Genomic DNA, 571203 nt, shown 5'->3' with positions numbered 1-571203 from the left:
TTTCTATCTTTATTAACGAGATTTTCAGCCCTGGGCTAGTTCATCTCGGGACCAAAGGCTTTACTTCCCTTCCGAAGGAAGTCGTCACTGATTATTTTAGTGACTATCTCGGGGATGGGAGGCGTGAGTTCTAACCATTACCCCAGGTCCGTCCCCTTAGAAAGAAGAATAGAAATCCGTTAGTTGTGCACATAAATGACGACTATCAGAAGATAGTAGTTTGGATATGAGATATAAGTAATTGAACAGGCAACAAAATAACCAAATAAATCTATATTAACACATATATGAGATGTTCGGTAATCCAATCCGCATGGTTTTAAAATTAATTAACTCATTACGCGTCGTAAAGTTGGATAAATTATGAGTGAAATTATGAAAAAAAAAAATCCACATGCTCGGCTGGGATTTGAACCCAGGGCTCTTGTATGCTAGACGAGCGCTTTACCAATCCCCACAGATCACGCAGACCCTTTCGTAACCCACATCCATCCATCTCATGTGTACTATACACGCGCGCAGGGCGAGTGCGATTTATTTTGTGTTGAAACTGTTAGCATATCATACCTACATCACTTCCACAACAACTGTATTGGGAAAGTCTTTGTCCATATTCCATAGTTTAGTACGGCAGAAAAAAAATGTCCCTAGAGTTTTTTTTTCGCACACTGAATCGTGTCAAATGTTATTGAAAGTTTTATAATTTTGGGTTTTTCTAGACAACTAGACAAATTATACATGTATATATGTCTTGCCCTGCATGGATAACAAAGTCAATTTTTATTATCAATTTGAATTCATAATACCATTATATGAAGGGTCAAAAAGGGATGTGGCGGATCCGTAAGCAGAGATACTTACGCGAAACCCGCGGGAAATAGAGAATCTCCTTCCAACAGTATAATCCAACAAAATCGCAGTAGTTGTCCAGCTTTCCACGAGATGGTTTGTTATAAGAAGGGCGCGTCAAATCCACTGCAACTGTTGGAGATTTGCACCCATTAGACAAATGCTGCATGTAATGCAAAACAAATATTTCGAGAATCCCTTACAAGGCAGATTTGTATAGAGCACGGATTTAGCATGCCAAAACTTTTAGTGATCTGGATATACATTCGGTCCTCCCAAATCGCTATTAATTAAAGGTGGCGGTCCTCACAACGCGCACTCACCCTCTTTTCCGATCCCAGCGGTCCTCTCAACTCACTATTAATCAATTTTCAAGCGGTCCTCCCAACTCGCTATTAGTAAAAGGTGGCGGTCCTCACAACGCGCACTTACCCTTTTGTCCGATCTCAGCGGTCCTCTCAACTCGCTATTAAGCAACTTTCAAGCGGTCCTCCCAACTCGCTATTAGTTGAAGGTGGCGGTCCTCACAACGCGCACTTACTATTTTACAATCTATGCGGTCCTCTCAACTCGCTATTATTCCAAGGTAGCGGTCCCCACAACGCGCTTTTACCCTGTTTACTGATTTTTGCGGTCCTCTTATTGGGGATTTTGCCCTCCAATAGACACAGACCTAAGAAAATATTGTCCCACCAAAATATTCTCACACCATGTTTGCCACACTGTTGGATTGTGAATTGCATGCAAGATGCGTGCTTCTGCTAAATTGCTATAGAAGTCCACAAGCAAAATGCCACGAACACAAATGAACGATCAATCTTACACAAATTCCTTAGAATGAAAACGTATCGATGATAGTTCGACGTCATTTGAGCTTTCGGTCAAGGTCAATTCAACAGAGAAATGAGTGCTCAGCAACCATTCTGTTTATATTTACTTTCTCACAGCAAACAAAACAATGTTGTGACAGTTCTCACAGCAAACAAAGAAAATTTTGTCAACATTGACGAAGGTAATTGGATTGGTCTATCTAAACAGACGTGTGAATATATATTTCCCCACGTTAAAAATTTGCACGACAATCTATTCGTCAACAAAACGAACAATAACTTGCTATACATCTCTTCGCAAGCGGCCCTTTCAACTCGCTACAATCGCTGAAATTTTTGAAATGGTATTTTTCTTTTTTTGTTTTTGAGTTATGGCCAATTTTGTAAAAAATTTGCAAATGTGCCATTTTGAGCATTTTCTTTGAAAAATCATAACTCAAGAAAGAAGCATCGTAGAAACAATTTTTTTTTATGAAAATGAAAGCAAATTTTCTCAGGAATAAAAAAAATATTAACTGGAAACAGTTTTCCACAAAATTTTCCACCGTTGAGAAAATTCGTAAGGAAAAGCCAGAAAAACTATGTTCCAATTAGTGGAAAACTTTCAAAAGTATATTTTTGAGAAGGTAATTTCATAAGCTTTAATCGCTGAAATTTTTGAAATGTACTTTTTTTCGTTTTTGAGTTATGGCCAATTTTGTGGAAAATGACCATATAAGCCTTTTCTTTGAAAACACATATTTCAATCGAAGCATCGGAAAAACAAAGATTTCACAGCGTAACAAAAATGACATTTTTGCGTGTCTCGAGGATCAAATTATGTGTATCTAGTAGATTTTTGGTCGCTGAGTTTGAAGCCGTTCTCAGAAATGTTCTAGCTCGTTACAATTTTTAGCTACAGGTCGACAAAGTTGTATAAAATACAGGTATAATTCATGTTTACATGAAATTGAGGGTATGATTTATTAAACTTTTTTGTGGTTTAATCCACCAAGCATGCAAAATAGGACTTGAACTTTCTGTTTAGATACAGTTTGATTGTAAATTTCACGATTACATTTAGTTTAAGTCGATTTTTCAACATGCTTGCAGTCTCCATATAAAATTCTTCGTTTCTTTTATATGGCATAATATTTCAGAACCATCAAAAAATAACATTTTACCAGCGGAAGTATTATAAACTTTGTTGAAAAGTATTGTTTAATACATGAAGTCTGAATTTTGTGGGAAATTAAGCAAAAAAAAATTGCCATACAAGTTGAAAAACTTGCATACAAGTTGGCTGAAATCGCCAACTTCAGCATTTTCAACAGATTATGATTGAAGAAATCTTTGTTTATATGCTGTTTCGTTCTTAACTAGTTTTGTTCATAAACTTAAAAATTTGAAAATAATTTTTATAAACTTACATATGTATAAATTTGTAAACAGCTCATCTTGGCAATATTTGATCATGTTTTAGGAGCGAAACATGAGCGTATTTAAAAAATGTTAAAGATTGGATCTTATTGATCGCTCTTTTCAAATATACTTTGTTTGTAAGCTGGAATAGCTAATCGGGTTATCATTATTTATTTTCCTTAACGGTGAGAAATGTCCTGGGAAACTTATTCCATTTCAAAAAAATCTCAAAGTTATGAGAAAATTTGATTCCGATTTGTCAAAAAAAATTCCTGTGACGCTTTTATCTGTGATCGCTTATGATTTTCGAACGAAAATACTTGTACGAGAAATCTGGGCATTTTTCACAAAACTATGACCACACGCAGGAATTAAAAAGTACATCTTAAAAATTTCAGTGATTGAAATTTATAAAATTCTGTTCTCAAAAATATTTCTTTGAAAATATTACACGAGTTGGAACATAGTTTTTTCGGATTTTCTTTACGAATTTTCTCAACGGTGGAAAATTTTGCGGAAAACTGTTTCCAGTTAACATTTTTTTTCTATTCCTTAGAAAATTTGCTTTCATTTTCATATAAAAAAACTTTGTTTCTACGATGCTTCTTTCTTGAGCTATGATTTTTCAAAGAAAAGGTTCAAAATGGCACATTTGCACATTGTTAACAAAATTGGCCATAACTCAAAAACGAAAAAATACCATTTCAAAAATTTCAGCGATTGAAGCTTATGAAATTACCTTCTCAAAAATATTTTTTTGAATATTTTTCACGAGTTGGAGCATAGTTTTTCCGGCTTTTCTTTACGAATTTTCTCAACAGTGGAAAATTTTGTGGAAAACTTTTTCCAGTTATTTTTTTTTATTCCTGAGAAAATTTGCTTTCATTTTCATAAAAAAACTTTGTTTCTATGATGCTTCGTTCTTGAGTTTAGATTTTTCAAAGTAAGTAGTGTCAGGGGAAAACAAAAAAAAAATCCAACTGAGTTTTCTGGGAAAATAGGCGACCCTGAATATTTCTCATTTTTTTTTTATTCATATATTGATGAGCCCTGTCTGTGGAAAAAGTTTCATGAAAATCTGAGACCTTTCGACCCAAACTCGTACGGAAAAAAATCCCAACTAAGACATGCATTTAAAGAGATAAAACTGATCAAGATCGCTAGCAAGTTGTCTAGATCAAAAGCAATGCGAACAAAATGTTTAACATTGAGACCTCCATGAGTCGATGTTCCATGATATAGTCTATCGATATCGACTCATGGAACTATATAATAAACACAATTGACTCGATATTTCTATGAGTCGATGGTCCCTTCAGATATCGAATCATGGAGGTTTGACTGTACAATGCATTCTAAAATACTTTGTTGAAGATATCAAACCTTTAGCATGCATAAACAGATCACTAGAAGGTTTTAGCTTTCAGACTTTTCAAACCGTAGGTTTTTTTCAGCAATTTATTCAAGGGGTAACTCTACTTTTTTATATTTTCCATCCAAAGAATGAAAGGATTTTGATGCAATGATTACTTTCGATGTTTTCCATCCAACTATCCAACGATTTTTCTTAAATTCTTAAAAGATTTCTGCAGGTATTTTTTCCAAAAATTCTTTCCTCAAAAATCTCCAAACAATCCTCTAATCGTCTCCTCACATGATTTCTCAAGAAATTATACATTTGAACATCCATGGATTCTTGCATGGGCACTTCCATGTACAACCTCCTCCTGCCTCAAGAATTCCTACATATAACACTCCTGGAATTTTATTTATATATAGGAAGAGTTTTTAAAAGAATTCCTTAAAAAATTTCCTCTCTTTAGATTTTTACTGAAAACACATTGAAGAATTCCTCCTAGGATTCGATGTTGAAGTTTTTCAGGGATTTCCGAAATTCCTCCATAAATTTCTACTCAGTTTCTTTGAAGGAACACCAGGCGGGATTTTTAAAGAAATCTCTGGAAAAGTAACTGATGGAATTCCAGAAAGAATAACAATAGATATCCCATCAGGAATAACAGGACGAGTTTCTGGAAAAACTCTTGTTCGAAATCCTAAAGGAATTGATGAAGGAGTCTAAGGAAATTTTGTTTTAAAAAGTTTGGACGATTTTAAGAAATATCTTTGAACAGATATTAGAAAAACTTCTGGGAAAATCTATGAGAAAACATTTAAAATTAATCTGAAAACATATCAGGAATAATGTGTTGAAGAACTCCTTTTATTATAAACTTAAAATATTTCATTATGAATTCCTTGAGGAATTATAGGAAACACCCCTGAGTGAATCCAAGTATGAAGTTCCTGGGTATTTCTCCATTTTTAGAGAAAATTCTAAAGGATTCAAAAAGTATAACTAGAATAATCCTCTCTTGGAAAAATCCTAAAGAAATTACTGTAGGAACTTATGGAGGCTATATGAAAAAATCCCAGGAGGAAGTCTTAAAGAAATATCTGAATGAACTATTTCAGGACTTTGCGAAGAAATTCCTGATGGAATCTTAGGAAAATTAATTAGGTAAAACTGTAGAAATACCAGACGCAAAACTGGAGATATCCGCAAAACGAAAGTTGCATACACAGTTGTACTGCCTGGTGGCGCAATTTCACTTAAGCAGTGTTGCCAGCTACGACAAAATTTTGAACCCTTCTTGAAGAACTGGATTACAGTTGAAGAGTATTGCTATGTTGCCAAGCATTGTATTTTGCTATTCCGCTCAAGTTTTATGGTTTTGATGGCAACACTTTCTTCAACTTTGGTGAACATTCGGTATCGCTTTCTTTGAAATTTTTTGATATTTGCATATCACACCCCCATAAAATTGGCTCTTTTGATAACAATCGAGCAGTGTTGCCATCTGTTACCAAAATATGAAAATTTTAACGGCCATTTTGGAAAGTTCTCAACCCATGCTTCAACTTTTCCGAACATCTCGAATCAGTATTTCCTCATCTAGACGTTTTTCAAAAACATAATTATAACCCTGATTTTTTACGACCCCTTGATAACGGTCGTAAAAAGAGGTTGGGGCGACAAAACTACGATGAAAACTTTATTTTCTGATGTTCCTAGTTTCCGAAACCGGGTATGAATGCGAATATGATTTGGTATTTTTTATCTACCATTCTATACCTGAATACCTATTCAACCACATATAGATGGTTCGGATTACTTAAACTACCCTTTCTGCTAACTGTTTAACTAGCTGTCGTACGAGGGGTCTTTAAAAAAAAACTTCCTTTTGTTTTAGCATATATTAGTAAACAGTAACATAAAATTGATATTCTTACGGTATGTGCCGATGGCGATCTGATTTCAGCGAGAATTACTCATAACGAAAAAGTCCTCGATCTCAGAGTACTTTCAATATGGTCATGCTTCAGAGTCGCGTGTTTTCTGCTACGGCTATATGGGCCCCAATATATCTTATTAAGGAATCTAAAAACAAAATTCCTTCAGAAGAAGTAGCATACATATTATTTAATGTTGACCTCAAATAAATAAAGGTTATCCCTAGCAACTCTGCCTACACTTGTTCCATAAATGTCAATAGGAAACACTCCAAAGTGTTCAGCACTCCTTCAGGATTTTTTCCATAATCTTACAACACCGGAAGCCTCATCATTTGAAAATTGAAAATGCCGGTCAGTTTGACTTTTAAGTAGTATTCCGCTTATGCATTTTCACGACCAGCTGAAACGTTTATTTTTTCATATTGGGAACTCTTCCCACTGCGACCAGTTGTTAGATCTAACAGCTAATCTGGCTTTAACGTTATTTTTTTAATCTGATTCGGCGTGTCTGGCCTTTAATTTATTCCTTTTCTGAGGATTCATTTACTCTAATCCTTTAAGAAGACGAACCAGCCAACGGCTGAAAGTCTCGATAATGAAGATAATAATAATAGTCACTCTCACCCTCAGAAAAGGAGCCAAAAAAAAAGTGTAAACCGTCGAATCAGCTTAGCAAATTACGTTTTAGTTAATTGTACCTGCATAAGCCAAAACCAAATTGAAAATGTTTCAAAATCGATTCACTTATATTTTGGAGGGGCTGCAGCATTCTTAAATGAGCCTAACCTCCTAATCAGATTACAAGCTTCAGACTAACGCATCATTATGTAATTTTTTTGCCACGGGTCAGATAAAAAATTGACTAATCCTATTTTACGAAATCCAATCGAGCTGGAAATAAACCCCGTATCGTATAATAACGATCAATTAAACAACTAACCGACCGATGCCCGCTCTCGCCGTTCGTTAATTCGAAACAATACCGCTTTGTTCAACACTTCAAAAAGCGTCTTACATTCAACCACGCACCATCGAAAACGATACGGTCAACACAGAAATAAAAGATGCCGAGCCCGAACTCGTCATACCCGATTTTTTGCTTGAACGCTTACCCATAGATGAATAGACTACGACGACCGGTCGTTTTTCGCTTCGGAACAGCCCCACCACAATAAACACAATGGTCGAAACATCCATCATCGGAGCGCGAATTTCGCCAAGTGATGAAAGGTTATCACGAATCTTTTTATTGTTATTATCGGAAAACGGAAACATTCGAACGAAAACCGTGTCTAGGGGTAATTTTTCGGCGCTGTAATGATCGAACAGTGGTGATAGGTATGTACAAAGGAGCCCAACTGCGGGTTAGAAAGGGTGATAAGAATTCCAATTAGTGTTTAGGTTTTAAGGTGCCATGAAATTCATTTACTTCTAAGGTAATGTGTATGATACGTAGAATCCAGACGTTGAAGAAATCTAAATTAAAATACTACCACAACATGGTCAACGAATTGCAATTAATGGTAAAATCTATTTGTATAGTCGGTAAGTAATGGATGAATCCCACGAATACAGGGAAACGATATAAGTGAATATAAAGACACATGATGTTTAGGTGAATAAGCGTCTTATTATGATTAAAATATTGAGAAATCCTTGAAAACATTTTCTGGAAGTTCTGTCTACGTACTATTTATTATCTTGTGTAATTTTCGGACACATCAAGCATCATAATAATTTCTATTTATCATGGGTGATCTTCTCTCCTGGCTGTTAAAAAAAAGAAAACTATCGCCGACTAAAATTTGTTGAATGTATTCGAAGATTGAATCCGTAGTTCATCCAAATGGATTAGTTACGTTATGGGACACATCTTTGTTTATTTCTGAAAAACATCAAATTCACAAAAAAAAGGAAAACCCGTATCGAATACTGTATTATTTACTTCCACTGGCATCCGGCCACAGACACGCATATTTCGACCTTCACTCGTATCCGACCGGGTGACGATTTTTTTTTTCAAATTGTTATTGCGAACATTCAATTTAACTGATTTAGATGCGGTTTTCACTGAATGCAATCCAAAGGCTTCTAGTTTCATATGCTGATACAAGTGGACCAATTTATTTCCAATGGTCAGAGATCCTGTATCTTCCTAGGTCAGATCGGGTGAAAAATCAATCTACTCTCTTTTCTGAACCGATTAACCATAGAAAATGGTGTTTTAGTCCCTCTAATTTAACAGGAAATGGAAATTATGTATCCTCGGCTAATATTGTAATATCTTGGAGCAACCGATTGCGGTCAAGTCCACCTTATGGTCTTGCGGTTGATCCGAAACATCCGTAAAAGTGGGCGTATCTTGAAAGTTGACTGAGAGAGCTGGGATTGTTTTTTTTTTTCAAACGATTTGCAGTGATGAGCTTCAAGAAAATATACCATCGTTGACTCTGTATGACCTCAAATGACCATTTATTGGACCTCCGGAAGATCCGTAACAACCGCAACAAAGGACATATCCGGAAAAGTGGCCCACAGAGCTGAGGTACATAGTTTCCGTTTTTTGTTAAGTTAGAGGGATTTGAACTCCATTTACTATAATAAATCTGTTCACCGGAATAACTCCGGCCATACCCACAAATTGGTCCACTTGTGCCAGCGTATGAAATAAGAAGCCTTTGAATTCCATTCAGTGAAAACCGCATCTAAATCATTCAACATATTGGCTACAATTTGGCTGAATATGCCAAATTATTTATTAAAAAAATGGAATTGATTGTCTTAAACGAACTTCTGCTCAAGCGGTAAGGAATGAGTTCAAAACTAGTGTGGGGAAAAAGTTGATTCAAACACATAATATTGATATTTTACGAAATAAATATCGCCATTGTTCCCAAACGGCAACAAGACAGTAATCAGATTTCCGCAAGCTTAAACAAGTCGCCAGCAAGCAGATTGATTAACAATTCCTTCATTGACTTAACGTTAAATTTTCCCTATTGAATTCGAGAACAAGTTAGAAACAGAATTAGAATTCATGTTTTAGTCTAATCAAACTGAACGATCACTTCATCTAAGTTTACTTACGTTTAGTGTTCTACCCGGATCCGTCAATTCCGGAAAACAGTCTCGTACGGTAGTTTTTTAGATCCTCCAATAGTGGCAGGATCCATTCGACTCCTATTTACCTGGCGATTAGTGTATCCAACTGTGGTAAATACATATAAGTTTCGATTCGTACTACCAAATATGATGATCTTTTTAAATTCATTTTACCTCTAGGACACTAGCTCACACAGTTGCACACTACTGGATAGACCACTTCAATAAATAGTTTTAGAGAAGGATTAATTTTGATGATCAACTTGGCAGTAGATTGACTTGCTTAGGTTTTATGAACAACAGATTATAAACACTCCCTCTTCTACCTATTAATACAAAGTTTTTTTTTTCATATCAATTTAACACCTTGATGTGTTTGTCCCGTTTCTGCAATTCCTTGCTACTTTTACATTATCGCTTGGCAGTGTCATGATATCTTGTTGAAACGGAGGCGCGTTTGCAGAATGCGTAACAGCCATGAAGTGATCTTTTCTTAAAAATACACAATAAACTGTATTCAGATATTTGTTCAATATAGGGTGAATTGTAATATGTATTCCCAAAATAATTAGTTTTTCGCAAAATCATCATAAAACTTGAAATTTCGATTTACCTGTCATTGTAATTACCGTAATCCGGAGTAACATTGATCAGTTTTTAGGATATTTCTTAAAAATTTTATTCAAAAATTCAAATGTTCTGAGTTTTATATTTTTAAAACAAGTACTGCCACCTATGGCTTGTGACGATATAATGTATTTTGTTTTTTGAAAGATTTAAGCATGTTTACAAAAATGTTTTATGTGATTTGTTCATTTAGCTGATATGGAATGTTACCCCATCATCCATGTAAACAACGTTCGGTAATATTGAAAATGTCGTTACTTACCTAAATCATGGCCTCTGAAGGCGAATATGATGTCCAAACGCTTACATCTCATTTACTTTTTGTGTTATTTTAAAATTGAAAACACCTCGAACAGCGGATTACGCCTAAAGGTAGGCAATTTCCTAAGGGAATTCTACATTCTTAACAGTATTTTGGTGAAGGATGCCTAATTGAACATACTTACAAAAGTTTTGACAGCGGAATCGTTTTTTGCGATACCATTTTTAATGAGAACCGCATTTTCCTTGCTCATATCGCTTGCAGAACTTATGTGAGACATGAATCTTCGGTAGTGTCATCCTTAAGCATTTGTTTCGAAAAATTGACTAATTTATGCATAAGGTAAACTCATTTTTTGCAAAAATCAATGTTACCCCGGATTACGGTGAGCATATTTCGATGAAATAATTAAACCAATTTGCAAGCCTTTCAATAAGTTTTCACATGACTCGATATTTTGCACCACTATGGATCAAATATGGATCCCAAACATTTATGCAAAAACTAATACACATTAGAACAATTTATCGATAGTTCTAACTACGCTTTTACATAAAAATGTAAATCTTTCGTTTTAATTTTTCCGTGGAATGGATCCTTGATAAATATCGTAAGTAAAACACGTCTGATAGGGTTTAACGTTGGAAAGCGAATGAAAAGTTTTATTGATTATTACAACTAACAAACTTCGATTACTAAGGTCGCAAGGATTACTTGATGCTAACACTCCTCCCTAATCCCTGATTCCGATGATCCTTTTCATGGTAGAGACTCCGGATTGTACAAGAGGCTTAGTAAATCCGTCTGCGGCTTGGTCCTTAGTATTCACGTAATTGATTACCACTGAACCATTTTCAATAGCATCGTGAACAAAATGAAAATGTATATCGACATGCTTTGTGGAACATTTTTCAAAATTTCAAAACAGTAATTTCCATATTAACTTAAATTGTATATGTGCAACCTTCAAATCACCACCGAAAAGCTGAACTCACAGAACTCTATTCTCGAAAAAGGCCATTTTGGACTCCCACCCACCCCCTCGTTACGCTTTTTGTATGAATATTCTACTATTTTTGTATGAACTGTAACATTACGAGAACACCCACCCACCCCCTTTAGCGTTATGAAATTTGTGAATGGGCCCATAGGAGATTCGATTTTCAGTTAGTTTTTAGTTAGTGTTACTTTTCATATGTCAGAATATCAAGAATCTGGCTCTGTTATGGTTCTATCCGAGTGAGCCTTTAGTTTATAAGATATTTATTATAACGTTTCAAAAAAGATGAAGAGGTTTTGTGCCTTTTTGAGAAGATATAATTAAGTGATCACTCAAAGGGGTTTTTCCCTCTTTCAAAATTTTAGTTAAAATAAATAAATAAATAAATAAATATTTTTCATATATGAGATAGTTCTTCAACCTATCATTATGGTAATACACGCCAAATTTGTATTGCCGTAGACAAGCTAAGTTTTGCTGTTTTTTTGTGCTGATAATCCAGCAATCCTTCCAGCAAAATATTTTTTGCTGATCGATCAGCAAAGTGGATTCTCATCAAAGTGACAGTTGTTATGCTGAATTTCTAGCAAATGGTGTTTCAATTTGCCGATAAATCAGAAAATATTATTAGTTAATTTATGCTGCTTTCCAGCAATTTCCACCTGTAACGACCAATTTTGTTACGTTTCATGAAAAATTAACCCGCAATGTGCCGGGACGAACCTAAAATTTTCAAAATGCTCGTTCTCAGTAATGCTCCAACTGATTTTCCAGATTTTTGGCTTTTAGTGAAGGGGAATAGTTGTACTAACTTTCTGCGTTGGTGCCGCCCCGCCAAAACCCTCCCCGTTTTTTGGAGATGCAAATATGTCTGTGTTTTTTCCCGTTTTTCACGCTGAGCTGACCAAATAGCTCTGGTTCTTAATTGGATTCGTCGCCCAGTTACCTAAATCTTATCAGAGAGGTGCCGTTCAGTAAGGGGATGGTTACACACATCTCGGGAATAACTTGGCTCCGATGGTAAGTAACCTGGTTCTCCGGAAAATCCGGAATATTCGTGAAGATGGTCAATTCGTGAGAGTCGTCCTAAACAGCTGCGGTTTTTTGCCAAATCATCAGATTTCATTATCAAAGAACGTAATAGATGATCAGAATTGCTTATCGACATAAGTGGCCACTATAACGGCCTCCGGAAGATCCGGAACATCCGTAAAAATGGTCATTTCATGAAAACCATCCTAGACCACCGGGATTTTTTCCAATGATATCAGAATTGATAATTATGGAATATAATTGGCGATTTGGACTGTTCATGGATATTGGTTGCCACTATAATGGCCTCCGGAAGATCTGGAACATCCGTGAAAATGGCCATTTCGTGAAAACCATCCTAGACCACCGGGATTTTTTCCAATGTTATCAGAATTGATAATTATGGAATAAAATGGCTGATTTGGACTGTTCATGGACATAGGTGGCCACTATAATGGCCTGTGGAAGATCCGGAACATCCGTAAAAATGTTTTTTTCGTGGGAACTATCCTAGACCACAGGGATTTTTTCCAATGTTACCAGAATTGATAATTATGGAATATAATGGATGATTTGGACCGTTCATGGACATCGGTGGCAACTATAATGACCTCCGGAAGATCCGGAACATCCGTAAACATGGTCATTTCGTGAAAACCATCCTAGACCACCGAGATTTTTTCCAATGATATCAGAATTGATAATTATGGAATATAATTGGCGATTTGGACTATTCATGGACATATGTGACCACTATAATGGCCTCCAGATGATCCGGAACATTCGTAAAAATGGTCATTTCGTGGGAACTATCCTAGACCACAGGGATTTTTTCCAATGTTATCAGAATTGATAATTATGGAATACAATGGATGATTTGGACTGTTCATGGACATAGGTGGCAACTACAATGACCTCCGGAAGTTTCGGAACATCCGTAAAAATGGTCATTTCTTGAAAAACATCCTAGACCACCGGATTTTTTTCCAATGATATCAGAATAGATAATTATAGATTATAATGGATGATTTGGACTGTTAATAGACATAAGTGGCCACTATAATGGCCTCCAGAAGATCCGGAACATCCGTAAAAATGGTTGTTTCGTGAAAATCATCCTAGAACATCACGATTTTTTCCAATGATATTACACAGTACGAACATAACCTGCAAAATTATAGCGAGTCGTATGTAAAAACAGGACTCCATTATATATGATAGATATTTATGTGCGATCTTAAAATTACATTGCTGCTGGTTTAAAAATGAGCTATAATTAGCTACCAAACTTGATGGATATACAGTGCTGTTCTGAATAATAGCAGCGCATGTCGATTTTCATACAAAATGCTCAACTTTGACATGCTGTAGTTTTGTTCCCTTTCAAGCAATCGAGTTGGAATTTTCTCCACAGAACTACAAATATGCCCAATTTTGTAAACACAAAATTTCAAAATTTTCTAAGCCCCTGCCGGAAAGTGAGATACTAGGTGAAATTGTTCGAAAAAATAGCAGTTTTAAAAATTTGAATTTCTGCTTGACATTATAGTTTTAAATTGTATACCACTTACCATTGGAACAATCTCCTCCTACTTATTAAACCTATACCTATACCGAAAATGTTTAAAATATTTGTAGAAGAAAAATTTTAAAATGAAAAACTGCTATTTTTTGAAAATTTCACCTAGTGTCTCACTTTTCGGCAGGGACTCAAAAAAAAACTGAAATTTTGTAGTTACAAAATTGATCATATTTGTAGTTCTGTGGAGAAAATTTCAGCTCGATTGCTTGAAAGGGAACAAAACTACAGCATGTCAAAGTTGAGCATTTTGTATGAAAATCGACATGCGCTGCTATTATTCAGAACAGCACTGTATATAAAAAAAAGTTCTAAACGGGATTCGAATTAGGGACCTCTGGAGCGATAGCTACACGCCCGAGCTCTCTCGGCTGTCTTACCACTTAGTAAGTGACTGACAAAAGTTGAACACGTTCTGCGTAAAATGAGTGTATCAAAGAATCACTTCGACGGTTGGCGGTTTCATCGAGAAGTGATTGAAAGAGCAGTCAACAATGCCGAGCGTTCTCTCAGTCGCGTGATTGTTGAGCGTGGCTGGGTTTGTTTTGTGGCAGATTCATGTAAATTTCTAGTGGATTCAACTGAAATACATTTGGAAGGGCCAGGATTGGTTGACAGATGGTCATATTTGCTTCAGCTGTTGGCTAACGCGTGCAATTTTCAAATGCCTGCCACAATTTTCCGTCGATGTCCGAATTGCGTGCTGCTTAAAATTCACAAAATTATTATTTTTTAATTATGATTTGGATTATTCATGGACATTAGTGGCTACAATAAAGGTATCCGGAAGATCCGGAACATCCGTGAAAAACGGTCAGCTAGAAGATCCGGAACATTCGTGAAAATGATAATCTCGTGAAAATCATCCTAGACCAACGCGTTTTTTTTTCCAATTATAAGACATAACGAATGATATATATTTGTCATGGACATAAGTAGTCACCAAAATGGCCTCCGGAAGATCCGGAACATCCGTGAAAATGGTCATTTCGTGAAAATCATTCTAAGCCACCATGATTCTATCCAATGATATCAGAATTCATAATTAAAAGACAAAATGGATTACCGTCAAGCTACCATTCACCGTACATTTAAGAAAAATTTGCACTTCAAAAAATTATATAACTTTTCCAAATCATTTGAAGCGTACTAGAATACCACTACGTAGCGTACAATTATATAATAATGCAGGGAAAAATCTAAAACTAATGATGTATAACAAAAATTACTCAAAAATTATGTTTCAAATTGTCATGTTAAGGTCGCCTCATACTGTTCTATGTCACCATTTACCGTGCACACTAGTGCACCATTCACCGTGCGTATAGTTTTCGTTATGATTTAATTTTGTATCTTGAAGAAACGTTGTTGATGGAGCGAGTATGTTGCTAGTAGTGTGCGGACTCATTTTTAGAGTATTAAAATCTTCATATACAATAAAAACCATAAAAAGTTTAAAAATTGGCTAAATATTTATATTTTCATTAAAATCGTTATAGGAGGTTTGACTGTATTTTCCAAACCATTCCATTTTCACTCAAAAAATAATTATGAAGTAGTTTGATGACGACATAACAATAAATCTAATATTACCGAATAATTTAATGCCTTTTACACTAATGCACGATAATAGGAACCATGTATATTGAACAGTATCCATTCACCGTGCATTTGGGTTTCGACTGAAATACAATAAAAAAAAATCTAATTTGCATAAAATCTCATGGCTCATACGATGAAATACATCTTACTAATAGTATCCACAGTGAAAACTTGTTGAAATTTTCAAAAATTTCATACTCTATCGTTAAAATGAATAATGTGAATTTTTGGCATTTCTACTAAGAGTGTTGAAATATCTCATTATCAAGCAGAATTCTCATGATTTTGACTACATAAACTAGGTTTTTCAAAATGCTTTGTGACAAAGATTACTTCATTCCATCAGTTTATCTTGTTTTGCCGCCAAAAGAATAATTTGTGAAAAATGTATGAATATTCTGTAGGAATTTGTATATGTGCACGGTGAATGGAGGCCGCACGGTGACTGGTGACTTAACGGTATTTGGAATTCTGATATTATTGGAAATACGCTTTGGTCTAGAATGATTTTCACGAGATAACCATTATTTCGAATGTTCCGGATCTTCTGGAGGCCATTATAATGTCCACTAATGTCCAGGAACAATCGAAACCATCCGTTATGTTCTAGAATTATAAATGTTGATATCATTGGAAAAAATCGCAGTAGTTTAGGATGATTTTCAAGAATTGACTATTTTTACGAATGTTCCGAATCTTCCGGAGCCCATTTTAGTGGCCACTTATTTCCATCAACAACCGAAATCATCCGTTACGTTCTATAATTATAAATTCTGATATCATTGGAAAAAAATCGAGGTGATCTAATATTATTATCAAGAAATTACCATTTTTGCGGATGTTTTGGATCTTCCGGAGGCCGTTATAGTGGTCACATATGTCCATGAACAATCTATATCATCCATTATATTCTGATATCATTGGAAAAAATCTTGATGGTCTAGGATGATTTTCACGCAATGACCCTTTTTACGGATTTTCCGGATCTTTCGGATGCCCCTACAGTGGTCACTAATATCCATGAATAATATAAATCATCCGTTAGGTTATACAATAATAAATGATTATATCATTGAAAAAAACCGTGATGGTCTAGGATGGTTTCCACGACATGATCTTTTTTAACGGATGTTCCGCATCTTCCGGATATCATTATAATGGCCTCTTTTTTCCATAAATAATCTAAATCATCCATCCGTGGCGCTGGTCAAGGATGATTTTCACGAAATGAACATATCAACGGATGTTTCGGATCTTCCGGAGGCCTCTCTGGTGACCACTATATAGGGAGACTTACGGCTTCGGCACCATTCGACTATTATCGGCAACCAAATTTCAAACGCCAAATTCACAGTATTATTCTATCAAACCACGTCAATGAAAACATTCAGATGATTCTTTGTTCTGTCCACTTCCAACTGACGAGATTTCCGAGACTGAACAAACAATAACGCCAGAGATGTCATCAATTCAAATGAACACACCTCAAAATGCAACTGATTTGGAGCTGCCGAAGAGATTCACCAGCAGATCTTATGGGAAAGTTGCCGAACAGGATGGTCTAGGATAGTTTACACGAAATGACCATTTTTACGGATGTTCCGGATCTTCCGGAGGCCGTTATAGTGGCCACTCATGTCGATAAGCAATTCTGATCATCTATTACGTTCTTTGATAATGAAATCTGATGATTTGGCAAAAAACCGCAGCTGTTTAGGACGACTTTCACGAATTGACCATCCTCACGAATATTCCGGATTTTCCGGAGAACCAGGTCACTTACCATCGGAGCCAAGTTATTCCCGAGATGTGTGTAACCATCCCCTCACTGAACGGCACCTCTCTGATAAGGTTTAGGTAACTGGGCGACGAATCCATTTAAGAACCAGAGCTATTTGGTCATCTCAGCGTGAAAAACGTAAAAAAACACAGACATATTTGCATCTCCCAAAAACGGGGAGGATTTTGGCGGGGCGGCACCAACGCAGAAAGTTAGTACAACTATTCCCCTTCACTAAAAGCCAAAAATCTCGAAAATCGGTTGGAGCATTACTGAGAACGAGCATTTTGAAAATTTTAGGTTCGTCCAGGCACTTTACGGGTTAAAGAAATGTCGCGCAAGACATTGAGCAATTCTCGCTGAAACCAGGCCGCCATCGGCACCCATCGTTAGAATTCCAATTTTATGTCACTGATCGCAAGCTTCCGATAAAACTTAAGGGTGGTCCTTTTTGTTTTCTCAAATTGGTGGACCCCTCGTACGCCAGCTAGCTAAACAGTTTGCAAAAAAGCCCATTTTTTGATAAATCTTGGGTATTTCTTCACGTGATATGTCTCATATTTCCCTTGGAACACATACCAAACTTAATGGCATCGTATAGAGAAAGGATATAGCTTTCATTTGAAGTTAAAAAAAATCCGGCGGCCATTTTGAATTTGGCCGCCATCTTGAATTTTATTAGAAAAATCGTTTTTTCACCATTAGCGCACCGCTCGTTTTGAATTCTGAGATCACCATCAGAAAGCTGAGGAAAAATTGCGAAAGATAGGCTACAGAAACTAGGTGTGCAATGGTATTTACCCTATGAAATGAACGATTTTCTAAAACATGTTCCACGTTTTTGACGTATATGGCGAGTGCAATCAATGCAAACATCATTTTTTGTACAACAAAGATACAAGTTTTCAATAGTTGGTGTATTTTTCGAGTCAGATGAAGAATAGGAGTATTATTTAGAGTGATAAAATCTGGCGGCCATCTTGGATTTTGACGCCATCTTGATTTTGACTAGTAGAATGAATTTTTCACCTTGATAGCACTCAATATGTCGAATTTAGAGGTTACCAATAAAAACAAGGTTACGTATACTCTTCTTCTTCTTATTCTTCATTTTCCTGACGTTACGTCCCTAATGGAACCGAGCCTGATACTCAGCTTTATTAGTTATAAATACAGGTTATGAAATAGGAATTTTCTTTTATAATACGATTTTTAATAACAGAATATTTCTTCGACATATCTTTGAATTCAGTTATTATGAATAAATAAATTTAATGAATAAAAACCGTCCAAAAACATTGATTGAAATAAATAATTTTTTTTTTTTACCATATGCTTTTTTTGTCATCGAATGAAGTTTATAAATTGTGTGTTGGGACATTAGTAAGTTTTGTGGTAATATCTGTAGTTTTAACGTAAAACATTTCCAAAAGTGCATTAATTTAGAATGGAAATCTTTTAAGCAAAAAAAATCCTTGATTTTCTGAATCATAAAGTATTGTTTTTACTAACACCCAACATGCATGTGAAAAATAGCGAAATTGAAAGGTGAGAAGCAGGCTTTGTTCTAATGTGGACGTTATGTCGAAACTCAGGTGAATCATTTTGAGTTTGGAAAATCTGGTGGCCATCTTGGATTTCGACGCCATCTTAGTTTTTAGCAGTAGAATGATTTTTTACCATCTCAGCGCTCTTCATGTTTAATTAATTAAAGATCTCCGTTAAAAAACAAACAGATTCTTTATTTCTTATCTTATTTTAGCTGTTCAACAGATTGTTCATTTCTATCAATGGTTTTAGACCAAATAAATGAAAGAATTAATGCTATTTTTCAACTCGCAGATATGCAGAACAATCATTCAGGTGGCAAATAAGCGTTAAAAAATTCTACTTGTTAATTTATTTTTGAAGCTTATGGGCTGGCTCTATTTTAGTAGGGACGTAACGTCAGGAAAAAGAAGAACAAGAAGAATAGTAAGTGTAACGGTGGCATTAAAATTCAACATGTTGAGTGTTATCAAGGTGAAAACTCATTCTACTACTTAAAACCAAGATGGCGTCAAAATCCAAGATGGCCGCCAGATTTTTTCACTCAAAATAATACTCCTATTCTTCATCTGACTCGAAAAATACACCAACTATTGAAAACTTGTATCTTTGTTGTACCAAAAATGATGTTTGCATTGATTGCACTCGCCATATACGTCAAAATCGTGGAACATGTTTTAGAAAATCGTTCATTTCATAGGGTAAATACCATTGCACACCTAGTTTCTGTAGCCTATCTTACGCAATTTTTCCTCAGCTTTCTGATGGTGATCTCAGAATTCAAAACGAGCGGTGCGCTAATGGTGAAAAAACGATTTTTCTAACAAAATTCAAGATGGCGGCCAAATTCAAAATGGCCGCCGGATTTTTTTTTAACTTCAAATGAAAGCTATATCCTTTCTCTATACGATGCCATTAAGTTTGGTATGTGTTCCAAGGGAAATATGAGACATATCACGTGAAGAAATACCCAAGATTTATCAAAAAATGGGCTTTTTTGCAAACTGTTTAGCTAGCTGGCGTACGAGGGGTCCACCAATTTGAGAAAACAAAAAGGACCACCCTTAAGTTTTATCGAAAGCTAGCGATCAGAGACATAAAATTGGAATTCTAACGATGGGTGCCGATGGCGGCCTGGTTTCAGCGAGAATTGCTCATTGCTTAACATGAAATCAGGTACCATCAGTGTCTTAGAAATTGACAGAACTTTATTATTAAGTAATTGTTAAGCATTGATACTTACTAAACTACTCGTATAGATGTCCAACGGATGCACAGGAAAATTCAAATGACTACTGAAAACATATTCAAACTTTTCATTAATCACTAGAAACAAGCAAATTGAACGGTACGGTAGATGACATTGTTTGTTTTCAGATCCTCGGCTGACACTTTCACAAGTAGACACTAGGAGTTTGAATATGGGAAAGGGTTAGGTAAAGGATTCGTTTTGGTAAACGAGAAATATATAATTTGAAAGAATATGCTCAACCGGATTTGCGATATTACTCGGTAAACGCCGAACAAGTGTTCGTCACTCGCCCCACAGGAGCAAGCGACAAGATCAAGGGATCATACACTATCAAAGAACCGCGGCACTTTTTGACCTCAACGCGAACGACGCGCAACATGTTTGATCATGCCCTCATCGCCTGCCCCCGCAGGAGTAGCGTTGAGCTAGAGTTACTTAAAGTGATTATAAAACGAAGCCAAACTTTGAATTTTCAAGCGCACAAGACTGGTGAATCTGACAACAGTACGTGTTGAAAATCAATCAAATTACTTGCTTGCTGGTGGTGATCAATGGGGTAAATTTTCAACGCGAAGCTCTGTTTGGTTCTCAAGTTTTGTGCTCTTGAGAATTTGAGGTGTGGCTTTGTTCTCTTTGTTCTATAATCACCTTCACTAATCTTTTAAAAAATTTATTGAAAACTACGGAAAAATACTTTGATGAATCCTCAGAGAAACTTTAACAAGGATACCTGAAATTTTTCAGGAAAAGGAAAAAAGTTATTGTTGAGCGGTCCATGAATATTTCTAGGGCTTTGTGATGAATTTCGACCGAATGTATCGATATTAGTCCAGATAACCATTAACTGCTGCGGAAGTCCTGGGGACAATTATGAAGGCAACTATTGTAATTCAAAAGAACTTGAAGCAAATCCATTTGAAATGTTTTAGAAGAATTTTAGAATAAATTTCAAAAGAATTCTTAAAAATTTTTTTAAGAAAATTCATGGGTCAACTCACAGAATAAAACAAATCTTCCAATGATTTTCCTTGGAAAAGTTCCTGAACCAATACCTGGTAGGAATATTTGCGGTTTGCAGGGAGAATTGTGGAAATTCGTGAAGCTGATCAGGTTTTGTTGGAATGATTTTTTGTTTGTAATAGAAAATTCCGTGGAATATATCTGGTGGAACCTTAAGAATGTTTTTGAGAAATCACTGGAAGAATCCACTGAGAACTTTCTTAAGAAATTTCTGGAGAAATCAGTAAAAGGTTTCAATTCACATAAGAGTGATTCCAAGCAACAGCACCAACATTTGGTAAATTTTTTAATTCATTTTTTTCTATTGAGCTGAAACTTTGCACAGTTTTCCAGTTCCATCTAAATCGTCATTTTCCGATATCAAATCTTCAAGTTGAGTCACGACTAACTTTGCAAAAGGGTGTATGTGAAAATGGTTCAAAAATATTCAAAAAGCTGCACAGCAAAAACGGTTCATTCGATTGTTAGACAACTTAAGAAACAAAGTTAGACAACTAAATAAAGATTCCAAAAAAAATACACACAGTAAAAAAAAATTTTTTTGCATTAAAAAACATTAATTTTTGACACAAAAACTCAAATATCTCAAAACCCTATCGGAATACCAACGTAATTTTTATAGGGAAAACGCTCCATCATATTAACTATCTACCATAAAAATTTGGTGATGGTAAACCAATAAACCAATAAAAAGTTATGACATTTCAAACATGTCACAATTTTCACATTTAGTAGAAAAAAAATTTTTTTTTTCGGTGTAAATTATTACGGGAACCGCAAGTTTGTTGCTGATTTTATTGTTAAGGGCCTTGCGTGAATTAAACAAGTCGTTTTCATGTATTCATTAGTATTATGTATTTTATATATATAAATATTATGTATATGTATAAATATTATCTGTATATGTATATATGTATAAATTAAAATGAATTAACAGATTACACGAAAATAAAATTTGTTTTTACCAGGATATTTTTTTTAGAGTATGATCGATGAGTTTCTAAATGTTATATATAAACTTTAAAAGTTTTGGATTTGGGTATGCGTTATGAGATCATGAAAACATTTTATTAATACTTATTTATTTATTGTTATTCAATTTTTTTACAATATCGAACACTTTTGCATCATTATCAGTACAGTTCGAGTATAGTTTTGCTTTAATTTTATTTTCTGACAATGGAATGAAACAGTGAAATTTTTGGGTTCCTTGGATCGTTTTCGCGTTATTATATTGCTCGCTGAGCTCTGATGCCGTTAATTCGTACTCTTCAGTAGTAGTAAAACAAAATGATAATTTTGTTAAATCTTCTTCTTTTCTGCGATTCGCCCAATCAAATAGTTCTTTTGCAGTTTTAATTGGATGCTCACGTTCTTTGGCTAAACTTGCTCTTGTGGCCATGCGCTTTATGGTTCCTCCAATAGCATCACAAGGACCTTTGCCATGTGACGTAGCAAAGAAATGCCATTCTGCATCAATTCCGTACTTTGATTTAAATTGACATAGGCTCGAAAAATTCTTACGGTTTTTGTACTGCGATGCTGCTCCATCAGACATGAAATATATCTTTCTGATTTCTTTATCCTTATCAACGCGTAAAAAGTTAATCATTTTGGCAATGAACAAAATTTACAGATACTGAGTCGTGTCTTAAATCTTTGGAAATTACAATAAAACTAAAATGTTCAATTTGCGTACTTCCATTGAAATAAATAACAAATGGATGAATTGTAGCTTGTTGTACGTTCCAGTGATGGGACTGCACTTCATCTTGCAATACAAAGCTATAGTTTTCAGAAAAATCACAAATGACTAAAAGTTCACCATCTTGTAATGTATTTTTCGTATTTTTTAAATAGCGGGATTGCTCTGTTTTAATAAAGTCGTGAGGAATCAAACTTTCTAATTTCAAGCAAAAAAATGACACAAACTCATCTACAGGTTTTACAATAGTTTCTAGGTCACACCTATCCGCGGTCACCCATTGCTCAAATGATAACTGATCAATATTATTTTCTTCAAACTCAGCGAATGAAGTATTTTCCAATGATGAAGAATCTGGACAATCCGAACAAGATCGTAGATAGCAATTTGATGTTGTATTTTCACACAAAATACTACCAGTTAACATTTTAATATCCTTTGATAAATTGATTCTTTTCAAACTATGTAAGATTAGGTTAATATTTTCGTGTGTTGTGCACACACAAACATTATGTGTTCCTGAATTGGATAGAAGCTTGCATTGCCTTGGACGAAGGCTTGCAAATGAGGAAAAACCTACCTTAATATTTTCGTTAATTTCCTTGAAGCGTGTATACGCTTCTTTCAAAGTAGTCATCATTAATCGTTTTTGGATTGCTTGACGCTTTCCATCTTTTTTTACAGATACATAATCTATTTGGCCAGGCATAGCTCTACTTACTTCATCGTCTTCAAAATATTGAATTATTTTTTCTTTTGTCTCATCTGTTAATGAAGTACTCGACCTAGCATTTTTGGTTGCAAGACAGTTATTTTTGAATTGTTTTGCCTCTTTTGCTGTATTTCTATTGGTTTTGAACTCATCAATGGCGTCTTGAATAGACCACGAGCTTGGCAGCATCGGCAAAATCAATAATTTTTCTTTCCTTGTCGTGGCTAGATTCGAGAACCTTTCCTTCATATTCATAATTACCTCATCGTAGTCTGTATTTTCCACATCCTCAGGTCCTAATTTGAAGAGGTTTCTTCGTACAGCTTCGTTGATTTAACGGTATTTTTTCTCGGGATAATTGACGTAACCCATCTTCGTCCATTTAATCGGAGTCACTTTTATTCCAGCTATCCCTTCGTTGAAGCGTTCGATGTTGACCTTCTGGATGCACTCATCTTCTGATTGATTTGTTGGAACAGATGTCGCTGATGGTACCGTGGCAAGACTATCTGCACTTGGTACTTCTGGTAACTCCTCAGTTGTTGTCGGTGCATCTAGTAATTCCTCAGTTGTTGTTGTTTTCGAACTTCCTGCAACCTGATCCACCGATGATGTACAGATTGCCCGTTTGTCAACGTTTAAACGGCAGGACGTACAAATGCGTAAATTTGTATTCAATGTAGACATTGGAGCATAACCAGCCGCTTTCAGTTTATCTATGGTGCTTTCGGTGAGATTTCGTAGCTCTTTCGAACACTTTTTTTTCTGCAAACGGCCTGCAACAGTTGAGAAAGCGACTACTCATGTTGCTCGTTAGATTTTAATAAACAAAATCACTTTTAAGTTTTTACTGACTAGTTTGGTGTCGTTTGCTTGACTGAAGAAAAAATTTACAATTAAATCTTTTATAACCATAGTGGTAGTATATTGTATGTTCATGGTATGTACCTATCATGTTTTTGATGTTGTTGAAGTTACTCGCTTTCTCCCAAATATGATTAACAAAGTCTATTCTCTACCAAGGCGGGTATATACCCAGGTGTAATCAGATTTTAACTTTGTGGAGAAAACCAGCGCCGAGAAAACCGACCTGCTTTATGTATACTAGATCACCTGGGTATAGACCCGCCTTGTTCTCTACGAGGTAAACTTTTTGCAGGTAAACTAGTCGTATACCTGTATAGAAAACTTTTTTTGTAGCTTTTGTCTTCAATATTAGATTTCTTATAGGTTTCTTTTATCAAAAGGTTTCAACACTATTGAGAGAATTTTTCTTCGGTTACGTACAATAAAAAATATGACACTATCAAGACTTTAGATCACAACACTGGATCGCGTCTAACTTTCTAATAGATGCTATAATAGTTATGAATAATTAAATAAAATATCATGAAAACAACTTGTTAACCTCATGGGGTACCACATTAACATTAACAAAAAATTCAGCAACAAACTGCGGTCCTAAAAAAAATTAACAATAAAAAAAAAAAATTTCACTAATTTCATTTGTATTTTTGGAATCTTTATTTAGTTGTCTAACTTTGTTTCTTTAGTTGTCTAACAATCGAACGAACCGTTTTTGCTGTGCAGCTTTTTGAATATTTTTGAACCATTTTCACATACACCCTTTTGAAAAGTTAGTCGTGACTCAACTTGAAGATTTGATATCGGAAAATGACGATTTAGATGGAACTGAAAAACTGTGCAAAGTTTCAGATATTTTTGAAATGGTCGATCAGAATCGACTTGCATGCTTCCGTGGAATCCCTCATAAAATGCTTGAAAAAAAAATCAAGTCGTACGTGATTCTTGGATAAATAAATGGATAAACTCTTGCAGAAATTCATAATAAAATTGCAGGAGATATTCTGAGAGGATTGTTTTTTCTTTAACGAAAACCAGCATAATTTTTTGGAATAATTCTTACGAATAATTACCTGATTACTTTTAAAATATCCCGCTGAAAAAGTTCATGAAAAATTGCTGGAATAATTTACGAAGCAATCAAGACAAATTCCTGCTGGAACTCCGAAAATATGGAAGTATCGTAGGCAGAATTGCTTGATGATTTCATAGTAGAATCCACTTAAAATTCTTGAGATTCGTAATCAAATGCTCAGTAGAAGTCAAAGACATATTTTTAAGAAAGTATGAGACAATTCCAAAACCCTTGAATTCGAAATTTTTCGAATCCAGAATTACCGGAAAACATTTCCTAGACATAATGAAGACGAAGTGTTACATAATCCCTGGTGGAGCTACTGGGAAAATATCTGAAAGAATGTATGAACCGTTTCTTGGTGAATTTCGAGGGGAATTTTCTGATGGAATTGTTAAACGAAATCTTAAGACTGGAATCCGTTGACTCCATACAGATCTAATGTATGCATAATTTCTAAAATCACTTTGGAAAAAATATGAAGGAATTCGTGGAACTATTCCTCAAGGAATTCTCAAAAGTTTTTAGAGATGTTATTTTTGAGAATGGTCAAAAAAGGATATGTACGATTTATTTATTGAATAACTTTCTCAATTAAACTCCAATAAACTTCAAATTTGGTGAGTGTGTACTTTAATGGTACTCTAACAACTGACCAAAAAATATATAGAAAAATATTTATTCACTGCGGCGCTATAAATGAAAGAAAAATGGCCCAATCCCACCCCATAGAGGGGGCGATATTAGGTCACTGTAATTGAAATAACTTGTTTTATAGAATATGATTACAAAATCATTCACAACTGAAAAATATTGATGAAATACGGTGCAAACAAAAAGAAAAGACATCTAAGTGTTTCACAAGTATGATAAACTCACTTTGAAGAACAATTATAGCAAAACATTGAACAGCTATGAGAACAAATATGCAAACCCAGCATTTATCGTCAAATTTACACAAATTTTCTTGTTTTTTTTTCGCTCAAATTGTCTTCAAAGTCTCATTCCCATTGCCATGAAGCCACGTTTCCCCAAAAGTTTACAGAAACAGTGATTATTTTAAACTTTCGCAAGTAGTTAAATTTCGGTACGACCTTCCACGATCAATACATTTTAGGCAGATGTTGACGTCATAATCCCGGTATTTCAGCGATCCAACTCATTTGTAGTTCCGTGAGATGTTTCTGTAATATGAAAAAACTGATAAACCATTGAATTAAAAAAAAACAATCCATTTGATAAAATTTTACGATGCTGGTTTGAAAAGTGTCAAAATGCGTTGCATTGTTATTCAATGCACGGAATCCTCAACTAGACTTGTTAGCGATGCTGTATTTAGAAAGAATAAACACATCTTAATGAAGAAAGTGTACACATGGCACCGTGAAACGACAAAAAAGTAGACTTATGGTTTCGTTCACCATCGTTCTTCCTTGACCCAATCTCACCCCCAGTTTTAATGTTTTAGACACCGTACCTAAAAATATGAAATTTTTGAGGAAAAATCAAATATATTCCGGAAAATACGTGTGAAGTGTATTGAAAAAACTTTCAACCTTTTACTAATATAACAAAAGAGAAAAAAGTACATGCGTTATACTTTGCACAGGAGAAATTTAATGTTGAAAATTTTGTCTAGTTTCAACATACAAGTTTGTTGATTTATTAAACAAAAACTGCTATTTCTTAAAATGTATGTTGTGATTAATTATGTGTAATAATATGTTCCCTAACATATGAATTATAAATTTTGGTTATATCAGCGTTATTAGCTAAAATATTTCATAAATCATATTTTTCCGTTTTTACCCAATCTCACCCCCCAGATCCATTGTCACCCCCATCGACGGTACATAGAATATTCAATGTTGAAATATTGGAACAAATGTCGTATAAAATCATTGAAAATTAAAGACAAAAAACATTGCAATCTTCCATGGCCACTATAAATGCGTTTTTTAGCTAGATTAAGTTAGGTTCAGTTAATTGAAATCGTTTTTTTATTATCAGGTGAAAGAAGCTCACATGATAATATATCATTCTAAACTGCTACGGCAAATGAAATGAAATACGTTGGAAACAAAATGTCAAAAAAAGCTCAAATTATTTTTACCAAATAAGGATGATAGTGTTACCTAACACACTACACCTAAATATAAGAAATGAATGTAATGTTTGAAATGATACTTATAAAACAATGAAAACATCAAGTTGAAAAGGCACGTCAAGTTTCAGTGGAAACATTCTGCTTTGAATTGGAGAAAATTACGCGCGGCACTTTGCAGTATGATACCGTTTTCAGCATTCCATGCTCCCAAATGGAACTGCGTGAGGTGAAAAGCTTCCCTGCATTTCCGCTCGAAAAGCACATTGGACTTGTGTTCAATGTTGAATGCAAGGTCGGTGCTTGTTAGAGATTTTCCTTCACAGAACGACGCCACATGTGTTGAACTTATCGATATCAATTCCGTTTCATTACACTCTATGTCAGTTATAATTTATTAATATGTTTTGTTTTTAAGCTTAAGTGGTAATCTCATATTAAAGCACTTAGACAATACAGAAGATTTCGGATTCCATTTCCAATGTGGTCGAGTATTTGTTCAGGTTACATATTTTTTTGAATTCTCGGATTTATTTTCATAACATTGCCTAATTTTATAGAGGCGCGGAAAAACAAAATTGCAAACGAATATCCTTATTTAAACTGTGAAAGAAATGATAGATAGAACATTCAACTGAGAAACACTCTTTTATTCAGTTGGGATATTATGCTGGAAAGAGAAAATAAAAAGAAAATATTTACATCAGACGTCTGAAAGGGAATTGAGTATTTTCAGTTCAATAATTGGAAGGATTTGTGCCTGTGGCATCCTATGATGTGTGAGTGAGCGTATGGGTAAGAGAATTGTAAGATGGAAGAACGAGTGATAGAAGCTGAGATTTGTCCGGTGCTTGAGTGTGTTTCTTGACGCGTATTTTGTTAGTCAAATAGTCGTTTGAGTATGTAGAATTGTAGGATATCACATTGGCGATCCTGCCATGTAAATAGCGATGTTGTTTTAATGGAGTTTCGAGCGAAAAATGAAATGTTTCGGTTCGGAAGACAATCGAGAAGCAGTGATTTTTTTCTTCTAACTCTGGTGAAGTGAATGTGTGGGTGAATGTTCATTTGCAATGGTTGCCAGAAATGGAATAATATTGCAAGATGACTTGAGCAGAGTTCAGCTCATTGACAAGCGTCTTAGTGAACGTTGAAGCGGTTTGAGCCCAAGGATAATGTGCGTATTGAGTCGAGTATAGCTCATGGCCAATACAAGAAAACAAACATGTATCATGCGCAGAGTTTAAGCTCATTGCCAAGAATGTTTAAAGTTGAGTCGGGTAAAGCCCATGGCCAACGTTTTTATTGCGCCGAGTACAGCTCATGGCCAATATGGTTAAGCATGCCAAGTGATGAAATCCGTAGAGTATGGATTGTAATAATAGAAAGGTTTGAGTCGGGTAAAGCCCATGGCCAGCAAAACTGATGGAAAATATGCATTGGGAAACATTTGACTATTTTGAATTGTTACAATATTAAGTATTATCGAACAATAAATTGAAATGTTTAGCGAAATTTGTATTATTCAGTGCAGTGGTGGCGAGGTTTTGAACAAGAAATAAAATGAAATGATTTGCATATCAACCACTATGGTATCATCGAATGGATGATAGATTTTTGTTGATTTGGTGTATGTAAATCAAATTGGTTTGGTTTTTTAATTGTTTTGTTGATTGAACGAAAATAAAGTGATCTGCATGCACTGCTCAAGCTCAGTAACTCAATACCGCCAAAGCCGACAAAGATATGAATTCATCGTTCCAGTGGTGTTCATGGCACAAACGGTTCGATGTGTTAGAGAGTATCGGACAGCGCAACATATTTTTTCGGTTTGAAGTACCGCATACATACAATATATATAGGTCTGAAGTTGTGGCTGTTTGCTGCGCTGCGGGCTGATATCGAATGGCTCTCAGTGAGAGCATCTCACTCTCTGATTATTCCAATATTTAGAATATTGATGGTCGTCGGACGTCGGATGCGTGTAGATTACATAAAGATGTTGATATTGCGTTCAGGCATCGATGTATTGAGAGCACAACTATAACGATCAGTGAAACTGAGAGCAATGCGAATGAAGTTCGATAGAGATTCGCGTTTTGGGCGATACTGACAAATGTACACAATTTAAGAAAATATAGCGATTAAATTGTAGCTTGATTGTATATTAATTGCACTGTCTGTCAAGAGCTGTCAGATGATTACTTGCAATTAAGAAACTGTATCAAAAAAGAATGAATAGAAATTATAAGTAAACTGAATAGATAACATTGTGGGTTTAATTCATCTTCAGTGGTGATTTCTTTGCTTCATAATTGGAAATAAGGCAACTATGAGACATGATTTTTTTTCAGCTTCTAAAGCTCTCCATGGATTAATGAAGTTCCTGAATTCCTGACTTACTGGATTGAATGATTGCAACTAGATTTTTAGATGGATGCGATGGATTTGTTTTGACACAAGAAGGGGATTTAAGATGTTAGGATTTTGGAATGGTAATATAAGTTCGATGTCGAACTGCCAAACCTTATCGAAGGGGTGGTATAGGTAGCAGTGTTTTACGAAAAGGTGGCTTTTCTCCGAATGTACAATACTAATTCATTATTCTTTTATTGTGCGTGGTGTGACATGCTGTTAACATGAGTCATGGTGGAACCACAAAGACAAAGAGTTAATTTTGTAAAAGGAGAACTAATATAATATAATTCGTTCACTTATGCGTTATAAATGTGTTCTCTTGCATTATTAGCATGATGAAATAACTGATGAACAATAGTTATTCTGGAGTCGCCTTATCTCAAAATACACATGTTCGAGAGTTTCAGTGATGATTCAAACATTTTCTGAAATGGGAGGATGTGGCATCCTATGATGTGTGAGTGAGCGTATGGGGAAGAGAATTGTAAGATGGAAGAACGAGTGATAGAAGCTGAGATTTGTCCGGTGCTTGAGTGTGTTTCTTGACGTGTATTTTGTTAGTCAAATAGTCGTTTGAGTATGTAGAATTGTAGGATATCACAGTGCCTATATGAATAAACAATGAATTATGTGTACTCAAATCTTATTCAAATTGAATGTAAACTAAGCGGAAGAAAATGTCAAGCAAAACTTGATAGAACATTCAAATCCCAGACTGCTTTTTCTACAGTGGGATGAAAGGACAAATACTGCATATTTAAACGAGTAAAATCTGCAGAATTACATACCAATTGTTATTTTTCTCTGATAGGAAATATGTTCCTTGGGTTAATTTTTTCTTTTCCTTCATTCCGATCTTCGAGGTGAACCAGCCACGGGCTGAAAGCCTCGTTAATAAAGACAATAATAATAATAATAATAATTCATTCCGGTCTCAAATGTTCCATATTGAAATGGCTACTTAAATTAATTCATCAACGAAGTAGTAACACCACGGAGCAAACAAACCTTTGCGTGAGAACTACAAATTGCAACGTCATTTGCATCAATTAGCCTTAGTAGCGGTACCTGTCAGCGGTTCATTTGCTATTTGCCATGGTGAACGGCTCAATGAAGATGATTGTTGATTTGATATGCATTAGGATCCGAGCCTAAGCTTTCCATCGTTGGGTGGACTTCAATATTATTATTAAAATCAACGGGACTACCGTGGTGAATCAAAATCCGGACGGTACCAATATCCGGACATTTTGATTATATAAATAAATTGGAGTAAAAATTAAGTGATAATACGTTAAATTTTCATTTACTCCCTTTATTAGTAACAATGCTCATCAGTTAACATTCATTTCAATCTAGTTATCATCGTCAAATAATTAATAAAAATAAAAACAAATAATCGTTCGTGTCGGACGTCATTTCGTCGTGGTTCAACTTTAACTCAGGTTAAACGATCGGTAAACGCGCAAACATCGTTTGATTGAATAAAAAGCTTGTGAACTATATTTTTATAGAAAGTTTCAACCATAAGTATCAAAGAAGAGATGTTTTAAAAGTTTGGTAACTCTCCTGTTGTTAAATTAGTTGGAAATACATAATTATCGGTGCATAAAAAACTGTCCGGGAATATGAGCCAATGTTTAAAGCCCCGGACATTATCTGAAAGACCCACGTTTAACTAGTGTAAGTGAGTTTCAGGAAAGAAAAAAAACTAGAAAACTTGAATAATAACAATAGAAAACGTAGTGAGTTATCGGAATTCTATTGATTGTGAAAAAATTGTATATTGCTTTCATAATAACAGTTCGAGCCAAATCGAATTTAGTTCAAGCCACAAGCACTTAGACTCAGGTAATGGAACCACTAATATCACGAGCGTGCTATATTTTTAACATTGTAGGGCTAACGCAGACATTAAGTTTATTAAATGTTAATATTTTATTGTGTGTTGATACGATTTTCATTAAAATTTAACAAATATTGCATGCTATTACACAGATGTCCGGATTTTGATTCAAAAGTGTCCGGATTTAGAGACATCGTTTGTATCAGGTGTCCGAATTTATAAACAAGTTATGTTAAAATCCTGGTTTTTACCAAAAATTTCATCACTTTCGTGAAGATTTTGCTTGAAATAATAATAAAAACAATAGTGCATTAAGGATTTTCTAAAACAACTCACTCATATCAGAGTTCGAAGATTTGTGTCGACTTAAGCGTCCGGGTATTGATGCACCACGGTAGTCTAACAGCGATTGAAGTGCACCGGGAAACAGTTGAGCATGAGGGACTACGATCCCAGAGAACTAGATGCGGAAAAGACCCATGGGTAAAGCGGAAGTAGAAAATGATCATAAATTTATCCCAACTAGAGATATATTTGTGCTATAGAATATAAGCAATTCTGGATAAACTTTTCCTCTGATTTCCAATTTCTCTAATCAAAACCTAGCTAGATATCCTTTCATGTTCCAAAATTACAAGGGCAAAAGCTTGGATTTATCATTTGTTCTATCGATCTATAAAAAATAAAGTGTCTTATAATCAGGGCTGCATTCACGGGGGCACCGAGGGGGCATTATCCCCACATTTTAGGGTCCCAAAAATCAAAATTGGCATTTTGTTATCGTCCTCCGAAGAAATACGTTTTCTTAAACTCATGAAATGATATCAACTTTAAAATATTCTAATATTTATGGATGGGATTTAGAAAGATTCAAATATAATAGACCCAAGAAGCTCAATGTATATATGTATGAATCTACAACCACACTAGAAATACACTGTTAAAATAACGAAAATTTACGGGAAAATTTAAAAATAATATTCAAGCGTCATCGGATATATTGCACAAAAAAATCATTAATCAAATGTATTGAAAAAAAATCCTCGAAAGTTGTTTCAAGGATCAAAGTTTTCAATATGACCTCTATAATATAAGAAACTTTCAAAAAAAAATCTCCAAATTTGTTTATGCAATAATAAAAATAATGTAGGCTTCTTGAATTACGGCGATCAAATATTATACTTTCTATGCCCCATTCATTTCCCTCCTTCTAATTGAATCAGCTTTTGCAATGACGACTGTTTCCAGCCAAATCATTCACCAGCGAGACTAACGTACCCGATAAGACTGTTAAAGCCGATCGCCACTGTTCAAACAGCAATCCATCCTGAATCCTACTAGTTCAATGCTCTTAGCATCGCCTGTCATCGGTCATAAATAACATTCCTCCCACCACCCACCATTTCCGTTTTGCACTGGAACCGGAAAGCGATAAGGCTCAAAATGAATTTCCAGTGAAATCAATTTGCATTTGCATGCTGCTGAGGTAGATAGACAATATGTCTCCAGCGTTTCAACGACGACGGCTTCGGAACCAAACGGAACTTCTCCCTAAATGGTGCTCAGTAAAGATTTCAGTTTTTGCTTGTTGTAAATTACAGCCGAAATGGGTCTAATTAGAAGGAAGCTCAGATGAACCGAACACTATCGTCTGGAAAATGCTTCTTGCTTAATTACCGAAACTGAAAAGATGCAGGCCTGGTGACTGTAGTTGTCGTTGCCAAATTTTTCAGAAAGAATATCGATTTTGACTGTCGAGAAGAAGGCTGGAAAAGTAGATTTTGCTGAAAATAGGTTGCAAGTTTACTTTGAGACATTCGATGTCGATAATGGAAAGACAATTACTGGAAAAGCAACTTCGGAAGCATTTTCAATTACGTAGGACAAATCGAATGTCGTTTTTGACAAACTATAAACATGTTTGTATGATTCATTATAACCTTTGTATTGTAGATATGACCAAGTTTGATGCAATGGTAATATGAATCTCGAAATAGATACGCTTAAACAACAACAGTCATGAGCGTAGCCATTGTCTATTGATGCCGTAATCAGGGGGCAAATTGATCACTGGGGTGAATTTGGTCACGTCGGTATCAAGGAGAGTTTCTTTCCAAGGATGCTAAATGATTTGTTTGCATCACATATATTCCATTCTTTCCAGTTAATAATTGTTTAAGATTCTACCGCATTGCCTCGAATGCCATTTCCCCGATTGAACTTATTTTATATACTACTGAACTTATTTTTAAAATCATACAGCATTACAAGCATAGTTTATTTCATATTCTCTTTCTTCTTGGCATTAACGTCTCCACTGGGACAGAGCCGGTTACTCAGCTTAGTGTTATTTATGTGCTCTTCCACAGTTATTAACTGAGAGCTTTCTTTGCCTAAGTTGCCATTTTCGCATTCGTATATCGTGTGGCAGGTACGATTATACTCTATGCCCATGGAAGTCAAGGAAATTTCCATTACGAAAAGATTCTGGACCGACCTGGATTCGAACCCAGACACCTTCAGCATGGCTTTGCTTTGTAGCCGCGGACTCTAACCACACGGCTAAGGAAGGCCCCTTATATCATATTAAACCTTTTGAATAACTTGATGATATCAAGGAATATTGTCCACATTTAGGCGTATTCTGCAGATTGACAAGTTTCAATTTTGTAATGAAATGATAAAATACACGAGAATATTTGCATCATGTTAAGATTCATGAGACTCAAATTAAGTAGATAGGCAATATTTTTTATTCTCCAACCTGCTTTGTTATATGACGATCAATTTCAACAAAGTGGGCCATTTTCAATTTTTATATTCAGCCATTCCATGAAAAACCGATCTAGTGGGTCTCCGAATTCCGTGAAAATTTGCTATTTTGTTCCTTATCCGAAATAAGGATACACATATTTTTGGATTTTTTGATTAGGGTGACCATTTCCGAAATAGAGTGACCAGAAAAATCGCGATTTTGCAAAATTTTTATTTAAAAAAAAATTATAACTTTTGAACCGTTCGACCGATTTTCAATCTTTTTGGACGAAATGAAGGCTAAATATTCTGACTTTTCAGGGAAAATATAAAATTTCACATAAATTGTGTTTTTTACATGAAAAAACTCAATAGTTTTCGTTTTTTCGTGTTTTGAAGGCCTCGGGACCAAAGGGGCTATCGCTGTTCTTATTTTTTCTTGAAAGTTCAGAAAATTTTACGTAAACTGTCAAATTTTCAGCGATGTATGTTTGTTAGGTTATGAGATATATATTTTTTTTTAAATAAAATATCAGTCATTTTTTATCGGCACACACTGTAGGTCTCAGCGCATTAGATTTGTAATGTTTAAAAAAAATATAACATTTGAACAGCTTAACCGATTTCCAATCTTTTTGTATGGAATGAAAGCTTAAAATTTCAACTATTCAGACAAAATTGAAAAATTTAGCAAAATCGCGATTTTTCTGGTCACCCTATTTCGGAAATGGTCACCCTAATCAACAAATCCAAAAATACGTGTATCCTTATTTCGGATAAGGAACAAAATAGCAAATTTGCACGGAATTCGGAGACCCACTTAGATCGGTTTTTCATGGAATGGCTGTATTACAACTAATTTTATAAAATGTTTAATATTTTATAAAATTAGTTTTAATATGAAAAATTGAAAATGGCACACTTTGCTGAAATTGATGATCATATAACAAATCAATTACACAAACCGATATAGTTCAATGAAGTATTAGTTTTGTCAAAATTAATTGGATTATATTTCTATTTATTTTTGTGAAAAAGTGTTCAATTTGCCCTTGGATTAAAGTATCTTTTACAATAACTTCAAGATATCTCTCTGGCAATCCGTATTGAGTTTTTTTCTAGGAATACTGTCGAAGTTTTTACAAAAAACAAATGTACGATTTTTTCCAAGTATTTCTTCTTAAATTTAATCAATTCTTTGTTTCTTTGAGTATAAGACCACATTTTTCTTATATAGAATCAACGCGGTGCTTCTGTCGATTGCAAACCGTGCGATAATCGGAAGGTTAATGAATTGTACACGATTTTTTTTTCTAAGAAATCAAATGTATGTAATGTAAATAATTTGTTGTAAAATTCATAAACGTTAAAATTGTTAATAATCATTGCTATATATAAAAAAACAGAATATAGGGATTTCTTATGGACAACACGAAAAATCAAGTATTTTATAAATTATTGGTTTAGTGGGGAAAAAAATCATTATCGGTATATTACTGGTACTATTGATACTAATGATTGGTGTAGTACCGTAGATTCGGTATTCAGCAAAAGTAGTAGGAACAAGAATCCCTAATTGACCACCTACTTCATATATGCAAGAACGACGAAAAGTGTTTAGGATATTTAGTCTGTTTGTCTGTGATAAACCCATCTGAACAGATTATTCCGATCTGTTGTTGATCGATAACATAGCTGTTTCGATTGCATAAGATTCGATACAGGGCTGCCAGATATTCAATTTTAGCCAATATAGGGTATAGTGAATAAGTGTAAACTATGTATGCATGTAAGTAAACATTTTTTCAGGCTTTGTTTTGACAGTCAGGCTAAAGCAGGCTAAATGTGGCTTTCTCTGCATTTCATAGTATTAGTTTCAAACCATCAGACTGGGAAAATGTGCGCAACATAATGATTTTCATTGTCAAAAAACTGCAATATTTTATATACATACTTCAATAACTCGAAAAGTATGAAATATAAAATATGCTCTTTCGGAGAAAGTTATGCGTTTTTAAAAGTAACAAATAACACTAGAAAAATTGAAAATTGTTCAAAATCGTCTAACCAAGTATGACAAAAAAGTGATTTTGATGAAAAAAGAAACAATCTGAGGTTCCTGTGGAGGAGTTTAAAATAAATATTTTTTTTCCTAAAGTAATCCTTTCGAACATTACTTGGAGATGTTCTTAGTGAAATTCTGGATCTAGGGTAGGTGTACCAGTTATGGACATAGTTGTTACCTATTTCGCCACACGTAATAACTTTAATGTCTTCTTTGGAAAATGTGAAAGACCCACATGTCAAGTTTCAGAAACCTTCCCAGAGATCCGGAATTGGTCACTGTGGCCACCGGAAACCTGCTACATCTGAAAAACGTCCCCATAGAGACCCTAACTTTGAAAACCTGTAGTTTCGTTACTAAACAGGTAACCCCAGCAAAAATGAATAGCAAAATTATAATAAATCTTGTTACCTGGTAATAATCATTTGATAACTGATTTTGTTATCATCTTGGCTGAATTAACAGCCAATATAATAAAAATGAGAACTCAAATTTGTTTGTCGAATAACAAAGTAATAGTAAATTTAGTTATCACTATGTTCAAGTTGATAACTAAAGGAGATTGGGCAAAAATGTATGGAGTTTGGTCCCGGAATGTACACGGATGACTTATATATCATTTGAAAGATCTAAATGAGACAAAAAAAAGTTGATATGGGGCCAAAAATATCCGTCGTGGGAGAAAAAAGTTATGTGTGCTGGAATGGTGTAAGAAGAGGTATGTTTTGGACAGTTCCTATTGAATAATATTTACTTGCACAAATGTTTAGAATTCGTGCCTATGTATGTGCTTAGGTATGTTTTTATCTTAATTGTAAATATTATAAAAATGTTGTGATTTGACACAGATTTCAGAACGTTTTGAGTTGCTGAAATGTGAATACTTAAAACATACGGTGATAAATAATATATAAAGATATATGTATGAGCGTTTCACAAACACGTCAATTTAGGTAACAGTTGAACACAAATATCAAATCGTATTATCCTATTTCAGTGTTCTAGCAATATGTTTGTATAAAACGGCGGTTTACTCAGGAAGGATTTTCCAGACTATATCCGTTTTATCATTACAGTGGTTGTGTTGTTGTATTCTGTACTACACTGGAAGAAATACCTCGCTTCTCGTACACAGCTTCAGCGAGCTGGAAATCCGCGCGTCAGTTACCTCACTAATATCTTTGATATCAATAACATTATACTAGCATGCTATTGTTTATCAGAGAAGGAGATCATTTGAACTAGTAGTAACTGTAGTGTTTGACTGTTTGCTGTGAACAAACTGCCAATAATTCGAGCAGGACCATTTCGGTTTGCTATCAATGTCAGCTCCATTGGCGACGCCTGAGCACATGTGGCTCCACAAATGCTTCGTTAAGAACGCTAAATACTCATGAGGATGTCAATAATGTGAATGTTTAGAAGTAATCATACCATCTTCCAGAGCTGCGCAACACACTTGAGCTGGGAACAGCTTTCATCGTGATTAACGGCATGCAAAAATATGACATCGGATGGTGGTCAATCAACAAAAGAGTGTGCATGTTGAGGATCAACGGTCGATCAACGGATGACAAAGACGCAGCTGGAACGCAAGTAGGACCGCCACCCATGTTTCCACGTTAAGATCATTGTAGGAGATTAAAACGCCAAGATAAGGAATTGAGATGGACGATTGGGAAGACCAGTGCTGTCGGACTGGCAAACATGAATGTCCAATACTTGACTGTTTTGCCGCCTCTAAGAATATGGTTATTATGGTGTAGCACCTACTTCCAAGATAACCTTCCGTACTAATGGTGATCGCTAGTTATCCACAGCAAATGAAATCTCGAATCGGTCAGGTATTGCTTGATAGATTGCACATCTCCGACATAATCAACGTCAAAATCTATTGTGGTGCTAATATTCTACCCACTACCTGATAATTATAAAAATGTGCTTCAAACTTCCTGTCGTTAACAATGAACGGTACCGACGCCCGCCTCAGCATGACCTTCAGCGTCTGAATTACACGGATGTCGCCACAGCATCGTTCTACATCTCTAGCAAGTGTAACCGGAATAGGTTTTGCTTGCTGAAACCCTTCTTGGCTATTGTACTACAGTAAAAATAGCCATCAACTCACAGGTGGAGTCATTGTGCGTTGAACTTAGTCTATGGTACGGTTGGTTTGCTGAAGAGTTTAGAATTATTCTAGAGGAAAAAAAACGTGAAGCACCATACACAGAAGCGGAAGCAGCAGACTGGTGTTGATGACACAGGACCGGAGGTTCAAGGCAAAGGAGAGCATTTCAACGTTCGAATGTTGGACAAAAGCAGCCAACCAGATCCCACTTTGAGTGAAGTTAAGGATGACGTTCAACAGCTCAAGAATAACACAGCAATTGTTGAGGATGGTATATGATTGGAACTCATCAAGATGATCCCGAAAAAGTTGATCGCTTGTCTGCATCGGCTGATATTAATTACTATTCTTAAGAACCTGGCAGTTATAACATCTGCAAGAAGAGTAGAGCCAAGGGGTTAAATACTCTGCCTACAGAAAACGGTAGTGCTTATCTATCTGTCTTTTCTTCTATCTGTAAAACTTGCATAAAAATTGTCAAGGGCTTGTACACAAGTTACTGGAGGGTAACAGACGGAGAGAGATAGGAGATAATATAAGATATGCACTCATTAGAAAAAAAAATAAGTTCATTGGACTCCGCGGCATTCATATACCAATTCGTAAAACGATAATGATTGACACTTTAACTTAAGACTGGTTGAATCATGTAGGAGCTCAGGTGATACTAAACATCCACGTATGCGGTATACAGCGCGAGATGGTTTATACTAGTGAGCTAGATTGCCATTGATTTAAACACATGAAATCCTAAAACTACGCATATGTTACTGCGTAGCATTTAGCAATAAGCATTTCAACTCACATTAAACGTTTTTTGATGCTGATGATGTTGGTAATTGAGGTGGAGTGGGTTGGTTTTATTGATCGCTTCGTAAAATTCGTCCTGGAGAAATATTTACTTCAGCAAAAACAAAAACAGTCAGTTCTTTTATAAGACACCACGCACTTTTCTTTCACCACTGTTTCCCAATTGCTTTTCATCGAACGAGGCTGATTTTTTTAGAATACAAGTTGTAATATTTTCTTATTACGAACAAAAAATATCGTATAGGTCGGTTAAAAAACAGTTAGGAATTGTGATTAGTATAATGTGGATAGCAGGGTCTGGCAGAAAACTTTACTGAATAAACATATGTATTTTAAAATGATTTTTAATGTTATTACGGTCTAACATGTAATGTTTTTCATCTTTGAATCAAAGTCCTAATTCACTTCTTTAAAACATAGAACATCTAATCATCATATAGGTGCAGAAAAATATATGTTTTCATTTTTAATCGATAAAAAATACAGCAAAAATATAATAAAGACATAGAAAATCCATCTCAAACCATGCGGAATAACTTTTTTCTCCCACGACGGATATTTTTGACCCCATACCAACTTTTTCTTGTATCATTCAGATCTTTCAAATGACATATGAGTCATCTGTGTACATTCCGGGCCCAGATTTGCCCAATCTCCTTTGCATCATCATATTTTTTTTGCATTTAACGATCATAAGTCACGGAAAATTTTTGAGAGATAAGTGTTTTGGATTAAACTAACATTTCAAATGATTTTCCAAATTTTTGTATAACGAAAATTCAACTTTGTTTATCAACACACGTTTCTTCTTCTTTCTGGCGTTACGTCCCCACTGGGACAGAGCCTGCTTCTCAGCTTAGTGTTCTTGTGAGCACTTCCACAGTTATTAACTGAGAGCTTACTATGCCAATGACCATTTTTGCATGCGTATATCGTGTGGCAGATACGATGATACTTTATGCCCTGGGAAGTCGAGAAAATTTCCAACCCGAAAAGATCCTCGACCGGTGGGATTCGAACCCACGACCCTCAGCTTGGTCTAGCTGAATAGCTGCGCGTTTACCGCTACGGCTATCTGGCCCCCTCAACACACGTTTTATAAAAATGTTATGGGAAAAATGTGTGATAACATATATTGTTATCAACCTGTTATCACAAATGCCTGTCACGGATACAATGATAGCAAATTTAGTTATCGTTCGGTTATCATTGATAACAGAATATCATAATGATAACAGCGATAATGAAAGTTGTTATCATTTTGATATCATCCAGTTATTCGACTTTGCTCGGGAATCTGAACCGTCCTCATATTGTATAATATAAATACTGTGCACGTGCTGTAGCCTAATGTGCAGGAGCCTCATTGCTTGCAAGCGCAAGGGCGCTCTGTACGAATCTATGACAAAAGGTCGAAGGACAAAAGGTCGAATGACAAAAGGTCGAATGACAGAAGGTCGAATGGACAAAAGGTCGAAGGGACAAAAGGTCGAATGGACAAAAGGTCGAATGACAGAAGGTCGAATGGACAAAAGGTCGAATGGACAAAAGGTCGAATGGACAAAAGGTCGAAGGGACAAAAGGTCGAATGGACAAAAGGTCGAATGGACAAAAGGTCGAATGGACAAAAGGTCGAATGACAAAAAAGGTCGAATGGAAAAAGGTCAAATGGACAAAAAGTCGAATGACAAAAAAGGTCAAATGGACAACAATTTAGGAAGAACAAAAGGCTATACTCTTTAGATAAAAAAGCAAGTTATCACAAGCGCTACAGCTCAAATAGACGTGACGAATACGCGCATATTTTCAGAGAGACCATACTGAGGGAGGTTCAATTTCAGCTGGTCAAAGATCTTTTCGGGGTGAAATTTTGTTAGACTTTTCAGGTCGTTGTGCATCCAGAGTTACTGTGTACGTGCTGTAGCCTTATGTGCAAGAGCCACATTCCTTCCATGCTCACCCGTGCACTGTACATTTTGAGACCAATGTTGGTGTTCCTCGCTTTTTTTAGGGTAATTTCTCAATGCGTCTCATGCGCTTCGTCACATGCGTTGTTCAAAAATAGCACAATAATTGATGTGAAGACAAAATTTTGAAACGAGAATCGAAATTGTAGCTTCCGGATCGCGCGTTTTCGACCGTATCATGTAGACCATCTAGACACCTGCATCATAAGGTAAAAATAGCTATGAAGACTCTTCGTTACTGAGCAGTTGTTTTACTACTTCGATACCGATAGCAAGCGTAGCACTGAGCAGCGCATGTGTTAAATCTCCCCTAGCGCGCGCTTTCAGAATTTTCGTTAACCTCCGTCTAGCGCAGCACACTACGATTCTGATGCGTTGAAAGGCGGTTTGGTTGGAGACTCGTTAGTTCATTTATGTTCTCCTGGTAATTATGTAACTCTAAGTGCATCGAGGTGCATGCCACACGATGTGCAATGTGTTGGGATGCCGAGTGCTGGAATGCAGTAACTGCGGCTGTCATTCAGATTATACTGGAATTATAGCACCATGTGTGCCGCCATGAGTCGACTGCAGAGCAGAGGGTTTGCTTTGCCGAGGCTGGTTCCCTGTAACAATGTTCAAGGCGGCTAGGAGAAGCAGTTTGCCTAGGCTTTTTCTGCTGCATATGTTAAAGTGCTATATGAAATAGCCTCTCCTCGTAGTAAACCCATCAGGTGGTTCGGAAGAGAAATGAGTCTGAGTCCAAGAGTAATGTATGTGTTTTCTGTAAAACTCTATTCAGAGCATGGGTAGATTTCAGATCGTCGGTGGTGCGACATCACACCTGCATTCCTTGAATTATCTCCTAACGGTTCGGGTTGCAGATCGTCTTCTTATAAACAGCACGATGCACAAATGCAAAAATGATCGAATTATCAGAAAAGCTCTCAGTAAATGCTAGAGTAGCTGAGAAGCAGACTCTACCCTAGTTGGGACCTAATTACAGAAAAATGATGATTATTTTTCCCTGATGCTAATTTAAATCAGTCGAAACCAACAGTCAGATAAAACTGTAATGCATAGCCCTAAAACAGCAAAACTTCAAAAGAAGGAAAATCCTTTGTTAGAAATGCAATTGAAATGCCCATAAACACTGTAAAGCATAAAGAACAGCCGATATTTATAAGAAGGCAACATTTCAATTCAAAAATAAATACAGGCAAGATGTGAAAGTGACTTCCATAAAGAACAGCCGATGTATAATAGAAGGAATAATCGTCGATACAAGTGTCTACAACAATATAATATCACTATAATGTATAACTCCAAAAGAACAGCCAATGTTTAAAAGAAGGACAAATCTCTATTGAAAATGTATGAAATAAAACGCTAATAATAATTATTTTATGCTTTGAAGTATCAAAATAATAACAACCGACATTCAGAAAATGAATCTTTTGTTTGGAAAATAATAGCATTAATACAAATTATTGCTTCAAACGATAGTTCTGAAGAACAGCTATCATTTAAAAGAAGGAAAAACTTCAGATGAGAAGGGAGGAACTTGTGATTAAAATGTTAGCAACTGAGTGTACGATAATCCTTTCAACGGTACAATTTAGACCTTACGTCCATTCGACCTTTTGTCCATTCGACCTTTTGTCCATTCGACCTTTTGTCCATTCGACCTTTTGTCCATTCGACCTTTTTTTCATTCGACCTTTTGTCCATTCGACCTTTTGTCCATTCGACCTTTTGTCCATTCGACCTTTTGTCCATTCGACCTTTTGTCCTTCGACCTTCTGTCATTCGACCTTCTGTCCTTCGACCTTTTGTCCTACAACCCTCTGTACATTTTGAGACCTTTTTTGTTGCACCTCATTTTTCTTGAGATGTGTCTCAATGCGGTCTCATGCGCTCCATCACATGTGCTGTTTAAAAGTGAGCGCAAGAATTGTAGTGATTACAAAAGTTTTCAACCTGGATCGAAATTGTAACTCTTGGATTGCGAGTCTTAGACCATATCATATAGACCATCTAGACACCAGCATAATGAGGCGAAAATAGTTTTAGAGGCTTTTCGTTACTAAGCAGTTGTTTCACAACTTGGAGACCGATGGCGACCCGTAGCGCCGAGCAGCGCATGAGACGAGTCTTCCCGAATGCACATCACCTAGCGCTTGCTTTTTAGAATTTTCGTGAGCCTCCGTCCAGCGCAGCACACTAGGATTCCGATGAGCTGAGAGACAGTTTGGTGGGAGGCTCGTCAGTACATTTATGTGCCCCTGAGAAATATGTAACTCTAATCATAGGTATTCACGTGGACTGCGAATAGAGATTCTCAAATCATTTACTTATTCATACCCGGTTCCGGAAATCCGGAACGTCCCAAAAGTTAGTTTCCATCGCAGTTTTGTGTATGTAATTCAAATCGGTAGGATTCGGTTGATGGATATTTTGGCATAACATTTCTCTATAATAAAGAACCAATTACCGGCGCACATCTCCTGATAAATTCGGTACAGTAATGGTCCATGCAGAAGCGGTTCCTAGAGACCCGGAAGGTGGCCAATCTGGACAATTCGATGAAATTACTCGGATTTATGCCCCAAGACCATATCAATTGGGCGTAATTCTTCACGACTTTTTTTATGTTTGGATGTATTTTGCTAACAGGATAAATGGATAGTCATTTTGGTCCTTTCAAAGTACCGGAATGGCCACCGGCAAACCCGCAATATTCGAGCACTAAATTTTAATACCACAACTAGGCATGCGACGGCTCAATCTTCATGATTTTGAATCCTTGTGGCTCTTCTAGTTCAATTATAGATGAATGACCACTCTGGCTCATTGTGACCACCGAAAAAAAAAACAGAAATGGCCACCGAAGAAACCAGTATTGTGGGACATTTCAGTTTTTGAGCACTTGACCCATCTCACACAATAATTAATGGATGGACAGTCTGGTCCTTCTTTGCTTTCACTGAAATAACCTAAGAATAACCTTCGAAGAAACTCGTATCGTGAGGTACATTAGATTTTTTTTTCCATCAAGACGGAGGAGAGGAACAACCGCGGAAATTTTACAACGCCCAGCGGTGTATTATATCCAGCGGACCACTTAATACAAAACCTGAAATGTCCCAAATCGCAAGTATCTCTGGTGGCTATTGCTGGGATATTTCGTTTATACAGAAGTTACATAGTGGTCTTTCAACTATAAGAGTTACAGGTGTTCAAAATCATGAAGACTGAGCCGTCGCATGCCTAGTTTTGGGGCTAAATCTTAGTGGTACCATGTTACGGGTTTCCCGGTGGCCATTTCGGTGCTTTAGAAGAACCAGAATAGCCATCCGTTCATCCTTTTGGACAAATACACAATTCATTTGGTTTAGGGGCTTAGTAATTTCATCGAATCGTCCAGATTGGCCACCTTCCGGGACTCCAGGAACCTGTTCTGCATGGACCATACTATACCGAATTTTTTCAGGGGATGTGCGCCGATAATTGGTTCCTTATTGCAGAGAAATGTTATGCCAAAATATTCATCAACCGAATAGTGCGTTGGAAACTTACTTCTCAGATATTCCGGGTTTCCGGAACAGGGTATAAATAAGTAAATGATTTAAGATTATGATTTTTCTCACGTGAATACCTATTCAACAATATGAGGACGATTCATATTACTTATTTTATACGAAATTACAGGTTGTCAAAATAAGGGTCTCTAAAGGGACTTTTTTTCCAGATATAGCAGGTTCCCGGTGGCCACTATGACCAATTCCGGATCTCTGGGAGGGTTTCTGAAACAAGACATGTGGGTTTTTCATTTAAGCCCAACATAATTGAATTCGGTAAACACACTGACTTTTGCGAGCTGTTTGAATTCAAATCCATAAATTGGAAATTGAGTTGCCTTAGTGTATCTGCTACGAGATTCCACAAAAGTGGTGACAAGACTCCCCCTTGTGGGCATACGCAAATACTCATTTTTTGAATCGCTGCTTGACGCAATGTCGAGAAGAGATGTCAGTTTTTGAGCATTTGATGAATCCAATTGGTAATCATTGTAGGTAGCCCATGGTTTCATGCGGTTTACAATATGGCATCGAAAGACACGTTATCGAAGGCACCCTCAATGTCCAAGAAAACACCCAAGCAGGATTGCTTCTGAGCGAATGCTTTCTCGATATCGTATATAACTTTGTGTAAAAGACTCACAGTGGATTTTCCAGTTTGGTAAGCATGGTTGATTTACATGAAGAGGCATGTTTGCCAAATAAACATTACGTATGTCATGATCGACAATGCGTTCCAGACATTTCAGAAGAAAAGAAGGTCAGACTGATTGGTCCAAAATTCTTCGCTTCTTCATACGACGCATGTCCTCCTTTCGGGATAACTTTACAGTAATATCACACCAGGATCTGGGAATATAACCCGGTAGCAAAACTGTTTACAAGTAGATTTTTCAAAACATGTTTGGTAAACTCAAATCCCTTTTGGAGCAGAACAGGATAAATCCCATCTGCTCCTGGAGATTTGAAAGGAGCAAAACTAATTAAGTGCCATTGAATCGATCCAGTAGTTACGATAACGCGAGTCGAGGCCAGAGACTCGTAACTGCATGAAAAGACATTTTGGTTTATCCATAGATGCTATGTCCACACATCCGGGGAAGTGTGTTTTGAATAAACATTCTAAAACTTCTTCATCAGAAGAAGTAAAGTCACCATTAGGTAAGCGAATTCGTTCACTTGGAAATCCTTAGATTTTTGCAAGGATTTTGTTCAGCCGACTGACTTCACTCAAACTGGAAACATTTGTACAAAGGTTTTTCCAGCCGGATCGTTCAGCAGAAACGAAGAGCCTTCTTGTAAGCCTTGCGGGCCGACTTGAACGACTCTGATCCAGCTGAACGGCGCCTGTTCCAACTCCTTCTAACATTGTTTCCTGAGTCTAGTCAGATCGGAATTCCACCATGGGGTCCCTCTTGTTAGTCTTTACAGACCGCAGAGGACATGCTTCTTCAAAAGCTTCCATAATGTAGGATGTTGTTGTATCAACGGCATCATCCAGATCACTTGGATATTCAATGGACGGAGAATATCCATGAAATTTGGTCGCAACCAATTCAATGTAGAGTTCCCAGTTTGTTGACCGGGGCGTTCCTAAAACGCAAAATCTGCGCAGTTACATTTGAATGTTCAAAGAAGATGTAGCGATGATCAGATAATGATTCCTCATCTGATACATGCCAATTCGTCAACTCATGACTGATTCTATTTGAGCAGATCGTTATGTCTCTAACACTTCTTCTATATTAGAAACCATGAAGGTTGGGCGATTGCCTATGTTAAGTAATCCAAGGTCTGTACTACTTAAGTATTCCATCAGACTGGAGCCTCTCAAATTGATATCTGAGCTGCCCCAGATGATGTGATGAGGCATTGGCATCACTGCCCCACAATCAGCGGAAGGCCTTTTGTTACGGCAGTGCACGACAACTCGTTTGAAGTCATCCGTTGGGATGGTTCATCATGTGGTAAATATACCGAACAATAGACGTATTTCCTGTTGAGGTCGCCAACAGAAACATCGATTGTGACAGCAAATACATCTCTGGTAGTTAACTCAGAAATGAGTGTAGCAACGATTGTTTTTATTAACGAGCATGCATGCGCAGGAACATGGAGCGCGAGTTTGCCATTTCAAGTTTGCTAAAAAGTAGCAAAAACTGGGTCCACAAGGTCACCTAGATAGACGTTCCTTTTACGAAAGTAGGGTTCTTGAACTAGTGCCACTTGGGCTGTACCATTTTGCATTGAGTCTGCATCGGTGTATTCTGTGCTTTTTCGCTTTGGTGTCTTTCAATAGATACCGATCTGGTTTTTTCGCCGCTGAGATTGAAAAAAGTTTAATCCTGCCTAGTTTGGGTAGTGGCTACGGTTAGGTTAGCTCAGATCAATCTTCAGCCATAAAAGAACAGCAGCAGATCTGTTCCGTCTGGGGGAACGAGCAAAGTGGACTGTAACACTTTTTCGGGAGGACGGCCGAAGCTAGAGAGTAAGGATCCCTCGCTGGACGCTTCGTCTTGTAGTCGATATACTTTACGGCTCTTTCGGGGGACACTTCTTCTGAACAAGGACTGAGGGAAATGATATAACACACTGGTTTTTGCACTAAACTACTCTTTAATTAACTAAATTAACACGTGAGTTGGAACTTGGAACACGTTGGTTGTTGTCGACACTTTCTCGAAGACTGTACCTTTTCACACTTCCTTCCTCTGCACAGAGCCTTGCGTGGCTTGATCGTGCATAAAGGTGGGGCGTGGAAGAAAAATCTTCACACGCGCGGGATAGAAACGGTAGGAAAAGGAAACACAAAAGATGTTCACGCATCGCATGACTTCTTCCGTACACGGAACAAGATCGGTATCTATTGAAAGACGCCAAAGGCGAAAAAGCACAGAAAAACTGTGTAAAACGCATAATGCGAAACCATATAGGTGATAACTTAAATTAAATAGCATCATATTCATAATCCCACCCTTATTTAGCCTGAGGCTAGAGACTGAAGAAGAGCAGCCGAATATCTAGGAGAAACACAAGGTCACCTGTGCCATTGCTCCGGGTAGCACACTGATTTTTGCGAGCTGTTTGAACCTTAAGTTACAATTTGTAACTTTTTGTTAGGGACTTGGGAAGGGTGAAAATTGATTTAATTTTATTCATAAAATTCAAAAATATTCAAAATCACAGCTTAATTTTAAGTGATCACATGGCACCCCCTTCCCTCCGGTACCTGAAGCCCTACCAACGTATTTCTGGTTACCTCTTTGGCCTTTGGCCGATGTTCCATTTCGTTTAACCCCGAGCTAAATGATGTTTGAACTATTTTTAATTTGAACCATGTGCAAATTAACGGGGAAAATCAAAAAAGTGTTCAGATAAAAATTGTTTGTTTTGTTGATACAATAATTCATTACAATAACAGCATAACAATAATCATAAACAAAGTATGAACCCTAAACTTTGAACATTCATTGTTAGTACTTGTACTAATCAATGTTTAATAGAGCCTTCCATGTAGTTTTGATGAAGAGCGGCAAGGAATATCGAGCAATTTAGATTGAAAATACTGTTTCAAGTTATCCCACAAGGCCCATGGTAGTCAAAAACATTTTTGTTTTTTTTTTTGTGTTTAAGCTTGAAACTGTTAAAACTTCTATCCAATTATTTGTACACTTTTAAATACTGTTGCACATTTCAACCGTTCGTGTGGTACTCGGAACGATTATCAGTCTCGTTTTAATGCAATTAAATGAAATATAATTTTCATCTCCAACCAAAATATAAATATGTTATACTCAAATCCTCGCCCAAATTTTCTGTTTCATATCTGAAGTCAATGACTGGTGTAAAAGAATAAAATAGTTCAATCCTGATACAGATAACGTTAAATCAGTAATTTGATGCATGTTAACCGCTGTTGCAAGTTACAACCGTTTGATGGTATTACAGTTGCTCATCAATCTTTTTTAAATAAATGCTTCAAAAAGCTACAGCTAGAAAGCCATTACCCAAATTTATGTTGATCTACAGCTAGGGGCTACAATTTACTCAACAAACAGTGAGGACAGACGTTAAGTAGATTTTACTTACAACGATATAAAGAACACTATGAGTGTAATTTCTGGAACACTATTGGAACGAAAATTAGACATTTTTTTTAGTTTATCAACGACTCTTTAACTTGATTTGAAAATAAAATAGAAAATTATTCTGCAGTAATCTTTAACAGAGCCCTTGAAGAAGGTTTCTCACGATGGATTTTTCGTTGAGTGTCAGATTACATTTCATTTTAAGTTTTAACACAGAAAAGTGTTGGAGGGATCTTTGGAGAATTTAACGACGAAAGCCTAAAAGAATTATCAGAATCGAAAAAGTAAGAAAATTTCCATAGAGAATGATTTTTTTGGGATCAGTAATACATAAATGTGTAACTGAAAACGAACCTTTGAAGAATTCCTCTAGATGCATAGGGAGCTATTGATGGAAATTTTGAATTATATTCCATACCAGAATCTATGGTAGAGTCATCTATTTTACGAGACACATCTTTATTTTTGAGCAATAATGCTGTTGACAAGTTTTGATAAAATCAAACATTAGATTAGTTTTTATATTAAAACAAGTATATTTCGGTTTTTCCATCGGGCAGGGGGTGGTGCTCTTTCATCTCCCCTTTCCTGACTACACCAATGATAACAGTCAATAACTTCCTAAGAACTCCCATGTTTACGAAAGTGCTACACTCCGACTATGGTTGTCCCACATCTGCACCAAACGAAGACAAACGCATCTTAGCGTCCACCTGCCACCCACACCATCGCCTCCGCCAAGTGCACCCGGATGCAGAAAGCTACAATCCGGAAAAGATAACTTCTTCTACGTGAAACGGAACGAAAATTGAAGCTCAACTCAGTGGAAAGGCATGTTTTCCTCGATGCCAACCTCCTCGCAATCCATCAAGTTTGCATCCATTTGGGGAAAACACAAGGAATCACAAACACAACCAGCATCACATCCAGTGCCGAGCTGTTTCACTAGGGTACCGGTACCAATGGTTGCGAATGTACCACAGGTACCATATTCCGGAACTTATGATTCTATATAAATAATTAGTGAATTAAAGTGATAATACGTTAAATTTCTTACTCCCTTATGTAACATGATCATCAGTAAATTCATTTCCATCTATTATTCGTCATAATTATAAATAAAACAAATATCGTTCGTGGCGGACTCATTCGTCAGTGGTTCAACTTAAATTATCAGCGTTAACGATCGTGTAAACGCGCAAACATCATTTGATTGAAGTAACAAAAGTTGATGAACTAATTTTTATAGAAGTTTCAACATACATATCAAAGAAGAGATGTTTTAAAGTTTGTAATTCTGTTGTTATTGTGAATACTCATTTCCGGTGCATAAACTGTCGGAATATGAGCCAATGTTAAAGCCCGGATTTTGAAAGACAGTTTAACTGTGTAATTGGTTTCAGTTAAAAGAAAAATAGAAATTGAATAATAACAATAACGTAGTGGTTATCGGAGATTTATTGATTGTGAATGTTATTTGCTTTTCTATACCAGTTGAGCCGAAATCGATTTATTCAAGCCAAGCACTTAGATCAGTATGGACACCTTAATATCAGGGTGCTTATTTTAACTGAGGGAGAATAGTTTTATTAAATGTTATTTTTTGTGTGTGATACGGATTTTCCATTAAATTTTAACAATATTGCATGCTATACACGATGTCCGGATTTTGATTCAAAGTGTCCGGATTAGGAATCGTTCTAGTATCAGGTGTTCGAATTTAAAAACAGTATGTTATCCTCGTTCTTTACAAAATTCATCACTTCGTGAAGATTTGCTTGAAATAATTAAACATAGTGCATTAAGGTTTTCTAAACACTCATCATATTCAGAGTTCGAAGTTTTGTGTATTTAGCGCGGTATTGATGCACACGGTAGGCTAACGCGATTGAAGTTGCACCGGACAGTTGGCATGAGGATCGTCCAGAGAACTGTGCGGAACGCACCCATGGTAAAGGGAATAGAATGTCATAAATTTATCCAACTAGAGATATTATTTTGCGTATGATAGCAATTCTGGACAATTTTTCTCTGATTTCATTTCTCTATCAAACTAGCTAGATTCCTTTCATGTTTTCCCAAATTACAAGGCAAAAGCTTGGATTTTTTTTATCATTTATTCTTGATTATAAAATAGGTCTATTTATCATGGGCTGATTACGGGGGACCCGAGGGGATTATCCCACCTTTTAGGTCCCAAAATCAATTTGGCTTTTTTATCTCTCGAGATCTTTTTTTATATCATGAAAATGATTATTGAATATCCTAATTTATGGATGGGATTTAGAAGATTCATTAATACCAAGAGTCAATGTATTATGTATGATCTACAACACACTAGAAATACACTGTTAATAACGAACTTCGGGAAATTTCAATAATATTCGGCGGTCATCGGATATACTTGCACAAAAAGTTCATTAATCAATGTATGTGTATAAAAATCTCGAGTTGTTTCAGGATCAAAGTTTCAATATGACCTCTTTAGATCACATTTCAAAAAATCTCCAATTGTGTTGTAATTAAATAATGTAGGCTTCTGAATTACGGCATAAAATATTATCTTTCTAGCCCGATTCATTTCCATCCTTCTAATTATCGCTTTTGGCATTTGACGATGGTTTCAGCCAAATTCACCGCCCCCGAGACTAGTACCCGATTAAAGACTGTTAAGGCCCGGATCGCCTGTTCAAAGCATCCATCCGATCTATAGTTCCATGTTTGCATCGCCTGTCATCGGTCATAAATAATTACTCCACACCACCATTTCCGTTTTGCTGGAAGGAAAGCGTAGGTCAAAATGGATTTCAGTGAATCATTTGCTTTGCATGCTGTGACGGGTGATAGACTTGTCCTTCAAGCGTTTCAACGACGCGGTTCGAAACCAAACCCGGAATTATCCCTAAATGGTGTTCAGTTAAGATTTCAGTTTTGCTGGTAGTAAATTAGCGAAATGGGCTCTATTTAGAAGGACTAGATGACCAGACTATGTTGGGAATGTTCTGCTTAATTACCGAAACTGAAAAGATGCAGGGCCGAGACTGTAGTTGTTCGTTGCCAAATTTTTCCCAGAAAGAAGTATCGTTTTGCATGGAGAAGGTGGAATAGATTTGGCTGAAAATTAGTGCAGTTTACTTTAGAATTCGATGTCGATATTGGAAAGCTTCGGGAAAAGCACTTCGGGGAATTTCCAATTACGTAGGACAATCGATGCGTTTTTGACAAACTATTAACTGTTTGTATTGTTTCTCTTAAACCTTGTGTTATTGTAGATTGGACAAGTTTGATGCCCCAATGGTAATATGAATCTCGAATAGTCGCCTTAACACACAGTTAATGAGCTAAGCCATTGTCTATGATGCCCGTTCATCCGGGAACTTGTATGAGTGATGTTGGTCAGTCCGGTATCAAGGAGAGTTCTTTCCAAGGAGCTAACAAAGGTTTGTGTTGGTGTTTGCATTCCTATATTCTTCTTTCAGTTTAATAATTGTTAGATTTTACGCTTGCTGAATGCAATTTTCCCGATTGAACTTATTTTTATTCTACTGATATTTTTAAATATCGATTCAAGCATAGTTTATGCTCTATTCTCTTTTCTTCTTGGATTAAGTCTCACTGGGGCGAGCCGTATCAGCTAGTGTTATTTATATGTGCTTTCCACGTTATTAACTGAGATTGCTTTGCCTAATGCACATTTTCGATTGTTATGATGTGGGTCGTCTTACTTATGCCATGGAAGTCAAGGAATTTCCTTCGAAAAGATATCTGGACCGGACCTGTTGACCAGACCTTGCATGGGCTTTGTTGTAGCCCTGATCTACAGGTAGGAAGGCCCTTTTTATTAACTTTTGATAATTGATGTATCAAGGAATTTGTCCTTTAGGCGTTATTTGCAGATTGCAGTTTCACTTTTGTAATGATGTATCACGAGATTTTGTCATGTTAAGATTCATGAGAGTCAATTTAGTAGGATAGGCCCCAATATTTTGTTATTCTCAACACTTGCTTGTTATAGCGATCAATTTTACCCAGTGGGCATTTTCAATTTTTATATTCAGCCATTTCCATGCAACGATCTAATGGGTTCCCGTTCCCGTGAAATTTGCTTATTTTGTCCTTATCCGAATAAGATACACATATTTTTGGATTTTTTTGATTAGCGTGACCATTTCCGATAAGAGTGCCAGAAATGCGCGTTTGCAAAATTTTCTTAAAAATTATAACTTTTACCTTTCGCCGATTTTCCATTTTTGGCGAAATGAGGCCTAAATTTCTGACTTTTCAGGAAAAATTATAAATTTCACCATTATTGTGTTTGTAGACATGAAAATAATGTCTTTCGTTTTTGTGTTTGGGCCTCGGACCAAAGGGTATGCTTGTTCTTAATTTTTTCTGAAGCTCAGATTTTCGTAAACTGTAATTCGCGATGTATGTATGTTAAGGTTATGAGATATATTTTTTTTTTAATATTATAGTTTTTTATCGGAACCACTGCTTAGGTCTCAGGATTGATTTGTAATGTTTAAAAATATCTATTGACAGTTAAACGTTTCAATCTTTTTGTATTGGAATGGAAGCTTAAATTTTCACTAATTGGGACAAAATTGAATTAGCAAATCGCATTTTCTGGTCCCTATTTCAGAATGGTACCCTAAGTCAACATCAAATTACGTGTATCCTTTTTCGATAGGAACAAATAGCACCATTTTGCACGGATTCGGACCACTTAGATCGGTTTGTATGGCAATGTGTTTAAATAATTTTATAAAGTTTATTTTTAAAAATTAGTTTATGAAATTGGACAGGCACCTTTGCTGAAATTGTTGATATATAACAAATCATTACACAAACGTATAGTTCATGAGTATTTAGTTTGTCATTATTGGATTTATTTCTATTTTTTTTGTGAGTGTTCATTTGCCTGGATTAAAAGCGTTCTTTTCATACTTCAGATATCCTCTCTGGAATTCCGTAATGGTTTTTTAGATACTGCGAAGTTTTTACAAAAAAACAAATGTCGATTTTTTTCAATATTTATTCTTAATTTAATCATTCTTTGTTTCTTTGAGTAGATAAGACCAACATCTTTTCCTTTATAGATACGCCGGGCTTTGTACCCGAGAAACCGTGCGATAATCGAAGGTTATGTTGTACCGATTTTTTTTCTCTAAGAATTCAATGGTATGTAATGTAATATTTGTTTGTAAAATTATAAGACGTTAATTGTTTATCATTGCTATATATACAAAACGAATATGGGATTTCTTATGGACACACGAATCCAAAAGTATTTTATATAATTGAGCTTTGTGGGGAAAAAATCATTATTCGGTATTTACTGGGTATCTTGTACTAATGATTGGTGTGTTACTAGATTCGGTATTCCGCCCACAAGTAGTAGGACAAGATCCCTAATTGCACTATGGCCAATATGCAAGACGAACGAAAAGTGTTAGGATATTTAGTCTGGTTTGTCATGTATAACCATCTGAACAGATTATTCCGATTTGTTGTTGCTCGCTAATAGCTGGTTCGATTGAGCTAAGATTTCGATACAAGGGCTGACAGATTTCAATTTTGCCAATATAGGTTAGGATAAGTGTAAACTTGTATGCATGTAAAGTAACATTTTTTCCGCTTTGTTGTTGGAGCCCCGTCGCTAAAGCAGGCTAATGTGGCTTTCTTTCTTATAGTATTGTTCACCTCAGACTGGAATGTGTCGCAACTATGATTTTCTTGTCAAAAAATGCCCCTATTTTAAATATAATCTCAATAACTGAAAAGTATGAAATATAATATGTCTTAGGAGAAGTTATGCGTTTTTAAAAGTAAACAATGACACTAGAAATTGAAATTGTTAATCGTCTAACCAGATAGCAAAAATGATTTGATGAAACGAAACATTGAGGTTCCTTGAGAGTTTTTAAAATAATATTTTTTTTCCTAGTATCTTTCGAAACTTACTTGTGACGGATGTTTTCTTAGTGAAATCTGGATTCTAGTTAGGTGTCCAGTTGATGGACTCAGTTGTTACCTATTTCGCCACTAATACTTTATGTCTTCTTGAAATGTGAAAGACCAATAGTCAAGTTTCGAAACCTTCAAGAGATCGGGATTGTCCGTGCCCCGAACCTGCATCATCTGAAAAAAACGTCCCCCTTAGATACAATTGAAACCTGTAGTTTGTTACTAAACAGTAACCCAGCAAAGATGAATAGCAATTAAATTACATTCTGTTTACCTCGGTATAATCATTTGATAATATATTTGTTTTCATCATTGGCTGAATTAACAGCAATATATAAAAAATGAGAACTCACTGTTTGGTCGAATCACGATAGTAATTTAGTTACACTATTTTCAGTTGGAACTAAAGAGATTGGGCAAATGTATTGAGAGTTTGGTCCCGGGAGTACCCGCATGACATATTACTATCTTTGACAGATCTAAATGAGACAAAAAATTGATATTGGGGACAAGAATATCGTAATCGTGGGAGAAAAGTTATGTGTGCTGGAATGGTGTAAGAAAGAGTATGTTTTGGACAGTTCTCCTATTGACTAATATTTACTTGCCCAATGTTAGAATTCGTGCCTATGTAATGTGCTAGGTATGTTTTTATCTAATTGCTTAAATATTATAAAATGTTGTGATTTGACACAGATTTCAGACGTTTTGAGTTGCTGAAATGTGATTCATAAACATTACAGATGTAATATATAAAATATAATGTTTGGCGTTTCACAAAACGTCAATTTAGCGTAACAGTTGAACCAAATAGCACATCGTTATTTCCTATTTCGTGTTTTGCAAGTATGTTTTGTATAAAACGGCGTTTATCAGAAGATTTTACAGACTAGTATCGTTTTATCATTTACAGTGGTTGTGTTGTGTATCATGTCTACACTGGAAGAAATAACTCCGCTTTCTCGTAAACGCTTACAGCGGCTGAATCCGCGCGTTCAGTAACCTCACTATATCTTGATTCAATAACAATATCTAGCAGTTCTATTGTTATAGAGAAGGAGATCATTTGAACTAAGTAGTACTTGTGTGTTTGGGATGTTTGCTGATGAACAACTGCCAATAATTGAGCAGAGGACATTTCGAGTATTGCTATCAAATTCAGCTCCATTGGCGACGCTGAGCACATGATTTGGTCCACATGCTTCGTAAGAACGCTAAATACCATGAGGATGTCAAATAATTGTGTATGTTTGGAACAGTAATCATACCATCTTCCAAGAAGATGACGCAACACACTTGAGCTTGGTAACAGCTTTCTCGTGAATTAACGGCATGCAAAAACATGGACATCGAGTGAGTGGTCCCCATCAAAAGGATGGGATGTTGAGGATCACGGTCGAATAACGTATGACAGCGCAAGCTGAACAGCAAAGTAGGACGCCACCATTGTTTCACGTTAAGATTTGTGGAGATTAAAACGCAAGATAAAGAATTGAGATGGACGATTGGAAACCGTGCTGATCGGACTGAGCAAACAATTGAATGTCCAAATTTACTTGAACTGTTTTGCCGCCTCTAAGGAATTGGTTATTATGGATGTAGCACCTACTGTCAAGATAACTTCCGTATAATGGTTATCGCTAAGTTATCCACAGCAAATGAAATCTCGGAATCGGTACCAGGTATTGTTGATAGATTGCACATCTCGTAATCACGTCAAATTATTTGATGTCTAATTTCTACCCATACCTGATAATTATAAAAATGTGCTTCAAATATCCTAGTGTTAACAATGAACGTACGAGCCGCACTAGCAGACTTCAGGCGTCTGAAGATTACACGGAGTCGCCACAGATCTTCTATCTTCAGCAGTGTACCGGAAGGTTTTGCTTGCTGACCCTTCTTGGCTATGTACTACAGTAAAAATTAGCCATCACTCGACAGGTGGATCATTGTGATCGTTGAACTTAGTCTATCGGTACCCGTTGGTTTGCTGAAAGTTTAGAATTATTCTAGAGGAAAAAAAACTGAGCACCTACACAGAGCGGAGAGCGCTGGTGTTCGATGAACAGGACGGCAAAGGAGAGGCTTTCAACGTTCGAATTTGAGACAAAAGAGCAACCAATCCTTTGAGTGAGTTAAGGATCGTTCAACAGTCAGAATAAAAGGCAATTGTGAGGATGTATTGATTGACTCATCAAGATGATTCCGAAAAGTTGATCGTTGTCTGCTCGGCTTGATCTTAATCTATTTTAGCCTGGCCGTTATTAAACATCTGACAAGAGCGTAGAGCCAGGTTTTAAACTCTGACCTACAGAACGTATAGTTGTTTCTATCCGTCTTTTTTCTATCCCTGTAAACTTGCTAAAATTGTCAGGCTCGTACACAGTACTGGCGTAAAGAGGGAGGAGATAGGGATTATAGATATGCACTCATTAGAAAAATAGAGTCATTGGACTCGCGGAATTATTTACCAATTCGGTAACACGATAATTAACAGATGAACTTTAATTAAGACTGGTTGACATCATGTAGGAGCTCAGGGTGATTACTAAACATCCCCGTCTGCGTATTTACAGCGCGAGTGGTTTTATGTGAACTAGATTGCGATTTGATTTAACACATGAATCACAAAAACTACGATATGTTTATGGCGTAGCATTTAGCAATTAATATTTCAAACTACATTAAAGTCTTTTTGACTGCTTGATGATGTATGGTATTGAGGTGGAGTGAGCTTGGTTTTATTGATCCTTCGTAAAATTCGTCTGGAGAAATATTTACTTCAGCAAAACAAACAGTCATTCTTTTATAAGCCACCACGCACTTTTCTTTCACCGTTCCATTTCTTTTTTCATCGAACGGCTATTTTCTTTAGAATACAGTTGGTAATATTTTTCCTTATTACGAAACAAAACATATCGTATTAGGTCGCTTAAAACGTTAGGAATCATGTTGATGAGTTTAACTGTGGAATAGCAGGGCATCTGGCAGACAACTTTACTGAATAAATAGTATTTTAAAATGATTTTTAATGTTATTACGGCTCTAACATGTATGTTTTTCATCTTTGAATCAAAGTCTTTAATTCACTTCTTTAAAACCTAGAACATCTAATATTATGGTGCAAAAACGTATTTTTTTCATTTTTAATTAGATAAAATTTCAGCAAAGGATTTAATTAAAGAATAGAAATCCATGCTCACCCATGCGGATACTTTTTTCTCCCCCGACGGTTTTTGACCCCCACACTTTTGTTGTATTCATTAGGATCTTTCAAAATGACATAGAGTCATCTGTGTCACATTCGGGCCCAGATTTGCAATGCTCCTTTGCATATATATTTTTTATTTGCATTTAACGATTCATAAGTCACGGAAATTTTTGAGGATAGCGTGTTTTGGATTGTAACTAAATTTCAAAGTGATTTTCCAATTTTTGCTATTAACGAATTCAACTATTGTTTATCAACACGTTTCTTCTTCGTTTCCTGGCGTTAGTCCCACTGGGGGACAGAGCTGTTACTCAGCTTAGTGCTTCTTCGTTGAGCACTTCCCATTATTAAACTGGAGCTTTACTATGCCAATGACCATTTTGCATGCGTATACTCGTGGTGGCGTACGATGATCTTTATGCCTGGGAAGGTCGGCGAAGAAAAATTTCCAACCCGACAGGCATCGCGTCGACCGGTGGGAATCGAACCCAACGACCCCTCAGTTGGTCTAGCTGGATATGGTGGTCGTGCGCGGGTTTTACCGCTAGGCTGATCTGGCCCTCAACACAGGTTTTATATAAATTGTATGGGGAAAAATGGATGGGTGTTATGAGCTACAATATATTGGTCTCATCGTTAACTGTGTCAGTAGCATGGGTAAAATGCGTGTACGGATACAATGATAGCAAATTTAGTTATCGTTCGGTTATCTTAGATAACAGAATTTAGATTGTAAACTTCAGCGATATGAATTGTGTCATGTTTTGTATGCATCCGTATGTAATTTTGCTCGAGGAAATTGAGCCGTCCTTCATTATGCTATAATATAAATATGTGGCACTGCTGGGGTAGCCATATTGCAGAGCCCTTATTGCTTGCAAGCGCAAGGCGCGTCGTACGATCTATACCAAAGGATCGGACAAGGTCGAGTGACACAAGTCGATATACAAAGGTCGCATGGAAAAGGTCGAGGGCAAGGTCCGACATGAACAATGTGATGAAGAAGGTCGATGGCAAGGGTGATTGGACAAGGTCGAATGGACAAGGTCGAGGAAAAAGGTCGAATGGAAGATCGTACAAAAGGTCGATGGAAAAAGGATATGTGAATGACAAAGGCGAAATGGAAAGTCAAATTGGACGAAGTCTGATGACAAAAGGTCAGATGGACAACATTTCGGAGAACAAAGGGCGTAGATCTTGAATAAGAAAGAATTATCACAAGCGTCAGCTCAATAGTACGTGCGATCGGGCTATTTTCAGAGAGACCTACTGAGGAGGTCATTTCGTGGTCAGAGTCTTTGGGTGAAATTTTGTTAGACTTTTCAGGTCGTTGGATCGAAGTTCTGTGTACGTTGCTGTGCCTTATGTGCAAGGAGCCGCACATTCTTTCCATGCTACCGTGCACTGTCACGTTTTGAGACCATGTTGGTGTTCCTCGCTTTTTTTGGGTGAATTTCTCAATGCGTTCTCATGCGCTTGTCAATGTTGTTCATAGGCACTATATGAATGTGCGACAAAATTTTGAACGAGATCGAATTGTAGCTGCCGGATCGGCGTTTTCGGACTTCATGTGACATGTAGACCTGCATCTAAGGTAAAAAATAGCTTGAAGACTCTTCGTTACTGACAGTTTGTTTTACTACTTCTATTACGATGCATCGTGCCTTGAGCGGCATGTGTTAATCTCCTTAGCGCAGCGCTTCGAATTTTCGTTAACCTAGCCGTTCTAGCGCAGCACATACGATTCTATGCGGTGAAGGCGGTTTTGGGTTGGAGATCGTTGTTCATTTGTTCGTCGTGTAATTTGTAACTCTAGTGCATCGAGGTGATGCACACGATGTGCTGTGTGGTGGATGACCGAGTGCTGGATGCAGTAACTGCTGGTGTCATTCGATTTCTGATGTTAGCACATGTTGTTGCCCCAGGATGTCGACTGCAGGCAGAGGGTTTGCTTTGCGAGGATGGTTCACTGTAAGCAATGTTCAAGGCGGCTAGGAGAAGCGAGTTTGCCTAGGCTTTTTCTGCTGCATATGTTAAAGTGCTTATATGAATAGCCTCTTCCTCGTAGTTAAACCATAGGTGGTTCGGGAAGAAGGAGAATGATGGTTGGTCCAGAGTAAGTGTATGTGTTTTCTGTAAAACTCTATTCAGAGCATGGGTAGATGTTCAGATCGTCGGGTGGTGCGACATCACACCTGCTTCCTGAAATTATCTCTACGGTTCGAGTTGCAGATCGTCTCTTATAAACAAGCACGAATGCACAAATGAAAGTGATCGAAATTATCGAAAAGCTACAGTAAATGCTAGGTAGCTGAGAGGCAGATCTTACCCTAGTTGGGGACTTAATTAAGAAATGATGAATTATTTTTCCCTGATTGCTTAATTTACATCAGTCGAAACCAACGTAGTCAGATAAAATGTAATATGCATAGCTAAGAAACAGCAAACTTCAAAAGAAGAAAATCCCTTTGTTAGAAATGTTTAAATTGAAATGCCATACAGCTTGTGAAAGCATAAGAACAGCGATATTTTATAAGAAGGAAACATTTCAATTTCAAAATAATACAGCCAAGGATGTGAAAGTTGACTTCCATAAAGCAGCCGATTATAATTAGAAGGAATATGTCGTATCGTGTCCTACACAATTATTACTATAATGTATAAGCTCGCAAAGAACAGCCATGTTTAAAGAAGGACAATCTCTATTGGAAATGTATTGAGAATACGTAAATAATAATTTTTTATGCTGTTGAAGTATTCTCAATAACAACCGAGCATCAGAAATGAATTTTTGTTTGGAATAATAGGCATTAATACGAAATTATGCTTCAACGATATTCTGAGAAACAGGCTATCATTTAAAAGAAGGAAAACTTCAGATGGGAGGGAGAACTTTGTGATTGTAAAAATGTTAGCACTGAGGTGTACGATTAATCCTTTTCCAACGGTACAATTTAGACCTTTACGTCCAATCTCGACCTTTTAGATCCATTCGACCTTTTTGTCCATGTCGACACTTTTGTCCATTCGACCTTTTGTCATTCGACCTTTTTGGTTTCATTCGACTTTGTTGCCATTCGACTTTTTCCTTTCGACTTTTGGTCCATTCGCCTTTTTCCATCGACCTTTTGTCCTTACGACTTTTGTCATTCGACCTATCTGTCTTCAGGCCTTTTATGTTCTACAACCCTCATGACATGTTTGGGGACTTTTTTGTTGGCCCTTCAGTTTTTCTTGAGATGTGGTCTCATTGCGGTTCATGCGCTCCATCAATGTGCTGTTTTTAAAAGGTGAGCGCAAAGACATTGTAGTGATTACAAAAGTTTTCACCTGGACGAAATTGTAACTCTTGGATTGCGAGGTCTTGACCATATCATATATCCATCTTAGGACACCAGCATTATGAGGCGAATAGAGTTTTAGAGGCTTTTCGTTACTAAGCAGTTGTTTCACAACTTGGAGACCAGATGGCGACACCGTAGGCGCCGAGCAGCAGCATGAACGGTCTTCCGATGCACATCACCTAGGCGCTTGCTTTTAGATTTTCGTGAGCCTCGATCGCAGCGCAGCCACCCTAGGATGTCCGATGAGCTGAAAGACGTTTGGTGTGTGTGGTCTGGGGGAAGTACATTTATGTTGCCCTGAGAATATGTAACTCTAATCATAGGTTATTTCACGTGGCTGCGATAGGATTCTCAATCATTTATTATTCATACGGGTTCCGGAATCCGGAACGTCCCAAAAAGTTATTTCCATCGCAGTTTTGTGTATGTAATTCATTCGGCTAGGTTCGGTTTTGTGGATATGTTTGGATAACATTTCTCTATAATAAGAAACCATTACGCGACTCTCCTGTAAATTCGGCTACAGTAATGGTCATGAAGAAGCCGTGTTCCTAGAGACCCGGAAGGTTGGCAATCTGGAACTTCGCTGAAATTACTCGGATTATGCCCCCCGTGGTGGGAGGTCAGAGTGTGGTGAATTCTTCACGGGACTTTTTTTATGTTTGGATGTTTTTGCTAACAGGATACATGGGATAGTCCTTGTGGTACCTTTCAAAGTCCGGAATGGCCCGAGAAACCGGCATATATTCGAACAACTAAATTTCAATACCACAACTAGGCATGCACGGATCAATCTTCCTGATTTTGATCCTTGTTGGCTCTTCGAGTTCCATTATAGATTGAATGACACTTCTGGCTCATTGTGACCACGAAAAAAAACAGAAATGGCCACCGAAGAACCAGTATTATGGGCTTTTAAGTTTTTGATGTTGTGATAATAGAGAGGTGGAGTAGTGCTAAGTTGGAATGAGAAGACAGATAATAGATAATATACATATATAATTGCGATGGGCAATCATAACCTAAAGAGTTATGCTTCTTCGAAGAACTCGTACGTGAGGTACATTAGATTTTTTTTTTCCATCAGAGGAGTGGTGAGGAAACCGCGAATTTTACAACGCCAGCGTCCCAGGGGCTGGCATTTGGTAATTATATCATGGCGGGACCACTATAATACAAACCTGAAATGTACCAATCGCAAGTCTCTGGTAGGCTATTGGCTGGGATGATTTCGTTTATATACAGATCAGTTCATAGTGTCATTCAAACTATAGTAGTTTTACAGGTGTTCAATATCATGAGACTGGGCCGTCGCCATGGCCTAGTTTTGGGGCTAAATCTTGTGGTACCTGTTACGGGTTTCCCGGTGGCCATTTTCGGTGCTTTAGAAGAACCAGTAGCCCATCTCGTTATCCTTTTGGAAAATACACCAGTTCATTTGGTTTAGGGCTTGAGTAATTCATCGAATCGTTCCAGGATTTTGGCCATCTTCCTGGATTCCAGGAACCTGTTCCTGCATGGACCCATTACGTATACCGATTTTTCAGGGGATGTTGCCGCAGATAATTGGTTCCTTATAGTTTAGCGTAGAAATGTTATGCCCAAGAATAATTTCATTCAACGAATAGTGCGTTGGAACTTACTTCTCAGATTTATTTCCGGGAGTTTTCCGGAACGTGGGATATTAAATAAGTAAATGATTTTAAGATTTAGACTTTTTCTGCACGTGGAAACCTATTCAACAATATGAGGCGTCATCATTACTTATTTTATTACGCAATACTTACAGGCTTGTTCCAATATAAGCGGTGGAACTCTAGACTTTTATCCCGGATTCAGGCACAGATGTTCTCCGGTGCACTCCATGACCAATTCGGATTGCTGGGTGGGTTTCTGAACAAGACATGATGGGTTTTTGCATTTAAGCCTGCAGCTAATTGCAATTCCGGTTAATACCACTGGACTTTTAGCGAGCTGTTTTGATATTTCAAATCCTCAGAATTGGTAAATTGAGTTGGCGCTTAGTGTATCTTGCTACGTTAGATTTCCACAAAGTTGGGTGACAAGACTCCCCTTAGTGGGCAGACCGCAATACTCATTTTTGAATGTGCTTGCGCAGGAGTCGAGTAAGAGATGTCAGTTTTTGAGCCTTTGTGAGGGGTGCCAATTTTGGTATTCATGTAGGCCGTGCCCTGGTTTATGCGGTTATACAGTATGGCATCCGAAGACACGTTTCTCGAGGCACCTCAATGTCCATAGAAAACACCCAGCGGATGCTTTGAGCGAATGCATTTTCTCGATATCGTACTCTAACTTTGTGTTAAAAGCTCACTGGATTTTCCAGTTGGTAAGCATGTTTGATTTAAATGAGAGGCATCGTTTGTCATAATACTATTAGCCTATGTCATGATCGACATGCGTTCTCCAGACATGTTCAGAGAAAGAGGTCAGATGATTTGGTCCAAATTCTTGCTTCTTCATACGCGCATGTCCTCATTTCGGAACACACTTTACAGTATTGACACCGGATCTAGGAATTCTACGCCGATAGCAATGTTTACAAGTAAGATTTTTTAAAAGGTTTGGTAATTCAAATCCCTTTTGGAGGCGACAGGATAAATCCCATCTGGCTCCGGAATTTGACAGGTGCAGCAAACTATTTAGTGCAGTTGAATCGATCCAGTACTTACGATACGCGAGTCGAGGCCAGGACTCGAAACTGCATGAAAAGGACTTTGGTTTTATCCATAGATGCTATGTCACAAATCCAGGGAAGTGTGTTTTGATAACATTCTTAAAACTTCTTCATCAGAGAAAGTAAGTACATTAAGGTAAGCGAATTTTTCGTTCCTTGGAAATCCTTGATTTGCAAATGGTTTTTGCTTAACGACTGACTTCACTCAAACTGAACATTTGTACAAGTTTTTTCCAGCCGGATTGTTCAGCAGAACGAAGAGCCTTTTGTTAAGCCTTGCGGGGCCGACTTGAACGGACTACTGATCCAGCTGAAGGGCCTGTTCCAACTGCTTTCTGACAGTGTTTCCTTGAAGTCGTAGTCAGTCGGAATTCCACCATGGGGTCCCTCTTGTAGTCTTTCAGACCTTCGAGGACTGCTTCTTCAAAAAGGCTTCATATGGAGGATGTTGTTGTATTCCACAGATCTCGATCACTTGGATATTCATGGACGGGGAATATCCATGAAATTTAGTCGCAACCCAATTCATTTAAGGTTCCCGTTGTAATGACGTGGGTTGTCCTAGAACGCAAGTCGTGCGCAAGTGTACATTTGAATGTTTCAAGAGGGTTAGCAGATGATCAGATAATGATTCATATCTGGATTAAATGCCAAGTTTCCGTCATCATGATGATTCTATTTGAGCAGATCGTTATTGTCTCTAACACTTCTTCTTATTAGTAGATACCCAGGTTGGGCGTTTGCCTATGTAAGTAATCAAAGATTGTACTATTAGTATTGCAATTCAGACTGGAGCCTCTCAAATTGATATCTAAGCTGCTCGTTAAGCATTATGTGATGGCACTGCCCACAATCGTGGGGAGGCCATTTCTGTTACGCAGGTGTACGAACAACTCGTTTGAAGTCATCCGTTGGGCGAATGGTTTCATCATGTGGTAATATACGAACAATAGACGTATTCCTGTTGAGGTCGCCAAAGAAACATCGATTTGAACAGCAAATACCAAAACTCTGGCCTAGCTTTAACTCAGAATGTGTGTTTAATAGCAACGATTTGTGTTTTATTAACGAGCCGCGCGATGCGCGACATGGAGCGCGACGTTTTGCACATTTAAATTGCTAAAGAGTAGCAACAAACTGGGTCCACAAAGGCACCTAGATAGACGGTCCATTTTACGAAAGGTAGGGTTTCTTGAATAGTGACTTGGCTGTACCATTTTGCCTGAGTCTGCATTCGTGTATTCTGGTTGCTTCTTCGCTTTTGCGTGTTTATCAATAGATACCGATCTGGTTTTTTCGCCGCTGAGAATTTGAAAAAAAAGTTTAATCCATGGCCTATTATTGCGGTAGTGGTCCGAGTTAGGTTAGCTTCAGGATCAATCTTCAGCATAAAAGAACAGCAGCAGATCTGTTCCGTCTGGAGGGAACGAGCAAGAGTGACTGTAACAACTTTTTGACCGAGGACGGCCGAAGTAGAGAGTAAGGATCCTCGCTGGACGCTTTCGTCTTGTAGCGATTACTTTACGTGCTCCTGTTCGGGAGGGACACTTCTTTCTAAACAAGGACTGAGGAAATTGAAGTCGAGTATAGCTCATGGCCAATACAAGAAAACAAACATGTATCATGCGCAGAGTTTAAGCTCATTGCCAAGAATGTTTAAAGTTGAGTCGGGTAAAGCCCATGGCCAACGTTTTTATTGCGCCGAGTACAGCTCATGGCCAATATGGTTAAGCATGCCAAGTGATGAAATCCGTAGAGTATGGATTGTAATAATAGAAAGGTTTGAGTCGGGTAAAGCCCATGGCCAGCAAAACTGATGGAAAATATGCATTGGGAAACATTTGACTATTTTGAATTGTTACAATATTAAGTATTATCGAACAATAAATTGAAATGTTTAGCGAAATTTGTATTATTCAGTGCAGTGGTGGCGAGGTTTTGAACAAGAAATAAAATGAAATGATTTGCATATCAACCACTATGGTATCATCGAATGGATGATAGATTTTTGTTGATTTGGTGTATGTAAATCAAATTGGTTTGGTTTTTTAATTGTTTTGTTGATTGAACGAAAATAAAGTGATCTGCATGCACTGCTCAAGCTCAGTAACTCAATACCGCCAAAGCCGACAAAGATATGAATTCATCGTTCCAGTGGTGTTCATGGCACAAACGGTTCGATGTGTTAGAGAGTATCGGACAGCGCAACATATTTTTTCGGTTTGAAGTACCGCATACATACAATATATATAGGTCTGAAGTTGTGGCTGTTTGCTGCGCTGCGGGCTGATATCGAATGGCTCTCAGTGAGAGCATCTCACTCTCTGATTATTCCAATATTTAGAATTTGATGGTCGTCGGACGTCGGATGCGTGTAGATTACATAAAGATGTTGATATTGCGTTCAGGCATCGATGTATTGAGAGCACAACTATAACGATCAGTGAAACTGAGAGCAATGCGAATGAAGTTCGATAGAGATTCGCGTTTTGGGCGATACTGACAAATGTACACAATTTAAGAAAATATAGCGATTAAATTGTAGCTTGATTGTATATTAATTGCACTGTCTGTCAAGAGCTGTCAGATGATTACTTGCAATTAAGAAACTGTATCAAAAAAGAATGAATAGAAATTATAAGTAAACTGAATAGATAACATTGTGGGTTTAATTCATCTTCAGTGGTGATTTCTTTGCTTCATAATTGGAAATAAGGCAACTATGAGACATGATTTTTTTTCAGCTTCTAAAGCTCTCCATGGATTAATGAAGTTCCTGAATTCCTGACTTACTGGATTGAATGATTGCAACTAGATTTTTAGATGGATGCGATGGATTTGTTTTGACACAAGAAGGGGATTTAAGATGTTAGGATTTTGGAATGGTAATATAAGTTCGATGTCGAACTGCCAAACCTTATCGAAGGGGTGGTATAGGTAGCAGTGTTTTACGAAAAGGTGGCTTTTCTCCGAATGTACAATACTAATTCATTATTCTTTTATTGTGCGTGGTGTGACATGCTGTTAACATGAGTCATGGTGGAACCACAAAGACAAAGAGTTAATTTTGTAAAAGGAGAACTAATATAATATAATTCGTTCACTTATGCGTTATAAATGTGTTCTCTTGCATTATTAGCATGATGAAATAACTGATGAACAATAGTTATTCTGGAGTCGCCTTATCTCAAAATACACATGTTCGAGAGTTTCAGTGATGATTCAAACATTTTCTGAAATGGGAGGATGTGGCATCCTATGATGTGTGAGTGAGCGTATGGGGAAGAGAATTGTAAGATGGAAGAACGAGTGATAGAAGCTGAGATTTGTCCGGTGCTTGAGTGTGTTTCTTGACGTGTATTTTGTTAGTCAAATAGTCGTTTGAGTATGTAGAATTGTAGGATATCACAGTGCCTATATGAATAAACAATGAATTATGTGTACTCAAATCTTATTCAAATTGAATGTAAACTAAGCGGAAGAAAATGTCAAGCAAAACTTGATAGAACATTCAAATCCCAGACTGCTTTTTCTACAGTGGGATGAAAGGACAAATACTGCATATTTAAACGAGTAAAATCTGCAGAATTACATACCAATTGTTATTTTTCTCTGATAGGAAATATGTTCCTTGGGTTAATTTTTTCTTTTCCTTCATTCCGATCTTCGAGGTGAACCAGCCACGGGCTGAAAGCCTCGTTAATAAAGACAATAATAATAATAATAATAATTCATTCCGGTCTCAAATGTTCCATATTGAAATGGCTACTTAAATTAATTCATCAACGAAGTAGTAACACCACGGAGCAAACAAACCTTTGCGTGAGAACTACAAATTGCAACGTCATTTGCATCAATTAGCCTTAGTAGCGGTACCTGTCAGCGGTTCATTTGCTATTTGCCATGGTGAACGGCTCAATGAAGATGATTGTTGATTTGATATGCATTAGGATCCGAGCCTAAGCTTTCCATCGTTGGGTGGACTTCAATATTATTATTAAAATCAACGGGACTACCGTGGTGAATCAAAATCCGGACGGTACCAATATCCGGACATTTTGATTATATAAATAAATTGGAGTAAAAATTAAGTGATAATACGTTAAATTTTCATTTACTCCCTTTATTAGTAACAATGCTCATCAGTTAACATTCATTTCAATCTAGTTATCATCGTCAAATAATTAATAAAAATAAAAACAAATAATCGTTCGTGTCGGACGTCATTTCGTCGTGGTTCAACTTTAACTCAGGTTAAACGATCGGTAAACGCGCAAACATCGTTTGATTGAATAAAAAGCTTGTGAACTATATTTTTATAGAAAGTTTCAACCATAAGTATCAAAGAAGAGATGTTTTAAAAGTTTGGTAACTCTCCTGTTGTTAAATTAGTTGGAAATACATAATTATCGGTGCATAAAAAACTGTCCGGGAATATGAGCCAATGTTTAAAGCCCCGGACATTATCTGAAAGACCCACGTTTAACTAGTGTAAGTGAGTTTCAGGAAAGAAAAAAAACTAGAAAACTTGAATAATAACAATAGAAAACGTAGTGAGTTATCGGAATTCTATTGATTGTGAAAAAATTGTATATTGCTTTCATAATAACAGTTCGAGCCAAATCGAATTTAGTTCAAGCCACAAGCACTTAGACTCAGGTAATGGAACCACTAATATCACGAGCGTGCTATATTTTTAACATTGTAGGGCTAACGCAGACATTAAGTTTATTAAATGTTAATATTTTATTGTGTGTTGATACGATTTTCATTAAAATTTAACAAATATTGCATGCTATTACACAGATGTCCGGATTTTGATTCAAAAGTGTCCGGATTTAGAGACATCGTTTGTATCAGGTGTCCGAATTTATAAACAAGTTATGTTAAAATCCTGGTTTTTACCAAAAATTTCATCACTTTCGTGAAGATTTTGCTTGAAATAATAATAAAAACAATAGTGCATTAAGGATTTTCTAAAACAACTCACTCATATCAGAGTTCGAAGATTTGTGTCGACTTAAGCGTCCGGGTATTGATGCACCACGGTAGTCTAACAGCGATTGAAGTGCACCGGGAAACAGTTGAGCATGAGGGACTACGATCCCAGAGAACTAGATGCGGAAAAGACCCATGGGTAAAGCGGAAGTAGAAAATGATCATAAATTTATCCCAACTAGAGATATATTTGTGCTATAGAATATAAGCAATTCTGGATAAACTTTTCCTCTGATTTCCAATTTCTCTAATCAAAACCTAGCTAGATATCCTTTCATGTTCCAAAATTACAAGGGCAAAAGCTTGGATTTATCATTTGTTCTATCGATCTATAAAAAATAAAGTGTCTTATAATCAGGGCTGCATTCACGGGGGCACCGAGGGGGCATTATCCCCACATTTTAGGGTCCCAAAAATCAAAATTGGCATTTTGTTATCGTCCTCCGAAGAAATACGTTTTCTTAAACTCATGAAATGATATCAACTTTAAAATATTCTAATATTTATGGATGGGATTTAGAAAGATTCAAATATAATAGACCCAAGAAGCTCAATGTATATATGTATGAATCTACAACCACACTAGAAATACACTGTTAAAATAACGAAAATTTACGGGAAAATTTAAAAATAATATTCAAGCGTCATCGGATATATTGCACAAAAAAATCATTAATCAAATGTATTGAAAAAAAATCCTCGAAAGTTGTTTCAAGGATCAAAGTTTTCAATATGACCTCTATAATATAAGAAACTTTCAAAAAAAAATCTCCAAATTTGTTTATGCAATAATAAAAATAATGTAGGCTTCTTGAATTACGGCGATCAAATATTATACTTTCTATGCCCCATTCATTTCCCTCCTTCTAATTGAATCAGCTTTTGCAATGACGACTGTTTCCAGCCAAATCATTCACCAGCGAGACTAACGTACCCGATAAGACTGTTAAAGCCGATCGCCACTGTTCAAACAGCAATCCATCCTGAATCCTACTAGTTCAATGCTCTTAGCATCGCCTGTCATCGGTCATAAATAACATTCCTCCCACCACCCACCATTTCCGTTTTGCACTGGAACCGGAAAGCGATAAGGCTCAAAATGAATTTCCAGTGAAATCAATTTGCATTTGCATGCTGCTGAGGTAGATAGACAATATGTCTCCAGCGTTTCAACGACGACGGCTTCGGAACCAAACGGAACTTCTCCCTAAATGGTGCTCAGTAAAGATTTCAGTTTTTGCTTGTTGTAAATTACAGCCGAAATGGGTCTAATTAGAAGGAAGCTCAGATGAACCGAACACTATCGTCTGGAAAATGCTTCTTGCTTAATTACCGAAACTGAAAAGATGCAGGCCTGGTGACTGTAGTTGTCGTTGCCAAATTTTTCAGAAAGAATATCGATTTTGACTGTCGAGAAGAAGGCTGGAAAAGTAGATTTTGCTGAAAATAGGTTGCAAGTTTACTTTGAGACATTCGATGTCGATAATGGAAAGACAATTACTGGAAAAGCAACTTCGGAAGCATTTTCAATTACGTAGGACAAATCGAATGTCGTTTTTGACAAACTATAAACATGTTTGTATGATTCATTATAACCTTTGTATTGTAGATATGACCAAGTTTGATGCAATGGTAATATGAATCTCGAAATAGATACGCTTAAACAACAACAGTCATGAGCGTAGCCATTGTCTATTGATGCCGTAATCAGGGGGCAAATTGATCACTGGGGTGAATTTGGTCACGTCGGTATCAAGGAGAGTTTCTTTCCAAGGATGCTAAATGATTTGTTTGCATCACATATATTCCATTCTTTCCAGTTAATAATTGTTTAAGATTCTACCGCATTGCCTCGAATGCCATTTCCCCGATTGAACTTATTTTATATACTACTGAACTTATTTTTAAAATCATACAGCATTACAAGCATAGTTTATTTCATATTCTCTTTCTTCTTGGCATTAACGTCTCCACTGGGACAGAGCCGGTTACTCAGCTTAGTGTTATTTATGTGCTCTTCCACAGTTATTAACTGAGAGCTTTCTTTGCCTAAGTTGCCATTTTCGCATTCGTATATCGTGTGGCAGGTACGATTATACTCTATGCCCATGGAAGTCAAGGAAATTTCCATTACGAAAAGATTCTGGACCGACCTGGATTCGAACCCAGACACCTTCAGCATGGCTTTGCTTTGTAGCCGCGGACTCTAACCACACGGCTAAGGAAGGCCCCTTATATCATATTAAACCTTTTGAATAACTTGATGATATCAAGGAATATTGTCCACATTTAGGCGTATTCTGCAGATTGACAAGTTTCAATTTTGTAATGAAATGATAAAATACACGAGAATATTTGCATCATGTTAAGATTCATGAGACTCAAATTAAGTAGATAGGCAATATTTTTTATTCTCCAACCTGCTTTGTTATATGACGATCAATTTCAACAAAGTGGGCCATTTTCAATTTTTATATTCAGCCATTCCATGAAAAACCGATCTAGTGGGTCTCCGAATTCCGTGAAAATTTGCTATTTTGTTCCTTATCCGAAATAAGGATACACATATTTTTGGATTTTTTGATTAGGGTGACCATTTCCGAAATAGAGTGACCAGAAAAATCGCGATTTTGCAAAATTTTTATTTAAAAAAAAATTATAACTTTTGAACCGTTCGACCGATTTTCAATCTTTTTGGACGAAATGAAGGCTAAATATTCTGACTTTTCAGGGAAAATATAAAATTTCACATAAATTGTGTTTTTTACATGAAAAAACTCAATAGTTTTCGTTTTTTCGTGTTTTGAAGGCCTCGGGACCAAAGGGGCTATCGCTGTTCTTATTTTTTCTTGAAAGTTCAGAAAATTTTACGTAAACTGTCAAATTTTCAGCGATGTATGTTTGTTAGGTTATGAGATATATATTTTTTTTTAAATAAAATATCAGTCATTTTTTATCGGCACACACTGTAGGTCTCAGCGCATTAGATTTGTAATGTTTAAAAAAAATATAACATTTGAACAGCTTAACCGATTTCCAATCTTTTTGTATGGAATGAAAGCTTAAAATTTCAACTATTCAGACAAAATTGAAAAATTTAGCAAAATCGCGATTTTTCTGGTCACCCTATTTCGGAAATGGTCACCCTAATCAACAAATCCAAAAATACGTGTATCCTTATTTCGGATAAGGAACAAAATAGCAAATTTGCACGGAATTCGGAGACCCACTTAGATCGGTTTTTCATGGAATGGCTGTATTACAACTAATTTTATAAAATGTTTAATATTTTATAAAATTAGTTTTAATATGAAAAATTGAAAATGGCACACTTTGCTGAAATTGATGATCATATAACAAATCAATTACACAAACCGATATAGTTCAATGAAGTATTAGTTTTGTCAAAATTAATTGGATTATATTTCTATTTATTTTTGTGAAAAAGTGTTCAATTTGCCCTTGGATTAAAGTATCTTTTACAATAACTTCAAGATATCTCTCTGGCAATCCGTATTGAGTTTTTTTCTAGGAATACTGTCGAAGTTTTTACAAAAAACAAATGTACGATTTTTTCCAAGTATTTCTTCTTAAATTTAAATCAATTCTTTGTTTCTTTGAGTATAAGACCACATTTTTCTTTATAGAATCAACGCGGGCTTTGTCGATTGCAAACCGTGCGATAATCGAAGGTTAATGTTGTACACGATTTTTTTTTCTAAGAAATCAAATGTATGTAATGTAAATAATTTGTTGTAAAATTCATAAACGTTAAAATTGTTAATAATCATTGCTATATATAAAAAAACAGAATATGGGATTTCTTATGGACAACACGAAAAATCAAAGTATTTTATATAATTGGTTTAGTGGGGAAAAAATCATTATCGGTATATTACTGGTACTATTATACTAATGATTGTGTAGTACGTAGATTCGGTATTCCAGCAAAGTAGTAGGAACAAGAATCCCTAATTGACCACCCTACTTCAATATGCAAGACGACGAAAAGTGTTAGGATATTTAGTCTGTTTGTCTGTATAACCCATCTGAACAGATTATTCCGATTTGTTGTTGTCGATAACATAGCTGTTTCGATTGCATAAGATTCGATACAGGGCTGCCAGATATTCAATTTTAGCCAAATAGGTTAGTGATAAGTGTAAACTATGTATGCATGTAAGTAAACATTTTTTCCGCTTTGTTTTGACAGTCAGGCTAAAGCAGGCTAAATGTGGCTTTCTCTGCATTTATAGTATTGTTCAAACCATCAGACTGGGAAAATGTGCGCAACTATGATTTTCATTGTCAAAAAATGCCAATATTTTATATAATCTCAATAACTCGAAAAGTATGAAATATAATATGCTCTTTCGGAGAAGTTATGCGTTTTTAAAAGTAACAAATAACACTAGAAAAATTGAAAATTGTTCAAAAATCGTCTAACCAAGTATGACAAAAAAGTGATTTTGATGAAAAAAGAAACATCTGAGGTTCCTGTGGAGAGTTTAAAATAATATTTTTTTTCCTAAAGTATCCTTTCGAACATTACTTGGAGATGTTCTTAGTGAAATCTGGATCTAGGGTAGGTGTACCAGTTATGGACATAGTTGTTACCTATTTCGCCCACGTAATAACTTTAATGTCTTCTTGAAAATGTGAAAGACCCAATGTCAAGTTTCGAAACCTTCCCAGAGATCGGGAATTGGTCACTGTGGCCACCGGAAACCTGCTACATCTGAAAAACGTCCCCTAGAACCCTAACTTGAAAACCTGTAGTTTCGTTACTAAACAGGTAACCCCAGCAAAAATGAATAGCAAATTAAATACATCTTGTTACCTGGTAATAATCATTTGATAACTGATTTTGTTATCATCTTGGCTGAATTAACAGCCAATATATAAAAAATGAGAACTCAAATTTGTTTGTCGAATAACAAAGTAATAGTAAATTTAGTTATCACTATTTTCAAGTTGATAACTAAAGGAGATTGGGCAAAAATGTATGGAGTTTGGTCCCGGAATGTACACGGATGACTTATATATCATTTGAAAGATCTAAATGAGACAAAAAAAAGTTGAATGGGGCCAAAAATATCCGTCGTGAGAAAAAAAGTTTGTGTGCTGGAATGGTGTAAGAAGAGGTATGTTTTGGACAGTTCCTATTGAATAATATTTCCTTGCACAAATGTTTAGAATTCGTGCCTATGTATGTGCTTAGAGTATTTTTTATCTTAATTGTAAATATTATAAAAATGTTGTGATTTGACACAGATTTCAGAACGTTGTTGAGTTGCTGAAATTGAATACTTAAAACATACGGTGATAAATAATATTAAGATTATGTATGAGCGTTTCACAAACACGTCAATTTAGGTAACAGTTGAACACAAATATCAAATCGTATATCCTATTCCAGTGTTCTAGCAATGTTTGTATAAAACGCGGTTTACTCAGGAAGGATTTTCCAGACTATATCCGTTTTATCATTACAGTGGTTGTGTGTTGTATTCTGTACTACACTGGAAGAAATACCTCGCTTCTCGTACACAGCTTCAGCGAGCTGGAAATCCCGCGCGTCAGTTACCTCACTAATATCTTTGATATCAATAACATTATACTAGATGCTATTTGTTTATTCAGAGAAGGAGATCATTTGAACATAGTATAACTGTAGTGTTTGACTGTTTGCTGTGACAACTGCCAATAATTCGAGCAGGACCATTTCGTTTGCTATCAATGTCCAGCTCCATTGGCGACGCCTGAGCACATGTGGCTCCACAATGCTTCGTTAAGAACGCTAAATACTCATGAGGATGTCAATAATGTGAATGTTTAGAAGTAATCATACCATCTCCAGAGCTGCGCAACACACTGAGCTGGGAACAGCTTTCATCGTGATTAACGGCATGCAAAAATGACATCGGATGGTGGTCAATCAACAAAAGAGTGTGCATGTTGAGGATCAACGGTTCGATCAACGCGATGACAAAGACGCAGCTGAACCGCAAGTAGGACGCCACCCATGTCCACGTTAAGATCATTGTAGGAGATTAAAACGCCAAGATAAGGAATTGAGATGGACGATTGGGAAGACCAGTGCTGTCGGACTGGCAAACATGAATGTCCAATACTTGACTGTTTTGCCCTCTAAGATATGGTTATTATGGTGTAGCACCTACTTCAAGATAACCTTCCGTACTAATGGTGATCGCTAGTTATCCACAGCAAATGAAATCTCGAATCGGTCAGGTATTGCTTGATAGATTGCACATCTCCGACATAATCAACGTCAAAATCTATTGTGGTGCTAATATTCTACCCAACTACCTGATAATTATAAAAATGTGCTTCAAACTTCCTGTCGTTAACAATGAACGGTACCGACGGCCCGCCTCAGCATGACCTTCAGCGTCTGAATTACACGGATGTCGCCACAGCATCGTTCTACATCTCTAGCAAGTGTAACCGGAATAGGTTTGCTTGCTGAAACCCTTCTTGGCTATTGTACTACAGTAAAAATAGCCATCAACTCACAGGTGGAGTCATTGTGCGTTGAACTTAGTCTATGGTACGGTTGGTTTGCTGAAGAGTTTAGAATTATTCTAGAGGAAAAAAACGTGAAGCACCATACACAGAAGCGGAAGCAGCAGACTGGTGTTGATGACACAGGACCGGCAAAGGAGAGCATTTCAACGTTCGAATGTTGGACAAAAGCAGCCAACCAGATCCCACTTTGAGTGAAGTTAAGGATGACGTTCAACAGCTCAAGAATAACACAGCAATTGTTGAGGATGGGTATATGATTGGAAACTCATCAAGATGATCCCGAAAAAGTTGATCGCTTGTCTGCATCGGCTGATATTAATTACTATTCTTAAGAACCTGGCAGTTATAACATCTGCAAGAAGAGTAGAGCCAAGGGGTTAAATACTCTGCCTACAGAAAACGGTAGTGCTTATCTATCTGTCTTTTCTTCTATCTGTAAAACTTGCATAAAAATTGTCAAGGGCTTGTACACAAGTTACTGGAGGGTAACAGACGGAGAGAGATAGGAGATAATATAAGATATGCACTCATTAGAAAAAAAAATAAGTTCATTGGACTCCGCGGCATTCATATACCAATTCGTAAAACGATAATGATTGACACTTTAACTTAAGAACTGGTTGAATCATGTAGGAGCTCAGGTGATACTAAACATCCACGTATGCGGTATACAGCGCGAGATGGTTTATACTAGTGAGCTAGATTGCCATTGATTTAAACACATGAAATCCTAAAACTACGCATATGTTACTGCGTAGCATTTAGCAATAAGCATTTCAACTCACATTAAACGTTTTTTTGATGCTGATGATGTTGGTAATTGAGGTGGAGTGGGTTGGTTTTATTGATCGCTTCGTAAAATTCGTCCTGGAGAAATATTTACTTCAGCAAAAACAAAACAGTCAGTTCTTTTATAAGACACCACGCACTTTTCTTTCACCACTGTTTCCCAATTGCTTTTCATCGAACGAGGCTGATTTTTTTAGAATACAAGTTGTAATATTTTCTTATTACGAACAAAAAATATCGTATAGGTCGGTTAAAAAACAGTTAGGAATTGTGATTAGTATAATGTGGATAGCAGGGTCTGGCAGAAAACTTTACTGAATAAACATATGTATTTTAAAAATGATTTTTAATGTTATTACGGTCTAACATGTAATGTTTTTCATCTTTGAATCAAAGTCCTAATTCACTTCTTTAAAACATAGAACATCTAATCATCATATAGGTGCAGAAAAATATATGTTTTCATTTTTAATCGATAAAAAATACAGCAAAAATATAATAAAGACATAGAAAATCCATCTCAAACCATGCGGAATAACTTTTTCTCCCACGACGGATATTTTTGACCCCATACCAACTTTTTCTTGTATCATTCAGATCTTTCAAATGACATATGAGTCATCTGTGTACATTCCGGGCCCAGATTTGCCCAATCTCCTTTGCATCATCATATTTTTTTTGCATTTAACGATCATAAGTCACGGAAAATTTTGAGAGATAAGTGTTTTGGATTAAACTAACATTTCAAATGATTTTCCAAATTTTTGTATAACGAAAATTCAACTTTGTTTATCAACACACGTTTCTTCTTCTTTCTGGCGTTACGTCCCCACTGGGACAGAGCCTGCTTCTCAGCTTAGTGTTCTTGTGAGCACTTCCACAGTTATTAACTGAGAGCTTACTATGCCAATGACCATTTTTGCATGCGTATATCGTGTGGCAGATACGATGATACTTTATGCCCTGGGAAGTCGAGAAAATTTCCAACCCGAAAAGATCCTCGACCGGTGGGATTCGAACCCACGACCCTCAGCTTGGTCTAGCTGAATAGCTGCGCGTTTACCGCTACGGCTATCTGGCCCCCTCAACACACGTTTTTATAAAATGTTATGGGAAAAATGTGTGATAACATATATTGTTATCAACCTGTTATCACAAATGCCTGTCACGGATACAATGATAGCAAATTTAGTTATCGTTCGGTTATCATTGATAACAGAATATCATAATGATAACAGCGATAATGAAAGTTGTTATCATTTTGATATCATCCAGTTATTCGACTTTGCTCGGGAATCTGAACCGTCCTCATATTGTATAATATAAATACTGTGCACGTGCTGTAGCCTAATGTGCAGGAGCCTCATTGCTTGCAAGCGCAAGGGCGCTCTGTACGAATCTATGACAAAAGTCGAAGGACAAAAGGTCGAATGACAAAAGGTCGAATGACAGAAGGTCGAATGGACAAAAGGTCGAAGGGACAAAAGGTCGAATGGACAAAAGGTCGAATTGACAGAAGGTCGAATGGACAAAAGGTCGAATGGACAAAAGGTCGAATGGACAAAAGGTCGAAGGGACAAAGGTCGAATGGACAAAAGGTCGAATGGACAAAAGGTCGAATGGACAAAGGTCGAATGACAAAAAAGGTCGAATGGAAAAAGGTCAAATGGACAAAAAGTCGAATGACAAAAAGGTCAAAATGGACAACAATTTAGGAAGAACAAAAGGCTATACTCTTTAGATAAAAAAGCAAGTTATCACAAGCGCTACAGCTCAAATAGACGTGACGAATACGCGCATATTTTCAGAGAGACCATACTGAGGGAGGTTCAATTTCAGCTGGTCAAAGATCTTTTCGGGGTGAAATTTTGTTAGACTTTTCAGGTCGTTGTGCATCCAGAGTTACTGTGTACGTGCTGTAGCCTTATGTGCAAGAGCCACATTCCTTCCATGCTCACCCGTGCACTGTACATTTTGAGACCAATGTTGGTGTTCCTCGCTTTTTTTAGGGTAATTTCTCAATGGCGTCTCATGCGCTTCGTCACATGCGTTGTTCAAAAAATAGCACCAATAATTGATGTGAAGACAAAATTTGAAACGAGAATCGAAATTGTAGCTTCCGGATCGCGCGTTTTCGACCGTATCATGTAGACCATCTAGACACCTGCATCATAAGGTAAAAATAGCTATGAAGACTCTTCGTTACTGAGCAGTTGTTTTACTACTTCGATACCGATAGCAAGCGTAGCACTGAGCAGCGCATGTGTTAAATCTCCCCTAGCGCGCGCTTTTCAGAATTTTCGTTAACCTCCGTCTAGCGCAGCACACTACGATTCTGATGCGTTGAAAGGCGGTTTGGTTGGAGACTCGTTAGTTCATTTATGTTCTCCTGGTAATTATGTAACTCTAAGTGCATCGAGGTGCATGCCACACGATGTGCAATGTGTTGGGATGCCGAGTGCTGGAATGCAGTAACTGCGGCTGTCATTCAGATTATACTGGAATTATAGCACCATGTGTGCCGCCATGAGTCGACTGCAGAGCAGAGGGTTTGCTTTGCCGAGGCTGGTTCCCTGTAACAATGTTCAAGGCGGCTAGGAGAAGCAGTTTGCCTAGGCTTTTTCTGCTGCATATGTTAAAGTGCTATATGAAATAGCCTCTCCTCGTAGTAAACCCATCAGGTGGTTCGGAAGAGAAATGAGTCTGAGTCCAAGAGTAATGTATGTGTTTTCTGTAAAACTCTATTCAGAGCATGGGTAGATTTCAGATCGTCGGTGGTGCGACATCACACCTGCATTCCTTGAATTATCTCCTAACGGTTCGGGTTGCAGATCGTCTTCTTATAAACAGCACGATGCACAAATGCAAAAATGATCGAATTATCAGAAAAGCTCTCAGTAAATGCTAGAGTAGCTGAGAAGCAGACTCTACCCTAGTTGGGACCTAATTACAGAAAAATGATGATTATTTTCCCTGATGCTAATTTAAATCAGTCGAAACCAACAGTCAGATAAAACTGTAATGCATAGCCCTAAAACAGCAAAACTTCAAAGAAGGAAATCCTTTGTTAGAAATGCAATTGAAATGCCCATAAACACTGTAAAGCATAAAGAACAGCCGATATTTATAAGAAGGCAACATTTCAATTCAAAAATAAATACAGGCAAGATGTGAAAGTGACTTCCATAAAGAACAGCCGATGTATAATAGAAGGAATAATCGTCGATACAAGTGTCTACAACAATATAATATCACTATAATGTATAACTCCAAAAGAAACAGCCAATGTTTAAAAGAAGGACAAATCTCTATTGAAAATGTATGAAATAAAACGCTAATAATAATTATTTTATGCTTTGAAGTATCAAAATAATAACAACCGACATTCAGAAAATGAATCTTTTGTTTGGAAAATAATAGCATTAATACAAATTATTGCTTCAAACGATAGTTCTGAAGAACAGCTATCATTTAAAAGAAGGAAAAACTTCAGATGAGAAGGGAGGAACTTGTGATTAAAATGTTAGCAACTGAGTGTACGATAATCCTTTCAACGGTACAATTTAGACCTTACGTCCATTCGACCTTTTGTCCATTCGACCTTTTGTCCATTCGACCTTTTGTCCATTCGACCTTTTGTCCATTCGACCTTTTTTTTCATTCGACCTTTTGTCCATTCGACCTTTTGTCCATTCGACCTTTTGTCCATTCGACCTTTTGTCCATTCGACCTTTTGTCCTTCGACCTTTTGTCATTCGACCTTCTGTCCTTCGACCTTTTGTCCTACAACCCTCTGTACATTTTGAGACCTTTTTTGTTGCACCTCATTTTTCTTGAGATGTGTCTCAATGCGGTCTCATGCGCTCCATCACATGTGCTGTTTAAAAGTGAGCGCAAGAATTGTAGTGATTACAAAAGTTTTCAACCTGGATCGAAATTGTAACTCTTGGATTGCGAGTCTTAGACCATATCATATAGACCATCTAGACACCAGCATAATGAGGCGAAAATAGTTTTAGAGGCTTTTCGTTACTAAGCAGTTGTTTCACAACTTGGAGACCGATGGCGACCCGTAGCGCCGAGCAGCGCATGAGACGAGTCTTCCCGAATGCACATCACCTAGCGCTTGCTTTTAGAATTTTCGTGAGCCTCCGTCCAGCGCAGCACACTAGGATTCCGATGAGCTGAGAGACAGTTTGGTGGGAGGCTCGTCAGTACATTTATGTGCCCCTGAGAAATATGTAACTCTAATCATAGGTATTCACGTGGACTGCGAATAGAGATTCTCAAATCATTTACTTATTCATACCCGGTTCCGGAAATCCGGAACGTCCCAAAAGTTAGTTTCCATCGCAGTTTTGTGTATGTAATTCAAATCGGTAGGATTCGGTTGATGGATATTTTGGCATAACATTTCTCTATAATAAAGAACCAATTACCGGCGCACATCTCCTGATAAATTCGGTACAGTAATGGTCCATGCAGAAGCGGTTCCTAGAGACCCGGAAGGTGGCCAATCTGGACAATTCGATGAAATTACTCGGATTTATGCCCCAAGACCATATCAATTGGGCGTAATTCTTCACGACTTTTTTTTATGTTTGGATGTATTTTGCTAACAGGATAAATGGATAGTCATTTTGGTCCTTTCAAAGTACCGGAATGGCCACCGGCAAACCCGCAATATTCGAGCACTAAAATTTTAATACCACAACTAGGCATGCGACGGCTCAATCTTCATGATTTTGAATCCTTGTGGCTCTTCTAGTTCAATTATAGATGAATGACCACTCTGGCTCATTGTGACCACCGAAAAAAAAACAGAAATGGCCACCGAAGAAACCAGTATTGTGGGACATTTTAGTTTTTGAGCACTTGACCCATCTCACACAATAATTAATGGATGGACAGTCTGGTCCTTCTTTGCTTTCACTGAAATAACCTAAGAATAACCTTCGAAGAAACTCGTATCGTGAGGTACATTAGATTTTTTTTTCCATCAAGACGGAGGAGAGGAACAACCGCGGAAATTTTACAACGCCCAGCGGTGTATTATATCCAGCGGACCACTTAATACAAAACCTGAAATGTCCCAAATCGCAAGTATCTCTGGTGGCTATTGCTGGGATATTTCGTTTATACAGAAGTTACATAGTGGTCATTCAACTATAAGAGTTACAGGTGTTCAAAATCATGAAGACTGAGCCGTCGCATGCCTAGTTTTGGGGCTAAATCTTAGTGGTACCATGTTACGGGTTTCCCGGTGGCCATTTCGGTGCTTTAGAAGAACCAGAATAGCCATCCGTTCATCCTTTTGGACAAATACACAATTCATTTGGTTTAGGGGCTTAGTAATTTCATCGAATCGTCCAGATTGGCCACCTTCCGGGACTCCAGGAACCTGTTCTGCATGGACCATACTATACCGAATTTTTCAGGGGATGTGCGCCGATAATTGGTTCCTTATTGCAGAGAAATGTTATGCCAAAATATTCATCAACCGAATAGTGCGTTGGAAACTTACTTCTCAGATATTCCGGGTTTCCGGAACCGGGTATAAATAAGTAAATGATTTAAGATTATGATTTTTCTCACGTGAATACCTATTCAACAATATGAGGACGATTCATATTACTTATTTTATTACGAAATTACAGGTTGTCAAAATAAGGGTCTCTAAAGGGACTTTTTTCCAGATATAGCAGGTTCCCGGTGGCCACTATGACCAATTCCGGATCTCTGGGAGGGTTTCTGAAACAAGACATGTGGGTTTTTCATTTAAGCCCAACATAATTGAATTCGGTAAACACACTGACTTTTGCGAGCTGTTTGAATTCAAATCCATAAATTGGAAATTGAGTTGCCTTAGTGTATCTGCTACGAGATTCCACAAAAGTGGTGACAAGACTCCCCCTTGTGGGCATACGCAAATACTCATTTTTTGAATCGCTGCTTGACGCAATGTCGAGAAGAGATGTCAGTTTTTGAGCATTTGATGAATCCAATTGGTAATCATTGTAGGTAGCCCATGGTTTCATGCGGTTTACAATATGGCATCGAAAGACACGTTATCGAAGGCACCCTCAATGTCCAAGAAAACACCCAAGCAGGATTGCTTCTGAGCGAATGCTTTCTCGATATCGTATATAACTTTGTGTAAAAGACTCACTGGATTTTCCAGTTTGGTAAGCATGTTGATTTACATGAAGAGGCATGTTTGCCAAATAAACATTACGTATGTCATGATCGACAATGCGTTCCAGACATTTCAGAAGAAAAGAGGTCAGACTGATTGGTCCAAAATTCTTCGCTTCTTCATACGACGCATGTCCTCCTTTCGGGATAAACTTTACAGTAATATCACACCAGGATCTGGGAATATACCCGGTAGCAAAACTGTTTACAAGTAGATTTTTCAAAACATGTTTGGTAAACTCAAATCCCTTTTGGAGCAGAACAGGATAAATCCCATCTGCTCCTGGAGATTTGAAAGGAGCAAAACTATTAAGTGCCCATTGAATCGATCCAGTAGTTACGATAACGCGAGTCGAGGCCAGAGACTCGTAACTGCATGAAAAGACATTTGGTTTATCCATAGATGCTATGTCCACACATCCGGGGAAGTGTGTTTGAATAAACATTCTAAAACTTCTTCATCAGAAGAAGTAAAGTCACCATTAGGTAAGCGAATTTCGTTCACTTGGAAATCCTTAGATTTTGCAATGATTTTGTTCAACCGACTGACTTCACTCAAACTGGAAACATTTGTACAAAGGTTTTTCCAGCCGGATCGTTCAGCAGAACGAAGAGCCTTCTTGTAAGCCTTGCGGGCCGACTTGAACGACTCTGATCCAGCTGAACGGCGCCTGTTCCAACTCCTTCTACATTGTTTCCTGAGTCTAGTCAGATCGGAATTCCACCATGGGGTCCCTCTTGTAGTCTTTACAGACCGCAGAGGACATGCTTCTTCAAAAGCTTCCATAATGTAGGATGTTGTTGTATCAACGGCATCATCCAGATCACTTGGATATTCAATGGACGGAGAATATCCATGAAATTTGGTCGCAACCAATTCAATATAGAGTTCCCAGTTTGTTGACCGGGGTTCCTAAAACGCAAAGTCTGCGCAGTTACATTTGAATGTTCAAAGAAGATGTAGCGATGATCAGATAATGATTCCTCATCTGATACATGCCAATTCGTCAACTCATGACTGATTCTATTTGAGCAGATCGTTATGTCTCTAACACTTCTTCTATATTAGATACCATAAAGGTTGGGCGATTGCCTATGTTAAGTAATCAAAGATCTGTACTACTTAAGTATTCCATCAGACTGGAGCCTCTCAAATTGATATCTAAGCTGCTCTAGATTATGTGATGAGCACTGCCCACAATCAGTGGGAGGCCTTTTGTTACGCAGTGTACGACAACTCGTTTGAAGTCATCCGTTGGGGATGGTTCATCATGTGGTAAATATACCGAACAATAGACGTATTTCCTGTTGAGGTCGCCAACAGAAACATCGATTGTGACAGCAAATACAACTCTGGTAGTTAACTCAGAAATGAGTGTAGCAACGATTGTTTTATTAACGAGCACGCATGCGCAGGACATGGAGCGCGAGTTTGCCATTTCAAGTTTGCTAAAAGTAGCAAAAACTGGGTCCACAAGGTCACCTAGATAGACGTTCCTTTTACGAAAGTAGGGTTCTTGAACTAGTGCCACTTGGGCTGTACCATTTTGCATGAGTCTGCATCGGTGTATTCTGTGCTTTTTCGCTTTTGGTGTCTTTCAATAGATACCGATCTGGTTTTTTCGCCGCTGAGATTGAAAAAAGTTTAATCCTGCCTAGTTTGGGTAGTGGCTACGGTTAGGTTAGCTCAGATCAATCTTCAGCATAAAAGAACAGCAGCAGATCTGTTCCGTCTGGGGGAACGAGCAAAGTGGACTGTAACACTTTTTCGGGAGGACGGCCGAAGCTAGAGAGTAAGGATCCCTCGCTGGACGCTTCGTCTTGTAGTCGATATACTTTACGGCTCTTTCGGGAGGACACTTCTTCTGAACAAGGACTGAGGGAAATGATATAACACACTGGTTTTTGCACTAAACTACTCTTTAATTAACTAAATTAACACGTGAGTTGGAACTTGGAACACGTTGGTTGTTGTCGACACTTTCTCGAAGACTGTACCTTTTCACACTTCCTTCCTCTGCACAGAGCCTTGCGTGGCTTGATCGTGCATAAAGGTGGGGCGTGGAAGAAAAATCTTCACACGCGCGGAATAGAAACGGTAGGAAAAGGAAACACAAAAGATGTTCACGCATCGCATGACTTCTTCCGTACACGGAACAAGATCGGTATCTATTGAAAGACGCCAAAGGCGAAAAAGCACAGAAAACACTGTGTAAAACGCATAATGCGAAACCATATAGGTGATAACTTAAATTAAATAGCATCATATTCATAATCCCACCCTTATTTAGCCTGAGGCTAGAGACTGAAGAAGAGCAGCCGAATATCTAGGAGAAACACAAGGTCACCTGTGCCATTGCTCCGGGTAGCACACTGATTTTTGCGAGCTGTTTGAACCCTAAGTTACAATTTGTAACTTTTTGTTAGGGACTTGGGAAGGGTGAAAATTGATTTAATTTTATTCATAAAATTCAAAAATATTCAAAATCACAGCTTAATTTTAAGTGATCACATGGCACCCCCCTTCCCTCCGGTACCTGAAGCCCTACCAACGTATTTCTGGTTACCTCTTTGGCCTTTGGCCGATGTTCCATTTCGTTTAACCCCGAGCTAAATGATGTTTGAACTATTTTTAATTTGAACCATGTGCAAATTAACGGGGAAAATCAAAAAAGTGTTCAGATAAAAATTGTTTGTTTTGTTGATACAATAATTCATTACAATAACAGCATAACAATAATCATAAACAAAGTATGAACCCTAAACTTTGAACATTCATTGTTAGTACTTGTACTAATCAATGTTTAATAGAGCCTTCCATGTAGTTTTGATGAAGAGCGGCAAGGAATATCGAGCAATTTAGATTGAAAATACTGTTTCAAGTTATCCCACAAGGCCCATGGTAGTCAAAAACATTTTTGTTTTTTTTTTTTGTGTTTAAGCTTGAAACTGTTAAAACTTCTATCCAATTATTTGTACACTTTTAAATACTGTTGCACATTTCAACCGTTCGTGTGGTACTCGGAACGATTATCAGTCTCGTTTTAATGCAATTAAATGAAATATAATTTTCATCTCCAACCAAAATATAAATATGTTATACTCAAATCCTCGCCCAAATTTTCTGTTTCATATCTGAAGTCAATGACTGGTGTAAAAGAATAAAATAGTTCAATCCCTGATACAGATAACGTTAAATCAGTAATTTGATGCATGTTAACCGCTGTTGCAAGTTACACCGTTTGATGGTATTACAGTTGCTCATCAATCTTTTTTAAATAAATGCCTCAAAAAGCTACAGCTAGAAAGCCATTACCCAAATTTATGTTGATCTACAGCTAGGGGCTACAATTTACTCAACAAACAGTGAGGACAGACGTTAAGTAGATTTTACTTACAACGATATAAAGAACACTATGAGTGTAATTTCTGGAACACTATTGGAACGAAAATTAGACATTTTTTTTAGTTTATCAACGACTCTTTAACTTGATTTGAAAAATAAAATAGAAAATTATTCTGCAGTAATCTTTAACAGAGCCCTTGAAGAAGGTTTCTCACGATGGATTTTTCGTTGAGTGTCAGATTACATTTCATTTTAAGTTTTAACACAGAAAAGTGTTGGAGGGATCTTTGGAGAATTTAACGACGAAAGCCTAAAAGAATTATCAGAATCGAAAAAGTAAGAAAATTTCCATAGAGAATGATTTTTTTGGGATCAGTAATACATAAATGTGTAACTGAAAACGAACCTTTGAAGAATTCCTCTAGATGCATAGGGAGCTATTGATGGAAATTTTGAATTATATTCCATACCAGAATCTATGGTAGAGTCATCTATTTTACGAGACACATCTTTATTTTGAGCAATAATGCTGTTGACAAGTTTTGATAAAAACAAACATTAGATTAGTTTTTATATTAAAACAAGTATATTTCGGTTTTTCCATCGGGCAGGGGGGTGGTGCTCTTTCATCTCCCCTTTCCTGACTACACCAATGATAACAGTCAATAACTTCCTAAGAACTCCCCATGTTTACGAAAGTGCTACACTCCGACTATGGTTGTCCCACATCTGCACCAAACGAAGACAAACGCATCTTAGCGTCCACCTGCCACCCACCCATCGCCTCCGCCAAGTGCACCCGGATGCAGAAAGCTACAATCCGGAAAAGATAACTTCTTCTACGTGAAACGGAACGAAAATTGAAGCTCAACTCAGTGGAAAGGCATGTTTTTCCTCGATGCCAACCTCCTCGCAATCCATCAAGTTTGCATCCATTTGGGGAAAACACAAGGAATCACAAACACAACCAGCATCACATCCAGTGCCGAGCTGTTTCACTAGGGTACCGGTACCAATGGTTGCGAATGTACCAGCGGGTTGGACAGTGGAATAAAAAGTTTGTTTTTCATTGAGACTTCATGCGGTCTTTTTATGCAAGTTCAGATGATCTTACTATAATGGAGTAGTAATGTTACTCATGATATTGTATGATAAAGTGCAGAAAGAATGGCCAATTGGCGCGATTAACAATGCCAAATTTGCTAAACAAACTTTTCCTTAGCGCAAAAAATCATCTATATTCGTTATTCTCGTTGGTTTATTGTTTGAAGATAACCTACTATTGGTGCCAGTACCCTACTGCCTTGCATTTGAATAATGTGCTTTCTTGGTTCGTTTTACTCCAGCGTTCTCGGTTGTCTCCCGGTGCAAACAGCACTAGCGGAATTTGGGGCAAGTGTACCACCTTAAGCAAATTGTTCTCTAACTTTGCCTAAAGCTTAAAAAATCTACCAAATTTGGTTCATGATGTTAGTTTTACATCTTTTCATAACCACTGTGCCATTTAAAAATAAAATAACTTCAAAAACTATAAGTTTTTGAGCTTCTCAAATATCATGCAAAATAACCTATTTTTCGACACTATGGGGCAAGTGTGCCACCCATAAGGGGGAAGACGGCTACCGATTGAACATCGCATGTAATTCTAATTGTAATGAAATTTTCTTCCTTTCCTATTAATATTACTTACAAAGCAGACGTTAATCAATAATTAAAAAAAAATAAAGTTTACCGTTATAAGGGGATGCTTTATAACAAGGTTCAAAACATGCGTAACCCTCTATTACTCAATTCGAGTAACTAAAATGGTTATTTTTGTCTCCATTCAACACAATATATGTATTACCCTCATATTATGGCGAATATGTATAATATTACACTAAATCAGCACTAAATAACGGTAAAATATTGATGTAGATATGTAAAGCGGTACTTAATAAGCCGAAAACATGTTATTATTGAATATTTTGAGAAAAAAATCATTTTGGGGGCAAAAATGTCAGTTATTCTCCTACTATACTTCAGAAACCACTACTGGTGCCTCATTTTGGTTTATTATTATGATTTTGTTGATGATGTTTACATTTCTATAATTTTCACTTAAACAATTTTAGTTTACCAAATAGGTGACACACTTGCCCCAATAATTATAGATTTCAACCAAACTGGATTTCGTATGTAAAACCAAATACTTTTTTCGTTCAAATGCTACAATAACTTACACATTTAAATAGCTTCACAATGTACAGTACGTTAGAAAAATCTGTTAATAATTTACCTTTTGCCGTGCTATTTAGAAACAAATATTATAAAAATCCACTCTAATTTGGTTGTCTTTGCAAATGTCGATGTAAATACGTGAAAAATTGAGCAATTTTTATCATATTTTGATCATTGTATTGTAAACTATAAGGCGGCATCCACAAATTACGTAACGCTCTAGGGGGAGGGGGGAGTAGGCTCAAGCGTTACGACTCATACAAAAATTTGAAAATTTTCATACAAAAAGCATTACGGAGGGGGGAGAGGGGGTCGAAAATTTCCAATTTTAGCGTTACGTAATAAATGGACGCCGCCTAAGGGAACATATTGTTAAGCTCAAAGAGAAAATATATATTGTAGTTTTTATAAAAAGCAGGGGTGGCACACTTGCCCCAAAGTCCGCTACTAGGGTACCCGTCCTATTATGGAGGACTTAAGCACGGTGTTGAAATTTAAATCGTATTTCAGTGTCTAAAACCTAAATATTGTAGTATTTTGCATTTTGAACTGTTAAAACTATCCTTTATCTGGAGTATAGTAAAGTAAAAAAGCAAATTTTGGAATCAAGCATACATTTTTTTAACATAAATCTGAAGCTCTTCCTCTGTCCTATTATTGCGGTATTTCGTCCTATTATTGCGGTAGTGCCGTCCTATTATTGCGGTATACCAAAAATCATAGATTTTATTACATTCAGTATACATTCAATGCCACACAATGTGCTAGCATTGAAATTATGAACCCTCCATGTTAATGACACTGCACGGTACTGTCAGCTTGTGTGACTTTGGACGTATCTATAAAGAAAACTAATTAATTACTTTATGTCACGATTTGAAAACAAATCAACAGAATCGAATGATTTTCTGCCGGTTTCGTCTCCTCTTCCGTCACTGCTGGACAATGTTAACGCAAATAGACAAGGTTCTTCCATCTAAGACCACTAGTCGCAATATAAGAAATGATTTTTTGACTCAAATATAACCACAATTTTGGTGCTTTTAAAAATATTTTCACTAGTTTTCACCAATCCAATGCAATTTCAAAAAATTGCTTCCTTGCAATCATCTTGTATTTTAGTTTTTCAACGCATTTTTGCCATGTTTTCCGATTTTCAATCAGTTTACGTGATTTTTCGGTAAAACATTGTGTTTATTTGCAATATATTTGTAAAAAAGAGCAACTACAGGGTAAAGATAAACAGATATCTTTTGTTTGACCAAATAAATGTATGAATGACACAAAATTATGTTACAAAATAGTACCCTAATAATAAAATTAATGTTTCCAGCAATTACATTTAAAATGAGTATTGAAATATCGGGTGTTTGAATGTGATTTACAGATACCGCAATAATAGGCAAACAGCTATTTTCATTGTCCTATTATTGCGGTATATGCTTTTTCTCAAAAATATAGAACTTTTATTCAAAATTCAATATCTATCATGTTACTACATCCATACTGAACTGATATACCCACTGCATATAATTGTTTTGGTTCTTAACTTAAAAATTCACGCTTATGAAAACCCGTCCGTAAATAGAGGGACTGGTTAAAAATATAGGCTTTTATTGATGCATCATTTAAAACTGTGCTTCCATCGATCAAAATCGTTTAATTTTCAAAGCATTTATCTGGCACAGCTTGGGAACACTATAAGCTTTCATCATCATCAATAATATCCATAGAAAATAGAGTTTTCGATTAATAATGAGTGTTTAATTCTAATACCGCAATAATAGGGAATACCGCAACAATGGGCAAATTACCCTAGCACTTTACGGGTGCAGAATTTGACTCTCGCTGAATTGTGTTACCGAAACTAGGATGTCAGATTTTCTTTTCGCTTCCTTTGTTCCGCTGCTGTCCAAAACCCGTCTGATTTGCATGTTAAGCGAAAAGTCGTCAGAAGACGGAGTCAAGTACACTGGCTGGGTTTATGTTTTGGCTTGGCGGAAAATCCGTTATCGATTGCCAACCGTAAACCCATCAGCCAGCGTTTCGGATCAGCTGATTGGAACAATGTTTATGCTCGAAAGGATCAGACTCGTGTTGGATCTTTTTCATGATTGGGGATTGAGGATTTGTTTGCTTTATATGAAACATTGTTGTTGGGCCCATTTCTTGAATGAAATCTTCCCGTGCTACGAAAGTTAATAATTTATTAACGAATTCTTGAAAATATCGTTGTTCTAGGATCGAGCAAATAGATGGTTATGAAAAAAAAAAAAATGAATCAAGTTATACATTTTAGACGATAAAAAAAAAACCCAGAAAGTGGAACTTTAGGGTGAAGATGGATCGAAGCTACGCTTCAACTGACCAAAAGCACATATATTAAGAACCAAACAGCAGTTTAGGCTCAGTATCTCGAAGCTGCATTACTAGAAGTGCTTGATACAATCTCTCTTGCGGATTTCTGGAGTACACTGAAAGTAGATGTAAAGGAAAGCAATGCCGACTATGTGGAACGGAATCGACGTAACAATTGGTTCAACCAAGAAACCTATTAATTTTGGAGGAAAATAGTACAGCTAGAGTAGTTAGAAATAACGTCAAATGTTAAAGACAAAGAAAACGGAACACAATTAATTACTTGAGAAAAGCGCAATAAATGTGTCCGAAACGTCGGATGAAAACGTAAAATCCGTTTTTGAGCATAATAGACTGAAAACCATAACCTAGTACGTTATAGACGAAGCTGAAACAATAGACCCACCTCTTTCGGGAGAAAAAAGCTGCCTAGAGGAAGCAGAGTAAAAGCAGAAGGAACAGCTGTGCTATCGTTAGGAATCGCAGAAGTCGTATGGGAAGCTTAACGCATCTCGCACAGACTTGGCGATGTGGGCTGAAATGTGCAAGGATACTGGAAAGAGCATCTCGTCGGACGAACGTGAGGTGATCGAAAAGTGAAAGCAGTACTCCAATGATGACTTGAATTGTGCAGAGAGTAGAGAATGAGGGTCTTATCAACGATGCCAATATCTACGTAAGTGTAGCAATCAATCGGGATCAATCAGCTTTTACCAAGAACAAAGCAGTTGGTAAGAATTGCATTCGAGCTGCCTGTGAGGCATAGATTGCACTGTGTTGGGTAGTGGCAATATAATATTTTTTTTTTTTCATTTCTTTATTAGTATCATTCCAAACATTACATTCATTTCTTATATCTAGGTGTTCTGTGTTATTTGACAACACTATCATCCTAATTTGGTAAAACAAATTTAAGATTTAATTAACATTTTGTTAACAACATATTACATTTCATTTGCCGTAGCAGTTCAGTTTTTTTTTTACAGGTGAGTTGATTTCACCTGCTTATAAGAGAAAAAAAAAAGTTTTTAATATACTTAACCTTACTTAACCTAAACAGAGTAGTGTTTGATCCTTTGGTCGCGTTGCTTGCTCTTGCGGGGGCGAGTGATGCGGACAGGATCAATCGTGTTGCGCTTCGCTCGCGCGGCACGATAGTATATAAGAGTCGCGGATCGCGTGATTAGTGTTAGTAGTGTTTGATCCTTTGGTCGCGTTGCTTGCTCTTGCGGGGGCGAGTGATGCGGACAGGATCAATCGTGTTGCGCTTCGCTCGCGCGGCACGATAGTATATAAGAGTCGCGGATCGCGTGATTAGTGTTAGTAGTGTTTGATCCTTTGGTCGCATTGCTTGCTCCTGCGGGGGCGAGTGATGCGGACAGGATCAATCGTGTTGCGCGTCGCTCGCGCGGCGCGATAGTATATAAGAGTCGCGGATCGCGTGATTAGTGTTAGTAGTGTTTGATCCTTTGGTCGCATTGCTTGCTCCTGCGGGGGCGGGTGATGCGGACAGGATCAATCGTGTTGCGCGTCGCTCGCGCGGCACGATAGTATATAAGAGTCGCGGATCGCGTGATTAGTGTTAGTAGTGTTTGATCTTTTGGTCGCGTTGCTTGCTCTTGCGGGGGCGAGTGATGCGGACAGGATCAATCGTGTTGCGCTTCGCTCGCGCGGCACGATAGTATATAAGAGTCGCGGATCGCGTGATTAGTGTTAGTAGTGTTTGATCCTTTGGTCGCGTTGCTTGCTCTTGCGGGGGCGGGTGATGCGGACAGGATCAATCGTGTTGCGCGTCGCTCGCGCGGCACGATAGTATATAAGAGTCGCGGATCGCGTGATTAGTGTTAGTAGTGTTTGATCCTTTGGTCGCATTGCTTGCTCCTGCGGGGGCGAGTGATGCGGACAGGATCAATCGTGTTGCGCGTCGCTCGCGCGGCGCGATAGTATATAAGAGTCGCGGATCGCGTGATTAGTGTTAGTAGTGTTTGATCCTTTGGTCGCATTGCTTGCTCCTGCGGGGGCGAGTGATGCGGACAGGATCAATCGTGTTGCGCGTCGCTCGCGCGGCGCGATAGTATATAAGAGTCGCGGATCGCGTGATTAGTGTTAGTAGTGTTTGATCCTTTGGTCGCGTTGCTTGCTCTTGCGGGGGCGAGTGATGCGGACAGGATCAATCGTGTTGCGCTTCGCTCGCGCGGCACGATAGTATATAAGAGTCGCGGATCGCGTGATTAGTGTTAGTAGTGTTTGATCCTTTGGTCGCGTTGCTTGCTCTTGCGGGGGCGAGTGATGCGGACAGGATCAATCGTGTTGCGCTTCGCTCGCGCGGCACGATAGTATATAAGAGTCGCGGATCGCGTGATTAGTGTTAGTAGTGTTTGATCCTTTGGTCGCGTTGCTTGCTCTTGCGGGGGCGAGTGATGCGGACAGGATCAATCGTGTTGCGCGTCGCTCGCGCGGCACGATAGTATATAAGAGTCGCGGATCGCGTGATTAGTGTTAGTAGTGTTTGATCCTTTGGTCGCATTGCTTGCTCCTGCGGGGGCGAGTGATGCGGACAGGATCAATCGTGTTGCGCGTCGCTCGCGCGGCGCGATAGTATATAAGAGTCGCGGATCGCGTGATTAGTGTTAGTAGTGTTTGATCCTTTGGTCGCATTGCTTGCTCCTGCGGGGGCGAGTGATGCGGACAGGATCAATCGTGTTGCGCTTCGCTCGCGCGGCACGATAGTATATAAGAGTCGCGGATCGCGTGACCAGTGTTAGTAGTGTTTGATCCTTTGGTCGCATTGCTCCTGCGGGGGCGGGTGATGCGGACAGGATCAATCGTGTTGCGCGTCGTTCGCGCGGCACGATAGTATATAAGAGTCGCGGATCGCGTGATTAGTGTTAGTAGTGTTTGATCCTTTGGTCGCATTGCTTGCTCCTGCGGGGGCGAGTGATGCGGACAGGATCAATCGTGTTGCGCGTCGCTCGCGCGGCGCGATAGTATATAAGAGTCGCGGATCGCGTGATTAGTGTTAGTAGTGTTTGATCCTTTGGTCGCATTGCTTGCTCCTGCGGGGGCGAGTGATGCGGACAGGATCAATCGTGTTGCGCGTCGCTCGCGCGGCGCGATAGTATATAAGAGTCGCGGATCGCGTGATTAGTGTTAGTAGTGTTTGATCCTTTGGTCGCATTGCTTGCTCCTGCGGGGGCGAGTGATGCGGACAGGATCAATCGTGTTGCGCGTCGCTCGCGCGGCACGATAGTATATAAGAGTCGCGGATCGCGTGATTAGTGTTAGTAGTGTTTGATCCTTTGGTCGCATTGCTTGCTCCTGCGGGGGCGAGTGATGCGGACAGGATCAATCGTGTTGCGCGTCGCTCGCGCGGCGCGATAGTATATAAGAGTCGCGGATCGCGTGATTAGTGTTAGTAGTGTTTGATCCTTTGGTCGCATTGCTTGCTCCTGCGGGGGCGAGTGATGCGGACAGGATCAATCGTGTTGCGCGTCGCTCGCGCGGCGCGATAGTATATAAGAGTCGCGGATCGCGTGATTAGTGTTAGTAGTGTTTGATCCTTTGGTCGCGTTGCTTGCTCTTGCGGGGGCGAGTGATGCGGACAGGATCAATCGTGTTGCGCTTCGCTCGCGCGGCACGATAGTATATAAGAGTCGCGGATCGCGTGATTAGTGTTAGTAGTGTTTGATCCTTTGGTCGCGTTGCTTGCTCTTGCGGGGGCGAGTGATGCGGACAGGATCAATCGTGTTGCGCGTCGCTCGCGCGGCGCGATAGTATATAAGAGTCGCGGATCGCGTGATTAGTGTTAGTAGTGTTTGATCCTTTGGTCGCATTGCTTGCTCCTGCGGGGGCGGGTGATGCGGACAGGATCAATCGTGTTGCGCGTCGCTCGCGCGGCACGATAGTATATAAGAGTCGCGGATCGCGTGATTAGTGTTAGTAGTGTTTGATCCTTTGGTCGCGTTGCTTGCTCTTGCGGGGGCGAGTGATGCGGACAGGATCAATCGTGTTGCGCGTCGCTCGCGCGGCACGATAGTATATAAGAGTCGCGGATCGCGTGACCAGTGTTAGTAGTGTTTGATCCTTTGGTCGCATTGCTTGCTCCTGCGTGGGCGGGTGATGCGGACAGGATCAATCGTGTTGCGCGTCGCTCGCGCGGCACGATAGTATATAAGAGTCGCGGATCGCGTGATTAGTGTTAGTAATGTTTGATCCTTTGGTCGCGTTGCTTGCTCTTGCGAGGGCGAACGATGAACACTTGTTCGGCATATAATTCATTTATCGAAAAATATCGCGAATCCGGTCAGGCGTGAATATATCAAGGATCGCATCATCATCTAAAGATGACTCCCAGATCCTTACCTTATCCCACTAACCCAATATCCTTTCCATGACAACTATGGAGATGCAGAAGATTCTTCGGTCTCTAAAACCAATGGCTGTCTAACTAACATTCCTTCCCTTCCCCGATGACCGTAAGGACGTGGCCGGCGCCGTTATTGACTTCTAAAGTTTGAGCTCTCGATTTGTGCACATTGAAGAATGGTAAGCTAATCCCAAGCCCCATTCACTAAATCCCTGTGCAACTTCGATTGCTCTGGTCAATCATGGAGTAGCAACTACGAATTGTACGGTCATTTATGCTCTGCTCATGCTCATGCTCATTAACCTTACTTAACCTAAACATATAACGCATTAATCGTGGCAATAGAAGATTGTAACGATTTTTGCCTGAAATTATTAATGATTGAATTTGACATTTGTTCCAATGTTTCAACATTGGATATTCTATGTAACTCATTGGTACTATACCAGGGAGGAAGCCTCAGAATCATTTTCAAAATTTTATTTTGAATTCTCTGCAGAGCTTTCTTCCTGGTATTACAACAGCTAGTCCATATTGGTACAGCATACAACATGGCTGGCCTGAAAATTTGTTTGAATATCAACAGCTTGTTCTTAAGACAAAGTTTTGATTTTCTATTAATAAGCGGATAGAGACATTTTACATATTTATTACATTTGGCTTGAATGTCCTCAATGTGATTTTTGAAAGTTAAATTCTTATCTAGCATGAGCCCTAGATACTTAACTTCATCTGACCAATTTATTGGAACCCCTCTCATCGTGACAACATGTCTACTTGAAGGTTTCAAATAAAGAGCTTTTGGTTTATGTGGGAATATTATTAGTTGAGTTTTGGAAGCATTAGGAGAAATCTTCCATTTTTGCAAGTATGAAGAAAAAAATATCCAAACTTTTTTGCAATCGACTACAGATGACACGCAGGCTTCGTCCTTTGGCGGAGAGGCCAGTGTCATCCGCAAACAAAGATTTTTGACATCCCTGAGGTAGCTCAGGTAAGTCAGATGTGAAAATATTGTATAATATTGGTCCCAAAATGCTGCCTTGGGGAACACCAGCTCTTACAGGAAGTCTTTCAGATCTGGAGTTCTGATAATTAACCTGAAGTGTACGATTTGACAGATAACTTTGAATTATTCTAACAATGTATGTTGGAAAATTAAAGTTTTTTAATTTTACAATCAAACCTTCATGCCAAACACTGTCGAATGCTTTTTCTATGTCTAGAAGAGCAAGACCAGTAGAATAGCCTTCAGATTTGTTGGAACGGATCAAATTTGTTACACGTAAAAGTTGATGAGTGGTCGAATGTCCATGGCGGAATCCGAACTGTTCATTGGCAAAAATTGAATTTTCGTTGATGTGGGCCATCATTCTGTTCAAAATAACCTTTTCAAAAAGTTTACTGATGGAGGAAAGCAAACTGATTGGACGATAGCTAGAAGCTTCTGCAGGATTTTTGTCTGGTTTTAAAATTGGAACAACCTTAGCATTTTTCCATTTGTCAGGAAAATATGCTAATTGAAAACATTTGTTAAATATATCAACTAAAAATGATAAGCTACTTTCTGGAAGTTTCTTGATGAGGATGTAGAAAATTCCATCATCGCCAGGAGCTTTCATGTTTTTGAATTTTTTAATAATAGTTCTCACTTCTTTCAAATCAGTCTCCCAGGCATTTTCGAAAACGTTCTCTTGATTGAGAATATTTTCGAACTCCTGAGTAACTTCATTTTCAATTGGACTAGTAAGTCCTAAATTAAAATTGTGCGCACTTTCAAACTGCATAGCAAGTTTTTGAGCTTTTTCGCAATTAGTTAGTAATAATTTGTTTTCCTCTTTCAATGCCGGTATTGGCTTCTGAGGTTTTTTCAAGATTTTCGATAATTTCCAAAAGGGCTTAGAGCCAGGGTCCAATTGAGAAATTTTATTTTCAAAATTTTTGTTTCTTAATTGAGCAAAACATTTCTTGATTTCTTTCTGCAAATCCTGCCATATAATTTTCATAGCAGGATCGCGAGTGCGTTGAAATTGCCTTCTCCTCACGTTTTTAAGACGGATCAAGAGTTTAAGATCATCGTCTATAATCACGGATTCAAATTTTACTTCACATTTTGGAATTGCAATGCTCCGGGCTTCAACAATGGAATTTGTTAAAGTATCAAGAGCATTGTCAATATCAAGTTTAGTTTCTAAAGAAATGTTAACATCAAGATTGGAGTCAACATACGTTTTATATATATTCCAGTCGGCTCGTAAATAATTGAAAGTGGAGCTGATAGGTTTGAGAATCGCTTCTTGGGATATTTGAAATGTAACAGGGACATGATCAGAATCAAAATCAGCATGAGTAATCAGTTGGCTACAAAGATGACTAGAGTCGGTTAAGACCAAATCAATCGTAGATGGATTTGTGGCAATATAATTGATCACAGCAAGCGGTCTGGTACATTGAGCATATTCTTTCTGGCACTTGCGAACTGTCATTTGTCTTGGTAAGTTGCGTGAGTATCACGTGAAGGGTGATTCCTTCTCTAGTTAAATACTGAATCTCCACATTAGCGATCCAACCAGATTTTCGACACGTTGATAGGGTAAGGGATCTAATTTTCGACCCTGTGCTAATTTTCGACCCATTGATAGAACAAACATTATATACTGCTTCGCGACTAAAAATGGATGAACCAACGTGCGAAGTTCGATTTTTGACCAACTTTGCCGCGTCGCGAGTCACTTCGCTATAGTGCGCATCTATGCCCTCCGCCGTGTGCATCATGCGCACTATTGAGAATCGAGTTGCGACGCGGCGAGGTTGGTCAAAAATCAAACTTCGCACCTTGGTTAACCCATATTCTAACGCGAAGCAGTATATAAACTACTATTTAAAATTTTGAAACATTTTTATATCACAAGAATATGCCATTACTGTTATACCTGTCATGATCCAACAAAAATTGTATTTATATAACTAAGTTTTGATTCAAAATTGATTGATCTGATTTTTCGGTGTCTGAATCAGTCCTTTTTTCTTCCATTGATGAAAAATCGACACATTTAAAAAAGGCTCAAATCAGTATAAAAGCTGATCAAAGTGATGCCCAATAGATAAAGTTTGATGAAAAGAGATCAAATTAAGGCATATTGTATTGAATTTAGTGCATCTATAAGCGAAAATAAATTTTATTACGCGTTTGAAATTGTTCGAAAATTGAAACACCAGGTTTCAATTTTCGACCGGTTGAAAAAGCATGCAATCATATCAGCAGGTGATGTGTTTTAGTTTTCGACCCTTCATCAAAAGTAAACATCGTTCATACCGGTGGTGCCTCATTTTTAGAGATAAAATGCTTGCTTCAACTGTTCTTAATCAAAAAGGTGAGAAATATACTGATCCCGCTTCAATTTCATCAAAAATATATGGATTAACATATTACAGCGCCCAGAACAGTACAAGCAAGTCTACGCAGATACCGACATCCAGCAAGCAGCATCAAAGGTAGTCAACAAGAACTCGGTTATGGAATTCCGAAATTTCAAATATTCAATTTAAGATTTGCAGTCCGTTTTTCGTCCTGGACAGGCCACAAAGGCACAAAGACAGAATTTGAATTGAGAACTGCGGAATGAGTCAGCGACGAAGATGGTCATTGAAACGTGACTCAATATCGTAATATGTTAAATAGTTTCTCGATACTGCTGAAAGGCCCAACAATTTTTTAAAAAAACATCCTCCAGGTGAATTGGTAGATCAAGATGGATGTAGCGAAGGAGAGAATCCTAAATTAAGAGACAAGAATACGGTGAAGCAAAACGAATCAAGCAAAATTGAAAAAAAAAACAATGCGCCGAAATGGCTCATTGTATCTAAGAATAAGTCTAAATCAAGCGCTAAAAAAAGAAATTTCAGTTTTTTGTTCGAACTACTAAATAATAAAATGAAATAAATGTTTTAAACAAAATGGTGTTACATGATTAAATACAAATATTCCATTGCTGTACTATATCCTATCGCAATAAAAGAATGTCATGTAGTTTTTTCCACGTAAAATCGTTTCAGTAGTAGAAAATTCGATTAGTGTCCATGAATGTTGGTTTCCAGTTGTCATACAGGTTGTGCATAAATCATGATATCGTAGTGCACAACTTAATCACACAGTACCACAAAACAAAATATTCGATTTATTCATAATTATTTAAAAAAGAAGAAAAATAATCAAAGAATATTCAATAATAAATTGATAATTTTTGCACATATATTAATGTTTAAAACTTCCCACACTGCCTTTACAAGTGCTCTCAAAAAAAGGAAAAGTAAATTCACTCCCTTCAGATAAGCACAAACTTGATAAAAATTTCGTAAAATAGTGTTTCCTCAAACAATATACCGATTATATTGTTTCAATTTAGTATAGGTCGAAAATTAGCACATGCATGGGTCGAAAAATAAAACAATGGGTCGAAAAATAGCACAAAAAGATAAAGTCATTTATCCCTAAAAATCACAAAAACACAATGAAATATCATCTGATAGAAGCTATACATGAATAAATGTTAGGTTTTTCATTCGATTGCCAAATTTGAACACTAATTAATGATTTTTTGCAGGGTTTTTAGAAGTTTTTCCCTCCTATGCTGGTTTCATGGGTCGAAATATAGTGTTTTTACCCTTGCCTTCCCACATCTTTACACTTCCACAATACAGTTGTTGTGGAAGCGATGTAGGTACGATAGGCAAACAGTTTCAACACTAAACAAATCGCACTCGCTCGCTCCGCGTGTGTAGGAACATTAGATGGATGGATATTGGTTATGAAAGGGGTCCGCGTGGTCTGTAGGGATTTGAATTCTAAAACTTGTAACCAACTCAGTTATTGGGTCACCAAGTGGCTCGGTAGCTTAGTTGATAAAGCGCTCGTCTAGCATACAACTGTCCTGGGTTCAAATCCCAGCCGAGCACGTGGATTTTTTTTTTCATAATTTCACCCATTTTTTGTCCATCTTTACCACGCGTAATGAGTTAATTAATTAAATAACCATGCGGATTGGATTACCGAACAGCTCAATATAAGCGTCAGTTTAGATTTTCGCTATTTTGCGGAAAAGATACCTGGTATTATTTTTTTTTTTACAGGAGGCATCACCCTGCAGCGTGCATGCAGGAAATAAAGAATTTTCAAAAGAAGCCCATACTGGTGAATCTGGAAGGTACGGCTTGGTGCTCGATGAAAGTGATAGCTGATAGTATCTGCAGCTGACTGATGTTCGTGGAAAGAAGAATATTGGCGTTCTTGTGTGGAAGCCGAGCGGATAATCTACAGTGAAGGAGTTAGTGTAAAGAACGTATCGGATAAAACAGTAGCATGAAAAAAAAAAACAAATTCCAGTCGATTCTGTTGTTTTGCTCTAGCAAATGTCAGAACGATAGCTTACAGTGTGTTGTTTGTCAGAGCACTGGCCATGTCCACTGCCGAGAAGCTAAGATTGTCGATTCTGTTGATTTGCTCAATGTAATAACAGAATAATAGCTTACGGCGTGTTGTTTGCCAGGAGGGACGAGGAGCCCTGGCAATGTCCGCTGACGAGAAGCTATAATTGTTGATTCTGCTGTTTTGCAAATGTCAGAAAGGAAGCTTACAGTGTGTTGTTTGTCAAGATGGAAGAGAAACCCTGACGATGTCCACTGACGAGAAGCTAAAATTGTAGACTCTGTTGATTTGCTCAATGCAAATATCAGAAAAATAGCTTGCAGCGTGTTGTTTGCCAGTAGGAATGAGGAGTTCTAGCAATGTCCGCTAACGATAAGCAAAAATTGTCAATTCTGTTGTTTTGCTTAACGCAAATGTCAGAAAGAAAGTTGTCAGCATGTTGTTTGCCACGGGAGAAGAGGAACCCTGGCAATTTCCACTGACAAAAAAAAAGCGAGAAAGGACAAAACTGTTGTTTATCCTATATGCAAATGACAGAACGGAAGCGTGCAGCATGTTGTTCACTGTGGGGAATCAACTTCCCATTTTGGTCTTACGTTACTGGATGAGTGAGTCGTTGACGCTTTACCATGCCTACTTAGATGTTTAATATGCAATCGGATGGCACTTTCATACATTCTGTCGGTTGATGACTATCATAAAAGTACAAGAAGCTAAATGCCATAACGATGTTATTTCAGTGTCACACAAAACCGTGTCCCGGAAATATCCGTTAACAAAAAACATAAATTTCAGATTGTTTGAATGTAAGGATGAAAAAGTACAGCTTGGTATTGCTCTGGAATATTCAAGGAAATGGAAATGTCGCACAGAATAAATGTCAGAATTTTCCATTTTTGTATCTTTGAGCTTGTTGCGATATACATATTTGAAAATAGTAAATTGGCACAGAAAGTTCGCAGTTATTTGTAAAGGGAACGCTCGTAGAATATTTCGCTGCAGATCAAGCTCTGTCCCAGTTTGGATGTAAAACTTGACATTAAAAGGGAAAATTTATTTGCAAAATATTGAAAGCTCTAATCCAAAGATCTATTACTTCAGCATAATGCAGAAATAGCCTATATACGAAAGCAGATTATTTTTTGTTCAAAATGTTTAAGGTTCTAACGTAATAATATCTTCTCATAGCATTAATCAAATGAATAACATATTTTTTAAAGAAAATAATTGTGGCAAAACTTTTCAACGATTCAATATAAATTTTAATTTTGGAAGTGTACATCAAAAACACCGTCTATTATCGAAAGAAGGGAAAATTTGTTATTGAGATAATATTCAGCATATCTCGAGAGGAGATTTTGAATATTCGTATATTCGTAGTTTTGAAAGTAATTATCATTATACCAGCACGTCTTGCAAGAATTGGTAAAACAGCAAAAAATAAATATGGTTAACATTTAGCTCTACTAACTAATAAACGGCCTATTTTTGAAAGAAGGCAACATTTATGTAGGAATATTATCTTGAGCATCCCTGCAAAGTCTTCCAAGTGCACACGATCTCTCAGCCATCAGCATATCGAGAGGAACGAACAGCTTGGGCAGATGGTTTTTGATAGTGAGCGCAATTGATCGGACGTATTAAGACTTTAGTGGAATATAATTATTGAATTTATTCGCCGTGGTTTAAATAACGATATTCGATATCCGAAGTTGTCATCTAGACGCGTATCCCTTTATTTTTAGTAAAAGTGCAAATAGATCGTTAAATTTGCTACAAATTTGGGGGCTCGTCCAATTACGCAGGAAGAAGCTATCGGAATAGTCGCTATGATACGCGTTTGCTGGTGTTTTCATGAAAGAATATAGTGAAATAAATTCTAGTAGAATGGGAAGAAAAGCTCGCTAATAATAAATTTAAAGTTTTAAACTGCTGTGTTGAACTAGAATTGAATTGAATATCGTTAGGATTAAGGTTTTTCTGAAATAATTAGTATGAGAAAAGTGAATTCGTTTAACTATAAGGACAGCAATAAAGAACGTGATTTCTTGTCACTATCGATACGGGATGATAATCATGTACTCAATTTGAGTGAACGACCATAATAATCATACTCTTGACCTAGGGTTAAAGGTCATCGTTCCTCGTAACGAAAAACAATAACTCATGTGTGCAACTGTAATGAAGAACACATAAACGAATACCAGCGAGTGTAACGATTGTTTGCTTGAAGATTTTGTGTGTGCTACTTCTAGTGATGATGCTGAATGAGAACATTCCTTCGCTTAGGGGTAGCGGTACTGCTTCTCCCTTTTTTAATCCTCATTTTACAAATGTTCATCCGTCAAGCGATGAAGAAAATATATTTACACATTTGATAAATAAGTTAAACCTTTCGAACTCAAATGTAACACAACTATCTAACGAAATAAGCGTGCTACGGAGTGAAATAATCTCCATGAGAGATGAAACGTGTAGACTGCATGATGTTGTGGAAGAGATGCGCGGTAGTTCGAGTGTACCACAGCGTTTACGTACTCCAAATGGAGAGAGTGTTTCTAGCTGTAACGCAGATACACGAACAATAAGTGGTATGGGAAACATAAACGTAAGGCCAAATGTAGAGAACGATAGATTGAATGACGACGATGGTCGTGGTCATGGTGATGCGTGGAGAAGAAGTTTTGAGCAAAACAATTCAAGTACAGAAATGATCCATAACCTGTTGGGCGATGCACAGTGCACTGGTTTGCAGTGGTTTAAAACCCAAAAAACACGATCATCAGCTTTTTCAGTATCAAAGAGTTAAAATATTGCCATACTATTTTCGGCAAAGTTACTGCATATGTTAAGCAGCAACTTTTGACATTTACAAATTTTTGACTTATTTACTCATAAGTTATATAAAATTTTTATTTCCTCTGTTTGTCGTTAAAAACATTTGGTGTCGTCGACAAAGTTGTTGGAATTGTTAAATGAAGAAAAGTTGTCGAAGACATTTTAACTCTATCTATTAAAATAAACGATGTATAGCAATTTTCATATAAAAACCACTTCAAAAGTACAAATACTCACTTAACTTTTTTCGTAGCGATTTTCATGGCTCACAATGTTCTAGGACTATGTTTATATTTTCAAAATAGAAAACTTTGCTGAACATACCAAGACAATATCTTTATTTTTTCTTTGAGTTATGAGCATTTTATTGGGGAAAATTCACCTTTTTTATACTAATATATCTCGAAAAGTTGCAAAAAGTTGCAAACAAAATTACATGCATTAGAAAGGCCAACATCTGTACTTTGTTTTCCAGGTGGACTCACCCGTGTCTTCGCGTGTCTTTGTCACCTATGAGTCAACTAAAGTGGGTTATATTGCTTTATATTTGCTGCAATCTGAACCGCTGTTTATCATTGTAATTAATGAACCTACAGCCTGCTTTGATTGCTCAGGAGCAAGGTGATTTCTGCAATCATTGAAAGCAATAAAATGCTATCTAAAAGGACATATTTCTGCTAGCACATGATGTCATTACTACCATAAATTTCCAAAAAAGTTATCTATTGTCTATTAGTATTTCGTTACGATTTGAAATTATCTCCACCATTTAGTTTATTTGGAGTTGTTCCACTAACATTCTTTTTCAATTAACAAGTCCGCTTATTTGCCATCCTACTTTTTAAAAATGTTACAATTAATACCGCAGCAAGCTTTAAACGGACACAATTAATATCCTTTGATCAGGTTTCAGATATTAAATAATGACGTATTTCAGTGCCACTGAACTGTCTTTTAATGCTCATATAAGGCATCGATCAGAACCCAACCACATAAACTTCAGTAAAACCAACCACAAAAACTTCTGTGACGTGTGCTACAACAATGCTTACTAATTCTGCAAAACACATACCCCGTTGACTCCATAGTTCCTTCAATTTAGAAGTTTGGAAGAATTGGCATAGCGTACATGGTCGTTGGAAGTTCTAAAACCCTATTTTATATTAAAAAAAAAAACAGACAAATAGTAGGAAATGCAAGAGTTTATCTTCTCAATCGCATGCTAGAGTCGTCGGATCTGGTGATGGTGACGAGCTTAAGAAAAGTGACATTGAAGTTCTCTTAGCTTTTAGTATCGAATAAAGTGTACATGAAGAAACTTGATTATTCAGGTGAGGAGGGAGCTGAGTGAACCAAATTTGGATGTTTATATTTAGTACACTTGAGTAAGAATAATTAATTGAATAATATGAATTTGTTTCGGCGAAGGCATAGTACACATCGACACGTAAAGAAATTGTGCGGTAAGAACTACCATTAGAGGGGGATCACTTGAGCTCTCGCACCAGCAATTTTCCAGACTAGAAAAGCGCTTGATTTTACCATGTCTGTAGTCGAAATCAGATTGATGAAATTTATTCCTGTCAAATATACCAGTTTACTATTTACGTAGTATATTGTTCTGAAATACCATGGTAGTTTAAGGAATGGGCATAGTCAGCTATAATAGTAATATTTACCAAACATTTTTTTCCCGTGTACATATGTAACAAATAAACTACCAAGATGAACAAAATAATAACTTTTTGTTCGAAACCCTCGAACTGTATGACGAGTTAAAGCTTTGAATGATGGTTATCTCAATTATGCGTAATTAAGCGCTACTTATAAATAGTGCTCAGATACACATAATCAATACTTATAAATACAAATATTCAAATTTTCAACTGATAGAAAAGTAGAAAAGACACGCGAAGACACGGATGAGTCCACTTGGAAAACATAGTACAGATGTTGGCCTTTCTAATGCATGTAATTTTGTTTGCAACTTTTTGCAACTTTTCGAGATATATTAGTGTAAAAAAGGTGAATTTCCCACAATAAAATGCTTATAACTCAAAGAAAAAATAAAGATATTGTCTTGGCATGTTCAGCAAAGTTTTGTATTTTGAAAATATAAACATAGTCCTAGAATATTGTGAGCCATGAAAATCGCTACGAAAAAAGTTAAGTGAGTATTTGTACTTTTGAAGTGGTTTTTATATGAAAATCGCTATACATCGTTTATTTTAATAGATAGAGTTAAAGTGTCTTCGACAACTTTTCTTCATTTAACAATTCCAACAACTTTGTCGACGACACCAAATGTTTTTAACGACAAACAGAGAAAATAAAAATTTTATATAACTTATGAGTAAATTAGTCAAAAATTTGTAAATGTCAAAAGTTGCTGCTTAACATATGCATTAACTTTGCCGAATATAGTATGGCAATATTTTCACTCTTTGATACTGAAAAAGCTGATGATCGTGTTTTTTGAGTTTTAAACCACTGTGCGATGGTCCAAACGTAAGCATTACTATGATCAGTGTGAACGTTCCATATGTGCCATCCAATATCAATAGTTTGAATAATAATGTCGTAGTCGGCGATGGTCGGCTCGGTGCAACTAGAGTAAGTGATAACTTCCACTGCTATGGAGCGAAAGGTGGATTGCGTGGTGACTGCCACATGAAGACCTTTGCACATAATATAAGTAATGAAAGAGAACATCGATTAACGAAGTGTAGAACTAGCCCTCGTGTGTTAAAATACACTCAAATAAAGATTTAAAAAAAAAAAAAAAAAAAAAAAAACATCGATTAACGGTAAGTGAAGCTGAATCACTTTTTTTCTGAATTTTCGGGATCGGAGCTTTATCCCATAAAAAAGTGGATATCTGACTTTGAGGAAATAGCAAACTGCATTGGGCTGACAGGATTGCGTAAATTTGTAGTTGCAAAACGTAAACTCACTGGGATGGCGAAAATGTCATTGAACATTACGAATAATGTAACTAATTGGACAGCATTAAAAAACTTTTTAATAACAGAATTTGATTACGCTGAGAATTGTGCTTTGGTGCACGAAAAGTTGCGAAGTCGCAAAAGATATGTGGATGAAAACATCTTAGAATACTTTTTACAAATGAGATCTATTGGGGCAAAGGCCAACATAGAAAATTGTCAGAGAAAGATGAAACAACAATTTGACCGTAATAGGAAAGAGGCCGAAGATTATGAAGTAGGTGACTTGGTGGTGATAAGCCGTACGCAGTTTGGTACTCATTTGAAGATCGCTCGAAAATTTCTCGGGCCATATCGCGTCATCAAGAAGAAAAGGAATGATAGATACGACGTCAAAAAAATCGGAAATGAAGAAGGACCAAAGAGGACATCAACTTGTGCGGAATTTATGGAGCGGTTCACACCTGGTGAAGATGAAGAAGAGGAGACTTTCAACAACATGGAGCAGCCCGACATCGGAGACCAGGAAGGCACTAATGATCAGATCACACCATCCGGGCCGGATGGTGGTCAGGATGGCCGATTTGTAGGAATTTTATCTTGAGCATCCCTGCAAACTCTTCCAAGTGCAGCCATCAGCATATCGAGAGGAACGAACAGCTTGGGCAGATAGTTTTTGATAGTGAGCGCAATTGATCGGACGTATTAAGACTTTAGTGGAATATAATTATTGAATTTATTCGCCGTGGTTTGAATGACGATATTCGATATCCGAAGTTGTTATCTAGACGCGTATCCCTTTATTTTTAGTTAAAAGTGCAAATAGATCGTTAAATTTGCTCATTTATGATTAAACCAATAGATGATTGGACGCCAAAAAATATTGCGTCATAATAAAACGAAAAGACATCAACGATTGCGTTCAGAATCATCGAAGTGATTATGTTACTTTTCCCGGTTTCCCGAATGCCATTTCCTCGAATGACCAGATTCCCCGGAAAGTGGTGCAGTTTAAATAGGTGCTATAATAATCTTCAGTGAACGAGAAAGAACAATAAGCAATCAAAAGAAGCAGGTACCGTAAAACGGGGTAACTTTGATAGTTTTTTTCGAAGAAAACTTGAATATTTATGCATGCTGTTTCAAAGATTTACAATTTATATTTTTAAAACAAGTACTGGCATCCTAGCTATCGATTGCAGTCGATAGATTTCCAAAAGATATATTATGAATGGATGTATAATTTTCCATATAATCGAAAGCTGGTTTTCTGTTTTGGGGTAACTTTGATAATGGAGTAGGAATCGAACAAAATTGAATGAATAACGAACATTTGTAGGGCATTGCATACCTCTAGGCGTTTAACGTTACATGGAAATTTCTGACTTAGATTACAAAAATGGTCCCAGTTTGTGAAAATGCTATTCGCTAAGAGATTTGAGACCATATTCAAGTTCTATGATAACTAGGCTGTCAAAGATAAGCGGCCAACTATTCAAAACTACATCAAATAGTGATCGTAGAACAGATTGTTTGCAAGCGTTTCGAAAATGCTAAAATTGTGTCAATTTTTAATATTCGTATAAAAAGCCTCAAATGCACTTGATTCCAATGAAAATAGCTTTGCATTCGTTTTGCTTAACTGATTAACAGAAATTATGTTATTTCGTTTAATATGTTGTTGGTCTCGCTCTATCAAAGTTACCCGCATTATCAAAGTTACCCCGTTTTACGGTACTCTGTAATTCTCGGCTATAAACATATTGGCAAAATGCTGAGGACAGTAAAACTCGAAAGAACCGCCAATTAAATAGAGCAGGGTGCATATCAGATGGCCAGTTCGTTCACCGCCGTGGAATGTATAAAGATATGACAATTATGAATGCCTAAAACATTTCGAAGAAATGGGCTAATCGGGAAAACGGGATACTCGGGGAAACGGCTTTCGGGGAAACGACATTCGGGGAAACCACATTCGATGAACCGACATTCGGGGAAAAGTAGCGTAACCCATCGAAGTATGCATTTGAACGCGTTCAGTTTGCGTTCCAGTTCAAACTTTTGAACGATCAAGTAACGCATCAAATAAGCTTGAACATTGATCAGTTCAAAAATTTGAACGCGAAAAGAAAATTGTTTTCGTGACAGATTTAAAACACATTTCAATGCAGAAAGATTCACGAACAAATTTCAAGGAACATTTAGGGTTCCATACATTGTGCGTGATATGAATTCAATCTAGTTTGAAGTAGTTTATTTGAGTTTTGTGCTTCATTGTGGTTTCTACCCCATTACCCAGAATCCCATTACTCCGAAGGCTATTAACCTGAACGCCATTACTCCGAATTCCAAATCTTCGAACGACCTATTACCCCGAATGACATTACCTCGGATTCCAATATCAAGAGGAAATGTCATCAATATCATCATGCCAATATAATTGTAAATTCGGGGAAATCGCATTCGGAGTGATGGAATTCTGGGTGATGGCAATTCGGAGTAATGGGGTAGAATCTCATTGTGCATTTTGATGTGAACGGGCCGTTCTTGAGCAGCGTCCGGATCTTTTTTTTTTTTTTTTTTTTTTTTTAATTTCTTTATTGCTAAATCTGGCCCCTGTTTTTCACCTTTACAGCCAAGCTTTGTACTTTAAATTAATCTAAATAGAATGTCTACAAATCGATTTCGTTAGCAATTATAAATTCGCATAAACACTTCATTATACTAATGTTTCTTCTTTTAAGAATAGTTTCTATATCTGGAGGAACGTTTCTTCGCCGTACCGTTCTCCATAATTGCTGTCTCAGTTCAGAATTTTCGTATTGTGTACACTCAAAAAAAATATGATTTGGAGAGGCATTTGCTGCCCCACAGTTGCACTCAGGAGAGTCTATTATTCCGTTTCTGTAGAGATGGGAAGGCAATCGGGAATGGTTCGCAATTAGTTTGCATAAAATCACCACTTCACGACGTGAGAAATTCAGCTCCGAGAACCATGGTACTGTGGAGACAACTGATAGTATGTTATGGCAGAATCTTCCCTTGTCACTGCAGTTCCATTTCTCCTGCCATTTACTCATACCACTTGCGCTCGAGCTCAACCGAATATTCCTGCTGTAGATGTTTGCTGGGTCAGTGTGACCACGTATAGCCGCTTCTTTTGCCGCCTTGTCTGCTTCTTCGTTGAGCGTCACTCCTTTGTGAGCAGGCACCCACAGCAAGGTGACTTCATATCCTGCATCCCACAACTGTTTTAGTTTGTTCCGGATCTTGAACCACAACATCGGAGTAGAACTAGCTATGCTGTTACTTTGAAGGCTGATTAGACTGCTCATACTGTCCGTTAGGATAACGAACTTCCTGGTATCTTGTTCCACTAAACATTGCACGGCACAGAGTAGCCCGAACATTTCTGCACTGTAAACGGAGGCGTACTTTGGGAGTTTCTTTATAATAGATTCTTCGAGACAGTCTGATGTAACGGCAGCTCCTACATCATCTTCACATTTGGATCCATCCGAGGCAACACACACATATCCATCGTACTTAGCAGATAAAATATCCTGAACATGCTCATTCCATGTTTGGTCCACATTTGTTGGCTTCTCTCGAACGGACAGATCGACTCTTGGCATATAGTGTTTAACTTCTCTTTCTTATAAATAACAAGGCAGCCGATCAAGTAACTGAGTGTTGTCTGCTAATGTGTCTCTCATCAACAGAATACTTCTATTGATAGCAGATGACGAATCATTCCGATCCATTACTGGTATTGCGTACTTCTCGTGCCATCTACGAAAAGAGAATCTCTTTCTCACGAAGTTTTGTGCTGCTAACTCCCGCCTGATCTTCAGTGGAACAATTCCACTCAGTACTTCTAAGGACTGCGTATGAGTCGTTTTTGTGGACCCATTACAGATTCTAATACATTGCCACTGTATTCGATCTAATTGGATGGAGATCCACTCTGGACAATCCGCAAAAAAATATTGATCCATATTCTAGTATTGGTCTAATACATGATTTATAGATCTTCAATAGTATTGAGGGGTGAGAGCCCCATGTTTGACCCGCCACACTCCGAAGAAAATTGATGTATGGAGACACTCGTCGCTTTACGTAATGTACGTGGGCGTTCCAGGAGAGAGTTGAAGTCAAATACAGCCCCAACAACTTGACGTTGTATTCGTGTGGAATTTCTTGATTGCCGATGATCAGCTTCGGGTCGTATACGGGTTTACGTGAAGCAAATAACAAAGTACAACACTTTGACGGCGATAGCTCCAAACCGATGTTCATGAGATCACACACTACTCCATCCAACCCTTGTTGCATTACATGCTCACTGGTGGTAATATCCCTTCCAGATGTCACCAACGAAAAATCATCCGCAAAGCTGACTAGAACAATCCCCTCTCTGGCTGTCGCATTTTGCACTACATGGTTTATATATATATATATATATATATATATATATATATATATATATATATATATATATATATATATATATATATATATATATATAATATATATATATATATATATATATATATATATATATATATATATATATATATATATATATATATATATATATATATATATATATATATATATATATATATATTATATATATATATATATATATATATATATATATATATATATATATATATATATATATATATATATATATATATATATATATAAATATATTTATATTTATATATATATATATATATATATATATATATATATATATATATATATATATATATTAAAGCACAATGGACTCAACGGAGAACCTTGAGGGAGCCCTAACCAAGTAGTCCGCATTTGGGCATCACTGTTATTGATTTGCACAATTTATCTTCGTTCCCGAAATAACCAATAGATAATTCGTACCAGTTCGACTGGTACTCGCCAGCGTAAAAGTTCATCAGCCAATTTGTTGATGTTGACACAGTCGTAAGCACTTTTTATGTCTAGCATACACAACAGCGCATGACCACGGTTTGTTATGGCTTCACGAGCAATGTTAATTACTGAATATAGGGCATCCTGCGTACCCTTGCCTTTGCGGAATCCGCAGATGTTCTCCGAGAAGATATCTTCCGATTCCATAATCCACTCGATCCTATCTTTAATCAGTAACTCCATAACTTTTCTAAAACAAGACGCTAGCGCAATCGGTCTGTACGATTTGGCCAAATCGGGTCTTTGGCCAGGTTTTAAAATCGGCACAATGTTATTTTCCAACTCTCAGAAATGACTCCTGTGACGAAAATTTCATTATAAATTCTTAGCAACAACGTTCTGGCAGCAGCAGGAAGCTTCCGCAAAGCGGCGTATGGTATTTCATCAATACCAGGCGATGAATCACTTGTTTTTTCTAGCACTCTGTTCAGGTCTTGAATGGAAAAATAACCTTGATCCACGCCATCCAACACTAGAGGCAGACTAGGGTGCACTGGTTCTAGAGTAGACGAAGGGGCCAGTCTTTGTAGCAGTTCATCCATCATTTCAGGATCTCTTGGAGGATTACCACAACTGTGTCTTCCTTTGAATTTGCGGGCCATCCGCCACAGCGTAGGTAATGATGTATCACTGTCTAAAGAATCACAAAAATTTTTCCACGCTTCACGTTTTTTAATTTTGACCATTTGCTTGTACTCTTTGTCACATGCTTGATAACACTCGTACAAAATTCTTGAATAACCACTACGTTTCCACCTCTGAAAAGTATCGCGTACTTGCACCACTTTCGTCTGAAGTTCAGAATCCCACCACGGTTGCGGAATTTTCCTCCCGGGGTTTACATTTTTCACCGATGTAATAGATGCTATGCTTTCTCGGATAATATTGCAAAAATCGTCAAAACTCTCACACCTCAAAGAATCAATTCTTCTCAAAACTTCTACTGAGTAAGACTCCCAATCTATGCGGTGATAAGCTCTAGCATTCCCAGTATTGCACGAAGAAAACTCCATCTCGAACACAATCGGCACATGATCACTACTGAAGGGATTATTCAACGTGTCCCAAGTGAAGCATAAGCTGATATCCGCTGATGAAACTGTTATATCGATGGCACTAGACCCAAGTAGCACTAGTAACAAATGCAATATTTTAGAAAAATAAAACAAATTACATTGCCGTTGCATTTCAGATAATTTGTAGCATATCTTATTGATGATTGGTTACTAAACTATTGCATTGTAACTTACGCTTTGTTTACATTACATAGGTGTTGCATTTTTACTTGCATGTAACTTAACCTAGAGCTGTCAAAATGAATAAGTTACATTGAAATTGAATCTGTGGTTGCAAAGAAACAAATAACACGCTAGGTTACATACAGATCGCTAAGTCACATGTGTGTAATAGCATGAAGTTTGTTTACCATTTGTCATAGGGGAAGGGGTGAAAAAATGAACAGGATGGTAAAATGAACACCGAACTTGTTACGCATGAACAACAAATTTTAATATTTTTTATTACGGCACGGATGATTTAGAGCATAAATAAGAGTGTTTTTGTTAATACGGAGATAAATTGAAGTCAGAACCACGTTCAGAAATAAAAACTGATGTAATTTTAGGCACGGAGATGTTGAGGTTTTTCAATGAGGTGAATATCGTAATGACATAATGTCAAAGCAGAAACCTTTAGAACTGTTTTCGAAGGGATTATTCATAGATGTTTTTATAGGACTGTGATAAAAAAATTTAAAAATGTTTGTTTTGGTAGTGTATTTTACCACCAACATAAAATGAACATTTCCACAATATTTTAATGACGATGAAAGTATGTGAAAATTTAGCTGTCTTAGTCTTAATTCGTGTCGCTGCGTTAATTAACATCTCTGATGTTGTGCGATAGAACTAGTTACAATTAATAAACAAATTAATAAATAAAGGCCAATTTCTGCGAGTAGACATATCACAGAACATCGAGTTACATTTGTAATGTTCTCTTTTCTACTTTTGTGGGGAACGCCAAACTTTGAGCCGATGACACAGCCAGGGCTGCCACATGTACAGATTTATCTGTATTACACAGATTTTTTTTATTCTGACACAGGTTCAATTTGTATGGAACACAGATTTTCTTTCAACAATTTTTGTATGGACACAGATTTTTTTGTATGGGACACAGATTTTCTAACCTCGTGGATACAGATTTTCTATCAAATCATCTGACAGCTCTGGACACAGCATGACGAGAATTCGTTTAAGGGGGCAGGATCCGTCTCGATAATTTTCAAAAGCAGTTTTTTCGTTCAAAATCATGAATATATTCATGTGTTCACTGTATTTTATTCTCCAACCGAAACACAGTGAACACATATTCGACGAGTAAATTTCAGTTTTGAACAGAAATATGGCTGTTGAAGTTTCGATGTCGTTATCATCCAAATCTTGTTTGGGTCCTCTAGACAATTCGTAATCAAACGTCATCATTCCACCGCAAAATCGCTAGTGTTTGGAGGTGATGTTTACTTCAAAATTCCGAAATCATCATCTCCAACTTAATTCTAATACCCTCCGGCCACGAATTATTGTGGCGCGTCGATCGTCGCAAGTTTCTTGTTAAACAGTCAATCCTGTAAATGATTGTGTTTTGTTATACTTAATTACTTTTAGACGACAGCAGTCAGTGGCTGTCTTCTTTGTTGAAATTTGTTCTGGGATTCCAACTCCCACAGGGTCCACTTATTCACTGTCATAAAACTTATCGAAGGACCTAAACTCTAATCAACTCGTTGGGGCAAAAACCTCACCCCCCTATTTCATAACACCAAAACAGCTGTTGAATTCAAATTCTACCAAACGTACACACTTAGATTAAATTACTGGGGTCGGTAAAATATTACTGGGTTTTGGAACTACCGAAAAAGTCAGTCAAATGAAAACTGTCGCCACGCTTAATTGAAAAACAAATTTCACCATGTTTTATTTTTTATCGATATATGATATAAAAAGAAAGCTCTCTGCAAAATTTCAGTGAAAAATTTCTGTTTTTCGATTTCTGGCATTTATTTTTTAGTTAACTGACTTTTTCTGTAGTTCCAAAACCCAGTTATTTTTACCGAACAGATTGAGTGTGTAATGCCGCTGAAGTAACGCGCAAATTAGAACCTTACAAATGTATTAAGGGTATGCGATATGGATTTTTTCCATGTCGATACGAAACGAAACGATACGCGGAATATCTTGCGCTGATAATGACGAAACGAAACGAAATTTAAAAATGTTTCGTGTAACTCGATACGAAATCAAATATCTCACGGAATTTTTCGAAACGAAACGAAATTTTTGAATTTGTTTCGCGGAATACACGTTTAAGTTATTTTTCTTGTCAAAAGCTGGAAATTTGACAATAGGCATAAAAAACGTATTTTTAAATCCTCTATCATATGGAAACCTTAGCGTTGCTCAGCGGAATCCTTACATGTTTTGGTAAGACTTTTTTCTGTTTCTTTGAAATCTTCTTAATAACTTTATAAGGTTTCATTTCAATATATCTAACACTCACACAAGGCAATGAATGGGTTTAATTTAAATGCCACAACTAAGAAGTAGGTTGAAAAGCACTTACAAACATTTAAAACAAAAAATGAGAGGAGCCCAAAATTAATTTGATTTTTAGAAATGCCTTACAATTTTTTTAATCATGTGGATTTGATGTTATGCTAACATATACCATAAAACATTCATTTTTTGCTGTACTTTATGCTTTGTGGCTTGAATGAATGTGATTGGGGACGACACAAGTCGATAAGTGATCATGAAAACACTAAACTGAGAAGCAGACTCTGTCCCAGTTGGAACATAACGCCAGAAAGATGAAGAAAAATAAGTAGAACAGAGGAATCACTGGAATATTTGCTTTAGAATTTGCTGGGGTATTGAATTAAATTAAATTTTAAAAATCCATCAACACATACCTAAGAAATCAATCAAGATAAATTTAAAAGAACTGCAAAAGTAATAAACTCCAAGAAATATTGCGACAGCAACTTAACCAGGATTGCCTGTTGGGGTTAATTTAGAAAGAAATTCCTAATAAATTTTCTGGAAAAGCCTTGCATAAACTGAGAATTAATTCTTGGAGGGATCAAATCTGGATGAATGCAAACTGTGAAGGAATTTTTGGACGATTTCTGGAAGATATAAGGATTGTTGATATTATCTCATTTTCAGAATCTTTGTGTAAAACTGACTACAAAATCACATTTTCCCTAAATTTTGAGCCTCGAGAGTATTTTAAAAAATATTTGAAAATTTCGAAAAAAAAAGTTTTGAACCTGGGCTACATAGCATAGAGGAACCGCAAATAAGATTGACAAGTTCACCAATGTTCGTTCAGACAATCCGTCTTCCAATCAGCTAAATTTAATGATTGGCTTATTTTTTTTCTCGAGATTTAGATGTGCGAAAATCGAAAAAAAAAAAAACAATTTTGACGGTACATGCAAATTTATAACTGATTTGTGATTTTTACTAAAACAAATCATCAAAATCGATCGAAAGATGGCGAAACTAGAGAATTTTGTAATGATATATTATCAATATTCGCTTTTTTAATTGGGGGTCGTGAGGAAATTATGTCACGTTATAAGAGGAGAGAGGGAGTTGGTGGTGTGGTACAGCGTGAATGAACCTAGATTCATTTTTCGATATAAAATAATGTATGCATCTTCCTTGTTTAAGGTGAATGTAAATCGAAAGCATACCTCAGAATTTCAAGAGCACAAATCTAACGTACCTGACAGCGGTTCAAACTGAACACCTGATCGATTGACCATCGAGTAACCAAACGATAGAGTTTTCAGCTTGAATGAACCTCTGGTTCTTTAGATTTGTACTCTTGAAGGTTTAAGGTGTGGCTTTGGATCACCCAAATCAACGCGATTTTTTACGGTGACAGCGACAAACAATCGCTGCGGTTTCGCTGCTACATGTAGACTTTTATGACACAACAACGAAATCGCGGAGAGCCTTTACTCATTGATGCGTACTATTAGTTTTCTCTTCTATTCTCCCGCTGTTCTTATGCAGAGTTCAAAGTGACGTCATAGCGGGAAAGCAAGAGAGAGAACTAATGCGCGGATCAATAATCTGCACCACATGAGCAAATCCAGAACATCAGGGACTCACGCTCCGCAGCTTTTTTTTTGACATTTGTGCACAAACAATTTTTGCGATATATTAACGGATTTGCTCAAAAGGACACGCGATATTCCCCGGAGGAAACCGTGGTTTTGCTCTCTTCATTCTTATGGAAGATAACATTGCGGTAGTTCATCAAACGCAGTTGTTCCTTTCCTGGGCTATTCGCCGCGAGGAATTTAGGGCATATGGGCGTTTTTGGAAACTTTTTAAGGTGAAACAGTTTGGAATCAACTTCTAAGATTGCACTAAAACTTCAAAGGCACAAATCTCGTGACAAAAGCATCCCACAACAGTGCACTTTTTATTTTGGCTTTGTGCACTAGCAGAAAGCTTAAAATAAGAAGATCAGGAACATTTGCCAACTATTTCCCCAGTTTTGTGCCCTTAAAAACGTGAGTAGGTGGAGAAGTCGGCCATTGTGCCGGCCATCTTTGCATTCCGAGATGTTTCACCTTAACGGCAGTGCAGTTTATCATATCCTGCGGACCAGTCAATACTACAGTCATCCCACAGTTATGAATAGCACACAGATATGGATCAAAGTTGGATTAAACGGAGAATATCTCAATAAATAGAGTAGCAAATACGCAGAACCCATTTTACCTACGCGAACCATAAATCTATACAGCATCGCAATCAACAATAACATGCTTAAGGTGATTATAAAACGAAGCTACACCTCAAATTTTCAAGAACACAAGACTTGAAAACCAAACAGTGCTCCGCAGTTGAAAATCTATCCCATTGGTCACCACCGGCAAGCAAGCATTTTGATTCATTTTCAAAGCGAACTGTTGTCAGATTTTCTCGTCTTGTACACTTGAAAATTCGAAGTTTGGCTTCGTTTTATAATCACCTTAAACACATTTGCTCCATTCGTAGGAAATAAATTGTCATACATATGCCTAGATTCATATTTGTGGGGCATTGAAACCCATACCACAGTTATGAATCCAAGATAAGACGATTCATAAAGAAACGCCAAAACGTATGCTTTCACTAGCACACCATTCGTTTGCCTCGCAGATAATTTGCTGTTATAGTGTTCTGATCCATGATATGAGTCGATTTGATCCATAATACGGACCCATTTTTGACTGTAACTAGGAGTAGAAGCAAACGCTTTGCTTTTTTTTTGTTCGAAATAAAACTCGAATTTCGCGAAATTCCGTTTTATTTCGTTTGTTTTCAATTTTCCGTGGAAATATTTTAACAATTTGTCGAAACGAAACGAAATAGCAAAATAAAAATTTCGCCTGTGCGAGTTCCGTGGAATTCCGCGGAATTTCGTTTCGAAGCGTATTTGACGGAATCATTCGGTATTTCGCATACCCTTAAAATGTATGTTTTTTCGCATCAGCATGTATCTATTATTGAACAATAACATCAGAACAAACGCCTGTAGGTATGAGAAGAGAAATCACTCATGTTACTTAGGCCCTATTGAAGTGACAGCACAGAGATGCACAAGGGGCTACCATTAACGACGCGGTTATTTCTTCCCAATTTTAGACCCATCTTCCCCCTAGTAGTCATCTGTCCATACACAAAATTTACAATTTGTATGGACCGTGGTCATTGGGCAGAATCTCTCCCCTCCCCCAATAAATGACTACGTGGTTTATGGATGACCCATAAGCACGCATTTTTTTTATTGATTTATTAACCCTAGAAATACTCAAATGGGTGGATGTTGTTTCTACTATTTGATAGAGAACATATTTGTATATCCGATAATAATAAAAATAGCATATTTTTCTCATCTAAATCGCTATTTTCCTTATCATGGGCATATTACCCTCAGTCCCTAATATTGGCACAAATTGATTAATTTCTAAATTCAATTCGTTGTTTCACCTCAGGACGCAAGATTGCATTACTTCCTAGCTTCTTGTAGTGAAAAATTGTTAACAAACCCGCATCTTGTCACCTTTATTCACAGAAGAGAGGATCGATGAAGAGAAATCGATCATACGTCTTGCGCCCTTTTTATAGCACACGCTTGAATTTGCCTTCTTTCGAGCTATTTGAGCCATTTTAGCACGTCACAAACCATGTGCTTTCTTGGACGGAGCATTTAATTTTCATACTTTTGTAAGGTTCCAGACGATTAGCTTAGGAGATTTTTGCACATTATTTGATGATTTATCGCAAATTCATCGTTTTTCCCATTAAAAGCAAGACGATATCGTTTAGGTGTTTATTTTAATACCCCTTCCCCTATTGACAGCTGTGTAATTTATTGGCAGTTTCAGTATAGTTACACATCAGTTTCAAAATAACATAAGCTTTCTGGGTAACTAATGTGTAACAAACGAGTAACTTGCTGACAGTGGTCAACACTACATGTCAAAAAATTTCATACATATTGTGAATTTTGATATAAGAACTTTACTATTTTATGACTAGTTATTGTTTTCATAGATATTTTTCCAGTGAATAATTAAAATTGTTGAATTTACAATTTGCAGCCTCTCTAACAGCTCTTCAATAGTTTCCATCATTTTAGATTGGCTGTCCTCAAACAGTTATTCGGAAGTGTTTCTGCAGCAAGATGAAATTAAATGGCGATTTATGATAGGCAACCCAAAAAATTCAACTGCGGGACACGAAACAACGTGATTTTAGAATCACAATCTTCACAAACAATTAAATTAAAATCAAAAACACTGCTGATTTGAGTAGTAGTGCCAATTTTATTTTTTTTTTGTGTCAGTTCTAATGGAATAAAATCTCAACAATCCAGGTATCATGTGTTATGCAATATAAAATTATTATCTATTTTATGAGCGCGTCAATTTTGAGCAAGTTAAATGATTGATTTCACCACAAATTTAAATCGGCATGTTAAATTTAATATGTACTTGCGAATAATTACGCGTTCGAAAATCATAAGTATTGCTTTTATTGACATTCATTTCTAAAATGGTTGTTCGGTTCCAAAACTGTGAGAAAGTAACAACAACTTTAACGTCGTTTCATTTATTTTGTCGCAGGAAAACCCATGCGTAATCAATAAATTACATAGCAGTCGCTCGTAAACTTCTTATGTAACGAACAAACAAGTTACATAAGGCTCGACTTTTTGCGCTTTTTCGGTTACATAGCAGTATTTTTCCACGTTGCAAATGTATCATATTGTAACTTTTGAATATGTTAAGTAGCCGTTGCTGTAAGCTACTTGTAACAATATGTGCTGCTTGGGGAGGCTCTTGATCGGTCGAATCTAGTGTGATTTCCATTGTTAAGGACGACCAACCCTAGCGATTCCAGAACGTCGTAAACAACGCAAAGCGAGTGCTTTGCATTCCAATCTCCACCCACTATGAATGGTTTGGGGATAGAGTTAAGGAATAGTTCTAGCTCCCTTGCGTTTATTGTGGAATTTGGATGAATGTAAATTGAAATTATTGTTATAACTCCACTAGAACTGTTGATTGAACAACCAACAACGTCGATCCCAGCAGGTCCATTGAGATGACAGGGAACGGGGTTCATGTGTTCGTTGACGGCTATCAAAACACCTCTAGAGTTGCTCTGATTATCTTTCCTCATAATCTTGAACCCTTTCAGTTGAAATTGCATAGACGGATCTAAATGTGTTTCCGAAAGTAGTATTACAGCTATGTCGTGAGTGTTTGTGAGGTTTACTAGTGAGGCATATTTTTTCTTGATACCTCTACAGTTCCACTGGAGAAACTTTAGAGGTATAAGGGACGTAGTGTTGTTCTTGTCGAATCTCATAAACGGTTGGGAGAATCAGTCTCCCCTCCACTACTTTGATCAGTCATCAGAAAACGGTGTATGTTTCCGATCGCACTCGGAGAGCCCAAATCGGAGAACTCTTCGCCAATGCTTCGCTCTCCCGCATCAAAACTTGTTTGAAGAGAGCCTGAGGACTCCCCTTCTTCGATTTGATCATCGTCGCTGCTGACGATGGTATCCACTACTACAGTGGATCGTACTTTCAACGGTGGGTACGCCTCATCATCACTGATATAGTGCTTCTCCGAGCTCTTACGCTTCATGCTTGCTGCCTCTTCGTCGTTAGCTCCTAAGGCTCTTGCATATTCTGTTGTGCACGATGTTGGCGCTTCTTCAGTTGTGGCTGAGATAGATTCTACAGTACGCTGAGTACTGCTTGTATTGAGGCTTTGTTGAGTAGATGTGTTCTCCACATCTACAACCTCAGTAGTCGGAGATAGAGCAGCAAACCAGTCAGTCTTCCCTTGCGAAAAATTTGATTGCCTTTTCTTCTCCTCTTCCCGTTTTTTGTTGATAGTGGGACATTTCTTGCTGTCGTTGGCTCTGTGATCTCCGGAGCAGTTAACGCAGACTGGCCCACCAACACATTCGTGATCCTCGTCCACACTTTCGGATTGGCATGAATTACATCTACGATTGCTTTTGCATTGTTTCATCACGTGGCCGAATCTCCAACACTGTCGGCATTGTCTTACCGGATAATTGTATTGCCGAACGGGATACAAAACGTTATCCAATTCGACGTGTGAAGGAATAGTATTCCCAGCGAACGTGATAACCGCCAATGCTAGTGGTATTGGATCTCTATCACCTCTCTTCTGCATGCGTCTAACCTCGATCACTTCGGGATTGCCGGTTTGGTAACATTTGGATTTCTCAAAAGATGTTAGAAAATCCAAGTCCTCATCATCGACGTCTTCGAGATAAGCCACCCCCAAGCATTCGACTAGCCTTTGGGGAACGTACCATTTAACCGCACCGTATTGCTTGGTAGATAACTCATTCGATGCTTCAACTGAAGCCATGAGGAATTTTGTCTTCCTACGTGACAACGGTAACGCTTTCACATAGGCTCTGCCAAAGTCGTGAGCCACCAGCTTTGCCAATTTGGATATTTGGAGATTGTCTCCTTCCGATTCCGCAATAACAATGTATGGTGCAGGAGACGATTTACCGTATTTCCGCGCGCGAGGCTTACCAACAGCGCCGTCCTCCTTGGAAGCCATAGTATTGAAATCGAGCTTTTAGCGACTCGCAGACAAAAAACTTTGTAAACGCTAACCGAGAGTCAACACTACGTGTGTTCGCTTTGAAAGCTGAATACTAACTGAGCGTCCGGATCTTGCATGAGAGTTTAATGTTTACTGCGATCACGTGCAAAATTAGAACGCGTTCGGTTTCAAATACATCACTGCCCAGGGGTATGGCTTGATTTTAGTTTTCCTAAGTATGACCTTTTTGTTTCTGAACGAAATGATTTCCGGCCTGTTGCAGTCTTTTTTCCATTGATAGGAGAGTCAAGTAACTCACTAAGGAATTCCATCGAATGCAGTTTAAAACGTAGTTTGAACAGTTTTTTGCCATATAGCTTCTGGGATCCAAATGAACATTTTTTATAATTTTAACTGATCTTTGGTCTTTTAATTTTTTTTCCTTCAAATAAATAACATTGACTTTACATTTGCTACATCTTAACGTGGATAATCAATTTAACAACATTGGCGAATGTCTAAATACTACTGACGCTATCTGTGAGCAGGATAATTTTTAATTTTTGTTTTATCTTTATTGATGAGATTTTCAGCCAGAGGCTGGTTCATCTCTGTTGAGCAGGATAAACATTTTTAATCAGCTTTCAGTAGGATCGGCTTACCAATAGCCACGCAGCTAAGAAGAAGTATTCATATGGAATAAAATAAATAAAGCCAAAAGCATTAGTTTAACGTTATGCGAAAGCTTTTTATCTTGGTTTTGTGGTAATAAAAAATAATAATGAAAAATGAATTGTTTGTATATAATATAATTTGTGCCATTATAAGAACACATGTGCCTATAGTTTCTAATTTCTATTCCTATAGTAGCACTATCTTTACGGCGTTTGCAAAATTTTATATTTTTTCCATCAGAGAACGGATCAAAAGCTTCCAATTAATGATGAAAAGTTATTGATTCCTCCTTAATTTTGTTTAAAAAAATTTTCTCTTAGTAGTGCTACAATAGGTACACTTAGTCCACAATTGATGCAAGGAAGCTTTAATTTTAATCGAAACTATTGATATCGCCATTTCTGGATGAAACTAAAGTGTGAATGAATTTTGCTTGAAAAAATACATTCTAATATTCATATCCAAAAACATTTTGCAATAATAGCTGAATAATAATCTATTCAATTAAATTATTTCCAAGAGTGGGGGCCTTTCTTAGCCGAGTGGTAAGAGTCCCCGGCTACAGAGCACATCCATGCTGAAGGTGTTTGAGTTCGATTCCCGGTCGTTCCAGGATCTTTTCATAATGGAAATTTCTTTGACTTCCCTGGGCATAGAGTATCATCGTACCTGCCACACGATATCTTAATGCGAAAATGGCAACTTTGGCAAAGGAAGCTCTTAGTTAATAACTGTGGAAGTGCTCATAAGAGCACTAAGCTGAGAAGCAGGCTCTGTCCCAGTGATGACATAATGCCAAGAAGAAGAAGAAGATGTTCATGAGTGATTTGTTCAGCTCTTATTCAGCAAAAATGTTTGTTGGGCACCCATCGTTAGAATTCTTATGTTATGTCACTGTTCGCTAGGATATGCTAAAACTAAAGGGTGGTCCTTTCGATTTTTTTTTCAAATAAAATAATTCTGGAAACGATATGTCTCATATTTACCGTGGAACGCAGAGAAAACTTAGGAGCATCATATAGAGGAAAGATGTAGTTTTCATTCAAAACTTTTGGCAGCCATTTTGAATTTGGCCGCCAATTTGAATTGTGTTAGAAAAACCGTTTTTCAGCATTAGCGCTCCGATGGTTTTGAATTTTGAGATCACGTATAGAAAGCTGAGGAAAATTGAGTAAGATAGGCTACAAAAGCTAATAGTTTTCTAACAAAATTCCCTTTAGTTTTAGCGTATATCAACGATCAGTGACATAAAATTGAGATTCAAACAATGGGTGCCTATGGTGGCCTGGTTTCAGCATGAATTGCTCATAACAAGTTTTTCTGGAATATTGTGCTTTCGGGGAATCAGTTTTATGGGAAGTCTTCTTCTTCTTCTTTCTGGCATTACGTCCTCACTGGGATAGAGCCTGCTTCTCAGCTTAGTGTTCTTATGAGCACTTGCACAGTTATTAACTGAGAGCTTACTATGCCAATGACCATTTTTGCATGCGTATATCGTGTGGCAGGTACGAAGATACTCTACGCCCTGGGAAGTCGAGAAAACTTCCAACCCGAAAAAGATCCTCGACCGGTGGGATTCGAACCCACGACCCTCAGCTTGGTCTTGCTGAATAGACTACTTGGTGGTGTGTACATCAACTCGTGATGGTTCAATGTTTTGGTGTATATTTTGAAATGCTAAGCAATTAGGAAATTTATTTATAATGACTGTCATTTCCTTAATGGCAACGAAAGACATCACTAAAAACACGAAAGCTTCCTTTCCCAACAACAAATTGTAGTCCAAGTTATGCTTTTTCATTAACCAAGTAAGAATGACGAACTTAAAACAAACGATAAAAAAGTTAAGTAGATGAAAATAACGAATTTTCATCTATTTATAGGTATTCTACTAAACAGCTCGAAGATTTATTATGATAAATAAGTTATTGGGGACGGATCTGGTGTAGTGGTTAGAACACACGCCTCTCACGCCTCTCACGCCTCTCACGCCGAGGACCTGGGCTCGAATCCCATCCCCAAGATTGTCAATAAATTATAGTGACGACTTCCTTCGGAAGGAAAAGCCGTTGGTCCCGAGATGAACTAGCCCAGGGCTAAAAATCTCGTTAATAAAGATAGAAAAAAAAAAAGTTATTCAAATTCAAAGAGCAGCATTGTTACATGAACGTCCTATCATAGACATGAAGAAACCGAACTTGCATCTTCAGGAAATGGTGTTACTGGCTGGGTTAACTACTTTTCTAATTAGTTTACCAGCGCCGCCTTTCAACTTAGTCCGGATCTTCGCAAATGAAGTTATACCAGTTGGTTTAAGTTTTAAACATCCGGATGCACTTTGCAGCATCATTCGAGGTCGTAATGGGAAACGCTGTTTCAGCTGTTTATGCGGTGCAAGCGTTACGCAAAAGGATGGATGCTACATTGTTGAGAAGTTTCGTTTCATTAAGTTGATGAAGAAAAAGGAATCGGTGCGAAATTGGTGGAAATAATGAGTTGCTCGTAAAATTATTCAAGTGTTGTCTGCATTTCTGGTGGCGAGACGCAACTGCTGAATTTAGAGACCAGACGCAATTCACATATCTGAAGTTGCCACCAACGAGTCATTCCAGTCGCCTTCACCTTTTTAGGGTGGTTCAGATTTCAAAAAAAGTTAGGAGATCCCATCTGCCATACATAACTTACTTGCACATTTAAACTGCGCAAAATTGTTAGTCTCAAACACCAAAAAATTACTTTTTAAATAATCTACGGTTGCTGAATCTATTGCCGTTTTCAAAAATATCGTAGCTCGTCTAATATAACCAAAGACGTTTATGAATAATTTTTGAAACTTAGGAAAACGTAAATTTTTATGCAAAAATTTTGTTGATACAGTGGGATTCCGTTTTTGGCAACAAAGTTGAAATTTTCAGTTGCCAAAAACGGAACCGTGCCAAAATCGGAACCTATATTTCAAATTTTCTTTCTCATATATTGGTTTTGAAAGCATCATTACAATGTTAATACACCATTTTTATGGAATCATAAGGCGTTGAGACTTCGAAAAGGTTCACTTCGAAGCATTTTCCCGGGAGGTTATACTATGCTATGAATCTATAGCTCCGTAGTATTAAATCTGACAAACGATTTTCTGGTCGCGTTTTTACGCCTCAACGTCTTCAATTTTTTTAGAAGCTTTATGCATAATTTTTGTATAAGAGGGCCTTGTAAAACCAATAACCGCATAAGAGACTTGTATTGAAGAACTGGACATTTTCTAAAAACTATGAGAGAAAACGAAAAAAAAATGTTTTCTGTTAAAGACGTATTTGCGAATCAAAAGCGCTGGGTATTGCAAAACGGCATGACCTTTTTTTCTAATTAAATAACTTTTAAAATCAGTTTAACTTTTGGATTTTAGCGTAAAATTTGAAAAATTCGGTGAGTTTAGAATTGCCCCTTCAATTTATGTTTCTAATAAAGTGAAGCATTTTATAATGAATGGTTGACAGTATCAAAAGGGCAAACATAAACATGAGAAGATGCATAAATGTCTTGTAATTGTGTAGAATATAAGGTGAAGATGAATCGAAGCCAAAGTTCAAATTTTCAAGAGCACGGATCTGGAGAAGCAAACATCCATTTATGCATACCACCAGCTAGTGATCAATCGATTAAGTTTTCAGCTTAAACAGATGTTTGGTTCTTCAGATCCGTGCTCTTGAAAATTTGAACTTTGGCTTCGATTCATCTTCACCTTAATTTCTACTTGAAATAATTTTTAATTCAGCTAGATATATGTTTTACACCTGCCTTATGAAATCAACTGAAATTTACAGGATCCTGTTATGAAACCTCAAGAACCTTATAGGAATCTTCAGGTTCTCATAAGAAATCTACAGAAAAAACGCTTGAGCTCTGAAGCATCTTGCCAAGCATCCGTAGGATCTCGCAGAGCGTTTTCAGGATCTTGCTAAGGATTTTGCTATGAGTTAACATCTTGGAATTCCGCTGCGATGTTGCCGAAAATTCTCAAGTATCCGATGAAAAAAATAAAAGTTTATTATTATTGACTACCACTAGCACACCTCAAATTCCTCTGGGAACCTTTTCAAAATCCTCAAGCTTTCGCCGAAAATATTAAAAATACTACTAGAAATTCACATTATCCCGCTTAAAATTTACAGGACGCCCTAGAGTTTATTAGGATGTCAATTATGGACATAATCCTCCATAACCAGTTATACACTCTAAAGATCCCTCATCTCAGTGTCCACTCGGAATCTGCAGATATTCTCATGAATTCGTTAAAATTTCTGAAAAGTCCCACAAGAACGAAGAATCCCTTAAGGATTCTCCAGGGTACAGTTAGGAAACTCATAGACTCAGCTCGTAAGGAACATTTTGATGATGTTGAGACTTGTATCCTTGATTAATAATCTTATACAGAATTCTGAAAAGTCTCTTAACAAATCTAACGCCTTATAGAGTATATAGAAAAGAGAGAACGTAGCTTTAAATAGTTGACGCAGAAAGATCAATATACACACCAAATACCACAGACAAAAAGTAAAAACACTCTCAGTCGTATTTATCGCACGCTTCAATGGTATTATTGAAAATAAATTGTAGTTTGGACTGTATTCGCATTTGTCGTGTTATTTAATGAAATTTAAAAAAAAAAGTTATGATACACGACATTTTGCTGTACATATTTGTATCTATTATTGCGGTGTGTTTTTACTTACGCAATGTATGTAAATCCATAATAATAAAGACAGCGAGACAAAATTTATGATTGTAACTCTGTGTTAGTCATAGATTTTTCGTTGCTCTTATGTCGATGCTGGTGCTTTGCTCGAACAAGCTGTTCCAAATCTGAAGAACAGTGTTTTTTTTTATTGTATCACCTACTGGCAGACTCAAGTGGGCTGGTCACTTAATATGAATGCCTATGAAAAGAGGTTGGTCTTAAGTTGAGATACTGGTGGAGATTATTGGTGTCATGAAACGTTGCCTATGTATGACCAATGACCATTCTGAAGTAAATAAGCGCGTACGCGAGTAGTCGGTGAGATTTGGGGAAACATCGACGAAAATAGAGATCTGGAATGTAATTGGTGTAGAGTTGACATGCTTTTCAAGTGACTAAAGCAACAGACACGATAATATTTACAAAAAAATACAAATTTTAATAGTATTGAAAAATGTTGCCAAAAACGGATCCATTTTGTTGCCAAAATCGGGGGGTGCCAAAATCGGAGCATGCCAAAAACGGAGCATGCCAAAAACGGAATCCCACTGTATCTATTTCAGCTCAAAAATTATAAAGGTTTTTCTAATAAAAATTCTTTGTTTTCCAAGGCGTTTTATTAGAGTTACAAAAATCATCTTTATTTTTTTATATAGTATACAACAAGATTTTGTCTGTTGAATGCCGCCAAATGATGTGTGTTATATTTGCTCCAATCAGAAATATTCGCAATCGAAGAAGATGTGGTTTTGCTAGAAAAACAACAACAACTCACAAACGGAAATTATGAGCGAGTTCATTCGCTTACTGTTAATTGACTGCTTGGATTTTATATGAGAATTGAAAACGCTTGAGTCTGAAAAAAAGCTTCCAATTGGTCAAGCTACAAAAAGATGCATGAAAATTAATGATCCACAATTTCGCCGAAGCATGCATACTTTATATTTTTTTTTACAAATAAGGAAGTTAGTCATACCATTTCTTTTAAAATGTGGACCATCCTAATTTTCAATAACACCAAACAGAGGTCCTCACCCATACAAACTGCATTCTGGACAACTGTGTTGTGCATTCAGATAAACTTTTTTTTTATCGAACCGTGATATCATTCTAAATTTTCATACAAACCTTTAACGTCTTTTGACCAATTCTAAATCCTTACCAAAATGGCTGAAAGTTTGATAAATAAAAGTATATTTTTATCATTAAGATTGCAAGGAAGGTATGGAAGATAAGAGTTTCAAACATTTTTGCTATTTAAAGCACCTTAACAACATGAACATACCTCTCACTCGAGAAAGTCCTTCCCACAACCACCCAATCTCACGTACACACAATCTTGATTAAATTAGGACGACGAAAGTCACATCGCCCTATCTTGCGGTTGTTCTTGTCGGTCAATGCCAAATCTCTTCGCCCAAAGAGGCGGTGGGGAGTTTTCTAGTGTTGGGCCTTCCCACAATCGTCTGCCTCGCCTTGCCATGACTTGCATCCTAATCGAGTCGGTACCTATCCAACCCAGACTGGTAATGAGGTGATACCAAAAATAGGCGATAATGAAGTGGAGCTGGCATCTGTAATCTTGACTAAACCGTGTGATCTTTCTGTGGTTTCAAAGGCGGCAGAAATCTTGAGACAAGCACATGGGAAATACTTAATTTTTTTCTCAAGAGCATCCTCGAAGACGGTCGTAATATATCCTTATTAGAGTGTTTTTTTAACACAGCTATCTTTGCAACGTTTTCAACGGGGACTGTATAATTGTAGGACTGCTTGTTTGCGCTGAATTTTGGGAAGGAAAGGATCCATTGCATCACACCCAATTAGGCTGAAAGCAATTTCAAACGCGGGAAAAAAACAAAAGTAACGCTCTAATGAGTTTGAGCATCGATTTCGAAGCAATCATCAATTAGAAAGTGTTTGGTTTGATTCAAACGAGATTCATCATATTTAAAGTTATGCTGACCAAAAGTATACACAGCATTAAAAATGTTAATTATTAGTAGTAAAAGGCATAAACAAATGTTTTCTTGCATTTTTACAATGTTTTGTATTCATTGCGATCAAGGAGGAAATCTGCAACTAGACCCCTGAAAAAATATCCCGGGTATACGAGGATACCGCATTACCAACAGGGTAGCCCATCTAAACTAGCTGATGTCAGCATTGAGATGTACAAAAGACACAGACATTACCCATGATATAAGACCAGGAGATTCTGCGTGCCCGAACCTATGCAGGTACTGCCTATAGCAACCATGTCCTGACAGAAACTGCGTCAGGTGAAGGTTCACTTACCCATGGTTTCTTCTATACCACTCTGAGACATTTGGTATTAGCCGATGGGTCCATCTATCTTTAGTGGAGTTATCCCATTCCTGCTGCCAACCTCTGAGCGTTGTCTCTTTACACGCGTTGCGGATTCCTTTGATATCTCTTTGGTTGAAGCATTGAACATCTTCTTTGATTATGAGCCCGATGGGCGCCATCCCGGCTATGATGCACACAGCATCTTTAGATACCGTTCGGTATGCGCTTTCTACTTTTAGGCACGTGATCCTATATGTACTTTGCAACCATTTTAGGTTTCTGCTCGTTCTAAGCGCTTCTGACCAGATTGGTCTTCCATTTCTCAGTATGAATAGCGCCACGCTTGCCAGGAGCCTGCGTTTGCTGGCAATTACAGCAGAGCTGTTAGACATCATCCTCGATAGCGCCGATATAGCCGTAGATGCCTTTTCCCAGGCATATTCAACGTAGCTGGTGAAGCTGAGCTTGTCACCGATCATTACCCCAGGGTGCCTAAGGGATCGCTTGGACTCTAAGATGCAATCATCTACCGAGATAAGCGCCCGTTGCTCGAAATTACGGTTGTTGCCCACCTCTACTTCCTCCATCGATTTGCCATAGACCACTAGGGTGATGTCTTCGACGAAGCCAACAATATTAACACTGACACAGCAGAATACTAACATCAAAGTAGCTTTCTAGAAGCTTACAGAACTACACTGGACCTTGAGGCGGTAAAGTGCATGGGCTATCGCCTCCAAGCTTGTTCTGTTGAACGCATTCTTGGTGCGAATGCAGAAAGAGGCCGAACCAAAACCTGATTGTGTTGTGAAGCTTCGCTTAGAGCACGGTATACACAACAAGGTAGGCTATTCCCACGTGTAAACAACGATTTTCAATAAAATGATTCTGAGGCTTCCTCCCTGGTATAGTACCAATGAGTTACATAGAATATCCAATGTTGAAACATTGGAACAAATGTCAAATAAAATAATAAATAATTTCAGGCAAAAATCGTTACAATCTTCTATTGCCACGATTAATGCGTTATATGTTTAGGTTAAGTTAGGTTAAGTATATTTAAAGCGTTTTTTTTTCTCTTATAAGCAGGTGAAATCAACTCACCTGTAAAAAATCGGAACTGCTACGGCAAATGAAATGTAATATGTTGTTAACAAAATGTTAATAAAATCTTAAATTTGTTTAACCAAATTAGGATGATAGTGTTGTCTAATAACACAGAACACCTAGATATAAGAAATGAATGTAATGTTTGGAATGATACTAATAAAGATATTAAAAAAAAAACAATTTTCAATAAAAACATGTGTCGTCATTCCTATCGCCAACCATGGGGCTAGAAGGATAGTAAAAGAGAGCAGGCTTTGCTCTCCCTTGTACTCGTTCGAGATTGCGAACGGAATGACGTCACTACCAAATGTCATTTTTCGGAATATAATACCTTGTTTCTTTTTATCGTGGCTTAGAGTAAGCGCAGACTCACACTAAGATAACATTAGCGGTGCACCCGTACAAGCGTTTTATGTGTATATGTGATACATCAGTCATCATTATCTTTACCAATGTGGTTGCGTAATAGGGTACGCCAAACAAAAAATATCCTTTTTTCAATGTTTTATGCAGTGGCGTAGCCAGAAATGAATTCAGGGAATATTAGGGGTCTAGAGAAGAACGAACATTTTTTGACCACCATACACAAAAAAAACCTTATTTTCTTAACTACGTCCTAAACTGCAAAACTTTTTATATTGTTTATTGCAATACCAAATTATCTCAAATTTATGCATAAAAACTGAAAACAAGAATATCAAAAAACAAATTCCGGATAATCGAGTCTTAAATTCCAGATAATCTATGGGCGGTTTCCATACAGACTGGCGGCCAAAAATGTTTTTTCCATCTCATGTCGTATTTATGAGTTTTGTGATACAAATTTGATGTTCTAATTTTAAAAATAAGTTTTCGAGACTAACTTTCGAATAGAGCCTATAGCGAAATAATAAGTTTTGTAATGAATAATGCATATAAGCCATTTATGCGATTAACGTTGTGCAAACCATTATAAATGTTAGAACTCACATACACACTTAGATTTTTTCTCGTTGTTCGGTAAATGTTCTTACCGGAAACGTACTGTAAATAAATATTCAACTGAGATTTCGGTATGACCAACGAGATTTACCGAACAATCTTGAAGAAATAAAAAAAATCAAAACAATACTACTCCGCTTTTACCGATACCGTCGTTTTTTTACCGGAAAAAAAACTATAAATCATTTTGATTCGCCGAAGACTAATTTTTTACCGTACTTCAGTTCATAGTGCTCAATGCTTTACCGAACGAATGATAATCTGAAATTTCTGAGGCCGCCATATTTGTTTCTAAGTTTCTAAGTGCTAATCATCAAGATATTGCATCTGTTTTTCCAAAAACTACAGCAGCGGGATGAGTGACTAGTAAGTATTTTCTGTAAGTATGCATTGGCGTAGCTAGGATTTTTTTCTGGAGAGGCCTAGGGGGGGGGCCTAGAAAATTCTTGTTTTTTTTTTAAAAGTAATGTCGGTCTCAATAATCATAATTTTCACAAATTTCGTAGTTCTAACAATTTATATTTTCGCTACCGACATGATTCATTCTTTTTGTATTCCAATCAAAAGTTATTCAACAAGGCTAGCAAAAAATCACAAGGAATGTCGTTTGTGATTCATCCAGAAAATTTTCAGGTTTTCAACCATGTGTCTCCTGCATTTCTCTGACAATTCTTATGGGAATTTCTTCATGAATTATTTTCGTACTTTTCAGTGCTTTTCCCAAGAACTCCTCTACCAGTTTTAACTGAGATCGTCTTGGGCTTTCCACGAAAAATCATTCCTAGACATTCTGATATCATCAGAAAATTTCTCGAAGAATCTCTGTCGAATTGCTTAAAAAGTCTCTAAAAGAATTCCGCCATCGAGTACATTAGAAATTCTTTTAATAATTTCTTCTGTAAGGTCCGCTACGTACTTATTACGTATAAATTTCAATGGTTTATTTAAAGTATCTTTCAGTTATTTATTAAAAATTTATTTAGAAGTTTTGGGAATAACTGAGGATTTAAAAAAAAAAAACTAGTACAAAAAATTCTAGGGGTCTCACAAAAAATGTCTTCAAGATCACCAAGTGAGGATACATTCCACAAATTATTCAGAAAGATTGCGAACAGTTTTTACAACTTTGCTTTCGAAATTCTTCCTCAAGTTGCTCTACAGGATTGTTTGGAAAAATCTCAGCAAAAACTATACAGACTTCTTGCAAAATAAAATAAATGATTCTTACAGGAGTTCTCATAATATTCCACAAAGCTTTCATGAGCAATGAAAAAGAATTCAATTGGAAAAATGTTATTCACAATTTCTCATAGAAATTTCCCGTAGATCTATCTGATTTTTTACGGATATTTTCTTTTTATTTCTCTAAAATCAATGAACAACATCCCGAATTCCTTCAAAACTCTGTCGAAAACATATTTTTCTTATTTTCAAAATGTCTAGCTAAGAAATGTTTGAAGAATTCTTACATTCCTATTAAGTTCCTAACGGAATACGTTCAACTGTTTTTACAAAAACTCCGCGAAAAATATTCAAGGATTCCCGAGTAATTTGTTCAGGGATGTCTCAGAGAATTATTATTATTGTTTCCCTAATATTCTCCCGAAAAAAATATAAGTATTTTCCAGAGATTTTTCTCTTTAAATCGCACTTACAATTCTTTTGGGATTTAATAGTGATAATATTCCGGAAATAAATAGTTAGTGATAGCTACCAATTAATCACTAAAATCCGTACAATGAAGTGCTGCTAAAACACAGATCAGTGTTTCCCAATTATTGATTTGGTTGACATGGAAAAAGGATAGTATGCAGTGGGAAAAAAAATAATTTTAAAATAATTTGTTTTCTTCGACCGTTTATTATACTTTTTTTTAATTTAATTTATTATTTATTTGTATATTTGTATATTTTTTTTTGTATTAATTTCTTTTTATTCGTTTATTTATTGTGCTTTTTTTTTAAATAATTTCTTTTATTTATTCATTTTTTTGGTAATTGTTATTATTATTTTTATTTATAATATATTTATATATATATATATATATATATATATATATATATATATATATATATATATATATATATTTAATTTTTTTTTTACTGGTGTGGTACATATTGCTTTCCTTATATTAGCTTCTTATCTTGTTATTTTATCCTAAATAAAAGCTTTTCATAATAATAACAATTATAATAAAAAATAAATGGATAAATAAAGAGAATTAAAATTCATTGCACATATCCTTACAAAATAACGACAAACAAATTCAACATAAATTTAGCAACATTAAAGTACATACACTATTCCTCACTGTTACAGAGCTCAAGCACGGCATACAATGGATTTTAATAGAGAAAATGACATCATCGAGAAAGAATCGTTAGAGGGAGTAAACTCTTTTTCCTCACCAATTCTTAACACTCCTGAGCGTGAAGACATGTATGTAGATGATGATGATTATGATGATGGAATTAATGTCACGCTACTGTCGTCATCGGTTATTATGGATCGAACAAGGATTCCTTACAAAATACTGTAGAGGAAAAGCAGTTAGAAGCTTCTTTCACAACACTTAAACTCTACTAACAATGGAGATGAAAATGATTGCAATAAGCGACCATCACCCGCTGTAGCTACAAATGATAAAAAGCAGAAACGTCTCAATGGAGCTGGCAAGAAAAGGTTTAAATACCTCGTAACTCAAGGACATAGTCCAAATGATGCTCGTATATTAGCGGAAAAACCATTCCGCGTTGTGCAACCTGATCCATCTAAGCGTCGCAGAAATGCAGACCTTAGTGAATCTACTTCTAGCGATACAAATTCGCCCAAAAAGCTTGCTCGTCAAGTTGATGGAGGACAATCTTCTAAAGTGAAGTCCTCAGTTCAACAGAGACTTGTACAAGCTACAAAGGGCGACGTCTCGTTAGATCCTAAAAAGGCTGATGGAAATAACAGACTTCATAAACCGTTGTTTACAGAAGTAGTGACCTGTGCTAGAATTGGCATCCTTCCCGAAGGATTTCCTAATAGAGAATTTACTACCCAACAATTGGTCGCTATTCAAAATGCTGTTCTTAAAAAAGTTGCTGAACAAAGGAAGGAACCAATCAAACCTAAATTCGGCAATTGTTTGTTCAGACCAGGGCATATGATCATCATCTGCAAAAACCAGGACGCTGTCAACTGGCTGAAGGCTTAAATCTCCAATATTAAACCATGGGAGAATGCAAGCCTTATTGCAGTTGAAGAAAAACACATACCCCGGCCTGAAATATTGGTAGGGTTCTTTCCACGCAGTGTACAGGACTCTAACGAAGAAATTTTAGCTTTTATAGAAAGTCAGAATGAAGGCTTAATAGTCGATGCTTGGAGGATTCTTAAGAGATATACGGTTAAACAGCATCACGTGGAATTCATTTTCACTGTTGATGCCGTTTCCATGAAGTCTCTGGAAAACTGCAAGTTTATAATAGACTACAAGTTCGGAGTGGCCTATATAAGGAAAAGAAACTCGAAGGCAGAAGGTATTGAAGATACGGATGAAAAGGCTAGTAAGGATGAAGCAGAACATTCCAAACAAAATTTCGAAGGTGCTACGGATGTTGAGATGAGCGAGCCTCGCCCAATAGAGGTGGACAACGCACCAAAAAGTGTTGAAGACAATGCACACTGTACTCCAACTACGAGTACTAGGATGGCTACTGTCAACCAATGTTCTCCACATTCCAAAGAGAAAAAGAGCTATAAAAGAAATGCGTTACCCTCTACTTCTCAACAAGATTCTACTGAGAAAAGGACCAACAATTTGGAATACCGCCAACTAGAGTCCCACAAACAAAAACCTAAAAAAGAGGCGGATAAACTGCCTGCAAACTAATAATTCAAGCAAAATGACCAAAAGAAGCATAAAATTCATACAAGAAAACCTTCATCATGCAAAAGCTGCTTCTGCAATTTTAAGTAAAACTTTTATCAAAGGCAAACTGGACGTGGCGCTTCTACAAGAGCCATGGACAAAAAACCATAAAATTTTAGGAATACAAACTACTGGATGTAAGTTAGTTTATGATGATACAAACTCGTTCCTAGAGGTGCAGTTCTACTTAACTGTAACGTTAAATTCACACCAATTTCAGAATTCATCGGAAGAGATATTGCTGCGATTTCTCTAGAGGTGCCAACCGCAAAAGGAAAAACGATTGTGTATGTCGCATCCGCTTATTTTCCTGGCGATGTTGATGAAGTACCTCCTCCGGAAGTTGCAGCTTTTGTGTTTCACTGCAGAAAACAAAACAAAGCATTCATCATCGGATGTGACGCGAATGCACATCACACTATATGGAGCAGTACAGGAATCAACAGTAGAGGTGAGTTACTATTTGACTACGTATCTCAGAATGACATAGATATATGTAATAAGGGTAATTCTCCAACATTTGTTAATGCTATACGAGAGGAAGTATTGGACTTAACTCTCTGCAGTTTAAAACTCTCAAATAATATAAATAATTGGCAGGTATCTGACGAAATATCTTTATCAGACCATAAGCAAATCTTATTTGAATTTTTCGCAAAAGATATATTAAGGGAAACTTTCAGAGACCCTCGGAAAACAAACTGGGATTTATTTTGTTCTCGGATAAAAGATCAAAAGGAATCCATTTCTGTCACGATAAATTCATCTTTGGAACAAGAAAAGGCAGCTGACTGCTTAACTACTTCCATCATTAATGCTTACAACGAAAGCTGTCCAGCAAAGAAGCGATCTACTTGCAGAGATGTCCCTTGGTGGAATCACAGGTTAGAGAAGCTTAGAAAAAATGCTCGAAAACAATTCAATCGGGCGAAATTAACATGTAACTGGGCTCTGTACAAAGATGCTTTAACCAATTATAATAGAAAAATAAGAAGATCAAAGCGCAAAAATTGGAGATACATGTGCGAAGGCATAGAAAGTTCTCATGAAGCTGCTAGACTTCGGAAAGTTCTCTCTAAGGATCATAATAATGGTCTAGGAACGTTAAAAAAGGACGATGGGTCCTACACTGCAGATACACAAGAAAGTTTGGAATTAATGGTGAAAACTCATTTTTTGCAATTCGATTGCATATCGGCTTACTTTTTATCAAGAAAATGATCTATATAATAGCCTACTTTTCCTACCGATACAACCAATGCTGAAAAGTGTTACTTTTCAGCACTCATAACAGTATCGAAAAGTAGCACTTTTCAGTATTGTTTTGGAAGTTACCGAATCGGCGTCGGATCACCTCCATACGTCATTTATTGAAATGTTGTGATTTTCTGAAAACAGTTTCTGATTCTAGGATCCTAATCCGATTCAATTCGGTTCGTCAAATGGATGTAGAATCAGAACTTGAGTTGATTCTTCATCCATTTGACGAATCGAATTGAATCGGATTCGGATCCTAAAAATCAGAAGCTGGTTGACCGTGGGGATTCTGAGTTTTACGGAAGTAGAGGATTTATGAATTCACTAGATAAAAGGACGGGAGCGTTATGGGGCGGTTCTTGTAATTTGCCAAGATTCAGCATATACAATGGTTGAAAATTCTAAGCGGGGCGTCCTTACCTGGTATGTCTTTGATAGTAGAATCAGTAATGAAAGTGTGAAAATTTGTGACAGTCATTCCACAGCCTACCTGATTGAGAAATAATGAGTTGCTACTACGCATGGATGACTATGTGGATTTTCTTGAAATATCCCCAAAATTCCAACTTTATCGGCAATTTTCATTATTGCAAAAAATGTTGTATGCAACTCGTTGCAAAACTCGATTTTTTCAGCACTCGTCGTATTTATCCAACTCGGCGAGCCTCGTTGGATAAATGTACGACTCGTGCTGAAAAAATCATCATTTTGCAACTTGTTGCATAAATAACTATTCCAAGATCCCTCTCCATAACTAATCGATCAAGAAATCAAGATATCAGTAAATCTTTAAATGGATTTGATAGATCCAATATAGAAGTTGCAGATATTTTTACATATTTTAAGATTGAATGGGCTTTGGATTCTTTCAAATCTTTCAAAACACCGGGTTTAGATGGGATTTTTCCTGTGCATCTTCAAAAGTGCAAGGAAACTGTCATCCCTATTCTAATGACTGTATTCAAATCAAGCTTTCTTATGGGATATCTTCCAACTAAATGGAGGCAAGTACGGGTAGTGTTTATACCGAAGTCTAATAAAAAAGATGAAGCTGCGCCAAAATCCTTTAGGCCAATAAGTCTTACATCAATCTTTTTAAAAATAATGGAAAAGCTTATAGATGAGTATATTAAATCAAATATACTTAAACATAAGCCTTTAAGTAGAGCTCAATTCGCTTATCAGACTGGTAAGTCGACACTTTCGGCTCTTCATTCGCTGGTTTCAAAAATTGAAAAAAAATTTGACACTAAGGAGATACTACTGGCTGCTTTTCTCGATGTTGAAGGCGCGTCTGACAATGCTAGTTTTACATCGATGAAAAACGCCATGAGAAATCGAGGCTTCCCTGAAAAATTATTGTGTGAATAGAAGAGATGCTATCTAGAAGGGAAATATCAGCATATCTAGGAGATTCAGTTTTAAAGGTAACAGCTGTTCAAGGCTGTCCACAAGGGGGAGTTCTCTCCCCTCTTCTCTGGTCTCTGATTGTTGATGACCTACTTATAAAGCTAAAGCATCAAGGATTCGAAGTAATTGGGTATGCAGATGATACTGTTATTATAGTCCGCGGTAAATTCGATAAAACTGTTTCCGAGCGAATGCAAACAGCACTCAACTTAACTCTAGCATGGTGCAATAATGAAGGATTAAGTATAAATCCTAAAAAAAACTACAATAGTACCGTTTACAAGAAGACGTAAAATCTGCATTTCAGCTCTAAAAATAGGAGATGCTTAACTATCCTTATCTTTGAGTGCCAAATTTTTAGGTGTTATATTAGATTGTAAGCTTGTTTGGAATAAGCATATAGAACAACAGATAGAAAAAGCAAGAAATGCTTTCTGGGGCTGCAAAAGAACCTTTGGTAAAAAATGGGGTTTGAAACCGAAGATGATATGTTGGATCTATTCGGCCATTGTTTAACCCATTATTTCATACGCATCTATTTTTTGGTGGGAAAAAACCAAACAAGTCGCTACTCAAGCTAAGCTAAACAAACTACAAAGGCTTGCTACTATTTCAATTACTGGGGCAATACGAAACGCCCCTTCAAATGCGTTGGACGCAATGTTAAATCTTCTTCCACTTCATGACTATATACAAATGGATGCAGTTAAGAGTGCTATCAAAGTCAGAAGGTCCTTAGATAGCGCTGATAATGAACTGAAAGGACATATGACTATATTGAAGCACTTCAAAATAAGTCCAGTGTACTTAGTGAATGAAGATTATATGTTGAAGCGTAACTTTTTTGATCATCGTTTTTGGGTTGCTGATGTAACTCGTCAGGATTGGGATACAGGAGGACCAACTTTCCGATCTGGATCATTATTTTTTTTTCACTGATGGTTCAAAATAAGAAAACATGGTAGGGTCAGGAGTGTTTGGCCCAGGAGTTAATGTATCTTATGCACTGGGAAGTTGGCCAACAGTTTTTCAGGCCGAAATTTATGCCATTCTTGAATGCGCTGACATTTGTCTTAAAAGGCGCTATAGGAATGCTAATATATGTATGTGTTCGGATAGCAAAGCAGCCTTGAACGCTTTGAAGTCTAGAACTTACACATCAAGACTTGTTTGGGAGTGTGCCAAGCTACTGCAGCAGTTGTCCTATCGTAATAAGGTTAATCTATATTGGGTTCCTGGCCATTGCGGAATAGAAGGAAACGAAACAGCTGATCAGTTAGCAAAACAAGGTTCTTCCATGCAATTTATCGGGCCTCAGCCATTCTTCGGAATGGCCTCTTGTGCTCTGAAAATGCAATTAAACAGCTGGATGAAAGCAAAAATTAAACTAAACTGGAAGAACGCAATGGACTCTCGCCAGTCCAAACGATTCATTGAACCAGATGCCTATCAAACACAGAGGTTATTAAACCTCAATAAACACGATCTAAGTACTTATACTGGCTTATTAACAGGCCATTGCCCCAGCAAACGTTACCTCAAAATTATAGGTAAATTGCAAGAAGATATGAGTCGTTTCTGTAAATTAGAAAGCGAGAGCACTGAACATTTGTTGTGCAAGTGTATTGCACTATACCACAAGCGTTGCAAATATTTAGATAAAGGCCTGCTAGAGCCTAATGAAATTCGAACCTACCATCCAAAACAGGTACTAAATTTTATCCGAAATGTAGTACCTGATTGGGATGCACGCCAATAGCTGTGGAGATAGTTACTTCATATAGTAATATATTTCTACAGTACGGCAAAAACAAAGAGGATAACACCACAATAGATCAAATTAATGGTCGCAGTGGTTGCAGAAGCTTCTAGCTACCGTCCAATCAGTTTGCTTTCCTCCATCAGTAAACTTTTTGAAAAGGTTATTTTGAACAGAATGATGGCCCACATCAACGAAAATTCAATTTTTGCCAATGAACAGTTCGGATTCCGCCATGGACATTCGACCACTCATCAACTTTTACGTGTAACAAATTTGATCCGTTCCAACAAATCTGAAGGCTATTCTACTGGTCTTGCTCTTCTAGACATAGAAAAAGCATTCGACAGTGTTTGGCATGAAGGTTTGATTGTAAAATTAAAAAACTTTAATTTTCCAACATACATTGTTAGAATAATTCAAAGTTATCTGTCAAATCGTACACTTCAGGTTAATTATCAGAACTCCAGATCTGAAAGACTTCCTGTAAGAGCTGGTGTTCCTCAAGGCAGCATTTTGGGACCAATATTATACAATATTTTCACATCTGACTTACCTGAGCTACCTCAGGGATGTCAAAAATCTTTGTTTGCGGATGACACTGGCCTCTCCGCCAAAGGACGAAGCCTGCGTGTCATCTGTAGTCGATTGCAAAAAAGTTTGGATATTTTTTCTTCATACTTGCAAAAATGGAAGATTTCTCCTAATGCTTCCAAAACTCAACTAATAATATTCCCACATAAACCAAAAGCTCTTTATTTGAAACCTTCAAGTAGACATGTTGTCACGATGAGAGGGGTTCCAATAAATTGGTCAGATGAAGTTAAGTATCTAGGGCTCATGCTAGATAAGAATTTAACTTTCAAAAATCACATTGAGGGCATTCAAGCCAAATGTAATAAATATGTAAAATGTCTCTATCCCCTTATTAATAGAAAATCAAAACTTTGTCTTAAGAACAAGCTTTTGATTTTCAAACAAATTTTCAGGCCAGCCATGTTGTATGCTGTACCAATATGGACTAGCTGTTGTAATACCAGGAAGAAAGCTCTGCAGAGAATTCAAAATAAAATTTTGAAAATGATTCTGAGGCTTCCTCCCTGGTATAGTACCAATGAGTTACATAGAATATCCAATGTTGAAACATTGGAACAAATGTCAAATACAATCATTAATAATTTCAGGCAAAAATCGTTACAATCTTCTATTGCCACGATTAATGCGTTATATGTTTAGGTTAAGTTAGGTTAAGTATATTAAAAACTTTTTTTTTTCTCTTATAAGCAGGTGAAATCAACTCACCTGTAAAAAAACTGAACTGCTACGGCAAATGAAATGTAATATGTTGTTAACAAAATGTTAATTAAATCTTAAATTTGTTTTACCAAATTAGGATGATAGTGTTGTCAAATAACACAGAACACCTAAATATAAGAAATGAATGTAATGTTTGGAATGATGCTAATAAAAAAAAAAAAAAAAAAAAAAAAATGGTCGCAGTGGTATCATGTCCCCACAAAGGAAAAAAAATGCTTAAATGCTTGAATGGTAACTTAAATGAAATTTGAAAAAAAAAATGTGAAATTTCTGTCGTCCAGAATTTAACCGTAGAAACTACAAAAATATATTTAGAAAATGATTGGTTTTAAAACGCATGGAATTTTTACAGAAAGTATTTGTAACTAAAATTTAAGATAATATTTCGTATGAACTCGCAAGTTTCATAATACTGCGGTGAATATATTGATGTTGAATATATTGATGTTGAATATATCGATGTAGAACCCCACCTTTAGAAATTCCGAACAAACTTTTTTTTAAGGGTTGTTTATTTAATGTTTTAGTGCGCGAAAATTGCGACAATCCCTAATTATTGGAGAGCTGTTACAGTACCGAAGATTTATTGTGATAAAATTCGTAATGTAAAGTTTTAATGAACTTTATTTTTAAGGGAACCCGACTAGAGGCTTTTAACAAAAATATAATAAAATTTTATAAAAATATGATATGTATATCATATTATGATATAATTTTGTTAGGCTCCGTTATCCATAGAACAAAATAAAACAGAAATATAACATGATGTGTTTCATTTCCCTTTAAGATATTTTTTTGTTAATTTTTAACAAATTTATAACAAAATAAATAGATAGTTATGCATTTCAATAATATAAAATATTATCGTATATCGAACAGTATCATAATTTTGATACTTTGTATCAAAGATTATAACATGGTTTGATATGTTTTTGATAGAATTAAAACACATTCTGTTATGTTTATGTTACTTTTCATACACTTTTTGTTATAATTTTAGTTATTTTAACAACATCCTGCATCAAGTTTGTAACAACCTATGTTCGAAAAAAACTTATAACATAATAACATATGCTGTTATAATTTTGTTATGTACCCTTAGTCGGGAACTTATGCGTTACTTTGAAAATTTGTTAAGGAATCCGGGAATTTTGAGCAAAATTTCTAGAAAACTTTTGATGAAATTTGCTAAACAATTTATAATATTTTTTTGGGAAAACTATGTAAACAAATTCACAGAAGAATTTCTAGTAGAGCTTTCAGCGAAATATACCAGTATTCGATAGTTTTAAGGAGGAATTGCGAGAGAAAACTGAAGTTTTGATAGATTAATTAGCCTTTTTCATGTCGAGTCTAGTACACGACACTGCAGACGGCCTTACAGTTGAGGTCGCAATACGCTTATCTGCCAAAGGATACAAACTTTAGTAGAATTATATGGTAGAGTACTAAATTCGGTTTTTCATTTACTAAGCATTTTAGGTAAATCCGGGAAATCAATTTGCTAATTAAAAGAAGACACAGAATGAATGGATGTCCACTAGGGTGCGACTAATTTTTCGAAATGTCTCAAAACCAAATCTTCGTGTGCTCTTTTGAATTCAAATCGCATAAAAATGGAAACCTAAAATTTTTAACCAAAATTTTAAGGTTTAGAGGTAGCGCAAGCGATTTGATGATGAATTTTCAAGTAATGAAATATGACTGTAAGTAAAGTCTTCATTACTTTGTTATTTTCCAACCAATTTTGAAGCTCTTAGCATCATTCTTTTCAAAACTAATTTTGTGAAAAGTTTTAAAAACGAAAAAATTTGTTTAAAATCAAAATAAGTCTTAGTTAAAAGAAGTTTTCTCCAAATTTTCCTCTTTTTTTGTTTGTCCATAACTTTATGAGGACTCATTCGATTCCAGATCTTTTAACAAGCCTTTGAAGTTAACTTAGTTGTTTTCATATTGTGTATACAACAGATTTAATTTAATAAATATTTGACTAAGTTATTTAACAAAAACTACCCAAAAACATAATTTTTAATATATTTTTAAAAATTTCAAAAAATTCTTGTCATAAAATTTTTGAAAAATTGCTTCCGAGATCTTTTTGAAGGATTTAACAAATGAGAAAACCAGTTTCAGCTTACGTATTAACGTTTAACTGACAAAAATATGAAAAATATTATAATTTACGTTGAAAATTCATGTTTTCGGGCAATTATGGCTAAATCAGTTAGCCAAAACAATTTTTAATTCAATTAGTTTTACCCACCATTAAATTCCTTCTAAATTTGCTTCAAGAGCATGAAAAAATATTAAGAATCGGTAAGGTTTTCAAAAGGTTATAGCCAAACAAAAATGATTTTTTAGACAAAAGAGGAAAAACTTGGAGAAAATTACTCCTTACTAAGACTTGTTTTAATTTTAGACAAATTCCTCAAACTTTTCGTAAATTAAATTTTGAAAAGAATGATGCTAAAAGCTTCAAAATTGGTTGAAAAATAATAAAGTTATAAAGACTTCACTGAAGGTTATATATCATAACTTGAAAATTCACCTTGAAGTCGCTGGAGCCACCACAAAATCTTAATATTTTTGGCTCAAAATAAGAGGCTTCCATTTTTATGTGATTTGAATTCAAATGAGCGTACGAGTTTTTGGTTTTGAGACATTTTGAAAAATAAGGATTAAGGAATTTGCTTTGAAAGTATGAACAAATCTCAAAATATTATTTGACTAGTTTTCAAGAGAATAGCAAAAGTTCTGAAGCCACTCTTCGATATTTCTTGAGGAATTTTATTATACTAATATACTATGAAAGATATCGAAAAGTTTTGGGGAATTATTTGCTAGAAAACTGTTGGAAATCTATCAAATAGTTTATGAAACCATAAGTTTTCTTGGAAAAGTAATATAGTTTAAGCATATATAGTTATTTATGCAAAAATACTTAAAAAATTAAATCAAAATCAAAGAGATAATTTATTGCTGGAACAAAACGCTTTGTTCAATTTGATTACAATTTTTCACACCAGGTCAAATTTCTGCCATTCATCTGAAGAAAACTAGACCATGTCGATATGTATTCCTTGAAAGTTAAGCCTTAGTTTTCGACAAAATTTTTAGCTATGTATTGTCTGGCTTTATTATTTTTTTGTATTTTTTAGTTATTTTTTTTTCGGACATTATACGAGTTCATAGTTAATTCTCATAAGGGAAATCATAATCACCAGATACCTCGAGCTGGGTATTCTCAAAAACCATGAGTAATCAGAATACAGAATCTAACCAATCGATCGACACCCGGACGATTAAACCTTTCGGTTTTCGCGCGATTCACCGAAGTCAGAACCGCCACGCTGATGCTGTGTAATACAAGCAAGGTTTTCTCAGGATTGTACAACATAAAATATCATAACTACTGAAAAGATTTTTGTGAAAAACAAGAGTCATGTACATTGATTCATAAAGTTTTGCTATAAGTAAAATTTATTTATTTTTTTAATTTTTATATTCACTATCGTCAATATATGCGCGCAATCCAAACGCAACGTCAAAATTCAAGTAGGCTTGGATTTTTTCGTTCTTCAAGGACGCAATTGTTTCAACTTTGCTAAATCTGAAAAATTTGGTGATTTTCATTATCATTGCAAAGGTATATCAACATTTTCAGATAATCGTATTACGTGGATTTATCTTGCTGAGTACAATATACAACTGAAAATGTACGTTCCGGATTGCAGCATTGCATTAACGTGCATGACCACCCATGACGGAAACGGTGGGTGTTTTCTTCATAAGGGGTGAACAGCCAGGATTGGCGTTCAATGTCCCACCTAAGCCTGCTGATGATGTTTAATTTCCTGCCTCCATTTACACAAAGCAGCAGAATTAGTAAAATAAATCGATTGTTACATTTGATTTCAATATGGGCTTCATTGTTTTTATTTTTTCGGTGATCCGATTCTGCCTGCTGTTACGAACATTGCGTTCGGTAATTCATTTAACATTTGTTCGGTAATAGTTAACGAACATATTGTAATTTTTTGACAGATTAGTGTCGATTGAAATTACAGATTGTTCAGTAATTCTTAACTTTACCGAAAGCATTACCGAGCGCTCAGCGGTTTATATTTCGGTAAAAAAATTACCGGAGTCGGTGATATTTTCTAAGTGTGTAGCAATGATGATATGAATGATTGAGCGATATTCAGTTATTCTCTGAATCATTTTTTTGCCGTTTTTCATAGAAAATGGTTGAAATTACTGGAACAATTCAATAAGCCCTAAATTGAAAAGTGCAAATTTGTACAGCTAAATTCTAAACGATCCTTTTGTTTACATCTGAAAGTACTCTTGGAAATTTCAGCCTGGGACAACTTGGGGCAAAAAGTTTGGGACGTGTAATGTTTCGATGTAAAACAAAATATATTTTTTTCAGTGCATTCCCCGCATTTTGCCGACCTGAAGTACGAATTTTTATTTCATTTTATTTTCATAGATTGAATAAAGATCTGTATAAAATATTACGATTATGCAGTATATTGTATTCAATGTGCACCATCATTTAAAATATAAAAGATCTTGCCCTGATATTCCAGTAACATCTAAATAGAAGTGTTTACTATGAAATGATGTACAAGAAAAACCTATCAGAACAAGTCATTGTTTTATTATTGGCCACCTGATCGCCCATAGTGTAATCGAATCCCGGATAATCGAGTCTCCGGATAATCGAGCCGACCTGTAGTACCAATTGGTGTCGCTTCCATACATCCGGGTTGCATCGTGGCTCTGAATATGTCCGGATCTGCATTCACTGCCGCTGTTAAAGTGAAGCTGCATCGAAGCCAAACCTCAGATTTTCAAGAGCACAAATCTGGAGAACCGAACATCCGTTTCAAATAAAAACAAATGATTTCAGCGCAAAATGCTTACATTCTAAATAAACAATACAGTTGAAATTACCACATTCTAAGCATGCTTTGGTGGAAATTGAAATTTTGTTCGCCCACGAGTTGTAAAAAAGTAAAATTGTAAGGTATACCGGGGAAAGTTGACGCGGCTGGAGTAAGATGAATTGGTAAGGTATCAAAGTGAAATGTAAAAAACATGAGATTTTAACCAATGGAACAAACTTTCAGGGAAGAAACGCCAGCTCACATTTATTTAAGTCGTGTTCAAAATTTTGCCTTTCATCTTGCAGCACCCGTTTCAACTAGTGATCCTTTATAAGAGAGATTCGCGGAAGCTGACATTTCTGTCAAAGTGTGAGCCAACAGAGCAGAAAGAGCTGTGAAAGCGTAAGCCAAACGAATATGCGTTATGTTTGTTTTGAACTTCCCTTGAGGAGTAATGTAATCCGCTTGAAATAATTTCGGTAAAAGTTGTTTTGCAAACAGCAAAAATAAATTGGATATTTTCCTTTTTTGAATTTGTGTTAATGCGATATTATTTGTTGATATTTTCCGCTGTTTATTAGTTTGTTAATGTAACTCAGCAATCTATGATAAAACACACTTTTTAGCCATGAGGAAGTCATGTCCGTGTTACAATATAATTCTCGACGCCGAACAAACTTGGCACAACTGCTCTGTTGCCAAATCATTCAATTTGACTTCCACATATCTCTCATATAAAAGATCACTAGTTTTAACTTACCTCAGCGTACATTACACTACTATTGAGATTCTCTTCATTTGTCGTTAAGAGACTCCAAAAGTGCGGCGAATTTGTTTTTCGGAGTGCTTTACTGTTTCTTCTCTGGTTAGAAATGGATGTGATATTGAAATTTTTCTGAATTTTTTTTCATGCTTACTTTGACGAAAATATTTTCCTTAGCAACGTTAGTTCCAAAAACATTCGCTAGAAAAATGGTTGTTTTCGCCATTTCGTCCTTAAACCTACACTGACGGCTTGTCCTCTCTAGCCTTTCTCGACACGGAAGCATCATATGTTCGTGATATCACAGTAACTAGCTCTTCACCGTTAAGGCCCAGTGAAAACAGTGAGAAGAAACGAGATGTGGAAAATAATGATGGAACATGGTTTTCCGGCGAAGCTGATTAGACTGATTAGTGAAACGTTGGAAAGATCTACATCAAGTATACGGGTTGCGGATGAGATTTCAACATTCTTCGTTACCATAGACAGATTGAAGTAGGGCGATGCACTTTCAAACCTATTGTTCAACATATCTTTAAAAGGAGCAATAAGGAGAGCCTGCATGCATAGGAATGGGACTATTATCACACGTTCGTATATGCTCCTTGGTTTTGCGGACGATATCGATTGATAGCCAAGCCGTGGAAGAGGCATACGTGTCTTTTAAAAGGGAGACAACGCGAATTGGGCTTATTATTAATAACACAAAGACAAAGTTCATGGTCTTTGGTAGACGTCGTGGGCCCATAGGTGATGTTGGTAGTGAGATGGTGATAGGTGGTGATATTTTTGAAGTAGTTGAATTATTTGTGTACCTTGGAACTCTAGTGACTTGCGGTCTTTGAACGTGAAGTGCTGTGAACAATTCTTGGCCTTAAATTGGACAATGGTATCTGGCGGCATCGGATGAATTACGAGTTGTACCAAGTCTATAGAGAAATGGATATTGTTAAGCGTATAAATACGGCAGACTGCGGTGGGCTGGGCATGTATGTCGGAGGAACGTTAAGCTAAACAAATATTCAGCAGACCGTGCACCAAATGGCTTTTTGCAGTTGAGGAGGATTTAAGGTCACTTAACGGCGACTAGAAGCGATTGACCCAGGACCGGGTCCAATGGAAAAGGCTGCTTCATTCGGCGTAGATTCAACGCAATAGCAAAGGATTGTTGTTCATCAAGTTTCAAGTAAGTAAGTATATGGGAGCTTGATTTTTATACTCCAAGGCATAATTGGAAGCGCGCTAAATAAACTTGTTCATATTTTGACTTGGCTAAGATCCTCAAAAATGAGCAATATATTTAACATTCTTATTTGTTCTAGAAAAGCATAGTTTCCTGACATATTGAAGATTAATTTCTTACAAACAGACTCCAAATGGCAAAATCTTGTTTAAAGAACTAAAGTCCTCTTTCCAGACTTTATCCAGAAGAGTGTAATTTCTTTTAAACATAGATTGAACGTGATGAAACTTTGGTTCACTAACACTGCCTTCAATCTCAATAATATGAATTATGAGAATATATCGCTCTTAGGGGGGTCTGTAGCCTTGAGGTTACGCTTTCGCTTCATAAGCGGAAGGTCATGGGTTCGATTCCCAGCCCCTCCACAAAAAAAAACCCGTCCACAAAAAAAATAAAAAAATAATATATCGCTCATAAAACCCGATACCAAAAACACAATAACATGGCATCAACTTATCAAGCATTTCAGAACCGTACCATACTGCCACAGCAAGAACATCAACCAAAAGGTGCGATAATCAAATTGTCGGGAAACTTTTCCCCCGGTCAGTTCCGAAAACAGACAACAATGGAAAAGTTCAGAAAGTAAGTCAACACAGACCAAGTGTCGACATCAGGAGCAGCTACCAGCTGTCCAAATAGAAGTTCAAACAATTAGATTTCGTTCAGTGTTATGACAATTACATACCTCGTCCCTGGAATGGAATTCCTGTTTGTGATTTCAGTTCTGTCTTCTTGTTTTTCCCTTGTGAATCTCCTAACAAAACTGAAACTCACTTGCATTAGGTAACAAGAAATCCTTGCTTTCCAGGTTGATGCTAAGTGACCGAGACCGAGCCGTAAATACCTACCGTTCATGATATGCCCTCTTTGCCAAAGAACTCGACAAACTCAACAGGTAATTGAATCTCATAGCTTGTAATTCGATTTGTTCCTCTATGAAAGCTGTATTGTTTTCCTTCCCAAAGGCGCTTTTCCCCTTCATCGTCGTCGCAAAAGGTTGGAGTCGTTGTCGTCATTGGTACCGTTGTCCTCGGTGGCAGTTAAATTTCCCACAAAAAGCCCAAAGGTGAACGCTGCTCATCACACTGCTGAGACTCTGACGGACCCGGTTGACTGGCTGGCTAACTGACTGGCAGCTATTGTCGAGGGAATGGGATTTGTCCGTGTAGAAAGTCCCCTCCAGTCGCTGCGGGGATATTTCTTGCGGAATGAAACCATTCTGCAAAACCCTGCAAAGCTGCCACCGAAGTTGACGTCACTTCAGTATGCATTAGCTATGCTGGCATATCTACTCTAAGTAGATAGTTGTCCTCATGGTCGTCTTTGTCAGAAGAAGAGTGAAACCGAAACCAGCAAGATTCAACAGGTGCCGGGTGCTTTGTATGCACGCTTTAGTGATGGCTTGACGAATGGGGGTTGTGAAAGCTTCGGAAAACTGATGATTGATATCATTAGGTGCAGTGTGGCTTCCAGTAGCACGAACAAGATAAAGAGATTGCATGGCGTCATCCATTTAGCATTTCACATTCTAACGTAAAGTTTGTTATACTTTCTTAGAAATTATCAATTGATTACAGGAACCAGAACTTTAGTTGTTAGACAACACAAATGTAGATCGACAATAAATACCTAAATTTTCATTTATCTTAAGAATGTTATATATTATAATAAAATTGTATTTCTGATAATTAAGGTTATTTAATTTATTTGGTGTTGCATCAATTAATTTGATAAAACCTCGTTAATGATGTTATGCCAATTTGCTCTGTCCATGGCTGTGTCCCCCCAACTTAGATTTTGGCCTACGCTCTCCAGTTCTTGTTGCACCTAATCAAGCCACTTCGCTCGCTGTTCTCCCCGCCTTCTTGTGCCAACCGGATTTGACGCGAACACCATCTTTGCAGACTTGTTGTCCTGTAGTCTTGCAACATGCCCTGATCTATGAACTCTTTCGGCTTTCGCTACAATCTGGAAACAGGGTTTGACATTGAGTCTTGCGAACTCGTGGTTCATTCTCCGCCGCCACACCGTCTTCCACTGGTGATGCGCGACTCTGTATTTCATCATCGTCAACCATCTCGAAGGTACCCCATCTATCCTAACACTTCTTCCTAGGCGGACTCTGTCTCACTCGGTTCCGCCTATCAGCATGTAGTTTGTTATTGCCGCATTTACCACCACTTCTATCAGCCCACGTTTCAGGCGGGTGTACAGATCTACCACCGTACCAAATGTTCTGCCTGGTGAGAGTGCTAACTACAATGAAAATACGTCTTTTCAAGAATTTCTCCAGCAGCAGGTACAAGGATTCCTCCAGTGATTCTTCCAGGGATTTCCCAAGCGATTTCTCATGACGTTTCCTCAGAGATTTCCCCAGGAATTCTTCCAGAGACTGCTCCAAAGATTATTCCAGAAAAATGTCTAAAGGGATTATTGCAGAGTTGTCCCCAAAGATTTCTTCAGGAATTCCTACAAGGGTTACACTGGACAACTTCTTCTAGGATTACTGAAGACATTACTCCAGAAATCTGTCCACGAATTCCTCCAATTTTGAAGGGTTAATTTATATTTGAAGGGTTTTCTCAATATTGTTTTGGAGAGATATCTGATGAATTCCTGGAGGAATACCTGAATGAACTCCTAGGATATTCGCCAGGCCTAGAGTAACCTTTGAAAAAAAAAAAAAAATGAAGAAATCCCTGTAGGATTTAATGGAGCAATCTAAAAATCCCTAGAGGAACCTCTAGGAGAATCGCAGGAGAAATCTCTGGTTAAATATCTGAAAGGAGCACTTACCGAAGTCTTTAGAAGAATATCCGATGAAATCCCTAGAGGAATTTCTGAAAAAAAAAATCTTGGAATTATTTTTGGAGGAACCCGAGGCTTTTCTGTAATTCATGAAGAATTTTCTGAAACAATTGCTGAATAAATCTCAAGAGGAAAGCTTGAAGCGGTTTTCTCAGAGGAGTGTCTGAAAAAAATCTGTAGGAATTTCTGAAGGATTACCTAGATAACATTTTGAAAGAATCCATTTTTGAAGGAATCCCTGGAAAATTTCTTCACTATAGTGACTTTACTGGAGGATTCTCTAGAGAAATTGCTGGAATAATCTTTGAAGAAAAATACCAAATTTTTAGAGAAACACCTGTAAAAATCTCTTAAAGAAGCCTTGTGGACAGTATTCCAGAGAAATCTCCGGAGTAGTCTTTGGATGAATTTGGAGAGGAATCGTTGAAGAAATTCCTGGAGGTGTCTCAAGTTAAATTTCTGTAGTAGTGGAATGGAGTTCTATAGGATCGGAACTGATTTACAAAAAATACGGTTATGATCGAAAGTTCTAGGGGTCCATTTTGTTGATCTAGTTGATTCCAGTCGAATCATTTTTATCGACTCGACTTATTAATTAATTTATTTATATGTGTTGTATATATTCATATATTGCCGCTGTTGATATGTTGAGGACTTTAGGAAAAAAAAATCCTACAGATATAACTTGAGAAATTCAAGAATAAATCCTTAGAAAAATTCTTGAGAGAATCCCTGGAGTAATTTATGAAACAATCCTTAGAAATATACCTGAAGGAATCTCCGGACTTCTTTGCATAGAGGTAAAAGAAATTTATAAAGTGTATTGTGGAATTGGAATACTTGAGAAAAACCCTGATGGTATTCTAAACGAATTCTTGTAGGGTTTTCAGAAAGAGTATCCACAATAATCTGAACTGAAATCTGTGGCGAAATTCCGATACTTTTCATAACTCGTACTTGTCAAGTATTATTATTCATGTATTTAAAACTTACGAACCAATACAAGAAAATTTTGATAACTTATTTGTAAGAAACTATAATATTTTTAAACGAGAAAATGAAACGTTTATCATCAGGGTCCTATATCTATAGTGAACAATACTTATAGCGAGTTTTTGTAGTTGTTTTATGAATTACCATCGTCTATGAAGTAGACCTACAACAAAAGGTTTCCATTTTTTAAGAGTTCTAAGTTTCTTTGGAGTTTAGTATTGCAAGTCATTCTGCATAGGAGCATGCTCAAACAAGCACTTTAATCAAAAAGTTTTCCTACTATTTTGTAAAATAAAATGCGGGGTATTATTAGTTTTTATGACATGCTCAAGAGTTATTTTTGATCTGTAAAAACAACTACAATAACAGCTTACATTGTATCCACTACTTGAATTGTGGGTCACAGGCATCACTTTTTTTTTTTGATATTTGCGTTTTATAGTAAAATATGATGATAAATTACAATGTATTGCAAGCCACTGCGCTGTTGTAGGTCATCCCGTTTGACGGTACTTTCAAATGTTTCTTCTTTAATTAGCCCAATAATTTTAAAACAATGTTTTAAAATTTTCCTTCAAGAAATCCTCCAAGTTTTTTGACGACTTACTTTCAGGAATCCTTTCATTCAGGATTTTCACTATAAATCACACCAGGGATTCTTTTTTTTTAATTCTTTAAGTAATTCATCCAAATGCTGTTCAGAATTTCTGCCAGAATTTCTTCTCGGTTTTTCTTAACTCCAGAAAGTCATCATGGGTCCTTCAGATTTTTTTTTTCTTCCCGGTTAGGTGTGAAAATTGTTTAAGGAATTTACAAAACTATGTTTTTTTTATTGATTCATCCTAGTTTCAATCAGCATACTCCCAGCTAGAGCAGAGCCCGTTTTTGAGCTCAAGTTCGTGTAATATATCATCAAACATTTCTCCTAGAATAATTCTAGATGTAAGAACGCCTCACCTGTAAAATTCTTTAAAAATATATGTTACACACTTAAATCAGAATGGTGATCTCAACTGTGCAAATGTCGGTTAAAGTTCGTTTGCTGACATCTCAGCAAAAGTGACGTTTGATGTCAGCGGCATGCCAGAAAAGTGAGATTGAAAATTAAATCTAATACAAGGCCATCAAAAAGGTATCGTGGCAAAATGAACACTTGCATGAAATGTAATGATTCCAAAATATTTAGTATCTGTAAGTCGTTCCGTTGTGTGAAAGGGCTCTCCCTCTATCATAAGAGCTAAAAAGAACCTTTCTGGGTTCGTTATTTCGCTCAAAAATTAGATTCTCCCACCGCCTTGCTTACACGCCAATTTATTTTTTTTTAACTAGTTCGTTTATTTGGGGCTCAAATGCGTGTAACGCTTTACGGAGCCGAAGTTCATTTTTTGTACTATTTACAATTTATTTACTTTTTCATTACCAAAGTTAGTATGGGATGGAGCCAGGGTACTCGTGGCAACTCGAGGTTAATGGTCACAATTTTGAAAGGGAAGGACATGGTAAGGATTGGGATTAGGGTTCTCTGCAGCTCATCCGGGAGGTATAGCGTGGTAGCTCTATTATCGTGACATGGTGTTGGTACCAATTTCTTGCCGGTATTCGTCTGCCGGATGGCCAGGATCCTCAATCCAACACAAAAGGGACAACACAGAGAAAAAAAAACTGGAGAAGAGAACACAAGAGAATTAAACTTTTATACCAGACAAGCGAAGGAAATCGTAAATTGCGACCATATAAATGAAATCGCGGGTGCCCAACACATCTCTAATTGGAACATAGGGTTGTCTACCTCGGGCCGCAAGGGTATCCAAAAGTTGCACTCTGGAGGCGTCCATATCCGGGCACTGCCAAACTACGTGATCGATGTCATCATAACCGGAACCACACCTATTACAAATATTGCTCAGCGCGAGGTTAATCCTGTATAGATGTGCATCTAGCGAGTATTGGTTGGACATAAGTCTTGACATCACGCGAATGAAATTTCGACTTACGTCCAAACCTTTCCACCAGGCTCGCAAGGAAACTCTAGGAATTATGGAATGTAATCACCGTCCCAGTTGGCCATTTAGCCAATCGCTTTGCCAACCGTGAAGAGAACTTTGACGTACTAAATTAAAAAATTCATCGTGTGAAATTCGTCTATCATAAATCTCACCTTCCTCAGCGCCCACCTTTGCGAGAGAGTCCGCCTTCTCATTGCCATAAATTAAGCAATGTGAGGGGACCCATACAAAGGTAATCTTATATGATCTTTCGACCAGTGCACACATCTGCTCTCTTATTTTTGTAAGAAAGTAAGATGCATGCTTAACAGGTTTCATCGATCGGAGTGCCTCAATAGAACTGAGGCTATCCGAGAAGATGAAGAAGTGGTCTGCGGGCATGTTTGAGATCATCTCCAAAGAGAAGTTGATTGCTGCCAGCTCAGCAACATAAACCGTGCAAGGTTCCTGAAGTTTTCGGAAGGCGGAAGAGTTTTCATTGAAGACACCGAAGCCAGTGGATCCATTTATACGGGACCCGTCAGTAAAATATCTCCTGTAGGAATCGACATTCTGGTACTTTGCGTTAAAAATACGTGGGATAGTAATACATCGAAGTTGATCTGGAATTCCATGAATAGCTTGTTTCATGGACAGATCATATTCAACAGAGGAACTGTCATTGGTGAAGCGTACACGTGGGGGGTTATAACATGGAAGGCTAATGTCAGATGACATGTAGTAGAGATAAACTCTCATGAATTTTGACTGAGCATTCAATTTGAGCAATTCTTCGAAATTTTCGATAACGAGTGTGTTGCTCACTCCACACTTAATAAGTATTCTTAGCGAGAGCTCCCAGAATCGGTTCTGTGGCGGTAAAACCCCTGCCAGAACCTCTAGGCTCGCATTATGTGTTGAGTGCATACACCCTAAGGCGATACGCAAACAACGATATTGAATTCGTTCCAATTTAATCAGGTGGCAGTTTGCTGCTGAGAGAAAACAGAAAGAGCCATACTCTGGAACAGATAAAACAGTTGTTTTATAGAGTTTTATGAGGTCTTCCGGGTGAGCACCCCACCATGTTCCGGTAATTGTTCGTAGAAAATTGATCCTTTGTTGACATTTTTCCGTTAAATGAGTTCGCCAAGTGCATTTTGAATCAAACCAGACCCCAAAGTATTTTGAAGTCAAAGATTGGTCGATGTCTGTTCCCAACAGCTTAAGCTTTAGTTGGGCAGGATTCCGCTTCCTAGAAAATACAACTAGTTGAGTTTTTTGCGGAGCAAACTCGATCCCTAAGTTTCTAGCCCAAGTGGATAGATTATCAAGGGAATTTTGCAATGGTCTTTGCAGAATTTCTGCTCGTGGGCCCTTCATAGAGACCACAGCATCATCTGCAAGTTGTCTAAGCGTGCATGGTTCTTCCAAACAGTTGTCAATATCTTTAACATAAAAATTATAAAGCAAGGGACTTAGACATGAGCCTTGGGGAAGACCCATATAGCTAATTCTGGAAGTTGTCAGATGACCGAGAGTGAAGCTCATGTGTTTTTCTGACAACAAATTGTACAAGAAATTATTCAACATTCCAGGTAGTGCAGTACATTCATCATCCCAACCAGGTGAGGCTGGTCGTTTTTTGAAGGATGCACTTGGAACTCGTTGCTTTTGGGATTCTAATACACTTTTATAAATCAATTCTGTTAGGAATCGATACTCATCCAACGGTGGGAGAGTGTTGAATGATTCGATACCAAAAGATACCGCTGATGCAAATTTTTGCCAATCGATATTCCTAGTGAGGTCAAATGGAACCTGAATTGACTGTTCTGACCTTTCACAATTATTTCTGATAGAGGTTATTATGGGCAATGCGACTTTCTTTGCCGTCGGATGAAATACGTGTCACTTCACCTGTGTTCAAAATGTTCAAGTTGAAATCGTCGCATAAGTCATAGAAAATAGCCGCTCTATAATCGTCATAAGATTCGCCCCATCCAGTACCATGTGAGTTCATATCACCCAGTATTAAAACTGGAGATGAAAGCATGGAGACTGCATTCCAAAGATGACGGTGGTTTATTGAAACTCTTGGAGGAATATAAACAGAAGCTACGCAAAGGTCTTTACCCTTTACGTTTATTTGGCAAGCAACGATTTCTATGCCTGAATGAGTCGGGATGGGGATTCTGTAGAATGAATGGCATTTTTTGATCCCTAAAAGCACACCCCCGTAATTATCATCTCGATCCTGGCGTATAATGTTAAAATCGTAGAAGTTAAGATCATCTTCAGAAGAAACACGCTCAAAAAAGAATTCTGAAAAACGTGAACTGTCAAAAATACACCATGAACTACCACAAATGGTCACATAAACATGATCTAGTTCACGGTGTATTTTTGTTGTTGACAAGTTCACGTCTGCTGTTCACGGATACGAGAACGGATTTTTTCTGTGAAGCCATGTTTCACAGAGTGCAAATATATCACAATCGGAATTGTGAAGCAAAAATTTAAATGTGTCTAATTTAGGTTTTAGACTATGACAGTTCCACTGTAGCACAGTGATCATATCTTGTACCTCACTTGATGAATTAGCCATCGAAAGATATGATCGAAGCAAGGAGGGGCCACGAGATAGTCAATTCCCTGAGATATTCTTCTATTGCGGGGAGAAAAAGGTCGAGTATGCCTCTGAATGAGTCTGAAACTCCGAGAGCATTACATATGCGATCCACAAGGGCCGTAAAAGTTATCAGTCCTCGCTTGGCCCTGGGGGTTTTCGAGGAAGAGCGAGGAACTTCAGCAGCATTTCTTTTGCTTTCTAGTCTAGAGCTTCTTTTCGAAGTGTATTTAGCCGGTGGAGGCGGGGGCGGCAGATCTTTGCTGCAACACGAAACGGAAGCATCAAAGACCTGTTTCTTCGGGATTTTCAAATTTACCCCACCTCCTTTGGAATGAGGCAAACTTCTGAGGGAAGATTTTAATACCTTACGGCGCAGTCCCGGAGAAGATGGAGACTTTCTTTTACCGGGTGCGTGTACCTCCGAAGAATCTCCCCCATCGGTTTCGTCGTCGTTTGCTTCATCGGAAGACAACTCTTGAAAAGAGTTACTAACTGGGATGGCTGATGAAGACTCTTTTGCAGGCGGATTTAAAGCTTTCACCATTTCCGCATACGTCTTCTTGGAGCGCTTCACAATTGAGCGACTCTCATTTCGAATGCGCCTTTTGTATGCCGGGCATTTCTGCAAGTCATGCAGATCCTTGCTACAGTAGCAGCATTTTTCAGCTTCCTTTGTGCAAGCATCTTCTGAATGAGCTTGGTTGCATTTGCCACAACGGGGCTTGTTGTCGCAAAAGCTAGCACTATGACCAAGCTGTTTGCAGTTGGTACAATTGAATACCTTCGGCACGTAAAGGCGCACTGGGTAAAAAACACTATCAATGCAAACAAATTTCGGGAGAACGGAACCAGGAAAAGTTACACGAAACGAGGCTGACGGCGAAAACACTTTTTTATTTCCTTCCATGGAAACTGATTGTAATTGTTTACAATCCAGTATAGCCACATCAGGAATGGACCGGTTCTCAAAAACGCCTTTGCCAGTCTTAATGTCTTCGCATGTCAGACTCGCGTCGATGATTTTCCCTTCCACCTCGACCTCTCTGGCAGGTATGTAGATAAAATACTCCACAGTAAAAGCCTCATGCTGAGCAATCTCATTCGCTGCTTTGTAACTAGGTGCAGTTACACGCAGCTTGGATTGCTTCACTTGGTGAATAACGGTCCCAGGATATTTACGCGTCAGCTCTCTAGAGATCGAGAGCACATTCAAAATCTTATTTTTGCGCCGAAAATAGACAACCCAAGGCCCAGCCGAAGACGGTTGATAAAACCGCGTTCGAGCAACGAGATCTTTAGGAGGCGTATCGCCTCCATCCGATTCGTCCATGCGGGAAAAAAAATCCAACCGCAACCGAACCAACAAAAATAGAAAAAAAATGTGGAGAAAAAAAAAACGAAAAAAATATGTGAAAAAAAAAAAACTTAACCGATCAGTGGACTATTTTGTACACTACTCCCCTATTTGGTCGAAAGAATTACAACACCGGGAGAGAGACAGAAGCGAAGCGAAAAACAAACTTGAACTCAACAATGTTTGTTCGGAGATGCAAAAGCAATTCAATAGATGTGGAGATACTTATCCGTTCGTTGTATAGCAGCAGAGCGTCCACGCACCGTAGGTAGCAGAAGGCGGTTCTGCTTCGATGTTGCTCTCCGTGCGGGGGGAAAAAATCAATCACCGTTATAGCTTTTGGTGATGACTTTTTTGCGGTGGAACGATACTAGTTAAACTAGTTCGCTTCCTTCGCAAAGCGCGATCGCCTAAGCACTCAAATTGCACTAACTGAAGGTACTATTTACACGGGAAAAAATCCGTTGCCGGAATCATGAACAAAAAGTCATGAAATCATAAAATTTTATGTTTCATGATATCATGACTACAAGTCATGAAACCATGGCTATCAATCAAGAATTTGTGTGCTCAGGGCGTTACATAAATCCAACTGTCACTTTTTTCATTTAAGTCAACACGTATTTTGCGATCGGTAGTATTTTTTAAGTGAAATTATCAATAAGTTTTGTTTACGGAAGAAGTTGATTTGAATACCATGCTAGTCGGAACTTTGCCATCTTATTGATGACATTACCGATAACCCAATTAAACTGCCGGTGCTATTAGATGTGCGAAAATGTACTTACCAGCTTTCACACGGATTATTCCATACCGGGCAATGATTGACGAAGGTTTTGCTTGACAAATTCGTCGGCGATTTTCAATGTTCGGATGTGATGCATTCTCCACATCTTACAATAGAGCAGCTCACACAAAACTTCGGCAGCTGGCTGATCTTTACCACTCTACACGCCTGCAGAGTCGTTTAGGATTTTTCCATCGCCAATACAATCCAGCAGCATTTTGCAGCCCAGGGACGATGTGCCAATTCTTTGATGTTCGAACTGATATTTTTCGTGCAAACCTAACCACCGGATGCTCGCGTTCCTGCCCAAGATGTGGCACTTGTTGACTCTTCTCACAGTTTATTCCGAAACTACTGGCACAAAATACATCTTGATGTTATTTGTTTACTTATGACAAATAAACTGGGATCATAATTGACATTTGTATGTTTTCATGAAATTAGTTCATGATTTCATGATCCTGCTTCATGATTTCATGACTCAAATTTCCACTTTTCATCGCTAAAACTGGAATCATAAATGACAGGTATCTAAATCCATGAATAGTGTTCATGTTTTCATGAATTTTATTCATGATTCCAGCATATATAGTTTATGATTTGATGATTTGAATTTACACTTTGGAAACGTAACGTACAGCTGGCGTTACGGTAAAAAGATTCATGATTTCATGACTTTTGGTCATGGTGTATTTTCATAACATGAAAATACACCTTACTCCCAAAATCATGATCTTTTCTGCTTGTTTTGAGTGCCGCATTTTTACCCGTGTAGAAGCACTAACTGAGCAAAAACCCACGCGGGCGGTGGGAGAAAAAGCCGAAAAATACGTTGCAAAAGTGCCGTGCGATGAGACCGGGAACCTGTCAACCGACTCAAACAAGCGCTAAGCAAGGAATGACATGCCAATTTAGAGCAGAGAAAAACTTAAAGTCATATTTAAAACGACAATTGAAGCAAAACATAAACTTTTCCACCGTCAAATATTTCAAATGCAATACCGATTTCTTGCAGTGTATGAACTTTTGATGAAGTATGTATATTCTCAGCGATTGATGGGGTGTCCATTTCGCCCCGGGTATTCATTATGCCCCTAATCCCCCTACTTCCGCTACTTTGGCTTTCTAGCGACTTATCTGCTTCGGAAATACTCTCTCTGCTTCTTCCGCTTTTTGTTGCTCTATCCATTGACCATCCATTAATTTGCAGATCCTTGTCAAGCTCTTGACCGGCGATAGCAAATTTCTCAAAATAATCCTCCAGCTATTTCTAGGTCGCTAGGGATCTGCTTGGCCAGACCCTTGATACAGATTTAACAAACTTTGAATATTATCACTCTTTACTTTATTAGACTGGCAAGTTGGCCCTAGGCCAATTCAACATATTGTCTAAGAACCCTTCGGAAGCGAACACCATGTCTCACGATTCTCAACTGTACCGACAAACCGATACGTCAACCCAACATATGGCGGTATCGACGGTATTCTTTGTCATATTCTTCGCATAGTTGAAGCTTGAACAGCGGAGAACAGACGCTATAGCAACAGTTTTATGGCTATTTTAAAAAAGGCATCAGAAGGCGGAAACGGTTGACTTTCCGAGGGAGGTGAATTGAGTTTCACTGTGTGGTGATTGACGGGGGCTGATACTGGGGGGCAAAATGCTCCAGAGAGCACTTTCCGAGAAGCATTGTGACTTCACTCGCTCTCTCTCTCTGTGACGGCGATAGGTTGATTTTGCATGGCGACTCTTAAAGGAAGTTTCCGCAGACACAAGAGCCTGGTGTGGGCGTTTAAAGATATTTTATCGTCTAATACTGATGGGACAATTAGAGGGAATCAAGCGCGTGTACTTTGTTGCTGATTGTTTCTTCATCACACGGTGAGCATCTGCGAACTTGTAATTGGATTTATCCGGTATCATTTTATAACGGGTATCGAAGGGAACAATACGAATGAATCCGATTAAATTCAAGAAAATTCTTGTGGATGCAATTCAATGGACTATATTCTATTCCTAAACGTGGTGCTCCTCCAAATTAATAGTTTTGTCCTAATCATTGGCTTAGTATTATCGACGATGTCGAAGGTGAAATTTGCATTTAATCAATCAACTTGTCACGTGGTGACGAGGCGTTCCCCTGTCTTGGGTGCACAAGAAATGTCCTTTTCCTGCACGATCCGATAATCAAACTACCGGCAGCATCACAAATTCCATTAATCCAATCAATTTCTCCTAATGATAAAGACAAGCGCACACATATACAGACACGTGTGTGCGTACAGAGCTATAGACATTCGACATATTTGCACTGGTAACATCGCCACAGTAGACGTGGCGCGCTTACTCTGGCGGGTTGGTGCTGTCATCGTCAGAATTCTAATGGTATGCGATATTTCCGAATGATTCATAGCATTCGAAATATTACCAAACTATCAACGTATCCACTAAAATTCGTGACGAAAAATTCTATTCAAAACATTTTTGTTAACTTAGATTTTCTAGTATTTCTTAAGGATAGGAGACAAATGTTCTATTAGAGGGTCTTGCCCGGGATCTTGAAAATCCTGTAGTCAGGGATATTTATTGAAAATCCCTAGAATTCTCGATGTTTAAATGGAAACACCATTAAGCAAAGCCATGCTTGGTTTCGATTCCCGGTCGATCCAGTATTTTTTCATAATAAACATTTCTTTGACTTCCCTTGGCATAAAGTATCATCGTACCTGCCACAAAATAGACGAATGCAATTTTTTTTTTAATTTCTTTATTAGGATCATTCTAAACATTACATTACTCTCATTTCTTATATCTACGTGTTCTGTGTTATTAGGCAACACTATCATCCTAATTTGGTAAAACAAATTTAAGATTTTATTAACATTTTGTTAACAACATATTACATTTCATTTGCCGTAGTAGTTCAGATTTTTACAGGTGAGTTGACTTCATCTGCTTATAAGAGAAAAAAACGCTTTGAATTTACTTAACTTAACTTAACCTAAACATATAACGCATTAATGGTGGCAATAGAAGATTGTAACGTTTTGTGCCTGAAATTACTAATTATTTTATTTGGCATTTGTTCCAATGCACTATGGTCCAGGAATCAGTTTTACGCGGAAAGATGCATTTTGAGCTTTAGAATGAAACATTAGACAAAAACGGTTGTTTGTATTAGTTGAGCCCTTTGTTTGGTTTTATTGAAAATTAGGGTGGACCACATTTTCATAGAAATTGTGTAACTAACTTTCTTATTTGTAGAAATTATATTGTACATGCTTCAGCAAAGTTGTAGACCATTCAATTTCAAGCAACTCTGCCAAAAAAGTTTTTTGTATCTCTTAATTTGACCTATTTAGAGCCTTTTTCCTACGGTGACATAGGGTGTTCCGAACAAAACTGGTTTTCTGGCTCTAGAGTTTTCAATTCAAATTTCTCATCAAAGTAGTCTATGAAACACTTTTAGAACTTTGACAAATGCGTAATTTGGTGAGTGAAGTAACTCGCTATCTCCTTCCGTTTAGGAGTTATTGTTGTTTTTCTCTCAAAAACATGCCTACTTTGTTGTGAATATCTCTGATTGGGGCAAACATAAAAAATATCTTTTGACGGCGTTCAAAAAACAAAATAAAATTGAATATTGTATCAAAAAATTACAGATGTGTTATTTTTGTAACTCTAGTAAAACGTCTTGAAAGTCAAATATTTTTTATCACGAAAACTTTAATAACTTATGAACTAAAATAGGTATCAACAAACTTTTTGCATGAAAATTTGCGTTTTGTTAAGTTCTAAAAGTCTTTCATAGACGACTTTGAAGAGAAAATAATATTAAAAAAACTAGAGTTGAAAAACTTATTTTTGTTGAACCACCCGGCGATGATTAGGAAAAAATGTTCTGGATTGGTCAAATTTTGAGCTACAAAAAATTTGTTTTGGCAAAGTTGATCAAAGTTTCAAGTTCTACCGCTTTGTCTAAGAGCATATACCAGTATTTTTGCAAATAAAAAAGTTGATTATATGATATGTGTGATATTGTGGACCACCCTAGCTTCAAATGACACAGTATGTAAGCTTACATTTTTAGAAACAATTTTGTAGAAGATCATTTTTGTCTAAAATTTCTTTTTCATGCTCAAAATGCAAAATAATAAAGAAATACATACTATGGAAATCTTCAAAATAGTTTTAGAGCCCTATCTTTCTTATTTCAGATTTCTCGTCAAAGCGGTCTATGAACGACTTTAAGAACTTAACAAAACGCAAATTTCCATGCAAAAATATTGATGATATCTATTTTAGTTCAAAAGTTATTAAAGTTTTTCTGCAATTACAAAAATAACACATCTGTAGTTTTTTGATATAATACACAATTTTATTTTCTCTTTTGAATGCCGTCAAAAGATATTTTTTATGTTTGCCCCAATCAGAGATATTCACAATCAAGGTAGGCATGTTTTTGAGAGAAAAACAACAATAACTCCTAAACGAAAGGAGATAGCGAGTTTCTTCACTCACCAAATTACGCATTTTTCAAAGTTCTAAAAGTGTTTCATAGACTACTTTGATGAGAAATTTGAATTGAAAACTCTAGAGCCAGAAAACCAGTTTTGTTCGGACCACCCTATGTCACCGTAGGAAAAAGGCTCTAAATAGGTCAATTTAAGAGATACAAAATAACTTTTTTTGGCAAAGTTGCTTGAAATTGAATGGTCTACAACGAGCTGAAGCATGTATAATATAATTTATACAAATGAGAAAGTTAGTTACACAATTTTTATGAAAGTGTGGTCCACCCTAATTTTCAATAAAACCAAACAAAGGGCTCAACTAATACAAACAACTTTGTCGAAGACCGTTTTTGTCTAATGTTTCATTCTAAAGCTCAAAATGCATCTTTCCGCGTAAAACTGATTCCTGGACCACTGTGCAATGTTTCAACATTGGATATTCTATGTAACTCATTGGTACTATACCAGGGAGGAAGCTTCAGAATCATTTTCAAAATTTTATTTTGAATTCTCTGCAGAGCTTTCTTCCTGATATTACAATAGCTAGTCCATATTGGTACAGCATACAACATGGCAGGCCTGAAAATTTGTTTGAATATTAAAAGCTTGTTCTTAAGACAAAGTTTTGATTTTCTATTAATAAGGGGATAGAGACATTTTAAATATTTATTACATTTGGCTTGAAAGCCCTCAATTTGATTTTTGAAAATTAAATTCTTATCTATCATGAGCCCTAGATACTTAACTTCATCTGACCAATTTATTGGAACCCCTCTCATCGTGACAACATGTCTACTTGAAGGTTTCAAATAAAGAGCTTTGGGTTTATATGGGAATATTATTAGTTGAGTTTTGGAAGCATTATGGGAGAAATCTTCCATTTTTGCAGGTATGAAGAAAAAATATCCAAACTTTTTTGCAATCGACTACATATGACACACAGACTTCGTCCTTTGGCGGAGAGGCCTGTGTCATCCGCAAACAAAGATTTCTGACATCCCTGAGGTAACTCAGGTAAGTCAGATGTGAAAATATTGTATAATATTGGTCCCAAAATGCTGCCTTGAGGAGCACCAGCTCTAACAGGTAGTCTTTCAGATCTGGAGTTCTGATAATTAACCTGAAGTGTACGATTTGAACATTGAATTATTCTAACTATATGTGTTGGAAAATTAATTTTTTTTAATTTTACTATCAAACCTTCATGCCAAACACTGTCGAATGCTTTTTCTAAGTCTAGAAGAGCAAGACCAGTAGAGTAGCCTTCAAATTTGTTGGAACGGATCAAATTTGTTACACGTGGATGTTGATGAGTGGTCGAATGTCCATGGCGGAATCCAAACTGTTCATTGGCAAAAATTGATTTTTTTTTATCTGGACCATCATTCTGTTCAAAATGATCTTTTCAAAAAGTTTACTGATGGAGGAAAGCAAACTGATTGGACGGTAGCTAGAAGCTTCAGCAGGATTTTTGTCTGGTTTTAAAATTGGAACAACCTTAGCATTTTTCCATTTGTCAGGGAAATATTCTAATTGGAAACATTTGTCGAATATATCAACTAAAAATGATAAGCTATTTTCTGGAAGTTTCTTGATGAGGATGTAGAAAATTCCATCATCGCCAGGAGCTTTCATATTTTTGAATTTTTTAATAATAGTTCTCACTTCTTCCAAATCAGTCTCCCAGGAATTTTCGAAAACGTTCTCTTGATTTAGAATATTTTCTAAGTCCTGAGTAACTTGATTTTCTATTGGACTGGTAAGTCCTAAATTAAAATTGAACGTGCTTTCAAACTGCATTTTTTTGAGCTTTTTCTTAGGTTTTCTCAACATTTTAGATAATTTCTAATAGGGCTTAGAGCCAGGGTCTAATTGTGAAATCCTATTTTCAAAATTTTTGTTTCTTAATTGTGCAAAGCGTTTCTTGATTACTTTCTGCAAATCCTGCCATATAATTTTCATAGCAGTATCGTGAGTGCGTTGAAATTGCCTTCTCCTCACGTTTAAACTTCTGATCCGTCTTAAATCAGAATCATCACAGAAAAGGTTAAGACGGATCAAAAATTTAAGATCATCGTCTATAATGACGGATTCAGATTTTACTTCACATTTTGGTACTGCAATGCCACTGGCTTCAGCAATGGAATTTATTAAAGTTTCAAGAGCATTGTGAATATCAAGTTTTGTTTGTGAAGAAATGTTAACATCAAGATTACTATCGATATGTGTTCCATATATATTCCAGTCGGCTCGAAAATAATTGAAAGTGGAGCTGATTGGATTGAGCATCGCTTCTTGGGATATTTGAAATGTAACAGGGACATGATCAGCATCAAAATCAGCATGTGTGACCAGTTGGCTACAAAGGTGACCAGAGTCGGTTAAGACCAAGTCAATCGTAGAAGGGTTTGTAGAATAGGATGAGAAATGATTTTGATTTTCCCGCCTGTTCGGGTATCGCGCATACCCTTACCGAATCCAATTCCAGAGTTTGTTAATTCGTCAAAGTTTGCGCCCTTCCATAACCGTCGTGGCAGCCCCCGTGGCGGCAAGAAATTTGCTTTGTTCGCGTGAAACATTGCCATAGGCAAAGTTCCGCTAGCTACAAGCAAGTTAGGAATCTGTGTGCTTCGGTGTGCCATGGGAACATTGTTCACAGGAATTGCCATTTGTCCCTCACCCGCCGCAGTAGTTGTCCCCAGCTATCGGCAGCTTGTATCGGTCTTTTCTTTTGTTGTAAACCGTTCGATAGACTCTACAGTCAGTATTTAGATGTTGCCGAACAACGGCAACGGGTTGGCGAAGAGAAGCCAGAAACTGCCGGGCACCGAGCAAACTCGGCGATGAAAGTAATTTAAGATTATTACCTTAATCGGATAATTTAATTTGAATCATTGCTCAATTGACAATGTGCGACATCTTACTGGAGCTAGAGGTGGGGTAGGAAGGGTGCGCCCGTGAGCGATTTCCGCCGTTCTTTGAATACGGAGTCTTTGGCTGAGCTCAGCCGGCTTCAGTCAACATCCGTAATATACGCACGCTAATGAAGTTTGAACTAAAGCGCTGCCGGCTCAAAGCGATTTCAATTGATGTTGGCTAGAGCAGATTTTTACTCAAAAATCACACCGCAGTTACATATTATGAGCTTGAAAGATGGTACCTCAAGCGTTTGATTCCAAGTAACCAAAAGCCCGAATGGAACTTACTAGCTTCTCAAGAGCCTAAAGTATACTCATGCAGAGCTTCAGGCTGTATTAAATGCCGAACGAAACTTTAATAAGTTTGAAATTTTCTATAAACTTCTTCGGAAATTCTGGAAGAAGTATCTAACAAGTTCACCACGAGCCTCCTAAGCAGTTTGTATGTTCTGCGTGAGCAAATTCATATTTGACATGATAAATCATCATATTGATTGCAACAGCGTGCTCCAGAAAATCAATATTCATGCCCCTCTCCGACAACTGCGCAACACTAACTTCTTATGGACTCCTGCACACCGAACCGCTTATGGATATAATAACCCATTGGACAGATCTTGTAGATTATTCAACGGCGTTTACGATTTGTTCGACTTCAATATTAGTAGATTAGTTTTTAAAAATAGAACTAAGAATACTTAATGATGAGCTTATAAATAAATATGCGTGAGCATCTTAAGTTGAAACATCTCGTAATCCAAAAATGGCCGACCTGTGCCCCTACTCACGATTTAAAGGTACTTAACTGGAGAAACTTTTGTTGGATGCTTTCTTCACGAGATGTGTGCCTTTGAAATTTTAGTGCTATCTTAGAAGCTGATTCCAAACTGTTTCACCTTAAGTGACTTTTCAGTTTGGAAAAGTTCTGATGAGGCGAAGGTGAACTCACAAAATTTATCATTCAGATACAGTACATACAGTTATACGTCGAAGAGACGTGCAGAGAAACTCCTGTGGAGTCTTCTATGAAGATTTAGTAGAGACTTATGCAAAACTTGAATGAACATATTTTTTAAGATGTCGAAAAAAAAGTACTGAAGACTTCTGTGGAGACTTCTCCTGTTAAAACTTCTTTGAGACAGTTGGTGAGACTTGTGTGTAGACTTTTATGAAAACCTCTGTTAAGGTGTAAGAAAAAAAAATTGTTAAAACTTTTATGCAACCTTCTATAGAGTTGTGTAGACTTATGTGGAGACTTATGTGAAGACTTCTGTAGAGACAACAGAAGAGACGCGCATATAAACTTTACGGAAGTACATGTGAAGATGCCTATAGAAACTCAATGTAAGGACTAAAATCTTCTGTGAATAGTTCTGTGCAACCTTCTTTGGGACGACTGTCGAATGTTATGTAAAGACTTATAAAAACCTCTGTTAAGATATCTGTGAAAATTCTGTGTAGCCTTCTTTCCAGACTTCTCTGAAGACTTCTATGAAGATTTTTGTTGGCAGTGCTTTCGAGACCTCGGAAAATATTCGTGTATAGCCTTTTATAAAAACTCCTGTGAAGATCCATGGAGACTTTAATGAATTCTGCAATGTTCTGTGAAGACTTTTTTTGACAGTTCAGTGGAGACCATTGTCGAAACTTTTGCGATGCTTTTTTTGAAAACCTCTGTGAAAGTTTCTGTGAAGATGAGTTCTGTGAAACCTTCTATGAAGACTTCTGTAAATACTTTCGTGCAAACTTCTGTGAAGAGCGCGGTAGTGAAGACATTTATGAAGATCTCTGTGATGATGTCTGATGATACTTTTTTTAAGTCTGCACCCTGCTTTGAAGACTTCTGTAAACAATTGTGTAGATTCTTCTGTGGACATCACTGTCGACAATTGTGTAAAGACTTTTATGAAAACTCTCTCTAAAGATGTCTATGGATCATTTTGAGAATACTTCTTCGAAAATTTCTATCCAGTCCTCTGTGAAGACTTCTGTGCATACTTTTGCAGAGACTACTGTCGAGATTTCTGTACAGATATCAGTGAAGATTTTCTTCAAGATGTCTGAGAAGGTTTCTGTGCATTTTTATAAGAACTCTGCGCAGAGTTCTGTAGAGACTACGGTGGAGAACTTTATAAACCTCAGTGGAGACTTCTGTGAAGTCTGGAGAGACCTCTGCAGACCTGTGTAAAGATGGTCTATGGCAGGGGTTTTCAGCCTTTTTGGTTCGCGGAGCACTTTTTGATATGAAATTGCTGCGCGGAGCACCTGTTCTTCATCACCACTTCGTTTGAAATCTGGACTTTTCGCTTAAATCAACCGTAGGAATTACGAAAACTATGCAGTATAGTTTTGGTCAATTTTTCATTAAGGGGAAGTTGAATCGAAGCCCAATTTGAAAATTTCAAGTACACAAATCTGGAGAACCAAAAAATATTTAAGCTGCAATCTAAGCTAGATCGATTAGTCACTTGCTTTTGGTGACTAATTGATCAAGTTGTCAAATCTAAAACGAGTTATTCTATTTAATTGAACATGATTTTTATTTTAGGCTCAAACTGTGACAATTAGATATCTTAACGAAACTATATTTAATATTTCGTCAAATAGCAGTGACTTGAAAACGACAGAATCGATTTGGCAAGGAAATGTTCGAACAACTGAGCGAGTTTCTGTAGCGAAATATTCCTTTTTAAAAGCTAATTCAAAGTTTTTGAATGGATTCATTACAAGTTCAGCTTACACGGAAATATTCATAATTTTGAAAAATCTGGGTTTGTTTTATCACGGTATCAAAATATCGATTATTATTGAAGTTTTATGTAACTCAGAGTTTGTTTTGACGAGGATAAATATCCCGACAAAACATCTACACCCTGAAAGTTTTAAAATATCTTGTTAGGTGAATTCTTCCATTTTTCTGAGTTGTTTTTCATCCATCCAATTCCAGAAAACACAACTTTGCAGTTAAAATTTAAAATTTTCCCGGAAAGATTTTTTTTAAGTTGAAATTCACAAAATATCAGCCCTCATTTTGAACGTTTTCATAAAAAAAATGATCGAGAAATATCGTAACATCGAAAGCATCATAAGGTATTGATGAATTAAAACCACCTCTGAATTCAATAACACAGAGAACAAAACAGCGGTATTAAATGAAAATCAATCGATCGAACCCACGAGTTACTAATCAATCAAATTTTCATCGCGGTCGGTTGTTTTGTTCTCTAATTTTGTAGGGTGCAAAACTGCTTGAGCACTTCCATGTTTTACTTTGACATGGGGGTTTTTTGCTCGGCCGAATCGGATGGAATTTTTCAAATGATGCATAATATGGGATTAGTAGCTTTTGAACAAAAATCCTGCCGAAGCGAATCAAAAGTGCCAAGAATAGGTTCTAGCTCTTTAGTCTTGAAAATTTTAGGTATGGCTTGGGTTGGTATAATTAAAAGCGTATTTTAAAGCAAAAAGTGGAGATATTTCTGAGCATTAATACAAATTTTCAAAACTGTCGCGGAGCACCTGTTAAGGCGTAGCGGAGCACCAAGTGCTCCGCGGAGCACGATATGAAAACCGCTGGTCTATGGAGACTTTTGTGAAAACTTATGAGAAGACTTTTGTCAAATATTCTATGGAGTCTTGTTGTTCTTGCTCTGATCAAATTTCTGTGGCATCCTCTGACATGAATTTGGTTAAGGCTTCTGTGAATCATCTATATAAATAAAAATGGAATGGTGTTTGTATGTCACGAAATGGCTTACGAACGGGTCAGCGGATTTGAATGATTCTTTCTCCATTTTGTTCGTCAAGGGTTCCGACGTGTTTGTGTGTATAAAAGTTGCAGGATATTCACCGGGAAAGTCGGAATAACGAGAGTGAACGGAACTGTCATTTTGTATGGGACGATTCGTACTGGTTTTCAACAGCCTACTTGATGGCAAGACGAAGTTTGCCGGGACCACTAGTTTTAAATATTTCTGTGTAGATCTAAGTGGCAATCTTTGCTAAAACCTACGAGAACAACTGTGGAGACTTTGGGAGAAGTGAATACGTCTTCAGAAATCACTGGGCAAACTTTGCGCAGACTTCTGTGGAAATTTAAAACTTCTATGAAGACTTTAGTATGATCCTCAGTGGAGAAACCTTTATTGAGCCTTCTGTGATTAACTCTGAAGATACTTCTGTGAAAACCTCTATGGAGAACTCTGAGGATACTAGAGGTGAAACCTATTGAGTGGAGACTTTGTAAATCCTAAAGACTACAGAAACTTCTGAACAAATATCTTCTAACAATTTTCTTTACGAAAACTCCTGTAAAGAACGCTGTTAAGATATCTTACGAAACATTTGTAAAGTTTGCAGACTTATGTGAAGATTTTAGTCAAGGCCGTTGTTGAAACTTGTGTAAAGACTTTTATGAAAACCTCTATGAAGGTTTCTGTGAATTAGTCTTCATATTCTCTGGAGACTTGTGTGAATACTTTCGAAGAATACGGTAGAGACTTGTGTGAAAACTTTTATGAAAACATGTGTGCAACCTGCTTTGAAGACTCCTGTGCAACCTTCTTTGAAGAATGATGGGGAGACTTATGTAAATACTGTTGCAGATTCATCTGTTAATAGTGGATTGAGAGTTGTATAAGAACCTCTGTAGATACTTTTAAGAATGCTTCTTTAGAAACTTCTGTCCAGTTCTTCATGAAGACTTCTGTGGATACTTTTGAAGAGATTACTGTGGAGCCCTCTGAGAAGATTTCTGTGAAGATTTTCTTCGAGATGTCTGAGGAGGCTTATGTGTATTCTTGTGAAACCTATACGTAGACTCTGTAGAAACTATAGTGGAGAATTTTGTAAACCACAGTGGAGACTTTTGTGAAGTCGTTTTAGACGATCACTGTGGAGACCTCTGCAGACATGTGTGAAGACCTTTTTGGAGACATCTGTGGAAACATATCAGAGACACAAATGTGAAAATTGTGTTTGGGATAAGTTTTGTTGAAACCTTCTAGAAGAACAGTGGAGACCTACAGTGGAGAATGGAGAAGTGTGAATACGTCTTCAGAAATCACCGGACAAGCTCTGTGCTTCTATGAAAATATTAAACTTCTATGGAAATATTAAATCACTATGAAGATACCAGTGAAGTACTCTGTAGAGATCTCTATGCAGACTTCTGTGGAGAACTCTATAGACAACTCTGCATTGTGATTTTATGTTTTGTCTCACTGTCTTCCTTCTATTTGTGTAGCTTTTTTGGACACCATTACGGAAACTTTTTGTGAATATCTGTGGAGACATTTGAGATGCTTTTATGGTGATCCTGTTGGATGTTTGTAAAACCCTCTGGAGAAACATCTAAGGAGACTCCTGTGAATGACACTTTGAATTTCTTTGCGTTAATTCTAGTGAAGATTGCTATGAAAAAGCTTGTGAAGCTGGCATAACTATACAAATTCCTACACAAGATGATACTTAAGCATTAATATTCAATAGATTACTTGTTTAGCTTATCGATTTGAAGACCCCTACTCCATGTCTTTCTTGTCGAAGTTCTTGTTCACTCGTTTGAGCCAAAGTTAAGGAGATATGGAGAAATGAAGATATGGAGAGATGGAGTTGGAGATGAAGATAGGATGGAACTGGAATGGAACTGGAATGGAACTGGAATGGAACTGGAATGGAACTGGAATGGAACTGGAATGGAACTGGAATGGAATGGAACTGGAATGGAACTGGAATGGAACTGGAATGGAACTGGAATGGAACTGGAATGGAACTGGAATGGAACTGGAATGGAACTGGAATGGAACTGGAATGGAACTGGAATGGAACTGGAATGGAACTGGAATGGAACTGGAATGGAACTGGAATGGAACTGGAATGGAACTGGAATGGAACTGGAATGGAACTGGAATGGAACGGGAATGGAACTGGAATGGAACTGGAATGGAACTGGAATGGAACTGGAATGGAACTGGAATGGAACTGGAATGGAACTGGAATGGAACTGGAATGGAACTGGAATGGAACTGGAATGGAACTGGAATGGAACTGGAATGGAACTGGAATGGAAACTGGAATGGAACTGGAATGGAACTGGAATGGAACTGGAATGGAACTGGAATGGAACTGGAATGGAACTGGAATGGAACTGGAATGGAACTGGAATGGAACTGGAATGGAACTGGAATGGAACTGGAATGGAACTGGAATGGAACTGGAATGGAACTGGAATGGAACTGGAACTGGAATGGAACTGGAATGGAACTGGAATGGAACTGGAATGGAACTGGAATGGAACTGGAATGGAACTGGAATGGAACTGGAATGGAACTGGAATGGAACTGGAATGGAACTGGAATGGAACTGGAATGGAACTGGAATGGAACTGGAATGGAACTGGAATGGAACTGGAATGGAACTGGAATGGAACTGGAATGGAACTGGAATGGAACTGGAATGGAACTGGAATGGAACTGGAATGGAACTGGAATGGAACTGGAATGGAACTGGAATGGAACTGGAATGGAACTGGAATGGAACTGGAATGGAACTGGAATGGAACTGGAATGGAACTGGAATGGAACTGGAATGGAACTGGAATGGAACTGGAATGGAACTGGAATGGAACTGGAATGGAACTGGAATGGAACTGGAATGGAACTGGAATGGAACTGGAATGGAACTGGAATGGAACTGGAATGGAACTGGAATGGAACTGGAATGGAACTGGAATGGAACTGGAATGGAACTGGAATGGAACTGGAATGGAACTGGAATGGAACTGGAATGGAACTGGAATGGAACTGGAATGGAACTGGAATGGAACTGGAATGGAACTGGAATGGAACTGGAACTGGAATGGAACTGGAATGGAACTGGAATGGAACTGGAATGGAACTGGAATGGAACTGGAATGGAACTGGAATGGAACTGGAATGGAACTGGAATGGAACTGGAATGGAACTGGAATGGAACTGGAATGGAACTGGAATGGAACTGGAATGGAACTGGAATGGAACGGGAATGGAACTGGAATGGAACTGGAATGGAACTGGAATGGAACTGGAATGGAACTGGAATGGAACTGGAATGGAACTGGAATGGAACTGGAATGGAACTGGAATGGAACTGGAATGGAACTGGAATGGAACTGGAATGGAACTGGAATGGAACTGGAATGGAACTGGAAAGGAAATGGAATGGAAATTGAAATGAAAAGCGAATTGGACCTTAAAATGAAATTGAACTCGAACTTGATCTCAAAAGTAATATTAATATCGAATTTGAACTTTAAGTCACAATCGTCATCACTATCATAATCGATTTTAAATGATAATTAAATGACAATTGAATGCCAATCGAATGACAATCAAATGACAATCGAATCACAATCTAATGAAAATCTAATGACAATCGAATGACAATCCAATGACAATTTAATTTCTGTTTTGCCGATATTGTAAAACCATTCTCTACCACCCTACCGCAAGATTTTCCCGGATACATCTCCGTTTTCCCAACTATTACTTCATAGCCAACCAATGCTAGAAGAAATGGCGCATTCCTCGCGTAATATTCCCTTATACCTAGAGTTCAGCAGCAGGTGTGATCCATCATGACGAGAGCTTACCTCCGGAGTTTACACCGAACAACAGCGCAATCAGCAGTTTAAACAACAACCACGCTGCCGGTCCATCCGACCGTTCTTCCCGTGATCTCACACGGTTTCGCGAATGTAAACAGTTTGAATTTGAAGAGGCTGCAATGCAACAGGGAGACGAAGCTTGGCTTGTTTCGTTCCGGCGGCCTGCAGCGGCATGTGCTTAAATCGAATCCAGGTTTACTCATCACGATTGTTCCCAAGCGAGAAGTCATTCACAGCTAAGGAAGGAAGATGCACGGTAGGTCGCGAGTGCAGTTCGTTCATTCAGTGCATCATCGGTTTGTAGACACACTTGTTAAGCTGTTGTCAATCGGTGATCCGATGAGTGATTCAAGGGAATTCATACGAGAATTGAGGCAGCGTGTGACAATCGTATACAAATGTAATTTTGTGCACTGGAACCTCCATTTACGTTATGAGTGTGTACAGTTATTTGAATAATGCGTAAACGGAATCTCTACATCAATGCAATTTGTGTTATGTATATGGAGATTTATTTCCTTAAAATTAAATTTATAATAATTTAATTAATTTATAATTTTAGACAAGAATAAAACTTGTGTGACAAAGCTTGTGAAAACTATGTGTCAGCTATATGATCCCAAATGGTGTACTAAGCATAGATGACTGTACAATTCATAGTTGGGGATTTTTTTTTATTTCCGTACGGGTTTGGGCCGAAAGGTCTCAGATTTTCATGAAACTTATTCCACAGGCAGGGCTCATCAATATATGAATAAAAAAAATTGAGAAAAATTCAGGGTCGCCTATTTTCCCGGAAAACTCGGTTGGAAATTTTTTGTTTTCCCCTGACACTACTTACTTTGAATCATAACTCAAGAACAAAGCATCATAGAAACAAAGTTTTTTTTATGAAAATGAAAGCAAATTTTCTCAGGAATAAAAAAAATTAACTGGAAAAAGATTTCCACAAAATTTTCCACCGTTGAGAAAATTCGTAAAGAAAAGCCGGAAAAACTATGTTCCAACAAAGTATGAAAATGAAAGCATATTTTCTAAGGATTAGAAAAACATGTTAACTGGAAAATGTTTTCCACAAATTCGTAAAAAAAAAAGGCGGGAAAACTATGTTCCAACTCGTGTAATATTTTCAAAGAAATTTTTTTGAGAACAAAATTTTATAAATTTCAATCACTGAAATTTTAAAGATGTACTACTTTTTAATTCCTGCGTTTGGTCATAGTTTTGTGAAAAATTCCAAGATTTCTCGTACAAGTCTTTTCGTTCGAAAATCATAACTGAAGATAAAAGCGTCACAGAAAAATTCGGATTCAAATTTTCTCAAAACTTTGAGATTTTTTGAAATGGAATAAGTTTCACAGGACATTTTTCACCGTTAAGGAAAATAAATAATGATAACCCGATTAGCTATTCCAGCTTACAAATAAAGTATATTTGAAAAGAGCGATCAATAGGATCCAATCCTAAACATTTTTTTAAATACGCTCATTTTTCGTTCCTAAAACGTGATCAATTATTGCCAAGATGAGCTGTTTACAAATTTATACATTTATAAGTTTGTAAAGCTTATTTTCAAATTTATAAGTTTATAAACAAAACTTAAGAATGAAACAGCATAGAAACAAAGATTTCTTCAATCATAATGTAGGCATTTTTTCCAGCTACCTGTTAGGTAACTACAAAATTGACAGTTAAATCAATGGGTAGACAATATGGCAATTAGGTATTTACCAGTTCTGGTTTGAAGCGTTGAAATGGCTTGAGAATCATAAACTTACCAGAAAACTAACAAAGAGCAGTGAGAAAGTGCAAGTGTTGTCAGCTGTATATTACTCGTTATTACCGAAGCTGTTGAAATGGACAAAGTTCAATACTACGAATACTATTCGCTATGCTGTAACCCTTTGGACTGGACGGCCACAATTCAGTAAGGACAAATTTACGCTCGATTAGCCTCATGACCAAGTTTCATTCGAATGGAGTTCGGTGGATTAAGGAAAAGATGAAAATCTGCATGAAGTGCATGATTATGATTAACCAGAAGGCTCCCCTAACGGATCTTGCAGAAGGAATGGTGTTTGAGGAACAAGTTTCACCACTATCTTCGTTAGCGTCGTCAATGGAAACTCCTTCCTCGGGTGAGTCAGTAGGTTCTACATATAATAAACAAAAAATACAAGAGCTTGCTGAATTCTTGGAAATTTCTTTTCAAGTAAAATCTTCACGTTTAGATGCTTCTAGTAGTAACTATCGCAATGCTACCATGGACGAAATGTTTAATCAAATTTTGAGTAAAATAAAGGCTTGGTTTCCGCCTAATATTTTCGATGTTACATAGGATTTTAATTCCGTTTTATTAAATGTAAACTCAGCTGTTTCAAAAGCCGAACATAAAAAGCAAATTGAACTTCTATAGAATTTTTTATATTTTTTAAATTTACTTCCTAGGAATTGGTCATATGCCAAAGTTAAAGCTCATTTTGACGTGTCTCAACACGTTATAACTGAATCAAAAAAATACAATTTAAGGATTCAACCACTTTCAAAAGTAGGACGACCCTCGCATGGATCGGATGTCCAAGATAAAGTTTCAAATTTTTACCAAAGGGATGATATCAGTCGGCCATATCCTGGCTTGAAAGATACCATATCCGTTAAGTTACCCAACGGAGTGCGCCAAAATTTCCAAAAACGCCTTTTGTTTGACCCTTTGGATACTTTATATAAACAATATTTGGAATCTTGTAAAAGTGAACAGGAATCTGTCTCATTCACATCTTTCTGGAAACTTAAACCAAAACAATGTGTTTATACAAAGGATTCATCGGCCATGAATGTATGTGTTTGCATGATACATGAGAATATGAAATTCATGGTTGATGCATTGAAAAAAACTAATTGCTTTGAAGTTCAATTTGACTAGTCAAATTATTTGTCCAAACAGTACAGATGATTGTTACTTGAGGTCCAGTGAGGATTGTAAATTAAAGAAATTAGATTTTGTTGCCAATCATTTAGATGAAAATGGCGTTGATGAAGTTATGTGGTGTTTTTGGATTATTTCTCCTCGTTGTGAAATTATCAACAAAGAGGAAAATGTAAATGATTTTATTGAAAACTTACAAAATCTGAAAAAAATCATTTATCTTTCTGATGGTTGCGGAGAGCAATACAAAAATAAATCAAATTTCAAAAATGTATGCAACCATGAAAATGATTTTAAAATTAAAGCAGAATGGCACTTTTTCCCAACCTCACAGGGAAAAGGTCCTTGTGATGGTATCGGTCGCAACATTAAGCGAATGGCTAGAGATGCTAGTATTAGAAAGTCAGCAGAAATTAATAACGTAAAACAATGTTTCGACTGGGCTGTGTCGCAAAAGGTGAAAGACCAATTTAAAAAAGATTGGAAATTTATCTATGCAACTGAAAATGACTATTCAGAGGCTGAAAAATTTCTTCAGGAAAAATTTTCTAATTCCTGGAACAAAAAAATATCATTCATTTATACCAAAAGACGAACGAAGCATTTTTGCTAGTGAATTCTCAGATGCACAACCAAGAAAATACAGCATGCTTTGTTCTTAATAATACAAAGAAACGAAAATCTTCTGGTGTTTGCAATCGAAGACAATCTTCTCGGTTGAAAAAATAGATTGTATTAAGATGAAAATGTAAGTTATATACTGAATTATTGAATAAATAAAATTAAAAATAATAATAATAATCTTATTTGTTCCATAGAAAAAAAAGAATCCTTCTTCAGTGTAATGAAAAATTGAGGCAGGAACAGTTTTTTTTTTCAGTTTTTCTTAGCGGTGTAATTTTTCATGAAAAATATCATCCATTCCGACTTATACTTCATTAAAACCAATCTCAGATATTTTTTTCAGATGTTTTAGAAAATTTGCAATTGCTTTGATAAAAAATCTTTGTTTTTCCGATGCTTCGATTGCAATATGGGGTTTCAAAGAAAAGGCTTATATGGTCATTTTTCACAAAATTGGCCATAACTCAAAAACGAAAAAAAGTACATTTCAAAAATTTCAGCGAATAAAGCTTATGAAATTACCTTCTAAAAAATATATTTTTGAAAGTTTTCCTCTAATTGGAATATAGTTTTTCCGGCTTTTCTTTATAAATTTTCTCAACGGTGGAAAATTTCGTGGAAAACTTTTTCCAGTTAATATTTTTTTTATTCCTGAGAAAATTTGCTTTCATTTTCATAAAAAACTTTGTTTCTAAGATGCTTCTTTCTTGAGTTATGATTTTTCAAAGAAAAGGCTCAAAATGGCACATTTGCACATTTTTTTCAAAACTGTCCAAAACTCAAAAACGAAAAAAATACCATTTCAAAAATTTCAGCGATTAAAGCTTATAAAATTATCTTCTCAAAAATATTTTTATGAAAATTTTCCACGAGTTGGAGCATAGTTTTTCCGGCTTTTCTTTACGAATTTTCTCAACAGTGAAAAATTTTGTGGAAAACTTCTTCCAGTTAATATTTTTTTTTTCTCTGAGAAAATTCGCCTTCATTTTCATAGAAAACTTTGTTTCTATGATGCTTCATAACTCAAGAATGATTTTTCAAAGTAAGTAGTGTCAGAGGAAAACAAAAAAATTCCAACTGAGTTTTCCGAGAAATTATCTACCCTTAATTTTCTCAATTTTTTTTTTATTCATATATTGATGAGCCCTGCCTGTGGAAAAAGATTCATGAAAATTTGAGACCCTTTGGCCCACTTTGTACGGAAATAAAATAAAATCCCCAGTTGCTACTTCGTGATTGACCAGAACAATCAAAAATGCACAGAGATACAACGAATGGGTCTTGGGATTACATCGCACTCCACAGCGTTGTCCCAGTATGGAACCTTTTTCAAAATAAAATTTTGAAAATGATTCTGAAGCTTCCTCCCTGGTATAGTACCAATGAGTTACATAGAATTTCCTATGTAGAAAAATTGGAACAAATGTCAAATAAAATAATTAATAATTTTAGGCAAAAATCGTTACAATCTTCTTTTGCCACGATTAATGCGTTATATGTTTAGGTTAAGTTAGGTTAAGTATATTAAAAACTTTTTTTTTCTTATAAGCAGGTGAAATCAACTCACCTGTAAAAAAATCTGAACTGCTACAGCAAATGAAATGTAATATGTTGTTAACAAAATGTTAATTAAATCTTAAATTTGTTTTACCAAATTAGGATGATAGTGTTGTCTAATAACACAGAACACCTAGATATAAGAAATGAATGTAATGTTTGGAATGATACTAATAAAAAAAAAACAAAAAAAAAGTATGGAACCTTGTGGGACCAGCCGTAATTCTTAACTCTTTCGGGCCGGCGTCAACTTTACATACAGTAATTACGCTTGTTCCAGCAAACATCTCTTTTTTTCGCTTTCTTTACCATAGAAAATTCGGTTTATGGTGAATATATCTTAAAGCGATGATTTTTAATTAATACTTTGTATGAAGCACTTTCAGAACTTTCAATTTTGCTCATTTTTGCTGAAGGCACCAAATAGCTATCTCGAATATTTTTCATGTTATGGACAATTTTCGGTTAAAAAACATATTATTTTCAAAATTTTGTCAATCTTTTCAAATAAAAAACGTCCTCAAAGTTTTTTCACCATAAACAGAGAGAAAAAATAATCTTTCTAATGCCGACAAAAGATTGAAAATCCGTATGCGCCTTTCGGAGATATCGGCATTTGAAAATAACAATTTATTAGAAGAAAATTTCTGATTACTCTGTAATCATCAGAGATAGAACAGTAGTTTCTTCGGCAAGTTGCGCAATCAAAAGTTCTAAAAGTGCTCGGAACAAAGTTTTTGCGAGAAATTATCGTATGAAAAGTTATTAAGAAAAAACTGATTTTTCAGTACCACCCTAACTTTTTTGTTAAAAAAAATCGTAACTCGTGAACCATAAGAGATATAAATTTGGATTCTTCGGCAAAGTTGCTCCAAATCGGTTGTTCTAAATCATTGTAGAACATTGTGTAGTCCTAAATGCGTCAGCAAAAAAGTTTATGTGCTGATCTCGTAAACCATGTGGGCCACCCTAATTTCACATCTCAGAAACAAATCTCTGAAAAATATGGAGAAACTTTGCCCAAGACACCATATATCTAAAATTGACGGTTTAGGCGCAATCATTTTTGTCTTCCTAGATATGGCTTTGGGACCAATGTGCATTGGGCTTCGTAGCCGTGCGGTTAGTGTCACCGAGGCATTTAACCGCATCTTGCTAAAGAGTGTTGGTTCGATTCCCGCCTCAGGCCGAAAAACTTTTCGAGATGAATGTTTTCCAATTGTACCACTGCACAGTGGTCCAGGAATCAGTTTTATGCGGAAAGATGCATTTTGAGCTTTAGAATGAAACATTAGACAAAAACGGTCTTCTACAAAGTTGTTTGTTTTAGTTAAGCCCTTTGTTTGGTGTTATTGAAAATTAGGGTGGATCACATTTTCATAGAAATTGTGTAACTAACTTTCTTATTTCTAGAAATAGTATTATACATGCTTCAGCAAAGTTATAGACCATTCAATTTCAAGCAACTTTGTCAAATAAGTTTTTTTATATCTCTTAAATTGATCGATTTAGAGCTTTTTTCCTGCAGTGACATAGGGTGGTCCGAACAAAACTGGTTTTTTGGCTCTAGAGTTTTCAATTCAAATTTCTCATCAAAGTAGTATTTGAAACACTTTTAGAACTTTAAAAAATGCGTAATTTGGTGAGTGAAGAAACTCGCTATCTCCTTCCGTTTAGGAGTTATTGTTGTTTTTCTCTCAAAAACATGCCTACTTTGATTGTGAATATCTCTGATTGGGGCAAAGATAAAAAATATCTTTCGACGACATACAATAGACAAAATAAAATTGTATATTATATCAAAAAATTACAGATATGTTATTTTTGTTACTCTTTGTAACTTTGTAGACATATTTTATTGTATCTGTAGAAATGAAGACATTTGTTGAAATCTGTACTTGGATAACCTAAGATATGCGTTAAACTCTAAATCCTGAAATCTGAATACATATACCCTAAAGATTTCTTAATATATACCGCGTAGCCTCAAATGTTCACATATTCTTTTAACGTAATAATACGTTAGTGGAATAACGTAAATAGAATTTACGTAAATGTTAGTCACATTATTGGAGCTTTCAGTGTACTATATTTACCGACACATTCTGTGGTCACCCAAATTGTACGCGATCAAACGACATGACCTTGACATCATCTGTGACTGAGAGAGCGCTCAAAACAAAATCCAAACTTCGGAAGTGGGGAATAATTCACATTCACAAATTTCGTTCCTACGCTAACTGAACGAAAGAACTTTGATTTGGTTGGCTTCATTTTTCTCATCTCGCAAAGTCATTTGTCTGCACTGACTGGACGTTTGCCATAGCCCGTCTCTAGCTCCTCAGCGTTTTGCTTGTTGCGTTTGAAGCCAAGCGCGGCATCACAATAATTTAATAATTTATTCGAGCTGGAAGTTGCGGTCAAGGTGAATATGGGCGCTTGATTGCAAAAGTATGCGGGGTTGATTCGAAGCGATTTACTTCAACAAATACTCCTCGTAAAACCACTCACGAGGTGGGTAAATGAATCATTTTGTTTGATAATAAATGTTCTCGTTTGAGAAAAATAAGTTTCTATCTTGTGGAAATTTTTCGTATTACTTGAGGGTAAAATTTTATCCCCAGAGAAAGAAGCTCATTCCATCTCTCGATTTTCGAAGCCACAATTAAGCAGCGTTGGTGTTCTTATGGTGTACTTGCGGCTCCCTCACTAATTAAATCCAATTTATCCCAAAACATTCTTGCACACATCATTTCAAGCAGCTGGATAGAATTTTTTTTCTCACAACGCACACGTGTTGGTATCTACCCGATCCACCTTCTTACTCCTTGCAAGATCAAAAATTCTTTCACCAGCACTTTACAAAAAACGCCATACACTATGGGACAGGAATCAAAATTCCGAGGGATCAACGTAATACACTTTCACTGAACCATCAGATGCAGATTCATGGTGTCTTCGGGAAAATTTCTCCACATTCTTCAGACATGTTTTCAGTGATGTAAAATTTCACATGAAAAGGTTTTTGGACTTTTGTCGCGAAATTTTGATTCAGCCCATAGTGCCCCGGAACGAAACAATGACACGCTGCAAGTGTGACTGGAGAGAAGACGACACAAGTGCAGTTTTCTACACACAAGGAGTGGTTGGATTACCACCACCGAGCTGGTTTCATTTGATGTCGTCTCGCAGCAGGATATTAGTGAACAAACAGCATCCTTTCCCCGTTTCCAGGGCGATTTTCTTCGTGGTGGAAAAAATTGACGAAGTACGATGCGGTGCTTAATTCGAGAAGCTTAAACGGCTTTCCGTGGCATCCAGTTGAGGACGTTTACTTGGAACGTGTAAAAATGCTCTTGGATTAACGCTTGGTTGAGTGTTCGTTTAAGTTTATATAGCCTACGCAACCCTGCAGGATATTTGGGAGTCGAAATTGTAGCTCATTTGCTGCGAGAAGTTCATACCCTTTTTTTGGAAAGGGTATCAAAGTAATTTGATGTTTTTGCACAGTGCTATGCATATAAAAATCAGGATTCAAAATTAAAAATTTAAACCATATAATAAGTTTATTGAATTCATTTCATTGAATTCAGTCGCATGCCGCCTAGATCAGCTTGACTAGGTTGTTGTAAAGAAAACTTTGTCGTCCTGTATTGAAGGGCCTTGATTCGAATATTTTTATGTAAGGAAGCCACGAGCTGTTCAATAGAATGTCCCAAAATTGTACTTTGTTAGAAAACTTGGGAGCTCAAGGTAAGGATATTGCAATCAAACTTTTGTATGGAGAGGAACTCCGAGAATTGACGCTTGAAGTTTGCTGCATAAGGATTTTAGAAAAAAATCCGATTTTCGTAAGTAATGTCAAACAAATATTTCTGTGTATTACATTTGTGATTATACTTTTTACAGTTCCACGCATTAAAAAAAAATCAATTATTTGTATGTTGCACGAAAATTTTGCACAATAATTTTTTGAATGTTCGAAAAACTTTTTTTATTTTTTATCGTCAAAAGTGGGTATCAAACTTGACTCTTATATTATAATATCATTTTTATTTACGGAAAGATGGGAAATTTTGTCAGGAAAAAAATAGCCGAAGACATCATATCCCTAATTTAACACATTTTACAGTTATTCAACATTTTCTGAGGATAGAAATGTGACTTTCTAGGTGTCTTGAATAATTTCATACAAATGTGATCCGATTTCCTACATATGTCCCCATAAACATTAAAATATCTGATGGCGTATTCTATTTCACATATAATTGTCGTTCAGTAGGGCTGGGTTTATAATTTGGTGGATAGGTTTTAGCTAATTAGTTTCATACAAGAACTGACTTATATCATCAACAGTCATCTATTTCATTTCACTAAATTCAAATAGGGTCATCTTTGCACTGTTCCGATTGTTCCAAATACTTTGAAAATAATTTCACTGCTACTGTGCAGCAAAGAAAATAGAGGCTTGAGCAACAACTTTTCTAAAATTCAGATGAAAAAATTATATCAAAATTGAATGTAATAAATGCTGTTTTCTTGTGATCCAAAAATTAAAATTGTTCAGGATGGCCTATAATAATGTTATGAAGTTTTGTGCTAACAGTATTACAAAATTGTTTAAAAAATATGGAGCATGTAGTGAGTGCAATGAAAATAAATATCTATTAAGCTACAAACTGTTTATCAAATAATGAATGCAGCTTTAACAACATAAATGTGTAAAATATGGTGCATCACACAGATTCCTTCGGTTTATGGGAATAATTATTAGATCACATGTTTAAGATATTCTGCAAAATAAAAAGGAACAAAAAAAGACTGTTTTGATGAAGAGTGCCAGAGAGTGACAAACGTTAAAAAGCTAGTAGCCAGCAGAGACCTGAGACAGGGGTTCGACAATACGTACTTATAAGCTGAATGTGATTGTTATGCCTTTATATTTAGCACTGTGACAAAACAACTTGACATTTTTCTCGAACTAGAACCATTTCACAGATTTTATTAAGCTGCTCGAAGGCAGGTATTTATGATTTGATGACGTTCCACGATATTGACTGGAAATCATCATTAATGTCGAATGTGACAAACATTCAGTTATGGGCAGTAAATCACTGTCCCAAAGCCAGTACCAAACGCTTAAGTTTAGGCCAGAAACATATGTTTACTCAATTTTCAAATGCATTTCGTTAAATTAAGTCTAAATAAACATTTTTTTGTGGATTTTGAAACTTTATCTTACCTCTTGGTTTAAACTCAATATTCTGGTGTATTTTGTTTTCCGTGTCCCTACCGAAATGCCAGATTTAAATATTTTTATTGCGATAAAAAATGAAGCTGCCGGTAGAGGGGTTGATAAGCAACCGGGCTTGTGTATTGCTGAATGTTCAGCAAACAAGCTGCCATTTTTCTGATCATCCAGTTCGCTGAATGTTCATTGAATTTTATATTGCTGGAATCACAGCGCAAAAAAAAAATCAGCAAAATTTTGCTGGTAGCCAGCAATAAAAATTTGGTGTGTACATGTAATTATCACCCATACACATAAGTGTGGATTCGATCCTTCCTGATTCAGCAATGACGTTATTCCAGTACACGGTCAAATCGAAAAGCGCGGCTTTCAACTGATAAATAGACACGCCAATAATATTCCACACAGATATAGCATAAGGCGCAATCCACAAATTACGTAACGCTCTAGGGGGAGGGGGGAGGGGGGAGTAGGCTCGAGCGTTACGACTCATACAAAAATTTGAAAATTTTCATACAAAAAGCATTACGGAGGGGGGGAGGGGGTCGAAAATTTCCAATGTTAGCGTTACGTAATAAATGGACGCCGCCTAATCAGTTTTGAATTAAATCGTTTCTTCACCATCTAGCACATTTTTATGATGTACCGTAAAACGGGGTAACTTTGATAATGTGGGACCCACAACATACTAAACGAAATAACAAAGTTTCTGTTGATCAGTTAAGCAAAAGTTAAGAATGCAAAAGTAGACTTTATATGCAAATATTAAAAATTTATAAGATTTTATCATTTTTGAAACGCTCACAAACAATCAGTTCTACGATCACTATTTCATGAAGTCACAATGAGTTCGTCACTTCCCGCATAAACCAAAACAATACAGCCACTGTTTCCGAAACCATCCGCAACTATTTGCGACAATTTATGAACAGTTCCATAGAACATCCAAAGTAACAATAAACCAACAATACCATGAATGATTTTTACAGTTTGGGGAATGGTATTTGGGAAAATAACAATGTAGGGAATAGGCGGTTAAGTTATGCAACCATAAAAAAATGCCGATTTTCTCGAACATTTTTTTCCATTCACAATTTGAGGAACAGTCTATATACTGTAACAATCCACTGTAAAGCAAACTGTATCTAAATAGTGGAACAATAAAGTTGGTACAAAATTGAATAACGTATGTGTAATATCTGTTTTATGGTGCTTTATTGTAATTTTTACCCTATGCCATACTGTTGGTTTCTCTCATTTGAAATAAATTGACGAACACAAGTTTAAAATATAAAAATTGTATTTATATTGCCATCGATTCTAATGACACACTAGCGTTCATGGTGTTATTGCTGACACTATTTTTCCTGTTGGAAGTTTCACACTCGTTTCCATATGTATCCGGATTGCAAATGGTCTGGTCATGTCGTGCCATTGCTTTCCTTTCACTTGTCCAATGGGGTACAGGTTCTATAAAAGAAAGGAGACAAACAAATTTTATTGTCATATTCCTTGAATAGTATACGCCGCGCGGCGGTTGGTTTGTTTCCCTTAGGGTACTTGCAAAATTTCACGCGATCTACCTTTGAGAGAACGACGCGCCGCACTTAAGCAAATACCGTATTGTTATTCTCCCATAAAGGTTCATTCAAATATTACGTAACGCAAAATTTGTCAATTCTAGACCCCCTTCCACCCCACGTAACATCTTTTGAATGGAAAATTTTAAATTTTTGTATGGACCGTGACACTATGTGAGACCCCCTCCCTCTCCATGTTGCGTTACGTAATATTTGAACAGCCCTTAAGAACCATAACGGGGTGAGCAAAGTGCCGCGCGTCGTTTCCGAAAGCCGCGTGAAGTTATGGGAAAATACCCCAGTAAGGACAATCACTATTATATGCCACTAACACTTACCTTGCAAAATCTTTGAGTGAAGTTTTCGATTGGTCCAAATGGAAAGGCAAATCCGAAGGTATATTTCATTGCCATTTTCCGCGGTGGGGATCTGATCTGGCTTTGCGTTGATTACCCGAAGATAGCATCTTCCATTCGATCCAAATCCGGCCGTCGATTACAGGGGAAAATTCTGCGGTTTCTGCAATGACGATGAAGCGTTGTGATGGGCAAATAACACCGACAGCACACAAGGATCAGCAGGCGTGTCACGGAAACCATCAAGAGCTCTTTTGGTATGAAAATAGACTTTTTTTTCACTAATTTGCACTCTTTTACAAAATTTTCACTTCTTTGCTTTTTTTACTTCAAGAACAAAATAAACAGGACACGCTAAAAACAATTTACAGTAGATGTAATTTTTTTTTGAAAAATATTGGTTTTCAAATCGACTAAAATCGGAATTCTTGATACATCCGCAAATCTAATAAATTTGGACAATAATGATTTTCGGATCAGTTGTGATGGAGGGTAAGATAAATTCTATTGATTGATGAAAATGTAAACATAGGTCTGTTAGTTGTTTTAAGCATTTGCAGCTAAATGAATTCAAAATGTATACGCTCACCAATGCGTGCAACGGTTCGCCAAACTGTTAAGCATTTGTAATATATTAATTAAATTAACATGTGTGAGTGTGTTACGGACTCGTTTGCGGATATACAAAAGTGAACCATTTCGCGAACTTTGATGCTATGTTTCAACCATTTCCCACGGTTTGACAGTTTTATATAATTGTACAATGACACTACAGTTTAAGTAATTGTTACTATTCAGTATTTAATACTGAAATGATTCTTAATTGTCTTCAACTTTGAATTGCGTACTGTTTAACATAAAAGCAACTGTTTGTTATACGTTAACTGTAACGAAAATTGGTGTGTTACTGTTTTGAATGTACGACAAATCGTATTTTTCTATGCGGGTTATCCTTGACAGCCTAGTTGTAGCAGAACATGAATTCGGTCGCAAATCTCTTAGCGAAAACCATTTATATAAACTGGGACCACTTTTGTAATCTCATTCAGAAATTTCCAAACAGCGTTAAACGCCAAGAGGTATACAACGTTTTATAAATGTTCCGTAATGCATTCAATATTGTTCGATTTATACTCCATTATCAAAGTTACCCCAAAATAGAAAACCGACTTTCGATTATTCGAAAAATGATATATCCATCCAGAATAAATCTTTTGTCAATCTATCAACTGCAATAGATAGTTCGGATACCAGTATTTGTTTTAAAAATATATATTATAATTCTTTGAAACAGCATGCATAAATATTCAAGTTTTCTTCAAAAAACTATTAAAGTTACCCCGTTTTACGGTACCAAGCGTTTTGATATCTGAAATGAACTTCAGGAGAAATTTTCAGAAGAGTCATAGGAGAAGAATTTAGAATGGCTGGAAGAGTCCTCCGGAAAACTTCTTGGGAGATACCTGGAGAAAGATTCTCCTATAAATTCTTTGGGTGTTCCTCGAAATTTCCTTGAAGATTTCTTGGCGAAATTGTATAATGCTTATGTATAACCCGACAATCGTGTACCGTATGGAACTCGTCTATCTGAAACACTCCGGACTTTTTATAAGTCACGCGTTTTATTTTTTAAGAAAGAGTAGGGTGCATGTATAAAATTTATTGCAAAACGTGTCATACAAAACTTAAGAGTAACTGCTCATAATGTGGTGTTAAGGATTTCAAAAGCATTCGATTTTGTGTGAAACATGTGAAATCAATTTTATGCTCGTTCATTAATACAGTGCTGTTCTGAATAATAGCAGCGCAAGTCGATTTTCATACAAAATGCTCAACTTAGACATGCTGTAGTTTTGTTCCCTATCAAGCAATCGAGCTGAAATTTTCTCCACAGAACTACAAATATGATCAATTTTGTTACTACAAAATTTCAGATTTTTCTGAGTCCCTGTCGAAAAGTGAGACACTAGGTGAAATTTTTCGAAAAAATAGCAGTTTTTCATTTTAAAATTTTTCTTCTACAAATATTTTAAACATTTTCGGTTTAGGTGTAGGTTTGATAAGTAGGAGGAGATTGTTCCAATGGTAAGTGATATACAATTTAAAACTATAATGTCAAGCCGAAATTCAAATTTTAAAACTGCTATTTTTTCGAACAATTTCACCTAGTATCTCACTTTCCGGCAGGGGCTTAGAAAATTTTGAAATTTTGTGTTTACAAAATTGGGCATATTTGTAGTTCTGTGGAGAAAATTGCAACTCGATTGCTTGAAAGGGAACAAAACTACAGCATGTCAAAGTTGAGCATTTTGTATGAAAATCGACATGCGCTGATATTATTCAGAACAGCACTGTAGTTGCCTGGAGGGACAGAAAGGGGTAGTGACCTTCCGAAAAAAAAATTCAAAATCAACTGATTTGCAAAAAAGATAAATATTTGGATCAGCATTCATATATATGTTTAATTGTTCTATGATTTTGTTTTGTTTTGAATACTTCTCGAAGCCTAACTACAATCAGACTTTGATCGAAAATCTTATTCGCTATGGATCTTGCCAGGAATCTGCCAACCATCTGATCTGAAATTCAAATGAATTCTCATCAGAATGGATCATTGAAGGTAACTCTTTCGGCACACACCGCATCAAAGCAGCGGCGCCACGGTATATGGGATTTCAAATTGTGACAGCATCGCTGTTATGTCAAACACACAAGACTATGGTGGCGCTATCTGTGCTTTTCCTAGTGCCCGTTGTGGTTATTTTAATGATCCATACTTCGAAGAATTCAAGAAACCGATAAGAGATAACAACACATAATCAGTCGGAATTTCTTCGGCCATCTTGAAATGCATAATTCAGGAATTCATCGTAGAATTATCCAAGAAACCGATAATAGGTGATTCCATATATCCACTGCGAATACCAACAAGGGGACCTTATATTCTCGGGGCCCAGATAGCCGTAGCGGTAAACACGCAGCTATTCAGCAAGACCAAGCTGAGGGTCGTGGGTTCGAATCCCACCAGTCGAGGATCTTTTCGAGTTGGAAATTTTCTCGACTTCCCAGGGCATAGAGTATCTTCGTACCTGCCACACGATATACGCAAGCAAAAATGGTCATTGGCATAGTAAGCTCTCAGTTAATAACTGTGGAAGTGCTCATAAGAACACTAAGCTGAGAAGCAGGCTCTGTCCCAATAGGGACGTAACGCCAGAAAGAAGAATAAGACCTTATATTCTCAAAAATATATTTTTCTTCACCTTGTTTAAGAATTTAATCAATAACCATCAAATAATTTATGACAAAAACCGTCCTTGAGAATAGCCTTTTCTCTCATCGGAGAACTTCTATGAAACCTCTACCCAATATTTCCAAACTTTCTAGTTTGTAGGGATTCCTTCAAGTATAAATCTGAAATCACCTCTATGAATCTTCATACATTCTTCAGGCAATTTCTTCATGCATTTTCTCATGAATTCGATCGATCATCGTACCCATAATCACGCTTTAGGAATTATATATTTTGTTAAATCACTTTAAGATTTATTTTTATTTGTTCATTAAAAAATCAGATATTTTCATGGAGGAGGATGGATTTAGGATGGATTATTAAGGTATTCTGGGGAAATTTATGTGAAAATCTCTGAATATGTATTTTAAATTATGCTCAAACCAAAGCTTCTGAAAAATAGTTGTTTCTAGTAAAAGAAGTTCTTATATGAGCCTGTGTAGGATCTAAGGTAATTCTTGATTCTTGGAGTAGTTGTTGATATTAAATCACAAAGAATCCTTGAAAGTATGCTAGAAATAATTTCTCAAAAATATTTTAGGATTTTCTTCAGTTTTCCTCACAGATATCCACGAATCAAAATTTATACAGTCGCCTCTCCACATCTCGATATCAAAGGGACCATCGAGATAGAGAGAGATGGACACAAAGAACAAGTTTTTAATGAATACTTGATGGAAAACTACTCCGGTACCAATAAAATAAGAAACAATCAGACGTCATTTTGCGTTCTAAACTTGTTTTGCATCCCAAAATTTTGGTCTAGTTACCTTCGATAATGCTCATATCGACATATGAAGAGAAAATTGGGAACAAATAATTAAGAGATATGAAGACATTGAGAAAAGAAGGATATCCAGATATGGAGAGAGTAAATACATGCAGAATGAAAAGGCCAAAAAAATCATCAACGTAGGGAGAGATAACGAGATATAGAACATCGAGATGTGGAGAGTTGACTGTAATCTCTAAAGAAATTCCTCCAAGGAAGTCGATAGAAATCTGGAACATGTATGACAGAAGCTCAAATAATACTAAAAATGCAGTTTACACCGTCTTCAGCAAGAGCTACACAAACTGAACGATCACTTAGATTAGGCAAAGAACAATACGAAGCACCAGTGATTAATTTTCGTTTAACAAAAAGTTTCCACCAACTGTAGCGGGGATTGAACTCACACTCCGAGGCACTCACAACACGCCTAAACGACTGACACCGTTAACCGGATGGCTACGAAGACAACATGGGATTATGTCTAAATAACGATCTTGAAGAAATTGTTTCTAATATTTTTTAAATAATTCCTGGAATTAGAATTGCAGTGTCCGTGAAACAATCCCTAAAGGAGTTTTGAATATAATTCCTGAAAAAAATCAAGAGCAAATATTCGAATGCATTTGTTAAAACTTGAATGTATCAATAGTGAAATTTGTAAATTTTGGATGGATTGTTTGAATGAACAGTTCGAAAATCTGTTTTTGGGATGCCTGCAGAGATTTGGGGGTTAATTTGGAAAAAAAATCTGAAGAAATTACGAAGAGGTTGGGGGTCTAATGTTTGTTTTAATGTTTCTGTTTAATCCTTTTGTTCTGTTTCATAAACAAAAGATCCTGGGTTCAATCCCATTTCTCCGTATTTTGTAGTTGTATCACTCACTTGTTTCTATCTTCCACTCTTAACATATCATCTTTAAACTATTCATTCATAGCCTTCGCTAGAACCAAAGACGGAAACCGTTCCCCTACGCTTTCATTCTTCCATCATTCCATCATTTCCTTACGCCTGATACATAGACAATCTGCTAACTAATAGCAACTTTCTGGGTGTGAAGACTATGTGAAACTAAGATACTTTACATACTTTGTTTTTTCAAAATCGATCTAGACTAACATTTGGAAAGGGTCTAACTTTTTAAGGAACCCGTCTTTTTTTATAGACCCGTATAACTCGAGAACGGTCAGACCTACAAAAAAGTGATGTAATTGGCTGAAGTTTTAGAAAAAAAATTGAAAAAACAAAAATTCTACACTGAAAACAAAAATTATTTTGTAATTTTTGTAATTTAATTTAATAAAAGTCGACCATACATTGCAAATTGGGCATATTTTAGGGAAAAAAGTTTTTCTAACATCGAGTGTTAATTGGACTTAAATTTTTTTTTTTTTTTTATTTCGCTTTAAAAAGTCTAGTATGATCATATTTTCAAATGATAAATGAGTTTTAATCACAAAATAGATTATATTTGTTTTATTGGGAGTGGCTAAAAGAAAAAAAAAAAACGGAAATATACAAAGTTTTTTTTAATTAGATACAATTGATCTCGCACCAAACCGCTTATGAAAAATGAACTCCGTCTAACAATCCGATGGGTTGGAGAGATATCACGATAATATTTCATTTCTTATTTGGTCAAAGCCAATCTAAATAGGTGTCTAAAAAGGGTCAATATTATGCTAATGAAAAAAAGTCGTGGTTTGTTTTATTATCATGCATAATAATTTTTATCATTGCTATGTATCCTAAAACGTAGTATCTGCACATAAATATTTACATTATTTTTTGGGCTTCACTAAATAAATTGAATATGTTTGGTTCATCATCTGAATTGGTATACCGTTTGGCTGCAATTTGTGTATCACTAATAGGCATAAAACAATGATATTTTTAGGTACCAAGGACAGTTTTAACCTTATCAAGCAATTCCACCAATTCCTCTGACATTTTAACATATTGTTCATTAGATACATAACAGAAATTTAATTTGGTGATACATTTATTAGTTTGTTTCACTGTCCAGTAGAAAAGTTCTCGCGGAGTTGCGATTGTGTTTCCATAGTCTTTTGCAAGAATTGCTCTTTTTATCATTCGCTTGAGAGTGCCATCAATAGCGTCACATAGGCCTTTGCCGTGGGATGTGGCAAAAAAGTGTCACTCTGCTTCCAATCCATGTATTTTCGTGAAATTACATAAGCTGGAAGGACATAAAAATAACTTTTGAGAAATTTATTTTTTGTTTAACAAAATTTATCAATTTTGAAATAAATAGCTGAACTGCTACTGTGTCATGGGTCAAGTATCGTTGCTTGGGAATTATTCGTTGTTACAAAAACTTTTTTCCATTAAATATGCCCAATTTGCAATGTATGGACGACTTTTAGTAAATTTAATTACGAAAATGTTTGCTTAAGGATGATCAAAATCTGAAATGGCCGTTTTTTTTAAATCGACTTTAAAGTTTTGAATCATTTTTTTTTTTCAGTGTTAGAAATGTTTTTTTTTTCAATATTTTTTTCTAAAACTTCAGGAAATTTCACGACAGTCCCCCATACAACACTTTTTTGTTGGTCTTACCGTTTTTGAGTTATACGGGTTTATAAAAAAGTAAAAAAAACTTTGACCCTTTCCTAGATCCATTTTGAAAAAAAAAAATTACGAAAGTTTCATTGAATGCTGCCAATCCCTTTGTCGAGTTGGCGTGAAATCCGTCAAATGCATCATCAACTCCTATTCCTTCCTCTCATTGATCTGCATTCTGACATTGCAGGCGCCAGAACTTATACACTGAGGCTGTCTGTTAGTCCTAAGCAGTTATCTGGTTGGTTTCTTGTGTAAGTGCAGCTGATCTGGCGATACTGGAGTAGAAACCGCAGGCGGCCAATCAAACTCAAGGTGAAGCTCACGGTGTCTTTGTGCAGGAACTTTATTATAAAAAATAGGTAAGTCTGAAATTTCGAACTAAAAACAATTAGACTTTGCTCTTTCATTTGAGACCAAAATCAAAAAAATCGGTCGGGGGGTCTAGAACATTTTTTTTTATTTTGTGTGAAGTATTTATGGATAGGGTGCAGAGCTACCTGTGCTCTTCCAAGATTCACTTTGGCATGAGGGTTTTTCTCGGCTGAATTGTCTGAAACTTTGCAATGAGAAGCACTCGAACGCGATGCATATTGTGGCCAAATATGAGCTCAGTAGATTTCAAAAAACCCCACTGCCGAAGTGAATCAAAAGTACCAAGAATAGGATCCGGCTCCCTATGTGTTTTTGTACCGACGAACATTGCGTTGAACGTATGGAGATACGGGACAAACTGCAAGATCAAACCATTTGAACACCTTGGCATGGAAGGTAAAATTGTTCTTGGTCAGAAGAGCTGTAATAAGCATAATTAAATTGGTCATAATGATGTGAGAAGTTATTAGGGAATATTTCTCGCAAAACTTATGGTCTCGTCCTAAGGTGAAGATGCATCGAAGTCAAACCTCGAATTTTCAAGAGCACAAATCTAGAGAACCTGACAACCTTTTGCGTTTAACATTTTATTGATTGGTCGCCACCAGCGAGTGAACAGTGAGTTACCGGTTGTCTGCTTCTCTAGACTTGTGCTCTTGAAAATTCGAGGTTTGACTCATTATTGAAAAGAATTCACATGGTTTTGGCTACCTATACTAAGTTTTTTAAAATTCATTGCGACTAGAGCTACATAATTTCATCAGTTTTATCTTATTTTGCCAACAAAACAATAATTTGTGAAATCTGTATGAATATTCTGTAGGAATCTGTATATGTGCACGCTGAATGGAGGCCGCACGGCGATCAATGACTTGACGGTAAATCCTTTCGTTTGCTCAGTAATAACAAGCTACACACCTATGGCTTTTAGGACGAGGTCATTAATTATGCGAGATTTCTCTTTTTACTCGTAGCTACAAAAGTGACTCATCCGCCTTTCAAATAAAACAATTTCAGTTATTCGAATTCACTGGTAGAGAGCTCCGCATGTGGTAAACCTTGTAACATACTTGCCTCTTGGTGCTGAAAAATATGCTATTTTGGATGGTACCGTTTTGATTCATATTACGGACACTTAAGGCCCCAGTGAAGCGTTACTCATTAAAAAGCATGTAAAATATATCAGTTTGTATGATTCCTCAGCGTCATCGAGCCATAAAAGCCCTTAGCTTTCGAATGGTGGGTCAAGATTTTGATTCCGCAACATGAATAATTTTAAATAAATGAAAATGTGTAGACTTCCCATGATTCTTATTCCGGACGCTTCCTTACTTTTGCCTTGATTTCCGGACACTTTGATTCCAATTCCGGACAGCTCATGAAAATCATAAATAGATAAGTCAAATGATCGATCGAAATCGTCAAACCACTAAACAGACGTCTACTCAGTTGAGCATTGTAAATTTTCATGGATATTCATGTAAAATGTTTATTAAAACAAGCTTCGAAAATGCGAACTTTTGAACGGCAAAAATTGAAACATTTCGTGTGAAATGTTTCTCATACAAAGAAGAGTGTCCGGAATTAAAAGCTGTCCGTAATATGAATCAAAACGGTATTTAAAAAGCTTCAAATCTTATAGTTTTTAAGTTATTTTCTTAATGGCACAGTGTTTATGAAAAGATAAGAAACTAACATCATGAGGCTAAAATGGGTTTGGGATTTGTGTACATGTTTGCAGGGCTATAATCCCACATTAAGCTAAATACAGTCATCTCTCCCTTACTCGATATTGAAGGGACCATCGAGTTAGAGGGGTATCGAGTTACAGAACACAAAACCAGTGCAACTGCCATCCAAGGGACCATCGAGTTAGCCATGAAAACCAACTTTTAATATGGTTCTCTAACTCGATATCGAGATACAGAATATCGAGTAAGGGAGAGTTAACCGTAATAGCAATCAAACTCATGAATATTTCTTCTGCTATCCGTCGGATTGAATTTCTCTCTTCAGCAAATTTTTTATTATGGTTTGAAGATTGAGTTTTTACAATGGGATAATAAGTTTGTACTTACATTACAGTACAAACGTGTTTGGAACAAATCTCAAAATTTCTTCATAGTAATTTCCATATAAACCTACATTATCTTTGGGCCACCTTTAAATCACCACCTAGAAAGCTGAAAATTTCACAGAACACTATTTTTATAGTAAGGATGGTAAGAAACATATGGGATATTGGATTCTCAAACATTTTCAAATTTTAAATGGCCCTAATGTACATAAACACATAGATACGCAAATACAAACATATTTGCAAGTCACTCAAAATCAAAAAAAAAAAATACTCTAGACCCCCCGACCGATTATTTTGGTTTTGGCAGCAAATGAACGCGAGAGACCTAGACTTTATTGTGGCGAAGTTTCAGACTTACCTATTTTTTTGTAATAAAGTTGTTCTACGAAACACACCGTGAAGCTCAACAAATTAACGCAAGACATGTTTTGGTTCTACTTTGCTCTACTCTGGAGGTTGGGTGTGTTCATAGTTTCACGTTTCATGCAAAAAAGGTGCAGATGTTGTGTATGATTCATGACTGAATCTTCAAGGTCACTAGGGGGAGCTGGCGGAAATCCTGGATACACCCATGTTTATTGACGATGATCCATTCAAAAACCACAATCTAACTTTCTCTGAATGTAGAAAAAAAAACCGTAAAATGACGTGAGTGAAGTCAGAAATTCGAAAATTTAGTGTAACGTAACTAATGAATCCTCCATATGCGATTGGAACTATGTACTGCAGAAGCTGTAATAATAAGAACCAGTCCATATGACGAACTGACGCCCAACCTCTGGCCAAATCTTCGGCACCTGATTCCATTCGTACGATTCCGTCGGCTAAAGCCGACTAGCAGCATGGTCTTTCCAGTCAACGAACCACCCACTACGCATGTGCATAAAAATCCCGCCAAAACTCGCTATCTTCATCTACATCTGCCAGCATAATAACATCTCATTACACTAATAGAAGCAGGAGGCTGTCACATTTGATGAAGCGCACTGATAAAGGGCTCTCGCACAGACCGTTCCCGGAGCTGGAGCGAGAAGCAGCTGGAAACCGAGATTCAACCGCGCGGTAGACTGGTGGGTACTATTGTTGAGTTGCCACCGCACAGTACCCTAAGGTAAACACTACAAAGTGGATGTTCGCCACCGCTTGGTTAGCTGCAGCGGAGTACAGTTCGATTCGAACCTTCATCCGGATTGGTCGCCTGTCGTCCGAAGGACCTCTCGGAAGTGAAACCGCGGCGCGCCGCGTTCTCCATAGGACTATTCTTAGTGATTTTGGGTGTTTAGGTCAGTGTCTGCTGGAGGCCTTCACCTAGAGCGCAGTGCTGTAAATCACTGTTATTTTTTGCTCGCGGAATGTGAAATGGTTTGGAGTGACCCGGTTCCTGTTGTCCCGTTGGAAGCAGTTGGATTAATGCGTTTTTGGTGACCTTTTGGGAGTGAATTTATTACTGAAGCAGTGACGTTTGGTGCTTGTAAGTGAAATCGCGCGTTTAGATTGCACGGTGTGACTGAAACCGTTATTAACGGAATAACATGATCATCAGTTCGGTAACGATCACTCGAAAGATATGGTATCCTGGCATCCTATTAGTGAGTTTGAAAAAGTTTCATCGAGGAAATTGGAAGTTATCGTGATTTGAAGATTTTGTGACATATTCAACGAATATTGCAATGTTTGAAAAAAATCTCGTACGACGCATCATTCACTCGCACTCATGAACGAATCAAGTATCTACCAGGTTCATATTCAACATTCAAAAGATGTTAATAAGATGATATGTGATTCCATGTGAATTTGAAGGAATTTCGTTACGTAGGGTAGGTGTACCTATTATGGATGCAATATGCCAACAGTCTGAATACGTATAAGTTTTAAGACGCGCTACTAAAACATGAACATGACTTGTTGATGTTTATAACTAGTATGAAACCTTGTGACACAGACGAAATAAATAGTGTTAGGAATCATTTGGCGTAAGGTTTCTAAAAATTTGTTTTGAAAATCATTGTTTTTGTACCAATTATGGTAATGGTGTTCCTAGCATTCGCCACAAAAGTGTACCAATTATGGACCATCAACTATTCTCACATAATGAACTCAAGTGTCATCTGGTGCAATCGATAATGCAAAACTAATATGTTATGAAGTGATTGATTCTAACATTTTCCAGAAATATTGTGTTAACTTGACAATAACTTTATTTAAATCATAGAGTCTCCGTAGCGCTTCTACATTACTACAGGTGCGATGGTTTCACCTGTTTATATGAGAAACTAAAACGCTTACGATTAACTTAACCTAACTCAACCTAGATACATAACGTAATTATCGTGACAATAACAGATTGACACGAAACCAGGGAGACAGCTTCAGAATCATTTTCTAAATTTTATTGAGAATTCTCTGCAGAGATTTCTTCCTGTTATTACAATAGCTAGTCCATATTGGTTTAGTATACAACATTGCCGACCGGAAAAATTGTTTGAAAATCAAAAGCTTGTTCTTAAGACAAAGTTTTGATTTTCTATTAAGGTGAAGGTGAATCGAAGCCAAAGTTCAAATTTTCAAGAGCACGGATCTGGAGAACCTAACATCCATATGAGCTGAAAGCCTAACCGATTGGTCACCACCAGCTAGTGACCAATCGATTAAGTTTTCAGCTTAAATGGATGTTTAGTTCTCCAGATCCGTGCTCTTGAAAATTACAAGTTTGGCTTCGATTTATCTTCACCTTAATAAGTGGATAGAGACATTTTACATATTTGTTACGTTTGACTTGAAAGTTCAATTTTTATCTAGCATGAGCCCTACATACTTAACTTCATATGACCAATTTATTGGAACCCCTCTCACCGTGAAAATATGCTTTATGTAGGAATATTTTAAGTTGAGTTTTGGAAGCATTAGGATATATCTTCTTCTTCCAACAATGTATGTTGGAAAATTAAAGTTTTTTTTATTAATTTTGTAACCATGTTTTCATGCCAAACACGGTCGAATGCTTTTCCTATGTCTAGAAGAGCAAGACCAGTAGAATAGCCTTCAGGCTTGTTGGAACGAATCAAAATTTGTTTAACGTAAAGGTTGATGAGTGGTCAAATGAACATGTCAAATGCGAACGGTTCATTGGCAAAAATTGAATTTTCGTTGATGTGGACCATCATTCTGCTCAAAATGACCTTATCAAAAAGTTAACTGATGGAGGAAAGCAAGCTGATACTCATCAGCTAATTGAGTTCATTTACTCTCACTAAGTAACATATATCCATCGGTGGAAGTAGCTTCACCGGACAAAAATATACATTTCGGTACGGGTGTCCTTTATCAAACTGCTAAGAAGGTGACATATGCGTGCGATAATATTTCAAAAGGTATATGTTTTGAAACGTATTGCACGAATATTCTCATCAAGGCATAAATAGATATCAGCAAAATAAAGTAGTTTGGATCATCATTGGAATATCAGCCGTTACATTTTAGTGAAACAACACAATTAATCTCTGTTTTTTTCCCAATATTGCCATAATTGATACATAACCCACCAAAAGTATGAGATCGTTGCAATATCAATAAAGTGATTTATCAACAAAAATAGATAATTGCAGAGGATTAAAGACGTATTTTTAAAAATTATGTCAAAAATACATTGATCTAGCATCTCAGAATCACGAGATTATATTTATTTTGTGTTGCAATACGCGATTCCATCCTTATGATGGGTAGTGTAAATTGACCCATGTATCGTAATTCCCATGTGCTAAATTTAAGGGTAAATCAAATAATTATACTAATGAAAATTCGAATATCTTTAAGATGTGACCTCGGCGTTCAAAATATATGAATATGATGACGATATTTCATCGGAAGAAAGCAAATCTGTATTGATCAGAATGTTTTGACCTACCTTCTACAGTATTTCAATTAAGTTTCGAATTAAATATCTTAAATTTTAACCCTTAATTTTTGACAAGGATGCTGGTATCAATGGTCGTAATGTATCAGTAGATTGGATTTTGGAATAAAACGTATATTTTTTTTTGGTGGATAGATCGTCTCTAAATTTAGTTGATTATCTACTGTTTAGCTTTTTATACTATCAAAATTCCATATAAATAATTCAGTGCTTTGGAAAGTCCGAGCACGACAATTTTTTTGCGGGACGCCAGGATCTCGTCCGGTTCGCGTTGTGCAAGTGTGGATGGATTACCAACTGGTGAGATCTTTCCATGTTTATATTATCACATTTCTATCGTAGTTGCGTTGTATGTTATTCAAAAAGAAACTATGGATGGTTTGTCACTACAAGTGTCGGCATAAACTCTTGTTCCTGTTTTATATAATTTTAATATACACAAACCTTTCTCTTCTCGTCATTACTAAAAAGATGTTGAAAAGTTCGACATTATGAATGTTGACGTAATTTTCTACCCACCTTCTACCCATAACTTTTCATCGCGAAACAAAAATGCAAAAATAGTTTTAAGCAGGAGTCGTATTTCTTCTTCTTACCCTTGGATCCTAGATATTTTCCTTCATCACTAATCAATACGCTTTCCGTGATAATTGTGGAGATGCAGAGGTATTCTCGGTCTCCAGAAGCAACAATCATTTCACACTAGCATTCTTTTTCCCATCTCAACTGGCTGTAAGGACTTGGCCGGCGCTCTTATTGTTCAATACGCCATCTGCTACATTGTGCACTTCAAGAATAAGCAGAAAGTCCCATCCCTTATTCATTTGGATCGAAGTGCAATTCTTACCAGTTCCGATCAACCACGGAGCGGAAAACACTGACATGTAAAGCCAGTCTTTGCTATGCCATGCTATCAGAAAGTCATGAAAATAATTATGTTTTCACAAAAAATTGCTCCCTTGCACTAAATGATGCCGTCGTGTTCCAGTAGTTGATCAACTGATAAAGGCAGTATGTTAAATAGATGTATAAAAATGGAATTTATGGAGGAACTCTCGGAAGAATTCCTGGACAACTCCCGAGGGGATCCTGGATGAATCCTAGGAGCATTCCAGGAGGAACACTTGCCAGAGATTCCTGGATGAACTCCGGTAGAATTCCTGGTGGAACTGCCAGCGGGATTCTTGGAGCAATTCGCAGCGAAATTCCTGAAAACAGTACGGCAACATTATTGGAGGAACTCTGTAAAAATTACGGTAGAAACTCCGGTTGAATTTTGGAGGGAACTTCGGAGGAATTATCGGTGGAGCTCCTAAGGTATTCCCGAAGGAACCTGAATGAAGAACAAAGAAATTCTTGGAGGTATTTTGAGGCATTTGCGGCGGAGCTCCAAAGGAGGCAGAGTCCTAAACGAAATCCCAGGAGATATTGCTACTGAAATTCCTCTGAAAAACTCCTGGAGAAAATGTTCGGGGGAGTTCTTGGAGAAATCCTTGTAATCCCCAGAGGAAATCCCCGAAAGAATTCCTGTAGGAAATGCCGAAGAATTTTCCTAATAAAATTTCAGGAGAAATTCCTGGACGAAATCTTCTAAAGCATTGCTGTTGGAAACCTCTTGAGGAGTTCTTGCGGATATCTCCGGAAAAATCCTTGAAATCCCAGGAGAAAGTCCTGCATGAAATCCCCGGAGTAAATGGAAATTGGAATGGGATTGGGATTTGGGATATCCCCGGATAAACCCTTGATATCTCCAGAGGAATCACTTGAGAAAATCCTGGAGATAATTCTCGGAAGAATTCCTGGAAGGTATCTCAGCAGGAAAATCTGGAGGAAATATCCGGGGGAATCCCTGAAGGAAATCCTCAAAATAATTCCTTGACGAAATCCCCGAAAGAAAATCCTCCTTCTGGAGAAAACCCGGGGGGAATTCATTGGGGAAATCCCCGGAGGAAGCAGAATAGCAAATCGCTGGAGGAAAAAACTTGTCCTGAGAATAATCCCCGGTGGCATTCCTGGAGGAAACCTCCAGATCAATTTCTGTAAAAATTCCCGGTGTAATTCCTGGAGGAAATCCCCAGAGCAATTCCTAAAGGAACTCATCGAAAAAATCCTGGAAAATATCCACGGGAAATGCCTGGAGGAAATCTTCGGAGAAATTCCTGGTGCAAATTCTTAGAGAATCCTTCGATAAATTTCTGGAGAAAATCCCCGGAGGAATTTCTTAACAAAATCTCCATAGATAATCCTAGATGAAATCCCCAGAGAAATTCTTGGACTAAATCTGCTTAGAAATTCCTATTGGAATTTTCCTGACAAATTCGTGGAGAATATCCCCAGAGGAGTGCTTGGGGAATATTCCCGGAGGGATCCCTGGAGGAAGCCCCCGAAGAAATTCCTGGAAGAAATCTTCCGATACATTCTCAAAAAACAAAAACCTGGAAGGAATTTCTGGAGAAAATCACTGGGGGATTTTCTTAATTAAATCCCCGAAGGAATTCCTGGAGTAAATCTACGTAGAATTTGTATAGGAAATTCTCGGAGGAAATCCTTGGAGGAGATCTCCAGAGAAATTCTCTAAAAAATCCTCTCAGGAATTTCTGGGGAAATTCTCAGAGGAATTTCATAATGAAATACCCGGCGCATTTCCTGGAATAAATCCCCGGATTTATTCTTGACGAAATCCCCAGAGTAAATTCTGAACAAAATTCCAGGAGGTATTGCTATTGGAATTCCCCTGCTAAATTCCTGGTAACAATTCTTGGAGGAGATATCTTCGGGGATATTTTCGGAGAAATCCTTAAAATTAGCGAAGGAAATCCCCGGAAGAATTCCTGGAGGAAATCCTCGGAGGAATTCCCGGAGGAAATGCCAAAGGAATCCTGGGATGAAATGAAATTCCCGGAAGAATTCTTGAAGAAAATCGCCGGAGGAGTTCTTGAGGATATCTCCGGAGAAATCCCTGAAATCGCCGGAAGAATTCCTGGTGAAAATCCCCCACGAAATTCCTGGAGGAAAACTTCGGATGAATTCTCTGAATACATTCCCGAAGGAATTTGTGGAGAAAATTCTCGGAGAATTTCCTGGAGAAAATCCCCGAAAGAATTTTCTGGTCGAAATCTCCAGGGGAATTTCTGGACGAATGAAATTCTCGAAGAAACCCCGAAAGGTTTTCTGGGGGTAAACCTCTGGAGGAGTTCTTCGAACAAAATTTCTTGAGGAAATCCTCGAATGAATTCTGGGAAGAGTTCTAGGGCGAAAACCACGGAGAAAATCATTGAAAAAATCATCAGAGGAAATCTTGGACGAAGGATTCCCTGGGGGAGATCTTCTGAGGAAGTCTCTGGAGGAAATTCTTGGATGAAATTCCTGTAGAAAATGCCCAGAGGAATTGCTGGAGAAAATCGCCGGAGGAATTCCTGGAGGAAATCTCCGGAGAAGTTCCAGGTGTAAATCCCCAGAGAAAAACATGAAGGAAATCTTCTGAAAAAATCGCCGAATGTTTTTTTTTTTGCAGATAATCCTCGGAGATAATCCTCGACGAAATCTCCATCGGAATTGCTATTAGAAACCCCTTGAAGAATCCTGAGAAATTCCTGGAAGACGTCCAAGGAGGAATTCCTGGTGGAAATCCTGCTTCACACTCCGAAAAAATCGTGTGAATTTACGTCTTTTGGATGCACATAAAAGAAGCGAACCGAATGACGTGAATTTATGTCACATTTCAAATACCATAGCGTCTGATTCGGGAAATGCCGATCATAGTGATATCGTTTTCGCGTCCTTGAACGTGCAAAATTACATATTTTGTTCAATACATCTTCAAGGACACATTTTTGTGTCGTTTTATCATTTTCATCATGTGCCATTCAGTTATACTATGAATTACGTCCACAGTAATTTCCATTATTTTTTTGAGTGTAGGCACATCGAATGAACATTGATAGAATTTTTGGAAACACTTCTGGAGATTTCTGTAGGAGGTCTTTGTTGAGGGAGCAAACTTCAGATGTATTCCCGTAGAAATTCGTGGTAGAATCCATGTACGAATTCTTGCAAGAATTCCTAAAGGATTCCCCGGAAAATAAGCTGATGATTCCTGGAGGTGTCCCTGTATGAATTCCTGGAGGATTCCTCGAAGGAATTGCTAGTGAAATTGCTGGAAGAGGAATAAATATTGTTTAAAAACCAGCAGCGACGGAATATCGTTCCTGGGTTTACTTACCTCAAATGAATAGGAACTAAAGACGGCGGTTGTTTCAGCGAGAAAAACCCGCACTGGTAAACAAACAAACATGTGTCAAAAAAATAAAATTTCCAACGAAATAGAAACAAATAACTGGAACTCGGTGCAAGCTCCAATTTTCCAACATGGTCCAAAAATTTGAAACCAACTGATGACTTGGACCACAGGTGAAGTTGCCCTAATGTCTTGTTAGCTAGTTTTAATTATATTTTTAATCATTCAAATATTACAAGCTTACAAAACATTCAAAATAGGGACGCGAAAGTGTTGTTGCAATTTCGTCTTGGATCAAGTTGAGTGAAATAAATCGTATTGTTAATTACAAATAGTCAACATTTGGTTGAATTGCTCGAAATTCGCATAACACAGCGTGACAGAAACAACATTTTTGTGTGGCTCAAGAATCAAATTAGTTGTTTCTGGTAAATTTTGATCTTCTGAATCTGATGCCATCCTCAGAAATGTTCCTGTACGTCACGATTTTGTGTTACAGGTCGTCAAAGTTGTGTAGAACGCTGAGTTCATATTTTTTCATGAGATTTAAAATACAGTTTTTCATACTTTTTAGTGATATAATCTACCAAACCTGCGAAATTGGACTTCACCTTTCATGAAGGCTTAAATTTGGTTCAAATTGGGTACTACAATTTTTAATGAAATCTTGTTTTTATTTAATAACACGAAAAAGCATGTTACTGTTACTACTTTAGCAATTTTTCCCGCTCAAATAATGGCTATATCATGTTTAAACTTTAATTTAAAAATTTGGTCCATAAATGAACCTTGACACTTTTGATCATGTTTGACGTTCGCTTAGTCGGCAAAAACATCACAGGGGTTTTAGTTCGACCACTGGGGTTGTTCGTATCTGACATTTCGTAAGCGACACGGAAAACAAAATACACACAAAATTTGAGTTTAAGCCAAAGGATGTGACAAAATCTAAACAAATGTTTTTTGGGCTTAAACCAACGGAAAACATTAGAAAATTGAGTAAACATGTGTTTTTGGTCTAAACTTAAGCGTTTGGCACTAAAATCAGGACAGGGCTTTAGGACCCTATTGCAAGACCTAATAATGATTAAATCTACTTTTTCTATACATTTGCAGTTTTCACACAAAATTTTTCATTTCTGACAGAATACAATACTTTTCTAAATTATCAAAAAATAGAGGTATTATGAGCATTGAAAGCATTACGATTTTCTTTTGCTTTGTGCACAGTAGAAAAAAAAAGTTAGTTCATGTTATTTTCGATGCACATTGGTCCGGTCGGAATATTGTGTAAGATTACATTAAAGTTGTTGAAATAACACGAATGAAATGATGTGATTGGTCAATTGACGTTGTTTTATATATTTATGACACGCAATAATCATGACGCGAATGATGTGAAACTAAAATGACGTAATGACCTCTTTTTTCGACGGTTCTTTTTCCAACCGAAATTCAGATTAACGACCGTTTTTATAAATGATCAATATCTGAAAAAGTATTCAATATAGAGCAAAATTGTTTAGCAAAATTGTTCAGTAGATTAAGGGCTAACATGAGGTGGTCATTGAAATGCGGAATTTTGCCACCAGGCAGCGCTAGTGAGCATCGAAATTTTGTGCTCAAGGATTATTATTATAAAAGCTATAAGATTCAAAATTTTGCCACTAGTGATCATGAAACTTTTGTTTTGCAGTCATCTTAGGATCCTGGCCACTTAGTTAGATAGCGCTTCCGGCAATGTTGTTCAGTAGGTCAAGCGCTGTGCTACATCATTATAAAAGTTATGAGGTTCAAAATTAAGCCAGTAGGCAGCGCTAGTGAGCATGAAACTTTTGTTTTGCGGTTATTTCAGGATCATGACCACTTAGAAATATGGCGTCTTCGGCAAAGTTGTCCAGTAGTTGAAACGCAATCTTTCTAAAAGCTATGTGATTCAAAATATTGTCAACATGCAGCGCTAGTGAGCAAGGAACTTTTGTTTTGCGGATATCTCAGGATACTGACCACTTAGATATATAGCGTCTTCGGCAAACTTGTTGAGTAGCTCACTTTTGCCCAAGACGCCATGTTTCTAAGTGGTCAAAATCCTGAGATATCCGCAATACAAAAGTTTCATGCTCACTAGCGGCACCTGGTGGCAAAAACTCAAATCTCTTGACTAAAATAATGGTAGCCCATGAGCTACTGGATAACTTTGCCGAAGACGTCATCTTTCTAAGTAGTAAAAATCCTAAAATATATGCAAAACAAAAGTTTCATATTCACTAGCGTCACTTCATGTAAAACCCTCCATTCTTTTGACTAGAATAATAATCGCCCTTGACCTACTGATCAACTTTGCCGAAGGTGCTTAATTTCTAAGTGGTCAGTAACTAAACTATCCGCAAAACAAAAGTTTCATGCTCACTAGCGCCGCCTGGTGGCAAAATATCGAATCTCTTGGCTAGAATAATGATAGTCTTCGAGCTACTGAAGAACTTTGCCGAAGACGCCATCCTTCTAAGTGGCCAGGATTCTGATTTATCCGCAAAGCAAATGTCTCATGCACACTAGTGGCGCAATTTCACTTGAGTAGTGTTGCCAGCTACGACCAAATTTTGAACCCTTCATGAAAAACTGGATTACAGTTGAAGAGTATTTCGCTCAAGTTTTGTGGTTTTGATCTTTTCTTTATTCTTCTTAAACAGTGTTGCCAGCCACATGAACATTTGTGCTCCGGCCGACTGTATGGCATGCAACACTTTCTTCAGCTTTGGTGAACATTCGGTGTTGTTATATTTTAAATTTATTGGTATTTGCATATCATACTCCCAAATAATTGGCTCTTTTGATAAATCGAGCAATGCTGCCTTCTATTACCAACATATGGAAACTTGAACGGCCATTTTGGAAAGTTCGCAACCCATGCGTCAACTTTGCTGAATTTCTCGGATCAGTACTTCCACATCTAAACGATGCTTTTTTCAAAAAAAAAAAAAACAACAATTATAATTCTGATTTTTTTATCGACCGATTCTTTTTACGACCTAAACCTAACTTTGTCAATGAAAAAACGAACAAATCTCAACCTTTTTTCATACATGAATATTGGAATAAACTTAAAACCTGTTAGAAAAACATGTGTCAATTAAACCAAATTGTTACTAACAGCATATTTTCCACGAGTTTGAAATATGTTTTGATAAGTTATCATACCAAATACCAAAGTTTTTCGAGCAAGATTGATAAGATTTTTTGCATAACAACAAGTAAAAATTTACCTGAACGTTATGTTCAAAACGATCGTACCCCGTTTGGCATAAGGTCGTTTGGCATAAAGCCTTTTGGCATAAAGTCGTTTGGCATAATGGCCGTTTGACATAATGGTCGTTTGGCATAATGATTGAGTTTGAATGAATATCGGCATTTTCGTATCTTTCACCGAGATCAACACCACTGAGCCCATAGCAAATTTTTTTCGTAGTTTCTCAATAAGCGTGGTGGTCGTTCAGAGATAATCCAAGCTATGAATGTCAAAAATTGTAGTGACATTAGAGAGCATAACCAAATAAAACTCGTGACGGGTCTGGTGGAAGATCTTTTTGGAATAATAATTTTCTTCACATCCCAGAACATAAAGTATCGTTGAGTTGTTGCGATATAGATAATTGAAAATAGTAAATTGGCAAAGAAAGTTCGCAGTTATTAACCCCTCTACCGGCAGCTTCATTTTTAACCGTCAAAAAAATATTCATATCGCGATAACTTTTTTGTTTCTAGATATTTTTGCACCATTTTTTCACAAGTTCTCAAAAAACTCTTCTAGTTTTAGAATCTGTGTCAAAATTGATCATTGGTCATCTGATCCGGATATATTCCAACATTCCTTGGGGGACCGACGCGTTGACCATAACCCACGTCAATATCTCAGGCTACATATTTTTTATCGTATTCGGATATTCACTTCTCGGAATGATACATTAATGCGAGTATGTTGTGAAAAAATGAAGCAATTTGGTGCAGCCGTCTTTGAGTAATGAGCATTTATGTTTCTGGTACCACACTGGACAAATAAAGATCTTGAAAACTCTTAAAAACCTCATATCGTAATTTTCAGATTTCTCCAAGAATACTGAACCGATTTGTATGATTTTTTCAGAGTAGCTCCTTATTACCTGGCATTGTATAGTACATGTTTTATTTTTTTGATAAATTGACCAAATACAAAATGGCCGCCAATATCATTTTGTATGGAGAATGTCGGTCCCCCAAGGAACATCGGAATATCTTAAAAACTAGATCAACAATGGTTAATATCGACACGGATTCCTAAACTAGAAGAGTTTTTTGAAATCTTGTGAAAAAATGGTTCAAAAATATCGAGAAACAAAAAAGTTATCGCGATTTGAAAATTTGTTTAGCAGTAAAAATTGAAGCTGCCGGTAGAGGGGTTAATAAAGGGACGCACATATTTTGCTGCAGATCAAGCTCTGTCCCAGTTTGTACGTAATACTTGATGAAAAATACTTGGTAGAAGTAGGAAAAAATTATTTGGAAAATATTAAAAGCTCTTATCCAGAGATCTATTATTGCAGCATAGTGCAAAAATAGCCTATATAAAAGAGCAGATTATTTTTTGATTAAAATGTTTAAGGCTCTAACACTAAATATCTTCTCACAACATAACTCAAATGAACAACACATTTTTGAAAAAAAAAATATAAGTGGCAAAACTTTTGAACGATTCAATATAAATTTTAATTTTGAAAGTGTACATCAAAAACATTGTCTATTATCAAAAGGAGGGAAAATTTGTGATTGAATTAATATTTTTCCAGCATATCTTGAAAGGAGATCTTGTGTTTGCAAAAAAATATGTTGAATGTTTACAGGTTCTAAAGTAATTATTATTCTAACAGCACATCTTGCAAGAAGTGCGAAATATATAAATGGTGAACATATAGCTTGACTAAATAATAAAATTTAAAACAGTATAAATATAAAGAACAGTTAATTTTTAGAAGAAGGCAAAATTTATGATAGAAGATTGAACGCCAAAAACTATTGCGGCATAATAAAACGAAAAGACATCAAAAATTGCGTAAAGAATCATAGCTATTGTCCTACTCTTCCCCGAATGTCGTTTCTCTGAATGTCGGTTCCCCGAATGCTAGTTCCTAGAATGACTCGTTTCCCCGAAAAGTGATGCAGTTTAAAAAGGTGCTATAATAGTCTTTAGTGGCTGGAAGGTGAACGAGCAAGAACGATAAGCAATCAAAAGAAGCAGGTATTCTGTCATTCTTGGCTATACACATGTTGGCAAAAATATTGAGGACGGTAAAACTCGAAAGAACCGCCAATTATATAAAGAAGGGTGCATATCAGATGGCCAGTTCGTTCACCACCCTGAAATGTTTAAAGTTACGACAAGTATGAGTGCCACAAACTTTTCGGGGAAGTAGACTTTTTGTTGAAGCGGGATATTCTGGGAACTGGTATTCGGGATACTGGCGTTCGAGGTAACGACATTCGGGGAACCGACATTACGGGAAAAGTAGCACAACCCATCAAAGTAACTCCAGTAATCGATTTCTCTTTTCGCTGATAACTTGAGCAGATCAATGTTATCAATTGCTGCCATTTTGTCAGTTGGGAACATAGGCTATGACTATGTATAAAAGAAGGTGAAATTTGTTTAAATTTCAAATCAACAGTTTTTATGCCTATAAAAAAATCAAATGTTTGATTAGGGTAAATTAGTGCTAAATCTATCAAAATCTTCAGTGCAAAAAAATATTCCAATAGCAGAACTTAAAATAAGAATTAATATTTGAAAGAAAGGTAATTTCTGCATAAATTATAAAATATTATTGACAATAACTTTCCTTATATGCTTTAGTTTATTCAAGAGCATATGATTGTAGAATAAAGTGACATTTTGTATCAATTTTTGTCAATTATTGACTCCACAACAAGCCTGATGTCATCAGAAAGATTCAAAAGAAACGTAAAAACGAATCTCATCTTAAGAAATTCTTGGTTTCAGAACTACGACAAACGACTATTATGCCAAACGACCATTATGCCAAACGACCATTATGACAAACGACCGTTATGCCAAACGACTTTATGCCAAATGACTTACCGCCGTTTAAAACTATGGAATCAGATCAAAAACTAAAATCTAATAAAGCTTTCACTTACACAAAAAGTTTCCATATTTACTGAGAAAATGTCTTGAATTTAGTTTTTCTTAGATCCAGACCCCAAATTTTGTAGGACAAAAATTGCATTCACCACGCAGATGGGTTTGTTAACGATAGAACAAACAAAAGTTTTATCAATTTATTTTAAAAAATTCTTTACTGCCGTAATATTTAACTGACATAATATTTAACTATGGTGTTTTATATTTCCGTTGATTAAATTATGTCACATTTTCAGAGAAGATGCTCCCATAAATACTATATATTTAAAAGCTGCTATTAACTGACAAACCTTTGAAAATGATACAAAATCTTAAGATCACAATTACTTTCCTTTCCTTCGATACATACCAGGATGGGCCATTATTGACCAAGTGCTTAGAGTCCGTGGCCATGAAGCAAAGCCATACTGAAGGTGGCTGGGTTCGATTTCCGGTCGGTCCATCCAGGATCTTTTCTAAATGGCAATTTCCTTGACTTCCCTGGGCATATAGTATGGTACGATGATACCACACGATATACAAATGCGAAAATGGCAACTTTGTCAAAGAAAGCTCTCAGTTAATATCTGTGGAAGTGCTCATAAGAACACTAAGCTGAGAAGCAGGCTCCGTTCAAGTGAGGACGTAATGCCAAGAGGAAGAAGAAGAAGAGGATGCTAGGATAAGTATCTCGAGTGTTGATTCAAACTTGATGGTCTTATTCCCGTTAATAACGGTTCCAGCCACACCGTGGTTAGCTTTCTGGTTACAATACAAAGGTGTGAACCGTCGTCATCTAATGATGCTCATCGACTTCGATTTAGTCGGCGAGACGAAGCTGACTTTGTGAGGAATCGCGCAGTTTGATAAATAAACAACCAACGGAAAGCGAAGAATTTGTGCGAGTGAGCTCAGAGCTTTAGAGGGGGGCCCGCAATTTGGTGATCTGTGGTGAATGAGCAATTCTAGTATCAACAACAATAACGAAACGAGTGAATAAACAAATAAATATAGCAAGTGAAATATAATACGAGACGCTGTGTCCAGTGTGGTATCTGCCGCCCAGAACGATTGGTTCTAGCTACGAGAGTGCGAAGCGAAACCAATGGGATGGAATAAATGTTGAACGGCGATTGAGACGTACGCGGCCACAGTGGAATGTGACACCTGTTTAAAAGTGATCTACCAAGCGAGGGACTACTATTGAGTTTTTGCGGTACTGTTTGCTCTGATGTGAAACTGGAATAACCTTCAGAAATTGGCGCTGTTTTTCCTAACGATTATTGCGATAATATTCAATGGATTGGTGATCTGCTGTAACGGGAGGTAGGTGACATGATTTTTGGTTTATGATTATATCTTGTTAACTTGACTTTTAAAGAAAAATGTATGATATCATAACATAAAAATCATAATTCAAACGGTTGTGCTACTTTTCCCTGAATGTCGCTTCTCTAAACGTCAGTTCCCCGAACATCCCATTTCCCCGAAAATATTTTGACACTCATAATTCATGTAATTAAGGGTGGTGAACGAACCGGACATCTTATATGCTTCTTCTTGGCATTACGTCCCAACTGGGACAGAGCCTGCTTCTCAGCTTAGTGTTCTTATGAGCACTTCCACTGAGAGCTTTCTTTGCCAAACTTACCATTCTCGCATTCGTATTTCGTGTGGCAGGTTCGATAATACTCTATGCCCAGGGAAGTCAAGGAAATTTTCATTACGAAAACATCCTGGACCGACCGGAAATCGAACCCAGACACCTTCAGCATGGCTTTGCTTTATAGCCGCGGACTCTAACCGCTCGGCTAAGAAAGGCATTATGTCGCTAATAATTAATAGTGTTTAAATAACAACATCTTTCACACCGTTTTAGTCATCCAATTTTGAAAATGCATGAATATGTCAAGCACCTCACTGTCCCAAAAACTTTCCTCATCATTACCAATTTCCGATTCTGTATTTTGTCACCAACTTGATCAGAATGGCAATGAAAACCGACAGTATTTCCATCCCGCATCATCCACCATCTCACTCAATAATCTTCCCAAGGTAAAGAACCAATTTCCGTTCGAAAACACCAGCCCCGGACAAATGATTCAACTCATCAGGGGGCCGCGGCGGTCGGAAAAAGTGGTGCCGGTGCCACCTGCAGTCGCGAAATGTGGAAAATCTATTGATTTATCGAGAGCGTCATTATTTTAGGCGGGTGCTTGTTTATGCGTACCCTGCCAAATAGATCCCACTGTGATTGTTTATTATAACCGCTCCTGCTTCCCCTCTGGAAAAGTACACACACATGGCACAGTACACGCTCCCTTATACCTACTAACAAGATGATCTGAATTTCCAATAGAGATTAAATTATCCGCTATTCACTGTTTTGAATATCACTAAATTAATTATGTTGTTGCAAGCGATATCCAGAACGTGGGACAGTTGAAATCTGGACGTATGGAATTTTGTTCTCCGCATTAATTTTGCTTTCAATTGAAGTTAGCGAAGATTCCTTTCTCTTCATGGTATTACAACAGCTAATCCATATTGGTACATCATACAACGTGACTGGTCTGAAAATTTGTTTGAATATCAAAAGTATGTTCTTAAGACAAAGTTTTGATTTTCTATTAATAAGGGGATAGAGACATTTTACATATTTGTTACATTTGGCTTGAATGCCCTCAATGTGATTTTTGAAAGTTAAATTCTTATCTAGCATGAGCTAGATATACTCAACTTCATTTGACCAATTTATTGAAGCCCCTCTCATCGTGACAACATGTCTACTTGAAGGTTTCAAGTAAAGAGCTTTTGGTTTATGTGGGAATATTATTAGATGAGTTTTGGAAGCATTAGGAGAAATCTTCCATTTTTGCAAGTATGAAGAAAAAATATCCAAACTTTTTTGCAATCGACTACAGATGACACGCAAGCTTCGTCATTTGGCGGAGAGGCCTGTGTCATCCGCAAACAAAGATTTTTGACATCCCTGAGGTAACTCAGGTAAGTCAGATGTGAAAATATTGGGCCCAAAATGCTGCCTTGAGGAACACCAGCTCTTACAGGAAGTCTTTCAGATCTGGAGTTCTGATGATTAACCTGAAGTGTACGATTTGACAGATAACTCGAATGCTTTTTCATGTCTAGAAGAACAAGACTAGTAAATTTGTTACACGTAAAAGTTGATGAGTGGTTGAATGTCCATGGCGGAATCCAAACTTTTCATTGGCAGACCTTCTCAAAAAGTTTACTGATGAATGAATGCAAGCTGATAGGACGATAACTGGAAGCTTCTGCAGGATTTTTTGTCTGGTTTTAAAACTGGCACAACCTTAGCCTTTTTTCCATTTGTCAGAAAAATATGCCAACTGAAAACATTTGTTAAATTCACAGAAAAAAATATCTCAAATTCTATATAGTGTAGACTGAAGCCCAAAGGGCGAACACATCTTACATTTTTTATAATTGGCGCATTGGCAGCTTCCCAAGTTCTAAAAATTTCGAATAAAGTTTCGATTCTAAGTTTACAGCTGCTTAATAGACTAAAGCAAGCTCAAGAGAATTTTAGGAACATTGAAATTCCAATTAAATTCCTAGGTGCAACCGAACAATATTTAGAACGTTCCATGCCCGCATCATCCCTATGGAATGCTGTTGAGCCTTAACCCGGCAGAGCACACTAGTAATCAGCGCTAGGTAGCTATCGTTTACCTTGCGTTTTGTTGGATACTCATTAGAATAACCCCAACCAGCATCCAGCAGCACCGCCGTCGATATCGTGATATGCAAAGCATTCGGTAAGCAATTGATGAATGGCACGCGTGCTAACACAGTAAAAATATAGATAAAATTCAATCATATAGCTGATGCTTCTTGGAAAAAATAATGCAAAATTGATTTGTTTTTGGGTTTACCCGAATTCGATTGATATTTTTACCTTAAACTTCGCTAACTTTTCACTGTGTCTGCACCACATGGTGATACTGAGCGCTGCTGCTGCCACCATAACAGAGACGGTGAAACAATAGAAAGCCTTTGTTGTGGCATTCCTGGTAGGATCGGATCGAAAATTTGCATGACAAGTAAGCGTACGTGAGAGTCCGTACGTGTACGCGTGTTTTCACGCTTGTGGTTTGAAGGGAATTAGATCGCACAATCGACACAGGATTGAAACTTAGAACACTAAACTTTGTAGTTGTGAAAATTTTGATTAAAGTTTAGCCTGAGCTGATTGAACATTTGTTATTATTTGAAGATTATTCAATAATAATTTTATTACCAATCGACTAACATACAATTATTCAAATCGCGATTGAGTTGCTCGGATTGTAAGTCTGATAGTTTTCCAAACGTATGTTTATGCTTGAATGCAAATGAAAGAATAACTGATTTCTTGTCATAACGGAAATCTTCTCGCTTTAACAAGGTAAAGTCAACATCCTTGCGAGTCGCTTCAAATTAACGAAACGTAGCAGATATTGCAAGTACTGAGTAGTGGTCAAGCGGACAGGTAATAATTGCACACGTCGACGCTTATTACGGCATGCTCCATTTATCGCATAGCGACCCACAGCGGGTAATAAAGGAAACTAACCGATCCTAGGTTGAACTGTGATGGTGATGATAACGCTGGCGATTTCTACAAGAGTCTAGTCTAGTCAGCAATTTTCGCTGACCGAAGAGAGAGTGTCGACACATTTGGTGTTAGTCGGTATGGTTTGGCATTTCCAATGAGGCACCGGGCTATCCAAATGCTGTTCCAAATACTTGTTAATTAAGAGGGATGAAGGGTGGTAATTGGGAAAATGAGTGCAATTTCGGCAGAAGTATAGCAGGAAAGTTGGTCCAATTAGTATCGTTTATCGAGAGATAGAGTCTCGTAACCCAGTTGTGTTCCACTAACTTTACCCCTAGTTGTGGAAAATTGTATACAAAGAGAATGCAACAGAAAGTGCATTTTGGGGAATGAGGTGTGAACCGTATGAATTATCATTTGACCGAATGCCATTTGGCCGAATACCGTTCGACCAAGAATAAAACAAGAACACTTCCTAGATATGAGCCTAAGGGTAAGAAAAAAAAAAACTCGCAGAATTTCAATTCAATTGATTGTTCCACCAGCTGGTGCATTCAGTTTATAGTTTGTTTGGGATATTCGTTTCAAATGTATTGAAAATTAACCCTATGTCACTGTTTTGTTCCGTCTACTAGTTGATCACGTTCAACTAAGCCCAGAATGGCAAATACACTAGCTGATACCCTAATGAACATAATTGCAGAAGGTTGTACCTGAATTTAAGTTAACTTTCATTACTCTTTCAATTGCTGAAAGTTTGGCACTCCCGTATAATCACTTACATGCATGCGCCTTGTGCAGCACCTCGCCCAGCGTCGTAGGTGGCTATGATGCGCTTAGTGGCAACCACCAATCTATTGCTGTTAAAGAATTACAAGCTCATTGCATGAGCTTAATTACAGATAGTTATGATATCAAGTACCATACAATATCAACCATTTTCCTGAACCAAAGAGTAGATGATGTGCGGTTCCCCATATGTTTGAGCTGAAAATCCTAATTTAATTTCAAACCAAAATCGCCAGCTCATGGAACGACCAAATGAGCTGATTTTTTCAGGAAATCTTCCTCTAACCCTAAGGAATAATCCGGAGGGGGGGTCCCATAGAACCACAACGGTATTTTTTCCCATACTAAGCTGGACCAGTCTACTGCCGAGCAGTTTATGAAGCATTTCAAATGCTAACGCACTTGATAATTGTGAATGACAATTATACTGATGTCCATTCAAAATGTGGTCTTCGGCAAAGATGTAGCTGGAAGGATTTCACATGAGAAGAGTTTGTTCACTATCCCATAAAATATTAAGGCGAAGAGGGCTGGACACAAAAAGGGTGGCGTTTTCCATAGTTATCTCTATATAAACTTTAAATTGCGTGTACATATTCCAATTTCTTACGAGTCATTTCAAACTTTGGGAGGATGCTATTTACCATAAAGTAAATCGATTAAGCATAGGGGAAACAAAGTTGAAAAAATTGCATCACTTTAGTATGTACATATGTTACCAATGATTTCTAAAGCTATAATGGATATTACAGCTTATTGTTTAAGAAGGACAATTGATCATTTATATTTAAATAGCTAGCTTTGTATTATAAGTTGGAAAATAAACAGTGCTGAAAGTGTATAAGTTGAAAGAAAAACCTTTTTGTGAAAAATCTCGGATGAAAATTGTTATCATATATATCATATAAAACAAGCCATTCTGAGAGTTTTCGATAAAAACCTAAAATCTAATGAAATTTTCTTTGCCTTCCCTGTACAATGTATTATATTCGTTCCTGCTGATAGAATAATCGTAATCAGATGGTAGTGCTCAGAAAATACCCTTTTGAAGTGTACATTAGTGTGGGACAAAATATAGATTCCCGCTCCAGTCCACTTTTTGGATTGCATTTAGGTCCCATAAGAACTGTGCAAAATTTCAGCTCGATCGGTGAAACTATATTTACACGCAAGCCGTTCAAAGTTTGTATGGGATTTACTATGGGAAAACTTACTTTTCCAAACAAAAATCGCCAGAGGTCGCCCATTGACCTCTATAAAAATTCTGAACACAGACTTCGATAGGTGTTTCTACGATGAAAAATATTGCCGAAGACCGCGAAACAATCCGACACTTGTAAAAAAAAGTTATTCAATGAAAACCTATTGGCAAGGTGACGTTGATTAACACGCAAATGAATAACAATAATAACAAAATTTGGCTAAATTTTCGAATAGAGTATGCTTAATAACTTTTTTCACAAGCATCGGATTGCTTTGCGGTCTTCGGCAATGTTGTTCATCGTAGAAATACCTATCGAAGTCTATGTTCAGCATTTTTATAGAGCATTACGGGCGACCTCTGGCGATTTTTCTTTGCAAAAGTGAGTTTTCCCATAGTAAATCCCATACAAACTTTGAACGGCTGGCGCGTAAATATAGTTTCACCGATCGAGCTGAAATTTTGCACAGTTGTTATATGACCTAAATGCGATCCAAAAAGTGGACTGGAGCGAGAGTCTAAATTTTTCATATAATCATGTCCCAGGCTAGTGTACATATCCTTGTGAGAGATTTACCAAGGAAAAGAAGAACACAATTAGTGTAATTTCGGTATACAAGTAACACTGCTTTCTCTTAGTTACTTATCACAAAAATAAAACAATGCATGCATGTAAATTTGACACTCTCTTGTTTGGGAGAACAATTTCTCCCGTAATGCATCAACTAATTTCGATTTACTTAGTGCAAAACAAATTCAGTACGCAAATTAACAGAAACAAGGCTTTCTCGTCTTTGAAAACTAGTTTATTATTGATTGAATTGTGAATATTTAACATATAGGTCGGACTCGATTATCCGGCAGTCTTGAGAAATAATTGAGCGGCACAATTTTCGGTACGGGAAAGCTCCATTTGGTTCGTACGACAGGCGCTACCTACGTTATGAAATTAAATCTACTTCTCAGCAGTGTACAGCTCAAGTAATTTTGGTAGCGGAATCATTCCTTGACTGTTTTTATAGGGTATATGGGGTACATGGGGAATTTATAGCAAATCGAATGTCTTGACAGTTAGGCGAAACCCGAACAAAGTTCAACATCAAGAGGAAAGCCATTCGTAATCATATTCTGTTTGCAGCATCAAGTTGATGTCATAATTTAATATCTATTTATCATTATTAAACTCGTTATCATATTTTTTTCTCGTTTTGCTATCTTTTTTTATTTTTTTAATGTAATAGTTTTATATAACAATAAATGTTTTAGTGTTTTATCTCTGGAAGCAATGATAATATAAAAATAATGCTTTTATCTTGTCGCAGGCTCGTTTTGGTATCACTCAAAAATATGAATTACTCAGTGAGTTCTCAATGATAGCAGAAACTGTTTGCAATTTGCTTTCCTTGACAGCAAAACTTGTTTTCAATTTGATTCCATGGGAACATTTTTCTGTTCTTATATCAAAACTAACCGTTAAAACGACCAATATGACAATAAACTGAATTATCAAATTCCGCAACATTACAGCAAAAAAATTAGACTTCAAAGTGATCTCAAGCTTTGCTCGGGAAGTCATTAAAAAATAATGCAAATACAAATCTCGCTCTTAGTATCATACAGGCGTATCTACTGTGATCGATTTCTCTTTATCGTCTTTTTCTTTGGATTAGTACTGAAAATTCGATCGATTTTCGGAACATTTTACGATGCAGTATGACGAAGGACGATGAGCACTTTCAATTGAACCAACAATATTGGCCGAAAACATTCTCCCGGTCACGTAATTATCCAAAGAGAAAATCAATGAAGAGAAATCGATCACTGCAGTTACGCCCTTACGATATTGAACGCGAGAAATTTTCAAAATCATTCACTGTTTTTATGAAGAAAAAAAATCTTTTCTATCAAACATTTACTTAATTGATTGTGAGACAAAAAAAAACATAATGCTACAGTACAAATGTATGTTCAATTTAGCTTTTTGATGTCTGCTGAGAATGGGCAATTAATATCGAGCATTTGTGATTAAAATTTGTGTTGCAAATTATCCCAGAACGGTAGTCAAAAATGATATCAAATATTTTAAGTGATTAATTATAAAATTAACCAAACTTTTATCTTACCCCTTCGTACAGTACTGTAACTGATAGTAAATACTTGAAATTATATATTTTTACAATTCGTGTGATGAGAGGAACGACTTCATGTCTTGCATACATACCATCAAATATGCAATATGATTTTCATCTCCAGTAAACAAACCAATACAGAAACAAAACTCAAATCCTCTTCCAGGCTTCTGTTTTATACATAAGATCCATTTACTGTATAATAAATTAAAATAATTTAACTCAATGTCATTTAAAACTTCAATACGGTTACTTGTTGATGTGTTGCAAGTTCCCCCTTTTGACGGTACAGCAAAAAAATAAATGACATGCAGTTTAGACAAGCTCATATTTGATATGCACAACACAACTGGATAATGTTAATATGAGAAAAGACTGCTTCAAGGGCATTCTTGTGCGAACAGTCGATCGAAACGGACGTATATCTGATAGTGTGAAAAAAATCGATCAGTGACAATAGTCACACCAGCACCTATTGTGCTGTACAACAATTGTCGGAAGCGTGCTCTTGAACAAAAGAGCAAAATGGAAACTCGGGTTCGAAAGAACACGGTGAAGCTAGTGTGCTCCTCTGGAAGCAAGACCCCAGCCCACTTGGAAGTACTGAAGTTTACTCTGCAACACCTGAAAGTCCCCCCAGCTGACCTTCATTCCGTTTATCGGGATGAAAACGAAAACAGGTTTAACCTCAAGTTCATCGACGAAGCAAAGTTCTCGAACTTCATGAGTGGCCTTGAAGAGGCCTACACGTTCTACTACGAGGATGGCAGCACGACACGTTTGACTCATATTCCGAACACTTAAGGCCAACAGCGACTTCAAAAGCATCTGATAGGAATAAATTAGCTGATATTTGTGAAAATTGTTATTACTTCGCAAATTCTAACCGTTAGCTGTTGGGTGTACTGTTAAAAATGTTTATTTAAACTTGTTTAGTATTGTTTTTACGTAAAAGATTGGAACAACATTTTGACTCAAATGCCGAACACTGCGTTCATTCTGTCTCATATTCCGAACACCTTGATTCAAATTCCGAACAGCACAAATAAATCGTATTCGAATGAATAATTCCGCAAATAAATTTATCTGAGCTAGTTTATGTGGTCTTGAGCTAGAGAATCATCACTACTCCCGAGGTATAAATTAATTGGAAGACTTTAAAAATGAATTGCAATTGACTGCCATTTTCTGGTAATTTGATGACATATTTCAGTGAAACATTTCAACCTAATCGCCATACAAAAACCGAGTGTTCGGAATATGAGTCTGTTCGGAATTTGAGACAAAACGGTACATCGGTCATTCTCGGGCCAGAGTCTTCTACGATGGCCTGAAAAACAAGTGTTTCCTTTGTAAGGGCGAAGGCCACGTGAAAGCAGTTTGTCCTCGAGCGGTATCCAAAGATGGCGGCAACGGCAGTAGTAGCGGTGGATCATCATACGCCAATGTGACCGCGCTGGGTAAAGCGGCAAAGAGTGAACTACCAAGCGTCAGCGTCAAGCAGCCCGGAAGTGATGGAGCGGATGCACAAAAACCGTCATGCTCCAAACTTGCAACAGATCCAGCAATCAACGAAACAATCTCACAAGACACAAGCGCGGCAGAGGCTTCGAATGCGGCCGACGATCTCGAAGCATCCAATGGTGAGGATGTGCCTGTTCCACCCCAGGATCAGGAAGCAGATCAGGAGGCCAACGAGGAGATGGAAATGGACGAAAAGAAAGCGGCTCTCAAACGTACAATGATCTCTTCGTCGGAAGATGACACGCAATCAACGAATGAAACCCCATTCGTCACGGTGCAGCAACGGAAAGGTAAAATCGAAGCGAAAAAAGGTAAACTAACAGAACCGCTGCTAACCGCAGCTCTTGAGAAAAGATCCTTATTCAAAAGTCAACTAACTCCCGTACCAAAGGTAGCACCCAACTTACAAAAGCGAACAAAATGATCTTTATTAGAAAAATTTCAACTTTAAACATCAACGCAATTGGAACAGACACGAAAAAGTCATTGCTAAAAGATTTTATATGGAATAACCACCTGGATGTTATTTTTCTCCAGGAAGTGTCCTTCGAAAGTTTCGCGTTCATACCATCTCATTATGCATATGTCAATATTAGTTCGACCAACAAAACCACTGCTATTCTTCTGCGTAAAAATATTGAACCAAAAAGCGTTCTACTAAATCCAAACGGTAGAATCTCGTCTATTGTCTTCGACAATCAAATTTTGTTAACATCTACGCACACTCTGGAGCTCAATTCAAAAAGCAAAGAGACATTTTGTTCACCGAGGATGTCATCCCGCATCTCTCTGGTGACTATCCCAACATTCTACTTGGCGATTTCAATTGTATTCTTAATGCCAACGATTCAAACTCGAACGTAAAAAAATTGTGCAAGGGTTTACAAACTCTTGTCACATCGTTACAGCTTTTCGATGTAGAAAAAGTATTAAATAAGAAAACTTTATTCACGTTTTTTCGTGGTGATTCTAGATCACGATTAAATAGGATTTACAGCCCAGATGCGTTCACTAAACAAGTAAGATTGATTGAAATTCTCCCAACGGCATTCTCTGATCACCACTCTGTGATCATGAAATACACATTAACTGATCCTGCTAGCATGGTTCGCCAAGGTAAGGGGTTTTGGAAAGTAAACCCTTCCTTAATCGATAAGCCGGAAGTTATAGACAAATTCGTTCGAATGTACAATCAGTTGAAATTGCAAAATTGTTTCAATGAAAACTTCAATGTGTGGTGGAATCTTAACTATAAGAAAAAGACAAAGTATTTTTTTAAAACAGAATCATTTGCAATCAACGCAGAAATTCGAATGCAAAAATCTTTTTTATACGCCTGCTTGAAACATATATCTGATTCTATGATGCTCGGCAGATCATGTCCAGATGAGATGTCCTTCGTAAAATCAAAGCTAATGGAAATTGAAAACAGACGGCTTCAAAACTACAGTTTGAAGTATCAACCGAGTACCTTACATGAAGAAGAAACACTAGGATTTTATCAAATTTCGACTCGACTGAACAACAGTAGCCAATCAAATTTGCTTAAACTGAAGATCAACGGTTGTGTAACTGCGGATAGCGCTTCCTTGAAGATTTTCTTAGAGAATCATTTCAAAGATCTCTTTGAAAAGAAAGATTTCAATAGAGTTGGTGTCGAATCCATCTTAGACCATGTCAATAGATCTTTAAATGCATTAGACAGACAAAATTTAGTACAGCCAATCTCCAATGAGGAATTTGAAATCGTATTAAGACAATGTGCAAAAAATAAAAGTCCCGGACCTGACGGCTTAACATACGAATTTTATATTTCGCTTAAAGATCAAATCAAGAATGAATTGATTAAATTGTTTAATATGTACCTGTTAGAAGGAGTGCCCCCACCGGCAGCTTTTTCAGAGGGAATAATAACGCTGATTCCGAAAAAAGGTGATTCCACTGAAATTTCCAACCGTCGTCCCATTTCAATGTTAAATTGTGACTACAAAATTTTTTCAAAGATACTTATGAATCGGCTGCAACCATTAATGGAAAAACTTCTCGGACCCGGACAAGCAGCTTGTGATCCGGATAAGTCTTGTATCACTAACCTCAAGTTACTCAGAAACGTTATACTCCGGTCACAACAAACGAAACGGTTCAAGGGACTTTTGTTATCCTTAGATCTGGAGAAAGCCTTTGACCAAGTGAACCACGATTTTTTGTGGATCCTACTGGAAAAGTATGATTTTCCGAGACAATTTATAAAATGCATAGAAAACTTGTACTATACTGCCTCGTCAAGAATTCTTTTTAACGGATTTCTCACGAACCCCATTAAAATTACGTCATCCGTAAGGCAAGGTTGCCCTTGAGCATGGCGCTCTTCGTACTCTATATAGAGCCCCTCGTTAGAATGATATACAATAGTATTAATGGAGTGCTGATTGATAACATTTTTATCAAAATTGTGGCCTTTGCGGACGATATCAATATAATTGTTCTAAATGATAGTGAATTCGACACGGTTCTAGCGTTAATCAACTATTTCAGCATTTATTCAAAAATCAAACTCAACGTTCAAAAATCTCAATTTTTGAGGCTCAACAACTGTAGATCAGGACCGCATATGTTAAAAGAAGTTGAAAAATTGAAAATATTGGGGATAACCTTCACATCAGCATTCAAAAATACTGTCAGTGAAAACTATGACGATCTAATAAGGAAACTAAATATTTCTGTCAGGAATCACTCTAAGCGAAAACTCATTTTTTTCCAAAAAGTTCCTGCTGAAAACAAGCATATTGCTCAAATAAAAACCATTTGCCAACAATTCATTTTTAATTCACACATATTCAAAGTTCGGATGCAACAATTATATCTACCAGTTGAAAATGGGGAATTAGCTCTTATAGATGTAGAATCAAAAACAAAAGCATTGTTCATTAAAAATTTAATTTTTGTACCAGGAGAACAACCGGTAGACAATTTTATGCTCTCTCAAAAAACAAACACGAAAGTTACACGTAATACTCGCGAGTGGATAATAATAGCAGTGGAAAAAAGACAATACGATCAGTCCAATACATGCAATCGTATATATAAAAGCTTGATAAACGATCAGAACATAACTCCTAAAATAGAATCAGAATTACCCAATCTCGATTGGGAAAACATATGGCAAAATATGAATCATGGATTTTTATCCACTGATGGTAAGCATGCTATGTTTATCACAGTCAACGACATTGTACCATATAAAGATAAGTTGCTCCGTAATAATGTTCGTGGAACGGTTTCAAATTTATGTGAATCGTGCGGAGAAATAGATTCGTCCAAGCATCGTATCAAAGAATGCGTTACTTCGAAGAAAGTATGGACATGGGTAACGCAAGTAATGAACAACAGAATGCGATTAAAAATCAATAATCCGGAAGAAATGATATGTACAAAAATAAATAAAAAGGCACCAAATCAAAAAGCAGGGCTGTATCTGTGTACAGAAGCAATGGCTTACAATTTGTTACATTTTGGTTCAGGCTCACTTTACCATTTCCAAAGTATAATACGTGATAAAAGATGGAATAACAGAAAACTGTTCAAAACACATTTTGATAACTTTATGAGCATTTGTTAAAATTAGTTGTTAGTATTGTAACGTTTTTAAATAGGTCTCAATAAATAAACAGATAAAAAAAAAAGTTATACATTTTTACCAACCAATGTACACAGCACCTACGGTCTGGTAGGTACGTCAGGTTTTCTTCTTTTCGGCATTACGTCCCTCACTGGGACAGAGCCTGCTTCTGAGCTAAGTGTTATTAGCATTTCCACAGTTATTAACTGAAAGCTTTCTTTGCCAATTATGCCAAAATTGTATCGCAATCGTATGTCGTGTGGCAAATCAAGGAAATTTCCATTACGAAAAGATCCTGGACCGACAGGGAATCGAACCCACACACCTTCAACATGGCTTTGCTTTGTAGCCCCGAACTCTAACCATTCGGTTAAGGAAGGCCCCAGGACTCGGAAAACTCTAGCTTCATGTCCCGACAGAGGAAATATCCTAAATATATATTAAAACTTTTGACGAATTCCATCCAGAATGAGTCGAAAAAAATGAAAATCGTGATTTGGATTAAATTATGCACGTTCTTCTGGTATGGTGGTAACACTTATTGTTTTCCATAGAAAAATCGATCCTTTTGACTCAGGAATAACTTTTGAAAATGGTGTTAATTTTTAGCATGCAATTTATTTGGAAAAGTCTTACTTCGAAACTGTTGATTTTAAAGAAAATTGTTCTATGAAGAAGTTGTAGTGAACTACAAGAAAAAAAAAACATTTAATTTTTTTTCATGAAAAATTCGAAAATAAAACTTGAATTTTAAATTACCCAAAACCCCCCTTTTTATATTATTTTTAGTTTTCACCAAAGAACGTGTAGTTTTTCTGCTACATCACTGTGTGGCTTGGTGCATTTTTTATGTCAAAATTCAACCTATCTGTAACTTTTGAATCAATAGTTTTCACACAACTCTTACAATAGTTTCTGAAAATTGAGAAAATTTGTACTTCGTCACAGAAAAAATGAAAAGAATCGGTTGAGAAACGGCGGAGATATAGCTTTCTGAAGTTGACCATTTTGTATGGGAAAACGGCTTTGGTGCATTTTATATGTCCGATACTGTAACACAGTTCCTTAACTTTTTAAACATGTTAACAGATTTTTATAGTAAGTTGTATAATGCATGGAATTTTTAAAGAAACTGAGGCACCCATAGTACCTCAATAATTCCTGGCCAATACATTTTCGAGATAATAGGCCATATTTATCTCTACTTACTCATTTTTCTTGAAGGAGAATCGTGAATAACTAATAAGAATGACCTAATTTAATGTTCAATTAATATGTTTTTGCATCAAACTTGCATCAAACATTTTGTATGGGAAAACGGCTTTGATGCATTTTATATGTCCGATACTGTATGTTTAAAACAAAATAATAAAAACTTATTAAGCTTGTAGATCCTAATGCGTGTCCATTGTGCCCTTTTAAGACATAAAATAACAATTCTATACCAAATTTCATATAATTGTGTGTGGAGTTATTTCTTGGGGAATCCCTGGATATATTATTAGGCATATTTTAAGATTAATTATTTATTTTAAAGAGTAGATTTTCCGATTTATTTCTTACAGAAAGAAACTTTCTTCTCTTAAGAAGCTTTTCTCTATTTGTGGGGTAATTTGTTGAGAAAAAGAAGCATAATCATAGAGAAACCACAAGAGAAAATTATTCCAGATAAATCACTTGAGGGAGGAATCTGCAGAAGATATTTTTTTAACATCCTTGAAGCAAAGTGTTGAGATTTCTCTTAAGAAATTTCTTAAGTTTTGAAAGGAGACCGCCCATGAGGGTATTTTCATAGGAATCAAAGTATGAATCCATCACGGTACACAAAAAAAAACAGAATATAGAAAAAAAGAGGACGCTAATTTAGCTTCCTTAGAAGAAGCTTTTACTTCTTCATGAGAGCTCTTCTGTATTCCTGAAAAAAAGCTTTTTTCGGTTCCTGAAAAAAAGTTTTTCAAGCTTCCTGAGAAAAAGCATTTTCAGCTACCTATGTGGAAGCCTTTTCAGTTTTCTGAGAAAATGGCTTACTATATGAGGTTATCCAGCTTACAAGGGAGGGTCACGATCACACCCCCCGGGGATTTCAACCGGACTATTTTTGTTGGATTCTATATGTCAAAATATGGAAAAATCCAATGCCTTTCGGGTGATGGGCTAGTGGTATAGCCAAAAGGGGCTCCTAAAGCAAATTTTGGCATAGTGAATATAATTGTAAAAGTTTCTTTTTCAACTAAAACTACAATTTTAATGCAGATTGCAGTAGTTACAGACAGAATGTATAATTATCCATATTCAAATGCTTATTTATTAGACCAGAGGCGTAATCAGGGTAAGTATAGTTTTATAATAATCTAGATTTTTGTATGCTGATTTCCGACCGCTAGACACGATTCCCACCTTTACCACGAAAATGGAGAAAGAAGGCCACATATTTCATCCAGTCGTGTAGATAGGAAGGGCAATGTTAACAATGTAGAATATAAGGAAATACTGTTTCTACTAATAAGGGAAGAAAACGATAAGGCTTATGAGTGATTTTATTGGCTATTTTTAGAACTACACAAACTACGAAAGAGCATAAGTATGTATTCATATGAATCTAAAGTGTTGCCAGATAAAAATAATAGATATAAACATATTGTAAGTTGATTCAAAATTAAACCAAGCTATATGAGTTGCATATAATGAAACTTTTTTTCTTCTGGTAAACATCCTATCGAAGCAGGCATCAACTGTATCACTAATAAAAAAATATGTTAAATATTAAACAAAAAAAAAAGGAAAATCAAGATTTTATGTGAAGTTTATGGATGGTTTTAAAATTGACACCAAGCATATCTTTCCATTCGAATGGATTTAAAAGTAAAAATCGGTACATTAAGTACCAGTGAAAATTTATTGAAAACGATTTCTAATGGCTCGCGGATGTATGTATAATGTCTAGTTATATTACACCGAGGGTACATTATAACGATTTGACTGAATATATATCTTACTTATCGCTGTCTTCCAATTTGAACAACAAATAAATAAATAAAAATAAAATAAATAAATAGATTTTAGCTATCAGTAGTGTATCTATCAGAATCCAGAAACAGTATTTAAATGATCGGGAGAAATACACATCGGGTGGTTGCGCGACACCCGATAGTCAGAATCTATCTCTTGCTAAATTTAACGTTATTAAGGATTGTCGATTTATGAAGGACATTATTTTTATTAGAGGTCCAAGAACCGATAAGTAGAAGATTTTTTTAACCTTCATCCAAATGCGATCACAGAACCTTATCCAGAAATATCATCAAATCTTGCTTCGACACGTTTGATGTTTTTCTGATGTGAGGAAACGTGCGTACCAACTGCTGCCCCTATTCTGGAAACGGTAGTTATTTGTCAGCCACTGAAGTATAGTAATCCAATCATCATCCACTCTACTGTAATATATTCTTCCAGCAATTGCCTTGATTTGATGAAACCGATTAATTAATCTTCTTTATAATATTTTCATATAAAAATCCATATTGATCGAAATATACACAATCTTAGGGGCTGTTTATAAATCACGTGGTCATTTTTTCCAATCTTCAGACCCCTTTGTCCTCTTGTGGTCTATTGTCCTTAAACAAAATTAAATTATTTATGAACTTTGGTAGTCTTTTGGTAGAACCCCTCCTCCTCCTGCCAATATGCCACAACGTGATTTATGAATGGCCCCTCATGAATTTTCCATATTTTGAGAAGTGTAGTATTGTAAAACATTCGTAGGTCATCATTGTTTTTTCTCCTTTTGCCAGAACGAATCGTATTTCCTCATCTCCTACATTGTTAATAATACCCTTATGTTTACCCTTCCTGTCCACACAACTGGAGAAATCATGTGGCCTTTCACTATTTTCGCGGTAAAGGTGGGAACAGCGTCAAATGATCGAAAATTGACACCAAAAATATGTAAGTTTTTATAAAATTGTACCCACGAGTTATAAGCCTGATTACACCTCTGGTATAATATATATACATTTTTAATTTAGATAATTATAAATTCTATCTGTAACTACAGAAGCATTAACATTGTAGTTTTGGTTTGATAAGAAAATTATACAATTATATTCGATATGCAAAAATTTGCACCTTTAAGAGCCCCTCCTGGCTACACCACTGGCCTATCACACGAAAGGCTTTGGATTTTTCTATATTTTGACATATAGAATCCAACAAAAATAGTCGAGTTGAAATCCCCGGGCGGCATGATCGTGACCCTCCCATGCTAGATTAGCTTGGCTGGGTTAGAAGCTTCCAGGATATATGCTGTTGTAGGAAGTTCATCCATTTATCTGAGAGGAAACTATTCCTGAATGGAAATTTAAGCATTTCCGTGGAAGGAAGCTATTCTAGCAAGAAGAGCTTTTCTTGCTTCTCGGAAAATTTCCAGTTAACCGAAAGTAAGCTTTTCTAATAAACTAAGAGAAAGTTTTGTTCAGCTACCTGTGAGAAACTTTTCCAGTTAACAAAAAAAAAACAGTTTTCCTACCTTCCTGTTTCAACTCCAGTAGAAGAAGATTTGAGCCAATCTGAGAAGAACTTTTCTTACCTCCCAAGCTTTTCTTGCTCTCTGAGAGGAAAATCAGAAAAGAAGTTTTTCTTTCTAACTAAGAGTAACTTTCTTAGCTTTCAGGATTGAACCTATTATAGGAAGACCTTTCAGCTGTCAGAGAGGAAGCTTTTTTTCATGATATGATGAGGCTGTCCGGTCGGCATGACAATTGAGGGTGGTTAGAATTCTAAGAATTCTAAGAAGTCTGCTATTGTTTTTGTTGGACGAAGAAATCATTTTAAAATACCGTTGGAAAGCTTGGAAACAGTGTTTTTTTTGTGCACTCAACTCAAAAGCGACCAAAATGTCACTTACACTCCTTTGCGTTTAGGCCCCTCAATTGTATTTTTAACTAAGAGCAAATGAATGAATAATTCACAGAAATTTGATCTAAATCCAAAATAATTATAAGTAAACTACCCATTTGCATTTTTTTTAACTTGGTATGAAATGAATTGTTCATGACAATTTATTGCTTCTAGAAACAAATATCGGTCAAATGTTTATGGCCAGTAATAATTCGAAGGAATGGCTAAAGTTCTAAGAATTTTTCTTCTTACATCGTCAGCAAAACTCCCATTTCCACAACCTGTACGCAAACGATGTTTCATTCATATCATGATATTCAACTCAAATGAATTTCATAGAATTACTTCTGATATCAAATTTACAGAAGGCCTCTGAATAGATTTTCAAGTTATAAGTCAATGAGAGTAGTTTCTGAAAATTGTTTTGCTTGAAGTATATTTTTAAGGTGAAATGAAACTTCAAAAGCTTCTATGTACACTCTGTCATTGACATCATTTTCGATTTTCCATACATTCAGGCCGATTTCAAGTTTATCCATCAATTGCAATTGTACTAGTACAAATCTTAGTTCTTTGCGTTTTCACAAGCATACATTTTCTTCCATTAACCACTTGTTGTCTGTATCCCCTCCCACGCTTTATGTGTCCAAGCTCTACACCAGTATTACTTCAAACTACTATCCACCAACGAAAACTGATCAAAAGAAAGACAGGTGTGTGATTAAAGTACAGCTTAGGGTGTCTGAACCAGGGGTAATAGTAATAATAATGGATTGAGGAATGAAAAATTGCCAATTTATAACGGATGCTAGATTTTCATATCTGAATTCGTTGTTCAACAGCTTATCTAATTTATTTAAAGGTAATATAATCTAAGAATGACAAAATAGTGGTATCTTTGAGAAAAGTATTACCTTCATTATATAAACATGTTCTGCTAATAGCAGTATTTGATATCTTCAGCTCCTTTAATACCTAACATCACTATTATTGACGTAAGGTAGTTAATAAAATATGTGTTTTATTCTTATCATTTCTCTAGTAAATACCAAAATATGTTTCTTAATTAACATTAATTTCATTTTAACAAAGATCAAAGATATGTATTTTATCATACAAAATTAAAAATTACCTAATAACGCTAGAAATTGCATTACCACGACTACTGGCTATGACTGGCTTAGCCACCCTACTCGGAAAATCCGTAAAATTCCGCTACTTAGGATCCAGCGACTGCTCATCTTTTTTGTTTGTTCACAGAAAGTAACATTTGCTGCCAGTCAACACTCCGCCGACGCGTCTCCTTCTCCTCTTTTTCTATTTACAATCCATCCGATTAAAATGCTCTCAGGTACCAAGTCTTGAACTAAAGAGGACTTCTGCGAAGGAAATGTCGTCCCGAAATCCTGCACACCGATTGAAAAATCAATGTGGAATTGTTTTTCTGCGAGGAGTTTGGCAGTGCGGAAGGATTTCTGTGCTAACGCTAAATTGTTGTTTTCCAACAAGTCATGCGAAATTTGGATGATTTTTCTGCATGATTGGTCACTGGTAGAAATACTTAGTTATTATATTAGTTCCTTATAAGAATTCCTTGAAAAAAAAATAGAATTCAAAAGTTTTTATGATGCACATATTTTATCTAGTAAATGAGAATAGCGTTTTTCTATACGTCTTCTTCTTCTTCTTCTTCTTCTTTTTCTTCTTCTTTTTCTTCTTCTTTTTGGCGTTAACGTCCTCACTGGGACAGAGCCTGCATCTCAGCTTAGTGTTCTTATGATCAATTAAAAGGTTATTATTTGAGAGCTTTTTTGCCAAAGTTGCCATTTTCGCATTGGTATATCGTGTGGCAAGTACGATGATACTCTATACCCAGGGAAGTCAGGGAAATTTCCATTACGAAAAGATCCTGGACCGACCGGGAATTATATGGTGCTTCGTAGCCGTGCGGTTAGCGGCGTCAGTCGTTTAGGCGTATTGCAGTGTTGATAGACTCATACTCAAATATCAATCAATACGCTCTCCCGTGAGAACAAACTCATCAGCGATCTGCTTCGTAAATCTCACGCTTGAGATTTTGGTACAAAATCACTCAATCAACTCAAACCGTAAAAAATGATTCAGTCGCAAAACCCGCCATAAACTTGTGAAACCCGAATGTTGTTGTTTACGTTAGAAAGGATTACTTTAATTTTACCATACTTAAAAGAAATACGAGATAATGAGTCAAAAAGGTGAGTCAACTCATCCATGATTTTTTTACTGCTGAGTTGCGTGATTGACAACTCACGCATGAAAAATATCAAGCGTGAGTTATGAGAAATTGAGTTTTTCACAACACTGGCGTATTGTTCTACGGAATTTGGGTTCGATTCCCGCCCCAGTCTGAGAAAATTTTTCGTCAAACGAAAAATTCTTCACTGGTCCTCTTGTCGTTCCGTGTATCCGTTGTCTAATGTTAATTATGTTCAGTCTGTACAGCCTTTGGCTAAAGATGGTGTAAATTGTCTTATAACCCAGACACCTTCAGCATGGCTTTTCTTTGAAGCCGCGGATTCTAGCCAATCAGCTAAGGGAAGCCCCTGGACAACATATCACTACAATAAGTTTTACAGTCGAATGCTTAAAATTCCTCTCTAAGTAATTCGGTGCCTGGTGGATTTGATTAAATATAAACTGAAATATCTTATCAGCCGTTCATTTAACGTGAGCCGGCAAAAAAAATGATGCGCCTTTCTTCTTGGCTATGTACGGCTTGATGCTTTTCTGACGAGTTGACGGTTTTACGATTTCACATCCTTGTTGTTACCGAGATGTCTTTTCTTTCTTTATTATTGAGACTTTCAGCCCTAGGCTGGTTCATCTCATAGCGAGATGTGAATTAAAGCTTTCTTCCACTGGATGTGCTATGGCAGCAGAATTGTAAGAGTTTATAGCGTTCATTCCGTTGAAGAGAATGGTATTTTTTCACTTAACGAATTCCAGTGATATGGAATCAAACGATTCCGAAGATTCGTTTTTTTATTGTCGCAATATGATTCGGTCGTCATGAAAGCTGTCACCACCTCACAGCGAGCTGCATTGTACACTGTACATTGCACAAAGTTCCAGAAAAATGTTGAGAGTGCTTTACAATTGTGATGTTGATAAATTTTGTTACGGCAGCGACATAACATTCCCTCTCTAAATTTTTACAGCATGGTTTCCCTATCATACTAGTCATGTAAAAATATTATTTTATCGTTCGATTTTCAATAAGATTTCAACCTTATCGTCTAATGGTTAATTGTGCCTCTAGAGATAACTTCGAAATGTCGATTACATTATTTCAGGAATTCACAATGATAATCTTCCAAATGTTCGACCAAGATTTTTTGCAACGATTCGACAAACAAAACTTTATGCAAATTCCTCTTAAGTTTTTATACAGATTCTTTCACTCTATTTCAAGAAAAACACTCTTTCTCAAATGATTGCTTCCAGAGCACCTTTGGAAAGAATTGAAGATTTAAAACAAATTCACGAATTTCTCAAAAAAATGCATCTAATATTTTTTTGGATGCCTCTTAGAAATTCTCCAAAAATGAAAATTCATCAATGATGCATTTAGCATATACGAGAAAATTTTATGTAGATTTTCCTTAGAATATCTTTAAGAAAATTTTCATACTTTTTCAAGAAATATATCCAGTAAGTTCAAAATATTTCTTCTTTCATTATATCAGAATATTCTTCGATATATTCCTCCACCTCCAGGAAAACTTTGTAACATTATTCCTAAAAAAAAGTTGTAAATTCTTCTGAATTGATAACGTCGAACAACTGCAGCAGAGAATTCGAAGTCGTGGTTACTACGGACTCCACAAGACCTTGCGGTCTGGTAAACTTCACTTCCGTAGTCAGTGTACCATGTACAAGACGCAGATAAGACCGATAGTCCTCTATGGGCATGAGACGTGGACAATGCTTGAAGAGGACCTGCAAGCGCTAGAAGTTTTTGAACGACGTGTGCTTAGGACGATCTTCGGCGGAGTATGTAAAACGGCGTATGGAAGAAAAGAATGAACCACGAGCTTGCGCAACTCTACGGTGAACCCAGTATCCAGAAAGTCGCCAAAGCTGGAAGGGTACGATGGGCGGGACACGTTGTGAGAATGCCGGACAACAATCTTGCAAAAATGGTATTCTCCTCAAATCCGGCCGGTACAAGACGAAGGGGAGCGCAACGAGCTAGGTGATTTAACCAAGTGGAGCAGGATCTTGGAAGTGTGGGGCGATCGAGAAATTGGAGGTTAGCAGCCATGGACCGAGTTAGTTGGCGTAACATTGTGTCACATGTCTTGAAGGACGTAGAGCCAGCAAAAGTAAAAGTAAACCATATAATATCCAGATTTACAAAGATAAATGAATTCAACCTCCACTGTAAGGCCGTCTTCAGTCTGTTACGACCTTAGAGTTGAAACTTGACGTTAAAAGAGTAAAGACGGCCTTAAGGTAGAGGTCGGAATTCGCGTATCTGTCAAATGATACAGAATCTAGTGCAATTATAGGAAATAGTACTTAATTCTGTGTTGATTTACTTCTAGGTATACCATTATACAGTTTGAAGTTTTATTCTAAACCCAAATTGTGTCTAAAATGTCTTCACTTAATCTGTAACGTTTTCCAAAATCCTGTTCTAATCATCTAAATGGCTTGTAATTTTGGATTTCTACCTGTACCGTACATGTACCTTTTCACACACAAAAATTATCACCAAAAATTCATTTTAAATAGGATACTTTCAGGGATTGAATAACTTTATATTAGCTATGTTTTAGCTTTATTTATTTATTGAATTTGTTCCCTCAAGCTGATTGCTCGCACATATCTCTTAACACTGTTCATGAGACCTTGGACAACGCTTTGTTCATCTTTCTTATACAGTTTCTCCCAGTTTCTCTTCAAAGCTTCATCGGATTTTAATGTTTTTCCGCTTTTCTTCAATTTCTTCTTTATTACCGTCCAAAACTTTTCGATCGGACGAAGTTTTGGTGTATTTGGCGGATTCGTCTCGTTCGGGACCACATTAACGCCCTTCGTTTCGTACCAATACATTACAGGATTGGCGTAATGGCACGAAGCAAGATCCGGCCAGAATGGCGTGGGACCACGATAAGAACGGAGGAAGGGTAGCAAGCGCTTGTGCAACCATTCCTCTCGATAAATATGCCCGTTTATGGTACCGGTTGTAACGAACGGCTTGCAGTACCGTCCACACTCGCAGATTGCCTACCACAATAGGTACTTCTTCGCCCTCGTCAATGGTTTGGCGATTTCCTAACCTTAAAACACGTAGCCCATTCCGCTTCATGGTCTGCTGGACGAGCCACTTCGGCGAATTGACCTTTTTGGCCACGTCTCGGGTGGAATGATTCGATTCGATATTCTAAAAGTACTGCCTTATCTTCCGCGCCTTCTTTGGGCACTCCGTTTTCGGTTTTCGGCCGCTTCCAGCGCGCCGCTCGATGGTATTCCTCTCCTGGCACATCTTAACAACGCGGGACATGGTGGAATGGTGGATTCCAAGCCTTCCGCCGATCCATCTTTGCGACTGACCAGGATTATCGATCACCGCGCCCAAGATTTGCTGGAGTAGCTCTTCTTGTTTCGAATGCATCGTGAAAACTACTTGACAGATCGCAATAAAACACATACGCATAACACTCTAAACTAGTATTATACGAGATTTCATTAATTCTTACCCACGCGATAAAAAGTTACACCCAAAACAAAGTATCGCATTTTTTCCGAGTCCAATCTTCATGCTCAATATACTCAGGGGCCTTCCTTAGCTGAGTGGTTAGAGTCCGCGGTTACAAAGCAAAGCCATGCTAAAGGTGTCTGGGTTCGATTCCCAGTCGGTCCAGGATATTTTCGTAATGGAAATTTCCTTGACTTTCCTGGGCATAGTGCCTACCACACGTATATCGTATATAATGCGAAAAAGGCAAGTTTGGCAAAGAAAGCTCTCAGTTAATAACTATGGAAGTGCTCATAAGAACACTAAGCTGAGAAGCAGGCCCTGTCCCAGTGAGGACGTTAATGCCAAGAAGAAGAAGAAGAAGAAGAAGAAGAAGAATATACTCACGGTTCGATGGACATCCGTATTCATCAACGGAAACAGATAGTCGCATCCGTCATAAATGCCCGAAAACTGTTTTCCATCAACAGGGCGCTATCGTCAATTAGGAATAAAAGTTGTAATGAGCGTGAAATTACTCTTTTCCTGTTTTGTAATCTTTCACATCCAATCGATCGAACTGTTTTCGCGCAAGATGGCCAGCAGATAATAGCAACACTTCGGACAAAGTGGATGAACATTCTCGACCATAATCTCGGTGTGAGCTACGGTAGGTGTACCGATTATGTTTGTAGTCGAAAAAAAAGTTCAAATTTGACCGCGTTTGTAAAATACAATCATGGTATGTTTTTATATCAGTTATTAGTCGCAGAGCTTTAGACAGATGAAATAAACAGTTCAAATATTAGAATCTTCTAAACATTAGTTTTAAACATCTTAGGTTTTGTACAAATTATGGCAAAAGTGTTCCTGCCATTCGATATCAAAGTAAATCTATTATGAATTATCGATTATTTGCACGAAACGAACTTAAATGCCATCCAGAGCGATTTGTAAAATAATTATAGTAAGCTTAAGTCATTGTTTTTTTTTAATATTTTATATTCCACAAATTCTTTATAAAAACTATATATTGTAAACCACCAAAAAGGATTAAAAATCCTTTGGAAAGCTGTCAAAATATGGTAAAAATTCTAATTATGGTACAATATAGCATCATTGAACACAAATTGTCATCCCGGTTCGTTATTTTGGGAGAAAAAGAACGAAAATTCAGAAAATTTAATTCCGTTTTCCGGAGTTATTGTTGGAGAAAATTTCATCAGATCGGTACCAAATTTATATTCCGGTCAAGGTTGTAGAATGTTTAATTGGCATCACAAACATTCAATGTTTTCTATTTTATAAATGTCTAAAGATAATTTCAAACAATATCATGCATATAAATATTCATATTTTTTGAAGGTCAGCTTGTGCTAAGCCTATATGCAAACTTTAAGTGTTTGGAATGTTGTGTGAACTTATTTTTGTAATCATACAGCATTATAAGCACACTTAGTATTCAGTAATCATAAAGCAAGGCTTATTTATCATCAAAAATAAATGATTTTATCATTTTTGTGAATTTTACCGGTATTATTCTTCAATAACATAAATCTTTTTTTGTTCCTACTAATGCCATAATTGATACTTTAAGAATAAAAGTTTGAAAGGCAAAAGGTCGAAAACTGGTGGAAAACTTTTTATTTGGTGGGAAACTTTCCTTTCCTTCAAAACAGATGTTCAACCATTTGTCCCTTGTTCTTTCTCTTCGATCTCTTCGAAACGAAGTTCGAATCTTTCGACTTTTTGTCATAAATTCTTATACCATAATTGGGAGCTCTACCTTAGTTGTTTAGTTCAAATCCCAATCGATTATAACTTCGAATGAGGAAAACATCCTTCCCCACCTTCAGTATTTCTACCTTTTCTTCTCGGAAGATGCTCGCAGTCAACTGGTGCCAACGCACGGGGGAAAGGTCCAACCCGGAACGAATCCGAAGCGGAATCCGGTGTTTGTTTACAGTACGACGAAAGGCATCTTGGGCGTAATTAGCGTTTATGTTTGTTCAATCCCGTAATGATCGTCGTTAGTCCGCCCGGGATTGGTCGCTTTGGTGCATAGTTAATGGATCGAGAGTAATACCCTTGAGATGGCCAGTCAGTGGTGGTGAGGAGTGAGAGAAGATTTATTGATTCATCGATTATTGAATAGTGGGCACAAACACAAACAAAATTCTCGCCTTTGTGAAACCTGGTGCCAACTGTTGTATCTATATGGAATGAATGCATGTTTTCGTCAATGATGCGTGGAAAACATTCAAACGGATTAGTTCGTATGGTTGAGTGAGTCGTTGATCACTTGTTTGCTCAACACTGATGATATTGTGGCTTCAGATAGCGTGTAGCTTTAAATATGCTAGAATAATTACCGTTTTTGCCTATCAGATGGAAATGGCTTTCGAACGCCTCGAGCTACGTTAAACATTGATAAATTCAATCAACCATTACTCGTAGGCACCCCTTTTGAACCGTGTACACATGGGTGCACCAAGACTTAAAATATCTGCCAGGTCGGTTAATGAAAAGTCATTTTTGATGAAAATTGTTTTTTTTTACGTTTTGTGCGGAGGTTTTCGAAGCCTAAGTATTTTTAGACATTCGTGTCTAGGGATTTTTTTAAAAACCTATAAAAATCAATTCGCAGGTTAATTTTTGGTAAGCATTTAACCTTAAAGATTTATATGATTTTTATTTGAAAGCCTCAAAAAGCTTACCGATAATAAAAAGTGTGTTTTTGTGTTAAGGTGAAGATGAATCGAAGCCAAACCTCAAATTTTCAAGAGCACAAATCTGGAGAACCGAACATCCGTTTGAGCTGAAAACTTAATCGATTGGTCACTTGCTGGTGATGACCAATCGATTAAGTTTTCAGCTCAAATGGATGTTCGGTTCTCCAGATTTGTGCTCTTGAAAATTTGAGGTTTGGCTTCGATTCATCTTCACCTTAATATATCCGAAATATATTATCTTGGCATTTGAGTAAATGATTTTTTTTTATTTTTTCTATCAAGACTTAAGCCGTGATTACACTATTACAGGCGCTTCTTCTTCTTCTTGACATCACGTCCTCGATGGGACACAGCCTGCTTCTCAGCTTAGTGTTCATTGAGCACTTCCACAGTTATTAACTGAGAGCTTTCTTTGCCATAGTTGCCATTTTCGCAACTATCGTAAATCGTATGGCAGGTACGACGAAGTCAAGGAAATTTCCAGTATAAAAAGCTCCTGGACCGACCGGGAATCGAACCAAGACACCTTGAGCATAGCTTTGCTTAGTAGCTGCGAACTATAACCACTCAGCTAAGGACAGACCCATTACAGGCGCATCATTAGTATCAAATTTGCAACACCATACTCTATTGATGATATCTTTCATTCTTGGTTTGAGCACCATGTATTTTTGAAAAAAAATCTTTTGAAAAGCCCTAGTGCACACTGCACTCCCACCCACAGCTTCACCGGATGTCTGTGGAACACAACACAAACCAGAAAAAAGAAGGAGACATAACCTCCAAATTATTACATTTATATAGAACCAGTCCACTCACTCCTCCCTGCTGGTTATAGCAACCACTCCCTTCCAACAATTAAGATCGCCGCGGGTAGACTGGCTTTCTGGTTTGCTGGTCGTCATTGTCCAGTTAATTAGATGAGTGTGCGGGGGCAGCCGGAAATAATAAATTAATTACTGTCATCACTTTGCCCGGGCAACATTTTAACAGCAGTGCCGTCAGTGTGGCTGGCCGGGCTGACCGTTATGGGTGAGAGAGGTCCGAAACCGTCAGGATGACCAACCACTTCGGTGAGGGGCGATAAGAGCATTGCAAAGTGCTTTACCAATAGTTTATCTATGGTGGATTGTACCTGTATTGAACTGTTTTACAGCAAAATATAAATTAAAATTGGCTAACCACACTAAAGCTATTGTTTATTTTTTTAATTAGTTAATATTTAAACAGAAAACACTGAATCAACCATTTCACGGTACGATGCTGGATTCGTAGTCGCTTGTTTCCATCCAGGAGTAGTACCCTCACTCATCAAGTCGTTGTTCATTTGATCAACTTACCTTTTTTTACAGCGCTCCTCGCCTTCTTGTACCAACCGGATCCGAAGTAAACATAATCTTTTCATGGTTTCTAACCGCAACATGCTCTGCCCATTGTATATTTTCAACTTTGGCCACTTTCTGGATGCTGGGTTTTCGGTAGAGTTGGGCAGGCTCATCGATCATCCTTCGCCGTCAAACACCGCTCTCCTGCGCACCGCCGAATATGGCCCTAAGCACCTGGCGTTCGAAAACCTCAATTTTATGCAGGTTCTCCTCGAACATAGTCTAATTTTGTTGGCCTCAGGAGACTACTTGTCGTATGAGCGTTTAGTACCTTTGGTGCAATGACAAATATTTTATTGATCTCAGATTTTTTTGGATCCCGTAGAAAACCTGGTTTCAGTAAACGATGCAGTTCCATATTCCAAGACTAACGTTATTATAAGCCCTTCGATCCCAGGTAAACAGACGAACTCATACACATATATCGTAACACTGCTTCCTAGGTGAACTTTAGAATGAACATTATGTTTGTCGCGGTCACCACCAGTCTTTCGCTAACTTTTGCTGACTTACGGAGTAGCAGGAGAAGGGGTGGTAAAATGAACACCTTAAAAAATCATCTTGTTTCTGCTTAGCTTAGCTTAGCTTAGACTGACTACACATATCAATGGTTGCTATTCCGTGATTGACCGAAGTCAGTGAAAATGCACAAAGAATCAACTAGAAGTTCGGCTGGGATTGGCCATAATCTTCTTCAGTGTGCATAATTCAGTGCCTCTATTTATACAGGGTCAATAACGGCGCCGGCCACGTCCTTGCAGTCAGGTGGGATTGGGGGAAGGAATGTTAGTGTGTAACCTTTTCTATTTGGAGACCGTGTTTGCCTCTGCATCTCCACAAAGGTTACTGGGAAGGATGTTTGTTAATGGGGAGGATCGTTGGGTCAAAGGATTCACTTTGATAAGTGATTAGACCATGATAGATAGCTTTTTGTCAAATAGAAATATGCTTTTATGAAAATATAATATTTTCATTTGATATGAACAATTTCTATGTAAAGGAAAATTATGCCGACACTTGAGGTGACGAACCATTCAAAGTTTGTTGAACAAATATCTAAATGTAATATTCCTACAGCTGTCAGGACGAAAGCATGTGTTATTATATTTTACTTATTTGAAAAGAAACAAAAACTCGATTGGCTGGAACATCATAGAACACTCTTATTCTTATGCCGACACTTACAGTCACTAGCGGAGCTAGGCGCCTGTGTTTGGGGGGGCACTTCAGAAAAATGGCGCATGTGATTCGACGATGGCGTACATAGTGAGAGTTCATATAACACATTATTTGGCACGTAGGAAAAAGTGAATTGAACATATCTTAACCATGAATAATTTTTTTGGCGGCAGAAGATTGTCTAGATTTGAAAATTTGAGCTACAGTTTTCTAAACTTTGTTTTCTCGTTGATGGACTCCTATTATTTATTTCTCAAACACTAAACAATCGACTAACAAAAGCACGATAAAATTCTACAGTATTCTTATGAATAATATTCTACCCAAATACGTTGAATCTGATTAGCAAACATTAAAGTGCTCGTTATCTCTCAAATGAACTTAGTTTTAATCGAAACAGTTATTCTTTTAGTGGAACAGTGCATTGTATTTTTTTTTTTCGGAAAAGGTATGTAAGCTTTCCAACAGTTTTTCAAGTAACATTGGTCATTTAAAAACTTTTTTAGCTGAAATATATTCCAAAGTGGCCAAATTTTGTTCACTACATTTTTTTGATTCATAAATTAAACATTTTGTTTAAGTTTTGTCTCGATGTAAATAAGATAAGTTTTATTGATTCATCCAGGCCTGTTGAGATTTCTATACATTTTGATAAATGATTTCTCTGTGAATTTCCACAGGATTCAAAAAAGTGATTCTTCTGATAAATTCCACAGGAAATCATCAAAAACTTCTACTTGAAGTTTAAACATCCAGAATCTCAATATGATTGCTACAATTGACAATTCCTGACTTCTGTAGAGCTACAAAACTGGTCATCTAATATTATCTACAAAAAAGGGAATAGCACTGCTGTTTTTTTTAGTTTTGTGCGTTAAACATCTTAGTATATCTTACGGTCGTCTTGATGACAAAACGATTAACTTTAAAATTTCTTCTGGATTTTTCCAAGCCATCCTTGAGTGTTCCTAATAGAAAGTTTTCCAGATTTTTCAATTAATTTCATCCATAAGGAGTTTGTTCGTAATTTCGTTTGTAATATTATCTGGGATTTGTATCGTTTTTATTTCTAACGATATTCCAGGAATTTTGACCACCACATAAAAGGCCATCGCTCGAATAATCTCCAAAATGCATGCCTTCAAAATTTTCTCAGTAGGTTTTTTTTCAATAATTCTTTCAAGAATAACTCAATGCTTGATCCAGGAACTTATAATGTTTTTTAAATGATTAACAAATTTCTCCTAAAATTCCTTAAAAGTTCTCTTCTAGAAATCGCAGAACGGTTTAATTGACGACTAATCATTTATTTCTTCATGAATCATTGTCGAACATTAATTAATGAATTTCTCGAGATTCCCTCCAACTTTTTCAGGATTTTTTCAAACAAATAGGTGAATTATCAATTTCTCTAAGAGTTCATCTTTTTTATAAACACATAAATGTGTACAGGATTTTTAAAACATATTTTTTCTCAATTTCTTTCAAGAATATTTCGTAAAACTTCCCAAGTAATTGTCGCAACTGTTTTTACATTCTTTTCTATTCATTAATTTATATTCGTCAAGAGGAACACATAGTTTTCAGCAGAGACGAATTTGAAAATGGCCTGTTCAAGTTCATATTCTTGGCCATGCTTTGCAGAAATCACAAAAATATGGAAACACGTGATCAGTTTTATGGTATAAATCCAGCATGCTTGATTGTGTGATTTTGAACTTAGGTACCATTTATATAGAAATGTTTCAGTTCCCTGCTCATATTCTATTCTGAACACGCTGCAAATTGTGTCCTGTTCAAAACCATGCTCATGTGCTGTTCAAAATGCATCCCTGGTTTTCAGTGTTCTTCCGAGGGTTTATTTAAAAGTTGAATTCCTTAAGGAACAATATACATAATAAGGGGTTTTGAAAACATAATTTCAAGCTATTTAGTGGGACATTTATAAATAAATGAAAATCGTATTAAGTATTATACCATGTAATTCCACTACATTTTATATCATTTGAAAGATTCGCGTACTTGTAAGGCCACAGTTTGGGTCAAAATGCGCGTATTTGTCAAAGGATTCAATTTCTAATGGAATTAAATGGTATAATATAAAATTCAGGTGTTATTTATGTTTCAACACAATCTCTGTTATATTAATTCAGGTGTTTGTATGTTTCAACACAATCTCTGTTTAATTGGAAGCAGAAAACAGAATGATAATTTAGACAAAGCAAGAATTTGAATTATTTTTGATTCCCTAAACAATGTTATTTAAAAAGATAAATCAATAACTTTGATAAAATTTTAGGATTTTTTTTCATTTTAAACAATTATTTATGTTTATGCAACGTTTTCAAAAATATTTATATGGTAGTTAAAACTAGCAGTAGGAAAAAGATCCATTGAAACTATAACTTCTATATATACTATCATTGGCAAAAACGTCTAGTTCCAGAGTAAATACTTGCGGTTTTCAATATTCCATGGATGTTTTTTTTATTGTTCTCATTTGCTAGTTTTTCAATTCAATTAAACAATACAATATTTTTTTAATGGTCAAATTATGAACGTAGTGGTCAATTCAATAATTCAATTAGTTTTAATGCATTTATTTTGGCGAATGAAGATTTACATCGTGATGGCTCAGTCTGTGATTATTTTTAACTTGCAGTATACATCCAGCTCAATAATCTCAATCCATGTTGCAATCTTGCTAAAACTCTCGAATAAATTTCCTCTACAATTTAATTAATTCTAACATCAATCCTGCTGATAAAACTATTATTCATCAAAAAAATTTCATCAGATTCTTCGAATACTACTCCTTGCTATTTCTTCAAAGAAATCGTTTGAGAATTTCCTTACATTTCACTGGTTCTGTAGCAACATTTTCAAAAATTTGTCAGAGAATGTTCTAGAGAAATCCTTTAGAGATTTTCCCTGGTTTCCTTTTTATGACGATTTATGTTTAGTTTTCATGGATCGTAGATAGGAACTAATTTAACACTTATTTCAGATACTCCTTCAGCAATTCGTCCAAGGACAAAAATTAGTTCTGTGTTTACTAACAAAGTTCTTTGAATTCATTAGGTCACAAACTTTACTGTAAATTATTCATCAGTTTTACTATCATTTCCTCCAGAGAATGTTTCAGAATCTCATTCTGGGACTCTTTATGAAGTTTTTTTTTAGAATATGAACTTTTTTTCGAAAAAAAACCTTCTGGGACTCTTTATGAAGTTTTTTTTTAGAATATGTACTTTTTTCGAAAAAAACCTTCTGGATTTTACTGTTGTATTATAAAGATTGATTTATAACATACTGTTCGGTTTACTTTTTAATATTCATCCTATGAATTTGGAAAATCTATCATCTATTCCAATATGTTGATTTATATAATTTAAAGCTATTAGAAATTTCAACCTTCTTTGATTTTGAATACCATGCCGTCCTCTCGGTAAGGCGTTACACATAAAAGACATACATTAGATAATTCTGTAGAATTTTTTTCTGCGGTTTCCCTAAGAATTTGTTTTAAGTTTTACAAATTACACCAAGGATCCGCCTCAAAATGTATCCAGGATTTGTTCTTGGGAACTCTGCAGGAGTTTCTGGAGGTACACCGCATGAATTTATGAAAGAACTCCACCGAAATTCCTGTAGGAACTCTTCAAGAATTCCTGGAGAAACTTCGCAAGAATTATTGAAGGAACTCTACAGGTTCTTGATTCATTTTACGCACCACGATATTTTCATACTATGAATAAAACAAGTATTGCCCTTGATTGCCGACATACAAAAGATTAAATTAAACACACTTGAACAATAAATGCTCTGGATTCGTCGTTAAATTTTCAGGCAAATGCTGACCTAATATTTCTACCAATACCCAACACCGTAACACTGTCCAACTATACCAAGTTACAGTAAAGATGGGCGTGGCCGAGAATAGCGAAGTTCATCGTTTTGGTATTCTTGTTTAAGATTGGATCAAATTTCACTCCCCAGTCTTGTTTCATATATTAATTGTATATCTAGGATCTTTAATCTACCATCTACATTCTCTTTGAAAAAGGAATGCCAATGAAGATTTTCAAATAAGTCGGGGATAAAAGTTCGCTGATTGAAGTATAAGATATTGATATTTCTAAAGAAAAAACACTTCACCTGATATGTGCCAAAAATAGCACCAAACAAAATACCCAACATAATTCTTCACAAAATCTGTGTAAAACATATTTTTGCGTGTTTCTACTACGTGATCAATTACATTTTTATTGGCTTTGTTTATGTAATGACATTATAGCTAAAACTACAAATTTTTACATCGTATCTCATCATATAGACTATTTGAAAATGAATTTGGGTTGACAGTTGGCAAATCCAAACCACCATATAGTTGAAAACAATAAATTTGAGTCAAGCTGAACAACCTAAAACCATATTCTATTTTGAGTTACTACTTTATTTTTAGTTTGGGGTCATACCTAAAACAAACATAAATATTTTTTTTTTTTTTTAAATTCGATGCCATTTTGAAGACATGACAAGTTTCTTAATATACAGGGGATAGGCAAAATGATTGAGATAGGCAAAATTTTGCCCAAATTCAAATGCTTATAACTTTATGAAAAATGGATGAAATTGGATGCATCTGGAAGCATTTGACGGCAAATTTGGTCCAGTTTTAGGAACTTCCTTGGCCATGCATATTGGCCACTGGACACCGGAGATGTTCCGGATTTTCTGAGGTCATGTCCAAATGTCATTTTTTCTGTCGCTTGTATTTTTGTGTGGTGTAAAGTTAGATAGATGTTTGCAATTTTCCTAGAAACTAGAACTAATAGGAAGTTGAATGCCACCGGACGCATTAAGATTGGTTGGAAATCTTCAGAAATATGACCATTTCCGTAAAACTGGTTCCGGAAAGCATGGTCAGTCATGTTTGTATTTCCAATCATGTAAATATTATCCGGAGCTATATCCAAGTGGACATCAACCTTAAAAATGATGTTTCCTGCAGCGTATTCAGAACCATTAGATGCACAGACCACTCTATAGAACGTTACAGGTGCCCTGGGGGAAGTGGTCAATTAGGAACATATCCGGAACCATATCAATGTGGGCATCAAACTTCATTATTTTCAAAGGTTATGCTTTCCGAAGCATTTCCAGCATCACCGGCTGCCATTACCACTTTATAGTAGGTTCCAGGTGCCCCGGGGGATGTGGCCAATTCGGAACATGTCCGTTCATCTGTTTAGAATCACATTCTACCATAAACAGTAAGATCCATGTGACTTGGAAAATGGCGAACATTTTCAGAACCACAAGATATAATAATCACTCTATAGTATATTCCAGGGGCTCCTAGAGATGTGGCCAACTCGAAACATGACCTCATCCCCCAGGGCCCATGGAACCTACTATACAGTAGTCATATAAATAAGTTGCGCTGTTAGCATCACCTTCAAAAATCTTGATGTTTTTACCCATATTGATGTGTTTTCGGGCATGTTTTGAATTGGCCACATCCCCGGGGCACCTGGAATCTTCTATAAAGTGGTCATGGCAGCCGGTGGTGCTGGAAATGCTTCGGAAAGCATAACCTTTGAAAATTATGAAGTTTGATGCCCATATTGATATGGTTCCGGATATGTTCCTAATTGACCACTTCCCCCAGGGCACCTGGAACCTTCTATAGAGTGGTCTGTGCATCTAATGGTTCTGAATACGCTGCAGGAAACATCATTTTTAAGGTTGATGTCCACTTGGATATAGCTCCGGATAATATTTACATGATTGGAAATACAAACATGACTGACCATGCTTTCCGGAACCAGTTATACGGAAATGGTCATATTTCTGAAGATTTCCAACCAATCTTAATGCGTCCGGTGGCATTCAACTTCCTATTAGTTCTAGTTTCTAGGAAAATTGCAAACATCTATCTAACTTTACACCGCACAAAAATACAAGCGACAGAAAAAATGACATTTGGACATGACCTCAGAAAATCCGGAACATCTCCGGTGTCCAGTGGCCAATATGCATGGCCAAGGAAGTTCCTAAAACTGGACCAAATTTGCCGTCGACTGCATCCAGATGCATCCAATTTCATCCATTTTTTATAAAGTTATAAGCATTTGAATTTGGGCAAAATTTTGCCTATCTCAATCATTTTGCCTATCCCCTGTATCTGTGTTGACTCAAATTTCAAATTGTTCTAATATTTTAAGTACTATATTTTTTATACTGAAATAGTTTTCACTTCCATTAAATAGTAAAAAATAGTTAAGTAGATGAAAAACCGAATTAAGTACTATACCATTTAATTCCACTAGAGTTTGTATCTTTTGATAGATACGCGTATTTGTCGAAGGATACAAACTCTAGTGGAATTAATTGGTATAGTACTAAATTCGGGTTTTCATCTACTTCTAGATATTCCTCTAAACAGTTCAAAGATTTATTTTCAAAAAATAGTTGTTTTTCACAGTATTCATTCAATATAGAAGTGACTAAAGAGGAAAATAATCATCATCGTTTTTCAAATTTTCAAAACCAGTTTTTTTGCTTAAAATTTAAGCAATGTTCAAGAAAATCTATCATTGCATTACACTTGCTATCTGGATTGCAATGATAGATTTTTATGAGGATTTCTTACAATTTGTACGAAAAAACTGGTTTTTCATTTTCGATGATTACTGATGATTGAATGATGGATTCTTGAGCCTTAAATTTCCGAAAATATTTGTTGATTGCGTTTACGATAATTTTTTTTAGATGTGGTTCATAGTACTGTTAAATGACGTAACATCTTTAAGTGAGGTAACACTGAATGGTAGAATGATATAATAATCTGATCGAACTTTCATACCTCACATAAATTTCATGAACGATATGAACCAGGGAGTTGATTTTTTTTACTTAAGATGGAATCACCGGAGTCGGTTTAGTCATGCACATGTTTCTGTTTTTTTTCATCAAAAAACACTTAGACAATTTCTTACCATTCAAGCATCTTCGGTGTTTTTTTTGTGATCTTAAGGAGGCAGGATGAGTCATTCATTTGTGAATTTAAAAACCTGTTTTTTCGTTTAAAATCATGAGAATTTATATGAAAATGTGTTCACTGGATTCTATTCTCCAATCGAAACACAGTGAACACATGTTCATCCAATTAGTTTTAGTTTTGAACGTTAAGGAAGCAGGATCTGTCATTGATTTCGGAATTTTCAAAAGCAGTTTTGTCGTACAAAATCAAGAAAATTTACACAAGAATGTGCTCATTGTATTTTATTCTCCAACAAAAACACAGACGATGACGGATTCTTGAACGTTGCTAGAAAATTGTAAGAGTTGCAAGAATTTCATCTAATTATTCTCACTAAATACCATAAATTTAATTTTAAATATTTTTCTCAACATGTCCGCATATCCTGTATATGAGTGATAGATAAAATCAAGAACTAAATCTATCTTAAAATTTTTAATCTATTTTTGACCATCAAAATGAAGAATACTTTATGTAGTACCAATTTTTGTAAAACAACACTTGCTTGAAACATATTAGGCTTGCATTATTGGCTTTAGGTGATAAAATGTTTTTAAGTTTCAAAATCCGATCAATTTTTCCTCGGATAAGGAGCAATTATAATCTATAGAAAATTAGAAAAACATTTAAACTTTATTTTTTTAACAATCTATGATAAATGTACGAATTCCTATGATTTAAACTTGTGCATCGAACCCATCCAATTGTATAAAAACGGCACATAATTTTACTCAATGTTACCAACTTGTGATGGTTGCGTAAAAATGAAACTAACGTTCTGTTATGATCTTAAGCATATAGTCAGTTCAAAAATAGTTACTGCAAATATTTTGAGTCTAAAATACAATTGAAATTCTTCTTTTCCTTGATATACAAATCTCTACTATTTTTGAATATTTAATTAAACATATAGGTTCAAAACATAGAAGATCGTTCATTTTGAACGATAACTAATCATAATCATCAAGTAATTAGGACCTCTCTTAATAGCATTTAAGATCAACGTCAACCTTTCTTAATTTAGAATTCAAGAATAACATCACACAATTTTGTCAGCTAGAAAAGTTATTCAAATTCTGTTTTTTTTAATTTGCTTTAAAAGATAAAATACTTAAAATACAAGCAATCATGAAAATGAGATTTTTTTTGTTCGAAATCTGAAGTATAGTTGAATGGTAACACACTGTTCTTCGTGAGAGATCCATTCATTCAATATTAATCCGCATTAAAATACACTTTGAATGTTTTTCATTAAATATAATTCAGAAAAAGTTTTCATTTTTTAATTTATTTTTAGACTTAAAACAATGGGTTGATCAAATATTTGATGATTTCTAGTTAACATTACGTCAATATTCTTAAATAATATCTCAGCTAGAACATGTATCGTACTTGAGAAGCAGTCTATTGCTTATAGGTCAAATTCATAGTTGATCGAGAAATTTATCGTTATAATCTAAAGATGTCCGTCAAGCAAGTAGCTACGTTTTCAACTTCAAATAATCCAATCCACAGATTATATCCTCCAGAAGATCTACACTCCCGTGCATAAGTTTGGGTTCACCCCCTAAAAAACATACAAAAGTGTTCAGTCCATATCTCTGGGATTACACGTCCAATTCAAACTTTCTAAGCCGCATTCGAAAGGCAAAGAGTTATTCTTACATCGTATGTATTTTTCCAAAAACATTTTTTGAATTTTGTATACTAATTTTTTACTCAAAGTTGTGACATTTTTCAAAAAACACACTGAAAAAACATAGCTAATTTCCTCAGCATTGGATCGACTAAAATTTTTAAATAATGTGTCATTAGAATCGTAATCTTATATTCTCTGAAGGGCGCTTACGATTTTTTTGCGGAAAAATCTGAAAACTATTTAAAATCAATGAAAGAGTCATTCAAGTCATCGTGCAAAAGTTTGGGTTCACCCCTCAAAATGATGCAAATCGTGCAAAAGTTTGGGTTCACCTGAGCCGCACACACATATTTTTTGTCAATATTTCACATAGATTCACAGATTTTCCGTGTTTTAAGTAATTTCAGGTGAACCCATACTTTTGCACGATGACTTGATTGACTGTTTCATTGATTTTCAATAGTTTTCAGATTTATCCGCAAAAAAATCGTAAGCGCCCTTCAAAGAATATAAGATTACGATTCTAATGACACATTGTTTTAAAATTTTAGTCGATCCAATGCTGAGGAAATTGGCTATGTTTTTTCAGTGTGTTTTTTGAAAAATGTCACAACTTTGAGTAAAAAATTAGTATACAAAATTCAAAAAATGTTTTTGGAAAAATACATACGATGTAAGAATAACTCTTTGCCTTTCGAATGCAGCTTAGAAAGTTTGAATTGGACGTGTAATCCCAGAGATATGGACTGAACACTTTTGTATGTTTTTTAGGGGGTGAACCCAAACTTATGCACGGGAGTGTAGATCTTCTGGAGGATATAATCTGTGGATTGGATTATTTGAAGTTGAAAACGTAGCTACTTGCTTGACGGACATCTTTAGATTATAACGATAAATTTCTCGATCAACTATGAATTTGACCTATAAGCAATAGACTGCACAACTTTAAGTAAAAGTTTTGTACACAAAATTCAAAAAATGTTTTTGCAAAACTACATACGAAGTAAGAATAACTCTTTGCTTTTCGAAGAGAGTTTCAATTGGACGTGTAATCCCAGAGATATGGACTGAACACTTTTGTAGGTTTTTTATGCACGGGAGTGTATATAAATGAGACGCAATTTATTGTTTGCACACCTGCTGCAAACATTGCTCAATACAATAGTAGATTCAACAAAATCAAGGAATTATTTTTACAAATTATAGACGCAACTTAAATTTTCAAACGAATGTTTTGGTTATTCCTGGAATCCACATTTTTCTCGCAATGCGTTTTATAAAAATTAAATTTAATCAGTTTGTTAGAAATACTAGTTTTACATCAATTTGAAAAAGTTAACTTAAATTTATGTTTAAGCGGTATTAAAATGTCAATCAATGAACCTTTCAGCAATAGTAAAATCAATCGGAATCTCATTTATCGTACACTCATAGACAATTAAGATTTTCAGAAGAAAACAAGCCGAAACACAAAAATCTCATGGGGATTAATTTGGTGATAAAGGCGGCGCAGCTGAAAAATTTTCAAATTTCATGTCGTTCCATACCAAAAACTCGTTCCTAAATTTTCGACACTGGGGGGTTAATCCTAAACCAACACCACCAACCTCCACCTCTGGGTATGCCAATGCACTTGGTCAAAGTTATGGTTCACTAACTTAAATCTTGAAATTATGAATAATTTACAAAAAAATCCGCGTTGTAGAATATATCTTCATGACAAATAGAAACACTTTCGATGTAGAAATAAAATATATGAATTTTGTTACATTTCAATGAAAATTATCTTTTCAAGATGCCTCTGATTTTAGCATTTGTAACAAATGTATGGCCTAGACTGAAGATGAGCAATTCAAACATGCTTTAAATAAAATTGTCTTTGACGTCAACACAATATTTATAATCTCCAAAATCATGGTTGTTTAAAATACATGATCTGCCTTTAGATGCATGAATTCCAGTGCTTAGTTGCAAACAATGATTGATATTGAAGGTAAACTTTCCCCAAACATTTGCAAAAATAAAAATACAGAGTAACCTTTTAAAGTGAGGTTTTCGGGTTTGAATCGCTTGCCATAAACCTAATTATCTAATAAGAATCAGGATTGCATAGCAGTACAATAATCAAAAACGCCTAAAGGTCGACTACTGTTAATGTTTGCAAGTATTATCAATAAAATGTATGTTGTAATGTTCCAACCATCAACAAATAAAAAATGCTTTTAGAAGAATACGTACCAACTGAAAATATCGAAATTCACCAATTAATCGCTATTTCAATAAGGCCAACAAAAGCCTAAACAATCATTATCAATATTTATATAATTAAACATAAGTTCAGTTCAGTTCAGTGCAGTGAAGTGATCAAAACTGAATATAAACGAATTTTTGATTTGGAGTTTGGGGGGGCACGTGCCCCCCCGTGCCCCCCTTTGTCTACGCCAATGCAGCCTGGTTGGTTTTTTTGAAAATGTGTATTTGAGTAAGAGCACTTTGGCGTACATAGTGTAACTTCTGGCACCAAAACGGACTCATTTATGATTTTTATAATTTTTCTGGCGCCAATAGTGTAACTTCTGGCACCAAAACGGACTCATTTATGATTTTTATAATTTTTCTGGCGCCAATAGTGTAACTTCTGGCACCAAAACGGACTCATTTATGATTTTTATAATTTTTCTGGCGCCAATAGTGTAACTTCTGGCACCAAAACGGACTCATTTATGATTTTTATAATTTTTCTGGCGCCAATAGTGTAACTTCTGGCACCAAAACGAACTCATTAATGATTTTTATAATTTTTCTGGCGCCAATAATGTATTTTCTGTGCAGTGAAGTGATCAAAACTGAATATAAACGAATTTTTGATTTGGAGTTTGGGGGGGCACGTGCCCCCCCGTGCCCCCCTTTGTCTACGCCAATGCAGCCTGGTTGGTTTTTTTTGAAAATGTGTATTTGAGTAAGAGCACTTTGGCGTACATAGTGTAACTTCTGGCACCAAAACGGACTCATTTATGATTTTTATAATTTTTCTGGCGCCAATAGTGTAACTTCTGGCACCAAAACGGACTCATTTATGATTTTTATAATTTTTCTGGCGCCAATAGTGTAACTTCTGGCACCAAAACGGACTCATTTATGATTTTTATAATTTTTCTGGCGCCAATAGTGTAACTTCTGGCACCAAAACGAACTCATTAATGATTTTTATAATTTTTCTGGCGCCAATAATGTATTTTCTGTGCAGTGAAGTGATCAAAACTGAATATAAACGAATTTTTGATTTGGAGTTTGGGGGGGCACGTGCCCCCCCGTGCCCCCCTTTGTCTACGCCAATGCAGCCTGGTTGGTTTTTTTGAAAATGTGTATTTGAGTAAGAGCACTTTGGCGTACATAGTGTAACTTCTGGCACCAAAACGGACTCATTTATGATTTTTATAATTTTTCTGGCGCCAATAGTGTAACTTCTGGCACCAAAACGGACTCATTTATGATTTTTATAATTTTTCTGGCGCCAATAGTGTAACTTCTGGCACCAAAACGGACTCATTTATGATTTTTATAATTTTTCTGGCGCCAATAGTGTAACTTCTGGCACCAAAACGAACTCATTAATGATTTTTATAATTTTTCTGGCGCCAATAATGTATTTTCTGTGCAGTGAAGTGATCAAAACTGAATATAAACGAATTTTTGATTTGGAGTTTGGGGGGGCACGTGCCCCCCCGTGCCCCCCTTTGTCTACGCCAATGCAGCCTGGTTGGTTTTTTTGAAAATGTGTATTTGAGTAAGAGCACTTTGGCGTACATAGTGTAACTTCTGGCACCAAAACGGACTCATTTATGATTTTTATAATTTTTCTGGCGCCAATAGTGTAACTTCTGGCACCAAAACGGACTCATTTATGATTTTTATAATTTTTCTGGCGCCAATAGTGTAACTTCTGGCACCAAAACGGACTCATTTATGATTTTTATAATTTTTCTGGCGCCAATAGTGTAACTTCTGGCACCAAAACGAACTCATTAATGATTTTTATAATTTTTCTGGCGCCAATAATGTATTTTCTGTGCAGTGAAGTGATCAAAACTGAATATAAACGAATTTTTGATTTGGAGTTTGGGGGGGCACGTGCCCCCCCGTGCCCCCCTTTGTCTACGCCAATGCAGCCTGGTTGGTTTTTTTGAAAATGTGTATTTGAGTAAGAGCACTTTGGCGTACATAGTGTAACTTCTGGCACCAAAACGGACTCATTTATGATTTTTATAATTTTTCTGGCGCCAATAGTGTAACTTCTGGCACCAAAACGGACTCATTTATGATTTTTATAATTTTTCTGGCGCCAATAGTTTAACTTCTGGCACCAAAACGGACTCATTTATGATTTTTATAATTTTTCTGGCGCCAATAGTGTAACTTCTGGCACCAAAACGAACTCATTAGTGATTTTTATAATTTTTCTGGCGCCAATAATGTATTTTCTGTGCAGTGAAGTGATCAAAACTGAATATAAACGAATTTTTGATTTGGAGTTTGGGGGGGCACGTGCCCCCCCGTGCCCCCTTTGTCTACGCCAATGCAGCCTGGTTGGTTTTTTTTGAAAATGTGTATTTGAGTAAGAGCACTTTGGCGTACATAGTGTAACTTCTGGCACCAAAACGAACTCATTTATGATTTTTATAATTTTTCTGGCGCCAATAGTGTAACTTCTGGCACCAAAACGGACTCATTTATGATTTTTATAATTTTTCTGGCGCCAATAGTGTAACTTCTGGCACCAAAACGGACTCATTTATGATTTTTATAATTTTTCTGGCGCCAATAGTGTAACTTCTGGCACCAAAACGGACTCATTTATGATTTTTATAATTTTTCTGGCGCCAATAGTGTAACTTCTGGCACCAAAACGGACTCATTTATGATTTTTATAATTTTTCTGGCGCCAATAGTGTAACTTCTGGCACCAAAACGGACTCATTTATGATTTTTATAATTTTTCTGGCGCCAATAGTGTAACTTCTGGCACCAAAACGGACTCATTTATGATTTTTATAATTTTTCTGGCGCCAATAGTGTAACTTCTGGCACCAAAACGAACTCATTAATGATTTTTATAATTTTTCTGGCGCCAATAATGTATTTTCTGTGCAGTGAAGTGATCAAAACTGAATATAAACGAATTTTTGATTTGGAGTTTGGGGGGGCACGTGCCCCCCCGTGCCCCCCTTTGTCTACGCCAATGCAGCCTGGTTGGTTTTTTTGAAAATGTGTATTTGAGTAAGAGCACTTTGGCGTACATAGTGTAACTTCTGGCACCAAAACGGACTCATTTATGATTTTTATAATTTTTCTGGCGCCAATAGTGTAACTTCTGGCACCAAAACGGACTCATTTATGATTTTTATAATTTTTCTGGCGCCAATAGTGTAACTTCTGGCACCAAAACGGACTCATTTATGATTTTTATAATTTTTCTGGCGCCAATAGTGTAACTTCTGGCACCAAAACGAACTCATTAATGATTTTTATAATTTTTCTGGCGCCAATAATGTATTTTCTGTGCAGTGAAGTGATCAAAACTGAATATAAACGAATTTTTGATTTGGAGTTTGGGGGGGCACGTGCCCCCCCGTGCCCCCCTTTGTCTACGCCAATGCAGCCTGGTTGGTTTTTTTGAAAATGTGTATTTGAGTAAGAGCACTTTGGCGTACATAGTGTAACTTCTGGCACCAAAACGGACTCATTTATGATTTTTATAATTTTTCTGGCGCCAATAGTGTAACTTCTGGCACCAAAACGGACTCATTTATGATTTTTATAATTTTTCTGGCGCCAATAGTGTAACTTCTGGCACCAAAACGGACTCATTTATGATTTTTATAATTTTTTCTGGCGCCAATAGTGTAACTTCTGGCACCAAAACGGACTCATTTATGATTTTTATAATTTTTCTGGCGCCAATAGTGTAACTTCTGGCACCAAAACGGACTCATTTATGATTTTTATAATTTTTCTGGCGCCAATAGTGTAACTTCTGGCACCAAAACGGACTCATTTATGATTTTTATAATTTTTCTGGCGCCAATAGTGTAACTTCTGGCACCAAAACGAACTCATTAATGATTTTTATAATTTTTCTGGCGCCAATAATGTATTTTCTGTGCAGTGAAGTGATCAAAACTGAATATAAACGAATTTTTGATTTGGAGTTTGGGGGGGCACGTGCCCCCCCGTGCCCCCCTTTGTCTACGCCAATGCAGCCTGGTTGGTTTTTTTGAAAATGTGTATTTGAGTAAGAGCACTTTGGCGTACATAGTGTAACTTCTGGCACCAAAACGGACTCATTTATGATTTTTATAATTTTTCTGGCGCCAATAGTGTAACTTCTGGCACCAAAACTGACTCATTTATGATTTTTATAATTTTTCTGGCGCCAATAGTGTAACTTCTGGCACCAAAACGGACTCATTTATGATTTTTATAATTTTTCTGGCGCCAATAGTGTAACTTCTGGCACCAAAACGGACTCATTTATGATTTTTATAATTTTTCTGGCGCCAATAGTGTAACTTCTGGCACCAAAACGAACTCATTAATGATTTTTATAATTTTTCTGGCGCCAATAATGTATTTTCTGTGCAGTGAAGTGATCAAAACTGAATATAAACGAATTTTTGATTTGGAGTTTGGGGGGGCACGTGCCCCCCCGTGCCCCCCTTTGTCTACGCCAATGCAGCCTGGTTGGTTTTTTTGAAAATGTGTATTTGAGTAAGAGCACTTTGGCGTACATAGTGTAACTTCTGGCACCAAAACGGACTCATTTATGATTTTTATAATTTTTCTGGCGCCAATAGTGTAACTTCTGGCACCAAAACGGACTCATTTATGATTTTTATAATTTTTCTGGCGCCAATAGTGTAACTTCTGGCACCAAAACGGACTCATTTATGATTTTTATAATTTTTCTGGCGCCAATAGTGTAACTTCTGGCACCAAAACGGACTCATTTATGATTTTTATAATTTTTCTGGCGCCAATAGTGTAACTTCTGGCACCAAAACGAACTCATTAATGATTTTTATAATTTTTCTGGCGCCAATAATGTATTTTCTGTGCAGTGAAGTGATCAAAACTGAATATAAACGAATTTTTGATTTGGAGTTTGGGGGGGCACGTGCCCCCCCGTGCCCCCCTTTGTCTACGCCAATGCAGCCTGGTTGGTTTTTTTGAAAATGTGTATTTGAGTAAGAGCACTTTGGCGTACATAGTGTAACTTCTGGCACCAAAACGGACTCATTTATGATTTTTATAATTTTTCTGGCGCCAATAGTGTAACTTCTGGCACCAAAACGGACTCATTTATGATTTTTATAATTTTTCTGGCGCCAATAGTGTAACTTCTGGCACCAAAACGGACTCATTTATGATTTTTATAATTTTTCTGGCGCCAATAGTGTAACTTCTGGCACCAAAACGAACTCATTAATGATTTTTATAATTTTTCTGGCGCCAATAATGTATTTTCTGTGCAGTGAAGTGATCAAAACTGAATATAAACGAATTTTTGATTTGGAGTTTGGGGGGGCACGTGCCCCCCCGTGCCCCCCTTTGTCTACGCCAATGCAGCCTGGTTGGTTTTTTTGAAAATGTGTATTTGAGTAAGAGCACTTTGGCGTACATAGTGTAACTTCTGGCACCAAAACGGACTCATTTATGATTTTTATAATTTTTCTGGCGCCAATAGTGTAACTTCTGGCACCAAAACGGACTCATTTATGATTTTTATAATTTTTCTGGCGCCAATAGTTTAACTTCTGGCACCAAAACGGACTCATTTATGATTTTTATAATTTTTCTGGCGCCAATAGTGTAACTTCTGGCACCAAAACGAACTCATTAGTGATTTTTATAATTTTTCTGGCGCCAATAGTGTAACTTCTGGCACCAAAACGGACTCATTTATGATTTTTATAATTTTTCTGGCGCCAATAGTGTAACTTCTGGCACCAAAACGGACTCATTTATGATTTTTATAATTTTTCTGGCGCCAATAGTGTAACTTCTGGCACCAAAACGAACTCATTAATGATTTTTATAATTTTTCTGGCGCCAATAATGTATTTTCTGTGCAGTGAAGTGATCAAAACTGAATATAAACGAATTTTTGATTTGGAGTTTGGGGGGGCACGTGCCCCCCCGTGCCCCCCTTTGTCTACGCCAATGCAGCCTGGTTGGTTTTTTTGAAAATGTGTATTTGAGTAAGAGCACTTTGGCGTACATAGTGTAACTTCTGGCACCAAAACGGACTCATTTATGATTTTTATAATTTTTCTGGCGCCAATAGTGTAACTTCTGGCACCAAAACGGACTCATTTATGATTTTTATAATTTTTCTGGCGCCAATAGTGTAACTTCTGGCACCAAAACGGACTCATTTATGATTTTTATAATTTTTCTGGCGCCAATAGTGTAACTTCTGGCACCAAAACGAACTCATTAATGATTTTTATAATTTTTCTGGCGCCAATAATGTATTTTCTGTGCAGTGAAGTGATCAAAACTGAATATAAACGAATTTTTGATTTGGAGTTTGGGGGGGCACGTGCCCCCCCGTGCCCCCCTTTGTCTACGCCAATGCAGCCTGGTTGGTTTTTTTGAAAATGTGTATTTGAGTAAGAGCACTTTGGCGTACATAGTGTAACTTCTGGCACCAAAACGGACTCATTTATGATTTTTATAATTTTTCTGGCGCCAATAGTGTAACTTCTGGCACCAAAACGGACTCATTTATGATTTTTATAATTTTTCTGGCGCCAATAGTGTAACTTCTGGCACCAAAACGGACTCATTTATGATTTTTATAATTTTTCTGGCGCCAATAGTGTAACTTCTGGCACCAAAACGGACTCATTTATGATTTTTATAATTTTTCTGGCGCCAATAGTGTAACTTCTGGCACCAAAACGAACTCATTAATGATTTTTATAATTTTTCTGGCGCCAATAATGTATTTTCTGTGCAGTGAAGTGATCAAAACTGAATATAAACGAATTTTTGATTTGGAGTTTGGGGGGGCACGTGCCCCCCCGTGCCCCCCTTTGTCTACGCCAATGCAGCCTGGTTGGTTTTTTTGAAAATGTGTATTTGAGTAAGAGCACTTTGGCGTACATAGTGTAACTTCTGGCACCAAAACGGACTCATTTATGATTTTTATAATTTTTCTGGCGCCAATAGTGTAACTTCTGGCACCAAAACGGACTCATTTATGATTTTTATAATTTTTCTGGCGCCAATAGTGTAACTTCTGGCACCAAAACGGACTCATTTATGATTTTTATAATTTTTCTGGCGCCAATAGTGTAACTTCTGGCACCAAAACGAACTCATTAATGATTTTTATAATTTTTCTGGCGCCAATAATGTATTTTCTGTGCAGTGAAGTGATCAAAACTGAATATAAACGAATTTTTGATTTGGAGTTTGGGGGGGCACGTGCCCCCCCGTGCCCCCCTTTGTCTACGCCAATGCAGCCTGGTTGGTTTTTTTTGAAAATGTGTATTTGAGTAAGAGCACTTTGGCGTACATAGTGTAACTTCTGGCACCAAAACGGACTCATTTATGATTTTTATAATTTTTCTGGCGCCAATAGTGTAACTTCTGGCACCAAAACGGACTCATTTATGATTTTTATAATTTTTCTGGCGCCAATAGTTTAACTTCTGGCACCAAAACGGACTCATTTATGATTTTTATAATTTTTCTGGCGCCAATAGTGTAACTTCTGGCACCAAAACGAACTCATTAGTGATTTTTATAATTTTTCTGGCGCCAATAATGTATTTTCTGTGCAGTGAAGTGATCAAAACTGAATATAAACGAATTTTTGATTTGGAGTTTGGGGGGGCACGTGCCCCCCCGTGCCCCCCTTTGTCTACGCCAATGCAGCCTGGTTGGTTTTTTTTGAAAATGTGTATTTGAGTAAGAGCACTTTGGCGTACATAGTGTAACTTCTGGCACCAAAACGAACTCATTTATGATTTTTATAATTTTTCTGGCGCCAATAGTGTAACTTCTGGCACCAAAACGGACTCATTTATGATTTTTATAATTTTTCTGGCGCCAATAGTGTAACTTCTGGCACCAAAACGGACTCATTTATGATTTTTATAATTTTTCTGGCGCCAATAGTGTAACTTCTGGCACCAAAACGGACTCATTTATGATTTTTATAATTTTTCTGGCGCCAATAGTGTAACTTCTGGCACCAAAACGGACTCATTTATGATTTTTATAATTTTTCTGGCGCCAATAGTGTAACTTCTGGCACCAAAACGGACTCATTTATGATTTTTATAATTTTTCTGGCGCCAATAGTGTAACTTCTGGCACCAAAACGGACTCATTTATGATTTTTATAATTTTTCTGGCGCCAATAGTGTAACTTCTGGCACCAAAACGAACTCATTAATGATTTTTATAATTTTTCTGGCGCCAATAATGTATTTTCTGTGCAGTGAAGTGATCAAAAACTGAATATAAACGAATTTTTGATTTGGAGTTTGGGGGGGCACGTGCCCCCCCGTGCCCCCCTTTGTCTACGCCAATGCAGCCTGGTTGGTTTTTTTGAAAATGTGTATTTGAGTAAGAGCACTTTGGCGTACATAGTGTAACTTCTGGCACCAAAACGGACTCATTTATGATTTTTATAATTTTTCTGGCGCCAATAGTGTAACTTCTGGCACCAAAACGGACTCATTTATGATTTTTATAATTTTTCTGGCGCCAATAGTGTAACTTCTGGCACCAAAACGGACTCATTTATGATTTTTATAATTTTTCTGGCGCCAATAGTGTAACTTCTGGCACCAAAACGAACTCATTAATGATTTTTATAATTTTTCTGGCGCCAATAATGTATTTTCTGTGCAGTGAAGTGATCAAAACTGAATATAAACGAATTTTTGATTTGGAGTTTGGGGGGGCACGTGCCCCCCCGTGCCCCCCTTTGTCTACGCCAATGCAGCCTGGTTGGTTTTTTTGAAAATGTGTATTTGAGTAAGAGCACTTTGGCGTACATAGTGTAACTTCTGGCACCAAAACGGACTCATTTATGATTTTTATAATTTTTCTGGCGCCAATAGTGTAACTTCTGGCACCAAAACGGACTCATTTATGATTTTTATAATTTTTCTGGCGCCAATAGTGTAACTTCTGGCACCAAAACGGACTCATTTATGATTTTTATAATTTTTCTGGCGCCAATAGTGTAACTTCTGGCACCAAAACGGACTCATTTATGATTTTTATAATTTTTCTGGCGCCAATAGTGTAACTTCTGGCACCAAAACGGACTCATTTATGATTTTTATAATTTTTCTGGCGCCAATAGTGTAACTTCTGGCACCAAAACGGACTCATTTATGATTTTTATAATTTTTCTGGCGCCAATAGTGTAACTTCTGGCACCAAAACGAACTCATTAATGATTTTTATAATTTTTCTGGCGCCAATAATGTATTTTCTGTGCAGTGAAGTGATCAAAACTGAATATAAACGAATTTTTGATTTGGAGTTTGGGGGGGCACGTGCCCCCCCGTGCCCCCCTTTGTCTACGCCAATGCAGCCTGGTTGGTTTTTTTTGAAAATGTGTATTTGAGTAAGAGCACTTTGGCGTACATAGTGTAACTTCTGGCACCAAAACGGACTCATTTATGATTTTTATAATTTTTCTGGCGCCAATAGTGTAACTTCTGGCACCAAAACTGACTCATTTATGATTTTTATAATTTTTCTGGCGCCAATAGTGTAACTTCTGGCACCAAAACGGACTCATTTATGATTTTTATAATTTTTCTGGCGCCAATAGTGTAACTTCTGGCACCAAAACGGACTCATTTATGATTTTTATAATTTTTCTGGCGCCAATAGTGTAACTTCTGGCACCAAAACGGACTCATTTATGATTTTTATAATTTTTCTGGCGCCAATAGTGTAACTTCTGGCACCAAAACGGACTCATTTATGATTTTTATAATTTTTCTGGCGCCAATAGTGTAACTTCTGGCACCAAAACGGACTCATTTATGATTTTTATAATTTTTCTGGCGCCAATAGTGTAACTTCTGGCACCAAAACGAACTCATTAATGATTTTTATAATTTTTCTGGCGCCAATAATGTATTTTCTGTGCAGTGAAGTGATCAAAACTGAATATAAACGAATTTTTGATTTGGAGTTTGGGGGGCCACGTGCCCCCCCGTGCCCCCCTTTGTCTACGCCAATGCAGCCTGGTTGGTTTTTTTGAAAATGTGTATTTGAGTAAGAGCACTTTGGCGTACATAGTGTAACTTCTGGCACCAAAACGGACTCATTTATGATTTTTATAATTTTTCTGGCGCCAATAGTGTAACTTCTGGCACCAAAACGGACTCATTTATGATTTTTATAATTTTTCTGGCGCCAATAGTGTAACTTCTGGCACCAAAACGGACTCATTTATGATTTTTATAATTTTTCTGGCGCCAATAGTGTAACTTCTGGCACCAAAACGAACTCATTAATGATTTTTATAATTTTTCTGGCGCCAATAATGTATTTTCTGTGCAGTGAAGTGATCAAAACTGAATATAAACGAATTTTTGATTTGGAGTTTGGGGGGGCACGTGCCCCCCCGTGCCCCCCTTTGTCTACGCCAATGCAGCCTGGTTGGTTTTTTTGAAAATGTGTATTTGAGTAAGAGCACTTTGGCGTACATAGTGTAACTTCTGGCACCAAAACGGACTCATTTATGATTTTTATAATTTTTCTGGCGCCAATAGTGTAACTTCTGGCACCAAAACGGACTCATTTATGATTTTTATAATTTTTCTGGCGCCAATAGTGTAACTTCTGGCACCAAAACGGACTCATTTATGATTTTTATAATTTTTCTGGCGCCAATAGTGTAACTTCTGGCACCAAAACGAACTCATTAATGATTTTTATAATTTTTCTGGCGCCAATAATGTATTTTCTGTGCAGTGAAGTGATCAAAACTGAATATAAACGAATTTTTGATTTGGAGTTTGGGGGGGCACGTGCCCCCCGTGCCCCCCTTTGTCTACGCCAATGCAGCCTGGTTGGTTTTTTTGAAAATGTGTATTTGAGTAAGAGCACTTTGGCGTACATAGTGTAACTTCTGGCACCAAAACGGACTCATTTATGATTTTTATAATTTTTCTGGCGCCAATAGTGTAACTTCTGGCACCAAAACGGACTCATTTATGATTTTTATAATTTTTCTGGCGCCAATAGTTTAACTTCTGGCACCAAAACGGACTCATTTATGATTTTTATAATTTTTCTGGCGCCAATAGTGTAACTTCTGGCACCAAAACGAACTCATTAGTGATTTTTATAATTTTTCTGGCGCCAATAGTGTAACTTCTGGCACCAAAACGGACTCATTTATGATTTTTATAATTTTTCTGGCGCCAATAGTGTAACTTCTGGCACCAAAACGGACTCATTTATGATTTTTATAATTTTTCTGGCGCCAATAGTGTAACTTCTGGCACCAAAACGAACTCATTAATGATTTTTATAATTTTTCTGGCGCCAATAATGTATTTTCTGTGCAGTGAAGTGATCAAAACTGAATATAAACGAATTTTTGATTTGGAGTTTGGGGGGGCACGTGCCCCCCCGTGCCCCCCTTTGTCTACGCCAATGCTTACAGTGGCGAACCATCCAAAGTTTGTTGAATAAAGTGAAACTTTCGCAAGTCTACACTTGTAGTGTCGAACCATTCAACGTTTTTTTATAATTACAAAAATAAAGATAAAAAGAAAGGGGTGTTTTGAAAACAAAAAAAAATGTTAAACATAAATAATTCATGAATTAGAGTTTATGTCGACACTCACAGTGACGAACCATTCATAGTTAGTTGAAAAATCATATTTACGTCCTACCGTTGTATCGATTAAATGTGCAGTCATACATATTTTATAGATTAGAAATAGTAGCATGGAACGAGCTCACCAATTGATCCGTCATCCTTGACTGAGCAGCAACAATCCACATTCAGCTTAACTCGTTTGCTCGGCTATATAAAAGCACTCAGAGAAAATAGGCGCACGACCCGAGAGGGAAAACAACTGACGACTGCTCGGGCTTTCTTGACGCACTGCCAAGGAGCAATCGTCAAGGTCGAAGATCAAACAGAACTAACCGATCGCGGCACTTTTTCACTTTACTCGACCGACGCGCGACATGTTTGATCCTGCCCTCGTCACCCGCTCCCGCAGAAGCAAGCGTCAAGGTCGAAAGATCAAACAGAACTCCTTAAAAAAATCATCTTGTTTCTGATAGAAAAACGAGGAATTTGTATAGTTCTATCGCACAATATCAAAAATAGGGATGTAATCTATAGCAGCGACGTGGATTCAGACTAAAATAGCTAAATTTTCACATATTTTAATCGCTATCAAAAAGGGATGCAAATGTTCATTTTACCTGCACTATATGGGCAAAATGAACAGCGGTTGGTGGTAAAACGAACACCATGCAAAAAACGTGTGCAAACCAAATATTTCTGAAAATTTTCATTGCCGCACCGAAAATACATCCATTAATGGTTGTAACCCATTCAAAAAGAATTCTTAAGGTATCAAATTTGACATCATATCATAACGATATTCACCTCACTGAAAAACCTTAAGTCTTCCGAGCTATGTGGTCTTTTGATTCTGTTGCATATTACTGCTATTTCTCCGCCATTTCGCATCTGATGCAATTCATTGTTTTCTGTGACAAACGACAAAATACCTAAATTTTTTGATAACTATTGGAAAAGCTGTATGAAAACCATTGATTCAAAAGTTACACATAGGTTGAATTTTGACAAAACTAGATTTAAGTAAAAGTCGCATTTTCCCTCCTTATCCATAGATTGCATAGCTGACCAAAGGTGATTCCCAGATCTTTTTCCTCCCGCACTAATCGACCACCTTCCCTTGGTGATTGTGAAGATGCAGAGGTATTCGCAGGCTCTAGAAGCAACAATCACTGCACTCCAACATTCCTTCCCCATCTCAACTTACAGTAGAGACTTGGTCGTTGCCATTATTAATCAATAATATGACAGCTGTCAAAATGTGCTCTTCGAGAACAAGCGGAAGTCCCATCCCTCCTTCATTTGAATCGAAGTGCATTTCTTCCCAGTTCCAATCAATCACGAAGCAGCAACTATTGACATGTACAGTCAGCTTATGTCATACTTTGCTTCACTATTAGTCCAACTTTTGCTCACTCATGTTTTAGGCAGGTGTACAGATCTGCCACCTGTTCGACAGATAATAGACATCGTTCACGAACCACTGTTACAACAACATGTTAAACAACATACACGAAAGTGTATCAGCTTGTCGTACGCACCAACGGCATTTAAATAAACCCTGAAATTTTCACATAGTTAAATGTGTACTCGATCCATAGTCGCTGTTATCAGTATTCTATTCCTATTCAAGGCGGTGTATTTAATGGCGGTTTTCGGTTGGATCTCATAGGATGTCTGAAATACAAAATCTTAGTTTGCGCTCCTAACTTGGGGAGCATGAAAAGACGTAAGTTTGAAGTTGAAGCGTAAAATGACAGCCTCTCATTTTATATTCAATTATACTTTACCAGTCTTTATGGCTAAAAAATGAATGGCGGACTCGCAAAAAGAATCTCGTTCCACAAGTAAGTTCAAAAATCATAGTCACTTGATGGACAATTTTTTTTTTCATGATAACGGTCTATAGGGCCCACTCTCCTCACTATTCTGCAACAGCCTATGTTGATAAGCGAGTGATTTGAGAGATCGTTTGTTCGATTCCGGATGGGGTTTGATTTTTTGATTTATTTTTCAAAAAAGGCTCATAATCTGTCAACGCAACGATTGATATTTCAGTCGGCTCAGAGCCTCCCAACAAATATTCGACCATAACCAGTGAATCAAACAAATCAAAAACAAACAACAAAGCAAGCTCGCTCACAACCGTTTGTCCCAACTGTTGCGGATTGAGATACAATCAAAAGAAAAATTGTCATGACAATCACAGGGCGCAACATTGTTGCAACCTTTTCAACTCGCGATTAATCAGTTATTTTGAACACAAAACCAGATTTGTTTTACGGATGCTGTTCGTGAACGTATCAATGTTTACCAACACGGAGAAAGTTCTCGAAAATTGCAATGGAAAGCCCAGAAAATCGCTGCGCAAGAGGTGATCGATCATTGTCATATTCAGTTCAAGTGGTGATAAACTGTTATTGGGGAATACCATTGTTGCAACAAGAATAGGAGATAACAATGTCTTCGTTGCAGTGGGTTGGGTGACAATTGATTCTCTGACCATAACGAAGGAAGCTAATTTGTTCGTCATGACGCCAAGCCTACACGGAGAAATTGGACTACAAGAACATGAGCACACGTCATTGGGAAACTTTATTAGGACCACTACCTAACATATTACATATTGGTTCCAAGTTACTTCTACAAACCGAAAGAAGCCATCTTGGATTCCAAAATGGCGTTAGACATTGATTTTCGTCATCTGCTTATCACTCCCGTTCCAAAATACCCATATTGCATGGGTTTCAAGTGATTTTTACAAACAAGTAATTGGCTCATCGGTGCCGTTCCGGAACCATGGTACTCATGGGTCGCCATCATGTAAATGGAGAGTGTGTTAAAATTTGGAGCGTCAAAACAGGCGTCGTTGTTGAACCATGAATCTTAAAAAGAGGGTGAGTTTAAAAAAGAGCATGGAAATCGTAAATAGAGGTTTTGTTGTTTATTTCAAACTCATAACTTTAAAAACAGCATATCGTAAAAATATATCTTATTTTTTATTAGAAAACACAATTGCACATTATTGGCGTAAATACGGAGAACAAGGAGGGACTAAGACTCCCCACTCTGTCTTATAAAAAAGCACCTTCTAGAAAATTTAAACTTCATATTTTTTTTAACTTTAAAGATTTTTTGATTTCTTGATCGACTGAAAAGGTTCCACTGGATCTGCTGTCATGTTACGCTAATGAGTAACAAGTTTCTTACGAAAAGCAAGTAATGACTGTAAGAAAGAACCAGAAAGAAGGACACATTTCTTATGAAATGCACCTTGCTATGATGTTTACAATTTCCTCAAAACTATCATAGGAATGGCCTATCAAGACAAAACGAAGAGTATAATACATAACAGAAGTAAAAAAGCAGGTAACAACTGGAAGAAGGAAAAGTTTTCGATTAAATTTTACTAGACGTTTTCCGCGTAACGGTGATTACAACCCGATTTTAGAGACGCATGCATAATAGCTGTGGTCAATATCATACAATAGTATCATCAATATATTTTGCCCGGTGAATAAAATAGATCAGTAGTTCTCAACCTTTTTAAAGCAGCAACCATCTTTATCAATCATACCACGGGCCTCTGAAAATAAAGGTTCTTGAAATAAACATTTATAGTTCTAATTCTTATAATTTGATGATTTGAATACAGCTCCAAATGCCAAATTTGTGGGCTTCGTGACCCTGCGGCTAGCGACATCAGTCGTTTAGGCGTATTATACCACGAGATGTCGGTTCAATTCTCGCTCCAGTCAGTGAAAACTTTTCGTCGGACGAAAAGTCCATCACTGGGCTACTAGGAGTTTCGTGTTGTCCATTTCCTTATGTTCGAGATTGGTTCAGTGTGTGCAGTATTTGGCTGAAGATGGTGTAAATGGTATTTTTTTCAAAATAAGGTTTAAACGAAATTGACTGCAATTACTTCTTTATTGACAGGGACACTTTTTTTTTGTTCTTTTCAGCATTTTATATATTTAAATAAATTTTTTCAATGATCGTATCAGGCATGGAAAATATGTACCTACGATTAATCACGGATGAATTAACAGATATCCTAGACAGGGGTATTCAAAGATCACGTCTTGAATCCTTGTAATGATTCTGTGACCAGTCGCTTTGCGTTGTCCACTCTTTCTCATCGACTTTCCGCCTTTGTGGGAAAATAAATGATTTTAAGAGGAAAAGCGATGAATACGACTTAGCTCGCTAGTAGGGAAGAAAGAACACATTTATCATAATATTAAAAACCATAAAATATAATACATGCATAAAAATCATATAAAATCCCTAACAATAAGAATAATTAAAGTTATAAAATAAGAATTCATGCAAAAATCAAATGATATAGATAAAAGGACGGCACAACGTTCGAATTGAAGTAAATGCGAAACACATCTCGCATAACTTCTGATCTCGCCCTGTTTCTGAGCATTTGAATGGATTTTCATGTTATTTAACAACGCTATGGAGCGGTTCCATTTGAATTCGAATGTCGGTTTACTTTTGTATTTTTTGATTTGGATGAAATTTTGCACATGCTTTCTTTATGCCCAAAAATGCCATTTTGCATCATCGGCTCGCCATTTTGACTCTAGCCATACTTTTGAGAAGGGCCTAAGAAAAAAAATCGTTAATAATTTTCAAAAAATTATAACTTAGAAACGGTTTGTCCGATCAGTTTGGTGCCTTCCGCAAAGTTTTAGGTTATTGTTGGGACTATCTGGAAAAAATATACACTGTAAAAAAATGTTGTAATTTTTTATATATCGAAAGTAAAGCTTAAAAATCAATTTTCTCAAAAATCATATTTCTGATTTTTTTTTTTATTTTTTTATGTTAAAGTAGACAAAAAATGAAGTCTTTTGCACAGTGGGTCAAGATGGAGAAATCATGGACAAAAAAGTTATGATTTTTTGAAAATAGGTGAATATTTGAAAATGGTCATATAAACTTTTTAAATATTTTTCAACTCGATTTTATGAAAGTAGGGGGAGATCCCCCAGTGCCGGACAACACCCAATACCGGACAAAGTCGAAACAATGAGAAATCATGGTCCAATCAAGAAGGTGTATTAGTAGAAAAGAAAGCTCTTATGTAGACTAATGTTTGCGTAGAATAACACATCCTTGAAATATGCATGCCTTTTTAAAAAAGTAGAAAAGTTTGAAAATCTTCAAAATATTGACGTATTTTCTTAATTTTGAGCCTATTTAGTAATTATTTTGAATATGAAAAAATACTTTGGATCCCGCAAGCATGATCGAACATAATCCTAATTTGCTAGTATGAATGTATTTTGTAGCATAATTGAAGTAAATATGGACAAATTACAATTTTGGTTAAGTACCTCCTGTCCCTCAGTTTCGGACAGCTTGATTTGTTATATGAAATCTTTGTAATTATTGCATCAGTGTCTCAAAATACTTTCATTTTTCATGGGTTCCGTCGATCATGGTATCAAACATGCAATAAAATTAAAAAGAATGAACATTCAGAACAACATCGTAAAATGTACTATTTTTCATCATATATGAAAGAGGTTATTGATAAGCATCTTGCAAACTAAGAAAAACTCACATTATTCTTGTAAATGTTGCAAATGCATTGAATTGGTAATTATAAACTATTCTTATAGTGTACACATTCAATGATGTTCAAATTTATAGAATTCGAGGCATTTCCAGATCGTGTCCGGTATTGGGTGCCACCTTTCAAGATCGATCACTTTGGTACTAAAATACATCATCAAAACGCAATGTCAAAATTCATATTTCTATTTTCAAATTTATTTTTGTACACTACAAAAATGATAATATTTATCATAAATGGGTAACACGAGCCCATAAAATCAATATTTTTCGAATTATGAATTTAGTGGCTTAAGTGTCCGGTACTGGGGGATCTCCCCCTACGCAAAATTTACAACAAAAAAGGTATACGGAAAAATCAGGCTAACTTTTACCGTTTTAAAGATATTTTAATACAAAATTATGATATTCCCAAGTAACCAGTAAGCACGATGATGCGGCACGGTAACAGCATTATATGCGCATATAGGGTAATCATTTGATGCATGTCAGTTTTATATACGCATATAATGCTATTATAATGCCACAAAAGGCGAAATAGCGTGCCATTATAGTGCCAAGATATAACCGTGCTTCTCTGCACCACTAATGCTGATATAAGACCACGTGAGAAACGTCAGTTGTTTTCGCCAGGTTTTTAGGGCGAATATTTTGTGCTTTTGCGTACGCAGCCAGAGAGCTTTCGCGTATGCGGCCAAGCAACTGGTACACGAGGTAAATAAATAAATAAATGAAAACGGAAACCTCTAATAGTATGCAAAAAATATAATAAAATGATACAGATAGTACTTCTCCGTATCAGACATATTCGTTTTGGTAGTTTTCATCCTTCTGAGGACTTGCAATTGCCACATTTTGATCCTCGTTGTATGATGATGAAATTCTTCATTTTGCATCTCGAACCTGCGACACCCGTATTGTTGAGCTGTTGTCCTGCTCCTTTGCTCATACGGCCACATAAGATGAATAGTATTGGAAAGAAAAGTGACCAATTTAAACCATCACTTTTCCCCGTCATAAAACCTGCAATTGTAGTAGTGAGAAGATTTATGTTTGACTCCCTCTTACCACTATATGCAAACACAAAGCACGTGGTATATCTGTCAAAACACTGGCTAATATAGTGCTTATTTAATGCCTGTATGCATCAGGCTTAGAAGCATTAATGATGCTGTAATAGGGTTTCTATGCAGCGGAAGTGCTGTTATAAGGTGTATAAGCATTTGTGGTGCTATTATAATGCATGTACGCATCTATGATGCTTGGGTAATTTTCAATTTTCGGTCATTATAATATAACTTAGAAACGGTTTGTCCGATCAGTTTGGAGTCTTCCGCAAAGTTTTAGGTTATTGTTGGGACTATCTGGAAAAAATATACACTGTAAAAAAAAATGTTGTAATATTTCATATATCGAAAATAAAGCTTAAAAATCAATTTTCTCAAAAATCGTACTTCTGATTTTTTTTTTTAATATGTTGAAGTAGACAAAAAATGAAGTCTTTTGCACAGTGGGTCAAGATGGAGAAATCATGGACAAAAAAGTTATGATGTTTTTTAAAAAAAGGTGAATTTGTTGAAAATGGTCATAATAAACTTTTCAAATGTTTCGGTAGCAATTAGCAAAATTTTCTCATATACCTTTTTTGTTGAAAATTTTGCGTACTTTCATAAAATCGGGTCGAAAAGCATTCAAAAAGTTTATTTAGACCATATTGAAAAATCAACCTTTTTTTAAAATATCATAACTTTTTTGTCCATGATTTCTCCATCTTGAAAAATAAAAAAAAATCAAAAGTACGATTTTTGAGAAAATTGAGTTTTAAGCTTTATTTTCGACAAATAAAAAATTACAACATTTTTTTTACAGGGTATATTTTTTTCCAGATAGTCCCAACAATAACCTAAATTTTTGCGGAAGACTCCAAACTGATCGGACAAACCGTTTCTAAGTTATATTATAATGACCGAAAATTGAAACTTATATCATAATTTTGTATTAAAATCGCTGTATCTTTAAAACGGTAAAAGTAAGCCTGATTTTTCCGTATACCTTTTTTGTTGTAAATTTTGCGTACTTCCATAAAATCGAGTTTAAAAATATTTAAAAAGTTTATTATGACCATTTTCAAAAAATCACCTATTTTCAAAAACTCATAACTTTTTTGTCCATGATTTCTCCATCTTGACCTACTGTGCAAGAGACTTCATTTTTTGTCTACTTTAATATAAAAAAATAAAAAAAAAAAATCATAAATACGATTTTTGAGAAAATTGATTTTTAAGCTTTATTTTCGATATATTAAAAAATACAAAAAATTTTTTACAGTGTTAATTTTTTTCCAGATAGTCCCAACAACAACCTAAAACTTTGCGGAAGGCACCAAACTGATCGGAAAAACCGTTTCTAAGTTATAATTTTTTGGAAATTATTAAGGTTTTTTTTCTTAGGCCCTTTTAAAAAGTAAGGCTAGATTAAAAATGGCGAGCCAATGATGCAAAAAGGCATTTTTGGGCATAAAGAAAGCATGTGCAAAATTTCATCCAAATCAAAAAATATAAAAATGAAATTTGGGAAAAAAGTCGTCATTTTCTGTGGAACCGCTCTATGGGGAAGAAAGGATCAATATCTAACTGCCCGTGATGTTGGTTTGGATGCTATTTCTTTCATTTGCTCAGAAACAACGAGCTACGCACGTGGTTACCAATGGCTTTTAGGGCGTTATCTCAGAGTATGCGAGACATTACACAATTTGTTAAAACAGACATACATCTTTCCACTCCCACAAAACACCCAACGCTGACTGTGCTTGGTAACCAGAGCAATCTAGCAAAAACAGTTGCCAACCACGAAGAAAAGGGGTATTCGCTGGTTCCGAGCGAGTCTGGTGGACGTGACTCGGCCATTTACTGGTAGACCACAACTAAAGCAAGTTTTAGTTCCAAGTTCTATTCCAAGTGATTTTAAGTGAAGTGAGACAGAAGATTATTTCTCCCCCCAAGAGGTGGATCCTAGCGACGATCATAGCCCCAAAGAAACTCCAGAGGCGGTCGACATTGAGCGATTTGTAACCATTTCGAACCCCAACCCAACCATTAGGCAAGGCCATAGTGAGGCGGAGCAGACCAAGATATCGTTTGGCTCGTATAGAGCCTATCCCCGGTGTGACTTCGGACGTAAACTCAATAAAAGCTCCAGGCTTCGGACGGGAACCTGGTCACCTGGTCAAATAGTCGTAAGTAAAACGTTTAATAGGTTCTAGATAGGGCTGTAGGTGTTAGGGAACCTAAGAATATAAGCCGTGAATGAGCGGGCGTAACATAGGTTAGTTACAATTCTCTGTAAAAATCACTAAAAAATCAAGCCAGGAATCTACTAAAAGCCCCAAACTAACAATTTCAATAAAGCTATTACGGAAACATTTTGCAGCTATTAATATAAGCTGACTATATTTCGTCTTTTATCGCTTTTCCTGCTTTTACAAAGCGGTAACTCAACACATAAACCAGTAGCAACCTATTGTTGTGAAATAATAGTTCCCATAATTAAACTGGCTGTTTCTAAGCAATATGTTCTGTTACGCTACATAATATATAAATAAAAAGTGCTTTCTCGTTTGTTATGCAGTTACAGCACATATAGCAGAAAGCTGTATAATAACATACGTGGCGCCAGTGGCGTACCCAGAAAATCGCTCAGGGGGAGCTTTAATTTTTTTTTCGGGATGATTCATAGTACCGTAAAACGGGGTATCTTTGATGATAATGCAGGTAACTTTACCCACAGCATACTAAACTAAATAACATAATTTCTGTTAATTAGTTCAGTAATACGAATGCAATAGTATAGTGTATTTATTTGGCATTTAATGTCAGAGCTATTTTCATTTCAAACGAGAATTTTGAGGTCCTATATTCGAATTTGAAATATTGATGCGATTTTATTATTTTCGAAACGTTTACAAACAAGCTGTGTTCTACCATGACTACTCGATGAAATGTTAAATAGTTTCGTATTGTTACAAACAATTATTATCAATTCACAAATTTAATATTATTTAGAAAGACAATTTACACCGTCTTCAGCTCAAGGCTGTACAGACTGAACAACACGAAACACCCAGTAGCCCAATGATGAATTTTTCATTTGACGAAAAGTTTCCACCGACTGGAGCGGGAATCGAACCCACACTTCATGGCACAATACGCCTAAACGACTGACGCCGCTAACCGCACGGCCTCGAAGCCTACTTATACAAACTCATTTTGACCAATAATAATGTTTTGCAGTGTTGTTTTAACTTAAAACATTTTCGAAGGTGATGTTTTCTATGAATTCTGTACTTTATTAAATAAAATGTATTCTACGTTCTGTTTAAGCATTCTCCAATTCAGTGACAACTACAATGACGTCAAACAGTAGTTTAGTTGTGGATTCCCATGTGCTTGCACATCCTACGTCAAAGTTACCCCAAAACAGAAAACCGACTTTCGTTTATATGAAAAAAATAAATAAATAAAGATCTATTCAAAATTAATCACCATTGAATCTATAAGCTGCAATCGATAGCTAAGACACCAGTACTGGATCTTAAATATGAAACAAAAATCTATGGAACAGAAAGCTTTCGAGTTACAAAAAATCTGACCCAGTACATATTTTAACATGTTTTTGTCCTTAAAAATGTAAGATACTTTGTGTAGTAACCTTTTTTGTAAATCAACACTTGCTTGAAAAATATTAAAGTTGCAATGCGAATTTGAGTTAGAAAATATTTTTTAAGGAACCAAAATCTGATCCATGTGTCCTCGGGTAAAATATTGTAACATATTACTTTTACTTTGAAAGCAATTTATGATAAAGTTACTTAATTTATGATATCGTTATATGCTTAAACTTGTGCATCAACCTCAATCAATTGTATGAAAACCACACACAATTCGACTCAAGAAAAAAAAAGAAAATATCTTTTTGTTAAAGTTTCAAGCAAATAATATTCAGTTCAAAAATATTTGCTGCTTATATTTTGAGTCTAAAATTTCAGCACGTCACAATTTTTAGCTACAGGTCGCCAAAGTTGTATAAAAGACTGGTTTTATTGATATTTACATTAAATTTAAAGTATAATTTATCAAACTTTTTTTGTGATCTAATCCACTAAACATGCTGTTTTGCACTTAAACTTTCATTTTAGATTAAATTTGATTGAAATTTCGCGATTAAATTTGGATTAAACAGACTTTTTCGACATGCTTACAGTCTCCATACAAAATTCGTCGTTTCTCTTATATGGGAAAATACAATACATTTTTAAACCATCAAAAAATTGACTTTTCCGCATCGATAGTATTATAAACTTTGCCGATAAGTATTGATATACACATAAAGTTTGAATTCTGTGGCAAATTAAGCAAATAAATTAACTTACAAGTTGGCGAACTTGCATGCAAGTTGGCGAAAATAGTCATTTTTTGCATTTTTACAGACAATATCTCAAAAACTAGACGTGCTATGATATTTTTGAAACGGCAACGGATTCAGCAACTCTTAATTGAGAGAATAGCGGTATTTTGGTGCTTGAGACAAAAATGTGTTCCACAGTGTAATACATGTTTTTTTGTGAGAGACCCATTAATCCAATATACATATAGGGTATCCCAGAAAGGATGGGTACGACTTTACCATTTTTTTCCTCATCTGTAAAGCCTTTTAACCACTGCTTCCATTATTTAGGAATATTGTGGTATGACCCATATTTTATTTGTTGCTCATCAAATATCCTTTCACAATTGAGATGTGAAATGTCTTGATGTGTCACACTGTCCCAACTGGGCACAACTCGTTTAATAAAGTCTATTACCCTATTAGGGCTACCTTGCCAAATTTCCAAGGGCTCTAATAACCCTTTTCCAAATGCTAACATTCTTTGATCAAGCAATTCTCCGCAGTTGCAGAGTAAATGCTCGGCAGTTTCGTTTTCAGCTTTGCAAAAACGACACTCAGAGGATTGTATTTTTCCTATCTTTTTAAGATGATACCCACGGTGCCCCGACAGACCGTTATTATGTAAAAAAATTGTCCATCAAATCTGAGCACAGGGCTCGATTTCTGAGGTCATTCTGCACCTCTGGGCCAATTTTTAAAAAATCCCTAGGAGGAATCTCGAGAAATCTGGATTTGAATTTTTTTCTTGAAAATTCAATATAATCCATATTAAAATTTTGTAATAAAAAAAAAACAACAAAAACGCTTTTGAAATTAAAAAAAAACCAACAAAAACGCTCAGAAAGTTGGCCAAACTGTTCTCAACTAGTATACAATTGTTACCGTTGTTTAAATTAGAAATATTTACAACTGGCTTAACTTGAGCCACTCCTCACCTTAAGGATGAATGAATAAATAAGTTGAATCAAAACCAAACTTCAACTTTTCAAGAGTACAAATCTGGAGAACCGAACACCCGTTTGAGCTGAAAATTTAATCGATTGGTCACCACCAGCTAGTGACCAGTCGATAAGGTTTTCAGCTTAAACGGATGTTGGGATTTCCAGATTCGTGATTTTGAAAATTTGATGTTTGGCTTCGATTTAACTTTTTTTTATAGTTTACTAGTTCTATGTTAAATCGATTGAAAAGTAAACCAAATTATTCAATAATTAACAATGTTGTTATTTAAAAAAGGATCTGAGAATAAATGTAGCACATTAATAGTTAGCAGATAAGTCATGTGAATACTTTTATAGTCAATTAGTGCAAGTATTACCGGTTGTTTCAAATTTTAAATGATTTGATTACTATGGTACGCTCAAGTCAATAACAGAATAATCATACGCCGTGGTCTTCCACGGGGTCGCTGAGCTTCACCTGATTAATGCAACTATTTCTTCCGGCATTCGCACTAAATGACCAGCTCATTGATTTGGTTTTCGAAACACTTTTCAGTGTTGTACAATAAAGGATCGCGAGGTGTTTTGGCGAAGTTGTTAATGAAATAATGGATCTATGAAGTCAGATAAGCCTTTATCAAGCAACAGTATAGATGTCGTTTCCCTTTGCAAGTTGCGCGTCCCTAAGCTGGTTACGTAATCCGTAAAAGGAGATATTCGCAGCCAGAACATGTGTTTTTACTTCAAGGGAAACATTATTATCATACGTCACAAATGTTATATGGATCTTATATCTTTAAAATAGTGAAACCCTTCTTTACTGAACTGCGATCTATTCCAATAAAGTCATGGTCTGCAAAATCAAGCAGTATATGCGACAAATCGCAATATTGAACAGCAAATTCAGAAACTCATCTCTTTTTATTCCATCTTATTTTTAAGTCTTTGCTATTACCTGCAACAGCTATTTTTTGTTACTGGGTCGAACGAGTCAATAAACAGATTGACGATGAATCCCGAAAAAAATAATATGAAGGTAAGGGTTGCAGGTATACAGAGTGAAAGTCCTAGTGATGTTGATACTTAAGTAGTAATTATTGGGGATTTGTTTGAAGTTGTTAAAGACTTTGTTAATCGTCGAACACTTGCTACATATGGTCGGTGTTCAGACAGAACTGACTTGATGACATTTTGGCTTTGCATATATAAGTCAAGGACATCAATTACAGTATTTCAAATTCTATTGTGAAACAGATGTTTCTTCAAATAGATAAGTTCTCTTCTGACAGCAAATAATGCACATATTTTATTATACTTATACCGAATGCTAGGGGTACGTTTTCCTGAAACCATTAAGGTGAAACATCTCGGAATCCAAAGATGGCCGGCACAATGGCCGACTTCTCCCCCTACTCACGTTTTCAAAGGCACAAAACTGGAGAAATAGTTGGCAAACGTTCCTGATCTTCTTATTTTAAGCTTTCTACTAGTGCACAAAGCCAAAATAAAAAGTGCAATGCCGTGGGATACTTTCTTCGCGAGATTTGTGCCTTTGAAGTTTCAGTGCAATCTTAGAAGATGATTCCAAACTGTTTCACCTTGGTCCAGTCTGTCTAAACACCGACCAAATGACAATCATGTTTCTCGTGTAGTTATAATCCTGTTGTGGCTGAGAATATTGAACAAAACATTTTTTATCTGAAGTGCTGAGGGCAATATTCGGTGGAAAACTTGACGTAAACATCAAGAGTAGCAATTTTTGTGAAGAAAAATAAAAACGGCAGACTTTGGTGGGCTGGTTACTTAGTATGAAATTTGTAAAATAACCTATTAATTGAAAATATTCTGCATTGAATGTTTCACGTTTATTGAACGTGACATCAATTGTATATTGACATTTATTTCTTAGATTGCATTCCGTTAAACTAAGCTTACTGGTTTAAGGGCCGATTTCTTCACCTTCGCTTAAGCCGTAAACCACGCTTACCCATACGATTAAACCAGGTTTAAGGCCTAAGCGGTGGTGAAGAAACCGCTTATAAGCCATATAAAAATATTCTTAAGCCAGAGAATATGATTATACTAGAGAAACGCGGGGAGAATTTTGACTTTGTTTATAAACAACATTTGCAATGACTATCAATAATTGAGGTCATTCAAACAATATTTTAGTGTGCGTGTCATCCTGTCAGTCGCCATAAGAAACAAAGCTTAGCAATGACGTCACTTACGTATCGCTTTTCACTAATACACATCCATCGTCTCTTTTGCGTAACATCTTGTTGAGTCACGTTGAATTTGCTCGATTGGAACCACGTTTGACGGTTCAATTGGAACCTTTGGTTCAGAATTCGCGCTTCTCTATATTAACAAATTCTCTGACTTAAGCCACTCTGGTAAGGTAAGCCAGTTGTAAATATTTCTAATTGCAACAACGGTAACAATTTTATACTAGTTGAGAACAGTTTGGCCAACTTTATGAGCGTTTTTGTAGTTTTTTTTTCAGTTCTAAAGCAAAATTTTATTATGGATTATATTGAATTTTTAAGTAAAAAACTTCAAATCAAGATATCTCGAGATTCCTCCTAGGGATTTTTTTAAAAATTAGCTCAGAGGTGCAAAATGACCTCAGGAATCGAGCCCTGTGCTCAGATTTGATGGACTAACTTTGATCTACATGTGAATGCCTTTAGAGCATTCAAAGCTGCTTGACTGTCCGAGAAAATACAGATCTTTGCAAACCTATAGTTTCTTTTGAGACAAACATTTGTACAGTCAATGATGGCTTGTATTTCAGCTTGGAACACAGTGGGACTACGCCCTATAGCGATTACCTTGCTGATACCAGGGCCGAAAACTCCAGCTCCAGTATTGTCGCCCATCTTTGACCCGTCGGTATAAAATACAATAGAACCTTAACGTAAACTTGGCCCACCAGAATACCAAGTATAGCGGCTTGGTTTAACCACTTTAAAGGGATCATCATAGTTGGTCTTCATTGTCATCCAATATCCTATTGTTTTCATATTTGAATTTAAATTGAATTCCCTGATGATCTTCATGTGACCAATCATATCACCATCTAGTATTTTATTGAAACGAATAAACTGCAAGGCATTTTTTGCAGCTTGCAGTTTAATGAATTGATGCAAAGGCAGTATATTAAGAAGGGCATCCAAGGCAACCGATGGTGTACTTTTCATTGCCTCTGTCATTGATAGACAAGCAAGTCTTTGCAACTTAGCCAGCTTCTTCTGAGCGGTTACCTCATTTGTCTTGGGCCACCATACCTGTGAAGCATAACTAATTTTTGGTCGGACTATTACTGAATAAATCCAGTTTACCATATTAGGTCGCAGTCCCCAAGTTTTTCCTAGGGCTTTATTGCAGACCCATAGGGCATTAGTACCCTTACTTATGACCTTGCTCAGATGAGAGTTCCAGTTAAATTTCTTATCCAAAGTAAACCCAAAGTGTTTAACTTCTTCCGAAAATTGAAGTTGAACTCCATTCAAAGAAGGCTGTATAAGCTTTACCTTTATCCTTCCGGTACGATAATAGTTTTTGAAGGGTTAACGTTTAACCCCTCTTTTCTACACCATTTGAGAGTAATGTTTAACGCAGTTTGCAACCGATCGGAAATCGTATTATCAAACTTTCCACGAACCAAGATGGCCACATCATCGGCATTCCCATTACCTCAAAACCTTGATCTATCAAATTCCTAAGGAGTTCATGTACTACAAGAGACCATAGTAAGGGCTTTTTTTTTTGGATGAGCTTCGACTGAGGTTATGTTATTGAACCAATGTTGGCTGAGCAGTCTTCAGGGAATTAAAAACGCTATTTTTTTATTTTTCCCGACGTTTCGGTCCGTTTGGGACCTTTTTCAAGGGTTCTAAAATTTTAATGTTATAATCAATTTTAAAGTTTTGCATGTAATTTTAAGTCAAACATAATTACCAATCACTACGGTTTTCTAGTCATGATGGCTTTGCTAAACGCTAAAATGTCATGCGGAAATATAGTAAGGGCGATAACACCCGTCCTTGAGGACATCCCTTCGTAGATCTTATAGATATTTGCGCACCTCCTAGATCAGCAGAAATTGTGCGATCCTTGAGCATAGTCATAACCCATTCGATAACACTTTTATCCAAGCCCCTTGCTTCCATGGCTGAACTCATAGAGCTATAGGATGCATTATCGAATGCTCCTTCAATATCGAGAAAAGCAACCACGGCTATTTCTTTGGCTTCAAGAGATTTCTCGATTTTATTTACCAGCGACTGCAGCGCCGTAATGGTAGATTTACCTGATTGATACGCAAATTGGTATTTACAAAGTGGCATTTCTATTAAACTTGTTGACTTGATGAAGTCATCAATTATTTTTTCCATTGTCTTTAAAAGAACAGAGGGAAAGCTTATACGTCTAAAGGCTTTGGGAGTTGTTTTATCCTTTCTGCCCATTCGACCCTTGAAGGCATGAAGATTTCACAAGCTTTCTGATAGGCATTTATCGACCATACATGTCTTGCCTCATCTGAGACCTGTTCTTCATCCGAATATGGGATCGATCCAGGGAAATGAGATCTCATCATTACTTCCAGTGTTTCAGAAGAGTCAACAGTATAACTGCCGTCTTATTTTATAAGGCTACCTAGACCATTTGAATGGTATTTTGAAAGGACTTTGTGCAGCCTTGCAGCTGCAGGAGCGTTGTTGATGCTTTCACATACCCGTCTCCAGGCCTTTCGTTTGGCGTGCCTTAGTTCTCAGTTGTATTCTGTTAGGGCTTTTTTGTATTCAACCCAATCTAAAGTGGTCTTTGCTCTATTGAACAATCGCCTGGATTTCTTCCCCAATCCTGCCAGCTTGTCATTCCACCAAGGCACATCCCTGTTAGATGACTTTTGTTGAATAGGACAGCTAGCATGATAAGATGAGACCATTTGGTCAATGATCCCATTAGAGGCGTTTTCCAGTTGTGAAACAGTCGTGAACTGTTCACCGTTATATGAATTCTTATTCGTTAAATGTAAACGATAGAGATCCCAATTGGTTTTCTTTGGGTTTCTATAGCTTTCTGTTATTTCTGATCAAGCTTCAAAATCGAACCGGATTTGTTTATGATCTGACAATGATTCTCCATCAGAAACATGCCAGTTCACATTCTTCATCAGAAACATGCCAGTTCTTCTCCGATAGCAAGTCGCTACAGATCGTGAGATCAAGAACCTCTTGTCGGATAGAGTTTACAAAAGTAGGAGAATCACCTCTATTACATATGTCTATGTTGTTAGACGACATGTAGTTTAACAGATCTTCTCCTCTTTTATTTATATCGGTGCTGCTCCAAATTGTATGATGGGCATTTGCATCGCACCCTATTATAAACTGGGCATTAATTTTCTTACAGTAGTTGACATTATGAACGACAGAGCATGGAGGCACATCTTCAACATCTCCAGGAAAGTAAGCAGAAGCAATACATACCTTCGTTTTCCCACGGATAGTTGGCACCTCTACTTTGATCGCAACAATGTCTCCGGATAAATTCTGTTATTGGGACACATTTTGTGTCCCTATTTACAAGAATAACTGTTCGTGGTTTGGACTGAGTTTCGTCGTAAAAAAACTCTACAACTGCTCGAAGGGCAACCAAGTACCCTACCATTATTTACCGAGGGCTCTTGAATTAGTCCCACATTGATATTATCCTTGGTGAACCTTCTGCTGAGCACTGTTGATGCGCCCTTTGCATGATGAAAGTTCACCTGGATAATTTTTATTCGATTCATATTACATTAACATGCTCCCACTCGTATTAAGCCTCTGATTTGAGGCTAAATATGAGTAGCCGATTATTTCGGAGAAGTACAAGGTCAACTGCGCCATTGCTCCGGGTAGCACAGTAAGGGCATAATACTGTGGAGGGTGCCCCGGTACTCCACAGACAACGTTCACGGTTAGGTTTCTTTTGACCCCCTTAACCATTCATTCCTAGGCACGGTATGCTTTTAGCAGCATGACACCATGAATTAGGGGCCACCTGTATGATGGACTTATACCACCGGAACAGGCAATCCGTAGTGTTATTTCTAGCCTTGTTGCAATCGGCTACCGACACTACACGGCTATCTAGGCTATTCGAGTATAGAAGCTGATATTGAGGATCAACTTCCATTGAGGCCGAATAGCCGACTGAGCCGACTTTACCATACTGTCGTTTCTAAACTAGTGTAGATAAAAATCTGATTTTCACACATTTTATTCTAGCACTTATCAAGAGTAGATTTTGAATTCTGTGCGATTTTCTTCGCTGCCTGTTTGTTCATGGTTTTACCTTTCCAAAAGCTCTTCTTATCAGTTTTGCACAAATCGCGTTATTTCTGAGCGACTTTGTTTTATAAAATTTGAGCTGGGCCAGAAAGCGTGTACAATAAAAATCTGAAAACATATATTTATCAGCAACGATATGATTATTGATCAGACTTTCACTTATTCAAATTGAAATTTGAAATTAAGATTTATGAAATTTTAACAGAAAATTTAAATTTTGTTTCAACTGTGGTCGATATATTAGAGGATCAAAATCAAGTCCTTATATTAACGTTAGAACAAATTGAAAATCTAAAAATGTTGTTGCTTGATTGCTTTTTAACCTAAACACCCCATCTCCTCCCGTTGGTACGCCACTGCGTGGTGCTTCTACTCAGCGTGTTGGATGTAAACATAGCGATTGGCGTTTGACGCACTTTTCCAGCCTGGTGAGGTGGTGTAAGCGTGGTTAAAAAAACTTATAACTTATATACTGCCCATAAATGCATATCTGTAACAATCGACAAAAGTAGGCATTGAGTAAAAGGAATACCAAGTTTGCATTTTATGGCAGTGCTATGAAGGAAACTCAAATTTCTAAAAAATACCAGGAACTCAAAAGTGCTTATCTGTGGCTAAAATTTTGTATATCATATCACACACTAAGTGAATAGTCAGAAAATAATAATGATGGAAATTTCATTGCTACTACATTATGAGGCTCATGTATAATCTCGATGTGACTGTTATGCAGTTACAATTACCAATGTGACAAAACAACTTGGTATTTTTTTTTTCGAATTTTCTAGAACAATATCACAAATTTCAGTAAGTTGATTGAAAGTTATTATCATTTGATGAGTATCCCAGGTTTCAACTCAATTGTCAAAAATGCCGAATGTTGCAAATATGCAGTTATCGGCAGTGTGGCATGTGCATCCCACATGTTAGCAAATCCCATTTCCAAATTTTAAGGGACCACTCTAGTGGCGCCCCACAAAGAAAATAGCAAACGTTTTACAATGCCATCGAACTGATTTATGCGGCGAACGAATATGAGCCCATAAAGCAGTTCGATGACTTAAAGCCTGACCCGGCAAAAAAATAGGCTGGGATCATATTACATTCTGAACACGCAAACAGCGTGTGGTCGTCAAGCGCAATTCGGTTTGGCGCAATTAGCCTTCTCCGTATCTCTCTCTCTCTCTGTGCATTCTCTTTTTCGGTGTCGATCACTGATTGGTGATCAAATACATAACAATACATAAGTGCTTTCAAGTGTCTCCGAACTAAATAAGTGTCAGAATAATTTTGGATAACTGAATAAATCAATTCTGTCTTGACCCTCAAACCGAGAGGTTCGTTTGCCATTTTAATTATCGAGGATGATGACAACCAAAAAGGAGATTTCTCTACAGCAGTATATGTTAAGAATACTAAGCTGAGAAGCAGGCTCTGTCCCAGCGAGGACGTAATGCCAAGAAGAAGAAGAAGAAAAAAATGAAAAAGATGAAACCTTATAATGTAGTAGCATTGAAATTTATATCGGAATTATTTTCTGGCTAGTCACTCAATACGCGATATTAGCTGTACAAAATTTCAGCCTCAGATAAGCACTCCTGAGTTCTAGGTAACTTTTAAAAATATTGATTTCTCCCCATACTGCCATAAAATGCAAGTATTCCATTTACACAATGTCTACTTTTATCGATGGTTACAAATATGCAGTTATGGGCAGAATTCTCTTTGAGAGAAAAAAAAAATCGCTCATTACTTTAGTTACTAAAACGTTTTGAAATCATCCGCTTTTTTTACTGCACACCCGACTCATGAATGTTATGCTTTTATGAGTTTAGTAAACTGTAGTGAAAGAGAAAAAATAGCCAAGTGGTACTCGGTACTTCCAAGGTCCTTCAACCTGTAGAAGAGCCTACCCTAACTAGCAACGGTCGAACTTTGTTGCAAACCGAATAAAACGCTCAACAGAATTAAGCCTGACAGTGACCATCATTAGTATAAGCGAACTTTGCCATTCGGATCGGAAAACGAACCCACCCCATGGCGAGAGTAAGTTTCTAATTGGCAATGAAAGGCAAACGATAAAGGAACAGCTTTTCCTAACGGCATGCGGTTCGATCCTCCTGGAAATTGGCTTCCTGAATCAGAGTTTGAGATGTTGCCTTAGCGACAAACTTTCCGGAATCTGTTTACCAGCTGTTCGAAAACCGTTGAGCTATGCCGAACAAATTACAAACTAAAACTATTTATGAGTTTAAAAACCGTAAAGATTTCTTGAGCACGCTAGTCCTGTATCTTGTTTATCGAGAAGGGTTTTTGTGGACTAGACCTTTGTAGAAGAAAAATCAAAGCATCATAACCGAAAGGACACGCGCTGGCTGAAAAGTTTTGGATTGGGTTAACCGATGGATTTCTGATGACCTCTCGGAAGAAGGGAAACATTTTCGAGTATGACGGAAATTAATGGGCGTAGCCGAGTTTAACATTAGCGGGAAGGGCGGCGAACGATCATATAGATAATCGTCCGTGTTTCCCGCGGGCTTAGGTTAGTTGGTCGAATAACATTTGATCAAAAACACATTTAGTCGAAGAGACATTTGATCGAATTACGTTTAGCCAAATTGATATTTTGTCGAAGTTCGAAAAACCTTCTTTAAATTATTTAGTGTAAGATCGTGTGGTCTATAAAAAAAAAAAAGTTGTACAAAAGTTCGAGTGGGTTAAGAAATTCTTCCTAAGAATTCTAGCTCATTTCAAAAGTAATGCTATAAATTTCACTCGTACGGAATGCTAGTTGAAAAAAAACATCAAAGGTCTTAACTATTTTCCGTAATTTTCCCTAACTACATATATCCGTGTCCTATCATATGGAAGTTTTATTAGATTTGAGTCAGTTTCGGAAAATCACCCTCCGGAAAGAGCAGTTCAGAAAAGTAAGGGTCTAACCCCTTTGTGGTTGCGGAATGATTGGATTAAACGATAATGGATTTTAATGCTAATCGTTACACTAGTTAATGCATATGATGTGGCCAGCTCTGCTCCAAAATGACAAGAAACCAGTGTTTCAAGTCATGATTCGATTAGGCTCCCAAAATAGAAAACCCCGAAACCGAATGACGTTGCAACCAGTTCCGAAAATAGCAAAAGCTAATCTCACTCTTGGGTTCGATCCCCCAAATTGAAACCACACTCTATTACCGGTTCGGTGACGTGACATTTTATCTCGCAACACAGGACAAATTCGTTCAGAAGTTTCCTGCTCCGACCGAAAGGAATGGAACAACTACTAGCCATTGTCATTGAAAGAAGGAAAAAAAATGGAAATTGTTGACCCAGGTCCGGCATGGTTCAGGGAACCGTTGCGACTTGCTTTTGCACAGCAGTAGCATACCAACGAGTTCAGTCTGAGAGAGCTATGTCATTCGAGTTGGAAAGGGCAAGGTCGAAAAGCATGCGAAGGAAAGCAAAGAAACGAAAAACTCCGAGCCGGTTAACATCTCCACATGAGATTTTTGGTGGGGCAATGGCTTCAGAACAAATGGAATTCTTCTATCGGGTTTGAATTTGAGGGACGAATGCGAATACAATTGGAAACAAGTCCCGGATGAAAGAAAATGTAAAAATTGTACAATCCTACATTATGACAGGATCTTGCCAGGATTCTTAAATAAAACCGTACAGGATTCCGACCGAATCCAGTTCAGGATTCCGGTAGAACCCTGTTCAGGATTTCGACAAAATCCTGATTATGATTCCGACATAATCCAATTCAGGATTCTGACAAGATCCTGTTCAGGGTACCAACATAATCCAGGTCATGGTTCCGACAGAAACCTGGTTAAGATTCCGACAGAATCATGGTCATGATTCCAATTGAAACCTGGTCAAGATTCCGACATAATTATGTTCAGGATTCCGACAGAATCCTGGTCAGCATTCCGACAGAATCTTAATCACGACTTCGACGAAATCCTGTTTAGGATTCCGACAATAGGATCCTGTTCTGGATTCCGACAGAACCCTGTTCAGGAATCTGTCATTGATGACATTCAGGACCCCGACAGATTCCTGGTCAGCATTCCGACAGAATCTGGTCAGGATTCCAACAGAATCCTGGGGAGGATTCCGACAGAATCCTTGTCAAGATTCCGACAAAATCCTGGTGATGATTCCGATCGAACCCTGATCAAGATTCCGACAAAATCCTGGTCAGAATTCCGGCAGAATACTGTTCAGGATTCGGATAGCATCCTGTTTGAGATTCCGACAGAAACCTGTCCAGAATTTGAGCAGAATTCTGTTCAGGATTCGAGCAGAATGCTGTCCAGGATTCGAGCAGAATATTCTTCAGAATCCGAGCAAAATCTTCTTCAGGATTCGAGTAAAATCCTGTTCAGGGTTCAAGCCGAATCCTGTTCAGGATTCGAGAAGAATTCTGTTCAGCATTCGAGCAGAATCTTGTTCAGGATTTGAGCTGCACCCTGTTTATGATTTGAGCAGAAGCCTGTTCACGATTAGGAGTAGTGTTTGATCCGTTGAATCTGTTGCATGCTCCTTTGAGGGCGAGCGACGGAATCCGGATCAATTGTGTTCGGTTCGCGTTTTTCGGAAGAAAAAAAAAACAAAAACAAATATTGAATTCTGTTTGATCTTTCGACCTTGACGCTTGCTTTTGCCGGAGCGAGCGACGAGGGCAGGATCAAACATGTCGCGCGTCGATCTCGTAAGTGAAAAAGTGGCGTGATCGAGGAGTTCGGTTGGAGTAAGTTAAAAAGTGCCGCGATCGGTTCGTTCTTTTTGATCTTTCGACGACCTTGACGCTTGCTCCTGGACAGTGCGTCAAGAAAGCCCGAGCTGTCGTCCGTGTTTTTTTTCGGGTGGCGCGCCTATTTTTTTTTCTGAGTGCTAGCCGAGCAAACGAGTGAAGCTGAAAGTGGATTGTGGCTGCTCAGTCAAGGATAACGGATCAATTGGTGAGCTCGTTTCATGCTACTATTTCTAATCTATAAAATATGTATGACTGCACATTTAATCGTTACAATGGTGGGATGTAAATATGATGTTTCAACAAACTATGGATGGTTCGTCACTGTGAGTGTCGACACAAACTCTGATTCATGATTTATTTATGTTTAACATTTTTTTTTTCAGAACACCCCTTATATACCTTTATTTTTGTAATTAAAAAAAACTTTGAATGGTTCGACACTACAAGTGTAGACTTGCGAAAGGTTCACTTTATTCAACAAACTTTGGATGGTTCGCCTCTGTAAGTGTCGGCATAAGAATAAGAGTGTTCTATGATGTCCCAACCAATTGAGTCTTTTGTTTCTTTTCAAATGAGTAAAATATAATAACACATGCTTTCGTACTGACAGCTGTAGGAATGTTACATTTAGGTATTTATTCAACAAACTTTGAATGGTTCGTCACCTCAAGTGTCGGCATAATTTTCCTCTACATAGAAATTATATGAACAATTATATTTACGTATAAGCATGTATACATCTCACAAATCATTGTTTATCATGGTCTAATCGCTTATCAAAGTGAATCCTTTGACCCAACGATCCTCCCCATTAACAAACATTTCTCCCAGTAACCTTTGAGGAGATGCAGAGGCAAACACGGTCTCCAAATAGCAAAGGTTACACACTAACATTCCTTCCCTCAATCCCACCTGACTGCAAGGACGTGGCCGGCGCCGTTATTGACCTTGTATAAATAGAGGCACTGAATTATGCACACTGAAGAAGATTATGGCCAATCCCAGCTGAACTTCTAGTTGATTCTTTGTGCATTTTCACTGACTTCGGTCAATCACGGAATAGCAACCATTGATATGTGTAGTCAGTCTAAGCTAAGCTAAGCTAAGCTGAACAGAAGCCTGTTCACGATTAGAGCAGAATGCTGATCAGGATTCCGGCAAAATACTGTTCAAGATTCCGATAGAATTCTGTTCAGGATTTCAACATTATGTTGATCCCGACAGAATCCTATATAGGATTCCGGCAGAATCCTGTATAGGATTCCGGCAGAATCCTGTATAGGATTCCGGCAGAATCCTGTTCAGGATTCGAACAGAATCCTGTTTAAGATTCCGACAGAATCCAGTTCAGAATTCGAGCAGAATCATGTTCAGGATTCGAATAGAATCCTTTTCAGGATTCGAGCAAAATCATGTTTAGGGATAAAGCAGTATCCTGTTCAGGATTCGAGAAGCATTTTGTACAGGATTCAATCAAAATCCTATTCAGGATTCGTGTAAAATTCTGTTCAGAATTCGAGCAAAATCCTGTTCAGAATTCGAGCAGAATCCTGATCAAGATGTAGCATGGTCACTTTTGTGTAAATATTATTTTAGGATTTATTTAATATAAATATAGATGTACATAAATTGTTATATAATTATATTGTGTTTTCATGTTCTTCAATGTTAATTTATTATTCGTGTTAATTTATTTTTCATTTAATCCTATATTATTTCAATGTCAAAATAACAAATTCAATAGTTCACTTAAATATATGCGATATTCAATATAACAGTTCAAAATGAAATGCACTTTTCCAAAACCGTATACAAAACTTGCATACAAGTCGCCTTCTACCAATACTATATCAAATAAAAGTTCCTGTCGCCTTACACACTACACCACGAAACACGAATAAGCCTAAGGTTCAAAGTTCAAGCCCGAACCTTGACGATCGTTATAAATAGATCGGAGTCCAAAAATAGACGGAACGATACAGGTCATTCAGATGGAATGGTAGCGAAAGAGATAGCGCTTCAATCGGTTCTCATTCGTAGTTGATGAGGATTGTCGTTTGAAAAGGTCGTGAAATTACTTCGGTGATTTTACGTACTTCCGTCCACGAAGATGTAAAATCACACATTATCTGAGGACTTTCAGAATCTCTACTCGTCCATTTTGACCTGGACCGTGGAAGAGGCGAGAGTGCGTGAATATTTTTAGTGTCGCGGTGTGTTTAATTTGGTAATAGCTTAAAAATATGAGAAGTCTTTTAGATTAAAATTAATGTTACTTTTTGTTCCTTTCGTTAGAGTAGAAAAGTCAATAACCTAAGTCAGGAGGTTAAGTGCGGTCATTTAGTTTCGTGTGTGCGTTTGTGAATAAAAAAGGTAATTGTGTTTTCATGTTGTGTGGAGAAATCTTTGCTAAATGCGTCGAACAGCCGTTCGACGGCTTTTTATCCAGGATCTGCATCTAGCGATCAACGGCCCAAGCTCGACACACCGCATCTACTCGCTAAACGCTGCTCTCGACCCCACGCTTCAGCGTTCAAAAGTCCCGGTTTGAGGGGAAAGCCGGAAGGGAACAAACCGTTCCGACAGAGCGGCCATCACCAATTTCTATTAGCGTAGACAGGCCACATGTGAAGCCCCCGACGATCCCCACCGTCGTCAACTGCGTCATCCGTCACCGACGCATGTACACTTCATCAAGAGGTAAACCAAAAAAAGTCGCAGTTCGTGACCATATTTGGAGTTGTAGTTGCAATACCACCATCGTTGATGCGCTAAATTCGGAATCCTGCTTTGCCGTCCCATTCTTCGTCCGGCACTTCTGCTTTGCCGGCGTATTCACCACCGTCGTTTCTGCTTTGCCGGCGGCATTCATCAAAGCTAAAAGGGTCCGTGAGTACAAGCCAAACAAAACTAACCATGCGCATGCGTTAAATCTCCACACAAATAACCGAGCTCGAAGACAAAAAGAAGATGATCGTTGAACATCGATAGAAGTAGGATGAAAAAACCGCACACACATTAGGGAGAGTAGGATGAAGAAGTAGAAGAAAGGAACACGTCATGAATAAAAACCTAGGTTATCATATTTGAATAAATTTCTAAATGTTTTTGCTGTTCTCAACCAAATTATGTATTTTTGTAGTATGTTAAAGCTTTCCCTGTAACAGTTTTTTTTTGGTCTTCGAGATTTCTCACGTTTCGCGTCGTTCTACCTGTTTCTTTTTCTGTTTTTTTGTACGCCAGGATAGACTGCCTGGGAAATCAGTCTCTCCACTCACGTGTCTGAAGCGAACAGGGAAATTTCAATTAGTGAGTTCTTCCAGTGATGATACTCGTGAGTGGTGTCTTTCTGTGTCGGTAGAACGACGGTCAGCATCAACTATTTTTTTGAGAATCGCTTAAGGCGACCTCTATAACTGAGAAATCTCGATCCACTATACCTTTTGAGTTTTCTGTATCGTTTCCCAAATTGCTATTTTGACTCTTATAAAACAAACCCGCCCTGAGGTTGGGTTTCTTGCCGGGCAAACATAACTCGACAGACGGTCCTCTTCGGAGGTGGCGCTAAAGCCGTCTGTTTTTGAGCCAGGGAACGGAACAGGAGACGGAAAACCTTTAGCCGTATTTTATGTGCTACAAAGATTCGAGCAAAATTCTGTTCAGGATTCGAGCAGAATCCAGTTCAGGGTGCGAACAGCATCCTGAACTAGATTCGAGAAGAATGCTGTTCATGATTAGACCAGAATCCTGTTCACGATTCGAGCAGAATCTTGTTCAGATTTCGAGCGGAATCCTGTTCAGGATTCGAGCAACATCATGTCCAGAATTCGAGCAAAATACTTTTCAGGATAGGAGCAAATTTCCTAGTCAAGATTCGAGCAAAATCCTTTTTACGCTTCCAGCAGAATCCAGTTTAGGATTCGAGCAGAATTCTCTACTGATTTCGAGCAGAATCCTGTTCAAGATTCGAGCAGAATCCTGTTCAGGATTTGAGCAGAATTTTGTTCAATTTTCGAGCAGAACCCTGTTTAGTATTCGAGCAGAATCCTGTTCAGGTTTTAAGCAGAATCTTGTTCAGGATGCGAGCAGAATCCTGTTCAGGATTCGAGCATAATTTTGTTCAGGAATCGAGCAGTACCCTGTTCAGTATTCAAGCAGAATCCTGTTAAGGTTTTGAGCAGAATCCTGTTCAGGATGCGAGCAGAATAATTTTCATGATTTGAGCAGAGTCCTGTTCAGGATTCGAGCAGAATCCTGATCAGGATTCCAGCAGAATCCTGTTCAGGATTCCAGCAGAATCCTTTTCAGGATTCGAGCAAAATCATTTTCAGGATTCGAGCAGAATCCTTTTTAGGATTTGAGCAGAATCCTGTTCAGGATTCGAGCAGAATTCTTTTCATTTTTCGATCAGATTCCTGTTCAGGATTCGAGCAGAATCCTGTTCAGGATTCGAGCAGAATCCTTTGCAGAATGCGAGCAGCATCCTGAACTATATTCGAGCAGAATGCTGTTCAGGATTAGACCAGAATCCTGTTCACGGTTCGAGCAGAATCTTGTTCAGAATTCGAGCGGAATCCTGTTCAGGATTCGAGCAACATCATGTCCAGAATTCGAGCAAAATACTGTTCAGGATGAGAGCAAAATCCTGTTTAAGATTCGAGCAAAATCCTGTTCACGATTCCAGCAAAATCCAGTTTAGGATTCGAGCAGAATCCTGTTCAAGATTCGAGGAGAATCCCGTTCAGGATTCGAGCAGAATTTTGTTCAATTTTCGAGCAGAACCCTGTTCAGTATTCGAGCAGAACTCTGTTCATTATTCGAGCAGAATCCCGTTCAGGTTTTGAGTAGAATCATGTTCAGGATGCGAGCAAAATAATTTTCATGATTTGAGCAGAATCATGTTCAGGGTTCGACCAGAATACTTTTCAGGATTCGAGCAGAATCCTGTTCAGGATTCGATCAGAATTCTGTTCAGTTTTCGAGCAGATTCCTGTCCAGGATTCGAGCAGAATCCTGTTCAGGATTTGAGCAGAATCCTGTTCAGGATTCGAGCAGAATCCTGTTCAGGGTTCGAGCAGAACTCTGTTAAGTTTTCGAGCAGATTCCTGTTCAGGATTCGAGCCGAATCCTGTTCAGGATTCGAGCAGATTCCTGTTAAGGTTTTGAGCAGAATCGTGTTCAGGATGCGAGCAGAATAATTTTCATGATTCGTATCTTGTTCAGTATTCGAGCAAAATCCTGTTCAGGATTCGCGCAGAATCCTGTTCAGGATTCGAGCAGAATCCTGTTCAGGATTTGAGCACAATCCTGTTCAGGATTGGAGCAGAATCCTGTTCAGGATTCAAGCAGAATCCTGTTCAGGATTCGAGCAGAATCCTGTTCAGGATTCAAGCAGAATCCTGTTCAGGATTCGAGCACAATCCTGTTCAGGATTCGAGCAGAATCCTGTTCATGATTCGAGCAGAATCATGTTCAGGATTCAAGCTGAATCCTGTTCAGGGTTTGAGCAGAATGCTGTTCAGGATTCGAGTAGAATGCTGTCCATGAAAAAAGCGGAATCCTGTTCAGGATTCAAGCAGAATCTTGTCCAGGATTCGAGCAATATCCTGTTCAGGATTCGAGCAAAGCCCTGTTCAGGATTTGAGCAAAATTGTGCTCAGGAATTGAGCAAAATGCTGTTTAGGATTCAAGAAAAATCTTTTACAGGATTTGAGGGAAATCCTGTTCAGGATTTGTGCAGAATCCTTTTCAGTTTTCGGGCACAATCTTATTCAGGATCCGAGCAGTAGACGTTTTGAATCAGAGTTTAATTACTTATAGCAAATTAGTTCAGTATTCTTCTGTAATTGCAGAATACCACAACTTACATATCTTGAAAACAAGCTATTTTATAAAACCTTTTAATATGTCATTAGTTGTCTAGTCGACAAAGTTTTGAATAATAGAAAATGTGTAGAATATCCATAAAAAAGCATTGAGGGAGAATGGATGTCAAAAATGATAATTTTTGAGTGAGGCCTAAGTAAGTGCTTCTACATGTGTGGCCTTGTTTCATCCATACCTTGAGCTTATTTGCTATAGAGAAGAAAACTCAAGGGATTCAGAATTGAAATGATTTCAATTACGGTAAAGAACTACTTGAGCAACTTGATGATTTACTTAAGCACTTGAGGCTTTTGTCAGCTAAATTATCTAAAATTCAGCATTAAGATGCACGTAAGATGATTATGACCCAAAGCCAAACCTTGAAATTTCAAGAGCATGAGTCTAGAGAACCAAACAGAGCTCTGAGCCAACCAATCCATCAAATTTTCAACGCGAACGGTTGTCAGGTTCTCTAGATTTTCCAACTTGAACTTGAAAATTTGAAGTTTGGCTTAAATGGCATATTGTTGATAAATATGGTTCAAATAGAATTTAAACTAACCCCTGTCGTGTCAAGAGTAGGATCTGTTTTATTAGCTCCAGAGCTCCATTGATTTTCGACGATCGCGAGACAAATCGATTCCGATGAATACTATACTATGTCATAGTGAAACTATTGATAAACAATCAAATTACTATGGAAAAACAACTAAAACATTTTGAACCGATTTTTAAAAAAATGGTTGAAGTGCTTTTCATAGAAGCGATTCATTAGAAAGTGAATTGAAGTCGTTGGAAAGAATGGATTAAAAACCGGGAAACATATGTAAAATATACCGGGAAAACCGGGGAAAAGCGGGTATTTCAAAATTGAAATTTGGTGGCCATCCTGAGAATCCTGTTAAGGGTTCAAGCAGAATCCTGTTCAAGAATTCCAGCAGAATCCTGTTCAGGATTCCGGCAGAACCCTGGTCAAGATTCCGACAGTTTCCTGGTCAGAATTCCGACAGAATCCTGTTCGGGATTGCTCGAGTCCTGCTGTTCGGGATTTTGCTCAAATCCTGAACAGGCTTCTGCTTGAATCCTAAACAGGCTTCTGCTTGAATCCTAAACAAGATTTTGCTCAAATTCTGAACAAGATTCTGCTCAAATCCTGAACAAGATTCTGCTCGAATCCTGAACAGGATTCTGCTCGAATCCTGAAAAGGATTCTGCTCGAATCCTGAACAGGATTGTGCCCGAAAACTGAACAGGATTCTGCACATATCCTGAACAGGAGTTCCGTCGAATCCTGAAAAAGATTTTTCTTAAATCCCAAACAGCATTTTGCTCGAATCTTGAGCAAGATTTTGCTCGAATCCTGAACAGAATTCTGCCGGAATACCAAACAGGATTCTATTGGAATCCTGATCAAGGTAATGTTGAAATCCTGAACAGAATTCTATCGGAATCTTGAACAGTATTCTGCTGGAATCCTGACCAGGATACTGTCGAAATTTTGACCAGGGTTCTATCGGAATCATAAGCAAGATTCTGTCGGAATCCTGACAAGGATTCTGTCGGAATTCTTCCCAGGATTTTGTTGGAATCCTAACCAAATTCTGTCGGAACGCTGACCAGGAATCTGTCGGAATCCTAAATATCTTTCTGACGGATTCCTGAACAAGATTCTGTCGGAATCCCGAACAGTATTCTGTGGTAATCTCGAATAGTATTCTGTTAGAATCCTGTTCAGGATTCAAGCAGAATCCTGTTCAGTATTCGAGCAGAATTCTGTTCATTTTTCGAGCACAATCCTGTTTAGTATTCGAGCAGAATCCTCTTCAGGTTTCGAGCAGAATTCTGTTCAAGATTCGAGCAGAATCCTGATAATTCAAACAGAATCATAGTTTATGATTGTGTCAAGGTTATGCCATGGTCCTTCTCAGTGTGTATTTTACCATTTCCCCAAACCTCGGGACAAAATACGCTGACGTTCCAAGAAAACGTTAGTTACTCGAAAAGCCCCCCGAACACTGGGTGGATTATAAATTAGATTTAGTTGGGGTATAATGCTCCAACTGCGAGGAGCATTTGCATTCCGAATGCAGTCGAGAGCTTTTCACCACATATACACTGGTGCGCATAAAGGATTCGAAAGAGCCTTAGATACAGGAGCGCAGTCGGCATGGGAAAAGCAACAATGACTCCCACGTAAAGTGCACCAAGAAGGGATGCAAATAAATCGTGATGATGTGGATAGGGTTCCCTTGGGCCCCATTTGCTCGAATTTTCAAGAACGTTAGATAGTATTCCGTATATTAGAATAGGATTTTTTTTGGGAACCCTTGCCCATCGAGGGGGCTTTGCTTTCCATACAAATAAGAAGGCAACATATGCGAAATTTGGGAATGTGACACACATGCATGTTCGTTGCGAAGATATTTCATCCCGATGATTATTGGAGTTCTTTGTGCTGTCAGAATCTGCTAAATTTCGTTTCAATTCATGCAGGATTATCTTGGAAGCTTTATTTCGTTGGCATGCAGCATAATGCGGTCACGTTGAACAAAATCATATAATCTATTTCATATGACTATTGCTGAGTACACAGTTTCGAAGCGAAACGCCCAGAAATCTGTTCTTTACAGTTTGGTGGTTTTCAAGTGGGAACGATTAGGTCAGCACTTGAAACAAAAGTTTGTTGGATATTTATTTTCCACAGCCGAATTCAATTTTCTACAGCTGTAATTCATGTCACTTGGGAATGTGAAACAAAAAAAAGTTTTCCAACTGCCTAGATCCGAGAGTACAAACTCAATTTCGTAGGAATTTGTTGGCACCCGCAAAACAAAGAACGAACTTCAGAATTGATTGTTTGTTGTTTCCGATTACATGCTGTTTAGTGTTTGGGAAGGTAGACGAGAGTTGAACAGTAATTGCTATTGAGTTTTGTTTATTTTGACTACAGAACAATTAGTGCTTCTACCTTATGGTAAGATGTATTCTAAGCAATTCCTTTTAGATATAATTTTAAAGAGGAGCAGCAAATCATGTCTGATTCACCTCATAATTAAGTGATTCAGGTCAGACATCATATTCAAGAGGTTCAGCTCTGGTTCACTTCATATTGCAATGATTCAGTCCTGATTCACTTCATTTCCTAGCGATTCAGACCAAAATCAGTGGATATTCAAGACTCCAATTTTCTATTTTATCTGGATCAGAAGAATTGCTTGAAATCTTCAATTTTATTCGCTCTGTCTTTAATATCCGGAGCAACTTTGCCGAAGACTCGAGCCTTTTAATTCGTGTGGATCACAAGAAAAACTTGCCTGAAATACTCATTTTTACATGCTTACTAGTGCATCTAGCGGCATAACTAAACTGTTTGCTTCCGAGTGTTCTTGACTTTTAAAACAACTTTGTCCAAGAGTCGCATTTTCTATCTCATCAGGATCATAAGATAAATGCTGTTTTATATGCTCAATATCGGAACCTAACTGCGTCATTTCGAACCAAATGGTTTACCTTCCGGATGCCCTTGACTTTCTGAACAGCTTTGCCGAAGATTCGAACTTACCTTTTCATGTGGATCACAAGATAGAACTAGTTAAGAACGATCAATTTCACATGCACACTAGTGCCATCTGGCGACAAAATTTCGAACCAACCATATTATTTATTTAGGTCATTTCGAAGTTTTGCATCGGGAAATTAGATTGTTTGGTATCAGAGGATGGAGGAGTTCTTAAACAACGTTTTTTCATGTTCCAAATTAAATATTCTGCCAGGGTCATGGTTTTGATCAAAACAGAGCCGCTTATCATACTTTTATAAAGGTTCATCCACGGCTCTCCAGAATGAGCTGTTTATTCTAAAATATGTTCAAGTCTCCAGCGCTCCAAGTATAAATACTTTTTGTCATTTGACGTAGGCGAATGTTGCAGACAAGGCTTGGAAAGAATCTCATACCATCGTTGACGTTTTAAAAGCTTTCATCACAAAGATATTGAACTCAATGACTGCATGATTGCAAAGGTTGTAGTAGTAGTATAAAACATGGTATGATGATTTTCGCATTTTTTTAACGCCCAGAGCTGGATTTTGGAAATCACCTGATCAATCATTGCATTTCCTTGAAAATCCCTACATCAATACTAAACGAAATTTTATAGAAATTTCTAAATGAATTTTCAGAAAACAAAAAAAAAACTGCAAGAATAAGGTACCTTTGGTGAAATTCTTTGAAAAATCAATAGATGATTTTGTGGAGAAATTCTATAAGATATTCTCGAAATGTTTTTCAAAGGAATTCGCTAAGGAATCTTTAAAGAAATTATTATTATATGCTTTATGTTTTACTTTCTATACAGAAATTGGTGACTACATTTTAAAAAGAATCCTTATATTTACTGCATGAATCCAAGGAAAAATGTTTTAAGGATCTTTGTAAAATATTCAGGTTGAATTTGAGAAGCAAAATCTGTGTCAATCATCGAAATATTTCTCAACATAAAATGTAAGAAACCATTGAAGTTATTTTTATAACGCAATTCATGGAAAAACATCAGATTGAATCTGTTCAACAATTTAAATCTCCAAAAATTCACTTAATGAATACATGGTATGTCCTTAGAAAGCATTCTTGTTAAATAAGGGTATCCATGGAAAATGCAATATATTATTCATGTATGAATAAAAAAAAACACTTCTAGAAAATAAATATCAAGAAGTCAACGTAGTACTACCTCGAATAGCTATTGAGGAATCCCTGGAAAGTGCCTGAAGTGTTCTTTAAGGGCTTTCAGTAAAAGTGTTACGAAAAATACTTGGAGTGATTTTTAGACGAAATCTAACATGAACCTCAGTTGTATTTAGAGAAGAATGTCGAAGCAAATTGTTGGTTCAATATTTGCTAAAATCCCAAAAGTTATCCCAGTTAAAGTCCTTGAAGAAGTACTTCATGAAAATTTCTGGACTAATGACTGGCATGACAGTTATTCGGATTCATGCATTTCTAAGGGAATTATGAAGAAGTTGCAGAATTTCGATACATTCGAGGATGAATATGCCCATTGGCGTTGCCAGGATTTCAGCCAGGGGGAGGTGAGCGCCCTTAAAAGTTCATTCCCGTATTTCACGCAAAAACCATCATTATTCACAATCTCCGCATCCTTTTTGCATGAAACCTTAAATTAAAAATACATTCATTCTGTTTTCTAGGTAACGGGTCACTAATAGGAATGAATAATTCTAATTTGAAAAAGGTGAACATTTTACATATAAAGATCTTACCGCTCAACTTTTTTTTTCGCTGCTTAGCTATTCACAATATATAACAAGTTTCTATATTTTTTTCAAGGATACTTCAGGGAATCTAGCCAACCAATCTTTCTTAAAAAAAACGGATTTTTACAGACATCTCAAAAATATTTTTCGAAGAATTTCTCTATGTAATCCGGCAGAAATTAGCCTAGAAAATAGAGATTCCTTCAGGATTTGTTCTATGCTTTCCTCTATTTATGTATTCTATCATATGTAAACCTTAAAAACACAATTCACGAATTTCATACTAGCATGCGAAGATTTCTTCATAAATAATTCTGAGAGTTTCACTAATAACACAATAAAATTCTCAACAGATTCAATTCCTTCAGGAGTTGTTCCCAGGATACTGCCAATGCATATTTCAGAAATCGATTCAAAACTATTTCAAGAATTTCTTCTAAATTTCATATTGGGGTATTGTTAAGAAAATCTCATTAGACATTACTCCAAATTTTTCCATCAAGCTCTTTGGAGGAATCTTTAGAGATTACTACTGAAATACATCCAAGGAACTCTCCAAAAGTTTGTTTTTGATGTCTTTAAAAATATATGAAAACTCAATATTTCTTAAAGTGAAGATGAATCGTAGCCAAACCTCGAATTTTCAAGAGGGGACCAGTGAGTTAAATTTTCATCACAAACGGTTGTGCTCTTGAAAATTCGAGGTTTGACTTCGATGCATCTAAGCCATAAGAAATTCTTTCTGGAATACCTTCAGTGCTTTCATAATTAACACCAACAATTTATCTAGGAATCAAGATAACTATTAAATCACCAAAACTCCAACAGAGTTTTTCTCAGGAGATCTTCTAAGCTCTATTTTGTGCAAAAGTTTTAAAGATTTCTGCAGAGTGAAACTTCTTTGGAGTCGTGCATAAATTATGTCACGCTACAAGGGAGGAGGTGGTCAAGACAAGCGTGACAAGCCAAACAAAATTTTTGGAGGTTTCATACAAAAAACCTGACAAAGGGGGAGAGGGGGTCAAAAAAGTTGAAATTTAGCATGAAATAATTTGTATACCATCCCATTTTTTTACAAAAATTTCTGTAAAATTCTTCTTTTTGAGAAATTTTCTTTGGGTGCAACAGATTTATTTTTGGTACTTTTCATAGAGATATTCAAGGACGAATTTTATTCATAAAAATGAAAATTTAAGGGAACATTAGATGAATTTCTGGAAACATCTTTGAACTATTATCTAATATTTGATAATGCTGGTTAAGTTCATGATATTCTTGGAAATTTACTAATTTCGGAAAACTTTATATTAATTATGTATTTTCGATGAACTTTCCAAGAATTCTTGGAAATAAAACTCCTATGGAAGCTCGGAGAAATGTCAAAATAAATTTTCATGAGTGATATTTATAATGATTCCTAGAAAGAGCACTGAAAAATATGTTGGGGAAATTCTCAAACTAGTGTCAATCATCTGAAGACATCTGCAAACTTGAAGAAGCCCAATCAGCACATCTGAAGAAATAATTAGGATGTACCCTTAAACTTTTCATGGCAAATTACTGAAAAGATCCTTGAAGTAATTTCTGCTTAAGGCAATGTTAGGAGATGTTTTTTGAGATTTCCTAGATTTGTTCAGTGTCAATTTCAGAAAGGAAAATTAATTTCAGGATTCTGAAATTTCTGAAAGAAAAACAGACTGATTTGTCGCAGGTCGCAATTATTGAAGAATTTCAGAAAAAAGGGAATTGGATTTTTAAAGGAATTGAAGGAATATGGAGCAGCAAAATCCAAGGAAAATTTTCAGAATTAACTTCTTTAGGAATATATACTCAATGAATAACAGGGATCACTGAAGATATCTGAATAAAACAGAAACTTGACGAATTTTACACTATGTGAATGTAATTACCGAACCAGTTCGAGACGGAATTCCCTGAAAAATATGTTGGAGAATTCCCTAAGGTGACATCTTAGGCTAGTACTTGGAGGAATCCTTACAAACTTCTCAATGTCTTCTTCTTCTTTCTGGCGTTACGTCCCCACTGGAACAGAACCTGCTCTCAGCTATGTTCTTATGAGCACTTCCACAGTTATTAACTGAGAGCTTACTATGCCAGTGACCATTTTTGCATGTGTATATCGTGTGGCAGGTACGAAGATACTACCCTGGGAAGTCAAGAAAATTTCCAATCCGAAAAGATCCTCGACCGGTGGGATTTGAACCCACGACCCTCAGCTTGGTCTTGCTGAATAGCTGCGTGTTTACCAATACGGCTATCTGGGCCCCCAGACTTCTCAATGTATTCTATACGAAAAGTCTTGAAAAAAAGCTTTTTTGGTTAAGTAGAGGAAAAAAACGAATTAAGTACTATACCACTTAATTCCACTAGAGTTTTTTTTTATTGAGAATTCATATAAATTCTAAAATTAAATCAAGAACAAACTTCTGCAAAAAAAATTGAGAGTCATTGAACTATCTAGCTATATTTCTAAGGACTATATGCAGAAATTAGAGCTACTCTTACTAACAATTTCTGAAAAGGTTATCGAAGAAATTTACTGAAGAATTAAACGAAAAATATACAGTGCAAAAAAAAAATCCAAAAAGTATTTGCTTGCAAATATGTGGAGTTATCCCTTAATATATTCATATCAGTACACTCTTTGAGCCATATGAAGCTTGATGAATAGGAACGAGAAAGTTTCAAGAGAATTGGGTTAGTATAGACGGTAGTAGATTTGGTAGATCATAAAGACCTGAATTCCAGAATGATTTGGATGACTTCCAATATCCAATTTCTTGTCAAAATTTTTGGACACGTCTGTTGAGGCTTAGTGAGTGCTGTAAACAGACAAACGTAGACATCAATCGCTAAAAAATAACTTACGAACTTGTGCCGATGATGGCGAGACTCCAGAATATTCTGGAGGCCTTAGTCTTACTTGAGGTTAATTAAAAACATTTAAAAATATCCTGAGCCTTCGTAACTTATAACAAATAACGGGTCTGTTCACATTTTGTATAGAAAGATTTCGATTTCAAATGATAAATGAGTTCTAAAAGGAAGTTTATGTGCTTTTTACCCTACCTGACCCAGAGATGTTCTGGAATATCTTTGTTTACAATACTTAGAGCTATACCTTCCCATCACCGATGAAACTACAACTCATAGTGAAGCAACCCTCAAAATTTCATTAAAAAATATGGAGTTATACTTAATTACGAGCAATTTGAATTTTGTATGTCAGCCCCGTTGCTTACGGGTTAAGTTGAAGTTAGAGTTAAAGTGGGAGTTGAAGTTGAATTTACAATTGAAGTTGAAGTTGGAATTGAAGTTGTATTTCAAGTTGGAGTTCAATTTGGTGTTGAATTTGAAGTTCGAGCCAAAACTTTAAAAAATCCCAAAAATTGAAAAAAAAAAAACTGAGAAAACAGTTATAGGTTTAAGGGATGTGCGGGTTCGTTGGGAGTGACGTGATCAAGTAAGTTAATGTAACTGCTTTGGTGCTGACTTCTCTGGAATGGGACAAAATTATTTCCACCTTATGTCCTGGCAGGTAAGCCTAGCTTTAAGCGCCATTACTCGCTCTAAGGATGCTAGACAAACACGTTTTGAGTTTCATAACTGATTTTTGACAAATTCTTTATGCAGTCACCTCACGGTTATGGAAAGCATACAGATATGGATCAATGTTGGATTTAATGGACAAAATCTCATCACTAATGTGGGACAAAATTTTGATTCTCGCTCCAGTCCACTTTTTGGATTGCATTTAGGTCCCATAACAACTGTGCAAAATTTCAGCTCGATCGGAGAAACTATATTTTAGCGCCAGCCGTTCAAAGTTTGTATGGAATTTACTATGGGAAAACTTACTTTTGCAAAGAAAAATCGCCACAGGTCGCCCATTGTCCTCAATAGGCATTTTTACGATATACAACATTGCCAAAGACTGCAAAGCAATCCGATGCTTGTGAAAAAAATATTAGGCATGGACTATTCGGTAATTTTGCCCGATTTTGTTATTATTGTTATTCCTTTACGTGTTAATCAACGTCACCTTGCCAATAGGTTTTCATTGAGTAACTTTTTTCACAAGAGTCGGATTGCTTCGTGGTCTTCGGCAATATTCTTCATCGTAAAAATACCTATCGAGGACAATGGGCGACCTGTGGCGATTTTTCTTTGCAGAAGTAAGTTTTCCCATAGTAAATCTCATACAAACTTTGAACGGCTGACTCTAAAATATAGTTTCTCTGATCGAGCTGAAATTTTGCACAGTTGTTATGGGACCTAAATGCAATCCAAAAAGTGGACTGGAGCGAGAATCTAATTTTTCATAAAACCGTGTCCCAGGCTACTCATCCCATAGAGTTGGAATTACGCCGAACATATGTTAACTACGTTAACCATAAATCTGTCCAGAATCCCAATCTATTGTAATTTTCTTATTCATGTTTTTTTCCGTATGTGGGAATTAAAATAACAACCATATTCCTAAAAGCGTTGATTCATAACTCTGGGGCATTGAAAACCATACCACAGTTATGGATCAAGAATATGAAAATTCCCCTAATTGATGTGCATTCTGACATGGCAGGCGCCATTGTTGCCTAAAAGTTCTCGTATACTGAGACAGATAGACATCAATCCCAAGTAGTCATTCGGTTGGTTCCTTGTGTAAGTGCAGCTGATCTGGCGATACTGGAGCTAGAGTGCCTGTAAACAAGAGTGAGGTCATCTTCCAATTTTGAGAGGTCTCCCGCTCAATTGGAATGCGGATTTGTATGGAAATGACAGTTTGCCGCTGTTCCAACTTTGACATTGATGCCACTCTTGTTTAAATTCACTCTGACTGGAGCAACAACCAAGGGCGGCAATCTAGCTCAAGCAAGCTCTAATTTAGAACCACTCTTTAGATTACTCTCACCTGCATCCAGAAAAGCCCCTTAAATAGATTCGCATAGGTATAACACGTACGAGACACGTGGCAAGAATTCATTGAAAATGTTGAACGGACTCAGCAAATCATAATGTTATTATTTGGACAATCTACTTCATAGTATGGCAATTTCTCCAAAATCTGTTTAATTTCCATTTATTCCTGATAAAATCACAGCATGTTCAATTCATCCGAAAAACACCAAGTTAATTGCTCAGCACACATTCATGTTCATATTATTGTTCCTGAGTAATCTTCAAATGGCCATCTGGGAAATGATTGAAACATTCTCAAGCGCTGAAAACCCATTCATTCAAATTGCTCCCCGATGAGATAAATCCGCTGTGATAGGAGCCATTAACACCGCCATTCTAAAGTTCCGAGTCTCGCTGTGCCACATTATTCCCCAATTGAATGCCATTATCCAGCAACATACGGTTTCGTTTTATGTCTTCGGAAATGACGTCGTCGCCTCCATCGTCTTCAGCACGCTTTGGGATCGCTCTGCTCAGCCACAGTAACACGATGCTATGACACCAAACTCGACGTGAAATAAAATCCAATTGCCACCATTCTGCATCGCGCGCACACACACATCCACACATTGGCTTCGGATGTAGATGCGGAAGCACCGCAAAAAGGGTCACATCTCCGCCGGGAACATGACGTCGTCGGTTGGCGGTTCCAAGGTCGAACCATTCCGCAACAGTCGACGGCTTAAATATAGATGATCCACACCGTAGCGTGCCACGTGGCATTTCTGTGATGTGGCACGGTGCCAACCACCGCCAAGGGAACGGCACCGAGCGAAAGCATGAATGACACATGCATTTGGTGACCAGTGGTGGTTCCAGGATGGGGCTGTAACGGGTTCCATTCATTAGGATGTGGAGTTTCTGTTAGAGTTGGATTTGAAGTTGGAGTTAGAGCTGGAGTTGGAGTAAGAAGTTGGAGTTGGATTGGATTTGGATTGGATTAGATTTGGATTTGGATTTGGATTTGGATTGGATTTGGATTGGATTTGGATTGGATTTGGATTGATTTGGATTGGATTTTGGATTGGATTTGGATTGGATTTGGATTGGATTTGGATTGGATTTGGATTGGATTTGGATGGATTTGGATTGGATTTGGATTGGATTTTGGATTGGATTTGGATTGGATTTGGATTGGATTTGGATTGGATTTGGAATTGGATTTGATTGGGATTGGATTGGATTTGGATTGGATTTGGATTGGATTTGGATTGGATTTGGATTGGATTTGGATTGGATTTGGATGGATTTGATTGGATTGGATTGGATTTGGATTGGATTTGGATTGGATTTGGATTGGATTTGATTGGATTTGGATTGGATTTGGATTGGATTTGGATTGGATTTGGATTGGATTTGGATTGGGATTTGGATGGATTTGGATTGGATTTGGATTGGATTTGGAATTGGATTTGGATTGGATTTGGATTGGATTTGGATTGGATTTGGATTGGATTTGGATTGGATTTGGATTGGATTTGGATTGGATTTGGATTGGATTTGGATTGGATTTGGATTGGATTTGGATTGGATTTGGATTGGATTTGGATTGGATTTGGATTGGATTTGGATTGGATTTGGATTGGATTTTGGATTGGATTTGATTGGATTGGATTGGATTGGATTTGGATTGGATTTGGATTGGATTTGGATTGGATTGGATTTGATTGGATTTGGATTGGATTTGGATTGGATTTGGATTGGATTTGATTGGATTTGGATTGGATTTGGATTGGATTTGGATTGGATTTGGATTGGATTTGGATTGGATTTGGATTGGATTTGGATTGGATTTGGATTGGATTTGGATTGGATTTGGATTGGATTTGGATTGGATTGGATTGGATTTGGATTGGATTTGATTGGATTGGATTTGGATTGGATTTGGATTGGATTTGGATTGGATTGGATTTGGATTGGATTTGGATTGGATTTGGATTGGATTTGGATTGGATTTGGATTGGATTTGGATTGGATGGATTGGATTGGATTTGGATTGGATTTGGATTGGATTTGGATTGGATTTGGATTGGATTTGGATTGGATTTGGATTGGATTTGGATTGGATTTGGATTGGATTTGGATTGGATTTGGATTGGATTTGGATTGGATTTGGATTGGATTTGGATTGGATTGGATTGGATTGGATTGGATTTGGATTGGATTTGGATTGGATTTGGATTGGATTTGGATTGGATTTGGATTGGATTTGGATTGGATTTGGATTGGATTGGATTGGATTGGATTTGGATTGGATTTGGATTGGATTTGGATTGGATTTGGATTGGATTTGGATTGGATTTGGATTGGATTTGGATTGGATTTGGATTGGATTTGGATTGGATTTGGATTGGATTTGGATTGGATTTGGATTGGATTTGGATTTGGATTTGGATTGGATTTGGATTGGATTTGGATTGGATTTGGATTGGATTTGGATTGGATTTGGATTGGATTTGGATTGGATTTGGATTGGATTTGGATTGGATTTGGATTTGGATTGGATTTGGATTGGATTGGATTTGGATTGGATTTGGATTGGATTTGGATTGGATTTTGGATTGGCATTTGGATTGGATTTGGATTGGATTTGGATTGGATTTGGATTGATTTGGATTGGATTTGGATTGGATTTGGATTGGGATTTGGATTGGATTTGGATTGGATTTGGATTGGATTTGGATTGGATTTGGATTGGATTTGGATTGGATTTGGATTGGATTTGGATTGGATTTGGATTGGATTTGGATTGGATTTGGATTGGATTTGGATTGGATTTGGATTGGATTTGGATTGGATTTGGATTGGATTGGATTGGATTTGGATTGGATTTGGATTGGATTTGGATTGGATTTGGATTGGATTTGGATTGGATTTGGATTGGATTTGGATTGGATTTGGATTGGATTTGGATTGGATTTGGATTGGATTTGGATTGGATTTGGATTGGATTTGGATTGGATTTGGATTGGATTTGGATTGGATTTGGATTGGATTTGGATTGGATTTGGATTGGATTTGGATTGGATTTGGATTGGATTTGGATTGGATTTGGATTGGATTTGGATTGGATTTGGATTGGATTTGGATTGGATTTGGATTGGATTTGGATTGGATTTGGATTGGATTTGGATTGGATTTGGATTGGATTTGGATTGGATTTGGATTGGATTTGGATTGGATTTGGATTGGATTTGGATTGGATTTGGATTGGATTTGGATTGGATTTGGATTGGATTTGGATTGGATTTGGATTGGATTTGGATTGGATTTGGATTGGATTTGGATTGGATTTGGATTGGATTTGGATTGGATTTGGATTGGATTTGGATTGGATTTGGATTGGATTTGGATTGGATTTGGATTGGATTTGGATTGGATTTGGATTGGATTTGGATTGGATTTGGATTGGATTTGGATTGGAATTTGGATTGGATTTGGATTGGATTTGGATTGGATTTGGATTGGATTTGGATTGGATTTGGATTGGATTTGGATTGGATTTGGATTGGATTTGGATTGGATTTGGATTGGATTTGGATTGGATTTGGATTGGATTTGGATTGGATTGATTGGATTGGATTTGGATTGGATTTGGATTGGATTTGGATTGGATTTGGATTGGATTGGATTGGATTTGGATTGGATTTGGATTGGATTTGGATTGGATTTGGATTGGATTTGGATTGGATTTGGATTGGATTTGGATTGGATTTGGATTGGATTTGGATTGGATTTGGATTGGATTTGGATTGGATTTGGATTGGATTTGGATTGGATTTGGATTGGATTTGGATTGGATTTGGATTGGATTTGGATTGGATTTGGATTGGATTTGGATTGGATTTGGATTGGATTTGGATTGGATTTGGATTGGATTTGGATTGGATTTGGATTGGATTTGGATTGGATTTGGATTGGATTTGGATTGGATTGGATTGGATTTGGATTGGATTTGGATTGGATTTGGATTGGATTTGGATTGGATTTGGATTGGATTTGGATTGGATTTGGATTGGATTTGGATTGGATTTGGATTGGATTTGGATTGGATTTGGATTGGATTTGGATTGGATTTGGATGGATTGGATTTGGATTGGATTTGGATTGGATTTGGATTGGATTTGGATTGGATTTGGATTGGATTTGGATTGGATTTGGATTGGATTTGGATTGGATTTGGATTGGATTTGGATTGGATTTGGATTGGATTTGGATTGGATTTGGATTGGATTTGGATTGGATTTGGATTGGATTTGGATTGGATTTGGATTGGATTTGGATTGGATTTGGATTGGATTTGGATTGGATTTGGATTGGATTTGGATTGGATTTGGATTGGATTTGGATTGGATTTGGATTGGATTTGGATTGGATTTGGATTGGATTTGGATTGGATTTGGATTGGATTTGGATTGGATTTGGATTGGATTTGGATTGGATTTGGATTGGATTTGGATTGGATTTGGATTGGATTTGGATTGGATTTGGATTGGATTTGGATTGGATTTGGATTGGATTGGATTGGATTTGGATTGGATTTGGATTGGATTTGGATTGGATTTGGATTGGATTTGGATTGGATTTGGATTGGATTTGGATTGGATTTGGATTGGATTGGATTGGATTTGGATTGGATTTGGATTGGATTTGGATTGGATTGGATTGGATTTGGATTGGATTTGGATTGGATTTGGATTGGATTTGGATTGGATTTGGATTGGATTTGGATTGGATTTGGATTGGATTTGGATTGGATTTGGATTGGATTTGGATTGGATTTGGATTGGATTTGGATTGGGATTTGGATTGGATTTGGATTGGATTTGGATTGGATTTGGATTGGATTTGGATTGGATTTGGATTGGATTTGGATTGGATTTGGATTGGATTTGGATTGGATTTGGATTGGATTTGGATTGGATTTGGATTGGATTTGGATTTGGATTTGGATTTGGATTGGATTTGGATTGGATTTGGATTGGATTTGGATTGGATTTGGATTGGATTTGGATTGGATTGGATTGGATTTGGATTGGATTTTGGATTGGATTTGGATTGGATTTGGATTGGATTTGGATTGGATTTGGATTGGATTTGGATTGGATTTGGATTGGATTGGATTTGGATTGGATTTGGATTGGATTTGGATTGGATTTGGATTGGATTTGGATTTGGATTTGGATTGGATTTGGATTGGATTTGGATTGGATTTGGATTGGATTTGGATTGGATTTGGATTGGATTTGGATTGGATTTGGATTGGATTTGGATTGGATTTGGATTGGATTTGGATTGGATTTGGATTGGATTTGGATTGGATTTGGATTGGATTTGGATTGGATTTGGATTGGATTTGGATTGGATTTGGATTGGATTTGGATTGGATTTGGATTGGATTTGGATTGGATTTGGATTGGATTTGGATTGGATTTGGATTGGATTTGGATTGGATTTGGATTGGATTTGGATTGGATTGGATTGGATTTGGATTGGGATTTGGATTGGATTTGGATTGGATTTGGATTGGATTTGATTGGATTTGGATTGGATTTGGATTGGATTTGGATTGGATTTGGATTGGATTTGGATTGGATTTGGATTGGATTTGGATTGGATTTGGATTGGATTTGGATTTGGATTGGATTTGGATTGGATTTGGATTGGATTTGGATTGGATTTGATTGGATTTGGATTGGATTTGGATTGGATTTGGATTGGATTTGGATTGGATTTGGATTGGATTTGGATTGGATTTGGATTGGATTTGGATTGGATTTGGATTGGATTTGGATTGGGATTTGGATTGGATTTGGATTGGATTTGGATTGGATTTGGATTGGATTTGGATTGGATTTGGATTGGATTTGGATTGGATTTGGATTGGATTTGGATTGGATTTGGATTGGATTTGGATTGGATTTGGATTGGATTTGGATTGGATTTGGATTGGATTTGGATTGGATTTGGATTGGATTTGGATTGGATTTGGATTGGATTTGGATTGGATTTGGATTGGATTTGGATTGGATTTGGATTGGATTTGGATTGGATTTGGATTGGATTTGGATTGGATTTGGATTGGATTTGGATTGGATTTGGATTGGATTTGGATTGGATTTGGATTGGATTTGGATTGGATTTGGATTGGATTTGGTTTGGATTGGATTTGGATTGGATTTGGATTGGATTTGGATTGGATTTGGATTGGATTTGGATTGGATTTGGATTGGAATTTGGATTGGATTTGGATTGGATTTGGATTGGATTTGGATTGGATTTGGATTGGAATTTGGATTGGATTTGGATTGGATTTGGATTGGATTTGGATTGGATTTGGATTGGATTTGGATTGGATTTGGATTGATTTGGATTGGATTTGGAATTGGATTTGGATTGGATTTGGATTGGATTTGGATTGGAATTTGGATTGGATTTGGATTGGATTTGGATTGGATTTGGATTGGATTTGGATTGGATTTGGATTGGATTTGGAATTGGATTTGGATTGGATTTGGATTGGATTGGATTGGATTGGATTTGGATTGGATTGGATTGGATTTGGATTGGATTTGGATTGGATTTGGATTGGATTTGGATTGGATTTGGATTGGATTTGGATTGGATTTGGATTGGATTTGGATTGGATTTGGATTGGATTTGGATTGGATTTGGATTGGATTTGGATTGGATTTGGATTGGATTTGGATTGGATTTGGATTGGATTTGGATTGGATTTGGATTGGATTTGGATTGGATTTGGATTTGGATTTGGATTGGGATTTTGGATTTGGATTTTGATTGGATTTGGATTGGATTTGGATTGGATTTGGATTTTTGGATTTTTGGATTTTGGATTTGGATTGGATTTGGATTGGATTTGGATTGGATTTGGATTGGATTTGGATTGGATTTGGATTGGATTTGGATTGGATTTGGATTGGATTTGGATTGGATTTGGATTGGATTTGGATTGGATTTGGATTGGATTTGGATTGGATTTGGATTGGATTTGGGATTGGGATTTGGATTGGATTTGGATTGGATTTGGATTGGATTTTGGATTGGATTGGGATTTGGATTGGATTTGGATTGGATTTGGATTGGATTTGGATTGGATTTGGATTGGATTTGGATTGGATTTGGATTGGATTTGGATTGGATTTGGATTGGATTTGGATTGGATTTGGATTGGATTTGGATTGGATTTGGATTGGATTTGGATTGGATTTGGATTGGATTTGGATTGGATTTGGATTGGATTTGGATTGGATTTGGATTGGATTTGGATTGGATTTGGATTGGATTTGGATTGGATTTGGATTGGATTTGGATTGGATTTGGATTGGATTTGGATTGGATTTGGATTGATTTGGATTGGATTTGGATTGGATTTGGATTGGATTTGGATTGGATTTTGGATTGGATTTGGATTGGATTTGGATTGGATTTGGATTGGATTTGGATTGGATTTGGATTGGATTTGGATTGGATTTGGATTGGATTTGGATTGGATTTGGATTGGATTTGGATTGGATTTGGATTGGATTTGGATTGGATTTGGATTGGATTTGGATTGGATTTGGATTGGATTTGGATTGGATTTGGATTGGATTTGGATTGGATTTGGATTGGATTTGGATTGGATTTGGATTGGATTTGGATTGGATTTGGATTGGATTTGGATGGATTTGGATTGGATTTGGATTGGATTTGGATTGGATTTGGATTGGATTTGGATTGGATTTGGATTGGATTTGGATTGGATTTGGATTGGATTTGGATTGGATTTGGATTGGATTTGGATTGGATTTGGATTGGATTTGGATTGGATTTGGATTGGATTTGGATTGGATTTGGCATCTTGGCTCTTTGTCTCCTGACTTTTTTGCTCTTTGGCTCTCTGGCTCTCTGGCTGTCCGGCTCCTTGGCTCTTTCACTCCTTGGTATTTTGGTACTGGATCTCTGGCTCTCTGGCTTCCTAGCACATTGACTCTTTGTTTCTATGGCTCTTTGGTACTCTGAATCTCTGGCTCACTGCACATTCAATCTGTTCGGTAAAAATTACTATGTTTTTGCACTAATATAATATATTAGTAGAATAATAAAAAAAATCGTTTAAAATCGAAATACAGGAATTTTTATTTGAAATTTTGCGGTGGGCTATATTTTAATACCAATTACCAATGAAAAATAAAACCTGGCGATATTTGCCATTCAATCATGCATGATGATAATTTACATTTTACTGACTTTTTCGGTAGTTCAAAAACCCAGTAAAATTTTACCGACACCAGTACTCTAATCTGAGTGTGTGGCTTTCTGGCATTCTGGTTCTTTGACTCTTTGTTTCTTTGGCTCTTTGGTTCTTTGGTTCTTTGGTTCTTTGGCTTTTTGGCTCTCTGACTCTTTGGCTATTTGGCTCTCAGGCTCCTTGGGTCTTTGGCTTTTTGGCTCTCTGGCTCTCTTGCTCTCTAGCTCTCTGGCTCTCTGGCTTTTTTGCTTTCTGGCTCTTTGACTCTTTGTTTTTTTTTTGGCTCTTTGGTTTGTTGGCGCTCTGGCTCTACATTACTCTTTGGTACTTGACTCTTTGGCTCTTTGGTTCTTTGATTTATTGGCTTTTTGGCTCTTTGGCTCTTTTGCTTTCTGGCTCTCTTTTTCTCTGGCTCTTTGACTCTCTGGCTCTCTGGTTCTTTGGCTCTCTGACTTTCTGGCTCATTAGATCTTTGACTCTTTGGCTCTCTGGTTCTATTAATCTTTGGCTGCCAGGCTCTTTAACTCATTGGTTCTTTGGCTCTCTGACACTTTTCTCTGGCTATTTGGTACTCTGGTTTTTGGCTCTTTGGTTCATTAGCTTTTTAGCTCTTTTGCTCCTTGACAATTTAGCTCTTTGGCTCTTCGGCTCTTTGGCTCTTTGGCTCTCTGGCACTCTGACTCTCTGGCTCTTCGGCTCCTTGGCTCTCTTGCTCTTTGGTTTTATAGCACTCTGGCTCTCCGGATCCTTGGCTCTTATGCTCTTTGGTTCTTTGGCTCTCTGGTTCATTGGCTTTTTGACTCATTGGCTTTCTGGCTCTCTGACTCTCTAGCTCTTCGGCTTCGGCTCCTTGGCTCTCTTGCTCTTTAGTTTTTTGGCTCTCTGGCTCTCCGGCTCCTTGGCTCTTATGCTCTTTGGTTCTTTGGCTCTCTGGCTCTCTGGCTCTTTGGCTCTCTGGCTTCCTGGCACATTGATTCTTTGTTTCTTTGGCTCTTTGGTACTCTGAATCTCTGGCTCACTTGCTTTCTTGCTTTCTGGTTCTTTGACTCTTTGTTTCTTTGGTTCTTTGGCTCTCTGAATCTCTGGCTCTATGGCTCTCTCGCTGTCATGCTCTTTGACTCTTTGTTTCTTTGGCTCTTTGGTTCTTTGGCTATTTGGTTCTTTGGTTCTTTGGTTCTTTGGCATTTTGGCTCTCTGGTTCTCAGGCTCTCAGGCTCTTTGGCTATTTGGCTCTCAGGCTCTATGGCTCCTTGGCTCTTTCGCTCTTTGGTACTTTGGTTCTGGCTCTCTGGCTCTTTGGCTCTCTGGCTCCTTCGGTCTTTGGCTTTTTGGCTCTTTGGCTCTCTGGCTCTGTGGATCTCTGACTCTCTGGCTCTCTGGCTCTCTGGCTCTCTGCCTTTTTTGCTTTCTGGCTCTTTGACTCTTTTTTTTTTTTTTTTTTGGCTCTTTGGCTCCCTGGCTCCTTGGGTCTTTGGCTTTTTGGCTCTTTGGCTCTTTGGCTCTCTGGCTCTCTGACTCTCTGGCTCTCTGGATCTCTGGCTCTCTGGCTTTTTTGCTTTCTGGCTCTTTCACTCTTTGTTTCTTTGGCTCTTTGACTCTTTGGTTCTTTGGCTTTTTGGCTCTCTGGCTTTCTGGCTCTTTGGCTCTTTGGCTTCTTGGCTCTTTGGCAATTTGGCTTTTCGGTTCTTTGGCTCTTTGGAAATTTGGCACTTTTGCTCTTTGGCTCTCTGTCTCTCTGGCTTTTTCATTCTCAGGCTTCCTGACTCTCTGGCTCTTTGGCTTTTTAGCTTTCTTTCTCTCTGGCTCTCCGGCTCCTTGGCTCTTTTGCCCTTTGGTTCCTAGACTCTTTGGTTTTTTGGTACTCTGGCTCTTTGGCTCTCTGGTTCTTTGGCTTTTTGGTTCTTTGACTCATTGGCATTTTGGGTCCTTGACTCTTTGGCTCCTTGGATCTTTGGCTCCTTGGCTCTTTGTCTTCTTGGCTCTTTGGTTCTTTGTCTCTCTTGCATTTTGGCTTTCTGGCTCTCTGGCTTTTCGACTCCTTAGCTCTTTTGCTCTTTGGTTCTTTGGCTCTTTGGCTCTTCGGCTCTCTGACTCTTTGGCTCACCAGCTCTTTGGCTCTTTTGCTCTCTGGCTATCCGGCTATCTGGTTCTCTGGCTCTCGAGCTCTTTAACTCTTTGTTTGTTTGGCTCCTTGTCTTCTTGGCTCTTTGGCTCTCTGGCTCGTTTGGTTTTTGTTTGTTTAACTTTTTGAATCTTTGGCTGCTGGGCTCTTTAACTCTTTGGTTCGTTGGCGCTCTGGCTCTACATTACTCTTTGGTATTTGACTTTTTGGCTCTTTGGTTCTTTGGCTCATTGGCTTTTTGGCTCTTTGGCTCTTTGGCTTTCAGGCTCTCTTTCTCTCTGGCTCTTTGACTCTCTGGCTCTTTGGTTCTCTGGTTCTCTGGCTCTCTGACTTTTTGGCTTTTAGGCTCTTTGGATCTTTGACTCTTTGGCTCTCTGGTTCTATTAATCTTTGGTTTTGGCTCTTTGGCTTTGGCACTTTTCTCTGGCTATTTGGTACTCTGTTTTTTGGCTCTTTGGCTAATTAGCTTTTTAGCTCTTTAGCTCCTTGGAAATTTAGCTCTTTGGCTCTTCGGCTCTTTGGCTCTTTGGCTCTCTGGCACTCTGAATCTCTGGCTCTTCGGCTCCTTGGCTCTCTTGCTCTTTGGTTTTTTGGCTCTCTGGCTCTCCGGCTCCTTGGCTCTTATGCTTTTCGGTTCTTTGGCTCTCTGGTTTATTGGCTTTTTGACTCATTGGCTTTCTGGCTCTTTGGCTTCTTGGCTCTTTTACTCTTTGGTTCTTTGGCTCTTCTACTCTACAGCTTTTTAGCTCGTTGGCTCTCTGACTGTCTGGCTCTCTGGCTCTTTGGCTCTCTGGCTCTCTGGCTTTCTGGTTCTCTGGTTCTCTGGCTCTCTGAATTTTTGACTCTCGGGCTCTTTGACTCTTTGTTTCTTTGGCACTTTTGCTCTTTGGCTCTTTTTTTCTTAGCCCTTTGGATCTTTGTCTTTTGGGCTCTTTATCTCTCTGGCTTTCTGACTCTTTGGCTCTTTGACTCTTTGTTTCTTTGTCGCTTTTGCTCTTTGAACTCTGTCTCTCTGGTTCTCTGGCTCCTGGACATTTTGTTCTTTTAGCTCTTTGACTCTTTGGCCCCTTGTCTTCTTTGCTCATTGATACTTTGGCTCTTTGGTTCTTTGGCTCATTGGCTTTTTGGCTCTTTGCCTCTTTAGCTCTTCAGCTGTTTAGCTCTTTATCTCTTTGGCTTTGTCTTTGTGAAATGTATTGAAAACATAGTAATGCTTTTCAAACTGCCAATCACCCCACTTGGAACGCCTCTGCTTAGTAATCCCATTGCAATAAAATCATCAACGGTGCAAGACGACGACGACGACAAAAATTTCACCACAAAATGGAAGTGTGATGATGCGACGATGGATATTGGTAGCCATAACCATATTGTTAATAGTAAATATGAACCGGAAAGTGTCTGGTTTGGTTTTCCAAATTGAAACTCAACAATATGGTCTTCTTTCATCCGGCACATGCTTTGAATAGAAATTTGATTGCTCACAGCAATTCTTCCTTACATGAAAGCAGGACCCAATCCTACGTCTTTCGTGATACATTCATCATTCTGGGGTTAATAAAGATCACTTCCGCCGTACATGGCATGGTATTGCAAACGCCTGCGGGAATTGTTTTTCCCATGCGATACTCGTCGTTATCGACTGCTTCGTGTTTACATCTACATATATTTGGACCGACAAACCTGGTCACGAAGCCGATATTTATGATCCAGAAAGCAATTTCCCCGCAGCACCTTGCAGACTTGTAGATTCAAATGTGTTTTCACGTTGTGGGTCTCTGGACTACCTCTGACCTAAACGCAATGTGTCCAGGAACTGGATTCCATGGCTTATTTCAGGCTATTACATACTATGAGCGAATCAATGGTCCTTTCTATTGCTGACCATAAAATGGAAACAAGCAAAAATATCAGTTGATGGCCTTCAGCGTTATGTTACAGATTAGATATCCATCTTGAGAAATTTATGGACCGAAACATACTTTGCTCGATTAGGCTCGAAGGAATGTGCCGACAGGTGTCCAATTATGTGTGGCAAATAGATGACTCAACAGTGTGTATTATTTTCTTCTGCTTTCTATGGGCTTTACGTTCCCAGTGAGACGCTGCATGCTCTCCAGTTTGAATCTATAACATTTGGTTTAGTAACGTTTACTACAAAATAAAATTAGGCATTTAATTTTATTTGAAGGAGGATATAATATATACTATTGACACATACATGAGACTACGATTTATTTCATCGTACAGCAAAATAGCGCTCATTTCTAATATTTGGTAGTGTTTCACAAGCTTACTCGTGGCGCTCGTAGTTTCTGAAAGCAAAAATAAATATTTTTAGCATTTTTCTAATTCTTACCAATTTTGATCAATCACGGGTTGGCAATTTTTGACATGTACAGTCAGTCTACTCTATGCTACGTTAATATGTTAAAGGTCCACTGTGGTATTGATTCATTTCAACTCTTGGCGTTTTTTCTTGATATATAGAAAATTTCCCTACGGTCAGACTTTTGTCCTACCTTACCCTATCTTTTTCCTCCTCGGCCATAGAGGTCCATTATTTCGACCAAACCTACAAAACGATTCAATCCCTAGATCATATGTTTCATGGAAGCAACAACTTTGCCAACTAGTTTCATCTGAAGCAATTAATCAGCTTTATTGCCGTGTCCGCACGTAATCGCTCTCTTGGCTCCTCGTCGTCGCCGCCCTTTCTTCTTCTTCTTAGCGTTACGTCCTCACTAGAACAGAGCCTACTTCTCAGCTCAGTGTTCTTATGATTACTTTCAGAGTTACTAAGAGCTTTTTTGTCGAAGTTGTCATTGGCGCATTCGTAGGGAATTCGATTGTAGGGAATTTCCATTACGAAAAGATTCTGAACCGACCGGGAATCGAACCCAGCATGGCTTTGCTTTGTAACCGCAGACGATATCTAGGCACCGTCGCTGACCTTCCACAAACCGTAATTCCTACCAGCAAACAAAATCCTGCGTTTCGTCGGACACACAAACATCCCAAACCGGGCCTAACCGGAACAAGCTGAACAACAATAAACTTCCCAAATGGACGACAGTTAGTCAGAGCTTTCTGAATACGAAGCCCAAAGGTGCACTACAGGCTGATAACGACCGAACACACCAAAAGCAAAAAGGTCACTTCCTGCGCTGACGACGATGACGTGGCATAACGCAGAGGCCTGCCGGTGGTGAGCGGCTTAATTCGCGCTGGAGTTTAATTTATTATAATCCAATAAAATGACCTGGCACAATTTTCAAGGGGACCTGTTCACCGGGCGAAAGTTTACCGCGCGTGGGTGGCTCGGGCCTTCAAAGGCTAAGCCTTCTATCGCTTTTTTGGGTGGTTCCGTTGTGCCCGATGACTGGCAAGAGAAAGGCTGAACTTTTTTTTTCGAGATAATTTCCATTGACTATAATCGTAATATAATGAAATTTATTTCGGAACATGATTTCCTTTGTGTCCTCCATCGGTGTGGAATAAGTTGTGCGGAAAGGTTTTAATATTGCTTTAAAATTAATATTTTCATCAGAAATTTATTAAGTTCAAAAAGTTTCAGAACATCCATTACAATCTTTTTTGAACAATCAACCTTTATGCAGAAGAAGTTTTTTCTTCTACGATGAATTGGTACAAATTTCTCAAATAGTGCTATGAACTATGCAAAGTCGTAATTGAAATAAGATAAGCTTATTAATGACTTAATGGAATGTAAGAATCACAAGTAGCTTCTCGAACGCCATTAACATTGCACTGTGGTCCAGCGATTAGATTTATGCGGAATAATCCATTAACAAATTTAGAATGAAACTTCAGACGAAAACTGTCTTCTAGCTTCACAGTTGTTTGTATTTGCTAGGCCCTTCGTTTGGTGTTATCAAAAATTAGGCTGGTACATGTTCTCATGGAAAATATATAGTTAACTTTTTATGTGTAGAAATTATGGCAGATATATTCAGGAAAGTTGTAAAGCATTCAATTTCAGTCCAGTTGTGGTCAATTGTCCTCTTGAGTGAATTGAAATAAGTTACCCCATAGATTTTTTACAGAACCGTGTATATTCAACTATTCGTACATATTAGACCAATCATTGATCGATCCAATGTTGAGAGCTATCGTTTTTGCTAAATTTAAAACTGCTCCTGAACAGAGCCCAAAATTTTCAAAAGCTTTTCTAACTACTCCAATTTTATGATCATCAACTATAATAACGGAAACTATTTAAAAGTTCAGCGCTCACCGGCTGACGAACGAAAACGGCTTACGACTAATTGATTTCGCCGCCTCCCATAGCACCTACTTCCAGCACAGCCTTCCATACCGATACACCTGGAGATCTCCACAGCAGACAGAATCACAAATCGACCACGTTCTGATTGATGGATGGCACTTCTTCGACATTATCGACGTCAGGACCTATCGTGGCGCTAACATCGACTCTGGCCACTATCTGATGATGGCCAAACTGCGCCCAAAACTCTCCGTCGTTAACAACGTACGGTACCGACGGCCGCCCCGGGACGACCCACAGCGGCTCAAGCAACCGGATGTCGCAGTGACATACGCGCAGCACCTCGAGGCTGCATTACCGAAAAAGGGGGAACTGGATTAAGCTCCTCTTGAAGACTGCTGGAGAACAATAAAAGCAGCCATCAACAATGCAGCTGAGAACAACGTCGAGTACGTGGGACGGAGTCAAGGGACCCGACGTTATAGACGGAAACGGCAACAGCAGACCCGCATCTTTCGAGAGAAAAAACGCCGCCTGGTGGAGATGGAACAGCTGTGCCGGTCTCTAGAAACAAGCAAGTTCTATCAGAAGCTCAACGCATCCCGCAACGGCTTCGTGCCGCGAGCCGACATGTGCAGGGATAAGGATGGGAACATTTTGACGAACGAGCGTGAGGTGATCGAAAGGTGGAAGCAGCACTTCGACGAACATCTGAATGGCGCTAAGAGCACAGGCAATGAAGGTCAGGACAACGGAGGAATGCTTTCGTCAGTACTGTGGAGGATGGAAACCAACCAGACCCACTTTGAGGGAGGTTAAGGATGCCATTCACCAGCTCAAAAACAATAAAGCTGCTGGTAAGGATGGTATCGGAGCTGAACTCATAAAGATGGGCCCGGAGAGGCTGGCCATTTGTTTGCACCGGCTGATAGGTACAATCTGGGAAACAGAACAGCTACCGGAGGAGTGTAAGGAAGGGGTAATATGCCCCTTCTACACGAAAGGCAACAAGTTAGATTGTGAGAACTTTCGAGCGATCACCATTCTAAATGCGGCCTACAAAGTATTATCCCAGATCATCTATTGTCGTCTGTCACCTATAGTAAGCGAGTTCGTGGGAAGTTATCAATCCGGCTTCGTTGACGACCGATCGACAACGGACCACATCTTTACTGTACGGCAAATCCTCCAAAAATGTCGTGAATACCAGGTCCCAACGCAACACCTTTCATACGATGGTATCGACCGAATAGAGCTATGAAAAATCATGGACGAGAACAGCTTTCCCAGGAAGCTCACGAGATTGATAAGAGTGACGATGGAAGGTGTGAAGGTTTCAGGCGAATATTCCAGTTCGTTTGGATCTCGCCGGAGACTACTACAAGGTGATGGTTTTGTGCTTATTTTTCAACATTGCGCTAGAAGGTATTATACGGAGAGCCGGGCTTAACAGCCACGGTACATTTTTTACGAGATCCAGTCAATTTGTTTGCTTCGTGGATGATATTGGACACCCGCCTGAAACGCGAGGCAGAAAAAGTTGGACTGATGGTGAATGCGACCAAGACAAAGTACAGGTGGGGCCGAGCGCGACAGGGCTCGCCCAGGTAGCAGTGTTACGATAGACGGGGATACGATCGAGGTGGTTGACGAGTTCGTCTACCTAGGATCCTTGTTGACGACTGACAATAACATTACCGTGAAATACGGAGGCGCATCATCAGTGGCCTACTATGACCTACCATGTACAAAACGCTCAAAAGACCGATAGTCCTCTACAGGCATGAAACGTGGACGATACTCGAGAAGGACTTTTAACCACTCGAAGTCTTCGAACGTCGGGTACTAAGGAAGATTTTCAGCGGTGTGCAGGAAAATGATGTGTGTCTGCTAAGGATGAAGAACGAGCTCGCCCAACTCTACGGCGAACTCACTATCCAGAAGGTGGCCAAAGCTGGAAGGATACGATGGACAGGGCATATTGCAAGAATGCCGGACAGCAACCCTGTAAAGATGGATGGAGGTCCCGACCGAGAAGTGGGCTGGAGTGAGGACCTTCACATCCAAAGGGTCATCTGATAACGGGGAAGGAGGTCTTGAACTGAGGGCAGCTGCGATTTGTACGAGCAAAGTGAAGAAATTCTCGTGAGTAAGTTGGTTGGTATCGATGTCCTTTTTCAGTGCCGTTTTGGCGGAGCGGACTACTGCCTCTTATAATCCTCAAAAGTTGGGAGCACTGGGTGGTATGAAGTGCTATGCTATTCCTTGGAATGCAAGCTTGAATTCAATCGCCTTTTGACCAGTTTTGCTGTTGAGGCTCTTGTACAATTCGTGTAACTCATGCTATGTCCCTTGAAAACTGGACGCATTGTCGGAATGAATCTCACTTGGGATTCCGTGAGTACCGATGAATCTGCGCAACGCGGAGATGGATTCAGCCGAAGGTCCATGACAAGTTCAAGATGGATCGCTTTGGTTGTGAAGCAGATGGGTGTCCGGCCATTTGGCCGAACGCCGTTTGGCCGAATGCCTTTTGGCCGAACGCCATTTGGCCGAATGCCATTTGGCCGAAAGGGTCATTTGGCCGAATGCCGTTTGGCCGAATCATGAACAAAAAATTTGCTACAACGCTGATGTATAGGATTCATAAGTGACCCAATAACTGATAAGCTAATTCATATGTCGATTTTTATCATGTGACAGGACGTTATGTTTGACACTATATGAGCTCCAAGAGAATGATAACATCGAACCTTTAATTCAGGACGAAGCTGTGAACAACACACTTCGCGTCAAGGTGATGATTGAATCGCCACTGGATTACCAACGGTGTAATAAGGTTTCAAGTATTTTTGATAATTTCATCAGAAATTTTTCCTTCTTTTAAACAAAGGCTATTCTTTCGAGTTATACTGGTTCAATTACTATCGGTAACAGTTTAGCTTATATTTTAATTGGGATTTTTTCCTTCTTTAAATAATCGGTAGTTCTTTGTAGTTGTACTGATGAAATGATTATATGCATTACACTTGCTTAAATTTTCATAAAAGATGTTTCCTTCTTTTGATCAGAGGCTTTTCTTTCAAGAGAGAAATATTTTTCATAGTTATTGGAATTAAATCTTATAATAAGTTTAATTCATAACATATTTTTTTAGCTCAAGGGTTAACTAAGTGAGATGTTATTCTCCTCCAAGATTAAGATTACAACATGAGAACTGAACACTGCACCGTTGCTTGAGTATAGCAATTGACGACTCGACGAACATATGTCAATGAAGCACACTGTTTCTCCGTTTTGAAAAAGAAGCCAAGACTTGTTGATGCCAGAATTATGACATACATTACTTAGTACGGTTCGAAAGATCGAAGCAAGCCGATCCAGCAGAAGAACGAATAAGTTTTAAACCGTTTTAATTACTGTCAAAAGCTAACTACAGATGCGATGCCAAAACATCTGCTGGTGACTATTACCGCTGGCATCGAAGTGAACAACTGCTTACATTAAGGATCTTTCAGCACTGACTGTTTCTTCAACTAACACTAAAAAGCTGAATAAGTTCATTGGAATTCATCATAAATCCATGCTAACTGTAGTTCACTTTTGTTTTCAACTTCGGCCAAACGGCATTCGGCCAAATGGCGTTCGGCCAAATGGCGTTCGGCCAAATGACCCTTTCGGCCAAATGGCGTTCGGCCAAACGGCATTCGGCCAAATGGCATTCGGCCAAATGACCCGGAACCCTGGTTGCGTCAGCATTGTGCTGATGTAGTGCTCTTGTATTCGTCGTCTACAAACGCTCACAAAGCGTCTTACATACGCTACCGTCCGTAGCAAGCGTTTCCGCTTGGAAAAACGTTCAAACTGAAGCAGCGGAAATTTCAACATTTGTTGAACGTAGCATGTTCTCAGTTCCTCTTCGGTAGTTACGATGTTTTGAATTGTATTCGGCCAAGACCAGGCATTGCATAATTCGCTCTCATTTGAGTATGAAGCACGATCAAAGCAAGCAAAGAAAAACATCCCATCTGTTGTGGTCCACGATCGTCATTGTATCGCAAGGTGTAACAAGTCTGATAAATGGAAGCAGCGAGCGAGAGCCCCAAAGAGAGAGCGATGATAAAATCCATTTTTCTCGCTTTTTTTCCGTTGGGGTTAGGTGTTTTTCTTTACTGGCACGATAAACAATCCACGAACATCCAATAGCAATAGTGTCCCCCAGGCTTGGAGCATAATTAGAGGGGTTTTATCATGCACTACTATCCCCCCAATCTGATCAAAGTTGTAGCAGTATACGATAAACAATCTCTCATAGTGTGCAGCATGTTATGATAGTTACAGAGAGCGATACGTGAGAGATTCTCTCAATTTTCTCAGGATTCAATCCCTGGCCGTAAATATGAAGTAAAAAGACAAGAATTGATTGATTCCCTTCCTGTTTTATGGAAACCACCCAACGCAACAGTCCGCGATGCTCTGTTTTCTCGCAATCCCAATTTCCTAAATCCTATATATAAATTTCTAAAAGCTATTGACTTTCCTATCTAATTTTTGTCTTTAACAGTGAATTACTATTACCTGTGACTTGAGTGATTGACGGATGTCTTAAGCCATATATCAAACCGATTCCGTTTCCTCAAATTTTCCTCAAGCCACCATTTTGAAATGCACGACGCCTCCAATAATACCATTGAGCTGATCATCACCATCTCATCTGAGCAACTTCACAAATCCATTGAGAAGATGGAGTGACAAGAGAATCGTCCTACGATGCATCCCAAGCCCCGAGTTTAGAACTTCTAACTTGTCGTGAAAGTATGACAAGATGTAGAAGCTAAACAAAATTAATACAAACATTGTATATAACATTATTGAATCGGCCCCTAATACTTTATGGTAAGGGCCTAAATAAAGATAGGTTTGAGGGTTTTATGCCTATAGGAGAAGATATTTTTTTTCACTCCTACAGGCTTTCCCTCATTCCAAAAAAAAAATCCCTGGCCGTATAAATAATCAGGCCCATTGTACCAGCGGCTATGAGCGTCAAAGCAGGGATCTTTACCCCATTTGGTGACTTCGTCGGCAACGTTCAGTTTGCTCGGCACTCACCTCCATTCGCCCACGACCGTTGAAGATAGTATTTCGCCGATCCTACAGGCGACGAATTGTCGATAACAACGATGGTTGGAGCCGATCCATGCTAGTGTGGTTTTTGAATCGGACCAGAAGACTCTTCGTGTAATTGGCAGAGAATGTCCATCAGCGATGAAGGGTGCAAGTCGGACTCCCAATACAGCTGCCATTAGCTCCAAACGCGGGACGGTGACGTGTTGTATTGGAGCCACTTTTGTTTTGGCTGCCACTAATGCGCACTGAACACTTTTGTCGTGAGTATCTACCCGGAAATATGCAACTGCCGAGTACGTGTCCTTACTTGCGTCCACGAAGATATGGAGTTGGAGATTCGAGTATATTACGGCGTTTGCTTGCTGGAAGTAACAACGAGGTACTCGGAGTTCTTCGATTTTGCCGAATAGGGAGATCCATTCAATAATGAGTTGAGAAATTTCTTTACGGAAAGTCGTTGAAAATCGCAATTTGTCTGCTTCAGCTTGCCAAAGAAATCCAAACACTCGCTCGGTGTTGTCACCTTTCGAAATCTACTCTTATGTGCCGCTCGCTGATTCTCCGCCCAAATGTTGCACCACAGCTTGGTTGTTCGATGCCCAATTGCGGATTTCGAACCCACCCTTCGAATGCACCTTCTTCACACCCTCAGCAACTTCCATCGCTTCTTCTGTGGTCTCGTAGCTCCACAGGTAGTCGTCCACAGAGTGACACCTTACTATATCGTTTGCTGCTTTTGGATACTGGGATTCGAACTCATTCGCATTTTTATTTTTCACAAATTGCGCGGACGATGGTGAGTATGTTGCACCAAAAATGGCAACGTCCATCGCAAACATTTGTGGAGTTTGCTCGGAGCTATCACGCCATAGAAAAAGCTGCGAATGACGATCGGCTTCCACAATACAGATCTGGTGGAACATCTCCTTAATGTCGCCAGAGACGGGCCACTGGATATTTCCGGAAGTGGAAAAGGACATTAGTTAACGGAGTCAACAGATTTGGTCCCCGTAGAAGGAGACTCTTCAAAGAGACTCCGGAGACTTTCGCTGCCTTATTTGAGTTTGACACAGCACTGATGGGCAAGTACCACACTCTTTTAGGGTTCGCCTCGAGCAGTTCTTCCTGAGTTAGGCGATGGACATACCCCTTTGCCTGGTACTCGTGAACCTGACGATGAAGATTCTCCTTCAAAGCAGCATCTCGCACCATCCGTCGTTCCAAGCATTTTAAACGCTGGAGAGCCATCGGAAAGCTGTCAGGCAGATCTACATCGTCATACCGCCAGATCAATCCGGTCTGAAACCGATTTCCGATTCAGCGTGTCGTCTCTTCAAGAATCCGTTGAGCACGTTTGTTCTCCTCGGACATCAATTGATGCAACTCCTGTATGGTCTGCATTGAAATACTCCTTCATCATCGATTCCAGTTTTCCGTTGGTATCGCATTCGCAGATATGAAGGCTGACATGCTCACGTTCGCGTTGGTAATCGAGATTTCCATAAACGCACCAACCTAAACGTGTTTTAGTTGCCTCCATCGGTTCTCCACACTGCTCTTCTTGAACGTCGCGCACTCTGCTACGCGATGACCTTCTTTGTTTCAAACTGGGCATCGTTTCACTGACGGTTGAAATACGCTGGTTCTACTTGATTCGGCGTGTGCGTGGTCTTAGTGTGCGTGGAGAAATACTTTCTCTCGGCGCTTGTCGTTTCTCTGGGTCGGTTCACCAACGTACACTACTACCTTGCTGACTGAATCCACAACAGTCGACATTAACTGGCTGAAAATTTGCAAGGAAGCAACCGGATGATGCTGAAGATGTTGGGCCCATTTCAATTTAACTCCTGCTGGGAGTTTGTCCACTATTTCTTGCAACAGAATTGGGTTAGAGAGATGCGGTTGCAATTAGATGCTGAGTGAGATTCTGTATAGCCATCCCGAACTCAATCAGCGATTCTAGCTTTTTCGGTTTTGGAGGGGCGGATTCATGAGCATTCCTGATTAGTTTGTTGACTATCATCTCAGGACGGCCAAATAATGTTTTCAGGATCCGGCGGCATTAGGTAATACCTAACTGACTTGAGCGCACTACCTTTTAAACACCTCTGGAGTCGAGAAAGGTTCTCGGCGTTGTTATATCCACAAGCATTCGTCGTGTTGTTGTAACAACTTACAAACAGCGGCCACTCTTCAGGATTGCCTGAAAAATCCGGCAAATTACGAGGCATAGCTTGTCTTGAAGCGAGCTGTTCCGGAGTCGGACCTAGACGATCAACGATCGATGATCCAATGGGACCAGGCGGATTCACGGTATGACGAACAGTCGGCAAAGAGTGAGAGAAAAGGTTTTGGGTTTAAAGTGCCTCTCGTTGTTGTTGATTCCTTTGGGAACCCAGAGTCAATGGAACCATGGGACTGGATAATTCGGGATGTGGAGCGTCAACAGCCAGTTTGATGGTTTCGTTCATATTCGTTTTACGAATGGCGCCTTCTGTAGTCGTGAAGATACAGGTGTTGATTCTTGCTGTATACGAATCTGGCACAGCTGTAGCTGCTCCCGCAGTTCCTGTATCTGCTGCAGAGTTAGTTGTTGATCTTTTTTGCAATGTTGTATTATTTGCTGAAATTTGTAGAATACGTTGCGATCTGGGGGGATCTGGGGATCTCTAATCACACCCTCAATTCCTCCTACAGCTCCTTCTTTGATACCCGTGATGTGTACGATTAGAGTCGGAACTCCTGTGGGAACGATCTGTTGTCGAGTTTCCTTTGTGGAGACAGGACCACTACATTCAATTTCTGCTACATTCGCGACCGTTTGTTCCTGAACCCATTGTGATGTGTGCTTTGCTCGAGACTCAATCTCGTCAATCCGACTTCGTACGCTTCGAGTTTCAAACTCCTCACGTAACGTTTCCTCTAATAGCTGGTACTTCTCCGTAATGTATCTCTTCTCCAACTTGAGCTCCATTTGTTTCCTGTCTAGCTCTCGCTGCTCCTCCAGGCGCTGCATGCTTAGTTCTAAGCGAGCTCTCCAGGAAGCTGTCGTCGAGGCGCCGGAAACTGACTTTGCTGGTTGCGGGAGACAAGTTCGGCAATACCATTTCGTCGTCCTTACGGAATCAGTAGCGCCCCGGAGCAGGAATAGTGCCACCAGTCAGAGCATTTGTCACAAGCGACGATATTATCGGCGGAGTCTGGTCCGTGACATGCAACACAGCTGTAGGTGTTGCTGTTATCCGGAGGTTTCTCATGCTGCTCGGCATCGTGAATTTCTTGAAGTTTTGTTCAAGAACACAGTAACAAGACACGATTCTTGTCAGCGCAGTGCTTCAAGCTGCAATTTAGATATATTTTAGGTGTATTGGTTTAGTTTAATTATATTGGATCTTACAAATTCAGTGCTTTATAATTTCTTCGTTCTTCGAACAAACAATTTAGTTTAGAGTACAGGGAATTAAATTCTGTATTAAATGTTTCGTATAAACAATTTGTATAGGGCAATTCAATTGATTAATTGTCACCGCTAAAGAAATAGGACTTTAGAAATGTTATTCACTAAATTTTTTGGAGGAACAAAAGTATTCAAATTTCACTTATTACTTTAAGGTGAGAAATAACGTGCGTTTTGTCATTTCTCGTCGAATATTGTTCCATCTTCTGACACGTCTCCTGAACAGTCATAATGACGGATGGTATGTATCGCTGCTAACTTCAGCCCAGCGAGCTCGGAAGGGTTGCCAGCACTAACACTGATCAAAAAATGTTTTTTCTTCTCGAGACCACTTATGTTGCCAGAAATAATTTCTGGCCACGCCACTGCATCATATAAATCAAACAACGGAAAAAGATAATATTTAAGTACTTTTATTGCAGATTTTAATTGTGTTTGTGATTCGATTATCCGGAGTGAAAAAAAAAGATCCTCCGGATAATCATCGCAGTACACTTTTCACGGCATTCTAGACTTCATTCTGATCGTCATCAATGTTGAATATGAACCGAAGTTGGTCGCCTTTCGGCTCCCAAGTAATCCCCAGAGCTTTCAAAGTTTTGACCCTTTTTTCTGGGCTTAGCTTAGCTTATGTGATAGTGAGATTTGTTCCTAATTGGTCCTGCCAGTACCTCATGACGATTGATTCCGAGTTGGAAACAACTATTTTTACGTAAGTAAAAGTAATCAATAGGATATTATCAAATTCTTATCCGTATGACACAGCATAATGTAAATGGCATAAGCCTATTAATTTTTATGCGAAATGTAGGAATCAAGGTAGAAACATAGGCGAGAAAGGCACTTTTGTCCCCGGGGTGGATATTCTGAGGATGGTTATAAAGATTCAATTAGCGTACCGCATATTCCGTAGACCATAGAGACATAAACTACAATTCATGCTTTTGTTGGGGAACCCATTTTGGAACGCCTACACCGAGCCATTTTTCGTGGGCCAAGCTAAAACATTAAATTCATTAATGGTTGGTATCGTATTTATGACGGCAATCAGGTAGGCTGAGGATGATTCTTGTAAATGAGAAACGCCACGATTACCGTGCTAAATATAACAAAATGGGCGTTCATTTATCGTCACATTATCCAATTGTGGTTGCATTGTATGCCGAATGGTTTTAGAATGAATTGTTTCATAATCAAATTAATACGGTGAATGCTTAATACTAAATCACTTGGTTGACCATGTTTTTGTAGGAGAGTACTACATAGTAGAATTGGTCGACTAATTGGGATTTATATTTATATATACACTATAACCTTTTTACGATCATTATTACAAGCCGGATTCTCCTCAAATTGTTGAACTTCTATAAAATATCATCAAAATCGTAAAATGCTTAAGGTCCAAACGAAATTTAATGTTCGCAATCACTATTTCCAAGAATTGTCACGCAAATAAGAGAGCATTATTTCATTCCAATTCAGCACGTAGCTATTGTCCTTTCGAACAAACATCGCCAGCATTCCTACAGTATGAATTTGTTCACACTCCAACTACAACCAGAAAAGTTTTTCACCATAAAATTATTCACTAAGAGCAATACATTCAGCGCACTGATTTAATTGAATAAACATCATCCAGCTGCTGTCGGCGCATTACCATTGCATTTTCGTCCACTTTCAAATCTCCCACTCACTACCCACATATGTAAGGAACTGCATTTCGCCAGCAGCTCCTCTTCTACGGTGGTTCGTACCACTACTGCACCAGTAATTAATTCAAACCGGCAAAGCATGAAATCCAGTTTGAAAGGATGCTTGATGAGCGAGGATCGTTTGCATACCCTTTGCGTCGGTCGAGCTGTGATGAGGTTAGTGAAATACTCCCCGCCGACGCCCCGTCATCCTGGCAGAATGCACTTCCGCCCGTGGGAGCTTGAGAGTGCTAATTTATGGCATACGTAGATTACACATGCCGCGCGGGGGAGTTTGCTTTCATTACATCGCATTATACCAGATGGAGATCTCTGCAGGCTTATGAGGAAATGTGTTCTGATGAATAATGATGTAAAATGAATGTCAACTGAGATATGAATCACTGGCAAAGTTTTCGGTGCTCGCTGCTTAGATGACTTAATTTACCTTCATTAATAATTTTGAGGAAAATTTCTGTACGTGGATCACTTTTCCTGTAGAGGACGTCATGCCAAGAAGAAGAAGAAGAAGAAGAAGATATTCAAGCTTTCTCTGTAAGTTGTTCAATTTTAATCAGGAATATTGCCGTTCAGTATTCCTCTGGAAAATGTCCAATCTTCCTATGAAATTTGTCCGATCATTCTTTAGAAGATGTCCTATATTCCTTTGGAAGATATCTAATATTCCTCATGGAAGATGTCCAATCTTCCTTTGGAATATGTCCAATCTTCCTCTGAAAGATGTCCAATTTTCTTCTAGAAGATGTTGTCCAATCTTCCTCTAGAAGATATTCAATCTTCCTCTTGAAGATATCCAATCTCTGGAAAATGTTCAATCTTCCTCTGCAAGATGTTTAATCTTCCTCTTGAAGGTACCCAATCTCTAGAAGATGTCGTCCAATCTTTCTCTGGAATATGTCCAATCTTCCTCTGGTAGATGTCCAATATTCCTCTAGAAAATGTCGTCCAATTTTCCTCTGGAAGATATCCAATCTTGTTAGATCATAGTAAGCGACGATTTAAATTTGAATAATAAACCTCATTACTTACTTGCCCTCTAACTTGACTAGACGTCTCTATCTGGTTATGAGCCCGGCCATGTTTCCATAGCAACGGAAGTTGTTATCGGCCGAAAGTATTTTTTTTTCTCGAAGCCACTGAAGAACAGAAGCGATGCCACGGATCCGGCGTTCCGTGGAGAATATGGATCCTCCAGGAAACCAGGCTGCAGGACATGAAGATGGGAATCAGGACAATGTGCAGATGGACAATGTGCAGATGGTGAGTGAACCGAAAATCGCAAGCAGCAACATTTCGCTTCCGGCAGTGCCTAAACTAAAAGGACGGGAGAACTATGTCACGTGGACCTTTGCGATGCGCATGGTGATGATCCGCGAGGGCACCTGGCGCGCGGTGGATCACCCGGAGGGTTATCAAGTGGATCCGGATTTGTCAGACAGGGCGCTGGCAACCATATGCCTCAGCATTGAGCCGTATAACTATAGCCTCGTCCAGCGGTCCAAGATAGCAAAGGATGCCTGGAACAGCTTGAAAACAGCGTTTCAAGATTGTGGACGGTCCAGGAAGATAAGTTTGCTGCGGAAATTCACCAGGCTGGAGTTGGAGGCATTGGCGTAGGAACAGGGGGGGCAGGGGGGCCTGGCCCCCTCCAGGATCATCCAGCCCCCCCCTCCATAATTTTTGATAATAATAAAAATTAAAATTAAAAAAAAAAAAACAATATAACACGAACTAAAAACTTTTGAATCAATGTACATGGCTCTTGTTATTGACAAAAATCTCTTCTGTAAGTAGTTACGTTATTCTAGAGAAAACCTTGCTTGTCTTACACAACATCAGCGTGGCGGTTCTGACTCCGGTAAATCGCGCGACAACCGAAAGCTTAATCGTCCGGCTGTCGATCGATTGGTTACTGTTGGAAGTAGCTTCTTATTGTATGCGATTAGCGCATTTTTTTTCGACATCTCCGTTGCTAAAATACCGTGGTACAAAAAAAACATCAATATCCTGGAAATTTGATTTCATTTTTTTTTTGAATAATCCAAATAATGCTGTTTCAGCATTAAGCAGCTTATTCATTGCATTCTCCAAGTAACCATTAGCCCATTAATTCGCCTTGAGTGCTAATATAGCGCTATTGTACAGCTGACTCGCTCTATACTTGCCGTGTAATAGCCCTATAAGGCCAAAAAGCCGAATTACCGGGCTAGTGGTTACTTGGGTGTGTTTTCTCACGTGTTCGGTGATGTTGATTTCACCGAAGAATATATATTACTAAGATTACAAATACAAGTACATTAACTTCAACTCGTATAATGTCCGAAAAAAATAGACAAAACTACTAAAGGAATTTCTCAGACAATACATAGCGGGATTTTTTGTCGAAAAATAAGGTTTAACTTTCAAGGAATTTCTACATGGCCAAATTTTCTTCAGATGAATGGCATTAATTTAACCTGGTGCGAAAAAAAATGTAACAAAATCGACCATATTGTTTTCCTTCTGGTAGACAGACATCCATTCCTTCTATGTCTACTTTTTTTTGCCTTTTTCAGGTTTAGAATTTGAAGAATTTGAACGAAAAATGTTTTTGAAATGTCTCTTGCCTTCGAATGTTCAGAGGAAATTTGTTGAAAAATCCTAGAAAAACTTTTGCTTCCGAAATTAGAATAGCGGTAAAGGAATCTGTAGAGAAACGTGTACTGAAATAACTGGGAAGAGAAAAAGGATTTATTAAGATATTTATAAAGAAATTTGTATTGATCTTCCTTAAAACACTTCTCTAGAAATATTGTCAGAATCCATATTCTTGGTTTGAATTTTTGTGCGATACGAGGGCAGAATTTCTAAAAGGTTTCTGACAGGTTTCTAGATAACCAGTGGTCAAGGAAGGATAGATTTCAAGGATAAATTCTCAAAAAAATTCTGTTGGAACTTCTTGAAAAACTTGTTTTATTTGGAAATTCATTACAGAGGTTTAACAGTCATGTAATTTACCTCTAGAAAAAAGATTATAAATTATTTTTCATTGTTATCTTTTGTTCTCCCAGCTTCAACATTTTGTTGCTTCTCCTTCCTTCGCATGACGCTTTCAGGAATCTTGTACAAACAGCTTCACATACTCTAAAAAGCAGCGTTTTAATGAATTCAAAAATAAGCTGAATCATAGCAGTTTTGAAATATTACCGAATTCTCATAGTATGGTTCCTGATTTTTGAACCTCCATCAGGAATTCCTCAACAAGTTTTGAAAGTAATGCAAAAGTTTCTCCTAAGATTTAAATTCATTAAAATCATGCACTAAAAATATAACCTCAATACATCTCTGGTAATGTTCTTTTAAAAACCGGCAATATTTTCGCGTTGAACTTCTACAGTACTACAAAATAATCGATAATAGACACTTTAAAAAGTTTGTTTGAAATTTCTAAAGGTATGGTTCTTTCTACATCAATATGTTCATGAAACTTCAGAGTTCATACAAAATATAATCTTACGTTTTAGTTACAAATACTTTCAGTGAATATTCCATCCGTTTAAACATCAACCATTTTCTATTATAAAAGACGAAGAAGAATAAAACAAGATTTTTTGTAGTAAATCCTACAAGGACCACTTAAGCTTTTGGTGAGGTACATTGTCAACAAGTTTCAGAAATTGTACGGTTTAGTTCTCGAATTTTACGACAGGAATTTAGTATTTTTTTTCCAAATTATATTTAAGCTGCAATTAACCAAAAATCTACCAACAAAATTCTTTCAAACCTTTTTTACGTGTGTTTTTCTGGAAATCTGATATGGAGTGATTCGTAGAGGAATTTGAAAAAGAATCCCTAAAAATATTGTTAATTTCCTGGAGTATCAGGTATCAGAAGGCCGGCTCCAAAGGCACGTTCCCCACCATCGCCATTTGTGCCATCGCCATATTTGAGCCTATTTCATCATCTACCCGATGGGAGAGGAAAGGGAAGGGAAAGATGGGAGGAAATAGGAGTGGGGTCCCTTGAAGAGGGAAAATCGCATAAGCGAATTGAGAGCATGTAGCTCCATACCACAATGGGTTCGAACAGCGCCCTAAAAAGGACACTGCAAAACGCAAGAGCGTAAAGAGAGCCTACAGCTCATTACCACAGCGGGTTAAGAATAACAGAATGTCCTGAAGATTCAGGCTTCTGAATTCAGTTTCACTTAATAAGTGTTTACCAAGTAATTGGAATCGCATTTGCGCAAAGACTGGACAGTTACATATCAGGTGATACGAAGTTCCATAATTGGAGTTGCAACTATCACACACAAATGAGTCAGCACGCTGAATATTTGCCATGTGATAGTTGAGTCGGCAGTGGCCTGTCAACGCTCTGACCAAGAGACTGCAATTCTGCTTTGACAGATTTGTTAAATACTTCGCCACCCTTGGAGATGGCTCAGTAATGTACAATTTTGTTTGACGACATGACTCCAAACTATTCCAATATTGCTTGTGCTGAGTTGCCGCCCAAGAATTTATCTGAAGCTTCACCCAGCACTTCGAAATTGGAATAGCCGGTTCAGGGCCAATGAAGTCATGCGATGCTCCATCGCGAGCTAGCTCATCAGCCAATTCATTTCCAGCGATGGAAGAATGGCCAGGTACCCATACAAGAGTTGCAGAGTTGACTGAATTCAGTTCCTCAATTTGAGTTCGACATGCGATAACAAGCTTCGACCTTGAGTTGGCCGAAGCGAGAGCTTTTATAGCAGCTTGACTATCTGAACAGAAGTATATGACTTTACCCATTACGCGCTGTTGAAGTGCTGATTGCACTCCACACATAAGGGCAAATATTTCCGCCTGAAAAACGGTGCAGTTTCTACCAAGTGAGTAAAACTGATTCAGCCTTAGCTCACGAGAATATACTCCTGCACCAGCTCTACCTTCAAGAAGGGAGCCATCAGTGTAACATACTATATTGTTTGATATACTTCTTTCCAAATAGCCAGACGTCCACTCTTCCCGTGAAGGGAATTGTGTGATAAATGTCCTGTAAGGAAAGTGACAAGCAATTGTGAGATCACTTGGAGCAAGGACAATTTTGTCCCAATTCACCAAAAGTGGAAACAACGAAGTGTGTGTAGATCTACGATTCACTGGATTTTTCTCCAGTAGATCCAGTACCCATAAACGGTAAGAGCAAGAAAGTGCTTCTTGTTTAAGATATATGTGTAGTGGCGCAACGTCGAAAAGGGCCTCGAGCGCTGCTGTGGGAGTTGTAGAGAACGCACTAGACATCGCCATCAAGCACATCCTTTGGAGATGGCCTAATTTTGATTGGATTGTTCTCACTTCGCCCTTTTGCCACCACACAAGACATCCATATGCCAATATTGGTCGAACAACTGTTGTGTAAATCCAGTTGATATATTTGGGTTTGAGGCCCCAAGTTTTACCAAAGGTTCGCCGGCATTGACCGAAGGCCATGCAAGCTTTTTTGACTCTGAAATCAATGTGAGGTGTCCATGAAAGTTTGGAATCTAAAATAAATCCGACATACTTTACTTGATCAGTCACATTAATCTCAGTGCCAAAAAGACGTAAAGGTCGAATTCCATCGCGGTTTTGTCTTTCCGTAAAAAGAACAATAGATGTTTTATTCGGGTTAACCGAAAGGCCATATTGGCGACACCAACTCTCGACTACCTGAAGAGCACTTTGCATCAGGTCGAATAGGGTGCTTATGCACATACCAACTATCAGAGCTAGATAGTCGTCGGCAAATCCATATGTTGGAAAACCGCTATTATTGAGTTGCCTCAATAGCGTATCTGCTACGAGATTCCACAAAAGTGGTGACAAGACTCCCCCTTGGGGGCATCCGCAAACACTCAATTTTCGAATCGCTGCTTGACGCAATGTCGAGAAGAGATGTCGGTTTTTGAGCATTTGATGAATCCAATTGGTAATCATTGTAGGTAGCCCATGGTTTCGTGCTGCTTCCAATATGGCATCGAAAGACACGTTATCAAAGGCACCCTCAATATCCAAGAAAACACCCAAGCAGGATTGCTTCTGAGCGAATGCTTTCTCGATATCGTATACAACTTTGTGTAAAAGAGTCACCGTGGACTTTCCAGATTGGTAAGCATGTTGATTCACATGAAGAGGCATGTTTGCCAAATAAACATCACGGATGTGATGATCGATAATGCGTTCCAGACATTTCAGAAGAAAAGAGGTCAGACTGATTGGTCTAAAACTCTTCGCTTCTTCATACGACGCACGTCCTCCTTTCGGAATAAACTTTACAGTAATATCACGCCAGGATCTGGGAATGTACCCGGTAGCAAAACTGCTTACAAGTAGCTTTTTCAAAACATGTTTGATAAACTCAAACCCCTTTTGGAGCAGAACAGGATAAATCCCATCCGCTCCTGGAGATTTGAAAGGAGCAAAACTATTAAGTGCCCATTGAATCGATTCAGTAGTTACGATACTGCGAGCCGAGGCCAGAGACTCGTAACTACATGAAAAGACATTTGGTTCATCCGTAGATGCTATGTCCACACATCCGGGAAAGTGTGTATTGAATAGACATTCTAAAACTTCTTCATCGGAAGAAGTAAAGTCACCATTAGGTAAGCGAATTTCGTTCACTTGGAAATCCTTAGATTTTGCAAGGATTTTGTTCAGCCGACTGACTTCACTCAAACTGGAAACATTTGTACAAAGGTTTTTCCAGCCAGATCGTTCAGCAGAACGAAGAGCCTTCTTGTAAGCCTTGCGAGCCGACTTGAACGACTCTGATCCAGCTGAACGGCGTCTGTTCCAACTCCTTCTACATTGTTTCCTGAGTCTAGTCAGATCGGAATTCCACCATGGGGTCCCTCTTGTAGTCTTTACAGACCGCAGAGGACATGCTTCTTCAAAAGCTTCCATAATGTAGGATGTTGTAGTATCAACGGCATCATCCAAATCACTTGGATTTTCAATGGACGGAGAATATCCATGAAATTTGGTCGCAACCAATTCAATATAGAGTTCCCAGTTTGTTGACCGGGGATTCCTAAAACGCAAAGTCTGCGCAGTTACATTTGAATGTTCAAAGAAGATGTAGCGATGATCAGATAATGATTCCTCATCTGATACATGCCAATTCGTCAACTCGTGACTGATTCTATTCGAGCAGAGCGTTATGTCTAACACTTCTTCTCTATTAGAAACCATGAAGGTTGGGCGATTGCCTATGTTAAGTAATCCAAGGTCTGTACTACTTAAGTATTCCATCAGACTGGAGCCTCTCAAATTGATATCTGAGCTGCCCCAGATGATGTGATGAGCATTGGCATCACTGCCCACAATCAGCGGAAGGCCTTTTGTTACGCAGTGTACGACAACTCTTTTGAAGTCATCCGTTGGGGATGGTTCATCATGTGGTAAATATACCGAACAATAGACGTATTTCCTGTTGAGGTCACCAACAGAAACATCGATTGTGACAGCACATACATCTCTGGTCGTCAACTCAGAAATGAGTGTAGCAACGATTGCTTTATTTACGAGCACGCATGCGCGGGGCATGGAGCGAGTTTGCCATTTCAAGTTTGCTGAAAGTAGCAAAAACTGGGTCCACAAGGTTACCTAGATAGAAGTTTCCTCTACGAAAGTAGGGTTCTTGAACTAGCGCCACTTGGGCTGCACCATTTTGCATGAGTCTGCAAAGATTGATCGTTGCTGTTCTTTTATGCTGAAGATTGATCTGAGCTAACCTAACCGTAGCCACTACCCAAACTAGGCAGGATTAACCTTTTTGCAATCTCAGCACGAAAAAGACCAGCAACGAAAAAACCAGATCGGTATCTATTTAAAGTCGCCAAAGGCGAAAGAGCACAGAATACACTGTGTAAAACGCATAATGCGAATCCATATAGGTGATAATTTAAATTAAATGTCAACATATTCATAATCCCACCCTTATTTAGCCTCAGGACAGAGACTGAAGAAGGGCAGCCGATTATCTCGGAGAAACACAAGGTCACCTGCACCATTGCTCCGGGTAGCACAGGAAGGACTCAATACTGTGGAGGGCGCCCTGATACCCCACAGGCTCCGTTAGCGGTTAGGTTTTATTTAGACCCCCCTAACCATTCATTCCTAGGCACGGTACGCATCACACCATAAATTAGGGGTCACCTGTGAGGTGGACTTTTACCACCGGAACAGGCAGTCCGTAGTGTTAATTCTTAGCCAGTTGAAACAACCGCTACCGACACTACGCGGCTTTTTTTTTCCAAATTATATTTAAGCTGCAATTAACCAAAAATCTACCAACAAAATTCTTTCAAACCTTTTTTACGTGTGTTTTTCTGGAAATCTGATATGGAGTGATTCGTAGAGGAATTTGTAAAAGAATCCCTAAAAATATTGTTAATTTCCTGGAGTAGTTTATGAACCAAAAAAAAAAAGAGTGTATACATTTTCAAATGATATTTATGGAAGAATCCTGAGATTACCATTGGGCTTACTTATTGAACCTGATAGAATACTCGACGAAAGTTCTGGAGAATTTTTTTTGGAAGTTCAAGAATAAATTGCAAAATATTAGTTATCTTAATTTGACGAAAAATTTGTAGTTTTCTAAGAAATCCCTGAACAAATTACTCCGAAAATCTTTGAGTATTTTCACAGAAGAGTTTTTGAAAGAACTGTTGAACGTATTCCGCTAGAAAATTTATAGGAAAGTTAGAATTCTATAAATATTTCGTAGTAAAAATAATTATCTGCGAAAAAACGCTGATAGATCTGCGGACAATTTGTTTTGAGAAACATGTTCCAAATCGAATTCCTTTTAATTACTCATGAAATACTTGTGGAATTTTACAAGGAATCCTTGGATTAACACCTGGAAGAATTTTTTTTTTTTTGCAGGAAGTCTGGATAATTTTTTCTGCGATTTTTTTCAAACACCCCTGTAGAGAAACTCTAGCATGAAGTTCAAAACCAAAGTTGGAAAAACTTTTGGCGAACTCTTTGAAGAATTCGTAGAATGAATCCTTGCTTGGTGATATTGATGACATTTTTGGTGAGACTTCTGGAATTAAGTGTACTATTTTGTTTGGAGAAATCCTCTAGTAATTCATGAAAACATTAACAAATTATTAATGAACAACTGGAGGATACTTTAAAGTAACAATTGATAAAAAGCAAATTGTTACAAGTACGTAGAGGACCTTTCAGTCGAAAATATTAAAAGAATTTCTCAGGCGGAATTTTTCAACAGATTTGTAAGCAATTCGATAGAGATTTTTCGGGAAATTTTCTGGTGATCAGTCTGGGAATAATTTTCTGTGGGAATCCGAGGCGAACTCAGTGAAAACTGGTAAAAGATTCACGAAAATAATTCATGAAGAAATTACCGTATGAATTCACAGAGGAATCTTTTCAAAGCACATGGTTGAATACCTGAAAAAATCGTGGAAGCATCACAAAGGACATTTCTTGTGAGTTTTTTTTTTTTGTTAGAATTTTTAAAGGATTATAAACTGGATTACAGAAATAATGAATCTTTTCCGTAGCGAAAATTGAAATTTACGAATATAATTGGTGTACCACGAAATGAGACAAATAATACATACTATACAAATCTGTTAAAATTACGAAATTTGTGAAAATCTTGATTATTGCGACCGACATTACTTCTGTAAAACAAGTATTTGCTACGGGGGCCTGTGAATTTGTCAGTTTGTGAATTGTGTTATCGTTGAGTAGTGTGTAGTGTAGTCAGTCCCACCCCCTAGATTTTTAACACCCAATGTTAAATGGCACTACAAGAAGCTCCATCTCTCCTAAAAAAAATTATACATTAGGTGACGAGAGACGGTTGACTGCTTATCCCTTGAAAAAGGTCCTATACACGGGACCGAAACGTCGGGCTTAGCCAAACAAGCCGTTTTATTTTATTAGACTGAGAAAGCCATAAAATCACAATTGTCCTCCCAGTCGCAATACCATCACCTTCTGCAATTATGTTCATTAGGGTATCAACTAGTATATTTGTCATTCTGGGCTCAATTGAACACGATCAATTATTATACAGAACGAAACAGTGACAAAAGGTCAATTTACAATATATTTGAAACGAATCTCCCATAAAAACTTTGAAATGAATGCGCCAGCTGGTGGTGCAACCAATTGAGTTGATATTTTGAGAGACCTTTTTTCTTACCTTAAGGCACATATGAAGGGGGTGCCCCGTAGAATTTTACAACTTTTTTGTTTAAGGGCCAGTCTACTGTTCCAAAGGATACAGAGAGTACGACCCGGCGACCATACAAGTGTTCGTCAACCGTGACGTGGTTATCCTGAGTGAAGATTTGAAGCGTGAAGATGACGAGATGATTGATGATCTGGATCCGACAACAGTGCCATCCCCGGTGGCCATCTTCGAAGAGAAAACTCACAAAGTCAAGGGATACTCACAAGTCAAAGGCGTGGACTACGATGCGACCTACTCTCCTGTCGTACGGTATGCGACCGTGCGGTACTTCTTGGCGATGGCAGCCAAGTACGATCTCCTGGTGTACCAAATGGATGCGGTGACTGCATTCCTGCAGGGCGAGCTGCAGGAAGAGGAGATTTAAATGGATCAGCCGGAGGGATTCCGGGACGCACGAGCTCCGAAGAAGGTATGCCGTCTCAAGAAGGCATTGTATGGCTTGAAGCAGGCCAGTCGCGTCTGGAATCAGAAGCTCGATCAAAAGCTCAAGGCGATTGGATTCCGGAGATCGCAGTATGACTCGTGCGTTTATTACTTATTCGAAGATGGGAAGGCGATCATCATAACGGTTTACGTTGACGATTTCCTGCTGTTTTCCAACAATCAAGCGCTGGTGGACGAGGTGAAGCAGCAGCTGTGCTCCGATTTCACACTGGACACTGGACGGCAGCAAAGCGAATTCTAAGATATTTGAGGGGACGAAGGATCACAAGCTAGTGTACCGAGCTGACCCAGAACAAGATTTCCAAGGCTACAGCGATGCGGATTGGGTGAATGATGTCGAGTCTCGGCGTTCAATCTCTGAGTACGTGTTCATGCAGAGCGGCGGTGCAGTTTCGTGGAGCAGTCCACCGTAGCACTGTCCACTACCGAAGCTGAATACATGGCACTTTCTTCGGCTACCCAGGAAGCGGCATGGTGGAGAGGATTCCGTCAAGAACTCCATGGTGCGGAAATGCCAGTGCTGATCAAATGCGATAACAAGAGCGCCATCAACTTGGCGGAGAAGGACGTGGGCTACTCTTCAAGGAGCAAGCACATAGATATAAGACACCATTATGTACGGGAACAATTAGCATCTAGGGCCATTTGCTTGAATCATGTATCATCGGATCTTCAGGCAGCAGATATTTTTACCAAACCGATACCAAACACAAAGCTGTTTGAAGATAGAAAAATGTTAGGTATTCATAAAATTGCCGCTTAAGGGGGGTTGTTAGATCATAGTAATCGACGATTTAAATTTGAATAATAAACCTCATTACTTACTTGCCCTCTAACTTGACTAGACGTCTCTATCAAATCTTCCTCTGGAAGATGTTCAATTTTGCTTTGGAAGATGTTCAATCTTCCTCTGGAGATTATCTTCCTATGGAATTCGTCCGATCATCCTTTAGAAGATGTCCTATATTCCTGTGGAAGACATCCTATTTTCTTCTGGAGGATGTCCAATCTTCCTCTGAAATATGTCCAATCTTCCTCTGGAAGATGTCCAATCTTCCTCTGGAAAATATCCAATTTTCCTCTAGAAGATGTCGTCAAATCTTCCTTTGGAAGATATTCAGCCTTCCTCTTGAAGATATCCAAACTCTGGAAGACGTTAAATCTTCCTCTGCAAGATGTTCAATCTTTCTTTTGAAGGTACCCAATGTCTAGAAAATGTCGTCCAATCTTCCTTTGGAATATGTCCAATCTTCCTCTGCAAGATGTCCAATTTTCCTATTGAAGATGTCGTCCAATCTTCCTCTGGTAGATATTCAATCTTCCTTTGGAAGTTGTTCAATATTCTTCAAGAAGATGTCAAATTTTCCTCTAGGAAATGTCGTCCAATTTTCTTCTGGAAGATATCCAATCTTCTTCTGAAAGTTGTTCAATCTGCTTCAGGAAGATGTCCTATCTTCCTCTAGAAAATGTCGATCTATTTTCCTCTGGGAGATATCCTATCTTCCTCTGGAAGATATTCAATCTTCCTCTAGAAGATGTTTAAACTTCCTCCGGAATATGTTCGACATTTCTCTGGAAGATGCTCAATCCTTCTCTGGATGATATGTTAAGCCTTCCTCTTGAAAAAAATGTTAGATCTTTTTCTTGAAGATATGTCAAATCTTCCTCTGGACGATATGGTAAATCTTCCTTATGCTATTTCCTCTTTCCTCTTGCTTTATATTCTTTTGGAAGATGTGCTTAATCTTCTTTTTGAAGATAGGTTAAGTCTGCTACTAGAAGATATGTTAAATCTTCCTTTCAATTATTCAATCTTATCATATATATCATTATATAATTATACATAACATTATATCAGCATATATCATACAATGAAATATTTTCCGTACCATAGTAGGGCATTCTACAAATGCATCTAACTCAATCAACAAGTGGATGGACAAACGGGTTAAGTGGGTGGTTCACTTAAAATGAACCCACAGTTAATACTGATGGATCCTCATCATGCCACAGGACAATTACATCATCCCATTCAGCAACAATGTGTACCGTGCAGCGGTTCGATATGATTTCCTTCCTTCTCCTCCTTCATATAACTCGGCCCATCAGTCGGAATGTACGGGCGTAATTGGCAATTGATATTCTGGCCCCGGGTCGTCACCGCTAGATGGCATTTAAACGGTGTGATGTTGCGATAAGGGTTTGCGGTTAATGAACCAAAATGATGACCCAGCGAGTGGATTGGATTGTTTCACGGAATTCATTCACGAACATGGGCAATTCATTAGACGTGGTACACGCTTGAAGGTATTAAATTTCATGGGAGGACTTTGGTTGAAGCTGTTGGAAAAGACGGTTCCGGTTCTATGAATAAAATTCCATTCCTCAAACCAGATGGAAACTCGTAAAAACCTTCTGTCACCCCATTCGCATTAATCTCACTGTCGGCAGTAAAGCTGTCTCTTGCTTTGTCTAGACTAAGACTTTCCGGTGAACCCTCGTCGCAGTAAATGTAATCAATTTTCGTAATAGCAACTAACGTCTCTTATGGAAAAGCTCCTTAAATTGAGATGCTCTTCGAGAAGAGCATCCCAAACTAAAAATAAAACTTAATTGTGGATGCTACCTTGAATTTAAATTAAAACGAAATTTTTAAGTTGAACATTAACCGTACCTGCTTTGATCATCCAGAAACAGTTTCCGATTTGTTCCGTTTCTAGTAAACCACCATTAAGCTTCACAAAGTAATTGAATTAAATGGAAAATGTACAATGCTGCATTCAAAGCTCATTTTCAAGCTAAACCACCATTGCATTGATGGTTCCACGCTACACTTGAAAATAGAAGCGAGCGTATTTTATCGGTTTACATTGTTGCAAAGCTGTGGGATGGGCGGTTGAACCCTTCATCTCATTGTATGAGCCATATTGGTATGAAATTTGCTTCGGAAAGGATTCCCGCTTCCAAACAATGTTTGCGTGTGAGTAATGAGGGAAATTGAAAAGAAAGGCTTAAAAAAGTTCAACGATTGTACTCGGAAGGCGTGTGCTTACAAAACTTGAACATCACGTATAATGTTTATGAGTTTTTTTTTCAATGTCTACCTGCGTCGTCCTTCCTCAGGGTAAGGATTCATCAGGTGGAAATTAATGAGTTTTTTCAAGCTCACTACATTAACTTTTAAGCGTACGTCGGTAGGCTAGTTTTTGAATTTTTTCTTTGGACTTTGAACTAATTTTCTTTACAGATAGATATAATTGATAAACATTTAATAACAAGCAACAACCAACGTAATCAGTAAAGTAGAAAAAACATTTGTGGCCGACTTACCTTAATGCAGCTTTGATAATCAATCTTCTTCTGGAAAATGTTTAATTTTCCTCTGGAAGATGTCCGATGTCTGGATGTCTAATTTCTCTCTGGAGGATGTGCAGTCTTCCTTCAGAAGATGTCCAATCTTTTTGTGGAAAATGTTCAATCTTCCTATGATAGATATTCAATCTTCTTCTGGAAGATGTTCAACCTTCCTCTGGGAGAAGTTCAAAAGTTCTTTGAAAGATGTCAAATCTGCCTCTGGAAGATGCCCAATCATCCTATGGAAGAAATACAATCTTCCTCTGGAAGACTTATAATTTTCCACTGGAAGATGTCCAATCTTCCACTGGAAAATGTTCTATCTTCTTTTTGGAAAAGTTCAATTTTCCTCTGGAAAATGTTCAATATTGCGCTGGAACTTCCTCTGGAAGATGTCCAATCTTCATCTGGACTGTGTTTCCAGAATTTATTGTAGGATTATATCGTAAATGTCCAAATTGTATACAAGCAAGTTGAAGCAACGCTCTGTCTAAATTACATTTTTACTCTAGTTCTCAACTTCAAACAGAAAACCCACATTATTAGCAGATTGTTTCGCAATCTGATCAAAATATTCATATATTATCAGAACGGACAGACAGCGTACTCCCATATGGACAATAATTAGAGCAGGCCATATGTTGATTTATGATACCTTCGGAAGCAGTTCATTCACTATCGTTTCTCCCCCAATTTATCGATTCTATTGACGCTCATTTATTTGCGCAGATAACGCGCAGTCGGGAGATAAGGAAAATCCCCTAAGCTTACTGCAATACATCGCATTTGATGGCTTATGGTGTGGCTACAAAGCATCCGATAATTGCGAATAGAAAATTATGCAAGTCGTGAATATCAGCAGTTCCGACCTGGCTTTAAATCATTCAAAGCAAAGCCTGATGCATTTGTGCACAAATCCAAAAAATATGTGATTTTACTCCGAGCATATAAAATAAGTGACTCTACTGTTGTGAATTTGTGTCAAATTTTAAATAAAATACCTTGTACTAATTTGGGGACTTAATTTTGTTTGATATACCTTAAAAACTCATTTTCGAATAGTTCTATCACTTACATCATATGTCATTCAGTCGTAATGTGAATCACATCTAGAGCAATTTGCATTATTATAAGGAGTGTAGTCCAAATATTCATTTTACTGCAGGCAATCAGGTGATAATCAGTTCAACACTCATGTTTAAGGTGAAACAGTTTGGAATCAACTTCTAAGATTGCACTGAAACTTCAAAGGCACAAATCTTGCGAAGAAAGCATCCAACAACATTGAACTTTTTATTTTGGCTTTGTGCACTAGCAGAAAGCTTAAAATAAGAAGATCAGAAACGTTTGGCAACTATTTCTCCAGTTTTGTGCCTTTGGAAACGCGAGTAGGGGTACAAGTCGGCCATTGTGATGGCCATTTTTGGATTCCGAGATGTTTCTCCTTAAAGGAACATGGTTTCTTAGCGTTGCAAAATAACTATGAGAAAAGATGTTTAACAAAGAGTTCTTTATATGGGTTTATGTTTGATCTGCGTTTCCCCCATTTCTTGGTCGGCCATCTTGAATTTAAAAATGACGTCGGATATCGATCTTCGTGTTCTACTTATCGAACCCAATCGATAGATACCCATAGTCCATAGTTTCCGGAAGGACATTGCGACTATACTATTGTTAGAACTGCACTTTTTCGGGGCGATAGTAATCGGCAGACAAACTGCCTTCGCTTACAGTTTGATTTATTGCAATTCGGTATAATCACAATTATTCCTACTGGAGGTGATTGGATGTCATTTGTGTAAACGATCGACGGCGATCGATATTTGCAAGAGATAGAGAGAATATCCAAACCAAAGAGCGGATATATGAAGAAGGCAGGTTTAAGGCCAAAGGCGCTTCCCAGGTAACAATTTGAAGCTGCTCAAACGCTTTTATAGCTAATTCAATTCAGCCTTTGTTTGAACAAAAGCTGTTCATAGCCTGCATTCACTGTTGTTCAGCTGTTAAACATCTAATTCTGGCGATTTTATTCAGCCTTAAGCTTAATTGAAGCTATATAGAAGGCTGAATAAAGGTCTAGCATGCGCTTATTCAGGCCTCTTTCAATAACCATAATTCTATTTTTAGAACAGATAGCAACCTTCGAAAGCTTAACAATCGCTTATTCATCCATTATTCAACAATTAACCAAAAAAAATTAAAAAGTATTTACAGGTTTATAGTTTTGGGTTTTATCAACGCAACTAACAATTTCAAACACATAGTGTAGAAAAGTGCTGGAATGTAAAGATGAAGATTAGTAAATATGTGCCATTGAGATTTGAACTGGGATTCGCTGATTTATAACCACTTACCTTGACATCTGCTCCACATGAGACTGTGTGAACATCATCAACAGCAAGGGACTAACATATTGTTTTGTCTGAATAAGGGCTATTTTAAAGGCTGCATTGAGGCTGAAGAAGTGATAACAGCGCTATGCAAAAACACTTGAGTAAGCTGTCAAAGTGTGTTGTGATTTTTGTTTCAAAATAGAATCCTCGGTAATTTTCAATTTCTGCTATTCAATTGTTGTCAACGCAAGTTGGTAATGATTTCGATTTCGTAAAGTTAATTAATAATGTTACAAAGAAATCTGCGTCATCGAGTGTAGTGTTCTATCTGGTTGTTACACAAGGTCATCGATGCCGGATTCAGGATTTTTTTCGACAAATGATAGGCCCGTGTGCGTTTACAGCATGTCTGCTTTGGGATGTGAAAATTTTGTTGTTCGATGAAACAGTTTTATAATAATTAATTTAGTGTTCGACCCAATGTAGGTATATATTTCGGTATGTATATTTTTATCAATATACAGGTGAACCATTTTTCGACAATGGCTGTTGATTTGATTAAAGCTTTAAATAACCTTTAATCAATATCATTCAGGTTGGCTGAACAAAAGTTCAAACTGTAGATGAAAAATAGTTTGTTCAACTCAATATTCAGCTTTGAGTATACTGCTGAATAAGAGTGTTTAATAAGCTTTTCTTCAAATTATTGTTAAGCTGTCACGGTGTTCAGCCTTGTACACCATTGATCAGCCAATATTCAGCAAATACTCTTGCTGTTCAGCTTTCAATGTTACTTGGGGCATTCCGGACTCATATTGGAACAGACCTTGACTTTTACAGTCAACCATCTTGGATTTTCAAATATCATCGGATAGAGAAAATCTACTCTATCTACTTTTAAGTTCCTCTATTTGAGATTCTGCTCAGAGGATTCGAACATTCATTAAAGAGTATCATCGGATATTAAATAAGTGTTATGCACATCAATCCGACAGAAAGGTATCCATTTTCCATGATTTCAGGCCTCAATTCATCATCCTCTGGCCGCCATGTTGAATTCAGGTCCGCCATATTGGATTTGAAAATGGCGTCAGACATCGATTTTTGTGTTCTACTAATCAATCCTAATCGATAGGCACCCATATTGCATAGTTTCCGGAAACACATTGCCACTACAATACGGACATGAGCCGCCATCTTGCAATATAGGCCGCAATCTTGAATTCCAAAATTTCGATGACCATATCCACAGTCTAAGGCAGTGATTCCCAACCGGTGGTCCGCGAACCCCCAGGGGGCCGTGACGACTTCTCAGGGGTTCACGGAACCTTTGCAAAAAAGTCTTTTACTTGATTGATAATCAAACATTAGTGTGATTTTTTCATCGTTGTGTCCGGAAAAGAGTTTTTTTGAAAATATATGGCTGAATCATTTGTGCAATTTCGATGCGGATCGTTAACAAATTCCATGTTTTTCAAGATTTGCGACGAGATAGCTGCCGGAGTTCCGAGTAGATATTGGAACATTTTCTTGGGAAGTTTCTTGGCAGACTCATGATGGTGCTCTTGACATTTTTGATTCGAAAATATTTAAAAAAAATCGCTTAAAACATTAGCGGATTCTTTTAATGCTCCAAATAATGCCTGGCAATATCCTTGATTATTTCAGTTTTTTAGATTCTTGAAAATTTGCTTGCATGCATATGCATTGTGTATTGTTGTTAACAGATTATAAACTTTATAAGGAGATATCTTGAAGGATTTCTGGTAATATCAATGACGAGTACCAGGAGAAATCTGTGATCAATTATCCGTTTTGAAAATTTCGTCAGCATACTCCTGGTATCAAGTTTTTTTATTTAATTCTTAGTGAGGTATGCCCGACTCAACTTAACACAGTCATCGCTGGTATCACCACGCTCGTATTGTGTATAAAATGCGAGCTTTTCTCATGATACGCGTACTAAATACATAAATTGACCGGTTTTGGGTTGTGATTACAATTTAAACAAACCCTAGACTTTAGGGGGGTCCGTAGCCTTGAGGTTACGCTTTCGCTTCATAAGTGGAAGGTCATGGGTTCAATTCCCAGCCCCTCCACGAAAAAAAACCCCGTCCAGCCACCAGAAGACGCCGCACGGAGGACCGTGCTTTGTGGAGCACATCCATCCTCCGTCAGTATCAGATGGTGACTGAGACAAACTGACCCTCTTCGTAGGCAGCTAGCCTCAAACGACTTAGGAACACGGCAAAATGAACCACCGCAAGAGTAAAGGACTATGGCTTATGGAAATCGATTGGACTGAACAGCAGAGCTCTCTCCTACCTGCTCGGTGTGAGAGTAAAAGAGTAGAAGAGAGTGAAAGCAGATGTAAATATAGATTAGTTAAAAATAGATCTGTATCGGTATAGTAGATACAGATGAACTGATTCCGGCACAGTAGTGGCCACAAGCACGGAGTGCCTTAAAAAAAAACCTAGATTTTCACAAACATTATATTCAGTTTTCAATAATTTATAAAGATAAAGATAACAACTTGATGGAAACACTCTCAAAGACAGTCTCTCGAAGTGCAAACAATGCTTACAATCCATCGTCCGTTCAATCTGCATTGTCTGTGAGGGTTTTTGCAACGAAGTTTTTCACGCTTCTTGTGCCAAACTGAATACCGAAGAGCTGATACGTTATCAAAAATCTCGCAACTTGTGGTGGATGTGCAACTCACGCAGCGATTTGATGTCCAACCAACGAAACAACCGTAGTATGCTGTTGAACCGAGTTTATTCTGAAGCGAATTCCCTAAAATCTGAAGAAATTACTCGTATTGATGATGATAAAGCGGAATTGAATATCTTTCAAAATCGGGATCGATATTCGTCTTAAACAAATGGCACTTCTTCCAAACACTTGGCCTAGTGGATTGCAATTCAGAGAAATTCGCAACAATTATTGGAAACCACTGTAATAAAGAGACGTCTATGTTGTTTGAACAAACGCAATGTGTTTCACTACCAATTTGTAATTTCGTATTTAGGTAACAATGTTATTATGAGTCTGCGACAGTCGTTCTTTATCTAACTGTATTGCCGTTGTCTGTTTGTCATATTAGTTTTAATGTTAGTATAGTTAAAGTTCAATTAGACCCCATGATGTCCGTTGAATTTGAAAATAAATAAATAAATAAAAAATCTCAAACAAAATTAGCTCAAAAGGGATCAAAAGGGAAACATCATTCATTAAGGTTTAAAGAATGAGTTGTCACTATGGGATATTAAGTTGGCGCTTACATTACAGTACTAACGTGTTTAAAACAATTTTCAAAATTTCTTCATAGTAATTCCCATATAAACCTACATTGTCTTTGGGCCACCTTCAAATCACCATTGAAAAAGCTGAACATTACATAACACTATTTTTATGGTAAGGATGGTGGGAAAGATATGGGAGGTTTTATTTTCAAATATTTTAAAATTTCGAATCGCTTCAATACCATATGTTCTGAAAGATCCTGCCTTAAATTTGTTGAGCAGATGCGTGATTATACAGGAAATCAAACCAGCCTGTTCGGTGATTCAAAACGTAATAAATGTATTTTTCTCTCCTCCTCTTAACAACTGTCAACTAACTAAACCAATGCCTACTTGATCTTGCACATACTTCCAACACTCCTCCTCAAGATAAAGTTAGTCATGTTTTCTTCTTCTTCATTGCCTTACTAATCTCAGTTCAATTCATTTATATGTTTAATCTGTACAACTTTCCAACTTTCTGTCCTACTATGACAACACCACCATATTTCATAATTTTACATTCTTCTGAATTAAATATTAATTCATACTCTTGTCTAGTTATAACATCAACTGACACCAAGTTCATAGAAAGTCCTGGTACAACAACAACGTTATTCAACTTGACATCAACTGGTCGCCTGTTTGGACCATTCGCAGACAGAATCAATCCTCCCTCTGCAACAGAACGTTACCATTCGCCAGGATCACACGTAGTTACGTCGTTTTCTTATGCCAGTCCAAAATTTTCCCGTTACCTGTCATGTGAGTGGATGCAGCAGAGTCAATAAACCAGTCCCAAGTAACAATGAAAGCTGAACAGCAAGAGTATTTGCTGAATATTGGCTGATCAATGGTGTACAAGGCTGAACACCGTAACAGCTGAACAATAATTTGAAGAAAAGCTTATTAAACACTCTTATTCAGCAGTATACTCAAAGCTGAATATTGAGTTGAACAAAATATTTTTCATCTACAGTTTTAGCTTTTGTTCAGCCAACCTAAATGATATTGATTAGAGATTATTTAAAGCTTTAATCAAATCAACAGCCATTTTCGAAAAATTGTTCACCTGTATGTTGATAAAAATATACATACCGAAATATATACCTACATTGGGTCGAACACTAAATTAATTATTATAAAACTGTTTCATCGAACAACAAATTTTTCACATCCCAAAGCAGACATGCTGTAAACGCACACGGGCCTATCATTTGTCGAAAAAAATCCTGAATCCGGCATCGATGACCTTGTGTAACAACAAGATAGAACACTACACTCGATGACGCAGATTTCTTCGTAACATTTTTAATTAACTGTACGAAATCGAAATCATTACCAACTTGCGTTGACAACAATTGAATAGCAGAAATTAAAAATTACCGAGGATTCTATTTTGAAACAAAAATCACAACACACTTTGACAGCTAACTCAAGTGTTTTTGCATAGCGCTGTTATCACTTCTTCAGCCTCAATGCAGCCTTTAAAATAGCCCTTATTCAGACAAAACAATATTTTAGTCCCTTGCTGTTGATGATGTTCACACAGTCTCATGTGGAGCAGATGTCAAGGTAAGTGGTTATAAATCAGCGAATCCCAGTTCAAATCTCAATGGCACATATTTACTAATATTCATCTTTAAATTCCAGCACTTTTCTACACTATGTGTTTGAAATAGTTAGATGCGTTAATAAAACCCAAAACTAAAAACCTGAAAATACTTTTAAATTTTTTTTGGTTAATTGTTGAATAATGGATGAATAAGCGATCGTTAAGCTTTCGAAGGTTGCCATCTGTTCTAAAAATAGAATTATGGTTATTGAAAGAGGCCTGAATAAGCGCTTGCTAGACCTTTATTCAGACTTCTATATAGCTTCAATTAAGCTTAAGGCTGAATAAAATCGCCAGAATTAGCCAGAAATTTAACAGCTGAACAACAGTGAATGCAGGCTATGAACAGCTTTTGTTCAAACAAAGGCTGAATTGAATTAGCTATAAAAGCGTTTGAGCAGCTTCAAATTGTTACCTGGGGTGTTCTTCATTCTCCTCCTGAAGTGCAGCAAAGGACTTGACGATCTGATTCAACATCATGATGTGCGGACCTTGCAGTTTGTGTTCGTATACTTTTTGCAGCACCTCTTGACGGTTTCTCTTGGATGTGTTCCAGCTTGTCACAGTCGCGGATTAAATGCTCTGGACTTCCGCAAGCGTAACACAATCGCTTGAATTCATTTCTCCTCTCCGTCTTAGCAACCATTGCTTTCGATTCACCTGTTCCGTTTCTTTGAAGTCGACGATCATATTCTTCAAGCAGCTTTGCTTCACAAAATTCATCGTGAAAACTTCCTTTCTCCCTTGTATCGCAGCAACGGTATTCTCGTACGATTCCGGAAGACTCGCTAGTATGAAAGCTGCTTCCATACGACATCCCGCGTTTTCAATCTTCTCGAATAACTGCTCCAAATCCACCAAATGCTCCCGCAAATCGCCTGCCTCAGACAGTTCTGTTTTGGACAGTTTCTTGATAAGAGCAACCTTACCCACCGATGAATCCTTGATGTTATAGTTCCGTAGTATATTCCAAGCATCTTTAGCGGTCACAGCTTCCTGTATCAGCCTCAGCTGTGCGTCTTCTACTAGAATCCCGATTGTCTGCAAAGCCAGGTCGTTTTTCGTTTCCCATTCCGGCGATTTTTCCTTCACATCCGGCAAGGCATCCTCGATGTATCTCCACAGTCCTTCACGCGTCAAAACTTGTCGTGTACGCAATTTCCAAGTTTCGTAGTTATCGTAACCTAGCCTCTGGAAACCCATTTTCGCAAACTCCATGCTTTCTACTCGCTCGTGACAAACTGCTCCAAAATACTGCTAACAATTTACTACACATGCACCACCTTTTTAATTTCCTGCAACTCTGGGCCCATAACCTGTTGAGCAGATGCGTGATTATACAAGAAATCAAACCAGCCTGTTCGGTGATTCAAAACGTAATAAATGTATTTTTCTCTCCTCCTCTTAACAACTGTCAACTAACTAAACCAATGCCTACTTGATCTTGCACATACTTCCAACAAAATTGATTCAGTGAAGAGAAGCCACATCAGTTTGCTTAACCCATGGTACATCATGTTTCGTGCTTATAACGATGAAGGTTCAAAAGAGTTTTGGCGGAACCTGCTCCTTATGCTCTGGAGTGGCCAGATCTGTTGGTAAGGTAACTCGGTGTAATACGCCCCAAGGCCCCTCTTCATTTTCACGGAGTTGAGGCTTCTTTGACACGTAAATATGATCACATATCTTAAGCATTCGCGAAAAAAATGATGTTGCACATATAGAGTAAAGTGGGGCAAAAGTTCGAGTGGGACAAGAGTTTCTTTTTAAGATTTCTAGCTCAATTCAAAACAAATCTTTTAAATGTAATGGTGTTTCGAATGCTATTCAAGTAAGAGACTTTCACTCCAATATCATAAAAATCGATTAAGATTTGGAAAAGTTATGGCTATTTGTTGTTTTTCGACGTGAATATTGTAATATTTGGTCAAACTTTCGTTGCATGGAACCAATTGAAGATAAAATCTTTTTCAATATTTTATGTAAGGGCGTTTCTAGGCCTATCATAAGGTTGCTTAGAGGTGTATTAGTTTTTGCATAAATGCTTGAAAACAATTTTTGGCCCATAGCGGGGCAAAAGTTCTACCCATGTATTAAATCACGGAAAAATTTGCAAATTGCTCTAAATCCACATATTATCTTCACATTTAGTTAAATTTGTCTGATCGTGTGAAAATTGTCACCAAATTTTTTCATTTCCACATAGTTTTGCGAAAAACTTCTATTTTTGAGTATATTACAATTTACTCGGTTTTGGGCAATTTTCTGATGAAAATTTAGTGTGTATTTTTCGTTAAACTTAAGTTTACGGCTGGTGTAAGGCATGCCTGTCATAAAAAGATCGATATTTTGTGTTTTAGCCAGCGAACTTTTGCCCCACACTAGATTCGAACTCTTGCCCCACCGGTGGGGCAAAAGTTCGAATAAGACAATCAATTTTGAAACTGTTATAACTAAAAATGAGTAAATATTTTGGCACAAGTTTGTTCAGCAAAATTATAGTCAATATGTTGAAGGTTCACTGTATGGTATTTGTTTTGTTTTAACTGCTATTGTTATCCTGGAAACTTTGATTATACCACTAAGGTCGAACTTTTGCCCCACCTTACTCTACAGGGGATAGGCAAGATGATTGAGATAGGCAAAATTTTGCCCAAATTCAAATGCTTATAACTTTATGAAAAATGGATGAAATTGGATGCATCTGGAAGCAATCGACGGCAAATTTGGTCCAGTTTTAGGAACTTTCTTGGCCATGCATATTGGCCACTGGACACCGGAGATGTTCCGGATTTTCTGAGGTCTTGTCCAAATGTCATTTTTTCTGTCGCTTGTATTTTTGTGTGGTGTAAAGTTAGATAGATGTTTGCAATTTTCCTAGAAACTAGAACTAATAGGAAGTTGAATGCCACCGGACGCATTAAGATTGGTTGGAAAACTTCAGAAATATGACCATTTCCGTAAAACTGGTTCCGGAAAGCATGGTCAGTCATGTTTGTATTTCCAATCATGTAAATATTATCCGGAGCTATATCCAAGCGGATATCAACCTTAAAAATGATGTTTCCTGCAGCGTATTCAGAACCATTAGATGCACAGACCACTCTATAGAACGTTCCAGGTGCCCTGGGGGAAATGGTCAATTAGGAACATATCCGGAACCATATCAATATGGGCATCAAACTTCATTATTTTCAAAGGTTATGCTTTCCGAAGCATTTCCAGCATCACCGGCTGCCATAACCACTTTATAGTAGGTTCCAGGTGCCCCGGGGGATGTGGCCAATTCGGAACATGTCCGTTCATCTGTTTAGAATCACATTCTACCATAAACAGTAAGATCCATGTGACTTGGAAAATGGCAAGCATTTTCAGAACCACAAGATATAATAATCACTCTATAGTATATTCCAGGGGCTCCTAGAGATGTGGCCAACTCGAAACATGACCTCATCCCCCAGGGCCCATGGAACCTACTATACAGTGGTCATATAAATAAGTTGCGCTGTAAATACTTCTATTAGCATCACCTTCAAAAATCTTGATGTTTTTACCCATATTGATGTGTTTTCGGACATGTTTTGAATTGGCCACATCCCCGGGCACCTGGAATCTACTATAAAGTGGTCATGGCAGCCGGTGGTGCTGGAAATGCTTCGGAAAGCATAACCTTTGAAAATCATGAAGTTTGATGCCCATATTGATATGGTTTCGGATATGTTCCTAATTGACCACTTCCCCCAGGGCACCTGGAACCTTCTGTAGAGTGGTCTGTGCATCTAATGATTCTGAATATGCTGCAGGAAACATAATTTTTAAGGTTGATGTCCACTTGGATATAGCTTCGGATAATATTTACATGATTGGAAATACAAACATGACTGACCATGCTTTCCGGAACCAGTTTTACGGAAATGGTCATATTTCTGAAGATTTCCAACCAATCTCAATGCGTCCGGTGGCATTCAACTTCCTATTAGTTCTAGTTTCTAGGAAAATTGCAAACATCTATCTAACTTTACACCGCACAAAAATACAAGCGACAGAAAAAATGACATTTGGACATGACCTCAGAAAATCCGGAACATCTCCGGTGTCCAGTGGCCAATATGCATGGCCAAGGAAGTTCCTAAAACTGGACCAAATTTGCCGTCGACTGCTTCCAGATGCATCCAATTTCATCCATTTTTCATAAAGTTATAAGCATTTGAATTTGGGCAAAATTTTGCCTATCTCAATAATTTTGCCTATCCCCTGTATGTACTTGGGACCATTTACAAAAAAACATCTTGTAGGGTAGGTGTACCAGTTATGGCCACAGTGGTTCCCTATTTCGCCATACGTGATCATTTGAACGTCTCCACATTTTGAAAATTTTTGTGTGTTTTATTAGTAAGATATAGGATATATCTTGATGTTAAAACATTCAAAAAGATTAAAAATGTGAAAGTCATCGAAATTTTACATATGGCCAAATAGGGAACCACTATGGCCATAACTGGTACACTTTCCCTATACTTTTTTTTAAGCAACCTGGAAGCAGAAAGTTGTATGAGATAAATAAGAAACACCTTGACATAAAAAACTTTAGAAGTGATGCATTTGCTACTGCGTTAGAGAAGTATTTCATTAAGGGAGGGTGTATTACACCTTTTTACCTTACAAGTTTACTCTTCATTTATTCACTTATTCTTGTCCTTCATATAACGGAAATGTCGCAAACTAGGCCCTCTTGGAATCTGTGCGATGCGCTCAGAAGTGGCAACATATCGCGAAGATTGAGACGACATACGGCTTTTTTGCATAAAAAGGGTTTGGAGCTCTGGAGTAGATATTAATTTGATTCTTAGTTTATTGACATGTTCTTTCGAATTCATAAAGATTGAGACGTCGCACAATATTTATGTTTTGGACAAAACACGGAAATGTCCGCAAAGAGGCTCTCGTGGAACTTGTGCCTAGAGCTCTGGAATGGTCAAATCTGTTTTTACCGAGTTTATTCTTTACTTATTGACAAGTTCTTTCGAAGATTGAGACGTCGCACGGTATGCTTTGGACAAGAATACGGAAATGTCTCCAAAGAAGCCATGGCGGAACTTGTGTCAGGCAGTGTTGACCAGACTCATTTCCCCGAAATTCGAATTGTGAAACCATGAACTGTTATAACTGTGCGTTTTATTCCTGAGATGGAGGGGGAGGTAGTTGGGCTTGAGTGTTGCACATGGGATCTGACAGTTTCGATCTCGGTGGGCCGCAATTCAAGTTTCGGTGAAATGATTCGCACTCACTTACTCACTCATTTCATTTCACCGAAACTTGAATTGTGGCTCTCTGGAATCAAAATTGATCGATTTTGTGTGCAGTACTCAAGCTTAACCATCTGGAGTTTGTTCTCGGGACGCCGGGGTTTGTGTTTCGTTTTCGCGCGTTTTGCTGGGGAGTTCTGTTTGACTTTTCGACCTTGACGCTTGCTTTTGCCGGAGCGAGCGACGAGGGCAGGATCAAACATGTCGCGCGTCGATCTCGTAAGTGAAAAAGTGGCGTGATCGGGGAGTTCGGTTGGAGTAAGTTAAAAAGTGCCGCGATCGGTTCGTTCATTTTGATCTTTCGACGACCTTGACGCTTGCTCCTGGGCAGTGCGTCAAGAAAGCCCGAGCTGTCGTCCGTGTTTTTTTTTCGGGTCGCGCGCCTATTTTTTTATTTTTTTTTCTGAGTGCTAGCCGAGCAAACGAGTGAAGCTGAAAGTGGATTGTGGCTGCTCAGTCAAGGATAACGGATCAATTGGTGAGCTCGTTTCATGCTACTATTTCTAATCTATAAAATATGTATGACTGCACATTTAATCGTTACAATGGTGGGATGTAAATATGATATTTCAACAAACTATGGATGGTTCGTCACTGTGAGTGTCGACACAAACTCTGATTCATGATTTATTTATGTTTAACATTTTTTTTTTCAGAACACCCCTTATATACCTTTATTTTTGTAATTAAAAAAACTTTGAATGGTTCGACACTACAAGTGTAGACTTGCGAAAGGTTCACTTTATTCAACAAACTTTGGATGGTTCGCCACTGTAAGTGTCGGCATAAGAATAAGAGTGTTCTATGATGTCCCAACCAATTGAGTATTTTGTTTCTTTTCAAATGAGTAAAATATAATAACACATGCTTTCGTACTGACAGCTGTAGGAATGTTACATTTAGGTATTTGTTCAACAAACTTTGAATGGTTCGTCACCTCAAGTGTCGGCATAATTTTCCTCTACATAGAAATTATATGAACAATTATATTTACGTATAAGCATGTATATATCTCACAAATCATTGTTTATCATGGTCTAATCGCTTATCAAAGTGAATCCTTTGACCCAACGATCCTCCCCATTAACAAACATCCCTCCCAGTAACCTTTGTGGAGATGCAGAGGCAAACACGGTCTCCAAATAGCAAAGGTTACACACTAACATTCCTTCCCTCAATCCCACCTGACTGCAAGGACGTGGCCGGCGCCGTTATTGACCTTGTATAAATAGAGGCACTGAATTATGCACACTGAAGAAGATTATGGCCAATCCCAGCTGAGCTTCTAGTTGATTCTTTGTGCATTTTCACTGACTTCGGTCAATCACGGAATAGCAACCATTGATATGTGTAGTCAGTCTAAGCTAAGCTAAGCTAAGCTAAGTACTCAAGCTTAACCATCTGCTTTTCTATCTTAGGAGGATAGAGCATGGTTGTAGTAGTTCGTGGCTTCGTAGTTCGGAAAACGTTATTTTCGGGGAAATGAGTCTGAACAACACTGGTGTCAGGTGCCCTGGAGTGGTCAAATATGTTGATATTTAGTTTATTCATCATTTATTGACATGTTCTTTCGAGTTCACGATGATTCAGATGTTGCACGTTATGTTTTGGATAAAAAACGGAAATGTCCCCAAAGGGGCCCAGCTTCGGTGTTCCGGAACGGTCCACTTATTCAAATTTTGTTCGTATGATGACAATCGATCATTATCTAACGTTCAACATAAAAACTTCGTTATTTCAACTGCAATTAATAAAAAAAATAAACACATTACCAAAATTTGGCACCCTCATGACCTCAACACAACCCGGAACATCTCCGGCATGGTTCTACATTCTGCATCGTATATTCATGACAAATAACTGGTACCTTTTTAAAGTCAAATGGGGTCAACAAAAATCGAATGGAAATTGGCGAAACGGCAACTATTTGAAAATACCTCGGCTAAAAAAATGCAATAAAACTATATTTTGATAAATATCTTCAGTTAAATTATCCACTTCTTTTTCATCGAAATCGGTGCTACTTTTCCCCGAATGTCGTTTCCCCGAACGCCAGTTCCCTGAATTTCCCCAAATAGCGCACTTCCCCGAAAAGTTTTTGGCACTCATAATTGTCATGACTTTAACATTTCAGGGTAATGAACATACTGGTCATCTGATATGCACCCTTCTTTGTTCGTCTGGCGGTTCTTTCGAGTTTTACCGTCATCAGTATTCTTGGCAACTCGTGTATAGTCGAGAATAACCAAATAAGGTAAAAGCACCAGTTTTTGTCATACGCCAGTTGTAGCCATAGTGGATTATACACCGTTTTACATAGCCAATCAGTATGAAACCTTTTGTGTTCAGTAGATCACATTCACATGATAGATATACATTGATTTATTCGTCCGAATTGATTCAAAAGATAACAAAAACATTTCCTTTTCCTTATATTTTTAACTCCTATACTCCTAAATTGGCCAGAGTACTCCTAATTTGGTCACTCTAACAGGAAATCAATGTGATTGGCAAATTTAAGAACCGAAACTAAACCTGGCCAAAACTGGTTCTGGTGACCCATATTGACCAACGAAATTTTCAATGCGAAAAAATGGTTTTAGCTCAGTTCCAAAATCTTACATACACATTATGGATTGAAAGTTTGCTTTTTACATATTTGTGGTATACATAGGGCTTCCCATATTATTTTTATTGACATTTTCTCTTAGGCTGGCCAAAACCGGTGCCCTTACCTTATCTCCTTCTCTTTTCATTTTTTTGTTATTTATTCTTTCTAGTTCACAATCCTACCACTGCAAACTATTATAGCACCTGTTTTGCCTGAACCACTTTTCGGGGAACTGGCATTCGGGGAACTGGCATTCGGGGAACAGACATTCGGGGAAACGACATTCGGGGAAAAGTAGCACAATCGTTTATTCCCGCCCCCCCCTGTGTGACTTAATTCGCCGGGCACTTATTTTCACTATGAAAAACCTTCGCACTTCTTCACTGAAGGATTTCATTCCAATCACACGCCGTCAGTGTTTGGATTTTGATCCGAATAAGCCGATCGAACCATATTCGGAGAGTGTTACAGTTCGCGAACCATAACAGTTCGTGGCACATCGCATTCGGAGAGACCTATGATCGTAATAATTCACTCTATCGTTCAATACGTGGCACGAGTGCGTTCAAGAATAGCAACTCTCACAGACTGCAACAGTATTGAACCATTCGGGTGATTTATGTTTTGCATAAAATTAGTAATAACTTTCATATTTTCTGGTAATCCAGCCTTTAACAACCTAATTTTAATCTATTGGATCATTGACCACCCCTCGGTTGCAAACATGGTCGCATTCCGTTACCGTTCCGCTATCATTGCGTTTAGGCCTTAAATGTCATGCGTGTTGTATGAATGCAGTTCGATAAATGGGATGAAATTATGGCTCGCGTGTCAATGATCGTTAAATTTTCCAAAGCCTGCAAGCCGTAAAACTTCTAAAAATAATGTACCAATGCAAGTTCATTAGTTGACGTTTGAGCGGTGCCGTGTTATTTATATGACCATGGTAACGAGTGAACTTGGCACCGCACAAACGTCAGATTAGTGAACTCATGCGTTGGTCCATTGAGAATGTAAACAAAGTTCAATCCGTCGTACTGAGAAAAAAAAAGCTTGTGCGCATCAATGTGTACGCGACGCTCGGTGTAGAAAACGGTTCCTTTGATTGTGATGTTTTCGCTGCACTGTGAGCAGCTGTCATGATTGTTCGGTCAAAAGGTATTGTGCTTATATGTTTAGGCTGCATTTTGATGGCGAACAATGAATTTTAAAGGAAATTAATATATTTCATCATGCTGAAGAAATGGAGGGAGATGCCCGTAGATCGATATATTCTAGTAAAACATTTTATCATAGCGTTGATATGTTGTGTTTTGACCACTCACTATATCACAGTAAGCCGTTATATATGAGACGAATCTGGAAGCTGATTGCGTTATCAAAATCTAATTGCACAAGGTAAAAGCCGTTTTGAAAAAGAATTGTTTGGCATCGTTTGTATCAGCATCATTCACTGCAATACTGGGAAAATTGCAGGTTCTCACTGATCAAAGCTTGATAGGATGGATACTAGCACATCACCCTATCAGAAAATAGGAAAGTTATTATTAATTTTATACAAAACATAAATCACCCGAATGGCAAGATACTGTTATATACTGCTGATGATCAACGTGGGTCTGGAAGAATTTTTCCAGCTTGGAACACTAGTGACGTGCGATAATGATGTTACCCGCAAGGTAACAGCTGCAAGTCGGGCTTTCTACGGATTCCATATCCAGCTAAAGTCCCGTAGCCTGTAGACGAAAACAAAACTCGTGTTATACAAGGCACTGATCCTTCTGGTGGTTCTATATGGCCATGAATCATGGCGGTAAATTAGAAAACGGCATCTGGCGGCGTTGCATTAATCACGAGATGTACCAAGTGTACTTTCAGGAATTTATTAATTAATAATGTAAAGGAATTCATGTCTGAAAACCAGAAATTCCACTGAAGAAACATCAAAAACAACAATTTGAAACCAGGGAACCTCCGACTATATTGAAAGCTGAAACTAAATAATGAATGGCTTAGTTATTGTTTGACAAAAGTGCATTAAGAGCCGTGCTCTCGAGGAATCATCTTTCGAGGATTGTATACGCGAGTGTAAAGATTCCTGGAAAAAAAACTCTTAGTAGAAACTCTGCTAGAATTCTTATTTAAACTTTTGTTATATTTCCTGCAGACATTCCGAGTAGAATTCCTAAAGAAATGCTTGTAATAATTCTTGAAGAAAATACGAGAAACATTTTTTGATAAATTTGTTAAAATATGCGCATCAAAAAAAAACATTCTTGCGTGTTTTAAGGTTCAAATTAAGTGTCTCTAGTTATTTCAGGACTGCTGAATCTTTCACGTTCTAACAAATTTTGTATAATACATCACAATTTTAAGTAAATGATAAAACTAATATAGTACTGTACCATTTAATTCCACTGTAGTTTGTATCCTTTGACAGATACGCGAGTTTATTTATTCATTATTTTTAATCAATATTCTTGCCAGAACCAAATGTTAGTTTCACTACCTGATAGATATACAGCAAGCAACATTAATTCTCACTCTCCAATACATACCATGACTGACTGCATCTAGAAGCAATCATCGATCAATAAGCAAACAAATGAATATTTAATATCTTATCATCATAATCGCATAATTGCCCCAAAAAGGTCATCAATCAATACTTTCCTTACTAATTATTTTTTCATTTCATCTTCCTTTCAGTATACCCACGCGTGTAGTACTAGAATAGACACAGTATGTATCAGTCGTCGACTACCGAAGCAATGCCGCTGAGTGACCACCAACACCACCACCACTAAGATGGAAACTCGCCTCGATGACCGATGCGCCGCTCTACTGCTTCAACTCAGCGCCGACGACGGAGACTACGCTCAGCAGCTTCCCGAGTATCCTTCCGTCGCAGCGAACTCCAGTACTTCGGAATCACACGATCAACAGTCCCTACTGTTGGTGCCAACGATCGCAACGAAGCTGTCGAAGTTGCTGACCGACTTGGTCAGTGTTGGTGGGGGAACCGGGGGAGTGGCCGGCAGTGTCAATTTCAGTGCATTGTTGTCGCTCAATTTCAGCACCAGTGGCAATAGCAGCTCTATTGGTGTCAGTGCAACAGCAACAACGGCCTTAGCGGTGGCGTTTGACGATCATCTACCATCATCGGAACGCACGCAGAACCACTCCACCGATGGAAGGTTCAACTGCGACGGTCGCAACCTGGCGGAATTGGCAACGAGTGCGTTCGGAAGTGCGACCGGTGGGGGCGCGAGTGGCGATGGGGGGTTCGGTCCGAAATTGGAAGTTTCGAAAACGATGGACGTGATCGGGAACAGTGGTGGTGTTGGTGATGGAACCGATTCGGTCGGGTTCGGCATCGGAGACGGCGGTGCGGCCACGCAACTGTTGATTGCCAACTGGCAGGACTGTGTCGTTGTGATATTATTTTGCTTACTGATCGTAGTGACTGTGATCGGCAACACGCTCGTGATCCTGTCGGTGATTACCACTCGGCGGCTGCGGACCGTCACCAACTGCTTCGTGATGAGCCTGGCCGTGGCCGATTGGTTGGTCGGGATTTTCGTGATGCCCCCGGCTGTCGCGGTCCATCTTTTGGGTGAGTGATGATGAAAATCGTATTTAAGTACCTTGTTGTTGATTATATGTACACTACCAGCCAAGGGTTTGACACCCAACTACTTTCTTGTGATGCATTCTGTATAAATATTTTTCGAATTTTGTGAAAGCTGTAACATTTTAAAGACACCCACCCGTATGTGGACATTATCCTTGGTAAACCACTGTCCATTGTTAAAGTTCATTACACCAACGATCTGAACACTCAGTGAAATATGACTTCTGGAATTGCTATTCAAAGCACAAGGACTCGCCCATTCGGAAACTCATTCGCATCCGTTTTTAATTGATAAAGTTTATCTGGTGGACGGCTTAAATAAACATCGCAAACAAAGTAACAAATTCCATTTTCAATTCTCCTTTCCGACGGGCAGTCAGAAAGTTTATTGCATTAGTTACCGCACTACTGACTGTTCTATTCAAGCTGTTACTCTCGGAACCCGAATTTCGTACTACGGAAAGAAAATTTTGCCACCACACTTGCTGCAGTATTTATCGCTTAACTTTTCCTAAAATTTCTAAAGTAAGAAAAAATCATGTAGCATAAGTTTTCATATTTGATTCTTGGCGCAATTGTCGGTAGGTGTTTTTCAATGTCGAATCTTCATCCAGTCGGAAACATTCCATTTCCACCCGCTTGGTTGTAATAACTGATAAAGTTTCCCATCAAACCTATCATTGGAAATTCTGATTTATCTCCGCTGAAAACTGTTCAACGGTTTGGGCGGAAGCGATTGAGAAATACCTCACGAAGGCGCCCTTTGACTTCCCACAGCTTTTCGTAAAACCGGATCCGGTTCGGTGGATAGAGTAAGATGGGGCAAAATTTCGTTAGGGAGTGGAGCAAGAGTTTATTTTTAGGATTTCTAGCTCAATTGGAAAACAAATGTTATAAATGTGACTTTGGTTCATATAATAGTCAATAGTAGTTAGAGACAATCACTCCAAATATCATATAAATCGTTTGAGATTTGGAAAGGTAATGGCTATTTGATGTTTCTAGATGATACACTTGTAATTTTTGGTCAAATTTCCATTGCATTGAACAACATGAAAATAAAATATTATCAGATATTTTATGTGAGGATATAACAATGCTCATTGTAAGGATGTTTGTGTGGGAAAAGCCTGATCCACATAATATTGTACGGAAACACTAGTGAATTATCTACAAAATACAAATAAAACGTCGTTATGCGTGTTATTATTCGCTGGAAGTCAATCGTACAAAGTAATACAAATTTAGTGAAATAAAGTGACTGGAATTATCCGAGAATTACTCCAAATTCTCTTGAAATTTCTCCAAGGATTCCTTCAGGATTTCAAGAAATTCTCTAGAATATCATACAGGAATACCAGGAATTTGGAGGATTTTTCGGAGAGGTTACATAATGTCTGAATGAATTATTGCTTGAATTGTCGAAAAGATTCTTTCAAGAATTTCTACGGAAGTTTCTTCAAAGATTCTTCCAGAATTCAACAGACAACTTCTTGAAGGAAATCGTTAAGAGATTCCCGAAGGAACTTTTGATAGAATCCATGACCCAAATAGCACACATGTTATAATTGAGGTAGATTAACTATTATATGACCAAAATTGGTCCTAAATCAGTTGATATGCCTGAATTATAACATGGGTGCCACTCGGGGAAAAAATCCTGAAGAAATCTCCGATAAAAAATATGGAGGAATGTCTGAAGGAACTCGTGAAGGAATCCCTGCAGGAAATCCTGGTGATATTCCTGAAGAGGATTCTGGTGAAGTATCTGAAGAAAATTCTGTAAGAATGCTAAGAGGCATCCCCGTAAGAACTCCTGAAGGAACTCCTGGCATAGTTCCTGAAAAAACACCAGGGAGACTCCTGGAAGAACTCATGGTGGAATCCCCGGAAAAACTCATGGTAAAATCCCTGTAAGAGCTCATGGAGGAATCTCTGAAGATACTTCTGGAAAAATGCCAAAAATAATCACTTGAAGAATTTCTCCTGGCATATTTTTCTGCACAAACTCCAGGAAGAATCGCAAAAGGAACTTTTGGAAGAGCTCCTGGAGAAATTCATCAAAGAACTCCTAGAGAAATCCCTAAAGAAACTCATGGTAAAATCCTTGAAGGAGCTCCTAGAGAAATATCTGAAGAAACTTTTGGAAGAATGCTAAGAAAAATCCCTGGAAGAATTCCTGGAGGAATAAGTGAAGCAACTCCTGGAATAATTCCTATACAAACTCCAGGAAGAATGCCTTAAAGAACTCCTGGAAGAAATCCATGAAGGGATTCTTGCAAGAACTTATAAAGAAACTCCGAAATCACTGGAAGAACTCGTGAAGGATTCCTTTAAGGGATACCAGGAGAAATCCTTTAAGGCATACCAGGAAAATCTCTTGAAGGATACCTTAGGAATCTCCAGTGGAACTCTTGGAGGAATCCTTTGAGAAACTCATGGAGGAATCCTAGGCGAAGCTCATGGAGGAACTTTTGGAGGTATTCCTGGTTGAACATCTGAAGGAATACCTGGAGAAACTTTTGAAAGAATTCATGGAAGAATTCCTGGAATATTGGGTGGAACTCCTGGACGATTCTTCAAGACCATCTTTAAGGTCTTCCTGGAGAATTTCTTCAAGGAACTTCTGAAAGAACTACTGAAAGAATTCCTGAAGAAACTCCTGGAAGAATTCATGAATGAACTCCTGGAGCAATTCCTGAGGAATTAATGAAGGACTTCAGGGAGGATTCTTCAAGACCTTCCTTAAGCTCTTTCTGGAGGATTGTATAAAGAATATCTGAAGGAACTCCTGGAGGAATTCCTGAGAGAACTCCTGGAGGAATTCCTGAGAGAACTCCTGGAGGAATTCCTGAGAGAACTCCTGTAGGAATTCCTGAAGGAAGTGCTGGAAGAATTCCTTAAGGAGCTCCAGGAGCAAACTCTCAAGTAATTTCTGAAGGAACTTCTGAAAGAATTGCAGAAGGATCTTCTAGTCTAGAGTAATCCCTAAAGGAACTCCTAGAGAAATTCATATAGGAACTCCTAGAGCAATTCCTGAAGGAATGAAGAATTTCTTAAGAAACTTCTGAACAAATTCCTGATGAAACTCCTGCAGGAGTTCCTGCTGGGACTTCTGGAAGAATCCTTGAAGGAACTCCTGAAGGAATTCCTGACGGAGCTCCTGGAATAATTCCTGTTGCATCTCCTGGAGGAAATCCTGAACCAATTCCTGATGGAACTCCTAAAGGAATTCATCAAGGATTTCTTGAAGGAACTACAGGAAGAATCCCTGGAGAAACTCATGGAAAAATTCCTAAAGGAACTCCTGGAGGTATCTCTGATTAAAATTCTGGAAGAGTGCTAAGAATATCCCTGAAAAAAGTCCTGGAATAATTTACGAACAAACTCCAGGAAGAATGCCCATAAGAACTCCTGAAGGAATCCATAAAAGAATTCATGGATTCAAGAAAAAACTCCGAGAGGAATGCATAAAGGAACTCCTGGTAAAATCGCTACATAATTCGTGAAGGAATCTCTTAAGGATAGCAGAAGAAATCCCTTAAGGCATACCAGGAGGATTCTATCCTTTAAGGGCATCCTTAGGAACCTCTAGCGGAACTCTTGAAGGAATCTTTGGAGACATTCATGGAGAAATCCCTGGAGGTACTCTTGGAGGAATCCCTGGTGGATCATCTTAAGGTACTCTGGAGGATCTCCTGGAAGAATCACTGGATGAACTCTTAGATGAATCCTTAGAAGAAATCCTGGAGGAATATTGGGAGAAATACCTGGAGGGATTGCTGAAGGAACTCCTGGAAAAAATTCTGAAAGAATTCCATGAGGATTTTTTTTGTAGGAACTCTTGGAGGAATTCATGAAGGAACTCCTGCAGGAATTCCTGAAGGAACTCTTGGAGGAATTCATTAAGGTCTTTCTGGAGGATTTCCGAAAAAAAATCCTGAAGGAACTACTGAAGCAATTCCTGAAGAAACTCCTGGAGGAATTCCTGAAGGAACATCTAGAGGAATTCATGAATGAACTCTTGGAGAAACTCCAGAAGGATTATTTAAGGGAATTTTTGGAAGAATTTCTGAAGGAACTCCTTAAGCAATTCCTGAAGGAACTCATGGAGAAATTCCTGACAGAACTCCTGGAATGTTTCCTGTTGGAACTCCAGGAGAAATTCCTGGAGGAACGCCTGAAGCAATTTCTGAAAGAACTCCTGGAGGAATTCCTGAAAGAACATCTGAAAGATTTGCTGAAGGAACTCCTGGAGCAAATCCTGAAGGAACTCCAGAAGGATTATCTAAAGGATCTTTTGGAAGAATTTCTGCAGGAACTCCTGGAGGAATTCCTGATGGAACTCTTGGAGCAATTCCAGGAAGAATTCTTGAAGGAACTCCTAAAGGAATTCCTGAAGAAACTCCTGGAGGAGTCCTGATGGAACTTCTGGAGGAATTCCTGAAGGAATTTCTGGATGACTCCTTAAGGAACTTCGGGTGAAACTCCTCAAGAAACTTCTATAAAAATTCCTGAAGAAACTTCAAGAGGAATTGCTACAGGGACTTCTGGAGGAGTTCCTGAAGAAACTCCTGTAGGAATTACTGAAGGAACTCCTGGAGCAATTCCTGAAGGAATTCCTGCAGAAAATTCTGGAGGAATTCCCAAAGGAACTTCTGGAGGAATTTCCGAAGGATCTCCTGAAGGAATTCATGAATGAACTCCTTAAGGATTATCTAAAGATACACCTGGAAGAATTCCTGATGGAACTCCTGGAGCATTTCCTGAAAAAAATTCTAGAGGAATTCTTGGAGGAATTATTAAAGAAACTTCTAGATAAATTTATGGAGGAACTCCTGAAAGAATCCCTTAAGGGGACAGGAATCATCATTTATTTAATAATTTTTAAAAGCAATTTTTTGATGAAAATCAAGAAAGTTTACATAAAAACTTGTTCATTGCATTCTCCAACCGATACACAGTGAACACATTTTCATCGAATAAATTTGAGTTTGAACAAAAAACTGCTTTTCAAGTTTCAATGATGGCGACGATTACGATGACGGATCTGAAACGTTAAGGATTACCTGTAAGAATTCCTTTAGAAATCTTTGGAAACATTCCTTCAAGAGCCCCTCGAGGAATTCTTTGAAGAATCCCTGGATAAACTTCAGGGAGATTCCCCGGAGGAATCCTACGAAGAACTTTAGAAGGAATCTCTGAAAAAATTCTAAAAGAGCGCTAAGAGGAATCCATGATAGAACTCCTGGAGTAATACCTTAAGCAACTCCTAATTGAACACTTGTAGGAACTTCTGTAGGAATTTAAAACTGTTTAAGTCTCAATCACATTTTTTGTAAGCATTACCAGAGATTCAGACGGTCGTACAAAACCAAAAGATCATTTTTGCATTCTCAATCCAGTCCTCCAGGAAATCCTCCAGAGCTCTGCCGGAAATTCTTCCAGAGTTCTTACGATAATTCCTTCAGAGTTTCTCCAGGCATTCCTACAAGAATTTCCTCAGAGTTCCTCCAGGATTTGCTTCGGAGTTTCTTCAGGGATTCCTTCTGAGTTTATCCAGGAATTCTTTACTAGTTTCTTCAGGACTTCTTCACAAGTTTCTCTAGAATTTCCTCCAGGTATTCTTTAAAAATGTTTGCCAGAAATTCGTTTGGAGCTCCACCGGGAATTCCTTCAGATTTCCTCCATAGATTCTCCAGGGAAATCTCAGGAGTTTCTTCAGAAATAACCTTAGAGCTCCTACAGGAGTTCCTCTAGGATTACTTGTAATAACTTCCAAGAATTCCTCCGGCAAATTCCTCTAGATTTCATCCTGCAATTTCTTTAGATTTCCATCGGGAATTAATTCGAATTTTCTCAATACTTTCTCCAAGAATTTCTCCGGAGTTCCTAAAGTATTTGCTTTCGAGTTGCTCCAGAAATGCCTCTAGAGTTCCTCCAGAAACGCACTCGAAGATTCTCAAGGAACACCTCCAAAGTTCCTTCAGGAATTGCTCCAGAGTTCCTCCAGGAATTCCTTCAGAGATCTAGAGTTCTTCCGGGTTTTCTTCCACAGTTCCTCCAGAAATTTCTCCGGAGTTTCTCGATAAATTATTCATCAGTTCCTCCAGTATATCTTTCGGAGTCCCTGTTAACATTCGTTTAGAGGTTCTTCAAGAAATTTTTAAGAGTTCCTCATGGATTATTTTGGAGTTCTTCGTGAATTTTAGAGTTCCCTAGATTATCACCGGGAATTCCGCCAGAGTTCCTCAGGAAATTTCCCATGAGTTTTTCCGGTAATTCCTCAAGAATTCCTCCGGAAAATTCTATAGGATTTTTTGTAATTACTTCGAGAAATTCTACAAGACTTCCTCCAGCAAATTGCTATGGATTTCATCCTGCAATTCCTCAGAACTTGCTCCGGATTTCCACCAGAAATTCTCCAAGAGTTCTTCCAAAAATTCCTGTGGAGTTCCTCTAGCGATTTATTTGGCTGGAAAGTTCCTCTGGAGCACCATCAGGAATTCCTTCGAATTTCCTCCATAGTTTCTCCAGGAATTTTTCTGGAGTTCCTAAAGCAATCACCCCGGAGTTCCTTCGGAAACGCCTCTAGATTTTCTTCAGAAATTTCTTCGGAGTTCCTCCAGGAATTCCTTTGGAATTTTTCAAGTATTTTATCCAGAGTTCCTCCTGGAATTCGTCCAGAAGTTCCTTCAGAGTTCCTCCGGGAATTACCTCGGAGCTTCACCGCTACTTTCTCCCGAGTTCCACCAGAAATTCCTCCGGTGTTCTTTTAGAAAATCTTCGGATTTTATTCAACATTTCATTCGAAGTCCCTCCAGAGCTCCACTGGGAGTTCCTTTGGATTCCTTCAGCGTTACTTCAGGATTTTTTTTCGGATTCCCCCTATGAATTTCTTTGCAGTTCCTCCAACAATTCTTCCAGGGTTCCTTCAGCAATTTCTTTAGAGTTCCTTCAGGAATTCCTTACGAGTTCCACCAGAAATTCCTCAAGAGTTCCTCCAGACGTCCTCCCGGAAATCCTCCAGAGCTCCACCTGGAATTCTTCAAGAGTTCGTGCGGGAATTCCTTCAGAGTAACTCCAGGCGTTCCTGCAAGAATTTCCTCAGAGTTCTTCCAGGATTTGCTTCGGAGTTTCTTTAAGAATTCTTTCTGAGATTCTCCAGGAATTCTTTCGGAGTTTCTCCAGGACTCCTTCAGGAGTTCCTTTAGAAATTCCTCCTGAAATTCCTCCAGTAATTCTTCTGTTTTTTTTTTTGCCAGAAATTCGTTTGGAGCTCCACTGAAAAATTGCTTTAGATTTCCTCCATAGATTCTCTAGGAATTTCTCAGGAGTTTCTCAAGAAATTACCATAGAGTTCTTCCATAGTTCTTATTTGAATCGCTCGGGAGTTCCTCCGGCAGTCCCTCGGGAGTTCCTCAAGGAATCCCTTCAGGAATTCTTCCGGGGTTCCTCCAGGAATTCTTCCGGGGTTCCTCCAGAATTCTTCCGGGGTTCCTCCAGGAATTCTTCCGGGGTTCCTCCAGGAAGTCCTGATATTTTTTCAGACTTGCTCCGGGAAATGCTCCAGAGTTTCTCCGGGAAATCCTTCGCAGTTGATCTGGGAATTCCTCTGCAATTTCCTAACGAACTCCGTCGCAATTGCTCTATGCATTCCTTCGGAGCTCCTGATACCTATATTAACCCTCCCGTAACCAACCCCTCTAAACGAGTGTTGAAAAAAAACAAGTTTTGAGCTGTCCCTTTTTTGTTTTTTAGTATTTTAAAACCAAATTTTGATCCAAGAAGCGGATATCCTTCTTATTTGAGGGCTTGTACAGAATTTCAGGATTGGCTACATGGTTCCGGAGTTATCCCGGAATCAAAATAGGGTGTTTCAACATGGCCAATTTCAAAAAAGTGAATTTGCATTGTGAAATCAGCTGGTTTTTTACAATTATTAACTTTATAACGATGGGGACGGATGTCTAGAAGGCCATCATGGTCACTGCATGCCGCGGATCACAATTTACGGATGTACCGGTTCCGGGACCATTTTCGGAAGCGAGTAGATACTATAATGTGACACATCAAACTTCATGACTTTTCACATGATTGCATTCTATGACTGAGCTGCAAAGTTGACAACTCATTTGGAAACTTTGGAATCGATATCTGGGTTTCAGAGGAACCGGTTCCAGGGTCAACTATTAAAAATCAGTAAACATTTTCATGCGATACATCAAACTTCGCGGTTTTGAAAGTTATTACATTCTATGGGAAAGCTGCAACGTCTGGGACCTATTTGACCGTTTTGGAACCGATTTCCGGGTTTCCGAGAAATCGGTTCGATGTAAATATTCAAAGGTGACTATATACTATCATTCGACATATCAAACTTCATGATTTTTCAAACGATTGCATTGACTGAGCTGTACAGTTTGGCTACTTGAGAATAGTTATTCGGGTCCCCGAAGAAACGGTTCCGGGGTCTATTATTGAAAATCAAAAAAAATCTCTTCAAGAATACATGAAACAATTTCTGGCTGCAACTCTGAAAAATCATGGGAAAAAACAACATGGGAACAATTTCTTGTAGCATTTCTTAAGTAAAACTTTAAAGCATTCATTAAAAAATAAGGAAGGAACTCTTAAAATATTGATGGCAACATTTCTTGAGGAATCCTGAAAAAATGACTGGATGAATGTTTTGAAGAAATTTTGCAGTAATTCACGGAGGAAACGTTGACGTAAATTTTGGAGAATCCTAGGAATAATGAATGAATAACTCCTTTAAAAATATACGTTTGTTCACAAGTTCGAATGTTTCTCCCTGAAACAGTCAGTCTCTGGTTCCTACTCATTAGAGGCAAGTGCTAACAGAAACAATATTCCATCGCTGCTGTTTTTTAAACAACATTCTCCTATGGAAAGTTTGGTAGTCCTCCACTCCCTTCGTAAAGGTGCAAAAGTTAAGAATGATTTAAGAAGGAAGGCGATTATCAGGTTATTTTTCCGGAGAATCCTTCAGGAATTTCTGCAGGAATTCGTCCAACCACGAATTCTACGGGAATACATCTGAAGATTCCTCAACAAAGTTCTCCGACACAAATCTCCAGAGCTTTTCCAAGCATTTTACCGAAATTCCTCCGATGTATCTTACAGGATTTCAACCGGAAATTCCTCCATGGATATCCACCAGTAATTCCTCTTTGGATTTCCTCCAGGAATTTCTTTCAGGAATTCCTCCGGGGGTTTCTTACAGGAATTCCTTCGAGGATTTCCTCCAGGAAAGTCTACGGGCGTTTCCATCAGAAATTTTCACGTGAATTTCGTCCAGAAGTTCATCTAGGAATAGCCTCCAGAAAATCCTTATCGGATTTCCACCAGAAATTTCTACGGAAATTTCCTGCAGAAATTTCTCCGGGGTTTTTCTCCAAGAATTCCTCCTGAGATTTGTTCCAAAAATTCTTCCAGGGATTTTCTCCAGGAATTTCTCCGAGGATTTTCTCGAGAAATTCCTTCGGAATTTGCTTCCAAGAATACTTCCGGAGATTTCGTCCAGGAATTCCTCTGTGGATTGTCTCCCAGTACTCTTCTGTGGATTTCCTTTAGCAACCCGTCCGGGGATTCGCTCCATGAATTCTTCCAGAGAATTTCTTCAAGAATACCTCCGGAGATTTTCTCCAGCAATTCCACCGGAAATGTTTTCCAAGAATTCCTCCGGGGATTTTATCTAGGAATTCTTCAAGGTATTTTGTCCAGGATTTTCGCCAGGAATTCCTCCTGAAGCACCTTTGGGGATTTCATGCAGAATCTCTTCCGGGGATTTCGTATAGGCATTTCTTCAGAAATTGCTCCGGAAATTTCTTCCAGAAATTCTTCCGAGGCACTTAGACGCTAGTACTTGTTTCAAATACTTAAAATCAAAAAATTACTCAAAATTACTCTGTTCTACAATATTTATCTACTACATATTTCTATTCAATTATTATAGTTTTTGTGGATATATTAAAAATTCCACTAATGTCGAACTTTTGCCCCATCTTTCTCTATCGGTGCGTTCATCGACACCTTCATCGTTGCGTCTTCTCAAAATCATCTTCCTCAGACTTGGTCCTTAGTGGAGAGGGATGGCATATTATTCTAACGCTAGCCATTTTCAATCTACTTAAAAGCGTTCCTTATCGTTTGGATGGAACGCAGTTTGATAGTTTTCCAATTATCATGAAGGCACTTTGCAGATGAAATTTGTTGCACAATAGATGAGCAAAATGAAGGGTTGTTCCAGTTGAGGACTGGCGTGAGAACCGTGTTCATTACTCACTTGTCAATTTGCCAGGAAAGGTGTTCAAACTAGACAAAATGGGGCGTAGAAAACAATCTTCGATCATTTTCGTTCACCAAAATCATACCATCGAATCGCAGTCAATCACGGATGGCGCCGCACAAAGACACAACAAAGGAGAATATGATTTTCAATCACCAAAGGTTCAACATGTTCAGTATCGTCTTGCCACCTGCTCGATAAGAGGTTATATATTTGGCGCCTCGTTCTGCGTTTTCTTCGTCATCCTATTCACTAGGGGATAGGAATGACAGCAGGTGTCGATACCGTTTCTCAGATTGTTTCATCAGTTGGGGAAAATTTTTCATCACATCATCTCCGGTGAATTGCTACCATCTAGTGAAGTAGAATCTATGATACCAGCGTGTGAAGGTGGAACGGATTTTCTAGGGCGAAAGCCACTGCTAGATGGATAAGCATTATAGTGGATCATTATTATGAAGGTATCTATCATAAGGCCGACTCCAGAGGCACGTTCCCTGCCATTTGAGAAATTTGTGCCATCGGCATACATTAAGCCTATTTGAAGGTGTCTGGGTTCGATTCCCGGTCGGTCCAGGATCTTTTCGTAATGGAAATTTCCTTGACTTCCCTGGGCATAGAGTATCATCGTATCTGCCACACGATATCCGAATGCGAAAATGGCAACTTTGGCAACGAAAGCTCTCAGTTAATAATTGTGGAAGTTCTCGTAGGAACACTGAGCTGAGAAGCAGGCTCTGTCCCAGTGAGGACATTTATGCAAGAAGAAGAACAAGAAGAAGGAAGTTGACAGGCGGCTGCCCTGCTGGTCCCACCATACCCACAATGCATATAATATTGGAAATTAAATCATTAAAAGATCTTATCGTTATTTTATCCTTGTGTAGTATTTTGAAGCTGGTCTTCAAAACGATGTCGTGGAACTATTTCACCATTAACTATAAAGTATCCGTTTGCTCGTTTGCATTGTTGTTTTTCTCGATGCGTGCTCGAATACCGAAAAAATCGTATTTCCACTCCGGCGATGCGAAAACCGAATCCGATTACTGGCCTTCTCGAAATGCACTCTCATTGTTCATAAAGATAAAAACCGAAATCAAATCTTTCATTTCAAGCACGTAGGGTGCAGAGCTACTTGGGCACTTCCATGATTCACTTTGGAATGTTTTTTTTCGGTAGAATTGACTGAAAATTTGCAATACGAAGCATTTTAATACGACGCACATTGTAGCCAAATATGAGCTCAGTAACTTTCAAAAAAACCCACTGCCGAAGTGAATCAAAAGCGCCAAGAATAGGATCCAGCTCCCTTTCCGCAAAAGTTTAAAATTGTTTATTCTATTCTATTCTATTCCAAGTGCTTGCACAGTCAATATTGAAAGGCATACTGGAAATACCGAAAATTATTCCAGTATTTTCCTGTCAGCATTAATATTCGCAGCATATCGGTGATATAGTACAGAGAATGTTTACATTCATAGGGCTCTCCGATTGCGATGTGCCACCAACTGTTATGGTTCGCGAACTGTTACCATTGGCGTAGCTAGGATTTTTTCTGGAGGGGGCCTAGGGGGGGCATTGCGAATTCTTGGTTTACAGAAGTTATATCGGTCGCAATAATCACAATTTTCACAAATTTTTAGTTTGCATAGATTTGTATTGATTTTATTTGTTTGTGATTTTGTCTCATACTGCACAGTGACACATGTAAATTTCAATTTTCACTACCGAAAATATTCATTTCTTACTAGTTTTTAAATATGAATCGTGGTTTACGGCTAACCAGCCGAGTGGAAGTTTAACAACTACCGAAAAGCTAAACATTACATATACTTTGCAATTGGATTAAATGGACAAATTGATGTGAAGTTTTGCGAAAAAGTTACACGTCTTCTCAGTGAGAATCGAACTCACGACTCCCTGATTTCTAGTTAGGGCGCGTTACCCCTACGCCATAAGGCTCTCGCACCCTTCTCTTTCCAGCAACAAAATCAAATGGGATTTTTTGTTTGTTCTCATACGGAAATGGTTTCCGTATGAAAACAATCCATATGCGTGCGTGAGCAGGAAAGAGAAGGGTGATTAAACGTCAGATTGCCTTATGAGAGGACTCATGGACGCAGAAGTTAACCTGAATTCGATTTCACCTCAATAATCCACAGCGGTTACCATCTCCGTATGAAAACAACAAACAAAAATCCCATTTGATTTTGTTGCTGGAAAGAGAAAGGAGCGAGAGCCTTATGGCGTAGGGGTAACGCGCCCTAAGTAGAGATCAGGGAGTCGTGAGTTCGATTCTCACTGAAAAGACGTGTAACTTTTTCGCAAAACTTCACATCAGTTTTTCCATTTAATCCAATTGCATAGTATATGCAATGTTTAGCTTTTCGGTAGTTGTTATTCATTTATTGTCTACTCCACTAAAAAATCATTCAATAATTCATCCAACGAACTCACGAGGAATATCCCTTTGTAATTTTTGCATAATTTTTTCAGGTATCGGGGATTTCTTCATGAAGATTTCCGTACTTTTCCAGTGCATCTTCCAAGAACTCCTTTACCTGTTTTCACTGAATTATTCCTGGGATTCCCACGGGAAATCATTTTCGGGATTAATAGCTATTATTGGACAGATTTTTTTTTCTGAAGTTTCTTTAGACTTTCTGATCTTACCAGAAAATTTATCGATGAATCTGTATCAAATTGCTTGAAAGAATCTCTAGTAGAATTCAAAATTTATCTCATTTTTCCATGTAGGTAACGTACTTATTATACATTGATTCGAATTGTTAGTTTAAGACATCATTCAGTTTTCATTGATAATTTAATAATCATCAAACTCGTCTTCAAGATCGTCAAGCAAGAATTTTTTCCATGAATTCTTCACCAACAGTTTATCCAACTTTGCCTTTGAGACTCTTCCTGAAGTATTGTTTCATATTCCCTAAACAAAACTTTCAGTAAATCTCTCTTCTTCAAAGATTGCTTGATAAAATCATAGCAAAAATTATCCAGGATTGATTCTTCTAGTAACCTAGTAACTACCGATTCCACCTAATATTTCACAAGATTTTCTTGAACAATTGAACAATATTCATTTGGGGAAATATTTTGAGCGATTTTAAACTCCCCGCATTCCTTCAACATTCGCTTTCGAAAATAATATTACAAAATTTCTTCAAAAATATTGAACATTTTTTTTAAACTTTCTAGTGTTCTATCATAAACTCTTCCACGTAAAATCTCAAAAAATTCCCGAGAAATTTGTATTTATTTTGGAGATTTATATTATTGTTTTCCTGGAATGTAGTCCTACGATTCCAAAAAATTCACCAGAGATCCATCCAAGTATTTTTAAGAGATTTTTTAAACAGCATTAGCTGAAGGATTTTGCAAATTCATTCTCGAACTTCTCGAAAAAAAAAATCTGTAATAATTCAAATTACTCTACGAATCACTCGATTTGGATTTTTTTTTATTATTTCAGCTTTAATTGAATCTGGAAAAAAATAACTAAATTCTTGTCGAAAAATTCAAGGTTCACCGTAAAATTTCTGAGACTTTTTGTCGAAATTCTTGACGATATACTTCACAGAAAAGCTTAGTTGGTTTTGTTTATCTGTCGTTAAAACAGATGGAATTTGTACTTAAAGTATTTGCATCTATTTTATGATATTAAGGCGAACAAATTGATGTAAAAATAATTTCATCCTACTTGCAGAAATTACAAACAAACTTTTTTGGGGGGACTAACCATTGTGCTAGAATTACAGAAGTTTTACGAGAAAATATTGGCGGTATTTTGTAAGGACATTGCCAAATATGTCTTATGGTAAAATTTGTAATGTATGATTTTACCGAATTTAAATCTTGGAGGAAATTTTTGTACTACAGTAATGACCCAATTTTGTCAGCCTCCGATTTTGTCTACCCCCGGTTTTATCAACCCGATTCCCGATTTTGTCAGCCTAAAATTTATATTTATTTAAATTAGACTAAAAACGTCTACACTGGCAATATTGGCTGAATAACGTCAATTATGACCTTGGCCACGTCTATACAATCATCTGAAGATCGAATTTTTGAAATTTGAAATTCTAATTATTAAGAAACTTATCAATGTTACCTAGGATTTCAGTACATAGAAAATAAAAGTAAAACAAAAACAATGTTTATGTTAACAAAATCATAAAACTAGGTCCTAAGTTGAAATAAAACTTAAAACCAGTCGAAAAATTTTATCCCGATTTAAGCTCTCTCCCGATTTTGTCAACACTTTATTCAGCATGGGGCTGACAAAATCGGGACATTACTGTACTTTGAAAATTTGTTTAGGCACTCTTGATGAATTTTCAGAAACCATTCGTATAATAATTCTGCAATTTTTAAAAATCCCTAGATGTTTTTCTTTAGATTCTTTAAAATGTTGATTTTTAGAGTATGAAAAGATTTTTTGCATAAAGTTGCTAAAGAAAGCGTCGTGTGAAGGGAAGAATAACAACAACATGTTGAAGCATGTAGAAACAATAGATGGATAGCGGAACGGTTTAGGAACAAAATGTCAAAAGACAAAACGCCGAAAACAGTAAATTTTCAGTTTTGCTTGACAGACTTTTTTACATATTGGGATCGATAGAATATGCTACGAATAACGAACGTTTTGCACATAATGAATTATTTATTCTCTTGGAAGAGAATCATTCTTTCAAGAAATTTCGATTCATTAAATTTCTTACTTTTCGTATTTTGTGCTTTCGACATTTTGTCCCTTCAACGTTTTGTCCTTTCGACGTTTTGGCATTCGACGTTTTCACTTTCGACGTTTTGTCACCCAACCTAGCGAAACAATTAAAAATAAGTGATTATTTATATTCTTACTTCTAGAAATGGATACATACAGGATAATTGAAACCTCTCTAATGAGGTAAATAAGGCTCCATCAGAATCTTCTTTAAAATATCGTTGAAATCTAGCAAAATTTCTTCTTCTATTTCTGGATTCCCCAGAATTCTGCCAGAAAGCCTCTAGAAATTCCATATTAAAATTGCACTTGAATGAAATTCCAGAAAATTAATGATTGACAGAATTGATAAAACTCTATCTAAAGAAATGTTTTAAGGAAGATTCTTACAAATTTCATTATGAAATTCTTAAGGTGAAGATAAAACGAAACCATAACTCAAATCTTCAAGAGCAGAGAACCACAAAGACGCTTTGAGATGAACACTTGATCGATTGGTCACCACCAACAAATGACCAATCTCTCAAGTGTTCATTTCGAACAGTTTCAGATATTTTGCTAATTGTTCCTCAGTAGATTTCTTAACTGCTATGATGATTTCGGAAGCAAAAGTATGCCTGGAGTTTTCCAACAAATTTCCTCTAAAAACTCGAAAGCAAGAGACATTCCGAAAATACCTTTCGTAAATAATTCCCGTATCATTCTGGGATTTGAAGTGAAATTTACAGAAAAAAAAATCATAGCACAATTTGCGACGCAATTTGTAATGTATTTTGATAATCTTTCTGAAGGACTTTTGATAAACTTTGCGGTAGAATTCGTAACATATTTTTTGTGAAACTATATAAAATATTTTGAATGAATTTTTGAATTTTGGAGGAATTGCGAATGAAAAGATTGAACTTTTTAAAAGTTAAGTTATTTGATTATATAAAAGTTTTTGAGAATGTATTTTTTTATTGGAAAAACATAATTAAGAGTTTCAGCAATAAGTTTATTCATGAGAAATTATTTTAAAAAATTGAAGGAAAAAAAAAGAATTTAGTGCTGGATAAAAAAGTATGGCCGATTTTGTTAGACTTTTCTTATAAGCCTTAGCCAGGTTGGAATTTATTGAAAAAATCGGTTATGAATTTGCTTAAAACCCCATCTATCTTTTGTATAAGAAGTTGATTTAGTAATTTCGCTTATTTTTCAAGTAATTTATCGGACATTATACGAGTTGTAGTTAATCTATGGAAATAAATTTAGAGAATTTTTATTAGGGCAATCACCATAACCAGACACATCGAGCAGGGCACCCTCCAAAAACATGGGAAATCATATTGCAGTGAATATGCTGCTTTACGTATGCTGAAGCATTTGAGTCAGTATATTCAGAAAATACGAATCTAAGGAATCGAATTTTCAGGATACTGACGAATTTTTGTATCACAGTATTTTTAGCAACGGAGATGTCAAAAGTTGTGGGGCCCAGATAGCCGTAGCGGTAAACGCGCAGCTATTCAGCAAGACCAAGCTGAGGGTCGTGGGTTCGAATCCCACAGGTCGAGGATCTTTTCGGGTTGGAAATTTTCTCGACTTCCCAGGGCATAGAGTATCTTCGTACCTGCCACACGATATACGCATGCAAAAATGGTCATTGGCACAGTAAGCTCTCAGTTAATAACTGTGGAAGTGCTCATAAGAACACTAAGCTGAGAAGCAGGCTCTGTCCCAGTGGGGACGTAATGCCAGTTTAAAAAAAAATGTCAAAAGTTGTGCTTATCGCACACAACAACAAGCTGGTTCTATCGGTAACTTGGCGACAGCCGGACGGTTAATATTTCGGTTGTTGCGTGATTCACCGAAGTCAGAACCGTCACACTGATGCTGTGTACGACAAGGATTTCCCACTATTGTTGTACAAAATAAAACAACGTAACTACTGAAGAAAATTTATCAAACCTTTCTAAAGGTATTTCTTCACGTTAGAATCATGTACCGTCGATGGGGGTGACAATGGCTCTAGGGGGTGAGATTGGGTCAAAACGGAAAAATATGTTTTGTGAACTATTTCAGCTAATAACGCTGATATTACTAAAATTAATAATTCATATGTTAGGGAACATATTATTACACATAATTCATAACAATATACATTTTTAGAAATAGTAGTTTTTGTTTACTATATCAATAAACTTGCATGATGAAACTAGATAAAATTTACAACATTAAATTTCTCCTGTACAAAGTATCACGCATGTACTCTAGCCTCTATCGTTGTATTAGAAGAATGTTGAAAGTCTTTTCATTACACATCACAGGTATTTTCCGGAATCTGTTTGATTTTCCCACAAAAAAAATATTTTTTTCGGTACGATGTCTAAAACATTGAAAATGGGGGTGAGATTGGGTCAAGCAAGAACGATAGTAAATGAAATTCCAAGTCAACTTTCTTGACATTTTACGGTGCCGGGTGTTCTCTTTTTTCATTAAGATGTGTTTATTCTTTCTAAATACAGCATCTCAGAAACATCAAACAAGTCTACTTGAGTATTCCGTGCATTGAATAACAATACAACGCATTTTGACAACTTCTCAAACCAGCAACTGTGTTTCGTGCGCAGCAACATCGTAAATTTTTATCAAAAGGGTGTTTTTTTCTAAATTTGATTATTTATCAGTGTTTTCATATTATAGAAACATCTCACGGAAGTACAAATGAGTTGGATCGCTGAAATACTGGGATTATGACGTCAACTTCTACCTGAAATTTATTGATCGTGGAATGTCGCACCGAAATTTAACTATTTGCGAAGGTTTAAAATAATCACTGTTTCAGTACACCTTTTGGGGAAACTGGATGGGCTTTATAGCAATGGGGATGAGACTTTGAAGACAATTTGAGGGAAACACCAAGAAAATTTATGTAAACTTGACGATAAATGTTGGGTTTACATATTTTTTTCTCATAGCTCTTCAATTTTCAGTATAATCTTTCTTTAAAGTGGGTTTATCATACTTGTGAAACATCTTAGATATCTTTTTGTCTTGTTTGCATCGTTTTTTATCAATATTTTTCAGTTGTGAATGGTTTTGAAATCATATTCTCAAAAACAAGTTATTTCAATTACAGTGACCCAATGTCACCCCCTCTATGGGGTGAGATTCGTTAATTTTTCATTCACTTGTGGTGCCGCTGTGAATAAATATTTGTCTTTAATTTTTAGAACAGTTGTTAATGTACCATCAAAGTACATACACACAAAATTTGAAGTTTATTGGAGTTAAATTGCGATAGTTATTCAAAAAATAAATCGCACATATCCCTTTTTGACCCATTGTCACCCCCAACGACGGTACATTATTTATTTTTAATTTTCAGGTATATTATCATCCAAAATTTCTGGGGGGGGGGGGGGTCTGTATGATTCTGGAGGGGGCCTGATCCCCCTGCCCCCCCCCCCCTTGTTCCTGCGCTAATGACTGTTACACTCTCCGAATATGGTTCAATCGGCTTATTCGGATCAAAATCCAAACACTGTTTCCAGCACACTTTCTGCAAAGCTAGGATGCCGAATCAGTGATCCTTCAGCACGTCGGCGAGAATGCGTGTGCTCCCGATGTAGTAAAGATATTTACAGTTCCACGTACCGAGCTTCCAATCGCTGGTCCTTTTACGTCGCTGTGGTCTTTGCTTATTGTCTCGGTTCGTATTCTCTCGTTGATTATTCGTTGCTTGGTGTTTTTACGGCTGGTTTGCAGGGCCTGATACCAACCCCCTAGATTTCCGGTTGACCATTCATCCTAAATGTTCGGGGGGCCATAGTGCACAGTTTAGCTTAGAGTCCTTCTCTGGCACTCGGACGATCATCAGCCGCCCCTGACATGGGGAACAGACGCTGTTGTGAGCCGCTCCTAACATAGAGTACAGACGCTCCAGGTTTGCAGAAGCAAACTCCCCACTTCCCTGTCAACATGCAACCTAAGTTTTCACCGGGATTGGTTATTCGATCTTCCCCAAGGTTGTTCGCACCCCGGTCAAAACTGCAAGGAGGTAGGGTTAGGAGTTACTGGGTATGAGGCTAAGGACAACACAAAGGGGTTTATTTTATTCCAAACGAGAAAGTTTACTATTTATTTCAGAAGATCTGCTTTTCAGCATCATTGGCAAACGTTGTAAATTATCTCAAATCCGACATCTCACAGACCATTTAACACTACAGTAATGAATTTTGGTAAACAGCAGCATCAATCACTCCCGATGGCCAATTGAATTGTTATCTGTTACGACTGGTGAGCCACCAATTATCCACATCACTCACATGACTGACTTTACCGCCAAACAGCAATTCGTTCCACCAGAAAAGTGACGTAAGCCTTTAAATTGGCCATAAAAAATGGACATCAAGTGTGTCGTAAACTCTCTCCCTGCTCCTCGTTGGCTTGGTGTGGTTTGGTCAGTTGGCTAGGTCAAGTGTCCCGGAAAAAAGGCTGCAGGCAGCTCATTTATTTGCTTTTTATATTGCACCATTTCCCATTTGTTTGCCCTGTTGGAGCATTGTTTACAATAACTCTTTTTTTTTCCTCTCGTTTTCTTCTCGAACAGGATCGTGGCCGCTCGGATGGATACTGTGTGATATATGGATCTCATTAGATGTTCTACTGTGTACGGCGTCAATCCTTAGCTTATGTGCAATTAGTATAGATAGGTAAGTCATGAGTGTGTGAGTTTGTTGCCTGTGGTGCTTTCTATCAGCTCTAAAGGGGAACGGAGAGTGAATAGTGGGACCGATGGATTCACTAGATTATGAGTGCTCCTAACAAAAAGGCCAAAAATCAATTAATCGGATCTAAAAAATCTATTTTTGAAATTTTGATGTGCAGAAATTTTGAACTGAATTCTTTGTCCACCCGATGCAAAGTATTCTTTTAAATTCTTATCTCAAGACATCTTTGGTAAAAAAAAAATCACGATTTTCAGCATCCGTCCCACTTTTCACAGTGTGTTGCAATTACGGCGCGCGTGCATGTCGATGTCAGCTCGCGCTCGGTTAGAGGCGACCAAAGACCAGCAAGATCATCGTGTGTTTGTTTTAAAATGTTTTCTCTTTTATTTTTTGCACTGCTTTGGAAAAACACATTTAATTATGGGAAGAGAAAACATCGACATGCTATTCATTGCTGCTGCTGCTGCTGCTGCAACGTGGTTACAATTTTTCACGCTATGCTCTGGAAAAGCAAAAGCAATGATGTGGGAATGGGTTTTGCAAACTGGAATCGCGCTTGAGGTGTTGCTGTATTGAATGTTTTTTTTATAATCGACCTTTCATTCGATTTTAATTGCAAACAATCCTGAAAAATGATGTTTCGATTTTTTTTTTCTGTAAGCACGCCAGATATCAACATAAGCATAAGCATAAGCATAGATGACCGTACAATTCGTAGTTGCTACTCCGTGAATGACCAGAACAATCGAAGTTGCACAGGGAATTAATGAATGGGGCTTGGGATAAGCTTACCATTCTTCAATGTGCACAAATCGAGAGCTCAAATTTTAAAAGTCAATAACGGCGCCGGCCACGTCCTTACGGTCATCGGGGAAGGGAAGGAATGTTAGTGCAACTACCGTTGTTACTAGAGACCGAGATCACCTCTGCATCTCCACGGTTGTCATGGACAGGATATTGGGTTAGTGGGTAAGGTATAGATCTGGGAGTCACCAATGGTAGGTGATGCGATCCATGATATAATTACGCTTAACCGAATTCGCGAAATAATTCGATAATCGCATTGTACGCCGGACAAGTGTTCATCGCTCGCCCTCGCAAGAGCAAGCGATGCGATCAATAGATCAAACACAACTAATGGATCACGCCACTTTTCACTTCACCCGACCGACGCGCGACATGTTTGATCCTGCCCTCATCACCCGCCCCCGCAGGAGCAAGCGTCAAGGTCGAAGGATCAAACACTACTCGGGAAGGGTGTTTATTATTGAGGGAGGAAAAGATCTGGGAGTCACCTCTGGTCGATGATGCGATCCATGGACAAGGGGGAAATATACGACTCATATTTTTGGTAGAAGCTTTAAAAAATACGTCAACATCTATAATGTCGAACAATTCAAAAGATGTTTTTATTAATGACGAAAACTGAAAATTACATGTATATATTTTAAATTATATGAAACAGGAATAATGCCGACTCTTGTAGTGACGAACTATACATAGTTTGTTTGAAAATTACATATGAGTATTACTGTGCATTTTGTCTCGATATGGTAGAAGTTTTAAAAATACGTCAACATTCACAATGTCGAACAATTCAAAAGATAATTTTTAATAATGTATAAAAGAGACAAATATATGTATATTGAAATTGTATAAGAAAAAAACATAATGCCGACACTTATAGTGACGAACCATACAAAGTTTGTTTTAAAATTACTTAAAAGTTACGCTTTCAAGAAAATATGTGTTATCACAAGAATGAAACGAACTCACCAGTTGGTAATCCATCCTCGACTGAACACAAAACTGATACTGACAGCAAAACTTCTTGGCGTCCCGAAAACAAACCGTCTTGCTTGTGCCTTCCAAATACCTACCCAGCAAGACGCTCCAAAACAGAAAAAAAAAAAAATCTCCGGCGACGAAAACACGCGCAAAACCGTGAGCCAAATCTATCGGACGACGCAAAACCGAACTGTCCTGCTTGGGCTTCACGAAGCACTACCCAGCAGGACGCTTGGAAACAGGAAAAAAAAAATTCCGGCGATGAAAACATGCGCGAAACCGTGAGCCAAATTTATCGGACGACGCAAAACTGAACTGTCCTGCTTGGGCTTCACGAAGCACTACCCAGCAAGACGCTTGAAAACAGGAAAAAAAAAAAAATAAAAAAATCTCCGGCGACGAAAACATGCGCGAAACCGTGAGCCAAATTTATCGGACGACGCAAAACTGAACTGTCCTGCTTGGGCTTCACGAAGCACTACCCAGCAAGACGCTTGAAAACAGGAAAAAAAAAAAATCTCCGGCGACGAAAACATGCGCGAAACCGTGAGCCAAATTTATCGGACGACGCAAAACTGAACTGTCCTGCTTGGGCTTCACGAAGCACTCAGTAAGCACGCCAGATATCAACATCAGATTAATTGAGCGTGATTTGTGTGAACTGACCCAAGGCTTTCATGGAAATGATATTTTAACGGCTTACTGAATTCAAAAAAATCCGCAATAATTTCACTCTACAATACTAGTTTCGTGACTGCATATCTCCATCCTTGGTTTCACGCTCGCTAAATCGTTATGCAGATCAAGTGCTCATCTAGTTGACTGTGCTACACGCCTTCTTGTGCCAACCGGATGCGAAGCGAACATAATCTTTGTTGGGATGCTGTCTGGCATTCTTGCCACATGCCCTGCCCATCGTATCCTTCCAGTTTTGGCCACCGGTTTGCCGTAGATTTACGCGAGCTCAAGGTTCATCCTTCGCCGCTACGTACCGTTTCCCTGCACACTACCAAAGACCGTCCTAAGCACCCGACGTTCGAAGACTCCAAGTGCTCACAGGTCCTCCTCGAGCATCGTCCACGTGTCATGTCCGTAGAGAACTACCGATCGCATAAGTGTCTTGTATAAGGTACATACATTTTGTGCGGGTGTGTTTTTTTTTTGACCGCAGCTTTTTGTGGAGGCCAACGTGGCCCGACTTACACTGTTAATGCGCCTCCATATTTCATAGTTAACGTTATTATCAGCCATCAGCAAAGATCAAAGTTAGACGAACTCGTCGGCCACCTCGAACGTATCCTCGTCTATCGTAACACTGCTACCTAGGCGAGCCCTGTCGCGCTCGACCCCACCAGCTAGCATGTACTTTGTCTTGCTTGCATTCACCATCAGTCTAACTTTTGCTGCCTCGCGTTTCAGGCGGGTGTATAGGTCTGCCACCTTTTCAAATATTCGGCCGACAATGTCCATATCATCCGCGAAGCAAACAAATTTACTGGATCTCGTAGAAATCGTACCCCGGCTGTTGAACCCGGCTCTCCGCATAACACCTTCTAGTGCAATATTGAAAAACAGGCACGAAAGTCTATCACCTTGTCGTAGTCCCTGGCGGGATCCAAACGAACGGGAATGCTCGCCTGAAACCTTCACACAATTTTGCACACCTTCCATCGTCGCTCTTATCAGTCTCGTGAGCTTCCCGGGAAAGCTGTTCTCGCCCATGTTTTTCCATAGCTCTACGCGGTCGATACTATCGTATGCAAACTCGCTTACTATAGGTGACAGACGACGGAAGATGATCTGGGATAATATTTTGCAACTATGTCCTCCTAGCCGACAACTAGGCTGCTGCAACTGGGTCCTCCTAGCCGACAGTGTTTCTAAATTGATGAGTTGGCAGCAGTCTGGGTAATGAGGAAGATTGATAGGATCAATCCACGGTAGGTGACGCAATGCAGAACTCACAAGTTTCATTTGAACTCGTTCAATCCTCAACGTTTTCGTCACATGGTATGTTGACCACACAGGAGACAAGTTCACAAAATAAGGATTACAGCGCGTAGATGTCGGTGAAGTCTGAGGCCTAAGTCTAACAAATCCCAACGCTGACCAAGCATTAGCAGTAATATTTGCGACGTGTTCGTTTAATCTGATTTTGGAGTCGATTGTAACTCCGAGATCGCTGATTGATTGAACGCGTTCAATTACGGCAGACCCTGTAGTATATTCATGCCTGTATTGATGATTGCGGCGAATGAAAGATATCACTTTGCATTTGTTGCTTTTGATTCGCATTCCGTTGTCACTGCATCACACAATAATGGCGTCGACATCCGCTTGCATGGTTATGCAGTCCAAAGCAGAGCGAATTACCCGATATACATTGGCGTAGGAACAGGGGGGCCAGGGGGGCCTGGCCCCCTCCAGAATCATCCAGGATCCCCTCAGAATTTTTGATGACAATAAAAAAAATAAAACAAACCCGATTTAAGATGACGCAAATTCTACTGGAATTATGTAAATGACTCTTGTTATTAACAAAAAAATCGCTTCATTAGTTACGTTATGTAAAGCTGTACAACTATATTGAGAAAACCTCGTTTACGTTACACAGTATCAGCGCGGCTGTTCTGACTTCAGTGAATCGTGCGACAATCGAAAGCTTAACCGCCTGATTTATTTCCCATATGAGAACTCACTAAAAAAATATAATAATTGAACAACCAGACACAAATTTTGTCACAAAATTACTAAAAATACTAATACAAGAATTAAGGTTTAACTTTCAAGGAATTTCGGCATGGGAAACTTTTTATCAGACAAATGGCTAAAACAATGTAACAAATTCAGCCATAGTGTTATTCCAGCAATAAATTCTTTCTTTGATTTTGATTCAATGTTTTAAGTATTCGCATTAATAAATTTATTGCTTTAACTATATTATTTCAAGAAAACTTATTATTTCAAAAAATATTTGATTAATTGCCAACAGATTTGTAGCAAATAATTTTCAAATAACTTTTCGATATTATTCATAGAATATTATTATTATCAAATTCCTCAAGGAATATTGAAGGGTGGCTTCAGAACTTTTGAAAATCACATGGAAATTTATCAAATAATATTGTTCATACCTTCAAAGCGAATTCTTCCTGGTGGACATCCATTCCTTCTATGTCTACTCTTTATTAGCAAGTTGATTCCGGAATACGCTCCCGGATTTGCCAATAAAATGTGACTTCTGTCAAATCTAATGCTGGGATATTTCACTGAAAGTTCTACTAGAAATTATTCTGTGAATTTCTTTCAATATATCACAAAAAATTTATTACAAATTCTTTTGCGTCGCTCATCAATGGTCCTTAAGAAATGTTTCCAAAATACATCACAAGTTGCGTCAAATTCTTCTTTGCTTCAAATCTCCGGTTGATTCATGAATTGGAAAGAAAATTTTATTTGAAACATCTCTTGCCTTCGAATCTTCAAAAGAAATTTGTTGAAATACCCCTGGAAAACTTTAGCTTCCAAAGTTAGCACAGCAGAAAAGGAATTTGTAGAGAAACATGAAGTAAAATAACTGGGAAGGGGGAAAGGATATTTTAAGATATTCATAAAGAAATTTTTATTGATCTTTCCTAAAACACTTCCTCAGAAATAATTTTACCAATTATTGTCTGATTCCAAATTCCTATATTTTTGGCCGGAATTTCTAGAGGCTTTCTGGCAGAATCCTAGAATTTACCTTTTTCTCAAAGAAGTCAAAGAAGGACAGATTTCAAGGATAATTTCTAAAGATGATTCTGATGGAATCTAAAAAAGGTAAATTGTAGGAGTTTTGAAAAATTTCAGAATTCTTATACGTATGGTTCCTGATTTCTGAAAGTTCATCAACAAATTTTCAAAGTAATGTACAATACATCTTAGGTAATGTTCTTAAAAAATACCAGCAATATTTTAGCGTTCAACTTCTACTATACTACAAAATAATCGAAAATAGGCCATTCAAGTTAGTTTGTTTGATATTTTTAAAGATAGGAAAAAATGGTTTTTACTACATCAATACGTTCACAATATAGTATCATGACACTTCGGAGTTCATACAAATTATCAAAGGTATTGATTTTATTTTACTTTCAGTAAAACTGCGTTTTAACACCTATAATTTTTTATTATAAAAGACGATTATGAATTTTACGATAGGAATGTAGTAATCAAATGTCAGCTGCAATTATTAAAAAATAATCTACAAAGATCTTTCAATCCTTTTTTGTATGTGTTTCTCAACAAATCTGATATGGAGTGATTCGTAAAGGAATTAGTAAAGCAATTCCTAAAAGTATTGAGATATTCAGTGAGTAGTTTTTGAACCAAAGTCTGGAGAGTGGATAAGTTTTTAAATGTTATTTATGATAGAATCATGAGATTACCAATAAAAAAATGGAATGATTTCTAGAACCTGAAATAATACTTAATGAAATTTCTGGAGATTTTTTTTTAGAAGTTCAAGAATAAATTGCAAAATCTTAGTAAATCGATGAAAAATGTCTTCCAAAAAATTCTTTCGGGAATGTTTGGAGGATTTTCTTTTGGGAATTTTGTTAGTGCGGTTTGAAGAAAAAAAGCTTTGGAAAATACTTAGATAAATCTCTGGTATTTTGTTCACGAGAATCTTAGGGAAACATCAATTAAATTCTCTCAGATATCCCTGAACAAATTACTCTGGAAATCTTTGAGTATTTTCGTGGAAGAGTTTTTGAAAGAACAGTTCAACGGTTTCCGCTGGGAACTTTATAAATATGTTACAATTTTTAAGTTAAGCAAAGCAAAGAAAATAAAACAAAAAGTCCGAGGAAGTTTTGAAGGAATGGGGGATGTTGCTCCTTGATTTTAGAGAAATATAAAAAATGCAGGTAGATCTGCGTTGATGATAGATTGGCTTTTCAGTCCTGACAAAATTAAAAAACTGTTATTTTATTTTGTTCAACGTTTCAGTCCGTTTGGGACCTTCTTCAGATACTTAATTTTAACTGTTCTTCCTTACAGATAGATAGGCGGAGAACTTCTTTGAGAAATCATGAAAATAACAATTTCCCAATTGAATTCTTTCTAATTAATCATAACATTTTTGTGGAATATTACGAGGAATATTTAGAGTAACACCCAGAAGATTTTTTTGCGGGAAGTCTGGATAACACTGTTCGACAAAAAAAGTCGATCTGAATGCACAGAGACCGGACAACCCGGGCTTGAAAGTATAAAAATAAACAAAAATAATGGCGTTTTCAGAATGTTCGTGTCTGCCCCAGGTCATTTTTAAAATATACTTGAACTTTTTGCATTTTTTATTTAAAAATCTAATCTAATCAATAAACCGACACAGTGTTTTATATTCAGGACGAGGGAATTCATGTGCCATATAATGTTTAAAACGTTAAGTCCAATATGAAGAGTTGTAATAAGATTTACAGGAAGCCCTCCCCCTTTTTTTGCACCCTCCCCATTTTTAAAGTATCGCAAATGATGGAATATTTGATATACAGGGGGTTGTCAAAATAACTGGGACAGGCAAAATTTGGGCCAACTTTGGAATGCTGTAACTTTGACAATCGGAATCGGTGCCGGTAGTGGATCCGAATTGGGATCAAACAATTTATTCACTCAAAATATGTCGCACAATATTGTTTTCTCCCTAGCATATCATAAAATACCCTATTATAAATTGAGAAAGAGTCTTGTACAGATTTGGCCACTCATGGCGCCGCCAAGTGCCCCGGGGGAACCTTGCATAGGGGACATTTCGATTTCGACACCAAAGCATATCATGCGACGGCTCATTCTTCATGTCTTGTCGTAAATAGGGCAACTGTAGACTCAAAACGGATAGTTGACTACAGTTTTACATGCTCACTAGCGCCACCTAGCGGCAAAATCGCGAAACAAATTATCTGTCTTCCGGATGTCCTTGAACCCCTGAGCAACTTTGCCGAAGACCCGAACTTTCTATCTCTTATGGATCACAAGCTAGAACTAGTTCAAAATGCTCAATTTTAAATGCTCTCTAGCGCCCCCTAGCGGCAAAATCGCGAACTAAACTGTTCGCTTCCCGGATGTCCTTGATCCCCTGAACAACTTTGCTGAAGATCGCTTCTTTGTAAGTCGCAAGGATCTCGAGATATAGCAATGTCAATTAACCTGTTTTGAGGTGATGCTAAACTTTTCAGGGTGATTCATTATTCAGCTGTGTGTTGCAATACTTTTTTGAGTGAGTCCGTATTTATGACGGGTAGTGTATATAATAAGTACGTAGAAGACCTTCCAAAAGAAATGATTGAAAGAATTTCGAATATATTTTCTGGCCGAATTCTTCAAGAGATTGTTTAAGTAATTCGATACAGATTCTTCGAAAACTTTTCTGGTGAGATCAGAAAGTTTGGGTATGATTTTCTGTGGAAATCCCAGGACGAACTTAGTTTTCACGAAGTTCGTCCTGGGCTAAAAGAGTTCTTGATGAAAGCACTGAAAATTATGAAAATAATTTATAACGAAATTTACTTAGGAATTCTAAGAGCAATCTCTTCAAAGAACATGATTGAATCCTTGAAAAAATCGTGGAAGAATTAAAAAGGACATTCCTTGTGATTTTTTCGCTAGAATTCTTGAAGGATCACAAAAAGAATGAATGTGTACATTTAAACTACAAATGAATCTGATGTGCCGCGAAATGAGACAATATCAAAAATTATTAAAATCAATACAAATCTGTTAAAAATACGACATTTGTGAAAATAGTGATTTTTGCGACCGACATTACATCTGTAAATTGGAGATGAACCAGCCGTGGGCTGAAAATCTCCATAATAGAGATAATAATAATAATACATCTGTAAAAACAGGTATATGCTAGGCCCCCCTAGGCCCCCTCCAGACAAAAATCCTAGCTACGCCAATGCCGATATAGCTTAAGATCGTCTGACGAGAGCTGTTCACGAAAATTATGAACATCAGCGGGCCGAGGACGCTTCCTTGTGGTACTCCCGAAGTTATTTCGAACGCGCTGGAGCATGTGGAGTTGACGGTCACGTATGTCGTTCGATTGGAGGGATACGGAAACAGCCATTGAGTTGTCCATCCTGGAAATCCGGGCTGCAACATCTTTTCGACGGTCAAGAGATGCGGTACAGTGTCGAAATCCTACGCAAAATCTATGTAGATTGAGTCTACCTGCTGTTTCGATTCCACCTCGCGAGATAAGGTTGTTGTAGTCGATCTATTCCTCATGAACCCGTGCTGATATGATCGGCAATGCGGGGTTGTACAGGATGTTGTAAATGAGCTTCTCGAGCACCTTACTCAAGCAGCACAACAGCGTGATACCTCGGTACTACCGATTCGGTAGTTTTCAACACGGTAACGGCTGCCAGATTTGTGAATTGGTACGATAATAGCATTTTTTCACGTGCAAGGAAATTTCTTCTCGGCGAGACATCGATTGAAGCCATTCGTGATTGGACCTGCAAGTGTGGACGCCCAAGGAACATACATGTTATAATTGATGCATATTAACTCTTATATGGCTAGATTTTGTCATATAAGAGTCAATATGCATCAATTATAACATGTGTGTTACTCGGGGCGCATCGTTTAAACAACAACGGGTAGAAGATTGTCTGCGGCCTGCGAAACTTTTTCTATTGAAAATTGAGGTAATGGGATGCTAATGTCGAATGAGGGTTCTGCAATCTGTCATGGCGGGGTACCGGAGAGACTCGAGTAAAGACGCTTTCAAAGAACGCTGCAAACAAGGCAGCTGTCTCAGAGTTTGTGCTGTCTGAATGTCCTGAATACCGTTTTGATTCATATTACGGACACTTAAGGCCTCAGTGAAGTACAACCCAGCTTGGACCATACAAAATAAATCATTCTGTATGATTTTTTAGCGTTATTAATCGTCGGAAGCCCTTAACTTTCGGATGGTGGGTAAAGAATACGAGTCCGCAACTTGAATAATTTTAAATAAATCAAAACGTGTGGCCTTTTCATGATTCTTATTCCGGATGCTCCCTCACTTTTGCCTCATATTCCGGACGCTTTGATTCGAATTACGAACAGCTCATGATAATCATTAATGGAACAGTCAAATCATCAATTGAAATCGTTCAACCACTCAAGAGACGTCTAAGGTAGTTGGGCATTATAAATTTGCAATGATATTTATGGAAAAAACCTAATAAAACAAGCCTCAAAAATGAGAACTTTTGGATGGCGAAAATTGAAACATTTCGTGTGAAATGTTTCCCATACAAACGAGAGTGTCCGGAATTTGAAGCTGTCCGTAAAATGAATCAAAACGGTACTCTACGTTTGCAGGAATGCAGTTGTTAGACCGCTGGCGTTTGATGAAGTTCCAGAAGGACGAGGGGTTAAGTTTTGCGTAGGATTGGATTCGAGCGATATAGTAATTGTGGGTGGATAGAATCAGCGTGTTGTAACGAACATCTACATCACGCAGATGACTTTTGTTAGCAGCAGATCTGGACGAGAAGTATCTGGTCCTGCTAGTTTGAAGGGTATTGCGAAGGTTTCATAGCTCTGTGGTCCACAATGGCTTGTTGTAAACGGAGTTAGTTGCGCGATGCTTACGAGGCACATATTCTAGGATTACGTGCTTTATTTAATATTATATATTTGCTTTTTCTCGGTGACAACAGACAAAAACAGCATATTTTGCGTTACGCGTTTCGGCTTACTTCACTTTAGCCCTCATCAGACGCCTAAAATTACATTTATTAAACAGTTACAATTTACAAAGAACATTTCAATTTTCACATAAACACTTACAACATGCTGAACGCAACCTTACAGCTTGGTCTGTCAAAACTATACTACTGGTTTTCCCAAAAACCCCAATTAACGAGCGCACCTTGCTCATCACCCAGTTTCATTTTCGTCAATGTTTCCTCTCTCAGTCGTCCGTGTATGTGGCTCTCCACGCAGTCTCGCCAATAGACCATTGTACGTGGAGTAGAAATTACCGCACTCACGTTGCAGGTTTACGGTCTCTCTTTCTCCCTGCTTTTTGATATGGAAGACCTCTGCGATCATCCTGGTCTCTGGGTTCTCGATGCGTTCCAAAACAGTCGTTTTTTCGAAATCAAAGACATGGGGCCCTTCTTCGATCGTGTGCACTGCTAATCCCGATTTTGGATTCCTCTTTTTGCTGTCATTCTTGTGTTCTGCAAGCCTCACTTCCAGCATGCGTTTCGTCTGTCCAATGTAGACTTTCCCATTGGCCGCACCACATGGTATGGAGTATATCACATTCTTCTGCTTCCCTGTTGTATGGGATCCTTAGTTTTACTGAAAACAGTGTTTTTGATCTTGTTTTGCGGACGGGAAGCAGAAGAGAGACCGTAAACCTGCAACGTGAGTGCGGTAATTTCAACTCCACGTACAATGGTCTATTGGCGAGACTGCGTGGAGAGCCACATACACGGACGACTGAGAGAGGAAACATTGACGAAAATGAAACTGGGTGATGAGCAAGGTGCGCTCGTTAATTGGGGTTTTTGGGAAAACCAGTAGTATAGTTTTGACAGACCAAGCTGTAAGGTTGCGTTCAGCATGTTGTAAGTGTTTATGTGAAAATTGAAATGTTCTTTGTAAATTGTAACTGTTTAATAAATGTAATTTTAGGCGTCTGATGAGGGCTGAAGTGAAGTAAGCCGAAACGCGTACCGCAAAATATGCTGTTTTTGTCTGTTGTCACCGAGAAAAGCCAATATGTAATATCAAATAGAAGTTCATGGTGATCAATTCAACCAATAAATTACGTGCTTCAGTTTATTGTAGAATGTCGTGAGAGCGTAATCCACCGAACTGTCTGGATGGATCTCCCAGCTGATAGAGGATAGAGCAGTATTCAAAACGTCGAAGTTACAGCGCTGGAAGATAAAGCTAATATCTTTAGATTGGTCGTTAAAGACATCGGGAAAGTTTGGGCTGAGAAGCACGATGAATGACATATGATGTGTGTCCACTGCTGAAAGTGGCTCGACTAGATCGAGATGCTCCGGTAAATTAACAAACACTAGATCTAGTAGATTACCGCTGGCGTTCACGATGTTTTTCATCAACTGGAGACCGTTAGCGAGTCTCCAGCTCTTGCTCAGTGAAGCGTTTGAAGGAAGCTCGCCGTTGAAATATTCGTCCAATTTCCAGTGGAGATTGGGAGTTTAAAATCGTCTAGCAGCAGGGAAACATCTGACTCTGACATGGACTCCGTAATTTGCTGAATGCCTGATGAGCAAGCAAAGTAAAGATCAGCTCCAGAATTTGGAGGAAGGTTTGTTGTGCAGATGATCAGCCAATAACATTGCAGCTTTATGTGAACAGTAACCTGCTCGATATGCTCGCATCCAGTGCATATTATCGGCTCGCACTGGAAGGATTTCTTGACGGCGGTAAAAACTCCTCTACCTCGAAGAAAATTACTGGATAATGCACTGCGGTTGCAACGGAATATGGTGTAACCAGATGAAAACTCAGCGTAAAACTTGATAAAAACTTCTCTGCGATGCAAAGATGAGCCGATTTTGCCATTTTTCCAAAATTTTCAACACAGACCCTTAAGCGATTTGAGTGAGACTGCAAAAAAATAAATGCGAGGATTTTTTCGGGTACTCTCTCTCAGTGTTGAACAGACTCATTTCCCCGAAATTCGAATTGTGAAGCCATGGGCCGCAATTCAAGTTTCGGTGAAATGATTCGCACTCACTCACTCACTCATTTCATTTCACCGAAACTTGAATTGTGGCTCTCTGGGATCAAAATTGATCGATTTTGTGTGCAGTACTCAAGCTTAACCATCTGCTTTTCTATCTTAGGAGGATAGAGCATGGTTGTGGTAGTTCGTGGCTTCGTAGTTCGGAAAATGTTATTTTCGGGGAAATGAGTCTGAACAACACTGCTCTCTCTCTTTTGTTACGATGCTCATCTTTACTCACGCTTCAAAAGAACTCTTAAGTATCCCGCCCGAACAAGACAGTCTTCAAGGAGTTGTGAGAGCACTATTTTTTTATAGAATACTCCGTTGTGCCACAGTGCGTCCCGGTGTTGATGATGCATCGTCCGGTTGTAGGATGCGACTGACACTAGTCGTGTGTGTTCGATGCTCATCGCAGTCCGCGGATCGTGCTCAGCTCTTCTATCAAGTTTAGCACCCTGCGGGTGGCTGCAAGCTGCACGACTGTTGAAGGGACTTGTTGGGCTCGTTCGATATCTGCGTGAGGAATTTCTGCAAGCGGGAGGGGATTTAGGGAACGGAAAAGAACTAATGTCATGATACTTGCCTGGACAAGCAAGGTGGATAGCCCAGTCACATACAGTATCATCGTACCTGCCACAAGATATACAAATGCGAAAATGGCAACTTTGACAAAGAAAGCTCTCAGTTAATAACTGTAGAAGTGCTCATTGAACAATAAGCTGAGAAGCAAGCTCTGTCCCGGTGAGGAAGCAATGCCAAGAAAAAGAATTATTCATCCCTATGATCTGAATTGAGATTGAACAGTAGGAATTGAAAAAAAATGGAGTCTTCCTAAGATTTCAAACCACAAACTTTTTTCTCCGACCACAGTCGATACAAATAGCCTTTCGGTCCTCCTGAATGTACGAGAAATACAAAACCAGGAATTGAATTGACCATCAGCGGATTAGTAATCCATCGCAATCATCTGATTCTGTAAAACTAGCAAAGCCTTTTGATCCAGATGAAATTGTAATTCCTCCTGTTGTCCATCGCAACCACAAAATGCAAACCAAACGTAAAATTTTCCGATAGTCACGTACAACGCTGGATACATGATCGAATGGATACAGTACCGGATGTGGCCGCTTCGGAACAGGTGGAATACATTTTTTCCGGGAGGATGCGTTTGTTGCTTGCTCATACCATTCCCCCGGTTCCTTCCGAGAAGAAAGGGCCAGCTCCTATACAATAAACAAGTCAAGACCGACAACACATCGGACAATTTGTTTTGTGCCGTTTCGATCCGAGTTCGAAATCCTCCGGAGATGATTTGAGGATTATACGTGATTTGCCTTTCTTAGCTCTTCGAATGTGTGCTTTGCTGGCAAGTAAGTAAGACATGCTGTTGGGGTTGAATCTTAGCTGGTAAAGGAAATCTTGTAGTTTAAATATTGATTAACTTTCCTTAGGATTGGTATTATTGTGCAAGACAAATGAAAAACATGGTTTCATTTATTGTCGAGTTCCTCCTGGCATTTCGTCTAAACTGGAACAGAACCTGCTTCTTAGCTTAGTGTGCATAAGGGCACATCTACAGATATTTACTGAGAGATTGTTTTGCCGATAAACCATTTTTGCATTGGTACATCGTGTGGCAGGCACGAAGATACTCTATGCCCAGGATAATCGAGAACATTTCCATTACTAAAAGATCTTCGCACTGCTGGATTCGAACCCACGAACCCTCAGCTTGATCTTATTGAATAGCTGTGCATTTACCGCTACGGCTATGTGGGCTCACTGCCCTATACTGAGGGTATATTATTGCACCTTTTGGTGCCAAACAAAGTTGATAAACTCATACTATTTTGTGCAAATGTTGCACAAGTCTCTACTTCTGAGGACCGTGAAGAAAGGGAGGTCGGTCAGCAGAAGGGATTGACCGATCCCAAATCAACTTGACCCATCTAACTTTATTGATATCCATCGACAGGAATTATACTCTTCGTTGAGCTTTTGGCTTGGAATTGAGTGTTAGTCAACTCTGCTTCCACGAAGGAAACATTGCGTTTTCGGGGTGGATAACTCTATCATTCCGAAGGTGAAGTTCCGATGATTAATCGAGAATTGACCTTCAATCGCTTGTTTATCGGTGTTGCTATTGGACATGGTTGTGTTTTCCACGAATGTCAATTTTCCAAATGCCTTTTTCCAAATAAAACGTTTCTCTGAAAAGATTTAGATATATGGCTCTAGTTTACCACCCTGACAATACATGTACATTTTTGAACAATGTGAATTTGAGAAAAAGCGAGGCATTTTGAGCATTTCATTTGTAGAAAAGTAGTGCTTACAGAAATGCCCTCTTCAACATCTAGGGTAGATGTACCAGTTATGGACATAGTGGTTCCCTATTTCGCCATACGTAATTACTTTATTGTCTTCAAATTTTGAAAACTTTTGTGTGTTGTAGTAGTAAGATTTAAGATATATCTTGATGTAAAAATATCCAAAAAGATTTAAAATATGAAAGTTATCAAAATTTCACATATGGCCAAATAGGGAACCACTATGGCCATAACTGGTACACTTTCCCTAATCCAATTTCTCTCGCCGTTCCCTTACGGTACCTATCCATCTAGTATTCATTGCTTTCTTCTCCATGCTCCCTCTTACTTCGAGCAAACTAGACCGATATGCCGGTAAACAAATTTCTCCAGGAACTCTTTCAGGGATTCCTCTAAGAATTCTTCCGAAAACTCTTTCAGCAATTGTTCCAGGAATCCCTACAGGAATTCATCCAAGAACATGGGTTCGTCCAGGAATTCCTCCACAAATTCCTCCATTCTTCCTGGAAATTCCTCCAGGATTTCCTCCCGGAATTCCACCAGAAATTCCTCTAGGGATTCCTCGAGAAATTCCTTCAAGAATTCCTCCAGGGATTCACTCATAAATTCCTTCAAGGATTCCCCCAGGAATGCTTACTGAGACTACTCCAGGAATTTCTCCAGGAATTCCTCCTGGGATTTTTTCAGGAATTTCTCCCGGATTCCTTCAGGCATTCCTCCTGGGATTCCTACAGGTATTACTCCAGGGATTCCTCCAGGGATTCCTCCAGGGATTCCTCCAAGGATTCCTCTTAGGATTCCTCCAAGAATTCCTCCAGGGATTGTTTCAAAAATTCCTTCTGGGATTCCTCCATGAATTCCTACAGGAACTCCTGCAGGAATTCCTCCTGGGATTCCTCCAGAGATTCCTTTTGAGATTGCTCCAGGAATTCCTCTTGGAATTCGTTCAAGGATTCCTCCAAGAAATCCTTCTGAGTTTCTTCAAGGAAATCCTCCAGGGATTTCTCCAGGAATTCATCCTGGGATTTCTCCAGGAATTTCTCCTGGGATTCCTCCAGGAATTCCTCCAGGCATTCCTCCTGGTATTCCTACATTCATCCAGTGATTCTTCCAGGTATTCCTTCAGGGATTCCTCCAGGGATTCCTCCAGGTATTCCTCCTGGGATTCCTCTAAGAATTCATCCAGGCACTTCTTCAGGAATTCCTCTCAGGATTCCTCCAAGAATTCCTCTCGAGATTCCTCCAGGGATTCCTCTCGGGATTTTTCTAAGGATTCCTCTAGGGATTCCTCCAGGAATTTCTTTAAGAATTACTTCAAGAATTTCTCCAAGAATTTCCCCAGGGATTCTTTCAGAAATTTCTCTAGGGATTCCTCAAGGAATTCCTCCAGGGATTCACTCAAAAATTTCTTTAGGAATTCCTTCAAGGATTCCCCCAGGAATTCCTCCTAAGACTACTCCAGGATTTTTTTCAGGAATTCCTCCTGGGATTTCTCCAGAAATTTCTCACGGGATTCTTCCAGGTATTCTTCCTGGATTCCTGCAAGCATTCCTACAGGGATTCATTCAAGAATTCCGTCAGGGATTCTTTCAAGAATTCCTTCAGGGATTCCTCCAGGAATTCCTACAGGAATTCTTCCTTGAATTCCGACAGGAATTCCTCCTGGGATTCCTCCAGGAAATCCTTTTGGGACTCCTCCAAGAATTCCTCCAGGAATTCCTTCTGAGATTTTTCAAGGAAATCCTCCAGGGATTACTCCAGGAAATCCTCCAGGGATTCCTCCAGAGATTCCTCCAGGAATTCCTCCAGGGATTCCTCCAGGAATTCCTCCAGGAATTCCTCCAGAGATTCCTCCAGGAATTCCTTCAGGAATTCCTCTTAAGATTCCTCTAAAAATTTCTTAGGGATTCGTCCAGACACTTCTTTAGCAATTCCTCTCGGGATTCCTCCAGGGATGCCTCCAAGAATTCCTCCAGGGATTCTTTCAGGAATTCCTCCAGGGATTCCTCCAGGAATTCCTCCTGGAATTTCTCCAGGGATTCCTCCAGGGATCCCTCCAGGAATTCTTTCAAGGATTCCTCCAGGAAGTCCTTCAAGTATTATCCTGATATTCCTCCTGGGTATCCTCCAGGCATTCTTCCAGGGATTCCTCCAGGAATTCCCCAGGGATTCCCCTAGGAATTCCACCAGGGATTCCTTCAGGATTCCTTAGGGTTTTTTTCAGACACTTCTTCAGGAATTCCTCTCGAGATTCTTCCAGGAATTGCTCCAAGAATTCCTCCATGGACTCCTCCATGAATTCCTCCTGGGATTCCTCAAGGAATTCCTCCTGGGATTCCTTCAGGAATTCCTCCTGGGATTCTTCCAATGATTTCTCCAGGGATTCCTCCAGGAATTCCTTCAAGGATTCCTCCAGGAAGTCCTTCAAGGATTTCTCCTGATGTTCCTCCAGGAATTCCTCCAGGGATTCCTCCAGGAATACCTCTCGAGATTCCTCCAGGAATTCCTCTCGGGATTTCTCTAAGGATTCCTCTAGGGATTCCTCCAGGAATTCTTCTATGAATTACTTTAGGAATTCCTCCAGGAATTCCTCCAGGGATTCGTTCAGAAAATTCTCTAGAGGTTCTTTCAGGAATTACTCCAGGAATTAATTTATGAATAACTTCAGAGATTCCTCCATGGATTCTTTCAGAAATTTTTCTAGGGATTCCTTCAGGAATTCCTCCAGGCATTCATTCAGAAATTTCTCTAGGAATTCCTTCAAGGATTCCCCTAGGAATTCCTACTGAGATTACTCCAGGAATTTCTCCAGGAATTCCTCCTGGGATTTCTCTAGGAATTTCTCCCGGGATTCTTCCAGGCATATTTCCTGGGATTCCTGCAGGCATTACAGGAATTCCTCCAGGAATTCCTACAGAAATTCCTCCTGGGATTCCTCCAGAGATTCCTCCAGGAATTCTTCCAAGAATTACTTCAGGGATTCTTCCAGGGATTACTCCAGGATTTCCTCTAAGAATTCTTTCAAGGATTCCTCCAGAAATTCCTTCTGAGATTTTTCAAGGAAATCCTCCAGGGATTTCTCCAGGATTTCCTCCTGGGATTTCTCCAGGAATTCCTCCTTGGATTTCTCCATAAACTCCTCCTGAGATTTCTCCAGGAATTTCTCCTGGGATTCCTCCTGGAATTTCTCCTGGGATTCCTCCAGGAATATCTCCTGGGATTCCCATAAAAATTCCTTAGGGTTTCGTCCAGACACTTCTTCAAGAATTCCTCTCGGGATTCCTCCAAGAATTCCTCCAGGAATTCTTTCAGGTATTCTTTCAGGGATTCCTCCAGGAATTCCTCCTGCGATTCCTCCAGGGATTTCTCCAGGGATCCCTCCAAGAATTCCTTCAAGGATTCCACCAGGAAGTCCTTCAAGGATTCCTCCAGGATTTTTTCCTGATATTCCTTATGGGTTTCCTCCTGGGATTCCTCCAGGGATTTCTCCAGGAACTCCACCTGGGATTCCTCCAGGAATTCCTCTTGAGATTTCTCCAGGAATTCCTCTAGGGATTTCTCTAAGGATTCCTCTAGAGATTCCTCCAGGAATTCCTTTAAGAATTACTTCTGGGATTCCTCCAGGGATTCTTTCAGAAATTTCTCCAGGAATTGCTTCAAGGATTCCTCCAGAAATTCCTCCAGATATTCCTCGATGATTTCTACCAGGGATTTCTTCAGGAATTCCTCCTGGGATTCCTCCAGGGATTCCTCCAGAGATTCCTCCAGGGATTCCTCCAGGGATTCCTCCAAGGGTTTTTTTCAGGATTTCCTTCAGGGATTTCTGCAGGAATTTCTTCTGGGATTGCTTCAAGAATTCGTCCAGGGATTGCTACAGAAATTCCTCCAAGGATTCCTCCAGGAATGCCTCCTGGGATTATTCCAGGAATTTCTCCCGGAATTCCTCCAGGAAATTCTTCTGGGTTTCCTCCAGAAATTATTCCAGTAATTCCTTCTGGGATTTCTCTAGTGATTCGTCCAGGAATTTCTTCAGGGATTGGTTCTGGAATTTCTCCAGGGATTCCTCTATGAATTTCTCCAGTAATTCCTCCATAGATTTCTCCAGAAATTCCTCCATGGATTCCTCCAGACATTTCTCCAGGGATTCTACCAGAAATTTCTCTAGGAATTTTGCAGGGATTCCTTCAGAAATCCCTCCAGAGATTCTTTCAGGGCAACATTTAGGAATTCTTCCATGGATTCCTCTAAGAATTCTTACGGAAACTTTTGTAACAATTGTCTCAGGAATTTCTCCAGGAATTCATCCAAGAACTTTTCCATGAGTTCCTCCAGGGAATTCTCTAGGAATTCCTCCAGAAATTGCTCTAGAACTTCCGCCAGGAATTCCTACAGGATTTCCTCAAGGAATTCCACCAGAAATTCCTCCTGGGAAATTCCTCCAAGAATTCTTCTAAGGATCCCTCCAGGAGGCAGCACTACGATGAACACCTGAATGGCACGGAGAACACAGGCGCCGAGGGTCACGACAGCGGAGGAAGTGGCTACGTCAGCACGGCGGATGAAGGAAACCAACCTGCCCCCACATTGAGGGAAGTTAAGGATGCCATCAACCAGCTCAAGAATAACAAGGCCGCTGGTAAGGATGGTATTGGAGCTGAACTCATCAAAATGGGCCCGGAGAGGTTGGCAGCCTGTCTGCACCGGCTGATTGTCAGAATCTGGGAAACGGAACAGCTGCCGGAGGAGTGGAAGCAAGGGGTCATATGCCCCATCTACAAGAAGGGCGACAAACTGGAATGTGAAAACTATCGTGCGATCACTATCCTGAATGCCGCCTACAAAGTGCTATCCCAGATTATCTTCCGTCGTCTATCACCAATAACAAATGAGTTTGTGGGAAGTTATCAAGCTGGTTTCATCAACGGCCGCTCGACAACGGACCAAATCTTCACTGTACGGCAAATCCTCCAGAAATGCCGTGAATACCAAGTCCCAACGCATCACTTGTTCATCGATTTCAAAGCGGCTTATGATAGCATCGACCGCGAAGAGCTATGGAAAATAATGGACGAGTACAGCTTTCCCGGGAAGCTCACAAGACTAATAAGAGCAACGATGGACGGTGTGCAGAATAGCGTGAGGATTTCGGGTGAACATTCCAGTTCGTTCGAATCCCGCCGGGGACTTCGACAGGGTGATGGACTTTCGTGCCTGCTGTTCAACATCGCGCTAGAAGGTGTCATGCGGAGAGCCGGGTTCAATAACCGAGGTACGATTTTCACAAGATCCAGCCAATTTGTTTGCTTCGCGGATGATATGGATATTGTCGGCAGAACATTTGGAACGGTGGCAGACCTGTACACCCGCCTGAAACGTGAAGCGACAAAAGTCGGCCTGATGGTGAATGCGTCAAAAACAAAGTACATGCTGATAGGCGGAACCGAGCTCGACAGAGCCCGCCTGGGAAGCAGTGTTACGATAGACGGGGATACTTTTGAGGTGGTTGATGAGTTCGTCTACCTCGGATCCTTGTTAACGGCTGATAACAACGTTAGTCGTGAAATACGGAGACGCATCATCAGTGGAAGTCGCGCCTACTATGGGCTCCAGAAGAAGCTGCGGTCGAGAAAGATTCACCCTCGCACCAAATGTACCATGTACAAAACGCTTATAAGACCGGTGGTCCTCTATGGACATGAAGCATGGACCATGCTGGAAGAGGACCTGCAAGCACTTGGAGTATTCGAACGAAGGGTGCTTAGGACGATCTTTGGCGGAGTACAGGAAAACGATGTGTGGCGGCGGAGAATGAACCACGAGCTCGCTAGGCTCTTCGGCGAACCCAGTATCCAGAAGGTTGCGAAAGCCGGAAGGGTGCGCTGGGCAGGGCATGTTGCAAGACTACCGGACAACAATCCTGCAAAGATGGTGTTCGCGTCGAATCCGGTTGGCACAAGAAGGCGAGGAGCACAGCGAGCGAGGTGGCTTGATCAGGTGCAACAAGATCTGGAGAACGTGGGCCAAAATCGAAGTTGGAGAGACACAGCCATGGACCGAGTAAATTGGCGTAACATCGTTAACGAGGTTTTATCAAATTAATTGATGTAATACCAACTAAATAAATAAAATAATCCCTCCAAGAAATTCTCCAAAGATTCCTCCAAGAATTCCTCTTAGGATTCCTCCAGGGATGCCTCCATGAATTTCTTTAAGAATTGTATCAGGGATTCCTCCAAGAATTCCTCCAGGGATTCTTTCAGAAATTTATCTATGGATTCCTTCAGGAATTCCTCCACGGATTCCTCCAGGAATTCCTTCAAAGATTCCTCCAGGAATTCCTCCAGATATTCCTCGATGATTTCTTCCTGGGATTTCTTCAGGAATTCCTCCTGGGATTCCTCCAGGGATTCCTCCAGAGATTCCTCCAGGGATTCCTCCAGTGATTTCTCCAGGAATTCCTCCAGGGATTCCTCCAAGGGTTTTTTTCAGGATTTCCTTCAGGGATTTCTGCAGGAATTCCTCCTGGGATTCCTGCAGGAATTTCTTCTGGGATTGCTTCAAGAATTCGTCCAGGGATTGCTACAGAAATTCCTCCAAGGATTCCTCCAGGAATGCCTCCTGGGATTATTCCAGGAATTTCTCCCGGAATTCCTCCAGGAATTTCTCCTGGGTTTCCTCCAGAAATTATTCCAGTACTTCCTTCTGGGATTTCTCTAGTGATTCGTCCAGGAATTTCTTCAGGGATTGATTCTGGAATTCCTCCAGGGATTCCTCTATGAATTTCTCCAGTAATTCCTCCAGAAATTCCTCCATGGATTCTTCCAGACATTTCTCCAGGGATTCTACCAGAAATTTTTCTAGGAATTTTGCAGGGATTCCTTGAGGAATTTCTCCACGGATTCCTCCAGGAATTTCTCCAGGAATTCCTTCAAAGATTCCTCCAGGAATTCCTCCTGAGATTCCTCCAGGAAATTAACCAGCAATTTTTTCAGGGTTTTCCAATATTCTTCAGAGATTCCTCCAGGAATTTCTTCAGGGACTCTTTCAGGAATCTCTCTAGGGATTTCTTTAGGAATTCCTTCAGGGATAACTCCAAGAATTCCTCCAGGGATTTCTCAAAGAATTTCTCCAGGATTTTTTTCAGGGATTCCTTCAAGAATTCCTCCGGAGATTCCTCCAGGAATTCCTCCAGGGATTCCTCCAGGAATTCCTCTGGGAATTCCTTCAGAAATTTTTTCAGAGCGTACTCCAGGAGATCCTCTAGGAATTCCTTCAGGGATTTCTCCACAAATTTCTCCATGGATTTCTCCAGAAATTCCTTCAGAGATTCCCTCAGGAATTCCTTCAGGGATTCCTTGAAGAAGTTCTTAAGGAATTTCTTCAGGTATGTCGAGAGGGATTAGTCCAGGAATTCTTCCACTAATTCCTCTAGGAATTCCTACATGAATTCCTCCAAAGATTCCTTCAAGAATTTCTCCAGAAATACAAAAAAAGACCACGATGCTTTGGGGATATGTGAAATGGGTTTATGGACAAAAGGTCGAAAGACAACAGGTCGAAAGGACAGAAGGTCGAAAGTGATTTGCATGGTGGGAAATTTTTCCTTCTTTGAAAAAATATTTTCGACCTTTTGTTCTTCGACCTTTTGTCCTTTCGACCTTTTGTCGTTCGACCTTCTGTCCTTTCGACCTTTTGTCTTTCGACCTTTTGTCTTTCGACCTTTTGTCATAGATTCAATATTAGTTGAAAAATTGTAAGCTTCAAGTGTAGTGCAAACATTTGGACATTCTTACGCAGTTCCCCTATTTCGTGCACCTCGGAGTAACAGCTCTTCATCGAAAACCCATCATCAGCCACATTCCACGAGCCACGTTTTTCATTTCACCACTCGTCGGAAAAGCTATTTTTCAGAAGTCTCTGCTGTCAGCATTCGTTTCCACCACTTACAGAACCAGAGTACCCACTTGGAAACGTCCGCAGGGGCGAAGTCATGTGTCGTCTTTTGAACATTTCGCGCGAAATTTTCCCAACCAGAGTGGCACTTTTCAGCATTCTTTTGCCATGACCTTCATAAACGAACACTCTTCGGTGACAACCTATTGGATTGGATTGGATTGGATTGGATGGCACTTTTACCCCGGGAAGCAGCTTCATTACCGAGCTTCGGGGAAGTGGAGTTCCAATATCTGCGACGGTGACAGTTCGGTTGAATCGTGACCGGAATCAATTTGGCTGTTCAGTTCAACCTGTTGTTGGGGATAAGGGCCTCACTTCTGGAGGAAAAAGCGATGGCTAATCATCCACTCCGCTGCGCTCAATTTTTCGGCCATTGTTGAAGGGTCCATCCGGGGAAAAGGCTCTCTTCCTAATACTGTTTTCATTCCGACAAACCTAACTTGACTTTCACTCTCATCTCATCCGTGCCATTGACATTGCCGGGACCGAAGATTGAACCGCGTGTCGACAGCCACGTTGAGGTTGAGTTGTTTGCTTTTTCTGGGATGCGCAGTGGGGACAAATGGACCCAAAACAGCATCTTAGACTTGCGGTGGATTTTGAATCTCAAAAATTTCATTTTTTTTATGGGTAAACGTTACGAAATCCCATGAACTGTGTAGAAGTTGTCCCATTTTGCATAATTTTTTTTCTGGAATAAGGAACACTGGTAACTGGTTGTGGCTAATTGTGTAAAATTTAAGTGGTGTTGAATATTCCAGATATTAAGATGGAACACTGTTTTTTAAGTGTCATTAACTGGAAGAGCTCGTTTCGCTCCATTATGCCCTTAAACTTTTTTTTGTTCAAGACTATTTACCACTGATTGCAGCAGTTCATTTTTTCTGATGTTGAATTATGTAGAGAATACAATGAATCACATTTCAACAAGTATCAGTAACTGCAAGAGCTCTATAGCCCACTACCACAAAATAACAGAATATCCTGAAAATTCAGGCATCTGAAATCAGTTTCATTTAGGGGTCTAGTTCGTAAATCGAACAGAATCGTGTGACTCGTCTGTAGCTAGGACAGGACGTGACAGCTCAACTAAGACTGCCCCGTTGTTTTTCAGTCGATAACCTTGACGACACAAAAGCCAGTGCTGCTTGTATTCTTTTTAAGCGAATCTTGTGAACAAATTTAGATATCAAGGCTCATAGTTTGGTTGTTTCTTACACGCTTTATTCATTTAAAGCAATAGAGGATACTATCTTTTCTAAAATTCAGGTTTATATTTAAAACAGACGATATTTTAAGAGAAAATTGACATAATTTCCATTATTTTGCGCTCAATTCAGTATTTTTTATTTATTTTAGTATTGTTGGATCACACGTGGTACACTTAATTTCGAATATAAATAGATTTGAAACAAAATAATTTTATGAAAAATTTCCAAACTTTTGATAAAAGCTCTAATTTATGAATTAGCAACACGGCCGGGCCAGCAACAAAGTGCCCTGTTGCAATCCAACTCAACGATGCGAAAGTAGGCCTTCGCCAAAACGACCAATGAGAAGTGGTCTTTTTTGACAGGCAATTGGTTTCATTTTTGTACTTTGACCTGACACGTCTTGTCTTAGGTCTGTAGTCACTGTCGATCAAAGTTAGAATGCATATTTTAGATCTCATCCGTCGACTGTCATAGTAATCCAGTCACATAAAGTGACAACTGTCGAAAAACTCGAGTGACAGAGCAGTGTAGTGGTCGACGGCTTGGAGGGAGAAACCGATACAAAATTTCTGCACGTCATGGTGAGCCCAAATTCTGCTGTCATGAACTGTCACTGTGAGCCGGGATCTTAAACAATGGACAAACATGATAAAAGCGCGTAATTGATTATAACAAAAGTGGCAAAAATCGAATAAGAATCAATTTATGTACATTCAAAAGTATTGTCACTAGAGCGTCTTTAATTCTGTTTAAATAAAAGCATGGAAAAACGTATCATTTCACTTTTTCAAATCAAAATGAAAATTTAATCCATAGCAAACTGTGGCCCTTTTACAATTTTTGTCCAGAAACGTCGGAGCTGCACAACAAATGAAAATTAGCGATTTTCACAAAGCCTGCCTTGATTGTCGTTGGCAAGCTGGAGTTATCTTGCAGTTTGGAAATAAGTTGTTCGATGTTTCGTGTGTACTATCTGTGCCTCCCTCCCAGGTCGACGGTGACTCCAGTCGAGTCATTTTGATCGACTCGACTTATAAAATAGACCCCTTAATATGTGTTTACAAAGTGATTGGAATCGCATTTGCGTGAAAACTGGGCAATTACATATCAGATGATACTAAGTTCAATCCCAAGTAACAATTTTAGTTTTACGAATTACTTCCAGGGTGCTATAGATAAACGCACATAAAACCACGGTCAATGAACTTTTGCTTTCATCGCATCACTCAAAACCTCTTGTAGGCTAGAACGTGACTAGTTGGCCCACTCTAAAAGAGGGTATGAAGTGTATATTTATGTCACACAAATAAAGCAAAATAGCATTAATGGTAGCTATTTTGAGGCCACCTGTTCTAGATGAATGTCGCTTCATCATGAAAATGATTTTTCATAACGTCGATCTTGCCCAATTTATTCCAACGTAAACAAAACAAAATAAGATTGAAAACAAGTCTGTGATAATTTATTTCGCTGTGCTTTTAATTTGAAATGATTTATTTGGATATAGTGCTCAAATCTTTAGTGCCGAGTAAGAATTACTGTGAAATGTGATGAGAAAGAAATAAATTTGCCTGTGCCCCCTCTGAAAGTGGCATATTTCTCGTTATTTAGCAAATACTAAAATAAATCTCCAGGTGAAGAATTCAACATTTCTTGGCTTGATTGGGCAGTAACTGTGCTTTAAATTATATTCAGTTATTTTAATCATCACACCATAGCATCTTATGGGTGAATTCATGAAGATAATATGATTTGGAAAAATGAAATTGTGGCAACCGGAGTGAAATTAATATGGCGGAACAATAATTGATAGATTGCCATCGACAAATGCTGTTTCGTCATCATGAATACACAAATAAGGGCACACTGTTAAGCGTCGGCATTTGTGGATGTAAAATTGCCTTAAAAAAGTCTGTATGAAGATGATACAGCTTGTTTTCGCTTTCTATGGAAACTAAGCAGCATTCAACAAAGTTTTCGGTTTGGGTATGTTATTATGCAGAATATTCGCAAAAACAATGAAAACGGACATTAGTTTGTCGTGTTTTCATCAGGAATGAGTGTTTGCAATGCATCGCAATGCATTCGAATAAAGGCCCAAACACTGATTTCAAAGGTATAAATAAGGTAAGTTATCAAGATTCAAGTGCAAGTCAATAAGTTTAAAAGCAGCTTTTATGACAACAAGGTGTATTATATCAATCTTTTATCATAGTCGTGACAATAAGTGCCATTCAGCCATCACAAGCAATTTAAATGAGCAAAATATCATCTTCTAGCAACGTTAAATGTCGCCTCTAGCTATCATAGCATTCACGTAACTGTCATAAAACATTGATAAATCCACACGAATGCCCAACTCTTTTTTTCTCAATTCTAATTCATTGCAATGATTTTATGGAACCCTGTGTATCCACACTAAGCGCTACTACCTCAACAAATCACAGAGAGATAATCTAGAACAGGGCTTCTCAACCGGTGGAACGCGGACCAATAAGGGTCCGTGATTACTTCACAGGGGGTCCATGAAGCTATTGAGGGTAACGTTTTTTTTTTACCTAGCTATTGTTTTGCAAGAGAGAATTATTACCATGTTGTAAATTTCGGTTTCTTCAAATATTTTTTGAAATTGTTTATATTAATTGCACATATATTGATAGAATACTTCCAATGCCATTTGGACACTAATATAGATTGAAATCAAGGAATAGGGTAAGTGTTCCCTTAGTTGTGGGTGTTCCTATAGTTGCGGTAGTGCCGTTTTCACTGACTTCATTACATTAACCACAGAACCGACATTGCCAATCGACGTATTGGCTTGTTGGCACACGGAATAGTTGAAAAGAGCGTTAAATTGCTTCAAAACTGATGAAATACCACTAAACTTGCTAAACCTTTTCTTACTTGTACCAATAGTTGCGATAAAGTGTTCCTATAGTGGAGGATCCCATAAGAAAACAAATGATACCGCAACTATAGGAACACAAATTAAAAATATACTGCAACTAAAGGAACAGTGTACCAATAGTGGAGGTATTATTTTTCACTGACATGACGTGGATTACTGCGATGAAATCATTTTTCTCAATAAGTCAATGGTCGTTACTTCCCGTTACAACATTAACATGTACAATAATTGCGCTTCTTGAATGTATGCGGTTATATGAAGTTCAATCGTGCTTAATACCTCCACTATTGGTACATCTACCTTACTTAATTCACATCCGTTCTATTCAAAATGAGCTGGAAAATTAAACAAAGATCATTCCTGCAGATATCCATAGGTACTATTTGACACATTTGCATTTGAAATGTTTGCATATTTTACTACCTCACTGGCAAGATCTTCGAAAAAATTCTTGGGCTCTGACCATTTGGCATTCGACGTGACTCGAACACGTGACCTTTGGATTGAGAAGTTATCTTCTTCTCACTACACCATCAAGTAATGCATAGTGGAGCCGAGATTGTTCGCCAATATAAATGCAAGCATTCTATACAGTAGCACAGGCACTGTTATTCTTTGAAGTCCATCGTTATCACTGCTAAGCAACAGCGATTGCATTCGATCATATTCGAGATTGACATATGATGTGTTACAACAGTATTATAATCCTATTGAAAAACATTTTGTGGTGAAATACAATCATTTTAAGGTTTGAGGATTACAAGTTGCCTCACAACCTTCAATTAAAAAAATAAATGTTTCTGATGCGTATTAAATACGCAGGGTGGCCACCGAATCGGGAAAAACGGGAAAAGCGGGAAAAAGACGGGAATTTGAATCCACCGGGAAAAAGCCGGGAAACCCGGGAATTTGAGAAGATCACCGGGAAAATTGTTTTGAACGAACATCTTCAAGCTGTAATTTACACACCAACTTCCAAAATAAGTAATAGAAAGTACCCAAGTAACCACAAGCATTATAACATTGCACGTATTCTACTGCATATCAACAACATTGATGCAACATTGCTTTTATTCGACAAATTTCAAGACCTGTCAAGCAATAAAGCATTAACCCTACATTACAAATGTATCAATGCACTATCATCACTTTATAAATTGTACTGCTGCACTAATATTACTTTACAAATTGCTTCATTGGTATATTGTCGTTTTTGCATTAGTCCAGCTGTATAAGTGCCCTTTTCAGACATCCGTAATTTTGAACAAATATCTTTCTAACATTAATGATTTAATTTCTACTATGCTACACCATATTTCTTACAAAATGTTTCACTCTTAGCAATGTTTCGAAATATTTTTTTTGAATTTTTGTTCTCGTACTGTCAGGGCCAATGTTTTTTCAACTTTTCTCTAACTTTTTGTACTCGATTTTTTGAATCATAGTTTAATTACTTATTGCAGATTGGTTTTGCACTCTTCTGTAATTGCTGAATACCACAACTTCAAAACATGTCTTTATTTATAAATTTTTTTCAATATGTTACTAGTAATCTAATCGACAAAATTTTGAATACGATTTTAATAACGATCAAGCTGTTACAGCTCATATAAAATGTGTAGTGCTGAAATTTTGTTCGTTTTATGATCACCAGAATGCAACAAAACCATCAAATTTTCAAAGCGTACGGTTGTCAGGTTCTCTAGATCTTGACACTTGAACAAAAAAATTCGAAGTTTGGCCTAAGGGTTATATTGTTGGTAAATATGGTTCAAATAGCATTCAAATTAAACCCCTGTCGTGTCAAGAGTAGGATCTGTTTTATTGGTACAATTAGCAACCTCTTCCCTATGATATATAGCTCCAGAGCTCCATTGATCTTCGACGAACGCGAGACAAATCGATTCAGATGAATACTATACTATGCCATAGTTTTCAGAATAACATTCTATATAGAGTAGAACAATCTAATAGTCAACTTATTGTTCCAATAGTGAAAGCATTGATAAACATTCAAATTACTATGGAAGCACAACTAAACAAATTTAAAACGATTACAAAAATTGAAGTGTTTTTCATAGAAACGATTTAGGAAAAGTTAATTAAAGTCGTTGGAAAGAATGGATCAAAAACCGGGAAAATTTTGTAAAATATACCGGGAAAACCGGGAAAAAAGCGGGAATTTCAAAATCGAAAGTGGGTGGCCACCCTGTTTTCTGCACCACATACAGTATTATACAATACATCTGCAATGTTTCCGGATTTCTTATAAAACGCTCAACTGTGGATGGTTGAGGGACAGATTTCAATGGATGTGGTTCACCAAGTCAGACAAAACATAAATTGCAACACATATTTTTGAGTATTTCATAAGTGATAAATTTAGAACGGTTTACTCATTATCATTTTATAGCCATATTACGTAATTGTATAAAAATCAGCAAACTAGTAGTTTTGACGAATTTGAAAAAGATGTAATTTTTTTGTTCAATCTTGTCGTGAAATCTGTATGCTTTATATTCATTGCAAATATAACTTACGATACCGGTATTTTACCAGTACCGTAATCCGGGGGAACATTGATCAGTTTTTTGGAAATTTCTTGAATATTTCATTTGAAAATGCAAATGTTGCAAGTATTATATTTTTTAAAACAAGTACTGCCACCCAAAGCTTGTGACTATATACTGTATTTTGCTTTTTGAAAGAATTAAGCATGTTTAATAAAATGTTAGGGTCGATGTACCAATATCCGCATAGCTAAGAACAAATATTCGTATAAAATCGAAAAATAAAGCCTGTGGAATTATTTTTAGATCATCTGAAAGCTTTTTATCTTGGCTTAGTGGAAAAATTATGAAACATAAGAAAATTCATGTTTTTGTATTTATTATCGCTTGTGCCACTATAGGAACACATGTGCCTATAGTAGCACTATTCCTAATTTCTGTTCCTATAGTAGCACTAGCCTCACGGAATAGGCAAAACACAAATCAAAACTGTATTTTTACAAAACTTTTATACTTTTCCTTTGAAGTGTGGATCAAAAGCGTTCGATTGATGTAAAAAAGTTCCTAATTTATCAACTATTTTGTTTAATAACAAAATAGTTTCTCTTAGTAGTGCTACTATAGGAACAATAGGTTAACTATAGGTGCAAGGGAGCTAAAATTTTAAGCAAAACTAATTATTTCGATCATTTTTTGAACAAAATCGAGCTGTGTGTCAATGGTACTTAGATAAATAGCTACTGATCTTCATGTCAAAAATTATTTTGCTACGATTACCAGCGAAACGGCCGTGAAAAGCCACTAGTGCGACTATAGGGAACCGTCCACTAAGGGAACACCGACCCTATAGGTGATTTTTTTTATTTAGCTGATATGGGGTAACATTGATCACCTATGTAATATTCAAAATGTCGTTACTTACTTAAATCATGGCTTCTGAAGCCGAATATGAAGGCCAAACGCTTACAAGTCATTTACTTTTTGAGTTATTTCAATATTAAAAACACCTCGAAACGCGGAATACGCCTAAAGGTAGGCAATTTCCTAAGGAAATTCTACATTCTACAGTAATTCGTTAATGTTGCCTAATTGATTATTCCTATGAAAATTTTGACAACAGAATCATTTCCAGAGATGCCATTTTTAGTATTAACCGCATTTTCCTTGCTCATATCGCTTGCAGAACTTATATGAGACATGAATCTTCGGTAGTGTCATCCTTAACTATTGAAATCGTTGTTTCGAAAAATTGACTAATTTACGCATGAAGTAACCGCAATTTTCGCAAAAATCTCACAGCTCATGAATATAAGAAGCAGAAGCGCAATTCATGCTTTGGAAATGTTGCGTTCATAAATGACGATACGTTCATAAATGACGATACGATACCGGTACTGAGAGTTACAATACCGTAGAACCGGTGCTCTTCAAAATGGGTCGGTACCCTTATATGAGTTGTAGACAAGTAGTCCTAATAATTGACTCCAAAGTTCTTGCCATGATGGAAATCATAAGGATCTAAAACAAGAAAAATTCTCATTTATAGAAAAGGCTGTCTAGTTTTTGGATAAGAAATAAAGATAACGAGAAGGGTAACTTGAAAGAAAATGCACCTTCTCAAGAAAAAAAAAATATGCTTAAAGAAGGGAAAATGTAAATTTCAAGTTAAGTGCCTTAACTATCAAGTAGAGATTCAACTTATGAATAATTTAGCAAAGTAGCATTTAATGAGGTAATGCTTGCGGAACAGACTACTTTTAATTTTAGGCATCTCTCAAGGCATTCAAAACTTTGAGAAAAGTCTTGGCGGGAAGAGGCTGAATTCTGAAAATTCTGTTGATGTACAACAGTATAAACAACTTAAATTTCATCAAGCTAAATTAATTTAAAATATAATTTGGAAAAAAAAATGAAATTAAAAAAAATCATCGGTAAATGATTTTGAAAAAAGTCGTTTTGTGAATTTCAAAATTAAAGGCATTCAAATTATGCAATGTACTTGGCATATTGATTCAAACCTCTATATATAAATGTTTTTCATCTGCATACACATTTAATAGAAACTAAAGTATGGTGTGTTCAATGTCAGTGTAGTAGAAATATGCATCACAAATCTTGGAATGATATTCAGGTGACTTTAGTACATTTAAGTCAATTGTAATAAACTTTTCTAATATAAAGCTTTTATTATTGATGCATCTCTTAACATTATGTTTTTGCTTCGGTATATGTTACATATTCAATCTGTTCACATCGCGGCTGCTATTATTTTTGTTCTTCTAAGTTTTTTTTTATGTTGCATAAATCCAGGCAAATAAATGAACACATCATGTGTTATACATTTATAAACCCATATCTTGTATATGGCGTTATGAGATGACGGTTTTTTTTTACCATAAAGATTATTTCAATTTCAACACTCGGTAGCTCCGAAAATATCGGAATGATTTTCCAAAATTTTCGAAAAATCGATCGCTTTTTCAGCATGAAAACAGTTTTTGAATAAAACGGGAGGTTAGTTCAAAATCCCGCAAGGTATGCTATGGTAGGCATTTGGAAACTCGCGATACAGTATTAGTTTTCATTTTTTGTGAAAAGTGAAAAGAGGACTCCTGGATTGATTGAAATTATGTGACGCACTTAAAGGCCTTAGAGGAATTAAGGGTTTAATGAACACATTAAGCTAATGCTTATTTTAAGACCATAAAATAGCAATTGTTTACAGTTAACCTTAACTAGTTCACAAGTTCTTCTTCTTCTTTTCTGGCATTACGTCCCCACTGGAACAGAGCCTGCTTCTCAGTGTTCTTATGAGCACTTCCACAGTTATTTACTGAGAGCTTTCTATGCCAATGACCATTTTTGCATGTGTATATCGTGTGGCAGGTACGAATATACTCTATGCCCTAGGAAGTCGAGAAAATTTCCAACCCGAAAAGATCCTCGACCGGTGGGATTCGAACCCACGACCCTCAGCTTGGTCTTGCTGAATAGCTGCGCGTTCACCGCTACGGCTATCTGGGTCCCATAGTTCACAAGTTAGTAATCGTATTATTAAAGAGTATCAATCTCTCTGAAATGTAAGAGGGCTCCCCCTCAAAATCACATTAGTAAGAAAAAACTGCTCTATGTATGTTACATTGCTCAACAATATGACGCAATTTGAAGCTGAGAAAAAGTTAGAATCAAATTTCAAAGGACAATTGAAGCAAAACGTAAGCTTTTAATATAGCTTTACTACAGCTTAAAACATGTTGATGACATATGCATATTTTCAAAGAATAAAGGGGTGTCCATCTCACCTTATGTGTTCATTATGAATCCCCCAAAATAAAAAAATAATTGAATTTTTTATGGCAAAACGAAAGAAAAGGTCTCTAAATCACCAAATTTGCAATTGAATAAAATGTGCTACATCTTTATTACCCAGATAGTTCTACATCAGGAAAGGTATAGGTACTTAACTAGCCGTCATCCCTTACAACTGTTCGTTATTTTAACAAAATAACACTATAAAGCAAAATAGGGCAAAATGGGCTCTTCCAGTCATCGTGCTTCTCAGCTTAATGTTCTTATGAGCACTTCCACAGTTATTAACTGAGAGTTTTTTTTGCCGATTGACCATTTTTGCATGTGTATATCGTGTGGCAGGTACAAAGATACTCTATGCCCTGGAAAGCCGAGAAAATTTCCAACCCGAATAGATCCTCGGCCTGTGGGATTCGAACCCACGACCCTCAGCTTGGTCTTGCTGAAAAGCTGCGCGTTTACCGCTACGGCTATCTGGGAAAATACTGATTCTTAATAGCCATCTCGGTCTACACCCTTATACTTAGTTAGCCGAAATTAGTTACAACTGTTCGTTAATCCAGAAAAATAGTATTTATTAGAGCAAAATATTACAAAATGGTGATTTAAATTATCACCATTCGATTCTTTGACTATTTTTTCATGGAACATGGAGGTTTTCTATGTCAGCCATATAAATTAGGGGCCGTTTCAGGTCCACTTTCCCCACTGTGGGTTGGTTCACAAGACAGGAATCGGGCTTGGCCATGCCTCGGTGCCAAAATTGGCAGCACAGCAAATGGCAAATATTGACTCCGCCGCCGCTTCTGTTGCCAAAGTGCCGATGACGTCGAGCGCGTATCCGATTGAGCAGCTAACGAGATTTTGGGGTTGGATCGAATAAATTTTTCGGAATTGATAGGCGGGATGGGGCTTACGATGGCAGATGAGAAAAAGTGATTTCCATCGGTTTGATTTGCATCGGAAGCCCATCATCATCAGCACAGATTTGAGGCTTTTTCAATTCTTCGGAATTAGGTGTTTCCACGTGATGTTTGGAGAGGAAGTGAAAGCGGGGTGATGTTGGAAATATGTTATATCCGTTTTAGATCTTCAGAAATGAGAACCGATGAATACTAATGGATGTTTTGTCTGTGAGATATTGATATGCCTATCACAGATTATACGCTTTTAGCAATTCAACTTGTATTTCTTGAGGTAGTTTTCGCAGAATTGGGAAGATTTCTGAATAAATTTACAAGTAGCTTCGTTCTACTATGAAATTATCAATTATTGGAATTTCTATAAATATTTGTAGTTATATCTCTTTGAGAAGATTCCATTTATATTCATTTTCTTTCTGACATTATATCCTGACGGGAACAAAGTCTGCTTCTTTGATAAGCATCTATAATATTTAGTTCTTCTTCTTCTGCAATGCTGCATGAGTTTCTTAAGTAATTTCCTATGTTATATCCAAAAACGACTCGATGTGATTATTGAATATCAAACTAAGAAGCATGCTCTGTCCAACTGAAAACGTGATGCCAAGAAATCGAAGATTGCTTCTATAGACGTGCCTATATCAGTTCACAGATCAGCGCATTCTTATCCTTTCTGTTATCGGTTGAATTATTGATTGCAAAAAACTGGAGTTTTTCCTCTATCTCTCCAGTTTTGTTCTCGGTCCAAATCGAACACGTAGAAGCAATTTCCATGGTCGGGTCAGCCTGTGAATTCGAATGAGCCGGTTGAGTGGGTGAACAAACACCCAAAAGCAAACATTCTACGTGGAATTTAAACCCTCTCTTTTCGAAATTATTGTTTGACTAAGCGGATTGAATTCGAAATTAATCTGGTCTTCCCGGTAGAAAGTTTTCTCGATAATCCCGTAGATGTGCATGTTGTAATACCTTCGGTGACAATGCATCTATGGTGATGCTACTGTTGTTAGGAAAACTTTCAAGGATTATCCTCATAAACAAACTACGTACAAATAACTCAATAGAACGGAATAAGCTGTGCTCTGTAGGATTGCTTTTTGATTAACTAGATTGGAAAAGATCAACAGTAAACTTTAATCATCTCGGTAAAGCTTATTAAATTCCGTTCCCATCCTACGGTTGACTGCTTAGAGGGCGCCTCCAGTCACCATCGCATCCAGTCCAGTAATTGAATATTCCGAGTAATGTATCTTCGCTGAGACGGCAGCCAGTGATGGTATTATTACCTCATTCGCCGTCTCGGTTCATTTCCAGCGAATTTCCCGGGAATGACTTCCAGCCATCCGGTGGCGACGGCGGCGAATTACAATCTTCACACAACATTAATATCAACCGCCATCATGGTCCCGCTTTGGCCAGTCTGGAAGAGGGTCTCGATCAGGAAGGAATAACAAAATGTAACACAATTTTATCAACCGTTAGTTATATCTACGGTTGATATATATGTAAAAGTTTGTTTTGTTCAGATATGTTGATGAAACGAATTTTGCCAACATTTTAGCATAATATCATATTAATAACAAAAAAAAAAGTTATAATTTGTTTTCAATCCAAGAATCCAGTGATCCTGTGATTTACAGATATAGTCGACATAAGACGTTGGCTCGACATCGATCCAAAAACCTGTCTAACACTGACCCGACCTTAACCCGATGTCAAGATGGTATTGATCCGACATCAGGTAAAATTTGACCCCACTCGGACCCGACATGCGATAGACATATCAGGTCGGTATCAGCTCATATATACTTCGATTATATCAGTTTTTACGCATGTCCGTTGATAACCTTATTGATGGAGGCGACTGTCAAAGAGTCAAACATGTGAGTTCAACTCCCGTCCTAGGCAGGTTTTTCAAACGTCAAATTTGTATACTATAATGATATTCTAAAAATAGAATATCATTCTAACAAATGAATCAAGAAAAAGTGTAAATTTACAAAAATTAGTTTTTACCCAAAGTTTAATAATAATAATTTAATTATTCAGTTTTAGTCAGTGAATACTGTATTTTAATTTTTATGATTTTATCACCTTATCATATTTTATTACAACATAGTCTACACAAATCTATTTTGAAATATATAACCCCAGTTGTTACAATTTTGTTATGCTCTTGTGATCGGGAAGATGGATGGATGGATGGTGAAGGAGAATAAACTATTCGGCACCCAACGGTCGGTGGCCATTCCGGACCGGGTGAGAATTGATAAATATGATGTTATACCGAGGAAATTGTGTTACGTTGTAAAGCGGAATACAAATATCCTGATGGGTGCCTTCCAGGGAGTGGTTCAATTTCGCTGACGCTGGGTTCCTGGAATTTAAATGACCACAACGCTGCTTAATGGTGAGATTTGTGGGCCATTGCAGCGTTCATCATCAGTTAATAGTTTTTAGAATTCGACAATGTCATATTTTGCCGGACGATATTTCAAATGTTCTTTGAAGCACCTTTTTTCAGAATTTAGAAATCAGAAATCAGAAATCAGAAATCAGAAATCAGAAATCAGAAATCAGAAATCAGAAATCAGAAATCAGAATCAGAAATCAGAAAATCAGAAATCAGAAATCAGAAATCAGAAATCAAAATCAGAAATCAGAAATCAGAAATCAGAAATCAGAAATCAGAAATCAGAAATCAGAAATCAGAAATCAGAAATCAGAATCAGAAATCGAAATCAGAAATCAGAAATCAGAAATCAGAAATCAGAAATCAGAAATCAGAAATCAGAAATCAGAAATCAGAAATCAGAAATCAGAAATCAGAATCAGAAATCAGAAAATCAGAAATCAGAAATCAGAAATCAGAAATCAGAAATCAGAAATCAGAAATCAGAAATCAGAAATCAGAAATCAGAAATCAGAAATCAGAAATCAGAAATCAGAAATCAGAAATCAGAAATCAGAAATCAGAAATCAGAAATCAGAAATCAGAAATCAGAAATCAGAAATCAGAAATCAGAAATCAGAAATCAGAAATCAGAAATCAGAAATCAGAAATCAGAAATCAGAAATCAGAAATCAGAAATCAGAAATCAGAAATCAGAAATCAGAAATCAGAAATCAGAAATCAGAAATCAGAAATCAGAAATCAGAAATCAGAAATCAGAAATCAGAAATCAGAAATCAGAAATCAGAAATCAGAAAATCAGAAATCAGAAATCAGAAATCAGAAATCAGAAATCAGAAATCAGAAATCAGAAATCAGAAATCAGAAATCAGAATCAGAAATCAGAAATCAGAAATCAGAAATCAGAAATCAGAAATCAGAAATCAGAAATCAGAAATCAGAAATCAGAAATCAGAAATCAGAAATCAGAAATCAGAAATCAGAAATCAGAAATCAGAAATCAGAAATCAGAAATCAGAAATCAGAAATCAGAAATCAGAAATCAGAAATCAGAAATCAGAAATCAGAAATCAGAAATCAGAAATCAGAAATCAGAAATCAGAAATCAGAAATCAGAAATCAGAAATCAGAAATCAGAAATCAGAAATCAGAAATCAGAAATCAGAAATCAGAAATCAGAAATCAGAAATCAGAAATCAGAAATCAGAAATCAGAAATCAGAAATCAGAATCAGAAATCAGAAATCAGAAATCAGAAATCAGAAATCAGAAATCAGAAATCAGAAATCAGAAATCAGAAATCAGAAATCAGAAATCAGAAATCAGAAATCAGAAATCAGAAATCAGAAATCAGAAATCAGAAATCAGAAATCAGAAATCAGAAATCAGAAATCAGAAATCAGAAATCAGAAATCAGAAATCAGAAATCAGAAATCAGAAATCAGAAATCAGAAATCAGAAATCAGAAATCAGAAATCAGAAATCAGAAATCAGAAATCAGAAATCAGAAATCAGAAATCAGAAATCAGAAATCAGAAATCAGAAATCAGAAATCAGAAATCAGAAATCAGAAATCAGAAATCAGAAATCAGAAATCAGAAAATCAGAAATCAGAAATCAGAAATCAGAAATCAGAAATCAGAAATCAGAAATCAGAAATCAGAAATCAGAAATCAGAAATCAGAAATCAGAAATCAGAAATCAGAAATCAGAAATCAGAAATCAGAAATCAGAAATCAGAAATCAGAAATCAGAAATCAGAAATCAGAAATCAGAAATCAGAAATCAGAAATCAGAAATCAGAAATCAGAAATCAGAAATCAGAAATCAGAAATCAGAAATCAGAAATCAGAAATCAGAAATCAGAAATCAGAAATCAGAAATCAGAAATCAGAAATCAGAAATCAGAAATCAGAAATCAGAAATCAGAAATCAGAAATCAGAAATCAGAAATCAGAAATCAGAAATCAGAAATCAGAAATCAGAAATCAGAAATCAGAAATTCAGAAATCAGAAATCAGAAATCAGAAATCAGAAATCAGAAAATCAGAAATCAGAAATCAGAAATCAGAAATCAGAAATCAGAAATCAGAAATCAGAAATCAGAAATCAGAAATCAGAAATCAGAAATCAGAAATCAGAAATCAGAATCAGAAATCAGAAATCAGAAATCAGAAATCAGAAATCAGAAATCAGAAATCAGAAGCAATCTGAGCAATCTGAGCAATCTGAGCAATCTGAGCAATCTGAGCAATCTGAGCAATCTGAGCAATCTGAGCAATCTGAGCAATCTGAGCAATCTGAGCAATCTGAGCAATCTGAGCAATCTGAGCAATCTGAGCAATCTGAGCAATCTGAGCAATCTGAGCAATCTGAGCAATCTGAGCAATCTGAGCAATCTGAGCAATCTGAGCAATCTGAGCAATCTGAGCAATCTGAGCAATCTGAGCAATCTGAGCAATCTGAGCAATCTGAGCAATCTGAGCAATCTGAGCAATCTGAGCAATCTGAGCAATCTGAGCAATCTGAGCAATCTGAGCAATCTGAGCAATCTGAGCAATCTGAGCAATCTGAGCAATCTGAGCAATCTGAGCAATCTGAGCAATCTGAGCAATCTGAGCAATCTGAGCAATCTGAGCAATCTGAGCAATCTGAGCAATCTGAGCAATCTGAGCAATCTGAGCAATCTGAGCAATCTGAGCAATCTGAGCAATCTGAGCAATCTGAGCAATCTGAGCAATCTGAGCAATCTGAGCAATCTGAGCAATCTGAGCAATCTGAGCAATCTGAGCAATCTGAGCAATCTGAGCAATCTGAGCAATCTGAGCAATCTGAGCAATCTGAGCAATCTGAGCAATCTGAGCAATCTGAGCAATCTGATCTGAGCAATCTGAGCAATCTGAGCAATCTGAGCAATCTGAGCAATCTGAGCAATCTGAGCAATCTGAGCAATCTGAGCAATCTGAGCAATCTGAGCCAATCTGAGCAATCTGAGCAATCTGAGCAATCTGAGCCAATCTGAGCAATCTGAGCAATCTGAGCAATCTGAGCATCTGAGCAATCTGAGCAATTGAGCAATCTGAGCAATCTGAGCAATCTGAGCAATCTGAGCAATCTGAGCAATCTGAGCAATCTGAGCAATCTGAGCCAATCTGAGCAATCTCAGCAATCTGAGCAATCTCAGCAATCTGAGCAATCTCAGCAATCTGAGCAATCAGAGCAATCAGAACAATCTGAGCGATCAGAGCAATCAGAACAATCTGAGCGATCTGAGCAAATCGGAAATCAGAAATCAGAAAATCTGAGCAATTTGAGATCGATAGTCAGAAGTCAGAAATTCGAAGTCGAAGGGCAGAAGGCAGAAGTTAGAAGTCAGAGAGCTAAATGCAGAAGGCAAAAGTCATAAGACAGAAAGCAGAAGTTAGAAGTCCGAAAGGCAGAAAGCTAGAATCTAAAATTCGAAATCTGGAATCTGAAATCTAAAATCTGAAATTGGAAATCGGATATCGAAAATCAGAACCCAGACAACCAGAAATCGCATGAAAGTTCACGTTACAACTCGTTTATTCATACCAATTACATCAAACCCGCAAAACACCGTGGACAAACTCGTCAGATTGATTACCTTCCTCGCATAAAACGCTTCTTTTCTGAGTTCACTTGTACATTTTGTTTCGTCTCGTATACTCGTACAAACAAAATCGGATCACTCCGTAGCAGCTGTCAAATCAACATTTGTTATCATTAATTAAGTCGGATAAGATCACAGGTTAGTTCGGTAGAAAATGTATATACTCGCATTGTATGTTATTATTCATCACATAATGTACGCACGCATATCGCCTCCACTTTTGTACGTAGAAGGCCTTTTCACGACATCTTATAAGTGAAATTTTGCACATACAAAGCCTCCAGGTGATTTCGTTATACGTACATTTTGGTTGTCTGGGAAGTCAGATGCCGAAGTAAGAAGTCAGAAGCCATCAGTTAGAAGTAAGAAGTCAGAAGTCCGAAGTCAGAAATAAGAAGGCAGAAGGCAGAAGTTAGAAGTCAGATGTCAGAAGACAGTAAGCAGAAGGCAAAAAGCAGAAGGCAGAAAGCAGAAGGAAGAAATCAGAAATCAGAAGTCAGAAGTCAGAAATCAGAAACAAGAAGTCAAAAGTCAAAAGTCGAAAGTCAGATGTCGCAGTAAGAAGTAAGAAGTCAGAAATCAGAAGTTAGAAGTCAGAAGTTAGAAGTTAGAAGTCAGATATCAGAAGGCAGAAGGCAGATGTCAGATGTCAGAAGACAGTAAGCAGAAGGCAGAAAGCAGAAGGCAGAAGTCAGAAATCAGAAACACGAAGTCAGAAGTCAAAAGTCGTGAGTCAGATGTTGAAGTAAAAAGTAAGAAGTCAGAAGTCAGAAGTTAGAAGTCAGAAGTCAGATATCAGAAGGCAGTTGGCAGAAGGCAGATGGCAAAAAGGCAGAAAGGAGATGGCAGAAGGCAGATGGCAGATGGCAGAAGGCAGAAGTCAGAAGTCAGAAGGCAGAAGTTAGAAGTCAGAAGTCAGAAGTTAGTAGTCAGAAGATAGAAGTCAGAAGTTAGAAGCTAGAAGTCAGAAGTCAGAAATTAGGAGTCAGATATCAGAAGGCAGTTGGCAGAAGGCAGAAGTCAGAAGTCGAAAGTCAGATGTCGAAGTAAGAACTAAGAAGTCAGAAGTCAGAAGTTAGAAGTCAGAAGTCAGAAGTTAGAAGTCAGAAGTCAGAAGTCAGAAGTTAGAAAGAAGTTAGAAGTCAGATATCAGAAGGCAGAATGCAGAAGGCAAAAGTTAGAAGTCAGATGTAAGAAAACAGTAAACAGAAGGCAGAAAGCAGAAGGAAGAAATCAGAAGTCAGAAGTCAGAAATCAGAAACAAGAAGTCAAAAGTCAAAAGTCGAAAGTCAGATGTCGAAGTAAGAAGTAAGAAGTCAGAAATCAGAAGTTAGAAGTTAGAAGTCAGAAGTTAGAAGTCAGAAGTTAGAAGTCAGAAGTTAGAAGTTAGAAGTCAGATATCAGAAGGCAGAAGGCAGATGTCAGATGTCAGAAGACAGTAAGCAGAAGGCAGAAAGCAGAAGGCAGAAGTCAGAAATCAGAAACACGAAGTCAGAAGTCAAAAATCGGGAGTCAGATGTCGAAGTAAAAAGTAAGAAGTCAGAAGTCAGAAGTTAGAAGTCTGAAGTTAGAAGTCAGATATCAGAAGGCAGTTGGCAGAAGGCAGAAGGCAGAAGTTAGAAGTCAGATGTCAGAAGACAGTAAGCAGAAGGCAGAAAGCAGAAGTCAGAAGTCAAAAGTTGGGAGTCAGATGTCGAAGTAAAAAGTAAGAAGTCAGAAGTCAGAAGTTAGAAGTCAGATGTTAGAAGTTAGAAGTCAGATATCAGAAGGCAGTTGGCAGAAGGCAGAAGGCAGATGGCTGATGGCAGATGGCAGAAGTCAGATGGCAGAAGGCAGATGGCAGAAGGCAGAAGGCAGAAGTCAGAAGTCAGCAGTCAGAAGTCAGAAGGCAGAAGATAAAAGTCCAAAATCAGTAATTAGAAGTCAGGAGGCAGAAGGCAGAAAGTAAAAAGGCAGAAAGCCAAAGTCAGAAGTCAGAAGTTGAAAGTCGAAAGTCAGAACACAGAATGTAGAAGAAAGAAAACAGAAGGCAGAAGTCAGAAGTCGGAAGTCGAAAGTCGAAAGTCGAAAGTCAGAAGGCAGAAGAAAGAAGGCAGAAGGCAAAAGGATGAAGTCAGATGTCAGAAGTTAGAAGTCAGGAGTCAAAAGAAAGAAAGAATTTAGGAGGCAGAAGTCAGAAGTCAAATGACATAGTCTGTAGGCAGAAGGCAAAAACAGGAAGTCCGAGGTACGAAGTCAAAAAACCGAAATCAGAAGTCCTAAGTCATAAGTCAGAAGTCAGAAGTTAGAAGGGAGAAGTCGGAAGGCAGAAGGCAGAGGGCAGTAATCAAAAGGCAGAAAGCAGAAGTTAAAAGTCAGAAGTTAGAAGCCAGAAGTCAGAAACACGAAGTCAGAAGTCAAAAGTCGGGAGTCAGATGTCGAAGTAAAAAGTAAGAAGTCAGAAGTCAGAAGTCAGAAGTCAGAAGTTAGAAGTCAGAAGTCAGAAGTCTGAAGTTAGAAGTCAGATATCAGAAGGTAGTTGACAGAAGGCAAAAAGGCAGAAAGGGAGATGGCAGAAGGCAGAAGGCAGAAGGCATAAGGCAGAAGTCAGAAGTCAGAAGTTAGAAGTCAGAAGTTAGAAGTCAGAATTCAGAAGTCAGAAGTCAGAAGTTAGAAGTCAGATATCAGAAGGCAGTTGGCAGAAGGCGGAAGTCAGAAGTCGAAAGTCAGATGTCGAAGTAAGAACCAAGAAGTCAGAAGTCAGAAGTTAGAAGTCAAAAGCAAGAAGTCAGAAGTCAGAAATCAGAACTCAGAAGTTAGAAGTCATATATCAGAAGGTAGTTGGCAGAAGGCAGACGACAGAAGTCAGAAGTCTGTAGACAGAAGTTAGAAGTCATACATCAGAAGACAGAAAGGAAGCCGGCAGAAGACAGAAGGCAAAAAGCAAAAGTCAGAAATCAGAAGTCAGAAGTCAAAAGCTAAAAGTCAAAAGTCAGAAGTCAGAAGGCAGAAGTCAAAAGGCAGAAAGCATAAGATAGAATTCAAGAGGCAGAAGTAATAAGTCAGAAGTCGAAAGAAGTCAGGAGGTAGAAGGCAGACGTCAAAAGTCAGAAGTCAAAAATCAAAAGGCAGAAATCAGAAATCAGAAGTCTGAAGTTACAAGTTTCAAGTCAGAAGTCACAAGTTACAAGTCAGAAGTCAGAAGGCAGAAATCAAAAAGCAGAAATCAGAAACCCCAATAATGTAAGATCTTAATTCTTAATCTGATACTGAAATTTGAAATGTTTTGTAATTTTTAATCTGAATTCAAATCCTGTAATTGAAATCTGAAATCAAAATCGGAAACTAAAATCGAATTTTGAATTTGAAATTCAGAAATCTGAAAGCAAAATCTGATACAGTATCTGAAACATAAATCATTATTCGAAACCCGAATTAAAAATCTGAAAACCTCAAATTGAAATCTGAAATTAAATAAATTGGAATTTTGAAAATTTTAATATGATATTGACATCAAAAATCGAAAAGTGAAATTGATATCCTCTGATTTCGATTTCAATGATATGGTCAAAGTAGTAATAAAATTGAATAATTAAATCAAATTACTCTAATTAATACAATTAGTTCATTCAAAAGTTTCTGCGAATATAATCCTGTCACATTTTTTTTAATTAGGATCTTTTAGGATTGCTTCTCCCGCCACTATCGATGCGGCGCAAATTGGGTACAAATAGGATAACGGAAAAATCCTACCTCGTAGGAAATGTGGGATCCATACTTCCGAGCTACGAGATAATTATAGAATTAAAAAGTGCCTTGCCAGGATCGGTAATTGCCATAATTAATCATGTACAAATATCCGGTACGATGTCTTAAGCAGCTTTCAGAAGTTAGTCCGAGGATTATTGACCGGTTCAATATAATTCTTTTCTATGCTTTCTCTTCGACAAAAGTATGATTCAATCGTTCACAGGGCGGTGGAACTTTTCCCTCCCACACGGTTTCATTTCACTGTGCAAGCTCGGTTTCCAATGTAACGAGTGCAATGAAAAAAAAAACTTCATTGGGCGGAAATGTATGATAAGGGAAATGGGATGAGTCCTGTCGGTAAGAGCAGTGGTTTGATGTTTTCAACGTTCTTGGCTTTATATTCTCGATGGAACTCGCCCGCTGTTCAATAGGCACTGAGAGCCACTGTCATATATTACTCTAGAAACCTGATTAGATATTGCCTTAAACGAACCCAACTTCCAGTGAATGGTCGAGTAGATTCAACTGGTAAGGTAGCGAAACTTAGAGCGAATCAGATCGAGAGGGAAAGTTTTAATTTTCCTGGCGGTTACTTGTTAAACTAACTTTGATATTCTTCCTGGGCTTGCTGAGTGCAAGCTAGATATCCATCCGTGTTCTGTATGCCTCGCACGTTTGATCATTCTAGAAGGAGTTTCCCGTGATGGTGTGTAGTGAATGCAGTTGGTTCAAGCTGAATTATATTTTCTCGTGTTCGAATCGCAATGGGAGGAGTAACTCGCTAAAGTTATTCTTTCTGAAAGTAAGTCGCGATGGAAGCATCAAAAGCGTAGCGAAAGCGAAAGATTTATAACCGAAAGAAATGTGTAGCAAGTTCACGGATCACTGGAAAAACAAGAATTTTTAATTTCACTGGCAGGATCGTTAGGATGGGTGAAGTAAATGTTCGAAATTTATTGACTGCATCTGAATCACTGTCTTATTCAGTACGTTAATTTAATCGCCCGATTTGCGTTTCGGTTCAGGACCTTATCAAGGCCAGAGAAACATTGAGAAGATAAGTTGACCCAGATTCATTAGAACCTGAGCGGTTCCACGCCGTTTCGCAAACCCGATTATTTTTGTATTTTTTGAATCGTTTGAAAATTTGCATACAGATTCTTTATGACCAAAAATGCCGTTATGCACTTTCAGACCTCCATTTTGAACCTCGCCTTATTTTTGAGAAGGGCGTATCGGAAAATGCATGGCAAATCTTTAAAAAACTGTAACTTGAAAACGGTTTGTCCGATCGCTTTGAGATCTTCTACAAAGTTGTAGGTATTATTTAGGACTATATGGAGAAAAATATGCACGGTAAAAAAAAGTTATAGATTATTTTTTATTTCAAAAACAAAATTTTAAAATCGATTTTCTCCAGAAACGCAGTCTCGATTTTTTTTATTTTTGGATATGTTTTAGGGGACAACTTATGTGATTTATTGCACAATATTTCAAAATGGAGGAATTATGGACAAAAAAGTTATGATTTTTTAAAAAATTACAGATTTTGAAAAAAAATCGAAATAGAGGAAAACAATAATTTTCCATGTGATAATTTGAAAGTACAGAAAAATTGCAATCGAAAAGTACTTAGGTAAAATTTTTCTAGGTTGCATCAATTTCGAGATATACTCATATTTATATAAAATTTTCAAATAAAAAAAGAAAAATAGGCCCTTTTCAAGCATATTTTGTGTTTCTCCATTCCAGAAAAAAAATTTTTTGATTGAGCGAATCATAGCTAAATCGTTTATCGTTTGATCAAAACATTTATGCTTAAATATGGAAAAAAGAGTGCACGGTAAAAAATATAAACGATGTTTTCAAATGAAAATGTGAAGCTAATAGTTCTTAAAAACCGCAAAATTGATGTTTTTATTTTTTGGATATATTTTGCGGTTGTTGTAGGTATTGTTTAGGACTATTTGGAAAAAAATATGCACGGTAAAAAATAATGACAGATTTTTTTTAATAAAAGAAATTAAAATCGATTTTCTATGAAAATGCATCTGTGATTTTCATTATTTTTGAACATGTTTTAGGGGACAACTTATGTGATTTATTGCACAATGTTTCATAATGGAAGAATTTTGGACAAAAAAGTTATAATTTTATAAAATATTAGAAATTTTGAAAAAAATCGAAATAAAGGAAAACAATATTTTTTTATGTGTTTATTTGATAGTACAGAAAATGCATTGGAAGAGTACTTAAGTAAATTTTTTCTAGGTTGCATCAATTTCGAGATATACTCATACTTATATAAAATTTTCAAATAAAAAAAGAAAAATAGGCCTTTTTCAAACATATTTCGTGTTTCTCCATTCCGGAAAATTTTATTTTGATTTCAACAACACCAACCAAGTCAAGTCAAATACACAACACTGAAGACGGCTTTACAGTTCTTGTTGAAATACGCGTATCTGTCGAAGGATACAATAGTAGAATTAAAAGGAACAGTACGTATGTACTATTCACGAAAATGTTAATTTGATAATCCATAGTTTAAAGAAATATAATTTACTGCATGATTTAAATTTTTTTACTGTTAGTTTCTTATGTGAAACAAAAACAGTGGATTGCACCTTACGTTGTTGTGAAAAATGTTCAGATTCTACTACCTTTGAACTAAGCTTGTTATCAGAAATCGAAGAGAATGGCATTGACGAATTACAATTTGAACAGTGGGTCACAACCGACAGGTGTGATATTGAAACTTTTTTAAAGCAGCCTGATGAATTTGTATCATATTTTACTCGTAAAATACCTCATGATTTCATCAAAAAAGAGCAGCTACATTTTTAAATAACATAAAAAACAATTTGATAAAAGGTGAATTTGTGGTAATTTGTGATTTTTCGGAAAACTACACATTTATTCTTTAAGATGAAGTTCAAAGCCATCATTGGAATGCTCAGCAAGCTACTTTGCATCCGTTTGTAATATATTATCGTCAAGATGGCAAAGTCAATCATTTAAGTTTTGTTGTAATTTCAGAAGATTTGCGCCACGATTCTGTATCTGTCAACTTATTCTAAAAATCTATTCTATATCTAAAATGATAGATTTTTTGCGATTGGATCACAAATTAACTGTCAACAAGATATATTTTATGTCTGACGGAGCTGCATCACAGTATAAAAATAGGAAGAACTTTTCAACTCTTTGGCAATTTAAAATCAAAGATGATATAGAAGTTGAATGGCATTTTTTTTGCAACATCACATGGAAAAGGGCCATGCGATGCCATAGGAGGGACACTAAAACGTATGGCTACCACAGCCAGTCTTGCCAAAGAACGTGAACATCCGATAAAAAATGCTAAGGAACTATATGATTGGGCTCAAAATCGGAAAGAAGAGCAGCTGACACAAATCTTCTTTTGTTGTTCAACTACTGAGGAATGTGATATCATTGCACAAGAACTTAACCAACTATTTTCAAATGCAAAAACAGTTCAAGGCACTCAGAAATATCACTCGTTTATCCCTATCTCTGAAACACAAATTGAAGTTAGACAATTTTCGAGCTGAGAAGATAACAAGAAAGTAGTTGATATAATTAAGAAATAAAATTGCGGTATATATATATAAAAAAAGAACAAAAAACATACAAACTCCTTCTCCATGGTTGTACGATTTTGCCGCGATGAGAGGGCTTTATCCATTAGCCGGGCTTAGCCCTGGGGACCAAAGATACACCGTTGTGATAGCATCACCTTTTTAATGCCACGTTTAGATTTACCGTGTATATTTCTCAGCTAAATTTGACTTGAGTATTTTTCGATAGAAATTTTTCATACCGTCAAACGGGGCTTCTTTTGACATTATTTTCACACACCTCAACTTTGGGGATTTTTAGCTCTAAGAATTATGGATAGATTTCGATAGTTTTTGCATATATTTAAGTTGTATATGTATGTAACAAATGTGCAAAATATAAAGCAAATCCAGCAAGAAATAAAAAAAAATGCTGAATAGTGAAAAATATGTGTCCTTCAAAACAAAACAGGGGCTACTTTGGATACTTTTAAAAAGCAGTACGATTTGACAATCAAATGGTTGTTTTCGCATAAAATTTCAACTGGTTCTGTAGATTATCGTCTATCATTATGTTCTTAGGCGTTTTTCGTTGATAAACATAACTATGAACATTATAAAGCACGAAAAAATACACGTACCAATACAACACTTTCCAGCAGAACATGCTATTCATAGTTTTTGATTTCCTGTATGAAATTTCAAGTTTACTTACTGTTAAATGAAACTGTCAGCTACGAGTGCTTGATTGTTTAAGTGAATATAAAGAAATGCTGTAACTAACAAGTAATACGACGATTTTTAAGGTCTGATTAACAATAATTACCATTCGTTCTGTTTTTTAATGATATATGAATGATATGTAGAAGAATCTTTCTAATTCCTGTAACTTAAAGTAATTTTTATTTGAAGTAAAATGCATGAAGTACAAGGATAATTCTTCGTAAACAATTATAAATTTCACTTTTGTTAAACGTATGTTGGTTTTCAATAGTTTTGAGGTAGCGATTGAGAGTAGTTTATGTTTAGCAGATGTAGGGTGGAATTGCTTTGTATTGCGGACTTATGTAAAATATGACCGATTTGTTTTTTTAAGGAATATGTCGTGAGTTTACTATTTATACGTATTAAAATATATGTGTTTTATGGTTATTAACTTTTCTGAATACTTGGGTTATTTTTTTTTGTGTTGTAAAATATACAAATCAACACTTTAAAATAAAATAAAAGTCGTGAAATTAAGACCTTTGATCAATTATTTGTGTAAAACTATTATTTTCAACATAAAATAATCATAAATTTCTATAGAACATGATGAGTTGATAGTTTTGTGATGTTCCCAACAACTTTCCACGCTATGTGAAAAATTCAAACAATGTTTACATACCAAATGTTTTGTGCCTTGTGAATATGTGTTCGGAATTCTTTGATATATTTTCTTGTTTATCCTGTTATTGTTGATGTTGTTCCAAAAATAAAGTAGTCCTGATTGTAGAGCATATATTGGTTAATAAAAGTGCTGAAGACACAAAATGGCTCAGAATAATATTTATGCTGCAAATAAATCTAAAACGTGAGTGTCCAAAGTAGCCCCCGGAATCAAAAGTAGCCCCGTTTGACGGTATTTAAAAATACATAGTTATTTTTCTGTACTCAAAAAACGCACCAAAAATGTCGTTTAACATAAATTCATTTTATTTTTTTTTTTAATAATTTATTTTTTATCCAAAAATTTTCCGTTTTGAGGCATTGTGCAAGAAATTACAAACAATATGCTGCAAAACATATCCAAAAATTGATGTTTTTACAATTTTGCGGTTTTTAAAAACAATGAACTTCAAATTTTCATTTGAAAATATCGTTGAAATTTTTTTTTACCGTGCATGCTTTTTTAAATACTTTAGTATATAGGTTTTGATCAAACAATAAACAATTCAACTACGATACATTCAATCAAAATAAAATATTTCTGGAATGGAGAAACACGAAATATGTTTGAAAAGGGCCTATTTTACTATTTTTATTTGAAAATTTTATATAAATATGAGTATATCTCGAAATTGATGCAACCTAGAAAAAATTTACCTAAGTACTTTTCGATTGCAATTTTTCTGTACTTTCAAATCACATAAAAAATTATTGTTTTCCTCTATTTCGAATTTTTTTCAAAATCTGTAATTTTTTAAAAAATCATAATTTTTTTGTCCATAATTTCTCCATTTTGAAACATTGTGCAATAAATAACATAAGTTGTCCCCTAAAACATATCCAAAAAGGGGTCGTCAATAAATGACGTAGCATTTTACGGGGGAAGGGGGGCTTCTTGAATTTGTGACGATGTGTGACGAGGGGGAGGGAAGGGTCCCAACTTGTGGACGTAGCATTTTGAATAATTTCGTTAAAAAGAATAGACAAATTTGACAAACAGTTTTTTCTCAAACTTCTTTGTCCTAAAAATTCAGACAGAATTTAAGTTAAAAATTCAAACATTCAAAACATTAATATTAAAAAAATAAAAAAATATCTAAGAAATTCATAATACTCCTGACAAGCAAACAGATTTTATGAATCCTTAAATAGTTATGTTAATTTTATATTGTATTGGTGTCCAAACTGTTTTATTTATAAATTAACAAATTAAAAGTTTAATAAGTTATGTAAAAAATCAATGCTTTATTGATTTGGAGAATATTATTTTTTTAAATTTATTAACAAGACATAGAATGCACTGTTTTTCTTTAATTCTCATTTTTGATGGAACTTTATTTCCTCAAAAGAATATAATATAATTTAAGTAAATATTAATGTTATTATAGTAAAACAAGATATTTAAGATTTATTTTGTTTTATGGCTATAGCGGTCATGCGACTCAAAGCTAAAGGGAGTCTATAGAAGCAAATGATGGAAACGAATAGGTGCATAGGCGTCGCAAGGGAGCGACAAGATTGAAAATTTGTAATTAGGTGGTGAAAATTGAGCAAGCCATTTTAAAGTCAGTAAGCATCGAAGCGTCCTGTATTTTGCCTAGCTTCTCTACTGGAAAAGGGTTGGCTCAAAGCTTTGAGCTTTGCTACCAACACAGGCAAAATACAGGAGGCTTCAATGTGCTCATATACTGACGGCAATCAACCGAACGGTTCTATCGATCGATGACTGATATTGGGAATTAACACGCAGTCAGAGATGGTTTGTCTCTATCATGTGTGCTCTTCCCGCCAGTCACCACATGATCCTGTTAGAACTGCATTTCTTATTAGCCAAATTTTTCATACATAGGAGAAGGTATCGACCGTGATTGTTTTAATTTTATTTTGTTTTATGGCTATAGCGGTCATGCGACTCAAAGCTAAAGGGAGTCTATAGAAGCAAATGATGGAAACGAATAGGTGCATAGGCGTCGCAAGGGAGCGACAAGATTGAAAATTTGTAATTAGGTGGTGAAAATTGAGCAAGCCATTTTAAAGTCAGTAAGCATCGAATGCGAGGTTCAAAATGGCGGTCTGAAGGTGCAAAATGGCATTTTTGGTCATAAAGAATCTGTATGCAAATTTTCAGGCGATTCAAAAAATACAAAAATTAAATTTAAAAAAAAATTCGTCATGTTCGGTGGAATTGCTCACCTGTGAAATTCAAAATTGAATAACGAAGAGTGAAGCTATTAACAAATAACATAACTGATTCCATATCTCACGTTTCAGAGTACAGGTTTTCTAGCTTTTCAAACTTTCCGTTTTAAATATTTACATAATGAGCGTAGCAAACAATGGAGCCTTCGTGCAAATGGCAACTTTGGCAAAGAAAGCTCTCAGTTAATGCCTGTGGAAGTGATCATTGAACACTACGCTGAGAAGCAGGCTTTGTCGCAGTGAGGACGTAATGCCAAGAAAAAGAAGTATAATTCTTAAGCAATCGATCGTTAACTGAAAAAAGAGAATTATTAGAGATTCTTACTGGGAAATTCCGGGTGTGAAAAACGTTTCCATTCATCTGCCTAGTACGAGTCTCAACGTTGCCCCCGCAATTTGCGCATGCAAACTTTTTGGTATCTTTCTTCACAGGACAGACGTCCTTAGCATGAGAATAACCTCCGCAAAACATGCATTCCTCTATGGTCATCTGGATCACATTTGCACTAGGGTTGTTTTCTATAACCTCCGCTCCCCTTCAGTATCAAATTATGGAGAGTTGACTGTAAGTTTTTTTTATTATAATTAAAGCTTATAAGCTGCTTCTGTATCGAACTGCTACAAGAAATGCTTGAATTGTTCTGAAACCTGCACTATTCGCAACAGTAACTCTAACCATGCTTCACATTGATCCATTTCTCGCAAGCCTCGAAGCTATCCGGAAATCCGCGTTACACTCCTAAGGGTACACACTCACTGCTATCGAAAACCCATACTCAATAAAAGCGCTAACCAGCTGACAGTTATTCGACGCGTTTCAATTACCATTCGGATTGCCGGGCTTCGTTTTTTGTCCCTTTCGAGTTATCCATATCAGTAGGCATTCAGCAGCATCCGTCACTTACGGGAACGGATGCTGTGCCTTGTCAAGAGGATTATGGCATTATCTGCAGGGCTGCAGAGGAAGAACCGCACAGCCTCGGAGACAGCAATGTGCCTCCTTTGGGATCCGTTTCCTCTACACATCTTAAGCTGTTGTGTCGGCTGTTGGCATCACAATTCAACTCTTTGAACACCAGACGCTTTAATGCTCAACTTTATCACACATGGACCGTCGTAAAGTTGCGATATACTTGACAACGGCTTGCCGTAGGTTTCTCGAGGACTTGACTGAGTCGAGCGTTTGGAAAAACTCCAGTTACTAGGCTGCAAAAAACAGCGCAGAGCAAAATATACATTTTGGGCGAGCATTGAAATTGTGAATTGCCGTGTGAAAAAGTATAGTAAATATACACAGTATGACTTGCGGCTGTTTCTGTCTTGGCGATATGAATAAAATTTTACAGAGTTTGGCCTTTAGAAGCTCTACCCTCAATGCACAATAGTCCGAATCGACAGATTAGCATGGAAAAGGTTTTCTCTCTGTTTTCGTTGATATTAGACGTATTATGTCTTCAGAGAAGTTGTTCGTAATTGAGTTTTGCATCTTCTCAGGAAAAAGTAGCATAGTGTGGGCCTTCCTTTTCTTCTTGGTTATTTACTGAGAACTTTCGTAGCCAAATGTCATTTTCGCATTCGTATTTCGTGTGGCAAGTACGATGATACTCTATACTCAGGGAAGTCAAGGAAATTTACATTATTAAAAGATCCTGGACAGACTGTGAGTTGAACCCAAACACCATCAGCATGGTTTTGATTGGTGGCCACTGGGGTAATGAATGCTTAATTTAGGTTTGAATTCTGATTCGAACTGTTTTGTTGAGGTGATTTGAGAAAATAACTCACTTAATTGATTCAGAAAGTATATTTCCTTCCGGCAGTTTCATATTTCCTACCACAAAAAATATTCAAATCGCGATAAATTTTTGTTTTTTGATATTTTTGCACCATTTTATCAAATGTCCCAAAAAATTAAAATAGCCATGGATGTTGATAATTGATCATCTAGTTTTCAAGATATTCAGATATTCCTTGGGTGACTTACAATTTATTTTAAGTAATTTTATCTAAAAATAAAATGTTTACAATGTTAAATGCAGTATGGTCCAATGCCCAATGTGAAAATCGTCATGTCCTGTTTTATGGTAAATGGAAACGGAACAGAAATGTTATTTATTATTTCAATTACTTAAACTGTTTAGACTCTGTTTTTCACTATGCATTTAAAAGCAATTAAAGCTGTCAACGATAGGAAAGATTCTTCACAGGCCTTGTCTCGAAAATTTACCCACGTCAAATGATGGAATGGATTCATACCTTGCTCTGGAGACTTAAAAATATTTTAGAATAAGGATAAAATTCTGCAGTGGTGTGTGTTCACTATTGGGCTTAATCACTGGGTCTTTAGTCGTCGGATTCACGCACTAACTTGGAACGCATAGCACTTAGACGGATTGAACTAGTTTATTGCACATCACCTGGTTCACAATTGTACTACATGCAAAAATTAAATACGCGGCGTGTGAGAAAGGAAACGATCGAATCGAGTGTGTGGTTTATTGCAGACTGATTAGATACAATTTTTTGGATTGCCTATTGACCGGGTGCGATGTTTTCTGGACATCGGATCGCTACCTGCGGTCGGCCCTATCTTCGATCCATGAAGCGATCGATACGGTATGGGATAGACTTATAATTTACATTAGAAAGAACAGTAGAACTATAGTTTATCTGCTCGGACACTAATGAAGGAGTTAGTGATCCTGTAGTGGTATGTAATGGATATCGTCGAGGTTTATGTGTCGAAGCAAAGCTAAATGGATTTGTGTCCTATAAGCTGATGGCTATCGGCGATTGGCGCAAACATACCGGCCGCCTTGAAATAACCGGATTTCAAATTAGCTAATATTCTTATCGTAACGCAAAACAAAACAATTCCAACACCTTATCAACTAGCGAATAATATTAATACTATGTGCATGTAAACACTGCAGAAACTGTTGGTAGCTGAAGATGATGATCAGCTGCCAGGTTGACTGTATTTGGGAACCTCTAACCGCTACCGATGTAGTTAATTCTCTTCCTTCGTTCGCGAGCGATTTCCGGCACACGGCCTGTGTGGTATCGATCGTTAGTACTGTGCGCGCTGAGGCTCACCACTGTTACGTCCAAGTAATGGGAAACCAACCGACCTCAGTTGAGGTGGTCCTTCGAGTCGAATCTATGAATGAGATGAGAAGCGATTTTTTAACGGTAAAAATGAAACAAAAAACGACTTCCCTGGGTCGCGGAGGCCGTCCGCCTCCGCAGGCGCCGATGCGCCACCGATGATTCCGTTGATCTATCCTCTGTTGGTGGCTGGATGACTGTTCCTGGCATCGGAACAACTTCAGGATGAACGTGGATGCTGGATGAAGACACAAGAGCGACACCGGACATCATGACTTCTATGAGGATAGTGGACCTTATCGTGTAGGCCATCGTCCGCCAGGTAAACCCTTGAGGTACGGTGAATGTATGGACTGTATTCTGCTGGGCAAATGAAATGGTGTTTGATTGCACGAAATCACTAACGGCATGCAATATACGTAACTTTGTGTGGGGATTCCTCAACCCCCACAGAATACTTGACGCATCAGCTTGATTGCACGACCACAGGAACTGAGTTGAGATTGACGAAATTTCGACAAAATAGATGGACCAGACATCGTAGTAGTGGGATGACAAACTTCGGAAAATCGGTTGGGCGGCTCCGGCCGCCGTGGGTGAATTTGACTATGGAGGACGAAACATTCTCTGAGCTTTTTGACCATATATTGATAAACAAAAACTTAACTGGAACGCCGAGACCTGGAGGCCTCGGCAGCGCTGTAGAGCGCTCGTGGAAGAAGGAATCAATCCTCCCCGTGAACCGAAGATGGCGACGGTTCGTTGTCCCGTATTGGCAGGATACAAACTTTGGAGATCGCTCGAAGGAAGTCGCCGTCCTTCGTGCGAACCTTGACGACACGGATATTACCGTCGATCCCCGGGTGAATCTCTGTGACTCGACCCATTCGCCACTTGAGGGGTGGCACGTTGTCCTCGCTGAGAAGCACCATAGTCCCGATAAACAGGTTATTCCGTTGCCTGGTCCATTTTGTGCGGGCGTGCAAATTGGACAGGTACTGCGTTGACCAACGATTCCAAATTCGTTGAAAAAAATACTGCACTCGCTGCCATCTTGACAGTCTTGCCTCGTTGAGATCTTGCAGCGATGGTTCTGGTATTGCTGTGAGCGGCCTTCCAACCAAAAAGTGACCGGGAGTCAAAAATTCTAGATCGTCCGCATCGTTCGAAAGGGGTGTGATTGGCCTCGAGTTGAGACTAGCTTCAATTTGTGCCACCAGGGTAGCCATTTCGTCCGACACAAGCACTGTGTTGCCGAGGGTCCGCTTTAAATGCTCCTTCATCGACTTGACGGCGGCCTCCCAAAGGCCTCCGAAGTTGGGGGACTTCGCTGGAATAAACTTGAAGTTAATGTTCTCCCAGGAAGCCTCTTCTGTAACCGCCTTCACGAATTCTTGACGGTTGAACAACTTCCGCAGCTCATCCAACTCACGGCGGGCACCGACAAAATTTGTTGCATTATCGCACATGATGATTTCTGGGCGACCTCGGCGGGAGACGAATCTTCTTAAAGCGGCGATGCAGGCTTGAGTCGTGAGGTCTCCAACGACCTCCAGATGAACGGCTTTCACGACAAGGCAAACGAACACGGCAACAAAGCATTTGATTGGACCGCCCTTACGGTAGGGGTACTGGATGTAGAACGGACCACAGTAGTCCACCCCTACGCGCAGAAACGCTGGAGCTGGATTAACACGTTCTGCTGGTAAGTCCGCCATGAGTTGCTCGTGCGCCTTCGGACGGACCCGAAAGCATTTGACGCAGCTATGGATGACCTTTCGAGCCAAGGTGCGAGCCGATAACGGCCAATACCTTTCCCGCATGCTGGCGACTAACAGTTGTTGCCCAGCATGTAGGTTTTTTTGGTGATAGTGAGCGGCGATGAGAACTGAGAGGGGATGATGATGGTCCAGTATGACCGGATGCTTCCGGCCAGCCGAAATGTTGGCGTTTCGTAGCCGGCCGCCAACCAGAATCAATCCGTTCGCCAGACGTGGAGCTAGTTGCTTCAGTCTTGAGGTTGGCTTAACCTCTCAGGTCCTTCGCAGTGTGATGAGATCTTCAGGAAAACTTTCTTGTTGCGCAAGGCTCAGCAGCTGGTGTAATGCTTCTATTCGTTCTTCATGCCTTAAGAATCCTGCTCTACGGTCGCCAGGATTTCTGCAGTTATGGACGAATCGCCGAATGAGGGACACAATTCGAACCAAATCTTGGAGAGACGATCGTAGACTGAAAACAGGACTGGGATTGAAAACATGAGCTGGAACTGAGACCGTGGATCTTTCCTCGAGTAGCAAAGGATCCAAATCCTCCGAGTTTATATTAGCCGTTCTCGGCCAGGAAGATTTATCTAGGTGCAACCAAGGTGGTCCTTGCCACCACATTTCGAAATCCTTCAGCAAATCAGGAGTCATTCCCCTTGATAAGACGTCTGCCGGGTTCTCCAGCCCCGCGATGTGGTTCCAAATTCCTCCTCGCGTGATGTGCTGAATTTCAGACACTCTATTGGCCACGAACATGTTCCATCGTGATGGAGGAGCAGCAATCCAGCACTTAACGATTGTTGAATCAGTCCAAAAGTACGGTTGAGCAGTGATTTTGATACTTTGGACGACCTTCTCGAACAAATAGACTCCAGTGAGGGCAGATGACAGTTCTAGATGGGGTATGGTGACCTGCTTTCGCTTCTTCTTTAGATCTTCGAGTGGAGCTACTCGAGATTTCGCCGTCACCAGCGTCGAGGTGACCGTACCATCGAACGAGGTGCACCGCAAGTAAATGCAGGCACCATAGGCCTTCGTGGATGCATCGCAGAACATGTGGAGTTCCACGGAAATCGTATCGCTCCCAAAAGCGATCCAACGAGGAACTTGAAGATGAGTAAGGCCTTCCAAACTTTCTCGGAAGTCTCTCCACCATTTCTGAAGCTCGACGGGCAGAACATCGTTCCAGGAACACTTTGATCTCCAAAGCTCCTGGAGGAATACCTTAGCTGGAACCAAACTAGGTCCAACTAGGCCTAGCGGATCGAAGAGCTTCGCAAAATCGGACAGGATGATTCTCTTGGTGAACTCAGTAGCAGGGTTCCACTGAGGCACAGTGAATCGGAATATGTCCGATCTAGGTTCCCATTTGATTCCGAGAGTCTTGACGGTGGGATTCGAGAGTTCGAGGTCCAAAGACGAGCGCTCATCTCGCAGATAGGGTGGGATTTGGTCTAGCAGTTCTCGAGAATTGGAGCTCCATTTCCTTAATGTGAGGCCAGCAGTTCCCAGAACATGTACCAGGTCTTTTGAAAGCTGGGCTGCTTCCTCGATGCTGTCGACGCTCTTCAGCATATCGTCTACGTAAAAGTCGTAGATAATCGTATTAGTAGCGGCGGGAAAATTGGCTTTCTCATCCTCCGCCAGCTTCTTCAGGCAGCGCGTTGCCAAGTACGGCGCTGATGATGTACCGTACGTCACTGTTGTCAGGACGAAGAATCGAAGCGGCTTGGTTAAATCTTCTCTCCACAAAATGCACTGGAGGCCCGACCAGACGGAAGAAACAAGATTATAACAGAATGTGTTCCCCTGATATGATTGTTTTATATCACCAGTTGTTATAAATCATGTACCATTAGTAGTTAAAATAACAAAAATTCTAACAAAATTTGCACCAAATTAAACTAAAATATAACAAACCCTGTTACAATTATATCAAAATTATAACAAAATGTGTTGCAAGGATGTTACAAAATAACAAAATTATTGCAAATTATGTTACTGTTTATGACATCGGATGTTATTTGCAACCAACTTATAAATGCGATGTCAAAAATATAACAAGTGTTGTTATAAATGTGTTACTAGAAGTATAACAAGTTGAGAACAAAGCTGTCTTGATAACAAAATTTTATCAACTTCAGTTATTTTTAACTGCTGCTGATAGGAATGTGTTATAATTTTGTTATGTGGTTCTGGTCGGGGGGGGGTGATCCATAGGGTGCATCTTGATCATTCTGTACATCTTCTCGATGTCGGCTGTCATGGCGTATTACCGTAGGCGAAATCTGAGCGTGATAGAGGTAAGATCCTCCTGGACAACAGGACCCACCATAAGAGCGTCATTCAACGAAACTCCAGTGGTGCTTGCGCATGACGCATCAAACACGATGCGCAGCTTGGTGGTTGTACTGTCGGGTTAAGTACCGCATGGTGCGGCAAGAAGTATGGGACCGGGAACGTGCTCAACTCTCGAGGTGAAATCTCGCGCATGTGCTGCATCCGGAGGTACTCGTCGACGAACTCGGTGTACATCCGCTTCAAGGCAGGATCGGCATCCAATCTTCGCTCTAGCGCCATGAAGCGACGAGTAGCAATGGCTTGGGTGTCTCCTAGGCGATCGAAAATGAACTGTTTTTTGGGTAACTGAACGACAAATCTGCCACTAGAGTCCCGCATCGTCGTTCTCTCGAAGTGTGTTTCACACGCTGACTCCTCCAATGATAATGTGCTGGTGGTGCGACACGATTCCAGCTCAAAGAACCGTGCCAAGCCTTCGTCAATCTTCTCAATTGCGCATGCTGACACAGCTGGTGCAGATGTAGACTCGTCCGGAACGCCTCCGGAAACAATCCAGCCCAACAAAGTATTCTGCAGAATCGGACCGGACCCTCCCAATTTGATTTGACGTTCGGCGATCATTAACTCCAAATACACTTCAGCACCGATTATCAGGTCGACTGCTCCAGACTCGTGGAATGTTGGATCGGCAAATACAAGCTCCTTCGGCACGTTCCAGGATCGAATATCGATGCTTCGCGTCGGAAGATCGACAGTAACTCGCGGCAACACGTGAAATTTGAGGTTCGTCACGTATTTCGTGACAAGCGAATGAACCTCAGCGAAAACTGCTTTAGTGGATGCAGTTCGTGAACCACCAATTCCAGCAATCGGTAAGTGCTCACGAATTCGCTTGAACTTAAGTTTTTGCGAGATGGTCTCTGACATATAGCATCGCTGAGACCCAGAGTCCAGCAATGCACGAGCAAGCAAAGAGTTACCGAACTGATCGTAAAGATTTACGATCGCGGTGGAGAGCAAAACATTGTGTGGGAGGTGTCGTGGTGTTGCTACAGGAGCAGTGTGTAGGGATGTACTGGGGCAGTCTGTGGCGGAATAGTGTGATTGAGCGTTACTTGCATTTGTCAGATTTTGTGAATCTGTGCGTCCATTTTGTGTAGGCTGATTGTTTGTTGAGTGACCGTTTGGTGTTGGCTTAGCTTGTGGTGGTTGCATGTTCTGACCATTTGGTTTCTTCATCGAATGATTCCCGGTTGACTGTCCAGATTTGGTTGACGTATTCGCGGTGGTCGATGAGTTCGCGTGAAGTAACGAGTGGTGGCGTTGACCACAGTGGAAGCACGATCCTCTTGTGCAGAATCGAGCGATATGTCCTGATGACAAACAGTTTAGGCAAAGCGATTGTTTCTTCACGGCGTCGACCCTTTCTGAAATCCGCATTTTGGTAAACTTCACACACTTAAAGGCGGAATGAGCAGATTCTCCGCAGAATGGACAGCTTCCCGAGGACTGGATTCCAGCATAGCTAGGTGATGGACGAACAGGCTTCTTTGGCTCGACCTGGATTTGCTTTCCAGGGGAGATGGATTGTAATACCGCACAGTAACCCTTCAGGAACTTAATCAAGTCTTGATACTTGGGAACTTCCTTGGAGCTGAAATTAGTCTCCCACTGTCTTAGCGTTGTAGGGTGTAGGCGTTTGCAGACCATGTACTGCAGCAGCGTACTCCACCCATCGGTGTTCTCACCGATCTTGGTTAGCATTTGCAAGCTTTTTTCAAACCCATTGACAAGCTTGCTCAACGTCTCAAAATTTTCTTGACGGAGTGGCTCGAGAGCGAATAGTGCATCAAGGTGAGTCATCACCAACAGTTTCTTATTTTCAAAGACGCTCTCCAATGCCTCCCACGCAATCATATAATTGGCGGAAGAAATCTCGATCGCAGCGATCTCCTGGAGTGCATCGCCGGTAAGAGAGGTGCGGAGATACGTGAACTTATCCATATTGGAGAGATTATTATCATCGTGTATCAGATTTTTATACGTGTCACGAAATGTGACCCAATCCGACATCCTACCACTGAAAGAAGGGAGCTTCAGCTCGGGGAGCTTAACCTTGGAATGTGGGGGTGCATGAGAAGCAGCTTGATTTTGCTGACTTGGGCCTGCTGGCGGGCTGGGTTGGAGCCAGCCAAGCAGAACTTCCTTCAGGTGGTACACTTCATTCTCAAAATCCTTGATGATTCTTGCATTTTCCCGATCCTGCTGCTTTCGTAGCCTCATGTGACGTTGTAGTTTAGCCTCTTCAGTTTCTTCCGTGTCGGTCGAAATATCACCATCAGCAACATCGTCGGTGTGCAGCTCTATTTGCATTCGTACGTCGATAAATTTGCTACAGATTTCATCGAGCTTACATAGGCGTAGTTCCACGCCACGCCGATCCGCACCGTCTGGGTGGGAACAAATGAACTCCTTCAGGTTGTCCAACGAAATTTTCAACGATCGTTCTTGCTTAAAAAGCAGCCGCAGATCCTCACCACCTGGCATATTTGAACACTGTAAGTCACTTGCACTGTCACTTTAGCACTTCACTCGCACGCGAAACTCAAATCGACCCCGCGGTTAATTTGACAGTGGAGGCAATTGAGGGGAATGGGACAATGCACAGTGATTTTTTTTGCCGATTTCGTGATCGAAATAGAATAGCGTCTAAACTGTTGGTTTTAGTGAAAAAGTTTGTTCAGAGAAGTTTCTTGATTTGTAAAAGCGCTTCTTTTGACACTAGCGGCCAGGTGATTAAATCACCTAAAAGTGAGATAAAAAAATATTTTTTTTACCTGTTCGAGATAGACGGTCGGTGTCTTCAGCAAAGTTGTAGCACATGTTAATTCAAGACACTTTGTCTAAGACACCAAATTTCTATCTCTTATACATTACAAGATATGCAATTTTATCTTAAAATGACCCTTAAAAATCAAAATTTTAGTATAACTTTTTTCCTAAATTTTTGACATTTTTTGTGTCTTCTGCAAAATTGTTCAACTACCAAATCTACATGTTTTTGCTGAACATTGCAACTTGCTATCTCTTATGATAAAATAGTTATTTTCAAATAATCGATTTTTATATGGCTTTTTTGGACTAATAGCATTAGTTTGGACGCAGATTGACGCACATAGCGATTTGCGATTCTGAAAGGACTGTTTTTTCACTTTCAAATGACACTAATAACTTTTGGCCAGAAGCGGTCTATTGATTTTTATGTTTAAACTAGTTAAACCATAAAAATGCATTTTTTTACGCTTTCACGACTTTTTTCTCGTTTTCATAACGTTATTTCATGTATAAAATGTTGGATTTGATACGTTATGATCATTTATATAATATTTTATATACTACCTCATCCACAAACTTCATTTAGCACATTTCCATGCTAAATGGAATGCTTTTATTTTTTTTTTATTTTTGTTTAAGTCATAACGTTTCACCCAACTTTTGACTCTCGATAGAGCGTTACGTAATTTGTAAATGGTGCCATTCGTTTGTTACGCAACTTTTATTTGTGGCGCTACCATGTAATGTCTTTGTTCCTTTCAAAATCTCGCGATACGCGGCATAGCTAATAAAAATCCTCTTTGTGTTATACAAATTATTCTATGATACAGGAACAAAATTTAAAAAAAAAAATATATCGAGAATAATATGTGTGCTGACACTTCTATAGTGAATGTAAATTTCACTTATACTAATACAGACAAAGTAAATGCTGATTTGATATAAAACTGTAACAGTAAACGCCGATTGGACATGAATCAGAACTTTAAGGACATGTAGGAAGGAATCCCTGTCATGGCAGGGAAAATGGCCTCCTCACACATACAAACACATTTTTTCTCAAAATATTTCAGTTACCTAATATTATTCACTCCCAAATTGCATTGCTAACTGTACATCAGAACACTGTTATGTTACCATTATTGTAGTTAAAGTAACTCATAACTAGCCAAATTTCACAAATCGTGCTAATTTTCAACACGAACGACGAACATTCTCTCGTTTGTTTATACTTACTCACCCGCTAACGAAAAATACTTTTCGCCCAATTTTATCATTTCCGCTACACGTAAAACTCCGTACTCAGTTTACTTTCATTAATTATTTATTGAAAGACACCTTCTCATTGATTTCTGATGGATACAACATAAATCTTTATAGATCCGTGCTCAAAACAATCACCCGTTCTCAACTTTCCGCTTTTTTTATTTTTGTAATATCAAGTCGGCTGCACGCTTGCAGTGCTGTCAGGAATGTTGATGGTTACGCATGATATCAAGCAATACTATTCAGTTGAAATTAAAAAAACTGGAACTGATGCTGGGATTAATGCCAACGGAGTCTTATTAATTGTAACTACACTATTACCAACTAGTAAGAGAATATATTTTGTGTACCACTACTTTGAAACTGAAGTTTACGGATTCAAAGGAGTTTCACCTTAAATTCAGTGCATATTATTGAATTCTGTTATAACTGTTAGAAACTCTGTGAATTCAGTGAGAACTGTTGAAAAATGTCTGGTCCAACAAATACACGTATAAATTTGTTAAAAATTAGTTGTACCATTCCTTATTATCATGATTTATCATTTTCATTTGTTTGTTTATTTTGTTTACCGGCAAAACAGACCGATGATGCTCCGAGTAGGAGCTATAAAATGCATTTTTATGGTTTAACTGGTTTAAACGTAAAAATCAATAGACCGCTTCTGGCCAAAATTTATAAGTGCCATTTGAAAGTGAAAAAACAGTCCTTTCAGAATCGCAAATCGCTATGTGCGTCAATCTGCGTCCAAACTAATGCTATTAGTCCAAAAAAGCCCCATAAAAATCTATTATTTGAAAATAACTATTTTATAATAAGAGATAGCAAGTTGCAATGTTCAGCAAAAACATGTAGTTTTGGTAGTTGAACAATTTTGTAGAAGACACAAAAAATGTAAAAAATTTAAGAAAAAAGTTATACTAAAATTTTGATTTTTAAGGGTCATTTTAAGATAAAATTACATATCTTGTAATGTATAAGAGATAGAAATTTGGTGTCTTAGACAAAGTGTCTTGAATTAACATGTGCTACAACTTTGCTGAAGACACCGACCGTCTATCTCGAACAGGTAAAAAAAATATTTTTTTATCTCACTTTTAGGTGATTTAATCACCTGGCCGCTAGTGTCAAAAGAAGCGCTTTTACAAATCAAGAAACTTCTCTGAACAAACTTTTTCACTAAAACCAACGGTTTAGACGCTATTCTATTTCGATCACAAAATCGGCAAAAAAAATCACTGTGCAATGCAAACCAACCAACAAAGCGAAGAAAGCCAATAGAGATGGTGGACTGGTCAGGGCTCAACTCAGCAATAAATTATTTGGACACTACAATTCGATCTAGCAAGCAATCATATGAATTCTTTATTCAGTATCGTATCTCGTTTTATGACTCAATTCGCTCAATTTTAACCTTCCATCGGCGGCGATCTCGCATGCAAAAGATTCGCGCCACAGACAAACCTGCCCACAGTACTTAGCCTGGTAAATTGGCAAATCCGTCCGGTCTCAAGTGGAAACTCCGATGATAGCAGCTTCAGGTTCGTCACAGCACACCGCAGGAACAAAGAGAGCAGATGGACCACACTTAACGACGGGGACGTACGTGTCCTATTGTTCTCCCTCGTGGAGAACAATCAGCGACCACGCGGCACTTCACAATGGCCCAAAAGTTCACTTTGGATTTGCGTTTCCCGACGATCCGGCTCGAAGGACCAAAAATGTTCACTATTGGGCTTAATCACTGGGTCTTTAGTCGTCGGATTCACGCACTAACTTGGAACGCATAGCACTTAGACGGATTGAACTAGTTTATTGCACATCACCTGGTTCACAATTGTACTACATGCAAAAATTAAATACGCGGCGTGTGAGAAAGGAAACGATCGAATCGAGTGTGTGGTTTATTGCAGACTGATTAGATACAATTTTTTGGATTGCCTATTGACCGGGTGCGATGTTTTCTGGACATCGGATCGCTACCTGCGGTCGGCCCTATCTTCGATCCATGAAGCGATCGATACGGTATGGGATAGACTTATAATTTACATTAGAAAGAACAGTAGAACTATAGTTTATCTGCTCGGACACTAATGAAGGAGTTAGTGATCCTGTAGTGGTATGTAATGGATATCGTCGAGGTTTATGTGTCGAAGCAAAGCTAAATGGATTTGTGTCCTATAAGCTGATGGCTATCGGCGATTGGCGCAAACAGTGTGGTTTAACCTTTATATAAATGTGGTAAACGGCTCTGGTTTGCTAGAACCTATGAGCTATTCCTATATCTAACCGAAGTAACTTCTTCCATAAAAGAATTTTAATAAAACATAAATTGAAGCGACCAAACTAAACTGTTCTACAATTAAGTGCGAAAACATCGAAAAAGAAAAAAAGTATTGTGAGTAGGGTTTCGATCTACTACTATCAAACTTGAAATGTTCCAATACGGCAGATATTCTAACTTACCAATAATATATATTCATTTTCCAAGTGTAATTTTGTGAAAGCTATTATGTTTTGTCCACTTGTACACCAAAAATGCAATGAAACTACTGTATTTCCATAAATAACTTCAGTTCAATCATCCACTTTGCACTTTTTACCGAAATCGCATGGACGAACACGATCTGAGAGAAATGCTTAACGATCGACACCAGTCACACCACTTTATGGTACAAATTTCTTCCCGCCCCCTGTGTGACTTACTTCGCCAGGCACTTATGTTAACTATGGAAAACCTTCGTACATCTTCTCTGAAAGATTTCATTCAAATCACACGCCAAAATTCACGAAATTTTAAGAAATTGCCTCAACGACCGCATATGATTAAGAACGTGAGCCAAGTTTTTCATTCGTCCGGACTTGAAACGGAAACTTGTACGCATTAATGTGTGCGTGATGTTTGTTGTAGAAAACGATTCCTTCGATAATGCTGTACTGTGAGCCGTTTTGCATTTGTTCGGTCAAAAGAAATTGTGCTTATATGTTTGGTCTGTATTTAGATGGAGCCAATGTATTTTAACGGAAATCTACATGATTCGTCATGTTATGGGAATTGAGAAGAATGTCCGAAGATCTAAATAATCTAGTTAAAATTTGTATTATAAGGTTTGACTGGTGTATACGTACTCACTATATTACAGTGTGTGACGAATCAAAACTGACTACGACCGAAATGAAAATGGATACGACGAATTTAGGCAACAGTATGTAAAAAATTCATTGCATTATTTCCAATAAACTATCAAGATTTACCAAAATGTTATCGCACAATGCGAAAGCCGTCTAGGAAAATAATAGTTTGGCATTGGTTTGTATCAGCATCATGCACCACAGACGGAAAAATTCAGGTTCTCACCAGTGAATCAAATTGTCATTAAAACAGACGAAAAACAAACATTAAAGCAAGCTCGGTCGCAACCGTTTGTCCCAACTTTTGCGGATAGAGATACAATCGAAAGCAAAAAACACTTTTTTTAATCCCCCTTTTCTTAAATACGTTCAAAACTGCAAAACCATTCATATTGTGTATTGCAATACCAAATTATCTCAGATTTATGCATAAAAATTGAAAAACAAGAACATCAAAAAACAAATTCCGGATAATCGAGTCTAAAATTCCAGATAATCGAATCCCGGATAATCAAGTCCCCGGATAATCGAGTCTCCGGATAATCGAGTCCGACCTGTAGTCGGGTAGCTTGAAAAATGCCTATTTTCGTCTTATTTCTGCGATAATTTCATTCACTGACCAAAAGTGGATTTAAACAAAAAATACAAAAGGTGGTTCCTTTAAAAAAAAAATTAAAAAATAAGCATTGCCCGAAACGTGCTCAGACTGATAGTCATAGATGATGTTTGGATCAAAAAATATCTAGGTACCGTTTTGTCTCAAATTCCGAACAGACTCATATTCCGAACACTCGGTTTTTGTATGACGATTTGGTTGAAATGTTTCGCTGAAATATGTCACCAAATAACAAGGAAATGGCAGTCATTTGCAATTCTATTTTAACGCCCAAAAATATATTTTATACTTCGGGAGTCGTGATGATTCTCTAGATCGAGGTCAGTAAAACTAGCTCAGATTAATTTATTTGCAAAATTATTTATTTGAATACGATTTATTCGTGCTGTTCGGAATTTGAATCAAGGTGTTCGGAATATGAGACAGAATTAACACAGTGTTCGGCATTTGAATCAAAATGTTGTTCCATACTTTTATGTAAAAACAATACTAAAACAGTTCAAATAAACTTTTTTGTTCAAATACCCTACAGCTAACAGTTAGACTTCACCAGGAAATTTAAATTTTCACAAATATCAGCTAATTTAAGCTTACCAGATGTATTTGAAGTCACTGGTGGCCTTAAGTGTTCGGAATATGAGTCAAAACGGTATTAAAGGGTAGTTTAACCAATGGTACAAAAAATAGGTTTTTTTTAATTGTTGGTTAAGGTTTTATGTTTCTCACAGGAGTTGTACTGTAAGTAACGATACAAGTTTTTGTTGTACACTTGAAATTTATATATCTTGACATTCTTGACATTCAAACATAAAACTGTGGAATCTTAAGATGCCAATACCTTATGGAGTTAATTCGTGTGACAACTCCACAAGTTTTTCTGGAATTTTAACTAAACTTAACTTTACTAAAAATAGTTTGAAATGTTGTCTGTTGAGAATTGACTATATTTAATTCATTTTCCAAAGCGTTTCAAAGAGTTATTCAAAGACAAAAATTAGTAATCAAGAGATTATTTCATTCAATTCAAATAACGGTTACACTGCGGAACACGTTTTTGTCTCTAGCACCAAAATACCGCTATTCACTTAATTAAGGGTTGCTGAATCCATTGCCGTTTTCAGAAATATCATAGCACGTCCAGTTTTTGAGATATTGACTGTTGAAAATGCAAAAAATGACTATTTCAGCCAACTTGCATGCAAGTTTCCCAGCTTGTAAGGTAATATATTGGCTTAATTTGCCACTGAATTCAAACTTTATGTGTATAACAATACTTATCATTAAAGTTTGTATTATTTTCGATACGGAAAAGTTATTTTTTGATGGTTTAGAGAATTGTTGTATTTTGCCGTATAGAAGAAACGAAGAATTTTGTATGGAGACTGCAAACATGTTGAAAAAATCGGTTTAATCGAAATTTAATCGCGCAATTTCAATCAAATTATGTCTGAAATGAAAGTTCAAGTTCTATTTTGCATGTTTGGTGGATTAGATTACAAAAAAGTATGATAAATTGTACTTTAAATTTTATGTAAACATTAATAAAAGCAGTGTTTCGTACAACTTTGGCGACCTGTAGCTAAAAATTGTGACGTGCTGGAACATTTCTGAGAACGGCATCAGATTCAGCAGCCCCAAATCTACTAGAGACACATAATTTGGTTCTTGAGACACGCAAACATGTCATTTTTGTTACGCTGTGTTATTTTTGCAGTAATTTTGAAAGATCACCTAAGACTTTTTAAAGAGTTCATTAAAACGTCTACAGATGTTTCATCTGCGAAACATCTTCTCCAGTATCTTGGATTTTCATTAAAAAAAACCTTCTAGATTTTTTCGGGAATTTCTGTAGTATTTTTAAGAGTCCTGGTTTAAATCTCCATGAAATCCTGAACGACAACTCCGGACGAAACCATAAAAAATCTATCTTTCGATAAATTACTGATTGAATTCTTGAAGATATGAAAAAAAAGCAGGAAATCCTAAAGAAGTCGATTGAAGAATTCCTGGAGGATTCTGGATTTTCTTGATTAATATCTGAAAGAATCTTCGGAACAAATCCTGTGTAATAGGGTGCGTATCAAATTTTGAGCTGACAATTTTGACATATAGGGGTAGCGCAAGCGACTTGAAGGTGAATGTTCAAGCTACAAAAAATGACCTTCAGTGAGGTATACATAAATTTGTCATTTTTTAAACAATATTGAAACTTTGAGCATCATTCCCTTAAAAATTAAATTTTCTAACACCTTGTAGAACAGCAAATTTGTCTGAAATCAAATCAAGTCTTAGTTAAAATTAGTTTACTCCAAAATTTCCCCCATTTTACTAAAAAGTCATCTTTTTTTGACGTAGTTCCATGAGTATTCAACTGGTTCCAAAGTTTTTAACATACTATTGAAGTTAATTTACTTATGTTTTAAGTGTGTATACAACACGTTTAACAGTAAACTAGTTTTGACCAAGTTATTGAACAAAAACTGGTCAAGAACATGATATTTTAGACGAATCACATGTCAAATCGATCAGCCACAGAACTCGACCATCTTCGATTTGGATCAAATTTTGTACATGTTTTTGGTATGGTACAATAAGTGTTTTCCATAGAAAGTTCAATCTTTTTGACTCGAGAATAACTTTGGAAAATGGCCTATATTTTTTGCATGAAACTTATTTGAAAATTTTTAACTCCGCAACTGTTGATTTTAGAAAAAAAAAGTTCTATGACAGCCATTCCATGAAAAACCGATCTAGTGGGTCACCGAATTCCGTGAAAATTTGCTATTTTGTTCCTTATCCGAAATAAGGATACACGTATTTTTGGATTTTTTGATTAGGGTGACCATTCGCGATTTTGCAAAATTTTTATTTTTAAAATAATTATAACTTTTGAACCGTTCGACCGATTTTCAATTTTTTGGGATGAAATGAAGGCTAGAGATTTTTTTTTTCAGGAAAAATATAAAATTTCGCAAAAATTGTGTTTTTACATGGAAAAACTCAATAGTTTCCGTTTTTTCGTGTTTTGAAGGCCTCGGGACCAAAGGGGCTATTGCTGTTCTCATTTTTTCTTGAAAGTTCAGAAAATTTTACGTTTACTGTCAAATTTTCAGCGATGTATGATTTTTAGTATTTCAGATATATTTTTTTGAAAATAAAAAATCAGTCATTTTTCATCGGCACACACTGTAGATCTCAGCGCATTAAATTTTTAATGTTTAAAAAAATATCATAACTTTTGAACAGCTGACTGATTTTTTATTTTCAAAAAATATATCTCAAAAACTGAAAAAATACATCGCTAAAAATTTGACAGTAGACGTAAAATTTTCTGAACTTTCAAGAAAAAATGAGAACAGCCCCTTTGGTCCCGAGGCCTTCAAAACACAAAAAAACGGAAACTATTGAGTTTTTTTTATGTAAAAAACACAATATTTGTGAAATTGTACATTCTTCCTGAAAAGTCAAAATCCTTAGCCTTCATTTCGTCTAAAAAGATTGAAAATCGGTCAAACGGTTCAAAAGTTATAATTTTTTTTAAAAATAAAAATTTTGCAAAATCGCGATTTTTCTGGTCACTCTATTTCGTAAATGGTCACCCTAATCAAAAAATTCAAAAATACGTGTACTTCAAGAAATAGCTGATTGTCGTTCGAAAACTTCAAGACCTTGATCTACGATATAAAAAGTGTAATTTTTGAGTGAAATAAGAATAGATAAACGTTCTGGATCATATTTTATTTTATCACAGTTTTGGATCGAATAAAATAGTCTCAGAAGTTCAAATATTTGTATCCCAAATGTTCTGAAACCATTTCAAATAATGTTGATAAACATTAAGTAACAACAATTATTTACAACATATTGTCGGTACATGTAATAGTTAATGCACGGGATATGCGCACCATGCTTACAATTTTCAGTTCAAAATCACAAAAACTGCGTACCTGATTTGGTCATCCTATTCTGCAGAGTTTTTTGCTCTCACCGTTTCATGATTGAATTTTCTACAAATTTTTTTCAATCAAGTTCAAGTTGTTATGAATGTGCATAACAAATGGAAGAAAGAGTTATGAAAATTTGATTGCATTATGAATGGGAGCTGAAAAATATTTCGAAAAGAGGCTTACAAAATCGGATCATCTATGAATTTGAAAAATGTATGGAAACTTTTTTATGCACAGCCGTGTAAAAAAAAAACCGTGTGAAAACAGAAGAACTTTCATGATAGCACAGTTTGTGGGAACTAATTCAGTAGCCCATGATGCATATTGGAAATTATTACATTGTTCATCAGAACTGAAATTTAAAATGCCGTTTTACTGGCGGGCTGCTGTTTAACAAAGACTGATTCACGTCAAAATTTCAATGTCTATACAAGAGATGTTGTATGATTTTTTACCAATCACTATGATTCGTTTTGAAAAAAAAAGACATGCTTCGAAAGCTACCTCATGTAGCAAATCATATTGATGATCTAGTTTTACTTAAAGATAATAAACCATTGAATTACCATTGCATAACTCTGTTACAAACGTGTTTAATTATGTTTCAGTCACACATAAACATAGCACTTAGTACTAAAAAAATATAGTAATGAATAAGGGAGGTGATTCCAAAATGTATTGGCCTCAAGGGGGCGAAAGTCAAAAAAGTTTGGGAAACACTGGTCTAAACGGTTTACTACAACTTCTTCTTAGAACATTTTTATCTTAAATCAACAGTTCCAGAGTTAGAATTTTTCAAGTGAGTTGCATGAAAAAAATTATAGGTCATTTTCAAAAGTTATTCTTGAGTCAAAATTATCATTTTTTCTATGGAAAACACTTATTCTTACTTACTTACTTACTTACTTATTTGGCTTTACATCAATTATCTTGATAAAGCCTCGCCAACAATATTTCGCCAATTCCCTCGGTTCATGGCCGCTTCTCTCCATCCTCGACTGTGACCCACGCTCTCCAGGTCCTGGTGTACCTGATCAATCCACCTAGCTCGCTGCGCCCCACGCCTTCTTGTTCCGACCGGATTCGTGGCGAACACCATCTTTACAGGGTTGTTGTCCGGCATTCTTGCAACATGCCCTGCCCAGCGTATCCTTCCAGCTTTAGCTACCTTCACGATACTGGGTTCGCCGTAGAGTTGAGCGAGCTCGTGGTTCATCCTTCGCCGCCACACGCCGTTCTCCTGCACGCCGCCGAAGATCGTCCTTAGCACTCGGCGTTCGAAAACCCCAAGAGCTTGCAAGTCCTCCTCGAGCATAGTCCACGCCTCATGCCCATAAAGGACTACCGGTCTTATGAGCGTTTTGTACATCGTGCATTTGGTGCGGGGGTGAATCTTTCTTGACCGCAGTTTCTTCTGGAGCCCATAGTAGGCACGACTTCCGCTGATGATGCGCCTTCGTATTTCCCGACTAACATTGTTGTCAGCCGTCAACAAGGATCCGAGGTAGACGAACTCGTCCACCACCTCGAAGGTATCCCCGTCTATCGTAACACTGCTTCCTAGGCGGGTCCTGTCGCGCTCAGTTCCGCCAACCAGCATGTACTTTGTTTTCGACGCATTCACCATTAGCCCGACTCTTGTTGCTTCGCGTTTCAGGCGGGTGAACAAATCTGCCACCGTTTCAAATTTTCTCCCAATAATATCCATGTCGTCCGCGAAGCAAACAAATTGTCCGGATCTCGTGAAAATCGTGCCTCGACTGTTAAGTCCGGCTCTCCGCATGACACCTTCAAGCGCAATATTGAATAACAGGCACGAAAGTCCATCGCCCTGTCGTAGTCCCCGCCGAGACTCGAACGAACTGGAGTGTTCGCCCGAGATCTTCACGCAGTTTTGCACACCGTCCATCGTTGCTCTGATCAATCTTGTGAGCTTCCCGGGAAAGCTGTTCTCGTCCATGATTTTCCATAGCTCTATGCGGTCGATACTATCGTATGCCGCCTTGAAATCGATGAACAAATGGTGCGTAGGGACCTGGTACTCACGGCATTTCTGGAGGATTTGCCGCACGGAAAAGATCTGGTCCGTTGTCGAGCGGCCGTCGATGAAACCTGCTTGATAACTTCCCACGAACTCGTTTGCTATAGGTGATAGACGACGGAAGAGAATCTGGGATAGCACTTTATAGGCGGCGTTTAGGATGGTGATTGCACGATAATTTTCACACTCCAGTTTGTCGCCCTTTTTGTAGATAGGGCATATAACGCCTTGCTTCCACTCCTCCGGTAGCTGTTCCGTTTCCCAGATTCTGACTATCAGCCGATGCAGACAAGCGGCCAACCTGTCCGGGCCCATCTTGATGAGTTCGGCTCCGATACCATCCTTGCCAGCGGCTTTGTTGTTCTTGAGCTGTTGAATGGCATCCTTAACTTCCCCCATCGTGGGAGCTGGTTGATTTCCGCTATCCGCTGTGCTGACGTAGCCATCGCCTTCGCTGTCCTGACACTTATTCTACCAAACCAAAAACATGTGCATAATTTAACCCTCTAATACCCAAATTTTTATTTTCGATCTAAATATCATTTTTAGTTATCTCAAATCGTTCTAAACACGTTTTGGGCAATGATTAATTTTTATTCGCAAATCTACGAATTTTGGTTCTTGATTTTTTTAATTTTTATTTTTGAACATCCCTATCCTTTTTCATTTTTTCTTGAAGACTCTTCTAGTCACTGATTTTTGGCAATAATAAAAATTCAAGTTTTTGAGATACTTTTAAAATTAAGAAATTTTCAATATTTTTATTTTCCGTGTAATTAACGGAAAAACAGGTTTGAAATTATTTTAATATCACCAAGCTTCTCTTTGTTATAGGTTAATAGTAGAACAATATAAATGGTACGATTTTTTATATTGCACGTCAAATATCCCAAACATTTGTAAGTTATATAAGAATACAATTTTTCAAACAATTTCCAAAAATACATAAAAGTTTCAAAAGTCAACAAAATCTTTTCTCGTATACGTGTTATGAGTCAAGGTTCAAGTCAAAAATAAAATCATTTTGATTTCCAAGCTACGAAAAAATACACAAAATTCCAAAGTGTACCCCATCTAAAGGCGGGGTTGGGTATTAGAGGGTTAATACAAATCGAAGACTATCGAGCACGATTTTTAATTTTTTCGACTAATTCTGGATGGAGTTCGTCTTTAACGAAAAATAAATTTTTATTTTTACAATTCATATACATTTTTCTTATACAGTGGGACTCCGTTTTTGGCAACAAAGTTGAAATTTTCAGTTGCCAAAAACAAAACCGTTGGTTGGTTGGTTTGACTTTATTAACGAGATTTTTAGCCCTGGGCTAGTTCATCTCGGGACCAACGGCTTTACTTCCCTTCCGAAGGAAGTCGTCACTATAATTTTAGTGACTATCTCGGGGATGGGATTCGATCCCAGGTCCTCGGCGTGAGAGGCGAGTGTTCTAACCACTACACCAGGTCCGTCCCAAACAAAACCGTGCCAAAATCGGAACCCACATTTTAAATTTTGTTTTTCAACTATTGGTTTTGAAAACATCATTAGAATGTTAATACATCATCTTTATGGAATCATAAGGCATCGAGACTTCGAAAAGGTTTACTTTGGAGCATTTTTCCGTAGGGTTCTACTATGCTATGAATCTATAGCCTCATAATGTTAATTCTGGCAAACATTTTTCTGGTGGCGTTTTTACGCCTCAACGTCTTCAATTATTTTTTAGAAGCTTTATATACACTTCTTGTATAAGTGGGCCATGTAAAATAAATAATCTCATAAGTGACCTTTATTCAAGAATTGGACATTTTCTAAAAATTATTTAAAAATACGAGAAAAAAATTATTTTTGTTTTTTTTTTTTACAAAGACGTATTACGGAACTAAAGCGACGTGAGGTTTCTTCTGGTTTAATGAACATTTAAAATTAATTCAATTTTGGACTTGAGCGTAAAATTTGATAAAATTCGGTATGTTTAGAATTGCTTCTTTAATTTATGTTTTTGATAAAGTAAAACATATAATATTGATTAATTGACTGCAATCAAAAGGGTATACATAAACATGAAATGATCCATAAATGCGACTTGTAATTTTGTAAAATTTTACTTGAAATAATTTTTAATTGAGCTTGATATATGTTTTTTAGCAATTTCTCATCGTAATAGGCTGTTTTTTGTCACGCCAATCTGTTATGAAACGGCCTACTTTCCTGCACTGAAGTATACATTGCGGGAATAGTCATTACGCAACTGAAACCAGTGCTGTAACGATTCATTACGCAACGCTTCCTCATTACGCAACTGTTTTGAGTTTCGTAATGAATCATTACACAACCATTTTTCAGAAATTGTAAAATTATGGTGAATGCATTCCGATTTAATTTCTGATATCCTCAGGTGGTCTTCTACGAAATTGCAAAAAATGTTGTACGTAACTCGTTGCAGAACTCGATTTTTACAGCACTCGTCGTAATTATCCTATTATTATTATTACGACTCGTGCTGTAAAAATCATCATTCTGCAACTTGTTCCGTAAACTAATATTACGATTCTACCCCATTACCCCGAATGACATTTCCCCGAATGCCATCACCCCGAATTCCATTACCCCGAATATACCATTACTCCGAATTCCATCACCTCGAATGCTATTTCCCCGAATTCACAATTATCTTGACATGATGATATTGATGACATTTCTCCATGATAGAGTAAAGTGGGGCAAAAGTTCGAGTGGGGTAAGAGTTTCTTTTTAAGATTTCTAGGTCAATTCAAAACAAATCTTATAAATGTCATGGTGGTTCAATTGCTATTCAAATAAGAGACTTTCACTCCAAATATCATATCAATCGATTGAGATTTGAAAAAGTTATGGCTATTTGTTGTTTTTCGACGTGAATATTGTAATTTTTGGTCAAACTTTCGTTGCATGGAACCAATTGAAGATTAAATCTTTTTCAATATTTTATGTAAGGGCGTTTCTAGGCCTATCATAAGGTTGCTTTGAGGTGTATTAGTTTTTGCATAAATGCTTGAAAACAGTTTTTGGCCCATAGTGGGGCAAAAGTTCGAATCAGCGGGGCAAAAGTTCGACCCATGTATAAAATCACGGAAAAATTTGCAAATTGCCTAAAATCCACATAATATCTTCAAATTTAGTTATATTTGTCTGATCGTGTGAAAATTGTCACCAAAATTTTACATTTCCACTTAGTTTCGCGAAAAACTGCTATTTTTGAGTATATTACAATTAACTCGGTTTTGGGCAATTTTTTGATGAAAATTTAGTGTGTATTTTTCGTCAAACTCAAGTTTACGACTGGTGTAAGGAATGTCTGTCATAAAAGGATCGACATTTTGTGTTTTAGCCAGCGAACTTTTGCCCCACACTTGATTCAAACTCTTGCCCCACCGGTGGGGCAAAAGTTCGAATAAGACAATCAATTTTGAAACTGTTATAACTAAAAATGAGTAAATATTTTGACACAAGTTTGTTCAGCAAAATTATAGCCAATATGTTGAAGGTTCACTGTATGGTATTTGTTTTGTTTCAACTGCTATTGTTTTTCTGGAAATTTTGATTATACCACTAAGGTCGAACTTTTGCCCCACCTTACTCTATTGGAATTCGGGGTAATGTCATTCGGGGTGATGGGTCGTTCGGGGTTTTGGAATTCGGAGTAATGGCGTTCGGGTTAATGGCATTCGGGGTAATGGGATTCGGGGTAATGGGGTAGAATCAATATTACATCTGCCTTATGAAATCAACAGCAATTTACAGGATCCTGTTATGAAACCTCAAGAGCCAGATAGGAATCAGGTTCTTATAAGGAATCTACAGAACAACGCTAGGTCTCTGAAGCATTTTGCCAGGCATCAGTGGGATCTCGCCTAGAATTCTCAGGATCTTGCAAATGATTTTACTAGAAGTTAACATCTTGGGATTTCGCTGCGATATTGCTGAATATTCTGAAGTCTCCGATAAAAATTTTCAAAAGTTTATTATTGTTAGGCTACCACTAGCACACCTAAAATTCCTCTGGAAACCTTTTCAAAATCCCCAAGCTTTCATCGGAAATACTCATGATAAAAAGAGAAATTCACATTATCCCGCTTAAAATTTACAGAACGCCCTAGAAAGCTTAATAGTTTATTTGGAATCACCAGATTTTGCACATTATTCCCCATAACTAATTATACATTCTCAAGATCCCTCAAGAAACCCTCAGTGTCCACTTGGAATCCACAGACATCCTCATGAATCCGTTAAAATTTCTGAAAAGTCTCCTAAGAACCAAGAATCCTTTAAGGATTCTCCAGAGTACAGTTAGGAAACTCATACACTCAGCTCGTTTGGAACTTTTTGATGATGTTGAGACCCCTATCCTTGATTAACAATTGTGTACAGAATTCTGGATCTTTTCTTAACAAATCTTACGCATAACAGAGTTTTTAACAAAGAGTTGAAGCAGAAAGATCAATATACACACCAATCTTCTTTCTGGCGTTACGTCCCCACTGGGACAGACTTTTAGTGTTCTTATAAGCACTTCCACAGTTATTATCTGAGAGCTTACTATGCCAATGACCATTTTTGCATGTGTATATCGTGTGGCAGGTATGAAGATACTCTATGCCCTGGGAAGTCGAGAAAATCTCCAACCCGATCTTTTCGACCGGTAGGATTTGATCCCACGACCCTCAGCTTGATCATGCTGAATAGCTGCGCGTTTACCGCTACGGCTATCTGGGCCCCTAACCACATAACCAATACCACAGATAAAAAGTTGAAACACTCTCAGTCGTATTTATCGCACGCTTCAATTACATTATTGAGAATAAATTGTAGTTTGGACTGTATTTGTCATGAAGCCGGTGGAATTCTCACAAAATAATATACCTTTTTACAATATGAATTCTTTTCATGTATAAGGGTAGGTGTACCAGTTATGGCCATAGTAGTTCCCTTTTTCGCCATACGTGATAATTTGAATGCCTCAACGTTTTGAAAAGTTTTTTTGTGTTTTAGCAGTAAGATATAAGATATATCTTGATGTTAAAACATTCAAAATGATTAAAATGTGAAAGCTATCCGAATTTTGAATATGGCCAAATAGGGAACCACTATGTCCATAACTGGTACACTTTCCCTATATGTTGACAAAACTTCTGCAATTCTCCAGCATAACGCAATTTATTTAACCTTTGGGCTGTCGCGCTGTTGTACTTTGTACAACAGTTGTGATTTATATGCTATCATTTTGCAACAAAGATATCTATCGACACCAAACCTAAATGTATTCCTCAAGAATCTTCTTAAGAACAATACTCGACAGTTTTTATTTACAGTATAGCCCTTTATAAAACGGTAAAATCAACAAATGTACATGGAAATTGCATAATAATGAACGCACTATGTACGGTTCGAGGAAACCACAGTTTGAAGTTGTCATATATTAAAATCCAGATTATATAGAAACTTAGGATCTTTAGTAAAGTTGTTCTGGAGGTGAAGCACTATCTGATGGTACCTCATTTAATTCGGAATTTGACCGTTAGGTGGCACTAGTGGGCATGGAAGTTTTACTTTTGTTTTGCAGATATTTCAGGATCCTGACCATTTAGAAGGATTTAGAACCATTTAGACCATTTAGAAGGACACCATCTTTCTAAGTGATCAGGCTCCTGAGATATTTGCGAAACAAATATTTTATGCTCACTAGCGCCGTCTAGTGGCAAAATTTTGAATCAACTAGCTCAAACAATGATAGTCCTTGAGTTACCGATCAACTGCCCAAGACGTCATCATTCTAAGTGGTCAGAATCATGAGATCTGAGAAACAACAGTTTCATGCTCACTATCGCCGCCTAGTGGCAAAATTCCGAATTTCTTGGCTATAATTATAATAGCCCTTAAGCCACTGAACAATTTTGCCGAAGACGTCATCTTTCTAAGTGGTCAGACTCCTGGTATATTTGCAAAACCAAGGGTGTTGTACAAAGTACAACGCGCGACTACTCGCGTTACAAAAATTCGCGCGACGACCGAAAGGTTAATTAAATTTCTTGAAAGTTATGATATACGCATTTTGCTGTTTTTGTATCTATTACTGCAGTGTGTTTTTACACCGGTGTGCGTCATTGATTTTTGGTTGTTCTTGTCTGTGCTTGTGCTTTGTTCAAACAAGCTGTTCCAAATCTGAAGAATAGTGTTTTTTATTGTATCACCTACTAGCAGACTCAAGTGGGCTGGCCACTCAATATGAATGCCTAAGAAAAATATTGGTTTCTAGTTGAGATGTTTCTGGTGGAGATTGTTGTCCTCATGAAACGTTGCGAAAGCATGACCAATGACCTGAAGTAAATAAGCGCCAGTAGTTGGCCTTAGTAGTTGGTGAGGTTTGGGAATATCGACGAAAATAGAGCTCTGGAATGTAATCGGTGTAGATTTGACATACCATTAAAATGACTAAAGCAACAGACACGATAATATTTACAAAAATTTACAATTTTAATGGTATTTAAAAAATGTTTCCAAAAACGGATACATTTTGTTCCCAAAATGGGGGGGGAGGGGTGCCTAAAACGGAATCCCACTGTAATTGTAGTTATTTTAACAACATCCTGCATCAAAATTGTAACAAACTATGTTCGATATAATCTTTATATCATAATAACACAATGTGATATAATTTGGTTATGTACCCATAGTCGGGATGTAACAAGATTTTCAATCAGTCGAGTTCTTATACAGTTATGGTCAAACAAAGAAGAACTTTTTAGTAAAACGAGCGAAAAACCAAAGAAAACTTATTCTAACTAAGACTTAGTTTTGATTTTAGATAAATTACATATTTCGATGCTGTCCACACTTTTCATAAATTAAATTTTGAAGAGAATGCTGCAAAAAGTTTCATAATTGGTTGGAAAATACCGAAGTTATAGTGACTTCACTTCACTGTAACTTGAAAATTCACCTTCAAGAAGCTTGCGCTAACTCTAAATATTAATATTTTTGGCTTCAAATTTTAGGTTTCCCTTTTTGCCGGCTGTCGAAGCGTCCGGCAATTATATGAACTTCTGAAAAAATCTTTGGAATAATATTTGAAAGCATTGCAGTTTGACGAACAGCGAAAAAATTTGTTTCTGCTAAATTTTCTATTCGAACCATTGTGCAATGTGTTGGCTGAAGTACGAAACAGGTACAAGATGATGAGAAAAAAACTGATGGACTAAAAAAACATCTAGTGTGAGACTCATACTTTACCTTATGTAAAGAAAAATGAGTTACCTTGAAAGTTGAATAGACAGCTAATCACTTGACTGGCTCTGTATTCACTGAAGGTGAAAACGTAAAATATAACTGTCTGTCTGAATCCGGCTGCCTCATGTATGCTCGGGCAAAGCCGAATGAAATTTCTCTCGCGGGCACCATCATCACGGTTCAGACTGATAAAATACAGCACTTTCTGTTTCGACCTAATTACAAGAACGTGTTAGAGAGATGATATGCTAACATCATGTGGTTTGTGAGAAGTTTGTTAAATTAGCAAACATTAGTTTCGGCAAGCACCGATTGCCTCAAGGTGTCGAAATTTTAGTTAATTTCCAGAAGTCAATGGGAACGTTGTGTAATGTGCCTTAATCTGAAACAAGAAAGCTTCAGTAATAATGTTTGTAAAAGCACTAATTAGCACGTTTGCATCTCATTCCGTATTGGATTAATATTTGCACAGTACTCTACAGCATTACCATCAACGCGCAATGTAAACATATTGCTGGCTGTTCGCATTTCCTCTTATCGTTAGCTTGCCTCCATGTGTCTTAACACCCATCCAGAACAAGATTCGGTTCAATCAGTAAACCGCGATTTGTTCACGGTGGGCTAATTAAACGATTCTGTTTTCAATGAGCTGATAAATTTCGTTGTCAAAGGAGCATCTAATCGTTTCTAGCTAAAATTGTGGTTCATATACTTTTCAAGTATGTGACTTTGACTTCAATAATTAAAAAAAATTGGTCGGAGGGAGCCGGATCCTATTCTTGGCACTTTTAATTCACTTCGGCAGTGGGGTTTTTTTGAAAGCTGCTGAGCTCATATTTGGTCACAATATGCGACGTTTGGAAGTGCTTCTTACTGCAAAATTTCAGACGATTCGGCCGAGAAAAACCCCCCATGCCAAAGTGAATCATGGAAGTGCCCAAGTAGCTCTACACCTACATATTCTTTCTTTATTCGATGAAAAACTCTTGTTTTAATGTTTGTCTCTTTATCCATACACCATTAGTGTACTAAAATGGTTAATTTCCGCCGTATAGAATCCCTTTCACGTCATACTGCATCTAAATAACATAATTTTGCACAGGGAAAACTTAATTCCTGCCCATGCAAAGATGTCAAAAGAAATACGTAATCCTCATTTACGGATCCGGAATTCCAGCTTTTCCATTCCACTTGGCTTAACTGTGCCATTACCAAATGCAATAAAAACTTGGAATGTGCGGCTCCACTTCCTGAAGCTGCAGTAGCTTTCACAATCTTATTTATGCGAAAACTTTCCGCTCGAGCAGTTTTCCGTTGCAGGTATAGCGACAGTTATAACTAGGAAAGTGTGTCGACTCCGAAGACTGCGATGCACTGCGCAAGGGATATCATTCGTTGCACTTGTCATCATCTTAGCGAACTGAGCACAATGCAAAACAGAACTAGATTTGTATTGCAGGTTTTTTTTTTCTAGGACTGACACATTGCAAGTGGGATTTTACATCCCTACCGTTTTGTTTGCGACGAGTGAATCATATGCACTTTTGTGGATGCAGAAGCTGCTGCAAAGGATATTCACGCGTGGCTGCGCGTTGATGCACCTGTTGGGAACGGAATTAACGTCAGTTTTAAGTTTACCTTTTGGATCCACCATTCAAAGCTAGATGTAGTGAATCGAGAAGTACATTTTTCCATCTCAAGGATTATCTTCGCTTTCGCAACATGAGAAGATTAGATTTCATTTGTTCGTAGTGTTGGGTTAGGACCATAGAACAAAATTTGCTTTAAATGAGTTTTGACCAAACCATTTAACCTCATGGATCCTAATAAACGATTTGACAAGAACAGCCTACGATTGCCTCCAAAGTGTCATATTGTTCGTGGAAGCTACTTCCTACAAAGTTCTCCGTATCGGTACACCTGGTAGACACCACAGCACACATATTAGAAAAATAGACCATGTTCTGATCGATGAACGGCTCATATTCGACATTATGGATGTCGTACCTAATATCGATTCTGACCTGATGATATTGCGCCCAAAAATATCTGTCAACCAGACGTCCTCACTGAATACAGCTGAGAGCAACGGCTGGTTCCTGGGACAACGAGTAGTTCTGCGAGCAATACAGATAAAATGCGAAGTAGAAGAATACAGCGTGGACGGTCATGCTGCAGCAAGAGACCCGATAGAACCCGGTAGATGAAAACGGCAATAGAAGACCTAACGTAAGGAACAATACTAATCGTAGGAAGTGGATGCCGCAGCTGTGCCGGAATCAAGAAACGCGGATGTTTTAACAAAAGCTCGAAGCATCCTTTGACGGCTTCGTTTTGCGAGCACTCATATACAGGGATAGGGCTGGGAAGCGGAAGCAGTACTACGATAAACACATGAATGGCGTCGAAAGCATAGAAAGTGATGATCGAAATAATGGAGGAATTATTCACTAGTGCTGTGGACGATAATAACCATCAAAAAGCCGAGCTGCTGGGAAGGATACCAGTGGAGCTAAACTCTGAACTCTGAAGCATACTTTTAGGAACTTTTTATCAGAAGATTCAGTGTGTGTTTGTTTGACAAATTGAGGAATTAGTTTGCGAAAAAACACGCGTTCTAGTGAAACTCGAACTCATGACTCCGTGTGCGCTGGACCGACGCACAATGGTCCAGATAAAAAAACAGCATTTTTAATATTTTACTATTCTTGGTCGTAAATAGTGTTTTGAAACATGATTTAGGGTTGAAGACTCTATTTTGGTCATTGTCACTAGTTTTTGGCTCCTAACATAAAAAAACCCACGTTTAGGCAAATTTAGGCAAGATGAATCTTTTCAGTAGATTTCTAAGTCTTGAAAGCGTTTTTGAGCACAATATCTCCGCGGGGAGTTGTATTTACACTATATAGGGTGCAGAGCTACTCGGGCACTTCCATGATTCACTTTGGCATGGGGGGTTTTTCTCGGTCGAATCATCTCAAATTTTTCAATAGGCAGCACTTGAATACGACGCATATTGTGGCCTACTATGAGCATTGCAGCTTTTAAAAAACCCTACTGCCGAAGTGAATCACAAGTGCCAAGGATAGGATCAGGGTCCCCAGAAGCTGTTATTTAAAGATTTCATTTAAAAAGGTTAACGACACTTTAAATTGAAGTTCGCATCCGGGGATGCTGAATCTAGGTTAGAGAAAGTTACCGACCAGAAAAAAATATGATAAAATATAAATTTGCACGGGTTTTGGTGAAAATGATTTAGTCGAATTTTTTAAGCAAAATATATGGCTTTTGGACATGTATTGCTAAATAGCGTTAAAACATGTTTTAAGATATGTTCCTTTTTAAATTCTTATACGCTTTCTTAATTATCTGATATTGTAGATGAATGTTTGATTTTTTTTTCTAATTGGAACTAAGTTTGGAAATTGGGTTTTTGCCAGCTATTTGAAAAAAAAACGGCGCTTTAAGCTACTAAGCTACAGAACACCTTAAGATTCTGCAGAACAGAACGCCAAACTGAATCCGATTGTTAACCACTTATACGTCTCTTTTCCCAACTTGCCAAACTTGTAAAGCCTTGATTACACTACGCGCGCAATGTACGAACGTTCGTTCAAAAAAAAATCGTTCAATATTCGCACGAACTGTTCGAAGCTCTGTAAATACGAGCTGTTCGCCCATATATTACACAGTTCGAACGAACACGTCTTTGGTTTCATGACTGTTGGTCGTAGCAACCACTTCATTGTTCGTAAACACGGCATAACAATTAACAAATAATTAATATAGTATACCGTGGTTCGTCTAAAAGTCACTGCCGTTGTTGCTGTTACCAAAGTATATTACACTAAAACCTCAATTTACGAAGTCTTTTTTTTACGCTACCTCAATTTAAGTCACTGTTTTACGAAGTAAACTCAATTCAAGTCACTTTTTTTACGCAGTGCGTAAATTGAGTTTTGACAATTTTGTGGGAAACCATTGACCTCCGGTTTGGGAAAACCGATGAAAACCCATACAATATGGGTATTTTTGGACGAAAATCGATGTCCGACGCCATTTTGGAATCCAAGATGGCGTCCTCTGGTTTGGGAAAATCGTTGGAAACCCATACAATATGGGTATTTTTTGGAACGGGCACGACAAGGGATGACGAAAATCGATGTCCGACGCCATTTTGGAATCCAAGATGGCGACCTCTGGTTTGGGAAAATCGTTGGAAACCCACACTGAGGCAAAATACTTAGGAGAGCTTTGAATAATTTAAGAACCACTGCTTGAAATAATTTTCATAACAATCGCTAAAAGAACTACTCCGCTTTCGATGTTGGGTACAAGTTAATCGTAACAATATCAAAACATGTCAATTTTTGAGCATGCCTGAATTGAAATGCAAACATTATAAACAATTGATTATATTACTTAACCAACTATCATTGCGTTTATTGTCGATTTTCATTGATTGACTTATGAAATTTAGTAATGAAATTCTTTACCAAAATCATAAGTGAAACTAAAAAATTTCAACAATAATCGTTGTGGCGCCAAATCATAATTATTCCTTTAGAAATTATTTTTTTGCCTGGTTTGGGAAAATCGTTGGAAACCCATACAATATGGGTAATTTGGAACGGGCACGGCGAGTGGATGACGAAAATCGATGGAATCCAATATGGCGACCTCCGGTTTTAGAAAATCGTTTGAAATTCATGCAATATGGGTATTTTTGGAATGGCCACCACGAGGGGATGACGAAAATCGATGTTCGACGCCATTTTGAAATCCAAGATGGTGACCTCCGGTTGGATAAATTCGTTGGAAACCCATGCAATATGGATATTTCCAGAACGGGCACGACGAGGGGATGACGAAAATCGATGTCCGACGCCATTTTTAAATTACATTCACCTAAACCTCAATCAACGAAGTCTGTTTTTACGCAAATTCAATAGACGTCACTTGTTTAACGAAGTAAATTCATGAACATCAGTACAGATCAGTACATTGATCCATTTACTTATATTAAGGCGAAGTAGACCGTCATTGAAATTTGTAGTGGGCATCGATGATTGTGGCCAAACCGTCTCACGATTGCGAATTAAAGAAAATCACTAGGTTTTGCGCTGAAATTGCTGAAAATGTATCAGCATATTTTCTATATGTAAGCTCAAGTAGTCATACTTTTATGAATCAATATTACTTAAGATGACTGAGTTTGATCACTCTGAAATTGCAAACTGGAAAATCAACAAGGCTACCAAACCGAATGACGGGCTACTAAACCTTAAGAGTATCTATTTTATGCTATAAATAAGTATCATCAATGTACAACTACTTAAGTTTGTAGATACTCAGGTCGTGGAGTCCTCGGAAGTACAAAAACATCGACGCAACTCAATACAACACTTCGTTTGCAAATATGGACAGTAAGAGGCCTTTGCAATATTGAAGAACTATCTATTGATGATTGGTTACGCTTGTATATCCTAATGCCCATATTCGATAGAGCTTTTAGAGGACCAAGGACATCCGCTCAAATTCAAACAATAAACCGTTTACCCACAGAAATGGTAAGGGGCCTTTGGTGTATCTTCCAATCACTTATTTTGGCCGTAGATCCAAAGGCTTTTATTCAATGTAGTCCTTGGAGCACCAAAAACATCCGTATAGATCAATTAAATATTCCGTTGACTTAAATGAATGGTTAATAGACTGTGCCATATTAAAAAACTACCTATAGACCATTGATCACGTTTGTAGATTCAAAGGCCTCTATTCAATGAAGTTTTTGGTGGACCTAGGATATCGGTACAAATTATAACAATACTCATTTTACTGCTACATATATATAAGAGCCTGTGCCATATCAAAAAAGCATCTATTGATAATTGGTTACGCTTGTAGATCCTAAGACCTATATTCGATATAGATCTTGGAGGACACACAAATTATTACAATACACGGTTTACTCACATGAATGGTTAGGGGCCTGTGGAGTTTTTGAAAACTTACCTCTAATCTCTTATTACGGACGTAGATCTCAAGGCCTATATTCAATGGAGTCCTTGGAGGACCTAGGACATCCGCATAAATTATTACAATACACCGTTTACTCACATGAATGGTTAGGGGCTTGTGGAGTAAATGAAAAGTAACCTCTAATCTCTTATTACGGTCGTAGATCCCAAGGCCTATATTCAATGAGGTCCTTGGAGGACCTAGGACATCCGCATAAATTATTACAATACACCGTTTACTCACATGAATGGTTAGGGGCTTGTGGAGTAAATGAAAAGTAACCTCTAATCTCTTATAACGGTCGTAGATCCCAAGGCCTATATTCAATGAGGTCCTTGGAGAACCTAGGACATCCGCATAAATTATTACAATACACCGTTTACTCACATGAATGGTTAGGGGCTTGTGGAGTAAATGAAAAGTAACCTCTAATCTCTTATAACGGTCGTAGATCCCAAGGCCTATATTCAATGAGGTCCTTGGAGGACCTAGGACATCCGCATAAATTATTACAATACACCGTTTACTCACATGAATGGTTAGGGGCTTGTGGAGTAAATGAAAAGTAACCTCTAATCTCTTATTACGGTCGTAGATCCCAAGGCCTATATTCAATGGAGCCCTTGGAGGACCTTGGACATCCGCACAAATTATAACAATACACCGTTTACTCACATGAATGGTTAGGGGCTTGTGGAGTAAATGAAAAGTAACCTCTAATCTCTTATAACGGTCGTTGATCCCAAGGCCTATATTCAATATTCAATATACATCGGCACAAATTATAAAAATACTCATTTTACTACTATGAATAGATAAGGGCCTGTGCTATATCAAAAAAACATCAAAGGATCGCTAAATATGCCAGTACATTGCAGGTATATATTCCAGGAAGTTTTTGGATGAACTAGAACACCTGTTGTACTCACTTAATTACCAAAACTTGGATTTGACAATACAAACGCTTCTTAAAAATATAACAATCTTCTAGGGTCCAGTATTGTGAGACATTCTTCTACATAGAAATGATAAATTGGCAAAACCTCGTTTTACGAACTAAGCTCCCTCGTTTTACGCACTGATTCAATTTACGCACCAACTCAATTTACGCACCCCCGATCTAGTTCGTAAATTGAGGTTACAGTGTATTAGCAAACAATTCCCCTCAACTAGCCCTTCTTTACTTTCAGATATTAATTTAAAATTCTCCTATGAATTCCTTCAAAGATCCTTACAAACATCAATGCAAGAATGTCAAGAATTGTCTTCAGGAATGACCCTATAAAAATGTCGAGGTAATTCTTTGAAAACGTCGTCGGAAACTCAAAAAACTCATGATTTTTAGAATTTCCTCCAGGATATCGTTCATCGAATATTTTATCGATTCCTCCCGAAACCCATTAGATTCCTTCTGGAAGAACATTTGTTTCGATAGGGCTCCAGCAACACGTTCAGGAATTTCGCCAGGAGTTCCTCCTGAGATTCCAAGGGGTATTCCGGGAATTTTTGCAAGGATATTTCTACAGGGATTGCTAAAGCGATTTTGTTTGGAGTTCCTGCCCAAATGCTTCCAGCGATTCCATCATAGATTCATCCAATAAAATTTTCATCAAATCAATAGATTACTCAGGAATCTTTTTCAGGAATCATTACTTTTTCTAAGTTTCTTCAAGCAATTTCTTCTTATATGCGTCTAAAAATTCTTCCAGAAACACCTAAGAATTTCTCTAGGTTAATCTGCAGAGATGTTCTCAATGCTTTCTGCAGGTTAAACTACAACAATTTCTTGAAAGATTACTTCAGATATTTCTCCAGTGATTTCTCCAGAAATTCCTCAAGTAGTTCTCTTGATATTTTTCTAGGAATCATTTCTTAGATCTTCTACAGAGATCGCCCCAGAATATTCTTCTGGAGATTCCACCGATGATTCATTCAATGATGAATGATTCAATAACTTCATAAATTCCTATAGAAATTCCTCAAGAGTTTCCCTCGGGAAATTCATTACATGAATTATACTTTAGATTTTCCCAGGTATTCCCTTTGAATTTTTCTCCAGAGATTCGTTATGGGCCTCCACAAAATCCTTCGGGGATTCCCCTAATAATACCTCTATAAATTCATACAGAGATTCACCCATGAATTCTTCTAGGGATTTCGTCAAATAAGAAGTTCTAGCCCGATTATTTTTAAGGATTCTCCTGAAACCCCTTTCCTGAAGAAGGTTTTTGAAAAACCTCTGAATAAGTTCCTGGAGGAATTCCTGGAGCAATCCATGGAGGAACCTCTTTAAACAAATTTAGTATATTCTCTAGAGGAATCCTCGGTTCTTGAAAAAATCCTGGACAAATTCTTGCATGAGCCTATGAAGGGATTTCAGAAGAAATCTCAGGAGAAATTACTGAAGAAATCCCTGGAACATAAAACATGCTTCTCGGTCACGCAGGCTTTATTTTTTCATCGTTTCCTTACAATAAGAACTGCGTAGACGAGAAGCATAGGGGAAGGCGGGGCAGTATGGTCATACGGGGTAAAATGGGCCACCTTTCATTTGAGCTTCAAACACAGATTTTGATCTTGATAACCTTAGGACCTTATAAAGTATGCTTCAATTAGTCACCACAGTGAAAACTACGCAAAAATCTGATTTTGAACTTCATATATCGATAAAAATCTGAAACGTTGATGCTACTACGAAAATCTTATAAGATTTTGAATGTAAAAATAAGCTTTGCATAAAGTTTTGTTTATTGACTTCAATTTTTTTCACAGCAGTTCGTTCTTCCATTATTTATAGGCATTATGTGCACGAAATTGTACAGATTCTAAAATAAATTTTCAATAAAACATAATTTATATGAAACATCTAGGAACGGGGCAATATGGTCATAGCCGGTCAAAGCTATCTTATCACAAAAATAGATAACCAAAAATGGCATGTCATTTTAGCAGTTTTATTGCAATATTGTTATCGCGCGTGATTTCAATTAAAACTAGAATTTTTAACTTGTTAAACTTGTTTGAACGACTATGTTTGAAAACTGAAGCTCTTAGAACCATGATTTATCGAACTGTCAGCAAAACATACCTTTTCATGATTCAAATCAGACTTCAATCCAGTTTTTGTACTAAACTCTATCATACATTATTGTCTTTTTCTAAATTAAGACTTGCAAACGGTTTTCCAATTAAAATAATAATATTTAGTATGGTGGCTCATATTGCCCCGTAGGGGGGACCATTTCGCCCCGTATAGTGTAGAGTCACACTCAAAATAGTGTTTTTCAAAAAGGTTCCCAAAAAAATTCTAAGTAATCTTTTTACCAAAATACAAATGTGATATAAAAAGAGATACTTCAAACTACAAATTAAGCTTATGGATCCATTAAATTGTATTATGTTTCTATGCTTTTCAAGAACTTTTGCTTAGGTGGACCATACTGCCCCTATTGACCCTATTTAATTAAAATATACAGTCGATTCTCTTCCAGCTCATCCCTGGAACAATTTCAAGAGGAAACCATTAAACTTTCAGTCGTCGCGCGGTTTGCCACCGTCAGAACCACCACGCTACTGTTGTGCACGTTAAGCGAGGTTTTTTCAACAGTGTTGTACAAAATACAACAGCGCGAGGACTGAAGTGTTAAGGATTTTCTGGAGCCTTGGAGGAATTTCCTGGAAAAATGGTGAAATTTCTGCAGGCATCCCTGTAGAGATTTTCCTACAGTACTGCCTGGAGGATTCTCTAGAGAAACTCCTGTAGGATGGATTATCTAAGCTCATTACTGAAGGACTCCTGGAGGCATCTTTGAAGGAATCCTTGGAGGTATCCCAGGAAGTATCACTGTGGACATTTTGCTGGTGGAATCCCTAGAAAAATCCCGGGAAAACTCCATGTAGAGATTTTTCTGAAGAAAATCTTGGAAGTATCCTTAGAGGAATTTATTGAGAATTTTTTGTAGAGATCCCAGTTGAAATCTTCGGAGGGATCCATGAAGAGATTTTCCAAAAGCGATTGATTTGACTGGAGGATTTTTTTTGTATAGATTTTCCTTATGTAATTCATAACAAATAAGATTAATTTCTGATGAAATTCGTGCAAGAACTCATGAGAGATTCTCTGGAATAGTTCCAGAGTGCATGTAATGCAGTGATTTTCCAGGTAGTAACTCTAGTAGAATTCTTGGATGAAGTTCTTAAGGAATTTACTGAAGAATTCGTGAGTTTTAGAGCACCTGGAGGAATTCCTAAAAAAAATAAAATCTCTGGAGCAAGTCATGGAAGAATCCTAGAAAAAATCTTCGGAACAGTTTCTGAAAGAATCTCGAGATGACTACTTGGAGATATCTTAGTATGTATCCGTGGAGGAATCTTCGGAGGAAACTCTGGAGAAATCACATGGGAAGTATCTTGAGAACAATTCCAGAATGCCTTAAAGATGTCTTTGCAAGAATCTTTGTAGAGATTTTCCTAGAGGAATCCTTGGAGAAGTCTCTTCTATATTTTTCAAGATTTTCTAGAGAAACCTCTGTAGAAATGCAAGGATAAATCGCTCGAAAAATTCCGGAGTATTTCTGAAACAAATCCTAGAGGAATCCTTTGAGAAATTTGTGGAAGAATCCCAGTAAGGATTTTATTGGAGAAATCTATATATGAATCACTGAATTCCTGCAAGAACTTCTTGCGAAACTCTAAATAAGTAAATTCCTGTAGAAATGTCCCTGCAGAAATTCTTGGAATAATCTTTGGAGGAATAACTGAAGGATGCTATCTGGAATTATTGGATTGCTATTAGGAACGGCAAAATCTCTGGTAAAGCCCTGGTGGAATCTCTGGAGAAATCCATATAGAGATTACAGGAGAGATTATCCCTGATGGAATCTGAATGAATGCCTGGAGACATCTCTGGAAGAGTCTCTCGAGATATTTCTAGAAGAATTTTTAAAGCAATCTCTAGAGGTTTTCCTGAAGGAACACCTGGAGCTACACTGGTCGTTTGATTGCTGTCAAAAGTATCGCGTTCAGTATCATACGGGTGTAACTGCAGTTTCGAAGAAATCGAGAAAATCGACATTAAAGTTTTGAACAAACAAAAAATTCACGTATTTTTTTGTTTTATAGTGAATTTATCTGAAAATTTGTATAAATACTATCATGACATTAGAGTATACGGTGCCATTTGAAGTACACGTATTATATGGTGGAAAATGAAATAAATAGTAGTTACGCCGGTCTGTCGTATTGGAAAAAGTTACGCCACGAAGCAAAATCATTAGTTTTTGATAAATTAACAATTGTTGTAACACCAAACAGACTCCGAGAGTCGCTAATAACTTTTTGTTAAATTTTCATATCTACTGGAATCGAACCAGCTTCTCAAGTACGTACAGTTTGGACATATTTATAATTAATGAAACAACACTTTTTTCGATAATATCATTTTGGTGTTCATGTATCGTTTACGGCTAAGATATAGGGAAAAATAGTCAATTTTCAACTAGAATTTGATCCAATTATATTGTACACTGATTCCAAATCGTCCTTTTCTCTTCCTACAACATTGTCTGTACGGGAATCCGCTGATGGAAACGCAAATTTACTGAAAAATGTTTGGACTGTTATTTTAGATTGTGCTACTTTTCCCCGAATGTCATTTCCCCGAATGTCGGTCCCCCGAACGCCAGTTCCCCGAATGACCCTTTTCCCCGAATGCCATTTCCCCGAATGACCCAGTTCCCCGAAAAGTGGTACTGTTCGAATAGGAGCTCTAATAGTTTTTAGTAGCAAGATGGTGAACTAGAAAGAACGATAGGCAATGGAAAGAAGGAGGTATTTGGTCTTTCTCGACTATACACATGTTGCCAAAAAAGAACCGCCAATCAAATAAAGAAGGGTGCATATCAGATGACCAGTACGTTCGCTTACCTGAAATGTAAAAAGTTATGACAATTATGATTGCCAAAAACTTTTCGGGGAAGTGAGTTATTCGGGGAAACGGGACATTCGGGGAACTGGCATTCGGGGAAACGACATTCGGGGAAAAGTAGCACAACCGTTATTTTAGCATCACTCACCTAAACCTAAACTATTCCTTCACCATTTCTTCAGGTGTAAACCATACTACATCCTCGAATGCATCGAACTTAAACAACTGCGCCATATCATGTGTAAAATGAAGAAATAATACGGAGCAGCAAATATTATCTGTTAGCCATTTTGTAAACACGGAACAGTATCACAGTTGGCGTAACTTCAACAGAAGATGACCAGAAAAGTTACGCCTGACGTATATTTGTTCCCATTGCAGTTCTGTTGTTACGTCAAATAATCTTTTTGCAAATATGGTATTTCTAGAAGGTTTTTAGTCATAATTTTTGGTAGGGTTATAGTTTCGGACCTGTAGAATTCAAATATTACGAAATCTCATTTCCCGCCAAAACTGCAGATACGCCCTTATCATACTGAACGCGAGAAGGTAGGTGTACCAGTTATGGACATAGTGGTTCCCTATTTCGCCATACGTAATTACTTGAGTGTCTTCAAATTTTTAAAGATTTTGTGTGTTATAATAGTAAGATTTAGGATATGTCTTGATATCAAAACATTCAAAAAGATTAAAAATGTGAAAATTATCAAAATTTCACATATGTCCAAATAGAGAATCACTATGACCATAACTGGTACACTTTTCCTTTGTTATAATTCGTCAGCAATAAAATGATATTCTACTTGTAGATAAAAACGACATCAATTATGACTTGTCGAATGATACGGATTCTCATAGGATTTTCATTTGAATCCCACCGGTCGAAGATCTTTTTGGATTGGAGCATAGAGTATCTTCGTATCTGCCATACGATATGCACTAATAAAAATATTTAAAATTTCAATGTAGCGTAAACAGAAGAGTATATTAAAAGTAAATCAAATTCATCTATTGTTACAGCATCACGTTTAATTTTTAACTAAAGATGCTGGAATGTTACATGATCGTATTAAAGTGCATTCGATTGAAAAATAAGCGATTTGTCGTTGACATTTCAGTTTATTTTGATGCTCCGAATATGTGCATGAAAATAAACTGAAATTTACAACATATTTTTCGCTGTGTGCACATGCAAGAATGGTCAATCAGCAAAGAAAACTCTCAGTAAATAACTGAAGAAGTTCTCATAAGGACAATAAGCTGAGAACCAGGCACTATCCCGGTTGGGACGTAACACCAGAAACAAGAAGAAGAATTTTATGTTTGATTTCTGGCATCTATCAAGATCTGGATGAATCTGGATGATGGATCATGAATTTTGAGCTGTCGCATGATGGAGATATATGGTCGGCGTTAAGTCAGAGGGGACCAAGTACAAAACTTGGGAAAATTGGATTATTCTGTCATTAGGTGCGAAACTACCACACCTCCGTTTCACTTTGACCAGATTTGATAAATGCTGTAAACTGCGAGAGATATGTAACAAATTTACTTTGGATGATCAATAAAAATCGATAAAAGTGTGCAGTCAGAGAGGACCAAGGGCTTACTACCATAACAGCGAAAATGATCAGCGCGCTGAGGAATACGGACAATGAAAAACATTTCAAGAGATTTGTCAGATTTTTCGACACCCAATGATTCTTCTGCTTATCCATAAATAAAAATTAATAAATATAACTCAATTCGATCCATTTGATTTTGATTTTTGACCATTTACCATATTTGGATGGGTGGTCAGAAATTGCAACAATTTCTGTGCAGACAGAGCGGACCATGTGTTGAAAAGTACTAAACTGATTGATTATTGCAATTTTTGAGTCAATTTCAGAGACCGGTAAAAGTTTATGGTAGTTCTATGGTATATGTATGGAATGTGCTAGAACCCGCTTATTGAACCAGTATATTTTGGTCGGTATTCAAGATTTTCACTTGGTCCACTCTGACTGAACACATATTTGAATATTTCTGGTCTTCAATGCAATGACCCTGCAATACCTTAATTTTCAAGCTATGGTAATGCCACTGATTTCGGTATTGACTATATAGATTATTGAAGAATTTACGAGACTGGTGTCGAAGGTTCTTGATAATCTGCTTATCTTAGAGATATGCACTCGGTTTGACTATGCAAGCATTAAATGATTGTTATTTTCCTAGAAATTGTTCAGTCAGAGTGAACCAACTCACTGAACGGTGATCTTTAGTTCAGTCAGAGTGGACCAAGTACACATAGTCCATCAAAAAATCGTTCTATCAGAGGTTTGGATTATGATTTTTCATGGTTATCACTTCACATTATATTCTTTGAAAGTATTACAAAAATGTGTAAAAATATTGAACCAAAATTTGAACGATTTTAAAAATTACAGAGCTTTAGACTTTAAACCCATTTTTCTCAAAATATGAAAAATGTCACTTGGTCCATTCTGACTTAACGTCGACCATATGATGGTCTAAAAATGTCCACGTCCACACCACACCATACTGGAACCGGTTCCGGAATACTCCGACCGAATCCGACCAAATCTAATTGTCGGTCCTCTTGAAAAACGGAATGAAAAACCATGAAATTTGAACCATCGTACCATATGTACCATTTCCAAAATACTAATGAAAGCGGTAGACTGGTCACAACTTGCACAAATGTTCGTGCGTTGCACGCACTGTGCAATCAAAGCTTAACACGCTCGCGATTTTATATCTCCCGAATACAAGTGAGAGCGAATTGTTTATAGATACTAAGTTCTTACGCTCTACATCCGCATACCTATTAGCCGGATACTTTCCGTGCACGTAATTAAGTATGCGTTGAGCTCTCATGCGACCGCACTGACGATCAACAGCGCTATTTGAACGTCATGCGCTTAGAAACGTCTTAGGAGCAGTGAAGGAGAACGATGCACCCTAAACAAGATCCATAGTAAATTGCCATGTCGTGGAACTCACAAGAAGCGGTACCCGTTATCGTGCCTTTACAGGTGATTTTGTCATATTACCGTCCTACATGGAAGAGTAGTTGTACCATTCATCTCACAATAGAGTGTCTATCCCGGAACATTCCAGGACAAAAAACGGATTTCGGACATTTTCGAGGTATCCTAATCAAAATTTTGAAGCGAAACATTTAAGCTTATCAGATAACATGGAACGAAAGCATCGAAGATTTTGATAGTTATTATCTAGAAAATTCATCCAATTGACTAAATAATAATTTATTGATCTAAGTATTGCAAGTGAACACTTTATTCATTATTTTTCTCTTCAATTTTAACACTGATTATAATCCACTAAGGCACCTTTAATGGTCTTGAAGAAATTCTTCTATGCTTCAAAGATTTGTCTTGGTTTCAATGTAATGAATCATGTTTGCCATACTTTCTACCCAGACAACCAAAATGTACGTATAACGAAATCACCTGGAGGCTTTGTATGTGCAAAATTTCACTTATAGGATGTCGCGAAAAGGCCTTCTACGTACAAAAGTGGAGGCGATATACGTGCATATATTATGTGATGAATACAAGCATACAATGCGAGTGTATAAAATTTCTACCGAACTAACCTGTCAGCTTATGCGGCTTAACTTATGATAACAAATGTTTATTTGACAGCTGCTACGGATTTATGCGACTTACTTTGTACGAGTGTACGGGACGAAACAAAATGTATAATTGAACTCAGAAATAATGCGTTTTATGCGAGGAAACTCATCAATCTGACGATTTTATTCACCATGTTTTGCGGGATAGATGCAATTTATATGAATAAACGAGTGATTACGTGAACTTTCATGCGATTTCTGGTTGTCTGGGTATTTTATTATGCAGTATTCGAAAAATTATGATGCCAACCCTTTACGGGTAAGCAAACTGAATTAATGTTTGGTTATTTTAATCGGAATGGTGTACCAGTAGGATAACCAATATATTTTGGACCCCCTGGGCCATTTTCCTGCAAATTTTCCAGTTTAAATCGAAAGACCAATACAATCCGCAAGCCATTTGGAAAGATAGGACCATTCCGCACTTGCATCAAGCGTTTGTGCATGGAAAATGTGTTTATTTTATCTGAAATGAATTTAATTTAATCGGTTCATCCATGCAACCGTTACAACACGTTACACATTATTATTATTATCTTTATTATCGAGACTTTCAGCCGGAGGCTGGTTTGTCTCCATACGTTACACACAGAAATTGAAGACGTCAGAAAATTTTCAAATGTAAACAAAAACATTTTTCTAATTTCGTAGATTTTCTTCGCTTTTCCATTGTCAATCGATTGATTAGACTATGGGCAAGCATATTATACAACCAGTGCCGTGGACTTTGTCGCCAAACGATAAAAAAAAATGCCGGGGGTCCAAAATATATACTTTGAGTGTCCAAAATGTATTGGTGTGTCCAAAATAATGAAAAACAGTGCATCACAATTCAATTATTTTTGACGTATTTTGGATCCTACATGACCGTATGGCCATTTTTATCTCGTAGAGGAAGTTTTTCTCTACATTTTGGTATGTTCTTTGACTTGGTTACGCTGTGCAATTAATAATTTGGGACAAAAATGTAAAATCACTTCCTTAGGGGGTCCAAAATACGTCCGTTACCCTATGCGCCGCCCCAGATTATATACCGTTTTAGGACCTATATCGTTGCCAATCGTTTAGTGTCCATTAAATGGCTTTTAGATGGTACGGAAACATTCTAGATACATCAAAATTGGCTCACAAAATAATAGAAAAAAAAAACATTTTTCTTAAGGGGGCAGGATCCGTCATTGATTTCGGAATTTCCAAAAGCAGTTTTTGCGTTCAAAATCAAGAAAATTTACAGCAAAATGTGTTCACTGTATTCTGTTCTCCAACCTAAACACAGTGAACACATTTTCATCGAATAATTCTTAGTTTTGAACACAAAAACTGCTTTTGAAGATTCGATGATGACGATGATTACGATGACGGAGCGTTGATCGTTAAGACGAAGTAGGCCGTCATTGAAATTTGTACGCGTCGTTGATGATTTATGCTAATTCATCTCACGATTTCGAATCAAAGAAAATCAGTTGGTTTTGCACTGGCACAACTGAAAAAGTATCAGCATACTTTATGCATGCTAGCGCGTACAGTGATACATGTTCAAGTCAATATAAACTATCAAGACTGAGTTTTATCACTTTGAAATGCATGCTGAAAAGTCATCATTGTTGCCAAAAAGAATGACGGGGTACTTAGCCTTAAAACATTTGTTCCTTTGCACCTCGTTTCGTCATTGTGTTCCTGATTCGCCACCCTCAATAAGAAATCAACGTACCGTGGACGTACCATATTTGACGCGGTTAAGAAAATTCTAAATTCAAACATTTGTCAAATCGTCAAAACCTGTCCGATTTTGTTGAAATTTGAACCTATGCTAGCTCAACTATTATAGAATTAGGGAAAAATCAGTAAAAAAATATTAAACGTTTTTTTCCTTATGTTTGATTGACTTTTTGTGGAACACATTAGGTTCCTTAATTGACGCATCAATTCTTCAATGTGCCTAATTTGACGCACTATGTTCCTTATTTGACGCACTAAAAAATAATTGCTAAATTTTAAAATATACAAGAGCTGCAGTATTCAATAGTTCAATTAATTGAAAAAAGCGCTTTTGAGTGGACATAAAAGTTAGAACCTTTGGAAAAAGTTTTGAATGACGTCATCTGGTAGTACTCTCGCATATGCGTTTAGTTAAAATGTAGAAAATAAAACCGGCGATTGAGTTCAATCCATAGTCAAGCATTATTGTTTAGTTTAATGTATTTTCGCCGTGATATCAAACAAGGGAAAGGTTTGAAAACTACGTTGTGCTGAAACGGAAAAGGTAGTTGCTAAAATAAGGATAAATTGGTCAAAAACTAGAACGAAACCGGTTCCAAAAATGGTCGTCGAATCTTCTTTACTTATAACACGTGAACTACGCATACTTGTCTCATGTTCTATGTAACCCTAATGGACCGCGGGACAAATATGCGTAGAACCAACGGCAGTATGGGCCTCAGAATAGATCGAGAACCATATATGGGTCATACATTAAGTACGTCATGTTATTAGGGGGAAGGAGGTGTTCTGCAAGATGTGACGAATCATACAAGTTTTTTGAAGGTTCCATATAAAAAGTGGTACGTAGGGCGGATGGGCGGGGTTGTTGTAGAAAGTGGTATGTTTTTGTGACACGTATCTCATGGACACCCCCTATTATAAATTATACGAAACAAACCATTGAACCTACACCTCACCTCCTGACGAATTTATTGAAGCTTCCTTAAAACATTAGGGGACGTCCATAAACCGCGATGAATTGCACAATTTTCAACCTCTTTTAACCTCGGCCAATTTTTTTTTTCAATGAAAAGTGCGAATATTTTGTACGAATCGTTGCGTTTCTCTGAACCCCCTCATCTCCCTAAAAACGTTACGTAATATATGGATGACTTTTTACATGCGATTACATAAATCATTGGGTTGTTTCGCGGACGGATTTTTTGAAGGCAAGCACGATAATTTTTTTATTTCCTGTTTTCGATCCAACAAAACATGCTAAACGAAATAGCAAATAATAAGGCACATTGAGTGCCTAACTTGACGCACAAGATTTTCATACAAAAATATGTCTGAAAGCTTAAAAATAGAAAAATTTCGACGTCAATTCACGAATAAAATAATATTACTGACTGTTGTTGATGATATTGCTGTAAAACAGCATAATATTTTCACGAAAATTGATTAACAATATTTAGCACATTCACTAAGGAATGAAAAAATTGACGCACTTGTCGGATACATTTTCAAATAAATTTTATTTTTTGCCAATTATTAATCAAAGATAAACTTTTTTCGATTAGAATCCTTCAATAACATATAAATGAAGATTAGGTAATAAATTTTCGAGTGCTAGTCTGAATGAGAATTAATTTATGATACAATTAATGAGAAAATGCGTCAAGTTTGGACCCGCGTCAAATATGGTACGTTCACGGTAGGTGATGAATAGTTTTTTAAGCATTGAATTAGCATATAGTCTCATCAAATCATAGAAAAAACAGCGTTTAAATATTTTCCAATGTTTCGGCGCAATGTATTTTGCTTTCTTCTTAGGATAACTAAGAATATGTAATCAATATTTTTCCTTAGGATGGCGAAAACTGGTACACCTCCCCATTACGTTCTTTTTAGGCGACAATGATTCTAAGTCATAAATCAAACTTGCGCAAAATTCTAAACAACCAGGCAGTGTTTTACCAGAAAATTAAATTGATTGGTCACCACCAATCTATCATTTTTTTTTAGAATGAGTGAAAAACAAAAAATCCCGGGATTCCGGGAAATTGCTTGGTCGGAAAATGACAGTAAAACAAAGAAACTCCAAACCACAACTTTTGGCGAAAATCCCAGCAAATTCAAAGTTGGTCGGCATCGTCACTCCCATTATAGTATCTGTTCTCCGTTTCCGATGTGCACAGGATGGCATCAAAACCACAATAAATGTTGCACCCCGAACATCACAAGAGTTCCATCATTGTTTAGAGGGTCTTGTTTCCCGGACTCAAGAAAATCCCGGGATTCGGGATTTTATTTTTCATAATCCCGGGAAATCCCGGGATCCCGGGATAAAATCAAATTCTTCTAAAATGACTATATAATGACTTCGCAGCCATCAATTGTTTAGGCATATTGTGTTATGAAGTGCGGGTTCAATTCCCGGCCCAGTCGAAAGAAACTTTTCGTCAAACAAAAAAAATCTTCACTGGTCCACTTCCGTGTGTCCATTTTCTAATGTTAATTATATTCAATATGTGCAGCCTTTGGCTGAAGACGGTGTAAATTTTTTTTTTTATAACGGTCGGAGCAGATTGTGAAGCAAAGTTTTGTTTAAAAGAGTAGTTTCACAATAACTGTACCTGGTTTTTAAGATGCAGTTGAATTATAATTAACAAAACAACACAATGGTATTTTATATTTCATTCATCAATATTTGGCCTATTCGCCTTAGCTGCAGGCATATCATACCAGAATAAGTTTAAGATACGCCGGGGAAAGTTGAAACAGCTGCAAAATGATGAATGTCAAAAGAAAGTACGTTGAGAAACCTGGTGAATTTTTTTGACGTAATATTCAAAAGTTCGCAATTCATCCTGTCCCACAATTTCAACTTGCGACTAAAATGGAATTACTCAAAAGCTACCCTTAATGCTAATAGCAACATATAAAAAAAATAGAAAATTCACTATGGATTCCAAAACTAATGAAGCGTTGTGTATACTTAAAATGCACACGCGATTAATTTGTCACTTAAAAAACCTAAATGTTTCTAAAATTTAGTTTCAAATTATCAAGTTTTAACTTGTCAATATTCGAAACTAAATTGAAAATGACCTTACTAGTGTAACAGAAAATGTATAGAAATTCAAGCAAAATCCCCTATAACCTCTATAAAACCCTTATTTAGTAAGCTAAAGGCAATAACGAAAAAGCATCCATGCACCAACAGCCACCAGAACAACGTTTGTTTTGTGCCATGATGTGTAAATTATACAGTAGTATTTTCAAGCTCAATATACAAATTCGGGAAATCCCGGGATTTTCGAAAATATCCCGGGATTCGGGATTTTTCAGATTCCCGGGACAAGACCCTCTAATTGTTATTTGACCATTCTTTTCGTTTCGTCTCCCTTACAGATATCTAGCGGTAACGCAACCGCTCAACTACTCTCGCCGACGGCGCTCGAAACGGCTGGCCCTCCTGATGATTCTGGTCGTCTGGGTACTAGCACTGGCCATCACCTGCCCTCCCATTCTCGGCTGGTGAGTATTTCTATGTCACTGAGTTGTCCATAAAACACTCACCGTTTACTCATCTGTAATGTCTCTCTCCCCCCACCCTAAACAAAGGTACGAACCGGGCCGGCGGGAGCTCACCCAGTGCCGGTACAACCAAAACGAGGGCTACGTCGTCTTCTCGGCGATGGGATCCTTCTTCATTCCGATGGCCGTCATGATCTACGTGTACGTGCGGATATCCTGCGTGGTGGCATCCCGCCACGACAAAATGACCGAAATCGAAGTGCACAAGGTGGGTACCTAACTGTGGGTTAGGGTGCGGCTTATTTTTCGAAAGTTCTCAAAACCAAAAGTTCGTTAGCATTACTGTTTTCAAATCATATAAAAAGAGAAAGTCTTAGCCAAAAATATCAAGATTTAAAAGTGGTGCAAACGACTTCAAATTGAATATTAAAGTTATAAAATATGGCCTTCAGTGAAATTCTTATAGTTTTGTGATTTTTCAACTAATTTTGAATCTTTTTGTACCAGTAAAAAAGCTTGTAAAAATCTAATTTATCTAAAACTATTACAAGTGTTAGTCAAAAGTAGTTTTCTACCATTTTTCCTTTTTCTTCTTCTTTTCTTCTTGGCATTAACATCCTCACTGGGAGAGCATGCTCTCAGCTTATTGTTCTTATGAGCACTTCACAGTTATTAACTGAGAGCTTTCTTTGCCAAAGTTGCCATTTTTTCATTCGTATATCGTGTAGCAGGTACGATGATACTCTATGGCCAGGGAAATCAAGGAAATTTCTAAGACGAAAATACCCTGGACCGACCGGAAATCGATCCCAGGCACCTTCAGCATGGCTTTGATTTGTAGCCGTGGACCCAACCACTTGGCTAAAGAAGGCCCCCACTTTATTATACTAAAGAAATGAAAAAGTTGTAGAAAACTTATTTTAACCAATGCTAGTTATACGTTTAGACATATTTGATGTTCCACTATCTATTCATTCATTCGTTTGTGTAACCCGTAAAAATGATATGTTGTTTCTGGATGCTCCCTAGGACCCCTACAATTAAGCATGTCGTTCAACAAGACGAATCCTGTAACGCAACCCTATCCCATTTTCCAAACTCCTTGTGTTTTCTCGTGGAAGTGCAGAGGAACGGCTTCCATAAAGCGAGTAACACGTCAATATTTCCTCCCCATCACAAATTGACCTTCATTCTGACGCAGCTGACGCCGGTATTGTTTAGGACAATAAATAAGATAGGAACTCTAATACTTGCACACTGAGGGTGCAATTCAACCCAGCATCCGTTGGTTCCTTGTGCAAGTATAGAATTACTAGCAATAACGGAGTGGCTACTAGTTGAAGCATAATGAAGTTGTCGGAATTTCACTAAGAGTAATTTATGTATTAATTGAAACTGCACCTTCTAGTCGCTTGTGCCACCTCGAAGTCTTAATATTTTGGCTCAATCTTTGAAGTATCTCATTCCATTGGGTTAGATTAAGTAAAGCTCACGAACTTTTGGTTTTGAGTACTTTCGAAAAATAAGCCGCACCCTACTGCAGATGCAGCTGGCGGAGCTGGCATTAAAAGACAAATCTCAACCCGTCGCCATCCGGCCGAGTGAATGATGGTCGTAAATTTTTGACGTGATAAAATACAATGGTTGAAGGGCTTTTACCGTGTTGTGCGTCTATTAAGGCGGGTGGTTGTTAAGCGTCCAACAGAGACCAGAAGAGAGACTGAATCTGCTTCTCATACGTTCCACCTGGTTTAGCGTTAGAGAAATGGTGCTAGCAATTTTCCAAGCGTTGGATGTCAGTTTACATTGTTTTAAATCTTCTTCTCCCAGACACTGAAGCTAGTCCAGTTTCTCTCTGTCTAATCGGGATGGAGGAAGATGAACTATTCTGAGATTGGATTACGATGTAGGATATGTTTGAATTTAGCATGAAAGAGAAGCAGAGCCACTTCGGAGAGTTGATGATTGAAATATAAATCACAGTCAGGACGTGATTGATTGAAAATGGTTCTGAGTGATGATACTGCTGGTAGAATAATCTATCGGAACGAGCAGTGCGCAACGTATCCTCGTGCTGTGTGATCACAAATTCTTTCTGCTCTCGGAAGTTTTTAAAACTACCTAAAGCAATAAAACGCTATTTTCTCTACTTTTGAACCCTTTTTGATCCTTGTCAAGACCTGTGCCTTTGATTTTTTTTTTGAAACCATTAGCGAAAGCTATCATTGGTAATCCTTCTTGGACACCGTCTTGAGAAAAACCTCTTAGAAGTTTACCCCTTCTTTCACTTAATGTGATTGCAACTACAAACGAATGGAAGGGTGAATCTCTGAATTCACAACCTCCATCTAAAAAGTGGGATTTAAAACTGTCACGTGGCAAAAATGGAAGTATGGGCGTTTCTCCGGAATGAACGCTTTCTTCCAAGGGTAAAATGGTTAATGTTAGTAATTGCATCGAAATGAGCAATCAGTTCGATAGTTTAGACAAATTTTCCGAACATTAAATCGAAGTAACCTCTTGCCCAGGCTCTTTGTTTCAAATGAGGAAACAAAGAGTGCCGCCAGTCGTGGTCGGTTGTTCCGAATTTGGGGAATTTAGGCAGGAGATCTTGAACTCCATTAGAGGAATCTAGGTTTCCTTCTAAATCGCAAAGAAAGGAGACTGGCGAGTTATGCATGAAACTCTTAAAGATCACGAGCTCCAAACAGCATGGTGTCTCCAATTTTTTTTTAAATTATGACCACAAAACTGAGGTCGTCTTGAATTAGTCACCTGACCAAACACGACTTATGTTTGATGTCCGTGTAAAATGAGAACCTTTCAAGAAACCTGGAGGTAATTTTCATTAGCTGATGCTGAATTCATGTTATGCGGAGCACGGTATGCACAAGGTAGGCTATTCCCACGTGAAAACAACGCAACATGTGTCGTCATTCCTATCGTCACCCGAGTAGCACACATGTTATATTTGAGCATTTTCGACTGCTATATGACCAGATCAAGTCATATATGAGTTGATAATGCTCAATTATAACATGTGTGTTGCTTGGGAAAGCATGAGGCCTTGAGGATAGTAAAGGAGAGCAGGCCTTGCTTTCTTTTGCACTCGTTCGAGTTCGCGATAGGAATGACGTCACTGCCAAATGTCATTTTTCGGAGTATAATATCTCGTTTCTTTTTACCGTAATGCGGAGGTTCAGGCGAGGAAGATCTGTCGTGTGAAGGAAGATACCACACAGAAAAAAATCCGTTCTCGTATCCGTGAACAGCAGACGTGAACTCGTCAACGAGCAAAAATACTCCGTGAACTGGATCATGTATCTATGAACGCGTTGTCTAGTTCCGAAAACGTTCATGTAAATATGATGGTAGTTCACGGTGTATTTTTGACAATTCACGTTTTCCAGAACGCTTTTCGAGCGTGCAAAAAGTTTGTATGCGCTAATTGCGGAGCAACCGGAGTTTAACTTTTGGAACTGCTTTTCACGTAATCGAATCGTTTACGTTGCCGGAATTCCCCAGCCAGAATCTCCAACTATTCTCATTTTTTCAGTCAACGATCGCTTGCATAATAATCATACCCAACAGGTAAATTATAATCATGCTCATTACCAAACTAATTTTCTTCTATCCGGTAACCGTTCTTATTATACCAAATTGACTCGCTTATTGCGCTTCATCAAATTCTGAAATAATTGTAACTTTCACTTGTTAAGTTTTGTTTGAAAAGGACACGTTAAAAATTCTATTTAAGGTAAGATAAAGTTTTGGTTCAAAAACAGTTTTATCTTCGATCATTTTTTTTCGATTTTAAGTTTTGAAAATATTTTTAACTCTCAGAAAACTCTTCTAGTTTCAGAATATGTGTCGATTTTGATCATTGGTCATCTGGATTCGAAGTAATTCCAAAATTTCTTGGGAGACCGACGCGTAGCTACAACTCACGTAAATATTTTAGGCAACAGAATTTCTATCGTATTCGGATATTCAATTCTCGAAATGATACATTAATGCGAGTATGTTGTGAAAAAAATGAAGCAATTTTGTGCAGCCATCTTTGAGTAATGAGAATTTATGTTTCTGGTACCACACTGGACAAATCAAGATCTTGAAAACTCTAAAAACCTCATATCGTAATTTTCAGATTTCTTCAAGAATACTGAACCGATTTGAATGATTTTTTCAGAGTAGCTCCTTATTACTTGGCATTGTATAGTACACATTTTATTTTACTTTTTGATAAATTGAGCTTGAGCTTGAGTTTGATTGGCCACCCGTGGTTGCTACTCCAGTATCGCCAGATCAGCAGCACTTGCACAAGGAACCAACCAAATGACTGCTTGGGATTAACAGGCACCCTCTATTTTTAGGCAACAATGGTGCCTGCCATGTCAGAATGCAGACCAATGAGGGGAAGGGGAAGGAATTGATTTTTTTTAATTATTTTATTAGCATTATTCCAAACGTTACATTCATTTTTTATATCTAGGTGTTCTGTGTTATTAGACAACACTATCATCCTAATTTGGTAAAACAAATTTAAGATTTTATTAACATTTTGTTAACAACATATTACATTTCATTTGCCATAGCAGTTCAGATTTTTTACAGGTGAGTTGATTTCACCTGCTTGTAAGAGAAAAAAACGCTTTAAATATACTTAACCTAACTTAACCTAAACATATAACGTATTAATCGTGGCAATAGAAGATTGTAACGATTTTTGCCTGAAAATATTAACTATTTTATTTGACATTTGTTCCAATGTTTCAACATTGGATATTTTATGTAACTCATTGGTACTATACCAGGGAGGAAGTTTCAGAATCATTTTCAGAGAAGGAATTGATGATGCATTCAACTGGCTCCCACGGTTGACCGTATATACCACTGCATCAACGCCAGTTCATGCGGAAAGGATGAAAGGGTGGATTATTTTTTATGGCAGAGAGGCTTGCTGGTTTGGTTAGCAGATTGCCTATGTATCAGGCGTAATGGAAGGCATGCTATAATGATGAACGAATGGAAGCGTAGGGAAACAATTTATTTCTGTCCGTCTCGGGTTCTGGCCAATGCTATGAACTATGATAGATACTATGTACATCAACTGGGATATATTAAGAGTGGTAGATAGAAGCAAGTGAAAGATACAACTACAAAGTACGATGAAAGGGACGGGCCTGGGATTGAACCCATTACCTTCTGCTTATGAAGCAGAAGCGGTAGCCATTAGACCACCAACCCCGTCATACATTTTATTGTAGGTTTTGATAAATTGACCAAAAACAAAATGGCCGTCAAAAACATTTTATATGGCGAATGTCGGTCCCCCAAGGAACATCGAAATATCTTCGAAACTTGTTCACCAACGACTAATATCGACACGGGCGCTTAAACTAGAATAGTTTTTTGAGGTCTTGTGAAAAAATGGTGCAAAAATATTAAGAAACAAAAAAGATATCGCGATTTGATTTTTTTTTTTTTTGCTGTAAAAAATGAAGCTGCCGGTAGAGGGGTTAACCTCGGTTTAGACATCCAGAACTTTGGCCGAACTTTGTAACTAAAATCATTTATTCACCATGGCCGCTCCGCTTGTTTTGAATTCTGAGATCATCATCAAAAAGCTGAGGAAAATCTGAGTAAGAAAGGCTACAAAAACTAGATGAACAATGGTATTTACCATATGAAGTAAACGGTTCACTAAATCATGTTCTACAATTTTAACGTATATGGCAAGTGTAATCAATACAAAACAATTTGAAATTATTTCATAATTTTTTGTAGAACAAAATAACAAATTTTCAATCGGTGGTATTTTTTCTGAAGTCAAGTAAAGAATAGGAATATTGTTTTGAGTGAAAGAACCAGGCGGCCATCTTGGATAGTGACGCCATCTAGGTTTTAAGTAGTAGAATGAGTTTTTCACCTTGCTAGCACTCAACATATTGAATTTTAATGCTTCCGATACGCTTATTGTTCTTCTTGTTCTTTTTGTCCCTAGCGTTACTTCTCTACTGGAACATAACCTCAGCTTAACTAGCTATAAAAATAGTTTATTAAATAGGATATTTTATAAAGCTTATTTGCTACCAGATCTTCGACATATCTACTAGTTCAAGAATAGATTCATTTATTTGGTCTCAAATAATTGATTGAAATGAACAAACAATCAATCGAACAGCTAAGATGAAATAAGAATGTATCTGATTCCTTAAACGAAATTCTATAGATTAACTCTAACTTCTTCGTTACTTGTATGTACCGTAGGACGCGCTTGGTATGCTTCCATTGTTCTTCACCAGCAGCATCGACAAAACACAGGTCTGGCCGAGAACCCATCAAGACATATACATGAGACTACCAATGAGCTCGCGGTAGGGGTACTCGCATTTTCAGGTGATGTGCTATCGGGGAGACTCGTCTCATGCGCTGCGCTGCTCGGCGCTACGGCTCGCCATCGGTTTCCAAGTTATGAAACAACTGCTTAGTTACGAAAAACCTCTATAACTATTTTCGCCCATTATGCAGGTGTCTAGATGACTTATATGGTATGGTCGGAGACTCGCGATCCAAGAGTTACAATTTCGATCCTCGTTGAAAAATTTTCTAATCACTTCAATTATTGTGCTCAACTTTAAACAGCACATGTGATGGAGCGCATGAGACCGCAGTGAGAAACATCTCCAGAAAAATGAGGCGCATCAAAAAAGGTCTAACAATGTACAGTGCGCCCGTGCGCTTGCAAAGCAATGAGGCTCCTGCACCTAAGACTACAGCACGTGCACAGTAACTCTACGTGAAAGTCTCCTCGTAGTCCACGTACCTCTTTTGTGCATAGCCCTTAGCTACCAGCATCGCTTTTTAGCGGCCATTAGCATCCGTCTTCAGGTTGAACACCCACTTGACAAAAAAAGACAATTTACACCGTCTTCAGCCAAAGGCTGCACAGACTGAACAATCACGGACTAGTGATGATTTTTTCCACCGACTGGAGCAGAAATCGAACCCACGCCTCATGGCACAATACGCCTAAACGATTGACGCCGCTAATCGCACGGCCACGAAGCCCACAGGTACGAGTTGTACCTCTGCTAGGCGTTTGACCAAGGTCCACGTTCGGTTCTTCTGCAATGCTACTAACTCGTTTTAGATTGCTTGCCCCCATTCAGGTTCGTTTGGATGACCTTTGACATCATTGTAACATTCGGGAACCTGTAGGGAATTCGCACCAGTAGCTTCGTTCCTTTCTGATTGTGGTGGGAGTGCATAAAATTTTGCATCACCATGGACACCATCCAGCCCGTTCACCATCGCGAAACGTGCAGCTTGTGGATCTCTTGGAAGTAATCTTCGTCGCCGACCATGTGGAAACTCGCACCCGAATCTAGGACCCACTCGATTTCGTCCGGCGTTTCCGACACCTTCGCTCCGGACACAAGCACCACCGCCTGTCGATCGGCATCTTTGCTATTTGAGCCCGGTCGGAACGATTTTTCACTTTCGGGCGGGCAAACTTGTTATGGCCGATCTCTCCACAGTGGTAGCACTTATTGGCGAATTTCGATGATTGTACCTGACGATTTCCGGATCTGGCCGCCATCACCACTCCGTCAGACCTGCTCGCAACACTCAAACCGGATTCTCTTCCAGATCACTTTTGCTGCTCCGCTAGAAGGCGTCGTCCTTTGACGGCTTCAGTTGGTCATATAAATTTTCCATCGCATGACATCAACGTTTTTATGCTGTCTTCCCAGCGACGGAAATGGTTCGCCAGGTAGAGACGTTCCGATACTTCCGATATATCGGAATATCGATATTTTGCTTTCGATATTCGATATTTTGGTATCGATATTTTCTTTTCAATATATCGGTGGTATCGATATTTCCTTCCGATATATCGTAAACCAATATTTGGATAACAATTGTAGAGTTTTCTCGTAAAACAATTGATTTTTAAATATTTAAATGCAGTTCACATACCAATTGATACATGATATATCGTAAAAGCAGATATTCATGCTTATATCGATCAAAATTCCGATAATATCGAGGGTTCAAAGAATTGTTTGCGAATCGTAGGAAACTCAACGTCAGAAAACTAATCGATACAAGAATTTTGCGCCTTTTAAATATATCAAATGATATTGCGATATATCGATATTTTGATTCAATATATCGGTGGTATCGATATTTCGATTCGATAATCGTATTGAATCAAATATCGATACTTTGCAATATCGGAACGTCCCTATCGCCAGGGGGTAAAATGTTGCTGAGTTGCTTTAATTGCAACATAATTTATTTATAATAATGAGTTTAAATATATGTCGAACAATTAAAAAAAAAAGAATAAGAAGAAGAAAAGTATACGTAACCAGATTTTAGTGGTAGCCTCGAAATTACACCTGTTGAGTGCAAACAAATTGACAAATTCATTATATAACTTAAAATCTTTACTTATATTAATACTTAAAATTGTTTGACTTATATTAATACTCTTATTCTTCAGTCGACTCGATAAAACACCAACGATTGAAAACTTGTTTCTTTGTTGTACAAACACGATGTTTGTATTGATTGCACTAAAAATCGTAGAACATGATTTAGAAAATCGTTGATTTCATAGGGTAAATACCATTGCTCACCTAGTATCTGTTCTAGTTCTTATCCAGTTTATTTTCAGCTTTCTAATGGTAATCTGAGAATTAAAAAATACGAATTTTCTTATAAAATTCAAAATGGCTGCCACATTCAAAATGGCCGCCATTTTTTTTCAGTTTTAAACGAAAGCTATATCCTTCCTCTATACCCGTGGTCATCAAAGTGCGGCCCGCGGGCTGCTCGTGATGTCTGTACCTCTTAAATCTGACAACAGGGTGGCTACCGAACCGTGAAAAACGGGAAAAGCAGGAAAAACACAGGAATTTGATTCCACCGGGAAAAGCCGGGAATTTGAGATGACTTCCGGGAAAATCGTGTTGAACGAACATTTTGGAGCTACAGACCAGAAGTCGTAGAAAACCGTTATGTTTGAATAACACATTGCTTATTTTTTTTAATGATTTAATTCCCACTTTCTACACTATGCGTCTTAAAAATGTTCGACTATTCCCACAACATCGCTAACCATGTTTCGAAATGGTTTTCAAATCTTTCCAACACTGTCAAAATTATATTTATTTCAACCTTTTCTCTAACATTTCTGACTCGATGTTTTAAATCAAGGTTCAATTTTTTTTTCACACGATAATTTTTTTTAAAAAGTATCTAATGTTTCATTGTTTAAAAAATAGACAAAAATAATAAATTAGGTAGAGATACATGCTTCTACATGTATGGCTTCGTTTAATTTCCACCTTAAACTTCACACTTCGAATAATTCACAAATTTCTATGCAATTCAACCGAATATTGATGTTTTATTTCATCGACAGATCCATGAAGCTGTGATGATTGAAGTGAAGTCCAGTATATTTATTTATTGATTCTATAACATTCCCCAGAAAACCATTCCCCCGAAACCCATTCCCCAGAATCTCATTCCCCAGAATGTACCATTCCCCAGAATTTCACTCCCCAGAATGCACCATTCCCCAGAAAACCAATCCCCAGAATGGACCATTCCCCAGAAAATTATATACCTACTTTAAAGTTTTGAAATAATCTATTTAAAAAACTTGAAAATAAACTCCATACAAAGTTGTTTACAAGTACATGAGAAGATTAGCATTGGTGCTGCTAATTATGAACACTTCACGCATAATTCAAATTTCATTTGCAAATGAACTATCACAGTAGTTTCATTTTTATTGGCACTTATAAAAACTGATAGATCAGTCTATGGGGAAACACAATATACAATATTTATTTAAAAGAATATACAACTCATCACTACTCTGCACAAAATAGAGCTACACCCTTCTTTCGGTATAGTAGATTCCAAATGTATAATTTCACATGTATGTCCAATTTTTATCAAATGTAGTGATGTATGCAGCTTTTCATCAATGTTTTAAGAAGGTGCATCATCTCTTACTTTTTAGGGCTACACCGATTAGAATAAAGACGTTCGTAGTATCATATTATACGTTTCCGATATAATGATTACGTAAACTCAGCAGAATAAAAACTTATTATTCTGCACATTAAAATGATACGCCCTTCTTTGCGTCAAGTCTAAATTACAAATGACTTGTTTAATTTTGCACAAAATAGTGATACACCCTTCTTTCAGTCTTATCCTGTTGACGATATAGACAAAATTTTCCGTAAGGATACCAAATGGCAAGAAGGCATTTGGCATGATTGATTAAATGATCAAGGACCATTTGGTATAATGGTCATTTGGCCAATGACCATTTTGCATGACATGAAGAACATCCTTTTTGAAAAGAAGGAGCATAAGTATGGCTGGATGGCAAATGGCTTTATACCAAATTATTTTATGCCAAGTGACCTTTTGCTATATGGGCTTTCCATCGATATATTTTGCCTATATCATTAACGAGATAATACTGAAAGAAGGGTGCATCACTATATATGCAAAAATAAACATATAGTCTGTATATTTTATGGGAATGTATTAAAAAAGGGTGTATTATAATAATATGCTAAATACTCATGAATAGGGGGATTAGGGGCATATTGGACACATTAGGTAAATGCTTATTTTACATAGAATGGAAATATGTTTCTTTGCTCTAAAATAAATCCACCGCTTCCTCTGCTTATAAACTAATTTGAAGCTGAGAAAAACATATAGTAGAATTTCAGAGGACAAATGAAGCAAAGCGTAAACTTTTATACCGTCAAAACGTTCATATACAATACAGATTTCGTAGTTTATAAAGTTTTGCTGAAATATGCATATTCCCAGAGAGTAAGGGGGTGTCCATTTCGCCCCGTGTGTTCATTATGTCCCTAACCCTCCTACCTACATATTTGTTTTGTCACATCAGACCTTAGCCTGTCACATAAGTGACTCTTCTTCCTCTTTTCTGGTGTTACGTCCCTACTGGGACAGAGCCTGCTTCTCAGCTTAGTGTTCTTATGAGCACTTCCACAGTTATTAACTAAGAGCTTACTATGCCAATGACCATTTTTGCATGCGTATATCGTGTGGCAGGTACGAAGATACTCTATGCCCCGGGAAGTCGAGAAAATTTCCAACCCGAAAAGATCCTCGACCGGTGGGATTCGAACTCACGACCCTCATCTTGGTCTTGCTGAATAGCTGCGCGTTTACCGCTACGGCAATCTGCGCCCCCACATAAGGGGTCATGCACATATTACGTCACGCTCCAAGGGGGGAGGGGGTCGAGCCAAGCGTGACTAGCCTTACAAAATTTTCGGAGGACTCATATAAAAAGTGTAACAAAGGGGGGGAGGGGGTCGAAAAAGTTGAAATTTAGCGTGACATAATTTGTGTACCATCCCTAAGGTGACTCACGCAAAGCAATAATTAAAAAAAGAAAACAAATGGATATTCATATAGCTTTCTGGGGAATGGTGCATTCTGGGGAATGAAATTCTGGGGAATGTTACATTCTGGGGAATGAGATTCTGGGGAATGGTTCGTTCTGGGGAACGGAATTCTGGGGAATGGTTTTCGGGGGAATGGTTTTCTGGGGAATGTTATAGAATCTATTTATTTATTTATTTCGTCAATCAATAGTAGACTACACGTTTGCTTAATTCTATGTTGTATTATATCTTCAGGAATTAAAAAATTGTCTTAGCTTTGTTCGCGACATGGTCAGATAAATTTCTGTGCAATGCTGATTATAAAGAGACATCATTCGATTCATTGGGCCGAATTTTGCATAGTTAGTTCAATGATTATTTGATGCAAACAAATTCCGATTTCTTAACTGTCTAGCAGGCGTGTAGAAATTCAAGCATGATAAAAGATTGGTGGAATCAATACGCTGCGATACAGTGCGCATCGTACCTTCGTGCTGTGCGTACACGAATTCTCTCTGCTCTTGGAAGTTTTCTTAAAAACTACCTAAAGCAATAAAACAGTACTTTTCAGTGCTACACAAACAGTACTTTTCAGTGCTAAGATTAAAAACGGTACTTTTCAGTGCTACAGATTAAAAACAGTATTTTTCAGTACTATTTTTTCTACTATTGATCCCTTTACGATCCTTGTTTGGACCCGTGCCTTCGATTTTTCGTTGGACCCGTTGGCGAAAGCTAGCGGTGGTAATCCTTCTTGGACACCGTCTAGGGAAAAAACCTCTCGAAGGTCACGTCTTTCTCGTTTATTAACTAAACATGGTATCAACAACTAACAAAAGGAAGGGTGAATCTCTGAATTCACTACTTCCTTTCAAAAAGTGGGTTTTAAAACTGTCACTACACGTGGCAAGAATGGAAGAAAGGACGCTTCCCCGGAATGCGAACTTTCTTCCAAGGGTGAAATGAATAATTATATCGAAATGAGCAATCAGTTCGATGCTCTAGACAAATTTTCCGAACACCAAATCGAAGCAGCCTCTAGCCCAGGCTCTTTGATTCAAGTGAGGAAGCAAAGAGTGCCGCCTATCGTGGTCAGTTGTTCCGAATTTGGGGGATTCAGGCAGGAGATCTTGAACTCCATTAGGGGAATCAAGGTTTCCTTCCAAATCGCAAAGAAAGGAGACTGTCGCGTTTTGCCGGAAACTCTTAAAGATCGCGAACTTCTTCTCAGACATCTTGAAGAGAAGAAGCACAAATTTTTTACTTATGACGACAAAACTGAACGTTTGTTCAAAGTCGTCTTGAAAGGTCTCTCAAGTGACTATAAGTCACCTGAAGAGATCAAAAATGGAATAAATGATTTACTTGGATTTTCCCCAGTCCAAGTAATCATTATGAAACAGAGAACCCAATCTGGCATTGTTCGGAAAGGGCTTTCTCAAGAATATTATTTAGTTCACTTTAACAAAAAAGAACTAAATAATATTAAAGCTTTAGAAAAAGCTAAACTTATGTTCGATGTCCGTGTGACGTGGGAACATTTCCAGAAACCTGGAGGAAATTACCAGAACCCCACTCAGTGCCGTCGGTGCCAAAAGTGGGGTCATGGTACAAAAAATTGTCGCATGGATGCTAAATGCATGATTTGCGGAGGTTCTTCTCACGCTAAGGACGACTGTCCTGTGAAAGAAGATACCAGAAAATTTCAATGCGCCAATTGCAAAGGCCCTCACAAAGCTAACTTTTGGGAATGCATTTCACGCAAAAGAGTCGTTGAGGCTCGTGCCAGGCAGATGAAGGATAATGTCCGTTACGATAACGGTCGTTTCCGGAATTTGCCTGGTAGAGTATCGAACAATGCTCATTTTTCAGTTAACGATCGCTTGATTAGGAATCATACCCACCAGGAAGATCATAATCATGCTCATTCACAAACAAATTTTAATCCGTCGGGTAGCCGTTCGAATCTTTCAATTTCGAATGTATCTACCCACGGTAAATCCTTTGCCGATATCGTAGCAGGTAATTTGAACTCTTCCCCTATTCGTTCCATGAGTACCCATTCTACTTGTTTCAAATCAAATGGAAAAAACCCTACCGCCACAGGTAACTCCTACCCCGCTTCTTCGTCTACCGAAAATTCCAATGGGAAATCATCAGATGATGTGTCTGCCTCTGATTTTAATTTTCTAACTGAACAATTGAATCTAATGATTGATGCAATGTTCAAAGCCACCACTATGACTGAAGCAGTCCAAGTAGGTGTAAAATTTACAAATCAAATTGTTATTGGATTACGTTTTTCTAATGGATCCAAATAATAATTTAAATATTTTAAATTGGAATGCTCGTTCTCTGAATGGTAAAGAGGACGAGCTGTTTAATTTTCTTACAGCTAATAACGTGCATATAGCAGTTATTACCGAAACGTATTTAAAACCTGGATCTAAACTCAAAAGAGATCCTAACTTTTTTGTTTATCGTAATGATCGACTTGATGGGGCATGTGGGGGAGTTGCAATCATCATTCATAGGCGTATAAAACATCAACTGTTTTCGTCATTTGAAACTTTAGGTGTTTCTGTTGAAACACAGTTTGGTAAATATACTTTCATAGCTGCCTATTTGCCTTTTCAATGCTCTGGACAGCAAGTTAATTTGCTCCAAACTGACTTGCGAAAATTGACTCGCAATAAGTCAAAATTTTTTGTCATTGGTGACTTTAATGCCAAACATCGGTCATGGAATAATTCTCAAAGTAATTCCAACGGCAGAATTTTATTTGATGAGTGCTCTTCAGGATATTTCTCAATTAAATACCCTGATAGCCCTACATGTTTTTCCTCTTCTAGAAATCCATCTACGATTGACTTGGTCTTAACCGACTCTAGTCATCTTTGTAGCCAATTAGTTACTCATGCTGATTTTGATTCTGACCATGTCCCTGTTACATTTCAAATATCCCATGAAGCGATTCTCAATCCTATCAGCTCCACTTTCAATTATTTACGAGCCGACTGGAATATGTATGAAACGTATGTTGATTCTAATCTTGATGTTAACATTTCTTTAGAAACTAAAATTGATATTGACAATGCTCTTGAAACTTTAACAAATTCCATTGTTGAAGCCAGGAACATTGCAATTCCAAAATGTGAAGTAAAATTTGAATCCGTGATTATAGACGATGATCTTAAACTCTTGATCCGTCTTAAAAACGTGAGGAGAAGGCAATTTCAACGCACTCGTGATCCTGCTATGAAAATTATATGGCAGGATTTGAAGAAAGAAATCAAGAAACGTTTTGCAGATTTAAGAAACAAAAAATTTGAAAATAAAATTTCTCAATTGGACCCCGGCTCTAAGCCCTTTTGGAAATTATCTAAAATCTTGAAAAAACCTCAGAAGCCAATACCGGCATTGAAAGAGGAAAACAAATTATTACTAACTAATTGCGAAAAAGCTCAAAAACTTGCTATGCAGTTTGAAAGTGCGCACAGTTTTAATTTAGGACTTACTAGTCCAAATGAAAATGAAGTTACTCAGGAGTTTGAAAATATTCTCAATCAAGAGAACGTTTTCGAAAATGCCTGGGAGACTGATTTGGAAGAAGTGAGAACTATTATTAAAAAATTCAAAAATATGAAAGCTCCTGGCGATGATGGAATTTTCTACATCCTCATCAAGAAACTTCCAGAAAGTAGCTTATCATTTTTAGTTGATATATTTAACAAATGTTTTCAATTAGCATATTTTCCTGACAAATGGAAAAATGCTAAGGTTGTTCCAATTTTAAAACCAGACAAAAATCCTGCAGAAGCTTCTAGCTATCGTCCAATCAGTTTGCTTTCCTCCATCAGTAAACTTATTTTGTATTTTTTTTATTCCATCAGTAAAAGGTTATTTTGAACAGAATGATGGCCTACATCAACGAAAATTCAATTTTTGCCAATGAACAGTTCGGATTCCGCCATGGACATTCGACCACTCATCAACTTTTACGTGTAACAAATTTGATCCGTTCCAACAAATCTGAAGGCTATTCTACTGGTCTTGCTCTTCTAGACATAGAAAAAGCATTCGACAGTGTTTGGCATGAAGGTTTGATTGTAAAATTAAAAAACTTTAATTTTCCAACATACATTGTTAGAATAATTCAAAGTTATCTGTCAAATCGTACACTTCAGGTTAATTATCAGAGCTCCAGATCTGAAAGACTTCCTGTAAGAGCTGGTGTTCCTCAAGGCAGCATTTTGGGACCAATGTTATACAATATTTTCACATCTGACTTACCTGAGTTACCTCAGGGATGTCAAAAATCTTTGTTTGCGGATGACACAGGCCTCTCCGCCAAAGGACGAAGCCTGCGTGTCATCTGTAGTCGATTGCAAAAAAGTTTGGATATTTTTTCTTCATACTTGCAAAAATGGAAGATTTCTCCTAATGCTTCCAAAACTCAACTAATAATATTCCCACATAAACCAAAAGCTCTTTATTTGAAACCTTCAAGTAGACATGTTGTCACGATGAGAGGGGTTCCAATAAATTGGTCAGATGAAGTTAAGTATCTAGGGCTCATGCTAGATAAGAATTTAACTTTCAAAAATCACATTGAGGGCATTCAAGCCAAATGTAACAAATATGTAAAATGTCTCTATCCCCTTATTAATAGAAAATCAAAACTTTGTCTTAAGAACAAGCTTTTGATATTCATACAAATTTTCAGGCCAGCCATGTTGTATGCTGTACCAATATGGACTAGCTGTTGTAATACCAGGAAGAAAGCTCTGCAGAGAATTCAAAATAAAATTTTGAAAATGATTCTGAGGCTTCCTCCCTGGTATAGTACCAATGAGTTACATAGAATATCCAATGTTGAAACATTGGAACAAATGTCAAATAAAATAACAATAATTTCAGGCAAAAATCGTCACAATCTTCTATTGCCACGATTAATGCGTTATATGTTTAGGTTAAGTTAGGTTAAGTATATTCAAAGCGTTTTTTTTTCTCTTATAAGCAGGTGAAATCAACTCACTTGTAAAAAATCTGAACTGCTACGGCAAATGAAATGTAATATGTTGTTAACAAAATGTTAATAAAATCTTAGATTTGTTTTACCAAATTAGGATGATCTTCTTCTTCTTTCTGGCGTTACGTCCCCACTGGGACAGAGCCTGCTTCTCAGCTTAGTGTTCTAATGAGCACTTCCACAGTTATTAACTGAGAGCTTACTATGCCAATGACCATTTTTGCATGTGTATATCGTGTGGCAGGTACGAAGATACTCTATGCCCTGGGAAGTCGAGCAAATTTCCAACCCGAAAAGATCCTCGACCGGTGGGATTCGAACCCACGACCCTCAGCTTGGTCTTGCTGAATAGCTGCGCGTTTACCGCTACGGCTATCTGGGCCCCTCATTTAGGATGATAGTGTTGTCTAATAACACAGAACATGTTTGGAATGATACTAATAAAAAAATTAAAAAAAAAAAAACGCTGCGATACAATATCAATGACAAATGAAATCATGGCTATTTCGCGACGCTCATTTAAGGTTTGAATATCGATAAGCATGCATCGAGCCTCGTATGATGGCAGTGGAAACGTTGTCCAGCCTAATTTGCGTAAGGCATATAAAAGAAATTGCTTCTGTACTGATTCGATTCTATCACCATGTGTTTTTATATGCGGAGACCACACAATACTTTATATAAATAAGATAAAATAAAAACTTTAGCGGAATTCGCAATTATAAATACGCCGGCCACACATGATTGCACACATGTTCAGTGTAAATTTCGGTATATGGATAAAAAAAATGATTTTCATCGAGCTTCATGTCAATTTTTCACAAACTTTTGTAAAACTTTAGCTTTCACCGAATTTTTGACAGTTATGTAGAAACCACTGTTGTTCCACAGAGAAATCTGTTGAATCATATTTCACAGATTTTTCATTCATTCTATGTGTGTTGTTTGCTTTGTGCTACTCTTTTTTTTCATGAAGAAAAAATCAAAAGATTAGAAATTGAGTTGAAATATCTTCAATTTGCTAAATCAAAAACCGGGAGAATGTTGGCGATTGTACCGGGAAAACCGGGAAAAAAGCGAGAATTTCAAATTGGAAATTTGGTGGCCACCCTGTGATAAGTTTTGCATATTTTTTCTTCGAGAAGCTGTTCTACTCCCAAAGTTATCAAGAACGTCAAACTATATTATTACGAGAATTATCCACTATCCGAAATAAAAGTATTTTTTTAAAAAGTCATGGCTGAGGATCACTGATTTATACGATGCCATTTAGTTAAATATGTGTTCCATGGGTAATAAGAAACACCACACCCGAGCGACACACATGTTATAATTGAGTATTATCAACTTATATATGACTAGTTTTGGTCATATATCAGTTGATTATACGCAATTATAACATGTGTGTTGCTAGGGCAGTCATTCCATGAAAAAACGATCTAGTGGGTCACCGAATTCTGTGAAAATTTAATTTGCTATTTTGATCCTTATCCGAAATGAGGATACACGAATTTTTGGATTTTTTTTATTAGGGTGAAATCGCGATTTCACGAAATTTTTATTTTGAAAAATTATAACTTTTGAACCGCTTGATCCATTTTCAATTTTTTTGGACGAAATGAAAGCTAAAAATTTTGACTTAAAAAAATATAAAATTTTACAAAAATTGTTTTTTTGCATGCAAAAAATAAAAAGTTTTATCGTGTTTTAAAGGCCTCGGGACAAAAAAGGCTATTGCTGTTCTTATTTTTTCTTGGAAGTTAAGAAAATTTTACGTTCACTCTCAAACTTTCAGCGATGTATGTTTTTAGTTTTGAAGATATATTTTTTTGAAAATAAAAAATCAGTCATTTTTCATCGGCACACACTGTAGGTCTAAGCGCATTAGATTTTTTATTTTCAAAAAACTTTTTAATAGCTCAACCGATTTACAATCTTTTTTTATGGAATGAAGGCTTAAGATTTCATCTTTTCAAAAATATATGAAACTCTGAAAAAAATGTTTTTACATGAAAAATTATAACAAATTCCTAAAAACTAGAAATTTTTATTTGTTTCATTTTATTTTGTTTTTTCGGAGTTTAATATATTTTTTCTGAAAAGCTGAAATCTTAAGCTTCCATAAAAAAATATTGGAAACCAGTTGGGCTGGTCAAAAGTGATGATTTTTTTAATATAAAAAATCTAATGCGCTGATACCTACAGGGGTCTTCCTTAGCCGAGTGGTAAGACAATTCCAGGTCCATACGATATACGAATGTGAAAATGGCAATGGCAATGTTCACCTGCGAAACAGAGAACGACGGAAAATTACCCTATCTGGATTTGCTGGTAATCAGGACTGAAAATGGGGATATCAAAACTGACTGGTACTCTAAACCCATGGCATCTGGAAGATTATTAAACTTTTTTTCGTTCCACCCACTGGGCCAAAAACTTGCTGTAGCAACCAATTTCATCGATAGAGTCAGGACACTTAGCACCATCAAAACTGAAGAGCAGAAGAACGAAGTAATAACAACAATACTAAGGCGCAACGACTATCCCCTTCACTTGATCAACCGAATGCTTCGACAATCACCACAGCGCAGAGAGATTGAGTCTGTAACCACGTATCGATCCATTGTGAATGTCCACGAATTGAGCCAACAAATCAAACGTATCTTGCACAGTACGATACCATCAATCGGTATAAAACCTAGAAATGATAAAATGGTTAAATCTTTGTATAAAACTGCAAAAGATTCAGTTTCACCGCTAGAAAAAAGCAATATTGTTTACAACATCAACTGCAAAGAGTGTCGATGTCGTTATGTGGGAATGACGACCAACACCCTAAAAACTAGAATGTATGGACACCAAACCCATATCAACAAACTTAAGAAAATTCTCGAAAATGATGTTGAGTATGAGGATATCTCCATACAAGATTTGAGAGAGAAAACAGCTTTAATGGATCATTGCATCGCCAACAAACACTGGTTTGATGTTGTTAATCCGCAGATCATGGACCATACCTACAAAACAGCATGTCTACCAATACTGGAGATGTGTCATATTAGAACGACCCCACATACAGTCAATCGTCGTACGGACACTGACGGCCTTAGTACGGTTTATAGTTTTCTTCTCTCCTCAATCCAACGTCTACAAACACAAATAACACCACCTACTGCACACAGATCCCAAAATGGACCACAAATAACTACACAACAGAGCTAACCGAGAGAAAACTTTTCTCAGAGCAGTTATCTGTAGTAGGCTTATCACCGAGCGCCATACCCAAATCCCAGCGTAGAAATAACAGTTTAAACCCCCAAAACTAAAACTCTACCGAATAGAAAAAAAAAACAGCCAAACGGTATTAAATGAACGTAAGTGCGATAGCTATGAAATGTACCTCAGGTGCTATGACTAATTCCACTCTCCATGTAGAGGTTTACGAGTGGAACAGAATTGACCCTTTCAAGACCCGATGTTTTCATGTTTGTAAAAAACTTGTTTAAATTGTTGTTTTAAATCGAGTAAGTCAAATGTAAATGAGTATCTTTTGTAATTTTTCAATCAAAATGAATAAAATTTTAGGCTCTGAAGAAGGTCCCAACAAGGACCGAAACGTTGGCGAAGATTCTAAAATAATCAACGCAAAGGTTCTCTAGACTGAATAGCCGAAAAATGCCCTTGAACAATATAACCAGTCGAACCAACTACGAAAATGGCAACTTTGGCATAGAAAGCTCTCAGTTAATAACTGCGGAAGTGCTCATAAGAACACTACGCTGAGAAGCAGGCTTTGTCCCAGCGAGGATGTAATGCCAAGAAGAAGAAGAAGAAGAAGAAGAACCTACAGATAAAAAACGACTGTTTTTTTTATTTTCAAAGGTATCTCAAGAACTAAAAAACACATCTCTGAAAGTATGCCAGTAAACGTAAAGTTTTCTGAACTTTCAAGAAAAAATGAGAATCGCTTTAACCCCTTTTGTCCCCAAGGCCTTCAAAATTCGAAAAAACTGATATTTTTGGATTTTTTTAATGTTAAGACCGATTTTGTGAAATTTTGTATTTTTCTTGAAAAGTCAAAATCTTCAGCTTCCATTCCGTCCAAGAAAATTGAAAATCGGTCAAGCGCACAGTGGTTCCAGCTACATAGGGGGCGGTCATAAATACGAAAGTCGGTGAATTAGTCCTAAATTCTTGCAATTTGATATGTACTTGTGTTCTACATGCAAAGTATTTCCTCTTCTAAGAGGGGGAGGTACTAAGGTTTTCACCCCCTCCCCCTCCACTAATTGGCTTAAGCGATATCAACATGATTTCAGCTTTATTCACTCACATATACCAGAAGAGTGAACAAATTCGGAGAAGTTGTACAATTAAGGCTTTCTACGTGTATTTTTCAGCAGCCTACTATGATTTTACATTTAAAACTCAAAAATAAGATACTTGACAGCTATTATTTGTTGTTAATCAAGTTATGTTTTGATAAACTGTACACACGACACTTAAGCGGTTACCACCAATCAGGTCGCAAACGGTCACAGCTGCATTTATGTTCAAAATGTAATATAACTATATAGGTAAGTTTCATAGAAGAATGCATGGAATGATTCGGAGGGAAAATATTTTTTCGGCTAAGTGAATGTTTCTAGAATGTTGGTTTTTTTTTTCGAATGTAAATTGTACAGCAGCGATGATGTTTCCAAACAAAATATGCAAATTTGAATTTTATTTTTTTTAGAGATCGGTTAAAACCTTATTGAAAACCAGTGCCATTGATAACGTACTTGTAAAGTATCGTTAATATTTTGGACAGTGTAATGAAAGTGTTGAAAATATTGAAATTTTTATGATTGTTATCTCCACTCAACTCACATAACTTAAATGACCCATATCGGAACGAAGAAACAAGAATTCAGCAAAAACAATTATGGAACCTTGTTCTATGAGTATTTAATATGAAACCCCTGAAAAAATATCACAATTTCGTTGAAGTTGAATTTTTGAATTTATGACCTATGGGGGAACCTCTGTAAAGCGGTTCAAAAGTCATATACAGTCAACTCTCCCTTACTCGATATTGAAGGGACCATCGAATTAGGGAGGTATCGAGTTACAGAACACAAAACCAATGCAACTGCGATCCAATGGACCAACGAGTTAGCCATGAAAACCAACTTTCACTATGGTTCTCTAACTCGATATCGAGATACAGAATATCGAGTAAGGGAGAGATAACTGTATTTTTTGAATAAAAATTTTGCAAAATCGCGGTTTTTGTGGTCACCCTAATTCGGAAATAGTCACCCTAATCAAAAAATCCAAAAACACGTGTATCCTTATTTTGGATAAGGAACAAAATAGCAAATTTCACGGAATTCGGTGACCCACTAGATCGGTTTTTCATGGAATGGCTGACAAAACATTTATCAATAAATGGACTTTTTCGCAAACTGTTTAGGCGCCGTCCACAAATTGCGTAACGCTCTAGAGAGTGGGGGAGTCGACTTAAACGAAGCTTGTTGAATATCAAATGTTTCTAAACTGAAAACTAGTCCTAGTAAGTAAAAGTAGATTTCTCCAAAGTTTTTCTCTATTTACCTAAACTCCTTCTTTGTTGGACCTATTGGTAACCTCATGAATAGTCAACCGAATCTTAATCTTTTTACATTCTTTAGAAGTCAATTAAGTTGTTTTAACACTGTTTACACAACACATAGTTTTGATTTAGTTATTTAACAACTGTCCAAAAACACGAACTTTTCATGAAAATAAAACAAAAAAAATATTTAAAATATTTAAAATATTTTTGACGGAGATTACGCATCGATTTAGATAATGTACATCTTGTTTAGATTATTTGAAGGTTTCACAAAGCATTCCGGGGCAAGTGAGAATCCGGGGTACGTGGGACCTTCCGTCATAGATCATTTAGAAAAAGTTTTTCAAGAGGGTATTCTTCCAGAATGTTGGAGATACAATGTAAGGATTGTGTCTAGTACAAAAATTATTGTTATTTTTATAAACATGAGCTCGAAGTTACAGTTATCAATCCTGGGCCACTTTCAACTTGCGTGATAAATTGTGAGACGTTTCACGTCTTGCATTGGCTCGTACTAATCACCATCGGTAAGCTACAATTTTAAGAATTATTACAAGCTGCCTACGATAAACAGGCATTTTGGTTTCATTTCATATGAAATCTTATATGGTCTAACTTACCCCAACATATTTTTATATCCTGGGGTAAGTGAGACAAGCACACAAATCAACACGTTTTAAACATTTTCGTAGAAAGTAGCACTAACATTTTCAAACAAATGATGTTTATCATAAAAGATCAATCTCAAATTACGTAATTGTTTAGCAGGGAGCGAAAATGTTTATTTTTCCTAAATATTTTTTAAAGATGATTTTTAGTAGAAAGGGGAAAAATTAGGAACTAATACTAGTTTTGATTTCAGACAAATCTGATGTTCTACTAACTTTTGATAAATTAATTTTGAAGATAATGCTGAGAGCTTCAAAATTGGTTAGAAAATAACAAAGTTATGAAGATTTCACTGTAGATCATATTTTATAACTTGTAAATTCACCATTCAGTCCCTTGCACCATTTCTAAACACTTTATTTTTTGGCTCATACTTTGAGGTTTCTCTTTTCATGTGAAATGAATTCAGAAGAGCACACGATTTTTTTGTTTTGAGAACTTTCGAGAAATAAGCTGCGTCCTACTGTGCACCGGTAAGGTAAAAGATTTGTTTTAGGCAACTGATTTTAAATGTGTTATAACTAAAAATTGTTAAACATTTTGACATTAGTTTGTTCCGCAAAATTGTAGCTAATAGGCCATAGCTTTATTATGCGGTATTTATTTCTCTTCAACTATTATAGTAAATATTGATTATTCCACTAAGGCCCCACCCTACTCTACTTAAATCTATTCCATTTCAACTGCATTTATAAATACTGCTTTGCAAAAGCGAAAGTAACGATCAGTACTCAAGCACTTAAGTCCCACTGCAACACATGAAAAGTCCTCAACTGTTTGCTGAACCAACATAAATCGTCTTTTGCCATCTGGCGTAAATGCTTCTCCAATTTCCACACGAATTTGCCACAACAAACACTCACATACCATACGGTGAACGAACAAATGACTCAATGCATTATTTCGTCTTTATCTTTCCGCTCATTTCCACAGAAAAGTCACCGAACGCGTGATGCCGACGAGCCGTGCTACCACTACGCTTCGGAGATGGATCCGGCCCAGTTGAGTCCCAAGCGAAAGCGTTCCTCATCGCAGCTCTCGACAGCAACCACAACTTACGTGACACAGCTGGGGCCAGGCGGTGGCGGAGGCTCATCCAGCTTTACGGCCCTTAGCGGAGACTGCCCTGGAGGAGATTGCCTTAAGCTGGGGGGAGGCGGCACCAGAAAAAATCACAAGAATGGACATTACGAGCTTGTCGACATCAATTCCATGTCCAAAACCACAACTTCTTTCGTGGGCAACGGTGGAGGTACGAACGGAGCTGGACTCGATGAGGACCATATGGACCCGGGTGGCCAGCGGGAGTCACCGGGAGCTACCGGAGGCATAAAACGCAACTCCACCATCCACTACAAGCTGGCCTCGACGACGGAGCTTTGGTCCTCGGCCAATAACGTTTTCAATCAACAGCAGAAACCACAAACGGCAAATCAATCGGGCGGCTTGAGGCGTACCAATACCATTAGTAACTCAATTACGTCGTCGACCGCCACGGCATCGGCCTCGGCAGTGGCGGCCGGGCGAAATATCCGGATCCACCAGAAGTCACTTTCGTCGCGAATTTTGTCCATGAAGCGCGAGAACAAAACGACCCAAACGCTCAGCATCGTGGTCGGAGGCTTCATCGCGTGCTGGCTGCCCTTCTTCATCCATTACATCATTACGCCGTTCCTGCCAGAAGAGCTGGCTGCACCCAAACTGGGGGAGTTTTTCACATGGCTCGGCTGGATCAACAGCGCCATCAATCCGTTCATCTACGCGTTCTACAGCGTGGACTTCCGGGCGGCCTTCTGGCGCTTGACGTTGCGGCGCTTTTTCCGCAACAGCGAGAAGGCACCCTTTGCCAACATTCACAACATGTCCATGCGGAGATAAGCTCCGACCGCATCCAATTTCCTATAATAGCCGATCCACCCTCTCTCCATCCACAGTTCAAATGACACCTTGTTGCTTGTATAAGCGGAACCTCCGAATCAGAGCCCGGGCAGGTTGAAAAGTGAACGACAAATTTGCAGTTTCTGTCTCGTGTGGCTGGGAAAGTGCGATTTGAGATGTGGTTTCACACGGATGATTCCGCTTCTATTGTCAACACATTATGGGATTACGTACGGATAATATGCTTCGTATGTGAGCGCGATAATGGGCGTTTTGTCTCTGACCTATTGTTATTGGAAAAATGTGATTGTACATTCTGATAAAACGTGTGCTGTACCATTGTGAATCTGAGTAGGTGAATATTCAGTTGGTTATGTTAAAGAACTAAAGAACAGATTTTAATAACTTACCGACTTATTTAATTTACTTTTGGTGATGCTAGATCCTTCAAGACATGCCCCCTAAAGTTACGCCAAAAAACTTGGTCATCTTGGTTTTCGATCGTTCGACACTTCCCAGATCAGACTCCACTTGGTCAAACAATCTAGCTCATTGCGCTCATCTCCGTTTTGTACTGTTTAAGTTTAAGTGACTTTCTGGATACTGGGATCACCGGAGAGTTGCGCAAGCTCGTGGTTCATTATCCTGCTCCATACGCTGTTTTAAATACTTCTCTAAAGGTTATTCTATGCTCACGTTGTTCAACGATTCATAGCGCTTGCAGGTCCTATCCGAACAATATCTATGTTTCATGCCCGTAGAGGACTACCGGTGCGTAGTAGACTTAGTAGTGTGATTAGGGGGTGTGGTATGTGCGATCCGCACCGGGCTTCAATTTCCTAGAGGTCCCAAAATTGCAGTGCCGATTTATCTGTGTATTAAAAATTCGACCTAGTTTGTAGGAAACTGACAATTTTTAAGATCCAAAAAAGAAAATGAGCATGTCAAGCATAAGTTGTGGAGGAAGCTTGGATCCCTGTAGGGGAAGAGGTGCTGAAATGAACACCTTAAGGATATCATCGAGGATCAAACGAGGAATTTGTATAGTTCTATCGCACAACATCGAAAATAGGGATGTTATCTATAGCAGCGACACGATTTCAGACTGAAATAGCTTAATTTTCACATATTTCTATCGCCAGCAAAACACGATGCTAATGTTCATTTTACTTGCACTATGTAGGTAAAATGAACAGCTGTTGGTGGTAAAATGAACATCATGCAAAAAACGTGAGCAAAACAAATATTTTTGAAAATTTTCATTGCACTCCCAAAAATATATCTATTGATGACTGTAACCCATTCAAAACGAAATCCAAACGTATCAGATTTGATATCTTATCAACATAATATTCACCTCACTGAAAACTCTCAAGACTCCCAAGCTAAAAGTTACGCCAGTTCTAGTTTTTAAACGTGGTTTTCTAAAATCTTAGTTTTCGTGGATATTTTCACTTCAATTCACCTCCATATCAACCCAAACCTTCTGCTTCTTCTTCTTTCTGGCATTACGTCCCCACTGGGACAGAACCTGCTTCTCAGCTTAGTGTTCTTATGAGCACTTCCACAGTTATTAACTGAGAGCTTACTGTGCCAATGACCATTTTAGCATGCGTATATCGTGTGGCAGGTACGAAGATACTCTATGCCCTGGGACATCGAGAAAATTTCTCTTACGAAAAGATCCTCGACCGGTGGGATTCGAACCAACGATCCTCAGCTTGGTCTTGCTGAATAGCTGCGCGTTTACCGCTACAGCTATCTTGGCCCCTCTGGTCTATGATCTGAATCGTCCGTGCGTGATAAAAAATCACTCAAATTTGTTTTTTCTCGGTAAAAGGCACGGTGTTCATTTTGCCACCACTTCCCCTATATCGCTGATCCAAGCCTCCTCCACATCTAGCGAATAAGGAGTCGTGGCCGTGGGTTCGATCCCCACCGGAGCACGTGGTTTCTTTTCACAGTTTAAATTTCAATTTGTACAAGTGACACGTGTTTCGTCGTGTACATGTAAACTTCCACGGCATAAAAAATTTACAAGGCAGGCTCTTTACTGATGTAAACATCAAGTTTGGTAGTAAACATGTGACGTCACTCCTATCGTACCATATACCATACGGACCACTAGATCAATTTTTTCGAAAATTTGTTCGAGGTGGATAGGAATGACGTCGTCAAGTAGCTGTCAGTTTTCGGAATATATCACCTTCTTAATTTAGTACCGTAAAACGGGGTAACTTTGATAGTTTTTTCGAAGAAAACTTGAATATTTTTGCATGCTGTTTCAAAGATTTACAATTTATATTTTTAAAACAAGTACTGGCATCCTAGCTAACGATTACAGTCGATAAATTGGCAAAAGATTCATTTTGAATGGATATATAATTTTTCATATAATCGAAAGTTGGTTTTCTGTTTTGGGGTAACTTTGATAATGGAGTATGATTCGAACAAAATTGAATGAATAACGAACATTTGTAGGGCATTGCATACCTCTAGGCGTTTAACGTTATATGGAAATTTCTGACTTAGATTACAAAAATGGTCCCAGTTTGTGAATATGCTTTTCGCTAAGAGATTTGAGACCGTATTCAAGTTCTATGATAACTAGGCTATCAAAGATAAGTGGCCAACTATTCAAAACTACATCAAATAGTGATCGTAGAACAGATTGTTTGTAAGCGTTTTAAAAATGCTAAAATTGTGTAATTTTTTTAAATTCGTATAAAAAGCCTAAAATGTTCTTGATTGAAATAAAAACCGCTCTTACATGAAGTGTCATACTAATATTCTTTAGTTTTGCATTCCTTTTGCTTAACTGATTAACAGAAATTATGATATTTCATTTAGTATGCAGTGGGTTACGCACTATCAAAGTTACCCGCATTATCAAAGTTACCCCGTTTTACGGTACCGTAATCCGGGGTATCATTGATCAGCGGGGTAACATTGATCGGAATGACCCATCTCATAAAAAGTTCGCATTATCATATATTGATGGAACATTTCCAAATCATGAATGGTGCTTCTCTTTCTTATATTCATCAGCTGATAAAAATGAAGATTTTTGCGAAAATTGCGTTTACCTCATGCGTAAATTTGGCAACTTTTCGAAACAATGATTTCAATGGTTAAGGATGACACTACCAAACATTCATGTCTCACATAAGTTATGTAAATGATATGAGCAAAGAAAATGCGGTTCTTGCTAAAAACGGCATCGCCGAAAACGATTCCGTTGTCAAAACTCTCATAAGTATGTTCAATTAGGCAACATTACCGAATTACTGTTAAGAATGTATCTTTCCCTTAGGAAATTGCCTACCTTTAGGCGTATTCCGTGGTTCAAGATGTTTTTAATTTTAAAATAACTCAAAGATTAAATGAGTTGTAAGCATTTGGCCTTCATATTCGGCTTCAGGGGCCATGATTTTAGTAGGTAACGACATTTTCAATATTACCGAACGTTGTTTACATAGGTGATCAATGTTACCCCATATCCGCTAAAAAAAAATCACTTAAAACATTTTTTTCAACATGCTTAAACCTTTCAAAAAACAAAATAAAGTATATAGTCACGAGCTATGGGTGGCAGTACTTGTTTTGAAAATATAAAATTTGCAACTATTGCATTTTCGAACCAAATATTTAAGAAATATTCAAAAAAATGATCAATGTTACCCCGGATTACGGTACACCGTGGTAAACTTCAAAACATCAAAACCTTATAACAGCATGATTCCTTAGGCGGGGATTGTCGGGAGTTGACCATTGATTAGGTAACGGTGCAATTATACTAAGTTTGTCGACTCAGTGTTGTTTCACTTTCATTCGTTAACAACGCAGTCGAGATGGTGTTATTCATGCTAGCGAACCGGTTTCGCTTTCCGCTATCATTGCGTTTGGGCCTTAAGTCAAAGATTTCCCTTAATTGCGCCACTGATGGCAATGATATGTTGAAATTATTTTAGGAAGTATTTTGATGATTCACCGACGGGTTTCACGGAATGACTCTTCCATGAAATTTATTGCAAATTGAAATTCCTTTAAGTATTATTTAATAAATCATCGAAAAATACCTACAACAAATCATCCAAAGCCAAACCTCAAATTTTCAAGAGCACGAATCTGGAGAACCGAACACCCGTTTGAGCTGAAAACTTAATCGATTGGTCACACCCAGCTAGTGACCAACCGATTATATTTTCAGCCTAAAAGGATTTTTGGTTCTCCAGATTCGTGCTCTTGAAAATTTGAGGTTTGGCTTTGATTCATCTTCACCTTAAATAATTCCTCAGGATATTTCATTACAAACTTCTTTTTGTTATTTATATGAAATTGTGTCATGGATGTTATCAACTTTTTTCATGTTAATCGTATGCAGAGATGCCTTAACTATTTCGTTGAAATAACGGGAAAATGCTTCCGATTTGATAAAAGAACTCATTCAGGAGTTTTGCAGAAGTTTCTGATAAGCAGTAAGTTTTCTTCAAATTAAACATTGACAACGAATTCAAGGAATTTTTTCAGCGCTTTCATGTATGAAATCTAAAGAATATTCTAAACAATACCAACAGGCTTGCAAGTCCTTCTCGAGCATTGTCCACGCCTCATGCCCATAGAGGACTACCGGTCTTATGAGTGAATCTTTCTTGACAGCATTTTCTTCTAGAGTCCCGACTAACATTGTTGTCAGCCGTCAACAAGGATCCGAGGTAGACGAACTTGTCCACCACCTCGAAGGTATCCCCGTCTATCGTAACACTGCTTCCTAGGTGGACCCTGTAGCGCTCAGTTCCGCCATCCAGCATGTACTTTGTTTTCGACTCATTCACCATTAGCCCGACTCTTGTTACTTCGCGTTTTAGGCGGGTGAACAAATCTGCCACCGTTTTAAATTTTGTCCCAATAATATCCATGTCGTACGCGAAGCAAACAAATTGTCCGGATCTCGTGAAAATCGTGCCTCGACTGTTAAGTCCGGCTCTCCGCATGACACCTTCAAGCGCAATATTGAACAACAGGCACGAAAGTCTGTCGCCCTGTCGTAGTCCCCGCCGAGACTCGAATGAACTGGAGTGTTCGCCCGAAATCTTCACGCAGTTTTGCACACCGTCCATCGTTGCTCCGATCAATCTTGTGAGCTTTCCGGGAAAGCTGTTGTCGTCCATGGTTTTCCATAGCTCTCCGCGGTCGATACTATCGTATGCCACCTTGAAATCGATGAACAAATGGTGCGTAGGGACCTGGTACTCACGGCATTTCTGGAGGATTTGCCGCACGGAAAAGATCTGGTCCGTTGTCGAGTGGCCGTCGATGAAATCTGCTTGATAACTTCCCACGAACTCGTTTGCTATAGATGATAGACGACGGAAAAGAATCTGGAATAGCACTTTTTTTTTTTTTTTTCTTTTCTTTTTTTTTTTTTTTTTTTTTTTTTTTTTTTTTTTTTTTTTTTTTTTTTTTTTTTTTTTTTTTTTTTTAAGGCACTTTGTGCTTGTGGCCACTACTGTTCCGGAATCAGTTTTATCTGTATCTTTCTTACCGATACAGTTCTATTTTTAACTAATCTATATTTACATCTGCTTTCACTCTCTTCCACTCATTTGCTCTCACACCGAGCAGGTAGGAGAGTGCTCTGCTGTTGGGCCAATCGATTTCCATAAGCCATAGTCCATTGCTCTTGCGGTGGTTCGTTTTTGCCGTGTTCCTGAGTCGTTTTGCCTACGAAGTGGGTCAATTTGTCTCAGTCACCATCTGATACTGACGGAGGATGGATGTGTTCCCCTATGCACGGTCCTCCGTGCGGCGTCTTCTGGTGGCTGGAAGGGTTATTTTTTGCAGGGGCTGGGAATTGAATCCATGACCTTCCGCTTATGAAGCGGAAGCGTAACCTCAAGGCTACGGACCCCCCTTAAATAGCACTTTATAGGCGGCGTTTAGAATGGTGATTGCACGATAATTTTCACACTCCGATACCATCTTTGCCAGCGGCCTTGTTGTTCTTGAGCTGTTGAATGGCATCCTTAAGTTCCCCCATCGTGGGAGCTGGTTGGTTTCCGCTGTCCGCTGTGCTGATGTAGCCATCGCCTTCGCTGTCCTGACCTTCTGTGCCTGTGTTCTCTACGCTATTCAGGTGTTCATCGTAGTGCTGCTACCACCTTTCGATCACCTCGCGTCCGTCCGTCAAGATGCTCCTATCCTTATCCCGGCACATATCAGGCTTCGTGCCGCGCCTTTGCGGGATGTGTTGAGCTTCTGATAGAACTTCCGCGTTTCTTGAGAACGGTACAGCAACTCCATCTCTTGGCATTCCACTACTTCCAGGCGGCGCTTTTTGTCCCGGAATAGGCGGGTTTGCTGTTTCCACTTCAGTCTATATCGTTCCACGTTTTGCTGCGTACCATGCTGCAGCATTGCAGCCCGCGCTGCATTCTTCTCCTCTAAAACCTCCTGGCACTCCTCGTCAAACCAATCGTTTCTTGAGCTCCGTTTCACATATCCTGGCTGCTTTGACTGTCCTCCAGCAGTCCTCAAGAGGGGCCCTATCGAGCTCGCCCTCATCCGGCAACGCTGCCTCAAGATGCTGCGCGTACGCATTGGCGACATCCGGTTGTTTCAGCCGCTCGAGATTGTACCGGGGCGGGCGTCGGTACCGTACATTGTTGATGACGGATAGTTTTGGGCGCAGTTTCACCATCACCAGGTAGTGGTCGGAGTCAATGTTAGCGCCACGATAGGTTCTGACGTCGGTTATGTCGGAGAAGTGCCGTCCATCGATCAAAACGTGGTCGATTTGCGATTCTGTCTGATGAGGTGATCTCCAGGTGTACCGACACGGGAGGCTGTGCTGGAAATAGGTTCTACGAATGGCCATGTTCTTAGAGGCGGAAAAATCTATGAGTCGTAGGCCGTTCTCGTTCGTCAGCCGGTGGGCGCTGAACTTTCCAATCGTAGGTCTGAACTCCGCACCAATGCTCCTGTCCAGCACACCTCCTGCAGCGCTACGATGTCGAAACCGCGGGTCTTCAATACATCGGAGAGTATGCGAGTACTTCCAATGAAGTTGAGAGATTTGAAGTCCCACGTACCGAGTTTCCAATCGCTAGTCCATTTTCGTCGCTGTGGTCTTTGCCGATTGTTCCGGTCCGTATTCTCTCGTTCCTGTGCTGATGTGTTTTTACGGTTGGCTTGCAGGGCCTGACACCAACCCCCTACATTTCGGGAGGACCATTCCCCCTACATGTTCGGAGGGCCATAATGCGCAGTTTAGCTTAGAGTCCTTCTCTGACACTCGGACGATGATCAGCCGACCCTGACATGGGGAACAGACGCTGTTATGAGCCGCTCCTAACATGGAGTACAGACGCTCCAGGTTTGCAAAAGCAAAAGCAAAAGCAAACCCCCCTTCCCTGTCAGCATACGACCAAAGTTCCCACCGGGGGTTGGTTACCCGATCTTCCCCAAGGTTACTCGTACCCCGGCCAGTACCACGAGGAGGTAGGGATATGAGTTGCTGGGCAAGAGGCTAAGGACCGCACGAAGGGGTCTATTTTATTCCTGCAGGTACGCTAGGTACCAATGGTACGCCATGCCCAGCCATTTACCGCGCAAATTTTGAACACGTATTTCAAAAATAATAAACAAAAATATATAAATATAAGACATTTTCTCTCCGTTTTAAACAGTTACGTAATTTGATATTGATATATTTTGATGAAAATTTGTTTGTTTGAATATTTCAGAGCGACTCTCTAGGATAATGTTTGAAACGTGTAAGAAAAGTTTTGATTCTAGTGCTTGTTTTTTGTTCCCTATGCAAGGTTTCCCCGGGGTACTTGGTGGTGCCATGAGTGTCCAAATCTATCCATGATTCATGATGAGCTATGGAGAAAAAAATATTGCATTGAGTGGATAAATTTTTAATCCCCATTCTGATCCACTATCGCGGTGATTCCGGGGAAAAGGCCATATCTTGATTGTTTCTGGACTGATCCTCATGCTCGTTGCACCAATCGCTTCAGCATTTCATCTTCTATCTCAGTGTGCAGAAAAATTTTGAATTTTTAAAAGATGTCTTTGCTTAAAACACGTCATAATTTTACCGCATGAGGCATGCTACCGGAAATCCGGATTATTACCGGTATCCGGTGGTCATACCTCATCTCCGTAGGAGCACGTCAACACTAGATTTGTTGATTCGTCCAGTACTTCTAAGAGATCTAAAATCGGTCAATGTTTGACAATGTTACAGCATTCAGAAGTTAGCCCAATTTTTGCCTGTTCCAGTTATTTTAACAAACCCCGATACCATTAAATATAAGGAATTCCTCAATGCAACCATTGGATGAAATATTCTTCTTACCGAAAACACATCTTTCATGGTTTATTGATCGTTACGTAATAAATCAATTCTGTAAAATCTTTAGAAAGCTAAAATATTGAATTGAAATTACATAATTTGCATATCAAACTCGTTAACCCAAAGCGAGTTTTTCCTATCTATTTTTATACGAAAAACAACAGCATGAACACAGAAGTTTTGATATGACCAAAACAAGACAAGATTGTCAAAATGTTCAACAAAGTTGCTTGTGTTGGTAGGAAGCATATTTATGTGGAAGAATGTTCATTATCATACATAAATTATGAACATAAATATGAACATCACCAGAAACTCTGGGCACTCCCACATTTGTGAATAATGAGATCATTCTCATTAATTGACATATTTTTCGAAATTGTAAATAAATAGATTCATACAATGAAGAACATGTTTTGATCATACAACGAAAATGAGGCCCTTGTGGAACCTGTGTTGGGTTAGGCCAGTTTAAAATTAGAAAATGTTTGAAAGTTTTCCATATTTTCTTTGCTAGTTTGGTGCACTGTTTTTTTTTAAATAGCTGAAAAAATCCAATTTCAAAACACTGTTTTTGTAGAAAAACGATGGCAAACTTTCATCAACAATATCAGATAGTTAAGAATACAAAGAAGAATTTAAAAAGAAAAATAATTTTCAACATGTTCGGACATTGGTTACCTGCACAACATATCCATAAGGCTAAATTTTTGCTTCGAAACTCGACTAAATCATTTGCATCAAAATTTGTGCAAAATTGAATTTCAGCAATTTTTTTTCTGGTCGATAACTTACTTTTATGTAGATTCAGCATCCGCAAATTAATTTACAACTGTCATCAACCTTATTAAATAAACGCTTATTGTTGTAGTTACAGCAAATCATTGAAGAACAGCTTCTTTGAACAGTAAATATCGCTCCCCGACACTCTCCGCGGTGATATTTGGCTCAAATACGCTACAAAGACTAAGGAAACGATTGAAGAAAATTCCGCTTGCTTAGGTTTGTATAAACGTTAGTTTATTTTAAAGCTGAGGGCCTCAAAATGTATGGAAAACAACATTTTTTTTTATATAATTTTGTTCTATGACTATGAATTAAAAAATCTCGAAAAATTATTCAAACTGACTCAAGTCAGAAATGTATACATACTTACTACATAGAATCTACGTGTTTTGCAGACAAAATTGTACACGTTTTGCTTTGAACCAACTCAATTTTTTACTTTTAGAATGGAATGTTTAATTTCCGGATTTACAAAACGACGAAAGTAAGATTTCCAACTTTCGCAACCTAACCACTACTTTCGCCGCTCCGCTGTATGGAGAGACAAAGTGACTTGACCACGTATCCAAACAAAACACTACTTGAGTCGATTTAACGCTGGTACAAAAACGTCGCAAGTAACTGAATAAAATGGCTTATCATTTTGTCATTTAATATTTGTGGGAAATAATTGGAACTCCCTAGTTTTTGAACGCGTGTTTATTGTATGCAAAATTCAAGCAATGCACACGACGAAAAAATGTTAAAAAGATGATTCATTTTAAAAACAGTTTTAGAACACAGGTTGTGATTCTTCTGAATTAATTTTCTCAAAACCGTATGGAAGTAACTTACGTCGATTTGAAAAACTAATCGAGAAATAGTGACTATGCCCAAAATACAGTCGTCAACACCAAATCATGTTTCAATACACTATTTAGGCGGCGTCCATTTATTACGTAACGCTTAAATTGGAAATTTTTAACCCCCTCCCCCCCTCCGTAACGCTTTTTGTATGATTTTTTTTAAATTTTTGTATGAGCCGTAACGCTTGAGCCTACTCCCCCCCTCCCCCTAGAGCGTTACGTAATTTGTGGATGCCGCCTTATGGCTATAAATAGTATAATATTGAGAATGCGGAATTTATGCCATAATTTCAAAATCTGGACCACTGTGTGGCGATGATATGGATCATTAAGGTGGTTGAAAAAATCGTTTTCAAAGTTTGTATGAGAATTACTATGGGAGAAGCGATCAATTCATTCAATCGATCATAGTGTTTTCCCACGTACTTTTGAGCGTTAGAGTAACATTGATACTGATAGATACATTCGTCAGCTACACCTTTGCTGAAGACCGTATTCAAATCGGACGTCGGAAATTAGTTATTGTTTTAAATCGAATCGGAAGTTCTTCAATAGTGCTCATTTAGCTTCTGACCAGCCAACATTGTTGCATCGAAGTATAGGCCTCTGCACTGTTTTGATTTTGTATGGGATTTTGACTTTTACTGGCCTTGTTGTATACAAATTTCATGAGAGAGTGAAAGAGAGAGGTACATTTTTGTGCAGAGCCCCATAGCACACACAAATCATGGCTACTATGTTGCACTGCATATTGCTGTGTGCAATTGAAACGCAAATATGGAATGCGGGAACACCAAACGCGGTAAGATTTTTCACAAGCAACCCGATGCCAAAACTAGCTTTTCTTTGCTAGGTTGGCGGTGATTTGAGTGATCGTTGCTAGGTATCCTTTGATTGTTTTGTCTTACCGCATTTGAAGCTCAGTTAGTCGAGATTTGAAAATACAAAAGCAAACAGCAATATATTCAGTGATGCCTGCAATGCATCTCAAATCTCAATTATGATGGCCGAAGAATTTCAACTAATACTAAAATGAATAACTAATGACTGAGGCGTACGATTTAAATAGGTCTTCGGCAAAGTTGTAGCTGATGAATGTATATGTTAGTTTTCATGTAGCTTTGACCCTGTATGTCCGGTATGGTTCCGAATTCAACATTATTCTTTTATAAAAAAATAACTCGTAACTATTAAAGTGCCCTGAGGGTTGTTTAAACAAAAACGAAAGATAGGGTCTGAAAATCTTTAATGAAATCTTGATTTAATTTTATAACACGAAAGAGCATGTTACTGCAACTACTTTAGTAATTTTTTCCCGCTCAAATAAAGGCTTTATCATATTTAAACTTTAATGTAAAATTGGGTTCATAAATGAACCTTGACACTTTTGATCATGTTTGACGTTCGCTTAGTCGACAAATCACCATAGGGGTTTTAGTTTTAAGACTGGAGTGTTCCTATCTGACATTTTGGAAGTGAGACGGAAAACTATACATATTCTTTATATTTTTGCTCTCGAAAATTCGATTAAACTTCACCTTAAGGTGGACACAGTTTGGAATTCCAAGATCTAAGATTGCACTGACACTTCAAAGGCACAAATCTCGCGAAAAAAGCATCCAACAAAGGTGAACTTTTTATTTTGGCTTTGTGTACTGGTAGAATGCTTAAATTAAGAAGATCAGAAACGTTTATCAACTATTTCTGCAGTTTAGTGCCTTTGAAAACGTTAGTAGGGGCACAAGTCGGCCATTGTGACGGCCATCTTTGGATTCCGAGATGTTTCACCTTAAGCTCAATGATTCCTTGGGGTATTCAGACCAATTGTTTTATACACACTTCGAAAAAAACTAATGTTTCACCTGAATATCATGGCAAACAAAAATACTTGATGTCGAAAGAGGATTTGTACCGTTTTATCTCAAATTCCAAACATGACTACAAAATGACTCAAAAATAAAAATTGATATATTCACAGGTTTTAAATATAGAAGACTTGCATCAAAGAAAAATTGATCATCCTGTCTAAAAATTGGAGTGGTTTAATGAAAAATCTCTATAAAAAGTCAAGTGTTCGTAATATGAGTCATGTTTGGAATTTGAGACAAAACGGTACTTAAACATGCGTTATCATTGGAAAATAACGTCCAATGTGACTGGATTTTTATGTAGTTTGAACAGTATTAAGTTCAATGTGAAGAAAAATACGTCATTTATAACTTAAGTTTACTTCATTACTCTTTAATATGTCGGGCACATATGACGTAAATTCACATCAAGTCTGTAGCAACGTTTCACAAATACTTTTATGGCTGATGATAATCATAATGCTCAAGCTCAACTAAATGATTCTGCTTAGTAGTTCCAGTGAAGACAACAACAAAGTTTTGTATGTACCCACGGGTAAACATCGTTCAACGTCCAACAGAGATCAAACGCAACATTGGGGCCTTCCTTAGCCGAGTGGTTAGAGTCCGCGGCTACAAAGCAAACCCATGCTGAAGGTGTCTGGGTTCGATTCCAGGTCAGTCCAGGATGTTTTCGTAATGGAAATTTCCAGGACTTCCATGGGCATAGAGTATCATCGTACCTGCCACACGATATACGAGTGCGAAAATGACAACTTTGGCAAAGAATCTCTCAGTTAATAACTGTGGAAGTGCTCATTGAACACTAAGCTGAGAAGCCAGCTTTGTCCCAGTGAGTACGTAATGCCAAGAAGAAAAAGAAGATCAAACGCAACCATACTTCAACTGCAGTATAAGAGCACATCATTGTTCGTTGCTGTTTGACACCTGTTCCAACCGAAAGGGGCGAAGGGCCAACCATATCTTGTTTATGACTCTCCGGAGAGCTATGAATCAAATTGCGGTGGTCAGACACCAAGGACATCGAATTCCATTCGGTTGGGCGGATATGAATCTTTTGGTTACCCACACGTAGTTTCCCTTACCATCGTTGCTCGCTTGTTGTAGGGTAGGTGTACCAATTATGGATGCAATATGTCAACAGTAGTAATAAAAATCAAGTTGTAACCGCGTTTCTAAAACGCAAGCATGACTTGTTGGTGTCAATTACTAGTTTAAAGCCTTGCGAATCTGTTGATTTAAACAGTTTTAGTACTAAATTGACTTTAAGCTTCTAAAAATGGATTTTAAAAAGCGTTGTCTTTGTACCAATTATGGCAATAGCGTTCCTAGCATTCGACATAAAAGTGTACCAATTATGGACTATCGAATATTTGCACGAAATGAACTCAAACGCCATGAAGAGCGAATGATTATGCAACGCTTATATGTAATGAAGATATCGCTCATAAAATTTGCCAAAAATTTTGGGTTAAATATATATTAAATCAATTTTTTGCAATGGGTTCATGGGAGAAAATTAATTTTCGAAAAAGAAGTCAAAATGTAGTGTAAATGCAAATTATGATACAAAACAGCATTAATGATCCCATATTATCTTTCCAGTGCCAATTTTTAACGAAAAAAGAGGGAAAATTCAAAAATCGAGTGTCGCTGAAAACCCCTCTCTATCATGAAATTAGCATCTTCCGCTCGCGAACGTTTTCGAACGTGTGATTGAAAAATCTTAGTAATTTAGTACAAAACATGAAGATAATGCCTTACCGAACCGTCCCGTCGTGGAAGTCACCAGTAAAATAGCTTTACTTCTTTTATTTTACTGATCAAAAAATGTAAACAAACCGCTTCCAGAGTATTGCCATAATTGGGCTCTCATACACTCTTTGTACCAGTTATCGACATAGTGGAAATAACACGATTTCCAACTTAAAACAGTAGAATTGATTGCATACCAGCTAAATTTATTCATTTGTTCTCACTAGGTAACATACATTCATCGGTTGAAACAGTTTATCCGGATGAAAACATACATTTCGTAACGGAGGTCCCTTAGCCAACTGCTACGAAGGGGACATATATGAGAGGCAAAATTTTCAAATGTTCATTTTTCGATGCTTATTGCACGAATGTTCTTTTCAAGGTTTAGTTACCATCAAAAACAAATAGTTTAATCATTCCTTTGAATATAAGCCATTATAGTCTAGTGAAACAATAAGAAAAATCTCTTTTTGTTCCCACTATTGCCATAATTGGTACTATAGCCATAATTGGTACTTCTACCCTATGTGACTGCACTCAAAGTAAGGCAATAAATGCTACCCGATGGGAGGGAGTTTGAATGTGATGGAAACGCATGGTGGCTTACCTTTTCGGTTTTCAGTTACGAATTGCCATCTCATTGCGTAACATAACAATCCGCTGTAATGACCTGCACTCGTGAGCGTGTGGATTTATCCGGAACAATGTAATACCTGCAGGAGATTTTAGGAATCATCAATCACCATATTATTGCACAACAGCTTTGCGTTACGTTTGCAATGAGTTCTGCAACTTAAACCACATTCTTCGTTTCGGTTTTGATTGATTGGCCGGTGCGTGATGCAGCAGAAGTTGATAATAATGGGAATTGTATGAGTTGAGTTACGTTTATCATATTGATAATTGGAACAAAGTCTACTTCACAGCAAAGAATCAAAATATGCATTTTAACCTTACATTATTTTCAAGTTGAATTCAGTATTGTACACGTGGCAGAAGAAAGGTGGCCACGGGCAATTTTTAAAATTCATTTAGATTTATGCGATGGTAACGTATTCCGAGAATATGTACCCTCATCCAATAAATTAAATGTATCGGTGTGTGAACGGTTCAATGCATTTTTATAAATAAGGCATACGCTACAACATGTTGTGATCAATCAACAAATTGCTATGTTTATTTTTTCTGCTTCAAAATGAGATGGGTTTCGATTAAAGTTTGAGTTTCATTATTCAAAATTCTTTAAACACTAAATAGTTAGCAAGTTTGAAATTTAAAAATGGAAAATTCTAAAATTCGAATTACCCAAGCACTAATGTAAGGGGCCTTCCTTAGTCGAGTGGTTAGAGTCCGCGGCTTCAAAGCAAGGTCATGCTGAAGGTGTCTGGATTCGATTCCCGGTCGGTCCAGGATCTTTTTGTAAATGAAATTTCCTTGACTTCCCTGTGCATAGAATATTATCGTACCTGCCACACGATTTACGAATGTGAAAATGGCAATTTTGGAAAAGAAAGCTCTCAGTAAACAACTGTGGAAATGCAAATAAGAACACTAAGCTGAGAAGCAGGTTCTGCCCCAGTGAGGACACAATAAAGAAGAAGATAAGGATTTTTTCTAGAAATGTTTATAAGGGTTCCTTCAAATATTAGTCCAATGGTAATTCGTGTAAGATTTCATTTTCCAATTATTCCAGCGATGCATCTAACAATCCCCCAAGAAACTCTCACGTAGATTATTCTGTAGGACTTAAAAAAGTGACCGCTCTTACAGATTATTCAGTCAAGTTCAGTAATACAATCCTCCACTTTCTGTTTTCGGCACAACATTTTCCATTGTAGCTCTGCGAATAGTTAACATACTTTCGTTGATTAAATTGCGTGGAACACAAGAGGTGTGCAGCAAGCAGAATTGTACTTTAGCCATGCTTATTCATCAATTATATAATTCCATTCATGAGCTCCGGAGCTATATTTGGCAGTCGAAATGTTCTGCAACTGTGTTTGTAAGGGTTTAATGAATTCATTATCAGTCTCTTTCCGAGTATCGGTGGGTTCCATCCCATTCTCTGCTGTCATGTGACAAACACAAAGGCCTGCTCACTAGACTGTCGCAAATTGGCAGATTTGTTTTTTTTTGCTCGTGCATGCTTCTAGGATGTGGTTATTATCATCATGAGAAAGTTTGAGATGAATAAATTTGAATGAGCCCACGTGACTCAAAATATGTATGGAAATCATTCCAAAGGGGGGTCTCTCTCTTCGTGACAGTATGTCTACTTGAAGGGTTCAAATAAAGAGTTTTTGGTTTATGGGGAAGGATTATTAGCCGAGTTTTGGAAGCATTAGGAAAAATCTTCCATTTTTGCAAGTATGAAGAAAAAATATCCTTTTTTTGCAATTTACGTACTGAGGATGACAATTACTATGGGAAAGCAACAATTTCCAATATGCATCAGTCTACTGCTCACCTTTCACTGAGGCTATCGTCCGTATTAAATTTTAATTGCAATTGTTATTGCCAATTATGGATGTCCATTGGAAGGGAACTCTTTTGACTGTTCGTTGGTTGGCAGTCAATAGCATGTTTCGATGCGGGTGATCGTTTTACGATTTTCGATCCTTATGATAGTATGTAGCATTTTCCTGGCAATTTGGATTTCATATATGTGAAAATGAGTCGAACTGGGTGTTCAATTCTTCAATATATCAATTGGCAATTTTCCATCTGAATAGCTTTTTGTAACTCACATGACAGAAACTGCAATTTGTTCGAAGAAAAATTTCTATAGAAGATAAAGCGAAGAGAAGATTGGTCCAAATAGAGAGTTATGATTAAGGTAGACCATAAAATAGAAATTTTCATAGTAAAACCACACAAATGAAGATATCTTTTATAGGTGGTCACTTAGTTCAAAAACTCATCAAACAAATTTAATTTATCCCTTTTCCATTATTCATTTTTTAACCAAGCAGTAAATTTAACAGCCATAAATATTTTTACCTCAGCAAGTTCGGGAAGAGAAGGTTTACAAGCAAAAATACGGTCGCAATTTAAAGAACGCAAAGCAAAATGTTTTCAGACATGTTAAGATTATCTAGAACAAACAGGAAATGAAAAAAAAACCCGTTAGCACAAAAAACGGATCCTGAACGGGCGTGCGAAACACATCTAAATAAAGAACAGAGTTAGTGGAAAATTCCATTCCGCGCTATGCTTTCTGTTTGCGATAAATTAAGTAGAATCAAATCTCCCATCTGAGGAGAGCTTTTCGAAAACTGGCGCTAGGCCCGGTACCAGTGAGTAATTTGTACATCAAGAAGAGTGGTGTTTGTTTCCGTTTGGGAAGCAAAGCATTAGGAAAATGTGAAACATTCAATTTTGTTTCTGTTCGTAGCGTAGATTGTACAGTAGCCGTTGATATGAATATGTTACACAAATGGAAATAAAGGTAGTAGCTGTTTTCATAAATTAAAACTGAGAATGTTAAAGTATTCTCTTCTGATGACAATCCTATTTTCTTAGAGTAAATGTTTAGGGAATGTAGGGGCCTCCCTTAGCCGAGTGGTTAGAGTCCGCGGCTACAAAGCAAAGCCATGTTGCAGGTGTCTGGGTTCGATTCCTGGTCGGTCCAGGATCTTTTCGTAATTATTATTATTATTTATTTATTTAAGACATTTTGCATTCGTGTCGTTGAATATCAGAAATATAACGTAATGGAAATTTCCTTGACTTCCCTGGGCATAGAGTATCATCGTACCTGCCACACGATATGCGAACGTGAAATTGGCAACTTTAGCAAAGAAAGCTCTCATTTAATAACTATAGAAGTGCTCATAAGAACAATAAGCTGAGAAGCAGAAGCTGAGAAGATGGTACGATGTAGGTAGCGCAACCCTGGTTAGGTGACCTATCTAAGACTCTTCACAAACCAGAAAAGGCAAAAGTAGAGCAAACGGGTTAATTTTGCGGCAATCGATTCTGAAACGAATTAGAATAACAATCGTTGTTGTTAGGTCTGAACTTGGAACGTGAGAACTTTGAATGAGCCCGCGCGTATTTTGCTCCTGGTTCGTGAACAGCCGAATATAGGCGAGAACGTGCCAGCTATCCAGGAAATACGCTAGTTCCAAACCGAAGAACGCGAATTCCGAGCGGTGGACCCCATCGCCAACACTTCATTCAAGTACCACATAAACTACAGCGGCGGCGATAGAGTAGAAGGTGGAGCTGGCTTCATAGAGATTGAGAAGCAGATGAAGCGAGTTATTCGGTGGAAACCGTAAGCGGCCGAATTTGTGTGTTGAGAATGTGCCCTTCACGGGAAGTTCTTCAACTACAGCCGATCAGCTTATATGCGCCAACGAACGATAAGCCTGATGACATGAAGGATAAGTTCTACGAGATTCTAAATAAGGCCTACGAAGAGTGCCCAAAACAAGATGTCTAGATAGCCATTGGCGATGCAAATGTACAGATCGGAAAAGAAGATTTCTTCCGACTCGTTATTGGAACGGAAGGCCTTTATTCCGTTACCAATGGTACAGGACTGCGGCTTATAACCTTCGTTGCTGCTAGAGGAATGGGAATCAGTAGTACCTACTTTGCACGCAAGAATATCCGCAAGCACACCTGGCGACACCCAAAGGTTGATGCCTGCTCTAAAATACACTACGTGCTGGTTTTTGAGCGACACTTCTCAGATGTCAAAGATGTCAGGATCTTTCGGGACCCTAATATCGATTCAATGATCCGAATCTCGTTGTTGCTAAAATTCAGGCGCGGCTATCCAGCTTCGCGAATTCCAGAAATCACAGAACAATGCGCTTCAATATCCAACACTTGTCGACGGATGCGGTAGCTGCACAGTACCGCCAGCTAGAACGAGCAGTTGGGACGAATCCCGACCAATGCATCACAATTAAATTGTAGCATAATTAGGGAAAGTGTACCAGTTACGGCCATAGTGGTTCCCTATTTGGCCATATGCGAAATGTTGACAACTTTCACATTTTAAATCATTTTTAATGTTTTAACATCAAGATATATCTTAAATCTAACTTCTACAACACACACAAATTTTCAAAATTTGAAGACATTAAAGTAATCACGTATGGCGAAATAGGGAACCACTATGTCCATAACTGGTACACCTACCCTATATCAAGATTTGTTACAAATATCAAATTTTGTTTCATTTTTGTTAGAAGCACTTTGAATTGAAGGAGGAAATTTTAACATAATTGAAACAAAATCAGTTGTAATAACAAAAGCTGCTTCAAATATATTTCTATTTAAAACATAATTAAAACACAATTTGTTATATTTTTAGAGCAATTGCTTATAACTAAATTTGTTATAATTCAGTTATGAAAAATAACAAAATGAGTTATATAGTGTCTTTCCGTTTTTAGCAACACCCGTTTTGACAACATTTTCTTTCCGATTTTGGGAACACAATGAAAAATATTTTCAATTGATTTTTAATTAATGAAACCTGACATTTTGAGTGGAAACAAAGTGAAAATAAGTCTAAATAAAAATGGTGATGACCATTGCGAGCTAAGAAACGTAATGTGAAACGTAGAGCTCGAATATTTTAAAGTTATTGTTTAACGTATAGGAGAAGTCTTATAAAGCAGGCAAGCTGTATAAATTATTGCTCCATAGTATGAAAGGCATCATAAATTGGTGGAATATGATGTTAAGATCTGTTATGTTGTTATTGTGCTTGTATTTTTGAAACATATCCAATTGAATATGTGTGGTGGTCTGATGAGCGTGAAAATATATTCGACTTATGTCGGGATCATTGATCAGTTAATCCGTTAAAACATATTGAATAATTGGTGAGTAATTTTTTTCATGTATTTCTGTCGACATTTCAATAACAGTTGTTGAGGAAAGCAGTGAGAAGCTTTGTTCATAACTCCAGATGACAATTAAGGAAAAATGGTATTGAGGTAGTAATTGAAAACGTTTACGGAGCAATTCGAAGAACGAATAAAAAAAGAGCCCATGTTCAAAATTCTCTGGACATTGCACAATGGTCGGAAAAAAATGAAGTTTGGCCAAAACTAGTTTTATCGCCTTAATCGATGAAATATGTAATCTGAATATGTTATTTGGTGTTTTTATTGTTTCAGAAAGGATTATTCACATATCACGTAACTTTTTTAAAAACGTTTTTTTTTTACTTTTTTTTTATAACAAATGCAGTAAAACTTGGCTGAAAAAAAAATTGGTTTGTCTTTAACCGAGTTTGATCAAAATGTGTATGAACAGTGGATAAATATGTTTTAAATACAGTCGACTCTCCATAACTCGATATTCAAGGGACCATCGACTTATAGAATTATCGAGTTATGGAATATACCGACACAAAAAATCACAAAATCGAAGAAACAAATTTCTTTAATTCTATTACATATATAATCTCTTCTATAAGATAGAAATATTATTTTGTTGATAGTATTATACAAACTATTATTTGGAAAGTTTTTTCGAAAAGCTCGAAAACCACGTTGTTTTTACTGACAATATTTTTTTTTATTTTCATGTTTTTCAACTTTTATTACAACTTTCAACTATTTATTCACCTCCAAATAAAAATAAGATCAAGTTTCCCAAAATAAGAACGATTTTAAAATAGATATCGAGTTATGGAGAGAAATTTACCTCTCACGTGACATCGACTAGTGGAGATATCGAGTTATAGAAATATCGACTTATGGAGAGCACGATGTATGGGAATTTGAAGGGACCGAAAAATCCATCGAGTTATAGATTATATCGAGTTATAGAATATCGAGTTGTGGAGAGTCGACTGTAAATATAAATATAGGGTAGGTGTACCAGTTATGGCCATAGTGGTTCCCTATTTTGCCTTACAGAATAACTTTGAAAAGTTTTTGTGTTTTAGCAGTAAGATAAAATATGTATCTAGATGTCAAGACATTCAAATTTATTAAAAACTAGTGGTCCCGGCAAACTTCGTCTTGCCATCAAGTAGGCTGTTGAAAACGCTATTGATCGTCCCATACAAAATGACAGTTTCGTTCGCGCTCGTTTTTTCAACTTTCCCGGAGAATATCCTGGCATTTTTATACACACAAACACGTCGGAACCCTTGACGAACAAAATTGAGAAAGAATCATTCAAATCCGTTGACCCGTTCGTAAGCCATTTCGTGACATACAAACACCATTCCATTTTTATTTATATAGATGTGAAAGGCATCGAAATTTCACATATGTCCAAATAGGGAACCACTATGGCCATAACTGGTACGCTTTCTCTAAATCAAGGTTACATAGGTTTTTGTAATGCAATTCTACATTTTCCCCATAGTTTCCATTATGAATAATCTTCGGTACCCAAACAAATTTTAACGTAAATCAAGATCCATCATCAAATTCAAAATTTCAAAATAAATGAACAACTATTTTTCCTAAAAATTTTATAAGAATTGAACAAACGATGGAAAAGTTTTTGAATTGCGTTTTCGGCACCCAGTATTGCAAAGGTTAAAAGGAGAACCTTCAAGTCATTATCGAGAAAAATGTAACGGTTCAGCAATGAATCGACATGAGCCTCTGGGTCTGCCTTTGCTGCGATGTCCTGCTGTTCCAGCGCTTGTTTGCAGATTTCGTTTCCGCCCCGATGTAGAGTGTGGCCGACCCATCCCCACTTTTGTTGTCGAATTTCGATTTGTATCGGTTGCTGGTGGCACCGACGGTGGAGCTCAGCATTAGAGATCCAGTTGTGTGGCCACCATGCACGAATAATGTACCGTAGGTATCATTTGATGAATACCTGCAGCCGTTGAGTGTTCGCCGCTGATACACACCACGTTTCACTGACGTATAACAGCACAGGTTTGACATTGGAATTGAACACTAGAATTTTGGTGCGTTGACTAATCTGACTGTTCTTAAGCTCGCAAAAGCAGCCCTCGCGTTCTTGATCCGTGCACCTATGTCAATCTTGGTACCGCCGTCAGACGCCAATTGACTACCAAGATATTGGATGTTTTCGACGTTTCCCACTACCGCAAAGCTTAAAAAGGGCTGGCCGTGTTTACATCCAACGATTTGGTCTTGTTAACGTTGATGTTGAGACCTGCAACTGAGGAGTGTTCGGCAAGATCGTTTAGCTTACTCTGCATATCAGAGCGCCGTTGAGCTAGTATAGCAATACCATCAGCCAAATCGAGGTCATTTAAGTGCTCCATAGTAATAGGCTGCCACAGCAGCCCACGGTTTTGTTCGCGGTCAATGGCGCCTATCAGGATCTCGTCAATTACGATGAGAAACAGAAGCGGTGATAGTATACATCCTTACCTCACTCCAGCTACCCCGTTGTGCAATATTCTGCACGTAAAGGCTTCGTACTTCGATGAGGCCGATTATTTTCTCAGCAACACCCTTGCGTCTCAGGGAACCCCACATATTTTCATGATAGAGTCGAAAGCTTTTTCGTAGTCAATGAATACCATATAGAGGGACTCTTGGAATTCATTTACTTGCTCCAAGATGATACGGAGCGTGACAATATGGTCCACACAGGATCGTCTGGCACGGAAGACTGCTTGTTGCCGACGGAGAGTCGCATCGAGCTTCCCCTGGATCCGGTTTAGGATCACTTTACATTGAACTTTGATAACAATACATAACAACATGATGCCCAGCCAATTATCGCATACAGTGAGGTCACCCGTTTTGGGTACCTTCACTAACACGCTTTGCATCTAGTCGGCCGGAAAAGTCGCGGTGTCCCCCCAGATAATGCGGAATAGTTGATGCAACAGTTGTGCGGGTATTGCGGGGTCTGCTTTGAGCATCTCGGCTGATATGCGATCGACCCCTGGGGCTTTGTTAGATTTCATACTTTGAATGGCTGTTTCTATCTCATGCAGTGATATAGCTCCGGTGTTACGCGACTAATACGCCGAACCCTAGCCGGATAATGCTGAGGTGTTGGTGACCGGGTTGATACTTGAAAAAGTTGTGCGAAGTGCTCAAATCAGCGTTTTAACTGGTCAGTGGGGTCGGTTAACAGCTGTCCAGTCGTGTCTTTCGCGGGCATCGTCGTATTCATCTTTGCCCCGCTAAGGCGTCGTGAGATATCGTAGAGAAGACGAATGTTGCCGGTTACTGCGGCTTCCCCACCGTCGTCAGCAAGGGAGTCCGCCCACGCTCGTTTGTCCCGCCTACATGAGCGCCTAACTTCCCTTTCTAGAGCCGAGTATCGTTGACGGAAAATTGCCTTGGCTCCTCAGGTTTTCGCTCGCTCTATCGCGGCTTTGGCTTCTCTCCGCTCCTCTTTCTTCCTCCAGGTTTCATCGGTAATCTTCTGTTTTCTCCAAGTACGTAGCTCACCCATATTATTTTCGCTGGTAGTGATGGAGGCATTCTTGATGGCGGTCCATTGTTCTTCTACGCTGCCATTTCCCGAAATATTAGCAGCACGAGTCTCCAGTTCTTCGACGACGGACCTTTTCACTGTGGCATCTCCCAGTCGGCGTGTGTTAAATCGACATCCGACTCTTTCCTCCTGACGACGAATCCGCGGAATGCGCAGACGCACCTCGCCGATGATAATGTGATGGTCGGATGCGATGTCAGTGCTACGTTTATTCCGCACATCAAGAAGGTTTCGTTCCCACTTTCGACTGATACAGATGTGGTCAATTTGATTTTCAGTAAAGCCGTCACGGGAGACCCACGTGACCTTGTGAAACCAGACGATGAGGGAAGAGCGATCCCCCGATCTCCATGTCGTTATTGCTACAAAACTCTGCCAACAACTCTCCGTTTTCGCTCATTTCTCCGAGACCATGGCATCCCATGACGGACTCATAGCTCGAGTTATCGGATCCGATCTTTGCATTGAAGTCGCCCATGTTGATCTTGATATCACCTTTCGGAATCTTATCCACTACAGCATTGAGTTGACTGTAAAAGTTCTCTTTGTCCTGCAATTCGGCAGCATCGGTTGGCTCATAACATTGGACTATGGTAAGGTTTCGGACCCGTGTTCTAAATCTGGCGACTATTATTCTCTCATTTATAGGCTCCCACTTCATAAGCGTGGCGTAAACTTGGGCGCTGAGCAGAAAGCCAACTCCACGGTACCGATGAGCGTGTTCACATCGCAGGCCAGAATATAGCAGAATCTGTCCCGATGGTATTCTGTGTTCTCCAAAGTTCCATGTTCCAATTCGTGTCCGTTGTTTCGCGCTAAAAGTCGTTGCCGTTGAATCAGCTCGTAATCTTTCTCTATAGGTTTCTTGAACATTTTTTGAAGTTTTGGGGACAGTAGGTTGTTAGCCAAAGGTTCCCAATCCGCCGTGATGGGGCTGCCATCTTAGGTGAAGCTTTTGGGGAAGAGCATTTCTTATTCAGCCATTGGATGCTAGTCAGACGCTGTTTGAGCCGCACCTCATTGGTGAACAGACGCTCGGTGGACGTACCTCCTCAATCTAGCTGAAGTCAGAAGGAAGTCATTTGTAATCCGTCGACCCGTGGAAGCATGAGGTAGGAACTTGTGACGACCCGTCGACTCACCATTTTGCAGCCCAATAAAACATAAAGTAAAAAAATGCACACGAAAAAGTACTCTTTCAATTTATGCAGTTTCATTTGACATTCGCACTGAAAAGTACTTCCATTACGCAGAGGCGAAACACCAAGACAGCAGGAGGAATAGTTTCATCGGTACTGCGGATGAAGGAGACATGCCAACTCTTACAATAAGTGAAGAATTTGGGGTACAGAACAGTTACTGAAGGAGTAATATGTCTAATACACCAAAAGGGTGAGAAAAATGTGAGAACTATTCAGTGATCAGTAACCTCAACTCCCAAATCGTCTGTCACCGTTGCTAGCAGGCAGATTTGTGGGAAATTAATGAGCCGGTTTTGTAGACGAGCGATCAACAACAGAAGAGATCACTGACAAGTTTTCTGTTATGATTTTTGATGTAATCAAAAAGAAATGTTTAATTATTATTATAATATATAATAACTGAAGGAAACATATTTTACTGAAATTCTGTCGAAATTTCTGAAGTAAAAATAGTCTAGGCTGCTCATTTGACGTTCTGTACGATTCGTAAATTATTTGAACGTAATACTTCAAGCATAAGTGGCATGATCAGTGCTAGTACGAGTTTGAGAATTAGAGAATTAACATAAGAGGAACTTTGTAGAAATTCTGGGACTGTGATAGCCGTATTAGAATTCCAGGAAGAATTTTGAGATTTCGATGACAATTTCAACATCCAGCGCTTATCAATAGAAGGTGTAGCAGTCGAATACCGCCGGAATCTTGATGAGCGTACTCTGTTAAGGATATGGGAAGAAGAAGAATTGGTTACATGCATGCCCTGATTCGCTACTCGCCATACCGTAACGCACATGCGCTAGTGTCTATGCACGAAACAATGCTAAAAGGTAACGCGAAAAATATTTGTAAGGCGAAATGCATCTAACGAGTTATTTCTCAAAACTATTTTCGAAAAAATATTTGGTGTCGGTTGTGCGTAATGACGATGGCTATCACGCCTACCAAATATTTTTTCGATTAAAGCTTCCATTAACAAGCTTCTTCTTCTTCTTTCTGGCGTTACGTCCCCACTGGGACAGAGCCTGCTTCCAGCTTAGTGTTCTTTATGAGCACTTCCACAGTTATTAACTGAGAGCTTACTATGCCAATGACCATTTTTGCATGCGTATATCGTGTGGCAGGTACGATGATACTTTATGCCCTGGGAAGTCGAGAAAATTTCCAACCCGAAAAGATCCTCGACCGGTGGGATTCGAACCCACGACCCTCAGCTTGGTCTTGCTGAATAGCTGCGCGTTTACCGCTACGGCTATCTGGGCCCATTAACAAGCTATTTGAAGTTATATGCCTTTCCCCATACAAAATTAAATGAGAAAACTTCTGCTGATCAATTGTTAACAAGAGCAAAAGCAGGTAATCCATTGTCTGCTAGCTGGCTGGACGGCCTCATCTGCTCTCTGTGACCCTTCTCTACAAATCAGGTCATTAACGTATTAACATGCCTTTCCTGTTTCGAAACGTTCCGGGAATACAACTTGCAGACTCACCAACTATACATTGATTTCAATGCAGCGTAAGATTCAGTAAAGAAGAATGAATTATGACCGATAATTATAGAACACGGTTTTCTGTCAAAACTAATCAGACTGATTCGTGCAATGTTAGATGAATCTGTGTGCGGGTTGTGGGTGAGATTTTGACCTGTAGCCTTCGATTATAAACATTTTGACTTCCTGTGGGAATCTTTTTGACAACAATTAGAATCTTTGAGATTTTGTATATACCTTCAAGTTTTTGGTGGGATTCTAGTAACTAAAAAACCCATTAAAACCTCAAAATTTCCACATCAATTGCAGTATTCTCCTGCTCAAAGATTCTCATTGAAATCTTAGGATATCCATTAAAATCAAAACAATCGATGTTGCACCGAGTTTTAATGAATGGGAATTGAGATTAGCTAATCATTCTCAATGTACACACATCAAGCGCTCAAAATTTAAAAGTCAATAATAGCGCCGGCCACGTCCCAATGATCATCGGGGAAGGGAAGGAATATTAGGTAAACAACTAGTGTTACAAAAGGCTTAGTGTACTTCTGTACCTGCACAGTTGTCATCGAAAGGATATTGGGTTTGTAAGATAAGAAGTCACCTTTTCAATTTTGACTGCCTTTCTTTTGAACGACCTACGGGAAATATTTGAGCATGAGCATGAGCATAGATGACCGTACAATTCGTAGTTGCTAATCCGTGATTAACCAGAACAATCGAAGTTGCACAGAGATTTAATGAATGGGGTTTGGGATTAGCTTACCATTCTTCAATGTGCACAAATCGAGAGCTCTAATTTTAAAAGTCAATAACGGCACCGGCTACGTCCTTACGGTCATCGGGAAAGGGAAGGAATGTTAATTCGACAACCATTGTTTCTAGAGACCTAGATCACCTCTGCATCTCCACGGTTGTCATGGAATGGCAATTGGGTTAGTAGTATAAGGTACAGATCTGGGAGTCACCAGTGGTTGGTGATGCGATCCATGATAATCACGCCTAATCGGATTCACGATATAATTCAAAATGAATAAGTTACATTGAAATTGAATCTGTGGTTGCAAATAAACAAATAACACACTAGGTTACATACAGATTGCTAAGTCACATGTGTGTAACAGCATGAAGTTTGTTTACCATGTGTCATAGGGGAAGGGGTGAAGAAATGAACAGGATGGTTATATGAACACCAAACTTGTCACGCATGAACAACAAATTTCAATAATTTTTATTACACACGGATGATTTAGAGCATAAATAAGAGTGTTTTTGTTGATACGGAGATAAATTGAAGTCAGAAATAAATTCAGAAATTAAAACTGATGTAATTTTAGGCACGGAGGTGTTTAGGTTTTTCGATGAAGTTAATATCGTAATGATATGATTTCGAATCATATATCATGTTTTCGAAGGGGTTATAATCATTAATAGATGTATTTTTCGGACCGTGATAAAAAAATTTCAAAAATATTTGTTTTACTCATGTGTTTTACAACCAACATAAAATTAACATTTCCATAATATTTTAATGACGATAAAAATATGTGAAAATTTAGCTATCTTAGTCTGTATTTTCATGTCGCTGCGTTAATTACCATCTCTATTTTTGATGTTGTGCGATAGAGCTAATTATAATAAATAAACAAATTAATAAATTAAGGACAATTTCGCGAGTAGACATATCACAGAACATGTAACTTTATAATGTTCCCTTTACTACTTTTGTGGGGAATGCCATTCTTAAAGCCGATGACACGGAATGACGAGTGTTTGGATACTCTAGACAATTCATAATCATACGTCAACATCCCTGCACAAAATCACTAGTGTTTAGAGATGATGTTTACTGCAAAATTTCGAAATCATCATCTCCAACTTTGTTCTAATACCCTCCGTCATATGAGTTACCGTGGCGCGTCGATCGTCGCAAGTTTCTCGTTAAACAGTCAATCCCGTAAATGATTGTATTTTAATAAACATGATTACTTTTAGTCGACAGCTTATCAGTTGCTGTCTTCTTTGTTAAAATTTGTTATAGGATTCCAACTCAAACAGGGTCCACTTATGACCTGTAAAAGTTTGTATTACGTGCAATAAATATGTTAAATTTGTCCTTAAAAAGCTTATCGAAGGACCTAAACTTTAATCAACTCGTGGGAACAAAACCCCCACTCCCCTATTTCACCTATTTGACACCCACCCACCCCCTTGTAACTCTTTTTGTATGAACATTTTACAAATTTTGTGTGAGCCGTAACAGCGCGAGCACACCCACCCACCCTTTTAGCGTTATGAAATTTGTGAATGGGCCCTAATTTAGCAAAAGAGAGAAACAATGAAGAGAAATCGCTCCTGCAGTTGAGGGGCTATTATTAACAACGCGATTATTGTTTCCCCAATTTTAGACCCACCTCCCCCCTAGTGGTCATTTGTCCATGCACAAATTTTAAAATTTGTATGAACCGTGGTCATTGGGAAGAACCTCTCCCCTCCCCCAATAACTGACTACGTGGTTTATGGATGACAACTAAGCACGCATTTTTAAAATTGATTTATTAACCCTAGAAATACTCAAATGGATGGATGTTGTTTCTACTATTTGATAGAGAACATATTTGTGTATTCGATCATAATTAAAAAATAGCATGTTTTTCACATCAAAATCGCTGTTTTCCTTATCATGGGCATATTACCCTCGGTCCCTAATATTGGCACAAATTGATCAATTTCTAAATAATTTACAAAAAATTTGTCTTCTTTCGAGCTATTTAAACACGTCACAAACCATGTGCTTTCTTAGTGTAACTATTGAACATGTCAAGTAGTCGTTGCTGTTACTTACTTGTACCAATGAGTGCTGCTTGGGTACATAATAGTAGATATTTTTTGCACTAATTACAGATAAAATCCCTTTTTATTTCAGCAAAAGAACATCTGCCGCGTATACGGTCTAACAAGCACAGCATTTGAAGAGCGTTGGTCAGCGGTTTATCATACTGGTTTTCTCGAGGACCGACCAACGATTTTTTAGGTATATAACCTGCGGGTAATTACATTCTACCCACAAATCTAAGGGAATTCCCACCCGAGAAAGAATATCGACCGGATGGAAACCGAAATCTCGTTTTCTCTCGCTCAAGAGCTCTAATCGAATCACGCTCGTTGCAATTAGTTGCCATGTAACAAAAACTAATTGATAAAGTGACGAAATGACAAAAACACACACAAATTTGCCACTATTGACAGTCAGCCCTTCCTTTGTAGTCTTTCATTAGCATCAACCCGGCTGGCACAATCAAATCGTCATCCGTTCTAGTACAAACTTTTTTTTGCGTATCCTTGTGAACCGGTTCTCGACCAATATGCAACCATTCGGTATCCTCAGCAAGGATCGATGGAAAGGTTTCCCCACAGACAAACAGATGTTTCACTAAAAGCAGATTTTCATTAAAATCATTCGCCCACTTCATGCAATATCATCTGGTATTATCACGGAATGCTATTCTGTACAACAAGGTCTAAAGATGGCACTAGTGAGAAACGTGTTACGCCCGTTTGTTTTAGGTTTCCCTCTCTACTAAGCAAAGCAGCTATGCCGAGAATTTGAGCCAATAATTTTCCCCCGATGTCATCACTGCGCGTTCCAGTGATTCGTCTTTCATCTAACTGGGCCAATCTTCGTCGCCGTCTTTCAATTTTTTGCCGATAACGACCAGCCAACACTGGCTTGGATGCCATCAAGTAGGGGACGGACAAAAATTGCTTAATCAGATCAAAATATGCAACCGAATCGTGTTCGCAAACAAGCGATGTTGGTGTAGAGGACTGTGGTGCAAGATGATTTATTGTACGTTTAGTATAATAAATAAAAATTTCCAAACTTTGTGCAATCTACTACGGATGACACGCAGGTTTTGTCCGGAGAGGCCTGTGTCATCCGCAATCAAAGATTTTTGACATCACTGAGGTAACTCAGGTAAGTCAGATATGAAAATATTGTACGATATTGGTCCCAAAATGCTTCCTTGAGGAACACCAGCTCTTACAGGAAGTCTTTCAGACCTGGAGTTCTGATAATTTACCTGAAATGTACGATTTGACAGATAACTTTGAATTATTCTAACAATTTATGTTGAGAATTTAAGTTTTTTTTTTATTTTACGATCAAGCCTTCATGCCAAACACTGTCGAATGCTTTTTCTATTTCTAGAAGAGCAAGACCAGTAGAATAGTCTTCAGAGTTATTACACGTAAAAGTTGATGAATGGTCGAATGTCCATGGCGGAATCCGAACTGTTCATTGGCAAAAATTGAACTTTCGTTGATGATGGTCCACATCATTCTATTCAAAATTACCTTTTCAAAAAGTTTACTGATAGAAGAAAGCAAACAGATTGGACAATAGCTAGAAGCTTCTGCAGGATTTTTGTCTCGTTATAAAATTGGTACAACCTAAGCATTTTTCTATTTGTCAGGAAAATATGCCATTTGAAAACATTTGTTAAAAATATTAACTAAGAATGATAAGCTACTTTCTGGAAGTTTCTTGATAATGATGTAGAAAATCGCCAAGCGCTTAGGAATTTTCAAAAACGTCCTCTTGATTGAGAATGTTTTCGAAGTCCTGAGTAACTTGATTTTCAATTGGACTAGTAAGTCCTATATTAATATTGTGCGCGCTTTCAAACTGAATATCAAGTCTTTGAAATTGTTCGCAATTAGTTAGCAATAATTTGTTTTCCTCTTTCAATGCCGGTATTGGCTACTGAGGTTTTTTCAAAATTTTAGATAATTTCCAAAAAGACTTAAGGCCAGGGTCCAATTGAGAAATTTTATTTTCAAAATTTTTGTTTCTCAATTGTGAAAAACGTTTTTCGATTTCTTTCTGCAAATCCTGCCATATAGTTTTCATAGCAGGATCACGAGTGCGTTGAAATTGCCTTCTCCTCACGTTTTTAAGGCGAATTAAGAGTTTAAGATCATCGTCTATAATCACGGATTCAAATTTTACTTCACATTTTGGAATTGCAATGCCCCTGGCTTCAACAATGGAATTTGTGAAAGTTTCAAGGGCATTGTCAATATTAGGTTTTGCTTGTAAAGAAATATTAACATAAAGATAACTATCGATATATGTTTCATATACATTCCAGTCGGCTCGAAAATAATTGATAGTGGAGCTGATAAGATTGAGAATCGCTTCATGGGATATTTGAAGTGTAACAGGGGCATGATCAGAATCAAAATCAGCATAAGTAACCAATTGACTACAAAGGTGGCTATAGTCTTACCAAATCAATCGTAGAAGTGTTTCAAGAAGAGTAAAAACAAGTAGGGCTATCAGGGTCTTGAATTGAGAAATATCCTGAAGAGCACTCATCAAATAAAATTCTGCCGTTGGAATTACTTTGCGAATTATTCCACGAGCGATGGTTTGAATTAAAGTCAACAATGACTATAAAAAACTGAATTATTGCGAGTCAATTTCCGCAAGTCATTTTGAAGCAAATTAACTTGCTGCCCAGAGCATTGAAAAGGCAAATAGACAGCTATGAAAGTATATTTACCAAGCTGTGTTTTAACAGAAACACTCAAAGTTCAAAAACTTTGGTTTCAAATGACGAAATAAGTTGATGTTTTATACGTCTAGAAATGATGATAGCAATCCCATCACATGCTCTATCCAGTCAGTCATTACGATAAACAAAAAAGGTAGCTCTTTTAAGTTTGGATCAATGCTAGAATAATTTGTTTCATTGAAATTCAAAATCTTCAAAATATTTCGCAATGAAGAAATGATTTCAGTTTTCGTAAAATGAATGATTTGAGGCAAAATATAATAATTAGAAATATTGTGGATTTTCTACTGAAGAAAATTCTAGTAATTTCAGCGCCTTTGTTAACATTTCTGGACAAAGCTCTAGAATTCGAGTTGCAGACCTCCAAATGTGGTTACTTTGTGTGGAAAAACGATCTTTGCGTATATGTCCTACACCGCAGATGTTCCTGGAGGTTCATTCTCAACCATTTTCCTCTAGATAGCGTTGACGATGAGGCATTTTCAAATTGCGACACAACGAAGGCAGTAATTTCATTGTCATGTCGTGCAGAGTGTGGAAATATTCATTACTTGCTTCAACCAGGCGTTATTTTGTCCTTGGAACAATTCCTTGTGTCTCTAATCGGCGCAGAGCAAAATAGCTCTATTACTAGATCATTAAGATAACGGTTGAAACCAGCCGAGAAAAAGATGAGGGGATAACGGCAAGCGGCTTAACCTTCTCATTGAGCATTCCGAGAGGCAATCTAGTTGTACCTACTACTTTTTGTAGGTAATACCGGCGGTAAGGTACACATCAGGTGTGACAGGAGAACGTGCCCAATCGTTTGGAGATTTTCCTCCGGGATGAAAGCGAATCAGCGGTATGCCACGTAATGTGCTACGTGATAAACGAACTCTGCGAGGGATGACGGAAGGGAAGCAGTGACGTGATAAGGCAAGTGTGTAACGGTAAGTTAATACAGACAGCATATACTTTCAATTTGTAAATAAGAGTGGATGAAATTTAAGTACAACCTGTAAGTTATATACATGCACAGTAGAAGCAATTTTTAAGCTTTTTCACCTACCTTAATGGCCACAACGTAGCGTCACACTTTTGCCGGGCGTATTGTAGCGCTCCATCTTTTTTTTTTTAATTTCTTTATTAGTATCATTCCAAACATTACATTCATTATTTCTTATATCTAGGTGTTCTGTGTTATTGGACAACACTCTCATCCTAATTTGGTAACACAAATCTAAGATTTTATTAACATTTTGGTAACAACATATTACATTTCATTTGCCGTAGCAGTTAAGATTTTTTACAGGTGAGTTGATTTCACCTGCTTATAAGAGAAAAAAAAACGCTTTGAATATACTTAACCTAACTTAACCTAAACATATAACGCATTAATCGTGGCAATAGAAGATTGTAACGATTTTTGCCTGAAATTATTTATTATTTTATTTGACATTTGTTCTAATGTTTCAACATTGGATATTCTATGTAACTCATTGATACTATACCAGGGAGGAAGCCTCAGAATCATTTTCAAAATTTTATTTTGAATTCTCTGCAGAGCTTTCTTTCTGGTATTACAACAGCTAGTCCATATTGGTACAGCATACAACATGGCTGGCCTGACAATTTGTTTGAATATCAAAAGCTTGTTCTTAAGACAAAGTTTTGATTTTCTATTAATAAGGGGATAGAGACATTTTACATATTTGTTACATTTGTCTTGAATGCCCTCAATGTGATTTTTGAAAGTTAAATTCTTATCTAGCATGAGCCCTAGATACTTATCAGGTATCAGGTATCAGAACGTCGGCTCAAATGGCACGTTCCCCTGCAAATGGGAGATTTGTGCCCTTGCCTTTGTGACGCTTTTCTCATCATTTACCTGACGGGAAAGCATGGGAGAAAAGGATAGGGATCAAAGGAGAGGAAGGACCGGGAAAAGAGATAGATGCTTTAGAAGGCATCCAGAGACGCTAAGGCGTAAAAAATCATTAGAATGAAGCCCAAATTCCTCATAGGGGCCAAAGCTTTTCGAAAAAAGAATAAGCCCGAAGGCCAACAGCAATATGGACGATATAAAATCAAAAATGTCCTCTGTGTGAGAGAAACCTCCAACACTGAAATTCAATTTTGTTCTATATCGACCTAATTGCAAAAAAGAAAACAGAAACAAAAACGCCTCAGCGCAGAACAACCATAAATTGAACCGATTTATGTGAGTGTTTATGTATTGTGGAAGTTGTGTTGTGAGTGGGATGTGTAAGTGTATTACTAATATTGTATGTATGTGGTCATTTTGGTAGAAAAGAAGCAGACATGCTGCATTGTGAAACCCAAAGTTCAATTCAAAATAAGAGAATGAAAGCCTCATATTTGAAGCCAGTAGCTAAACAATAGCACAAGGTAGACAAGCCACCCAAGCAAGCAAAAGCAAACAACAAATCAATCACTTTTGATTTTTTGCAGATTTTTTCTGAGGCAGTACATCTGCTTGTACTGTATGAAACCCGTAGTTCAACCGAAACTTTTGCTTTTCCAAAAGCTTCAAAGACGTGTCATCAATAGTACACATCACCAATTTACTACCCGAATTTGTTGATTGGGAGTTTATAACACTCCAGTGATTTAATGGGATACATGGGTTTTGGAATTTAAGCCTTTCCAAAACATTTCCCTCTGTCAAGCCTTCTTTAGTATCCCAAGGAAGGTTCAGGCAAATCTTGTTCTGGCGTACGGAGTAAGGTTCAATAATGAACTTACACTCTCCCGCCTTTTCATTGATAGCTTTAAGCTTATCAACAATCCAGTTAAAACTGTCTTCATTGTCTGGTGTAAACCAGACAATACCGAATCGCAACCCAGAACCTTTGAAACAAGGGATAAAAGAAGAACCTGAAGAAGAGTACAAGAACACGTTCAAGTCTCTCATAAGTTCGTTTTTCAACGTCTCAGTGAAATAGCCATTCTCAAGGCGGATTTGAAAACGCCACTTATCGCTATCATTCGTTGCATTGGCAACAATGGCGTCCGCTTCAGAACCAGGCATCTTACTGCTGGTTTCATCCCCAGACGCAAGTCCAAACCGATCCTTACCACTTGGCTTTTCCACACCACAGCTGTCAGCAACCATAGCAGAAAGCAGTGCTGTCGAATTTGCTCCCTTGTCACAGGTTTCGGTAACACTTACGACCTGTGAATCAGGATCCACAATTTCACCAGCACTTGTCTTCCCAGCATTGTCTGCTGCCATCTTTACTGTAGAAATACCGTTTACAGATCACTCGGCAAAGAACACTTGTAGGTTTTGTAGGTTGTAGAACAACGATGTGCACTCCTCGATGGTTTTGTGATAAAAGAACGAGTGTTAAAATCGACAGGTTCTTCAGAGCTGCTTGTACAGCAAACAGAGTTGTATTAGTGTACAACAACCATAAATATAGAAGGGGGAAATATAACAATTTACAATACAGTTAAAATTGGCATTGTTGTACATAATACAACTTCGACAATATTGCACTGCACACCATGATCATAAAAAAAGCTATAAAGATCACATAATTCCATGTGTATCGTATTCGAGTACGCTTGAAACCTTCGCTTCGAATGAACAAAAGTCAATTGTAGTCATACACTCTCTTGAGTAACCAGATGAATGTTCATCTGAGTATTGGGGGAACTGGGGCACAATGCACCTTGGGGAGCAGTAGTTCAGTTGTACATATATGTAACAGATGAAACTTACCCGTGATAAAACTCACGGAAACAAGTTAGAAAAGGCGATGCCCCAAATTCATGCAGACCAGACAGCAAACAAACCATTGGCACTAGGGTAACACATACACTCTGGAGTCGAGCGTTAATCATTACAGGAACAGAATTTGTTATTATTACTGGGCATATGATTTAGGATCAAACAAATAGAATGAACACTAGTGATCAAATACTCATCTTCTAGTGAGATCTTCGATCTGAACACTCTTGTACTGATACACGTTCAAATGCCGTAGCACAATACTTCACTTATACACGTATGAAACATTTGCTTGACGAACAAACAATACACAATGGACAACCATGTTAAATCACAAACGAAAAATTGAATTTGTTGTAAACTAGTAACGTTTTTTGTTACACTGCAACAACTTCATGAAGCACTACTAAACTCTCAGACACTACAGTGAAAACCGATATTTTCTACGGTAAAAATTGTATAAACAATCAAAACCACTAATGGGGACATCAGAGACGTCCACTACCCATCACTACCACTTCACTGTCTTCTGTCTGTCTGTCAACTTCATCTGACCAATTTATTGGAACCCCTCTCATCGTGACAACATGTCTACTTGAAGGTTTCAAATAAAGAGCTTTTGGTTTATGTGGGAATATTATTAGTTGAGTTTTGGAAGCATTAGGAGAAATCTTCCATTTTTGCAAGTATGAAGAAAAAATATCCAAACTTTTTTGCAATCGACTACAGATGACACGCAGGCTTCGACCTTTGGCGGAGAGGCCTGTGTCATCCGCAAACAAAGATTTTTGACATCCCTGAGGTAACTCAGGTAAGTCAGATGTGAAAATATTGTATAATATTGGTCCTAAAATGCTGCCTTGGGGAACACCAGCTCTTACAGGAAGTCTTTCAGATCTGGAGTTCTGATAATTAACCTGAAATGTACGATTTGACAGAAAACTTTGAATTATTCTAACAATGTATGTTGGAAAATTAAAGTTTTTTAATTTTACAATCAAACCTTCATGCCAAACACTGTCGAATGCTTTTTCTATGTCTAGAAGAGCAAGACCAGTAGAATAGCCTTCAGATTTGTTGGAACGGATCAAATTTGTTACACATAAAAGTTGATGAGTGGTCGAATGTCCATGGCGGAATCCGAACTTATGTGCATTATATGTTATGCCAGCACATATGTATGGTATTTTCTCTTTTTTATGAGTACAGATCGGACTCGATTATACGGTGACTTGACTATCTGGGATTCGATTATCCGGAATTTTAGACTCGATTATCCGGAGTATGTTTTTATATTCTTGTTTCTCAGTTCTTATGCATAAATTTGAGATAATTTAGTATTGGTTTTTTCAACCAACATTTTTTTTCTTCTCAAGACCCGTTGTGTTCCTATGTATAATGTCTGGCTACGCCACTGCATCATATAAATTAAACAACAAGAAATACAATATTTAAGTTCTTTTATCGCAGATTATTTTTCTTTTAGTGATTTGATTACCCGAACGATTCAGGATTGAAAAAAAAATCGATACTCCGGATAATCGAGTCCAACCTATAATGTATTCATGCAACTTAAAAAAAAATGTTGGCTTCGTTTTGAACGCTAGGCTTCAATGCAAAAAAGTGTATAACATTGAACAATAGTCCATGTGTAGCTCATTCTTGACAAATCGTTGGCAAATATTAATTGAAGTTTAATAATATTTGCCAACATTGAATCATTCTTTTCAAACACTAGAATAAAACCAACTACAGTTTTCCCGTTAAAAATTGTGACTATTATATTGTACAGAATTAATTAGAAACATCATGATCCTACTTAACTCATGAAAATGATCCTTCGAAAGATCTTTTATTTCGAATAGCAAAGCACATATGCATTATATCAGTAACTATTTGATTACAAAAAACATCAACATGATCTAGTGAGAACATTGGTTGGTAATGAAAAGTAAATTGTGTTATAAATTGCTTATTATTTTAATATGGATGCTCATTTTAAATCGATCTTCCCGGTAAATACGGGAATCCCGGGAAACAGAAAATCATTTTCCTGGAATCGGATATCCCGGGAAATCTAAATTCCCGGGAAATGTTCCCGGGATTGGAAACTCTATTCGCTGCCACACACTGTTCTCCTGCACGCCGCCGAAGATCGTCCTTAGCACTCCGCGTTCGAAAACCCCAAGAGCTTGCAAGTCCTCCTCTAGCATAATCCACGTCTCTGGACCTGTTGAGGACTAACGGTCTCGTGAGCGTTTTGTTCATCATGCATTTGGTGCGGGGGTGAATCTCTACCGCAGTTTCTTCTGGGGTGAATCTTTCTTGACCGCAGTAGAATTCTGGAGCCCATAGTAGGCACGACTTCCATTGATGATGCGCCTTTGTATCTCCCGACTAACATTGTTGTCAGCCGTCAGCAAGGATCCGAGATAGACGAACCAACCACCATCTCGAAGGTATCCCCGTATATCGTGACACTGCTTCCTAGGCGGGCTCTGTCGTGCTCAGTTCCGCCTACCAGCATGTACTTTATTTTCGACGCATTCACCATTAGCCCGACCCTTGTTGCTTCGCGTTTCAGGCGGGTGAACAAATCTGCCACCGTTTCAAATTTTCTTTCAATAATATCCATGTGTGCACGACGCAAACAAATTGTTCGGATCTCGTGAAAATCGTGCCTCGACTGTTAAGTCCAGCTCTCCGCATGACACCTTCAAGCGCAATATTGAACAACAGGCACGAAAGTCCGTCGCCCTGTCGTAGTCCCCGCCGAGACTCGATCGAACTGGAGTGTTCGCCCGAGATCTTTACGCAGTTTTGCACACCGTCCATCGTTGCTCTGATCAATCTTGTGAGCTTCCCGGGAAAGCTGTTTTGTCCATGATTTTCCATAGCTCTACGCGGTCGATACTATCATATGCCGCCTTGAAATCGATGAACAAATGGTGCGTAGGGACCTGGTACTCACGGCATTTCTGGAGGATTTGCCGCACGGAAAAGATCTGGTCCGTTGTCGAGCGGCCGTCGATAAAACCTGCTTGATAACTTCCCACGAACTCGTTTGCTATAGGTGTAGACGACGGAAGAGAATCTGGGATAGCACTTTGTAGGCGGCGTTTAGGATGGTGATTGCACGATAATTTTCACACTCCAGTTTGTCACCCTTTTTGTAGATAGGGCATATAACGCCTTGCTTCCACTTCTCCGGTAGCTGTTCCGTTTCCCATATTCTGCCGATGCAGACAAGCGGCCAACCTGTCCGGGCCCATCTTGATGAGTTCGGCTCCGATACCATCCTTGGAAGCGGCCTTGTTATTCTTGAGCTGTTGAAAGGCATCCTTAACTTCGCCCATCGTGGGAGCTGGTTGGTTTCCGCTGTCCGCTGTGCTGACGTAGCCATCGCCTTTGCTGTCCTGACCTTCTGTACCTGTGTTTTCTGCGCCATTCAGGTGTTCATCGTAGTGCTGCTTCCACCTTTCGATCACCTCGCGTCCGTCCGTCAAGATGCTCCCATCCTTATCCCGGCACATATCAGCTCGCGGCACGAAGCCTTTGCGGGATGTGTTGAGCTTCTGATAGAACTTCCGCGTTTCTTGAGAACGGTACAGCAACTCCATCTCTTGGCATTCCACCTCTTCCAGGCGGCGCTGTTTGTCCCGGAATAGGCGGGTTTGCTGTTTCCACTTCAGTCTATATCGTTCCACGTTTTTTCCAGCCTGCGCTGCATTCTTCTCCTCTAAAACCTCCTGGCACTCCTCGTCGAACCAATCGTTTCTTGAGCTCCGTTTCACATATCCTGGCTGCTTTCCCAAGTAACATTAGTAGCTGAACAATAGTTTATTAAACTGAAAAAAGCTTTAGCGTGATTCGTTCAACTCTTATTCAGCAAAAATGTTTGTTGGGTTGACTGTCCTCCAGCAGTCCTGAAGAGGGGCCCTATCGAGCTCGCCCTCATCCGGCAACGCTGCCTCAAGATGCTGCGCGTACGCATTGGCGACATCCGGTTGTTTCAGCCGCTCGAGATTGTACCAGGGCGGGCGTCGGTACCGTACATCATTGATGACGGATAGTTTTGGGCGCAGTTTCACCATCACCAGGTAGTGGTCGGAGTCAATGTTAGCGCCACGATAGGTTCTGACGTCGGTTATGTCGGAGAAGTGCCGTCCATCGATCAAAACGTGGTCGATTTGCGATTCTGTCTGCTGAGGTGATCTCCAGGTGTACCGATACGGGAGGCTGTGCTGGAAATAGGTGCTACGAATGGCCATGTTCTTGGAGGCGGTAAAATCTATCAGTCGTAGGCCGTTCTCGTTCGTCAGCCGGTGGGCGCTGAACTGTCCAATCGTCGGTCTGAACTCCTCCTCCTGGCCAACCTGGGCGTTCAAATATCCTATGATGATCTTGACGTCGTGGCTTGGGCAGCGGTCGTACTCGCGTTCGAGCTGCGAGTAAAATGCGTCCTTGTCATCATCAGTGCTTCCGGAGTGTGGGCTATGCACGTTGATTATGCTGAAGTTAAAGAATCGGTCTTTGATTCTTAACTCGCACATTCGTTCATTGATCGGCCACCACCCGATCACGCGCCTTTGCATATCACCCATCACTATGAAAGCTGTTCCCAGCTCGCGTGTGTTGCCGCAGCTCTGGTAGATGGTATGATTACCTCTAAACGTTCGCACCAATACTCCTGTCCTGCACACCTCCTGCAGCGCTACGATGTTGAAACCGCGGGTCTTCAGTACATTGGAGAGTATGCGAGTACTTCCAATGAAGTTGAGAGATTTGCAGTTCCACGTACCGAGTTTCCAATCGCTAGTCCTTTTTCGTGGCTGTGGTCTTTGCCGATTGTTCCGGTCCGTATTCTCTCGTTGACGTTCCTGTGCTGGTGTATTTTTACGGCTGACTTGCAGGGCCTGACAACAACCCCCTAGATTTTGCGGAGGACCATTCCACCTAAATGTTCGGAGCGCCATAGTGCTCAGTTTAGCTTAGAGTCCTTCTCTGGCACTCGGACAATGATCAGCCGCCCCTGAAATGGGGAACAGACGCTGTTGTGAGCCGCTCCTAACATGGAGTACAGACGCTCAAGGTTTGCAGAAGCAAGAGCATTCCCTATCAGCATACGACCAAAGTTCCCACCGGGCCAATTCTTCAACACAAGCCTAATCAACGGCTCACACTCCGGAAGCACTGATGATGATAAAGATGCATTTTACGCGCAGCTTGGACGTGAATATAATCACTGCCCAAGCCACGACATTAAGATCATCATAGGAGATTTAGGAGTTAAGAGTTTAGATCGACGATTGAAAAAATCAGCATCCACCGGCTGACGAACGGAAACGGCCTTCAACTGATTGATTCCACCTAGAATATGGCCATTCGTAGCACCTATCTCCAACATAGCCTTCCATACCGATACACCTGAAGATCACCACAGCAAACAGAATCGCAAATCGACCACGTTATGATTGATGGACGACACTTTTCCGAAATTATCGACGTCAGCACCTATCGTGGTGCTAGCATCGAGTCTGACCATTGTCTGGTAATGGTTAAACTGCGCCCAAAACTCTCCGTCGTTTACAACCTACGGTACCAACGCCCGCCTCGGTATGACCTTGAGCTTCTGAAGCAACCGGATGTCGCAACTGCTTACGCGCAGCACCTCGAGGCTGCATTATCGGAAGAGGGTGAGCTGGAAGAAGAACTCCTTGAAGCCAGACTGGAGAACAATAAAAGCAGCCATCAACAATGCAGCTGAGAACAACGTCGGGTACGTGGGACGTAGTCAAGGGACCCGACAGAACGTGGAACGTTATAAACGGAAACAGCAACAGCAGACCCGCCCCTTTCGCGAGAAAAAACGCCGTCTGGAGGAAACGGAGTGCGAGGAGATGGAACAGCTGTGCCGATCTCAAGAAACACGTAAGTTCTATCAGAAGCTCAACGCATCCCGCAAAGGCTTCGTGCCGCGAGCCGAGATTAGCAGGGATAAGGATGGGAGCATTTTGACGGACGAGCGTGAGTTGATCGAAAGGAGGAAGCAGCGCTTCGACGAACAACGGAACAACGGACAACGGGACAACGAAAATCAACCAGCCCCCACTTTGAGGGAGGTTGCCATTCACCAGCTCAAGAACAATAAATCTGGGCCCGGAGAGGCTGGCTATTTGTCTGCATCGGCTGATAGGCACAATCTGGGAAACAACAGCTACCGGAGCAGTGGAAGGAAGGGGTATTATGCCCCATCTACTAGAAGGGCGACAAGTTAGACTGTGACAACTTTTGGGCGATCACCATCCTTAATGTGGCCTACAAAGTGTTATCCCAGATGATCTTCCGTCGTCTGTCACCTGTAGTAAACGAGTTCGTGGGAAGTTATCAAGCCGGCTTCGTTGAAGGCCGATCGACTCTGGTCCGCTGTTTACTGTACGGCAAATCCTCCAAAAATGTCGTGAATGCCAGGTCCCAAAGCATCACTTTTACATTGATTTCAACGTGGCATACGATAGTATAGAGAGCTATGGAAAATCATGGACGACAACAGCTATCCCAGGAAGCTCATGACTGATAAGAGTGACGATGGAAGGTGTGCAAAATTGTGTCAAGGTTTCAGGCAAACATTCCAGTTCGTTTGGATCCCGCCGAGGACTACGACAAGGTGATAGACTTTCGTGCCTGTTGTTCAATATTGCGGTAGAAGGTGTTATGCAGAGAGCCGGGCTTAACAGTCGGGGTATGATTTTTACGAGATCCAGTAAATTTGTTTGCTTCGCGGATGATATGCACCAAATGTACCATGTATAAAACGCTCATAAGGCCGGTAGTCCTCTATGAGCATGGAACGTGGACAATGCTCGAGGAGGACTTGCAAGCATTTGGAGTCTTCGAACGTCGGGTGCTAAGGACGATCTTTGGCGGTGTGCAGGAAAACGGTGTGTGGCGGCGAAGGATGAACCACGAGCTCGCCCAACTCTACGGCGAACCCAGTATCCAGAAGGTGGCCAAAGCTGCAAGGATACGATGGGCAGGGCATGTTGCAAGAATGCCGGACAGCAACCATGGAAAGATGGTGTTCGCTTTGTTTGCGGTTGGTACAAGAAGGTGTGGAACGCACCAAACTAGGTTGGCGGATCAAGTGCGTATCGATTTGGGAAGCGAGGATGGAGAGATGCAGCAACGAGCCGAGTGCTGTGGCGCGAATTTGTTGATTCAGTGTTGTGATGTTAACTAAACAAATGAATGAATGTTAGTACTGTAATGTAAGTACAAACTTATCATGCCATAGTGAAAACTCATTCTTGAAACCTTAATGAAACATGTTGCTGAAGAAACAAATCATGTTTGAGCTAATTTTGTTTGTGATTTTTGTAGATGTTTTTAGATCTGAAATCCCATGTGAAGCTAAGTAATAGCCAACAAACTCAGGAATACATTTCCTCCTATTCGTCGGGTCGAACTGCTCTCTTCAGCACATTTCTTTATTATTGTTTGGAGAATGAGTTTTCACTATGGGATGATAGGTTTGCACATACATTCCTGCACTAACGTGTTTGGAATCAATTCCCTTTTAAACCTACATCGTCTTTGGGCCACCATTGAATCAACACCAGCTGAAAATTTCACAAAACACTATTTTTATAGTTAGGATGGTAAGCAAGATATGGGAGATTGGATTTTCAATTTTTGTTTTGAATTTGGAACCTCTCTAATGTTCACCACTTATAAATCTGAAAACGTTTCACACAATTCATTGAATATCGTCCTACTACGTCATCGTTCACATGTTTAACGCAAATCGCGTTCTTGCAAAAGTGAGAAAAAAACGCTGCAGACCTTCAAACAATACGCTATCTAAGCTTCCAGGTTTCGTTCATAGCCAAAACTGCTGCGGGTGACGCGTCTCACCTACATATTTAGCTTCAATGGCGAAAATGAAATCGGGGGGATGAAATGGAAATTTCCGCCCAATTGCGAAAATGGTGATGTGTGCTGAATTGGCATGATCCTTAGCGAAGATGATGCTACGTCTTCGGTCAAATTGGATAATAATGAAGTCTTCAATTAAATACAATATCAAACCAGACAGCATGCGGCCAGAGTGGGTGGTGCGGAATCCCGCCGTTTGCTCCACACATCATCCTGGTATATCACGGTATGTCAGGCACCGTCTTGGAAGCAACACTGGAAGATGGTGATGAATGGCTTTCAGTTTATCAGACTTTGCCATAGATGTAGTGCCCAAGTGTGTGTGGTTATGTGACGGGTTTAAATCCCATCTCTTGAAACGGGAGCATGCCACTTAGTCGGGTTACGATGACATTCAGTGGTATTCCTAAGTCGGTGAGGTAATCCGATCTGGGTTGACTTGTGGTAGGATATTTGTGCGACTCAAGAATGGTTGATTTATTGAAAATATAGATGAGATTGAACTCTGATTTACTCGATGTTGAAGCAACATGAATTTACTGTGGAAAAATAATGCGGAGTAAAAAATATCAATAATATTCCCACATAAACCTAAAGCTCTTTATTTGAATTCTTCAAGTAAACATGTTGTTACGATGAGAGAAGTTTCAATAAATTGGTCAAATGAAATTAAGTATCAAGGGCTCATGCTATACAAACTATTAATTTTTGAAAATCACATTGAGGATATTCAATTCAAACGTAATAAATATATATAATGTCTATTTCAACTTATTAAGAGAAAATCAAAACTTCGTTTTAAGAAGCTTCTGATTTCCAAACAAATTTTCATGTTGGCCAAGTTGTATTCTGTACCAATATGGACTAGCTGTTGTAATACTAGGAGGGAGTTCTGCAGAAGATGCATGATAAAACTTTGAAAATGATTCTGAAGCTCTCTCCATAACACAGTACTAATGAGTTACATAGAATATCCAACTGGAACAAATGTCATATAAAACAATTAATAATTTTAGGCAAAAATCGTTGCCATCTTCTATTGCCACGATTAATGCGCTAGATATTTAAGTTGAGTTATTTAAAAGCATTTTTTTTTTCTCTTAAAAGCAGGTGAAATGAACTGCTACGGCATATGCAATGTAATATGTTGATAACAAAATGTTAATGACAGCTTAATTTCAATTTTCCAAATTAGGAAGATAGTGTTACCTTACACAGAACATCTAGATATGAGAATTATTTGTAATGTTCGAAATGATACAAAAAACAGAAATTGAAAATTGGACTTGGATTGAGTTGAAGAATATCGAGTAATTGTATCGAAGACTCTCTAAAAAAATGAAACACTTACGATCTCTTCTTGAGTTTCTTTTCCACCCGGTCGCTGAACCCCACATTGTAATTTTCTTTTCAAACTTAATTAATTTCCCCCACTTGAATCTGTAGAGAAGCCTTCCTCTGTCCAGAACACACAACCACACGCTATCTGATTGGCACTTCCCCATACGATGAAGTATGTGCGTAAGAAGAACAATACCGGCAGCAGGTATGTACCTCTTTATTACCGTCGTCATTCACCCGTAAATACAATAAATTATGCCAATTTAAAGCGAGTGAACAAATTTACGAGCGGCAAAAGCTCCGGTGCGGCGGAAATGGAGTTCAGGTGAGGGAAGTTAATCAAATTCCTTCCTAACTTGATGAGTTTGCCGCCCCGCACCCACCAGAAGGTGCGCCGACCGGGTTTCAACCTGCCGAATGCCATTATAGATAAGATTGATTTCTTCCGAAGGATCCGACATATTTTCGATATAAATTCAACGCAGAACGGAAGCGACGGGGGAAAATTGGTACAAGTCTATTATTTTATTTCTGGAAGGTACTGGGTTGAAAATGCTGTTCAGTTCAGTAAACCACATAGCGATACAGGATTCTCGGCATCCAATATTTCTTCTCCAAATGTGTGGGTCGAACATTGTTTGTTGAAGAAATAATTGAAACATGGTAAGTGTCTCATAAACCTAAACAAATAATGAAAACAAAGTTCACTAACCCTTTCAAATATTCAAATGTTAAAAGTCGAATGTTCGTGATATGAATTATATAGGGAGACTTACGGCTTCGGCACCATGCGACTATTATCGGCAACCAAATTTCAAATGCCAAATACAGTGTTTTTCTTTCTAAACACACCAATGAAAACATTCAGATGATTCCTTGTTCTGTCAGCTTCCCGCTGACGAGATTTTCGAGACGACAACAAACAATTTCGCCAGAGATGTCATCAAATCAATTGAACACGCCTCAAAATGCGACTGATTTGGAGCTGCCGAACAGATTCGCCTGCAGCGATTATGGGAAAGTTGCCGAAGAGAATGAGGCTGCCGACAATAGTCACACTGACAAGAGATGTTCGCAGCGTTGCAAAAACGTTTCCAGACAGATTTTAACAAATCTGTCGGTGTGAATCGATAGAGGATTTAGCAGCGCATAAATGTAAACAAACAAACAAGTAATTTGTCTGCTGATGTCCGCGAAAATTACAAAAGAAGCGCGGCATCGGCTTAGGCTGCCGAGAATATGTAAGTTCCCCTACATTTTTTGTTTTTTTTTTCCTTTTTTTTTTTTAAATAAAATAGTTTATTTTCAAATTATCTACTATGTACAATGAGTTGATTATAACATATACATATAATGCTTGAAATGTTTTTCAAAAAGTCGTTTGCTATTCCATCGTATTTCACTTATACGGGATTTTAATTCTTCGAGTGTTCCGTCACTATACTTATTTAAACAATATTTCATAGTTTGTATTATCAACCAAAGCGCTGCTTTATATTTACAATTTCGGTAACCTATTCTGCATGACAACAAATCTGTTGCATCTATCAAATTAATTTTTAATTTATTTTTAATTACTCTATTTAACGAAGTCCAAATACTTGCTGATCCCACACAATTCTTGATTCTATGATCAACAGTATCGATTCTTCCACAAGAATCGCAAGTTGGTGAATCAATCCCTCTCACTTTGTGACGGAATAGTTTTGATTTGCATGGAACTAAATCTCGTAGAACCATGAAAAGTGTTGATCTTGAATCACTTGAAACGAAGTTATAATTAACATTTTCATAGATGTTCTCCCACACGATATGTGGCGTTTTTGCTTGCTGCTTAATAGTTATGTTCATATCATTAATCAATTTATCATATATTTGTTTACTTGAATTAATATTACTCTCTTTTAGCTGAATTGCAAAATTAATCCACTCACGCGTAGTTCTTGATAATTTTCTGTTGTTGTTTTGTTCCATCATAAACTTGTCATATGTACGAGTTTTCGTATTACAGAGTATATTTTTTACAAAAAGTGCTTTTGTCTTGGATTCTACATCGATCAAAGCTAGACCTCCTTTGTATTCTGGTGCATAGAGCTCTTATCTTTCAACTCGATAGAATAATCCTTTCCACAGGAAACTACCGCACATTTTTCTAATTATTGCAATATGCTTATTTTCTGGGGGAAACAGTTGAGCAACGTACCATAATTTGGATAGGATGTAGGTATTCAAAGTCCAAACTTTTTGAATTAAATTCAGGATTCTGGTAAAATTCATAGCAAGACTGTAATTGATATTTTTAATCAATTCATCGTAATTAACTTCGATCATTTTTTGATAATTTTCATAGAAGTAAACACCCAAAATTTTTAATCCTTGAGATTCTTGGATTTGTTGTGGTCCAAGTGGGCAATTGTTCAGTCGCAAAAATTGTGATTTTGAGAAATTTATTTTAATTTTGGAATAAATACTGTAGTAATTTATCAGTTTCAGAGTAGAGTTAAATTCAGCATCGTTTCTTATAAAATATTGAGATCATCTGCGTATGCTATGACTCTAATAAAAACATCGTCGATAAGTATTCCTTTGATATTTTTACTTAAACTCATCAAAAGCGGCTCGATATACAGTGCGAACAATGCCATGCTTAATGGACATCCTTGCCTCACGGACTTTCCTATCGGAAACGAATTTGTAAAAAAACCCGTTGAACAAAACTTTCGAAGTTGCGTTTTTGTATAATTTTTTTAAACAATCAATAAAAACAGTTGGGAAATTAAACTTTTGCAATATAATCCATAGAAACTCGTGGTCTACTCTGTCGAAGGCCTTTTCTAGGTCAACAGAGAGAATTATTCCTTTGATTTTTTTACTTTTGTTCGCTTTCACAATTACATTACGAAGTAAGGTCAAATTTTGAATGCAAGAACTGTCTTCTACACATGCCGATTGTCCCGCTCCTAATATTTTTTTCATTAAAGGTTTCAATCTGTTGCATAAGATTTTTGTAAAAATTTTGTAGTCCGTATTAAGCATGCTGATCGGCCGTTGATGGTCGAGATCGAATTTATTTCCTTTTTTTGGAATCAGCGTTATTATTCCAGTTGTAAACAGAGCTGGAGAATATTCTCCATTTATGAGATAATTATTAAACAACGCAAGCATTTCAGTTTTGATTAAATCAAAGAAAGTTGAATAAAATTGATAATTAATTCCATCCGGTTCGGGAGAGCTATTGTTTGAAGCTTCTCTGATCGCATTTTCTATTTCATTTAATTCGATTGGTTCAGTTAGAGTTCGTTTATCATCTTCAGATAAAAACCGATCAATGTACTTAAGAGTCTCATGACATTCTTGAAGTGGTCCAGAGTTTTTCTGGAATCTGCTTGAGAAATATTCAAAAATCTCTTGTCTCAAAATAGAGGGATTTGAAGTATTTTCACCATTTACGTTCAACTTCATCAATCTAGATTGTGAAAATCGGTTGATAAAAGACGTGACTTGGAAAAAAGATAGCTTTTCGTCATTGTGCAAAGAATTAGCTTTCAATTTACTCCGAAACCTATTAAGCCTGCTTTGCTCTAGATCCATTAATTTTGATTTTGCAATGTTTAGCTCATCAGTGACGTCGATGTTTAATGCTTGATATTGAATTGCATCATTGAAACATTTATAATAAAAACTTTTCAGGCTATTGATTTGTCGATTCAAATTGAACGATTCATTTTTAAAAAACCTTCTGATCCCATTTTTTAAATCATTGTTCCACCAAAAACTCAAATTGTGGAATGAATTTCTGTTTTTCAAATTCGCATAAGGCTGATACAAATATTAATTTTCTTTTATGTCACCCCCCCCCCTTCAAAAATCCGAAAATTTTGAAGGGGAGAAAAAAAAAGATTCATCATTTTTTGACATCAGTTAGGTTTTTTCAATTTACAAAGTAAAAAACAAGTAAAATAATGATTCAGAGGACGATTAAAAACAGTTTAACAACTATCATTAAAACACTTTTTTTTTTCAGTTTCATTTTTTTGTTCCTTATTTATTTTTATCCCCCCCCCCCTCATACCTTCCAAGTGGTCTCGGACATAAAAGAAATTTAATATTTGTATCAGCCTAATAAGTTACAAATTTTTCTTTTATGTCTTCATCACCTAAAAGATTTGAATTCATTCGCCAATATCCTCTGCCATAAAAGTTAATCTGGTTGATGTCTTTCACAGAAGCTGTTAAAATCACACTGTGGTGGTCGGAGAATGGAACAGCCACCGTATCAATTTTTTTACCTGCTCGATAAAATTCTTGGAACCGTAGAATCGATCTAATCTAGATTTTGAATCTCCTCTAACAAATGTGAAAGTTCGCCCGTTTCCTTTTGACAGTTGAACATCGAATAAATCTAACTCGTTAACTAACTTTTTCAAGCCATTGCACAGGTTTTTCGCAGAACTTGATGAGTCGCTTTTGTCAATAATGCAATTAAAATCACCTAGAATGATATTCTCCTTGAACTCTCCCAAGTGAATCAAAATTTCATGAGTGAACAGGGTTTCCCTCTCTTTCTTAAACTTGGAACCTGAGTGCGCATACACGTTTATAAAATTCACTCCGTCTATAACACAGGAGATCATACGACCATTAGTGTGCATAACTACATTTGAAAATTCGATATTTGATCGTACTAGTATACCCGTTCCTTTCCCGTCTGTACTGATGTTGATTAACGCTCTGTGTGTTGGCATAAAGGTGAAGTTTTCAAAAGTTGCCTCTTGCATGAAAATAACGTCCAAGTCGTTATTCAACACGAACTCTTTGAAAAGATGTTGTTTGACTTTAGTGCTTATTGCATTCAAATTTACAGTGGCCATCTTTCTAATGTATGACATGGTCACTAACAAATCAGATGGAAGCTAGATGAAGATCAAATCTGCGAGAAAATCAAAAACTGAGAGATACTAGTGCGAGAAGGCATACTGCAAAGGTTAACAAATGTGAAGAACAAACAACTCAACACTCTACTTCATTTGCCGTGAGTTACTCCTAGAACTGCGGCGTGAGTTACTTCGAGATCGAATACCAGGCACCTTCATTGAATTTTTTTTCTTCCTACCTCGTCCCATTCTGCTTAGGGTAACTGGGGGTAAAACGCGCCCTCTAAGGAAGGAAGCCTTTTTTAGCTATGAAGAGCATTATTATAAGCCTTTTTTTATTCATTATCTCATAGACAAACATGTTTCCTATCAAATAGTAGAAACAGCCATCCATTTTCTTTTTTCTGGAGTTAATAAATCAATTTTTATAAAATGCTTGCTTATCTGCATTTTTATTTTTTGCGGGGTAAAACGCGCCACCTGATCTCGGCGTTAGTCGTTCGCGCGCACGCATGCGCAATCATGCTTGCAAATACGTTGCATACATAAGGGCGTTTGATCAGATGTTGTTCGATTATAGTATACATGCTGATTCGAAAAATGTACATTTGTAAGGTTCAAATTGGCATGTAACTACAGCTTGGCATTACGTTTGCTGGAATTTGAATTCAAACGGCTGTTTTGGTGTTATGAAATAGGTGTGGCCGTTTTGCCCCACGAGTTAATTAAAGTTTAAGTCCTTCAATACGCTTTTTAAGGATAAATTCAACACTTTTTTCGCATGGAATACAAACTAGTTTCAAAAGTTTTGTTGTTTATCGGCCTGAAAAATGACCTAGAAAATATCACAAAATTACAACGAAAACAGCAAAAAACGTTTTTTAGAGTTTTTCACGATTTTTGCCAGGAAAACACTCAAAAATATACATAGAGAAGCATTTAAATACATTTTCCATTATTTTGGGTGAAAAATAGCGTCCCAAAGCATGTCGTTCGTTCAAAACAAGGGTGGCGCGTTTTACCCCAAAGGCGCATTTTACACCCAGTTCCCCTACTACTTCCATGTCCGAGCTATCGTTTTCAGACGTGGACAATGGTCCCCGTTTCAAACTGTTCTCCTTCTGGCCGGAGCACGATACACCGCATGTCTTCGACGGTTCGTTTGCTCTGCTGCTCTCCGGTGTTTCACCATTCGTCTCTCCTACACTCATCGACGCTGCCTGTTGCTTTGTTGCGGTTTCGGCCTCTCGTGCGCTTGGATGCTGTGGAACGCTGAGCACCGTCATCGAAGTTGGTGCGGTATTTACACTGCCGCTGAGCCCTCTCGCGATCCTCAAATTAGCCGTCACCTGACTGTAGAGTCTGCTGTTGACCGATCCCGATGAACCGGCATCTCTGCAATCTGCCAGCTTAGGGCAATCTGATTTGTTGTGACCTTCTGCTTTACAGAAGAAGCATCTGTTCTTCAGTCCATCATAATATAATCGGACACGGAAGTGGCCAATGTAAAGGTTTGCCGGTATTTCCTTCTCGATTTCCATATGCACACCTCTCACTCCGCTAAAAACAGGGTATCCATAGTCGGTTGGGTACTTCTCACGCACGTGTTGTCTGATCCTGCCAAATTGCCTTAGCACCGCTGCAATGTCCTTATCATCCGCTTCAGGGGGTAGATTGAAAATCCGTATGTACTTAAATTGCCGGCTGGCCATCTCAAGCTGAACCTTGGTCTTTTCACCATCCGCATACTGGAACCAATATTGATCCTCCATCGCACTATTGTTCAATAATAGTATACATGCTGATGCGAAAAATGTGCATTTGTAAGGTTCCAATTTTTGCGTAACTTCAACGTGGCATTACGTTTGGTAGAATTTGAATTCAAACGGCTGTTTTGGTGTTATGAAATAGGGGTGGGCGTTTAGCCCCCAGAGTTGATTAAAGTTTAGGTCCTTCAATAAGCTTTTTGAGGGCAAATTTAACATATGTTTTGCACGTAATACAAACTATGACAGTGCACAAGTTGGCTCTCGGCAATAGTTTCAGAAATTTGGTTATTTATCGACCTAAAAAATCACATTGAATATCGCACAAAATTGCAACGAAAATAGCGAAAAACGTTTTATACGATTTCATTGATTTGGTTGAGAAAAACACATGAAAACATATTAAGAAAAGCATTTTTATCTATTTTCTATGATCTAGGGTGAAAAAAAGCATTCTAAAACACATCGTTCGTCCAAATCGATGGTGGCGCGTTTTGCCCCCTATGGGCATAATACCCCCAGTTCCCCTACACTGAATGCACGTCAGTTGCTGGAATTTTCAGCACTCGCATCATGAACCGTAAAACATCCAGGTGAATTGGCATCTTTGCACCTTGCAAAAAAGCAAGTTTCAACGTGTTCTTTCTGGTTTCCATTTTTATCTATTCGATGAATAGATTCCGCTTGAACAATAAACAAAAAAAAAATCACACAAAGTGTGAGCAACTGTTTAATACTTGACCAGCACACTCGAGTACGTGTTCACTCAACGGCGTCCGAGTATAAACTGCATTAACAAACGTCTTGCGGGCCTCTAAGGATGGATGTTCTTAAACGTTTATGGAAACCTACCGAATCTCGTAAAATAATATAACTTTCTTTCGCAAGTAAAATTATTCGCAACTAGCTTACCCAGCGTGGCTAGCCACGCTCGCACAAAATTTGAAAGCAGAAAGCTATGCATAATCCTTCAAAGATTGATAATGTTTATGTTTATCTGCAAAATGACAATATGAACTAATGAATTTCTCATAATTTTTCATAACTGTGAAAGTGCTCTATAAATAATAGGCTGAGAAATACACTCCGTCTTAGTGGAGCTGTAACGTTAGAAATAGAGAATAATGGTTATAATTTTATTAACATCACCCGACATTGACATCCATGACACTAATGACCGCAAAATCGCCTAAATTTATACTTTGACCACAATCTGTTGTGCATGTGACCTTAATGCTGTTGTAATGTTCTTATTTGGAATAATTACAGCTTGTAGTGTTTCTTCAGCTGTGAAACATTTCGAAAATTCCAGAAATCAAGTGTTCGTATCGCAGACGAGGTGTCAACCTCGTCTAGAGATAGAGTCAGGCATGGTGGTGTAGGTGCTGAAATAGTGTTTGATGGGGATGTGTTTGAAGTTGTTGAAGAATTTGTTTACCTTGGAACACTTGTGACATGTGACAACAACGTTTCCCGCGAAGTGGAAAGACGTGTTGCGGCTGCGAATAGGGCCTTTTACGGACTACGTAACCAGCTTAGGTCCCGCAGCTTACAAATGGAAACAAAATTCGCCCTGTATAAAACATTGATTCTTCCGGTGGCTCCTACGGGCACGAAGTGTTGACTCGGTGTTTTCGAGCGTAAAGTGCTGCGGACAATACTCGGTGGGAAACTCGAAAATGGTGTGTGGCGCAGACGCATGAATCACGAGTTGTATCAAGTGTACAAAGATGCGAATATTATCAAGCGTGTAAAATACGGCAGACTTCACTTAGTGCGAATGTCGGAAGAAAGAATTGCGAAAATAATATTCAGCAGGGAACCAGGTAGAGATCGGCGGCTTCAGGGAAGACCACGAATACGCTGGCTGTACGCAGTGGAGGAGGACCTGGCGACCCTGAACGTTCGGGGCAACTGGACAAGTTTCGCCCAAGACCGACGAAGATGGAGCTCTACAATACGCCCGGCAATGGCGTGACGCTACGCTGTAGCCATCAAGGTTTCAAGGTAGCTATACGGTGTTCATTCCTTCTCGCCAAGAGTGGCAAGAAGGTGGACCGAGTATTCCTCCAGGCTCAATCAAATTCTACACTGATGGATCGAGAATGAACAATCGTTCTGGATCTGGAGTGCACGGACCAAGAACTAAAATCTCTGTCCCTCTCGAACAGTAGCCTACAGTGTTTCAGGCTGAAGTGTATGCTATCATTGAATGTGCGCAGCTCAGCGTAAAGAAGAATTACAGAAATGCCACAATCTGTATTTTCTCCGACAGCCAAGCATCCGACAGTCTTCATGCTCTGAAAGCTTACACTTTTAACTCAAAATTAGTGTGGGAATGTGTTCTTGCTCTGAAAACCCTAACCATCCGCAATCGAGTTAAACTATATTGGATCCCGGGGCATACGGGTCTAGAGGGTAATGAAATTGCCGATGAGCTAGCCAGGAATTGATCGGCCAATACATTCATTGGTCCTGATCCATACTTCGGCATATCAAACTGCTCACTAAATATTGAATTGAACAGCTGGTTATCCAGTCAAATGATATCCAATTGGATAACAGTTTCCAATGCGAATCAGTCCAAAAGATTAGTCACAATTAATTCGAAACAAACACAAAAACTCATTGGTCTCAACAAAAGGGACCTCAGCACCTACACCGGTCTAATAACTGGACACTGCCCCTGCAGATACCATTTACAAAAGATCGGAGGCATCCAAAACCCAAATTTTCGATTCTGTAGTGAAACGTGCGAAACCTCTCAACACGTTCTCTGCTCCAGCAGTGCACATATACAACGAAGGTCCAAAATATTTGGCAAGCCCTTTTTGGAGCCGTCCGTTATTTGGAACGTATCCCCCAGGGAAGTGGTCGGCTTTATCAGGCTGATCGTACCAGATTGGGGGATTCACAATGCTGCAACTTAGGACTTTTGCCCATCAATGGCAGATGGCTAAAAGTTCAGTCATCGCGCAAAGTATTCCGGTGGCGTTCTCGCCACTGAGCGTCTTTGTAAAAGCAAAAGGATATATCACAATAGTTCTAAAAAATGGACGCAGTGATCTCACACCCGACAGAAGAAGAAAGAACAAAAACCGTGCAAGGTTCCTGAAGTTTTTGGAAGGCGGAAGAGCTCAGATTGTAAACACCTAAGCCAGTGGATCCATTAATACGGGACCCTTCAGTGAATAATCTCCTGTAGGTCAGGCAGGTCTTGTAGGCGACATTCTGGTACTTTGCGTTAAAAATATGTGGGATATTTTGTGCAGTTTTGCAAAGATCATTCTATCAACAAAATTTGGATGTTAAAATGTTGGACTATCCGTAAAATAAAACAAAAATAAGTTATACTTACAAAAACATCATTCCAGCAGTTTCATATGCTGGAAACCTCGGCAGGAAATTTTGTGACGAGTGTCAACTTCCGATTCAAGAGCCATGTCCTGATTCGCTATCTACTTGCTGATGTATCTATCCATCAGCAGTTTTCTGCGAAAATAAGTTGCGCCTTATCGATACATGCCAATCACAACGACCCACATAAAAACAAACGCAGACGTATTTGCTTTGGCGTTGGCACTCATGATTTATTCAGCCATTTCACCTTGTTCCATTCACTTCGGCTCACAATCGAGATTGTCACATTACACGTCGCTCCAGTTGCGAAACTTTGCACTCGCTGTGCCATTTACCAATCCACATTGGACCAGATCACAAAATTATGAGGGACAAATGATTTTGACTATACATCAGCTTGTATATGAACAAAAATTTGTTCGACAATATAAATAAAATAGAATGGTGTTTGCATGTCCCGAAATGACTTGAGAACGGGCTATCGGATTTTAAAAATTCTTCCATAGTTATGTTCCTAGAGTGTTCTGACGTGTTTGTGTGAAAAACTTTTTATGAAAAAGATAGGTCCGAAAACTAAGCCGAAAACATACGGTATCGGACATATAAAATGCACGAAAGTCGTTTTTCTTTACAAAATGATCCTCCGAACTGATTCTATTTATTTCGGCTGTGGAGAACTACAAATGTCCTCAGTTTTTGCCACACAATATACAAATACGACACCGGCAACTTAGGCAAAGGAAGCTCTCAGTTGATAACCGTGGAAGTGCTCCTTGAGCTTTAAGCTGAGCAACAGGCTCTGGCACCGTTGGGACATAATATTAAGAAAAAGAACAATTGATTGATTTGACTTTATTAACGAGATTTTTAGCCCTGGGCTAGTTCATCTCGGGACCAACGGCTTTACTTCCCTTCCGAAGGAAGTCGTCACTATAACTTTTTACGTCATAAGTGACTATGTCGGGGATGGGATTCGATCCCAGGTCCTCGGCGTGAGAGGCGAGTGTTCTAACCACTACACCAGGTCCGTCCCCAAAAAGAACAACTTAAGTACCTACGATTTAAAACACCAAAAAAAAATATTCACAAAATAAACACTTCTTCAAGAACCACCCTACCCTAGATCCACAAAAAAGGCATTTTTTTTTCAGTGTCGGGGACACACACTGGGGCAGAATTGAAAAAACGCGGAAACAACCTGTAGCTCTTCGGAATGAAGAGATAGACGTTTGGTGTCTTCAGCGAAAATGATCCTTTCAATGAGGCCGATGTTTTGAAATAAAGTCATATTTTTTAGTGTTATTCGCATAAATGACTGAAATGCCATTTCGGTCAAATGACAGTTTAGGTGTATGGTTTCTTCGGCAAAATTGATCATTATTTTATACTGAAAATAATTGCTGAAGACGTCAAATTTCCAAGGCCTACTATTTTTGAAATATAGACATTTATTTAAAAAAATGTGCTAAAAACCTAAATATTTGAGTTATGATTGCAATATTCCAATTTAAATACCATACATCTCCTATAACTATGTGATTATTTAATATAAAGCAGGTCAAGCGAAAATTTGATGGTAAAAATAAAATTTTGTTGGATTTTTTAAGTAAAACTTTCAAAAAACAGGGATATTGCGTATAGGCCATTCTTGCGATTGGGCAAGTTCGGGCAGGTGTTTTCATCGCCATCCACTTACGAAAAGTCAGGGCATTCATGTCAACATTTCCAAGGATATGATATTTAATATATTTTCTCTGTGTGACTTGAAAGTATGCCAAACTTATAAACAGGTTCAAAATTCTTTTACATGACAATGTAATAGTTTTACAATATAAACAAAAGTTTAACATAATCATAAACATCCTTTCGGTTTACTGGTACCCAAATGCACTTAACTATTTGCTTTTTATATTGCTAGTATATTTGCTATTCGCAAAAACGCCCTAATCGCCAGACTCATTATGTCAAACCATTTCGGTCGAATGGAAATGTAGGTATTTGATTGCTTCGGCAAAGTCGATCGTTATTTTAAGCTGTAAACAATTGCTAACGATGTCAAATTTCCAAAGCATGCTATTTTTAAAATCTGACAAAATTTTGATAAATTGTGCTAAAAACCGTTATATACAGGGGATAGGCAAAATTATTGAAATAGGCAAAATTTCACCTAAATTCAAATGCTTACAACTTTATGAAAAATGAATGAAATTTGATGCGTCTGCAAGCAATCGACGACAAATTTGATCTAGTTTCAGGAAACTGCTTGGCCATGCATATTGGCAACCGGACACCGGAGATTATCCGGATTTTCCGAGGTCATGTTCAAATAGCATTTTTGTGTAGTTTGAAAATGCATAGATGTTTACAAATTTCCTAGAAACTAGAACTAATGGAAAGTTGAATGCCGACGGACGCATTTAGATGCATTAGAAATCATCAGAAACATGAGCATTTCCGTAAAACTGGTTCCATATTTTCGGTCAATCATGTTTGTATTTTAAATCGAGTCGAGTTGAGGTCGAAATACGCGTATTTGTCAAAAGATACAAACTCTAGTGGGATTAAATGGTACAGTAAATTTTGTTTTTCATCTGCTTATTAAATTCTAACCAGCTCTGCCTCATCCCAATGAATGATATAATCATAAGCGATAAATGGTATTTAAACTGAAAAATCACAAAACTTATGTATATATTTTAGCACAATTTATCAAAATTTTGTAATTTTTTCAAAATAGTAGGCTTTGGAAATTTGACATCTTTAGCAATTGTTTACAGCTTAAAATAACGATCGACTTTGCCGAAGCAATCATATACCTTTATTTCCATTCGACCGAAATGGTTTGACATAATGAGTCTGGCGCTTTGGGCGTTTTTGTGAATAGCAAATATAAAAGCAATATAAAAAGCAAATAATTAAGTGCATTTGGGTACCAGTAAACCGCAAGAATGTTTATGATTATGTTAAACTTTTGTTTATATTGTAAAACTATTACATTGTCATGTAAAATAATTTTGAACCTTTTTATAAGCTTGGCACACTTTCAAGTCACCCAGAGAAAATATATTAAATATCATATCCTTGGAAAAATTAGACATGAATGCCCTGACTTTTCATAAGTGGATGGCGATGAAAACACCTGCCCGAACTTGCCCAATCGCAAGAATGGCCTATACGCAATATCCCTGTTTTTTGAAATTTTTACTTAAAAAATCCAACAAAATTTTATTTTTACCATCAAATTTTCGCCAGACCTGCTTTATGTTAATTAATGACATAGTCATAGGCAATGTATGGCATTTTAATTGGAAAATGGCAAGCAAACTCAAATATTTAGGTTTTTAGCACATTTTTTTAAATAAATGTCTATATTTCAAAAATAGTAGGCCTTGGAAATTTGACGTCTTCAGCAATTATGTTCAGCATAAAATAATGATCAACTTTGCCGAAGAAACCATACACCTAAACTGTCATTTGACCGAAATGGCATTTCAGTCATTTATGCGAATAACACTAAAAAATATGACTTTATCTCAAAACATCGGCCTCATTGAAAGAATCATTTTTGCTGAAGACACCAAACGTCTATCTCTTCATTCCGAAGAACTATAGGTTGTTTCCGCGTTTTTTCAATTCTGCCCCAGTGTGCGCCTTTTTAGACAGATGTCGGCACATTCTAAGATGGCAAAAATTTCCGCCTGAAAAACTGTTGGCCAACAACCTAGTGGTAGTGAAACGGTTACTCCCGGGCCAGATATTCCCGCACCAACAAGGTTATCTTGCTTCGAGCCATCTGTAAAAAAGATTGTTGAGCCAGAACGGAAGTTCGGTTGTCCCACTTCCCAGTCCTGACGAGTTATATCAGGAACACAAAAGAGATGATCGAAAAAGTTTCGCTTCATCATGCATTCTTCGCTTATTGAAAATATTGGATTTATATTTAATGTTTTTACGATGCTCATATGTCCTTTGAGATCGCTATCATTGATAGTAGAGGACCTTCTGAGTCGTGAAGCATTTTTAACAGCATCCATTTGTATAAAATCTTGCAAAAGAGGTAGATTCAACATTGCGTCCAAAGCTTTAGAAGGAGTGCTACGCATCGCCCCAGTTAATGCAGCTGTAGCTAATCTTTGCAGCTTGTTCAATTTGGATTGAGTTGAGATTTGTCTGGTTTTTTCCCACCAAATAACAGATGCATATGTAATAATCGGCCTCACAATGGCTGTATAAATCCAAAGTATCACCTTGGTTTTAGTCCCCATTTTCTACCAAAAGTTCTTTTGCAGCCCCAGAAAGCTTTTTTTGCTTTTTCTATCTGTCGTTCAACATGTCTGTTCAAACTGAGCTTACTATCTAAGATAACTCCAAGAAATTTTACTTCTGAAGACAGAGACAGTCTAACATCTCCTAGTTTTAGACTCGATATGGAGATTCTGCGTCTTTTAGTAAACGGTACAATTGTGGTTTTGTTAGGGTTAACGTTTAACCCTTCATTTTGGCACCACCTTAAAGTGTAGCTCAACGCAGATTGCATTCGATCAGAAATGATTGCATCATATTTTCCACGAACAATAATGATGATATCATCCGCGAATCCAATTACTTCAAACCCTTGATGCTGCAGTTTTATAAGAAGATCATCAACAACTAGGGACCAGAAGAGGGGAGAGATAACTCCGCCTTGGGGACAGCCTTGAACAGCTCTTACCCTTACAACTGAATCACCAAGATATGCTGATATCTCTCTTTTTGACAGCATCTCTTCTATCCAATCAATAATACTTTTTGAAAAACCCCGACTTCTCATGGCTCTTCTCATCGATGTGAAGCTAGTGTTGTCAAACGCACCTTCAACATCAAGGAAAGCTGCCATAAGTAGTTCTATGTAATCAAAAGTTTTCTCTATTTTTGTAACTAAGGAATGGAGAGCCGTTGTCGTGGATTTGCCAGTCTGATAGGCAAATTGAGCTCTATTTAACGGTTTGTGCTTAATTATATCTGATTTAATATACTCATCAATTAATTTCTCCATTAATTTTAAAAATGTGGACGTAAGACTTATTGGCCTTAATGATTTTGGCAATGTTTTATCCTTTTTATTTACTTTGGTTTTAAACACCACTCGGACTTGTCTCCATTTGGTTGGAATATACCTTAATCAAAAGCTGCACTTGAATAGGGTCAGCAGGGTGTGAATAATTTTTTCCTTGCATTTCTGCAAGTGTATTGGAGAAATTCCATCTAATCCTGGGGTTTTAAATGGATCAAAAGTGTCCAATGCCCATTCTATCTTAGAATATGTAAATATATGATCTGCTAGATCTGAAGCTTCTTCATTAGACATTTCCGATCCATTTGATAAGCCAAATATACTAGTTTGATCAGATTAACATGGTAGTGATCCTGGAAATTGAGTTTCCATCATTAATTCTAGAGTTTCTTGTGTGTTTTCAGTAAAAGACCCGTCGTTCTTTTTTAGTGTTCCGAGACCGTTGGTATGGTTTTTAGAAAGAACCTTTTGAAGTCTTGCAGTTTCAGGAGTACTATCTATGCTTTCACACATGTGTCTCCAATTTTTCCGCTTTGATCTTCTTATCTCTATGTTGTAATTGGTTAAGGCCTCTTTATACTGAGACCAGTTCGATGTACGTTTTGCCCGATTGAATAGTTTACGAGCATTTCTTCTTAGTTTATCTAATCTATCATTCCACCAAGGAACATCTCTACTAGTAGAGCGTACCTTTATTGGACAGCTTTCATTATAAGCTAGCATAATAGAAGTAGTAAGGCAGTCAGCTACCTTTTCAAACAATTCAAAGGCATGCTATTGGGTACAATAGATTTACAAAGATGGTGTTTTTGGAAAAAATTGTTTAAAATTAAACAAAGAACAAACTTTTTGAATACTGCAAATCGCTATCTTATCTATTTCATGAAAGTATTTCCAAATTGTATAAAACTATGTCAAAACACCATCTTTATAGATTTTTTTTCCTTCCAAATTTGTAATCTGGCTCAATGTGCAATCATAGATCGATAGGATCAGTTTCTGCGATGTGGGTTATCAGTACAGCGTCAGTCAATATGCCGTTCGTCTTCAGCAACGAAGCATGATGGATTATCATCGACATTGGCATATGATATGAAAATCGCATCACGTTGCAATGGTGGCTTCTTTAAGGCAAGTCGATTGAACTTTCGGTGATGGTGGGTATCATATATTATCGCTGGTGGATGCCAGATTCGCATGACTCAGTGCTAGGAAGCTTTTGGAGCAAGACATAAAGTTAAATTGATACAAATGGTGATCGTTTATCATTGCTTCGGAATAGATAATCATTTATATGCCATACTGATGGGCGCGAAATATGACTATAATGGATTTTTATTGCTAGTATGATGGGTATGGAGAAAGATACATGACGAAGATATATGATACAGAGTGCAGAATAATACACTAGATAAACTGAACCACGATGACAGTATATTTGAAAAGAGACTACGTTTTTATTATGTTTTGTTTAAGGCTGATGAGCCGTCGCATGCCTGGTTTTGGTACAAAAACTGAAACGTCTCACAATACGAGTATCTTCGGTGGTCATTCCAGGATAATTTCGAAGGTCCAAAAAATCCAAAGTGGTCATTTATCTGTAATTGAACTAGATGAACCATGAAAATCATGAAGATTGAGCCGTCGCATGCCGCGTTGGTGCTGAAACTTAGTGGTCTCATATTATAGGTTTCCCGGTGACCATTCCGGTGCTCCAAAAGGACCAGAATAACCATTCATTCGTCATTTTGACAAAATACTAGAGATGGTCGGGTCTCGGGTTTTCAAACCCGAAACCCGACCCGAACCCGAACCCGACTGGTTCGGGTCGGGTTTGAAAATATAAAATTTTTCGGGTTCGGGTTCGGGTCGGATTTGAAGGCTACAAAATTATCGGGTACGAGTCGGGTTCGGGCTTGAAAAATGTCGGGTTAAGTCGGGCTTAGGTCGGGTTTGGTGAGAATTTAGAACAGAGTAATCACCTGAAAACATCCCTGTGCATCAAAATCAATGAATTTACCACCTTTTCGAACTCGGGTTTTTGCGGGTTTATTTTGCAAAAAAAATCTCGGGTTTCGGGTCGGGTTCGGGTTCGAACAGTGACTTTTTTTGGGTTCGGGTCGGGTCCGGGTTTGTTTTTGAATTATTGTCTCGGGTTCGTGTCGGGTCCGGGGTTGAAAAAATAAAATAAATCGGGTACGGGTCGGGTTCGGGTTTGGAAAATGTGAAACCCGACCATCACTACAAAATACATCCAAGTTTAAAAATCGTATAGATTTGCACACCATTCATTTGGTTTGGAGGTTAAGTCCAAGTAATTTCATCGAATTGTCCAGATTGGACACCTTCCGGGACTCCACTCTGATTTAGGCGAGCTGTTTGAATTTTCGAGTCAAAAACGACCTTAAGTCCCAATTTGTAACTTTTTGTTAGGGACTAAGGAAGATTAAAGACATCAGTATAATGTCTCCTCAATATCTCGCAAGGAATTTATTAACAATTATGAAAAATAATTGAAAAAAGTATATGTTCATGAAAATCAACACTTTGGCCGGATCCAGTGGGTTTCTTTTTATTGAAAAACTTTCATTTCAAACAGACACTCTGTTCTGCTACAGATTTTATTTGAACTGTTACGTTTTTCTGGTTTGTTTTGATTCTTAGCGTTTAATGTCTATAAATAAAACATGAGTGTGCTTGTCTTTGTATAATTCCCTCCTGTGCTACCCTCTATGTTCAATGTGAATACTATTTTAGCTCCGTTTCGACTAACTGTTATACTGTGAAATCAAAATTCAAATTATTTAATTATTTTTAATCTAGAAGCTACTAAACATACCGGTCGCCTGAATTTTGACCTAATTATACTAAACAAATATACAAAAACTGCCTAATGTTTCAAATTCAACTTGATTTTTGTAACGAAATCTTGTTATTTCCTCCTTTAATGTTTTCCAATCAAATGTCTTCTACTCTCTGAATGACCCTTTCATGAATGTTTTTGTTCTTTACAGTTCATTTATCTATTTTTCTGTATTGTTTGCCTCACAATCAATTCACTCTATTTTTGTCTCTCTACTTCTTAATTGTCTCTTCTCTGTTTGTCTCACCACCTTTCAATTTATTTATTCTTGTAGTTTGTCTCGCCACTTATGTATTTATTCTTACTGTTTGCATGTCTCTCCTCGTATTCATTGTCTCTTCGTCGTTACCTTTTGCCTCACCACTTGTCTTCTTTGTTATTTGACTCTTCACTTATTTGTTGTTTCGTCCTTGTTGTTTGACTCTCCACTTATTCGTTGTCTCTTCCTCGTTGCTTGTACTGTTATTCATTGTTGTGTTGTTGCTAACGCCGGCCGCCGTGAAACGCACAGGACTCAGTAGTACTTGTATAGTTGGCTGTTGACTGTAAAACCGTTGCATATCCTTGAAGAAAGCTGGACATATCACTGTATTTCGGCATTTCTTGGCAGTTACAAATCCCCATCTCTGACGATTGGACACCGTAATCTTTTGTATCAATCGCATTACAGTGACGATCCCATTCCATCCTAGTGTTTGAATGCAACCGAATATACAAATTATAAACCAGACTGGAACTCCATTGTTCAACTGGTTCGCCGAGCTTCCTTAAGCCCGAAATATGCTCCTCGAATGTGTCCACAACTCGCAATAGCTCTTCACTCGTTTCGTTGACCATCGGTTCAGTATCATAAAGACTCTTCAAATGACTCAAAATTAATCGCCGTTTGCTTTCATACCGCTGACACAACACCTTCCATGCTCTGGCAAATCCTTCGTTGCTTAGCTCAATATGACCGACCAACCTTGTCGCATCTCCGTCCATCAATCCCTTGAGATATTGTAGTTTATCAATTTTCGCAATTTCTTGTCGATTGATAACCGCTACAGTGAAGCTTTCACGAAATGAAACCCAATCTTCTTCACGACCACTAAATCTCACTAATGGTAGCTCCGGATAGCGGATGTGAGAACTAGAGAACGATGATGCTGAAGGTTGTGGCGCACCGGTAGAAACAACAGATTCAGCACCTGGGCACATCTTAAGCAGTACAGTCTTCACAGCATAATACCGATTCTCAAAGCAATGTCGGTCCCTTTTCATAGAAATTGGAGCAGTTTCAGTGGAGTATGATTCTAACTCTGCTACCACATCGAAAAACTGCCGGAAATGCTCCTCCAACTTTATCAACCGAACATTGACTTCTTCAATATTAGCTCCAGGTTTCAAGTTCATGGCGAACTCTTCTAGAAGAGTCAAGGACTCCATGACATTAACAACGCGATGCTGCAACTTCGCGATTAACAGCTCCCGATCTTCGTTTTTCGCCATACTCTCTACAGAACTATAGCAGCAATTGGCCCTCACTGTTCCACGGCGCAATTCTTCTCGATCACTTTAGGCAGTTGTTTACAGGTCACTGAACTGCGTATCTGGTCACTGACCTCTGACCGGAGGTATGCGTATTGTCCGGATGCGTATTGTCCGTAGTTCAACGTTTTTAGCACTCGAACCGTTAAATCTCCGCAAACTTGGTCTCTAGACGTTGGATCCGGCTCGAAGGACCAAAAAATGTTCATGAAAATCAACACTTTGGCCGGATCCAGTGGGTTTCTTTTTATTGAAAAACTTTCATTTCAAACAGACACTCTGTTCTGCTACAGATTTTATTTGAACTGTTACGTTTTTCTGGTTTGTTTTGATTCTTAGCGTTTAATGTCTATAAATAAAACATGAGTGTGCTTGTCTTTGTATAATTCCCTCCTGTGCTACCCTCTATGTTCAATGTGAATACTATTTTAGCTCCGTTTCGACTAACTGTTATACTGTGAAATCAAAATTCAAATTATTTAATTATTTTTAATCTAGAAGCTACTAAACAGTATATACTATACAAAACAATTATAAGTTAGTTAGTTTATCATTTCAGAGATTTGTTTAAGATCTTGCAATTTGTTAAGTAGACACCCAAACCTTCTGATAGAATTAATACAATGATAGAACTTATACATGATGATCTTGTAATAATTATATAAGAAATATTACCAAAAACTTCCGTCATATTAAAATTCTAGATAAATATCTAAACAGATATCTTCAAAGAATGAATATATAAACAGATATCTTTAAATGCATGATCAAAGATCTCTCTAAGAAAAGACTTATTCAGAAGCTCAGCAAAAGCAATTAAAATCTAGAGCTTTCAGTAAACCGAAAACTAGTAGAAGTGATAACTTCTTTCAATTTCATTAGCCATACTTGATAAAGAGAATCTAAAAAGAAGAATGATGTAGATACGAGTAACTGACACTAAAGTAGACTACAAATTGTAGTTGAAGTACGCCTATTTTCCAAAATATAATGCAGTTAAGGCGGAACAATACTCTATATACTTGTTAGATTATCTCTATTCAGATTCTTCTTACACACTTATATCAAATCACCGAATCCGGTAATCCATTTACCGAAATCTCAACAGCCGAACGGCCGGTAACCCGTTTGGTAAACGAATAAATTACGGTCCTTTCGGTAATTCGCATTTTCGATCTCAGTTGTCAAAACAACTGATTGATCGGTAATCGTTTACCGAAGAACTGTAAACACGGTGCACCGATTTTTGTTCCCCGGAACCCATTTTCTAGACCAAAAAGAACAACGTTGACAATTTTAGTTAATGGCCTTTTTATTAATAAGTTATTGGTTTTTATAAATATCGAGAAATATATTCCCGTATCCAGCATACTTAATATTTTGATGAACAACAGATGTGAGAAATGACATCGGGTGTGATGTCACAATTTCAGTTTCCTGGATGCGCCGGGAATAACGAGAGAGCAGACAATTGTGTTGTGGAAGAGTATAGATGCGGGTATGCTATCGACGTGTAGCAACTCATTTTGCTTCTATTGATCAGGAAAAAATATAAACTTAAAGATATTAAAAAAATTTGAGCAATAAATAGATTCAAAAGTGCAGTAGAATCGACAATAATCTCACTAAAAAATATCAAATTTTCCATTTAAAAACCTCAAAATTGCTCCTATTTTCTTCACAAAAAGCAAGAAATAATTATAAATCATCCACAAAAAAAGCCAAAATTTGCAATAAATAAATAATAATTCGCCCACAATAAATCAAAAATTTCCATTCAAAAAATCAAAGATAACAATAGCAGTAAATGCAAAGTTGTAATAAACAAACCAAACTGAGCAATTCAAAATGACAATCAATACATGAAAATGTTGTAGAAAATTCCAATATTTAAGTAAAACTTTCCATAAAAATAACGTAATTTTCCAATAATGAGTAATAATGTGTATAATGGATTTCATAAATTTTCAGTCAAACTGAAGCATTGTTTTCACAATTGGAGCTAGTTAGTCGTCGTACATATGTATGTAGATGTAGAAATTGCATTTTAGAGTTCGATAATTAATTACGTAAGACTTTAGGGGAGGGGAGAGTGGGGAGATTGGCCGGGTTTGAAAAAATATTTCTTGCCATATAGAAAAAATTGATGTTTCATACAAAAAATCATACATGGAGGGGAGGCGAGGTTTCGAAAAATCACAAAAAAATGTTTTTTAATACACCCCATCGTTAGGCGCTACAATTTTACTTATTTCGGCAAAGTTGAAATGAAACATGGAACATGGGATATCTAATCTTCCAATATTAGGAACACTTATGTCACTGCTTGGGTTATGTCCAACTACATTGATGGTAGAAGCTTATGCTCTCATGCCCCACCAGCCAGGGAACTGGTGTTTACAAACTAAGCATCAGTAAAGTAACTGCCCACAGCAGTTGCAGAAATGTGTATATTTCGATTGATGAGTTTTTTCCTAAATATTTTTTTTTATTTGCATACGAACATAACGCTTTTTAAAGTATCATCTAATAGGTTCATTTGTAGATGTAGTGGGTTGTCTCAGTACTGCAAATATGGTTAAGCATGCTGTAACGCTACTTTTGTACCTCATCACCCACTTCATGTTTCATTTCAACTTTGCCGAAAAAATTAAAATTGTAGCGCCTAACGATGGGGTGTATTAAAATACATTTTTTTTGTGATTTTTCGAAACCTCGCCTCCCCTCCATGTATGATTTTTTGTATGAAACATTATTTTTTTCTATATGGCAAGAATTTTTTTTTCAAACCCGGCCAATCTCCCCACTCTCCCCTCCCCTAAATTCTTACGTAATTAATTATCGAACTCTAAAATGCAATTACTACATCTACATACGACGACTAATTAGCTCCAATTGTGAAAACAATGCTTCAGTTTGACTGAAAATTTATGAAATCCATTACACACATTATTACTCATTATTGGAAAATTACGTTATTTTTATGGAAAGTTTTACTTAAATATTGGAATTTTCTACAACATTTTCATGTATTGATTGTCATTTTGAATTATTAAGTTAGGTTTGTTTATTGCAACTTTGCATTTACTGCTATTGCTATCTTTGATTTTTTGAATGGAAATTTTCTGATTTATTGTGGGCGAATTATTATTTATTTATTGCAAATTTTGGCTTTTTTTGTGGAAAATTTATAATTATTTCTTGCTTTTTGTGAAGAAAATACGGACATTTTGAGGTTTTTAAATGGAAAATTCGATATTTTTTAGTGAGATTATTGTCGATTCTACTGCACTTTTGAATCTATTTATTGCTTAAATTTTTTTTTTATTTATGGAAAATTTTGTTTTTTCTATGCACTTCTTTATTTTTTTATGGAAATTTTTGACTTTTCTGTTGATTTTACCCTTATTTGTTTACTGGCAAATTTTGCATTTTTTATGGAAATTTTATATTTTTTTATGGGACGTTAATATTTTAGCCATTTTCCACGGTAGGAAGACAGAATAATACGATCCGTGGGTATCTGCAGTGGATTTGACCTCTCCTCGCAGCAAAATTTCACGAAATTAAGAATGATTCGAAAAAAGTACTAAGTCCAAACTTTAAACAACAGGACCAGTACCTGTCAAAATTGGTGCGTGACGTCACAGTGCAGTGGACTATACACGCAAACGCTAAGCACGCAGTTTATCTGTCAAAACACTGCACTATACACGGAGAAAACGGAAAACTCATATTTGAGTATTTTTTAACTTATTTTTGAGTTATTTTTCTCTCCCTATATCATTCGCTCCTTCTGTTGTTGTCAGAGAGCGAAGAGCAAAACAACCCAAAAACCGAACCTTAGTGCGTTACCTCAAATTTGAGTAAGTGGCATAGTACTGGAAGTTGAGTTATTTGATCGGTTGAGTGAAAAGAACTTAGCCAGTAGGTATTTTTTCGCATGGCTGCAAATGAAAACAACTTCTACCCCATCAATTCAAAATTAGGTTAACGCACGAACCCCCCGAATTGAGTGGAATGAACTCACTTTTGAGTACTTCATTTTCTCCGTGTAGAGCTTAGTGACATTTGAACACACGTAGACTAGCATACACTCGTCATAGGGGAACTGTGGGTAAAATGAACAGGGGGGTAAAATGAACAGGTTTGTGTTTTACGGTAATTATACTATAAATGTATGCAAAACATAGCACCATCCTTAATACTCAGACTAAGAAACTATTTTGACAACTCTAGCGCAATCTAGAACTGTCAAAAGCTGGAAAAGTAAACAAAAACAAAGTACGCCTCTCCGTTATCTCACAAGATGTTAATATTCATTCGTAGAATTTAAGGTTTTTATGACTAAAATCATCAAAAATCTTTTGAACTACGTAGCACATCATATCTTTAAGGTGTTTATGATAAGTAGATGGAAATTGGAAGTATTTTTATCTTCTAAATTCATAGAACAAATGATTTGACGATGCTGATTCTTTGGGGGTAAAATGAACCACTCGAGATAGGGGTAATATGAACACCAAGGCAGAG

General features: G+C 37.7%; 2 protein-coding genes and 1 long non-coding RNA gene across 3 annotated transcripts; 1 reads left to right on the top strand and 2 right to left on the bottom strand.

The window, feature by feature from the left end:
* Nucleotides 1-185331: 185331 nt before the first annotated feature.
* LOC110674638 lies at nucleotides 185332-186304 on the bottom strand. The gene is made up of 2 exons (XR_002499059.1): nucleotides 185968-186304; nucleotides 185332-185519 (listed from the first exon to the last, which is right to left on the bottom strand). It is a non-coding gene; the product is annotated as an uncharacterized LOC110674638 (long non-coding RNA).
* A 9770-nt stretch (nucleotides 186305-196074) lies between these two features.
* On the top strand, nucleotides 196075-503305 carry LOC5564696 (octopamine receptor). Its single transcript, XM_021837305.1, has 7 exons — nucleotides 196075-196558; nucleotides 210231-210732; nucleotides 357756-358662; nucleotides 378325-378427; nucleotides 478128-478253; nucleotides 478341-478521; nucleotides 501952-503305. Exons 3-7 carry the CDS (start codon nucleotides 357855-357857, stop codon nucleotides 502894-502896), a joined length of 2163 nt encoding a protein of 720 aa, XP_021692997.1. The 5' UTR covers nucleotides 196075-196558; nucleotides 210231-210732; nucleotides 357756-357854; the 3' UTR covers nucleotides 502897-503305.
* LOC110674327 (neurofilament heavy polypeptide-like) lies at nucleotides 301610-312388 on the bottom strand. The gene is made up of 3 exons (XM_021838621.1): nucleotides 312147-312388; nucleotides 310547-310874; nucleotides 301610-301753 (listed from the first exon to the last, which is right to left on the bottom strand). The coding sequence occupies exons 1-3, from the start codon at nucleotides 312386-312388 to the stop codon at nucleotides 301610-301612; spliced, it is 714 nt and encodes a 237-aa protein (XP_021694313.1).
* Nucleotides 503306-571203: the final 67898 nt, after the last annotated feature.

Source organism: Aedes aegypti, chromosome 1 (assembly GCF_002204515.2).
Source record: "Aedes aegypti strain LVP_AGWG chromosome 1, AaegL5.0 Primary Assembly, whole genome shotgun sequence".
NCBI classification, from domain to species: Eukaryota; Metazoa; Arthropoda; class Insecta; order Diptera; family Culicidae; genus Aedes; species Aedes aegypti.
The sequence above is the reverse complement of the archived record's forward strand: the minus strand, read 5'-3'. Positions and strand labels throughout refer to the sequence as shown.

Bases quoted from the DNA above. Each gene is read 5' to 3' on its own strand.
- LOC110674327 (XM_021838621.1), bottom strand. From the start codon at position 312,388: ATGAGCAAAGAAGACAAGGGGCCAAAGAGTCAAAGAGCTAAAAGAACA. The intron at 310,875-312,146 runs GTCAAAAATTCA...AAATTTCCAAAG, and splicing joins AAGAGTCAAAGAGCCCGAGA to AGCCAAAGAACCGAAAAGCC. The intron at 301,754-310,546 runs GTCAGAGATCCA...AACCCGTTACAG, and splicing joins GAGAGCCAGAGAGCCAGAGA to CCCCATCCTGGAACCACCAC.
- LOC5564696 (XM_021837305.1), top strand. From the start codon at position 357,855: ATGGAAACTCGCCTCGATGACCGATGCGCCGCTCTACTGCTTCAACTC. The intron at 358,663-378,324 runs GTGAGTGATGAT...CTTCTCGAACAG, and splicing joins TGTCGCGGTCCATCTTTTGG to GATCGTGGCCGCTCGGATGG. The intron at 378,428-478,127 runs GTAAGTCATGAG...TCTCCCTTACAG, and splicing joins TGTGCAATTAGTATAGATAG to ATATCTAGCGGTAACGCAAC.